At 42.2% G+C, this 576,716-nt stretch overlaps 7 protein-coding genes, 1 long non-coding RNA gene and 1 pseudogene across 20 annotated transcripts; 2 read left to right on the top strand and 7 right to left on the bottom strand.

Moving 5' to 3' along the window:
- Window positions 1–36,990: 36,990 nt before the first annotated feature.
- baz1b (bromodomain adjacent to zinc finger domain, 1B) lies at window positions 36,991–123,510 on the bottom strand. The gene is made up of 18 exons (XM_072243572.1): window positions 123,180–123,510; window positions 117,209–117,325; window positions 112,241–112,385; window positions 110,682–110,886; window positions 105,814–105,935; window positions 105,168–105,365; window positions 87,189–89,125; window positions 86,349–86,476; window positions 84,501–84,618; window positions 78,016–78,114; window positions 76,037–76,214; window positions 73,591–73,764; window positions 58,474–58,621; window positions 57,321–57,468; window positions 54,083–54,210; window positions 52,329–52,483; window positions 38,461–38,567; window positions 36,991–37,687 (listed from the first exon to the last, which is right to left on the bottom strand). Exons 1-18 carry the CDS (start codon window positions 123,293–123,295, stop codon window positions 37,264–37,266), a joined length of 4,647 nt encoding a protein of 1,548 aa, XP_072099673.1. The 5' UTR covers window positions 123,296–123,510; the 3' UTR covers window positions 36,991–37,263.
- A 41,085-nt stretch (window positions 123,511–164,595) lies between these two features.
- On the bottom strand, window positions 164,596–221,650 carry mks1 (MKS transition zone complex subunit 1). Of its 5 annotated transcripts, none has more exons than XM_072243002.1 (18): window positions 221,563–221,650; window positions 219,989–220,116; window positions 217,276–217,340; window positions 215,521–215,676; window positions 214,126–214,223; window positions 212,851–212,979; window positions 212,657–212,761; window positions 203,045–203,153; window positions 199,298–199,354; window positions 196,264–196,306; window positions 193,314–193,376; window positions 186,782–186,852; window positions 184,028–184,097; window positions 180,396–180,500; window positions 176,525–176,658; window positions 167,439–167,521; window positions 166,611–166,708; window positions 164,596–165,811 (listed from the first exon to the last, which is right to left on the bottom strand). In XM_072243002.1, exons 1-18 carry the CDS (start codon window positions 221,640–221,642, stop codon window positions 165,708–165,710), a joined length of 1,698 nt encoding a protein of 565 aa, XP_072099103.1. In that variant the 5' UTR covers window positions 221,643–221,650; the 3' UTR covers window positions 164,596–165,707. The 5 variants fall into 5 exon arrangements, with proteins under 5 accessions (XP_072099103.1, XP_072099104.1, XP_072099105.1 ...); XM_072243003.1 differs by lacking the exon at window positions 186,782–186,852 and adding an exon at window positions 185,231–185,298; XM_072243004.1 differs by lacking the exons at window positions 186,782–186,852; window positions 196,264–196,306.
- A 1,825-nt stretch (window positions 221,651–223,475) lies between these two features.
- LOC140187632 (B-cell CLL/lymphoma 7 protein family member B-like) lies at window positions 223,476–261,375 on the bottom strand. 3 transcript variants are annotated; one of them, XM_072243152.1, is made up of 8 exons: window positions 261,194–261,375; window positions 239,232–239,307; window positions 238,850–238,879; window positions 234,130–234,244; window positions 230,874–231,044; window positions 228,880–228,959; window positions 227,221–227,331; window positions 223,476–227,100 (listed from the first exon to the last, which is right to left on the bottom strand). In XM_072243152.1, the coding sequence occupies exons 1-7, from the start codon at window positions 261,283–261,285 to the stop codon at window positions 227,233–227,235; spliced, it is 663 nt and encodes a 220-aa protein (XP_072099253.1). In that variant the 5' UTR covers window positions 261,286–261,375; the 3' UTR covers window positions 223,476–227,100; window positions 227,221–227,232. The 3 variants fall into 3 exon arrangements, with proteins under 3 accessions (XP_072099253.1, XP_072099254.1, XP_072099255.1); XM_072243153.1 differs by having other exon boundaries at window positions 228,880–228,938; XM_072243154.1 differs by lacking the exon at window positions 238,850–238,879.
- A 4,111-nt stretch (window positions 261,376–265,486) lies between these two features.
- Window positions 265,487–271,356, top strand: LOC140187705 (uncharacterized). Its single transcript, XM_072243263.1, has one exon. It carries the CDS (start codon window positions 265,501–265,503, stop codon window positions 266,791–266,793), a length of 1,293 nt encoding a protein of 430 aa, XP_072099364.1. The 5' UTR covers window positions 265,487–265,500; the 3' UTR covers window positions 266,794–271,356.
- A 28,655-nt stretch (window positions 271,357–300,011) lies between these two features.
- Window positions 300,012–356,698, bottom strand: vps37d (VPS37D subunit of ESCRT-I). The gene is made up of 4 exons (XM_072243509.1): window positions 356,504–356,698; window positions 346,160–346,331; window positions 322,982–323,064; window positions 300,012–307,026 (listed from the first exon to the last, which is right to left on the bottom strand). Exons 1-4 carry the CDS (start codon window positions 356,600–356,602, stop codon window positions 306,523–306,525), a joined length of 858 nt encoding a protein of 285 aa, XP_072099610.1. The 5' UTR covers window positions 356,603–356,698; the 3' UTR covers window positions 300,012–306,522.
- On the bottom strand, window positions 337,810–337,879 carry LOC140187938 (U4 spliceosomal RNA; annotated as a pseudogene).
- Window positions 352,485–395,702, top strand: LOC140187786 (uncharacterized). The gene is made up of 3 exons (XR_011883151.1): window positions 352,485–352,625; window positions 388,911–388,997; window positions 395,466–395,702. It is a non-coding gene; the product is annotated as an uncharacterized lncRNA (long non-coding RNA).
- On the bottom strand, window positions 374,585–481,127 carry LOC140187784 (septin-5-like). Of its 6 annotated transcripts, none has more exons than XM_072243503.1 (13): window positions 460,644–460,671; window positions 443,751–443,870; window positions 439,175–439,513; window positions 427,657–427,753; window positions 424,579–424,665; window positions 420,957–421,080; window positions 419,346–419,480; window positions 414,362–414,479; window positions 408,179–408,280; window positions 405,879–405,975; window positions 402,176–402,338; window positions 381,346–381,445; window positions 374,585–376,284 (listed from the first exon to the last, which is right to left on the bottom strand). In XM_072243503.1, exons 1-13 carry the CDS (start codon window positions 460,662–460,664, stop codon window positions 376,213–376,215), a joined length of 1,575 nt encoding a protein of 524 aa, XP_072099604.1. In that variant the 5' UTR covers window positions 460,665–460,671; the 3' UTR covers window positions 374,585–376,212. The 6 variants fall into 6 exon arrangements, with proteins under 6 accessions (XP_072099604.1, XP_072099605.1, XP_072099608.1 ...); XM_072243504.1 differs by lacking the exon at window positions 460,644–460,671 and adding an exon at window positions 451,849–451,868; XM_072243507.1 differs by lacking the exons at window positions 443,751–443,870; window positions 460,644–460,671 and adding an exon at window positions 481,071–481,127.
- A 14,487-nt stretch (window positions 481,128–495,614) lies between these two features.
- limk1a (LIM domain kinase 1a) lies at window positions 495,615–556,528 on the bottom strand. Of its 2 annotated transcripts, XM_072242981.1 has the most exons (16): window positions 556,206–556,528; window positions 555,678–555,774; window positions 527,570–527,708; window positions 525,648–525,757; window positions 524,426–524,632; window positions 522,116–522,221; window positions 520,536–520,714; window positions 511,210–511,384; window positions 508,855–508,941; window positions 507,585–507,716; window positions 506,443–506,502; window positions 505,224–505,289; window positions 503,639–503,792; window positions 502,667–502,722; window positions 501,415–501,572; window positions 495,615–496,884 (listed from the first exon to the last, which is right to left on the bottom strand). In XM_072242981.1, the coding sequence occupies exons 1-16, from the start codon at window positions 556,261–556,263 to the stop codon at window positions 496,734–496,736; spliced, it is 1,935 nt and encodes a 644-aa protein (XP_072099082.1). In that variant the 5' UTR covers window positions 556,264–556,528; the 3' UTR covers window positions 495,615–496,733. The 2 variants fall into 2 exon arrangements, with proteins under 2 accessions (XP_072099082.1, XP_072099083.1); XM_072242982.1 differs by lacking the exons at window positions 555,678–555,774; window positions 556,206–556,528 and adding an exon at window positions 536,365–536,426.
- Window positions 556,529–576,716: the final 20,188 nt, after the last annotated feature.

Below are 576,716 nucleotides of genomic sequence, written 5' to 3'. Positions count from 1 at the left end.
AGGATCCAATGATCTGCACCCGTGGTTCTGGAAGAGTTGAAGATAGTGGATACAATGGGTGCTCAGCTATCGATTCAGGGACAGTTCACAGATTGGAAGGGAGAAAATGCGATCCACGGGATCACAAAGAATCAAAGAACGCGATGGAAAGATGAATTGGTAGATTATAAAAGTGTGGTGCGTGTGTGCATGCATGTTTTTCTAACAGACCAGGTATAAGACAGTTTTACATAGCTTGGTGAAACAGGGCTACCAGTTGCTAACCATTTAAGACGCCAAAGGAGTGTGTGTCTACTGTATACTCACTCAGGGAACTGTATTAGGGGCATATGTGTTTATAAGATATTTGTGTATTATTGAATAAGTTTGAAACTTTGATAACAAGAATTGAATTGGAATTTACTTCATTTCTTACATCCTTCACATACATGAAGAGTAAAAATCTTTATGTTATGTCTCCATCTGAATGTGCAATGTGCAAATTATAGTAATTTGTAATAAATAGTATGTGCGGTAAGATATACAACAGAACAGTCAATATCGCTTAGAAATACAACTGTGTCAGCATGAATTACTCAGTCTGACGGCCTGGTGGAAGAAGCTGCCCCGGAGCCTGTTGGTCCTGGGTTTTATTGTGCGGTTCTGGGACTAGGCCGTTTAAATAGTTCGTCGTGGACTAGATGGGCCGAAGGGCCTGTTTCTGCACTGCACTTTTCTGTGACTCTATGACTTAGCAAAACAAAGGTATTGAAGAGAGATGGGGAGAAATGTGGGATTAGAGGCAAAAGTAAAGGAATGAAGCACAAAGACAGAACATAAAATATAGAACATAGAATAGTACAGCACATTACAGACCCTTCGGCCCACAATGTTGTGCTGACCCTTAAACCCTGCCTCCCATATAAGCCCCCACCTTAAATTCCTCCATATACCTGTCTAGTAGTCTCTTAAACTCCACTCGTGTATCTGCCTCCACCACTGACTCAGGCAAAATCAATGCTATGTACAGGAAACTCGTCCATTTTGCCTACTAAAATGCTTTTGATTTTTTTTCGTTTGAATGTTGAAATATTATCTAAGGATATACCAAGACCACTCTTAGCGGAATGTATCAGAATCAGGATTAATATCATTGCCATATGTCATGAAATTTTTTGTTTTGCTGCAGCAGTATATTGCAATTCATAGTAATAAGTACAATAAATTATAGTAAGTAAATATAAAAAATTAAGTAATTAGAAACATAGAAAACCTACAGCTCAATACAGGCCCTTCAGCCCACAAAGTTGTGCTGAACATGTCCCTACCTTAGAAATTACTAGACATTTCTAATTTCTAAATAAAATATTTGCTGGATGGTAGCAGATGGAGCAGTTTGTGGTTGGGGTGACTCGAGTCCCCGATAATCCTTCGGGCCCTTTTTATACACCTGTCTTTGTGAATGTCCTGAATAGTGGGAAGTTCACATCTACAGATGCGCTGGGCTGTCTGCACCACTCTCTGCAGAGTCCTGCGATTGAGGGAAGTACAGTTCCCATACCAGGCAGTGAAGCAGCCAGTCAGGATGCTCTCAATTATGCCCCTGTAGAAAGTCCTTAGGATTTGGAGTTTTATAAGCAAGAGAATATAACAGGAATTGAGAGTTCAGCAGCACATAAGTAGAAGATTGGCAGAGTGCACACTCTGTGGTTTTAAGTACGTACTGTTTAGTTTTTATGCATCATTTATATTTTGCTTAGTGTGAAGATATTTGAGAGAAAGATTATATCCAGGTATATCCAACAGGGTTTATGTATCCATTTAGGTCAGACAACGTCAGGTTGAGAATCTCGACAACCCAAGCCGGCCCTTAAAACTGATTACTACCATTCACAAACCCTTCACCCCCAGGGAGGAGCTGAGCATTTTGTTTGAGCTGACTTCAATTAAAGTCACTTGTGGCAATTCAGAATTTTGGCGCAAGCCCGAGGAAATGATTGAAATTCACCAGGTGCACCCCAAGGATTCACATGCGCTGGTTAGAGCAAAATGTCCGAGGAATATGTGGGATAGTATGGCCCAGGGAGTGCAATTTGCTACATCTGCAACTGCACCATGGATACCCGTAAAGAAGAGAGATTATCATTTCTTTAAGGGGGAAGCGAGGCAGCGATCAGGGAGAGGTGAGAGTAACTGGGGAATGATAATGTCAGTGGATCAAAGAGCTGATGAGACATTATGCAGAGTGGATTATGTAGAGTGAATAACTAGCATGTGAGGAATACTTGGGATTGGACATTCCTGGGAGGGATGATCCAGACTTCCTGAAAATGATGCAAGAAGTCCTGAGTTCAGCCCACAGGAAGCTTTAGATTTGGGGATTGACCTACTCCATGATAGTATCATGGGCCAGGGAGATAGACCAGAGGATGGGGAAGAGAGGTCATAAACTGGCTGTAGTGGACGTAGTTGTTGTAAAGAGGTTGTAAAACTGTTGTGTGCAGCAACCAGGGCACCTAGCAAGGGAGCACCAGAACAGGTTTAGGAAGGTGGAGATGATCTGTTGCAGCTGTGGCCTCTCAAGCCATGGTTGGAGGCAGTGTTCTAAAAAAAGGTGGAAGGTGTGACAATCACTCACCAAAACAGGCAGAATCCACAGCAGTGTCCCCTCTGACAGTTTAACTGCTGACTTGATTATAGAGTTGGTGAGTTCGGCATCTAGGTCAGACAAATGGCTGGCAGCAGCCTCCTTTGCCAGTAGTTGTCACCCACAAATGTTCTCAAGAGTTTAATCAGGGGGCCAGTACCAGTATGTTAGTGGATACGGAGACATCAATATTGATAACTGACCTACCCTTGCCCACGACTGGAGAGGCAATTTACATTACCAGTGCAGGAGGTGAAACAATGAGGGCAGAGGGAAGTCAGCCTCAGGTACCCGGGCTTGAGGAAGTGCAGCTTCCTGCACATTTTTGGATGTGCCCAACCAATGAAGGTACTGTCCTAGGGATTGACATACTGAGTAAGACAGGTGCTAACATAGATTCAGGAAAAGGAGAAATCACATGGGCAAGACTGGGACAGCAGACGTGTACAATCCACAAAGCAGACAACATGGCCCACAGAGAGACGGCAGCCCTGAGCAGGGGCGGGAGGCCGGACTATTTGTGACAATTAGACCAGGAGGTCCCAAGGATGGGGGTCAAACACTGTGAAGAAGTGTTAGAAACAGCCCAGCTGCCTGCTGAGGTAGGAGCAATCAAAGTAAAGACACACAAGAAAGGGGAGAGTAAGAAGCAGAAAGGGAATTAGTGTACAAATCATGCACCAAAGAGAGCAGCAGAACATAAAACAACAGGAACTGGAAGTGTACAGGAAGAAACTACTAAAGCCAATTTAGTACAATTATATGGGTTTGTGAAGGGTCATTATAACCAGATTAACACAATGAGGGACAGAGCAAAACATCAGCAACATATTGTTGATCAGAGAGAGTCAGACAGAGAAAAGGTAGTCCTCCCACATCCGGGTGACCAAGTCATGGAAAGGGAGCTGCCTAAAAAGGCAAAGTTCACTCCCACACACAAGGAAATCTGCAGATGCTGGAATTTCAAGCAACACACATAAAAGTTGCTGGTGAACGCAGCAGGCCAGGCAGCATCTATAGGAAGAGGTACAGTCTTCTCCCCATATACCGCTTCCTATAGATGCTGCCCGGCCTGCTGCATTCACCAGCAACTTTTATGAAAGCTCACTCCCGGGTGGTGAGGACAATAGATGGTTCTTCTGACAAAAGACACCTGTGTTGGTACAGACTCAGTGAGGCGGCCAATGGAAACGCTGGACTCGGGTTAAACCATACGACTCACCTTGTGTCGCCCTCACAGGCAGGATAAGGGATCAGTCCGCCCATCAACAGTGTCACTACAGAGAATCTAAATGACGAACAGCAGCCTGCTGCTTCGCGTCTGACCACTCCTGATGGACACAGACTCACAGATGAAGGCAAATGGAAATGCCAATGCAGAAGACAGAGAGAGAGTGTGTCGGCGAACCGTGAATCAAGTTTAAAGTGTAACCTTAACGATAGGTGTAGTGAAGACTGGTCTTGGAGATAGAAATAGTTGTATAGATCAGAATAGAAAGATATTTGGGAAAATAGATGGGAAGGGACCCGAGTTAAGGCAGAGGCCTTAATTCCACAATTTCAGTGGCAAGGCAGACCGTAAAGGAGAGGAGAATTGCGCACAGCTTCGGAAGGCAGCCACCCCAGCTGAGTGGGGAGTGAACGCATATAATCTCGGTGGCTGGGTCTGCAATCAAAAGGACTGTCCAGAAGGGGGTGGCACCTGGGCAAGGTCCTTGCAGCTATTCAGATAGAGACCACCCCAAACCCTCCAACAGACCAATCAAAAAGAACGGTTTCAAGATAACTCTGATAATCTTCTGTCACGGCATGGAATGTGAACTGCTCCTGTGAACCTGAAACAGTCATCTTGCTTTGACCCTATACCCAGAGAGTAACCACTGATAGTTTTAACTATCAGAGATTGAAGGGGTGAAGAGGATGTGATCAATTTTCTGGAACGTTTTGTTGCCACCTCTGCGCAGTGTTGTAGATAGCCAGGGATGATAATGTAGATGCATAGAGGAACATGATAGGTTCGTAACTGGGGAAGGGATCTGAAGTGAAGGACATTTTTAACTGCTCCACTTAATCAGATTCTCTTTAAAGTTTGGCCTTCCTGGGACAGATTTCTGTCCAGGGGCCAAGAGGAGGGTATGTTAGTGAGCATTCTGGAGTTAGGTGAATATAGCAGATATTAAATCAAAGAACCAGGCTTCAGTTCTTGTTGTAAATGTAAATAAGTTCAGGAAGCTCACAATTAGCCCTCTGGTTCTTTCGGCGATAGGATGCTCCACAGACTTAGAGATTGCATACGCGAGAGCCAAACATTAAAACAATGGGATTGTGTTAATTGGCTTGCATCTACGGAGGGAAATAAACTGTTCATGTTTTGGGCCAAGACAGGCTTTGACAGGGAGGTGAATAGGTCAAGGATCCCAGCGCTCAAGGCTTGGCATCAGAAGGAAAGACCGCAAGCAATGGATGAGAAAATTGGTGGCCCCAAATTCGTTGGCAGGATAAGCAAACCAGCATCAATGCCATCTGCAGTAGATCTGGTATATGTATTGGTTTCCTATTGTTATGCGTACAGACTTACAGTGAAAAGCTTTTGCTTGCATGTCTCCCAGGTAGATCATACTATACACAAATAGATTGAGGTAGTGAAAAAGAAACAAGAATGTAGAATCCGACAGGCCAGGCACAGAAAAGAGTACAGTCAAGGTATCAGACAGAGGCTCTTCATCAGGACTGGAAAAAAAAGATGAGGAACCAGAGTATAAAAAGAAGTGTGGGCGATGGGTAAGGAGGGGAGGAAGAACCACAAGGCGATATGTGAAACCGGGAAGGGGTGAAGTAAAGAGCTGGGAAGTCGATTGGTGAAAGAGATACACGGCTGGAGAAGGGGGAATCTGATAGGGGAGGCCGGAGGGCCATGGAAGCAGGAAAGGAGGGAGGAGCACAAGAGGGAGAGTGACAGGCAGGGTGATAGGAGATGAGGTGAGAAAGGGAAATGGGAATGGCAAATGGTGAAGGAGAGAGGAGGGGGCATCACCGGAATTTCAAGAAATCAGTGTTCATGCCATCAGGTTGGAAGCTACCCAGACGGAATATAAGGTGCTGTTCCTCCAACCTGAGTGTGGTCTAATCCCGACAGTAGAGGAGGCCATGGACTGACACGTCAGAATGGGAATGGGAAGTAGAATTAAAATGTGTAGTCACTGGGAGATCCTGCTTTCTCTGGCGGACAGAGCGTAGGTGCTCGGTGAAGCGGTCTCCCAGTCTGCGTCAGGTCTCACCGATATACAGGAGGCCACACCGGGAGCATCAGACACAGTACATGACCCCAACAGACTCACAGGTGAAGCATTGTCTCACCTGGAAGGACTGTTTAGGGCCCTGAGTGGTAGTGAGGGAGGAGGTGTAGGGGCAGGTGTGGTACTTGTTCCACTAGTAAGGAGCAGTGCCAGGAGGGAGATCAGTGGAGAGGGATGAATGGACAAGGGAGTCACATAGGAAGTGATCCAGGTTGGTGGGAAGATGGGGGAATTTACAGAGAATTATGTGCTGGACGTAGAGGCTGGTGGGGTGGAAGGTGAGGACAAGAGGAACCCTACCCCTGGTAGGGTGGTGGGAGGATGGGGTAAGGGTAGACATGCACAAAATGGAAGAGGTGAGGATGAGGGCAGCATTGATAGAGGAGGAAGGGAAGCCTCTTTCTTTGAAGGAGGAGGACATTGTCTTAATTCTGGAAAGAAAAGCCTCATCCTAAGAGCTGTTGCAGTGGAGATAGAAGAATTGAGAGAAGGGGATGACATTTTTATCACCGACAGGGTGGGAAGAGGTATAGTCCAGGTAGCTGTGAAAGTCATTGGGTAAGGCATCAGTATAGATCGTACAGACATCAGTGAGATTGAGAAAGGAGAAGGAGGTGTCAGAAATGGACCAGGTAAATTTGAGGGCAGGGTGGAAATTAGAGGCAAAGTTGATGAAGCCGATGAGCTCAGCAGAAAGCAGCACCAACACAGTCGTCGATGTAGCCTATGAAAAGTTGGGGAGCGATACCAGTGTAGGCTTGGAACATAGACTGTTCCACGTATGTGACAAAGAGGCAGGCATAGCTGCCCATGGCTACACCTTTTGTTTGAAGGAAGTCGGAGGAGCCAAAGGTGAAATTATTGAGTAAGGATGAGTTCCTCCAGATGGAGGAGAGTGGTGCTGGAGGAGAACTGGCTGGGTCTGGTGTCCAGAAGGAAACGGACAGTTTTGAGGCTTTCCTGGTGGGAGATGGAGGTATATAGGGACTGGATGATGTGGCCAAGGAACTAGAAATCATCAAAAGATCAAGAGCATGTAAAGTGCCATGGATGTAGATGGAAAGGGACTGAACCAGGGAGGGTAAAACTGAGTCGAGGTATGCAGATTGCAAATGCAAGGTCAGTGGTGCAGGAACAAGCAGAAACAATGGGTCTACCTGTACAGGCAGGTTTATGGATCTTGGGTAGGAGGTAGAAACGGGAGGTGTGGGGTGAGGAAACAATGAGGTTAGTGGCAGTGGATGGGAGATTTCTAGAGTTAATAAGGCCTGTGATGGTGTGGGAGACAATGGCCTGGTGCTCCTTAGTGGGGTCCCATTCGAAGGGTAAGTAAGAGGAGGTATCCAACAATTGTGGCGGGCCTCAGCAAGGTACAGGTCAGTCCGCCAGACTACGACAGTAACACCCTTACCTGCGGGTTTGATGGTGATGTTAGGATTAATGCGGATATAGTGGAGAGCAGAGCGTCCAACACACACAAAATGCTGGTGGACCTCAGCAGGCCAGGCAGCATCTGTGGAAAAGTGTGCAGCCCACGCTTCGGGCCGAGACCCTTCATCAGGACTGAAAATAAAGTTGAGATTTTGTGTGGTCTCAGCCCAAAACGTCGACTGTACTCTTTTCCATAGATGCTGCCTGGCCTGCTGAGGTCCACCAGCATTTTGTGTGTGTTGCTCAGATCTCAAGCATCTGCAGATTCTCTCTGGTTTGTGTTATAAAATGTAGAATATAGCATTGTAGCTGCAGTCAAAGTGTAGTGTGGGTCAACAAATGAAGTGCAAGGGAGAGCCACAATTCAGATTAGCATTAGAGACGTCAGCAGCAGCTATTCCAGGAGAAAAAAACAACAAACAATCTGCTGCAACATTCAGCATCTGTGGAAGGAAAGGAATCGTTGACATTTCCAGTTGAAACCCTGCTTCAGGATTCAATGCCTGATACAACCAGCAGATTGTTTGCTGCTCCAGATTCTAGCATCTGCAGTCTCTCCGGAACAGGGACCCCGGTCACTCACGTGGAGCAGGCTGTGTCATTCGCACCTCTTTATTAACACGCCTAGCACTAAACTCTCCAAACTGGCACAGCAATAATCAGGCAGATAGAGGAATAGATTCGATAATGCAGCTAAGACCTCCTTTAAGAAATACATCTTCTGCATTGACTGCTGGGGATCTCTGGCCTAAGGAAAACAAACATTCAGGACGGTGCTGAGAACCTCGAGCCAGTGCATCTGTAGCACGTAGAAACACCAATTCAATGGCAGCCGGATTGTGCCACCTCTCCATTTACCCACACCCCCCTCCCTTGAGTCAGCCACCCCTGCCCGTCTATGGAAGAGCCTGGCTCCCATAGCGACCTTTCGCAGAACCCACAAAACCAGGGTAGGAGCAAGTTATCCTCAGCCTTGCATCACTGCAGAGGAAGGGAACTGAGCCAAAATGAGAAGAGAATATAATAAAGCAGATCAGACCGGTGAGGCGAAAAGTAAGAAAGGCAGAGGTCTGAATGTAAACACAAACTTGAGAAGTTTAAACAACAGAACTTTACAGCGGGGACTGGGATCAGCTGCTGGCCAACAGTATTAGAACATATAACATAGCATATAGCAGCATAGTGCAGGCCCATTGGCCCACAATGTTGTGCCGATCTTTTAACCTATTCTGAGATCAATCCAACCCTTCCCTTTTACATAACCCTCCATTTTTCTATCATCTATCTAAATTTCTTAAATGACCCTGATGTATCTAGCTCTACCACCACCCTGGTAGGGTGTTCCATGCACCTACCACTCTCTGTGTAAAAATAACCTGACATTTCCCCCTATACTGTCCTCCAAATCCCCTTAAAATGATCTCTTATCTCCTTTGCTCCAGAGAGAAAAGCGCTAGCTTGTTCAACCTATCCTCACATGTCATGGTCTCCGATCCTGGCAGCATTCCAGCAAGTCTCCTCTGCACCCTCTCTAAAGCTTCTACATCCTCCCTATAAGGAGGAGTCTAGATTGAACACAATGCTTCAAGTGTGGTCTAACTCAAGTTTTGTAGAGAAACATTACGTCGTGACTCTTGAACTCAATTCCCCTGACTAATGAAGGCCAACATAGCCATACGCCTTCTTAACAACCCTATCAACTCGCACGGCAACTTTGACTGACCTACGGACATGGACCCCAAGATCCCCCTGTTCCTCCACACTGCTAGGAATCCTGCCATTAACAGAAAAGGTGTAATAATAACAGAGTTGTCATGGTGGGAGATTTTAATTTCCCAAATATCGATTGGCATCTCCCTAGAGCAAGGGGTTTAGATGGGGTGGAGCTTGTTAGGTGTGTTCAGGAAGGTTTCCTGACACAATATGTAGATAAGCCTACAAGAGGAGAGACTGTACTTGATCTGGAATGGGAAATGAACCTGATCAGCTGTCAGATCTCTCAGTGGGAGAACATTTTGGAGATAGTGATCACAATTCTATCTCCTTTACAATAGCAAACAACAGGAATTCTGCAGATGCTGGAAATTCAAGCAACACACATCAAAGTTGCTGGTGAACGCAGCAGGCCAGGCAGCATCTCTAGGAAGAGGTACAGTCGACGTTTCAGGCCGAGACCCTTCGTCAGGACTAACTGAAGGAAGAGTTAGTAAGAGATTTGAAAGTGGGAGGGGGAGGGGGAGATCCAAAATGATAGGAGAAGACAGGAGGGGGAGGGATGGAGCCAAGAGCTGGACAGGTGATTGGCAAAGGGGATATGAGAGGATCATGGGACAGGAGGCCCAGAGAGAAAGACAAGGCGGGGGGGGGGGGGGAACCCAGAGGATGGGCAAGGGGTATAGTCAGAGGGACAGAGGGAGAAAAAGGAGAGTGAGAGAAAGAATGTGTGTATAAAAATAATTAACAGATGGGGTACGAGGGGGAGGTAGGGCATTAGCGGAAGTTAGAGAAGTCGATGTTCATGCCATCAGGTTGGAGGCTACCCAGACGGAATATAAGGTGTTGTTCCTCCAACCTGAGTGTGGCTTCATCTTTACAGTAGAGGAGGCCGTGGATAGACATGTCAGAATGGGAATGGGATGTGGAATTAAAATATGTGGCCACTGGGAGATCCTGCTTTCTCTGGCGGACAGAGTGTAGGTGTTCAGCAAAGCGGTCTCCCAGTCTGCGTCGGGTCTCGCCAATATATAGAAGACCACATCGGGAGCACCGGACGCAGTATATCACCCCAGTCGACTCACAGGTGAAGTGTCGCCTCACCTGGAAGGACTGTCTGGGGCCCTGAATGGTGGTAAGGGAGGAAGTGTAAGGGCATGTGTAGCACTTGTTCCGCTAACAAGGATAAATGCCAGGAGGGAGATCAGTGGGGAGGGATGGGGGGGACGAATGGACAAGGAAGTTGTGTAGGGAGTGATCCCTGCGGAATGCGGAGAGAGGGGGGGAGGGAAAGATGTGCTTAGTGGTGGGATCCCATTGGAGGTGGCGGAAGTTACGGAGAATAATATGTTGGACCTGGAGGCTGGTGGGGTGGTAGATGAGGACCAGGGGAACCCTATTCCTAGTGGGGTGGCGGGAGGATGGAGTGAGAGCAGATGTACGTGAAATAGGGGAGATGCCTTTGAAAGCAGAGTTGGTAGTGGAGGAAGGGAAGCCCCTTTCTTTAAAAAAGGAGGACATCTCCCTCGTCCTAGAATGAAAAGCCTCATCCTGAGAGCAGATGCGGCGAAGACAGAGGAATTGCGAGAAGGGGATGGCGTTTTTGCAAGACACAGATTGAGAAGAGGAATAGTCCAGATAGCTGTGAGAGTCAGTAGGCTTATAGTAGACATCAGTAGATAAGCTGTCTCCAGAGACAGAGACAGAAAGATCCAGAAAGGGGAGGGTGGTGTCGGAAATGGACCAGGTAAACTTGAGGGCAGGGTGAAAGTTGGAGGCAAAGTTAATAAAGTCAACGAGCTCTGCATGCGTGCAGGAAGCAGCGCCAATGCAGTCATCGATGTAGCGAAGGAAAAGTGGGAGACAGATACCAGAATAGGCACGGAACATAGATTGTTCCACAAACCCAACAAAAAGGCAGGCATAGCTAGGACCCATACGGGTGCCCATAGCTACACCTTTAGTTTGGAGGAAGTGGGAGGAGCCAAAGGAGAAATTATTAATAGTAAGGACTAATTCCGCTAGACAGAGCAGAGTGGTGGTAGAGGGGAACTGATTAGGTCTGAAATCCAAAAAGAAGCGGAGAGCTTTGAGACCTTCCTGATGGGGGATGGAAGTATATAGGGACTGGACATCCATGGTGAAAATAAAGTGGTGGGGACCAGGGAACTTAAAATCATCGAAAAGTTTAAGAGCGTGAGAAGTGTCACGAACATAGGTAGGAAGGGACCCCACTAAGGAGCACCAGGCCATTGTCTCCCACACCATCACCGACTTTATCTGCTCAGGGGATCTTCCATCCACTGCTACCAACCTTATAGTTCCCACACCTCGCACTTCCCGTTTCTACCTCCTACCCAAGATCCACAAACCTGCCTGTCCTGGCAGACCTATTGTCTCAGCTTGCTCCTGCCCCACTAAACTCATTTCTGCATACCTCGACACTGTTTTATCACCCCTTGTTCAACCCCTTCCTACCTATGTTCGTGACACTTCTCACGCTCTTGAACTTTTCGATGATTTTAAGTTCCCTGGCCCCCACCGCTTTATTTTCACCATGGGTGTCCAGTCCCTATATACTTCCATCCCCCATCAGGATGGTCTCAAAGCTCTCCGACACCTCCCTCCCCTTTCTGGATCTTTCTGTCTCTGTCTCTGGAGACAGCTTATCCACTGATGTCTACTATAAGCCTACTGACTCTCACAGCTATCTGGACTATTCCTCTTCTCACTCTGTCTCTTGCAAAAATGCCATCCCCTTCTCGCAATTCCTCCGTCTCCGCTGCATCTGCTCTCAGGATGAGGCTTTTCATTCCAGGACGAGGGAGATGTCCTCCTTTTTTAAAGAAAGGGGCTTCCCTTCCTCCACTATCAACTCTGCTCTCAAACGCATCTTCGCCATTTCACGTACATCTGCTCTCACTCCATCCTCCCACCACCCCACTAGGAATAGGGTTCCCCTGGTCCTCACCTACCACCCCACCAGCCTCTGGGTCCAACATATTATTCTCCGTAACTTCCGCCACCTCCAACGGGATCCCACCACTAAGCACATCTTTCCCTCCCCCCCTCTCTCTGCTTTCCACAGGGATCGCTCCCTACGCGACTCCCTTGTCCATTCGTCCCCCCCATCCTTCCCCAATGACCTCTCTCCTGGCACTTATCCTTGTAAGTGGAACAAGTGCTACACATGCCCTTACACTTCCTCCCTTATCACCATTCAGGGCCCCAGACAGTCCTTCCAGGTGAGGCGACACTTCACCTGTGAGTCGGCTGGGGTGATATACTGCATCCGGTGCTCCCGATGTGGCCTTCTATATATTGGCGAGACCCGACACAGACTGGGAGATCGTTTCGCTGAACACCTACGCTCTGTCCGCCAGAGAAAGCAGGATCTCCCAGAGGCCACACATTTTAATTCCACATCCCATTCCCATTCTGATATGTCTATTCACGACCTCCTCTGCTGTAAAGATGAAGCCACACTCAGGTTGGAGGAACAACACCTTATATTCCGTCTGGGTAGCCTCCAACCTGATGGCATGAACATTGACTTCTCTAACTTCCGCTAATGCCCTACCTCCCCCTTGTACCCCATCCGTTATTTATTTTTATACACACATTCTTTCTCTCTCTCTCCTTTTTCTCCCTCTGTCCCTCTGACTATACTTCTTGCCCATCCTCTGGGTTTCCCCCCACCCCTTGTCTTTCTCCCCGGACCTCCTGTCCCATGATCCTCTCGTATCCCCTTTTGCCTATCACCTGTCCAGCTCTTGGCTCCATCCCTCCCCCTCCTGTCTTCTCCTATCATTTTGGATCTCCCCCTCCCCCTCCAACTTTCAAATCCCTTACTCACTCTTCCTTCAGTTAGTCCTGACGAAGGGTCTCGGCCTGAAACGTCGACTGTACCTCTTCCTAGAGATGCTGCCTGGCCTGCTGCGTTCACCAGCAACTTTGATGTGTGTTCCTTTACAATAGCGTTGGAGAGAGATAGGAACAGGCAAGTAGAAAAGCGTTTAATTATGAGGCTATCAGGCAGGAACTTGGAAGCTTAAATTAGAAATAGATGTCCTCAGGGAAAGGTACGGAAGAAATGTGGCAAATGTTCAGGGGATATTAGTTCTGCATAGTTCCGTTTCAATGAGAGAGGGAAGTTATGGTAGGGTACAGGAACCGTGGTGTACAAAGGCTGTAATAAATCTAGTCAAAAAGAAAAGAAAAGCTTACATAAGGTTCAGAGAGCTAGGTAATGTTAGAGATAAGAACATAAAAACATAAGAAATAGGAGCAGTAGGCCATCTGGCCCATCGAGCCTGCCCAGCCATTCAATAAGATCATGGCTGATCTGTCCGTAAACTCAGCTCCATCTACCTGCCTTTTCCCCATAACCCTTAATTCCCTGACTATGTAAAAACCTATCTAACTGTATCTTAAATATATTTAGTGAAGAAGCCTCAAGTGCTTCCCTGGGCAGAGAATTCCACAGATTCACCACTCTCTGGGAAAAATAGTTTTTCCTCATCTCCATCCTAAATCTTCTCCCCTGAATCTTGAGACAATGTCCCCTAGTTCTAGTCTCACCTACCAATGGAAACAACTTTCCTACTTCTATCTTGTCTATCCCTTTCAAAATTTTGTATGTTTCTATAAGATCCCCTCTCATTCTTCTGAACTCCAGACAGTATAGTCCCAGGCAATTCACTCTCTCCTCATAAGTTAACCCCTTCATCTCTGGAATCAACCTGGTGAATCTCCTCTGCACTGCATCCAAAGCCAGTATATCCTTCCTCAAGTATGGAGACCAGAACTGCACGCAGTACTCCAGGTGCGGCCTCACCAGTACCCTGTACAGTTGCAGCCTGACCTCCCTGCTCTTGAATTCAATCTCTCTAGCAACGAAGGCCAACATTCTTTTTGCCTTCTTAATAACATTTTGTACCTGCAAGCCAACTTTTTGCGATTCATGAACAAGCACTCACAAGTCCCTCTGCACAACAGCATGCTGCAATCTTTCACCATTTAAATAATAATCTGCTCTTCTACTACTCCTTCCAATGTCGTATTGCATCTGCCAGACCTTGGCCCACTCACTTAACCCATCTATGTCCCTCTGCAGACTCTCCATATCCTCTGTTCAATTTGCTGTTCCACTCAGTTTAGTGTCATCAGCAAATTTTGCCACGCTACACTCAGTCCCCTCTTCCAAATCATCAATGTAAATGGTAAACAGCTGCGGGCCCAGCACCGACCCCTGTGACACCCCACTCACCACTGACTGCCAACCGGAGAAACACCCATTTATACCAACTCTCTGCCTTCTATTGGTTAACCAAACCACTATCCTTGCCAATACACTTCCTCCGACTCCACGCATCCGTATCTTATTTATAAGTCTCTTGTGCGGCACCTTATCGAACACCTTATCTAGAAGACTATAAGGCTAACAGGAAGGAGCTTAAGAAGAAAATTAGGAGAGCCAGAAGGGGCCATGAGAAGGCCTTGGTGGGCAGGATTAAGGAAAACCCCAAGGCATTCTACAAGTATGTGAGAGAATAGGACCTATCAAGTGTGACAGTGGGAAATTGTGTATGGAACTGGAGGAAATAGCAGAGGTACTTAATGAATACTTTACTTCAGTATTCACTGTGGAAAACGATCTTGGTGATTGTAGAGATGACTTGCAGCAGACTGAAAAGCTTGAGCATATAGATATTAAGAAAGAGGATGTTCTGGAGCTTTTGGAAAGCATCAAGTTGGATAAGTGGCTAGGACCAGATGAGATGTACCCCAGGCTACTGTGGGAGGCGAGGAAGGAGATTGCTGAGCCTGTGGCAATGATCTTTGCATCATCAATGGGGATGGTAGAGGTTCTGGAGGATTGGAGGGTTGCAGATGTTGTTCCCTTATTCAAGAAAGGGAGTAGGGATAGCCCAGGAAATTATAGACCAGTGAGTCTTACTTCAGTGGTTGGTAAGTTGATGGAGAAGATCCTGAGAGGTAGGATTTATGAACATTTGGAGAGGCATAATATGGTTAAAAATAGTCAGCATGGCTTTGTCAAGGGCAGGTCATGACTTATGAGCCTGATTGAATTTTTTGAGGATGTGACATAACATATTGATGAAGGAAGAGCAGTAGATGTAGTGTATATGGATTTCACCAAGGCAAGGTACTTCATGCAAGGCTTATTGAGAAAGTAAGGAAGCATGGGATCCAAGGGGACATTGTTTTGTGGATCCAGAACTGGCTTGCCCACAGAAGGCAAAGAGTGGTTGCAGACGGGTCATATTCTGCATGAAGGTCAGTCACCAGTGGTGTGCCTCAGGGATCTGTTCTGGGACCCCTACTCTTTGTGCTTTTTATAAATGACCTGGATGAGGAAGGGGAGGGATGAGTTAGTAAGTTTGCTGATGACACAAAGGTTAGGGGTGTTGTGGATAGTGTGGAGGGCTGTCAGAGGTTACAGCGGGACATTGATAGGATGCAAAACTGGACTGAGAAGTGGCAGATGGAGTTCAACCCAGATAGTGTGAAGTGGTTCATTTTTGTAAGTCAAATACGATAGCAGAATATAGTATTAATGGTAAGAATCTTGGCAGTGTGGAGGATCAGAGGGATCTTGGGGTCCGAGTCCATAGGACACTCAAAGCTGCTGCACAGGCTGGCTCAGTGGTTAAGAAGGCATATGGTGCATTGGCCTTCATCAATCATATTATGCCTCTCCAAATCATCAATGATTGAATCATCAAGGAATTGAATTTGGGAGCCGGGAGGTAATGTTGCAGCTATATAGGACCCTGGTCAGACCTCACTTGGAGTACCGTGCTCAGTTCTGGTTGCCTCACTACAGGAAAGATGTGGAAACCATAGAAAGGGTGCAAAGGAGATTTACAAGGATGTTGCCTGGATTGGGGAGCATGCTTTATGAAAACATGTAGAGTGAACTCGGCCTTTTCTTCTCGGAGCGACGGAGGATGAGAGGTGACCTGATAGAGGTGTATAAGTTGATGAGAAGCATTGATCGTGTGGCTAGTCAGAGGCTTTTTCCCAGGGCTGAAATGGCTGCCACAAGAGGACACAGGTTTAAGGTGCTGGGGAGTAGGTACAGAGGAGAAGTCAGGGGTAAGTTTTTTTACTCAGAGAGTGGTGAGCGCGTGGAATGGGCTGCCGGCGACGGTGGTGGAGGCGGAAACGATAGGGTCTTTTAAGAGACTTTTGGATAGGGACATGGAGCTCAGAAAAATAGAGGGCTATGGGTAAGTCTAGTAATTTCTAAGGTAGGAACATATTTGGCACAACTTTGTCGGCCGAAGGGCCTGTATTGTGCTGTAGGTTTTCTATGTTTCTAACCCTGTATTCTGCTTTCAAATTTGATCTTTCAAAATGAATCACTTCCTAAAAGACTTGCGCATTTCTGTTGGGCATTTTAGAGTTACTTATGCACCCAAGTTCCTACCTGATAGTTCCACCATTATCCCTCCCCAATTAAATACTTTCTCATACCATCAGTTCCTATCCCTCTCCAATGAGCTGTCGTGACTCTGAAATGCTCACCCACTGAGATAACTGATACCTGACCTGGCTTATCATGGTCATATTACTGGTTTGCATTGTCACATGTACCGAGATACAGTGAAAAGCTTGTCACATATACTGTTCACACAGATCAAATCACTACACAGTGCATTGAGTGAGCAAAAGGTAAAACAATAACAATGCAGAATAAAGTGTAGAAGTGGGTTGTCACGGTAACGTAGCAGTTAGCACAACGCTTCAGAGTACCAGCGACCCAGTTCAATGGCCGCCGTTGCCTGTAAAGCGATATACCTTCTCCCTGTGACCACGTGGGCTTCTTCCAAGTGCCTCTCACAGTCCAAAGATGTACCAGTTGGTAGATTAATTAGTCATTATCAATAGTCCCGTGATTTATAGGCATCCGTTAGTCTTGTGAGACCATAGATTTGTGATTTGGAAGGTTTCTAGGGCGCAGCCCCGGGCAAACTTGTATGGAAGACCGGCAGTTGCCCATTCTGCAAGTCTCCCCTCTCCACGCCACCGATGTTGTCCAAGGGAAGGGCACTAGGGCTGATACAGCTTGGCACCGGTGTCGTCGCAGAGCAATGTGTGGTTAAGTGCCTTGCTGAAGGACACAACACGCTGCCTCAGCCAAGGCTCGAACTAGTGGCCTTCAAATCATTAGACGAACACCTTTCGCCACGCGCTTAGTCCCGTGATTAGGCTAGGGTTAAATTGGAGGCTGCTGGGTAGCATGGCTTGAAGGGCTGAAGGGCTTGTTGCTTGCTGTACCTCAATACATAAACAAATAAATAAATACATTTTAAAAGCTACCACACAAGTGTCGATAAATGACAAAGTGCAAGATTATAACAAGGCAGATTGAAAGGTCAAGAGTAGATTTTATTGAGCAAAAGTTCCATTCAGGAGTCTGTTAAATTGCACTGTCCTTGAGGCTGGTGGTTCATGCTCTCCAGGTTTTGTACTTTCTGCCCAGTGGTAAAGGGGAGAAGAGAAAATGCCTGGGGTGTGTGGGGTCTTTGATTACACTGGCTGCCTTATTGACGCGGCGAGAAGTATAGACAGAGTCCGTAGAGGGGAAGCTGGTTCCCGTGATGTGCCGAGCGATGTCCACAACTCTCTGCTGTTTCTTGCAGTCAGGTGCAGAGCAGTTTCCATACCAAGCCACGATGCATCCAGACAGGGTGCTTTCTATGGTGTACCAGTAAAAATTGATAAGGGTCAAAGGAGACATGCAAGTTTCTTTAGCCTCCTGAGGGAAAAGAGGTGCTGGTGACCTTTCTTGGCTGTGACATCAACATGGTCGGACCTGGACAGGGTACAGTATCGGCTATGTTCATACGCAGGAACCTGAAATTCTCCACCCTCTCAAATTCAAGCCGCAGATACAGACAGGAGCATGCACCCTTCCCCGCCTTTCTGAAGTCAATCACCAGCTCTTCTGTTGTCAAGACACCATGTCACTAAGCCCCCTGTCTCCTTGCTGCGCTCCAACTCAACGTTACTGATGATCTGGCCAACTGCAGTGATACCGTCTGCAAACATGTCGATGGAGTTAGATCTGAATTGGGCCATGCAGTCATGAGTGCACCCAGACTAGAGCCATACATGTTATCAGAGAGTAGTACCTCCTCTGTTGTCAATGTCCTTCAAAGACCAAAGTGCTTGGGTGCAGTATCGACATATGATGCTGTGTTTTTGCAGCATTAGAAGTATCCCCCCTGATGGGTACACATTCTCCTGCTGGCATTGGGCTTCTCCAGGATCTGAACGTTGGCACAGTGAGCCTGTGGGTAAGATTTGTCTAGATCATTTAACAACAAGTGTGAAGAGGAGCAGCCCCAGCCCTCATCACCACTGGGGACCCAGGTGCAAGCCTCACCTTTGGGTGCTGTTTGAGTGGAGCTCAGGTTTTCCCTCTGTCTGTGAAGGGTGTCAATGCTTACAGGAGGAGCCAAGAGAATGGGATTGAGAGGGAAGAAAATAAATGAGCCGTAATCGAATGGTAAAGTAGACTCAACGGACAAAATGGCCTAATTCTGTTCCTATGTCTTACGGTCTTACAGTATATTCATTTTCAATGTCCTGCAAATGCATTCAATGCTTGAATGAACTCCACCTCTTAAAATGTTCCAAAGCACTTTACATAGAAATCTTTTTGGAAATTGTCATTAGTGTTGTACAGTAAACTTGGCATCTAACCTTCGAGACCTCACAGACAATAATGTGATGACAAACAAATAATCTTGGTTGAAAATCAAAACAACCTGCAGATGCTGGAAGTCTGAAATACAAGTGACATCTGTGGCAAGGGATGTTTCAGCATGAGGACATGCTGAGGTCTGGGCCTCCTTTGTGCGACAGGCTCCTCGATTCTCTCACTTGCAGGCCCAATTCCAATCGGATTGGCAACAACATCTCCTCCACGATCTCCATCAGCACAGGCGCACCACAAGGCTGTGTGCTCAGCCCCTGCTCTACTTGCTTTACACTTACAGTATGACTGAGTGCAGCTAAGTGCGGCTCCAATTTAAGTTTGCTGATGACTCTACTGTTGTGAGCCAAATCAGAGGTGGTGACAAATCTGCACATAGGAGCAAGCTGTGTAAATTATTATTCTGCAGTTTGGCTTCTTTTGCAGATTAGTGTCCATCAGTCTTTGTGTGTAATTTTGATTGATTCAATTGTACTTCTATGTTCTACTGTGAATGCTTGCAAGACAATGAATCTGAAGGAAGTACATGGTGACATATACTATACTCAGTTTGATAATAAATTTACATTAAACTTCAAACTTTGACGATGCCTGAGAGATTATTATCAGCCACGGAACGGATTCTGAATTAACAACCTGCTGGACGAACTCAGGATCTGATTGCAGGATTTTAACCGAAGTGCGAACATTTCCTGTACTTCTACAGGGACTGCTCGAGGTTCCAGCATCTGCATTCTCCAGTTTTCTTCAAGGCAGTATAATGGAATCCATGATATCCTGAGGTGGCACAAGTTGTCCTTGATTTCACATGTCATACCAGATTTTTTTCTGAAGTCACTGGCGTGGGACTTTAACCCACAACATTCTGGTCTAAGAGACAGCAGTATATCAACTCAAAAATTTCAAAGTTCAAAGTACGTTTTTTTTAAATCGAAGTATGTACGCATTATACAACCTTGACATTCATCTGCTTACAGGTAGCCACAAAACAAGATACCTGAAAGAACCCAATTTTTAAAAAAAGAGACCAACACCCAATGTGCAGAGAGAGAGAAAAACCAATTCACGCTCACAATCAAACATCAGCATTCAGAACAAACCTGAGCCCATAAACCGGAAGACTGGAGTAAACCCACAGACACGGTCTCTGTTCTTCACACGCCGAGGCAAATCTCTGCGAAGCTCGCAGACGCTAAGCGTGGAGCAGACGGGACACAACACAACCTCACCCTCAGCGCTGAGGAGAGCAGAGTTAAACATCGCAGAGCAGGACCAGCCCCGACACTTGCCTCTGGTCCAGACATCCTGCTTTTTCGATCATTCTGGGCTGGTGTTTGAATTCTCCAAGTGCCGGGCCCCACCACAGCAATACAATCTGGGCCTAGGCCCCGTGTTCCTCCTTTCTAATTCAGCCCAGCACTTAGATCAACCACACCTCACTCCCGGTTTAGGTGAATGGGCTCTGAAATAACTCCACTCCAACTTTTCTCCGTTCTGCTCTCTTTGACTCACACTTCATCTCCAACTTGCCTTGACCTCGCTTCAGCCACTCGAATGTGCCTCGACTACACCCCGACTCCATCTCATACCCAGCACCCCTTGACCCTCAGATCAGCCTCGCCTTCACTTGTCCCTTCATCATTTGTGGTGATTGTTTACAACTTACCACGTTGAAGGTCATTATTAATAGAGTACTTAGTCGTATTTCTTGCTTTGTAAACCACCAATAAGCTGTCGCCCACCTTCAGTAGCGCCATGTTAAACCAGAAGTTAAACTTCTGAGCGAGTTGCAAAGGGACAGGTCCCTCTCAGTACCGAACGGGGAGGGAAGGAGATTATTGCTTCTGGCAGTGGAAACTTCTTGGAGGAGGCTGGAAGGGATGTGAGCCTGCTGGAGAGGGAAGTGAGGACTGGGGGTGGGGAATAGGCAGGGGAAATGCTATTCTTCTCCTGTATTGAGGAGAGTTGCAAGAAATTTTATGGATAGGGATATGGTCTGAATGCGGGTCAATGGTACTAGGTAGTTTAAATGGTTCAGCACAGGCTAGATGGGCCAAAGGGCCTGTTTTTGTGCTGTAATTCTCTGTGACTCTATGACTCTAAATTGACGAGATAGGGTCAAAGGCATGGAAGAGCGGGAAGCCATGGTTCAGTTTAAGAAATGACAGTTCAGAGGAAATTCTCATTTCAGGACATAGGCAAATACAAAATGGGGAGCCAGATGGGAGGATGTATAATCAAGATATCTGTAAAAAAAACTGTGGGCTCAAGGAACGGGAGAAGCTGAGCCTCTGTAGCTCACGGATGAGTTGGTGACAGGTGGAGAACGCGTGATCTGAAGCTGGAGAATTTGCTGCATTTCTTACTGATATTTGTTGTCAGCCTTTCCCCTGAGATGGGGCAGTGGGGGGGGGGGGGAAGAGATAGAGAGAGAGATATAGAGACAGAGAGAGACACACACACACATCAAGGGAGAGAAGAATCAAAGTGAAGAAAGTAATGAATTTCAAGTTCTGTATAAAGCAGGAAGTGCCACCAATGCAGATGGCAAAGAATAGAGGGAATGGTCCAGAGCAACTCTGATACAAATACCATACCATGCGTGTCATCAGCTGCGATTTATCTGGAGAATGAGTGTGAAGTTGAAGGGTAATTTCCTCCATGAGTTCTTGGTGGAAGGGGACTGTTTGGGCCTCTGTTCACGAAAGATGCAGAGGCTTGTTTGACTACTCTGCTGTGGGTAAAGAGGGATTATACATACCTGGTAAAGATGAGCTAACTGGGACCAGGAAATTGGAAACAGTCAATATGGCTACCACTTTCATGAGGTTCACTCCTGATTTTGGCCTTACTCCGTCTTCATCGGGGGGACAGCTTAGCATCAATAATCCATTACAAATATATGGCATTCTCCAAGTTCATGTTCACATTCCCTGCCTGTTTCAGAACTGACCATTTTTGATCTAAGTAATCCATCAGTTACATTGACTTAGTTCTCTTCACTGGCACAGCCTGATCTGAGGGCACTTGCTGAAGCCCTGCACTTTGCAAAGGGTTAAGTTCCTTTACGTGTATTTATTTTCACACGGGGAGTGGTGGGAGCGTGGTATGCTCTGCCAGCGGCGATGGTGGAGGCGGATACAATAGGGTCTTTTAAGAGCCTTGTAAGATAGGTATATGGATCTTAGAAAAATAGAGGGCTATGTGGTAGGGAAATTCTAGGCAGTTTCTAGAGTAGGTTTCATGGACAGCACAACATAGTGGGCCGAAGGGCCTGTAATGTGCTGTGGATTTCTATGTTCCATTATTGACGGCTCTGTGCTATCAATGGTTTATGACAAGGACTTTGCAAGGGGAACCTTTGCTTGAGGTAGAGGTACCAATCCTAGTCTGGAACTGGCAGAGTGATGCCTAGCAGAATTACAATAGCAGCGAGTAAAAACCCATGTCTGTGCACCCTCTGCCCTCCAGCGGTCCCCAACTACCGGGCCGTGAGGAAACGATATGAGTCAGCTGCACCTTTCCTTATTCCCTGTCGCGCACCGTTGAACTTGAACATAAGGTTGCCAACTGTCCCATATTTGCCGGGACATCCCGTATATTGGGCTAAATTGGTTTGTCCCATATTTCCCCTGCTAAGGTAGAGCGTTCCTATGAAACCTTTCGTGTCGAAATGGCATAAAGTGAAGAAGCAATTACCATTAATTTATATGAGAAAAATTTTGAGCATTCTCAGACCCAAAAAATAACCTAACAAATCATACCAAATAACAGATAAAACCGAAAATAATTAACACCTACATATAGTAAAAGCAGGAATGATATGATAAATACACAGCCTATATAAAGTAGAAATGAAGTATGTACAGTGTAGTCAGGAAGATGAAGGGAAAACCGAATTGTGAGGAAAAAATTCAGCCCATACGCACATGCTCACATCACATATGCGCACGTCACGCATGCGCAAGGCTTCATGGTCATGGTGGTCTTTCCTGGGGTAAAGTGTCCTGGGATTTGACTGCTACTTTTGTCCCTTATTTGGGAGTGAGAAAGTTGGCAACCCTAACTGTAAAAGACATGTTGAGGTGAGTTTAACCCCACTTGAACACCCACCCACCCAGTCGGCCGGTCCACAAGAATATTATCAATATTAAACCGGTCTGCGGTGCAAAAAAGGTTGGGAACCCCTGCTTGTATGCCACTGGCCAAGCTTGAGAAAGGGGCTCCCAGACACGATATGGTACTGAACCTTGAGAGATCCCATTCAGAGAGCCTGTGCACTGTGACCGGAGAAGAAAGGAAAACTTTCCTGATCCCATAACCTGGGTAGGGATATTCATAACCAATGCTGTAGGGATCAGTGAGACAACCCCCCTCTTCCTGGGCAGGAGTTGTCGAACTGTAAGACTTCCACTCATATTCAGAGTGATACACAAACAGCTGGAGGAACTCAGCAGGGCAGACAGCATCTGTGGAGGGAAACAGACAATGTTTTGAGACCTTTTCTCTGGATTTGAAATGCTGACTCTGTAATTCCCACCGTGGATGCTGCCTGACTCACTGAGTTCATCTAGCTCAGTGGGTTGCCTCAGATTCCAGTGTCTCCATATTCAAAGTGCTCCCACCCACCCAAGAGGAGATTCTCAGGCAAAACTGCCTTCTCTTCATGCAGGCAGCGAAGTACGGTGAGGTGGTAACAGGTGCCCGAGTTGCAGGTTAACCAACTCCTCCAGTCAGAGCCTCCTCTCGTACTTCTTCATCGCCAAAGTGTTCCAGTGTGCACTGAGCAACCAGTTTTCAGCATCGAGTCCCAATATAGGGACTGTTTACTTCTCTCCATAGATGCCACTGAGCTGCTGAGTTCTTCCAGCACTTTGTGTGTGTTATACGAGGTTCCCAGCATCTGCACAATCTCTCGTGTTCCAGCACTGCACGGAGCCAATTTCCGGCCTCTGGAAGTAACACTGCAACAGGCTCAGTCAAAGTCATCTCATCATGCTCACCCAATGACAACACACCACCCCTTCCCCCAAAGTTATTACTGCCCTTTGTTGTTAACGCTGTGAGCAGTCTGCATGTGTTTGCTCCGTAATTAACAAATAACTTTATGGCTGCCCACAGGTGTGAGAAATCCTGCTTCCAAATCCTCGGTCAGGGCAAGGCCTTTCAAATAGATATTATCCCATTTATCTTGGCTTAGAATGAGGTCATGTCATTTTTACTGCCTTTAAAAAGGTCAATCTGTTTCACAGTTCATGGCACCAGGCACTTGTTATGCCAGTAAACTTAGGCTCCTGTTTATCTTGGTTATAGCCCCTGAGGTATTGTTTTTGCTCACTATCGAGCATGTCCAGGAGCGTTATTCAAACTAGTGGTGTCTCAAGACCACAGGGAACATCTACACAACACAGAACCAATACTTCCCAAAAACAACAAAAACACAGGAAAGGTACCACATTTATCAAAAAGGAGGAAATGACCCTCAAAAATCTTCTCCCAAGATAAACACGTTTTTGTTTCCACGGAGACCGCAGTGAGAAACATTGGAAAGCGAAGGCCACAGGGAGCTGGATCACTGCATGTTGTCGGTGGAATTGTTTTGAGGGTCTTTTACATCGGCTAGAGGGAGGCACAAGAAAATCTGCAGATGCTGGAAATCCAAGCACACACACACACACACAAAATGCTGGAGAAGCTCAGCAGGTCATGCAGCAGCTACGGAAATGAAAAAACAAGCCGCAGGTGCTGCCTGACCTGCTGAGCTCCTCCAGCATTTTGGGTAGAGATGGATCCCAGTTCTCAGACAGTGGGCATTCCAGCGGACAATGCATCTCATGCCTCAGGTCTGTGAAAACTGCTGAGAGCCTTGCAATAGGTGAGTGGTGGCTTATATTTAGGATTCATGCCCAAGTCAGATATTTATTCCTACACATTGACACCAAGGAATTTAAGACCACCTCCATTCCCCTAGCGTGGGCTGGCTCATGGACTCCAGCCTCCTCCTCCTGTAGTTGATAGTCAGCTCTGATGTTGAGTGACAGCTTATTGTTGAGGCAGTATTCAACTAGATTTTCCAATCTCCCTCCTATATGCTGATTCATCACCACCTTTGATTCAAGCAACCGGGGTGCTGCCAGCAAGCTTATATGCTGTACTTAGCCACACAATCAGAAGGATAAAGCAAATAGACAGGTCACCAAGACAAAGCTTTGTGGTGCACTTGTGCTGATGAAGAGCGTGGAGGAGGTGTTGGTACCAAGCCATACTAACTGGGAGCTGCCAGTGAGGAAATCAAGGATTCAATTGCACAGGGAGGTACCGAGGCTCAGATCTTGGAGCTTAGTGATGAGGTTCGAGGGGATGAGAGTGTTGAGTTGTAGACAATGAAGGATATTCTGACATGAGCATCTTCAATGTCCAGGTGTTCCAGAGCAGAGTGAAGGGCCAATTAGATGGCATCTGCCTTTGACCTGTTGTGATAGTAGGCAAATTGGAGTGGATTCAACTCTCTCTTCAAGAGGAGTTTGATATGCTTCATGACCAACCTCTGAAAACACTTCATCACAGTGCATGTATAGTAAGTGCTACTGGACGATAGCCTTGGAGGCAAGTTACCATGTTCTTGGGGACCGGTTTAATGAAGCCTGCTGGAAGCAGGTGGGTCTCATACAGCTGAAGGTGTCACTAGTAGTATGAACTGATTCTGTGATGCAATTCACAGGCTCATGCTGTTAGTATTATTTTTATTTCATAGGTTGCCTTTTGCACATGGTATTCATCAGTCTGTTGCAGAGTTCAAATTTATTATCGATGTATACTACTTGCAAACTTGAGGTTCATCTTGCAGTCACCCACAAAACAAAGAAACACAATAGAATTACATGAAAAACCACACAAAACAAAGACCAAGAAGTATCCAAGGTGAAAAAAGGGGGCAAATCATGCAAACAATAATTTTTAAAAAAGCAAATAATACATATAACACAAACAGGAGAAAATCTGCAGATGCGGGAAATCCAAAGCAAAGCACACAAAATGCTGGAGGAACTCAGCAGGCCAGGCAGCATCTATGGAAAAGAGTAAATAGTCAATGTTTCGGGCCGAGACCCTTGGCCTGAAATGTTCACTGTTTACTCTTTTCCATAAATGCTGCCTGGCATACATCAGAACATGAGCTTCAGAGACCCTGAAAGCGAGTCCACAGCTGCAAGGTCAGTTCAGCACAGAGGCAAGTGAACCCAGTCTAGGAGCCCGATGTCTGCAGAGAAAAAATGGCTCCCAAAACTAGTGGCGTGGGACCAAGACCCCTGCACACCCCCCCCACCACCCAATGGCAGTAGCGAGAAGAGGGGATGGGTCAAAAGCAGGCAGATGCTGCTGAGCACCAGTTTGTTTTTCGTTCTCAGGCCTCAACACTTCAATCTGGTCAGTCACTTTAATCAGTGCGGAGTACTGGAGCCAAGCGTGGGCGTGTTTTCCACTCTTGGGTCTTGACACAGCACCCGCCACCAGTGATGGCTGCAACTGCATTCTCAAGAGTCAAGTTCACCAAATCCTTCAAGAGAACGTAAAATTGCTAGTTTGTTTAGATGGCTCAAAAGTACATTTCTTAAAGGGAAATTGCATTCTGTGGATTGCAGTGATCATAGTTCAGAAGTATATCTAGTAGTTTTGTGAGTTGCTTGCAGCGCCATCTTGTAGCTTTATACATAGTTTTTTGTAAACTTCTATTCCCTTTTTCTTGAAATGCCTACAAGAAAATGAACCTCAAAGTAGTACTTGGTAATATATTCAAAGGTTCATTTTATTATCAAAGTATGAAGAATACAACTCCGAGATTTGTCTTCTCCAGATAGCCATAAACCACAGAGGTAGTTGAAAGAATGTCAATCCCCCCCCATGAAAGAAAAAGAAAAAACTCACAAACCCCAAATCCCTCAACCCCTCCCTTGCACAATACTTTGAGATTCATTATCTTGCATGCTTTTTCAGAGAAAAAAGGAATACAATATAATGGAGGTTTATGGAAAACCATACATAAATCTACAAGATTTGTAGATTTATGTATGGTTTTCCATAAACCTCCATGATGGCACACATATATATGCTTTGATAATTTTACTCTAGAACTCTGAACTACGCATTGGTTTTCCAGAGAAATGCTGGTATTAAAGTTCAAGATTGTGCCTGCAATCCTTTTCTTGAGGCTGCAGGTCTAAACAAAATCAAAAAGTCTGCCAGAGGAACTCAGCAGGCTGAGCATCATCAGTGAGAGGGAAGGAATTGTCAACAATTTGGGCAGAAACGCAGCATCAGAACAAAAACAAGTGTTTGTCTTGATTCCTGTAGCTTGTTCCAGAAGCAAGCAGCCTCTAATTTTTGATAAGATCATTTCAGTCATCGTAATAGAACATTCACATTTGCAAAGGCCTCCAAATCATTGAGCACATCTACATGAAACGTTGTCGTAGGAAAGCAGCATCCATCATCAGAGATCCCCACTACCCAGGTCGTGCTCTCTTCTCACTGTTGCCACCTGGGAGAAGGTACAAGAGCTTCAGGACTCGCACCACCAGGGTCAAGAACAGTTACCATCCTCAACCACCAGGCTCTTGAACAAAAGGGGAAAAACTGTGACATCCTGCAAAGTTTAGGGAACTAGGAAAATTAAAAAAAACAGGAGGTCCACAAAGATTGTCATATCAGGATCTTGTGCTCGACTCTACTGAAATGGGTGTATAGAGCAGATAAGTATGTGGCTGAAGAGATGGATGGTGCAAGAGGGTTTTAGATTTCAAAGGCACTGGAACAATTTTTTGGGCTGGTGGGAGCAGTATAAATTGTAGTAGTACTCCTCTGCGGGACCAGGACCAACATCCTAGCAGGGGGATTTGCCTGTGCAATTGGTTAAGTTTAAACAAGCCTAGAAGTAGGATGGGAACATTAGAGGAAAGGGAGAGAGGGGTTGAGGAATAAACACACACAAAGCAGGAAGGTGATGTTAGAATATAGTAAAAGTACATTGATGACAAAAAAATTCTAATAGTAAATTACAAAAATGAGGAAGAGGAAAGTAGTAATTTAGGGTCTATTAGAGTGGATTTCTTTCTGGGTAGATGATTTGTTTACACTTAAATGACTTTGGCCACCAGACTTCTATTTTAACTGTTTGACAAAGGACTGTGGATTGAGTCCACCACAATGGGCTTCCTAAAAGGTGTGAATACCAGATGCTTCTGGTGCCTGATGCTGTAGTTTCGAAGACAGCCTTATCGATACATTATAAATATTAATTGTCTTCTATGTTAGCACGTAAAATGCCAAATAAATGTATTGTGGATTGAACTAAAGGCTGTGGATACCAACCCAGACATGTTGGCGTCAGAAGGAAAGGATCCGAAGGTGTGATGTTTGTATGTAGCTTCAAAAGGAAGCATTGTCTATGCATTGTCTGTAACTTTTTAAGTAGCGATTGCCTTTGCGTTTAGCATATAAATATCGAGCCCATATTTTAGCTAGCAGACCTTTCTGCGGAAAGCGTCTCCATCCGTTAAGATGCCTGCTGTACCTTGTTGTGTCGAATAAAGAAGCTGCTTTGTATCTACCAGTGACGGTCTCTCCAGTAATTTCATCCACGCTACAACAGGGTCAAACTAATTTCTGGCTTTGTCAGTTCTGATGAAGAGGGCTGGACTTAAAACATTAATGTTTCTCTTTCCTTAGTTGCTGCCTGACATGCCGTTTCCAGTATGTTCTGTTTTTATGTATGGCTGTATCTTAAATCCATTTATACGTCTTTTCTCCAGATCCTTCAATACCTTTAACAAAGATCTATCAGATCCACAGATTACTGCACTGGCTCCCATCACAATAATGGCAGGACTTTTAACTGTGCCATTGTCTACTCTTAGGCCTTCTCCTTTCACCCAGAACTTGGAGAAAATTGTGCAGCACCTCACCGTTCTACACAGTCAACAGATTAATCCATAACACTTTCAATGCAGTACCTCTCTCAGACACATCACTGTCTTCATCTCCAAGCTCATGTTTATTTCTATGGGCACACATAGACAGGGTGCAAATACCACATTTTCTTTTGTGAGCAGCAGCACAGAAAAGTGAGAGACATGTTAACATAGACAAATGGACATAAATTAGGCAATCAGTGGCCACATCATTAGGTATATCCTGTACCTAAGGTAGCCACTGAGTGGATGCTCATGGTCTTCTGTTCCTCTAACCCATCCACTTCAAGGTTCAACGTGTTGTGCATTTAGAGATGCACTTTTGCACACTTCTGCTGAAACACGTGGTTATTTGATTACTGTCGCCTTCCTGTCAGTTTCAACCAGTCTGGACTTTCTCCTCTGACTTCTCTCCTTAATGAGGTATTTTTGCCCACAGAAGAGTGGCTCACTGGATGTTTTTTTTTGTTTCCACACCATTCTCTAAACTCTAAAAACTGTTGTGCACAGAAATCCCAGGGGATCAGCAGTTTCTGAGATACTCAAACCACCCTCTCCGGCATGACATATTATTCCATAGTTAAAATTACTTAGATCACATTTCTTCCTCATTCTGATGTTTGGTCTGAACAATGAACCTCTTGGCCCTGTCATGTCTGCGTTCTTTTATGCAGTGTGTTTCTGCCACATGATTGGCTGACTGGATATGTGATTTAACAAGTGGGTGTACCTAATAAAGTGGCCACTGAGTGCAACTTAGACATAATGACACTGGTGCTATACTGAGTATCTTCTGTATATGTATATTCTGCCAGTATCCAGGAGAAGACTTGGCCCAGATGGTGCGAGTCCCGAGACATCGCATCCTATGGTGGGAGAGCTGCACCTGTGATGGAACTGGCCAAGTCCATCATTCTCTGAAGTTCCTTGCATTCCTGTGCATTGGAAGTTCTATATCAGACCACCAGAGTGCTTTGCAAGGCACTTATGTGAATGGCTGCTTGAGTCTTCAATGACACACTTCATCACCTTAAACTTCTGAAGAACACGAGTTGCACCACCTTTATCTATATGCTGGGCCCAGGAGAGATCCACCCAACAATTTGAAGCTGCTCACCCTTGCCACTACAGACCCACCCATCAGGACTGGTGCTTGCTTGCCTGATTTCTCCTCCTTAAAGTTCATGATCAGTTTCTTGCTTCTGCCACATTGCAGAAATCAGGCTATGTTGTTGTGACAATACTAGTCTACCAGCTGACCCATCTCACTCTTGTATACAGCTTCATCGTCACCCATGAGTCTGCTGACAACAGTGTTGCTATTGGCAAACTGGTAGTGTTGGAGCGATGCTTAGCCACTCAATTGTAGGTATAGAGAGTAGATCTTGGTTCTAAGCACACAGCTATAAGGTACACCTGTGTTGATGGTCAGTGTGGTGTTGTTTCCAATCTACATCAAGGAAGTTGAGAATCCAATTGCAGAGGAAGGTATAGAAGCCCCAGATCTTGGAATTTGATACTTTGAAGATGATTAAATAAACAACAGCCCAATGTACAGTATGTATTCCAATTTTCCAAGCGGTCCACAGCAGAGTGGAGAAACAGCAAGATTGCTTCTACGATAGACCTATTGTAGTTATAGGTGAGTTAAAGTGGGTCCAGGTCATCATTAAGGCAGAAGTTGATTTGAGCTATCAAACTCTTTCAGCACTTCATTACAGTGGGTGTTAAGCGCCACCAGATGGTAATCGTTGATGCAGGTCATCCTGATCTTCTTGGGGATCAATATAATTGATATCTTGATGTGGGTGAAAACTTCAGACCACATAAGTGAGGGGTTTAAGGTGACCCTGAATGTTTCAGGCAGTTGGTCAGCATAAATTTTAAGCAATCAGGTCCACTGCCAGAGCCTGACAGGATCTACCCAACCATAGAACATTACAGCACAGAAACAGGCCTTTTGGCCCTTCTTGGTTGTGCCGAACTATTTTTCTGCCTAGTCCCACTGACCGGCACCTGGACCATATCCCTCCATGCACCTCTCATCCATCTATCTGTCCAAGCTTTTCTTAAATGTTAAAAGTGAGCCCACATTTACCACTTCATCTGGCAGCTCATTCCACACTCCCACCACTCTCTGTGTGAAGCCCCCCCCCATTGTTTCCTTTAAACTTTTCCCCCTTCACCCTTAACCCATGTCCTCTAGTTTTTTTCTCCCCTAGCCTCAGTGGAAAAAGCCTGCTTGCATTCACTCTATCTATACCCATCATAATTTTATATACCTCCCCTCATTCTTCTATGCTCCAGGGAATAAAGTCCTAACCTATTCAACCTTTCTCTGTAACTCAGTTTCTCAAGTCCCAGCAACATCCTTGTAAACCTTCTCTGCACTCTTTCAACCTTATTAATATCCTTCCGGTAATTTAGTGACTAAAACTGTACACAATACTCCAAATTCGGCCTCACCAATGCCTTATACAACCTCACCGTAACATTCCAACTCTTATACTCAATACTTTAATTTATAAAGGCCAATGTACCAAAAGCTCTCTTTACGACCCTATCTACCCGTGATGCCACTTTTAGGGAATTTTGTATCTGTATTCCCAGATCCCTCTGTTCTACTGCATCTCCTCAGTGCCCTACCATTTACCTTGTATGTTCTACCTTGGTTGGTCCTTCCAAAGTGCAATACCTCACACTTGTCTGTATTAAACTCCATCTGCCATTTTTCCAGCTGGTCCAAATCCCTCTGCAAGTTTTGAAAACCTTCCTCACTGTCCACTACACCTCCAATCTACCTGAGTATAACCAGCATTTCTGGTCTATTTCAGACTCTTCACCCCCTTTTCGCATTTAAAAAGGATTTTTGCCTCTGGCCTGGCCTTAGTTATCTTCCATCTCCTCCAGTTCCCTTGCCATGCACTTGTCACTTCACCTCCTCCCTTCCAGCTTGCCATGGTCCCAAAACCAATTCAGCTGAGGCTGCAATTCAATTGCACTTTTTAACAGTTCAGAATACTGAATTTGTTGCTACTGATGAAATCTCCTCTACATGAAGTATATATTATTAAAAAACACACTGTTCAGTCCATGAGCTACCAGTTTCCTGTCAATTTAACCTTCATCCTTTGGTTTTTCTCTTCTGTTCCAATGAAACTCAACACATTCTTCTGGAATGTCCATTCATCCTTTGACAGTGGACAGCACCAAATTCCACAGCATTAGTTAATCAGCAGTTCCAGCATTAGCAATTTACTTTTCTAGAATCTGTGGGTGTATTTTCTCCTGGCAATTTCAGATGCTTGAATTTTTCTTGTTTACAATTCCCCTCAACACTTTCACTATGAACTAAACCCCATGTTTTTTTCCCCTGCCTTCACAGACTCTGCTTTGTTCTCCCCTCCCAACTTCCCTTGCATTTAAAAAATACTTTGTTTCCCAGTCCTAATAAAGAAAATTAGCCATTTTGTTGATCAATAGAAAACTTAAAGAGCCATATTACTTATTCCATTTCTTTATTATGTATTTCAAATAGCATGAATAGGTAAAGGAACAGCAAATACACGGCAAATGAAATTGAAGATAAAAATGTGCAAGGTAATATTTTTGCAGGAAGAATGAGAGATGATTGATATCTAGTGGTAAAATTTTGAATAGGATCAAAAACAGATCTCTAGCCATGAGGATTATGCAAAACCTCTCACCAGCAACACCAAGGAGCTGATTATTGACTACAGAAGGAAAGCAGAGGTCTATGAGCCCATCCTCATCAGGGGATCAGAGGTGGAGAGGGCCAGCAACTTTAAATTTGTCAGCATTAACATTTCAGAGGATCTTCCCTGGGTCCAGCACGCAAGCTCTATTACGGAGAAAGCACGGCAACATTGAGGAGATTTGACATGTCATTTAAAACTTTGACAAACTTGTGAAGAGTATATTGACTGGCTGCATCACGGCCTGGAATGGAAACACCAATGCCTTGAATGGAAAAGCCCAAAAAAAGTAGTGGATACAGCCCATCCATCATGGGTAAAGCCCTCCCCACCATTGAACACATCTACATGGAGCACTACGGCAGGAAAAGCAGAATCCATCATCTAAGCCACGTTTCCTTGTTGCTGCTACCATCAAGGAGGTGGCACAGGAGCTTCAGAACTTATACCATCAAACTCAGGAACAGCTATTATCCCTCACTCATCAGGCTCTTGAACCATGGAGAATAACTTCTCTCACTCCAACACTGAACTGCTCCCAAAACCCTTGGACTGACTTTACACATACACAGACACAAACATACACATTTCAATAAATTTACTTCGAACTTTGAAACCTGTGAAGAGCGCAGGTCAGGATAAAGCAAGTGGAAATTTATACCCAACTCTACACAAAACCGTTTTTGCTTCAGCAGGTGTATTGTGTCAAATTCTGGGTACACACACCAGGAACACGAGATTAAGGAAACACAAAAAGATTTACAGGAATCAATCGAGGGATGAGGGACTACAGTTACGTGAAGACAGAAGCAGTTGTAGTTGAGTTCCTTAGAAATGCCTTGATCGAATTTGTTAACACTGAAGGGATTAAGTACGATGAATAAAAACTTTCCAGTGGCAGAAGACATGATGACCAGAGAAAATGCTTTTATGGCACTAGGTAAACAAACATTACTAAAATCCATGCAACTGGTGGCTAGGATTCAAAATACAACACTTCATAAAGTAGTGTAAATTGTCTCCATAAAAGGGAATTGAATAAATATTTGAGAGAAAATGCTTAAGTAGAGAACTGGATTTCTCAATAAAAATCAGTAGAGCCTTGACAGATCAAATTTGCCTTATCTAAAATGTCTGTAAACCTTATGTATCTTTCCCAAGGACTTTACATTACCTTAATAATCTGCAAACCAAGGCTATTCTCTGCACTTTAATGAACATACTGTACAAGATTATCAATATCTTGCTTTTCAATTCACTCTCTAGAAAAGCATTTCTTCATATGCTTTCAAGTTACTTATTTGAATATTTCCTGATTCCAGTTTCCTTACCTATTTAATTGCATTTTTCAAGGAATATATGAGGTCACTTTTCAGTGTCAATTACTCACCCAATTTGTATTTACCATTTGGAAAAGCCAAACAAAATCCACACTTTCCAACCAGTGAAAACAGTTCTAATTTCAAACCATTAAAAACATAGAACAAGAAACAAAGTGAATACTCTTTCTGAAGTTATATCCACAAAGAACATTTTTGCAAAGTTTTAAACATATTTGCTTTTATTTAAAATTTCAAAAATGTTTTTTTTCATACAAGTATAGCCCTCCTCAAACAACTACCACAGACACTTGGGAAAATATACAATGCAAATTCCACAGTTTTATTCTACATCACTTACCTACACAACTGTGACAAGGAAAGATGTGAAACGCCAAATGGGAAGCGGGGAAACGAACATAAAAAAGAAATTTAGATCAGTGCTTTGCTTCCTCCTAGGGGAAAAAATCTGGTGGTGCAAAAAGGAAGATGAAGAACCTGATGCTCACAAATACTCAAATAATAATCAGTTATTTATACAAACTACGGTAAAGGGGCAGATGGAAACAAGTTCAAGTTGTGCCACAAGATTTTTCTTTCCTGACAACTTGAGTGCAAGAATCTTAATCTGCTGGTTAAGTCTACACATCTGTATGCACTGTACAAATCTCCACACAAAAGGAGTACTTTACAATTCTTCAAAAATACCATTGCATTACAGGAGAACCATCTGATCAGCAATCACAAGACCAGACAACCCTACAAGTGAAATGCAACATTGTTGGCAACCAACACGCATTAGATGTCATAGAACATTTTTGTTCTATCACAGTGTGATGTTAGCTTGCACCATCTGCAGCGTGTACTGAAAGCATAATCTCCAGTTGTCAGTAACTAGACACCCAATGTATTAAAACACCCTTTGGTTAGACCAGAGATTTCAGAGTAGATGATCAAAATACAAATATTGTCATCACATATCCGACAATTCTCTCTGTTGGCGAGGACTAATCACACTCCAGTTTTGAAATGGAGATGCCTATAAACTAAGCATCTCTCACCAGTTTAGGGTGTTCATCACCTGCTCATCAGCAAATAGCTGTTTCCAGGCCACAGTCATCCAATGACATAGAAGAAGGTTGGAAGTTCAGAAGAAGCTCAAGTTTTAGACGTCTTTTTAGGGGCACGGATTCTACTCAAGTAGTAGGACTTTGTTAGAATAGAAAGCAGCTTTGTATTTAAAATACTGTTCTGTGATCAACGCAGGGTTATTTTACACTTACAGTGAGTGCCTTGAAAAAGTATTCAGCCCCCACAACTATTTCCCCATTTTACTGTCCCATTTTCTATATTAAAAATATATTGAAGGATTTTTTGAGCTAATCTACAAAACATTGTGCACCATGTCAAATGAAAAGAAAAACTGCGAAACCTGTCACCAATTTGCTAAAAATTAAAAAACAAAATTGTAAGGCTGTATTCATCCCCTTTGTATCAGGTGAAATATACAGGTATTACCTAACCAACTTACCCAAATTTATGCAGAAAGTTGGAAGATCATCTGTTTTCAATAAATTCTTAAGAATAAATATCCCCTCTCTCCCTAAGGCCAACAATATGGTAGATTTTCAACAAACCAAACCAAAAAGACCAAAGAGCATTCAAGACAATTCAGGGAAAAGATAATAGACAAGCACAAATCTGGGGAAGGGTGCAAGACCATCTCAAAGGCACTAAACATACCCTGGAGCTCTATGAGAAAAAGGGAAAATATATGAAACGACGGCCACACTGCCGAGGTCAGGCTGTCCCTCTGAGCTGAATCACTGAAGAATGGCACTTGTAAGAGAGGCAACTGTGATGCCAACAATCACTCTGACTGAGCTGCAGAAGTCAGTGGTTACATCTGGAGATGAAGTTTATGATTCCACAAACTCTAAGGCCTTGCACAAAAAGGGTGTTTATGAGGGAAGGAAAAAGTTCTGGCTAAAATAAAAAAAAAGCACATCTTTGCCTGTAAAGATTTTGCAAATCGTCACTTAGAAGATATTGTAAAGATGTGGAAGAAGGTCTTGTGGTCGGATGGAACTAAAATAGAACTTTTTGGCTTCAACACTAAATGGTACACGTGGCGTAAATCTAATACTGTACATCACCCAGGTAACACCATCCCTACTGTGAAGTATGGTGGAGGTAGCATCACACTATAGGGATGATTTTCAGTAGTAGGGACTGGAATTCTGGTCAGGATTCATGGGAAGATGAACGCTGCTGAATACAGAGATCCTGGAATAAAATCCTGATAGCCATTACCAGAGAGCTTAAACTGAGGAGAAAGTTGGTCTTTCAGCAGGACGACCCAAAGGACACGGCCAGAGCAACCATGGAGTACCTTGAAGTGAAGCAGATTGATGTTCTGGTTCTTGAGTGACCCAGTCAGAGTTCTGACCTTAACATGACTGAATATCTCTGGCAAGCCCTCAAGATTGCTGTCCACCGCTGCTCCCAAACTAACCTGGCACACCTTGAGCAATTTACAAGGAGGATTGGGCAAATCTTGCTCCATCACATTCTGCAAAGCTAAGAGACTTATCCAAAAAGACTACTGGCTATAATAGCTGCGAGAGATGGTTCAACTAAGTACTGAGCAAAGGGGGATGAATACTTTTGAACTGCTGACATGTCAGTATTTGAATTTTTAGTTTTTCATGCTTTACAACCATCCCTGTATTTTTGGGTTTTACTGTGAAAAAGGAGCACATGATTCCCTGGCTGAAATACTGTACTCACTTATGTGAACAAAAGGTTGGGGGCTGAATACTTTTACAACGTACTCTATTCTGATATATGGTCAAACTTAAAATGCAGCTGGATAAAACAGATGCTGGTGATGAATTGTGTGTGGCACCTGGCACAGCCTGTTATTGAGCCTTGGCCTTCAATCTGCTGGAGCTGCCACTCCTGTACAAGTTTTCTCCAGCAATGTACTATTTTTAGAATGCACCAACGACTGACCACTTTGAGGTCTAATTCCCAGTACTGACATCTCTATTTCAAAGATGAATAATTATGAAAGACTTTACGCTGAAAGCTGATACAAGGACAGAAATATTAATGCAAAAGTTCTGTATGGTGTTCATGTAATGAGAACTACAGAGCTACAATCAATGAACTTAATTTCACAACCATTTTTAATAAAACAAGGATCTTCCTAGCCCTCAGCCTCACAAATCCTCCCAACTGCACAAGAGATTACAAAATTCTATAAGAGCTTTTGGTTTCAACCTTTTTATATTCCTATGAAAGTGTCCAAGTCAGGTTGAAGTTATGTATTTGATCCAGTATTTTAAATCAGTCAACGTAAACATTTAAAGTACAAACATGTTTGCAGTTTCCAAAATAATTACTACATCCATCATTATTTAGAAATCTTGGCTAGTCGTAATTCACTTCCGACGTTTGCGTGGTGGGATGGAATGTTCACTTGATTCTGCTTCACTGTCAACGTACTCATCCTCCTCCATCTCTTCCTCCTCCTCATCCTCATCCTCTTCCTCCAACTCTACCTGCACCAACCTTGTCCTTTTTTGGATGCCTTTTCGTGGCTTGCCTCTTCTGTAGTTGTAGTTGGGGAGGTGTTTCCGCAATATCTCAATGAAGCATCGTTCTGTTTTCTCAACACAGGTGAGAACCTGGCTTCCTTCCTGATTATACAATTCTGCATTGTTAAACACCAACTTTATATCCTCAAGAAATTCTTCCACAGATCTGTAGTTGCTGCATGAAAACTTGCTCTGCATAGTCTGCAAATCCATAGGTTTGGAGATAACTTCAAAATAATCTTCTGCTTCTTCCGTTGTCACAGGCTCTCTAAATAAAAAGGGGGGAAGAAAAACAACCTGTAAACTTTATAGAAAAAGGGAAACCAGTAACCGGTGATTTTAGTGGCACACCTGACTACCTTGCTCCTCAACTGCAGGAGTTGATACAATGTGCATTTAACCTGTTCACCCTTCCGCCATGGCTTTAGACTGCACAGGATGAAGCTAAGTGAAATTATTAGCTGACCCAAGCGCTACTCAACTGACCTCTTAACCACACGTACCTGCTGATAATATATTTCTATCTTGCGTTTTAATATTTTCTCTATACGGCATTTTAAAAGACTCAAGTTATCTATTGGTAGGCCTTACTTCATGGATTGTTATTTCTCCTTTCCACATCTTGCGGCACAGTGGGTGGCAATCTTGTTATTTCTTTAGCAGTTTTTTGTCTTGTTTTTTTTTAAAAAATGAGGCAAAGTTGCTAGCTCAACACTCAACCCAGCACAGATAGAAAGCATGCAGGGAGCCAGCCGGATTTGAACCTGGAACCACTTCATCACAAAACCCTTGAAATAAAATTCCATCCTACTTTGATAACTATTCCTCAGAGATCCCTTCACAGAAATTGTTATCCCATCTCAGTACACAATACCAGATATGAAATGGTCAGTTTGCTAGGGTTCCTTCACATATGATTTTTTTTCAAAAAGCAATTCAAAGAACTCAATTGCTATACTAGTCCTGCTAATTTGATTTCTCAGTCAATGTAGCCTCCCCCAAAGACTTGGTTACTATTCCTCCTTGAAACAACTCCCTTACCTGAAGGGCCAGCTGTATCTGGATCTGACTAACTTGTTCAGGATTTCTTCACACTTTGTCAGCTCCAGGTTTAGTCTTCGTGATCTGTACTTTGTTCTTTGTTGCACCTATCAGCACAAGTAAATAGCAATTAGGAAGGCATGTTCTTTAATAGTGTTATCCCCTACCAAGCAAAAAGTAAAGCAAATAACATCAAATTCTTCTTTTGTTCCTGCCAAGTCATCCAAGGATTTATTGTTCGCATGTGAATTTCATTCAATTTAAATCATGACCTTTCAGGATGTCTACTAGCATTCATCCAAAGAGCCATTAGTGACTAAAGGTAGGGACCTGCCTCTTAAGACTCCCCCCACCCCCATCAGTCTTCAGACAACCCAATTCACAACCTATACCAAGGAATTGCTGAGAACAATGAATAAAGGGAAAACTATGGGACCAGGTAACATCCTGGTCTGTATTACAAACACCCGGGACTTTGAGCCGAACTATTACTATAGATCTACAACAAGGCCATCTTTCCAACAATGTAGAAAACTGCCCTTATAAATGCTACTCACAAAAAGACAGGATAAATCCCATCAGTTAATTATAACCAAATGGATGTATTCTCAAATAAAATGATGGAAGGCATTGTTCCCATGGCTACCAAGCCATAATTGCTCACAAATAACCTGCCCACCTTAGTCCAAATATGGACCAAACAGCTGAATTTGAAACACGACGTGGGAATAACATAAAAGCAACATTTGACCAAATATGGCATCAAGAATCCCTGGTAATACTAAACACAAGTGATTCTTCAAATGTTGGAAAGCTTGAGGAACACACACACGTGCGCACACACACACACACACATGCACACACAGTACTGGTGGAACTCAGCGGGTTAGGCAGTATCTATGGAGAGAAATAAACAGTTGCCATCAGGTTGGAGGCTACCAAGACGGGACATGAGGTGTTACTACCTCCAACCTGAGCATGTGTCATCTGCAAAATGCACCATTTCCATTTAATCTCAACTCAAAGCACCAAGGGAACAAGTATCAAGAGGAGCATCTTGAACAAAGAGGAGACCGTGATATTCCAGTCATCATTTGTAATCAGTACTACTGCATAAATACTTATTTGTTTAAATTGAGCAGGGACAAAAACCAAATGAATTAATGCCTAGAATTAGAAGCTTTGGCTGCAAATTGACAAAAGGCTTTTGAACAGAGCTATACATCATGAAATACAGGAGAGAAAGGCCAGTCAACTACCTCAAGATCATTTATGGAAACAAATTCTACAAGTTTATATGTTACTCCAAATGTTCCCTTCACAGAAACAAAATTACTGAACTATTCATGTAGATTACCTAATTATTCAAAAAGGCAACAATTATACCAGAGCCTAAGAAGAATAATGTGGGCTGCCTTAATAACTATCGCCAGGCAGCACTCACATCAACAGTGATGAAATGCTTGAGAGGTTGGACATGACTAGACTGAACTCCTGCCCAAGGACCTGGACCCACTGCAATTTGCCTATCGCCACAATTGGTCAAAGACAGGTGCTATCTCAATGGCTCTCCACAAGGCTTTAGACCACCTGGACAACACAAACACCTACGTCAGGATGCTCTTCATCGACTATAGCTTAGCATTTAATACCATCATTTCCATAATCCTGATTGAGAAGTTGCAGAACCTAGGCCTCTGTACCACCGCCTGCAATTGGACCCTCAACTTCCTGACTGGAAGACCACAATCTGTGCGGATTGGTGATAACCTATCCTCTTTGCTGACAATCAACACTGGTGCACCTCAGGGGTCTGTACCTAGCCCTCTGCTCTACTCTCTATATACACATGACTGTGTGGCTAGGGATAGCTGAAATACCATCTATAAATTTACTGATAATACAACCATTGTTGGTAGGATCTCAGGTGGTGACGAGAGGGCGTACAGGAGTGAGATATGCCAACTAGTGGAGTGGTGCCGCAGCAACAACCTGGCACTCAACATCAGTAAGACAAAAGAGCTGATTGCAGACTTCAGGAAGGATAAGACAAAGGAACCCATATCAATCCTCATAGAGGGATCAGAAGTGGATAGAGTGAGCAGCTTCAAGTTCCTGAGTGTCAAGATCTCTGAGGATCTAACCTTGTCCCAACAGATCGATGCAGTCATAAAGAAGGCAAGATAGTGGCTATACTTTATTAGGAGTTTGAAGAGATTTGGCATGTCATCAAATATACTCAAAAACTTTTATAGTTGTACCGTGCAGAGCATTCTGACAGGCTGCATCACAGTCTGGTATGGAGGAGCTACTGCACAGGACCGAAAGAAGCTGCAGAAGGTTGTAAATCTAGTCAGCTCCATCTTGGGCACTAGCCTACAAAGTACCCAGGATATCTTTAGGGAGCGGTGTCTCAGAAAGGCAGTGTCCATTATTAAGGACCTCCAGCACCCAGGGTGTGCCCTTTGCTCACTGATACCATCAGATAGGAGGTACAGAAGCCTGAAGGCACACACTCAGCGATTCAGAAACAGCTTCATCCCCTCTGTCATCCAATTCCAAAATGAACATTGAATCTTTGGACACTACCTCACTTTTTAAAAAAAATATACAGTATTTCTGTTTTTACATTTTAAAGTCTATTCAATATAAGCAAATTACCTTTATTATTATTTTATTTATTATTATTACTATTTTTTTTCTCTGCTAGATTATATATTGCATTGAACTGCTGCTGCTAAGTTAACAAATTTCACGTCACATGCCGGTGATAGTAAACCTGATTCTAAGATTTCAAAGTTCCAAGTAAATTTATTATGAAAGTACATATATATCACCTGAGACTTGCTTTCTTGCAGACATTCACAACAAATATAAAGAAAAATAAAACAAAATCACTAAAAACTATACACAATCATTATGAAAGAACAAAGTGTGCAAATACAAAAGAAAAAACAAAATAACAATAGATAAACAAGTGATAAATAATATTGAGAACCTAATTTGTAGTCATAGGAACATAGAAAACCTACAGCACAATACAGGCCCTTCGGCCCACAATGCTGTACCGAACATGTACTTTAGAAATTACCTATGGTTACCCATAGCCCTCTATTTTTCTAAGCTCCATGTACCTATCCAGGAAAGACTCTTATCGTATACGCGTCCACCATTGTTGCTGCCAGCCTATTCCACACACTCACCACTCTCTGCGTAACAAAAAAACCTTACCTCTGACATCTCCTCTGTACCTACTTCCAACAACCTTAAAACTGTGCCCTCTCATGATAGCCATTTCAGCCCTGGGAAAAAGCCTTTGACTATCCACACAATCAATGCCTCTCATCTTATACACCTCTATCAGGTCACCTCTCATCCTCCGTCGCTCCAAGGACAAAAGGCCGAGTTCACTCAACCTACTCTCATAAAGCACGCTCCCCAATCCAGGCAACATCCTTTTAAATCTCCTCTGCACCCTTTCTATAGATTCCACATCCTTCCCTCAGTGAGGTGACCAGAACTGAGTACAGTATTCCAAGTGGGGTCTGACCAGGGTCCTATATAGCTGTAACATTACCTCTCTGCTCTTAAACTCAATCCCATGGTTGATGAATGCCAATGCACCGTATGCCTTCTTAACCACAGAGTCAACCTGAGCAGCAGCTTTGAGTGTCCTATGGACTCGGACCCCAAGATCCCTCTGATCCTCTACACTGCCAAGAGTCTTACCGTTAATACAATATTCTGCCATGTGTCATCAGCAAATGTACTAACCCATCCCTCTACTTCCTCATCACAAAGAGAAGGGGTCCCAGAACAGAACCCTGAGGCACACCACTGGTCACTGACCTCCATACAGAATATGACCCGTCTACAACCACTCTGTCTTTTGTGGGCAAGCCAATTCCGCATCCACAAAGCAAGGTCTCATGGATCCTATGCCTCCTTACTTTCTGAATAAGCCTTGCATGGGGTACCTTATGCCTTGCTGAAATCCATATACACTATATCTACTGCTTTACCTTCATCAACATGTTTAGTCACATCCTCAAAAAAATCAATCAAGCTCATAAGGCACGACCTGCCTTTGACAAAGCCATGCTGACTATTCCTAACCATATTATGAACATTTGGAGAGACATAAGTCAAGTCATGTTAAGCCACTTTTTATTGTCATTTCGACCATAACTGTTGGTACAGTACACAGTAAAAACGAGACGTTTTTCAGGACCATGGTGCCATATGAAACAATACAAAAACTACACTGAACTATGTAAAACAACACAAAAACTACACTAGACTACAGACCTACCCAGGACTGCATAAAGTGCACAAAACAGTGCAGGCATTACAATAAATAATAAACAAGACAGTAGGCACAGTAGAGGGCAGTAGGTTGGTGTCAGTCCAGGCTCTGGGTATTGAGGAGTCTGATGGCTTGGGGGAAGAAACTGTTACATAGTCTGGTCATGAGAGCCCAAATACTTCGGTGCCTTTTGCCAGATGACAGGAGGGAGAAGAGATTGTATGAGGGGTGCATGGGGTCCTTCATAATGCTGTTTGTTTTACGGATGCAGCATGTGGTGTAAATGTCTGTAATGGCGGGAAGAGAGACCCCGATGATCTTCTCAGCTGACCTCACTATCCGCTGCAGGATCATGCGATCCGAGATGGTGCAATTCCCGAACCAGGCAGTGATGCAGCTGCTCAAGATGCTCTCAATACAACCTCTGTAGAATGTGGTGAGGATGGGGGGTGGGGGGGGGGGGATGGACTTTTCTCAGCCTTTGCAGAAAGTAGAGACGCTGCTGGGCTTTCTTTGCTATGGACCAGGTGAGATTCTGCCTCTCAGGATCTTCTCCATCAACTTACCAACCACTGACGCAAGACTCACTGGTCTATAATTTCCTGGGCTATCTCTACTCCCTTTCTTGAATAAGGGAACATCTGCAACCCTCCAATCCTCCAGAACATCTCCCATCCTCATTGATGATGCAAAGATCATTGCCAGAGGCTCAGCAATCTCCTCCTTCGCCTCCCACAGTAGCCTGGGGTACATCTCGTCTGGTCCCCGACACTTATCAAATTTGATCCTTTACAAAAGCTCCAGCACATCCTTTTTCTTAATGTCTATATGCTCCAGCTTTTCAGTCTGCTCTAAGCCATCCCCTACAATCAACAAGATCCTTTTCCGTAGTGAATACTGAAGCAAAGTATCTCTGCTATCTCCTCCGGTTCCATACACTTTTCATCAGGACTCATCATCACATGCTCTCGATGTTTACTGCTTATTATCATTTCTTTCATTTTGTATTTGCAGTTTGTCATATTTTGCATAGCGGTTTAACATTCAAGTTGTTGTGGTCTTTCATTGATTCTGTTATGGTTATTATTTTACGGATTTATTGAGCACGTTTGCAAGAAAATGAATCTCAGGGTTGTACATGGTGATAGCCATGCACTTTGATAATAAATTTACTCCAAACTTTGGTTCCAGAGCCTAAAGGCTGAAAGGAAATAATTTCCTGACCCTGGTGATGTGGGACCCAAGGCTCCTGTACTTTATTGCTGATAGCAGCCGCGAGAAGAGAACATGGCCTGGATGGTGGGGGGGGGTCCTTGATGATAGATGCTGCTTTCCTGCAACAGCATTTCTTGCAAGAAAGCCCAGCAGTGTCTCTACATTCTGCGAAGGCTGAGAAAAGTCCATCTCCCACCCCCCATCCTCACCACATTCTAGAGGATGTATAGAGAGCATCCTGAGCAGCTGCATCACTGCCTGGTTCGGGAATTGCACCATCTCGGATCGCAAGACCCCACAGCGGATAGTGAGGTCAACTGAGAAGATCATCGGGGTCTCTCTTCCCGCTATTACAGACATTTACACCACACGCTGCACCTGCAAAGCTAACAGCATTATGAAGGACCCCACGCACCCCTCACACAAACTCTTCTCCCTCCTGACATCTGGCAAAAGGTACTGAAGCATTCAGGCTCTCACGACCAGACTGTGCAACGGTTTCTTCCCCCAAACCATCAGACTTCTCAATACTCAGAGTCTAGACTGACATCTACATCATTTATTATTATATTGTAATTTGTCCTCTACTGTGCCTATTGTCTTGTTTATTAATTATTGTAGTGCCCTGCACTGTTTTGTGTACTTTATGTAGTCCTGTACAGGTCTGTAGTCCAGCACAGTTTTTTAATGTTGTTTTACATAGTCTGGTGTAGCCTTGTGCTGTCGCACATAGTCTAGTGTAGTTTTGTGTTGTTTCATGTAGTACCAGGGTCCTGGAGGAACGTTGTTTCATTTTTACTGTGTAATGTACCAGCAGCTTATGGTTGAAATGACAATAAACTTGACTTGACTTGAGTTGTAGATGTACTCAATGGCGGGAAAAGCTTTAACTGTGATGGACTGGGCTGTATCGACCACCTTTTGCAGGCAAAGTTCACCTGGTATGTTAAATATTCATCATGCATTGTTCAGAATATCTAGCTCTGATCACAAAACAGTGCAAGTTAATTCTTATAGAAAATATTGAGATCAGAGTGAAGTTTTGCAACTAACCAGGAGATATTGAAGCCAAACAGAATTTGAAACAAATGTACTTTGGTGAAAAGTAAAAAATTAGCACTTGAAAAATAGTTATTCCACTTACAAAAGATTTATATACATTTGTCAACTGTACTATTCACAATGTTCCTTGTGCAATCTCTAGCAACTACATTACGCTGTTGACCATTCAAACTGACGTATCTCAGCATCTGAGTAGGTTGGACAGTGATTGTTCTAAACAATGTACCTGGGAATGGAAAATCTAAGTCATTTAACACTTATTTATCTCCCAAAGTCTCAGTAACAGGATCTTGATAAATAAATTAGTGACTTGGAATCAAGATATTTCCATTTTGGTTTCCAATAACCTTTAAAACATCAGTCTAATAGTTACACAGAAGAATGAACCCAATAGAATCTTCACATTTGACATTGATCAGAACTCAAAGCTGGAATCCATAAGGTGCTGAAGAACATCACCTACTGAATCACCAATACAAGGAGGAAACTCAGAGGGGCGTACCAGCAAAAACACCATGTCCAAAGAACATGGCACCTACTTCATGAAGCTGTCAGAACTACATGCTGAACAATAACAATCCATAGTAGACAGTTAAGCGATCCCACAACCAACAGATCATATTGAATCTTTACATTGCTGTTCCTTCCAGTTGTGAATAATTTGTTTAAATACCATCTTACCAATCTACTCTCAACATGCAGCAAAGTAAGAGGTAAAATGTTGTGAACAGGGCTTTCAAGCAGTAATCATTCAGCAATAACTTGGTGGTCAGTTTAGGTTTTGCCTCAACCACATGCTTCCAGACCTCATTGCAGCCTTGGTCCAAACCCTGGAAAGAGATGAATTTCATGGGCAAGGAGGGTGACTTCTCCAGACATCAAACAACACCAACCACAAAGGTTGGTGCCCACATTAAACCAAAGTCAATGGAATCAAACCAACACCATAACTGGAGTTAACCACCTTACTTTGCGCTAGTATGTGGTTGCTGGAAAATCTGTCTCTGCTTCCAAGACACTGCTGAAGAACACCCACGGTGCAGTGTCCTGGGCCAGTTAGTTTCAGTCCTTTCAACACCAAGTGGTGAATGTTCATTAATGTTTGCACAATGCTCTATTAATATTTTGTTAGAAAATAGATAGATACTTTATTGATCCCAAAAGGAACTTAGTGTCACAGTAGCATTACAAATGCACAGATATATAAATACTATAAGTAAAAACGAATTTAAAAAAAGTTACGTCGAACAGTCTAACAGGAGGGGGTCATCACTTCCCCGGTTACAGAGCCAAATGGCCAAGAGTAAGAACGAACCTCATATAGTGCTCTTCTGTTACTGGAAGTGCTCCTCTGTTCAGCTAAGGTGGCATGCAGAGGGTGAGAAACATTATCCAGAATTGCCAGGATTTTCTGTCGGGTCCTTTGTTCTACCACAGCCTCCAGTGTATCTAGTGTGACTCCTATAACAGAGCCAGCCTTTCTAATCATTTATTGAGCCTGTTGGCATCAACACATCATCACATAGAAGATTGTACCAGCGACAACAGACTGATAGAACATGTGAAAACAAGTCCTGCGTACTCCAAAGGACCTCAGTCTCCTCAGGAAGTAGAGGTGACTTTGACCCTTCTTGTACATAACCTCTATTTTAGTACTTCACAATTCTATTGTCCAGGTGCACCCCCATGCACTTGTAGGTCCTCACCTTCAATAGTAACGAGGAGCAGTGCAGGCTTAAGGCTGATTTATACTTCCATGTCAAATGGACGCCGTAACCTACGCAAGTGGCCTACTCGCGTTGTGAGCATTTATACTTGTGCGTTGGTGTGTCTGCATCGCTCTGCAATTCGGGCACGTCACGCACACACCTGCCCATGCAAGGCTTCATGGTCATGGTAGTCTTTCTCAGGGTAAACAAGTTCAAAGAGAACGTCTTTTTTCGTAAAAGCGAAATGTGTCCTCCATAATTTCGGAGGTCTATAAAGCTTTGTGGAAAGCATTGTAGCCAGAGTTCCTTCCCTGACCTTCAGTTGGCCAATGGGAAGCTACTGCAGCGTAGGAGGACATATGATGCTACCAAGCGGACCAATCACAGTTGTTGCAGTCTGTGTTGCCGGGACACGTAGTTACATTTTGGGAGAGGTGCGCATCAGGCTACGGCGTAGGGATCTGCATAGGTTCTGTGTAGGGTTCACGGGTATGCCGCACCTACGGCGTCGATTTGACGCATAAGTATAAATCAGCCTTTAGTCTTCCTAAAGTCCGCCACCATCTCCTTTGTCATACTGATGTCAAGCTGCAGATGATTCAGCTTTTTTTTAAAAAACAGATCCTGTCAGGACAACACTGAAACATGGGCCTACAAATGGCAATTAATACTCATACCACACAAGTGCCTGCCACAGACATTCTTCAATAAGAAAGAATAAATTTCCTCCCAACAATCAACAGCACTGATAGAGTTCCACTATCTTTAACTTCCTGTCGTTACCTTTGACCAGAAGCTTTACTGGCACTAATCCTCCAACCACCATTCGTAACTTTTACCACTGATAACTTGGCTACATCACACATCAGTTACAAAAGGATGCAGTAACATTTTCAACATCTCTGAAACTCTGCATATTTGGAGCTTTAGACAGGGCAAAAGGGAACCACCATCTCAAGTTAATCTTCATGTAACATACAGTACTGTGCAAAAGTCTTCAATCAGTCAGTGGGTGCCGTCCCGAATCCGGTGTTGGCGGTTATGCAAAGGTCTTAGGCACATATAAAGAAAACTGTAAAACAAAGGTGTTTTCAAAGTAATGAAAAGTTTCTAAATATCAAAAAAATTACTATAGAAACATAGAAAATAGGTGCAGTAGTAGGCCATTCGGCCCTTCGAGCCCGCACCGCCATTCAGTATGATCATGGCTGATCATCCAACTCAGAATCCTGTACCTGCTTTCTCTCCATTCCCCCCGATCCCTTTAGTCACAAGGGCCATATCTAACTCCCTCTTAAATATAGCCAATGAACTGGCCTCAACTGTTTCCTGTGGTAGAGAATTCCACAGATTCACCACTCTCTGTGTGAAGAAGTTTTTCCTCATCTTGGTCCTGAAAGGCTTCCTTAAACTTCCTATCCTTAAACTGTGACCCCTCGTTCTGGACTCCCCCAACATCAGGAACAATCTTCCTGCATCTAGCCTGTCCAATTGCTTTAGAATTTTATATGTTTCAAGATCCCCCTTCAGTCTTCTAAATTCCAGTGAGTATAAGCCTAGTCGATCCAGTCTTTCTTCATATGAGAGTCCTGCCATCCCAGGAACCAATCTGGTGAACCTTCTTTGTACTCCCTCTATGGCAAGAATGTCTTTCCTCAGATTAGGGGATCAAAATTGCACACAATACTCCAGGTGTGGTCTCACCAAGGCCTTGTACCACTGCAGTAGAACCTCCCTGCTCCTGTACTCAAACCCTCTCGCTATGTATGCCAACATACCATTCGCCTTTTTCACCACCTGCTGTACCTGCATGCCCACTTTCAATGACTGGTGTACAATGACACCCAGGTCTCGTTGCACCTCCCCTTTTCCTAATTGGCAACCATTCAGATAATAATCTGTTTTCCTGTTCTTGCCACCAAAGTGGATAACCTCACAATAAGGGCAATAAACAGTAAAAAAAAAAACACTATATCAGATCAATATTTGGTGTAACCACCCTTTGCCTTTAAAACTGCATCAATTCTCTTAGGTACACTGTTGTGCAGCTTTATAAGAAAAGTAGCATCTTGGAGAACTTGCCACAGTTCTTCTGCAGACTTTGGGTGTCTCAGCTGCTTCTATCTCTCCAGGTAGTCACAGACAGTCTCAGTACTCTGTAGAGGCCATACCAACTGAAACCATCACCCCTGATGAAGACGGCAAAGTTTGTCATCGAAACATGGGTTAAAATTGATACCTGTACACAGTTGGAAGCCAAAGAAGTTTATTCTTCATATATGGCAGAAAAGCACTAGAAACCATATTAAAAAGCCATATTTATTTCTGAAACCATATTAAAATCTAGGGTGCCCAAGGATTATGTACACTACTGTATTACTAGTGATAACATTGTCAGATTATTCCTTTATCACAAGTTCCAATATTGAAACTCTTTACCCAATGCCATGGCAGTAGCAGTTTACCATACTAAATGTAGTTATTTGAGAAGATGTCTCACCATCGTAAGAACAAATTTAGCCCAACAACAAATACAAGCCTTTGCTAACAACACTTGCACCCCATAAGAAACAAATGCCAATAGATGGTATGGTTTTAACCAATTGTGCAAGGAAACTACTAGTCTAGCATTCAGAAAACCTGGGCTCATGCTAAATATAGGAACACTGATTTCCACAAACTGCCAACAAATACTCTATCCAATTGTTTTGTGTGTTTTTTAAAAATCCAAGCATAATTGGAAAACATACAGCTAGAAATACTTCACTTATTTTAAGACGGTGCACATTGATGATGTAATAGAGGCAGGTCCATCCATCATTTAAGCTTGGCAACCTCATTGTTTGGTCGATACATTTGATATACAATCTACCACTCAGTGCACGATATACCTTTCTGTATTAATTAAATCGCTTTCACTGGAAGAATTTGTTTTGTTCCTGCTCTTGAAATAATTTCTCTATGCTTTGCAGCCATTTCAACTCCACTTCCAATCTACTGCCTTATAATGTTGGCAATAAATATTGTTAAAATTGTATAGTTCAATAACGCAAGAAAACTGTCAAAGCAATATTTAGTCTCTAAAGGATAAGAGCATAGAAATTTCTATAAAAAACAAAATATGGTGGAGCATTCAACATTTCAACAAAAAGCATGAAAATTTCACAAGCCCATACACCTCAATCAACTCTTAGAACATTTTTTCCTTACAGCCTCCTTACAAGATATGTATATGTGTGTGTGTGTGTATATATATATATATATATATATATATATATACATACACACATACACACACACACATATACATATATACATACACACATACATACACATACACACATATACACATATACATACATACACATATACATACATATACACATACACACATATACACATACACACATATACACACTATATATATATATATAGACACACACACACACACACACACACACACACACACCGTAATACATTCTGGACTGGCCTATTCTAGTGAAACTGTATGACAAGTGAGTACGGATTATCAGGTCGGGTCTGTAGATACTGTTTATTTGGTCTCCTGATAATTGCTGTCCATGAAAGACAAACCCACTTCTGTTTGGCTGGAGTACAACAGGACAGCTGAGAAGAGTGCTGCAACTTTCTCTAACCCCAGCAGGCCAGCAACAACTGTCAGCAGTACAAACAGCCCGAGATACAACTGCATGATTGGGATTCTAATACTAATTGGACCCCCCAGCCTACAGATACATTTAGTCTTATTTAAAACCTTCTTAATGACCTATGAATCATCTTTCAATAATCCATAAAGTGTAGGAGTTCAACAGCGTTTTTGCCGAGATATTTGTCAAAAATCTTCAAACGATTTTGTCATTCCCTTTGTCGAGACCAGAATAATTTCCTGGCGTCTCCTGCTTGACCTACTCAAAGATGGAGAAGAAAAGACCCGACAACATAGCCAGAATGCCAGCAATGATTTCTCAAAAACAAGAATTTCATGACCCTGGATCAGAAGTAAATTTTTTTTTAAATGTGAGGCAAGGGGAGGAATATGAATGATAATTCTGCTGAATTGTTTTTCTCCAAATATTAATGTTCTGGGATATGAGTGAATTGTGACCAAGGTTTAACTATTGATCAAAGTTCTAAAATTCATAGGCAGCTTAATTCAACCATGTTAAGCAGATGTCTGCCCAAGATCAAATTGAAAACGAGTTACTTTCTATCTTACTTCACAGCCGTATGCTCTGTTCCTGCATTCTCTTTCCCCTTTCTCTCAAAGTTTGCTTCCAGATCCCAACTCTTACATCCAAGACTTGAATGCCCTCATGGCATCCGGCTGCAAAGGCTGTGGGTCCTTTAGTATTTTAAATGCTGGGAGTTGTAAACAATCTCTTCACTAGAAGGATTCCTTTCTGACTTTTAAACATAATACACAATGTAGAAACTAAAAGTTACTGAACAAAAAGCTCTAATTTAATAACAAAGCTTGATTACCACTTTAATGGGATAGGAAATGGTCTGAAATAATTTTGGTTAATACATTTAGCCTCTGATTGAATTACCAGATCATTTATTAAAAATACCTGTTTAATACAGGGTAACACACAGAATGCTGCTGGAGGAACTCAGCAGGTGAGATAATATCTACAGAAAGGAATAAAGAGTCATCATGGCCCCAAATATTATATTAAGTGCCATTTGCAACTGAAAAGCAACATGTTGTAGATTACCATGAAAAATTGTTATCTCTAAGTCAGGTTTTTCATTATCTAATTTGCCATCAGAATGGAGACTCCCATGCCCAGATGACAGAAAGGGTCTCCTGGGCAAACGCGCAGCTTGTATTACACTGGACGTGGTCTGATGTGGGCTGTCACTACAGCTGCTTCATCTATCCACACGTTGTGTTTACATAAGACTTCCCAGAAAGACTGCAGACTGAATAAGGGTATCCAAAACAATTTTTCCCTCCAAATCTAGGCTAACTAAGACCAACTCTACTGGCTCTCAGTAAAATCAGCACAGCTGGAGTCTTTGCTGGTTTGCACAACACAACAACTTGGTTAATGCAAGATAAGAAGCACTTTAAAAGCAGTGCTATGTTTCTACTGAAACTTAAATTAGGTTTCAATATTACATCCCCTACTAGGAATAATGAGGCAATAACCCCCTTAATTGAAAGTGCTAATTTATGGAGTCATATTTTAGGGGCTTGAGCAATATTTCAGTTATCGTGAGAAATGACTTCCCCATTTTCCCCAAGTGATAGCATGCTGTTTCAAAACCACAGTTATTATATCTAACAGCCATATAAGCATTATTTAGATATAAAAATTGTACACAAACATAAACAAAAAATGAATGCAACGAAAGCAGAAAATCTACACACATCTTTATCTTCAACATCGCTTCAGAGGCTAGAAGCATGTTGGTCTGTCTCCATAGAATTGAATATCTTATCTCACGTTTGGATTTCAGTATACAAGATTAAAACATTTCCAGACAAACACCTGTCATATTATAACTACCTTGTTGCCAGGCCCAAAATTCTGGCACTTGGCACTCACCAGCTCATCAATGTCCACTCCATTGACAGGTGACGTCTTGTGTCGAGTGTTTCTGCCGTGAACGTGTGATGACCGTTTCTTCCCCGACTGTTTGGCCTGTCTCTGAGGACGGGTTTGAGGCCCTGATCTTCCTTTGGCAGCTTTCCTGAGTCTCGCTGCAATGAGCAAGAGTTATATGTGATCACTACATTGGCACCAGCGATTCATTTATGCTCTCCAAGCAAGTGGCATTCTAGCCATATTGCTCCGAGTGCCTAAACATGCCTTTGCCTCCCCTCCTATTTCAATCAAAAAATTTACTTACTTGACCTTGAATAAACGATTCAGACTCCAGAGCTTTTTGGAGTAGAGAATTCCAAAGATTTCAAGACCCTCATCTCAATTTAAACTGGCCTTAAATGCATCCTCTCAGCATCTAACTTGTTGAGTGGCACCCCTTCCTCCTCTCACAGTAACACACTACACAAAATGCTGGAGGAACATCAGGCCAGGCAGCATGTGGCTGACATCCTTCATCTGATTTCATTTAGACTCTCCCTTCACATTTCTTCTTAAGATAGTTTGTTCCTTTCAGAGCAACTAATGAACACTCTCTGAACTGCATTAAAAACATTGCTTGCTAATACCAGAGAAAAACTATGACTTATTGCAACCGTGAAATTTCACCTTTTGAAATCTAACCCAAACACAAATATTTGTAACAGGTGAGCCTGAAATGTTAACTTCATTTTCTATCCAAACAAATGCTGCCCTAACACACTAAGGTTTTTATTTGCAGCCTCACCATTACAAAGTAGTCTCTGTTACTGTTGCAAATAAGGCAAACTTCTGTTTGCTGTCCCAATGCCTTGCAAGGTTAGCTTTAATGATATTCAGATTGCTGTGTATTCTTATTTGAACAAGATCCTGCTTTTATATTTCTCCTACCAAACCTCATGCTGTCCTCACTTCCTCTACCAAATTATTGTCCACTTCTTTAATCATCTGTAGCCTTTTGCATATTGTTGTCACAACCTACCTAGCTTTGTATTATCAGCTAATATTGCTACAATAACCTCAGTCTCTACAAATGAAATCAGTCCTGCACCGTGCCCCCCCCCCCCGCCCCAACCGTTCGCTCGGTGAGAGACTGGCTCTATTGACTGGATTGCTGGAGTGAGTTTTGGACTCTTATTACAGGATTGTAATGCCATTTGTGCTCGCTATCTTGTGTGTGCTTTATGCTGCGTGACTGTTAGCACCGTATTTTGCACTCGACCCCAGAGTAACACTGTCTCTCTGGCTGTAGTCGCCACTATTCATGTATGGTTGAAGGACAATTAATCTTGAACTGAATCATATTTACCGGATCTCCTTTATCCGCCCCATTCATTGCATCCTCAGAATCCCAATAAATTAGTCAAAAACACCACACCATAACCTTTTCCAAAAAAACTATGCTAATTCTGCCAACTGTACTATTATCTAAATGGCTCGCTTATCAATACTTCATAATGGATTCCAACAAATTTGGCTGAACATTTTCTGCCTTGCTCCTTTGTTGAATACAATGCAGAATGTGCAGTTTTCTTATCAGCTAAGAACTTCCTAAAATCAGGGAAGTTCATGATCTTTCGAACAATGTGTGTACTAACTCTGCAACCACTTATCAAGAAATGACAACATTCTGGGCGGTTGTCATCAGACACATCCAAATTACTCCAAATTCCAAACAGCTAAAATATTGAAAATTAATCCCTAGAAAAACATCTTACATCTGAGTCTAGGCCCTTCTCGCTCCTCATAGTCATCTTCCTCTTCCTCCTCTTCTTCCTCCTCCTCCTCCTCTTCCTCTTCTTCTTCCTCCTCCTCATCAGCTTCATCTTCCTCCTCAGCATAATTTCTGAGAGAACATAATGCAGTTGTTTATTTGATTAAAAAAATTAAGACTTTCATTCATTATCACAATAGCAAACTATTGAGAGAGAAACAAAAACTGAGTACACTGGAAATATTCACCAGGACAAGCAACATCTACGGAGGGAAAATAGATTTGAAGTTCCAGGTTGATTATCTCACATTAGAACAAGGAAAAGTTGGAGGTACATTAATGTTAAGATGAACAGAAAAGAGGATGAAAAGAAGAGTTAATGAATGGCAGAACATCAATCAAGGCAAGGTGTCAATAGGAAAAATAGAATAATTTCTTGAATTTACAATAAAAATTCAGTCAATGCTTAAAATCCAAAGCAAAATGTACTAGTAAAAACTTCCCTGAAATTATTGAATTCAGTGTGGATTACAAAAGGCCTACTTGAAAAGTGAAGTGTGCACTTTAATTTATGTAAGTTTCTTTGAAAGAAGATACAAGACATAAGACAGGAGGGTCAAGTTAGCAGCAGTAGAATTAAAGTTACAGGCAACTGCAAATATGTGGTCATGGCTGCAGACTAATTGAAGGTGCTCTACAAATCATTCTCCTGGTCTACGTTTAGTCTTACCATTGAAGGGACCATCTTGTAAATACTGGAATCTTAATCTAGTACCAAACCACTGTCCCTACAACGTGCGGTCTACTTTGATGTGATGAAGAAATAAGATATAAAAGACACAGATGTTGTACTGTCTGCAGTTGCACAGGATTGAAAATGGATCTTGGGTGAGACTTCTACTTCTAAATGGAAACATAAGGGAGGAAAAGATATAACACAGTGGACTCACTGCAGGTGTCATATATTGCAGAAAACAGAAGAAGTGGAAGGTGAGAACAAGAGGAATCCTATAAGCTCACGAGAGGGAGTGATAAGAGTACTGTGATCACTGAACGGATACAGCCAAGAGTACCATCACCATAAATGTGAAGAATTAAAATTATACATTTCAACTGTTGTAACTGTAATTTTCAAAACTAAAAAGGTAGATTTGTTTATCAAGTCTCAAAGTATGATTTTTAAAAAGTACTTAAAGTGCGGACTTCATGAACAATTTGTTTCTACTCTACTTCCTCTGCCTGTCATCCTGAATTTTTCTTTTACCCTTTTAAGCACTTTTTTTGAGCTGCACAAATTAATTTACTTCAACCACACAACCTACCCATAAGGTCAAAGTAAAATATTTTCATGTTACATCTGGCTCGTTTGCTTATTATATTTCATTGTCATCTGTTTGTTGAATCTTCTGCCAACTGGAATAATTCCTTTGTCTAATCTATTTAGATCCTTCATGATTTTAATCCCTCTAAATCAGTGGTCCCCAACCTCCGGGCCACGGACCGATACTGGGCTGCAAAGCATGCAGGAGTGCAGCGGTAGCCGGAGCGCACCCAGCACATCTTTAAGAAAAAAGCCAAAACAAACAAGCTAATTAATTAGGTGCCGCTCGGCACGTAAGTGTCGGTCCAGATCAGAGGCGATTGCCAATTTCACTTGCTCTATGTGGTGTTCGCTCCTCTTTCCAGGGCGATGGAGCCTTTAGCTGTTCCACTGTTTCGTCAATTTAAACGCCAGCCCAGACAGGCTGAAAAGACAGGGCTGTCAGGATCAAGGTGACATGTTGAATCGACACAAACTTCTAATAAAGTACAGGCGATGCCATGCTTTCTTTGTAATGACAGTTATGTGCTGGTCCCAGGACAGATCCTCTGACACTTTTCAGAGAGAGAAATGTCTATCCTTAATGCCGAAGAATTTAAAGTTATTGACCCTCTCCACCTCAGTTCCTCTAATGAAGACTGGCTTCTGGGCGGCACCTAATTAATTAGCTTGTTTACTTCAGCTTTTTTCTTAAAGATGTGCTGGGTGCGCTCCGGCTACCGCTGCACCCCTGCATGCTTTAAAGCCCGGTATTGGTCTGCGGCCCGGAGGTTGGCGAACACTGCTCTAAAAGAACACCTTAGAGCCTCCACTGCTACAAGGAGAACCACATCATTTCACAGATAAACTAAAGCATCAAAGTATTTAAAATTATGCTGGTAGAACATCTCCAAGGTCTTCTATTTTTTTCCTAAAGTGTAATGCCCCAAATCAGATATAATACTTTACTTCTGGCCATTGCAGCATCTTGCAAAGATACATTATGACTTCCTTGCTATTGTATTTTGCATAAAGGTCAAGATCTCATAAGCTTTCTTAACCATTTGTTCAATCTGCTTTATCACCAGTAATTTATGCATATCTACCCTCTTCCACAGGTTTCACAGAAATAACTTCCCTGCCCTTTCATTCCAATCTATAACACAAAGGAAAATAACATTTCTGACACAAGGTAGGAGTTGATACATCAGGCATTTACGAAACTTTTAGGTAGGCACATGGATGACAGAAAAATGGAGGGGTACGCAGGAGGGAAGGGTTAAGATTAATCTTAAAGTTGCTTAAAAGGCCGGCACAACACTGTGGGCCAAAGGACCTGTACTGTGCTGTAATGGTCAATGTTCTATACTCTAAATTGATATAAAAGTTTTACTTTAAGTAAAACAACTGGCTTATTGATATTTTGCAAAAACACTAATTACAAGCAAAAATAAAATTTAAAACAGTGACAGAGACACCAGTTCCACTCAGTACTCATGCCACTAATTTCCATATTGACTGACAAGCAGTTTTAGTACACTAGCACCTGTGTTTTCAAAAAAGAGCAAACTCAAACTTCTTGTTGAATATGAGTCTGGAACTCAATTCACAACTTTGCACCAAGGTCAGAAGGGGGAAAAGTCAACAGAAGAGTAGAACAATGGACATTAGAAGTCATCCTTTTTTTAAAAAAAAGGACAGACAACATAAGAGTAGACCAAGATGAAAATCACTCAATGTCAGGGCAAAAATCTGCCAAATATTGATTATTTATGAAGTCAAATCAAGGCAGTGAAAAGTGTAGGCTAATTACTTCTATGAAACCTATTGCTATACCTGCTGGAATCCATTTCAATAGCTATGTGAGGATTTATGTGGAAATAAATCTGCAGAGGATGAGAAGACAACAGACAATGCTGCAGTAAGCTGGCTGTAAGGTTACCTATCTCGTGTGCCACGCCTGGCTGTGGCTGGCTGACAAGCCGGACAGAGCCATTCTCCATCTGGTATTACATAAAGGGCTGGCCTCAGACAGAACAAGTGGAAAGCCTTGTTACATTCATCACATAGAATCAGCTTGTCATCTTCACCTGAGGAGAAAAAAAAAATCTGATTTTACAGACCACAGACTTTCAGAGCAAGATTTATTTTTTGAAATAGAAGACCAAATAGAGCTATGCTTTTGAAACTTGTAAATATACTGAATAATTAATTTTTGCTTGACATTCCTGAAGACTATTTTGAAATAATTTGGCTATTCATTATAAGGAACCAACAATACAGCAGAGCACTGTACAGTAAACTATTTCTCCAAAAGCAAGTAAAAGGGACTGCTTGTACTGGACAGGACTTGTATGTGGGGCTGGTTACTGGATGTAAGAGTGATAAAAGGCAAAAGGTCGGAAATAATAAAACAGGCACATCAAGGAGAGGGCCAAATGAATAAACAGTCACCTGAGAAACTAGTGGCTACAGTAGTTATGGTAATTGGAAGGGTCTCGGCCTGAAACATCGACTGTACCTCTTCCTAGAGATGCTGCCTGGCCTGCTGCGTTCACCAGCAACTTTGATGTGTGTGGCAAACAGTGATATTGTTTTCCAGGACATGCCGAATAATACCAAACTTGGAGTGGAGGCAGATAAACAAGGATGTTACCAATTATGCACATCAAGAAATAGAGAACGAGATAAAGTAAACAAACAAGCAGCGGACAGAATTTAATACCAGAGCAGCATTTTGTAAAACAGGATGGGAACAGGCAATATAATAGTTGTCCTGAAGTGTGCATGAGCAGAAGAACAGGGAGGGTCACCTGCAGAAAATTCTGAAGGTGAGCTGACATTACTAGCATCAAAGTCTGAATAAACCTCTTAAAATTCCTGACCAGCAAAGAGAAATATCAGCACTGAGACCAAAACAATACAGGTGATATTCACGTTAGAAGCTTCAGTTAGTCATGAAGCCAGGTTTCCCCCTCTTAATATAAACTGATTTACAGAGCACATCTATTCATTACTTGAAGATTCCCAGTAAAAGTCGGTTGTGCTTCCATAAGACTTCCTATAATTAATTTGCTGATGACTATAATACTTACCCTTCTTGCGGCATACTTTACACCGAGCATTTTCAGTTGACATGTCCCATTTTATACAGGCATCCAGCATTCCCAGCAACACGTGCATGCGAGAGAAGGTCTGAGCCTCTCGGATAGCACTTTTCCATAGCTCCAATGCAGAAGCAACCTGTAGGCAAGTTAGTGAAGAGCAATTAAAAAACAAGGAATTTTTATAAACAGCATCTGTATGCAAGCAGATGCACAGGCAGTCAGGGATACAGTGGATTCTGGTCAACTGGGACCCAATGGGTCCAGTAAATGTTGATCCAATTAAGCAGTTGTCTCAATTAGACAAAGTTTCATGGAAATAGTTAAAAAAGGTATTAAAAAAAGACAAATTACCATTTAACTAACAAATTATGTACTTAACTGAAATGCAGAATAAATTAGAACACTACAAGTACTACTACAGTACTATAAAAGTGCGTATTAGTTTCTAATAGTATTCAACAGATCCAATCAATACCACGTTGTTTTGACTGTAAGTGAACAAAATCAGTGCAGACTCCTAGTGTAAATAATAGACTACCTTCACACAATTTTTGACAATTGCATGCTTCAAATCTTCATTTTCACCTTAACTTTCAAGATGATTGCCCATACCTTCAAATTCTTTATATAGTTCCTAACTTGAAGCAGTGAAATTGTTTAATTTGCTCTCCCAGCCATTTCTGGCATCTCAAAGCCTAAATGCTTGATACCACAGTAAGCAAAACAGTTCTGAATTGTCTTACTTCCCGCCAATTATCAGTGACAAAAATCACTGCTTTTTGAACACAAACACATGCAACTGACGCTAGTTAGAAGCTGTTCAGCAATGGACTCTTGCCCCAATTAAGCAACAATGTCCCAAGTAAACAGCTGCCCCAATTAACCAGAATCCATTGTATTTGAAAATAAAGCTTTCATTAAACCTAAAAAGAAACATTTTGCATTCCACAGAGATTGGATACACTGTTTCAAGTTGCTACTCTGCATGTTCACTCAATGTGAAATTAAGCAGCTTAATTAAATACATATGGCATCACATCGTTATTTTTGTTCTACCCTCAATGAAAATGCAGTTTTGTTCAGATTGGCTGCTAAATTCCTAGTTTGTTACTATAATGCTAATACAATGCAGTTCCTCAGAAAATAGATGTTTTTAGGAAACGTAAAGACATATTTCATACCGAAAGTTATTCTTTCTGGGAATTATTTCCATTTGAAACCTGAAGCAAGTAAGAGTTAGAACGAACCATCATTCAACTCTTAGCAGAATATTTCATTTTTGTAGCCAGTGCTACCAAACTTAATTGGTCAATACTCAACCAGGTGCTCTAATATAAGAGTCATAAAACACTACAGCATAGAAGCAGGTCATTTGGCCATCTAGTCTGTGCCAACTGTCATTCTGCCTAGTCCCATTGACCCACATCTGACCATTGCCCTCCAAACCCCTCCCATCCATGTACTTGGCCAAACTTCTCTTAAAGGTTGAAATTGAACCTCCGCATCCACCACTTCCGCCTGCAGCTCATTCCACACTTGCACGACCCTGAATGAAGATCCCCCTCATGTCCTCCTCAAACATTTCATCTTTTACCCTTATCCCAAGACTTCCAGTTCTAATTACACCCCAATCTTAACAGGAAAAGCCTACTTGCAATTACCCTATCTATACCCTTATAATTTTGTATACCTCTATCAAATCTCCCCTCATTCCTATGTGCCAGGGAATAAACTGCTAGTCTATTCAACCTTTCCCTATAGCTAAGGACCTCAAGTCCTAGAAACATTCTTGTAATTTTTCTGTACTGTTTCAATCTTTCTAGTATTATTCCTGTAGATAGGATACGAGAACTTCAACTTCAACATAACATCCCATCTTTTGCACTCAATACTTTAAGAAGGCCAATGTGACGAAAGCTCTTTTTATGACCCTTTTTACTTGTGATGCGACTCTCAACACCCAAACACTCATTGTGCATCTCCTACCTTGATTTTTCCTCCCAAAGTGCAACACCTCACATTTGCCTGCATTAAATTCCATTTGTCATTTTTCCAGCTGATCTAGATCCCACTGCAAGTTTGGTAGCTTTCCTTACTGTCCACTATACCCCTCCCCCCCACCCCCCAAAAACTTGGTGTCATCCGCAAGTTTGCTGATTGAGTTTACCACATTGTCTTCTCTTAATGATATGGATGATAAACAACAAAGGATCCATCACCACAGGCCTCCAGTCAGAGGGTTAACTATCTACTACCCCTCTTTGACTTCTCCCACAATGCCAATGTCTAATCCAATTTACTACCTCATCCTGAAACTTCTTCACCAGTCAAGATTTAATACATGCAGACAAAATCAACCACCTTGCTTTCATCAACTTTCTTATAACTTCCTCAAAACAGACACACAAAGCTATGTTGACCATCTCTAATCAGACCCTGTTCATCTAAATACTTATATAACTTAGAAAATGCTGAAATAACTATCCATTACTTCCTTGATGCTAATTTTGATGGCATCAGAAAGGATCTGATAGGCAATCACTAGCATATAATTTCCCACTTTATTCTCAGAACCTTTTTTAAAAAACAATAGCTATCCTCCAATTCTTTGGCACCTCTCCCCCATCTCTTTCAGCTCCATGCATAGATGACCATGCTGAACAAGTAGACAAATTTTCTCCCTTGCTATCTTTTTGCTCTTAATATACCTGTAGAAGCTCTTAAGATTCTCCTCCACCTTGTCTGCCAGAGCAACCTTGTGTTTTCTTTAAGCCCTCCAGATATCCCTCTGAAGTGTTCTCTTGCATTTCTTATACTCAAATACCTTACATGTTCCTTGCAATGCACCTCCTCTTTCTTAACCAGGGCATCAACACCCTGCAAGAACTAAGGTTCCCTAAACCAGTTAGCCCTGCCTTTTATTCTAACTGGAACATACAAACACTATGCTCTCAAAATTTCACTTTTGAAGATCTCCCACTTACCAAGCAACCCTTTGCCAGAATAAAAACCACCCCAATCCACACCTGCCAGATCCTTTCAGAAGCCATCAAAATTGGCATCAAGGAAGCCTTAGGTTCCAATCATGTTCAATTTTTGTACTTCTACTTCTGGGCTAAATGGTCAGTTAGCAGAACTGAATTGAAACTACAAGGCTCAGCTTATTCCAGTTCACTAAACTGAAGTATCTAGTCCAAATAGTTGATTGTTAATTATCAATAATTGAAAAATCATTGAATAATTGAAATAATAATTGAAATATCAATGATTCAAAAGAGTGCAGAAAAACCATTTAAGAGATAAACTTGCTTTAAACATCCAAAGGGTTAAAACAATTCAGCAGTTAAATTTTCTTTTTCCAGTCTTTCTATTAATTTTAAAATTATGAACAAAACAATAATATTAATAAACAGAGAATGGGATTACATTATTGATAACTAACATTAGCAAATACAAATTGCTAATCATACAAGTATGCTAAATCTCCCCAACTCCAAATACAATTGAACATGGTAAAGAATAAATGAAAAAAAAACTTAAAAAAAAAGAAACCCCCAAACTAGAAAAGAAAAAAAACATTAATGATGCTAAGCATAACTAAACTAAAACAAAGTCGGGCTAACATATCACATCGGATACCATCATCAATATTGTTAACTCCACTCCTCTATCTGTATATTTTTAATTAAAAAAATAGGATTAGAAAAAGGTCAAACTACATCATATGAAAATGTTGAATAAATGGTCTCCATGTTTCTTCAAATTTAACCGAGGGATCAGAGATGCCATTTCTAATTTTCTCTAAATTTAAACAAGATATAGTTTGAGAAAACCATCGAAATGTAGTAGGATTGACCTCTTTCTAATTCAATAAGATAGATCTTCTAGCCATTAATGTAAGAAATGCAATCATCCGACAGGCTGAGGGGAATAAGTAACTATCTTCAATCATCGGTAACCCAAAAATTGCAGTAATGGGATGAGGTTGTAAATCAATACGCAAAACTGTAGAAATAATATCGAAAATATCTTTCCAATATTTATCCAAAGGAGGACAAGACCAGAACATGAGTCAAAGAAGCAACTTCGGAATGATATCTATCACAAATAGGGCTAATATAAGAATAGAAACGAGCTAATTTATCTTTAGACATATGAGCTCTATGTACCACCTTAAATTATATCAATGTATGTTTAGCGCATAAAGAAAACAGATTAACTAATTGAAAGATTTTTTCCCATTTTTCTGCAGATATATGAAATTGAAGTTTCCTTTCCCATTCAGTCTTAATTTTATCAGATAAACCTGAATTTATTTTCATAATCAAATCATAAATGATTGTTATTAAACCCTTCTGATAAGGGTTTAAACCTAAAATTTTTTCCATAATATCAAATGGATATGAAGTTGGAAATATAGGTAGCTATTTTAAAAATTCCTGATTTGTAAATATCTGAAAAAAAATGAGATTTAGGCAAATTATATTTATTAGATAACTGATCAAAAGACATAAAACAGCTATCCAAAAATAAATCCTGATAACTTAATATACGCTTCATTTTCCATACCACAAAAGCTTGGTCTATAAGGGATGGTTGAAAGAAAAAGTTAGATATAATCAGACTCGATAAAATAAATTGGTTCAAACCAAAAATTTACGAAATTGAAACCATATTCTTAATGTATGTTTAATTATTGGATTAATCATTTGTTTATTTAATTTAGAAAGGACAAATGGAAGAGAAGTCCCTAAAATGGAAGTCAGAGAAAACCCTTGCACAGATTTACATTCCAGGTTTACCCATTGTGGGCATTAGGTTATATCTAAATCTTGTGTTCAAAATATTAAATATCGAATATTAATTGCCCAATAGTAAAATCTAAAATTCAGCAGTGCCAAACCACCATCCTTTTTAGACTTCTGTAAATATTTTTTTACTTAATCTAGGATTTTTATTTTGCCATATGTATGAAGAAATTTTAGAATCCAAGGTATCAAAAAAGGATTTAGAAATAAAAATTGGTGATGCTTGAAACAAGTATAAAAGATAGATGACCATCTCAGTTGACCATGATGAGATAAACAAATCCTTTCAAGAGTTTTACACTTCACTATATCAATCAGAATTTCCTGCTGACTCTACTATAATGCACAAATTTTTAAGGAAATTGAATTCCCCAAAATTATCATTCAATGAATGTTTAGTAGTAAATCTCCCATTACTGAAGGTGAAATTAAAAATGCTATCTTTTCGATGAATTCTGGTAAAGCATCCGGTCCGGATGGTTACAAAGTAGAATTTTTAAAGTTCTTTTCTGATACTCTCTCACCTTGGCTAAACCGAATTTCCAAGGATGCTTATCTATAGGTAAATTACCACAATCCTTTTATGGTGCTACTATTTCATTAATTCTTAAAAAAGACAGCAGTTAAGTTTTGACAGCCAATGAAAACATGAATTAGAATGGATGCAATAGATCTCGATTTTAACAGATACAGACAAAAGTGTGCACACCTCAGAGCATGTGGTTACTAAGGAGACAAATATTTTCTATGCTCATGAACTATAAAAGCAAAACGTAAATGGACAAAGTAATCAGTGGCAATCTAATTTAACTTCAATTCTGAGAAATATTTTCACTCTGGAACATGGTAATCCTTTGCAAAATTAAATTGCTATGGCCAATTTTGAACAAAGCAACAACTTATTTTAAGAACCTATTTTTCTCATATTACAGTGAGCAGTCACACAGAACTGCCATTCAACAGGCAAAACAGTTTGTTTTGTCATTCAACAGCAGGTGAGCAGCTGCACCCACACAATACCTCAACTAGGTGCAAAGGTAATGCAGTGCGCTTTGTACGGAAAATGCAGACATGGAAGTAATTACAAAGCTGTGAAATAATTGAAGGGTCCAGAAGGCATTAAAATTTGCCTGATTTAAAGAATGCTAGAATTAGATTACAACTTTGTAATGCCAAACAGTATCAATTTTACGCTCAATTTTTATTTGCTTTTTGAAGTTCAATGACCCAAATACAAATGGATTAATCAGTGAATTTCACTCACAAATAAAATAATTATCTAGCAATACCTGGTATACATTAAAACAAAACCTTCTGGAGTTTGATTGTAGGTTGACAACATCAAATGATTCAATTGAGCGCCACTAACTGAAATGCAGCAGACTACTAGTTCCCAGGGACAATCCCGGGCCTATCCTGCATTACTTGATCTCAGTCCTGATAACAGTTGGTAATTACATATCACTTTAAAATCCCTGGCCTGGGGAGAGTCAAGGTAAAAAGATTCCAAACTTCATTTCACTGGCTCCAGAAGAGTGACAATGCCTTTGCAATCAAGCTGCTTACAGTGACCAGGCTCACTCATTAAGAACAGTCACTTTAAAAAGATATTTCAACCTATAGATGGAATTTCAAGAATCAAATGGAAATTGGTTAAGGTGCCCAATCAAATCAGCTAGTTAATCACAAATGACCTGACTTGGTCCCACCAAGCAGAGTCCACTGCCAAGAAGGCCCACCAGTGCCTTTACTTTCTGAGGAAGCTAAGGAAATTTGGCCTGTCCCCTAACACCCTCACTAATTTTTACAGATGCACCGTAGAAAGCATTCTTCTAGGGTGCGTCACAACCTGGTATGGAAGCTGTCCTGTCCAAGACTGGAAGAAGCTGCAGAAGATCGTGAACACAGCCCAGCACATCACACAAACCAATCTTCCATTCTTGGACTCACTTTACACCACACGCTGTCGGAACAGTGCTGCCAGGATAATCAAGGACACGACCCACCCAGCCAACACACTTTTCGTCCCTCTTCCCTCTGGGAGAAGGCTCAGGAGCTTGAAGACTCGTACGGCCAGATTTGGGAACAGCTTCTTTCCAACTGTGATAAGACTGCTGAACGGATCCTGACCCGGATCTAGGCCGTACCCTCCAAATATCCGGACCTGCTTCTCGGTTTTTTTTTGCACTACCTTACTTTCCTTTTCCTATTTATGATTTATAATTTAAATTTTTAATATTTACTATTGATTTGTACTCCAGAGAGCACGAAGAGCAGAATCAAATATTGCTGTGATGATTGTACATTCTAGTATCAATTGTTTGGTGACAATAAAGTATAAAATATAATCTAAAATCCCCTAAAATTACCCCAATTAACCTAGCAATGCATTAGTAGTTGAAGGGGATAAAACAATAGGGAAATAGTTAAAGTAACTTTGAAATGACTTCCCATCATCTGTATTTTAAAATGCAACAGAATTCTTAAAATAACTTGATTCAGTTTACAACCTATCCTTTTTATCACTAGACAAGCTGGTACCTCAGCTTTCAGCTTCCACTGTGGTGCATTCAGGAGCCTAGACACTCATTACTGCCTGCAGAGGGATAGCAACTGTCAATGCCCATATTGCAATGATCACATTTCTCATGGACTTGCTTCCTGCAAAATCAGTAGTAACTGAGGCTCTATGCAGAATGTTATTGAACTGAAAAAGGAAAATGCTGGTGATATTCAGCAACTCGTAGATCTGTGGAAAGACAAATCAACCACTTTTACTTTTCAGACCAATGATCTTTCGTTAGATCCAGAAAAGACAGAAAACTAGTGTGCATTGCCAATAAGAGGAACAGTGGAAAGAACAAAGAGCAAATATACCTGTGATTAACTTATTGATATCTTATATGTGCCTTGCGCTGCGTATGACTGTTGGTACTGTACTTACACTCTGGCCCCAGAGTAACCCTGCTTTGTTTGGCTGTGTTCATGGGCATTCAAGTATGGTTGAATGACCATTAAACTTGAACCTGAAGAGGATACAAAGACCGACTCAAGGACAAAAATCCTGCGGGTACTATCCAAAAGATTGACAAATGCTATTTAATCTTAACTGGTCAAGAGTGGAAATATAGAAGGGGCGATGGAGGGCAGTAGAAAGGGTGAGGCTGATCAGAAATTGTTTTGATTCTCTGTTCCTCCTGGAAGAGCTTTCTACATCCTTCAAGATGTTAATCTATTTTATCAGATGTCCCTGCAACCTCCCCTGCCGCAGGAAGAGCAATCCCTGCTTCAATAGTCTATTCAACGTGACCAAACTCCTACATTCCTGGAATAATCTTAGCAAATAATAAACAAGAGATTCTGCACATGCTGGAAATCCAGAGTAACACATACAAAAGGCTGGAGGAACTCAGGTCAGGCAGCACCTATAGAAATGAATAAACAAGTCGATATTTCAGGCCGAAGCACTTCATCAGGACTGGAAATGAAGGGGGAAATGGTCAGAATAAGGTGAGTCAGAGGAAAGAAAAGTGGTAAGAGGGGAGGCAGAGTGGAGAATGGAAGAAGAGGGAAGTGGGAGGGGAAGAAGTTAGATAAATCAACATTCATGCCGTTGGGTTGGAGACTACCTCAATGGAATAGGAGGTTTCGCTCCTCCAACCTAACATTGGCCTCATTGTGGCAGTAGAGTAGGCCAAGGACCAATATGTTGGAATCGGAATTAAAATGGTTGACCATCGGGAAATCCTGCCTTCTGCAGATGAAGCGAAAGTGCTTGGCAAAGCAGGCTCCCAATCAACGTTGGGGCTTACCAATATAGAGTAGGCTGCACTGAGGTACCAGACACAGTGGATGACACCTGCAAATCTGTGGGGAACTGCTGCTTCACCTAGAAAGAATGGAGATGAGGGAACAGGTGAATGGGTAGGCACATCTTCGCCTGCAGGGATAAGTGACAGGAAAGTGGTTATTAGGGAGGGATGAATGGACAAGGAAATCAAGGAGGGAGCAATCTCTGCAGGAAGCAGAGAGTGGGAGTGGGGGAAGAAGGTAAAGATGTATCTGGTGGCGTGATCCTGTTGAAGATGGTGGAAGTTGCAGAGAAGGCGATAGGTGGTAGGTGAAGGGACGTGAAGGCGCATAGGTGGTAGGTGAGGACAAGAGCTACTCTATCCATTATGATGGTAAGAAAATGAGGTGAGGAAATGAAGAAGATGTGGGTGAGGGCAGTATCAGTGGTGAAGGGAAACCACGCTCTTTGAAGAACAAGGACAATTTTTAAAGATATTAATTAAAATAACTTTAGCCAATCTCTTTACTAGACATGATATTCTAACCATGGCTTAAAGAATGTCAAGTCAGAGTCATATGGATGAAAAAGGCCATTCAACCTACCATATCCACATCAACCAGTGGGCACCTATCTGTAGTTAGTCCCAAACTTCCATCCTCTGACCTATGCTGAGATGATTCAAGTGTTTGGCTAGACAGTCATTTCATGCAGTCAGTAACTTTTGCTTCCACCACTCTCTCCAACAGTGCATTCCAGGCACTCAGGGTGAAAAAGGCCCTCCTCAAATCTTTTATCCCTTACCATATTAGCTACCTGCACTGCCACCTTCAAGGATATCTAGCTTGCATATGAAGGTCCCTCTATTCTTCAATATTCTCTGGAGTCTTCTCATTGAGAGTGAATGTCCTAGCTTCATTAGTACTCCCAGGATACCTTACCTTACATTAGTCAGCATTAAACTCCATCTGCATTTTCTTAGTCCATTACACTAACAAGTCATTCACACTCTATTATCCAAGAGTACACATCCACAAACTTATGATTATGCCTCCTTATATTCACATCCACATCATTCAGGTGTATTAGGAACACTGAAGGTCCCAGTACTGATCCCTGTGGAATACCACCAATACCTGGCATCCAATCATAAACAAAGCCTTCTACTATAACCCACTTGTCACCTACTTCCAAGCCAATTTTGGATCAAATTTGCCAGCTTGCCTTGGATTCCAAGGGCCCTAACCTTTTTGGTCAGTTACATGTGGGACTTTGACAAAACCTTTACTGAAGACTGTATCTATTGCATTATCGTCATCAATACACTTCATTATTTCCTCAAAGACAAAATCAACTAGATTGGCCAGACAAGATTTTTCCTTGACAAAGCCAGCTGGCCACCTCTGATCAATAATCCTGTCTCTCAGAATATTCTCTAGTAACTTCCCTACTACTGAAGTTACGCTCATAGGTCTATAGATTGCAGGCTTTTCTTTGCTGCCCTCTTGAAAAGGAAAACCACATTTGCCAGCTTTCAGTCATCTGTGACCTCATTTAAGGCCAGTGAAAATCTCAACCAGAGACACACCAGTCTTTTTCCTTTCCTCCCACATCAGTCTGGTTCGATGCAGGCCACTCCTGGCAATGAACAGGTTCATTTTACTAATGTCCACACATTGATTTTGTTCATAAATTGGAAAATAGACAAAGTTTGATAAGACACACATTTTTGTAAAAAACAAATATAAATGCCATTAAAAGCCACTGACTAATAAGAATAATGGATACAATAGAGAGAGAAACTAGCTTTGTCATTCACAAGAACAGATGCTTTTGAAGTCAACAACATTTTGGGAGTTTGGCTGCAAATACAGATGTCCTAAGTCTGGCATTTGTAACATGGGAGCAACTATAAAGGCTTATTGTGACTTTCCTGCTCTTATACTCAGACTCCTTTATAGAGGTCAAAATCTGTTGTTTTTTTTTTAAGAACTTTCTCAACTTGACATACCATTTTCATCAAGCTATCCATGTAAACTCCCAAAGTTCAAAGCAAAGAGAAAAGCAACAAATGTTGGAAATATGAAACAAGCACATAAAACGAGGTCAGACAACATCTATGTGGAGAAATAATTAGCATTTCAAGTGGATGACATTTCATTACAACAACGAAAGGTTGGAAGACAAGCATGTTTTAATCTGCAGGGAAGGGGAAGGCTGGAGTGAACAAATATTTGATAGGGAACAGACCAAGAGAAACTAAATGATGCAAGTGGCGGTTCTGGTCAAAATGCAGTTCTTCACGTGATGCTGGTACAAGATGCAAATTGAAGATATACGAGGACAGAGGAAATAAAAAATGCGTTGCAAATATTAGATACAGAAAACTGCAGTTGCTGCAAGCATGAAATAAGAGAATGTAGGAAATACCCAGCAGATCAAGAAACATTGATGGAGTAAAAAAAAACAGGTTATATTACCAATTGTCACCCTTTCAACAGAACTGGCCGCTTCTGAAACAAACTGGAGAGGTTTTTTTTTATCTGAAATTATTGGAAATAAGTGTCCAATCCATAGGGATAGAAAGTGCCTTTTATCAGAAATGTGTTATATTGGCTCTACTCATTCTTTCTACCAAACAATATCTTCACATTTCCCAGCGTTAGATTTTTGCAGTCCTCCACCCATCCATTCCACCTGTGGTCACTGCTTCCAATGTGTTATCTGCACATTTGGAAAATCTGCACATTTGGAAAACAAGTCTGAGCTCCAACTTTATCCTGTTACTTAGCCAATTCTCTATCCTCTCTAAAACACCTTTGGTTCCAGCCTTTAACTTGACAAGTTTATTATATGACAATTTATGAAATAATATTTGGAAGTTCATATACTGTATATTAATCAAACCTCTCCACTGTTTCATCAGAAAACTACTGAGGTACAAATGACCTGTGATGAACCTATATTTTCTCTGATTATTTCATACCTATCCAAGTGACTACTAATTCTGACCCGAATTATTGTTGGTTGAATGTTCCCATTATCACGGTTGAATTGTCAATGTTAAAATTTATTAGACACTCAATCTAACCAACAGACATTAGTCAAAACAAAAGGAATAATTTTGGATGTCAGCACAATTGTGTTCTATTCCTATACTTTTTCAGACTTTCTTATGCACCTGTGACAAGCAGTGGCTCCTAAATCCTGGTCCAGCTACATCAGGCACCTCAAGGCACTGAAACAATTCTATCATCCACTCTTTACTAAACTCTCCAAATTTACCCACATAGGTGTTGTCACTGCCCCTAGCAGTGAGGATCTCATTATATCAAGCTGGATTCAAAGGCAAAGTTACTTGGATGTCTGACATCAGACTCTCAAAAAGATACCAAGCTGAAGGAGGGGGAAAAAAAAAAGACTCAAGAATATGCTTACAGACTTAGAAAATTTCACCAACCCCACTGATTCTTGAGAATCCCTGGCCCAAGACTGCTCAAAGTGAAAAATTTGCATTCAGGATAATATTAAGGGCATGAAGTCCACACATTAGGAGTGCAAAAAGGTTCTACACAATCAGACGAAGCAGTGCTCATCCACTCTACCTACCAGCTTACTACATCAAATTGACTTTATTACTTACATTCTTCATATACATGGAGTAGAAATCTCTGTGTTCCGTCTCTGTCTAAATGTACAATTTATGTCAATTTGAGAGAAAACCCTACATTAGTTTTGAGGATTTAGAGATAACTGATAAGAATAGAAATGCCTCAGAAAGATAGACACCAAGTGAATTATGCTCTTTTGTTAAACTAATATTGACCCCTGCTGGCCATATCCATATGCTGCGGTGCAGCTCCAGTACAACAGAAATGTGCCGAATTGGTAACATTGTCTGCCCCATCAGTCCACCTTAGAGGTAATTAATAGTGAGCAAAGTTCAAAATAAATTTATATCCAAGTCCATATCTTTCACCATATACTACCCTGAATTCAATGTCTTGCAGGCTTTCATATTAACATAGAACATAGAATAGTACAGCACAGTACAGGCCCTTCGGCCCACAATGTTGTGCCGACCCTCAAACCCTGCCTCCCATATAAGCCCCCACCTTAGATTCCTCCATATACCTGTCTAGTAGTCTCTTAAACTTCACTAGTGTATCTGCCTCCACCACTGACTCAGGCAGTACATTCCACGCACCAACCACTCTCTGAGTAAAAAACCTTCCTCTAATATCCCCCTTGAACTTCCCACCCCTTACCTTAAAGCCATGTCCTCTTGTATTGAGCAGTGATGCCCTGGGGAAGAGGCGCTGGCTGTCCACTCTATCTATTCCTCTTATTATCTTGTACACCTCAATCATGTCTCCTCTCATCCTCCTTCTCTCCAAAGAGTAAAGCCCTAGCTCCCTTAATCTCTGATCATAATGCATACTTTCTAAACCAGGCAGCATCCTGGTAAATCTCCTCTGTACCCTTTCCAATGCTTCCACATCCTTCCTATAGTGAGGTGACCAGAACTGGACACAACACTCCAAGTGTGGCCTAACCAGAGTTTTATAGAGCTGCATCATTACATCGCGACTCTTAAACTCTATCCCTCGACTTATGAAAGCTAACACCCCATAAGCTTTCTTAACTACCCTATCCACCTGTGAGGCAACTTTCAGGGATCTGTGGACATGTACCCCGAGATCCCTCTGCTCCTCCACACTACCAAGTATCCTGTTATTTACTTTGTACTCTGCCTTGGAGTTTGTCCTTCCAAAGTGTACCACCTCACACTTCTCTGGGTTGAACTCCATCTGCCACTTCTCAGCCCACTTCTGCATCCTATCAGTGTCTCTCTGCAATCTTCGACAATCCTCTACACTATCTACAATACCACCAACCTTTGTGTCGTCTGCAAACTTGCCAACCCACCCTTCTACCCCCACATCCAGGTCGTTAATAAAAATCATGAAAAGTAGAGTTCCCAGAACAGATCCTTGTGGGACACCACTAGTCACAATCCTCCAATCTGAATGTACTCCCTCCACTACCACCCTCTGCCTTCTGCAGGCAAGCCAATTCTGAATCCACCTGGCCAAACTTCCCTGGATCCCATGCCTTCTAACTTTCTGAATAAGCCTACCGTGTGGAACCTTGTCAAATGTTAAACACAAAGAAACAATAGAATCAATGAAAAACTACACAAGACAGAAAAAATTAATGTGCAAGACAACACTGTCCAAATACGAAAAGAAAAAAACTCATAATAATAATAAATAAGCAATAGAGAACACAAAATGAGTACTTTCGTTAGGGTTCCAGCAACTTGGAGAGTATGACATTTTGAATTGCTCTTTGAACAAAAGAAAAAGTTTTAATTCTTAAAATGAAGGAAGCATTTTGAAATGAAGGTGAAATAGTAGTAATGGGAACATTGTGAGATGATGAGGTAGATCAAGAATATTAGATACAATGCAATTTAATCTTTGATTAAAGTTTGCTAACAACACCCTGTCAAACACACCCTCTCACTCTGCATTTCAAGATTGGGACTGGCTGATTATATTAAAACCAACTCAAATGGACCAGCCACATTAATAAACTACTACAAGAATAGATGATCAGCTGGGTATTCTACAGCCAACAGTATACCTCTCAAATCCCCAAACCAATTCTGCCAAATCAGTACCATGATGCAATACTCTCCACCTGCCTCAAATACAATTCAAACAACTCTCAAGAAGTTCATCAACACCCAGTACAAACCAATATTGCACTATATCAACCAGGCTAAACATTCATTCCCTCTACTGCAAGTGCACAATGGCTGCAGTGTTTAGCATCCATATTATGTACAGTCGTTTCTCATACAGGCTATTCTGACCACATTTCTCAGAGATATCTTTTATGAAGCCCAAATGCTGTCGTTGTGAGGAAACAACAAACTGTGCAAGCTCCCCTCCCAATCCGGCACCATCCTTATCCAGAATAACATCACTGGTTACTGAGTCCAAATCCAGAAACTTCCTACCCAAGTATATACCTTTAACAGGACTTGAGCACCTTATGGCAGAAGCTCACCACCAATCTCTTAAGAATAATTCGGGATAGGCAATAAATAGTGACTGTTATCAATGCCCCAATCTCAAAAGAAAATTTCAAAATTAGTTTGCATCTTCAATGCCATTTTCTGTGCAAATGAGCTTTGCAAACGCATAACCAAAGAAAAATTGATATTGTATAAAAGGAGGGTTCTTTGGCTTGCCCAAAAGAGTAGGTTTTAAGGAATGCCTCAAAGGAAGAGATAGAGGTGATAATACAAAGTATTTTGGAAGTAATGTTTAAAATATAGGAGTCAGAAAGCAAAAGACAAAGCTATTAATTAAGACTAAGTCAGTGGAATAGAACGCTGGATATGGCATATCATCAATTGTTAGTCTTCACAGTAAGCAGAATACCTGAGGTGATGTTTGCATTAACTGTGCTCCAGAGTGAAATTTCACAACTTACCTTAGCTTCTTCAGCCATTTTCTTTTCCTCATCCACTTCCTCCACCTTTACTTCCTCGCCTGCTTTCTTTTTTTGCTTGGGAGCCATGAAACCTTGGAGAAATTTCTTTATTATACACTCCTGAAGTGTGATTACGCACTCTCCCAAATCCTTCAGATCATCCATCGATCGCACCTAGCAAACCAGGAAGTGATACAATGAAATTATTTTCATCTCAACTTAGCTCTTGATTGGCTACTTGCTCAAGCAGCACAAACTTCAATTTCATATCATGCAAATACACTTGATGGCAAACATATGTGTCACACTTAAGAGTAGAGAATCAAAGCAAGTCTGGAACTGCTATCCATGTAGATTGGCACAAAGTTAGAAATAAAAGCAAGAAGTGTTCTGATTTAATAACTGGTCCTCAATGGATGCCACCTACTCGAGCTCCCAGTTTCTCAGCAGTCACCTGACTGAACTTCAGAAATGGTTCTAAATCGTGCTGCTCTTTGAAACAAGTCATAACTGTAACTGGTCACAATGTGTTTCCTTACTGTGCATACAGCAGCATTTTAAGACACTTTCTTTCCTTTCCTATACACCCAAAAACCATAGTTCAATAACAGTGAATATTCCACATTGGTTAATCACTACCTGCATTCTTATTACCAATTTCATAAAAATACTGCACCACATACAGCAGATTGCTCTGATATGGGGATATTTGATCCTAGCTTTATCTTATTCCTACAAATGTAAAGTATTCCACTAGAATCCAAAATTAAAAATTCAAAATGTGTTAACTACTCAGGTGAGGCAGCATCTGCAAAGAGAAAAAAAAAGTCCTGTTTCAGGACAATGATCTTTCAAATATCATCAAAAAAATATTAACTTGCTTCAGTCTTCAAAGATGCTGCCTAATCTACTAAGAATTCCAACATTTTCTGTTGATAACAACAGGAATTCCGCAGATGCTGGAAATTCAAGCAACTTTGATTTTCTGTTGATTCTGTACTTTTGACAGTTGTCTCACTGTTTCTCCACAGCTTAGAAATTGTTTGAAGGGAGACAAAACAAAGGATTTGAGCAGTGTAAATATGTGGGTTGGAAGGCCAAATGATGTTGGATAAACTGCAAATTTGCAATGCCAAAGATGGTGCTTCCCTAGTTTTGGACATCTAAACAAGACTATAATGCTCCAATTCCCAATGATTTATTTGGGGATATAATTCACAAAAATCAGATAATTCCAAAAAGAGAAAAGAGTGAATGTTTCAGGATGAAGACCCTTTAAAGGAATAGAGAAAAGAAAGAGTCTAGATATTAACTCTAACATTCCAGATCACAGATGCTGAGTGTTTCCAGCATTTTCTGTTTTTCTATTTCAGATTGAGAATCTGCAGTTTTCTTTTTATTTTCCTCCTTTACATTAAGTTAGCTTGGTCCAATCTTTGCCATCAGAAGTGCCTCTCCGAGTAAAATTTAGCCAAATTTATCAGTCAACAAACCACACTCTGTGCATATAATATGCTTAAACCCCTTTCGTCTTAATGATGAACTTAATCTGAGAATGTTTTTTTAGAAAAAACACACATTTTTCTTGACCACCTCTGTTCCATTGACAATCTCAGCAGGCACCCTTACTCCACAATCTTGATTTTCCCCATAAATGACATCTGGTTTAATGAAATTATGCTCAAATTGGACAATGGATTAATTCATGTCCATTATAATATGGCTGGTTGAGTGCAAATACTTAATATTAATACTTAATATTACTTAATATTATTACACAATCAGGCTGATTTAGAAGTGGAGTCCTGAAGAAAACTAATTCAAAGTAGTGCAAAACTTTTACACTCCGAGTACAAGGCAGCCATCAGCTAAATGAACAGCTGTTACTGATAATACACACCAGACTGGAAGCTCAGCACAAGAACAATTTGGGTTGGAGAAAATAAACTATCACCACGAAGAGAACTAACGATGTAACAGAGAAAAGGACTGCTGCTCCACAAAGGACAAACTCTTTGAAGGCACCTTTCTTGGCTAAGAATATATTATAGAAACTAATAACACAGAAGGGAGCTATCAGTCCATGTTATCATTGTTGGAGAAGAAAAAAAATGACAAGATTAAGAAGAGTTCATAATCTCACTTTTAAAAAGAAAAGCAAAATGTTAATTTCAAGCCAGAAGAAATACTCTTTACGAGGAGTGGGAATAGACATCCATGGTTCTGAATGTCTGTATTTTCCTGGGTTAAAACCAATCTCTTTTTACCAACAAGGGTAAAGCTAAGAAAACATTTACTTTAATATTAAACTAGACAAATAACTAGCTTACTTTGTCAAAACAGTTGAATGATTGATCATGAATACTGTGCTAGCATCTATGTACAACAGCTACCGGTCATACAAACACCACTTGCTGAGTACACTAGCGTTCATGTGTTTACTTACCCTCTCCTCAAATTCATCACATTTGTCCATGTATCCCAACCCTCCCTTTTGCAGTCGGGTTGCCACCTCAATGAGGTCTGTTCGGAGATAGTTGAGGAGTTCCTGATGGCCGTCACAGGACTTTAGACCAAGGTTTGGTTTCCGGGCATAGTGGAGTGAATGAAGAATATCATGGTATCTATAAAAAGAGGTTACTTTTTAAAGATTGCAACATGCATCATCAATTATATCAATAAACTAAAACAGCACCTCTTTCAAAGCAGGCAACCATCTTCATACTATGATGGAGCATGGATTTGCACCTTAATTGCATCTGCATGTTAAGTGGTTACATTTCTTAACTCCTTAGCTCCAACCATGTAAAAGTTTATTCGCTATGCTCATTGAATTACCTCCTTTCCCCCCCACTTTATTTTGCATCCAACAGTTTATTGTCCATGATTAATCTGTCTATTTCCCTTTGCAGATGATGGATGCTCCTCCTTACTTATTAGTGACTCCTAAGACCTCTAATATGTATTCTCTAACAAATATCATTCAAGCCTAAAAAGAATCCTTGTTAATGATATATATCACATTACTTTGGGGCAGCTTATTAGACCTTCTCCAGATCACAATGACTCATTTAAAAAAAACTCAGTAGTTTAAAAATGTTTTATGGTATCAGACACTGGGCAGGTACATTGTTAAGAAAGGTATAGAGGGATAGAAGTAAACACAGGCAAATGAGACTAGCTTAGATGGGCATCCTGGTTGATATAGATCAGTTATGACTAAGGTCCAGATTCCATACTGAAATACTATGATTCTAAGTACACAAATCTCACATTCTTTTTTTTAAAAAACTATTTAAACTTCTCTGTAATATTGGAAATGACTTTTAAATAAATTTATGAAAAACAAAAATGCTGCATTAATCATTCTAACAGAAGAGAGCTTCCACCTTAAACTTAATCAGATACGAATATACTTCCATGGAATTGAGCCTGCCCACTCAAACTGTGCAGATTCATTCAGTTGTTTTGCATCACACTCCGTCATATTTAATTATTTGAATTTGAACAGAGCTTATCAATAAATCACAGGGGGAAAGAGGGGCGACCTTGAATTCAAACAAAAATAACTCAAAAGAACTGAATCAACATTACACTGCTCAAAATTTACTACACATAATGTAGAGCAGCATCTTAACAATGTGGCCAATTAGTAAAACAAGATTACTTGAGAACAGACAGAAGCACGTACCATTCACAAGCAAAAACCTTCAAAGTCAACAAATCACAACCTAGTGTTCAGTAGCCATAGCAAGATCCCAGTAAGTTAAAGCATAAATCTGCTTTTCAATGTGTGGAAGCCAGTCTGGCAAACTAGCAAGTACAATGAGTACACTGCTGTACCTCACAGAACAGGAAAACCCCAGTTTTCTGTCTCTGTCCAGTCATGTAACATCCAGAAAGTACACTAAGGTGCTAAAATTGGTTAAAGTATTCAAATAAGAACCTAGGTGGAGAAATGAACTATAACTTTCCAATCACTTAGTTAAATTGCAAAATGATTAAGACAGGAATGGACACAGCTAATAATAGCCACTTACCGTTAGGAGGGCTAAAGTGATGTTGATACTGGAGTATAAAGTAAGGAAAAGCATTGCATATGAGACATGGACCAAGGGCAGCAGGTATTGTTTGGGGAAGAATTAAGCTAGTCATGAACAAAAATGTATTTCAACAGGCCTGGAGTTCTTCAGGAAGGTTAACAGTGATGTTCATTACAAAAAGTTTCCACATCCTGATTTGAACTTTATTACCTGTCCAAAGATAACTAACCAGTAGCACTTAAAGCCTCAGACCAATCAGAAAGCCCATTCAGTACAAAAAAAAAGATGAAGTTCACAAAATATAAATTAAGAGGAAATAGAGACTGTTTTAAAAAAAAATATTGTAAAACAGGTTACATGGCAGTTTTAAAAGAGGACTTACTTTTTCTGAAGTCGCTCTTTCAGGGCACTTTCTCTGACTCCTTGCTGATGGAAGCAATTCAGGAGCTCATCAAGTTCCTTCTGGGTGTCACACACAAACCTGTGGGGGAAAAAAAATCACATTCCCACTAATATTTCCAAAGAAGGTAAGCACACACACACCCACTAGAAATAGTGGGCAAATACCTTAAAAGAAAGTAGATGAATGTTCTAACTCCCAAGAGAAAGCTGACAGGCTTTCTTCTTGGAAGCTAGAGAATTGATGCATTCGCTTCAGGACAACCAAACAAAACTAGCAATCAAATAAATGCAACAAAAAAAATTAAGAAAGCACCTCAATCAATCATACAGCATGGCACTTGTAGGATTACCCATGAGAAGAGATATCTAGGTTAAGGGTTGAAAAGTTGATGGAAAAATAAATGGGCAGTTGAATGCCAAAACATTTTCAATTTGCTAATTAAAATAAATTAAGCAGATAAATAATATGCAGGTTACAACTGGTAAGAAATGTAATTAAATAGCAATAGAGAAATTCTAAACTCAGGCAAGAGAGTTCAAAGGAAATTTTTTTTTTGAAAAAAAGGACTGACAAGCAGTATTCCCCAGAGGTCAGCATGAGGCACATGACTATTTGTTATCTATATCACTAACATGGACAAGAATGTAAAAGGAAAGGTTAGTGAGTTTGCAGATGACACTACAGTCAGTGGTGTTGACAGTGAAAATGGTTATTGGGATGCACAGAGGGATCTCGATCAGTTGGGTAAGGGCACTGAGGATTGGCAAATGGAGTTTAATTTGGACAAGTGCACCGTGTTGCACTTTGGGAAGACAAATGAGGATAGGGCATTCAGTCAAAACTAGGACCCCGGGGTGTAGAACAGGGTCTAAGGAGTACAAGTTCATGGTACCTTAACAGTGGCATCACAGGTAGACAAGTGAATAAGATATTTAACACAATGGCATTCATCAGGCAGGGCACTGAGTATAGAAGGCAAAATGTTATGCTGCAGTTGCTCAATATACTGGTGAGACTGCATCTGGAATACTGTGCTCCGTTTTTGTCACTTTGCTATAGAAAGGATACCATTAAGCTAGAAGGAGTGCAGAGGGGATTTGAGGATGTTGCTGGGGCTCGAGGGACTGGATGATGAAAACAGCTTGAGCAGGTTAGCTTTATTCCCCACTGCATTGTAAGAGAATGACGAATAAATTTACAGATTTGTATAAAGTCCTGGGGGTGGGGGGAACAGAGTCAATGTGGTCACATTTATTTTCCTCCAAGGTTGGAGGATCAAAAACTAGGAAGGATTAAGGTAAGAGGGGAGAGATTTGATAGGAACTTGATGGGTAGTAGTCAGTATATGGAATGAGCTGCCAGAGGAAATGGTTGAGGCAGGTGTGTTAACAGCATTTATTTATTTTTAAAGATACGGCATGGTAACAGGCCCTTCCAGCCCAACAAGCTGTCACCGCCCAATTCACCCGTGACCAATTAACCTTCTAACCCACAAGCCTTTGGAATATGGGGGGAAATTTGTGCATTCTTCCTGTGACTGCGAACTCCTTACAGAAGTAGAATTGAATCTGGGTCAAGGGTGTCATCATAGTGTACTGCTCTGCCCCAGAAATCATGGTCCTCCCAGGATCAAATTGGGAAGCAAACATGATAACCACTACGTTACAGCAAACAACAGCAGTTAAAAATCAAGTGTCAGGAGTAGGACTTAGATAGGTATATGGATATGAAAGATTTCCCATCTAAGCTAGTCACATTGGCCAAATGAGGGAAAAATAGGACCAGCTTAGAAAGGAGTCTTGCTCAGCATAGACTAAAGGGCCCTATTTCCATGCTGTATGAATTCATGCACTTAAAGGCAGAGGTTAGCTCAAGAGATGTATTAATGCTGGCAAAGGTCTAGTTAAGATAAATGGTAGGTTTCTGCGCTCACATATCCTATGGAAGAAGGAGTCTAGAGATATCCTCCAGCTTTGCTACAATAATAAACAAATGTTTAATGTTTCCCCAAAATGTAAAGGTACACCACAACTTCATAGATTCTAAAAAGATGTAAACAGACTCAGTTGCTGGAGCAACTGAACTCTTAAAACCACAAATTAGTTTAAGGTAACACACATCAAAGTTGCTGGTGAACGCAGCAGGCCAGGCAGCATCTCTAGGAAGAGGTGCAGTCGACGTTTCAGGCCGAGACCCTTCGTCAGGACTAACTGAAGGAAGAGTGAGTAAGGGATATGAAAGTTGGAGGGGAAGGGGGAGATCCAAAATGATAGGAGAAGACAGGAGGGGGAGGGATGGAGCCAAGAGCTGGACAGGTGATTGGCAAAAGGGGATACGAGAGGATCATGGGACAGGAGGTCCGGGAAGAAAGACAAGGGGGGGGGGGGGGGGACCCAGAGGATGAGCAAGAGGTATATTCAGAGGGACAGAGGGAGAAAAAGGAGAGTGAGAGAAAGAATGTGTGCATAAAAATAAGTAACAGATGGGGTACGAGGGGGAGGTGGGGCCTAGCGGAAGTTAGAGAAGTCGATGTTCATGCCATCAGGTTGGAGGCTACCCAGACGGAATATAAGGTGTTGTTCCTCCAACCTGAGTGTGGCTTCATCTTTACAGTAGAGGAGGCCTTGGATAGACATGTCAGAATGGGAATGGAATGTGGAATTAAAATGTGTGGCCACTGGGAGATCCTGCTCTCTCTGACGGACAGAGCGTAGATGTTCAGCAAAGCGGTCTCCCAGTCTGCATCGGGTCTCGCCAATATATAAAAGGCCACATCGGGAGCACCGGACGCAGTATATCACCCCAGTCGACTCACAGGTGAAGTGTTGCCTCACCTGGAAGAACTGTTTGGGGCCCTGAATGGTGGTAAGGGAGGAAGTGGACTACAGACTCCAGAGCCTGCCGGCCCCGACGCTAGCAGGCATGAACTTCAGATTGCGGCCCCTGCCACTGATCTTGGCGGCTCCAACATCTCAGGGCATATTCAAAACCCGGACTCCAGCAACGACCATGGACACCTTCACAGCGATTGCGCAACCACCAACTGCGACGCCAGCCTTGAACTCCAGGCCGGGTCTTTATGTGCTGCTGTTGTGACTCCCGTCTCCCCTTCCCCCACCAATACTCTGCAACCCCGTCTCCTTCAGATCCCATTGTCAGCTCCTGGGTCCTCAGAGACTCCATCTTCCTCTCACCCCAACCCTCCCCTCTCCATTGACACCCCCAGCCTCCCCCCTCTGATCCCAGCTCTCAAGATTCCAGCCTTGAACTCCAGGCCGAGTCTTTATGTGCTGCTGTTGTGACTCCTGTCTCCCCTTCCCCCACCACCACTCCGCAGCCCTGTCTTCCTCAGATTCCACCGTCAACTCCTGGGCCCTCGGAGGCTCCATCTTCCTCTCACCCCAACCCTCCCCTCTCCATTGACACCCCCAGCCTCCCCCCTCCCCCCTCTGATCCCAGCTCTCACCCGTGCCGGGTCTTTACCATCCCCTCCGACCTTCAACTGTCGGAGGCAGAACGCTCGGTCCTCAGTAAGGGCCTCACCTTTGTCCCCCTTCACCCACACCTCAGCGAGTTCCGTGTTCGCCACGATGCGGAACTTTTCTTCCGCCGTCTCTGTCTCCGAGCCTACTTCTTTGGCAAGGACTCTTCCACCCCCACCGATGATCCCTTCTCCCGTCTTCAACCCTCCTCTTCTTCATGGACACCCCGCTCTGGTCCTCTGCCTGCTCTGGATCTCTTTACCGCTAATTGCCGACGGGACATCAATCGTCTCAACCTCACCGCACCTTGTCCCCATTCCAACCTCACTCCTTCCGAACGCTCTGCTCTCCACTCACTCCGCACTAATCCTAACCTTATTATTAAACTCGCCGATAAGGAGGGTGCTGTTGTAGTCTGGCGTACTGACCTCTACCTTGCCAAGGCACAGCGACAACTCGCGGATACCTCCTCTTATTTACCCCTCGATCGTGACCCCACTAAGGAGCACCAGGCCATTGTCTCCCACACCATCACCGACTTTATCCGCTCAGGGGATCTCCCATCCACTGCTACCAACCTTATAGTTCCCACACCCCGCACTTCCCGTTTCTACTTCCTACCCAAGACCCACAAACCTGCCTGTCCTGGCCGACCTATTGTCTCAGCTTGCTCCTGCCCCACCGAACTCATTTCTGCATACCTCGACACTGTTTTATCACCCCTTGTTCAATCCCTTCCGACCTATGTTCGTGACACTTCTCACGCTCTTAAACTTTTCGATGATTTTAAGTTCCCTGGCCCTCACCGCTTTATTTTCACCATGGATGTCCAGTCCTTATATACTTCCATCCCCCATCAGGAAGGTCTCAAAGCTCTACGCTTCTTTTTGGATTCCAGACCTAATCAGTTCCCCTCTACCACCACTCTGCTCCGTCTAGCGGAATTAGTCCTTACTCTTAATAATTTCTCCTTTGGCTCCTTCCACTTCCTCCAAACTAAAGGTGTAGCTATGGGCACCCGTATGGGTCCTAGCTATGCCTGCCTTTTTGTTGGGTTTGTGAAACAATCTATGTTCCGTGCCTATTCTGGTATCTGTCCCCAACTTTTCCTTCGCTACATTGACGACTGCATTGGCGCTGCTTCCTGCACGCATGCAGAACTCGTTGACTTTATTAACTTTGCCTCCAACTTTCACCCTGCCCTCAAGTTTACCTGGTCCATTTCCAACACCTCTCTCCCCTTTCTAGATCTTTCTGTCTCTGTCTCTGGAGACAGCTTATCCACTGATGTCTACTATAAGCTTACTGACTCTCACAGCTATCTGGACTATTCCTCTTCTCACCCTGTCTCTTGCAAAAACGCCATCCCCTTCTCGCAATTCCTCCGTCTCCGCCGCATCTGCTCTCAGGATGAGGCTTTTCATTCTTGGACGAGGGAGATGTCTTCATTTTTTAAAGAAAGGAGCTTCCCCTCCTCCACTATCAACTCTGCTCTTAAACGCATCTCCCCCATTTCACGTACATCTGCTCTCACTCCATCCTCCCGCCACCCCACTAGGAATAGGGTTCCCCTGGTCCTCACCTACCACCCCACCAGCCTCCGAGTCCAACATATTATTCTCCGTAACTTCCGCCACCTCCAACGGGATCCCACCACTAAGCACATCTTTCCCTCCCCCCCTCTCTCTGCATTCCACAGGGATCGCTCCCGACACAACTCCCTTGTCCATTTGTCCCCCCCCATCCCTCCCCACTGATCTCCCTCCTGGCACTTATCCGTGTAAGCGGAACAAGTGCTACACATGCCCTTACCCTTCCTCCCTTACCACCATTCAGGGCCCCAAACAGTCCTTCCAGGTGAGGCAACACTTCACCTGTGAGTCGGCTGGGGTGATATACTGCGTCTGGTGCTCCCGATGTGGCCTTTTATATATTGGCGAGACCCGACGCAGACTGGGAGACTGCTTTGCTGAATATCTACGCTCTGTCCGCCAGAGAAAGCAGGATCTCCCAGTGGCCACACATTTTAATTCCACAACCCATTCCCATTCTGACATGTCTATCCACGGCCTCCTCTACTGTAAAGATGAAGCCACACTCAGGTTGGAGGAACAACACCTTATATTCCGTCTGGGTAGCCTCCAACCTGATGGCACGAACATCGACTTCTCTAACTTCCGCTAGGCCCCACCTCCCCCTCGTACCCCATCTGTTACATTTTTATGCACAGATTCTTTCTCTCACTCTCCTTTTTCTCCCTCTGTCCCTCTGAATATACCTCTTGCTCATCCTCTGGGTCCCCCCCCCCGTCTTTCTTCCCAGACCTCCTGTCCCATGATCCTCTCGTATCCCCTTTTGCCAATCACCTGTCCAGCTCTTGGCTCCATCCCTCCCCCTCCTGTCTTCTCCTATCATTTTGGATCTCCCCCTCCCCCTCCAACTTTCATATCCCTCACTCACTCTTCCTTCAGTTAGTCCTGACGAAGGGTCTCGGCCTGAAACGTCGACTGCACCTCTTCCTAGAGATGCTGCCTGGCCTGCTGCGTTCACCAGCAACTTTGATGTGTGTTGCTTGAATTTCCAGCATCTGCAGAATTCCTGTTGTTTTTGTTTTTAATTAGTTTAAGGTATTTTTTTTTAAATTTAATTTCTTAATGGAAATTTAAAATATTCCTTTCCTCCAGCATTCTGCTCATACCAGAGTCCATACAGTATGTACAGCATGTTATATGACCAAGGATGGATTGTATTTCAAGCCGAATCCTGTCCTCAATCAGCATCTGGGCAAACTAAGCAACTAATACTCCGAAGCCCAACTTCCTGCTTGTCACAAAGGCATCACTGACCAAATGGTCTTTAAAGTAAAGGCATTGAAATTAACATCAAGACTAATTTTAAAACATTCTGAAAGTATTTACTCATTCTCTACATTGGACATTAAATTGATACAACTAAATACAGATGTGAAAAACCTGAAAGTACCATAGATTCTGTCCTTGTTTAGGCACAGTGGTTTCAATGCAAATTTCTGCTGTATAGGAGGACCCCTGGTGGCCACTGTCGTTAAAGTTGCTCTCAGCAATGCTGTCGCCATCATTGCCTGAAAGGTAAATATATCCGGAGGATCAGACGAATGACAAATCGTAATTTCAGAGTATTCATTCAATCAGGTTTCTAACAAGATACACCATCCAAAAATAATTCCCTTTGAACCTAATAAATCAAACATTAATTGCAGATCACAGAAGCCACTGCTCATAAACTGATTTAATCCCAGGTACCTCAGCAAAAAAAATTGAGGCTGTGTTACATTTAAAATAAAATAAATACCAGTGTGAAAACTTACTTATACCACTTATCCCTTGACCTGCGGAAATGAAATTAGTATTAAGCATGCACACACCATTTCCCTCTCCTCCAGTCTCCCTTCCAACCTCCAAAAACAACTGGCCGCAACCGAAGAACAGAGCTCAGAGCTCTTCTAGCACAGAATAAGAAAAACTGGAAAAAAAGTTTTATTTATACAATCTAAAACAAAACACTCCAAAAATTAAATGCTGAATGCATTGTGTTCCTTGAGCTCTAACGTCCATCTGCAAAAGGCTCGTTCCATTGTTTCCATTACACATTGTGAAAAATGCTATAGTCAGAATGGGAGATTGACACTGAAGGTTTTGCTGCTTTCTATGTAGATAATGAGTAGTTTCACTATTACTCAGCTATACATTTCCCAGATTTTCACACAATTAAAGCCGTTCATTCAATTCAAATTTCTAGGTCTACTATCTTGCCTCTCCGGCCCAATCCATGTCATGAAAAGTTTCAAATACTAGAAGTCCTTCAGTAGCCTGCACAAGGGGGCATCCGTCACTGAAGCTGAAGGGAGTAGGGGAGGAATAATCAAGCATGATCCAATTCTCAATCACTGAAATTTCTCCTTCCTTCCTTGATGTAAGCATCCAGCATGGGAATTTTTATCTAGTTCACTTAGCACTGATCTAAACAGGATGTGAAGACTTAAGACTTCTATTTTACTATGACCTAATGAATTCAGTACAGGCAACTCTGAATTACGATAGTTTCGATAACATACTCTCCTTATGGAAATCACAAATCACCACACAAAAATTCACTATTACTAAATTTATGCAAGAGAAAGATAAAACAAACAAAATGTGAAAGCAACAAATGTCAATTTTTATTTTTACTCAATACTGTGGGGGAGTAAGATTTGGATACAACATCACAGTTTCAACTGGATTGGTTCTCTCAAGCCACTCCTTCCTTTGTCATGCCCTCTCCAGTCCAACATGTAAACTGACACCTCAGGTTGCAGTGCTGTCTCAATCTTCATCTGTGAGACATTTTTCTGACTCTCTGCCTAGACTCTACTTGGTCACTGTATTTTAACCCATTATCCCCTCTGAACTTGTCCTACATCAATACTATTGCACCTTTCTCTAACAAACCTCAATCTTTATTCAAATCTTATCATTATTCCGATACTCCACTTTCCAAACCATTTCCTAATCCACAAGATTTGTCCATCCCGAGTCTAATGCCAGCTTCAACAGTTAAATAACAGTGGTGGGTCACTGCCAACGCAATATAGTAGTTGAATATGAGGGAAAAACATTTTGTAAGAATACATTTTATAGCAAGGCATTCAATGGAAAATTTGGGGTTTGCAGTGTGAAAAATTGCAATACGTATGGTTTTCTAAGAATGCAACCCCTGTGTAACAGAGGGTATGCTTGCATAAAGATTTTGGTACATTGCCAGTATGAACGAACGAGTAATTTAGTGTAATAGCAATGATTCAAGACTTACTTTTAGAGTCAGGATCTTCTTCGTGATGTGTATATTCTTCTGGAAGGGTAAAGCTATAATCAATACCATCATGGACCCATCCCTTCTCCACATACAGTCCAGGTACCAGATCAGAAAATAGCCAGTACCTGCATAAAATTATCACACATAGTTACTTGCAGGAACACATCCATTAATTTTTACTAAAGCAAAATTTCAGTTTTAAAGTATTAGTTTTATACCTACAATCTCACCTTAGTCAAACACAACATAAAGCAGTATCTCAAAAGAAACTACTGCACAACATTTACACAATCCAGAAGAAACAAGATGAGATTTTAAAACAAATTTCTCCAAGTTGATCAAAAACATCATCTATCCACAATCTAGTTCACTAGGTACAAAATAACTGCACAGAAAAATCTTTTGAACAATATTTTTCAACCAGCATTGATGGTTTAACAATCCATCGAGGTCTACCTATTTTTTGCTTTACTGATGACAGCGAGAAATGCTCCTCCCCACAAGGACAACATTCTGAAAAGTGGATGAAGAATCAGAAAAAGCACATCATTTTGATTATTCCATGCCCCATGAGAATAAAAAACTCAAAAGCTTTCCCTTTATCCACTTCCTCCAAAACCTTCAGAACCCCCTTTCAGATCACCAATGTTGGCTTCTGCTAAAGAAAGTATGGTCCAAATAGGTAGCCAATTAGAACATCCTATCAGGAGACCAGAGATATAAAATTTTGTCTCAATATAATGGATCAGACATTTTTGCCAAACTGAATAAAATTTTAAATGTTTTATGAAATGTTAGAAAATATATTCTACTCTTCTGAAAAATGAAATCACATACCTATTGTGGTTGCGGTCTGTGCCCAATGGTGATCTATGAAGGACAAGTTTGGACTTTGTAATTCCCTCCTGGAAAGCCTTCTCAGCTGCTGCTTTTTGCTTGCGAATCTTCTCTTCTTCCACTTCTTTTTCCATCCTCTCTTTCTCCTGCTTTTCCCGTTCCTCTTTCTCCTTTTTTGCTTGCATTGCCATTTGCCGTCTACTTTTAATGGCACTAATGAGGTCTTCACTGCCATTGACATCCACCAATAGATCATTTCCACCTTTGTCAGCCTCCAGTTTCTTATCAAATTCCTTCTTCTCTTTTTTCTTGTCACACATTTTGATATTTTCTGGCTCTCTCTTTTTTGTCTCTATTTGCTTCTTTTTCAGCTTTTCAGCCTTTTTCCGGTCATTTTCCTCTTTTTGCATGGCCAGCCTCTCTTTCCAAAGTTCTGCAGATTTATGCTGCAAGTCCTCCATGTGATCCTGAACTGAATAGGTCATCAATATCCGATGGCAAAGTGCTGTTAGAATCTTCACTTTCTCTTCTGGGGTCAATTCGAAGAACTCGGAAGTTTCCAGCTTATCTAGAAATTCATCTGCAACTTCATTGTCTTCAAACTCTACAGAGTCTTTACAATCCTCATTCGTTTCTGACATCTCACTTTCATTCTGCACATCAGATTTGCGCATGCACAGCCGAACCAACTCCGAAGCAGAGTGCAAAGTGAGGGGGATTTCTGATAGCTTCATCCCTAGTTCTCGATAGTCTTCCGCAATTTCATCCTGTAGCAAAGTTTGAAGGAGGATTAGCAGTACTCTGTTCAAATAGAGGAAACCTCCCTTTTCGGAGGTGAGTGCTTCCATCAAGGAAACTGCTGTGATTGGATATTGGTCATCTGGCATCAACAGACCAGCATAACAGCTGAGAAACTCAACTACCATAGCAACATCACCAAAAAGTGTGTTGGGGAGGCCTTCTGGTGTATCAACTAGCTTTAGTGGAGGTAAACTCTTTCCGGCAAGAGTCTGATCTTCAAACCTCTTCTGCTTCTCTAATTTTAATTGCATTTCCTTCTCTCTCCGTTCTTTAGCCTTTTCTTTCAGCCTTATCCTCAGCTCTTCACGTTTTTTCTTGTGATAATCTGCTCGCTCTTCCAGGCTCATTAATGCCCATTTCCTCTTATGTTCCAATATCTCATAACGTTTCTGCACAAGATCTCTTACTTCATCTGGTAGGCGAGCACGATCTTCAGCAGAAAGCACTTTGGCTACCCGAGTAACAAATGCAGAAACGGCACCCTTTTTCTCTTCTTTTCCTTTGTTATCTTTGAAATATCGAAGGAATTGTAATGCTAAGGGTGGCAAATATTTCTGAGGCTTCGTCACAGATCTTGATGCCCCCCCAACACCTTTTTGTGTCTTTCCTGACTTGTTAGTACTTGATTTTGTCATTTCAAACAGCGTCATCTGCTTCATTTTTGTCTTTGGAGTTTTCAGACCTTTTTTTGGAGATTTGCTGTTCCCAGGAGATTTCTGGCCATTAAGCAACTTATTCTTATTCTTTGATTTCTCTTTTTTGTTCATTTTATCCTTAGTTTGCAACTTTTTAAAATTCCGGACAGCTTTTGAGCCCTTTTTGGGAATGTGGAAATTGGTGTTCAGTTTGGTCGGAGTTACAATCTTCATGACTTCTTCCAGTTCTTGTTCTGGAGATCTTTTAGGACTATACTCCATTTCCGTACCATTCATGGTCTTTTTGACATGTACATGTCCCCATAATGTTGGACTCAAAGGTGGATTAAGAGGGATTTTATCTTTATTTCCACCTTTCCGTTTCTTGCTTGTCTCTTTGTTTGGATCTCCATTTCCTTTTGGTTTTTTCGATGGCTTTCCCTCTGTTGAACCAGAATTTTTTCGTTTCCCCAAATTCACAACAGGGTTATGAATCATGTACTGAAACAGATGTTGAGAGCACATTAACATGTAGCAAGGATCTGAAACTGGTACAAAATCTTGCACAATATGCTGCAAAATAATTCTTCAATATAAAGTGAGCTAATTAAAATCAGTGGATAGATACTGCTGAAAAATTAATTCAATCTATCAAAAAATAAGCTTTTCATCACCTCATGCCTGTTCCACTTTCCAAAATTCAAAATGAAGTTTCTGCTTACCTCGGTCCTCTATGGTTATTCCCCATCTTAAACACCCCAACAAAGAAAAACATGTTAATGAGACCACATCTTATTCTTCAAAACACAAGACACCATAGGCCCAATTTGCTTAACCTCTCTGCATATGACCATACACCACCACCCCAAAGATTGCTCTAATCCCTTCCTTATCAAATTATATAGCATGGAAAAAGACACCTAGGCCCAACTCGTTCATGCCAACCTAGGTATCTGCTTGAGCTAGTCCCATTTGTCAGCATTTGGCCAAATCTCTAAACCCCTGCCAAAATGTCTTCTAAACTGTGATTTTTCCTGCCCCCACCACTTTCTTAAGGAGCTCATTCCTTTTACCCACCAGTTTTCTGTGCAAAAGGACTTACCACTTACATCCTGGTTACTTTGCCATCTCATCTTAAAACCTGCGCGGCTTTGTTTTAGATACTTCAACCATGGGAAAAAGACTACCCATCACCTTATCTATGCCCCTCATGATTCTATAAACCTCTAAGGTCACCCTCAGCATCCTTTACTCCAGGAAAAACCCAACCCATCTCTCCAACTCAAGCCCTCCTTGTGAAGGAACATGCTTCTGAATCTTCCCTTCACTCTAACTTAATCACATCCTTCCTGCAGCACAGTGACTAGAAATGCATGCAATATTTCAAATGTGATCTCACCAATGTCTTGTACGCTGTAACAAATCATCCCAACTCCTGTATTCAATGACCCGACATTTGAAGGTAGACGTGTCAAGCCCCACCTTCACCACCCTGACTACTTGCATCACCACTTAAGGGAATTATGTACTAGCATCCCTACAAAGGCCCAGAGTCCCGCCATTCACTGTACATGTCCTGCCTGGCTACTTCCCAAAACACATCCTTCGCAACTCAGCTCGGGCTAAATTCCACCTGCTACTCATTTATCCACTTTCCCAGTTGTACCTACATCTTTTTGCAACTTTAAACATTTTACTGTCATCCACAAATTAGTGAACAGCTCACTTAAGAACTAAAAGGAAGGAAACTCGAGGATATTTTCCGCGTATTGTATCATTTTAGCTTAGAATTCATTACTAATTAAAAAATTAGAGTTAGAGTAAAGCAGCACAGAAAGAAGCCCTTTGGTGATAAAGATGGGGGGTGGCTGAGGGATTACAAGCTTAATATATGATATTAATTACTTATTACAAGCACTTAATCCTCAGTGCCTCATAATTGATTACAATGAAACATAATCACATCTCTTGCTAACCCACTATTCTTTTAGACTTTGCTCGAGGCGCATTATAATTGTTGAAAATCAATATGACACTTCTGTATTTGACATATCATGAGATCTGGACTGAAGAAAATTGATATTTCCAAGCCCAGCCATGCATTATTGCCACTCACTACTGCAGTACAGTGTTAGCTGGTACAATTCCCATACTCGTCACGCAGTGACGCAATTTCTGTTAACTAGGGTACGAAACAGAATGGAAAACACTTCAAAACGTGTTTGCCAGCACTTCACAACAAAACAGTGATTATTTCTGTGCTTCATACAACATCTCATTGTTTATTGCTAAATCTGGAAAGCCCCAAACAATTGAAGAACAATAAAGGAGGTTCTGAGTACAGTTTTGCATATGTCACCAAACAAAATAATTAAAAGGATTCCACTCAGTGACAACTCTGTTCAAAGACAAATAGATGAAGTGTCTAAGAATGTGTAAGACATATTGGTGCAACATACATTGAACAACAGAATTTGCTCTGTAGTCGACTAAGTCAACTTTACCAGGAAACCAAACTTTGTTTCTTGATCATGTCTGCTTCACAGAAGATGAAAGCATGATTCAGAAGTTGTTATTTGCAAGGAGACTAGAAGCAGGTACGAAGGGGGAGTCAATATTTTGGGTTGTTGAGCAATTTTTCAAACAGAAGAACATTCCCCTCACCAACAGTCCTGCTTGTACAACAGATGGAACACCATCAACGACAGGATGTCACCATGGGGTTATTTCTTGAGAAAAGCTGTATCTAAAACGCTTACAGTTCACTGTGTAGTTCAGACAGTGTCCTGTCACAAAAAACTCATATACTGCGTCCAGTGCTCCCAATGTGGCCTTCTATATATTGGCGAGACCCGACTCAGGCTGGGAGACCGTTTCGCGGAACACCTACGCTCTGTCTGCCAGAGAAAGCAGGATCTCCCAGTGGCCACCCATTTTAATTCCATGTCCCATTCCTATTCTGATATGTCTATCCACACCCTCCTCTACTGTCAAGATGAAGCCACATTCAGGTTGGAGGAACAACACCTTATATTCCATCTGGGTAGCCTCCAAACTGGTGGCATGAATATTGACTTCTCCACCTCCCCTTCATACCCCCATCCCTTATTTTTTTCTTTCCCCTTTTTTCCCCTCTTTTTTCTCCCTCTGTCCCTCTCACTATAACTCCTTGCCCATCCTCTGGGCTCCCCCCCCCTTCTTTCTCCCTAGGCCTCCCGAACCAGGATCCTCTCCCTTCTCCAGCCTCATATCCCTTTTGCCAATCAACTTTCCAGCTCTTAGCTCCATCCCTCCCCCTCCTGTCTTCTCCTATCCTTTCAGATCTCCCCCTCCCCCTCTCAAATCTCTTACTATCTCTTCTTTCAGTTAGTCCTGTCGAAGGGTCTCGGCCTGAAACGTCGACTGTACCTCTTCCTACAGATACTGCCTGGCCTGCTGCGTTCACCAGCATTTTTTGTGTGTATTGCTTAAATCATTAAATACTGTTATCACAGTGGTACATAAAGTCAAGTCCCAAGCTCTCAATTTGACAATTTTGAGAGTTTTGCATTGAGGATGATGAACAGTCAAAAGAAAACTTCATTGAAGACACGAATGCTTCATTTAGTAATCAACTCAAGAATATTGGATGTGACATTGCCTATTTAGCAAAATTATTCGCTAAGCTTAATTAAATCAATCTTCACTTCCAAGGAGATGATGTGAATTTTATCAAAGTCAAATCAGGCGTCCCTACATTTCTGTCCAAGTTAGCCCTATTTAAGTGCAACATTGGCCATCACGAACTTTTCTAATTTCCAAGCCTCTGTGTTGGAAGAGAAAGAAAAAATACAAGATGATGATCTTCAAGTATACCGTGCCCACCTGGGTGAGCTGCATAAAGATACGTCAGAGAGATTTCAGGATTTTCTTGATCCTAGTTCCAGATTGGGTAATAAGTCCATTCCTGAACACTGTTACGTACCCCGTAACTGGGTTGCCAAACCAGCAGAAATGGATCACTCAGTTGGAGTCTGGATTACTAAAACTAAGAAAGTTTTATTAAAGAAACAAGCAACACAGTGCCCTAATCAAAAGGATAATAAATGGAACAGTTCAGCAATGATAAACACACATGTACACAGAATTAAGATAACAGGATTAATCAAGCTCTATCGTTGTCTAGGGGTAAATGACCAGTTTCAAAGTGACGCAAAGTTCAGTTCAATTTAGTTCAGTTCGCAGTAATTGCTGCTGTGGCGATGGATGGGGGGGTGGGGGGTGGGGGGAGGTGAGAGAGAGCAAAACGAATGAATATTCAAGGCTTCCAGACAGACCTTCGCAGTCAGCTTTCGGGCGAGTCCTTTGTGATGTCATCTGAGGTCACCGACCGTGACCCCTCCGTTTCCAGATACGATCGTTTCCCTGCGCTGAACCTGGCACCCAGGCAAGGGTGGACACACACCAGGTTCCCGCCGATCGTGTCTTTCCACCCTGCGCGTTTATGGCCCGGTACTTCCCACCGACTTGTGAGAGACGCACCGCTTCCAGGGTCTTGTTACCTCGGGTGTCATGTGTGTCCTGCCTTAGCAAACCTGTCCCTTTTTATCCCCCTGCTGGGGTATCGCCTGTCCATCACTTCAAACAGTTCAGGGTTCAAAGGGGGAGCCGCTCTTGACAGCTCTCCTTCCTTCATTAACATCTCCAAATGCTGCCCCATTGTTTTCCTTATCTCTCTCTCTCCTGAAGACAGGTGGCAGACCAACTGCTGATTCCACTGGTGCCAGCACAGGACAGCTACATCTTAATCTATGTGTATTCTTGTCACAACACTTGTAATAAGGAATTAACAAAAAGGATGGAGAAAGAACTGATCTCGCTATAAATGGCTGAGCCGAAGCAGAGGTTCTAAAAATCATAACAACTTTTGATTGCAGAAAGCAATCCCTAAGCGCTATCATGCACTGTGAAAAAGGGTCAACATGTTCTTTATTGCTTTTCTGATATCATACTTAGTGAAGCACAGTTTCAGTGCAGTCACCCTATTTTTTCAAAGTAATGCCAGACTGTGAATTACTGAACGTGGGGATCTGAGACTCCTTCTGAATGACACTCAGCCTGATGTCGAGAAGCTGACTACCACTACATCGAACCCACCCATCGCAATGAAAGGCCAAAAAGCAATGAAGTAGAGAATATTTGGACTACTCATGAGCACTCTAAAACTGTTGAAAATTTTTACAGTAACTAAATAATTTTATTTGTAGCTTTAAATAGATTTGAATTTTTTTTGCAATTATTTGTTACTGCTTTAAATTTGCTGTTCCTATTTTTTTCCCAGAAAGGGAGAATGGGGTGCTGGAGATGTGGTCGGGAGCCAAAGGGACCATAATTCAAAAAGGTTTGTGAACCACAGCTGTAAGTCTTTCCTATCCCACATACCTGTCCAAATGTATTTTAAGTGAGTTATTATACTTGTCTCAATCACATCCTCTGGTAGCTCATACTCACCACCCTCTGCACAAAGTTGCCCCTCAGGTCCCTCCCTTGTCACCTTAAACTTATGCCCTTAAGTTTGTGGCTCTCCTTTTCTGAAAAAAATAGACTGTGTGCATTTCCCCTATCTATGATCCTCATAATTTTATACACCTCTACAAGGTCAACGCACACTCTCCTACATTCCAAGGAATAAAGTCCTAGCCTACCTACCCTCTCCCCATAATTCAGGCCCTCAAGTCCTGGCAACAGTCTCACAAATCTAAGAAATGTTATACTTGATGTGCTTCTCAGTCCACCGGCACATCCAGCTGCAGTTATTTTGGGACCAATCCTTCCTTGCTGTAATTGCCTGAATTTCAATTGGAAATCCAGCTGCTATGATAAACATCAGAAACATGTTTCAGTGCTAATCCACATATACAGGACTGATACATCAAAACTTCACAGAAGGAACTTCATGAGACGAAGCAGTCTGCAAATTAGCTCGAGTCTCTGCCGCTAATACTAATAATTTATTTTCATAGAAAAAACATAAACGTTTCTTTTCAAAGCTGCTTAAAAGGCAAATATGAACTAAACCTGTAACTGAAAACGCAGTTAATTAGAACTGCATCAAGTCACCTATTATAATTTTATATTTTGTCACTGAGAACAGACACCTTCAAAAACAAACATCAATGATTTGAAAGTTTGTCACAAAAGCGCATTAACCCAACATTATACCTGGAAAGAGGAAGCGCAACACAAACCTATATCAAATTGAAAGTGGATGGCATTTAAATATATCTGCTACATAAATCTCATTTAAGTGAGGTTTAAATAAGGACTGGCCATGAAGTAGTTACTCCAATAAAAATACTCTTGAGATTTGTACTTTAATCATTATGTAACTAGTACATAACTCCCTTCCTGATTGCTTCAATAGACAAACTTTTCTAAAAAAAATTATTACATCAAAATAAAAGCTAACGGAATATTCTCTATTTTGTTTACACGAACATGTTCTGTACCCCACTTTACTTATTAACCTTTATATAGACTTTACCTTTAATTGCTAAAGTCACTTTCAAGTGGCAATCAACTGGTGCAGCTTTCCATCAGAAAATGGCTGAATCACACAAGTTTCAAGGCATCTCTCTCACCTCTAAGATCATCCAATGATCCAGAATTGTTTTTCCTGCAAGCTATTTCAAGCCGATTCTTCTGCCACTCCACCTTTGCTTTCAATAAGAGAAACTCGTGAATTTAAAAAAATCTTAAAACATTCTAGGAAAATTGGTAATCTACTCACTGAACTTCAACTGCATCTCTCCACTGGTGTTCCTTGATCTGCTGAGTATTTTCTCCTTTAAGACTATTCATTCAAATACATTTGTGGCTTTCCGTTCTTTATTAAACTTGCCCCAAAATTTTACCAGTTTATTTTCTCATGAAATTCAAGTACTGTTTTGGTATCCAAACCAAAAAGAAAGATAAATAAAGATAAACAGCTTACAAACACGAGAAAATCTGCAATTGCTGGAAATTCAAACAATACACACAAAATGCTGGAAGAACTCAGCAGGCCAGACAGCATCTATGGAAAAGAGTAAACAGCTGACATTTCAGGCTGAGACCCTTCATCAGGACCATAGACACTGATCAAATGCATTTGGCTTTTGGCAATTAACTTCTGAATGCTGAATCAGAAATTTGAGAGAATAAAAATAATCATTTATAAGCTGATCAGTATGTATCTAAATGAAATATACATTTTTAGATTAACAATCCAATGGAAAACTTCAGACCAAAGAACAGCATCCATTTTGGAGCCAATTCAAACCAGCAACTTCAAAATCCAATTCAAAAATCTGCCCAATTGACCAAAGTTTTAATCAATTGTGAAAATGTGCCCATTCCTTATTATTGTGTCTGTATTCCAATTTCCTATTTTTGCCAAGAAACTTGAGCATAAAAATCAACACCCCTATTCTCTTAATGAGATTTGGGGACAGGCTTACAGAGGGGAAAAAGAGACCCCATGAATGCACCAATAAAAACATTGTACTGTCAGGTGAGCAACTGCAGTACTCGTCTGTGGGAGTGAATTGCTCAACTAGGAACATAATTAAGGTAATGAAGAAGACACCATTACTTCAATTCACAACTGTTTAAGACAAGCCAAAGCACTGATATGACATCAGATATTTAATCTGCATTTATATAAAGGCACTTTATTACTTGTAATCCATTTTAAAATAATCTATAATACATAATTTTAATTTTCTTGCCAACTTTCACTGCACTCTTTAATTACTCCAACCAACCCCCATCATGACACAATCGAATGAGGCCTGAAAACCACAGTATTTACATCCATATGTTTCTTCAACAGGTGATTCTGCATGGAATCTTTATTCTTCTTAGCAGAGTAGGTAAAGCTTTCAATAGCATCAGCCCTCCAGCCAGCCCAGCTGAAGTTAACTGATACATGATTCCATTGCACATTAATTTAACTAGGCAAGGCAAAGGAGGCTGCAGGCATATAGAGACTGACATTTTAAATACAGAAATTCAAACATTTGTGTTATTATACAAGAAACAACCTGGCAACACTAATTTAAATCTATAACTTGTAACCTGGGACTGCTCTTCTAATTTCTTTCTGATAAAAACAAACAAAATTACATGCATCACCACAAAAACCAGAAACAGGAAGCTTCATTTATTAATCACGACTTCATTCCTGGCCATTTAACAACTGTAACAATCTCACCTGAGACTATAGACCTGGGTAGAGCTAAGCAACCACACACATGGCACATTGCTTTTTTTTAAACAAAATGAGGGAATTAAAATCCTTTAACCAGACAATACCTCCATATTTTGTTAGCAGCAGTTAGGCAATTGCCCAGAGAAAACAAGGAAAACACATAAAAGGAAGTAAAACTTTCACGTCAATCAAAACACCCTGGCCAAGAGAGCTTGTTTCAGACCAAAAGATATAGGAAAAGTATTAGGCATTTGGCCTATTGAGTTAACCTATCATTCATGACTAATTATTTTTTCAAATCAACTCTGCCTCCAACTCCTTGTAACCCTTAATCCCTTTACCTATTAAGAACCTATCAATCTTTGCCATAAATACATCCAATGACCTAGCTTCCATAGTCCTCTGTGGCAATAAATTTCAGATAGAATATGAATTTTAACATAGAACAATTACAACACACAAAATCATTTCAAATTTCACATTATTGCATCAAATCAAATTTTCCTCCACTCAATCCCGATAGAGGTTTTTCAAAATTAAAGTTTAGTTTTGAAAATACATTTTAATAAATGAATCCAGAAACATGCAGGGTTACAGCATGCAGATAGCAGATAACAGAGAAACTAAGCATCATGTTATATGTATTAGGTCCAGTTTGCTCCCATTTCTAGAAAGGAAAAAGTATTGACCAAATACAAACGCTGAAGCAAACATCCAGCAAGCTCTTATTTGAGAAGAGTGGCAAATTTTCTGCCAGAGAAAAAAATTATTAAAGACATAAATATGCTAAACACTAAGATCATGTTTCAAATATCTCACTTAACCCTTTACTGAGACAAGTTAGCAGGAATAGGCAACTTGGGCATTCATTCATATCACAGCTGATCTAACCGCAATCTGAACCCCATTCCCTCACCTATCCATGATTATCATTCACCCCCTTGCCCATGAAGTACTTGTCTACCTCTGAACAACACACACAACATGCTGGAAGTACTCAGGCCAGGCAGCATCGATGGTAATTCATAAACAGTCAATGTTTTGGGCCAAGACCCTTCTTCAGGATTAGAAAGGAAGACACCACTGGCACTTTCCAAGAGGGGCCTCTCACAACAACTCAACTTACTTATTTTTTTATTGCGCCAATTTGAACCATAATTGTTATTTACCAAGAAATCAAAACATTGGTTAAGATTGATACGCAAAGAAACTACCTATTGTTCCCTATTAGAAGTAGATGGTATTTGAAACTTGCGGCCACCGTGCATGGACTCACTGACCCAACAAAACTGCTTGCACAAACCTGTCAATACAAACATTGTCAATCAGATGGGGCTCTACGTCAAGCTGAATTTGTCAATTAAAATAGCTTGAAAACACATCAAGTAACAATAAAAAAAAACAAGATGAAACACTAAGGTGACTTAAATTTCAGTGTAAATCATGGAGTGGTCCGAAAGCTGCAGCCAAGCCCAGAACCTGCGATGCAGCCTCCCGCGACAGGCGCCGTGATTTGCCCACTGTTGGGCCCCGAAGATCAAGGTACAAACTTCTTCCATTGTTCAGGAAAAGCGGACACTCGCCCGATTCCAACTGGTGGTACTTCATTCACTCGCACGCACCCACCCTCCTGTTCTCACCTTCCTGTCTGCTCCATTCCCTACTTATTCTTAAATAACTCTGAACTTATTCTCAATTACTACTGATGAGAATGGAGATAAAAGTAATCAATAGATTTTACATTTCATTATCTGTTGGGTGCCAAGCTTGCTTCCTGGTTTAGGAAATCACAGCCTTATAACTTAACATGTTACCATAGTTCAGGTCCTTGATACAAATGATACAATAAGTGACCCTTCTCTTTATACTCCCTTGGAGACGAACTTCTACTGTTGGTCACTCATTTGTACACGTTGGAGTAGGCAAAAGAGAGATAGCTATGCTGTTAATCCCTTGATGCAACTAGCTGCCTGAGCTTTCAGCAAAGAAAACTTCAAATCCGTAAGTAAACAGGCCATTTCCCGTGCTATATGACTCCTGTAGCACCATGTAAAAATCATATCAGCAGCTCTACAACAAAAAAAATGGACAATCACATATGGCTGCTACTAATGACAGATCATGGGATATAATATTGTGAATTAATGTACTTAAACACAACCTTGGTAGAGGATATCTGGCAGTTTTAAACAGACTGATCAAGATAGTATTCCACACAACTGCCATTGTCTATTGCTTTAGTTACAATACATTTTCCAGGGACCTAGCGCAGACTGCTGAGCAATAGAGGAAAGGGTGTTCTACAATACAGAGAATTAATTTTCAACACAAGTGAAACAAAATGAACACATCTGTAATCAGACCAAAATAAGTATGCTCATGATTGGAGTAATTTAACTGGGTTGAACCAATAATGACGAAGGATTAAGACCCATGCTTAAATTTAGCAAAAGCTTGAACAATTGAGACAAAAAACACAAAAACATCCATTTAGTCAGACAAAACAATAGGAACAAATGTATGACACCTAAAGGGCAGAGCTTAGGATGGCACCTAATGGCGACTCATTTGCTTGCGTCTTCGGAAACAGCTCTACTTCTATCTTTGATATCTCTTCCGCCCCCCCCCCCCCCCACTTCCAAGGTTCTTGTGAAGACCCTGACCTGCAGTTACACACTGACTTCATTTCTCAGCAGAAATAGGACCTGCTCTCAGGGCCTCACAACCAGCCGCTTTTCGATATGCCAAGGACGCGGCCTTCAGGGCGCTGCATTTTCGTGGCTCTTGAGACTGGCTGATTCGATGTTGGTGTCGCCACCTGATGTGTCATGGGAGTAGCAGAAGATCAGAAGCAGCGAGCTGGATGCTGGCTACGAGCCCAGAGACCCAAGTTCTTTGGGCACAGAGCTCGGAAAGAGTGACGCAACAGATTTAACAAAACAACTGGCTGGATTATGGTGTTATGTCTCCCCTCTCACTGAAACAGGGATACCTCTTTTTCCCTTATTAGGGAGCGAGAGAGAGCCTGTGGTATGTCAAGTTACCAGGTGATGGAGAAGTCTTTACTGTAAGTGTATCTTTATTGACGCTTTGCTGCACACTTGAGTGCTTAGTGGGGGCTGCTGATGCTTTTTTGCTGGAGGGGGAGGGTTGTTGCTTTGTTGCTGCTTATGCATGGGAGGGGAGGAGTTGGAGAGGGGCTTTGGGGTTCTAACATTTAACCGTCGTTCATTCTTTGAGGCACTCCTCTGTTTTCCTGGATGTTTGCGAAGAAAAAGAATTTCAGGTTGTATATTGTATACACTTCTCTGACATAAAATGTACCTATTGAAACCTACTGACTATACTCCTATACTTCATAGCAGTATGAAAAATAACTTCAGTATTTTTGAAGCATCACCTCACATCTGGTACTTAACAATCTCCTAACTAATTAAAATAAGTTGGCTTGCTCAATACAAGTTCAAGTGTAATTGTCATTCAACCATACACTTGAATATTGCCAAACAATGTTCCTCAGGGGTCAACATACAAAACACAGTACCAGCAGCAAATCATAAACACAAAAGATTATGCAAATGCTAAAAATCCAGAGGAACACGAACACACACACACACACACACACACACACACACACACACACACAGAGCTGGAGGAACTCAGCAGGTCAGGCAGCATCTGAGGAAATAAACAAACAGTCAACGTTTTGGGTCAAGGCCCTTCTTCAAGACAGGAAAGGAAGGGGGGAGATATCAGAATAAAAAGGTGGGGGAGAGGAAGGAGGACAAGCTAGGTAGGTGAACCAGATGGGTGGGAAAAGTAAAGTGTTGGAGAAGGAGGCATCTGATACGCAATGAGAGTGGACTATAGGAGAAAGGAAACAAGGTGGGGCACCCTTGGGAGGTGACAGGCAGGTGAGAACAGGTAAGAGGCCAGAGAGAAATGGGGCAGGGGAAAAGAAATAAATAAAATTACTGGAAGGACAAATCGATGCTCATACCATCAGGTTGGAGAGTATCTACATGGAATTAGAGGTACTGCTCTTCCATCAAGAGTGGCCTCACCATATCAGAAGGGGAGGCCATAGACCCGACATGCCGGAATGGGAATGGGGATAGGCTGGCAACTGGGAAATTCCTCTTTCGGATGGAGCACAGATGCTCCACAAAACGGTCCCTCAATTTACATCTGGTGTCTCCAATGCAGAGGAGGCCCCATCAGGAACACCTCCTGGCCCCAAAAGATTTGCAGCTGAAGTGTTGCCTCACCTAGAAGGACTGTATGGGGCCCTGAATGGCAGTGAGGGACAAGGTGAATGGGCAGGTGTAGCATTTTTGGCACTTGCAACAATATGTGCCAGGAGGGGAGAGGGACAAATGTTCAAGGAAATCACAGATCCCTGCAAAATTCAGAGAATGGGGAGAGGAGAGCTAAAGATGTCTTTAGTTGTAGGTGAGGACAAGAGGAACTCTATCCCTATGAAGAGGCAGGAAGATGAGGTCAGCCAGATGTCTGAGAAATGGGAGATGTGGGTGACGGCAGCATCAATGGTGGAGGAAAGGAACTCCTGTTCTTTGAAGGAGGACATTTTTGATGTCCTGGAAAGGAAAGCCTCCTCCAGAAAGAGATCAAGAAAGGAGAGAGAGGCGTCAGAAATGGACCAAGTGAATTTATGGGCAGGGTTGAAGTTGGAGGCAAAAGTTCATGAAATTGATGAGCTCAGCATGCATGCAGCAGCACCAATACAGTAGTCAATGTAGCGCAGAAAGAAGTGGGGAGCGCTGCTAGGGAAGGATTGGAGCATGAATTGCTTCACACAGCCAATGAAAAGGGAGGCATAGCTGGGGCCCACTCAGGTACAAATAGCTACCCCATGAATTTGGAGTAAGTGGGCAGAGCCAATGGAGAAATTATTGAAGTTGAAGACCAGTTCTGCCAGATAAGAAGAGTGTGGTGATGGAAGGGGAACTGATGGGCTCTTTTGTCAAGAAAGAAACAAGGAGCTTTAAGACCTTCTTGATGGAGGGAAGAAGTGTACAGGGACTGGACATTCATGGTGAAAATGAGATAGTCAGCACTATTATTGGGCTGTCAATGCTAGGGCTTTAATGTTTTGGCAACAGGGGGCTCCAGATAACCTAGTCCCTGGGGCTCCCTTGTGGCTATGTAGGGAGTCTAAGTCTGTTGTCAATTCCTCCTTGCCAGCCACGCTGTTCTCCAAGTTAGAGAAGCCTGGGACTTCAAAAAGTTTGAGTTCTGTTTTGAAAAATTCTGTCAGAATTCTAAATCAGGTTAGGAGTGTTCTGAATTTACCAGAGAGCTCTGTACAAACACCAATCTGTTTCAATCACTCCTTTCTACTCTCATGGTCAGATAAAATGTACCATGTTTGGAGGGAGAAGGGTCTAGTTTCTATTGAAGACCTGTACATAGAAGGACGGTTTGCAACATTCAGTCTGCTGAAAGAGAAATTTGAGCTGCCTGATTCGCACTTTTTTCATTGTTTGCAAATTAGACACTACATTCAATCTAAGATTTGTAATTTTGAAATCCTTCCAGGGAAACATATGTTTTTTGATATTTTAAAGAACCCTCCTGACTCCAGGCATCTCGTTTCTAAGTTTGTACGTTAGTTTGATAATTGCACTGTAGCCTCTACTGTGAAGATTAGAGACGCCTGGAGAGAGGAGTTGGGCATCAAATTATCTGAAGCTGCCTGGGATAAGTGTTTGTCTATGATACAGGCTTGCTCTGTTAACAGCAGGCACCAACTGATCCAGTTTAAAGTTGTCCACCATCTCCATTACTCTAAACTTAGATTGCACAGGATTTACCCTTCTGTCTCGCCAATGTGTGATAGATGACACGGGACGGAAGCCACGTTATCACACACCTTTTGGTTTTGCCCATTACTGATTGGATTTCGGTCCAAAATATTTGACTGGTACTCAAAGGCCCATAAAAGATCCTTCCCCTTGGAAGCAGGTCTTGCTATATTTGGCTGCTCACAATCTACTATTTGTTTCCCTGCAGCCATACAACAGTCTCTGAAGCTGGGGATGATTGCTGCCAAAAGACTTACCTGGAGGGAATGGAAATCACCTTCTCCCCCTTCCTTTCGGAGATGGATGGCTGATATGATCTCAGTCATACAGATGGAGAAACTTAGGTTCTTGAGAACCAATTCAATTAAAAAATTTTTCGGCTATCTGGGATCCATTTCTTGCCTACCTGAACGAGGCCGGGGCAGATGAGCAATTTCCCCCCAGCTGATCTCTCACGGCCCTCATTTGAGATTTAATGTTTAGTATTTTTGAGTACTTTGTACAACAGGCATCCCTCTAATGTTGTCTTTTTTTTTTGCTTATTTCTTTTTTATACATGTCTGAGCTGGTATGTTTTTGTTGATTTTTTCTGAAAATTTTGAAAATGAAGTATTTAAAAATAAAAAGAAAAGAAAAAGAAAATGAGGCAGTCAGGGCCAGGGAATTGGAATTTGTTGAAGAGATCAAGAGCATGTGAAGTGTCATAGAGCGTAGGTGGGAAGAGTCTAAACCAAAGGGAATAAAATGGAGTTGAAGTATGAGGATAATGAGGGGCAGAAGCAGCCAGTTACCTCTCAGGTCTTAACTCAATCCCACTCCCCCCTCCCCCGACTAATGAAGGCCAATGCATCATATGCTTTCCCAACAACCCTATCAACTTGCACTGCAACTCTGAGGGATCTATGGATATGAAGCCCAAGATCCCCCTATCCCGCCCGCACTACCAAGAATCCTGCCATTAAGCTTTACTTAAGATTTCTAATTCAACCTCCCAAAATGAATCACTTCACATTTTTTCAGGTTTTACTCCATCTGCCATTTACATTTTTACAGGTTGAAGTCCAGAGGTGGAAAATACACAACTTATTTCAGGTATATAGCCCAAAGCACAATTCAGATACTACATGGACATGAAAAGTCAGTTAAGAGAAAATGATGAAATGTGCTCAAATGCAGCTAAGCTAGCTCATTAAAACAGTGGTCCACAACCACTGGGCCGCAAGGCATGTGCTACCGGGCTGCGAGGAAACGATATGATTTGGCGATAGAAGTCAGCTGCGCCTTTCCTCATTCCCTGTCACACCCTGTTGAGTTTGAACACACACGAGGTCATTACACGCGCGTCATCCATGTCAGTGCGGGAAGGAGATCAACTCCTCCAGCTTGCAAATGACAGCGGGCTGAAAAGTACGTTTGACATAACATCTCTGCCGGCATTCTGGATCAAAGTCAAGGCTGAATATCCTGAGATAGCCACTGAAGCACTGAAAACGTTGCTTCCATTTCCAACATATCTCTGCAATGAATGTAACAAAAACTAAATTGCAGAATAGACCGGACATAAGGAACCCCCTTCGAGTATCGCTGTCTCCCATCACCCCTCGATAGGACCGTCTTGTTTCAGGAAAACAAGCCCAGGGCTCCCACTGATTCAGCAATATTGGTGCGTTGCAATGATTTTATATGTTCATACGGGGAAAATATGTGCTGTGCGTTTTATATCCAAACTTTATGATGCTATTGACTTACTTATATAACCATATAACAATTACAGCACGGAAACAGGCGATCTCGGCCCTTCTAGTCCATGCCGAACGCTACTCTCACCTAGCCCCACTGACCTGCACTCAGCCTATAACCCTCCATTCCTTTCCTGTCCATATACCTATCCAATTTAACCTTAAATGATAATATCGAACCTGCTTCCGCCATTTCTACTGGAAGTTCGCTCAACACTTACTTCAAGCTCCCGACCTCCCCTGATAATTGACTTATCACTATATTCATGCGAGGAAAATACGTGCTGTGTGTTTAATATTAAATTTGTTAGATAAATAGTGTATTAGCCACTTAGTACCGATATTCCGGTTGTGATTACCCCCCCCCCGAACAGAATCGCCAAAAACAATTTGTAGTAAAAAAACGGCACGTACACGCATGGGCATGGTGCCCGCACAAGGCTTCATGGTCATTGTAGTCTTTCTCGAGGTAAACACAATGTATTTGACTGCTACTCTTGTCCATTGGCAACCATCTTCCCCCCCCGCCCCCACCCCCAGTCGGCTGGTCTGCAAGAATATTGTCAAAATGAAACCCGTCCGCAGTGCAAAAAAGGTTGGGGACCCCTGCATTAAAAGTGCAAGGAGCTTTACTTTGGATCTGCCTACATGTCTGAACTGGAAATAAACAAAATAATGATAGATACTAGCATTTGAAGCACAAAATTCATCCTTTTTTATTTTTATTTTAGTGAAATAAAAATTGTTACCTTGTATGGAGACAGCAGGAAGTCACTGAATTTACTGGGCAAAGAATATTTCTCCACAAGTTTGTCTTCCACCACCCAGGGTGCATTTTCACCCATCCCCATTCGCATCGAGTTATGCCTGATGAAATAGCGCAGGATTTCTTTGTTTGGTGGCCGCTCCGAGCGGATGAGACTTTCAGTTGGAACATTACTTATAATCTAGAACGATGAGAAGAACATTAACATATTCGGTGAGCTGGTAAGGCAATACCCATATGTTGCACCTGAGCAAAGTTAGTGTAGTAATTACAAAGGATATGAAAACTTTTTTTCAGCCTCATAATTTTGGTTTTTAATTGTTAGTAAACTGTTGACAGGTTTTGGAATTTTTCTTTTGATTTGACATGATGTACAATGTTTTTTAGATTAGCTCAAAAAAATCCAACTTCAATACATTTTCTATTTAGAAAATGAGACAGTAAAATAGCTCTGGGGGCAGAATACTTTTTCCAAGGCACTGTATCATCCAATGTCACGTATTCTTGCAACTGTCTAGCTGGCTCTAAGCTGGGGAAACATTTCCTGTGAAAACATCTCACTACTCTCAGGTTGTAAAAAAAATTGCTGATCAAAGAAACCCAATTAAGAAGTCTGTCTTGTCTCTTACTTTATCCTCTTCCAGCAGTTTTACATCATATTTGTAGGGTAGGAATTTTGGGTGAACCCATTTCTTCTCTTCTTTCTTGAGGCTTGTAGGTAACTTCCGTGGTGATCGACGAGCTCTGTCACCTGACCAGCAAAATACATTTATATTACACTGCCGCCTGTTCTGTTTCAATTCAATCAAGCAATAGACTGGTTACTGTATGCAAAAACCAATCACACTCAATAAGGAGGAAAGCCAGTAGAAAAGCATTAAAAACATTGCATGGAAGATTTGTAGAATTGTACAATGTTGTTCAGCACGCAATAATTACATTACACGAGTAGAAATGCCCTATTAACTGACAAGTCAAATGCCTCTTCAGTCAGAAACACCATTTCATGGCAGTTATCGCTGAAGTACCTTTAAAAACTCAAGATGTTCTCATTTTACTCCTTGCTGCAACTTATTTTTCAATCTTCCACTTAACTACAATTGGACTTTGGGAAATTCAAAAAATCCTTCTCCTTAGGAGGACTCGTTTAAAGTTCATGAACCATAATTTGGAATAAATACCACTGCAATTGCAAAAATTCTCAAACAGCCAGGTTAACTTTTGCCTGTTTTTCAAGTTCAGCAGTTTCCCTGTCCTTGGATTTTACAACAGAAGGGATAAATCCAGTTTCTGTAGATCTTGATTTTTTTTTTTCATTTAGTGATAATTCCCTGCCCTTCTACTTTTTTAAAATTTTAAAACCGTTAGAAATATTTATCCACGTATTTCTTAGAGGGGGAAAAAAAAAACACCATCTTCTTTCTTACCCCACATTTTCTGCCAGGGCATTCTAAGATTCATCAGTTGTGCAAAAAAATTATGCCAATCACAACTGTTTTTATGATTTTAATTTTATAACCTCTAGGTTACAGAATCCTTTGTAAGTATTTCTTTAAAAAAAAATTCAAGCCCCCCCCCCAGTATTTTACTCCAATTAAAGAGCTGCAGCCCCTCTTCAAGACAACTACTCTCTGCCTTTCATGCAATTGCAGGAAATATCTCTGTATCCACTTCATAAAGAAACCAAATTGTACAGTATTTTAAGGATCAATCAATAATTTGTTGCACCAAAGACAAGACCAAATGATACAGAAGCAAAATTAGGCTATCCTGCCATTCAATCAGGATTGATTTATTTTCCCTCTCAACTCCATTCTCCTGCCTCTTCCCTGTAATCACTGATACCATTACTAATTCAGAACCTATCAACCTTCTCTTTAAATATACCCAATGACTTAGCTTCCACAGACATCTGAGGAAACTAATTCCGCAGATTTACTACCTTCTGGCTGCAGAAATTCTTCTTCATATCTATTTTGAGGCCCTTTGTTCCTGACTCTCCCACTATTGGAAGCATCCTCTCCATATCTAATCTACCTAGGCCTTCCAGTATTTGGTAGGTTTCAATGAGACACCACCTCCCCCATTCTTCTAAACTCCACTGAGTACATGCCCAGAGCCATCAAACACATTGCATCCATCAACCCTTTCTCTCCCTGGATTATTCTCAGAAGCCTCCTCTGGACCTTCTCCAATGCCAAGCACATCCTTTCTCAGATATGGCACCCAAAATTGCTCAAAGTACTCCAACTGCGGTTTGATTAATGCTTTATAAAGCCTCAGAATGACATCATTATTCTTATACACTAGTCCTCTCAAAATGAATGCTAACATTGTATTTGCTTTCATCAACCTCCAAGTTAATCTTTACGGAACACTGCACTAGTACCAACCCCCCCACCAAGTCCCTTTGCACTACCGATTTCCGAATTTGCTCCCACTCTCAAAATGTCATATGTCTTTATTCCTTCCAGCAAAGTGCATGACCATACACTTCTCTACAATATATTCCATCTGCCACTTCTCTGCCCATTCTCCTCATCCGTTCAGGTTCTTCTACAAACTTGCTTCCTCAACACTATCTGCCCCTCCACCTATCTTAATATCATCCAGAAATTTGGCCACAGAGCCATCCATTCTATCACCCAGATCTTTAATGTATAACGTGAAAAGCAGTGGACTCAATACCAATCTCCATGGAACCTCTCTAGTCATAGGCAGCCAACAAGAAAAGGCCACTTTATTCCCACTCTTTGCATCCTTTCAGTCAGCCAATCCTCTGTCCATGCTCACATTTTCCCTGTAAAAATGTAGGCTCCTATCTCATTTAGCAGCCTCATCTATAGCACCTTGTCAAAGGCCTTCTGAAAATCCAAGTAAACAACATCCACTGACTCTCCTTTTCCATCCTGCTTATTATTTCCCCAAAGAATTCCAAAAGATTTCTCAGGCAAGCTTTTCCCTGGAAGCCATCTGGTCCAGGGGACTTACCTACCTTCAGACCTTTTAGCTTTTCAAGGACCTTCCCCTTAGTAATAGCAATTACACTCACTACTGCCCCTGACACCAGTAGTTCAGACATGAACTTCTTCTATAGTGAAGGCTGACGCAAAATACTTATTCAGTTTGCCTGTCATTTCAACCTCTCCAGCATCAAGGGTGGAGAACTTGATAGTAAACTTTCCCATTTTCAAAGATCTCCAATGGTCCTACTCAACATATTGAATGTTTTGACATGAGAAAGACTGCAACAGCTGTTTGAAAATATGATAAGAGTTTCATTTGGAATTGGAAGAGATAACAAGGGCAGGGTTAAAAGAAAGTAGTCAAATAGTAAGACATGGCAGCTGAATAAATATGCAAACCACACAGAACTTGTGGATTAGTGGTGTAGAAGACGCAAAAATAGAGTGAACAGCCAGGGACCTTTCTAGGGCAGAAATGCCTAATACAAAAGGGCATAATTTTAAAGTTATCAAAAGATGATAGGGAGAAATTTCAGAGATATAGTTGCAAGAAAAAGTTTGTGAACCCTTTACCATAACTGGTTTTCTGCAATAGTTACTTATAAAATGTGGTCTGATCTCTATCTAAGTCACAATAATAGACAAACACCATCTATCTAAACTAATAACATATAATTGTACTTTTCATGACTATATTAAATATATTGTTTAATCATTCACAGCCAAGGCCGAGTATGTGAATCCTTGCAATTAATAACTGGCAGAATCTCTTTTAGCAGCATTAACCCCCAACAAAACATTTCCTGTAGCTGCTGATTGGACTTGCACAATGGCGAGGAGAAATTTTAGACCATTCCGCCATACAAAACTGTTTCAGTTCATCAATATTTCTGGGATATCGTGCATGAACAGCCCTCTTCAGGTCATGACTCTGACTTGGTCATTCCAAAACAAGAATTTCCTTCTTTTTATACCATTCTGTTGTTAGTTTACTCTTGTCTTTTGGATCATTGTTTTGTTGCATCTTGTATTAAGCTTCAGGTGACAGACTACTACACTGACATTCTCCTGTAAAAATGTCTTGATACAATTTTCAATTCATTGTTCCCTCAATGACTGCAAGCAGTCCAAGCCTTGAGGCAGCAAAGCAGCCCCAAGCCATGATGCATCTTCCACCATACTTCAATTAGGATGAGGTTTCTGTGTTGGTGTGCCGTGCCCTTTTTTCTCCAAACATAGCACTCCGCACTTCTGACAAAAAAAATTCAACTTCTGTCTCATCTGTTCACAGAACATTGTCCTGGAAGCGTTATGGAACATCCAAGTGGTCTTTTGCAAACCCGAGACGTGCAGCAACTTTTTTTTGTTTTGGAGAGCAGTAGTTTCTTCCATGCTGTCCTTCCATGAACAGCATTCTTATTCAGTGTTTTTCTTATAGTGGACACATAAACAAAGACTTCAGCAAGTTCTAGAGATTTCTACACGTCTTTTGCTGTTACCCTTGGGTTCTTTTTCACCTCCTTCAGCATTGAATGCTGTGCTTTTGGTGTGATCTTTGCAGTATTCAACAGTACTAGGTTTCCTCCATTTGTAGAAAATTCCTCTTACTTGGACTGATGAACACTCAGGTCTTTGGAAATGTTTTTATAACCTTTTCCAGCTTCCTGCATCTCTAGAGTTCTTCTAAGATCCTCTGAAAGTTATTTTGATCGAGGCATGGTGTACATAAATAGGTCTTTCTTGAGAAAAGCAGACTCCGTCAGTAACCTGACTTTGCAAGTCTTTTTTTAAAAAAATAGGGCAGAGCACTTCTACAACCCACACCTCCAATCTCATCTCATTGATTGGAACACCAGACTCCAAAGTTATGTAGAAGGCATTATCCCAGAAGTTCAAATACTGGTTTTGAACCTAGACGGTGATTGTTTAAATGGTGTACTCAGTATTGACAAGTAGCACAATTGTTTGTGTGTTATTAGTTCAGGCAGATTGTGTTTGTCTATGATTGTGACTTAGATGAAGATCTGACCACATTTCATGAGTAGTTAATGCAGAAAACCAAAACAAGGGGTTCAAAAACTTTATCTTGCAACTGTAGTTCTGTAGTTGCATGAATGAAAGAAAAATGGAGTGTGGGCGTGCACACATGCGTGCATGTGCTACTGCGCGTTAACTGATCTTAGAGTAGGTCAAAAGGTCGGCACAACATCGTGGGCCAAAGGGTCTGTACTGCTCTATGTTTGAAGAAAATCTTGTAGGGTAGAGTATTTATTGCCATGGGGAATCGGTGCAAATGCAAAGATTAAGCTATAATTTGGAAACATACAAGTTGCGAGGATCTTGAACATGAAGATTGAGTGGAATTATTAGTAAAATGGGGGGGGAAGGGAGAAAGGAGGTTTAATAAGTCAATTACAAAAAAATACAGCAAGAAAGGACGAATTCCCTCATTAATACAGAATGATTGACTGAATATTCACATCAATTCCATGTGCCTGCCCATTCACCCATACAAATAATGTTGCACCTACTGGTGTTGCCTTCTCTCTTGCTCTCCACTTTGATACAGACTTCTGGACCAAGGTTATTATCTTGTGCCACCTGACTGGAGTTCTCCTTGTCACTTGAAGGTGAATTGCACGATCCTTCAGTTTTCTTCTCAGAAGATAACTCTTGTTTCATTTCCAGAGGATGTACTTTTACCACCACCACTGGAAGGATTTTGTTTTCCCCAACCTAATAGGAAAGTAGCAAGTTATTTTTAGCAGCCATTATTTTCTGTAACACATAGCTGAGTTATCTGCACATCTGTCAAGAGTCTCTAGTTGAAACAAAATTATTTATCTATCATCTTTTCACCCATGTAAATTCCGTACAAAAGTAAATTTTATTCTGCATCTTAAATTTGTGGGTAGCAATTTGTGAATTTTGTAAGGGCAAACTTTCATTAATCAAATGGCTGTAATATAGGGGTCACCTATATTAGCATATGACAACCAAATACGAATACAACCAAATTATTTTAGAAAAATAAGATTACACACTTTGAGCCAAAGATGAAAGGCATTAAACACTCTCGCCACTATTTCATGAACATCTTTAATTTTTTAAAAAATGTATCTTTTTGCCTAAAGACCGTGTAGTTATGTTAATGTTCTGAGTTAACAAATTCTGGTATTTCTCTTAAAATGATTTGAGAAATAATTATTTTTGCTAATGTACAGCTTTACATTCTAAAAGATATTGTTTAAACAAAGCTCACACTGTGATTTCTGGCACATCTAGAGGAATCTCAGTTCTACCCAATTTCATGAAAGTACCATTTTCAATGGTGCACAGGAAAACAATTAATGCAAAAAACACCAAAACTATAATAGCCAAAATTTCTGGCTACAACTCTAAGCCATTCCAGAAACATTTTTTCAAGGGAAACACCCTGGTTTCATTGGCTATGCAAGTCTAAGGAAGACACTCTCAAGTCCCAGCAAACTCGTGAGATTGAGACAGCTCGATCCCACCCAAACCCCGGTTTGTGCGGATGCTGTGTAATTTGCTACCCTATTACAAATTAGTGCCACAAAACAACAAACAGTACATTGCATACAATTAAAGGAATATTTATGAATCTTAGCTAAAGGGTTAGTAAAGAAAAGGGCCCATTTTAATTAACAGTCAAATGAGCAGAAGTTGGAGCTCCTCTTGAACTTCTCTGTCACTCGTGCGCTGGGCCCTCAGTCAGTGTGAACGCCCACACCACCTTCCAGACATCACTCACAATCCATCTCGAACAACCGGCTCTCCCACCAGATCGTACGCTACGACTGGTTCTCCCCAGCGTCTTCTCTCTTCGTCCCCCGACGAACAAATGCGCCAAGCCGAACCTTAGTGTCCCTCACCAGAGAAACCTCCCCTTAATTTGACCATCATAATTGGATGGCACACATTTCTCCTTATCTTTCATCTTCAACAATAACCCAAACAAGCTGAAAACAAGCTGCTCTTAAAGAACTGCCAAATGAAATACATACAGCATAACAGTAAAAATATGAACCAGGCCATTACACAAGTTTCTACATATTCCAAAACTAACCTGGAATTCACACCGCTCTCCCAAAGCAAACTTAGTCATGATTTCCATCCAAGTTTTGTCAACTAGTTTGTCCAAGGACAAGGTACTATGATGAACCATTTCCAATACAGGCTTTTCAAACCATACTGGATACTCCTCCTTTAGCCTGCAGCAACAAAGCAGAACAAGGTTAAAAAGTCACTATTAAACATCATTAAAAAATATTACCAAGGGTTTAAAAACCATTGGTCAAAAAATTATGGCGAAGCCTGAGTTTTAAAGAGCCTTGACTGTACAAACGGGTAATAAGTTTGAGAAATTTAAATGAGTAGGGAATGGGATAAATCTAGAATCCAACATGTGCAAGAACTACATCAGAAGAATCACTCTGATGATAAATTAACAACCAGCTGCAGGTTTCAACTGTTTCTATACATTTAACAGACCACACAAAAATGGACCCAGCTCAGCTAACCCAGTCACGAAGGGTGTCGATCTGAAATGTTATCCATTCCCTCCCTCCCCCGCCCAAAAATCTGTGGACCATTCACCATTTTACGTTTCTTTTATATTTTCAGCATCCACAGAATTCTCCTTTCACATAGCCCAAAGTGATGAAACTCAATCCCACAAAGGTTTATGGTATCAAGTTAATACCCTTGCATTAACTGCAGACAGATCCTCAAATTGGCTGATGGCAAAAACCAGCACAATGTTGCAAGATAACACCACCATTGATTGGACTGATCAAGACTCAAAATAACAAGTGGCAAACTGAGATTGCAGCAGACGGTTGTTTGCAGGAGCTGCTGTGTCCCGACACTGTAATATTATAGCTTCATGGCAGTGACCAACCTAAACTCAATGTAGAAGAACATGATAAAAAGCAGCACCAAGCACAAGTAAATGTTAGGGCTTATGATGAAGCTAATATGCAGTGCTGTACGTGACAGAAAGAAGAAACTGAATGCTACATAAACAGCTCCAAATTCACGTTCAAAGAATCTACTAAAGCTCTGCAGTGTTGCCATATTCACTCACGGACACCAGTGGAAATTGTAATTAATGACAAAAAAAAAACATCTCCATGATTCTCAAATAATAGCAGAAATGTGAATACAAACTATAAAAACAAAGTGCTTGCTAACACCTTCATCTAAAAAGGGAATGATTCATCTTAAAATAAAAACAAAAAAAACTGGAAATACTCAGATCAGACAGCATCCAAGCTGCCTGGGAGAAGCAGAGTTGTCATTTCAAATATGGTTCAAAATCCAAACATACCACTTGTCAGCTGCCCCAAGCTCTCTACTACTAGAAAGTGGAAAATAGCTTAGCTACATCTTAACAAAAACTCTAAATTCACTCCTGGTCATTACTAGCAACCTACTATCAATCAGTATACTGATAAAAGACGTTGAAGTTGATCAAGTAAAATTTATCAATATCTTTCTCACCAGTGCGAAGCTTTATTCAGGATTTGACCTAATAAATTAGCAAGTAACATTAATGGAACATAATTGCAAAGTACTGAACATCTTCAACAAGAGATTCTAACAATCTCCCCCAACATTTACAGGCATTACCTTGAATCTTTCACTATCAATAGTCTGAGTTTGGGAGCATGGATGAGGAGGGAAACTTAACCAGATTCTGAACTGGACTAGCACACATAAATAATACAGCCACAAAAGCAGATCAAAAGTTATGAATGCTACATTAAGTGATTCACATTCCATGCCTTTCCACCATTTTTTAAAGGCGCCACAATAGTCTCAGATTACATGGACGTCTGCAACTCGAAGCCATCTAGCTTCAATGTGCTTCACATACCATCTTAAATAACTACTCTTTTCTTAACCAGCGCATCATGAACAATTTGTAAAACGAATAGCAGAAACTCAGCAACGCTTTCATTGTAACACCTCCCAAAAATATTATCTCTACTCACTACAAGGATAAAGATAATGAACACAAGGGACTATCATCTGTAGGTATTACCCCGAACTACACAGCATCCTGACTTGCAAAATACTGTCCTTCCTCAACTTGTGCTGGGCCAATATCCCAGAACTGTTGACTGTATTCACTACAAGGATAACTAGGGATGAAAAAACTAGGGATGAGAATACTAGCAATGTGAATGTTTTTTCCCCAAATCTCCCAAAGCAATGCTTCTTGAGATTTACATAAACCTTTCAAAAGTATACAAAATCATGAAGGGTACAGATAAGGAGGATGGCCAATCTTTTACCCCTGGGTAGGGGTGTCTAAAACTAGAGAGAATAGATTTAAAATTTTTGAATTGGCCCAAGAGTCTCAAGGGGAAACTTTTTCCACACAAATGGTGGTTTGTATATGAAACAAGCAGCAAAAAGAAATTGCTGTTCTTCTGATATTCACATTCTACCTGGGTATTCAACAACCCAATGCTATTAACATCAAATTTTCCAATCTCTGTTCCTCTCTCCTTTCTTACAATCTACTTTGTCCTCCCATACCTATTCATTACCGCCTACCCCCCCAATCAATCACCCATTTTCATCCTGCTCCCTCTCCTGATTCCACCCACCATTCATCTACCAGATATCCTCTACCATCTGCTCTTCATTTCTCACCTAAAGTTTCCGTAATGACCTTGCTTATATTTCAGATTCCAGCAAAGGTAGCTTTTGTTTTTCCTCTTTTCACCCTCAAGCAACTGTCTCCACCTTCACTCTCACCTCACCCATCTGGCACCATTACACCTTTTTAATCTTCCTTTCTCTACATCCACCGGTCACCCACGTCTCCCCCACCGGCTCCATGTGCCTGCCATCCTTCAGCCCTCCTTGGTTCAGCTGTCACTGATTGGTCCCTGTATCACCCCCTCCTCTTTATACTGACTATCACCCTTTTCCACTCAGGTCTAATGCAGAGTATCAGCCCAAACACTGACAATTCCTTCATACACCCCCTACTCCCTACCAACACTGCTGAACAAGCTGAGATCTTCCAGCAGTATTTAGCTCTGCTTTCAGCATTTTTATTATATTGCAAACCACTTGATCATTTTTGAAATGTTACATCCTATTCCTCCAAAGGAGAAATCAGTATCTCAAAACTGACACATTCAATTGTCTCCTTTTCTAAATTAATCCACTCACTTTAAGCAATATCTCCATGACGACAAGAATCCATGCTATTCTAAACTACAAAAATATATCAAATTCAGAGTTAACTATTTCCTTCCAGAAACACTGATTTTACATTAATTTTTAAATATGATTACTTTATCTACTCCTCCATCCATCCTAATCTTTCTTCTTAAAGATAAAAGGTATCCACACTATTCTGCCTCTGATTCCACCTTGGACAATACCAATCAAAAATCAATCATGACAAGAATCTTCATCTAAGTCAAAATCAATGGCTGTCTAAAGAGCACCAAAGATGGGGTAGGATGGATACAGCAATATACAAGTTAACGTGGTAACATAATCAAGATCTCAAAGATGAGCCAGAGGCTGCTATTTCAAGGAGGCAGAGTCTACAGTGTTTACTCTACAAAGCGAAGGATGGATAACTGTAGCAAATACAGTTCATTTAGAATGACGCAAACACAAGGAATTCTGCAGATGCTGGAAATTCAAGCAACGCACTTCAAAGTTGCTGGTGAACGCCGCAGGCCAGGCAGCATCTCTAGGAAGAGGTACAGTCCACCTTTCGGGCCGAGACCCTTCGTCAGGACTAACTGAAAGAAGAGCTAGTTAGAGATTACTAGCTGTTCTTTCAGTTAGTCCTGACGAAGGGTCTCAGCCTGAAACGTCGACTGTACCTCTTCCTAGAGATGCTGCCTGATCATTTAGAATGAACTGCCTACATGAGCGGTAGACGTAGATTCAATCATGGCTTTCAAATGAAATTGGATCAATACTTGAGGAAGAGATGGATAAAGAAGAGGGACTTACAGCAGTGTTTTACACATAAGGGCATGGACTAAATTAAGCTAATGGTCACCTTGTGTTATTATTTTATGATTTATACCAGTTTAAATTCAGTTGCATCTAATTAACAGAGGGAACAGCATACTGAAAATTAACACTGAGATGCCAAACTTGTATTTAAAAAACACAAGGAGCACAGATAAGAAATTAATTTAGAGCAACAAAGGGAATGTCTCTTCTTTTCAATGTTCCAAAACTGCACTCAATATTAGAGACTTTCCTAAATTTATGTGATGATTGCAATAAAGTGCAAAGACCATATCTAGCCACCTGCATGCATATGGGCTCAAGTTTCTCCCCCTAGTCACATCATGCAGTGCACAACAGTTCAGCCACTGTTACCAATGCCCCAGTACTTGTACAATATTTCAAATCTACAAACGGCACAAATCAGCTCCTATTCCAGATTAACCTAGTAATGTTGTATTTAAGGATGTAATAAATTAAAAACTTTCCATCCTGTGAGTCTGTTTAACAGTTAGCAATAAAAGGTAAACCATCAATAATTTTGTATGTATCAATCTTCATCAATTCCCAAATCCTGTGATTAATCAGAATTTGTCACATTACATCTAGACACAATACTTCACAAAGATGAAATGTGCATATAACTAATATGGACGATTGAAGGGTTGGGGCAGAGTAGAAAGAGGTAAGATAGAAGGGGTGTGGGGATTTTTAAAATAAGCTTCATTACCTCTGGATGCTCCAAAGTGCTTCACATCCAAAAGCTTACTTTTGTTTGTGCTGTCATTAATGTATGAAACCCCACAGTCAATTTACACACAGCAAGCAGCAACAGTGCTCTAAATTAAAATATATTTCTCCCTACCCTTTTTCATTATCTGTCAAACACAACAACACTTAAGAGGATGTTACCAGTTAAGAAACCACTACATACTGTTAGCAATGGTTAACAGAACTTACTGCAGCAACAGGTGGAGTCAGATTTCTCCTACTATATTAATTGTAATTTGTGTGAAAGCATCTGCCATATACTTACAATTCAGTTACTTCCTGCTCCTCCTCCCAGGCCTCCTTGTGAGTGAGCTGAATGCTGCCCGTACTTTTACACGTCCAGATTCGCTCTGCGTACCTAGACAGTCGACTTTCATATTCTCTGAATAAGAGCTCAGGAAAATAATTAGTAAATTTAGTTTGTGCATGGAAGCATTGAAAAGCAAGTTCTGACATTAGCACTTTCACACTTCTGTTCCCTATATCACATATCTGAACATGCTTCTTTTCCTCAAATTTCTCTTTAAAATTTTCTAATTTTTTTTTTAACATACCAACTGCAGCTGGGACTTAACCCCAGTTTATCCATTCACAACTTGAAAGTTACTTGTAAAAGCATGCTTACAGACAGAGCTCATTTGGAACTGACATTGGTGCATTTCAATCAGAAATATGATCAGTACTGAAAAACTCTAGCCCTATAACCATGGGGCAGATACAGTTCCTGGAAATTCCTAACATTGCCAGCCATCAGAGTATTTCAGATGATTATTATGCAGGATGTAAAATAAGAAAAATTGACTTTACTTAACTGAACTACTGGCAACCTCACGCATGCAATGCCTGTTCAGATTTTCCTTTTTATATTGCAGTACTTCTACATGAAACTGTGCTTTAATGAGGCAATTTCAGGACTCAACAATGAGACCTGACCACATAATTCCATTAAGTCATTGTTATCCCCAAAATAGAGTGCTCATTGCATCTACACAGCGACTTGAACTAATGAAAACCATAAGTGCGCAGCCAGAAACATTCAAGCTTATTGGCTGTTGATTCACAAATTGTTCATCAACAAGCTCTGATGACAATATATAAAGAAATACATAATTATTATTTCAACGCTGCTACAATTAAGCACATTGATATATGATTTATAAAAGGGCCTATTTTTTTCCAAAGCTTCCAGACATAAATCTGTGGCTGCTTTGCAATTAAAATTACCAGGGAAAATAGCATAATGACCTGCAGGTTGAGCTTTCAACACCCCGAGTCATCATTGCTCAAATAGACTAGAATCGTGATGGTACAGTAAAGCATCCTGCTTTCATCACATTTGCACTGCAATGCATATTGCACTAGATATTGCATTACACACTTTTCTCAGTTTACTTTGCTCCTACTTCCTGCTCTGCTATCAATCCATTTGGCACGTTCCTACAGATATGAAAGATCCAAAGCTTCTCTAAGGATTAGAGGTCAACCATTCACTTTTACTTCCCATTAAATCCAAAGTGCACCACTTTATATAGACTGGGGGAATTCAATGGAACTGGTGACAAACTCATAATAACTTGAAACCACACACCTAGAAGTGGTTTGAAATTTTCCCGGATGTCCCTTAAAATTCTCAACTGTCGACTATAGTATTAACACTGCTTATGAAGCGCAAAAACATCACCAAAAACCTACTTGACTCAAGAATGGTCAATTATACCCAGTAGCATAAAAGGTTACCAGGTTAAAAGTTCCACACAAGGTGATACTCACGAGCAGGTAATGCCATTGAATCACATTACAAAACAGAAAATGCTCCGACAGCCTGAAGACCACAGCAGGGATTTAATAAAATATATAAAACTTTCAAACGACATTTGGGTCAACAATGACAAAATGCTATCTTTCCAATTAGTTGTGGCTTTCAGCTATCCAAATTGGGTGACTTTTAACTTTCAAAATAACATTTTTCAAATGTGGAAATCTCAAGACTTGCTGACAAATTTAGGTTTATTCTTGGCTTACTCTGTTGCTCTGCTCCATGACCATTGTATTTACTCCAGAGTTTGTTTTACAGTTAATATTTTAAAAATTAATATTAAGTATTTACTTAAAGTGATAGTTAATAGTTTTTCATACATCACTGAATATCAGAAATATAAAAAAAACTCTTTACGTCAAACACTTGTCCTCAGCTTAGCTTACACTATGTTGGAGATGGTGCCTCCTATGTATGCAGTGTCGGCAGATGGCAACATCTGCTTGGGCCAGTGGGAGAGGGAGAGAAGACCTGATTAGCACAACGCAGTTTGATTGTAGCTTGTAAACTTCCAAACTTTCATTAAGTTTTGGGAGTTTCACAAAATGTGGGTGAAAATTATTTGCAACATAACAGATACTGAAATTAAAAACTGTGATTTTTAGATACATTTTCTTTAGTAATATGCTAAAGATGTTTAGTAACAACAATGTACTAACTTTTTACCAACCTTCAATAAGTACGACAATAAAGCATGGGGTGCACTGACATCACCAAATGAATATTTAAAAAGATACAAATACAGTGGATTCTGGTTCATTGGGGTAGCCGCTTATTTGGGACAACTCTTGAAGAACAAAAAATAATTAAATAGCAGCAGTTACTTGTGTCTGTGTTCAAAAAGCAGTGATTTTTGTTACTAATAGCTAGTAGGGAATAAGCAGCAAGACAATTCAGAACTGCTTTACTCACAGTGGTTTCAGGCTTGGAGGTGCGAGAAATGGCCAGGGATGAAAATGAAGGGATATCACTACTTCCAAAAGCTAGGAACTAAGAAGAATTTGAAGATCTCAACAATCATCTTGAACATTACAACAAAAATGAAGATCTGGGGGATTCTTTAACATGGAAGCAGATTCATGGACACAGGAAGTGAGACAGAAGCTACTAACCGCGAGCAAGCACATTAACTATTTATAATCCTCCAGTACATCATGGCCTACCAGTAGATTAGTGAGGCCGCCGAACCCAGCACAGTTGCTAGCCCACCCCGGGATGACTTGGCACTCTTCATGGGGGTGGGCAGGTTCTCTCACATGCTTACCACTGAACATTTTAAACTCCTGTTACACTCACTGAATCCTGCCGACCATGCCAAGTGTTACGCAGGAGCAGATTAACCTATTCGGTAAGTGGGACAGAAGACACTGATAGCCAGTAAACTCGTTAACTATCTATTTACAAACAGTGAGACACTCAACCAAGCATCCAAGTCAAACAAGCACTTATCTAAGCCCCCTAAGTTGCAAAACTACGACAGTAAACATTCAATAACACTTCTAACTGAAGCTTGTACTTTAAGTCTCCCCAAGTTACACAACCACAACATTGAACATTCAACAAACAGGTACTTAGTTACGTGTGTGCTCGGGCCCTCCTTTCTGCAGTTCATTGATGTAATGGTCCTTCAGCCCTGGTTGCGACTCAGTCTGAAGGGGAACCCCTAGCAAAGGGAGACTATGGCTCTAGCATCTATTCTCATACACCTCGGAAATGGAAGCCGGTGCCGTGACATGCAAGTCAGCCAAAGGGATAAAGCTGCCGAATCCTTTGAATGGGCCAATCAGCAACCAGCATGAAGGAGGCGGCTTTCAACCATAAAGTGTTAACCCTTCATGTTACAAATGCAATAATCAAAAGCATTGTATTGAAGGCTACCTGCACTCTGTCTGCACTGATTTTGTTCATTTAGTCAAAAGAACATGGCAGCGTACACTGGATGATTTCCTCCTTCAAGAACTAATACAGTTTTATAGTACCATAGTAATATTGGTCATGTTATAATTTGTTCTGTATTTCATTTAAATATGTATTGCGTTACTCAGTTAAATAGTAGTTGGTCTTTTATTATATATCATTTTAAGAATTTCCATAAAACTTCAGTTAACTGGGCCAAAATGTACTGGTCCTGATGTGTCCCAATTAACCAGAATCCACTTGTATTTAAAAGCTCAGTAACCCATCATTTAAAGGAAATAAAAAAAATTATCACTGAAATAACCTGATATTAATTCAAGTTTGAACACAGAAATATAAGTCAAATTTATATAACCACAAGTCATAAATTCAACAGGACACTCAAAGATCATTTCCCAAAATTCCACTGCATCTTTTCTAGTAGTTACTATTTAATATTCTTAAGTGTTGGCCTAATTGGTTCATTTTCAACTTGGTTCAACACAAGTTATTTTACAGTATCTTAAATTAAACTAGCTAAATTGCAATGCCATCAAAGAATTCTAGGCCAGGAGCTCAGAATCCAATGATTAAGTTACTGAAGTAGGGGACCCATTCTATTAGCAGGATGCCTCTACTGCACAGAGCCTGGATGAACCTCCATATAGGTTAGTACAAGCAACATAAAATACAGTGCAGCCCACAAAACTACAGTGAATCTGTGCACATCAACACCAGTTACTACCATTTGTAAACAAGCTGGGACTAATTACAAGATCACCAACACAGGTTTAAAACATTTTCCTTCTCAGGTGACAAAGCCTCTACCACTCTACAAACATTTTCATTACTGTGTAATTGCCACGAGAAACAGGAACCAAAGCTATGAACAAGAAGTCAATAGATCTTCTCAACCTTTACCAGAACTGGAAAAACACAAATAAAACTGTAGTGCAGTCCTAACGTGCATCTATAAACTTGTGTTCATAGTTTTAAAAACATAGGCGTCCAAACTTTAGAAAACTACAAGTTATACAATCTCTAGAAGGCCCTATTTTAATCGTACTTGAAATGTTTTCTTCCTCAAAAAAATCTTTTCCAACCCTAAATTTGCAATTGTGACAGTGATACAAAAGATGCTTTGTTTCACCAGGTTACATAAGTGGCTGAACTTCTGTAAATGCAATGTGTTCCATTGGGCACATTGCACAAACCTATATAGTCCTGAAATCTAAGATGACATAAATAGAGTGGGCATAACCATAGCAACCACTTAAGGAGGAATCTAAAGATGGCCTTTTACAAAATCTAAAGTTAAAAAAATCTATTTGAAGTAATTTAACTCGATTCTACATATTCTCCTAAAACCCCCTTGCCCAAAATCAAAAAGAACCTTCAGCAATTGATGTGGAAAATAGCTGAGCATTCAGCAAATCAAACACAAAAGGCATACCCTTATATTTTAAGATGCCTTAATTAAAATCGTTGATATACCCAAGATCAAAATAAATTGCCAGGATCAAATTGAGAGTTCTCCAAACAAAAAAACGTACTGCCAATTCTAGTAATTGCATAACGCTTCACGGCTTTCTTGAAAATCTACTTTGAAACTCCTTTGATAGATAAAAATAGCAACATTAAAGCTCTACAGTCATAAAGCCTCAAGGCCATTGACACCCAAAAGGTTGCACACCATTTAACATTTCAGGCAAAAATCCCTTAAGGTAAGTGATAATTATATAAAACCTCCACATCCTGGGATGGTGAATTAAGAACAAAGTGCTGGAAGTACTTAGCAAAAATCTTATCGCCATAGCTACATTCTGTGGAGACAGCAACGGGGTTAATATTTTAGCAGTTAAGTATTTCCAGCCCTTTGTTTTATAGTCCTTATTGTAATCCTCAAGTGTTCAGTTACTGAGCATCGATGGGCTTTGATTTTTCCTTAAAACTGAAATATCTTCAGCCTTTCTGCACGGAGCTACTGATATACAAATTCATAATGATCTTTAATATGGCAGAGAAAATGTGGAAACTATAGAGATTGTTCTTAGAAACTGTCAGGGCAACATTCGCAATATGGAAGAAAACGATGAACCAATCCTTGAACGCTGTAAAAATCTGTTCGAACGTGAACACCATTCTACTTAGAGTGATTTTGAGACCAGGTTGGAGCCTGACATTCAGGCTCCTCTGGGATCCCAGCGAAAAGGCATCGGCGAGTAGGCCCAGACGGTCCCAACTGGGCCTCTCGGCAATGACGAACTTGTGGAGTTAAAAACAAGAGAGTCTGAAGTCGCTTAGCAGGGCCACGAAACGGATCGGGGCTGGGGTACGATGCCTGACAGACAGCATGACAGGACGCTCAATCAGTGCCGCCCTCGCCACAGCTGCTCCGACTCTTGCTCGGCCAGCAGCAGGAATAACATCAGCTCCTGCCCCGAGCCCAGACAGGGTCCCTGGGGAGATGGATGCCGTCCCTGCCCCAACACCGACATCCGGTGTCTCCGCAATCTAAGGATACTCGTTGCTCCGGAATCCCTCGCCGCTGTGCTCGATCACGTAGATTGTCTCCTCTGACGTTATGTCGGTAAGCGGCTTCGCCAGCGGGAATGGCTTCCTGCCCAGCAGCGGCGCCATGGTCCTATGTGGGCGCCGGCCGGTTGGCCGGCTCCGTAGGAGATGGGCCGGGCGATCGAGGCCTATCCAATCCCGCCGTTCGCACTGCAGTAACGGGAATGGTCCAAAGGGGAGAGCCCGTCGCTCCGCTTCAACTCGAGAGTTCAAAAATGGCGGGATTCCACAGCGGCGCCGCTCCTCACCGGCAGCTCCTCACCTCCCGCCGCCGCGCAGTCTACCCCACTGCCGGAAGCACCCGCCCGCCCCGCGCTTTCATTCGATGTCTGGAAAACCGCGTCATCCAGTTTAAAAAAGATCTGCCTTCTCGTTGGATAATACCGCTGTCGATCATCCCTGCAGCTTCGGTTCAGGCGCGGGTTTGTGTGAAGGTGAAAGGTTACGGCCATCGAGTAAGCGGCGACGGAAAGGAAGGATGCAATTTAAATTCAGCTTGTTTAAACCTTACATTCGATGTAATATGTAATCATTTTTATGAATTATAGTATTTGATTTTGTTAAAGGAAGGTTGTTTATGTACGCACAATATAAAGCCGCCGCGAACCCTAACGACGGGTGATCGATTGGACGAAAGCGTCTAAGGGGCGGGCTTAATGGTGACATTTTGAATTGTGATTGGTTTGCTGGTCGATCTATCAAATCGTAGTTGCGCTTGATGGCCCCGTCGGGCGTTTTGATTGATTGTGCAAATCATCAATCAATGTCAGCAAGTGTGGTTGCAATGGTATTTAAGGTAGGTAACGGTGCGGAAATCGGAGCGATGGTTTAGGCCGCATTTAGAGCCAGGTAAAAACAGTAAGAAGTGTAAAATAACACACATACGCATTGCCTAGAGCTGAAGCAGAACGAAATTTTTGTTGACGACGTACCGAAGAATGGATTTATTCTTAAATAGTATTTTTCTCTGAAATAAAGCTCCGAAACAGAGCAGACTCGATGGGCCGAATGGCCTGTTCCTGCTCCTATGACTTTTGGAAATCGATCATTCTCCTGAGAAACCACTATGTTTTCTCTCACCTCAGATACAGCTCGACTTGCTGAGTATTTCTAGCATCAGGCAAGTGATGGAAGTGTAGAGAGCAGAATGTTAGCATGGATTTGGTGGCCTGAAGAACTTGCTTTATTGCTCAACAACTCTTTTTTTATGCTGTTGATAACAAAACAGGCACAAGAGACCGGATAGGTTGTTTTGCAAAATAAAACATACAGAATCCAATAAATAAACATTAGTTCATATTACCTGCTTGCTCCATGTTTGGCATCTCTAATCACTCGCAATGTTTCTGAGCACTGGGATCTTAAAATGACTTGCTGCTCTTCTCTTGATGAAGACTATTCACTGTAACCACCAACAAACATCAAGAATACTCTGCATTCAACAAAGTTGAGGCTGAACTTTAGAATTCAAAAAGCAATACAATAGGCCATATCTATCTTGTCATTCAGCTTTACGATGGCTGATCTACTCCAGGTCTCAATTCCTTTTCTCTGTCAGTTCCTCATTAACCTCATTGCCATATTATTTTTACATTATGTATCTCTTTGAGAGGGCGGAACTTAGTTAAGATGGAGCTAAACGGTGATTCCTTTGCTTGCATCTTCGGAAACAGCTCTATTTCCATCTTTAACTTCTCCATTTTTCCCTTCCAGGCTTCTTTTGAAGACCCTGACCTGGAGTTACACGCTGACTTCAGTTCTTTGCGGGAATGGGACCTGCTCTCGGGATTTCATGACTGGCCGTTATCCAACATGCTAAGGCGCGGCCTAAGAGTTTAGCTCGCCTTTTGAGGCCTAGGATCTCGGGGCTCTGGAGACGGGCGAATCAAAAGTCGGTGTTGTCTGAACTGGAAGATCTTTGGCTGTGTGTCCAGAGACCTGAGATCTTCGGGCATAGAGCTCAGAAAAAGCGACGCAACAGACTTCTAACCAGCGAGTTGTTTGTTATTATCTCCCCTCTCGCGGTGAAACGGAAACATCTCTTTCTCACTTATTGGGGGAGAGAGAGAACCCGGGGTATGTCGAATACCAGGTGAACACGTAGTCTTTGGAGTAACTGCAAGTCTGTGTCTTTGCTGTTGCTTCGCTCACACTTGCATGCTCAGTAATGGGTCCCAATGCTTTTCTTTTTGCTGGTGGGGGGGGAGGGGGGATTGTGCTCACTGCTGCTTACGCATGGGAGGGGAGGGAGCAGAGGGGACTTTGGGGTTCTAACATTTAACTGTCATTCATTCTTTGGGGCACTCCTCTGTTTTTGTGGATGGTTGCGAAGAGAAAACATTTCAGGATGTATATTATATACATTTCTCTGACATTAAATGTACCTTTGAAATGCGGCAGCCACCACAACCCTTCAGTGAGAGAATTCCAGAATTGTCCCATCCTCTATTCATACACACCTCAGTGTTAAATGTCCTGCCTTTTTGTAATCACAGCCCATTGTTTCAAGGGACAACAGATTTTTTTTCCTGCCTTGTCTCCTTATCCCTTGATTCATCTTTTATCAATGTCAGTTCTCAACGCAATTAATCAGAATCCACCAGGGTAGAGAATTCTCTTGGAGTGAATACATTTCTCATCTCAGTTCTACATTGCCTACCTCTGATTTTAAGACCATGATCCCCATTTCCGTATTCCAAAAACTAGGGGCAACAAGTTTCCCTTCATTTATTTCTCCTAATAATTTTCACTGACACTATGGTATTATAAGAAAAACAATCCTAACTTTTCCAATCCATCCACGTGTCTAAATTATCTCACCCTGGAGTAATTTAATAATTCTGTATCCTCACTGAAGCTTTCAACATCCTTCCTAAGTCAGAGCATCCAGACTTTGACATAATTGGACGTGGGAGTATGGAATGAGCTGCCAGACGAGGTGGTAAATGCGGGTTCTTTTTTAACATTTAAGAATAAATTGGACAGATACATGGATGGGAAGTGTATGGAGGGATATGGTCCATGTGCAGGTCAGTGGGACTAGGCAGAAAATGGTTCGGCATAGCCAAGAAGGGCCAAAAGGCCTGTTTCTGTGCTGTAGTTTCTATGGTTTCTATGGTTAATTGGTTAAAATATTATTTTATAAAAATTCATCTAGTTCTTGAATAAAATGCCTTATTATAAAGCTCAGGATGCTCTAAGCTTTTTAACTATTTTTTCAACCTGCCTTGCATACTTACTTCTGGATCTCTGTTCTTGTATTCTTTGTTAACAGTGCCCTTTTGTTGATATTGCCCTTTTCTCCTTACAAAATTATAAACTTCCCATTGTTCCTGCATTAAATTTCATCTACCAGCTATTTGCCCAGTCACCAGTGCAGGAGCCACGTATCTATTTGTGTTGTATTTTGTGCTGTGTGCTACTATTTCTGAGGATCTGCCCTTGCCCAGCACGTAAATACAGTTGCGAAGAAAGCACGGTAGCACCTCTGTTTCCAGAGGAGTTTGGGGAGATTCGCCAAGACAACTAAATCTTTGACAAATTTCTGTAGATGTGTAGTGGAGAGTATATTGACTGGTTGCATCACAACCTGATATGGAAACACCAATGTATTTGAATGGAAATTCTACAAAAGGTCATGGATGTGGCCCAGTATATTATGGGTAAAGTGCTCCCAGCCATTGAGCACATCTACATGAAACGCTGTCATAGGAAAGCGGCATCCATCATCATCATCAGAGATCCCCACCACCCAGGGTCATGTTCTTTTCTCACTCCTGCCATCAGGAAGAAAGTACAAGAGTCTCAAGACTCATAAGACCAGGTTCAAGAATAGTCACTGCCCCCAACCATCAGGCTCTTGAACGAAAGAGAAGAACTACATTCTTTGAAATGTTCCTACAACCAATGATCTCACTTTATGGACTCTTTATCTCAGGTTCTCATTATTTATTGCTATCTATTTATATTTGCATTTGCACAGTTGTCTTCTGCACTCTGATTTTTCATTGATCCTGTTATAGCTTCTATTCTATAGATTTACTGAGTATGCTCACAGGAAAATGAATCAGGGTTGTATATGGTGACATTTATGTACTTTGATAATAAAATTTACTTTGAACTCTGGGTTATGGTCATTTGTCATGTGGTTTGGGGTATGGTTAAAGTAGATGTGTATAGTCACATATTCATGCTTTGTATCATCAGTTAGAGAGAGACTTGACAATAGACAATAGGTGCAGGAGTAGGCCATTCGGCCCTTCAAGCCAGCACCGCCATTCACTGTGATCATCGCTGATCACCCACAATCAGTACCCCGTTCCTGCCTTCTCCCCATATCCCTTGACTCCGCTATTATTAAGAGCTCTATCTAACTCTTTCTTGAAAGCATCCAGAGAATTGGCCTCCACTGCCTTCTGAGGCAGAGCATTCCACAGATCCACAACTCTCTGGGTGAAAAAGGTTTTCCTCAGCTCCATTCTAAATGGCCTACCCCTTATTCTCAAATTGTGGCCTCTGGTTCCGGACTCCCAACATCGGGAACATATTTCCTGCCTCTAGCGTGTCCAATCCCTTAATAATCTTATATGTTTCAATCAGATCCCCTCTCATCCTTCTAAATTCCAGTATATATCTTTCAACATATGACAGTCCCGCCATCCCTGAAATTAACCTCGTGAACCTATGCTGCACTCCCTCGATAGCAAGAATGTCCTTCCTGAAATTTGGAGACCAAAACTGTACACAATACTTCAGGTGTGGTCTCACCAGGGCCCTGTACAACTGTAGAAGGGCCTTTTTGCTCTTATACTCAATTCCCCTTGTTATGAAGGCCAACATGCCATTAGCTTTCTTCACTTCCTGCTGTACCTGCATGCTTACTTCCAGTGACTGATGAACAAGGACACCAAGATCTCGTACTTCCCCTTTTCCTAACTTGACACTATTTAAATAGTAATCCGCCTTCCTGTTCTTGCCACCAAAGTGGTAACCTCACATTTATCCACATTAAACTGCAACTGCCACTCACCCAACCTGTCCAAGTCATCCTGCATTATCTCAACATCCTCCGCACATTTCACACTGCCACCCAGCTTTGTGTCATCTGCAAATTTGCTAATGTTACTTTTAATCCCTTCATTAATGTATATTGTAAACAGCTGTGGTCCCAGCACCGAGCCTTGCGGTACCCCACTAGTCACCGCCTGCCATCCTGAAAGGGACCCATTAATCCCTACTCTTCGTTTCCTGTCTGCCAACCAATTTTCTATCCATGTCAGTACCCTACCCCTAATACCATTTGCTCTAATTTTGCCCACTAATCTATGTGAGACCTTATCAAAGGCTTTCTGAAAGTCCAGGTACACTACATCCACTGGCTCTCCCTTGTCCATTTTCATAGTTACGTCCTCAAAAAATATCACTTGTTGGATATTTTTTGTTGACCACTGGATTGCTTATATTATTAATATCATTAACTCCGCCATCGCTACACTTACTTTGTTATTTTGCTTATCTCACTAATTCTGATCACTCAACTTTGCTGTTTTCAGAATAAAGGATGAAAAGTACTTTTATCGACTTGGAACTCAGTTATTTGGGAGCGCGTCATGCAGTGTCGAGTCCCTCACTCAGTCTAGTGGTTTAGATTTGTTTTTCAAGTAACCACTATGTTTTTTTCAACGAAAGGTAGTTTAACCAAATGAGCACAAGTTTATGGCAAAAGATTGCCTCAGACCTGTTGGCAAACTTGGAATCGCAACTTGCTTTAGGATTACCTGCCACCTTTTGTTGATTCATGCCATGTATTTGTGGTTAGAACACAGTTTTAAATTGCCTGTCCTTTGGAGTCCATTGTGGTGTTTGTCTCTCGGTCAGTCACTTTGTTTTAGTGAAGTGCTGAAATATTCTTCCAGTTGCCAACATTTGAATCGAGCATTGTTTGTTTGGTCCGGTTTAAATGCTGTGGATGTGTGGACAGTTTGTTGCCTGCGTTTATTGTACAGAATATTGCCAGTGCACCTTGTGAGTGTGCTGTGGGTGAATAAAGAGTTAATTCTGAGGTTGCGAAGTAAGAAGAATGTAAAATGAGTGAATGGAAGCGTGGAACTGATGTCAGCGATCCTGAAGTTAGGGCAGGTAAAAGAGGTATTAAACTTACTGCCAAAGCTTTGGTGAGTAGAATTGAAAGTCTTCAAAAGGAATATAAAATGTGAACAAAATTAAAGGTTTAATACCATTAATTAAGGATCTTATGAAAAATAAGGGAAATGCCTTACAAGTGCAATCTCACTTTAAGGATTTGACTAATCTTTGTGAAGCTGTTGCTAAGCAACATCAAATACTAATTTCTTTGCTTCCAAAGGACGAGCAGGTAAAACAGAATGAATGTTTTTCAAGCATTGATAGCTATAGCAGTACATTAAAAGAGCATGTGAAACAACGGTTAGCCCAAACATTACATTAAAGATTATGTTGCTGAAACAAGTGACTATGTCTCTCACCTTCCATCAGACAATGTTTCTGAAATTTCAAGACAGGTTTTGACTATGCATGTAGTAGGTGACCCTCAAAATAACGTGAAACCAAATGACAGTGTGTCATATATCAGCACTTGAAGCTCTGCTGCAGGAAGAAAATCTGTACCTGTGACGTCCTCTGCACAGGTTAAAGCAGTGGCTGATTTAGCTGCATTAATGGCACGTCAACAATTAGTGAGGGGTAAACATACGCTGGGGTATAGGGGGCTCTGGATAGAGGTAGTACCTTTAATGTCTGGCATGCTGCTCCCCACTAGACAGGATGGACAGGCATCACTGGTCCTCATCCATCTCCTGAATCTCTCACGTGTTGGCTCCAAGTGCCATACCCCGGTAAACCGCTTCAGCTGGCGGGCTAAACCACGTGAGGGGGTGAAATTGCCACACAGGTGTCCAAAGTTAATGTGCTAAGGGCTTCAAGTGTGGTGAGTGCTAAAAGTGCTCCAGCAGGACAGTCCTATGGTGTGAATTCTCATATTGAAAAGGCACAAAGGAAAACAAGATCACTCAATATCAATGTTGATTCATTTGTCCCTTAAGTGTTTGGAATACATGTACAAAAACCAAGAGGTAGCTCAGGGTGTTTAATCTCAGCCTACACCAATGAGGCAGTCTGAACCTATGTCATATCCAACAGCTCAAAGGGCTCATGGGGAAATTCACTTACAGCATGGAAATACTCTTGTTTCAGACAATAGAGGTCAAAACAGTATTATTGATATTATGAGGAAGCAAAATGAAATAATAACCTTATTGGGACAACAAGGCATTTCATCTTTGCTTAAAGGTGAGATCAAATCTTTGATGGCGATCTATTTCAGTATCGAGCATTCATGGAGGCATTTGAAAACAGTGTTGAAGCAAGACTGAAAACCATAGTGACCGCTTCTATTTCCTTGAACTATACACTAGGGATCACCTGAGAAAACTTGACGGAAATTGCCAACACGTTGACCCTGAGAAAGGAGGATATGTCAAGGCTGAGGCTTTACTACAGGAACATTTTGGCTAACAGAAAATTACATCCATCTACATGCAAAAGGCTCTTTTGTGGGTACCCATCAAATCTGAAGATATGAAAGCTCTTCAAGACCACAGTCTTTATCTCAGAGGCTGTTGCAGTGCCATGAAAGAAGTGCTGTAAGCTGGACGTGTCTACCGATATGTTGATTATTGTAAGGAAACTGCTCTAAAAGCTTAATTGCAACACTACTTACGTTGACATTGTTGATTTTATTGAAAAGCGAATAAAGATTGTTGTAGACCCGTTGCTTGGGAATACACAGGATGCTCCATCACCTGCAATAAGCAAAAGTATAAACAAAACCAAGTCATAACTGAGTTCTCAGACTCAAGGAAGCAGTTTTGCCACTACAGTGGCCACTATGAGAAGCAAAGCTAAAACTGAACTTGGGAAAATGGAAGGGAAATGGTCTCATCAGCCAAAGGGGTTTATTTGTTCTGCGAGGGTGAACACACATCAGATTTGTGGCAAGTATCCCAGCATACTTTATATTCACTCTGACAAAAAGGATGCAGAATCAAAACAAGCTGTGAAAGAATGAGACACAGCAGTGAGCAGTACCCTGCTGTGGCCTTACAGGAGCTGGCATCATGATTGTAAACTTCCCATAATTCCAGTGCAATTGAAGGCTAAGAAGGATAACAAGATCGTGGTTACTTACACGTTCCTAGGTCAAGGGAGTACTGTAGTGTTCTGCACAGGGGACCTAATGAACAACCTCAAATACACAATAAAAAGGACACGTATTCTCTTACACACCATGGGTCAAGAGAAAATCATGAGTAGCTACATTGTTTCAGGATTGTAAGAGGCTAGCTTAGATGGTGAAAACTATCTAACATCCATACCCAGGAAAGCATTCCTGTCCATGGAGGGAACATACCACGGCAGACAGATCTCCAGGGATGGTCTTACTTGAAACATGTCCATTTACAAGAGATTGATTCGGGAATTGAGCTGCCAACAGGAATGAATGTGTGTAAAGCGTTGGAGCCATTGTAAGTGGTTCACAGTGTTAATAGTGGACCTTATGCAATCAGAACAATGTTGGGTGGAACTGTGAATGGCCCACTGAAAGGAGGCAATGGTGATTGGAGAGGCTGTTGCCACGTACCCCGTGACAGGTTAAAGAACCAGCAGAGATGGAAAACACTTTGGAGTCCGGTATTGTTATTCACTAATGATATTTATTAGTAACTATGCAATACAGTAATATAAATGCAGATAAATCAAACAGGTTAACTATGATTATATATAAGTAAGTATATCAGTAAATGTGGAAATATATGAAAACCAAGTTTCTTCAAGTCTAGGGGTAAATAGATAGTCTTACGATAATGAGTAAAGTTCAGTTCAGTTCGTGGTATTGAGTTGAGTAGTGATGGAGAGAGAGAGAGAGAGAGATTTGAGTCTTCAGGTGAGCTGACACCGTCGATCTTCCTGTTGTCCTCCGAAATCCTTTAAAAGTCACCAACTGTGACCACAACAAAGGGGACCATTCTTCTGTGGTGGAGCTATCAACCCAGGCGAGGGTTGGACACCCAAATAACTTAAGGTCTCACAGGCATCTCAATGGAGGTATGTAAACACTTCAAGCAACCAGGCAGATGTTCTCTAGAGGGTTGAAGGCGAAAACATTCCTGAAGAATGAAACATGGATGTCAGTGCCTCAATATCTTCTACAGTCTGAAAGGGAGTGGCCTGTGAATCCTGATTGTTCTAGGGATCTGCTGGATGATCCAGATGCCAAGAGGAGTGTTACAATGGATGCCATGCAAATTGGAGAGGAAGGGGATGCGGTAACACGTATAATCCATCACTTCTCATCTTGGACCGTTTAAAGAGAACAGTGGCCTGGATTCTTAGATTTAAGAAGCTGCTCTTATTTTTTAGTTGGAAGGGGAATTAATTGAACATTGCTCTTGCTCAGTCTGAGTTGGACAAAGAATAACAAGAGTATTCTTTGAAAAGAGAGATTGAGAAGGCCAAAGGTCAGATCAGCCAAGGTTGTCGTCAGTGGAGAAATTCACAAAGGCTGAAATGGAGATAACTGAGTTTTGCCAAAGAAAGAGATTTCCAGATGAATTCAATGACAAATCTGCAGATGCTGGAAATCCAAGCAACACACACAAAAAGCTGGAGGAACTCAGCAGGCCAGGCAGCATCTATGGAAAAAAACATAGTCTTGGCCTAAAATGTCGACTGTTGTTTTTTCCATAGATGCTGGCTGGCCTGCTGAGTTCCTCCAGCATTTTGTGTGTGTTGTCCAGTTGACTTCTCACGTTTGCAAAAGGGAGTGAGTGTGAAAAGGAACAGCCAAATTTTCAAGCTCAATCCAGTACTTGAACATGGTGTCTTTAATGTTGGTGGAAGACTTAGTAAAGCAACCATACCTGAAGGCTAAACGTCCTTTTGTACAAGCAAAGGATCTTCATATCTCGACAATCTTCTGAGGCATGTACATCAAGAGGTGGGACATAGTGGCCGTAACCACGTTATCCATGTTGCATCAAAAATACTGGATTCCCTGTGCTAGGGGCAGCTATAAGAAAATTCTTGACTAAGTTTTTGTCAACGGTTGCACGCAGCTTTAGGGTGCAGGCAGATTTACCTCTGGACGGGGTCTCTCCAGATCAGCCTCCATTCATTCATGTAGAAGTTTGTACCTTTTGAGGTGAAGAGTAGAAGGAGTACAGTGAAGAGATATGGGGTCATTTTTACCTGTCTAGCTATAGGAGCTATTCACATTGAAGTGAACACAAATTCCTTTGTTAATGCACTTTGGCGCTTTATAGCAAGATGAGGATAGGTTTGTGAACTGTGCTCTGATAACACAATATACATTGTTGGAGCTGAACGTGAATTAAGAGAAACCATTGAGAAGTGGAACCATTCGCAGATCAGTGATATCCTTCTTCAGAAAGGAATTAAGTGGATTTAACTAGCCCCCTAGCTAGTTTACGTCATTGGGAACATGGGAGAGATTGATCAAATCTGTGCAAAAGGTCCTCAATTCCACCTTGAAGGAACAGAATCTTGACGAAGAGGGTTTCCATACAGTCCTTTGTGAAGTAGAGGCTATTATCAATGGTCATCCATTTATTAGGTCATCCTTGATCCCAATGATTTGGAAGCACTAACACCAACCATTTGTTGCTTCCAAAGACCTCACCATTCTTATCACCAGGACAGTCCCAAAAGTAAGACATTTACGCTGTCATAGATGGAAGCAGGTCCAATACATGTCAAACTTGTTTTGGAAACGGTGAGTCAAGGAGTACTTACCACAGTTACAGGAATGTCTGAAAAGGTCAGGTATAAAGCGTGATTCCCTCCCGGAAGACATTGTGCCAACTGTTGACAACTCAGTGCCTCGCAACTCATGGATAATGGGAAGAATCATACAACTCCAGACAGAAGAGGATTTGTGCGGCAGGTGTGCATCAAGACCAATACCAGAGGGCATACAGGAGTGAGATACGCCAACGAGTGGAGTGGTGCCACAGCAACAACCTGGCACTCAGTGTTAGTAAGACGAAAGAGCTGATTGTGGACTTCAGGAAGGGTAAGACGAAGAAACACATACCAATCCTCATAGAGGGATCAGAAGTGGAGAGTGTGAGCAGATTCAAGTTCCTGGGTGTCAAGATCTCTGAGGGTCTAACCTGGTCCCAGCATATCGATGTAGTTATAAAGAAGGCAAGACAGTGGCTATACTTCATTAGGAGTTTGAAGAGATTTGGCATGTCAGCAAATACACTCAAAAACTTCTATAGATGTACTGTAGAGAGTATTCTGACAGGCTGCATCACTGTCTGGTATGGGGGGGGGGGGGGGTCTACTGCACAGGACCAAAAGAAGCTACAGAGGGTTGTAAATCTAGTCAGCTCCATCTTGTGTACTAGCCTACAAAGTACCCAGGACATCTTCAGGGAGCAGTGTCTCAGAAAGGCAGCGTCCATCATTAAGGACCCAGGGCATGCCCTTTTCTCACTCTTACCATCAGGAAGGAGATACAGAAGCCTGAAGGCACACACTCAGCGATTCAGGAACAGCTTCTTCCGCTCTGCCATCCGATTCCTAAATGGACATTGAATCCTTGGACACTACCTCACTTCCTTTAATATATAGTATTTCTGGTTTTTTGCATGCTTTTTTAATCTATTCAATATATGAAAACTGTAATTGATTTACTTGTTTATTATTATTTTTAAAAATTTATTTTTTTTTCCTCTTCTAGATTATGTATTGTATTGAACTGCTGCTGCTAAGTTAACAAATTTCACATCACATGCCGGTGATAGTAAACCTGATTCTCATTCTGATTCTCTTCTATAACTAAGATCTGTCTTCCACAGGAGGCAGAGGTTTGAGGAACTACAGTTTTAGAAGCTTCACTTTTTTGGTTGTTTGACTTCATGGCTTTGATTTCACTTACTGACTTGACAGAGTACGGTGGTAAAGATCACTTCGTGCTGGTAACCTCTGGTCTAAATGACTTACATCCCTTGACTTGAAGAAGAAAGAAGGAAAAGTATATTTGCATAAATGTTAAGATGTTTATCCTTGAAGATTTCATTTCTCATATTTTTGTAGTATGTAGTTGTAACTATTATTGTGTAATAATTAGAAGCCATGTATCTATTTTCTGTCTGTCAGTATTGTATTTTGTGTTGCGTGTTTTTATTCTGGGTTATAGTCATTTGTCACGTGGGTTGGGGCGAGGAAGAAGTAAACAAGTACAGTCACGTACTCATGCTTTGTCCTCTAGTTAGAGGGAGATTGGGTTGGATTTTTTTTTGTTGATCACTAGCTTTAAATTATATTACATATCATTAATATTATTAATTTTATTATCACTATGCTTATTTCACTTACTTTGCTAATACTGATATCGTTAATTTTGATTGCATCTTTGCTGTTTTCATAATGAAGGAATGAACGTACTTTTTTTGACTTGGAACTTGGTTATTTGGAAGCACATCATACAGTGTCATCCCTCACTCAGCAGTTTTGGTTTGTTTTTTAAGTAACTGCTACAACCAGGTTTTCTTTATTTGCTTTAAGTTTACTTCTGTTTTCATAATTTACTTTGCCTCCATAGTTTGTATCACCTGTAGATGCGGAAATCTGGCCTTTTGCACCTCTTAGTATACATTATGACAAGCAGTGTCCTGTTACTGATCTTTGGGGAAACACCATTGTGGTCCTGGTCCTGGTACTGTTACTGGTCTTTGGGGCAACACCATTGTGGTTCTCCAGTAATTCACTACTGTTTCCTGTTACTTAACCAATTTTTGATCCATGCTGTTACAATTTCCTTAATCCCTCAAGTTTCAGTCTTGAATAGATTTCTATTATGTGGTGCTTTATCAGATCCATAGTTATCACATCAACTACAGTGCCCTCATTGTTTAATTGACAGATCTGCAATTACTACTTTGATTGCAATACCCTTTTTTGAAAAGAGTGCAACATTCACAATTTCCCGGAACTCAGGTGTCATCCATGAACTTGTCTTTGTACAGTGCAATGGGGTTGTCAATTTTATCTGGATCAAGTAGGGAAGGACTGACTTCAACAGCATAATTTTATCAAGAATATCTGAATGATGGCGAATGTCTCAATTATGAATACTTCACTAATTGAACACCTTGAAAGATGAAACATTTGAAGTAATTTCCAAAAGAACTGGAGGAAAATGTGTTTTCCTCACAGACTTGTGGAGACCTCAAATGCACTCCCTAGCAACTTTCAAAAAACTCTAAGGCATTATTTGAAAAAGGAGTAATTTCCAGAATTGTGGAAAATAAAAGTTACTGAGTTGGGCAACCACTTTAACAAGCATAATACATCAAATGGCCTTCCCCTGTGCTGCAAGACTCTATGATTATATAGCAGTGTTCTACAAGAAAATAGTCTTACTGAGAAAACATTATATCACTCTTTTGGTTGGGGCATGCTTTTTCTATGCTGAAGAATGCTTTGTGATGGTATTGAATTTTCTGACCGCAAATTTCTAAACTCAAACGAAGATTTTAAACCCTCCACAATATAAACAGCCATGAGTACTCTCACTAAAGGGAGATTATACTGTAACTTCCCAATCTTCAAAGACTAACTTACATCCTTGTCTATTTTCCACAATGAGTTTAACTCCCAATACCCGTTATTCAAGTGGTGGGTCTCTTCTCCTTACCAAGGCGAAGAAACTTACAGCTAAAAAAGTAGTTTAAAGCATAGTTCATTTATTTTCAACGATAGATGTTTAAATCCAACCAACACCGTTAAAACACATTTAAAACTCATGGAGGATTTCTATCTTAAACATCTCCCAATTCTCACGGAGGATTTCCATCTGGAATAATTATCTTGAATAAAACACTTCCCAATTACAAACTATTTCTATAAGACATACCATTTCCAAAGTCTGAAGTATTAAGCATTTCTTAAACATAAATGATAAAGAATAAAGCAAAAAGTTCAAGGGATTTCTTAAACACAGGTACAGCTCCTACAAACTGAAAAGACATACCAAAGATGCAGACAAACAAGTTGCCTATCGCAGAAACCAAACCTGGAGGAATGGATTCTAGTTCTTCCCTGTGTCTTGACGGTGCTTACCCCATTCTTAATAAGCCCGAACTGCTCTCTACATTTATACCCTGTTCATCCAAGAAAAACTTCAATAGCATGTGATATTTCCTCAGATATCCTTTGAACACAAATGGTTTAAAAGCACCTTTTGGAGACGTAGATCTTAGCTAGCTACCATTAATGCTGTAAAGCTAAATTCTTTGAGTACATAAACCTTTCAAATTATAAACATATTGGTTTTGATATACTTAATGATATTATCCATCCATTCTACAGGCTTCCTTGAACTAAGCAACTTAACAGTCTGCTTGTCTGTTTGAAACAATCCATTGTCTTATACTCTACTCTTGAGCAAAAATAAAACAGGTGCAGTGACTCTTTACAGACAGAGCATCTTCAAAATACAGAACCTATTTGCAAAGCTGTTCTATAAAGAGTGCTTCCACTCACATTTTAAGAACTGAAGACTGACTTCTGTTTACAACCAGACGTTAAACAAACTGTTGGAAGTTTACTTACAATTGTTTCATCTTACAAGATGCTGTGCTTAGAAAGCAAGGTAAGTGGGGGGAAAACACAGGGAGTGAATATCTATCACAGCTTAATATCAGCTTAATCAACTGGAATGGAAGAAAGTGGCGCTGAAGCAAGAGATCAGCCATGACCATAGAATGATAGAGCAGGCACAAGGCTGAATGGCTCTGTTTCTCAAGTTCTAATATTCACAGAATACAGCACTGGAAGAGGTTATTCTGCCAACCATGCCCATTCCTGCCAATTATTTCCAAGTTCTCAGTTAACCAACTACAGGCTTACACAAGAACTTGGGAAAATAGGAGCAGGAGTAGGGAATTCAGCCTGTCTCACCATTCTGTATGATCATGGCTGATCTGCCCCAGGCCTCATCTCCTATTTTTTGACAATTATCTATAGTCCTCAATTTATCAGTCTTTTGAAAATTATTTTGTAGGTTGCAGTGCTTCAAGTACTTGTATAGGTACTTTTTAAATATGATTGGAGATTTCTCCCTAACGGTACATGTTCTTTAAACCCCCACTACTATCTTGGATGAAATATCTTTTTCTCAGCTTCCTTCTAATCCTTTTATTAATAAATGAGTCTATGTTCCTAGATTTTAAGCCCTCTTATATAAAGGATATAGGTTCTTTGATTTAATTAGTTTTTTTTAAAAACTGTTCTACGAAGATTTTCCTATGTCTGTATTTTATGACGTGGCTGATAAAATCCCTTCTCCCTACTTCCACCCTTCCTGCCTTGCCACTTTAGGGATCTGTGATCATATACTCCCCATACTGCGCCTGCACTTTCATATTTCATATAAGGTCATCAACATGAAACATTAACTGCCTCTCCATCGATGCCCATCAATTTCCTATGTATATCCATGATTTTCTGCTTTTGCTTCAGATGTCAGCTTCTATAGTATTTTGCTACTAGTTTATAAAGATCTTTACAACCTATACTTCCTTCCTCTTTACTAACTGCCAGGTAATTTTGGTACCATCTGAAAACTACCTAATTTTGAGCTTTGCTTTATACCTAATTATATCTTCCGCTTCCACGTTCAGTTTACCATTTTGATCATTAATACACCTTCCTTTCTTTATTCCCCTTCATTCAATATAACACGGTAGAACTTCTCTTGATCTTATCTTCCATCTTTGCCCCTTTTTTCAAAGATGAAGTATGAACTATTAGCTTTATTTGTCACATGTACATCAAAATATATGGCGAAATGTATCATTTTGCAGCAAATCAAATCAGTAAGAATTGTGCTGGGCAGTGTCCGGATGTTGCCAGTGCCAACATAGCATGCCCACCCTAACCGTACATCTTCGTACTCTGGGAGGAAACTGGAGCACCCAGAGGAAACCCATGTGGTCGTGGGGAGAACGTACACGGAGCGGTGGGAATTGAACCCTGATGTTGATCACTGGCTAGCGCTGTAAAGCGTTTCACTAACCGCCATGTTATCATGCTGCCCTATTTACATGCTCATACATACTTACTTCTATATTTTTATGGTTCTGGGCTTTCTGTATTCTTTAGCACTTTGTATCTATCATTAGCTTCATCTTTCCCTTTATCCTGCCCTGTATCTTCAATATCCACACAAGTCTACTTTCTGGATTCCTTGTATTAAAATCAAGACAGTTAACCATTGTCAGGCTTCTGGCCTGTTTTCTCCAGATCCCTCCCTTCTGCATTCTCGTTTTTGCCACATATTTATGAACTAATTGCATGTGGCATTGGCAGCAATAAGGCCCTGCTTTTCAATTTCATCTCCAGCTTTGTGTAAGCCTCTCCTTCCTTCTGTGGCAGTCATAGGCATTATTATGACCCACAATACTTGCTGCTCACCTCAGAATATGCCGCACTTGCTGTGTGGCATCAGTAATATCACTGGTAATCCTCTGCCTCAAATCCACCTTCTTGCCCAATGTTTATCCCTTGTCTCTATGTCCCTAAAGGTTTATTGATCTTGGTCCATGAATGAACATTGCCCAATGGAAGAGAACTTCAAAATGTTACAATCCACTGTGCTAACTAACCTGTCGCAAACCCAAATGACTGCTGTCTTATCTTGAGCTTCTGGAGGAGGTTAACACTAAAAGAGAGTTAATGGCAGACCTGAAAACTGGGATATATTTTGATTTCAGAGGACATTAAAAAGATAAATAAAACAATGCAGGAAAATTAATGAGGAACATAAAAACGAACAATAAGAATTTCTTTAAGTTAGTAAGTACCACCTCCATCACTAGAGAATTGGTAATGAGCAAACTAATGGGGTTAAATGCAATAAGTCCCCGAGATGTATAACTTGCATTCTAGGATTCTAATAAAAAGTGGATATTGGAATAGTGGATGCAAGAGTTGTAGTTTTCCTAAAGCTCAGTGAATCGAAAAACTATCAATGTGACACCACTATTCAAAAAGAGGTGGAAAAAGACAACAATTTGAGAATCAATTATTAATACAGTTCCACGAGGAAATCTGCAGATGCTGGAATTTCAGACAACACACAGAAAAATTGCTGGTGAACGCAGCAGGCCGGGCAGCATCTATAGGAAGAGGTACAGTTGACGTTTCGGGCCGAGACCCTTTGTCAGGACTAACTCCAGTTAGTCCTGACGAAGGGTCTCGGCCCAAAACGTCGACTGTACCTCTTCAGATAGATTAATACAGTTATATCAGCACATTTAAAACCTTATCATGCAGGGTGGCACAATTTATGAAGGGAAAATTATGTCTGACGAGTCCATTAGAATTTTTTGAGCAAGTCTCCAACAGAATATATGAAGGGAAATCAAAAGATATATTGTGTTTGGACTTCCAGATGTCATTTGATAAAGTGTCCCTCATATGGTTAAGTCACAACATATGAGTCCAAGGTACAAGCTTAAAGATGTTCACTAGGATACTCTTCACTGTGGAGAGGTTATCTTATGAGGGAAAGGTTAAACAAGTTGAGACTCTTCTCAGTGAACTTTTGAAGAATAAGGGCCAATCATATTGAAACAGAGTCCTTAACACTCTAGGTAGCTAACAGGATTTTATGGGAGAGTACAGAACAAGAGGAGGGGCACCAATGTAAGATAGAGAAAAAGAATTTATTGTCCCAGAGGGTTATGAGTCTTTGGAATTTCTTGCCATAGAGCAATGGGAGCAGAGTCCTTGGGAATATTTATGGTTGAGATAGACATTTAATCTGTATGAGGATCAAAGGGAATGGAAGTGGCCTTGATGAATGTCAGATTAGCCATGATGATACTGAGTGGAGGAGCAGATTTTAGCAGATGAACCGTCTGCTTCTGTTCCTACTTATAGTCTTACATTCTTAAATCTAGATTTTCCAGCTAAAGGAAACTGTCGCTCAGGATCTACCCCGTCAACCCCTACTAGAACCTTATACTGTATGTATTAGTAAGTGTATCTCTCATTCTTCTAAGTTCCATTGAGTAATTGTCTTATTATTCTAGTTCTGTAGGAAAATTCCTCATTAGAGGAATCAAGCTATAGAATCTTTGCTGGAAGGCAAAAATATTCCTTCTGGATGTAGTGCTTGAAAGAATACAAAATAGTCCGAATTTGCTTCAGAAAAGCCACGTATAATCTTATCAAGATGTATTATTTTACTACAAACTTATTGCATTAAAGAGCTATATACCACTTGTCTTTCTAAATTATATTTTTGTCCAATAAACCAGATTACCAATTTTGTGCACAAGTTTTGAATTTCCCTATATTTTCTATGCTGGTTGAATATTTATTGCTTTGACTGTACACCATCATCATCATCATGTGCTCTGTTGTATGACGTGGGCGGTTGTGGTCTTCCATCTGTGACCATGATTGTTCTTGGCAAATATCTCTACAGAAGTGGTTTGCCATTGCCTTCCTCTGGGCAGTGTCTTTACAAAACAGGTGACCCCAGCCATTGTCAATACCCTTCAGAGATGGTCTGCCTGGTGTCAGTGGTCACATAACCAGGACTTGAGATATACACCAGCTGTTCATTTGACCATCCACCACCTGCTCCCATGGTTTCACTCGACTGTGATCGGGGTGGTGGTGGTGGGGGGGGGGCTAAGCAGGGATTACACCTTGCCCAAGAGTGACCTACAGGCTAGTGGAGGGAAGGAGCACCTTACACCTCCTTTGGTAGAGACATATCACTACTCCGCTACTCTTGACTGTACATCAGAGTATCAATTAAGTTTTATCTGTGAAGTACAAAGGTCTCCTCCAGAAATACCACAAAGATCTTAATGGAAGATATTTGTCAAGGAATTTGTTGCAACTTCATGAAACTTAGAGGGGTTTTAAAGTAAAAAAAAAATCAAGAAACAACTAGCAAATAAATTTGGAAATTATGTCAGCCATTAAAATAATAAATAGAAACATTTCAGCATTCAGTAACAATTAATTTTAAACCATACCAAAAAGACTCATTGATCGCAGATTACTGGATTAAAAACCCAACCTCAAAATTTTTTCAGTATTAATCTAAATGTAAAATTTAGCTAAATATATTTCTTTTAAATTAATACTGAAAAGTTCAAAGTAAATTTGTTATCAAAGTATATATATGTCACCATATACAACCCTGAGGTTCATTTTATTTTGCAGGGACTCTCAATAAATGCATAGAATAATAACTATAACAGAATCGATGAAAGACCTCACCAACTTGGGTATTCTATATACAGTGGATTCTAGTTCATTGGGACCACATTGGGACCAGTACATTTTGGCCTAATAAGTGCCTGCTCTAAAGTTTTATGGAAATACAGTAATTCAAAAGATACCATATAAAAACACAAACTGAGTTTTAAAAATTATGTATTTAAATGAAGTACAGAACAAATTAGAACACTACCAATGCACCACAGTAGTATAAAACTGTGTGTTTGTTCCTAATATTTATCAGAGGAGTAATTGTATGCTGCTGCATTTTTTTGATTGCCTGTAAATGAACGAAATCAGCACAGACACCTAGTGCAGATAATGGACTGTCTTCATACAATGCTTTTGACGATTACATCTGTAACGTGAAGAGTTCATTTACCTGCCAGTTGGAAGCTGCTTCCACGATGCCAGATGCTGATTGGCTCATTTGAAGGATGCGCAGCTCCCTCCCATTGGCTGGCTTTAGCGGCATAGCACCAGCTTTGTGCGAGTCTGCAGACTGGGTCACCAAGAGGTCCAAAAGAGCATTGCGAAAGTGTGCTGCAGAAATGAAGGCCCGCATACGCACTTAGATAGGTACTTGTCTGTTGAATGTTCCGTGTTATACGTAGTTGTGTAATTTCATGGGTTGGGGGTTTAACAAAGTACCTGTTTGAGTTAGATGTGTTATTGAATGGGCTTAGATAAGCACTTGTTTGACTTAGATGTTTATTTGAGTGTCTCACTATTTGCTTGTAAATAAACAGTTAACGTGCTCACTCACAATGAGTGTCTTCTGTCCCTCTTACCAAATCTGCAAATTTGCTTCCGCATAAAAGCCTCCTCCAAATCTTCCTTTTCATTGTAACATTCAAGATGATTGTCAATACCTTCACATTCTTCGTAGTTCCTAACTTGCTGAAGTAGTGTTTCAATTTCACTCCTGGCCATTTCTCACATCTCCAAGCCCGAATGCTTGAAACTGCGGTGAGTAGAATAGTTCTGAATTGCTTTACTGCTCATTTCTCCCAACAATCAGTGATAAAAATCACTGCCTTTTGAACACCTGTAACTGACGCTATTTAAAAACAATTCATTCTAAGCATAGAGTAGTGTCTAACGCCACAGAAGTGTATGCTACTGATGCTAGTTAGAAACTGTACGGCCACCATCTCCTGTCCCAATTAAGTGGCATAATGTCCCAATTAAATGAAGGGAATCCTAGATATTTCTTGATTACTTTTTGTTCTTTAAGAGTTGTCCCAAATAAGCAGCTGCCTAATTAACCGGAATCCACAGTACTTTAATCTGGATACCGCTCAATAATTTTAAATGGTCTTTGCTTTTGAGAAGTAGAAATCTTGTATTAAGAAACTACTCAACAATTTACAAAGAATTAACCACTCATGATCTTTAACCCACAACCTGATACCATTATCTCCAGAGTTTAAGCCCAAAAGAATAACAACTGCAGCTGAATTAATTGATCACTCGTACTCCTTTAAAATTTACTCATGACATACAGTAAAATTAAAATATATTTCAAATTGTGGTTAAATATGAGAGAATGCAAGAAGTGTCCCAAATTTTACAATAACTGGAGCTGTGTCTGGTGGGGTAGATCCTTCACAGAACCACTGTTCAATGAAAAAGCAACTGGAATAAACTAAATATGATAAGGGAATATTGTGTATTGCAAAGCTCAACATTATAGTATTAATGCAATGAAAAGAGTATAATCCAGGCATACAGACATACACTAGGCTATCATAGGATATATGGGTGTCAGATCTCTACTTTTGTAAGTTTGGGAAATAGTTCACTAGCCCTTGTACTGTATGTTGAGTTTGCAATTGGACAAACTTCAGTGAAAAAGCAGAATCATAATGTTTGCAGCATGGGAGTTCATTCACCCATTGGCTTCACACTGGTTTATCGCAGAAATAATTCAGTTCACAACCTCTTCTTAACGCTGATTATTCTTTCCTTTCAGATATCTGTTCAGCTTCCTTTGAAGATTACAATAAAATCACTACTACTACCATAAAAACTTATAATGCAAAATATGGTTTCTAAGTCACTCTTGATTCTTTTGCAATTTACCTTCATAATACATCTACTATTTCTCGACCCTTCTGTTAATGAAACTAGTTTCTCTTTATACCATTTAAAATTTTAAATAGCGCTGTCAGATCTTCTCACATCCTTCTGTTTCAAGGACAACCCCAGCATTTCTAGTCTGTCCACATAACTGAAGTTTCTCATACCTGGAATAATTTTGGTAAGTTTCTTCTAAACTTTCTCCAAAATATTCACATCTTTCCTAACATGCAGCACTTGGAACTGAATACAATACTCTAATTATGGCCAAACAAGTGTTTTAAAGAGACTGTAATGATCTCTTTGCCTTTGTGTTCCATGGCTATTTATAAACACAGGAAACTATCATTTTTAATTTCTTTCTCAACCTGGCCTCCCTCTTTCAATAAACCATGTATGTACTCTCCCAGCTGTCTGTCTTTGGATTCCTTTTAGAATGTGCCTCTTCTCACCTGATATTACCTATTCCCATTCTTCCTACCAGAATCTAGCACTTCAGTTTTCTCGCATTAATTTCCATCTGTCACCCTCCCCACCTCCGTTATTCTGCCAGCCTGTCTGTATTTCCTGGAAGTTTACTTCTATTTATCTCACAGTTCCCCGTTTCATCAAGATTTGCATCATCTGTGGATTTGACAATTGTAGCTTGCATGCTCAAGTCTAAGTCATTAGTCAGTATCCTAGAATCAACCCCTGCCAAGAATAACTGACCACATTTTAGCAAAGAACGTCCATTGATATCTTTAATACAATCCACTATATGCTTCCTTACAGTCTAAAATATTACTCCCCACTATACTTTTTCATGTTGCTATTATTGTACAAATCAAATGCAGCAAGCACTTATTTTAGTGAGAGAACTTCAAATGGAAAGAACGTATTTCTTATTTTTAAGGAGTTTCCTTATTTTATTAAGTTTACATTTCACTTATGCAATGATAAGATAGCTGTGCAATTTATCTTATTACAATCATTCTGCAAACCTATATATTCAATATATCAATACCTGCAAGCAAAATATAAGAAGATACCTGAATTGTATTTTTATAAAAGAACTTTTTCTCATGATGAACTGGTGTGAAGAGATAAGTTTTAAAGGAAAAAGTTCCTTTACCAAAAATATTCAGATTCTAAGTTAACAATGCATGCATCTTTGGTACAGATAGGTCTCTACTTTTACTGATTTATGCTTCAATTTATATTTTACTTTTTCAACTCACAAAATATTGAAATAACTTCTGATACCTTAAAGTGTTATGAAAATGAAAAAATCTAAATTAAATTCAATGAAATATTGCTGAAAAATAAACATTAAAATAAAAAAGGATTTAGTAAAAAAAGATCACATTTGGTCATACTTCTGCACTGAGAGCGTTTACAAGTAGTTAACACCATCAGCATTGCTGGAATCCTACTGGAAATATCCATACGCAAGTATAATTTGAGACAACACGCACACATGGGATTCATTTTCAAGATCTTTCAATTACAGGGTGCCCACAGAAGTTAAGAGCAATGGCCTTCATCTTGCCTAATTAGTGATGAGCCAAAACTATCTGACCGCATTCTTGCAAAGGATGCTCATTGACATCCTTAATCCAATATCTGAGCCAGCGTCTCATGCAGCCTGGTTCTTCATTCCAATCAGGCATCTATCTTGGAAAAACATGTCGTAAATTATGTTTCCATGAATACAATCATAGTGAATTATCACTTTATTTATTATCCCACTGTAATCAGAACACTTAAATGGCGGGCTGGAGATAAAGTCTCTACAAAGGAGGTGAAAGGTGCTCCTTCCCTCCACTAGCCTGCAAGTCACCCTTGGGCAAGAGGTAGCACCTGCTTAGCCCCCGATCAGGGTCATGTGAAGCCATGGGGACAGGTGGTGGATGGTTGTATGAGCAGCTGGTGCATATCACTGATTTATGCTTCAAATTATATTTCAGTCACCTCTGAAGAGTATTGATGATGACTGGAGTCACCTGTCTCATCAAGATACTGCCTAGAAGAAGGCAATGGTAAACCACTTCTGTAGGAAATTTGCCAAGAACAATCATGGTCATGAAACCATGTTTGCCTACATCATACGACATGGCACATAATGATGATGATGATGAATCAGAACATTATCAGTAATAAGTCCTGCAGATCTAACAATAAGCCATCTTAAGCTTCCTTTAAATCCTTACCTTGTCTTGTTGCATTAGACATGGAGTCGATTTCCTAATGTACACTGATGATTTTCAAATCGATCTCTCTTTTATTCCTTGTGATACTTCTTTCGGCTTACAATAACAAAACACATCCTATTGCCATTGTTAGGTGAGCCGCACATGTTTACAACAAGATTTTGTATTGTCTGTAACCAATATCTACTGCTTCCACAATAACATTTATATAGATGCCACAACTTGGCCATGTACCAGTTTCATTAGTAAAACAAACATTATAAGAAAATTCCCATATAAAATTTGATCCATACCACTAAGGAAGTACTGGAACAGAAAATTTTAATGGGAGGATACTGGTATGAAGAGTTTTAGGGAAAGCAATTTAAAACTCAAATTTGGTGAAGAAAGGTTTTTAGAGAGTTTACTAACTTAATAATTATTGCCCTCATCATCCATCTTGAGGGACCATTAATACTGTAGAGTAGCGGTTAGTTGTAAGATCAGAGTTCGATTCCCACCGCTGTGAGGAATTTGTATGTTCTCCCCGTGACCATCTGGGTTTCCTCGGGGTGTGCCGGTTTCCTCCCTCATTCCGAATGACGTAGTATTAGGGTTAATGAGGTGTAGGAATACTATGTTGGTGTCAGAAACATGACAACACTTGTGGGCTCGCTGATTTGATTTGACACGATGACATATTTCACTGTATGTTTCGATGTACTGTACCAGCGACAAGTAAAGCTCATCTTTTTTTTATTCTTCTTCTTGCCAGCTACCAGAAGAAAAGTCCCATCAATCCCATTACCCCTCTCCTTTGCAGCCCTGCAGCGCATTTGCGCAAAGTTGAAGGAGGCTGGTGACATGCAAGGCAAGGTCTTGAACAAAAGGACGATGATTTTAAATCTGAATTGTTCTGGCTCAGGAAGAATGGGCGATGACTGAAGGGGATGAAGTAAGTCACAATATTGAAATCCATGTTTTGGATGAGCTGAAGTTTATAGAGATCTTTATTTTGTTACAAGCTTAATACCCAGCAGAAGCTGCAGCCCTTACTAATGAGTGAATGCTATAAGGAAACAACAATGGATTGCTAAACACTATTGTTAATATCCTGGGAGCTCTGCCAACAGATACCCATCTGTCTCTCTTCCCTTCCACCCCCTTTCTAGTTATTACAGTTGGTTCCAATATAATCTCCCTCCATATATTGCTATTATTGTTCCAAAACAGACATGATACTTCTTCAGTAATCTTACTGCATTAAACATATGCCCATATAGTTCTCTGCTGCTGAATTAACTTTAAATTCGTATTAGGACTACTTACCTATCACATGGCATTCCTCCTCCAGGGAAATCCTGTTTAATTACATGAAGTTGTTAATCACGTCTAATTTATCCTGGCAACATTTCTCATCTTTTGCACCAATCCTTTATTGCAAAGACAGAACTATTCTTTTGGTTGCATTCACAACCCACAGCTTCTACAAAGGATGGTGATTACTTTTACATTTTCCCACTCAAGTATACCCTTAACCTATAACAATTTCTTTGCTTAACTTCTTAAAAGCATCAATAAAAATAATTAAGTATTATAGAACGCTTCAGCAAATTTGACTGGAATTGTTGGATCCCTCCATTAGCATTTCAGTAACTGATAGATTGGTATATTGATTTATTATTTTCAAATGTACCAAGCTATAGTGAAAACCTCTGTTTTCATGCCATCCTTACAAATCATCCCATCACATCAGTACATCAAGGTAGCACAAGGGAAAAGCAATAACAGAACGCAGAATACTGTACACTGTTACAGTTATAGAGAAAGATCAGTGCAGGCAGATACTGAGGGGTAAAGCCATAGCAAAGTAGATTGTGAAGTCAAAAGTCCATCTAATCTTACAATGGGGCTGTTCAAGAGTCTTAAGGAGCAGAATGGAAACTGTCCTTGAGCATGCTCATACATGCTTTCAGGCTTTTGTATCTTCCAAGCATTAGAAGGGAGAGGAAACTATGTCTGGGGTGCGGCAAGAATTGTAGACAGAATCCACGGAGGGAAGGCTGATTTTCATAATGCGTCTGCAGTTTCTTGCAGCCTTAGGCAATGTTCGCTCCAATTTGTAATGACCAGTCTGTGCAAATATCTTGTGCTATGCAGTTTTTTGCCCAGTGACAACAACATATGTGCACTGCATTTTATATATAGAGGTATTCATTTTAACAGCTAGCAAAATACTATCAATAAGGGTTCTTCTCTGGGTTTGATTGTTTTCGCTCTTGTTCATCTGCACTCTCATAAAACATACATAACAGGCGTGCAGCAGGTAATGAAGGATTTTCTTGTCCGAGCTTTTGCACGTCTTCCTTATGTGATTTGCTTGCTAAATGATGCTTTAAAAAATCAAGTTTCCAAATATCACTCCACTTCTTCCCACTTTCAAATTCTCCAGCAACTTTTGCATCGCAACAATACATGTAGGTAACACCAGTTTCTGTATTTAAATAAATATTTCTCACAGCTGCACATTCCTGTCCTCATGAGCTTTCAGTGTAGCACTTTCTACTGTTTTATTAGGGAATTCCACTTTAAATGAACTAGCAGTTCTTTTGCACCCCACGCCCTTTGCTTCTTTGGAATTCAACAGAGTGAATCAATAATTTCTTCAATAAAAACTGTATAAGTAAGCCAGTTCTAAAACCTGCAGATAAATCATCACAAACTGCAAGCCGTCAGCACTGTCCGCATCAGAAACCGGAAATGGAAATGTGATTGTGTACGATCATGAAATATACTTAACAAGCCAACGAGGTAGAGGGTGACAAACTGTTGTGCGCAGTTTAAATTCCTTTCTGCGCTAGTAGCAAAAGATGTGTGTGCGCGCATACACACACACCTCAGAGGGAATGTTGGTAATGGGCAGAGTAGTTTCAATATCAAGCCATGATACAGCTGGGTAGAATGTGCTTCTATAAAAATTTACCAAGTTCAGTGCAAACATGCCAGATTTCTTTAGCCTCCTGAAGTAGTAGAGACACTGATGCACTTTCTTGGCCACATTCTTCACGTGGTTGAACAAGGACTAGACTATTGAATATGCTCAATCTTAGGAACTTGAATCACCCATCCCTTTTATGCAATATTGGTAAAAGGTTATTTCATTTAATAAACTTGTCTTGCTGCCTTTGATTCAGAATCAGAGTTTAAACATCAGGGTTTTAATTTAAATGGCAGCCTGTGATGTGGAACAATGTACAACAAACTGATTTTGAGGAAGCAGGGCTTCTAACTAACCAGAGCCCTCTCTAACCGACCATGAAATGAATAGCTATTATACCCTGCAGATTTATATTGGTTATTTTCAACCAGTATATGCACACAAAAGAAGTCAAGTGTTTTTAAAATTGCATTCAGCAGCAGGAAGACTGATGGTTAAGTACATACTTTCCAGCTGTATAATACTAACAAGAACAAAAACAGATGGACCACCCAGCATTGAAGTAAACCATTCTTACATGATCAAAATCTTGAAAGTTCCCTATTCACTCACAATTCAGAAAGACTATTATCACTGGCATATGGCCAAGTGGTTAAGGCATCGGTCTAGTGATCTGAAGGTCGCTAGCTCGAGTCTCAGCTGAGGCAGCATGTTGTGTCCTTGAGCAAGGCACTTAACCACACATTGTTCTGCGATGGCACTGGTGCCAAGCTGTATTGGCCCTAGTGCCCTTCCCTTGGACAACATCGGTGGCGTGGAGAGGGGAGACTTGCAGCATGGGCAACTGCCGGTCTTCCATCCAACCTTGCCCAGGCCTGCGCCTTGGAAACCTTCCAAGGCGCAAATCCATGGTCTCATGAGACTAACGGATGCCTATAAAAAAAAAATAATGCTTCAAAAGTTTCTTGAGAGTAATTGGGGATGGAACCTGGAATTTGTAATCGATCTGTTTGGAAGTAAACTGGTTGGATTTTACAGATCATTATTCAGATAGACTTATTTTCAAATTAATTTCAATTTCAATTTACTTAATTAACAATTTAAAATTCCACAGTTTCTGTGATACGATTTGAACTCGTATCTAGCTTTTGATTTCCTTGCATTTGATTGAACACCAACATTTTGGAATAGAGGTCTGTCTAGCTACTTCACAGAGACATCATCTTAGATTGTGGGACTTGAACACACAAGTTTTTGAACCCAGAACTATTATCAAGCTAAGTATTTCACAAAAATATCAGTGTTTGCTGATCATATGGGAACAAAATATAGTTCCTACGTAGTTAATATTGGACAGCTGAACAATTAAGTATTTTGTAACACACACAAAAAATGCTGGTGAACGCAGCAGGCCAGGCAGCATCTATAGAAAGAGGTACAGTCAGACCTGATGAAGGGTCTCGGCCCAAAACGTCGACTGTACATCTTCCTGTAGATGCTGCCTGGCCTGCTGCATTCACCAGCGTATTTTGTGTGTGTTGCTTGAAGTTCCAGCATCTGCAGATTTCCTCGTGTTTAAGTATTTTGTAGTTTATTTTTGTTCTGTATAAAATAGCAAAAGCTAATAGGGCAAAAGCTCAAAATAAACACATTTATTATGCTGAAAGTGCCACTGGGGCTTCAGATTCCCTATCAACTTAATCGTTGATTTAAATTGCTGATCATTTTCATCAATATGGGGACTGCAATCTGAGCTGGAAGAACAAGAGGGGCAGATGGAAGATCAAGAGGAGTAGCTACGGAAAAGGAAGAAACAGCTACACAAGAGGAAGGAGCAGCTTAAGTTTCAGGAAGAAATTGCCACATATATAGCTAAAGTTAATGTGCTAAGGGCTTCAAGGATAGCGAGAGCTTAAAGTGATCCAGGACAGTCCTATAGTGTGAGTTTCTATATTAGAAAGGCACAAAGGAAAACAAATACACCCAATATCAATATTGATTCATTTATTCCTCGTGTTTGGGATGCATGAACAAGATCTGCAAGAGGTAGTTCAGGTTGTTTACTCTTTGCACTAATGAAGCACTCTGAACCTAGGTCATATCCACAGCTCAAAGAACACATGGGGACGTTCAGTTACACCATGGAAACTCTCTTGTTTCAGATGATGGAGGTCAAAACAGTATTATTAATATTATGAGGAAGCAAAATAAAATAACAACCTTATTTGAAAAAACAACACATTTCATTTTGCCTAAAAACAACATTCAAATCTTCAATGGTGATCCATTGCATTATTATGCATTCATGAAGGCTTTTGAAAATATTATTGAAGGCAAGACTAACTGCCTCTATTTCCTTGAACAGTACACACTAAGGGTTGCCCTAGAAAACATGTCAGAAGTTGTCAGCATGTCAATCTTAAGAAAGGATATGTCAAGGCTAGGGCTTTACAACAGGAACACTTCGGTTATAAACAGAAAATGGCATTCACCCACATGTAAAAGGCTCTTTCTTGGGTACCTATCAAATCTGAAGATGTGAAAGCTCTTCAGGACCACTGTCTTTACCTTAGAGGCTGTTGCAATGCCATGAAGAACAGTACATGTGTGAGCTGGATATGCCTGCCAGCATGTCGATTGCCGTAAAGAAATTGTCCTATATGCTTAAGGATAAATGGGGAATGGTGGCCTGTAAACTACAAGAAAGGCACAACCAGAAAACCGGTTTTGCTGACATAGTTGATTTTATTGAAAGGCAAGCAAAGATTGCTACAGGCATGGCATTTAGGAATATACAGGATGCTACATCACTAAATTAGCAAAGGTGTGAACAAAATTAAGTCACAACTCCATTCCAAGGATAAAAGAAGCAGCTTTGCCACTACTGTGGCCACGGTGAGAAGTAAAGCTAAAACTGAAACTGGAACTAATGGAAGGGAAATAGTCTTGTTAGCCCAAAGGTTGATTTGTTCTTCCAGGGTGAACGCACATCAGATTTGCGCCCTCAGCTGGAGAAAATGGCTCTTGCTGAGAAGATTGACTTCCTAAAGGAAAATGGTGACTGCTTTGTGTTTCTGTACAGGACATATCAACAAGGGTTGCAGGAATTTTTCATGCAAGGTATGCAGTGGCAGCATCCCAACATACTTCATATTCACTCTAATGAAAAAGGTGAAGAATCAAAACAAGCTGTGAAGGAATTAGACAAAGCAGAGAGTAGTGCCCTGGTATCCAATGGACTTATATGAGCTGGCGATCATGATTGTAAACTTCACATAATTCCAATACAAGTGACGTCTAAGAAGGGTAACAAGACAGCAGTTACTTATGCTTTCCTAGATCAAAGGAGTACAGCAGTTCTCTACACATTGGGCCTCATGAACAAGCTCAACCTCAAGGGAAAAAGGACATGCATAGGTTAAGTTAGAGGGTTAAAGAAGGTAGTGTGTAGCTACATTGTTTCAGGATTGGAATTGACTGGCTTAGATGGTGAAAACTAATGTGAACTACCTAACGTCTATACACAGGAAAGTATGCCTGTTCACAGAGAGAACATTCCATGTCAGAGAGATCTCCAGGGATGGTCTCAAGTCAGATACATCCATTTACCAGGGACTGATTCGGAAATTGAGCTGCTGACAAGGATGACTGTGTGTAAAGCATTGGAGCCATTGCAAGTGATTCATGGTGAAAATAATGGATTTTATGCAATTAAAACGATGTTGAGTTGGACTGTGAATGGGACTGTGAATGGGCCACTGAAAGGAGACGATGGTGATGGGAGAGACTGTGCACAGCCTGAGCTGACAGATAAGAGGATCTCAGTTTTGAACTTGGATGGGCTTTGGCAGCAGCAGTTCAAGGCAGACTTACCAGAATGTAGTCAAGATGAACAACCTGCTTTGTCAAGAGAGGACCACAAGTTCATGGAACTGGTTATGAATTCTGTAAAACTGGAGGATAGCTATTACCAGATTAGTTTGCCTTTGAGAAAAAAGAAGGTTAACATGCCAAATAACAGGAAGATTGCAGAACACGATGCTCTAAATCAAAGGAAGAGGTTTAAGAGGGATTTGTCATTTCATACTGACTAGAAAGCTTTCATGAAGGATGTCATCTCCAAAGCTTATGCTAAAAGAGTGTCAGCAGAGGATCTGGAATGCAGTGATGGGAAAGTCTGGTATATTCCACTTCACGGTGCTTATCACCCCAGAAAAGGGAAACCATGTTGTGTTTGTCTGCGGAGCGATTTTCAGGGAATCTCACTCAATGCTCATCTCTTATAGGCACCGAATCTTACCAGCTCACTGATTGGAGTCATAACCAGATTCAACAAAGAACTAGCAGTGATCACAGCAGATATTGAATCAATGTTTCATCAGGTTAAAGTACCAGCAGAAGATGCAGACCTATTCAGATTGCTCCGGTGACTTGACGACCTCAGCCAAGATATGGTGGACTTTGAATGGTGGTACATCTCTTTGGAGCAACTTTTATCACTGAGTTGTGCCAGCTTCACTCTTAGGAAATATGCAGAAGAAATGAAGAACAGTTACCTGCGAGACAGTGAATAAGGTTTTGTATTGCTTCTCTGTTGATGATTGCCTTGTGTCAGTGTCCTCTGAGGAAGAAGAGGTGTCTCTCTATCATGACCCCATATCCATTTACGATAAAGGCAGCTTTTGACTCACAAAGTGGAGAATCAACAGACATTGTGTGCTAGCTGTGATACCAGAAGAGATGAAGGATTTGGATCAAGACATTTATCTTTTTAATGGATAGAGTACTGGGTGTGCAATGGTGCATTTGGTCTGATACTTTCAAGTTTAAGATCACGTTTCAAGATAGACCACTTACCAGAAGGGGGATCCTCTCTACAGTTAGTTCCATCTATGGTCCTTTAGGAATCTTGGGTCTGGTGAGGCTGTCTGCTTGACTACATCAGTTGCTCATGAGTGGACAAATTGGCTGGAAGAATTCAAGATTGTTAGATGTTTGAAACCCCTGGATTTTGGAGAAGTTACTGCTGCACAGTTACACCTCTTTACAGATGCAGACAAAAATGGCTACGGATCGGTGACCTACAGTGGCATGCAAAGGTTTGGGCACCCCAGTCAAAATTTCTGTTACTGTGAATAGCTAAGCGAGTAAAAGATGACCCGATTTTCAAAAGGCATGAGGTTAAAGATGACACATTTCTTTAATATTTTAAGCAAAATTACTTTCTTTATTTCCATCTTTTACAGTTTCAAAATAACAAAAAAGGAAAAGGGCCCAAAGCAGAAGTTTGAGGACCCTGCATGGTCAGTACTTAGTAACACCCCCTTTGACAAGTATCACAGCTTGTAAACGCTTTTTCTAGCCAGCTAAGAGGCTTTCAATTCTTGTTTGGGGGATTTTCGCCCATTCTTCCTTGCAAAAGGCTTCTAGTTCTGTGAGATTCTTGAGCCGTCTTGCATGCACTGCTCTTTTGAGGTCTATCCACAGATTTTCAATGATATTTAGATCGGGGGACTGTGAGGGCCATGGCAAAACCTTCACACCTTGAGGTAGTCCATTGTGGATTTTGAGGTGTGTTTAGGATCATTATCCTGTTGTAGAAGCCATCCTCTTTTTGTCTTCAGCATTTTTTTTTTACAGACGGTGTGATGTTTGCTTCCAGAACTTGCTGGTATTTAATTGAATTCATTCTTCCCTCTACCAGTGAAATATTCCCTGTGCCACTGGCTGCAACACAAGCCCAAAGCATGATCGATCCACCCCCATGCTTAACAGTTGGAAAGGTGTTCTTTTCATGAAATTCTGCACCCTTTTTTCTCCAAACATACCTTAGCTCATTGCAGCCAAAAAGTTCTATTTTAACTTCATCAGTCCATAGGATGTGTTTCCAAAATGCATCAGGCTTGTTTAGATATTCCTTTGCAAATTTCTGACACTGAATTTTGTAGTGAGGACGCAGGAAAGGTTTTCTTCTGATGACTCTTCCATGAAGGTCATATTTGTGCAGGTGTCGCTGCACAGTAGAACAGTGCACCACCACGCCAAAGTCTGCTAAGTCTTCCTGAGGTCTTTTGCAGTCAAACGGAGGTTTTGATTTGCCTTTCCAGCAATCCTACGAGCAGTTCTGTCGGAAAGTTTTCTTGGTCTTCCAGACCTCAACTTGATCTCCACCGTTCCTGTTAACTGACATTTCTTAGTTACATTACGAACTGAGGAAACAGCTACCTGAAAATGCTTTGCTATCTTCTTATAGCCTTCTCCTGCTTTGTGGGCATCAATTATTTTAATTTTCAGAGTGCTAGGCAGCTGCTTAGAGGAGCCCATGGCAGCTGATTGTTGGGACAAGTTTTGAGCAGTCAGGATATTTATAAAGCTTTGAAATTTGCATAACCTGGCCTTTCCTAATGATGATTGTGAACAAGCCATAGTCCTGACAAGCTAATTAGGGTCTGAGACCTTGGTAAAAGTTATCTGAGAGCTCAAATCTTTTGGGGTGCGCAAATTTTTGCATGGTGCTCCTTTCTTTTTTCCCCCACTCTAAAACTGTACAAAACAAAAATAATACACTAATCTTGTTTAAAATGTTGAAAAGAATGTTTCATCTTTAACTTTATGACTTTTGGAGATCAGTTTATCTTCTACTCGCTTAACTATTCACAGTAACAGAAATTTTGACCAGGGGTGCTCAAACTTTTGCATGCCACTGTACCTGTTGTTGCACAATACATACTGTCAGGTGCACAGTGCTTTTATCATGGGGAAATCTAGGGTAGTTCCTTTGAAGTCAGTTTTCATCTCTCGTATGGAGCTCTCCACTGCCTTATGGACACATTGTGGAGGAAGGAGATGCATTTACAACTTAATGACTCAGTTTTTTTGACTAATAGTACTTCTCTGCTGAAGTATATCAAGAATGAAACTACCACATTCCAAACCTTTGTTGCAGACAGAGTTTCAGAAATTCTTTAAGCTCTCACAGGCATTGCAACGGAGGTATGTAAACACTTCAAACAGTCTGGCAGATGTGGCTTCTGGAGGGTTGAAGGGGAAAGCATTCCTTGAGAATGAGACATCGGTGTCAGGGCCTCAATATCTTCTTCAGCCTGAAAGGGAATGGCCTGTGAGTCTCGATTGTTCTGGAAAACTCCCGCTTGATGATCTGGAAGTCAAGAGAAATATTATAATGCCATGCAGATTGAAGAGGAGGTGGGTGCGGTAATGTAGGATCCATCACTTCTTGTCTTGGACCTGTTTGAGAAAGACAGTGAACCGGATTCTTAGATTTAAGAATCTAGTCGTTTCTTCTTCAGAAGAGGAAGTAATTGAACATCACTCTTGCTCAGTCTGACTTGGCCTTGGATGAAGAACAAGGGAATTCTTTTGAGAGAGAGAGAGAGAGATTGAGAAAGCCAAAGGTCAAAGATCATCTCTCAGTGCGAGAGCTCAGAAATGCTGAAAATGAGATCACTGGGTTTTGCCAAAGAAAGAGATTTCCAGATGAATTCTCACATCATAGAGGACCAAGGAAGAGATTGATTAGGTCTGTGCAAAAGGTCCTCGGTTCCACCATGAAGGTAAAGGATCTTGACAAAGAGGGTTTCCACACAGGCTTTTGCGAAGTAGAAGGCTATATCAATGGTCATCCAATTACGAAGGCATCCTCTGATCCCAATGATTTGGAAGCACTAACACCCAACAATCTGTTGCTTCTGAAGACCTCACCATACTTATCACCAGGAGAGTTCCAAAAAGAAGACATTTATACTCGTCGTATACGTAAGCAGTTCCAATACACAAACTTGTTTTGGAAACAGTGGGTCTAGGAGTACTTACTACAGTTACAGGAAAGTCAGAAGCAGTCAGATATAAAATGTAATTTCCTTCCAGGAGACATTGTGCTGAGAGTTGATGACATAACACCTTACAACTCATGGGAAGAGTCATTCAAGTCGTTCCAGACGGAAGGGGATTTGTGAGGCAACATCAGGACCAAGACCAGCTAAACATACAGGCCTATAACTATGATCTGTCTTCTGCAGGAGGCAGGGATTTTAGGAGCTACAGCTCTAGAAGCTTCATGATCGTGACTTAATGTGAGTGGTGTTAAAGATGACCCTGTACTGGGCTAAGTGCTGGTAATCTGTGGCCTAGATGACTGTTGCATGATTTGACTTGAAGAAGGGACATTTTGCATAAATGTTAAAATGGTTATCCTTGAAGATTTCATGTGTCCTATTTTTGTAGTATGCTGTTGTAATTATTATAGTGCATTTATTAGGGGCTGGGATGTAGGAGCCATGTATCTGCTTTCTGTCTGTCTGTGTTGTATTTTGTGTTCTGTGTTTTTATTATTGGTAATTTGTAATGTGGGTTGGGGCGTGGTACAAGCATATGAGTACAGTTGCATATTCATGCTTTATCTTAGTTTTAGTTAGAGGCAGCCAACATGGATGATTTTTTTTGTTGACTGTTAATTACTCTTATTTTGCTTATTCTTTATTTTGCTAATCATGATTATACTAATTTCTAATATCACTTTAAGATCATTCGTCTTTGCTGGTTTTGTAATAAAGGATTGATCATACTTTTTTAAAACTTGGAACTCAGTTATTTGGGAGCGCATCATACAGTGTCGAGTCCTATGTTCAGTCTCTGAGCAGTTTTGGTTCGTGTTCAAGTAAGCCACTAACCTCTGGTTTTCAAATGCCATCTCATGCTGGAAATTCATTTTTTTTTAACCAGAAGTTCACAAATGGGGCAATCCTCACAGACATGTCAACCCAATTTTGGATTGCATGCAAGTTTTGATGAGCTATAAATGTAGACTTCTATATAAGCAAATTCTTTTATGAACATAGTTGTGAAATCGTTTGCAAGCTTGAACCACAAAGAATTAAAATGTTACAACACAGCTTCAATCTTCCAATAAGTAATTGAATAGAAGGCCCACATTTAAAAACATGGTTATTAAATTGCAAATCATCACTGTTGCCCCCATCTTGATCAACAAATGTAAAATGAGAAACCTGACAGATTTGGTTATAGTTTTATTCCCCCTCCCCCCACTGTTTATGGTGGGATACAGTACAGAACTCTCATGGAATTTATTCAGAAAATACTAAACACGGATTTTTTTCATCCTTATGCACAGGCATATGATGTGGCTTCACGGTAAGTAAAATCACCATGTGGGTTGATTTCTAGGAACACAACTCCACTAAAATATGGAGTTTGCTTGTGTGGGAGTTGTGGTAAGGCAAGGTTTAAAGCCTTAAACACACCTGTTGAAATGAGAATGATCCTGTGCTCTATTAAAAAGGGAAAAATGTTGAACACATAGGATTTGTGCAGAGAAGAATTAAACATTTTAAATTTATTTTACTTTACTGGAAAAATTAAAAATCAAAATAAATCTAAAGATGCAAAGAAAGGAAGGAGAAAGCAACAGAGTAAATGAGGGATGACGTACAACACAGGAGACTGTTAATGGAACAAATAAAGAAAAACAGATCTATAGGAAATGCAATCACTACAAAATCATTTAAAATCATCGAACCTGTGGAATTTGGAAGGTAAACTCTAAATTGACCTACTTCGAAATGCTGTCAAAGGCTGAGGACAGGAGAGCACAATGTTTGTGTGATGGAGATTTACAGCGCAGGCAACCAGGTCTGTTGAAGGTGTTTGGCAACGTACTCACGTATATTTTAGCTTTTATAGATATGTAAAAAGGAAAAGACTGGTAAAGACAAATGTAGGTTCCCTACAGACAGAAACAGGTGAATTGATTATGGGGAGCAAGGACATGGCAGACCAATTGAATAATTACTTTGGTTCTGTCTTCACTAAGGAGGACATAAATAATCTTCCAGAAATAGTAGGGGACAGAGGGTCCAGTGAGATGGAGGAACTGAGCGAAATACATGTTAGTAGGGAAGTGCTGTTAGGTAAATTGAAGGGATTGAAGGCAGATAAATCCCCAGGGCCAGATGGTCTGCATCCTAGAGTGCTTAAGGAAGTAGCCCAAGAAACAGTGGATGCATTAGTGATAATTTTTCAAAACTCATTAGATTCTGGACTAGTTCCTGAGGATTGGAGGGTGGCTAATGTAACCCCACTTTTTAAAAAAGGAGGGAGAGAGAAACCGGGAAATTATAGACCCGTTAGCCTAACGTCAGTGGTGGGGAAACTGCTGGAGTCAGTTATCAAAGATGTGATAACAGCACATTTGGAAAGCGGTGAAATCATCGGACAAAGTCAGCATGGATTTGTGAAAAGAAAATCATCTCTGACGAATCTCAGAATTTTTTGAGGATGTAACTAGTAGAGTGGATAGGGGAGAACCAGTGGATGTGGTATATTTGGATTTTCAAAAGGCTTTTGACAAGGTCCCACACAGGAGATTAGTGTGCAAACTTAAAGCACACGGTATTGGGGGTAAAGTATTGATGTGGATGGAGAATTGGTTAGCAGACAGGAAGCAAAGAGTGGGAATAAACGGGACCTTTTCAGAGTGGCAGGCGGTGACTAGTGGGGTACCGCAAGGCTCAGTGCTGGGACCCCAGTTGTTTACAATATATATTAATGACTTGGATGAGGGAATTAAATCCAGCATCTCCAAGTTTGCGGATGACACGAAGCTGGGTGGCAGTGTTAGCTGTGAGGAGGATGCTAAGAGGATGCAGGGTGACTTGGATAGGTTGGGTGAGTGTGCAAATTCATGGCAGATGCAATTTAATGTGGATAAATGTGAAGTTATCCACTTTGGTGGCAAAAATAGGTAAACAGATTATTATCTGAATGGTGGCCGATTAGGAAAAGGGGAGGTGCAATGAGACCTGGGTGTCATTATACACCAGTCATTGAAAGTGGGCATGCAGGTACAGCAGGCGGTGAAAAAGGCGAATGGTATGCTGGCATTTATAGCGAGAGGATTCGAGTACAGGAGCAGGGAGGTACTACTGCAGTTGTACAAGGCCTTGGTGAGACCACACCTGGAGTATTGTGTGCAGTTTTGGTCCCCTAATCTGAGGAAAGACATCCTTGCCATAGAGGGAGTACAAAGAAGGTTCACCAGATTGATTCCTGGGATGGCAGGACTTTCATATGAAGAAAGACTGGATGAACTGGGCTTGTACTCGTTGGAATTTAGAAGATTGAGGGGGGATCTGATTGAAACGTATAAAATCCTAAAGGGATTGGACAGGCTAGATGGAGGAAGATTGTTCCCGATGTTGGGGAAGTCCAGAACGAGGGGTCACAGTTTGAGGATAAAGGGGAAGCCTTTTAGGACCGAGATTAGGAAAAACTTCTTCACACAGAGAGTGGTGAATCTGTGGAATTCTCTGCCACAGGAAACAGTTGAGGCCAGTTCATTGGCTATATTTAAGAGGGAGTTAGATATGGCCCTTGTGGCTACGGGGATCAGGGGGTATGGAGGGAAGGCTGGGGCGGGGTTCTGAGTTGGATGATCAGCCATGATCATAATAAATGGCAGTGCAGGCTCGAAGGGCTGAATGGCCTACTCCTGCACCTATTTTCTATGTTTCTATATTGCCTGTACCATTTCCAATTAGGAGGAAACAATTGCGAGCAAGTATAATGGACACGTTGAAATAAATGTTTTACTGTTTCACCTAGAAAATATGATTTGACCCAAATATTGAAGATTAGGGATAGTCAGCATTGCTTTGCGGGGCAGATCGTGCCTCAGGAGCCAGATTGAATTCCCCGAGAAAGTGACAAAACACAGGTTGAGTAGTGGATGTGGTGTACATGGATTTTAGTTGGGTGCTAGACAAGGTTTCCCATGGTAAGCTCATTCAGAAAGTCAGGAGGCATGGGATCCAGTGAAACTTGGCTATATGAATTCAGAATTGGCTTGTCCATTGAAGGCAAAGGTGGTATTGATGGAGCATATTTTGCCTGGAACTCTGTGACCAGTGGTGTTCAACAGGGATCTGTTCTGGGAGCTCTGCTCTTTGAGATTTTGTTTTATAAGTGACTTGGATGAGGAAGTGGAAGTGTAGGTTAGTAAGTTTTTGAATGACACGATGGTTGGTGGTGATTGGTAATAGGTTACAAAGGGACATTGATATTATGCAGAACTGGCTGAGAAGTGGCAGATGGAGTTCAAACCAGAAAATTGTGAATTTGGAAGGTTGAACCTGAATGCAATGTACAGAGTTAAGGGCACAATTCTTTGCAGTGTGGAGGAACAGATGGATCTTGGGGTCTGTGATCAGATCCTCAAAGTTGCTGCACAAGTTGATAGCTGTTAAGGCATATGGTATGTTGGCCTTCATTAGTCGGGGGATTGAGTTCTAAACTGTAATGTTGCAGCTCTAAAAAACTCTGGTTACACCACACTTGAAGTATTGTGTTCATTTCTAGTCCCCTCATTAAAGGAAGGATGTGAACACTTCACAGAGGGTGCCTGGATTAGAGAGCGTATCTTATGACAGAAGGTTGAGTGATCTAAGGATTTTCTGTTAGGAGCGAAGGAGGCTGAGAGGAGGCGACTTTGATATCGGTGTATAACATGGCAAGAAGCATGCACAGAGTGGACAGCCAGTCACCTTTTCCCAGGGCGGAAATGGCTAATACAAGAGACCCCCTAGGTATGTGAGTTGGCGAGTCAGGAGCTCAGGGTCTTGTCATCTGTTAGTCCTGGGGGGTCAATACTGAAGATTGAAGCCTGAAGTTTGATCTGTAATCGGGAAGTCGAAGCTCAAAGTCAGAAGGCAAATTGGATGCATATTGTCTGTGAGTCCACTGGAGGCTGGAGGCCCAGAAGCATTTTCTGGGATCGGATACCTATCGGGGTGTGTGTGTGTGTATATGAGTGCTGGGGGGAGAGGAAAGGGGCTTATTTTGCTGTTGTTGCTTGCTGTGTTCTACATTGTTCTGCTGAGCACTGTGGACGTGCTATATTGGCATTGGAATGTGTAGCAACACTTGCAGGCTGCCCCAGGACATCCTTAGATTGTGTTAGTTGTTAATGCAAATGATGCATTCATTGTCTATTTCAAAGTACATGTGATAAATAAATGAATCTGAATCCAAGTCTGAGAAGGCATAATTTTAAGGTGATTAGAGGGTCGATATCAAGGGCAGGTTTTCTTACACAGTGAGTGATTGGTTTTAGAATGCTACCTGGGGTAGTGGTAGAAGATACATTAGGGGGATTTAAGAGACCCTTTGATAGACACATGGATGAAGTAAAATGCAGGGCTGTGTGGGAGAGAAGGATTAGACTGATCTTGGAGTAGGTTAAAAGTTCAGCATCATGGGTCAAAGGGCCCGTACGGTGCTGTACTATACTATGTTTTATGTAAATAAAGGACAGGTGTAATACCTCTGCTTGCATGGTAAGGTGACATAGAGTAGAAAGGGAGTTTCTTGGTGATTGAGGAGTGGACGTGGATAGCAGAGAGAGAGGAGTCTCTTCAGAATGCTGAAAAGGAATGAGAAAAATGGTCATGTCGCATCAGTGATCCCAAATCTGACAGGGAATGAGCCATTAGATGTAGCTAATGAGATAAAAAGTGAAAACAATGGATGCTATTTTGTTAAGATGGCACTTTTAAATTGCAAATACATTAGGTAAAGTCAAGATGGTTCAATAAAAGGACTGGTGTGTGCTCCCTTGTCTTATTCTTTCTGAAGTCCACAATCAGTTCTTTGGTCTTAATGACGTTGAGTGCAAGCTTGTTGCTGTGACACCATTCAACTAGCTGATATATCTCGCCCCTGTATGCCCTCTCGTCACCATCTGAAATTCTGCTAACAATAGTCGTGTCGTCAGCAAATTTAGAGATGGCAGTTGAGTGTGCCTGGCCACACAGTCGTGGGTGTAGAGAGAACAGAGCAGTGGACTAAGCACACAGCCTTGAAGTGTGCCAGTGTTGATCGTCAGCGAGGTGGAGATGTTATTTCTGATCTGCACAGATCGTGGAATTCTGGTTAGGAAGTCGAGGATCCTCTTGCAGACGGAGGTACAGAGGCCCAGGTTTTGGAGCTTTTCAGTCAGAACTGTATGAATGATTGTGTTAAATGCTGAGCTGTAGTCAATAAACAGGACCCTGACACAGGTATTTGTATTGTCCAGGTGATCCAAGGCCATGTGATAATCCAATGAGATCGCATCCGCTGTAAATCTATTGTAGCAAATGGCAAATTACAGAGGATCCAGGTCCTTGCTGAGACAAGAGTTTGAAATTTGAAGAAAAACAGAAATTCCTAGAAATTCTCAGCAAGACAGACAATTTTTGTAATGGGGAAAAAGCTCTCTTTTAGGTGAAGGACTTTTCATCAGAATTAAACTGCTCATTTTGTTCTGTTTCTCACTAATGGTGCCTGACCCACGGCACATTCCCAGATTGCACAATAATTTGTTTTTGGTTCTCGGTCCTCATCACCTTTCAGCTCAGTCATTGTAAGATTTCTTCATTGTCAACAAGATGAAGGAACCCCTTCATCATCCAGTTTGGGTACATATTTACAGAAAAAGTTGGCGATCATAGATTATTGCAGCTTTACACAGCTTCAAACGAGTGCTTTTCAAAACCTATGACAACTTAAACTGATGTTATTTGCTTATTCTTCTCACCTACACTTTCTAACGTAATAGTGTTTGTCTTTAGTACCTGTAATACAGTCTTATCCATCTGCAAAACTGTACTAGAAAAGCAATAATTGCTGGGTCATTCAGTATCTTATAGTTCAAAGTGCCGTCTCCAACCCCAAATCTAATGAAAATCTATAAAGCAATCAGATTAAGAGGTAAAATCACCAAAACAGTGTGAATATATCAAATTCTATTTTATTTAAAAGAGAGATTTATGCTGGTGTTTTTCAGATTACATTTCTGATTTAGTGTATTTTCTCTTGAAAACTACAAATCAGTTACTCTGTGGAGAGTCAGAAAGTCCAAGGTACCTTTTGGCAAATTAAATACTTGAGAGGTTTTCAGCAAACAGAAAATAATGATATCTTATGTTGAATATTTCAAGTTTCATTGTACTGTTGACATTTATCAGTTGCTAACTATATAGCCAACAATTGAGTGTTCCAGCTTCAAATTACATTTGAAAGCAATTCCTCCATGAGTTTCTGAGCCATGATTTCTCAAGGCAGTACATATGTCAGAAAAAAGTCCCGTACAATCATTGTGACTCCTTGCAATCTAAGTGAATGTAAGGCAAGCACTGAACCCGAATGGAAAACCTTTTGCAAATTATCCTCCCCATCAAATGATTTTTGCCGGGATCAACTGCCAATTTTTTTCCCAACTTTCCATTCTTCAGGTGTGAACCTGGATGGTAAACAGTGACAGAAGGTAAAACCAATTCAAATGTGTAATGCCATTAAACAGTGTTCTTGGGCCAGCAATCAGGAGTGAAAAACCGGTGGTTGTGAACCACTCAAACTTTATTTTCCTCCCACTTGCTTTTATCATTTGTCATGCTTTTGAGATCAACTTGTCCAGCAATGACTTGAAATCAAACTCAATACTTTCAGCTCTGTCTTCTACAGGATGTTTTGCCATTCAAAGCTATACACGAAGTATCTTCTTCAATGTATATTTTACCATGTTGCCTGGGATTTTAATGAAGATACTGCAGATTGGCATAATCATGTTTGGATATGCTTTGTCATTACTTACCACAGCTCATACATATGACCCTTCATGGTTAAGATGTTGGCCAGTTGAGAACTATTGACAGTTTCTCAATAACTGCTGACAGTTTCTCAAGAACTATTGACAGTTTCTCAATAGCATTGCCTGCATCAGCTTTAACTGGAAACAAACCAAACTATTGAATGATCCACCTTTAAATAACATGGAAAGCAGTTCCTCCACTTCAGTTTTAGAGCCATGGTGCCTCAATCCAGTGCAGCCAATATTGATCTGTTACGTTCTTGGGTCAGACTCTAGAACCACAGATGAACGCAACAGGTCCTTTGGAAGGTTCTCTCGTGCTTCATGCATACGGTGTTGAGCTTGTCCAAATGCCGCTGAGCAGAGGAAAGACAAAACAAGCTCTTAAAAAAAACTGAGAGAGACTTCCATCCACCTAACTAGGGGAGCAATAGTAATGAGCCCATGTGGCCTGTGGAACTACCACAACATACCGTACCTCCGCTTCAAGGAAGTATTGCAGTTGTCACATCAACCTTCCTGAAGATTTACAAATATTGTCAACTTAGTGCAAATTAATGAAGCTTACGCTGCAGGTGACTGACTATAACACAAAAGTTTGGGATGACCAAATTATGTTCAGTGAGGAATTTCAATCTAAACCCAGCCAGAATTTAACCTTAATCCTTAGGACAGAGTAGACAGTTATCAACACATCTGTCCTGGCTGGGTTCAGAAGGCTTGATGCTTTTTATTGTGAGAAAACAACTAACAAACAGCAAGCATAGAAAATAGGACAGTATGGTACTGGACAAGCCATTCAGCTCATCATGGGCCCATTTTTACGCCACTTTATACTAAATGTCTGCTTCCTTCCATTCCCTTCATATTCACGTTCAAACTGTTTGGTTCCACAACTATGCCCGGTACCTACGCCTCTCTGTGTAAAAAAATTGGCCCTTACCGTGCTTTTAAACTTCCCTCCTCTAAATTTATAAGTACGTCATCTAGTGTTTGACATTTTAGGCACAGAATGGTCTCACAATCTAAAGATAATGAAGAAACTAACAGAAATCACAACAATAATACTTTTTAGCAATGTACAAGGCAGTTTGATAAAACAGTTTGATGAACTCCAGCCTAACCAATGTGCAGTACAAATTAACCACTACCTACCCAGTACAGAATGAAATGTAGCCTGGTGAGTAAGTCTTCCCATGCGGTCCAGAACATTCTGTGATCTTTTTTTTGCCATGGTTGAATCCAGAAAAGTCCTACCAAAACACCACAGCATTAATTTCAACTCAAAAACAAACTGTCATGTTTAGTATCATCTGCCTTAATAGACTACCTCCAGTGGAGACACAAGAGCCTGCAGATGTTAGAATCTGCAGCAACGCACAAAAAAGCTGGGGGAACTCAATAGGTTAGGCAGCACAAATGCAGAGAAATGGACAGTCACCATTTTGGGTCAAGACCCTTCAACTGAGTTGATTACCGCGACCAATTAACCTCCCAACCATGCGGTGTGCAAACTCCCTACATACAATACCAAAGGTCAGGCTTGAACCTGTGTTTCTTACAGTGGCTCCACTAGTCTTGCCACTGTGCTGCCCAAATGCGTGGCTCAGTTTCACAAAGGAACAACTAGGAAATTTTAAACATAAATTTTTGTTGGAGTAAAAACCTCAGTTCCAATTTGGTCTCAATTTTATACAGTTAATTTATATACACTAGACGCCAGCACCAATCCCACACTTATTACCACGTCCCACCACCATCTCCAAACAACTACTGCCTCCAACACACTCACCTCCTCAACAATTATACTCTACTGGAATAACGACTCTCTGATCACTCACAGGAGCTGGTAAGCGGTCACCTAAGGTCACAGGCTCTGCACTTAGATCAGCAATTTCCAAGGTCATTCCTGATCTGGTGACAAGCATCACTTACCTAGTTTAGCATTGCTAAGTCATTGACTTCACCACCTTGTTTACACACCTGCACTGCTGCATGCAATGAAACTTGAAGGTTACTGTTCCTGTCGTTTTCGTTCTGAAACCAAATCGACTCAGTCTCTCTCCCTGAATGCAAAGGAAATAAGTTAGTTGCTTTACCTATTCTTTGGTCATAATCTATATTCTTCTACCATACAATCAGATTAATCCATCATATTCTCCATCATTTAGGTATACCTTTAGTTCACAATCTATTCTCTTGCTTTCCTCTCAAGCAAAATTTATACAGTTCTTTTTGAACAAAACAAAAAGCAAAACACTTCAAAGGTGAACAAACAACAAAAAAAGGATTAAGCCAAAGAAATGTGCCACAAGATCAGTGGCAGAGGATTGCACAAATTGAAGGTTAAATAAATGGACAGTACATGGATAGAGAGGAGGAGAATATGAAGGGAGTTAAAGTGCAGATGAGAATTATAAAATTAGAGAATAGAGATAAAACTAAGGGAATCGAGGTGATGTCAATGAGCATTAGGCTGGAAGTTTCAGCTGAAGCTTTAGATAAGATGGTAGAGAACAGATGAATTGGAACCATGATTGTTGGCCAGGACAACGTTGAGATGATCAAGTCTGGAAACTAAAATATAATGGATTTATAACAAAGATCTACGTAGGAATGGAAACAGGCACCAGGCAGAACTTGCTGCCAAAAATAAGCCACTCAAGCTCAGATTTGATTACGTACCAGCAATGAAGTTAGTCTTTCTGGATATGCCAGTACAATTTGGTCCACATCATCTCCTTGATGAGAAACAGTGCGACCCTTCACAACACACTGTTGACAGGTGGAGTGGTCAGAACAAGTCTCCACCCCGAACAAAACAGCTAAAAAAAACCTGCTATTCAGTGAAGCCATGCTCCTATGCCCCAATATTCAGAAGAAAATCAAAACCTTGAAAAATTAAACAAATAAAGTATTTTGAAAACCTGTATCACATTGATGGTTTTAATTAATTAAAATGTTAAAGTAAACTCAACTTAAATAAATTAGAAATTACCTCTTACTTACCCTCCTTTCCCCCAGCTATTCCTGTGAAGGATCTTGCTGTTACTGCACTAGTGACAGGCAGATTCCGCCGCTAATTGATGAGGAATAGCAGCTAGTTGACACTCTGCCACAGGACTTAAGAGTCCAACAGCTGACCTTGGCCAGCAAATTCGAGACTTCTGCATTTGTACAGGAATCTTCTGGCATTTGTGGTGGGTGTGTAATGCCCAATGTTATATAGCTTTAACAGGTTATCCTTATAATGGAGAGAGTACAGAGATCAGCTCATAATTAAATACACTTTTCAGATAGAAAAGCGATGGATCCAGCCTGAGACAGCGAACAGGAGCAGATACTGAGTTTGTGGCAAACATGAACTGAATAATTTCAATTTTTCAATTATTTTAACAAAGGGAATGGTAGCCTCAACTATTCCCAGCTTCATTTCAGGCAATTGGTGAAGAAATATATGTGCAGTGGTCAAGAGAAGGGTCACAGTTATTAGAAGAGAGATAGGGTGGCTTCAAAGTGCAGCAACTTCAGGAGGTTGATTTGTGAAGGGATAGCAACAACGACGAATCAGAAAAAGAAGAGTAACTGAAGAGGAGCAGTCAGTGTGTGAATGGCTCAGGATATGAGTGGAGCTTTGAGGCTTCGGCTCGAGAGGCTTCGGTGAGCAGAGGCTAAGGACAAGCCTGGTCCCAGTGAGGTAAGGCCGGGTAAGTTTCTTTAATTAATTTAATTAACTTAGGAGTAGGTAATGAAGGCAGCAGTTAGGCAGTCGAATGCTCCGTATGCAGTATGTGGGAAGTCTGGGACAGCACAATTGTCCCTGATGACTACACCCGTAAAAGGTGCATCCAGCTGCAGCTCCTGACAAACCAAGTTAAGGAACTGGAACTGGAGCTGGGTGAACTTCAGATCATTCGTGAGGCAGAGGCAGAAATCAACAGGAGTTTCAGGGAGATAGTCACCCCTAAAAGTCAGGAGGCAGGAAGCTGAGTGACTGTCAGGAGAGCAAAGGGCAGTAGACAGAATGAGCAGAGCACCCCTGTGGCCGCTCCCATCAATAATAAGTATACCGTTTTGGATACCGTTGGTGGGGACGACCTCCCAGGGCCAAGTTGTAGTGGTCACGTCTCTGGCACCAAGACTGGACTGGGGTTCCGTTGTTTCAGACGTGACAAAGGGGGAGGGACGGAAGGGGGAGGAGTGGCACTACTAGTCAGGGAGAATAGAATATCACAGCTGTGTGTACACAGGACAGCCCAGAGGGCTTGTCTACAGAGGCCATATGGGTGGAGCTGAGGAACAGGAAAGGTGTGACCACACTAATAGGGCTGTATTATAGACCACCCAATAGTCAGAGAGAATTGGAGGAGCAAATCCGTAGAGAGATAGCAGACCGATGTAAGAAACAGAAAGTTGTAATAGTAGGGGATTTTAACTTTCCACATATTGACTGGGACTCCCACACTGTGAAAGGGTTAGATGGCATGGAGGTGACAGAAGTATGTGTAGGCGAACATTTTGGGTCCAGTGACCATAATGTCATTAGTTTCAAGTTAATTATGGATAAGGACAGGTCTGGTGTTCGAGTTAAGGTTCTAAATTGGAGAACGGCCAATTTTGAGGAAATGAGAAAGGATCTAGGAAGAGTGGATTGAGATAAGTTGTTTTCTGGCAAGAATGTGTTCAGTGTGTGGAAAGCATTCAAAGGTGAAATTTTGAGAGTACAGAGTTTGCATGTTCCTGCCAGGATTAAAGGCAAAGTTAACAGGCATAGGGAATATCCCTTGGTTTTCAAGGGATATTGGCGATCTGGTTAACAAAAAGAGAGAGGTGTATAGCAGGTATTGGCAACAAGGAACAAATTAGGTACTTGAAGCGTATAGAAAATGTAAGAAAATACTGAAGAAGGATATCAGGAAGGCAAAAAGGAGACATGAGGTTGCTTTGGCAGATAATGTGAAGGTAAACCCGAAGGATTTCTACAAGTATATTAAAAGTAAAAGGGTAGTAAGGGACAAAATTGGTCCCCTAGAGGATCAAAGTGGTTGTCTGTGTGGAGACTCACGAGATGGGGGAGATCTTAAACAATTTTTTTTGCATCAGTATTTATTCAGGAAATTGGCATAGCATATATGGAAGGAAGGGAAACAAGCAGCAGTGTCATGGAACATATAGAGATTAAAGAGGAGGAGGTGGTTGCTGCCTTACAGCGAATAAAGGCAGATAAATCCCCCGGGCCTGACATGATATTTCATAGGACCTTGAGCGAGAATAGTGTAGAAATTGCAGGGGCCCTGGCAGAAATCTTTAAGATGTCCTTAGCCACTGGTATGGTGCCGGAGGATTGGAGGGTAGTTCATGTTGTTCCGTTGTTTAAAAAAGGCTCCAAAAGTAAACCAGGTAACTACAGGCTGGTGAGCCCGACATCAGTAGTAGGTAAATTATTGGAAGGTGTTCTGAGAGATCGGATATACAAATATTTGGACAGCCAAGGGCTGATTAAGGATAGTCAGCATGGCTTTGTGCGTGGTAGATCATGTTTAACGAATCTTGTAGAATTTTTTGAGGAGATTACCAAGAAAGTAGACAAAGGAAAGGCTGTGTATGTTGTCTACATGGACTTTAGTAAGGCCTTTGACAAGGTCCCACATGGGAGGTTATTTCAGAAGGTTCAGACACTAGGTATCCATGAAGAGGTTGTAAACTGGATTCGAAATTGGCTGTGTGGGAGAAGACAGAGTGGTAGCGGATGATTGCTTCTCAGATTGGAGGCCTGTGACTAGCGGTGTGCCTCAAGGATCTGTGCTGGGACCATTGTTGTTTGTTGTCTATATCAATGATCTAGATAATAATATGGTAAATTGGATCAGCAAGTTTGCTGATAACAGTAAGATTGGAGGCATTGTGGACAGCAAGGAAGGCTTTCAAAGCTTGCAGAGGGATCTGGACCAACTGGAGGGGTGGGTCAGAAAGTGGCAGATGGAATTTAATGCAGACAAGTCTGAGGTGTGGCACTTTGGAAGGACAAATCAAGGTAGGATATACACAGTAAGTGGTAGGGCACTGAGGAGTGCGGAGGAACAAAGAGATCTGAGAGTCCAGATACATAATTCCCTGAAAGTGGCATCACAGGTAGACATGGTTGTAAAGAAGGCTTTTGGCATCCTGGCATTCATAAATCAAAGTATTGAGTGTAGGAGTTGGGATGTTATGGGGAGGTTGTATAAGACATTGGTGAGGCCAAATTTGGAGTATTGTGTACAGTTCTGGTCATCTAACTATAGGAAGGATACCAGTAAGATTGAAAGAGTGCAGAGAAGATTTACTAGGATGTTGCCGGGTCTTCAGGAGTTGAGTTACAGGGAAAGATTGAACAGGTTAGGACGTTATTCCTTGGAGCGTAGAAGAATGAGGGGAGATTTGATAGAGGTTTACAAAATTATGAGGGGTATAGACAGAGTAAATGTGAATAAGCTCTTTCCACTTAGATTAGGAGAGATAAATATGAGAGGACATGGCTTTAGGGTGAAAGGGGAAAGGTTTAGGGGGAACTTCTTCACTCAGAGTGGTGGGAGTGTGGAACGAGGTGCCATCTGACATGGTAAATGCGGGCTCACTCTTAAATTTTAAGAATGAATTGAATAGGTACGTGGATGGGAGAGGTCTGGAGGGTTACGGACTGGATGCAGGTCAATGGGACTAGTAGAATAATGTTTCGGCACAGACTAGAAGGGCCGAATGACCTGTTTTCTGTGCTGTAGTGTTCTATGGTTCTATGGAACAGGGTGAAATGTTTGAAAGAGATAATGATCAGATGTTGAAAGAATACATTTGCTAATTCTACTTCTTCAGCTGTTTGGATAGGTGGAACATATAGCTAGGTAGGATCACAGCTATATTATTGCTACCTGAAAATCAATTTTTTAGTCAATGTGAATGTAAACACTCATAGTAAGCTACCTCTACTTTGCTAGTCACATACGTACTCTCTTCCCTCTCTACACCAACACTTGCTTCATATCCCTCTGTTACTTTGTCTATTAGTGTGTGAAGGGAGAAATTCATTATCCTAGGTGCTTGTAAAAGTTTATCTCAAGATGCAAGGAAGGATCGCTAACCCTGAGAAATGCTATTTGAAAATTTAGCTCCACACACTTGACATAGTTAGTGTGGAATACACAACATCAATATTCGGGTATAAGGTCGAGCATACTTTTTTCCTCAGGATAATTTCCCCATTGTCCCCTCCACAACAAACTCAAATGTCCTACACCATTTAATATGGTCTGGCAAATCCACTCTGCTTGATATTGGCAGCAGCCACAATCCTGCTAGAAGCCAGATCCCTACAACAGTGAGTATATGCTGATCAGTTTAAATAAGGTTGTACTATGTGCATGTCATCGATAGCTAGGTTGTTGATACAGAACAGCACCAGCCCAATACAACAACCAATCACAATTTCTTCTCTGCTTAACTCATTTTCTAGACAACATGCTATAGTCTTGGCCAATTTACAACCCAGGATGACATGTATCCAAAATACAGAATAGAAATGCCAGACATAATCTGCCAAAGAATGAACCACGTTAAAGTTTTACAATCCTGCAAAATCCAGCCATTAATGACAGTGGACAATTAAGGAGAGATTTAAGTTTGCACACAAAAGACTAAGTAGTTACAACCATCTTCAGTTTAGGATCTGACAATTCTAGCCTCCTCCTGCTGACATCACTGAAGCCAGCTAATTGATTACCTCCACTCAATGCTCAGAAATCGCTAGCTACACTGAATACAGCAAACTCTGACAACTAAGTGGTGCTGACAACTGGTACTCTAGAACTAGTCATGACTCTATGGTATCATTCCAGTATAGCTACATTGCTGGCATCTATTGAACACTGCCTTAACCAATAAGTCCTCAGTAGACAACAGGAATTCTACAGATGCTGGAAATTCAAGCAACACACATCAAAGTTGCTGGTGAACGCAGCAGGCCAGGCAGCATCTCTAGGAAGAGGTGCAGTCGACGTTTCAGGCCGAGACCCTTCGTCAGGACTAACTGAAGGAAGAGTGAGTAAGGAATTTGAAAGTTGGAGGGGGAGGGGGAGATCCAAAATGATAGGAGAAGACAGGAGGGGGAGGGATGGAGCCAAGAGCTGGACAGGTGATTGGCAAAGGGGATATGAGAGGATCATGGGACAGGAGGTCCGGGAAGAAAGACAAGGGGTGGGGGGTCCCAGAGGATGGGCAAGGGGTTTATTCAGAGGGACAGAGAGAGAAAAAGGAGAGTGAGAGAAAGAATGTGTGTATAAAAATAAGTAACAGATGGGGTACAAGGGGGAGGTGGGGCATTAGCGGAAGTTAGAGAAGTCAATGTTCATGCCATCAGGTTGGAGGCTACCCAGATGGAATATAAGGTGTTGTTCCTCTAACCTGAGTGTGACTTCATCTTTACAGTAGAGGAGGCCGTGGATAGACATGTCAGAATGGGAATGGGATGTGGAATTAAAATGTGTGGCCACTGGGAGATCCTGCTTTCTCTGGCGGACAGAGCGTAGATGTTCAGCAAAGCGGTCTCCCAGTCTGCGTCGGGTCTCGCCAATATATAAAAGGCCACATCGGGAGCACCGGACGCAGTACATCAACCCAGCCGACTCACAGGTGAAGTGTTGCCTCACCTGGAAGGACTGTTTGGGGCCCTGAATGGTGGTAAGGGAGGAAGTGTAAGGGCATGTGTAGCACTTGTTCCGCTTACACGGATAAGTGCCAGGAGGGAGATCAGTGGGGAGGGTTGCAGAATCAAGGTCAAAGCAAGTTTAATGCTGCAGTACACACACAACGTCGGCACATACACTCATTCAGAGGCCATGTTCCCAGTCATCTGCAAGGCAATCCATGTCCTCATCCAGCAAGAACTCAGCAATATTCAGGCAGGGCTGAATAGTGCAGAGAAATAATAAGCAACACTACTCTCTACACTGGGTCAACAATGACACCCAACAGAATTTCAATGATTTGGGGGTTCACCTTTCACAAGAAACTTAACTGGAGATCACATTAATGTTATAATGTGCATTACGCAGCATACTCCTCATCTGCTGATCCTCCAGTCCTTCAATTAGCTACAATTGCATTCAGTGAATAATAAAATGCTCTCCATCTTCTTGCACACATTCAGCTCCAATAACCCCAAGAAACACATGACTTAATAGGCACTCGATCTTGTAGACTTACACTCAACTGCCTCTGGTGCATCATGGCTGTAATGCTTGCATCTGCAAACCAATATCTTGTCAAAGTTTTTTTGAACAACATCTGTGGAACATTCTCCTCTATTGTTATCACACAAAAGGAAATGCAGGGTTGCCCTGCAGATGATGGAGAGGAAATTTACAAAGAAACTATATAGATTGAGGCCCCATGTGCCACCTAGGCACTAAGGGTTCAGACGACGACGACGCTGTATAGATTGGAAAATTAAGCTATGTGGTATGATTTGATAAGCTAGGCCTGTTTACTGAGGCTGAGTGGACATTTAATTCAAAGGGTGCAAAATGATAATGAACCTAGAAAGAATAAATAGGAAGAAAAAAACTTCCCTTAAGCAGAGTTTTCAAAAACCAGGGCCTTAGACCTTCAGTGTACTTGTACCGTATGTGTACCTGCCTATAGTATACGGACCTGGTACAGGAAGCAGGATTAAACTTCTCTCCTTCCTTTCCAGTCCTGACAAAGGGTCTCAGCTCAAAGCATCAACTGTTTGCTCCTTTCCATAAGATGCTGCCTGGCCCACTGAGCTCCTCCAGTATTGTGTGAGTGTTGCTTAAGCTGGGTTGTTGTTCATCCACTGGACAGATATAATAGGCTGGAAGGGTCCCCTGTGTCATAAAATTACAATGATGTGTATGCATTCATCACCTTCTGTAAAGTTCTCCTCCAAGTCTAATCATTGTGATTACCTTCAACATGTAGCTATTTATGCTGACAGTGGCAGCCTTTCACAAGCCTAATTAAACAAAGGCATTAAATGTTGGCCTGCCAGTGAGATAAAAATCATTGGTACATTTCTGGCATTTTTTAAAAAAAATCACAGAATCTCTCTCCAAATATCTTACGTTTTATGAAAAAGTAGATACACCCTGTATCCCTCTTTTCCTTGTCCTTTTCAACTCTCTACTTTTTATATATCACGTTTTCCTGCTGACACAGAATCACAGATTTGTGTCCATCAAATCAGTGCTCTCTCTTCTTAAAAAAAAACTGAATTTCCACTTCATATTGCTCAAGTTCTTGTTCTAAACTTTCACAATTTCAGTTCCCTTTCGAAAGCAGAGTTAAATTTTCATCAACACTTTCAAGAAGAACATTCCAAATCATATTTGTTATATAAAACAAATCACCCTGCATCACCCTGTGATCTTTGGGGCCTGACTCCTACACTAATCGGAACAATTTCTCTGTCTAAATCCATCAAAATATTTTGTGCACCTCTATGAAATCTCATGGGTCATTGGTAATTGGCACAGACTCAGTGGGCCACAGGATCCATTTCCATATTGAACTCACCAAGTCTCTCAACTTCTCAATTACAAGTAGGACATTCCCTGAATCTCTAGGCTATTCTTTGATCGAAGATTTTCTGGAACAAAATCCTTCATTCCTAAACTATGCATTTCTCCCTGCTGCTACTCATTGTTTCTCATTTCCTCTCACCAAGTTCTACTCCTAAAGTCCTAATGTCTTTTTGTGATTTTCAACCTCCCCTCCACTGTTCTGTTGACTGTTTTCAACCAGAGGGCTGTGCAGACTGTTTTTTGGCAGGAAAATGAACAGCAGAAGCCAAAATAAGGGTAATTCATGCTAAGTTCAGATGTGAACTGCAAAGCAGCTGAAAATAAAATAATCAGAATGGACATGACAGAGACAGAATCTGAGAACCATTTGCTAGAAGGGGAATAGATGAGTAAATTGACAATTGTGTACTGATTGAATCAGGAGACAGTTGTAATTCTGGTATCTTAATGCCCTGAGGAATTCACATTCCCTCTAATAATTTTCATAACTACCTTAAATGTGCTTGGAATACGGACATAAGTCATATCTTCAAGCTCAAGTGCACCACCAATAAAGAATCTTCGCAGTTCTGCAGATGTTCCAGGCAAGACTGGCCTCCAAGTCTGGCATATCTTTGTATAACTACCTGTCAACAAAAATGTTATACCTTATAATATACATTAGACCTACACAAAGACTTTGCCAGGAAGCAAGTAGTTTAGTTACTAACATGGAATCTGGTTTCAATTGTGGAACAGAAAAATACAATGATAGGATCCGAGCTCAATGAGGCAAGAGAATCAGAATCAGGTTTAATATCAGTGGCATACAGTACTGTCCAAAATCTTAGGTACATACTGTATATATAGCTAGGGTGCCTAAGACTTTTGCACAGAATTGTATTTATCTACATAGAGCAGAGAGTGAGTTTGTAAACCTGATGGGAGCAACAGATATTGGGAATGGTGAGGGTGGAGCACTGCAGGAGGGGTGTGGGCCAGGTGGCAGAGGAGAGCCAGGGGGTGGCATGGGTGCACACACACCCAGAGTTGAGACACCAAGCAAGGTCACTTGATTCCAAACAATTCGTTATTGATCATTACAGAATGCCTCTCTGGTGCTTCCCTCTGCCTTCCTCTTTTCCCAGCCATGATCCCCCCTCCCCCTGCCTCCTTCCCACAAAGAAACCGATATCAGAAATAGGGTTATCATCACTCACATCATGAAATTTATTTTTTTGTGGCAGCAGTACAGTGCATGGGGTGTATGGGGTGTCAGGGAGGGGTAGCACCTCTGGTGGGGGAACATGTCGCCTCCTTTCCAGGGCGGTTAGTCCACTTTTGGTCCCTACCTGGCACTCAGCTCTCACCTGTGGCTCCCCGTAGCTGTTTGCATGCGACAGCGGCCACACCCCGGGCAATGGCTTCGACAAGCTGGCTAAACCAGGTGAGGGTAGCCAACGGGTCTCAAACCCTCGGTGAGATAGGGAGTTGTCTATCCCAGCATGTGAAGACAGACTCCGGTGGATTGAGCGGACGAGACCAATGAAAGGTCCAACGGTTAAGAAGGCGGTCTCTGCAAGTGTCGTGGAATGTGTAGAGCAGGACAAGACACAGAAGATGTCCTGGTCATCCACTGCGCCTAGTCCCATCTCCAGCCGTCTAGACACTGTCTTGCCACTGGATCCAGATGGGAATTGGGAAGAGAGAGTGAGGCTGACGCTGCGCAACTCTCCCTCACTTAAATCCAAATCACGCGCTAGTCTCGACACCATCATAATGGTGTCGAGGTCCTCATCGACGTCAGTGATGGACGAACAAGCACAGTGCAATATATAAAATTACTACAGAACTGTGCAAGATCCTAAGGCACCCTAGCTATATGCGCCTAAGACTTTTCCACAGTACTTTATGTATTGAAATTTGTTGTGAATGTGGATTTTAGCTGTTGTACTGGATGATTCTCTTTGGAGCTACTCACCACTTTCCAGCGCCATCTTCAAAGTTAACATCGAAGTGCATATATGCCACCATACATTTTCTTGCAGGCATTTACAGTAACTACAAAAAGTACTGTCTTGGCCTCTACAGGAGCAGTTCATTTTGTATCAACATCACTCCCTGTATGTAAGCTATGTTTTTATATCTTGTCCTGCGTGGGTGAATTCGGATTTCAACTTGAAGCACATGGTGAGGAAAGACATCTGTCTCCATCCTCTCCTTACTTGCCCCTGAAACAGCATTATCTGAGATTCTTAAAGCTTTAATATTGGTTACATTTAGTAGATATATTCTGTAAGAAGTATTGTTTATCGTTTGTCACTATTAAGCTATTGTGCACTATGAGTCCACTCTAATCCACACAGCACAGATATGGGATGTTGCATGTGTATATTACCTTGGTTAACACCGATCATAAGAATAATCAATAGTATTAGTCTATTCAGGTGTGTGGCGATTCTGTATTGAACTTAATACATATTTTACTTAAATTTCAGCAGTTTCAAGTTCTCATTAAAAACCCTGATGAAAGCTTCTAGCTCAGGTGATTTTTGACAAGGTATTTAACTCCCTGCCTAGCTTTGGGCAGTAGAATCAATGAAAGACTACAGCCACAAGATGGACAAACAACCAATGTGCAAAAGACAACAAACTGCAAGTTTAAAAAAAAAGGAAGAAAATAAAAAAATAAACAATAAATATTGAGAACATGAGATGAAACGTCCTTGAAAGTAAGTCCATAGGCTGTGGGAACAGTTCAGTGATGGGGCAAGTGAAGTTATCCTCTCTGGTTCAAAAGCCTGATGGTTGAGGGGTAATAACTATTCCTGAATCTGGTGGTGTGGGTCCTGAAGAAGTGACATGAAGTCCAAAGTAAAACACTATACAAGTGCTCTAACCAACAGTACGAGGTTTAAATCCAAAGCATTCTGATTTGTTTTCATATAATGACAGACCAGTGGCATAAAATGATGTTGGCTAGTCTCTATCCAATTCACCAACAATATCAAACTCAAAGCTCAGGAGCATTAATTGATAACCTTTTCTCTTTAATCACTAAGACCACAATCACACTAATGCAGTAAAACATACTTATACTCAGCATTATAAGAGTGTAAGTCTGTACCGAGATGCGCTGACTCATTCTTAGAGTGCTAAATGCAGACACAAAAGAGAAAGAAAAATCATTTGCCAATTAAAAAAATTGTTGCACAAAATAAAGCATAATTTTGAATATTTTCCTAACTATTGCCTGAACCATACTGAGGTATGGAGGACCATGAACCTCGTGCAGGTAAATGGGACTAGACACAAAGCCAGGAAGGCATGGACTGGATAGGTCGAATAGCCTGTTCCTGTGCTGTAGTGTTCTATGACTGAATTGTACATTATGATTGCAAGATTGTTTGAGTTTATTATCACATTGTTGCTATAACTATGATGGGTAATGCCGAGTTTGAAACAACGGTTTTTAAGCATATTAAGATCATGTTCTGAATTGTATTGTTGTAGGGAATCACAGAACGTGGACGCAAGCGACTCTATGAATTTAAGAGTTGGAAACATAGTACTTCCTAACAGAATGCCTCTGCTAAATTTCTGGCAGGCAAACAGCAGTATTATTATCATATAGGTGGGGATGATAATAGTGAAGTGCAGAGTCATGAGGACAGCAATAATATGAATCAGCAAGATTCAATTTACAGTGTGGCAATCCCATCTAGAACAAAAAAGACCTTTAATCACATTGCTAATGGATTATATGCAAATTGTTACAGTACAGGCTCACATTGTAGATGACTAAGTAAGCCCTATAACAGGAAATACTGAGTATATATGGAATTGGAAGACTCTGGCAGTCAGCCTATTTGAGGAGGAGCTCACAGGTGAATAAAAACAGTAAATGTTTCTAATGAAACAACGGATAAAATGCTGGGGGTATTCAGCAGCAGTAAAGTCGGCAAGTGGCCAAGTGGTTAAGGTGTTCGTCTAGTGACTTGAAGGTCGCTAGTTCGAGCCTTGGCTGAGGCAGCGTGTTGTGTCCTTGAGCAAGGCACTTAGACCACACATTGCTCTGCGATGACACCAGTGCCAAGCTGTATGGGTTCTAATGCCCTTCCCTTGAACAACATCTGTGGCGTGGAGAGGGGAGACTTGAAGCATGGGCATCTGCTGGTCTTCCATACAACCTTGCCCAGGCCTGCGCCCTGGAAACCTTCCAAGGCACAAATCCATGGTCTCATGAGACTAACGGATGCCTATTAAAGTCGGCAAATGTTAATGCTTTGGTATTAATCCTTTATCAGTGTAGTTGTCTCAGTTTTGTTATTAGTTGGGTACTGTAAAAGTTTTTAATTCTTTTTTGATGAGTGTTTTTTTTTACCTGGACTGTCAGGAATGTTGATGTAACCATAGCCCTCAATACGGTACCTCTGCCAGAAGTCACGAGAATACACCCCAAAATAAATCATAGGCCAGTGCAGCAAACCTGAAAAGAGAATAAGATGTTGAACAGTTCTTAGTGTCACTGGCATAACATTGGTGAGAAATGGATGGCTTTTTTCACAACAGACCAGGAAGCACTGAAATGCAGAAGATCCTTGCCCAAGGGATTGAGGAGCTTGGAGATGTATGTAATTAAAAAAAATGAAAAAGAACAATATGCCCCCCTTTTTGCTGGTATTATGAATTGGAAGATCAAAGAGACATAGCATCAGGCCAAGAATAAGGTGGTCACCAATGGCACTGCTCCAAATCAATAAATGTTTATCAATTAATTAATCAATCAATTAACAGTTACATAAGGTTAATTCTGAGCACTATTTTACATTAAGTAACCTTACAAAAAGGAATACTAGTAAAAAGGAAAATACAAACTCAGGATTGATATGAAGAAGAAACTACAATAAAATGACAAAATGTCAAAGAATAATGCACAAATGCTGGAAATCTGAAATATTAAGCAGAGAATCTGTAAGTATTCAGTAAGTCTGGCAGTATCTGTGGATATCCGAATATTAAAAACTATGTAGATTGTCAGCTGCTTGGTTTAAATGTATTTGGAATGGTTTCCAGACGACAACTAGCTGACAAAAAAATCCACAATTTAGAACCAAAAGATTACTTTTAACATGAGTTCTCTGCCCACAAAATTTAATATAACTGATAACTTTTTCCTATTTTTTAATGTTCCATGAAATTTAAATTTAAATCAATAGATTTAACGTTATATTTCTAACAGGAAACAAACTATTTAGTTATCCAATGTGTCAGTATTTTGTTAGGACATCTTGCTATCTACTTATATAAAAGTAACACTGTCTACATGAATATTGATCTGCCTTTGGCAGTAACTCAAATTCAATTTGCATAGAATTCATGGAAGTAGAAACAGTGCATAAATATATGTTCCTCTCAGCAACTTTTTCCACCATCCTTATTGTCAGGGTTTAAAAGAATAGGCTCGGTAAAAAAAATTACCAGGCAGTCCCAATAGAAGCCCAAGGTAATTCCTCTCCTATTTTCCTATCTGGCCCACTATCATTCCAGACAATGCTGATCCCTGCTTGCCTGAAAGCACACAGAGCAGAAAACACAAATGAACTGAAAATACAGAAAATCAATTACAGATAATACTGTAAATCAATTCAAAGTACAGTTAAAATCTACAACCAATGTTCATGGCTGTCTGTTCCCTATCCTGATCTTAATAATGCTCAAGTGAGGGTGAGATGAAACCTGTTAATCCATGAAAAGCTCCTTTGAAAGAATAATTCTGATAATCACCTCAGGATGCAAAGTCCACAAATTAACTCCCTGGGGATCGTGAGAGAACAACATGCACTGCACTCTCACAGATACAAGTAGTAACCTAAAGCTTCTGTAACTGTCTATGAAGGTTGGTGGCATTATGGATAGTGTAGAAGGTTTTCATAGGTTAAAATGGAATATTGACAGGATGCAGAGCTGGACTGACAAGTGACAGGTGGAACTCATTCTAAAAAAGTGTGAAGTGATACATACTGGAAAGTTGAACTTGAAGGCAGAATGCAAGGCTAATGGCAGGTTTCTCAGCAGTGCAGATGAACAGATAGATGTTGGTGAGCAAGTCCATAGATCGCTCAAATTTCCTGTGAAAGATGATAGGCTGATTAAGGCAGTGTATGGTCTGTTGGCCTTCATTAGTCAGGGGATTAAATAACGTTGCAGTTCTATAAAACTCCGGTCAGACCACACCTGAAGCATTGTGTTCATTATAGGAAGGATGTGAAAGCTTTAAAGAGGGTGCAGAGAAGATTTACCAGGATGCTGCCTGGATTAAAGAATATATCTTATGAGGAAAGGTTGAGTGAACTAAGGGTTTTCAAAGCAGGATGAGAGGAGACTTTATAGAGGTGTATAAGATGATAAGAGGCATAGAGTGGACAGCCAGCACCTTTTTTCCTAGAGTGGCAATGGCTAATATGAGATGACATAATTTTAAGGTCTTTGAAGGAAAGTATAGGGATGATGTTGAAGGTAAGGTTTTTACACAGAGAGTGGTAAGTGCACGGGGTACATTCCTGGGGTGAATTGAATTGACTTTTTCCATCGAGATGCAACACTGAGTGTCACAGGAAGTCATTCCTGCCTGTGGCTATCAAACTTTACAATTCCTCCCTTGGAGGGTCAGACACCCTGAGCCAATAGGCTGGTCCTGGACTTATTTCCATTTGGCATAATTTACATATTATTATTTAATTATTTATGGTTTTATATTGCTATATTTATACTCTATTCTTGGTTGGTGCAACTGTAACGAAACCCAATTTCCCTCGGGATCAATGAAGTATGTCTATCTACCTATTTACTTACATCCTTCACATACATGAGGAGTGAAAATCTTTACGTTATGTCTCCATTCAAATGTGCAATGTGCAATTACAGTAATTTATAATACATATTATGTACAACAGGATAGTCAATATATGACATAGAAATACAGTTGTGTCAGCATGAGTTAAGCAGATTGATGGCCTGGTGGAAGAAGCTGTCCTGGAGCTTGTTGGTTCTGGCTTTTATGCTGCGGTACCATTTCCCAGATGGTAGCAGCTGGAATAGTTTGTGGTTGGGGTGACTCGGGTCTCCAATGATCTTTTGGGCCCTTTTTGCACACCTGTCTTTGTAAATGTCCTGAATAGTGGGAAGTTCACATCTACAGATGCGCTGGGCTGTCTGAACCACTCTCTGCAGAGTCCTGCGATAGAGGGAAGTACAGTTCCCATACCAGGCAGTGATACGGACAGTCGGGATGCTCTCAGTTGTGCCCCTACATAAAGTTCTTAGAATTTGGGGGGCCATACCAAACTTCTTCAACCGTCCAAGATCCTCAGTGATGTTTATGCCAAGGAACTTAAAGCTGTTCACCTTCTCAACCCCAGATCCATTGATGTCTATAGGGGTTAGCCTGTCTCCATTCCTCCCGTAGTCCACAATCAGCTCCTTTGTTTTTGCGACGTTGAGGGAGAAGTTATTTTCTTGACACTACTGTGTCAGGGTGATGACTTCCTTTCTGTAGGCTGCCTCATTATTATTTGAGATTAGGCCTGTCAGTGTGGTGTTGTCAGCAGATTGGAGCTGTGGGTGGCAACACAGTCATGGGTATACAGAGAGTAAAGGGAGGTCTTAGTACATAGCCCTGAGGGGCACCTGTGTTAAGGGTCTGAGGGGCGGAGGTGAGGGAGCCCACTCTTACCACCTGCTGGCAATCTGACAGGAAGTCCAGGATGGTGGTAAAGGCAGATATTTTAGGCACATGGATGAAAGAAAAATGGAGGGTTATGCAGGATGGAAGGATTAGATCGATCTTGGAGTGGTTTAAAAGGTTGGCACAACATTGTGGGCCAAAGGGTCTGCACTGTGCTGTACTGTTCTATGAATAGTGAAGATTGGCTTGCTACAATTCTTAAAAATATATGAAAACCTTTAAAATCAACATGCAGAAGAGGATACTGTTGCTTCCAAAGGGATACTCACCCTCATGCTGATCTTCGCTTCTTATAGACATTTCAAAGTTGAATGGATAAGAAAAGTAGGCAACATTCTCCTATTTGAAATAATAACAGCAATTACAACAGGGCAAAATACTAAGCATCAATACTTAAAGTTTAAGACAATTTTTTGTTTCTGGCTTAGAATCCCAAGAATATTTTGAAAATTTAGCAATCACTGGTGACCCAGTTAATATAACATGATTCCTGATAGCACTATTGATCCTTCAGTCTGATACCCATAGAATCCCTATCTACCCTTCAAAAGGACACTTGATTGGCATGTTATTTCTGACCCGGGAACTTGAAGGAAATTCCTCTAACTCCTCTCTGCTGGTGCTCTCTCAGCAAAGACCACTACCCTGGTGTGGGGGTTCGTAATGGGATGGGCTAGGGTGATAAATGTGGTGACTGGCAGCATCTGTCCCATACGTTGACTTATCTCCCAAATCCCACAATCTCAGTTGGAGGAGATGGAAGCTGCCATCTCCGCTTCTCTGTTCGGCTGCACAATTTTTCTCAGCATGTGGTAACAAGCTTTATGGTGGTCGTTGGCCTTGGAGCAAGGAGAGGGGAAAAACAGCAACATCCATTATGAGAGAAGCTGGAGGATACAGGTTGTAAGTTCCTATAGTGGAAACCTGGCATCAACCCCGACCCTCCACTGGTACTCCCACAGCAAAAAGAGCTGTCTGCACTGGTGTGGAGAACCTGCCTATGGAGCATGTATCTACTGCCAGTCCCCAATAGTAGCTGCACTCAACATGTTGGTCAGTGTGCAGCTTGGAAGTAGGTACAGAGGAGATGTCAGGGTAAGTTGTTTTTTTTATATACACAGAGTGGTGAGGGCATGGAATGGGCTGCTTGGCAATGGTGGTGGAGGCGGATACGAAAGGATCTTTTAAGAGACTCCTAGCTAGGCACATGGAGCTTAGAAAAATAGAGGGCTATGGGTAACCCTAGGTAATTTCTAAGTAAGTACATGTTCAGTACAGCTTTGTGGGCCGAAGGCCCTGTATTGTGTTGTAGGTTTTCTATGTTTCTATACTGCTCACACCAACTTCCTCAACTTCCACTGAAGCACTGGTGCTGGACAGGGATTCAATGTCAGGTTCCTGGCACCACACAGCTGTGGTTTTAAAGAGTTTACACTAAAGCCCTAAAATACAGTACTGTCAGTAATACATGCACCTTTTAGTGCTGTTGCCATTAACACTCCTGATCCCAGAAATCCACTCTGTGAACTGACCAAAGTACCTGTTAAAGTACAACAGAGTTTTATTACAATTTTGTTCCTTTTCTAATTTTCCTATTTATTTTCATAAATCAATTTCCAGATCAGGCATTTAAGTTGTTAGCTTTGCTCAGTCGAGAGCTTGTGAATTCAAATACTACTCGAAGGACTTAAGTGCAGAATCTAGTGTGATATTCCAAGAACATCTTTCTGATGAGATAGCAAACCACATCTATGCTGTATAATAGGTAATACTGTATTTGTTAAAAACAAACCTCAATTATATCATTGAAACAGATTATATGCTAATAATACTGTTTGCTAAAACACCTGGGTGTTAAACTTCCACTTCACAGCATCTCAATAGCAAATTTTGTTTCAAGCTACCTCTGGTCGAGATGGCGCCTGCATATAATGCTCCTTTGGTCAACATCTTCTGGATAGATCATGAAATCGTCCTTTTCCCTTCTCTTATGTATTTTACGTTTGCTTCTTGTCTTGGCTGTGATTCTGGAACTGTTGGAACCCGTGTTTTGCTATTTGGAGATCGTTTGGATGCTTCAGTACTCCGCAAGCTTCAAGAGGATTCTGGGAGGCAGAGACAGTGAGAGCAAACCTTGTGGCGAAAAGGCTGAAAGATGGCGTGTGAGCTGATGTTTGATCCTATTTCGCTGATTAAAGTGACAAGGGCGAATGAAACATCAAGCTGAGTGCTGAAGTTTGGAGTTCGTATGGATGTTTCAGCACTCTGCAGTCTCTGAGGTTCACGCATGCTGCCTCCCAGAATCCTCACATAGTGGGCAGGCTGTTAGACGACGTTTGGCTCCATTTCACTGATTAAAGCTTCCACTGTTCGCCGATTAAAGCGATAACGGAGATTGAAGCATGGAAGCGAATGCAGAGGGTGAGCACCGGCTGCCTGTCTTTTGATAGGTTGCTCTGTACTGGAGAGGACAGAGCCTGCTGCTGTGCACGGGCCCGTAGAGTATTCTCCAGGACTTCGGATTATTGAGTCCATTTTTCAGTCTTATAGCTTTTATATTCTGTGTTTTTTTCACCCAATCTTCTCTTTTTATTTGTGTGGGGAGGGGGATTTGGGTTTGAGGTGCCCGATTCATTTTGCTTAGTTTTTGTAGGGGCGGAAGGATTTAGGGGTTGATGTGCCTGATTCGTTTGGTCGTTTTTTTTGTGCAGGAGAAGGGATTCGGGGGTTGATGTGCCTGTTCTGTTTTGGGTTTTTTTTGTGGGGAGGGGAGGTGGAATTTGGGGGTTGATGATTGTGCTGCCTTTCTTTCCTTCTTTCATGGCTACCCGGAGAACTGAAGAATTGCAGAGCTGTATATTTTGATAATAAATGAACTCTGATTGTACAGTCACTGGAGAACAAGACTGATGACTTAAGGGCAAGATTGCCGTATCAGAAAGAAATGAGGAATTGCTAAATTCCCTGTTTCATGGAGATGTGGCTCACTCTGGACATGCTGGTAACATTGGTAAGACCCTTACCAGGTCATCAACCTTAGTAGCACAAGTTTGTGTCACTCCTGACAACTGCTGGCTTGGAGGACAGGTCCAATCTAGGCATTAACAAATGAAGATGTTATTTAGACTCTGCAAGCACTATGTATCTGTGGTGATATTAGACCTCAAGCTCAATGACATGTCACAAAAAATGGCAAACAGTTCAACAATACAGAGATTTTGTCGTTATTTCCATTAGGAAACTCACCCACTCATTCACTTCAATAGCAACTCACACAAAATGCTGAAGGAACTCAGCTGATGTATGGTCTCAGTCTGAAATGTTGACCTTTCACTTCCCCCACAGATGCTACCTGACCTGCTGAGTTGCTCCAACATTGTAGCATCTCTAGTCTCTCGTGTCTCCATTCATTTCAATATTTTGCTTTAATGAAAAAAGTGTAAAGCAGACCAAACCATTAAAGCATCTATAGCTAAGCATGTTATACCATGTGTATATAAAGCATTCAATTCAGCTACCTTATACTCCCTCGCAGTCCAAGGTCTTTCCCAGGAAAGTGCTAGGAACATTTTTGTTAGTTAATTAAAGCACACGCTTCAGGTTTATAATTATAGTTTAAGCACACAAAGTTTTAAACAAAACAAGTCACAGGTCTTCTTTGTGTTGAGAAGTCATTGCTGGAAACTATGCTGTAAACCATTTCAACAGAACTGCAACAAGTTGATGAGTGGTCTGTGATTGTTGCTCATGTTATGCTCAGACACATCGTTCATTTACCTGTAGCTCATAATTTCTTCCCCTACTCTGAAATTTCAACACCCTGTACTCGCATATGCTTCCTGTCTCCATGGAAATAGTTCATCTTGCCTCCAAATACATTCCAGACCTAACACCCTAATGGGAAACTATTTCAATATTTTAAAATAAACTTATATTTTGATCCAAATAATGTATTATGTTTTTTCTAATTAAATTTCAATGGCTTATTTTGGTGTTGGAGAAAAGTCCGTCATTTACAAGCAAATTAACCACCCTAGCAACCATCTTCTAAACAATCAATCCTAGTTCATTTGTGGATTTCAGCCAAAAGATCACAAGTTTGTTCCATTACAAGATATAAGGCCAAGCTCAGTACACATTGCTGTATTACACGTGCCAATTTTCAGCTAAGATGTTAACAGAGGCCCATTTCAAAGTTACGAGGGTCCCATGGCACCATTTGAATAAGAGAAGTTTATTTCTGTTCAGTGCAGCAAATATAGTTTGTCATTTATTTCACTTCTCAGTGAACAATGCCACAGGACACAATAGACTCAAAAGTTCAAAGCAAATTTATTTTTGATGTACATGGCAGAGCTTAGGAGGACAATGGCGCCTAACGGCGACTCCTTTGTTTGCATCTTTGGAAACAGCTCTATTTCCACCTTTAATATCTTTATTTTTCCATTTCAGGGTTCTTTTAAAGACCCTGAATGGAGTTACACACAGATTTTGTTTCTTTGAGGGAATGGGACCCGTTCTCGGGGTTCCACGACTAGCCATTATTCAGCATGCCAAGGGTTTGGCCTGAGAGTCTTGATCGTGTTCGGAAGCCTAAGATCTCGAGGCTCTGGAGACGGATGGATCGAGGGTCAGTGTCTTGGCAGGAGGCTCATGTGCCATCGGGGAGGCCTGAAAATCTTTCACTGTGGGCCCAGAGACCCGAGGTCTATGCAATCCTCGGACACAGAGCTCGAAAAAAGCAGCGAAATGGACTTTTAACATTGTAAACCAACGGGTTGTTGTTATGTCTCCCGCTCGCTGTGAAAATGGGGGACACGTCCCTCTCCCTTGCCAGGGAGAGAGAGAACCTGTGGTTTGTTGAATGTTCGATGAGAAGCGTTTGGGGTAACTTTCGTCTGTGTCTTTGCTATTGCTTAGCACACGCTTGGGCTCAGTGATGGTACGGATGCACCTTTTTTTTTGCTGGTGGGGTGAGGGGGGAATCGTTGCTTACTGCCACTTACGCACAGGAGGGTGGAACTGGGGGGATCTTGGGGTTCTCATGTTTAACTGTCATTCATTCTTCGGGGTACTTATATTTTTTGTGGATGTTTGCAAAGAAAAAGCATTTCAAGATGTATATTGCATACATTTCTCTGACATTAAATTCTACCTTTGAACATACTGTATATGTCACTATAAATTACCCAGAGAGTCATTTTCTTAAAGGCGATTCACAGTTAATACAAAGAAACACATTAGAATCAATGAAAAACTGAACACAAGACAGACAAAAAAAAACAATATGCAGAAGACTACAAACTGCAAATCCAAAAAGAAAAAAAAATAGTAGGGAATAAATAAACGAATATTATGATTATTATGAATATTATGTCCTGACGAAGGGTCTCGGCCTGAAACGTCGACTGCACCTCTTCCTAGAGATGCTGCCTGGCCTGCTGCGTTCACCAGCAACTTTTATGTGTGTTGGTTGAACGAATATTATGAGAAGAAGAGTCCTTGAACGTGAGTCCATAGGTTGCGGGAACATGTCAGTGTTAGGTCGAGTGAAGTTGTCCCATCTGGTTCAACAGCCTGATGGTTGAGGGGTTATAACTGTTCCTGAACCTGGTGGTGTTGGTCCTGAAGCTCCTGTGCCTTCCTCCTGATGGCAGTGGTGAGAAGAGAGCATGGACTGGATAGAGGGGGTCCTCGATAACAGATTCTGCTTTCGTGCAACAGTGCTTTTTGTAGATGTGCTTAATGGTGGGAAAGGCTTTAACCGTGATGGACTGGGCTGTATCCACTACTTTTTATGGGCCTTTCTGTTCAAGGGCATTATTATTTCCATTCCAAGCCGTGATGTAACCACACATCTATAGAAGTTTGCCACAGTTTTAGATGACATGCCAAACTATTGCAAACATTTAAGAAAGTATCCATGCTTTCTTTGTAATAGCATCTACGTGCTTGACCCAGGACAGATCCTCTGAAGTGCTAACACAGAGGAATCTAAAGTTGCTGACCCTTTTCATTTCTGATCACCTGATGAGGTCTGGCTCATGGACCTCTAGTTTCCTCTTGCTGTAGTCAATAATCAGCTCCTTGCTGAGATTGAGTGAGAGGTTGATGTAGTGGCACCATTCAAACAAATTTTCAGCCTCTCTCCTATATGCTGATTTGTCCCCACCTTTGATTCAGCCAACAACAATGCTGTTGTCAGCGAACTTAAATATATAACAATAAACATGACTTTGACTACAGATGCTAGAATCTGGAGTAACAATCAAGATACAAGAGGAGATCAGCGTGTCTGGACTCCCGAAGAAGAGCTCTGACCCAAAACGTCAACAGTCAATTTCCGTCCACAGATGCTGCCTAACCTGAATTCTACCAGCATCTTGTTTGTTATGACACAGGATATATGCTAATAGGAATAAAAAGGTCAACCAAGTCTGCAGAGAAATAAATCAAGGTGGTCCCTCTGGTAAAATCTGAAATTCTGTAAAACGTAATTATTCTGTAAATGGTAACATGTTAGAATGTTAATTCTGAGGCAAACAAATTATGATGAGATTATTCAGACTTCGATGGAAATCAAAACGATTGATGCAGCCACGAAAGAAATAGATTGCAAATGAACAGGAATTCTGCAGATGCTGGAAATTCAAGCAACACACATCAAAGTTGCTGGTGAACGCAGCAGGCCAGGCAGCATCTCTAGGAAGAGGTGCAGTCGACGTTTCAGGCCGAGACCCTTCATCAGGACTAACTGAAGGAAGAGTGAGTAAGGGATTTGAAAGTTGGAGGGGGAGGGGAGATCCAAAATGATAGGAGAAGACAGGAGGGGGAGGGATGGAGCCAAGAGCTGGACAGGTGATTGGCAAAAGGGGATACGAGAGGATCATGGGACAGGAGGTCCGGGAAGAAAGACAAGGGGGGGGGAACCAGAGGATGGGCAAGAGGTATATTCAGAGGGACAGAGGGAGAAAAAGGAGAGTGAGAGAAAGAACGTGTGCATAAAAATAAGTAACAGATGGGGTACGAGGGGGAGGTGGGGCCTAGCGGAAGTTAGAGAAGTCAATGTTCATGCCATCAGGTTGGAGGCTACCCAGACGGAATACAAGGTGTTGTTCCTCCAACCTGAGTGTGGCTTCATCTTTACAGTAGAGGAGGCCGTGGATAGACATGTCAGAATGGGAATGGGATGTGGAATTAAAATGTGTGGCCACTGGGAGATCCTGCTTTCTCTGGCGGACAGAGCGTAGATGTTCAGCAAAGCGGTCTCCCAGTCTGCATCGGGTCTCGCCAATACATAAAAGGCCACATCGGGAGCACCGGACGCAGTATATCACCCCAGTCGACTCACAGGTGAAGTGTTGCCTCACCTGGAAGGACTGTTTGGGACCCTGAATGGTGGTAAGGGAGGAAGTGTAAGGGCATGTGTAGCACTTGTTCCGCTTACACGGATAAGTGCCAGGAGGGAGATCAGTGGGGAGGGATGGGCGGGACGAATGGACAAGGGAGTTGTGTAGGGAGCGATCCCTGTGGAATGCAGAGAGAGGGGGGGGGAGGGAAAGATGTGCTTAGTGGTGGGATCCCGTTGGAGGTGGCGGAAGTTACGGAGAATAATATGTTGGACCCGGAGGCTGGTGGGGTGGTAGGTGAGGACCACGGGAACCCTATTCCTTGTGGGGTGGCGGGAGGATGGAGTGAGAGCAGATGTACGTGAAATGGGGGAGATGCGTTTAAGAGCAGAGTTGATAGTGGAGGAAGGGAAGCCCCTTTCTTTAAAAAATGAAGACATCTCCCTCGTCCTAGAATGAAAAGCCTCATCTTGAGAGCAGATGCGGCGGAGACGGAGGAATTGCGAGAAGGGGATGGCGTTTTTGCAAGAGACAGGGTGAGAAGAGGAATAGTCCAGATAGCTGTGAGAGTCAGTAGGCTTATAGTAGACATCAGTGGATAAGCTGTCTCCAGAGACAGAGACAGAAAGATCTAGAAAGGGGAGGGAGGTGTCGGAAATGGACCAGGTAAACTTGAGGGCAGGGTGAAAGTTGGAGGCAAAGTTAATAAAGTCAACGAGTTCTGCATACGTGCAGGAAGCAGCGCCAATGCAGTCGTCGATGTAGCGAAGGAAAAGTGGGGGACAGATACCAGAATAGGCACGGAACATAGATTGTTCCACAAACCCAACAAAAAGGCAGGCATAGCTAGGACCCATATGGGTGCCCATAGCTACACCTTTAGTTTGGAGGAAGTGGAAGGAGCCAAAGGAGAAATTATTAAGAGTAAGGACTAATTCCGATAGACGGAGCAGAGTGGTGGTAGAGGGGAACTGATTAGGTCTGGAATCCAAAAAGAAGCGTAGAGCTTTGAGACCTGCCTGATGGGGGATGGAAGTATATAAGGACTGGACATCCATGGTGAAAATAAAGTGGTGAGGGCCAGGGAACTTAAAATCATCGAAAAGTTTAAGAGCGTGAGAAGTGTCACGAACATAGGTCGGAAGGGATTGAACAAGGGGTGATAAAACAGTGTCGAGGATCGCTCCCTACACAACTCCCTTGTCCATTCGTCCCCCCCATCCCTCCCCACTGATCTCCCTCCTGGCACTTATCCCTGTAAGCGGAACAAGTGCTACACATGCCCTTACACTTCCTCCCTTACCACCATTCAGGGCCCCAAACAGTTCTTCCAGGTGAGGCAACACTTCACCTGTGCGTCGACTGGGGTGATATACTGCATCCGGTGCTCCCGATGTGGCCTTTTATATATTGGCGAGACCCGATGCAGACTGGGAGACGAAGGGTCTCGACCCGAAACGTCGACTGCACCTCTTCCTAGAGATGCTGCCTGGCCTGCTGTGTTCACCAGCAATTTTGATGTGTGTAGATTGCAAATGAACTATTTTTCTAAACCTTGCCACTTGATTGCTTTTCTGAACTGCTCATACACTTCTGTACCAGGATCAGGGAGGTGGGTAAAAGATATTGCAGCACTGTGGGGGTAATTTTCAGAATCAGATCATTATCACTGACAGACGTCGTGTGTTTAGTGGCAGCAGTACAGCGCATTACATAAAAATTTGCTGCAAGTCACAATTGAAAATAAATAAATAAATAAATAAATAAATAAATAAATAAAGTGAAAGAGAAATAATGAGGTAGTGTGCATGGGTTCATGGGCCATTCAGGAATCTGACGGCAGAGCAGAAGAAGCTGTTTCTATGATGTTGAGTATGGGTCTTCAAGCTCCCATACCTCCTCCTTGGTGGAAGTAATGAGAAGAGGGCATGTCCCTGATGGTGAAGATCTTTAATGACGGATGCCACATTTTTGATGGGAATCTCCCTTTACTCATACTAGTGTATCAGTATGGAAGTGGTGACCTGTGAAAACTCCACTCATGTTGCTGCTGAGAAGCAATGTGTCAGGCATTGCACCCTAAGATGAAGGGTGTGAGGAAAAGGGGAGGTTATATAAACAGAAAGACACAATATATAATATAGTAGAAAGTACAGATATATTCATTAACACATGTTCACAAACAAAAATCAAGTGGAATACTCACTCTCTGGAAGTTCAAGGAAGAATTGCACATAAAGGTTGTCATATTCAAACCCATGAGCTGACACTGAAAACAAGAACAGCATCAGTTCAAACACATTATTAGGCTAATCTCTGGAAACAGACCAGATAACTCAAGGACTGTATTCAGATACGCTAAATTTACACACAGGGCAAAGTTCATCCATAAATGTACTTTTTCTAGGTTCCATACACCAATCTCCCAGACATTTCCCAACCCTGATATTCGGAGCAGTGAAACCAGTGGCCATCTCCTGCTACCAAAGTCAGACCTCAACATTCTCATCAAAGTGGAGCAGCATAAGTGAAATTTGAAATTCAGCTTAATGCATGACAATGTAGGCAGACCAGAGTTTGTGGCTGTTTAGTCTGCTCACAGACGTGCAAGCATCTTTTTAGAAGTGACAGCCTGCCTTGTAATTATCACTCTTCTCCTAAGATAAACAGGCAGAGAAACTTAATAAGAGGAAATGCATCCCATAATAAAATAAGATTTGAGGAGCATTCAAAGTAATCAAACTTGCGGAATATGTGGAAAAACACCTAGCCTAGTCATAAAACAAAGATTGTGATCATTAATGTTGACCAACTATCTGACTACAGCTCAAGAAAACTGTTGTTGGATTTGTTAAATCCACAAAACATGGAGAAATATTAATTTTCACTTGTATCTGAACTGTAACAGTCAATGCTTTCTATAGTAAAGGAAAAGGGTACAAAAAAGAAGCTATCCATCCATTCCGACTTGGCTTAGAACTTGCATGTGTATTCAAATCACAGCCTATTTTGACAATCCTGTTGCATATGGAGAAACTTGAACAGTCCTCTAATCCCTCAGATCTGATCCCCAAGATAACAGTTTACAAAATTGTAATAGATTTAACAACAACTGCTCTTCTTGCATGGTATTAGTGCATTTTAGTTAGTTAGTTACTGCCTGTTACACCACTGGCAGCATTAGTGCATTTTTGCAGACTAATTATTATGTTTTACCAATTTAAAGCAAGGAAATCAGTTTTTCTATTCTGATCCATTACGTGGCATACAAACATTATCTGGCATTCTGACACAGATATTGGAGTATACTTTGCAAGTTTACAGACGAGTTAGGAGTCTATGGCAAAGACGGTAGGTGGGAAAAACACTCCATGGACCTTGATATGATGGAGTGAAGGTGGGGGGAGGAGGGACAGTCAGAACTACTTTTGGTAAATGTTAAGGTAAATAATGTAATACACTTCGGTTTGCAAAAACAAGTTTGATGAAAAAGCAACTGATCTCAATATTACTGTTCATAATTCCCTTTGTGTTCATGTCCAGTGCTGGAAATGATATCCAAATCATCGTGTTTACCGTCACAATTATTCAGTACAAAGCAAAACCTAGAGAATTGTCTTCTTTAACCCATTAATTGGTTTTACTTGGTGCCTTGTTTTGGTCTCCCTGTCAGGTAGATGAAATGGAAACACTGGACGCAGGTCAAATGAAGATCCCAAGAATAATTCCCAACCTTAACTTTTTCAGAGAAAGTATGAATAGAAAAGGAAACAGTTAGAAACTTGTCATTTTATTTTAAAATATTGAAGATCTCGTTTATGCTCATGAGTAGATTATTTCAATTAGGTTCAAAGAGATAGAAGTTGAACATTCTGGTTAAGCAAGAGCAGTAATGGCTAAAAGTTTAGACATTTTTCCCTTCCTCAATGGCCAGGAAGCCTATGTTACATCAGTGAGACCTGACGCAGATTAGGGGACTGTTTTGTCAAGCACTTACACTCTGTCCACCTCAAAAGGATCTCCCAGGGGACCACCAATTTCAATTCACCACCTATTCTATGTCTGTCCATGGCCTCCTCAACCACCATGATGAGGCCAAAATCAGATTGGAGGAACAATAGCTCATATTCCAACTGGGTAGTCTCCAGCCTGATGGAATGAACATCGATTTCCCCAACTTCCAGTACACTCTCCCCCTTCCTCCTCCTCTCTTTTGCTGTTCTCCATTATGGCTATCCCCTCAGCCCTTCTCTTCTGCTCACCTGCCCATCAGCTCCCTCTGGTTCCTTACCTCCTTTCCTTTTTTCCATGCTTCACTGTCCTCTCCTATCAGGTTCTTCTTCACCCTTTTATATCTTCCACATATCCCCTCCCTCACCCACCTTTCCCTTTATCTAGTCTCATCTATCAGCTGTCTTCTTCTTCTTCATTCTGCCCCCCTTCCTTTCCAGACCAGATGAATAGTCATAGTCATACTTTATTGATCCCAGGGGGAAATTGGTTGAAAGGGTCAACCAAAGGGTCAATGAAGGGTCTCAGCCTGCAACATCAACTGTTTATTCTCCTGCAAAGATGCTCAAAATTCCCAGCATCCAACATTTACCGAAAGTCAAAAGTTTCTATGGTGCAAGCAGCACCTCATCTATGGTACAAGTTTCTGCTTACAGCAGAGTGCAGATTCACTTACCATTCAAATAGAATTAGTCCAGCTCCAAACCTGAAACCAGGAAGTGGCCACATAGGAGGAATAACATCACAGAAATAATGGTCGAGCTAATCTTTCGGACTCCAGGGTATTTTCAGACTTGCTTTTCCCTAAGCTCATACATTTTTAAAAAATATATTTTCCTGTCTCTTCTATTTGATCATGTGGCTGCAGACATTAGTTATAAAATGCACTGCTCAGCGCATGATGGCATATGGGACACACTTCATGGATCAACTGAACTTCTTTCCTTTATCTTACACAGATTTGCAGCCTATGGATCACCCAAGCAACCTTCTAGTTCACACAGCTTATTAAAGAATACAGTGATATATTTATACAGAGTGATCTTGGTCTCTTTCTTGTGAGGCTTGTGGTCATGAACTTATCTAGATTTAAGCTAGTGAGAACATAGAGATTATAAATCAAATCTAATACAGATCCAACTTACCAACTTCACCATTCACAAACACCTGAAGAAAACCCATAGGAGGCTGCAAATTAAGGATGAAATCTGTTTAAAATACTGAAAATCCTATAGCACATTGTGACAGCACAGGAGGCCACTGCCTATGGCTGTGATCGTCACATTATCCATAGGGGGTTGATCACATTAAAGTGATTAATAAATACAGATCATTCTTATTAGAAATGGAGACAGAGATGAAGACAAGTCTCAGTACCCATGACTTGTAAAGAAGACTGACGAGTGATCTCACTTTATTTAAAAATGCTAAAGGTTTAATAGACTAGGTAATATTCTAATAGGGTGGTGGGGTGGAGATGTCTCTACCAAAGGAGGTACAAGGCTCCGCTAGCCTGCAGGTTACTCTTGGGCAAGGTGTAGCACCTATTTAGCCCCCCAGTCAGGGTCACGTGAAACCATGGGAGCAGGTGGTGGATGGTCCAATGAGCAGCTGTGCATATCACGTCCTGGTTATATAATCAACCATTGCCCAATAGTGATTGAGTAAATTCAACAGGGTGAATAGTCTACTCATGTCCGATTAAAATCAACAATGGCAGTGTCGTTTGGTCTTGGAAGTTGAACGAATTTGAACTCTATTTCATTACTATTGCTATGAAATTACAATTTCTATTTTCTTCCTCCATCTCCAATACTTTGCACAATCTTCTCCAGAAAGGCCTCTTTCTCTTTTATGTATGTACGGACAAGAGCAAAAATGCACCCTGCTCAAGACCATTCTGATATCAGTCATGGGATGCACACAGAAAAGCACTTCTGGATCAATGTCTGTTCTCAAACAGAAGATAAAGGCAAGGGTATGAGGCACAGTACACAGAAACTTATTTGCCACAAGATGGCACTGTAGACAGTGTTTCAATTCCCCAACACAAGCTTTCAGTCAGGAAACTAGTCTGATCAATTCAAAGCAAACCATCACAGGAGCAGGTGAATAAAAAAAAGGATGAAAGGAGATTTAGCAAAAATACTCAAATAGAAGATCATTGAAGAAAAAAAATATCAATGGCAGATAACTCAAGGATCTAGACTTAATCAGGTTTACACGTGTATGGTTGAATGACAATAAATTTGAACTTAATCAGCGGAAACAAAAAAAATTCTGATAGGATCACGAAAATGATTCAATAATAACTATTAAGAGAAGTTAGATAATCAATTAAAATGGGAGTATTGAAAAATTTGGGGATGGAATATTGGATAAAACCAGCAGAGGGCCTCTATACATTAATAACAACTTGATTTTGATGTAGATTAAATAGAAATTTATTCGTGGTTTTTGTTGGTTGGTATATGAACTACAGTATTCCAGAAAGTAAAGAGAACTTCAACATGGGGAATCACAATGTCCATTGAAAAGCAGATTCAGGGACACCAGGAAATGTCATTACCCCAAGATGTGCTGAGGTGGCCACGTTTAGCTGGAACAGGAGCTATAAGCAGAGCCATGGAGAGACTAAACTCAAACTGACTCCTCCTAGCCGTGACTGCCATTCAGTGACTACAGCTGAAAAAAAACTCAATTTAATATAGTTTAAATAAGGTTCAACTATCTAGTGAGCTTTCTGATGTTGCAGTCCTTTTCATCCTGCTTTAGGTGGAATGGAAAAGTGATTTGGGAAGCTCAGTAAGGATTAATGCTATTTTGCAAATGCCATAACCAAAGGATGAGAAGTAGTTACAAAGGGAAATGACTTCACCTACTAAAGAGAACAGCAGCATGGACTGGCCCAACACTGGAGCATCTGGACAATAAAAGACAATTACATTAGACTATTGTTTGTCTATAGCTCTGCCTTCAATACTATAATTCTAAGTAGACGCATCTCCATACTCCAAACGTAGGACTCTACACCTCCCTTTACAATGGGATCCTCAACATAATTATTTTCAACACTACCACCCTACAGACCTGCAGCTTCAGCCCCTTACTCTACTCCCTATAAGCTCACAAATGCGTGAGCATATTCTGCTCTAACTCCATCTACAAGCTTGCAGATGATACCACAGTAGTGAGTCGTATCTCAAATAATGATGTACAGGAAGGAAGCACAGAGCTAAGTGACATGGTGTCCTGACAACAATCTTTTCCTTAATGTCAGCAAAAATTAAGAACTGGTTATTGACTTCAGGAAGGACAAACTACTTTTTACATCAACAGTGCTGAGGTCTAGAGAGCTTCAAGTTCCCAGGAGTGAATATCATCAACAGCCTGTCCTAGTCGAACCACACTGATGCGAGAGCCAAGGAAGCTCACCACCACCTCTACCTCCTCAGGAGGCTAACGAAATTTGACATGTCCCTTTGACACTCAACAAATTTTACCGATGCATTATAGAAATAATTCTATCTGGATGCAATGTGGCTTGGTATGGCAACTGCTCTGCCATGACAAGAAACTGCAGAGACTGTTGTGCACAGCTCAGCACATCACAGAAACTTCTCATGGCCTCAGTAAAGCAGCCAGTGTAACCAAAGATCTCACCCACCCTGGACATTCACTCTTCTCCCCACTCCCATCGGGCACAAGATACATGAAAGCACGCTCCACGGGGCTTGAGGGCAGCTTCTACTCCTGTTGAATGCTTCTGTAGTATGACTGACTTCACAATCTACCTCATTGTGACTTTACACTTTCTGTGTACCTCCACTGCACCTTCTCTGTACTGTAACACTTCACCTTGCAATGTTATAGTTTTACTTTGTATTTCAATGAACCACTGTAATGCACTGAACTGTATGGATGGTATGTGAGACAAGTTTTTCACTGTACCCTGGTACATGTGACAATAATAATAAACCAAAGGAAAGCAAAATGCCATCAACTCCAACCTCAAGTGATGATATCATAATCGAGTCCAATGGTCAGCTTGGTGCTGCCTGCAAAGAATGGGAATTCTTTTCAACACAAATTGGTTGGATTCAGGCAACTTGAACATGTATCTTCAAATAATATTGTTCCTTTTTAATAAAGTTTAAACAGGATAAAATATATACTTACAGTTTCAAATTCATCTCCAACCAAAGTACTGAGATATTCTTTGTGTCTGTTGTACAGCTATCATAAAGAGAGAGAAAAAATATCAGGTTATGCAAATTTAAATTAAAGACAATACATGCATAACATCATACATTCCCATTGCATAACCAACACAGTATCAATTAGAGCACTATATATAAACAATACTTTAAGTGCAGTTAAGAGTAATTTTATCGTGCACCAGATGAGGAATGCGACAGGTAACCGGACTTGGGTAAATGGCAAGAACCTTTTCTCCTTACCTACATGAATGTTGTCCTATTTCACCCATTTAGCTGCACTGCCACAAACGAATTTCTTTGCAGCTTTTTAATGACAAACCATATCATCATCAGGCTTTATTTTATCATTATTCTCTTCCAGGAAAGAAAGGGTTCGATAGGGATCAGCCCATGATTGAATGGCGGAGCAGACCCAATGGGCCGAATGGCGCACTTCTGCTCCTATATCTTATGGTCTACTGCCTCTTAATATTATGGATGCTTCTGCAAAGCTCATAGTATTTAATAATGTGGACGTGAAGAAGGAAAAGTAGAGAAAGGGAGCAAGACCAATATATTTTTGGCACCTTAGTCACCTGCTACATACTTATACCCACATGTATAGAGACAACGAAAGCCTATCACCAAACACAAACTGCGCTGAAGATTCACGTCAATAACAGTAATATCTATCAGTAGAGGCAAGTGCAGGAGCTACTTCAAACTCTTACAACACAGGTCCTTTCTAGTCAGCAGCAGGGAATCCTGCATGTCAATCAACCTGCAAGGAAGTATTCCATCATGAAGTCACAAATTCTCTTTAAGAGTCCGGTCAATTCCCATATGACCCTTTGGAAAACACACAGAAGACACTTATAATGAATTATCCAAAACCTTCATCGATGCTTGAGATTAAACAGTCTGAGGTGTTGACTCGAAGTGCTCTTCAGAAAAGACTGGCAGTTTGGTAGGACAGAGGAGAGTGGGGAGTCAGGGACTTCAACACTGACAAGTCCATTCAACAACTGTTGAGCAGTCACAGAATCTGCCCCAGTGTTAGGGATTATGACTTGCTATTTAATATTGTACAGCTGAACAACAGTTCAACCCAGTTTGTAATCATTATTGCGACATTATTACCAATCCATTAAATGTTCTGGTGATACATTATTTGGATCAACTAGGACAGAGAATGATGACCAAACTCAAAACTGAATTAAACTGAGTCTCAGTTAAAATGTAGAATCCTTTTTATCCGTAAATATGGCAGTAAGTACAAGTAAAGAAAAACTATAAACACTGATGAGCTTAAGACATTATTTTAGGACCTAGAACCAAAGATAGCAGGAAAACTCCCTAGTCTTATTGAAAACTATGTAATCTTTCTCATATACTCATCATCACACCTGAAAGCAACAGTCCTACCTACCTATCTATTAATTAATTAATTACACACCTGCGCAGACCCACTGTTGCTCTCAGCAGGAATTTTTTTTCACAACCTGAAACTACATGGCACTTTAATAAAACATTATATAATAAGAAAATTCCAGCTGCGTGGCAACAAAGGCTCCGTGTGCAGAGCACTTCAGTTACTGCTCAGCCGCACACCCACGCAGCTTAGAGGGAACAGTGTCTGAAAGATAATGCTGCCGTCCTTCACCACAAAACTGGAGTGTCTTCTACCTGCAAAGGGATTGGGATGGTGGAGAAAAAAAATGTATAATGCAACTATTGGACTCAAAAGAGAAGCAATGAGAATAGACTTGTTAGAGCAAAATGCCTGTAGCTGAGTACTGCTGTCTGCCACGTTCCCGGCTACAGGAGTTCATGTTCAGGGAGACACTGGCGCTTGGTGCAGCCACCACAAAGGCTCTGTGAGAAAGGACCACAATCAAAAGTCCCACAGATAGAGCTGAGAGTTGTCAACTATGATGGAGGAAAAAATACAATTACATGAAAAGGAAGATGTTTACAAAGGAGACACAAGAGTCTGCTGATGCTGGAACCTTGAGCAAAAAGAACAAACTGCTGGAAGAACTTCCGCCTGGTTGCAGGGCCTTGTTCTGAAATAATGAACACCTCTTTGCCTCCACAGATGCTGTTCAACCTGCAAACTTCCTCCAGGTGTTTTGAAAGCACTGGTATAGTAGCGGTTGGCATCAGAACAGTTACAACAAAGCCAGAGAAACTGAGAAAGGAAAGGCATGGTGGAAGCTGCTGTGAGAATCTGGAAGCTTCAAATGGAATTGATTGCTAAACTATCCACAGACAAAGTTTGAAAAAGGTAAGGGAAGAATTAGACATAAGCAAGACGAAAGCCAGCAGGATGAAAGTCAGCACAAAAGTGATGAAACTTTTGACAGTGCTCCATGTAGATGTGCTCAGTGGTGGGATGGGCTTTACCCGTGATGGACTGGACAGTAGGATTTTCCATTCAAGTGCATTGGTGTTTCTGTACCAAGCTGTGATGCAACAAAACAATATAGTCTCTACCACACATCTACAGAAGTTTGTGAAAGTTTCAGATGCCATGCTAAATCTTCGGTATCTAAGGTACTGCCGTGCTTCCTTCATAATTGCACTTTAAGTGCTAGGCTCAGGACAGATCCACTGAATTACTAACACCAAGGAATTTAAAGTTACTGACCCTTGCCACCTCTGATCCCCAATGAGGACTGCCTCAGGGACCTCCAGTTTCCTCCTCCTGAAATGAATTATCAGCTCCTTGGTCTTGATGACATTGAGGGAGAGGTTGTTGTGGCACCACTCAGTTTGATTTTCAATCTCCCTCCTATGTACTGATTTGTCACCATCTTTGATTCAGCCTATGGCAGTGGTGTTGACAGCAAACTTAAATATGGCATTGGAACTGTGTTAAGCCACAGAATCATAAGTGTAAAGTGAGTAGAGCAGGGGACTAAGATTCAGCCTTGTGATGCAGCTGTGTTGACAGATTGTGGAGATGTTGTTGCTAATCTGAACTGACTGGGTCTACAGGTGAGAAAATCGAGGATCCAATTACAGAAGGAGGTATTGAGGCCAAGGTCCCGAAGCTTATTGATTAGTTTTGAGGGGATAAAAATATTGAATGCCGAGCTGTAGTTGATAAAGAGCATCCTGATATATACATCTTTGCTGTCCATATGTTCCAGGGTTGAGTGAAGAGAGTATGAAATGGCATCTGCCATGGATCAGTCGTGCTGGTAGGCAAATTGGAGCAGTTCCAAGTCATTACTCAGGCAGGAGTTGACGTGCTTCATCACCAACCTCTCAAAACACTTCATCACAGTGTACATAAGCGCTGCTGGAGGATGGTAATTGAGGCATGACGTTCTTCTTAGACACCAGTACACTTGAAACCTGCTTAAAGTAGGTGGGTAACTTGACTTAGAGCAGGAAAGGGAACAGATAATGGGAATTTAGCCAGTGCTACTGATTTTCTCGGGCAGGTCTGGACCTGGATTGTGCCATTGTTGTTCGCTGTGGATACCTTAACTTAAAGCACACAAGAAAGTCAGATCATGAGAGTAAGATAAATAAGGAGGCTGAAGCTATGGTTCACAGCAATGCTTCTCTGCTGACCTGCTCAGCTACATCTTAAATCTTTTGTGCTGTCTAGAAACATCTTCAACTATATCTTAGAATCCCCATCCAAACATCAGTTGTGTAAAAGGTTGGGAGAGGAAAACAAGAATCAACAGTATTAAAAACAGATTACTCTTACATCTTTGAGAAGGTTTTTCTCCCTGTTCTGCTCTTCAGGTCGGGCATCAGCAGATACATTTTGAATGGTGTATAACCACAGATCCCTCTTCTCTCCCTCCGTCTCAATCCTACTCACAGCAAGCATGTAGAAAAACAGAATTAAGCAATGAAAAGTTATGGATTTCAGCTATACAAGATATTGCAGATACTCTATCAGCTCTTTAAAAGAATTTTCAGATAAACATGCAGACTTAGTGTGCAGTGGATTGCAAAAATCTGACAAAAATGCCAAATTATTTTATTCAACTGGAAATAGATAGCATAGCATCTGAAAGAGAAATCCCACTTCACCATATATAAACAGATTCTTGCTTTCATTGAATACATAATCGCACTACCAGATTATGATAGCCAACACGCTAATTTAGGATTTATTAATCATAAGACCATAAGATATAGGAGCAGAAGTATGCCATTTGGCCAATTGAGTCTGCTCTGGCATTCAATCACGGACTAATCCAATTCTTCCAGTCATCCCCACTCCCCTATCTTCTCCCCATACCCTTTGATGCCTTGGCTAATCAAGAACCCATCTATCCCTGCCTTAAATACACCCAATGACTTGGCCTCCACAGCCACTCATGGCAACAAATTCCACAGATTTACCACCTTCTAATTAAAGTAATTTCTCCACATCTCTGTTCTAAATGGACGTCCTTCAATCCTGAAGTCGTGCCCTCTTGTCCTAGACTCCCCTATCATGGGAAATAACGTTGTCGTATCTAAACTGTTCAGGTCTTTTAACATTTGGAATGTTTCTATGAGATCACCCCTCATTCTCCTGAACTCCAGGGAATATAGCCCAAGAGCTGCCAGATGTTCCTCATACAGTAACCCTTTCATTCCTAGAATCATTGTCATGAATCTTCTCTGAACCCTCTCCAATGTCAGTATATCCTTTCTAAAGTAAGGAGCCCAAAACTGCACACAATACTCCAAGCGTGGTCTCACGAGTGCCTTATAGAGCCTCAACATCACATCCCTGCTCTTACATTCTATACCTCTAGAAATGAATGCCAACATTGCATTCGCCTTCTTTACCACCAATTCAACCTGGAGGTTAACGTTTAGGGTATCCTGCACAAAGACTCCCAAGTTCCTTTGCACCCCTGCATTTTGAATTCTCACCCCATCTAAATAATAGTCTGCCCGTTTATTTCTTTATTTCTTCCACCAAAGTGCATGACCATACACTTTCCAACATTGTATTTCATTTGCCACTTCTTTGCCCATTCCCCTAAACTATCTAAGTCTCTCTGCAGGCTGTTTCCTCAACACTACCCGCTCCCCCACCTATCTTTGTATCATCAGCAAATTTAGCCACAAATCCATTAATCCCATAGGCCAAAAAAGCAGTGGTCCCAACATCGACCCCTGTGGAACTCCACTGGTAACTGGCAGCCAGCCAGAATAAGATCCCTTTATTCCCACTCATTGTTGTCTGCCGATCAGCCAATGCTCCACCCATGCTAGTAACACCACTGTAATTCCATGTGCTCAGATCTTACTAAGTAGCTTCATGTGCAGCACCTTGTCAAAAGCCTTTTGAAAATCCAAGTACACCACATCTACTGCATCTCCTTTGTCTACCCTGCTTGTAATTTCCTCAAAAAAATTGCAGTAGGTTAGTCAGGCAGGATTTTCCTTTCAGGAAACCATGCTGGATTTGGCCTATCTTGTCACGTGCCTCCAGGAATTCCGTAATCTCATCCCTAACAATCGACTCCAACAACTTCTCGACCACTGATGTCAGGCTAACAGGTCTATAGTTTCCTTTCTGCTGCCCCCCACTCTTCTTAAACAGCAGAGTAACATTTGCAATTTTCCAGACATCCAGTATAATGCCAGAACCTATCGATTCTTGAAAGATCATTGTTAACACCTCCGCAATCTCTCCAGCTACTTCCTTCAGAACCCGAGGGTGCATTCCATCAGGTCCAGGAGATTTATCCACCCTCAGACCATTATGCTTCCTGAGCACCTTCTCAGGCATAATTTTCACTGAACATACTTCACTTCCCTGACACTCTTGAATGTCCAGTATACTGCAGATGTCTTCCACTGTGAAGACTGATGCAAAATATGCATTCAGTTCCTCTGCCATCTCTGCGGCTCTCATTACAATATCTCCAGCTTCATCTTCTACTGGTCCTATATCTACCATCAACTCTCTTTAACACTTCATAGACTTAAAAAAGCTTTCAGTACCTTGATTTTAGTCGCCAGCTTCCTTTCATAATTCATCTTTTCCTTCCTAATGACCTTCTTAGTTTCCTTCTGCAAGTTTTTAAAAAGCTTCCCAATCCTCTATCTTCCCTCTAGCTTTGGCTTCCTTGTATGCCCTTTTGTTTTTACTTTGGCTCTGACTTCACTTGTCAGCCACGATAGTATCCTTCTTCCACTCAAAAATTTCTTCTTATTTGGAATATACCTGTCTTGCACTTCCCTCATTTTTCGCAGAAACTCCAGCCATTGCTGCTCTGCTGTTCTTCCTGCTGGTGTCCCTTTCCAGTCAACCTTGGCCAGTTCCCCTCTCATGCCATTGTAATTTCCTTTATTCCACTGAAATATCGACACATTGGAATTTAGATTCCGCTTCTCAAATATTAAAGTGAACTTGATCAAATTGTGATCACTGTTCCCCAAGGGTTCCTTAACCTTATGCTCTCTTATCACCTCCGGATCGTTGCACAACAACCAATCCAGCACAGCTGAACTCCTAGTGGGCTCAACAACAAGCTGTTGTAAAAAGCCATCCCTTAGACATTCTACAAATTCTCTTTCTTGAGGTCCAGTACTGGCCTGGTTTTCCCAATCCACTCTCATGTTAAAATCCCCAACGATTATCATGACATTGCCTTTCTGACACGCCTTTTCTACCTCCTGTTGTAATTTGTAATCCACATCCTAGCTGCTTTTTGGAGGCCTGTATACAACTGCCACTCTCGGCCAGTCTCAGTCAAGGCAGCATGTTGTGTCTTTGAGCAAGGCACTTAATCACACACTGTTTCAGTCCACCCAGCTGAAAAGGGGTACTGGCAAACGCTGGGGGTTAACCTTGCAATAGACTGGCGTCCTATTCGGGGGGGGGGGGGGGGGCTCTCGTACTCTCACTCGCTTCACGCCACAGAAACCAGCATAAGCACCGGCCTGATGGGCCACAAGGCTCAGGACAGACTTTTATACAACTGCCATTAGGGTCCTTTTACCCTTACCATTTCTTAACTCAACCATAGAGACCTTCCGATCTTATGTCATCCCTTTTTAATGATTTAACATTATTTCTTATACACAGGGCCACACCACCCCCTCGGCCTACTAACCCATCTTTCCAATACACCGTATATCCTTGGGCATTCAACTCCCAATGGCAGCCATCCTTTAGCCAAGTTTCAGAGATAGCCACAACGTCATACTTTCCAAAACTGTAGCTGAATTTCAAGATTGTCCACTTTATTTCTTATGCTGTGTGCATTCAAATACAACACCTCCAGTCCAGTATTTGTTGCTTTCTGTTTTAACTGCACCATGCCTTTATTGCCCTATAACTCATCCTACCGGCTGTGATTATGCCTCATTTCCTGCCTGTCCTTTCTATCATCTCTATTACACGCTATCTTTGATTTATTTCTGTATTCCCCTTCCTCAGCCCTATCACTCCAGTTCCCATCCCCCTGCCAAATTAGTTTAAACCCTCCCTAACAGCTCTATTAAACCTGCCTGCGAGGATATTGGACCCCTTTGGACTCAGGTGTAACCCGTACTTTTTGCACAGGTCGTACCTCCCCCAGAAGATGCCCCAATGATCCAGGAACCCGAAGCCCTGCCCCCAACACCAGTCTCTCAGCCATTCATTAATATGCCTGATCATGCTATTCTTGCGCTCTTTAGCACGTGGCACAGGCAGCAATCCCGAGATTACTACCCTGGAAGTCCTGATTTTCAGCTTCCTACCCAACTCTCTGTATTCTCTCTTCAGGACCTCTTCCTTTTTTCTACCTACGTCATTGGTACCAATGGGTACCAAGACTTCTAGCTGTTCATCCTCTCCCTTCAGAATACTCTGCACCTGATCCGAGACATCTCATACCCTGGCACCTGGGAGGCAACACACCATGTGGGTATCTCCATCAAACTGACAGAACCTCCTGTCTGTTCCCCTCACTATGGAATCCCCTATGACTGCCGCATTCCTCATCTTCTTCTCTCCCTTCTGCATCACAGAACCAGGCTCAGTGCCAGAGAACCGATCGCCGTGGCCGTCCTCTGTCAGGTCACCCTCCTCAACAGCATCCAAAATGAGATAACAATCACTGAGGGTGATGGCCACAGGGGTGCTCTCCACTTCCCATCCCTTCCCTGACAGTCACCCACTTATCTAACTCCTGCAGACTAACTCCTTATAGCTCCTATCTATCTCCTGCTCACTTTCCCTAATCAGTTAAATAAGTGTACTCTGCAGTGCAAAAAGCAGTCTCTTCCAAACAGGAGCAATCAGATAACTGTGAAGATCAATGAAACTAAATGCATAGAGTCATTGAAAAGTACAGCATAGAAACAGGCCCTTTGGCCCATCTAGTCTGTGCTGAACCATTTAAACTGCCTAGATCAATCACCTGTACCTAAACCATACCCTTCATTTCCCTGCCATCCATGTACCTGCCCAAACTTCTCTTTTAAGCTGAAATCGAGCTGGTATGCCCAACTTTTACTGACAGCACATTCCAAATTCTCACAACCTTCTGAATCGAGTTTCCCCTCATGTTCCCCTTAAAATTTTCACCTTTCACCTTTAACCCATGATCTCTAGCTGTAGTCTCACCAACGTCAGTGGAAAAAGCCTGCTTGCATTTACCCTATCTTTCATCAACTTTCCTGGTAAGTTCCTTGAAAAACTAAGATTGATTAGACACAACTTATCATGCACAAAGCCATGCTGACTATCTCTCATTATCCAAATACTTATATTTGCAGTCCCTGAGAATACCTTCCAATAACCTTCCCACTACTTATGTTAGGCTTACCAGCCTATAATTTCCTGGTTTATTTTTAGAGCCTTTCTTAAAAAGCAGAACAAGAGCTAGCTTCCAACCCTCTGGTTCCTCAAATGTCGCTAACTTTGATTTAAATGTTTTTGCTAGGGCCCCTGCAAATTCTGCATGCCTCCTACAGGTGCGAGGGAATACCTTTCGGGACCTGGGGATTTATCCACCCTAATTTGCCTCAAGACAAAAAAAACACCTCTTCCTCTGCAATCTGTATGCGGTCCTTGACCTCACTGCTGCTTTTCCTCACTTCTACAGACCCTGTATCCATCTCCCGAGTAAATAAAGATACAAACAAATCCGTTTAAGATCTTCCCCATTTCTTTTGGCTCCATGCATAGATTACCATTCTGATCTTCCAGAGGACCAATTTTGTCCCTTGCAATCCTTGTGCTCTTAACATATCTGTAAAATCTTTGAGGATTCGCCTTCACTTTGTCTGCTAGATGAGGCTCATGTCTTCTTTTAGCCTTCCAGATTTCTTTCTTCAGTGTTCTCTTGTATTTCATATACTCCATAAAGTACCTATTTGACCCTACCTGCCTATACCTACTATAAACCATTTTTTTTCTGAACTGGGACCTCAATATCTCTTGAAAACCAATGTTTCCTCAACCTCTCATCTTTACCTTTTATTCCGACAGGCACATACAATTTTTGTACTCCCAAAATTTCACTCTTAAAAGGCCTCCCTCTTACCAAGTACACCTTTACTAGAAAACAGCTTGTCCCAATCCATACTTGCCGGATCCTTTCTGATACCATCAAAATTGGCCTTTCTCCAATTTAGAATCTCAACTTGTGGACCAGTTACACACTGTCTCATTGGGACTTCTATGTATTGATTAACGAAACTTTCCTGAACACTTTTGACAAACTCTATTCCATCTAGTCCTTTTACACTATATGAGTCCCAGTCAATATGTGGAAAATTTAAATAATCTACTATAAGTATCTTCTGTTTCTTGCAACAGTCTGCATTTTGTTCCTCCAAGTCCCATGGACTGCTGGATGGTCTATAATATAGGCACTTTACAGTGCTAACAAATCCCTTATCATCACAGCTAACTCTTCTCCCCGGTTCCCTTCTGAGTCACAGAGTAACAGACCCATACTCAGCGCCAGAAACCAGACCACCATGATTTTCCTCTGCTAGGTCATTTCTTCCCCCTTTCATTCCCCGCCCCCCCCCCCCCCCCCCGCAAACAGCATCCGAAGTGGTATACCTGTTGTTGAGGTGGGTGGCCACAGGGGTACTCTGCACTGGCTGTTTAACGCTCTCCCTTTCCTGACTGTCACCCAGTCTCTTGTATCCTGCACCTTGGGTGTAACTACCTCTCTTTATGTCCTGTCTATCACCCTTTTATTCTGCTTTTTGCAGGTGGGGGGGGGTCGATGATCGGGGTGCCGTTCTTTTTTGTACGGGCGGGGGGAGGGTTGATGTTTCTCTCTGAATGACTTTCATATTTTTTCTATGTTTCATAGCAATCTGGAGAAACACAAACTTCAGAGTTGTACTCTATATGGATACGTGCTTTGATAATAAATGAACCTTTGAACTTCTTTGAATATCCTCAGCCTCCCGAATGATCCGGAGTTCATCCATTTCTAGCTCCAACTCCTTAACGCAGTGTTAGAAGTTAAAACTGGAAGCACTTCCTGTAGGTGAAGTCGTCAGGGACACTGGAGGTCTTGCTGCCTTCCCACATCTCACAAGGGAAGCATTCAACTATCCTGTCGGAAATCTCTACTGTTCTAACTGTGCAAATATTTTTTAAAAAAAGAGCTAAATAATATACCTAGAGCTAAATGACAGTGTTTTGAGGCTGCAAATCTAATATCCATTCTACAGGGCCAGCAACAACAAGCCTATAAATTCTCTCTGTAAAGAAAATTTCTTTATTCTTTTATCTGTGTGCTCCTTCCGAAAAGTACAAAGGAAGCATCTCCAAAAGTGCTATATCATTGAGAGATATGCTCTTGTATTCCTGTTACTAGTTTTTCAAACAACAGGAAGAGTTGCTCACTGCATACAAACTGTTCCACACATATTATAAGTCTGCAATTATCACTGGGAAATCAGATAGGAAGTGAGAAATGATAACTTAACAGCTGCGTGTACAATGAAATGGGCCGGCCTCAGTATAGAATTTAATACCTTACTAGTATTCCATATTCTGAATTGTTTAATAAATGGTTCCATTATCTGTAGCAGCCATGAATATAGCAGGACTCCATCACCAATGAATCCAGTTAAAAGAGATTCCTCAAACTAACTGAGCCACTTCTCAAGGACATCCAACCAATTCTTAGACTGTCTCTTTCAGATGCTGAATGATATGCATATTTGTAGTGTAAACCTTGAGGTAAAATTTTTACCTCTATGTAACAGAGATCATTTCTTAACATTGAAAGACTATGAGTTGTGGAGGAGGAAAATTAACCAGGTACATAAAGTGGTGCCAAAAAGTTTGTGAACCTTGTAGAATTCTGACTATTCCTGCACAAATATGACCTAAAATATGATCAGATCTTCACACAAGTCCTAAAACTAGATAAAGAGAACCCAATTAAACAAATAACTCACTTGCTCATTTATTTATTGAGAAAAATGATCCAATATTTCATGTATTTGTAGGAAAAAAGTATGTGAACCTCTGGGGTAATGCCTTCTACAAAAGCTATTTGATGTTCCAATCCATGAGACGAAATTGGAGGTGTGGGTGATAGAGGGATCAGAAGTGGAGAGAGTCAGCAGTTTCAAGCTCCTGGGTGTTAAGATCTCTGAGGATCTAACCTGGTCCCAATATATCGATGCAGTTATAAAGAAGGCAAGACAGTGGTTGTACTTCATTAGGAGTCTGAAGAGATTTGGTTTGTCAACAAATACACTCAAAAACTTCTAAAGATGTATCGTGGAGAGCATTCTGCCAGGCTGGTATGGGGAGGGGGGGGCTACTGCAGAGGGTTGTAATTTTAAATCGGCTCCACCTTGGGTACTAGCCTACAAAATACCCAGGACATCTTCAAGGAGCGGTGTCTCAGAAAGGCAGCGTCCATTACTAAGGACTTCCAGCACCCAGGGCATGTGCTTTTCTCACTATTACCTTCAGGTAGAAGGCACACACTCAGCGATTCAGGAACAGCTTCTTTCCCCCTGCCATCTGATTCCCAAGTGGACATTGAACCCTTGGGCACTACCTCACCTTATTAATACATATTATTTCTGTTTTTTGCACAATTTTTAATCTATTCAGTATACATATACAGTAATTTATTTTTTATTATTTTATTTTGTGTTTTTTCTTTCTTCTATATTATGTATTGCATTGAACTGCTGCTGCTAAGTGAACAAATTTCGTGACACATGCCGGTGATAATAAACCTGGTTTTGATTCTGATTGTAGAGGTGCACCGCCCTATAAAAAAGACACACAGTCAGCTTACTGACAGAGCCTGCTCTTCTCAAGAAAGATCTGTTTGTGTGCACCATGTCTCGATCAAAACTTTCAGAGGACCTTAGAAGAACTGTAGAGATGCAGCAAGTTGGAAAAGGCTACAAAGGCATTCCTAAAGACTAGAGTGTTCATCTGTCCACAGTAAGAGAAAGTGCCTACAAATGGAGGAAACTCAATACTGTTGCTACTCTCCCTATGAGTGGGCATCCTGCAAAGATCACACCAAGAGAGGTGAAAAAGAACACAAGGGTAACAGCAAAAGACCTACAGAGATCTCTAGAACCTGCTAAAGTCTCTGTTCATGAGTCCACTATAAGAAAAATACTGAACGGGAATGGTGTTCATGGAAGGACACCATGGAGGAAACCACTGCTCTCTAAAACAAAAACATTGCTACACATCTCAAGTTTGCAAAAGACCACCTGGATGTTCAACAATGCTTCTGGGACAATGTTCAAATGAACAAGCATAATGTCTTTTGTGTTATTTATTTAATTGGGTTCTTTTTTAAAAACTAGTTTTAGGATTTGTGTGAAGATCTGATCAAATTATAGGTCATATTTATGCAGAAACAGAAAATTCTACAGAATTCACAAACTTTCTAGCACCGTGGTATGCTATTAAGAGAGAATGAACAGGTACAAAATGCAATACAATAGACTAATGAAATATTAGTCTATTTGCAAAAGGCTGCAATAGCAAAGGGAAACAATTACACTTCCTTTGCAAAGAATCTTGCTAGAACTCACCCAGAGTTCTGGGTTTAGTTTTAGGCATCGGAATCCATTAGCCGTATAAGTGGTGCAACACAGATTCACAAGACAAAGGGATAGATTCGGAGGACAGGTTCCACATGGCTTGTAAGCCCATGTGTTTAGAAAGTTCTCATGATTCAAACCTATTACAAAATAGAATTCATTAAGATAGAAACTGAGAATGGCATACAGAACAGAAGTATGTCCTGGACATAGAATTTACCTACAGAAACATGTTGAAAATGTGATGGTAAGAAAGATGAATATTGATGACTGGTAGCAGTACACACACTAATCTGAGCACAGTACTTGCCTGTAGGCTGCTTTAGAATCATTGAAGTCTGGTTTAACAGAGAGAACTCCATTGCCGTCCATCTTAATGGTACACAATATATACTCATGCTCACGGTGTCCCAGCCTGAACACATAGAACATAATTAATAACTGAAATAGCAATTAATTTTACCAACTGTAATTTAAAATGGGTTTCTGAGATGAAAGACCTACTTTCCATAAGGCCCCAGATCTCCCACAATGTACATGGTTTGCACTGGGGTATTCAGAACATGGTTGCTTCTCACAAACTCTTCAGTCGGCTCCCAGGTTATGATCCGAGATCTTGGAATCTTCCCTTCCCTGCAAAGTTAACATGAAGGTAGATTTGTATGACAATATTGGCCTGCACTGAGTTAGTTATCTCATTACAAGGAGCGGGAGAATGGTTACATTAGGATTCAGTGTCACTTGCATGCAAATCATAAACTGACTTACTGGTCCTCTCCAGGAAGCAAGGTGATAAAATGGGTTATAAACAGATCTCTAGGACTCAGTTCAAAAGTGAAGTTAAGGTGTGAACTATCTTTAGGAGGAAATGGATTGAAACATTTCCATTTCAACCTTTCAAGTAATATGCATCACAAATTTAAACAACAATTTTTATGTTTTAGGATAGGAACTGTGGCATTGTGATGGAATGAGATGGTGAAATGGGGAGGAATAGATTAAGAAAATGAATCCTCTAGATTGGGGTTGAGGATGTCATTTGTGCAAAGTAAAGGAGCTTCATCCCAAGACTAATGACTTCAGGCTAAATCAAGTGTTTCTTGCAAGTGCAGTATTTCCACTGTAAAAACATAATGGAGCCCAGATCAGGCTGCTGTGTGTTAGTCCCAGCCTGGATCAATATGCTCCTATCACAAAGGGGAAACAATTGTAAAGAATAAAATCAGCAGCATTTTTAGAGGAAGAATATGCCAACATAGAAATGGAAGCATGAGCAGGCCAGTCATCCTTCATGCCCACTCCACCAATTAGTCATTTAGCTCAATGTCTCTTTCCCTTGTTTCTTTAATATCTAAAAATCTACCAATTTCTGTGGATGAATATAATTAAAAACGGAGTCCCCATAGCCCTCATAAGCAAATTCCAAAAATTCACTCTGTAAGATCTTTTTTCAATTGTGGTTGTGAATACTGACCCTGCATTCTAAAACTGTGACCCGAGATTCTAAGATTTCCCAGTCAGGAGGAAAATATCAACTCCACATCTGCTCTGTCAAGCTGATTCAAAATTTTACATTTTGGGTCTGAGATCACTTCTCATTCTTCACAATTCAAACACAGCTGGGATGCTCAGCAATAACATATGCACAAAGAAAGATTCAACACAATTTTTGAAAAGTATTGCACAATATATAAAGCCAAGGCAAGTCACTCCACATTTTATGGAATATCAAATAAACTTTAATAACAGAAAGATCCAATGAGTCTCCCACTCACTTACATAATTCTGCGCTCCTGCCTCCTGCGTCGAACATGTGACATTCTCTCTGTCAGGTAGGATGGAGTCTCCATTGCTGATGTAGTCACCATCTTACAGTGCTGTGATAAGGGCACATTTAATCAAAACTGCACATTATTTGGCAATCGGTTAATTTTAGCCTTCTGTTCAGAGAAGTCTGTTTTTACCCAGAGCCGTTACACATTATGGGAAATGCACTGAGGCTTTTTTTTAAAATACAGGGTTACAACATTTAAAACTATGTTACATTTATGGCAAACTAAATTAAATACACCAGTTGTGGTTGCCCTCTATAAAAATGATTAAAATGCACTGGAGAATGTGCAAAAAGACATGGATTAATAAAAGATCTTTGACTAATACCAGAATTGAGAAATTTTCGATAAAGACCAAGTAGGTTGGGGATATTTTCCACCCAAAAGACTGAAGCACTAACACATGTTACAGGGTTTCACAGATTGATGCAGATAATCTGCAGGTGAGAGCAGAAGCAAATCTTAAAGATTTGGTCACTAATGAACTCAAATGGAAATTCAGGAGAAACTTCTTTACCCAGAGAGGAGGAGAGGAAAACCTGAACTTAAGCTCTTCAGGGTCCAAGCCAACATCTTTCTTACAACAGCAATTACAATAATAGCTTAATCAATTCAATTTTTTTTGATCATCTTGGATGAAAGATAAACAGCAATTTGGTTACATCCCTAAAATCCATTTGTTATTTACCATGGACATTCCCCAAATTTCCATGTCACTTCTGGCCTTCAGCTTCCGCTGCTCTCACCATTTACTGCTTCCATATAGGAACACGGGCCTCCCAGGCAAGTTGTACTTTATGCTTGTATGTTCTTCTAATCAGACACTTTCATGTCAGTAAAGAGGCTCTTCATCAGAACTTTTACTATCTGTCCTCCCACCTGCTTCTCTCTACTATTTACCGCAATATTTTTCTTCTCTTCTTTCTTAGCTATTTCACACAGTAATAGATATACATGTTGCTGGGCAAAAGTGCAGGGAGGGAGAGGCGGAGGAAAACCTAACTGTGGCATTTATAGGAATGAATGTATATACATACATTGGACACTGAATTTAACACTATGGGAGCTCAATCTTATGCACGGATGTCCATAAACAGATGTTCTTAACCTGAGGATAGACGGTACAGGTTGACCTTCACTAATCCGACTACCTGTAATCCAGTTCCTTCAATAATCCAGGCACTGATTTTGCTTAATGTGATCCTTCTGTAATTCGGCATTTTCACTAATCCGGCACTCCTCAGGTCCCAATGGTGCCAGATTAGTGAAGGTCAACCTGTATTATGTTAAAAGAAGTTTATTTCTCTCAAGTCTAAGAAAAGGGAGCAATTAGAATCGGTACCTCTTCAGTGCTGGTATAGCGGTCAAAGTCAGTGTAAGTAAAGATTCTGCGATTCTTTCTCTCTCCAGTTTCCTCCAAGCGCAGGATCTCATTTTGGTATTGGTGGTCCAGCGGACTCTGGCAGGCATAGTCATTCTTGAATAGGTCAATTTCAAACTAAAATTGAAAACAGTACCTTAGGTTTACTTCCAATCTTCTAACCTTGTCCAGCTAAGGACCGACATGCTGCTTTTTGATCATAATGAATTTGGAAATTATGAGGGATGGAACAGAGAGGGTAGACATGTGCAGGTGGTGAAGGAATTGTAGCAAACTACAGCCATTAATTAAGAAGCTGAGAAAATCCCATTTCTATTCAGTATCAGTGGGGTGGTTACAAAACCAGCTTCACACAGGAAAGATCATTAGTCTCATCTTCCGAACTTAATGTCCTGCTAAGAGTAGACCATCTTTTCACTGGCAGCTATAACAGGAGAACCTAAGTTGCAGACCCAGTATCACACATAAAACATAAAAATTTACAGCACATTAGCAGTCCTTCGGCCCACAATGTTGTGCCGACCATGTAACTACTCTTGAGACCGCCCAGAATTTCCCTACCGCATAGCTATCTGTTGTTCTAAGCTCCATATACCTATCTAAGAGGCTCTTAAAAATCCCTATTGTATCCACTTCCATCACTGCCGCCAGCAGTACATTCCATGCAACCACCACTCTGTGTGAAAAAATCTTCCCTGACATCCACTCGGCATCTATTTCCAAACACCTTAAAACTATGCCCCATCATGTTAGCCACTTCAGCCCTGCGAAAAAGCCTCTGGCTATTCACACGATCAATGCCCCTCATCATCTTATACACCTCTATCAGGTCACCTCTCATCCTCCATTGCTCCAAGGAGAAAAGGCCAACTACACTCAACCTATTCTCATAAGGTACACCCTCCAATCCAGGCAACATCCTTGTAAATCTCCTCTGCACTCTCTATAGTATCCACATCCTTCCTGTAGTGAGGTGACCAGAACTGAACACAGTACTCCAAGTGGCTGACCAAGGTCTTATATAGCTGTAACATTACCTCACGGTTCTTGAACTCAATCCCACGGTTGATGAATGCCAACACATCATAGGCGTTCTTAACAACACCGTCAATCTGCGCAGCAGCTTTGAGTGTCCTAATGACACGGACCCCAAGATTTCTCAGATCCTCCACACTGCCAAGAGTCTTACCATTAATATTACATTCCGTGTTCAAATTAGACCTACCGCAATGAACCACTTCATACTTATCTGTTTGAAGTCCATCTGCCACTTCTCAGCTTATCGATGTCCCACTGTAACCCCTGACAGCCCTCCACACTATCCACGACACCCCCAACCTTTGTGTCATCAGCAAATTTACTAACTCATCCCTCCACTTCCTCATCCAGGTCATTTATAAAAATCACAAAGAGAGATCCCAGAACAGATCCCTGCAGAACACCACTGGTCACCGACCATGTGCTCATTTAATCCAGACAAAAGACTTTAATATGATCAGGTATATGATCAACAAAAAAAACTTGATCATATTGAAGTCTTTTGATTGAGCTGCTCCTAATATGAAAGCTCTAGTTATTTGTTTCTAAAAATTGCATTGTATGGCATAAGTGTAAACTTAAGTATTTTGCATTTAATGCCTCAAATATATTCCTTCCTTAAAAAGGAGCTTCAGAAATTAGTCACTGTAGTTCACGGTAGTTTTAAAGATAAATCACCTGGCTGAATAGCTTCTCTTGCCAACCAACTACAACTTCTTCTCGGTCATCAGTCCGATAACCATCTGCAAGATTGGGAAGAAATTGCAATTAATGATGGAGTTGCTCAAGGCAAATAAATAAATATTTTTGCATGGGTGTGTGTTGAATGAAGGACAACAAATACACTTTTCAGATGAGTAGCAATTTTCTATAAAGAGTTTAAAATTCTTTCTAGCTTTTTTTAAAATTGTATACTTGCCGCTTATATTGGAGAAACAAATTTGCCACCTTCCCTGCACCATAGATCCACTCAATATTACAGCATCTAGTAATCTGAAATTTTCATCCCACCGTCATTCAGGCCCAAACATTCCAATGAAAGTTTTTTGACACAATATGTAGATAAGCCTACAAGAGGAGAGGCTGTATTGGGAAATGAACATGGTCGGGTGTCAGGTCTCTCAGTGCGAGAGCATTTTGGAGATAGTGATCACAATTCTATCTCCTTTACCATTGCATTGGAGAGGGATAGGAACAGACAAGTTAGAAAACCGTTTAATTGGAGTAAGGGGAAATATGAGGCTATCAGGCAAGAACTTGGAAGCATAAATTGGGAACATATGTTCTCAGGGAAATGGACGGAAGAAATGTGGCAAATGTTCAGGGGATATTTGCATGGGGTTCTGCATAGGTATGTTCCAATGAGAAAGGGAAAGGATGGTAGAGTACAGGAACCATGGTGTACAAAGGCTGTTGTAAATGTAGTCAAGAAGAAAAGAAGAGCTTACGAAAGGTTCAAGGAAAACTAGGTAATGATAGAGATCTAGAAGATTATAAGGCTAGCAGGAAGGAGCTTAAGAAAGAAATTAGGAGAGCCAGAAGGGGCCATGAGAAGGCCTTGGCAGACAGGATTAAGGAAAACCCCAAGGTATTCTACAAGTATGTGAAGAACAAGAGGATAAGACATAAGAGAATAGGACCAATCAAGTGTGACAGTGGAAAAGTGTATGGAACTGGAGAAGATAGCAGAGGTACTTAATGAGTACTTTGCTTCAGTATTCACTACAGAAAAGGATCTCGGCGATTGTAGGGATGACTTACAGCAGATTGAAAAGCTTGAGCATGTAGACATTAAGAAAGAGGATGTGCTGGAGCTTTTCGAAAGCATCAAGTTGGATAAGTCACCGGGGCCGGATGAGATGTACCCCGGGCTACTGTGGGAAGCGAGGGAGGAGATTGCTGAGCCTCTGGCGATGATCTTCCCATCATCAATGGGGACGGGAGAGGTTCCAGAGGATTGGAGGGTTGTGGATGTTGTTTCCTTATTCAAGAAAGGCAGTAGGGATAGCCCAGGAAATTATAGACCAGTGAGTCTTACTTCAGTGGTTGGTAAGTTAATGGAGGAGATCCTGAGAGGCAGGATTTATGAACATTTGGAGAGGCATAATATGATTAGGAATAGTGAGCATGGCTTTGTCAAAGGCAGGTCGTGCCTTACGAGCCTGATTGAATTTTTTGAGGATGTGACTAAACACATAAAAGGTGGTTCATTTTGGTAGGTCAAATATGATGACTGAATATAGCATTAATGCTCAGACTCTTGACACTGTGGAGGATCAGAGGGATCTTGAGGTCCGAGTACACAGGACACTCAAAGCTGCTGTGCAGGTTGACTCTGTGGTTAAGAAAGCATACGGTGCATTGGCCTTCATCAATCATGGGATTGAGCGTAGGAGCCGAGAGGTAATGTTGCAGCTATATAGGACATCGGTCAGACCCCACTTGGAGTACTGTGTTCAGTTCTGGTCGCCTCACTATAGGAAGAATGTGGAAACCATAGAAAGGGTGCAGAGGAGATTTACAAGGATGTTGCCTGGATTGGGGAGCATGCCTTATGAGAATAGGTTGAGTGAACTCGGCCTTTTCTCCTTGGAGCGACGGAGGATGAGAGATGACCTGATAGAGGTGTATAAGATGATGAGAGGCATTGATCATGTGGATAGTCAGCGGCTTTTTCCCAGGGCTGAAATGGCTAGCACGAGAGGGCACAGTTTTAAGGTGCTTGGAAGTAGGTACAGAGGAGGTGTCAGAGGTAAGTTTTTTTTTAAATGCAGAGAGTGGTGAGTGCATGGAATGGGCTGCTGGCGACGGTAGTGGAGGGGGATACAATAGGGTCTTCTAAGAGACTCCTGGACAGGTACATGAAGCTCAGAAACGTAGAGGGCTATGGGTAACCCTAAGTAATTTCTAAGGTAAGGACATGTTCAGCACAGCTTTGTGGGCCAAAGGGCCTGTATTGTGCTGTAGGTTTTCTATGTTTCTATGAAAACCAACACAGACTCCAGGAATGCCATCTAACATCTGCATTAAAAGCATTACAGCTTTTAAAAATTAACTTCCGTTGCTCCTGCTACACTCATTTACACATTCAGTACACTACGTTTCACTTGCTTACTTGCCCTATTATCCTGCCTTGTACCTCATTCCTTTCTTTATTTAATCCCTCTTGCCGTACTTTTTTTCTCCTGCACCTTCACCTTTCTCAAATACTGATGAAGGATCATCTTCCCATACAGTAACAGTGTTGTTTCTATCTCCCCAGAGATTCTGCATAACCAGCAATTTCCAACATTTAAAAAAAAATTATTTCACGCTGGATAAAGTAGTCTCTTATTTGAAAGTCACTTGTTGAAGCTCATTTTAGGGCAGAACCTATCAGGCTGCAACTTACCAGTGACGCCTCCTGAAGTCATGGTGTCGAATGTAGCCATTTCGATGGCATCTTGCTTGGAGATAGAAGCAGGTTGAAAAACATGTTGAGTGAGGAGTGTTGTTGGGGTGACCCGCTGAAGCCATATACTTTTTAGAAGTAAAATAAAAATACATTTAAATGCCTCCCTTCATAAAGCTCATGATCTTTAAATTAATTCTAATTGATTACATAAATCAACCCTATTCATGCATTTTGTACCATCCCAATCTATCAACTGGCAGGATAGAACTCCAGAGTCCTTTGGAATACTGTATCATTCTACTCTCCACTGTCCATTCAATGTATCTGTATAAATTTAAATGTCAAATGGCCAATTTCTCTTTTTGTTTTTCTGTCACTCCTACCTATATCTTATGCAAGACTAAACCTGCCTCCTTTGTGCTGATGCATCAAAGCAATTTCTCAGATTTGCCATTCTTGCACAGGGTGAGACACGGTAAGGTTTTTGGCTTTGTTCACAAGATGAAGATTTGTTTCTTTGTAAGTTATGATGCGGTTACTAAAGATAGAGCAATTCTAATAGAAGCTTTTTCAACCATGATCAGTCACTGTACCCCATCTGCCCCCACACCCCTCCTGTAACCCAATGCCTCCCCTACCAAACCTTTCACAATTGACTCAGGAAATAAAAAAAAAACATACTTAGATCATTTAAACCCAAGAAATATAGGCCCACATTCTGCACTTCAGATGATTCTAGAATTAAGAACATAGAACACTTGTGAGCCATTCCTTCCCAATAACCAGAACTTCCAGCGTGTCTTCCACTGTCCTTCCAACATGGGTTCCACCCATATTGGAAGGCTGCGTACCCACTTTCACTCCCTCTCAGTCCCCTCTGCTCTGACCCTACCGTTCTCTCACAGAACAACATATTCTCTTTTCATTCCACTAAGGCCCTATTTAATGGATCACTCGCCACTGTTTCCAGCACCTCCACTGATATGCCATCTAGGTTTCCACTGCCAAGGAGAACAGCACGACTTCTGATTATATAGGAATGTTTTGGATTCCATAAACCGAAACAAAAATCAGTAAATGGCAGAGACAACAGAGATGATGCAGAATTTGTGGTAACAGACTAAACTCTTCAGGAAAATGTTTTTATTTTAGGTCAGTGCTCCTATGATGAAAGGGGCTGGATCAAACTGCCAGCTATTCTGCAATTCTGTGGAGTTCTGGGCTTTCGCTCTTCCACATTTAGAGTAGAAGAATGGATGACCTGTAATCAGATGTGGGTACATTTGACCTAACCTGCCTCTGGATGCACCACTGAACCTAGGGATAGTTTGTAATTTACTGTGCTGAGGGGATAGACTTTGCACTTGGTACCTACCTTTACTCCAGCCAGACCTGCTACAGCTGACGCTACCTTGTTCATTTTAAAGACTTTTTATTGAAGTATGCAATCGTGTTAATCCCACTCCCCGCCCCCACCCCCAACCCCGCGTTGATCCCATTTCCCTTCTCCCGCACAACTGCTGTATTGCACCGCTGCTTCCCCCAAACGGTTCTTTTTCCCGCATTCTCACCGGATGCGGAGGTTTTGAACGGGATCCTGAGTCCGGTAAATGGCTGCTGCCCCTCCCTCGCTGCCATCGTCGGCCGCCATTGAATTTGGTCCCGCCCCGCCGTCCTGTTACCAGGGTAACGGAAGGCGGGATCCGGCGATTCCCATGGGAATGGAGCCAGCCTCCGCTTAAACCTGGAGTGCCCCCTAGCGGCGCCCGCTGCCAGCGCGTCTCCGGGCTCCGGGAGATGGTCTGTCTGGAGATTCCTCCCAGGACGGACCCCTTTGACAGCAGGGCTCTCCCACGACTTCCTCGTATCAGCGGCCCGATTGTGAAGCGAAACAAAGTATACTGTAAACATTTTCGATTTCAAACTTCCATGAGCTCTAGCCATTTTATTTATGGTTACAGTTCAGGGCCTTTCTGCCACCACCCAAAAAAACTTTTGCTTTGAATGAAAGAGGCCGACGACTGCTCACGTCAATAGGATTGAAAATAACTTTCAATGAAAATGCTGACTTTGAAAAGTAATTTTTTAAAAAAAGTATACCTTCAAGGAGGCACTGTATTCCTAACCTCCAGAAAATTAAAAAACAGTATAACAGTGCTCAGTCCTCAACATGAAATTAATCCAAGTAAATAAAAACCTGTCCTCACTCAACTGATGAGTCAGGATGAGCAAAACTCAAAATTATTAAGGGCACAGAATGCATTTATAGAGCCACAGCACAGAAGCAGGCCTTTCAGCCCATCCAGTCCATGCCAAAATGCTCTGCTAGTCCCATCTACCTACACCCAGACCAAATCCCTCCAGATCCCTCTCATCCATGTAACCATCCTTTCTGATGCAGTATTACAGTTGACTAAATGTAAGCATACATAACTGCAGTGCTCTGAACCTTTATACCTGCCCCAAGAATTTAAAACTCATTAAGAATGGCCGAGTAGCACCACCATTACTAATGAAACCAGCCAAGTTATTGTTGACAGATAGGTTCTGCAAGTGAATAATGCAAGGAACAGTGATTTCCATCAATATATATGTGACTGACCATCACCACATGAAACAAAGACAGAGTTCACCAGAGATATCCCCCGTTGTACTGAATGTGGCAAGAACAGATTTGGCAGCTCAAAAGAGAGATGATGTGGGCGACTAGGCAAAGGCTTGTATTCTATCACAATTTGCAAGTTGGAATACAAGCTTAACTCGCCATCCATCATCACAATCAAGCCTGGGGAAAACTTAGACATATCCAATGTATGTTTAACTGTCACAATCCTTCAACCAATGCACATCAAAGCTCTGCATTCCTGATATTTATTGGGAATATTGGACAAATGAAGTCAATAGGAAGACAAGTGTCCTCGTCCTCAATGACAACCATCCTCAGTGCTGGGCCCAGTTTACAAGTGCCAAAAGTATCCGTGAAACATTTAGAAATATCTTCAGCCAGAAATAGAATGGCTAATCCATTTTGACTTTCTCACCTGATTGACGTAAAAGACAGTCTTCCACCTTTTCAATTCACTCCATATAACCTTAACATCAGAAGGGATAGAAGAGCAATTAAGAATGCACAATAGACAAGGCTTTAACATCAATGCCTAGTAAAATGGAAGTGTTTTGAAACATTGCCACAATCTTCAGTATTAATTATAATCTTCACAACAATTAGCTGTAAACCTATAATTAAGAAGTCCCTGTGGAATACAAATTGCCACTTCGCAAGTTCAAATACCTCTATCGTTTGTTTTGTAGCTAGCTGTTGTTTGTTCCACAACTCTCTTGATCATTATTCTATTATATTTAAAATGGCAGTACATTATATTAACCTTGTCTATGCCTTCTGACAGTTGGAGGAGGGAAAACAGGGAAGAGGTGCTGTGAATTTGCCACAGTATAAAAAGACAACTTTTTTAAAATTCATTCCACTTTATTTTCACAAGCATTTTGAATAACAATCCTCTAAATAATTGAGTTTTACAATTTGAAAGGCAACACTTAACCTTTGAGATACAAAATATTTTTTGACATTACTGCTAGCATGTTTCATCACTGAGGCAAATACCAGTGATTTTCACTGTTTGCTTCTGTGTATTTTCATGAACAGAAGGCAGATTTTACAATCATTAACATAGTAAAGCCAACAAGAGAGGATCAGCACCCATTCTGCAGTGCCCCTGTAAATATCAGAATTGAAATTTCATGGTGCTTACCCCAAAACCCAAAGTATGAAAATGGTAATATATTAATATGTAAAAAAATATGCATATCTGCTTGTACCAATCACCAAGGTTGGTGCTCAGCTTTTCAAAAATTTAAAGAATTAAAAAAAATGAAAACGTTATCTTAAACCAAACAAATGATATCTAATGTTCAGGTTTTGGGTTGCACAATATAATCAATGCCGTCATTTGTTGAGTGTTCCTCAAGTCATATGTGTGAAGTGCTGCATGCCAAGAGTGCAGCCAAAATGTTCTGATCCACCCAAGAGACATTACACACCCTTCAAATCATACTTCTTTGGAATGTCACACAGCAGAAATGGGATAACTTATTAAAAAGTGTCTTTATTGAATGGTGAAACTTAGTAGGCACTAAACATGAGAAATAATATTTGTATTAAAGCTAACGAAGATCTTTTAAATGAATGCCTTTTTAAAAAAGACTATTTAAACAATTAATGTTTACAGAGTCATGAATTAATCAACAATGCATGTGTATAGACTTCAAACAATCTTTACTGTTCCACTGCTCTAATAATGATCAAGGATTTGTACACACACATAAAATTCCTTATTTAGATGTTGTCAGATATTAGTTATAAGAAATTGCTGAGTTACAAATTGAGAAATTTGTGTCACCAAACAATGAATCATTCATTATGCTCTCTGAAAAACATCAACTGTTGCCCTTCAAATATTTTTATGATCAAGTCTGAATGCTCTGAAATACTGGATTCTGCTCCATTGCATAATATTCTATGCATTTCAGCAAATTAAGTGGAATTACAAAGAAAGAAACTCAACATACAAATTGATTAGTCTATTTAATCTTATATTCAAAAATATATCTATGCATTTTCATCAGAAAATTCAAAATATGAACATTTTTCACATTGTCCTGGCTACACTACCATGAAAAATAAGTAAGGTGTTCATATTGTAACTAGACGATCTCTCATCTTCATAGATTCTGAAAGATAACCAATTGGTTAAAAGATCTGCTATTTTGAGCAGTAAGTAATATTGAAACTGCACTGGGGCGAACACCAAAAAAAATTAAAAGATCCATATTTTTCATATTAAATATTTAATACTTTAAGTTGAGATGGTATAATTAACTAATGAAGCACACTGTGAACACAAACTTAAAAAAATGGGAAGAAAGAAATAAGAAGCAAAGGCAGGTGAAACATCATCACAAAGCTATGCAAATGTGAAATAAAATACAAGGACAAGATACTGAAGCAGACAATAAAGACCTTAAAAACAAAACAGATGGGCTTCTGGCAATTAAGTGATTTTAACATTCAATCAGTCAAAAAGAAAATGATAATCTCACCTGATTTTATTTTTAATTGAGCAGAAATGGAAATGAACTATTATTCACTTTTCTCAAAGTGATAAATTGTACCCGAGTTGAGAGACAATGTGAGAATCTTTGCGGATGGGCTGAGCAATCAAAATAGAGACTCTGATGCAAAACAAATGGTTTAAAATATAACGAGTACAACAATTCAGAATTCAAATACTGCTACCTGGGTTAGATGAAAGTACCAGATACAGGGCTTGATGCAGAAAGTGACAGGAGAAATACCATGAGGACATGCATTTTTATGTAGTTTCCCAACCGCATTGTTTTGACAAGACCACTACCCAAAGAAGCCTCTATTAGAAAGGCCAGGGATTTGGGAAATCATGATTATGGTATTAAAATAGGCAATACAAAGATGTTATCATGAACATCAGGATGGTCATTGATCTGAAATGTTAACTCTATCTCTCTTCGCAGGACTGCATGACTTGCCAAGTATTTTCTGCATTTCTTGTTTTTAAAAATAACTTTCTTACCCTCATGTTAAAAGAATCAATAACTACATAGAAAATCATCTCGTGAAGAACTCATAATGAGGCTGAATAAAGTATGAAGTCTTATTTTGCAATTTTCTTGATTCCAGACATCGACTCTCCAGGGATCTGTGATAGGATCAAGAATTCAAATATTCCTCTGCTGCACATTCAAGTAATCATCCTACTTTTATGAACTTGATGTGCTTCAGCAAAATACTCATGCACTGGCCATACCCCAGCTAATAATGGATAAATAATGAATTTTAAAAATACTTAAATGCCAAGATATGATTACCAGCATAATATACTGTAATCACGGCTATGTCCATGAAATCTCCATAGTTACTAGGTTGCTCATTTTTCCTAAACTGATTGATATAAAACTGAACTAGGATTTAATCTAATTTTGTTTCCATTAGGAACTGTTCTATTTTAAATAAAATCAGCTTCAGAAGCCAGCTCACAAATTGATTCAGGTATTATATTATCTATATTGATGAGGAAGGTTGGGAGATTAAAGATTCCAATATTTTTGTACCAACTCTTTAATTGGTCAACGCTGGCTATGCAAGCCCAGGTGGATCAGTATCAACACGTTGGTCAAATTTGGAGAGACTGAATTGCCAACCCAATCCTGTTAAACTATCCACACATATGCAGTTATCAGCAAGAACTCTAGCTGGTATGCCATACATTATCTGACCCAAATGTACACGTAGCAATAAATGTTGAGAAGAACAAGTAGAAAAGATTAAATTCTCCTTTCATGACAATAAACTAAAATCACGTGTAGGCTCTCTCCAAAGGAAATGCAAGTCCAGCTTAATGGGTACTTAAAATTAGTTCAGAATCATTGAAACTAATCCAAAAGGGTACTCACACCAACTTAAAAGATTTTAAAATGCATTTTCCATCATATAAATTCAGCAAAATCATGAGCCACTGGAATACATTTTTAAAAAATCAGTAACAAATTCAATAGCATTTATTTTTGAAACTGCTGCTGTCGTATTTCCTTGAATGCAGATGCAAAAGTCCAATTTTATACCATGGGTAAAATGAGGATGAAGACCACATTTTAATTTATAGTTAACAATCGATCGCACAAATCCATCTTCAGTCATCTCAAACAATGGCAAAGATTTAGAGGCACTTCAGTATCAAGGCACTTCCATATTGATGCTGAGACTCCAGAAAAGCAGCCCCCAAACAGAGAGAGGGATCTTCAATCCATCTTTATGTACTGTACCAGTTTGCAGCTGGTTCCCAGTGAGGGTCAATACAGAGGCCCATCCTTTCTTCCAGTGGGTACTCTTGTCCATGGAAAAGGCTGAGCTGGACCCATTAAAGAGGCGAACAGGACACTTCCTTTATATTAGTGCTACTTTTGACACTATCAATATAAAAGTCTCTTCAACAAGGAAGGCCCAATGGAGCCACAGACCACACCCATTCCTGCTGCATAACAAAAGATACATCACCCTGCAATACAGAAACATTTTAAATTCAGACACATAAATCACAAGCATCACAATTCATCAAAAGTAGAAAATAAATATCACATTCTTTTAAGTTAGTCAGTGATGGCAAGTCAGCAGGTACCATGATTCTGGGTTAGCTCTCAGTTACTGGCTGAGTCACAACATTCTGTCCTGTGCAAACCCTCTTCAGTGGTGGTGCCCCTGAATACTCATCATCCTCCTCTTCCACAACCTAGTATCAAGCACAGAAGTTGGAGAAAATTCAACAAGAACTTTTGGAAAGCCTGTCTTAAATTAATTAACAATATTTGGATTTAAATCACAATTCATATTAAAATACAAATAGAATTAACATTTCATCCATAAGCAGCCTCCAACACTCTACCTCTCCATCATCTGGAAGTTACTGGCTCAACCTTCAATTTAAATGATTTTTAAAAATATTAAAACATAACCATATTTTAGCCTTCCTGCATAATTAAAATTGAAAACAACAATTGTAATGAAAAATTGAAAAGCAGCAGACTCTGGAAATCTAAAATGAACACAGAAAGTTCTGGAAACACTTAGCAAGATAGCATCTGCAGTACGTTTCTAATCTTGGATTCATCAGACATATTCTCATACCATCTCAGCATTTTGAAGGGATTGTTCTTCAAAACTAAATTTGATTTCTGCCTTTCTAATTCCAATGGGGGTTGTAGAACTGAAACTTCCCCTGAGCGGCATAACTGATGATTGATGGTGCTTGGGATATTGTCCTGGAGAACAAGCACATAGCAGTTCTTCATCTCCCGCAGCCACAGAGGAAGGCAATCCAGCTTGTCTTCCAGGGAGCGAACACTGGAGAGCAGCACCACCAATGGAACAGCCAGCCCCCAACCCAGCTTGCTCACCACTCCCTGCTTTCTCCCAAACTGCCTTTGCGCCTCCTCCCTTGAGTGGCTGTAACAGGCAACGCTGCAACATGAGAGCCTGTTCCACACAGCAACCGAGCCCACACACCCCCTCCGCTTTCAGTCTCACCAATGAACTAATGAACCGGACGTGCAATATTTTGTATTACCAATGTCCACCAGGGTCTTGTGATCATATAAAAAAAACATTAAAGACAAATATCTGCACCTTTTGTTAGACCCGGAAAGGCCACTGCAACCAAGCACACTGCCATCTTGCCGGGAAAAAAAATTATTCTAGGCACAGTACGTACCGGAAAGTCAATGTTTGTTTTTCAGCAGAAGCTGTAGCCAGTTAACTCTGCCTGCCCAAGATGAGGTCAACATTAGCTCCAACTATCCCAGGTGAAGAATGAAGCCAAACATATCTCTGCTCTGAGGCTCTTTATCACCCAGCCATGCCCAAGGAAGTAACTTTGAAGTTAACCATTTTAAAATTACCCTAAAATTTGCTGCTTCTTTTAATCAGTGGAAGTATTAATGTTAGCCAAAACTCTCAGAACAAGTTATATAGGAAATATAATTTCATTGACAAATTCTGTCAACACTTATGTTCCATCCAATTGGGCTTACTAAAACAGGGATAAGCAAGCATAAAGACTGAAGCCCTGCCTTCATTCAATAGTCTGTATTTCTCTAGAGTTCTGTGTATCTTGGCCTTTAATGTGTCCAACTTGAGTCAAATAACCTATCAGACAACTTTCAATCAAAGGTTCAAAATGGAATCTGGTACTCAATTTAAACAAGTATTTTATTTTAAATTAAAAATTGAACATAGAAGCTCAGTCTTCCCTGAATGTGTCCACAGTGTCTTCCTGGCTTACCTGAGGCTGCAATGGAACCAGTTCTTCCTTTGTGAGCATTGGGGGATCATCTCCTACTTCTGAGGAAGGAAGGGAAGGTTCTGTGAGAGAGAATTAAGAAATTATAACTGCTTTAAGCACACTGTCTGCTTGCTGCAGAGCAGAAGTAAATAGTTGAGCCATTAATAGAAGCACGGGAACAGTGCAAGTCTTGATCAACATAACTTGGAAATTAAAACTGCCAATGGCCTTCAAAACAGCATTACACAAAACATTTAAAAACTACTAAAAATTTAAATATTTTAATAAATGGAAGCCTTGCTTAGCTTGAAAATTACCATTATCTTTGCTTGGACAGAATTTGCCAGTTTCAACTGAAGGAATAAATAGAAAGAAGGAAAGAGATAATCAGCCAAAGCTCTCATCACTAATTGCTAACCAGTAATTAATTCACCATGGAATAACTCCAAACACAGTCTATGCCAGATTAGCTGATCTTCATTGGAACAGAACAAACAACACGTATTCAGAGTGACTGTTAAGATGTTCCTCTCATGGAGACCTGCTTCATTGACAGAAATTGTACTCCATTGAAAGATAGTATTTTCCAGTGGAAATTAAAACTGCAAACTGTGAAAGAGCTGTAGTGTTAAAATAAGCTCTACAACAATTACCTATATGGAAAATCTGACAACAATTATTACTCTCTTCTACTAAAATATCAACACCAAATACAGAATAGTTCCATACACCAAATATGCCCAGCACCTCTCCCAAGAAATCACAACATGGACTCTTAGCTCCAGACATTGTTCAAATGTGAGGAAGAGCAAACTACCCACCATTAATGGTACTACACCAGTGCACAAGTGTTTCTCAGGCGAACTGTAAGATAACAGACAACGTAATATGAAGCTAAAATGACAAGGCTCTAGTTTGTATGGCACTATGTAACACCTTGCATTGCAGAAGAGGATCACATGAAATCAGGAGGACAAAGAGTAGGAGACGTATCTGGCATATAAGGTTATGGAAAGTCCCAAGACATTCTATAGATATACAAGAATAAATAGAGACCTAGGGAGAGAATAGGTCCCCATGGAGAACAGCAAGGACACTTATGTCTCAGGCTGCAGGAGATGCATGGATACTTAATGAATATTTCTCTCAATGTTTTCGGAGGAGAAAATTACAGCTGTGCAAGAGATAAGGGAACAAGCAGAGATGTTCTGGAGAATATTTATTTTACCAAGGAGGAGGTATTTACTGACATGCAGCACATTAAGGTGGATGAATACCCCAGGGCCAGAAGGATTACATCTTGGAAGGCTTGAAAAGAAACTGCAGAGGACCTTACAGAGATACTTGCTACATCCTTGACAATTGGTGAAGTTCCCAAAGACTGAGGTGGCTACCATTCCTTAGCAATGACAGGCTTGGAAACTGAGGTTCGTTAGCCTGACATCAATGGTGGGGAAGTTACTGGAGGGTATTTTGAGAGACAGGACCTACCAGCATTTAAATAGACAGAGCCTTATTATGAGGAGTCAGAATGGCTTTGCATATGGGAAATTATGTTTGACCATTCTTATAGAGTTCTTTGAAGAGGTAATCAAAAGGATAGATGAGGGTAGGATAGTAGATATTATCTACTAAAGCAAGGCCTCCAAATTAGAATTAAGACTGAACTACACATGATTTCACATTTTAGGCAACCATTGTTACAAACAGCTTGTAAGATAAAAGAAAACTCATTTGTGCCACATGGGTACAGGATTAAATGGTCACCATAGTATTAAGTGACCTACACATTTGTTTCTGGCATGGCACTTTTAAACCTTCATGGAGCCCCTTTCTTGTACATATCTACCTAGCTTTTTGACACCATGGCATGATCAATAATGTGGTTGTATAAAGTCTAACATCAAAATGCATCATACAATTTTTAATCAGGCAACTGTCATAGCCTCCTTTCAGACTTATCAGACAAGAACAATTCTTAAAGCTCTTCATACCTTCCATGATTTCCTGCCCAAGCATGGGAGGCTGAGAGTCGTCTGCTTTGAAGTCAGAAAGAAGAGTTGGGCTGACAGGCTCACTTTGCTCTGGGCTGGGGCTCGAGTTTGTACTGCTGTCCACTTTTACCGGGTAAGCATCTGACAGAGAACTCTGATTACTCGTCTCATCTGAAAAAGTAGGAAAAGACATAAAATCAAGTAAAAATGATCAGAGGCAGCAAAACAACCCAAAAATACATTTCCCTATTAGCATCATCAACAAATATTTTTATCCTTCCCCAGCTTCTCTCCCTGCTCCATGGAAGCATTAACATCTGTTGTATACGAGTCCAATGTGCTCTACTGATGGCAATGACTACTTAGCATACAAACTTAAATGGCATGTGCCTGCAATTTAATTTATAAGGTATAAACTATTCTCTTTAAGCCGAACTATTTCTCCTTCCATAGTCCAGAAGCTGAAATTTCAGATTAGGTATTGAAGGTACATTGGGAATTAAACTTGGGACCCGTTGGATTGCTCTGTTAGGTTGAATCTTGTTGATCTTTTTCAAGATGATGCCGATAAATGGTGACTCTTTGAGTGCAGTTCCAATGGGAATATAATATTCCCATTTCGGACTACTACAGGAGAAATTCACAATCACAGTCGTGGGTACTTCGGTACCCATTGTTTTAAGAAGTTTAAAAAAAAATTCAGTCAATCCTCAAAATGGGTGGATCCCAGTCAGCAGACTCAAGTCGCTTGTACAATTCCCTTTAAGAAAACAGAAGCATGAATGCCAAGACTGTATGCAGATACGATTGGAACACAGAGGCTTTAGACTACGCCTCACTCTCCCCACATTCCACCCCCCCCCCCAACCACCACCAACTCCCACTTGACTATCTTGCTGGCAAATGTAGTTTCTGGAAAATAAAACTGAAGGTGTCAGGGCAAGATTGCAATACCAGAGGGACTGCTCTGCACTTTGCTTCACGGAAACATGGCTCAAGCCTGCTATTTCAGATGCACCACTGCAGCCCAAGGGCTTCATCATCAACTGCAAAGACAGGACAGTTGAGTCTATCAAAGATAGAGGAGGCGGAGTATACTTCATGATTCATGATTCGCTCATCATGGTGCACAGACATGGTGATTCTGTCTCAATCCTGCTCACCCGACCTGGAACAGATAGTGGTCAAATGTCGTCCATTTTATCTGTAAGGGAGTTCTCCAGCATCATCCTGATAGCTGTGTACATTCCGCCTCTGGCCAACATCAGGCAGGCACTGGAGGAGTTGAGCACCATGTTAGCAGTCACAAAACAGTGCTCCCTGATGCCGTCCCTATCACTGTGGGGAGTTTTCCAGGCCAGCTTGAAGAAGTTTGAACAACCACCACCAACATATCACCTGTAGAACCAGAGGAGCCAACATATTGTTCGGGAGTGGTTGTTGCCCAGTAGCCATCGGGCTCCTGGACAGGCTCATCTCAGCACTGAAGGCACTCCACTGCTGTAGATTCTCTTCTGGGGACTCTGCAGTTCATGCTCCTGGTGTTTTTTGTTTACTTCTGTTTTACTATTTGAGCAATTTGATCACAGCATTTCAGCGTGAACTAACTCTGTAGCTGTGGCCTTCGGCATATTGCTGAGGACTCACTCTTGGGACTCTGTGGAAAATGTTATTGGTTTACTTTTTATTGTTTGCACAATTCGGTTTTTTTTGCATATTTGGCATTTGATGGTCTTGTGTGGGGTTTTTCTTTGAATGGGTTCAATTGTGTTTCTTTGTTTTGTGGCTGCTTGCAAGAAAAGACTAATCTCAAGGTTGTATACTTACTTTAATAAATGCACTTTGAACCTTAATAGAAAATTGGACCTGCAGACAATCATTTTACTCTGTAATCAGGACCTAGTACGTTACCTAATTAAGTCTTCCTGCATCAGACTTTCTGTTATCAAAGTGTGGTTTTACTGGTAATCTCATCAACTGAGAATGTACAAGCCCGACCAAATTCACGTTCAGGAAGATCAGCTTTGACTCGCCTCTTGGAGCGGACCAGTTTTTAAATAAAATCGCCCATTATTTCAAACACCAACACCATGTGATCTTTCAGTTTGTTCCTACAACGAGGAACCCATGTACACTACACTACTTTTTTTGCTTCCTTTTTGCATGACTTAATGTTATTCTTATATGTATTTCTTATTGTAATTTACAGTTTGTTATTATGTATTGCACTCTATTGCTGCTCCAAAACAAGTTTCACAACATATACCAGTGATATTAAACTGGATTCTGATTCTGTTTTTATCCAACTGGACTAAGAGACGAGCCCACTACAGGGACTCATTTCTGGAGATGCTTTCACAAACATGGATCATCGTGTAGGCAGCTCAGAGGATGTGACACAGACAACCTTGATTTTCGAAATCATTTTTCTCAAATGTTGTTGGGAAGGGATAGATAATGGAAATAAGAATAGCACAAATGACTCTGGTCAACTGTAGATGACAAAACATCAATTTTATCCCTCCACGTGGCCAAATACAACAGTCCACTTTCACTTTATTTCCACTATCTAAATAGGAGCAAAATAATATACCTTTGGGTTTAATCCAAGGTCAACATCACTGAGTTGATTTACTGAGTTTCAAAATATTGCAATTTAATTATAAGTGAATAATAAAGATCATTGCACCAGTTGATTCACAGGTCAGACAGCCTACATTTCTATTTACATAAATAATACACTTCCCAAGCTCTTCTATCATGTTCAAGTTCAATCATTTGTAGAGTGTTGACTTAGGGCTTCCTGTGTAACTTGGTGCTGCCCTACAGAAGGGCTGTAACAATGTAGTTACTATGAATGTGGGATAAGGGCACAAAAATTCCTCAAACACATGGCTACTTGTTTTACAGTTCTCCACCAATCAGCACTAACTATATAAAAGTTGAAGTGACAGACTTAAAAACAAATACGTCTTATATTCAAACTTCGAACTAATATCGGAGGAAAAACTTGCATGAACTACCTTAGCTGGTGTAATGGTATCTTCAAAATCAAATCCCAAGTCTAGCCCCACACTCATTCTCAAAGCCCCCAGAAATAATTCTGCACGAATTACTATATATATAAAAAATCTGCAACGAATACTAAATCTAAACTTTCAAGTATTATCAATATCCCAAGTAAAGGCAAATAAAACAGATTACCTTCAGATGATACTCAGAGCATCACATCAAAGGAGTTTGAGCATACACTCACCATTTAGCTCCAGGAGAACAGGAGAAGAACTGTTGTCAGACACAGGCAGCAATGGGAAAGCTTTATCCCCCTTTGCACCTTTTGATTCAAGACTGCTCTTCGATTTTGACTTCTCCTAAATAAAACAAAAGAATGTGCAAAGAAGAATAGTACTGCAAAGAACTTTATCATTCCTCTCATCTTTTTCACATTCAAGTCATCAAAGTCATTTCACCAGAAAGTTAGTGAGAAATGATTGTTGGACTTTTTTTAAATTGCACTCAGTGAAAATAATGTGCCTTTAAGGTTAATAAAGAAAAAAACTCCTGACTAAAATAATTGAATTGTTTTAATCCATTCATCATCCACAATTCCACGTCTCTGACTTTGATCTGGAGCACAAGTATCATCATATCCGAAGTATGTTTGCTAATGTGTATTAATTGACTCCACTTTGGGCTATCAACTCTAAGTCCACTCAGATAAAATGTAATAAAGACAAAACAATTTGCGCAAAAAGTTGTTTGCTGGACTTGCTTTAAATAAGGAACAGTTGAAATAAATTCTGTAGTTCCTTCTCAATTAAAAAAAAAACTGCAAGCAAGTCACACAATTAAGTGGCTATACACAGATGGAATAGATGATCTACTGACAGAAGAGAAAGACCAGCCTAATACTGCAGTGGACCACTACTTGTAATTTCCTATAATTGATATTCAAGAACATCTGAGGAGAAGAGCATCTTAACTGTACAGGGCAAAAAATAAGGAACAAATTATTGGGGACTCATTAGGAATAGACAGGCTTTTTTTGTCACTGCAACAGTTTAGCCTTACTAATAATACCCATGTCAGGGAGACATCATTAAGCAACTGCAGAACATTCTGAGCATTCAGATTTTGTGTGATACAAAATACACAAGTCGTAAGAAAAGATCTTTGAATGCTGTGAAAAACATTACCTAGAACCCTAAAAGATAGCAATCTTTGGATTACCAGGAGTATCACACCCAAAACTATCGGAATAGTGTACACAAATACATGCTTGGAGATTGGAAGACATATCTCAGGGACATGATATGAGAGTTTGCACTTGAACAGTCTTCTAATATCCTCACATGGAGCTTGTTGGTACTCTTGGCAGGTTTAATCTAGCAAGGTATAAAGAATTAGGATGTGGAACAAGAAAGGATGGATGGTGGGGGTACTTGATGATGGATGCTGCTTTCCTGCAACAACGTTCCATGTAGATGTGCTCAATGGTGGGAGAGCTTTACCTGTGAGGAAGGGCTGTGTCCACTACTTTTTGTGGGATTTTCCATTCAAGGGCATTGGTGTTCCCATACTAGACTGTGATGCCACCAGTCAATATACTCCCCACTACACATCTATAAAAGTTTGTCCAATTTGTAGATGTCATGCCGAATTTTCACAAATTCCTAACTAGAGGTGCTGCCATGCCTTCTTCGTAATTGCACTTATGTGCTGGACCCAGGACAGGCCCTCTGAAATGATAACACTGAGAAATTTAAAGTTGCTGACCCTCTCCACCTCTGACCCCCAATGAGGTCTGCCTCATGGACCTCCAGTTTCCTCCTTCTGAAGTCAATAATCAACTCCTTGATCTTGCTGACACTGAGTAAGAGGTTGTTGTTGTGGAACCACTCAACCAGAGTTTCAATCTCCCTCTTATATGCTAACCATTAAATCAACACCTTTTGAACTACTTCATCTGTAGGTATGTACATATTTGGATTCAAACTCAATAGACAATAGGTGCAGTAGGCCATTCAGCCCTTCGAGCCAGCACCACCATTCACTGTGATCATGGCTGATCATCCACAGTCAGTACCCTTTTCCTGCCTTTTCCCCATATCCCTTCACTCCGCTATCTTTAAGAGCTCTATCTAACTCTTTTTTGAAAGAGTCCAGAGAATTGACCTCCACTGCCTTCTGAGGCAGAGCATTCCACAGAACCACAACCCTCTGTGTGAAAAAGTTTTTCCTTAACTCCGTTCTCAATTGCCTACCCCTTATTCTTAAACTGTGGCCTCTGGTTCTGGACTCCCCCAGTGTATTTCTATATAGTCACTGCTGCCCATATTTATATTATTTGCTCATGTATGAGGATAAACAATCTTCTTCCACTTTGTACTTTCTTTAAACATCATTCTTTGTTGGTTCCTAAAAACTGCCTTAGATGGTGCAATACTGAGGTGATGATTCAGATTGTGCAGGTTAATTCAAGAACTGAATGGTTAAAGAGAAGTAACTATTCTTCAACCTTGAAGTGTGGCTCTGGTGGAGTGCATCTCTGCTTATACCCTGCCATGCCCTTTAATCTATTTCTTTCTCCCACCACCATAACTGCCTTTATTTAAGTTTAGGATATGGATTTCATAGATAACTTTCTCAATCACAACTTGAATTTAAAAGGGGAAGCACATGGATGAGAAAAACTTAAAGAATTTGCAAGGTAAAAACTAATGAGTTTGGCTATCAGAGATGTCAACTGCCTCAATGTCAACAAAACCAAGTAACAGAAAATGAGAACTTTCTTAAATGTTTTCCAAAAGATTTTTGTTCTAATCAGTATGCTCCTTTCAGCTCCTGGTGGACCTGATTCACAAAATGAAAATGGTCAAGTAGAACAATGGTCAGTGGGTGTACATTTTGGACTGAATCCCAGAAGATAATGTTCAGAAAATGACAATGGAGTTGAGAATGATAAAATAGAACTCCAGATCAAATGGAGTTAAAACATTGCAAGCAAAATAGTAATTGAACTGTAATTAAAGCAGAAGTGGTTTGGATACAGTCTGAAGTTACTTCTCCCTTAGAAACTAAAATCAGTGATCCTTCGATGATGAAAGTGATTGAAGTAAGATGAAGCAGAAAATCAGGGCAGGGGATAAATGTCGGGTTGACAATACAAATGAGAATCATGCTAAGTATCGAAAACACAAGAGAGGAAAAGAGACAGATCGAGTTTAGGTTGAATGCAGCCAACATAAAAAGAATGTAATTGTCTTCCATCAGCGTGCAAGTAATGAATAAACTGAAAGGGTGGGCAATATTAAGGATCAAAATGGAGGCAGAGGACAAGACTGAGATACTAAGTACCATGCATATGTCTTTGCAAGAAAGAAGATAGTACCCTGACCACAGTAAAAGAGGTCATAGCTGCATAGCCTAACAATTGATAAAGATTTACAACAAGGGCTGAAAAACCATAAATGCTGAAAAATATTTGGGAAGTCAGGCAACATCTGCAAAAAGTTAATGTTGCAATTCAATGGTCTTTCCTCCAAACCATTAAAAAATTAGAATCGAAACATATTTTAAATGCTGCAGAGGTGGTTTAGTGGAGGAGAACAAGGTGAAAGTTTGGAAATGCTATTTATGTTCGCAGTTAAATCATCAAGTTCATTCTTGGTTGCTGAAAGGAACAAGTGAAAACTGCTAGAATTTCCACATATCCTTAGATGCAAGATGATTCCAGAATAATGGAAATTTGAAAATAACCAATTCTTCAGGTTAATTTGTGGTGGGAAAGCTTTCAAAACTGATAATCTGGGAAAGAAAATTAATAGGCACTTGATAAGTATGTTTTAATGGAAGATGACATGGATTTATTAAAACAAAGTTCAACTTTGATAAGGTGACGGTCTATCTACACTCAGAGGCCACTTTATTGGGTACAGGAGTGGAACCCAGTATGATCTTCTGCTGCTGTAGTCCTTCTACTTCAGGGTTCGACGTGTTCTATGTTCGGAGATGCTCTTCTGCACACCTCCGTTGTAACTGTCATCTTCCCGTCAGCTTGAACCAATCTGGCCATTCTCTTCTGACCTCTCTCATTAACAATGCATTTTTGCCCATAGGACTACTACTCACTAGATTTTGTTTTCATTTTACGCTCCATTCTCAGTTATCTCCGGAGGCTTTTGTGTGTGAAAATCCCAGGAGATCAAGGGTTTCTAAAATACTCCAACCACTCTACCTAGCACCAACAATAATTTGACAATCAAAGTTACTTAGATCACATTTTTCCCCATACTGATGCTTGGTTTTTATAACACCTGAACCATTTGACCATGTCTGTATGCTTTTATGCACTGAGTTGCTGTCACATGATTAGCTGATTAGATATTTGCATTAATGAGATGTACAGCTATACCTAATAAAATGGCCAGTGAGTGTATATGGACGTTAAAAAACACCTCTTTAAAGTGCCACATAATAGGCTTGTTGCCAAGGCTAAAGTTTACATACAAAAGCAGTGAACAGAGAAAGAAAACAGTCATTGTGAATTGGTGTTTCCCAAACTGTAGGGACCCCAGTAGTTGATGTATTTCTGATACATGTTAAAATCAGCATTTCAAAACCTACTAATGGCAAAAAAAAATTGTATTCACAGTGAAGGAAATAGATTACATTTCAAGAGGACAGGACAGACTGGTGTAATGGAATTTAGACTTAGGGTTATACTTTATAACAGCAACATTCTTGTGCCAAGAATGAGGAAGGAGCCACTCAAACTAGTGAGATTCTACTCCTACAAATTTATACATCAAGAACAGTTACTGGGCAGCAATCATAATGAAGCTTTACAAAAAAATATTACTATTCACACCCACAAGGAAACCAGTTGCAGTATAACTGAAGTAATCTCAGCTAACATCAGTCAAAATAGTTCACAGAGTCATAAATTTACAGGCATTGGATCCACACCAACTTACCAACTGAGTCATTCGAGGAGCTCGTATGTCCTTCAGAAAAGAAAAAGGAAAAAAATAGGAATCAAAGATGGTGGTAACTGTAGAGCAAATGCTTCTTTAATAACTAACTTTGAGGAGTTATTAAACTCAACAGCATGAGGAAAAAAACTAAGGCAAAGTTGGAGATGGACAGCATCAGAGAAACTCTCATCTATACCATGTTTTGTGCTTATTTTACTGAAAATACACACCATAGCACATTATACAAGTGTGGATAGTAATTTTGATCTAATCCAACAGGAAATTAATCAAGAAACTCCTTATCATGAGGTCTTTATATTTCAATTTTTGCAACAATCAAAATTTATAAGATATAAATAAATATCTCTTCATATCTACCTACCTCTTTGGGGTCAGTCACAGGTACCCATTTAAATATCCGCAGCGATGTGTCACCCACTGTCACCCACTTCTTCTCCCTGTAGAAATTCAAAGTAAATGAGCTCAATTTATAAAGGGTGCAGGACTCCTAAAAGTTTAAACAAGGTTCCAATCGGCAAGAAGTTCCAAATAGCATCCAGCAGCTGTAGAAAGCCAACCCAAGAAACCATACAAAATAATGTCAACATATCAAAATTCCCAATAGAAACTTCCAATACAAAACTACCAAATCTGCTACATTTAAAAAAAAGCATCAAATGACTATATCAAAAAATAAAAGGTAAAACAAAATTCCAGTCATTTGATACTGATATTATAATTACTTAAGGAAGCTTAAACAGTAACTAATAGTTGTCACTGTCTGGATTCTAAAATATTCCACGTACATCTTTAGCATGATCTATAATCTAGCAGTCATATGTTTCAATGCATACTGATTGTTGCAACACCAAATGAGTTACCTTTCAAATAAAACATTTACCTATGCTTACCACGTCACCCATATTTGAAAGAGCAGAAATATTACCCTTAATGTATCATCTCATCAGTCAGGAGTAAGAAGGCAACTAAGAAAGTGACAGATGCCATTATCAGGCCATAAGACATATTGAAGACTCCCATTTCAAAGTATCCTACCAGAGCCTCAACAATAGTAACATCTTGTGGAACTGGTTCTACATATATATCAGATTCATACAAAAGGACTGTCATGTTCCAAATATGATGAAAGAACCAGTAAAACTGACAAAAACAATTATCAGGAACAATCAGGGTAAAATGATGCAGCAAAATACATGTGTAGCCCTCAGGTTTGGTTAACAGCTTACTCTAGGGAAAGACAGCCTCCGGCCCAACCAAACTTAAGAAATATTGTTTGGGTGGATGTTGCATGAGGTGTTCCCATTACAAATCAGTACCACGAAATAACAAACAGTACACAATATGTAATTAAAACGAATGAGCTTTATAAATCTTAATTTGACTATAGGGTTAGGAAAGAAACAAAAAAAGAGTCCATTCTCATGAAACAGTCTATTTCGTAACATTGGAGCTCACAGTTTTCCCGTCGGTCTGTTCTCCCTTGATTTTCTCCCTGGGCGTTGACTCCCGGCCCCATTCCAAGTCCACTCCGTCCTGTAGTCTATGACTTCCCTGTTCTGGCATCTTCTCTCTCCATCTTCCGCAGAACAAAAGCCTGCGAATCCCTTCTCTCAGCCCCACAAGAAAGAAACAACACGCCTCTCATTGGATGGCACACATTCCAAAGCCCCCATTATCTCTAGTCATAACCCAAACATTGTTGCTACAGATAAACTGTTACATTAGCAGTGAAACATTACAGAGAGGCCATTACATTAGCAGTGAAATCTTACAGCGCATTACACTCTTCCCCCCACCAAATGTAGCCATGTCCTCATGACGTTGAGATAATTCGCCACTGACCAGATAGTACCGATGCCCGGGTCATCTCGCTGAGCAGCTGCCACTTCCCCATAACTCAATTCTGGCAGCTAATTTGTCTCCAGAGCAGTCAGGTTACAGTAAACTTGGGGAATGGCGTCATCAGAAGCTCCCAATTGATCCACCACTTGATCCTGCCCCTCCTTTCCCTCTGGCTTCACAGTGATGGCAAACTAACACATGCCCTTCACCCCAGGGCAGGAACGCTCTCCCACTCCTCAGTCCTGTCCAGTCCTTCATGCGCCCATTGGGACAAAGCATCAGCATCAATGTTCCTGCTTCCCAGCCGGTACTTCAGGCTGAAATCATAGGCAGACAACGCTGCCAACCACCAATGGCCTGTGGCAGCCAGTTTCGCCGAGGTCAGGATATAAGTTAGAGGGTTGTTGTCCATCCTCACCTCAAACTTGGCCCCATAGAGGGAGTCACTCAACTTATCCACCACCACACATTTCAACACCAGAAATTCCAACTTGTGCATAGGATAGTTTTTCCTCTGAGGGCGACAGACTCCAGCTGACAAACGCAACGGGCCTCAACCCGGAGCCCTGATCTTGATACAGGACACCCCCTAAACCCTCTCAGCTGGCATCCATGTGCAGTACATACGGTAATCAGGGGTCCGCAGAAGTCAACACCGGTGCTGAGGTCAGCAGCTCCTTCAGCAACTGAATGGCCTGTTTTGCATCCCACCTCGGTCCAAAGGGCTCGATGGGCTAAGATACTCTCCACCCCCATCCTTATTTCCCCCTCCCTTTCTTCCCCAAGGGAAGGTAACCACACAGAAGCTGATTCAACAGGTGACTCACTTTCATGTAGCCCTTCATGAACCTCCAATTGTAACCACAGAACCCAAGGAATGAGCACAGAGCGCTCACAGTCTGGGGTCTTGGCCAAGTGGTCACTGCCTCTAGCTTAGCCAGATCTGTAGCTACTCCATCCCATGAGACTAAGTGCCCAACATAGCTAACAGAGATTTTGCAGAACTGGCACTTCTAAAGGGAAAGTTTTAACCCTTTAGCTTTCAGGCGGCCCTGCACCTTCAGCAGCCTCGCTTCATGTTCTTTCAAGGCGGACCCAAACACTATGAGATCATCCAGATACACCAATACCTGAAGCAAGTTCATCTCCCCCACCGTCTTCTCCATGTTGAAGAGGCTCCTGATATGCCCTGGGGCATCCTTTCAAACTGGAAGATCCCAGGGGACATATAAAAGCTGTCTTCTCTTTGTCGGCCTCACTCATGGGGAACTGGTAATATCCACTCAAGTCCAGCACACTAAACTACTTCGCACCACTCAAGACAGGCCAGTGCGTCTTCGATCCTCGGGACCATATACTGGTCAGGGATGGTGCATCTGTTCAGAGTCCTATAGTCCACGCACATCTGTACCTTCCCATTCTTCTTTCGGGCCGCCTCTATTGGGGATGCATAGGGGCTTCGGGATTCAGTGATGATCCCAGCGTCCTTCAACTTATATATATGCCTTATACCACTGCAGGGTCCAGTCACTGTGACCTTTCTCTGAACGGGCTATCCTCGGTCTCCTGGATAGTGTGACATATGCTCTTGGAACAACCCCCATCAAACCAGTTGGTGGAAAAGACACCTTCCAGCTTCAACATCTTCTCTACCAACCTCCTCTTCCAACCCACAGGAACTGGGAAGTCCCCGAAGTTGAATGACTCAGTGGTCAACATTCTCCCTTTTTCCAATAATTTCTACCTGGCTTGTCTCACAGGGACACAAGACGTTACCATCACCGGGAACGGATGTGCCAGGGGCAATCACTGCCATCCTGCTCGCCTGTTCAACCTAGAGCTTCTGCAGTTCGGGCCTCACCAGTTCCCTCGTGGTCTTCCGAAGCGTCCACTAAGAGGGCCTCACTCTCAGGCACTCTGGGAAATTTGGGGGTCCCCATCACTCTGGCTACTTTCCCGAGCCATACTACCACTGGCTTCAACTGAGTGAACCACACAGTTCCTCATCTAAATTCAGCATCCGGTCCAATACAGCCATGCACTTCCTCAAAAGCAGCTCGAAATACCAGGTGCATGAACAATGTGCCCAGAAAGCTCTCGCCAGCTTCTCCTTGCAGGCCCTCATGAGCCTCCTCACAAGAGGGGTGTTGTCTCCACCAGAATTGAAACACCACCCTTCTCAACAGGGCCAATGTATCAAGGGCCTCAGATACTCCCACATCGGCCTCCAAGAACTCCAGCTTCACTGACAAATAACCGTCATATGGATAATCACCAGCACTAAGACCCCAGATCTCTAGTGCCCCGAATGGTGTCAATAGTAAATGCTTCAGATACCGGTTGTAAAACGAACAGTACAGCAATGTGACCTGTGACCCAGTGTCGAGTATGGCTTCAGCATAAATACTCTCTATATGTAGTGACACACTGGAGCATGGTCCCACTAAGCCTTCAGGAATAGGGCCTTTCGCTTTCAGGGGTTCCTTGGTATATTGCTGGGAACATGTTCCCCCAAAGACACCAGGCCATTCCCTCACTGTGTCTTCTCTCTCACTGTGTCTTCTCTAAGTTTTTCCAACGACTCTCTCTGCTTATGTATCTGGGGGCTCACTTTCTTTCTCGCGTTACACTGGCTGCTAGCAGCCCTCTGCATTGTTCGTCACCTTTGGGGATCCGTATCTCCATCAGCTCCATCATATGGGGGGAGGCGCGGTGGGAATCACACCCGCTAATAACAGCCGAGACATTTCAGTTCTCAACTCTGCCACAATCTCCTCTACCGCTCCCCGGGGTAGGCTATCTGTGGTCACTTCACCGCAGGGGACCACTACCGAGGGCCGTACCCTGCTGGAGTCTTCCACCCCTCCGACACATCCTCCTCCCGTACCTCTCTGATCAGCTCAACTAAAGGAGGGGGGGGGGGGGCATGTCTTATGAGACTGTCGGAGACCCCAGGCAATCAGGTCGTAGGACCGGGCGCCCTAGGCTACCCGGTCCATTCTTAACTGATCCACCTCAGCCGCCTGACTGACCCCTCTGCGCTGCAAGCGATTTAGCTGCCTCTCTAGACAAAAAATGTAGGCAGAAAGCTTCTCCCCCTTCTCCTGACGCATGTTCTGAAACCCCGCCATGAGCTCCATTGGACTTCCTGTCAGGCCAAAGAGCTTTCCAGTGCTCACAGGTAATCGCTGACGGTTGCTAGGGGATACTGCAGCCTGACAGTTCTCACAATGTCAGCAGCCCGCCCACTCAAACTCTCAACCAATCTCTGTCACTTTATGTTATCAGAGCACTGCCACTCATCAAACCACAGAGGTCTGCTCCGCCCAAGTCTCATACTCCTCCTCCCCTTTAGGGGTGGGCGTTATTCCAGAGAATAGGCAGAGCCTTCCATAGCAGGGACTGTAAATCTAGGCATTTTTCCATTTATTCGCCAGAGAGATAAGGGCGGATACTAACTCAGAATTCTCATTCTTCCCTGGGGGGACATGGACTAATTAGGCATTCCAAATATGACCACTCCTCCTCACTCCTCAGAAACGATAGAACCCCATCTTTGAAATCTCTTCCCCCAGCTACGGGAAACTTGACTTGTGATTCGGCCTGCTCCGCCACGTCAGCGCTGTGCGCACCATTTTATCAAACCTCCACCCACAAACGTAACTTTAACAGTACTTAGCAGGCGAATTAACAATTCATCCAGAGTACGAATATCTACTCCACTGGTTCAATGCTCAGGGTAATCACACATCATCCAATGAAATCAATCCCAGAACGATACCCCCACAGTTGTAACCCTTAGGTTCAGCTAGTGGCTTACTCTAGGGAAAGACAGCCTTTGGCCCCGCCAAACTTAAGAAATCTTGTTTGGGTTGATGCTGCGTGAGGTGTTCCTGTGACATATCAGTACCATGAAATAACAAACAGTACACAACATGCAATTAAACAACTGAGCTTTATAATTCTTAATTTGATTGTAGGGTTAGTAAAGAAACAAAAAAAAAAAAAGGGCCCATTCTCATGAAACAATCTATTTTGCAATGTTGGAGCTCACAGTTTTCCCATTGGTTCATTCTCCCTCGATTTTCTCCCCGGGCGTCGAATCCCAACCCCATTCCAAGTCCACTCCATCCTGTTATCTGCAACTTCCCCGGTCTGGCATCTTCTCTCTCCATCTTCGACCGAACAAAAGCCCACGAATGCCTTCTCTCAGTCTCACAAGAAAGAAACAACATGTCTCTCATTGGATGGCACATATTCCAAAGCCCTCGTTATCTCTAGTCATAACCCAAACATTGCTGCTACATTAGCAGTGAAATATTACAGAGAGGCCAATACATTAGCAGCAAAACCTTACAGTGCGTTACACAGGGAAATCCTGGAGGAAAACCTGATGCAGTCTGCAAGAGAACTGTGACTTGGAAGAAGATTTGTTTTCCAAGACAATGACCCTACGCATAATGCCGAAGATACACAGGAATTGCTTAAAAACAACAAAGTTAATGTCCTGGAGTCAGAGTCCAGACCCCAATCCAATTGAGAATTTGTGAATGGATTTGAAAAAGGCTGTTCACTCACAATCCTCATGCAATCTGACAGAGCTTGAGCAGTTTTATAAAGAAGAATGGGATAAAAATTGCAATGTCCAGATGTGCAAAGCTGATAGAGACCTATCCACATAGACTCAAGGCTGTAACTGTTGCCAAAGGCTCATTTACTAAATACTGACTTGAAGGGGATGAGTAATTATAGAACATGGAATAGTACAGCACAGTACAGGCCCTTCGGCCCACAATGTTGTGCCGATCCTTAAGCCCTGCCTCCCATATAACCCCCCCACCTTAAATTCCTCCAAATACCTGTCTAGTAGTCTCTTAAATTTCACTAGTGTATCTGCCTCCACCACTGACTCAGGCAGTGCATTCCAGGCAACAACCACTTTCTGAGTAAAAAAACCTTCCTCTAATATCCCCCTTGAACTTCCCACCCCTTACCTTAAAGCCACGTCCTCTTGTATTGAGCAGTGGTGCCCTGGGGAAGAGGCGCTGGCTGTCCACTCTCTCTATTCCTCTTAATATCTTGTATACCTCTATCATATCTCCTCTCATCCTCCTTCTCTCCAAAGAGTAAAGCACTAGCTCCCTTAATCTCTGATCATAATGCATACTCTCTAAAATATGCAGCATCCTGGTAAATCTCCTCTTAACCCTTTCCAAAGCTTCCACATCCTTCCTATAGTGAGGCGACCAGAACTGGACACAGTACTCCAAGTGTGGCCTAACTAGAGTTTTATAGAGCTGCATCATTACTTTACGACTCTTAAACACTATCCCTCGACTTATGAAGGCTAACTACCCCATATACCTGTGAGGCAACTTTCAGGGATCTGTGGACATGTACCCCAGATCCCTCTGCTGCTCCACACTACCAAGTAACCTACCATTTACTTTGTACTCTGCCCTGGAGTTTGTCCTTCTAAAGTGTACCACCTCACACTTCTCCGGGTTGAACTCCATCTGCCACTTCTCAGTCCACTTCTGCATCCTATCAATGTCTCTTGGGAATCTTCGACAATCCTCGACACTATCCACAACACCATCAACCTTTGTGTCATCTGCAAACTTGCCAACCCACCCTTCTACCCCCACATCCAGGTCATTAATGAAAATCACGAAAAGTAGAGGTCCCAGAACCAATCCTTGTGGGACACCACTAGTCACAGCCCTCCAATCCGAATGTACTCCCTCCACCACGACCCTCTGCCTTCTGCAGGCAAACCAATTCTGAATCCACCTGGCCAAACTTCCCTGGATTCCATGCTTTCTGACTTTCTGAATAAGCCTACCGTATGGAACCTTGTCAAAATGCCTTACTAAAATCCATGTAGATCACATCCACTGCACTACCTTCATTTATATGCCTGGTCATCTCCTTAAAGAACTCTATCAGGCTTGTAAGACATGATCTGCCCTTCACAAAGCCATGCTGACTGCCCCTGATCAGACCATGTTTCTCTAAATGCCCACAGAACCTTTCTCTAAGAACCTTTTCCAACAGATTTCCCACCACAGACGCAAGGCTCACTGGTCACAACATTCGCCTCCCTCCAATCCTCTGGTACCATTCCCGTGGACAACGAGGACATAAAGATCCTAGCCAGAGGCTCAGCAATCTCTTCCCTCGCCTCATGGAGCAGCCTGGGGAATATTCCAGCAGGCTCTGGGGACTTATCCATCCTAATGTATTTTAACAACTCCAACACCTCCTTTCCCTTAACATCAACATGCTCCAGAACATCAACCTCACTCATATTGTCCTCACTGTCATCAAGTTCCTTCTCATTGGTGAATACCGAAGAAAAGTATTCATTGAGGGCCTCGCTCACTTCCACAGCCTCCAGGCACATCTTCCCACCTTTATCTCTAATCGGTCCTACCTTCACTCCTGTCATCCTTTTGTTCTTCACATAATTGAAGAATGTCTTGAGGTTTTCATTTACCCTACTCGCCAAGGTCTTCTCATGCCTCCTTCTTGCTCTCCTCAGCCCTTTCTTAAGCTCCTTTCTTGCTACCCTATATTCCTCAATAGACCCATCTGATCCTTGCTTCCTAAACCTCATGTATGCTGCCTTCTTCCACCTGACTAGATTTTCCACCTCACTTGTCACCATGGTTCCTTCACCCTACCATTCTTTATCTTCCTCACTGAGACAAATTTATCCCTAACATCCTGCAAGAGATCCCTAAACATCGACCACATGTCTATAGTACATTTCCCTACAAAAACATCACCCCAATTCACACCTGCAAGTTCTAACCTTTTGCCTGATAATTTGCCCTTTCCCAATTAAAAATTTTCCTGTCCTCTCTGATTCTATCCTTTTCCATAATAATGCTAAAGGCCAGGGAGCGGTGGTCACTGTCTCCCTGATGCTCACCCACTGAGAGATCTGTGACCTGACCTGGTTCGTTACCTAATACTAGATCTAGTATGGCATTATGTTATCAAATATTATTTAATAATTGATTACATAATCAATTATTTGTTTAATAACTGTAATAAATTTAGATCAACTTGTAGAAATTTGTTTTCACTTCAACACAAAAGACCTTTTCTGTTGATCTGTGTAAAAAGAAAGCCAAATTAAATCCACTGTGATTCAATGTTGTAAAACAATAAAACATATACTTCCAAGGGTGGGGGGGGGGGTGAATACTTTTTATAGGCACTATAGATGACCCCACTCATGTCTTATCCTGGGAGGTCCCTATATCTGCATCTAATGTTCATGTCAAAGCCATTAAATCTTTCATGTGTTTACTATAAATGCTACCTTTTGCTTGAGTTCAGAGGGTACCATTCCAGTAGAGCAATTTTTTATGTAATTATACAATGTGCATCAGAAAAATATTATGGTTCAGCCAGGTTCTTGTCAAGAAATAAGAAACGGTCTAAGTTTATGGAATAATATGTACTTTATGTGGTTATATCCCTTTCCATGTAATTGGTCAGGATCTTGTTATTTGGGTTATGTCTTTCCTGCTATGAGACATACATGGACTTTATCATTACATCCCTAGTCTCAAAGTAAACAGGACATTTCAGAAGGAGTTAGTCTTGCTTCAATTTTATCCCCATTTTATGGTGTTGCAAGAAGTATAAGGAAGATTAAAAATGTTGCTGCAGCTTTAAAAGGAGCAAGCAATGACACTGCTGGCACCCTGGGTAAAGTAACAACAGAGTAGTTGCTATGCACAAGACGGTTCTTCAAAGTTGTATGGCATTAGATCTTCTCTTAGCAGTTAGGGATTGGGGGGAGGGAGGGGGAGAACATGTGCAGTTATAGGCATGAAGTAGTGTACTTACATATCTGAAATGTCTGAAGACATAACTGATTTGGCTGATCATATTTGTAAAGAAACAAATAAAATACATCAATCTGATTAATAGGATTTCTTTGACTGGATTCAATTAAGTCTACAAAGCTGGGGTTACTCCAATGTTCTGAGTCATATTTGTTCTGACAAGCCTGATCATAACTTGCATCTTTTTTACTTGTATAAACACAATCATTAAGAGAGTAGTTCAAACCCATGCAAGGATGCCTACTTACAAAACCAATCTACCTATCAATGACATAATCCTATGAACACCCTTTAATATTTTTGTAACTTCATCTTCCCCTTTGCTACTAGGCTCTTGCTCCTCACTATCGCCCCTTCATCATTCATTTGTTGATTTTTTTTAAAAGCGCTTTGGTAAGTATAGCCATAAGCAACAAGTTTTGTGTCTCATTCTTTACTTCCGAAGAACCTTAGATCAAAAACATCAAGATCCAAGAGTAGGGCATGCACAGTGAATGACAGGGCACCAAGTGTTGTGAAACAGAGGGACCTGGGAGTACAAGTGCATTGAAATCAGCTACACAACGAGAAAGGTATTTAGCTTGCTGACCTTCAGTCAGGACACAGAGTTGTGCTGCAGTAGGGATATTGTGCTGCAGTTGCACAAGTCACTGGTGAGGCTGTTCTTGGAGTATTGTATACTGTTTTGGTCATCATGCTACAGCAAATACATTGGAAAGGGTGAAGTAGTGATTTACAAGGATGCTGCCTGGACAGAGGATCTGAATTACAGGGAGAGTTTGGCCATTCTGAGCATTTATTCCTTAGAACGAAGCAGAGTGAAGAACAACCTCAGAAATTTACAAAAGCATGAGGGTTATGAATAATATTGTCTTCCAAGTTTTTAAAGTCCAAAACTAAAGGGCACAGATACAAGATAGGAAGGAAGAGAGATTTTAAGATGACCAGAAAGGCAGCTTCTTCACACTGAACCTGGAATGAGCTGCCAGAGGAAATGGCCAGAGCGGGTAAAATTGCAACATTAAAGAGGCAGTTAGATAAGTATGTGAGCCAAATGCAAGCAACTGGGGCTAGCAGGGACGTCGGCATCACTAGTTGGGCCAAAGGGCCTTTTTCCATTCTGTATAACTCTGACTTTAAAAACACGCCAGGGACCTACATTTCCATTATGCAAGAACACCAAAAAGAATCCAATATCAGCAAACTGGTCTGTTAGAAACCATTTTCCCACTGACAACACTGCTTACTAATTAGAATTGGAAATTGGTTTCTTATTGTCACTATGAAAGCACAGTGAGAAGCTCGTCCTGCATAGTGTTCATAACGATCAAATCATTACACAGTGCACTGAGGTAGAACAAGGTAAATCAATAACAAAATGCAAAATATAACAGCTACAATGCAGTGCAAGGAAGCAATAAAGTGTAAGATCATAAGGTAGATTGTGAGGTAAAGAGTCCATCTTTTAGTACAAGAAATTTGTTCAAGAGTCTGGTAACAGCAGAATAGAAGCTATCCTTGAGCCTAGTGATACATGCTTTCAGGCTTTTGTAACTTCAGCCCAGTGGGAGAGGGGAGAACAGAGAATGTCTGGAGTGGGGTCTTTGATTATGCTGGCTGCTTTACTAGGGCAACGAGAAGTATAGCCAAATTTCTTATTCGTTTTGTTTTAGAAATAATCAGCTCAGTCTTTATTCCATGAAATGCAGAATACTGAGACATGACCTTATAGAGGTGTATAAAATCATGAGAGGCATAGAAAAGTTGAATTCAAATAGTCTTCTCCCCCCCACCCCCAAATTGGGAATCAAGATCTAAAGGACACGTTTAAAATGATGAAGGGGGGGGGGGGGGCAACCTTTTTTAAAAAAAAAAATACAGAAAAGGCAGTGTGTCTATGGAATAGACTGCCAGAAGAAGCAGCTGAATTCCACATCTCAGAGAACTTTCACAAAATTTATTAGAATCTTACACTCAACAGCTTGTAGCATGTATGCCATGGCTGTGACATTGCTTGCTGGTCAATGGCTTTCAAAACTATCCTCTAGGATTGGTACAAAAGATAGAGACGCAAATAAAGAAGCAGGATTGACAGAATACCTCAATGCCATATGCCTAAAGCTGTGCATAAGATGGGAAACTCAGATTTCTCCAATTCAAATAGCAAGCTTGGCCACTTTACCAACACCGGAAAAAAAAGAATCCCTACCACTTAGCACAGAGACAATGAAAATCCATCTCCATTCAGAATAAAAAATGTTGAAGGACAATAAGTTATGAATGGGGTGACCAGTGAATGTTACCACAAACTCTAGAATTGTCATGGGCAACTAAATTCTTCCTTCCTCATAAATAGTGAAGAAGGAAGACATTGTACTTGATGTCCTGATTTTAAAAATAAGTTATCACACCAGATGGTACCTATCTGAATTTCAGAAAACATGTTTTGTTTCTCAAGCATTTCGCCATAATCCACCCATGGAAAAATGCTGAAGGAAAGAAAGAAACACCATGTTGAAACCTACTTTGCCTCGCTCCCAGCATCAAAAAAGCCTCCTAACAATAAAGCAAATTAAGGCTAAAATCAAAGAGTGGGAATAAACAGAGCCTTTTCTGGTTGACTGCCAGTGACTGGTAGTGTTCCATAGAGTTCTGTGTTGGGACCTCTTCTTTTTACATTATATGTCAAGGACTTCAATGACAGAATTAAGGGCTTTGCAGCCAAGTTTGCAAACGATACGAAGATAGGTGGAAGGGCAGGTAGTTTTGAGGAAGTAGAAAGGCTCAGAATGACTTAGATTAGAAGAATGAGCAAAGAAGTGGCAGATGAAATACAGTGTTGAAAAATGTATGGTCCTGCACTTTGGTGGAAGGAATAAAAGCATGGACTGCTTTTTAAATGGAGAGAAAATTCAAAAACCTGAGGTGCAAAGGGACTTGGGAATCCTTGTGCAGGATTCCCTGAAGGTTAGTTTATATTTGCCTTCCTCACCACAAACTCAACCTGCAGTTTTAGCTTTCATTTCAAGAGGGCTAGAATATAAAAACAAGGATGTAATGTTGAGTGTTTGTAAAGCATAGGTGAGGCCTCACTTGAAATATTATTAAGAGTTTTAGTCCCCTTATCTAAGAAAGGATGTGTTGACATTGGAGAGGGTTCAAGGAGGTTCAAGAAAATGACTCCAGGATTGAAAGGCTCGTCATATGTGGAGCATTTGATGGCTCTGGGCTTCTACTCACAGGAATTCAGAAAAGTGAATGGTGACTTAATTGAAACCTATCAAATGTTGAAAAGCCTTGATAGAGTGAATGCAACGAGTATGTTTCCTATGGTGGGGGAGTCTGCGACAACCTCAAATGGAGGGGCATCCTTTTAGAATGGCGATGTAGAAAAATTTTAGCCAGAGGGGGCAGAATCTGTGTAATTCATTGTCACAGGTGGCTTTGGAAGCCAAGTCATTGGGAATAATTAAGGGTGAGGTTGATAGATTCTTGATTAGTCAGGGCATGAAGGGATAGGGGAGAAGGCATGAGATTGGGGCTGAGAGGAAAATGGATCAGCCATGATGAAATGGTGGAACAGACTCAACAGGCCAAATGGCCTAATTCTGTTTCTATATCTTATGGTCTTGTGTTTGGTGGTCTGTATGGATAGCTATCACAACAAAAGAGAGCTGAATGTACAGTTAGGAACAAGGAGGGAGAGAAATTGCTGGAAGTTAGAGAAATCAATATTCCTTCCATCAGGTTGGAGGGTACGCAGGCAATACATGAGGTATTACTCCTAAAAACCTGAGATTGCCGTCATCATGGCAGTAGAAGCCACAGACAGACATGTCAGCATGGGAATGGGAAGTCAAAATGAAATTGGTAGCCACCAGGAAATTCTGCCCAGTGGCAACCTGGGTTAGAGGCATGTCTGCGTGTACATGTTTAAGGGTGTGACATTGAGGTTGGGAAAAGAGTTGTTTTGCTGTTGTCATCTTGTTTTGTTCTTGTATTGTTCTGCTGAACATTGTAGTCATACTACATTTGTTAAAGTTGAATCTGAATAAAACCCAGGAGACCAGCTTCTTATAGTTACATCAGTTTATTGCGCACCTTCCTGCAGGAGTTTGAGACCCAGTTGTTAGAGGGAAGGCACGTAAGTACTGCCACTACCCAACAAGTGGGCCCACTTAGTCAGGTTACAGCCGTATATTTATACATATATTACTGTTGCAAGATGTTTTTAGAACTGGTACTCCCACAAAGTCTGTTGGAGCAAAAAGATAAGACAGTCCACTAAATCAAGGTTTTAATTACAGATGGACGTACTGTCCAGTCCTTATCAGTTATTCCCTTTGCTAGGCACTGACTTAATTACAGACGGATATTCATTCCTGTCCTTGTCGATGAGTCCTCCTCCCCCTACTCAAACGAAGGTACAATGTTATCAAACTCTCAAGGGAGAACTAGTATAATCCAGTTTTTTTTTTAGCTAACTGCTGAAGACAGAGTTTACTTCCATAGAACACTACAGCACAGAAAAGCTTCAGTTCAAGAATTCTTATTCAGTCCCAATTAATTCTTTTAGCCAGAGGTTACATAGGTTCAAAAGGATTTTTTAATATCCTCAATTCCTCACATTGGCACCAGAGTGTATGGCAACACTTACAGGCTGCTCCTTCAACATCCTTTGGTGTGTTGGTTGTTAACGTAAATTACATTTCACTGTTTTGATATACATGATCAATAAATCTGAATTGGCCTTTTGTGAGAGACAGAACAAAGATGCTTGACAAAGCAGTCCCTAATCTCTGTCAAGTTGAATTTATATTTGTACATTTTTCTGCTATCATGCCATCCCAAAAATGTTTGAATTGTTATATCATAATACATAGCTATCGAAGATCTTAGAAGCATCTCAAGAACTTCAGTCGTGCCCTTGGGGCACCACAGTCAGGATGCTCAGCTACAACAGCAATCAAAGCATCACAAACTCAAATACCTACCAGGGTTTGCATTCTGCATTACACATAGCTCAATATTTTAACAAAACACAAGTGAAAGAGTAAGACCATATTGGATATATCAGGAAGTTTAGAAGAGGGGTCCTTTAATTAATCTAAGTAAAATGACCATAAGGCATAGGAGCAGAATTAGGCCATTCAACCTATTCATATATGCTTCACGTAAATAAAATAGAAAGGTGGCTAAGGGGATGGCTTCTTGCATTTCGTTTAACCACTTTTCTAAAAGGAACACTGTATTTCATTAGCTTCTGATCATGTGCCTCAAGATCTTATGCAACCTGCAAAGATTTCCATAAGTACTTAACCATCTGAGATGCATCAGTATGCTATGGGCCCTCTTTTCCACATCAAAAACTAAAATACAAGTATTGGCATTATTCCAGAGTGCATTACATCGGCAGACTGCAGAATAAGAGAGTCACGCAAGGAACCTCTAATGAGACTGACTACAATGGCTGGGACCTAAGTATCACAAGATAAAATCATTCTTCAAAGCTTTCTTTTCTAACACCCAAGTTTGCCACCCTAATTATAAACATTACTAAATCTATTTGTTCATGGAAGTATTTTTCCTTTTAAATTTTAAGTCATGCTCGTAATTCAAGCCCCATTTCTTGCCACCAACCTCAGCTCAAATACCTTGGGTTTAATGAGTGTGGAAAATGCAGAAAAAGAATTGGTGAGCAAGGATGAAATTTAATATTTATACAATGTCTGAAATTGTACATTTGAAATTTCCACTGAGATTCTTTATTTGGGCAACTGTCCACAGTGAACAGTGTAAATATACAAAGAGACCAATAACAGTAAAGCTGAAGGAGATGTTTGAAAAGGAATTTTCTAAATTTTCATAAAAAGAGGTGGCCAGTGAAATTGCAAATAAAAAGAAAAAATAATTAATTTGTTGAATTAAGTATATTGTTCCAGTATTTATAATAGAAAATAGTATTCCAGTTAACTTGGGAAAAATATAAAGGATACTAATTCAGCAGGGTTAAATCACGAAACAAGGATGAAGAAAACAATGGCAACTGGGGCCACAGAACCAGATGGTTCCCTTCACAGAACTTTCAACAGAAGGAAAGAACAATACAGTTACTAACTGTAATTTTCCAAAGTTCTCTCAAATCAAGAGCCATTTGGCCTATCGAGTCTGCTCCACGATTCCATCACGGCTGATTTATTATCCTCCTCAACCTCATTTTCCTGACTTCTCCCTCTGACCTTTGACATACTTCAGGGTCTTTTTACCCTTACAGTTCCTTAGCTCTATCTGCAATGATTATCACCTTCTGACACCATTTCAATAATTTGATTTCATTTTTACGAACAGAGCAACACCAACCCTCCACCTTCCTACCTGTCCTTTTAATACAATGTGCTTCCTTGGACATTAATCTCTCAGTTGTAATCTTCTTTCAGCCTACATCATGTCACTCTGTAACTGTGCTACAAGTTCATCTAACTTATTCTGTATACTACACGCATTCAAATACAAGACCTTCAGCCCTGTATTCAACTTTCGGAATTAATTAGAGAACTCCAGGTAAAAGAACCCCAAGGTGAAAGTGATCATAATATGATCAAATTCACACTGAAATTTGAGAAGCAGAAGTTAAAGTCAGAGTATCAGTATTACAGTGGAGTAAAAGGAATTACAGAGGCATGCAAAAGGAGGTTTTCCAGAATTAATTGGAAAAGAACACTGGCAGGGATGATAGCACAGCAGTAATAGCTGGAATTTTTGGAAACAATTCGAAAGGCACAGGATATATACCTCCCAAAGAGGAAGAAATATTCTAAAGGCAAGATTTCACAGTAAAATAAAGCAAAAATTAGTGGAAAGCTAAAGGATTGGGAAGCTTTATTACAAATCAACAGAAGGCAACTACAAAAGACATAAAGCAGGTAAAGATGAAATACAAAAGTAAACTAGCCAATAATATTAAAGAGAATACCAGAAGTTTCTTCAGATACATAAAGTGTAAAAGAGAGGCAAGAGTGGATATCGGACCACTGGAAATGGCGGACCAACTGAATGAGTACTTTGCATCAATTTTCACTGTGAAAGACACTAGCAGTATGGTGGAAATTCCAGGAGTCAAGAAGTGTCTGAAGTTATACTTTCTTGGGAAATAAAGGTCTGAAGGTAAACCAGATAGTGTACACCCCAGGGTTCTGAAAGAGTTGGCTGAAGAAATTGTGGAGGCATTAGTAATGATCTTTCAAGAATTACCAGATTCTGGAATGGTTCTGCATTACTGGAAAACTGCAAATGTCAATCCACTCTTCAAGAAGGGAAAGAGGGAGAAGAAAGGAAACCATAGGCCAGTTAGTCTGACCTCAGTGATTGGAAAGATGTTGGAGTTGATTATCAAGGATGAAGTCTCAGGGTACTTGGAGGCACATGATAAAGTAGGGAAATTCTTGCCTGACAAATCTGTTGCAATTCTTTGAAGAAATAACAAGCAAGATAGACAAAGGACACTCAAGTTCATGTTGTGTAGTTGGATTTTTTGGAAGGCCATTGACAAGGTGCCACACATGCGGCTGCTTCACAAGCTATGAGCCCATGGTATTACAGGAAAGCCTTTAGCATAATTAAAGTAGTGGCTGATTGGCAGGAAGCAAAGAGTAGGAGTAAAAGGAGCCTTTTCTGACTGCTTGCTGGTGACTAGTGGTCTTCCACATGGGTTTGTGTTCAGACTGATTCTTTTTGCGCTATACATCTTTGATTTGGATGACGGAATTGATGGCTTTGTTGCAAACTTTGCAGATGATATGAAGATAGGTGGAGGGACAGGTAGTTTTGAGGAGGTAGAGATGCTACAGAAGGACTTCCAACAGATTAGGAGAATGGGCAAAGTGGCAGATGAAAAACAGTGTTGGGAAGTGCATGGTCTTGTATTTTGGTTAAAGAAATGAAAGGGTTGACTATTTTCTAAATGAAGAGAAAATACAAAAACTGAGGTGCAAAGGGACCTGGGAGTCCTTATGCAGGATTCCTAAGAGTTACTTTGTAGATTCAGTCTGTGGTGATGAAGGCAAATAAAATGTTAGCATCATTTCAAGAGGACTAGAATAAAAAGCAAGCATATAATGTTGAGTCTTTATAAAGCACTGGTGAGGCTTCACTTGAAGTATTGTGAGCAGTTTTGGGCCCCTTATCTAAGGAAGGATGTGCTGAAACTGGAGCAGGTTCAAAGGAGGTTCACAAAAATGATTCCAAGGTTTAATGGCTTGTCATATGAAGAAGGTTTGATGGCTCTGGGCCTGTATTCACTGGAATTCTGAAGAATGAGGGGTGATCTAACTGAAACCCAACAAATGGTGAAAGGCCTTGATAGAGTGGACGTCAGGAGGATGTTTCCTATGGTGGGAGAGTCTAAGACCAGAGGACACAGCCTCAGAATAGAGAGGTGTCCTTTTAGAACGGAGATGATGAGGAATTTCTTTAGCCAGAGAGTGGTGAATCTGCAGAATTCTTTGCCACAGGCAACTGTGGAGGCCAAGTCTTTATGTTAATTTAAGGCAGAGGTCGAGAGATTCTTGATTGATCAGAATATGAAGGGATACGGGGAGAAGGCAGTAGATTGGGGCTGAGAGGAAATTTGGATTAGCCATGATGAAATGGCAGAGCAGACTCGATGGGCTAAACAGCCTAATACTGCTCCTACGAAGCAAGAACCTATCAACGTCTGCTTTAAATATCCTAATGAATTGGTCTCCACAGTTATTTGTGGTAAGGAATTCCAAAGATGCACCACACTCTGGATAGAGAAATTCCTCCTAATCTCTGTCCTACAGAGATGTCCTTCTATTCTGAGGCTGTGACCTCTGGCCCTAGACTTCCCCACTCTAAGAAGATAAGACGATGGCACATTCAATTGCAGTGGCTTCTACGAGATCAACCAAAGGTGATGGTCCTTTTTACTTTTTTTTTTACGATCGCAAGAATGCTGTACATTAAGTACTTGAGGTACTGCAGATCTACCTCATTGGCAAATAGCTCGTTGGCGGAGAAACCAAAGGATCTGGACTTGGTGCAAATCATGCTGCTGCCTGCGGTAGAGGCATTAGACGAGTTGGTGTACGAAGGAGGTGTGCAGTCTAGCGGCGAGTGATTGGCTTGATCGCTTCTCTTGTGATTGCAAGACCCTGTTAAGACATTGTTAACATGGAATGCTGCAAGTCCGAGTCACTAATTTATTAGCAGCTGGTGGGGGAGCTGTGTAGTCTGGGCTGTAGCAAGGACTAGGCCTCAAGCCACAGTGTTGCCTATTTACAGCCGTCCAGGACAGAGGCGTCAAAGTCAGTGCTGGATTCAGTGCTGCCCCCAGTGTTTGCTCAGCAGAAGACAAGCTATATTGTGTTCAACTGCAGACTCCTGCATCATTCATGGACTCAGGGTCTTGGACTATGTTTTTATGTTTGACTGTACTGTACTAGTATCTTTTATGTGCTTGCTGTCTGATATGCGCCTTGTGCTGTGTGACTGTTGGTACTGTGTTTTGCACCCTGGCCCTGTGTAAAGCTGTTTCGTTTGGCTATATTCACAGATATTCATGTGTGGTTGAATGACAATTAAAGCTGAACTTGAAATATACATCCACTCTGTCTATGCCTTTCACCATTCAAAAGGTTTCAGTGAGATTCCCCCTCATTCATCTAAACTCTGAGTAGAGGTCCAGAGCTATCAAACACTCCTTTACGTTAACCTTTTCATTCCTGGGATCATTCTCGTGGACATCCTCTGTACCCTCTCCAATGCCAGCACATCCTTTCCGGATAATGAGCCCAAAACTGCTCACAATATGCCAAGTATGGTCTGACCAATGCCTTATATAAGTCTCAGCATTACATCCTTGCTTTTATATTCTGGTCCTCTTGAAATAAATGTGAAAATTGCAATTGTCTTCCTTACCACCTGTCCCTCACCTATCTTCATATCACCTACAAACTTGGCCACAAAACCCATGAATTTTGACATACAACATGAAAAGAAGCAACCCCAACAGTGATCCCTGCAGAACACCACTAGTCACCAGAGGCCAACTAGAAAAGCTCCCTTTGTCACTACTATTTGCCTCCTGCAAGTCAGCCATTCTTCTATCCATGCTAGTATTGCTGCAGTAATACCATGGGTTCTCATCTTGTTTAGTAGCCTCATGTGCAGCACTTTGTCAAATACCTTCGGAAAATCCAAATACACAACATCCACTGACTCTCCTATGTCTGTCTCAAAGAATTCCAACAGATTAGTCAGCCAGCTTTTACCCTTAAGGAAACCATGCTGACTTCATCCTATTTTATCATGTGCCTCCAAGTACCCCAAAAGCTCATCTTTAATAATAGACTCCAACATCTTCCCAACCACTGAAGTCAGACAAACTAGCCTATAATTTCCTGTCTTTGCCTCCCTCCCTTTTTAAAGAGTGGAGTGACATTTGCAATTTTCCAGTCCTCGGGAACTATGCTAGAATCTAGTGATTCTTGAAAGATTACTACTAATACCTCTGCAATCTCTTCAGCTACCTCTATCAGAACCTTGGGGTGCAGATCCCTGGAGGATCAGAAGAATCTTGGGGTCCGAGTCCATAGGACACTCAAAGCTGCTGTGTAGGTTGACTATGTGGTTAAGAAGGCATATGGTGTATTTATCTTAATCAACCGTGGACTGAGTTTAAGAGCTGAGAGGTAATATTACAGCTACATAGGACCCCAGTCAGACCCACTTGGAGTACTGTGCTCAGTTCTGGTCACCTCCTACAGGAAGGATGTGGAAACTATAGAAAAGGTGCAGAGGAGATTTACAGGGATGTTACCTGGATTGGGGAGCATACCTTATGAGAATAGGTTTAGTGAATTTGGCCTTTTCTCCTTGGAGCAATGGAGAATGAGAGGTGACCTGATTGAGGTGTATAAGATGATGAGAGGCATTGATCGTGTGGAAAACAAAGGCTTTTTCCCAGGTCTGAAATGGCTAACATGAGAGGGCACAGTTTTAAGGTGCTTGTAAGTAGGTACAGAGGAGATGTCAGGGGTAAGTTGTTGTTGTTTTACACAGAGAGTGGTGAGTGCATGGAATGAGCTGCCAGAGCCAGTGGTGGAGGCAGATACAATAAGGTATTTTAAGAGTCTCTTGGATAGGTACATGGAGCTTAGAAAAATAGAGGGTTATGGGTAACCCTGAGTAATTTCTAAGGCAAGTATATGTTCGGTACAGCATAGCGGGCCGAAGGGCCTGTATTGTGTTGTACATTTTCTACGTTTTTATGTTTAGATCATCTGGTTCATGTGACATATCCGTCTTCCAACCTTTCAGTTTCCCAAGCACCTCCTCTTTAGTAAGGGCAACTACACATACTTCTATCCCTCTCTCAAACTTATGGCATAATGGTATCTTCAATCAGCAGTCCAGTACCCACTCTTCTAATAGCTGAAAAAACTTTTGGTATCCTCTTTTATATTATTGTCTAGTTTACCTTCATTTTTTGTTAGTTGCCTTGTTTTTTTTTTACAAAGCTTCCCAATCCACTAACTTCCCACAAACGTTTGCTTTATTATATGTCCTCTTTTGCTTTTATGCTGTCTGACTTCCCTTGTTAGGCATAGTTGCCTCATAGTCCCTTTCAAATATTTCTTCTTTGGGATGTATCTATACTGCACCTTCCAAAATGCTCCAGCAAACTCCAGCCTTGCTGTTCTACGGTCATCCTGCCAGTGTCCATTCTACTCAACTTTGGCCAGCTTCTCTCACATACCTCTATAATTCCATTTACTCCACTGTAACACTAATACATCATCTGATCTTAGCTTCTCAGAGAGATGCAACTTCACCTCAACAGAGAGGATAAATTCTAAAGCATGGTATGATTAGAGTTGGCCATTCAAGAATGAAGTTGGAAAACTATTCCACACAGTGAAGATGGCTCAAGTTGAAACTCTCTTATGGTAGCAATGGTGCTAGTTAACCGATTAAGATACCCAAAAGTTTCAGACATACATGGGGAACAATTATAAAAACAGAAAATGCTGGAAACACTCAATGAATACAGTTTACCTGCTCATTATAATAGAAAATGCTTGAATACTTTCCAATTTTCAGTATTTATATATTTTTTAAAGATTAATTTATTGGGAAAAGAGGTGCGTGTTGCCTTCAGGTAACGATGGGACAGGCTCAAGAAGCCCAATCTCTCTCCTATACATGGTCACGAAGATCATTTCTATAGAATGAAGGTTGCATGGTAAAACGACTGCCAGCGGTCTGAAGGAGAATTCAGGCCTGTGTGAAGGGGCTGCTGACTGCGACCAACTCCACGGCGAAAGTCCATGTGTCGGGACGCTGCCCGATAAATCAAACCCGCCCCCTAACCGCGCCCCCGCCGAGCTGCAGCAAGTCCCACCTGCCTGATCTTTTTTGTCGGCACAGAGACGCGGTTACCACGGAACCTGCAACGCAATACCCCTTTTTATTGGCCAGATTAAACGTCAGCCACATATATCCTACACGTCACATCCGGTGTCACTTTCCCTTGCTCCCGCCCATGCCCATCTCTTGCCTGAATGAGAAAAGTATTTATCGGAAACCTGCTCACCATTTTCGGACTTTCTCTATCGCGGCCATGACCTTTTTGATGTCATCTTTGGCTCGGCTGCGAGTCTCCGCTCTGACCGACCGGCCCGACATCTTTTCATCCGTTATCTTCTTCGTAAAAAAACTTTATTCGGGTTCCCGACAAGCGCGGTCCAATCCCACCCACGGCACAGCCATGCGCATGCGCCCGGCAACAGCCTGACGCAGATCGGGCACGTGGATGGCGGACGTCATCACGACCTTCCCGCAAGGTTATTTAAATATTATAAGCATTGAAAGGCGTGAAGCCTGGATTTATCCTTATACAATAACCGGTTACGTTTATAGGGCCTGTATTACATGGCTAATATGTACTTTGCACAAATAGAGAAATAGGTGATAATTAGAAAGTGGAGGCATTCAGAAAGTGATGGAAAACTTGGTCCGAAACTTTTTCTTTAACTCTTACCATCTTCCTGAAACTTGTTAATATACGCTAGAAAATGTGATTATGAGTATTTAAGAAATAACATCTCTGGCTAATAAATGATACACCTTAAGATAATTATCCAATTATTTTAACCTGTTTATTATAACTACCGCATAAAAATTTGCATTAGTTGCAAGTTGTAAACCAATCACAAACAAGAGAAAATCTGCAGATGCTGGAAGTCCAAGCAACACACACAAAATGTCGGAGGAACTCAGTAAGCCAGGCAGCATCTATGGAAAAGTGTACAGTCATGGCCCGAAACGTGGACTGTACGTACTCTTTTCCGTAGGATGCTGCCTGGCCTGCTGAGTTCCTCAGTATTTTGTATGTGTTACATGGATGGTTCTTTCAAAACAAAATCGTGGTTAATATTGTGATTGGTTTGGATTTCAAAGTGAAATATTTCTTAATGTAAAAGAAAAGAAGTTTGATGCTTCAATGGTCAGGTGATTGACCATAATCATTTTTGAAAAACATGCCATTATAACTTGAAAAAAATTACCATACTGGGCTCCGAGGTGACTGATGAACTACGCGGGACCCTCAGAATACCATAGATGGGGCAGAAGGTGGTACAGTAGTGCATCATTTAGCACTACTTTTTGATAACTCTTGTGATCTTAGATGCTAACTATGTGGAGCTTGCATGTTCTCCCGGTAACCAAGTGGAGAAGGTAGGGGAATAGGGATGACTGGAAGAATTGGATCAGCCCATGATCGAATGGCCAAGCAGACTTGATGGGCTGAATGGCCTACTTGCGCTCCTATATCTTATGGTCTTATGGAATTCCTCACACATCTGAAATACCTGCTTTAGTTTAGTTAGCTATTGTAGTGCTGCGCAATAGCTTTGCAGTGCCAGTGATCACTGATGGGGGTTGGATTCCCGCTGCTGCCTGTAAGGAGTTTGTACCTTCCTCCAGGTGCTGCGGTTTCCTGCCATATTCCAAAGATGAGTCGGTATGGGTTAGTGAGTTGTGGGCACGCCATGTTGGTGCCAGAAGTATGGCACACCTGAGGCTGCCCCCAGCTCAATCCTCAGTGATTCAATTTGATGCAAATAACGCATTCCATTGCCTGTTTCGATGTACATATGACAAAAAAAACTAATCTGTTTCTTTATTCTAAATTATCCCTTAGTGCAGATTAACGGCAAAAATAGTTTACGGGGAGTTGATGGACATGTGAGAGAATGAGACGTAGGAATGTCAGAAAAGGAGGTAATGGGGCAGTTGCCCTGGGAAACAGCATGAATTGCTAGGCGTGAGAGGTTTGATGGGGGAGTGGAATGCTAGAAATTGGTGACGTGCAAATTGGATGTCAAAGGACTCCAAGTCTCTTCAAGGAAAGATATACTCAGTCAGCCACTCAAACAACCCAACCATTCCTAGTCAATGAGAGAGAGACCTGGGCATTGGACACTTCTAACCTTCTACAATTGGCACCTATAGAGAGATTCTTGCTTCTCCACAATAAAACACCAAGGATGAATTGATGAGAAAACAAGGAGTTTGATTATTTTAATCTCAGGTCCATCCTAGACTGGAATTTATCAGCTTTCAAGTTGAAAACTACAAAAGCATCTGAAAGCCAAAACCCCAATAAAAATCCAGATGACGGTTGTATAAGCGCAAAATGATAACCAACACTTACCTGGATTTCTTAGCACTGTGAAAATTGTTTAAGGCTCAAGAGCCTTAATGTCCTCTCTGGTGAATGGAGGAGAGCTTTTCCATAATGGGACAGCAGTGAAAAAGTACATCAAAGATCTTCACGACTGAGACTCAGTCTTTAATACAAGTGTCCTAGCCCTCAACCCAGATCATACTGCAGTCTTCAGATTCAGATCAGATCATATTCATTTATTTATCACGCACATCAAAATGTACAGTGAAATGTGTCATTTGCGCTAACAACCGTCACAACCTCAGCGTGTGCTGGGGGCAGCCTTCAAGTGTCGCGACAAACTCTGGCGCCAACGTAGCATTCAATGCTCAGCAGAGCACAACAGAACAGAAAAGTACAAGCAACAAAGCAACAACAGCAAAAAAAAAACCTTTCCTCCTTCCCACACCTCCCCCACACCCACACACACAGATTGTTCTCCAACCCCAGGAAAGACCTCTGGGCCTCCAGTCTCCAAGCTTTGGCTTTGACTTCCAGGCTTCGGATCGATATCCAGACTAGCCAATGATGGGACTCTGAACACCAGGCTTGCTGACTCACTGCCCTCATGCTACCAGCTCAAGTGGACATCCGATCCCAGGACCCACCAACCTGGGGCAGCCTGAGATCCATGGATGTCCTTCGTCATTCATCCACATTGTTGGCTTTCAAGTATGGAGCAGAAGCCTGGACTCCAGACGTCCATCAGTCAGGGTCCAGAGAAGCTTCACGAGAACAGTCCCGGGAATGAAATGGTTAATGTATGAGGAGTGTTTGATGGCTCTGGCCCTGTATTCACTGGTGTTTAGAAGAATAAGGGGAGGATCCCGCTGAAACCTATTGGAAAGGCCTAGAGTAGACGTAGAATAGATGATTCGATAGTGGGGTAGTCTAGGATCAGAGGGCACAGCTTCAGAATACAAGGACATTCCTTTAGAACAGAGATGAAGAGGATTTTTTTTAGCTAGATGGTGGTGAATGTGTGAGATTCATTGCCACAGACAGTGGTGGAGGTCAAGTCATCGGGTATATTTAAAGCTGCGGTTGATAGGTCCTTGACTAATAAGGGTGTCAAAGGTTGTGGGAACAAGGCAGGAGAATGGTGTTGAGGGGGATAATAAAGCTGCCAAACTTGATAGACTGAATGCCCTAAATTTGCTGCTATGTCTTATGATCTTATAGTCTTATCATCCTTCATCCCATGTCCAGATCGCTGGTTGTCAAGCTTGGAGTGGAGGTCTAGACACCAGATGTCCATCTGTCTCAAATGTAAACAGAGGCCTAGACTCTGGTCTAAACTGTAACTCCTCCACATCCCTGTCCCTAAACCCTAATCTAATCTATAACTCTTCCAAATCCCTGTCGTTAAAACCATTGTCACCAATTTAATAAACTAAGTGTTTGGCACGACCTTGATGGAGACTGCATCTTACTGCACCCTAACAGTTCGGGAGGCAAAACAACAAGGACTCTATGCCAGACCAGACACAATCCCCTGCTTTAGTACGGCTTCAAGGGGTGGTGTAGTAGCGTAGCGGTTAGCGCAGGTGCTGATAATCAGAGATTGGGGTTTGATTCCCACCAGTGTCTGCAAGGGGTTTGTACTGGCTGAGTTTCCCCCGGGTGCCCTGGTTTCCTGCCCCCACTTTCCAAAGATGCACGTGTTAAGGTTAGTGAGTGGAAGCTATGTTATGTTGGCGACGGAAGTGTGACGACAAGGACGGGCAGCTCCCCAGCACAATTCTTGATGCAAAACCACGCATTCATTGTGTACTTGAATGTTTCAATACACATGTGCCAAATAAAAGCTAATCTTAAATCTTCATTTTCCTGATTGTGGTACTGCACCTCACAATATTAAGTGAAAGTTTAAAAAAACTGCATGTGCTGGAACTCTTAAACAACAACAGAAAATGCTGGAAACATTCAGCAAGCCAGGCAGTGTCCGTGAGAAGTGAAATGAATTTAATGTTTCAAATTGAAGAGCCTACATCCGATTTGAGAATTGCTCCTTGAAGTTGAGTTGTTAATCAGGTCGTATGGGCGGCACTGACACCTTACTGCGCATTCTTATTGGTCAACAGCTTTAATACGTATATCTGAATCACTAATCAATGATTGGTGAAACGGATGTCAATCACTATTAGGCCCCACCTTCCTGGTGTGGGAAGATGGCGTTTATGTGTGCCGGTCAAAGTGTGATACTGCACCGTGGCCGGGATGCTGGGGACTGGACAAGGAGATTTATGGTTGGCGGCGGCCGAAGAAACAACTCGGGTTCCACGAAGGCTGATGTTCGGCAGGGGCTGGTTGGCCGTTCGGAGACCAGTGGCCGGAGAGGGCCGCCGGATGCGCGCCGTGTGGGGGACGCGCCTTGGCCCTGCTCACCGGCACCGGGGCATGGTGCCCCGAACAGAGCCGTTGCCGTGGGGTCGGAGCCGCGGCTGCCACTGCTCCCTGTAAGAAGCAGTGCCAGGTGGGGAGCAGCCAAATTTGGAGGCCGTGCAGTGGGACGCATCTCCCAAATCCTTGCTGTGTTGCCCTTCTACAGCCCGGTGGCAAAACCTGTGAGTCTTTCCCCAGCAGAGACACTTGGCAAAAAGCACCTATCGTTGAAGCCTAGTGAAATGGGTGGGTGTGCTCCTTGTGCTTGGGCTTTCAGTGACACATACACGTTTAAAGGGTTTCCCAGCCGTGGAAATGGTTGGTGCTGGCATCCTTTGTTTTTTCGAGGGGTGATTGAGAGCTACCACAGTGGGCTTTGGATCCGGACATTTCAACGGTTAATCAACTCAAAGACCTATGCATTGCTTCAGGACAGTAGCAGATATCGTTATCATTATTATTCTAGCATGAAAGCACTACAACAATGCAGAATGTATGGCTACTATAACGGTGACGAGAATTATTTTGGTAAAAATAATGCTGTCCTATTTCCACGAGGGAGCAAGACAGTATACTATGATATTTTGAAAGTCTCTCCCAATGCCACACATAGTCAGATCAAGTCTGCTTACTACAAGCAATCATTCATTTACCACCCAGACCGAAATGCAGGTAGTGAGGAGGCAGCACTGAGGTTTACGCAAATCAGTGAGGCGTATTCTGTGCTGGGCAGTGTGAGTCTAAGGAAAAAGTATGACAGAGGAATTCTGACTCCTGCAGATCTGCATGTTGGTAAGAAACCTTCAAGCAAAGTTCATGTCTCAAAAGTAAAACAAACTCAGTTTGGAAGTTCAGAAGATAATTTAAATGATGGGAAATCAAAGTTCAATTTTGATGAGTTCTACAGGGCTCACTATGGAAAACAACTGGAGATGGAGCAGTTACTGCGGCGGAGAAGGATGCAGCTTCTTAAAAGCAGGGACAGTCTTGAGAAAAGATTGAATCTTCAAAGGCTAGTAGAGATGTCAGTGATAGCTATGCTTATTGCAGGACTTTTTATCTTGTGCAATTTAAAATAAAAGTAAATTATCAAGCTTCTTCGGGAACTTGACATTCAGGGTACGTGTATTGTCACGATAGCCACAACTTGTAAGATCCATGCATGGTTGCAGTAGTTGTTGCATTCTTATTATAACAGCAAGATGTTTTACTGCTACAATCATGTGTCTTGAGGGACAAAACAACTGCAAATCGTGAAAAGAAGCTAGTGCACAGAGCAGGCTGGGCAATGTCTGTAAAATGGAAAGGAACTGTCCTGAACTCTTTCATCTACTGTTCTCTTTATAGATTGAGACAACCCTCCCATGTACTTACAAAGAAAAGTTATAATCAAGGTACATACAAGTCACCATATACAACCCTGAGATTTGTTCTCTTGCTGGCATACTCACATAATAGAATCAATGAAAGATTGTAACCAACAGGACAGGCAAGCAACCAATGTGCAAATGACAACAAACTGCAAATACAAAAAAAATTAAGCAATAAATATTGAGAACATAAGATGAAGAGTCTTTGAAAGTGAGTCCATAGTTTGTGGGAGCAGCTCAGTGGTGGGGTGAGTGAAGCTGGCCCCTTGTTTCAAGTCAGGTGGTTGAAGGGTAATAACAGTTGCTGAACCTGGTGGTGTGGGTCTTGAGACTCCTGCACCTTCTGATGGCAGCAGCGAAAAGCGAGCATGGCTTGGTTGGTGGGGTTCCCTGATGATGGATGCTGCTTTGCTGTGACAGTGCTCCATGTACAAACGTAGATGTGCTCAATGGTGGGAAGGCTTTACTCATGATGGATTGGGCTATATTCACTACTTCTTGTAGGATTTTCCATTCAAGGGTATTGGTGTTTCCATACAGGCCACGATGTCTTTGTGATAATTTATAAACATTTCTACCTTGTTTCTTTTAATATAGGTTTTTGTGTGTTTGTTTCATTTAGATGCAGTTTTAAAATAGGTGTCACTACAATGCAGACATACCTAACAATGGATTCCAAAAAGACTTAAAACAACATTTATTTTGTATCATCCAGTTTATTGCTTAAAAAGATCAGGCTTAGGGTGTATTTTACACTACATCTAAAAGAACAGTGCAAAGCAATTTGTTCTTTTCATGGAAATTTGCAATAAGATCGTTTATTTAGAACTATTTATTCATTTCTCTCAGGAGCCAGTTAGGATCCTGATTCTGGATTTTAGCCCCATTACAAATGCAATGTGGTTGCAGTTTCAGTTAACTTTCTCCCCTTACAGAATGTCTGAAATCCTAATGCTCCAAATCACCTACAATCCCTGCACTAGCTGACATTGGCTTCTAGTTTGGCAATTGGTTTCTTGAAATCATGAAGAAATCTTCAGAGTCTTACACTTCCCCAAAACTTCCATCTATTCCAGCCTTAATACCCTGAAGTGTCTGCAGTCTCCCTTATTTACCCATATGCATTCTCAGTTAGATGCCCATACCGTCAATTCACTGGGCTCTAAGGTCTGAAATTCCCTCCCAAATCTGTTGATCTTCAAAAGCTACCTCACCGAGATTTTATTTGCTTGCCTGAAGTGTGATTTGATGCTTAATTTTATTTGACCTCCTTGGGACCTTTCACTATATCATAGGTGTGATTTGTCAATGAAACATTAACTGTGAGGTTCCAAGTATATTTTTGCATTTTTCCTGATGCAGTTACTGTATATTTGAAACTTCAGTGTTAGGATATGCTGCATTAGGAAGGTAGAAAATTTTGACATGTACGTAACAATAATTATTGATTGTGATGCAGTGACTGAACCTTCAGAGGCCATTTAGCATATAAATTAAATATTAAGTCACACGTCGTCTGCCCGAGATCTATTTTGCCTGCATTTTTTTTGTACATTACTTCTATCCTTGACAACATAAATGATCAGCCTCAGTCTTGAGATTTTCAGTTGTCTTAACAGGTCCAATTTTATTGGGAAAAGGAGTTATCCATTTCAAGTACTTCCTTAATTTTCCTAAATGGCTAAGCTTTATTTTTTTAAAGTTGTATACTCTTTTCTGAAATAGTTTATATCTAGCTTGTAAATTTTTTTTGTTACTTGAAATTCTTCATATTATCCTCCCACTTTTAATGAAAGAATTGACATGATAATTGAATTTATGGTTTATCCCTTGCACAGTTTTCATTACTTTTAATTACTGTTGTCCAAAGCTGAATGCAGCACTCTAGAGAAGCTCTGTTGAGCAAAACATAATTTGCTCACTTTTGTTTCTCGATTCTCCATATATAAAGTGCAACATTCCAACATCTTGCGAACAGTGACCATAAAACAATCATTAGATACAAGATTCAGCACACAGAAATCTGAGTGAAGACTGATGCGTCCTCACAGGCTTGTTCCAAACCTCTACACTTTCTATTGCTTATCTTTGTAATCTTTCCTAGCCCTGAAATATCTATCTACTGCAGTAGATATTTGCAGTACCTGTACTCCAACTCTGTCCATTTTCTCATTTATAATTTTAATCACACAACCACTGAAGGCCGTAGCTACAGCTAGTCAGACCACTAACAAACTCACCAAAATTCCCCATCTCTTTTTCTTTAAAATGCACCACAGAGTGCATCACTGACCATGACTTTTGTATTAGCATGGATCTTTCTATGACTAGATAGCATACTTTTATTGGGTAATCCTTTTGTTAACTGTCACAGAATGCTTTACTACATTAGTGGTTCTGTGTTAAGTTTAAAATATATATTTAAAGTTAGAAGGACAAAAAGTGGATTTATGCATGAAGATTGTCACTTTTCAGCTTAAAATCCTCTCAAATTCATTACCTGAGTTCTAGTGTAGAACACCTAAATGACTTCAAGTACAGATGAAATCCACTCTAGTTAGAATTAATGCATTTGGGAGAAGAGGAAAACCCATTGGATGGTTTTAAAAAAAGCAATGCTTAACTATTTGCTGTAGAGTGCAGGGTCAGATTGGCTATGACAAGGAAACTTTGGAGTGGTAGCGATGGATGAAACAGAAATGAGGAAGATCCTACAGGGTACAGGATTTTGTTTTGGTCAGAAAAATGCTAAAACCAACAATAGGTTCTGGCAAAAATTTTATCTTTGGGTCCTACCAATGTTTCTAGATTCTTAGGTTGTTTCATCCCTAACACTAGTCTACCCACAGGATCTACATTCTACGATGATCCATCCAGCTATTCTTTCCTGTCAAGGATGTGGTTTCCAGATAATTTGCCATGTAAGAATAAGGTAGTTGTTACTGCATATACACATAAACCTTAATTCTCTGTAAATCTGAAGTCATCCAAAATTCTGCTTCTCAACTCTAAGGTCTCAACCTCCTTTTTCATTCATCACCTTTGTGCTTGCTGGTCGTCATTGGTCCCAATAAATTAACAATTTCATTCTTATTCTCAGGCATCTCTTTTGCTAATCCTTCCTTGCCATTGTAATTTTCTGTACTTTTTGCAGTGCTCCAACTCTAGCCCTTCATCACTCTTGAATTTAATTAATCCACAGTTGATGAGTGCACCTTCAGCTACCAACTATAGAGCCTAGAATTCACTACTTAAAGTTTATTCCTGAACGTATGCACTTTCAACACACTCAAATTTTACCTGTGTGATCTTTCTTTTGGTCATCTGTTTTAATGTTTCTTCATGATTCAATGTCATTTTATATAACAAGATTGCCATGAAGTACCCTGGGAGGTTTTGCTATGTAAAGTTGCCTTGGTGAAGAGCAAGTTGTATACTTGTACTTTGGAGGTCCGCTTGCCAGAAAATTTTATTTTTCTGAGGCTGTTACCTGATTAATGGATAAATCCCAAATCAGAATTATGATTCATTGTGTCAGCAAAATAAAATTTTACCAGATTAATGGAAATATGGATTCATCTCTTACATGCAATCTTCAACTGTATGTTTTCATCTATCCAGCTTAAAGTTCAGATATTGATATAAAAGAAATTATACTCTTCCCCTGGGGTATAGTTAATTTGCATTACAATGTAAAGTTGAAGGTGGAGAGCATGCTTCTGGGACGTGGCTAGCAATTTTTCCTACAAAGAACATTTTTGAAATTGTTGTTATTATTAATCCTCAAACTCCATGTGGAATTTGCTAGCACCACTTACTCCCCACCAAAGTTAAGCTGGTGTTTCTGAAAGCAGCATTGAACAAAAGGTCTATTACATGCAATAGTTGCAGCTTTCTCTCGTGAGCAATAGTTAATAGAAACTTTATGACCAAACATAATTAGTTATGACAGACACTACATGAATTAATTGCTGCGTTATATTCTTTAGAAAATAGTTTCTTGACTTTTACTGACAAATTAGAATGTGTTCCATCACCTGAGTAAGTGGAGCTACAAATGTGCAGCCGTTACGTTGTGGAACAGTGTTCTGTGCTTTAGAATATTATTAATACAATTACACTAATCTATACATTACACAACAGTATATATTTATACTAAATTATCTAAGATGTTATGCAATTTGATTCAAATTCCTATGCAAGAATATGCCTTGAGTGAGTGTGGAAGCCTCTACTATGACTTTCTATTTATATGCATCCTTACATTGCTGATGGGAGTACTTGAAGATATGAAAATATAAAATAAATTTTATTTTTTTAACATGCTGATAGTTCTGAATTATCTGGTAGGAGTCTTTAGGGTATAAGGTACTATACGTGGTATTGCTGAAAATTGGTGCCATGCATTTGGTGATATTACTGGGTTATGCCACTATGATGTTGATCGTACTGTAGGAACACAATGTCTTATGTCGCATAAACCTGTTCATCTCCAACAGGTAACATCTGTCAACAGGTTAACAGGTGTCAAGTAACATCTTCCCTCCTCCCCTCCCGCCCCCCCCCCCCACAAATTGAGGTCCAGTTGTAAAGACAGCTCACTTTTAAAATTTTTAATGATTTGTTACAAATTATCATTGGTTTTCAACTTTTTTATGCTTGGTCATACAATGCTCCAAGTTCTCTTCAAAGCTAATTTATTATCAAAGTACACAGATGTCACCTTTACAGCCCTGAGATTACGGATCATCACAGTAAATACAAGAAACAGTAGTGTCAATGAAAGACTACACTCAACAGAGCAGGCAACAACCAATGTGCAAAAAAAAAACTCTGCAAATACAAAAAATAATAAATAAGCAATAACTATGGAGAACATGAGGTGAAGGGTCATTGAAAGTGAGTTCATACATTGTCAGAACAGTTCAGTGGTGGGGAAAGTGAAGATGAGTGAGTTTATGCCCTCTGGTTCAGGAGCCTAATGGTTGAGAGGTTCCTGGAGGTGTGAGTTCTGAGGCTCCTGTACCACCTTCCTGATGGCAGCAGTGAGAAGAGTGCATAGCCTGGGTGGTGGGGGTCTTTAGTGATGGATGCTACTTTGTTACGACAATGCTCCGTATACATGTTCTCAATGGTGGAAGGGCTTTACCCATGATGCACTGGGCTGTATTTTTGTTGGACTTTCAGTTCAAGGGCATTGGTGTTTCCATACCAGGTTTTGATGCAACCAGTCAATATACTCTCCACCACACATCGACAGAATTTTATCAAAGTTTTAGATGACATGCTGAATCTTTGCAAACTTATAAGAAAGTAGAGGTGCTGCCATACTTTTTTGATAAAGTAACTTTTGGATCCAGGACAGATCCTTTGAAATGATAACACCAAATAATTTAAAGTTATTGACTCTCTCCACCTCTGATCCCCTGATGAGGACTGGCTCATGGACCTCCAGTTTCCATCTCCTGAAGTCAGTAATCATGGCCTTGGTCTCGCTGACATTGAGTGAGAGGGTAGCACCACTCAGCCAGGCTTTCAATATCCCTCCCATATACAGATTCATCACCACCTTTGATTCTGCCTATGATGGTGGTGATGTCAACAAACTTGAATATGGTGTTGGAGCTGTGCTAAGCCTCCCAGTCAGGAGGCTTAAGTATATAGCCTTGTGGTGCGCCTGTGCTGAGGAAGATTGTGGCGGATACGTTGTTGCCAGTTTGAGCTGACTAGGGTCTGCAGGAGAGTAAATTGAGGAATTAATTGCACCAAGAGGTATAGAGCCGGGGTTGAAGCTTATGACAGCTGGGGCTGTCTACAAGAAGGGTCAGAGCAGTCTCTATTTCCTGAGGACACTGAGGTCCTTTAACGTCTGCCGGATGATACTGAGGATGTTCTATGAGTCTGAGGTGGCCAGTGCGATCATGTTTGCTGTTGTGTGCTGGGGCAGCAGGCTGAGGGTAGCAGACACCAACAGAATCAACAAACTCATTCGTAAGGCCAGTGATGTTGTGGGGATGGAACTGGACTCTGACGGTGGTGTCTGAAAAGGGGATGCTGTCCAAGTTGCATGCCATCTTGGACAAAAATGTACTGGTTGGGCACAGGAGTACATTCAGCTAGAGACTCAATCCACCGAGATGCAACACAGAGCATCATAGGAAGTCATTCCTGCCTGTGGCCATCAAACTTTACAACTCCTCCCTTGTAGGTTCAGACACCCTGAGCCAATAGGCTGGTCCTGGACTTATTTCCTGGCATAATTTATGTATTACTATTTAACTATTTATGGTTTTATTACTATTTAATTGTTTATGGTGCAACTGTAACGAAAACCAATTTTCCCCCGGGATCAATAAAGTATGACTATGATTATGACTATTGATAAGATTTGAGGGGATGAAAGTATTGAATACTGTACTGTAGTCAATGAAAGACATCCTGATGTATGCATCTTCACTGTCCAATGTTCCAGGATTGAACAAAGAGCCAACGAGATAGCATCTGCTGTTAACCCATTGTGACAGTGGGCAAAATGAGTGGATCCATGTCTCTTCTCAGGCAGGAGTTGATATATTCCATCACTAACCTCTCAAAGCACTTCATCACAGTGGATTTGCCAGTTGTTTTGGTACATGTTGGTACCAATGACATTGATAGGACAAGGGAGGAGGTCCTGAAGAGAGATTTCTGGGAGTTAGGAAGGAAGCTGAGAAGTAGGACCTCCAGGGTAGTAATCTCAGGATTGCTACCTGTGCCACGTGCTAGCGAGGGCAAGAATAGTAGGATCTGGCAGATGAATGTGTGGCTGAGAGACTGGTGCAGGGGGCAGGGCTTCAGATTTTTGGATAATTGGGATCTCTTCTGGGGGAAGTATGACCTGTTCAAAATGGACAGGTTACACCTGAACCCGAAGGGGACCAATATCCTGGCGGGAAAGCTTAATAGAGCTGTTAAGGAGGGTTTAAACTAATTTGGCAGGGGGATGGGAACCGGAATGATAGAGCGGAGGAAGGGGAAAACAGAAATAAATGTGAGCAGTAAAGATGGTGAGCAGTAAAGATGTCAGAAAAGACAGACAAGTGATGGGGCAAATTTGTAGCCATTGGGATGAGTTGCAGTGCAATAAAGTTGCAGTGAAATCAAAGCGAGAAGTACCAAATACTGGTCTTAAGGGGTTATACTTAAATGCACGCAGCATAAGGAATAAGGTGGATGATCTTGTCGTACAGCTACAGATTGGCAGGTATGATATTGTGGCCATCACTGAGACGTAGCTAAAGGATGCATGTCTCTGGGAGCTGAACGTCCAAGGATACACGGTGTATCGGAAGGATAGGAGGGTAGGCAGAGGGGGAGGCGTGGCTTTATTGGTAAGAAATGATATTAAATCATTAGAAAGAGGTGATATAGGATCGGAAGGTGCAGAATCTTTATGGGTTGAGCTAATAAATCGCAGGGGTAAAAGGACCCTGATGGCAGTTATTTATAGGCCTCCAAACAGCTGCAGTGATGTGGACTACAAATTACAACAGGAAATAGAAAAGGTTTGTCGGAAGGGCAGTGTTATGATAATTGTGGGGGATTTTAACATGGGAGTAGATTGGGAAAATCAGGTCGGCTCTGGATCTCGAGAGAATTTGTAGAATGTCTGTGAGATGGCTTTTTAGAACAGCTTGTTGTTGAGCCCACTAGGGGATCGGCTGTACTGGATTGGGTATTGTGTAATGAACTGGAGGTGATTAGAGAGATTGAGGTGAAGGAACCCTTAGGAGGCAGTGATCATAACATGATTGAGTTCACTGTGAAATTTGAAAAAGAGAAGCTGAAATCTGATGTGTCAGTATTTCAGTGGAGTAAAGGAAATTACAGTGGCATGAGAGAGGAACTGGCCAAAGTTGACTGGAAAGGGTTACTGGCGGGAAAGACGGCAGAGCAGCAGTGGCTGGAGTTTATGCGAGAAGTGAGGAAGGTGCAAGACAGGTATATTCCAAAAAAGAAGAAATTTTTGAATGGAAAAATGATGCAGCGAGGTTGACAAGAGAAGTCAAAGCCAAAGTTAAAGCAAAGGAGAGGGCATACAAGGAAGCAAAAATTAGTGGGAAGACAGAGGATTGGGAAGTTTTTAAAAGCTTACAAAAGGAAACTAAGAAGGTCATTAAGAGGGAAAAGATTAATTATGAAAGGAAGCTAGCAAATAATATCAAAGAGGATACTTAAAGCTTTTTCAAGTATATAAAGAGTAAAAGGTGAGAGTAGATATAGGAGCGATAGAAAATGATACTGGAGAAATTGTAATGGGAGATAAGGAGATGGCGGAGGAACTGAACAAGTATTCTGCATCAGTCTTCACTGAGGAAGACAGCAGTATACCAGACACTCAAGGGTGGCAGGGAAGAGAAGTGTGCGCAGTCACAATTACGACAGAGAAAGTACGCAGGAAGCTGAATAGTGTAAGGTAGATAAATCTCCTGGACCAGATGGAATGCACCCTTGTGTTCTGAAGAAAGTAGCTGTGGAGATTGCGGAGGCATTAGCGATGATCTTTCAAAAGTCGATAGATTCTGGCATGGTTCCGGAGGGGGAGGACTGGAAGATTGCAAATGTCACTCCGCTATTTAAGAAGGGGGCAAGGAAGCAAAAAGGAAATTATAGACCTGTTAGCTTGACATCGGTGGTTGGGAAGTTGTTGGAGTCGATTGTCAAAGATGAGGTTACAGAGTACCTGGAGGCATATGACAAGATAGGCAGAACTCAGCATGGATTCCTTAAAGAAAAATCCTGCCTGACAAACCTATTACAATTCTTTGAGGAAATTACCAGTAGGCTTGACAAGGGAGATGCAGTGGATGTTGTATATTTGGATTTTCAGAAGGCCATTGACAAGGTGCCACATGTGAGGCTACTTAACAAGATAAGAGCCCATGGAATTACAGGAAAGTTACATACATGGATAGAGCATTGGCTGATTGGCAGGAAACAGAGAGTGGGAATAAAGGGATCCTGTTCTGGTTGGCTGCTGGTTACCAGTGGTGTTCCACAGGGGTCAGTGTTGGGGCCGCTTCTTTTTACATTGTACATCAATGATTTGGATTATGGAATAGATGGCTTTGTGGCTAAGTTTGCTGATGATACGAAGATAGGTGGAGGGGCCGGTAGTGCTGAGGAAACAGAGAGTCTGCAGAGAGACTTGGAAAGATTGGAAGAATGAGCAAAGAAGTGGCAAATGAAATACAATGTTGGAAAGTGTATGGTTATGCACTTTGGCAGAAGAAATAAACGGGCAGACTATTATTTAAATGAGGAAAGAATTCTATGTTCTGAGATGCAATGGGACTTGGGAGTCCTCATACAGGATTCCCTTAAAGTTAACCTCCAGGTTGAGTCGGTAGTGAAGAAGGTGAATGCAATGTTGGCATTCATTTCTAGAGGAATAGAGTATAGGAGCAGGGACGTGATGTTGAAGCTCTATAAGGCGCTAGTGAGACCTCACTTGGAGTACTGTGGGCAGTTTTGGTCTCCTTATTTAGGAAAGGATGTGCTGACGTTGGAGAGGGTACAGAGAAGGTTCACTTGAATGATTCCGGGAATGAGAGGTTTAACATATGAGGAACGTTTGTCCGCTCTTGGACTGTATTCCTTGGAGTTTAGAAGAATGAGGGGAGACCTCATAGAAACATTTTGAATGTTGAAAGGCATGGACAGAGTGGATGTGGCAAAGTTGTTTTCCATGATGGGGGAGTCTAGTATGAGAGGGCATGACTTAAGGATTGAAGGGCGCCCATTCAGAACAGAAATGCGAAGAAATTTTTTTAGTCAGAGGGTGGTGAATCTATGGAATTTGTTGCCACAGGCAGCAGTGGAGGCCAAGTCATTGGGTGTATTTAAGGCAGAGATTGGTAGGTATCTGAGTAGCCAGGGCATCAAAGGTTATGGTGAGAAGGCGGGAGAGTGGGACTAAATAGGAGAATGGATCAGCTCATGATAAAATGGTGGAGCAGACTCAATGGGCCAAATGGCCGACTTCTGCTCCTTTGTCTTATGGATTTAAGTGGTACTGGATGATAGTCACTGAGGCAGATTACCATGTTGTTCTTAGGCACCGGTGTAATTGAAGCCTGCTTGAAACAGGTGGGTACCTCAGACTGCCAAAGCAAGAGGTTAAAGATATTGGTGAACACTCCAGCCAGCTGATCAGCCCAGTTCTTTAGTGCTCGGCCAGGTACCCTGTCCAGGCTGGATGCTTTCCATGGGTTCACCCTACTGATGGATGCACTCATGTCAGCCTCAGACTGAAATCACAGGGTCGTCAGGGGCTGTGGGAGTCATGAAGGTGCCTTGATGTTTTGATGGTCAAAGCGAGCATAAAAGGCATTGAGCTCATCTAGGAACCAAGCCTTATTGTCACCTATGTTGCCTGGTTTCACTTTGTGGGAGGTGATAGCATTTAAGCCCTGCCACAGCTGTTGTTCATCCCTTAGTGATTCAAGTTTAGTCCAGACTTGTCACTTCACACTTTTGATGGCTTTCTGAAGATCGTACCTGGATCTCGGATAGTTAACTTCATTGCCAGACTTGAAAACCACTGATCTGGCCCTCAGCAGACTGTGGATCTCATGGTTCATCCAGGACTTCTGGTTTGGGAAGACTCTGAATTATGTCATGGGGACACACTTGTCTATGACTGTTTAAGTCTGTGACAACCATGGTGTATTCATTCAGATCCTCTGATGAGTCCTTGAATATGGCCCAGACTACTAACTCAAAGCAATGCTATTGCCAGTCCTCTGCCTCTCGCGACCACCTCTTTGTTGTTGTTATCTCTGGAGCCTTGCTATTCAGACTCTTGCCTGTATGCATATAAGAGGAGGACAGCTTAGTGATCAGATTTCCAGAAATGCTGTCTAGGCACGGAACGGTAGGCATTCCTAATCGTAGTGTAACAATAGTCGAGTGTGTTGGGATCTCTGGTGCTACAGGTGATATGTTGACAATAATTAGGTAGAGTTTTCTTCAAGCAAGCCCGAAGCAGTTTCCAGGTGTGGACTTTTTGTGCATCCTTGTGGGCACGTCATAAAATACCTAGCCACAGGTTCAGGAATTCCCTCACTAATTCCTGTTTTCTGTTTCTTCCTCCAGGGTGTTCCTCAAAGCTAAACTCTTTAATCTGCTTTTTTTTCTTCTGGTTATAATGATGTTCTTTTGTTTGATAACGCTCTTGCCACTTATTGCTAAAGGCATCATGTAAATAAGTTATTGCTAACAGTGGCTGAGTACACTGCTGACATTCAATACCATGAGATTTACTTTTTCTGCTGTGAACTGGGTACACTGTTTCACACTTCCTCTATATCCCTGTGTGGTTCAGTGTGATTCACTTAGAAATGTACTTACATAACCTTCTGAATCTTTGCTGTGGGATGAAAAGCCACTTCAGATACAAGTCCAGAAACATAAGTTAAAAATCCAGTGCCATTCTAGAGAAAGTGCTGCCTTAGGCAGAAGTCTTTTCTTTAAAATGAAATTTAAACTGAGGATGTCTCTAGGGAACATAAGGGATTCCATGTCACTATTCTGAAGTGGAGTATGGTTATCCCTGATGCCATTGATAATATTTATTCCTCATTCAGTTTTACCCCTTTCGATATTTCTCAAGGATTTTCAAATGGCTGAGCCCTTGGTATCTAACATAAGCTTCTGGTTTTGACTTCTCACATCCTATAAGTTTCTCAATATCCAGAGTATCTAGGTTTAGATATCCCTAAATGCTCACTGTCTTTGTCTTGAATATCTTTCACTGCTCTGACCAATGAATTAATATAAAATCATACTTCAATCAAATAAAGTCAGACACTTCCAATTTATTACATTTATTATTGCTGTAACTTTATGCTTTCTCTTAACTACTGTATGAATGATCATTAACTCCATGATTCAAAGTTCATTTATTATCTAAAGATTATGTAGTATACAACACTGCAATTTGTCTTCTCACAGACAGCCACAAAACAAAGAAATAAAACTATGGAACCCATTCAAAGAAGAAAATCAAACCCCCAGCATGCAAAAAAGGAACAAATTGAACAAATGGCAAAAAAAATGAGCAAGAAACACAATATAAACACCAAACCACAAATCATCAAACAGTCCAGGCATATTCAGTTCAGCTTAGTTCAGTTCAAACTAACTCTGTGTTGTTCGGTAACTTTAGGCCACAGAGTCAGTCTGCCCTGATCAAAATCATACAAAATAGCAACAAAAAAAAAATGACCAGAAACACATCATAACATGAACTACAGAGTCCAATCCACAAACCAGGTTGATTTAACCTTGCCCAAGACCCAGAACTTGGCAGCATTGCATGAGAGGGAGAAAAGGACCATTCAGAAGCAGGGACCTTCCTCTCGGAGCAGCAAACGAGAAGGAGAGAGAAACCGTCACACACGGACACCTTCCTTCGGCAGCAGCGCGCCAGGGCCTGGTAGGCAGCGCCGAACACTCACTTGCCTCAATGATTTCTGTAACTTCCTTGATGCCTTAATCAGTGAGATTGATGAGAAATGGGGTCCATCATGGGCTCGCACCCTGTCTCCAGGCCGCACACATCGCTTAAAACCTTACAGAACCTCAGAGACAGAAAAGCGCCATATCGCTCGATCGGCCCGAAAGCACACCACCAAAATATAGATCACAGGCTCCAACAGTACCCAGTACTCCCTAATTGACTCTACTTCCACATGCTCAGTTTCAGTCTCTAAAATTCAAGACCTCACTTGTTAGGCTTGCTACGTACTGATGTAAAAAGTTCTCTTCACAAATTCAGAACCTTACAAATCTTTTACATTGGACTAGACTTTGCAAGGGTATTGTGTAAGTTTGGGATTTCTGCAAACATGTATGTGATGTTTTTTGTAAATTTGCTGGTGTTTGTTACCTTCCATTTTCTAGGTTGCATTTCAAATTTGCATGCTTTATGGAGTCCTGCAGCAAAGTGCAAACTTGCAGCAATTTATCATTATCAATGGTGGTCAATCTGCTGTGACAACCTGAGACAGAGCAGCTCTGAAATTATGAGAGTACATCTCCAGAGATTTCAACAGCTGAGGGAGATCAAAGTTGACCACGTTGTTTCACATGGTAGGATACATCATATCACAGTATCCCCTACCCAACACATAGGGGATTTACATACCGAGGCCCCAGCCATTCAGGATATTCCCTCTGCAATACTCAAAAATGTAAATATGACCTTGGGAGATTAGCACCACAGACAGACAGACAGTTCATCGTGGACTGTAAAATTCTGGCCACTACTGGTTTCCTAGTGAATGCCAGGTTTGTTTACAAGTCAATTGCTGTGACAGTTCTCAGAAATTTGTGCTCATTGAAATACTATGTAAATGTTGAGAAAGAATATCTGACTTCTATATAGGATTCGGCTATCTTGAGCCATATTCCAGTTCAGAAGGTGGTGGTAAAACACCTTGAAGCTAATTGCCAACCTCCATTAAACCTCAGCAGAAGAAGAAGAAGAAGAGTATCGGGCTTTATTATTTTCTCAGGCAGGCAACGTGTTACAGATTGTAAACGCCCTTTAATGTGGTGGTGAGGTGGAGGGTGGGATGTCCTCACGATCCCTCTAACCTCCTTAGTCTTCACTTTAAACCAATGCTGTCCATTTCTAAATATGGATATTTAGACATTCAGGTTTGAAGTTCTTGCTTCAAAGAATTGTTTGGTACTCTATAGTCTTTCCAGATGGGACAGAGAATCACGTGCATCTCCTCCAACATTGTTTTTGCATTCACTACTCCCGATGTGGCCTTTTCTATATCAGTGAGACCAAACGCAAAGGAGGCAACCCCTTTATTGAGCACATGTCCTCCATTCACCATGGCTTTCTGATGCTTCTGCTTTCTGATCATCTTAATTCCCTTCCACATTCCTACATCAGCTGTCTTCAGCATCCTCTGCTGCAAGGATGAGACTCAATAGAAAGAGGAAAAAACACCTGATATTCTGCAACTCAATGGCATGAAAATTGAAATCTCCATTGTCTGGTAACCTGCTCCCCCTCTGTCCCTTGTCTCTCTCCTGATCTACCCAGCCCCCTGTCACCCTGTTTCCTTCCTCACTTTAACCCACTCCATCTACCCATCATCTAAATATCCCTCCCACTGGGCCCCACCCTGTACTGTTCCCATTGGCTCATCCCACCTCCCTTATTTGGTTCCATGCTCAACCTTCACTTCCTATCAGATTCCAACATTTGTGGTCCCTTTCGTGCCTCTGCCTATCAACTCTCATCTTCTGTTACTGCTCCCACTCTTTCCTCCTCATCTAGAACCACTTATCACATGCTGTCTCTTGCTCCATAATTTTCCCTTCTCCTCTTTCTCCCCTCAATTTTTCAGGATCTTGACCTTTCCCTTCACAGATGATGCCTGATCTGTTGAGTTCCACCAACAGTTTGTTTCTTTGCTCCCAATTTCAGCATCTGAAGTCTTTTATGTCTCCACTTTCCTACTATCTACCCACTTCTTAATTTTGTATATCGTTGTCAGGTTCCCCCTCATCCTCATCTGCTCCCTATAAACAATTCTAACCTATCCAGACTCCTCTCTAAATGTAAGTATTCCATCCCAAACAATCTGCTGAGATGAATTTCCTCGGCACCTTCGTCAATGTATTCACATCTTTACTATACTGTAATGACTCGAACTGCACACAGTACTCATGCCATGGCCTAACCAATGGTTTACAAGGTTGTATCCAAGCCCTCCAGGCTTTTAAATTCAATGCCCTGGCTAATGAAAACGTGCATTTTACATGCCTTCTTCACCATCTTTTAACCTGGTCTGTCACCTTCAGAGATCTATGGACTTGGACACCAAGGTCCCACTGTTCCTCAAGACTTAGCACCACCATTTCCCAACATCCTACTATTATCAAGATTAAATTTCATTGTCATTTGCTCTACACAATTTAACAGCTAATCATATAGTCCAATGCTATACTCCTCAGTATCAATGATGCTAATATTTTTGTAGTATTTGCAAATTTACTGGGCACACCTAGATTCACATCCAAGTCATCAAACATGTAGGAAATAATATGGTCTCAATAACATTTCCTGTGATACATCACTGTTTGCAGGCTTCCGATTAGAAAAGCAGCACTCTACCAGCACCTTCTATTCCTTATTATCAATACAATTTTGGATCCAATTTGACAACTTGCTTTAGATCTCATGGGTACTAAACCTTTTGGACTAGCCTTCCATCTGAGACTTTTTCCAAAAACTTTTGTGAAGTCCATTCAGATTATATTGACTGCCTGGCCCACGTCAAGCTATTTTGTTACTGATTCAAAATACTCAAAAATGTTTTGACAGTATTTCCCAGCAGTAAAGCTGTGCTGACTTCTTGTTCAGTCCCTGCCTTTCCAAATGTATATTAATTCTTTGCCCTGGGGATGAGGGGCTTATCTTGTTAGGAAAGAATGAGAGCTGATCTCATTGAAACATAAGTGCTGAAGTGACTTTACAAAATCGATGTTTCTTCTAATGAAGGAGTAGGGAAATAGGGAGTACGTTCTCAGGACAGACACTCAAACTCTTAAAACTGAAAATAAAATTTCTTCTCTCATTTAGTTTTTTAAAGATTGGGATTGAAAGAATTTTTGATGTAGGGCAATTGAGATTTGTTGGGATCAAACAACAAAATGGAATAAAGGCTAAAGATTAAATCAATCATGATCTTATTCAATAGCGGTGTCGGCTTAAGGATGGTACGATCAATCCCTGCACCTAGTTCTTTTGCCCATGTAATCTGTTTGCAAGACTCCTTCCCTCTTTCAGTCTACATTAATAGAATCCTTTTGAACTATGACTTTTGCTGTTTTGGAGTTGCTCAGCACCTGCTATCATGACTACAGCATATCATCCTCAAATCACAAATGAAACTCTATTTCCCCTACTTCCACCACCACTATGGAATCTTTGGTTACAATTGGTAGACACTCCTCCTTCCCCCTCTACATCAGAGTGAATCCTGGTGCCTTGGCCTCAGCTCTTGCTGCATCTCCCGGAAGTTCTTACAAGCTCAACTGCATTCAGCACTATTGAACAGAAGTGAAAACCACTATTCAAACTATACTTGTCTGATTTATTTCTGAGAAGCTTAAAAAAATCTGTTGAAGAGTAAAATGTTTTGAACTATGAGGATGTGTATTTAATTCATTTATACCTTACAGACAGCACATACCTGCATTGAGTGCAAACCTTTCATATAATATAAAATGGCAGAATTACTTGTCAAACCTGAAAAGTTAACCTGTCTTTTATTAATGCAAATTGATGTGCTGTCAGCTTTCAGCTTGGCAGCTTCAAGTGCAGTGCTGCCCACTAGAGGTTTGCTGAGAAGTTCCAGTGCACTCAAACGATGGACTGGAAGGATGCTATGCACATTGGCCAAAGTGCATGGAACCAGTTGTAATTGTAGTCCAAAGCAGAATGGTAAAAGACAAGGCATTGTGCTTTTGGCAGGCGAATATGTGCCACCTGATCCTCCACTGCCAAAGCTGGGAGGGTGTTGAGCTGAGATCACGAGTGTGACTTGCATAATGTTGTGTTGGGAACAGGGACAAGGAATGGTGGTAGTCATTGTAGATCAAGGGCACCTTGTTGATCACAGCCAGGAGCTTATTGTCGGGAGTACAACATTCCAGAATATTCTCTCAGGTAGTGGTGGGTTGGGTTGGTTCAATAGTTCCAGTTAATGTCAGAGAAATGTATGCAATATACATATGTCCTGAAATTCTTGTTCTTCACAGACATCCACAAAAACAGAAGTGCTCCAAAGAATGAGTGACACTTAAAATGTTAGAACCCCAAAGACCTCCTATTTCCTTCTCACACACACAAGCAGTAGCAAAACAAAGGCCCTCCCCAACCCCACACACTTCCACAAAAAAGCATCAGCATCCTCCACCCACCAAATATGCAATAGCAAAGGCCCTCATAAAGGCCATGATCTGCAGTATAACAAAAACTAATCATTCACCTGACAATTCGACATGCCACAGGCTTTCTCTCTCTCCCTAATAAAGGAAAAAAGAAGCCTCCACTCTCACAGCGAGAGGGGAGACATAATAAGACAATTCTTTGATTTACAGTGTTAAAAGTCTGTTGCACTGCTTTTCTCCCCCCCGAGTTCTCTGCTCAGAGACTTGGTAACAAACTCTCCCCCTCCAATGAGAGAGAGAGTGCGCGCACACGATTTGCCAAATACAGAGCATCTGACAGTTCCCAATGTTCTGTTTTCTGATGCAATGCTTCGGTTAGTGGCAGCGGCTAGAATCAACCTGTGCACAGGGCTGCGAAACCTCAGAATGCTGAAGGTACACTCGCTTCCTAGGCTGTGTCCTTGACATATTGAAAAGTGGCCGGTCGTGAACCTGAGGAATAGGTCCCACCACTGCAAAGAACCGAAGACTGAGGAAAAAGAGAGACATCAAAGGTAGAAGTTAAGCTGTTTCCGTAAATGAACATGAAGGAGTCGCCACTGGGTACCATCGTAACTCTGTGTCGCCTATGTTGGTGAGGAAGCAAGTTGAGAAGGCACAAAGGAGAGCATAAAATTGTTGGCAGGTTGGCCAGGATCATAACTGGCAGATTAGAGAATTTTAGTTATTTATCTTTTATTTATTTATTGAGATATAGCACAGAATAGCCCCCTCCAGCCCTTCAAGTCGTGCTGCCCAGTAACCCCTGATTTAGACCTAGCCTAATCACAGAGCAATCTACAATGACCAATTAACCTATCAACCGGTAGGTCTTTGGGCTGTGGGAGGAAACTGGAGCACCCGGAGAAAACCCACGTGGACACAGGACAACGTACAAAGTCCTTACAGACAGTGGTAGGAAATGAACCCAGGTCATCAGTACTGTAAAACATTGTACTCTCCATTACACCACAATGCTGCCCTGAATGAGCAATGAAGGGCAGTGTGCTATTATTTTGTTGTGAATTCCAAGGATTTTTGTAAGGGCTTCACTCATCCTCTGATCTCCCAGTTTGGCAATGCAGTTTTATATCCACATTGCCCTGCCAGTACCAGTACTGGGCATCCCCTGAAAATGTGTTTGAAGATCCTTTTCAAAATTTCAAGAGGAGTCCATCTTGAAGAATGCCATCCTCACACATGCACTGATGTGGATATCACAACAATTAGTGCCTGCAAAATGATTTAACAATAGATACAGTCATTTTTCAATTTGCAACAGAAGAATCAATTTTCAATTGCATTATGATGAAAGAAAGAGCACCATAGAATGAAACTTCCAAGCATTACTGTATGCTGTATGCTTTGAATCTACTGTGTCATTACTAGCCAGCAGGTGGCATCTCAACAGGCTTTATGGTGATTAAGGTACAGTACAGTACTCCCTGTTTCTCAGGCTAATTTCCCAAGCATTCATCTATATCCTCATTGATGTGCTCGTTCTTTCTTTGTGGGCTTAAATGGGAGCCGTATGACCACAATGGGCAGCACTTCCAAAGCAAATTCAACCATTCAATCTTGAACCAGCTGGTATACACCTAGTCACTAGATTTAGCAACGCTGATCACTTTGCACCAAAACACATATACATTTGTTTTGATTGTGTTCTTTCTTGCAAAATAGTGTACGTTATGCTTAATTTATATTATTTTCTTGTGAATGCTGCTTATATCATTCTATGAGCCTGTGATGCTGTTGCAGTTTTTCATTGCAGTTTGTCCATGGTTGTTCGTCCATCGTTGATGTCGATGAGGACTTCGACACCATTATGATGGTGTCGAGACTAGCGTGTGATTTGGATTTAAGTGAGGGAGAGTTGCGCAGCGTCAGCCTCACTCTCTCTTCCCAATTCCCATCTGGATCCAGTGGCAAGACAGAACTTGTCCATAAGGCAATTGACTTTGACATATCAATGCAGTTTTCGACTAGAGGCTCTCTACCCTCCATGGAGTGTTGCAAAGAGTCAGATGATACCTGGGCTTTATGGAATTTTAAAATTCACTGAGACAATCAAAAAAGCTGCAATGCTGAAAGAGTTCTAATGAAAGGTCCTGACTCAAAACATTTCATTTTCCACAGTGCTACCTGACCTGCTTTCCAGCATTTTCATTTTGGGTGTGAAGATCAGCTGTTTATACTGAATTTGGAGTGATTAATATGGAGGTTCTTTACAATCGTCCTATTCAACCTTGTCTGCTATAAATAATTAGAATGTATAATAATTTTATTTCTCATTCTAAGCCTAGCTCATACTGTTGCTACCAACAATGGCCGACTATCCCCATTATTGCACGGGGGGGGGGTCACAGTCCTTCCTCTTTCCTTTGGCCCCCTCATTCAGCATTAGCCATTGCCATCAGTGCGAGTTGGGCTTGTTGTAATGCCCAGCTCCAGCACAACGTATCTTTGAAGAATCTCAGCATTCAAACTTACCTGTCTCATTGTTGTTGCCATCACTTCAAATTTCAAAGTAAATTTTATTACCAGAGTACATATATGTCGCCGCCTACAACCCTGAGATTGTACACTCAGCAAATCTATAGAAAAGTAACTACAACAGGATCAATGAAAGATCAAGTAGAGTGCACAAGACAATAAACTGTGCAAATGCAAATATAAATAAATAGCAATAAATAACAAGAACATGAAATAACAAGATAAAGTGTCCTTGAAGTGAGATCATTGATTGTGGGAACATATCAATGGATGGGGAAGTGAGTACAGTTATCCCTTTTGTTCAAGAGCCTGATGGTTGAGGGGTAGCAACTGTTCTTGAACCTGGTGGTGCGAGTCCTGAGGCTCTTGTACCTTCCACCTGATGGCAGCAGTGAGAAAAGAGCACAGCCTGGGTGGGGAGGATCTCTGGTGATGGATTTTGCTTTCCTACGACAGTGTTTCATGTAGATGAAACTTGAACTCTAGATAGGTAACAATAAGAACATGATGGAAAAAAAACAAGGAATTGACTTTCAAAACATTGTGTGCCAATTTATCTTTTGCACTTCTTGTTTGACGTTACATAAAATTAATGTTCCCTCTTGTTTTTACCTGTTTTATGGATGTCCCAATGCCTGAGTTTCACTTTCTTTGTGCCAGGGCTGTGATCTGTTTGGCGTGGATTTACGTATAGGCAGAATGTTTATGAGGGCTATTGCTGAAACGGTAGGGAAGAGGGTGAAATTATAATGCTTTTCTTGATAATTTTCAGTCATTCAAAAGCCCAATCATGCCCCATATTTTCATTCGTCCAATTACATTTGCATGAAGCCCACTTGTCTATCTGATTAAAGGGATTAGATTCGAGTGGAGCCCTGCCTTCACCGCCCCATCTGCTACCGTCATTTCACTTTCATCAACGAGGCGTAACTTTAGGCTCCCATCCAACAACCAATATCCTGAAGTAAAGGAAGAGAAATTGCAAACAATTTGCTTGCTTGTAGATAGCACAATTTACAGCCTTTAGCAACTAAGAGAGCAGCAGGTGACTGTTTGAGCTGACTGTATCATCCTTTTCTTGTGCAAATACAGACATCTTATGAGTGATGGGGCTGCCTCAAACAAAAGCCATTGACTGGAATTCCTCCTCAAGATTAGTTAGGAAAATATAAACAACCTTGAACATCAAGCTTTGTCTTTGTGACATCATTTTGGCATGAATTTTATTAAATGTGAACACAAACATTAATAAATTCATTACAATGAGATATATTTTAAACATTCATAGTTACAATGTAATATATCAACCCCACCCAGAACCCAGTGCCCAAACTCTTACCGACACTGTGAAACTAAAAATGATACACATTTCTCCTGCATCCCAACATGTTTAATGGCCTCTACCTGTGGTGAAAGATCCCCTTTACCAACACCAGCTTCTCTCCTACTTGGATTTTCACCAGTAACTAATTTGTCAATGAAATATTATTTTCCCCATCCAGAAATTGCTCCCCCCCCAAACAAAATCAAATAATTTAAGAAAAACGATTCTAAAGAATATTCAACTGCCTTTTCCAGTCTAGTGAAAACAGTCTAATTATTTCACATCTCTCCATCTGGTTATACTTTCTCACTTCCAGTGTCATCCTGTACCACTTGGCTCAAATATCTTATTTTCTCTGAAAAAGGGCATTGCCAATATATTAACTTTCAAGGCATTATGCACTTTTACCATGTTCAGTTCATCTGCAGTCTTCAAATTCTTCCCATCAAGTGCTGTTCAGTCTTTTATTTTTCAATATGCATTAACCATTAGATACCTATTTCCATCTCTCTTTATATTAAAAAACTCTACTCTTGTTCTCTTCACTGTTGATAAAGTCTTGACTTGATGCGGGATTCAACACAATATTTCCATCCACAGATGCTGCATGACTATTGAGTTCATCCAGCATATGGTTTGAATCTTCACTTGAGTGCAATCTGCAAAATATTCATGTTGCAATCCCCAAATACTAACTTAAACAATCTATGAAAAGAGAGCAAAAATTGATTGGGCTGAGTATTTCACTTACAACTCTCCCCCACTTTATACTACCCCCATCAAATCAAACATTTTTAATTCACTTTTCTATTACTGCTGTGCCAGTAACTCCACACTATAAACTGACTTTTGCCTTTTGCTGTGATAGATGCTCGATTAAGGATGACAATGGAGCCAGCGTTTATGTTGACTATAGGAAGGGTGTTGAGGATTTGGAGAGGGTGCAGAAGAGGTTTGCTAGGATACTGCCTAGTTTAGAGGGCATGTGATTTAATGAGGGAGGGGAGGGAACGTCAACTCAGACCATGAGAGGCCTGCGTCGGGCATTTTCATGCCTTACAAAGTGCAGGTTGGAAGTCTGTGTGGGGCATCACTCCTCGCACAGAGACTAGAGCAATGTGTGGTTAAGTGCCTTGCTCAAGGGAACAAACACGCTGCCACAGCTGAGGCTCGAACTGGCAACCTTCAGATCCTAGACAAATGCCTTAACCATTTGGCCACGTGCCCAACACAAATGAGATGCTGGATAAACTTGGGTTGTTTTCTCTGGAGCAGTGGAGGCTGAGGGGAGATCTGATAGAGTTTTATAAGATTATGAGAGGCATAGATAGACTAGACAGGGAATATCTTTTTCCCAGGGTAGAAATGTCTAATACCAGAGGGCATGCATTGAAAGTGAGAGGCGGTAGGTTCAAAGGGGATGTGAGGGGTTCTTTTTTACTCAGAGAGTGTAGATGCCTGGAATGCGCTGCTTGGTATGGTGGTAAATACATTAGAGGCTTTTAAGAGACACTACATGAATATGAGGAAGATGGAGGGATATGGACATAATGTAGGTAGGAGGGATTTGTTTTTGTTTCTTTTTAATTTACCTTTAGCTGGTTCATCAGAACATTGTGGGCCAAAGAGCCTGTTCCTGTGCTGTACTGTTCCATATTCTAATCTCTATCAAACCATCCCTCTTTGAAATGTCTGTGTCTGCATGCTTGATATGTTGAATGAGACTTTAATACAAGATCAGCTCTCTCTCCTGGGACTGTGGTATTACTTTGAAGAAGAGCAGAGCGCTCTTCCTTTTGTCTGAGCTGCTGCCTCTTTCATGCTTCACCTGAAACAAATTTTCTATTCACCATCACACTTATTCATTCATGTTCCAAAAATTAGCTGCCGCACGCCCTGTGACGGATACCACATAAAAAGAATCATTAGCTGCCACTGGGATTGCCTATAATAAAATGCCCCAGATAAATGCAAATCTTTCTGATTGGAAAAGTAATTAGGAAATCTATGTATGCTCACAGACTGGATATCTGGAGGAAGGCCAGTAGCTGTGGGGCTGAGTCTGAGCAAGGATTTAATTCCCTTAGAAAGGGAGGGAGGAGTCTTAGGAGAATCAATGTTCACCAGGTTTTCTCAGTTGATGTTAAAATGATTGAAATTGTCCAAACATTTGTTTTCATTTTCAGTCAAAATACATATATATTGTGTTATTTTCCTGGTAGTTTTATTCTATTTATGAAAACTGCAGTGAACCACAGCTTTACAATCCCTGGGATCAAATGGGCATGTGGCGGAGAAGTGCAGTCCTAAAATGGTTAACTGCGCTCTGTTGAACAAAAGCAGCACGTCCAGTTGTCACACCCAAGCACAAAAACAGTCATTAAGCTTCATTTCCCTGATGAAGTGACACCAGTGACCCATATGTGTACCACAGCCCGTTTGGGGGAGGGGATAGGGAAATCTCATGCCCCGTGAACTTACTAATAATCCTACTGCAGACACAATAGTCATCCGGCTAGTCATTTTCTCCTTGGTCCCCACACCTTGTAAAGGTCACCTTCCTATCTCTTGATGGTGGAAATTCCCCTTCACATCAGGAACACCATGGCAACACAGGAAATTCAAATTTCACATCTATTGCCACATATGTTTCATTTGATCATATCTTTAGCTCTAGTGTGCTAACTTCACCCGGTTACACGGTAAGGTGAAATTCCAGCAATAATTGCAGACTGCAGCCATGTTACCAAAGGGTGATGTTGCTCGTTTATGTTTTAAGGGGGAGGTTGGAGTTCACCTGTTCCTCTCTCACAAATTAGGAAAGTGAGAACATGCTTTTTACCCGCAAGGTCATATTCATGGTTCCAAGAAACAGCCTCAACATTTGCTAAATTGTAAGTTGTTAGACCCTGTCCCCCCGGAATTAAGTGAGAGGGCAATCCTCAACAATATTGTCTACATACCAATTGTAGATAAGATCAACGGGAACTGACATTTAATGAGTGGAGGGACGATAGGAACTGGGGATCCAGCAAGTGGTGAGACCATGGGAACTAGGGATTCTGTGAGTGATGGAATCATGGGAACTGGGGCACTGGCAACTAGTGGGACCACGGGAACTGGGGCACTGGTGACAGGTTGGTCTGTGGATCAGAGGACGTAAGAAGCGGTGGGAATCATGGGAATTGGGGTCCAGCGAGTGGTGAAACCTTGGTAACTGGGGACCTGGCGAGAGGTGGGAATCAATGGGAACTGAGGTGTGGAGAGTATTTGGGCCATGGGAACAGGAAATCTGGCCCGTGATGGGACCACAAGAACTGGGATCCCAGTGAGTGGTGGGACCATGGGAACTGGGATGTGGGGAGTAGTGGGACCATGGGAACTAGGGCATGGGGAGTAGTGGGACCAGGGGAACTGGAATCTCAGTGAGTGGTGGGACCACAGGAACTGGGGCATTGGGAGTATTGGGACAATGGCAACTGGGGCATGAGGAATGGTGGGATTGCAGGAACTGGGACATGGGGAGTGGTTGTCCCACAGGAACTGGGATCCCAGTGACTAGGGCATGGGGAATGGTGGGACTGCGGGAAGTGGGACATGGGGATTGGTGAGAGTGTGGGAACTGGGATCCTAGTGAGTGATAGGACCAAGGGAACTGGGGATCTGGTGAGTGGTGGGAATCACGGGAACTGGGATCACAGTGAATGGTGGGACCACAGGAACTGGGGCATTGGGAGTATTGAAGCAAGGGGAACTGGAGCACGGGGATTGTTGAGACTGTGGGAACTGCGATCCCAGTGAGTGGTGGCACTATGGGAACTGGGGCATGGGGAGTGGTGGCACTATGGGAACTGGGGCATGGGGAGTGGTGGGACCAAGGAGAACTGGAATATGGGGAGTGGTGGGACCAAGGAGAACTGGGATATGGGGAGTGGTTGAACTAAGGGAACTGCGATCCCGGTGAGTGGTGGGAATCATGGGCATGGGGAGTGGTGGAACAGTGGGAACTAGGATCACAGGAACTGGTACATGGTGAAAGATGGCTAGATCTTAATCTCATTGAGTAAAATGTAGAGTTAACATTTTGGAGGAATCTGTTATTTACTTCCATTGATTCCTACTCCATGTTCCAAAGACGGAAGGCACAGCCCAGTCAGGTTGACTTCTTGGGGGAGAATGCTCAACTTAATGGTTTAATACATGATCAGAGGTTGCGGTGCACATTCAGGATACTGTATGTCAATCAGTTTATACTGTTGAAAGCAAATGATATGGTCTCGCTGTCAGTGAGTGACACTGTCTCCTTTATTAGTGAGTCAATCTTTGCCCCCTCCACACCACATTATCAATCGACTTCTTCCCTGCTGAGTGCCACAGTCTCCCTCATCGACTGCCACAATTTATCCTTGATGCTGTAACATCGCAGCCTCTGTCAGTGAGTGACAGCTAACCCACTTTCACTCTTTAGTGCAATTCACTCTATGAGTCAGTTACACATGCACCCCGCGTTAACGAATGATGGATTCCTTCCGTGCCATTGTTGTGTATCAACTTACGCAGACTTTATTCCTTGATCTCTATCCAACTACCTGATGGATATAGATTATTTGAAACTTATGAAATTGTTCTGGGGGTGAATTCTGAGTTTCACATTGATATGAAGTTGTTTCAGGGTTTGATGAAATGTGTCACACTTGATGACATACTTTTGGCATGGAAATCTCTGATTGTATCAAAGTCTGAGGTTTCGACTTCTCTGGTATTCTTGCAAGTTTTGCAGCCAACCAGAACACAAAGGATGGCTAGAAACTGTGCATTGTAAGCCTCAAGACCTTACCTAGCTGAATCTCGCTCCAGCCACATCTCAGAACAGTAGGACTGAATGTCACACAAGATATGCAGCATGGAGCGGACAATAAGATCTCTCTTATTACTGAGTGCAGTCTCCTCTCTGCTTGAAGTTTTCATGGCTAGGTCACAGTAGTACGAACATTGTCCTCTTTCTGCATTGGGAACGTTCTCTGTCAGTGCACAGATGTGCTTTCCCCAGGTATGTGTCAAACTGGAGGGCAGGGAAGAGCAGCCACACACAATGACATATCAAGGCACTTCCCTTACATAAATTTAAATGTAAGGTTAAGGGTGAAGTACAGTAAAATGTGAGGATATTTACTGCAAATAAAAAAAAAACACAACTGTCTTGAAATTGGATCAGACCCATTTGGAGGGATCTTGTGCCTTTATAAATTTATGTAACGAAAGTGCCTTGAAATGTTACTGCTGTGTTCCCTAACTGAACATTTGTTCCCTAACAAGTGTTCAGTCTCAGGATGCATATTTTTGTGGGGTATCACATTAGTCACTGCTATGTTGTTAGCAGGCTGATTGCCTGAAAGACTTACTAGATCCTAAAGAACTTCTACCCAGGCCAGACAAAATGCAGCCCCATTTAAAAAAAAACATGCCAAAGAGGTAAAGGGAAAATGTGATCTTCACTGTGTGTGGCTGCCATCCTTTGTGTTCTGGTTGGCTGCAAAACTTGCAAGCATACCAGAGAAGTCGAAACCTCAGACTTTGATACAATCAGAGATTTCCATGCCAAAAGTATGTCATCAAGTGTGACACATTTCATCAAACCCTGAAACAACTTCATATCAATGTGAAACTCAGAATTCACCCCCAGAACAATTTCATAAGTTTCAAATAATCTATATCCATCAGGTCGTTGGATAGAGATCAAGGAATAAAGTCTGCGTAAGTTGATACACAACAATGGCACGGAAGGAATCCATCATTCGTTAACGCGGGGTGCATGTGTAACTCACTCATAGGGTGAATTGCATCAAAGAATGAAAGTGGGTTAGCTGTCACTTGCTGACAGATGTTACAGTTCTTTGTCTTCCTCACAACTCAGTTTCCTATCTTGTGTATCATCAAATAGTTTAAACGTATAACATAACAATTACCTTTATTCTAAATCATTTATATGGATTGTATTAATCTGAAGGCCTGGTGCTAATCTATGTGGGAACCCACCAGTAATAGTCTGCAACTCGCAGATAACCCGTTTACTCTAGCATTGTTTTATCAAATCCTCTTTCAGGAGTTCTGAGATAACATGTCTAGACTGTCGCTTCAGATCCCTGGAACTCCTCCAAATTACTCGGTCATACTTGGTCAGTGGTCAGGTGTTATGATTAGTGAACTAGAGTTCCTTGATCATGATCGAGTCTGAACAAGGATCTGAAGTGTTCTCAAATTTGATGCCAGGGCATCAAAGGTTATGGTGAGAAGGCGGGGGAGTGGGACTAAATGGGAGAATGGATCAGCTCATGATAAAATGGAAGAGCAGACTCGACGGGCCGAATGGCCGACTTCTGCTCCTTTGTCTTATGGTCTTATGGTCAAATTCTGCAACACAAGAGATTCTGCAGATGCTGGAAATCCAAAGCAACACACACACACAAAATGGTGAAGGCACTGAGCAGGTCTGGGAGTTATCTACGGAAATGAATAAACCATCGATGTTTCGGGATGAGATCCTTCTTCAGGACTGGAAAGGAAGAGGGATAACACCAGAATAAAAAGGTGGGGGGAGGGGAAGGAGGACTAACTAGAAGGTGATAGGTGAAGCCAGGCGGGTGGGAAAGGTTAAGGGCTGGAGAAGAAAGAATCTGTTAGGAGAGGAGAGTGTATCATAGGAGAAAGGGAAGAAGGAAGGGCACCAGGGAGAGGTGATAAGCAGGTGAGGAGAAGAGGTAAGAGGCTGGAGTGGGGAACAGAGGAAGAGGGAAGGGGGTGAAGAAAAAGAAACAGAAAAAGAATATAGAAATCTATATTCATGCCATCATGCTGGAGGCTACCTAGGCAGAATATGAAGTGTTGCTCCTGTCAGAATGGGAATGGGGATAAGAATTAAAATGGTTGGCCACTAGGAAATTCTGCTTTTGGTGGATGGAACAGAGGTGCTCGACAAAGCAATCCCACAGTTTACGGTGGGTCTCACCAATGTAGAGGAGGCCACATCAGGAGCGCCAGATACAATTGACGACCCCAACAGATTCGAAGGTAAAGTGTTGCCTCACCTGGAAGGACTGTTTGCAGCCCTGAATGGAGGTAAGGGAGAAGATGAATGGGCAGGTGTAGCATTTCTGACACTTGCAGGGATATGTGCCAGGAGGCAGACTCATGGAGAGGAATGATTGGACAAGGGAATCACAGAGGGAGCGGTCTCTGTGGAAAGCAGAGAGTTGGTGGGGTTGGGGGGAGGTAAAGATGTGTTAGGTAGTAGGATTTCATTGAAGGTGACGGAAGTTGTGGAGAATGACTTGTTGGGTGCAGAGGCACAGTGAGGAGAAGAGAAACTCTATCCTTGTTAAGGCGGTGGGAAGCTGGGATGAGGGCAAATGGAGGAGTGGCGGCTGAGCGGAGCATCAATGTTGGAGGAAGGGAAACGCAGTTCTTTGAAGAAGAAGGACATCTCTGATGTTTTGAAAAAGGATATTTCTGATGTTCTTCTGCAATCTAATGTTCCAGAGAGCAATGTGATCGGTGACCTAGATAGTGATCTTGTGTCCCTGGGTTGTGAACTAGTACCCCTGGACAGAGACCTACAGTTCCTGGAAGGCAAGCTATTGTGTTAAGCATTGATTTGCTGTTTCTAGATAGTGATGTTGTGACTCAGGATAATGATCTGTTGGATTTGGATCGGGATCTTAAGTCTCCTTGCAGCAGTAACTTGAAAGTATTCAAAAGCTGCTGAGAGACAAAGGGTAATCGACATAGTGCGAAATGCTTCCAAATAACGAATTTTTCACATCGAAAAGATACGTTGATCCTTTATTATGAAACCAGCAAAGAACAATCTTGTAGCGATAAAAAACTAACTTAATGATGTAATGATCTTAGCATTTAAGTCAGCATAACTAAGAATTCCAATAAGCAATATAACTATGCGATACTAAGTTTAATTAGTGTTCCAATATGTGAAGTTAGCGACTTAAGCGAAGTTTGCCTAACTAATTCGCAGTTAACAAAGTAATAACATTTTCTGTGGCTCATTCCTTCTGGCTAACCCAAGTAACTAACGCCAAGCGTGAAAATGTAACTATACTCATTTGCTACCACACCCCAACGCACTATACAGACAAAAAATAGATACATGACCCCTGCACTCCTGATACTGACTCTGCAATACTACCTGGACTTAACAACATTAGCGACTCATTGTGCAGATGAAAGGACCTTAACTACTCCTTAATAGCTACGTCATTTCAATCTATCACATAATTCTCTTTGTTCTGCCATTACCTTCTCCACCTTCACCGTTATTTATAGAAACTTATTTATTTTATTTATTGAGTTACAGCACAAAATATTCCCTTCCGGCCTCTCGAGCCACACTGCCCAGCAACCCCCTGATTTAATCCTATCTTCATCACGGGATAATTTACAGTGGCCATGTAACCTACCAACTGGTACATCTTTGGACTGTGGGAGGAAACCAGAGCACTTGGAGGAAACCCACACAGTTATGGGGAGAATGTACAAACTCCTTACAGGCCGTGGCAGGAAATGAACCTGGATTGTTTGTATTGTAAAGCGTTGTGCTAACCAATACACTACTGTGTTTTCTCTTTTGCAGTTCTGTAGGGATTTTGGCCTGAAACTATAACTGTTTCTCTTTCCACATACGTTGCCTGAATTTTTTTTAACCATTTTGGCGTTTTTTTATTTTCAGATTATCAGTATCTGCAGTTTCTTGACTTTCACAATCTGCTATCTCTAGATAACAATTTAAAGTCTTGATAGTGATCTATTATATCTGAACGGTAATCCGTTTTCTCACAATGGTGATGTTGAGTCTCTGGATAATAACCTGGGTTCTTTTGATATTGGGTAGCAATGAAGAGTGATCCGGAATCAGCAGAAAAGTCAGGTCTCTCCAATGCCAGCTAGTACTATCAAGGTCTCTTGTAATACCCAATTTCACCATTGTGGGATCTTCCTTACTAGCACGTGTCAATAACACAACAGCCAGTACCTTTATTTACTAATATTCTAAAGAATTATATCGTTTTTAAAAGGAACTCAAATGATGAGGACACTCCTTTCAGACTTGAAACATAATCTAGAATGTTTAGTTACAATATAAGTACCTCTAGTTCTTCCATTGCAAGTTACCTTCCCATCTCACACACTGCAAGTCATTACTATTTATTCAGCAAAATATCATCATGAAATTTTAAGTACCCTGTTTCTCTCTTCAGTGCAAAGCTCTGCCAGAACCAGAGCCAGAACTTTAGGCGTTGAGTGAAGAGATGAAGAGCGGAACTCTACACTTGGGAAACAACAGAAAAGGCAAAGAGAATGCAGGCAACAGCAAAGCAGCTGAAGTTGCAGAACAAAGCACAACATGACAGTCGATCATTGTGCATGATCCAATGAGAGGCTTAAATCTGTCATTAGTATGAGTTCTGTGAATTCTGACCCTGTTGTAACCTTTATAATTCAACACTTCATCGTCAATTGAGTTTTTTTTTGCAAAGTGGATACCAGGCAAACATGTAGTCACCCAACCATGTCTTCAGTAACAGGTTTTTGAGCATTTTTTAACCTGGTTAGCCATTGTCTGCTCTTATACACTTCATAGTTTCTCAAACGCTTTATCTTAAATCTGGGGTGGCTCTAGCTCCTGATCAATGTTATTGGAAGTCTGAAATTCAATGTTCATGCCTGCAATTGCTCCTCCTCTGACCCTTTCTTCTCTTTACTCTTGATCCCTATCACCCTCTCCCTTCTCTACTCTCTGTCTGCCCATAACCAACACAGTGTTTCTACAAGTTCCCCTCCCCAACTATCAGATTCAATCTTCTTCAGCCCTCTCCTATCAGATTCAATCTTATTCAATCCTCTCCTGTCAAATTCAATCTTCTTCAACTCTTCCATCTACTGACATCATTCCCGCTCTCATATCCTCCTTCATTGCCCAGCAACACCCTTCCTCACCAATCACCTGCCAGCTCTTGATCCCCCTTCCCATACCATCTCTCTCCTCTCTAGCTTTCCAGTCTATCTCCCTCCATAGATGCACCCTGATTTGCTTTCTACAGCATCTTGTGTGTTACACATTCCTGTTTTTCTTTGCTGTTTTCCACACAAGTTAACCTATCTGTTTAAACTTGCCAGAAGTCTTCATTGAAATAACGGATTATGTAATTATTCAAAAGATATATCAAAGGTTGTTATGAACTGAATCAATAATTGATTTGCAATCCATAGGAGTCCACCCTTTTCATAAATGTTACAAATAATGAAAACTTTCTATCCTTCAGAAAAAAAAATACTCACCATCTTTTTGCAGTGAGAAAAGGCATTAGGAAACAAACACACCTGCTACATTTTTGATACAAAAGATCTTTTATTGAAATCACGTACAAAACCGTGCATGTACATGATACATTCTTTCACCATCATTCCTAAAAAAAACCTCAAAACTGGTATTTCTGCTGTGACCTAACTCATTGCCAGTGACACCTCCCAGGCCCTTCCACAATTTGTATTTTATCTTTCCTCACAGTGCTTACAAAGAACCTCTACTTTGCCCCAATACCTCTCACTCCGAACACTAAATTTTGGACGATTATTTACCTGCTCTTGAACGCTGGACAATAATGGCATAGAGAGTGAAGGACTGAAGTAAAGATAGAGCAGATAAAGTGGGAACAGTGGAGTTTTAAGAAGCTTAGATAAAGTTGCAAAAGTGTGGGGCCAAAGTGATTCAGCAGAAAGGGAGACTAAACCAAAAACTGGTGTCAGCACTGCATGAGGAAGAACCTGTAAAAAATTGCCTGCCATTTGAAGAGCAAGAAAAATAATTAATATATTCTCTGTGACTTTCACCCAAGGACAATCCGAGACTACAGAGAGCATTAATATTACTTTTCACAGCCAATAAATTACTTCTGAATCACTGTTGCTGTTTGGGAACTGTGGTAAGGTAGAATGTGACTTGAATTTCAGAGAAATCACTTCCATGTTAATAGCAAACTAACTTAGCTACTCACAGATTTAAGCAGTTGCAATTACCATAGTAACCCTTGCAATGATACTTGGTTATGTGTATTTACACATTGCCCCAAGGAATGGCAATTATGTTAAGATCACTGAGGTTACAGAGAGCTGGCACAGGTTCAAAAGATCTTAATGGAATTATAGAAACATGTGGCAATGAAATGGCATTTGACCATTTGTCCATTCTGGTTGAGAAAGACATCTCTAGTGAAATCTCACTTCTCAAGTCTCAGTTTGTAGCATCATAGTAATAGTCCTAATCAGCTGAGACAAATTGTGGAGTATCTCTCTCAGATTGATTTTCCCTCTAAAATGTATTTCCTTTGTACATCTGGTATATGATGGCATGCAAACCATTATTCTAAGCAACAGGTCCACCAAAGATCAGGGTCAAGCCAGACTTTGTCATTGTTCCAACTCTCTACTCTTTCTTTTTTTGCAGCTCATCTTCAACAAGCTTCCTACTAGAGGGGATGACTAGGAAACTGTTCAACCCACCTTCATTCCAAAGCCAAGTTCAAGGTCATTCTATCCTCAGTCATTGAGCTGCAATGCACTGACAACATTTGCATGTATACATGTCAGAGGCCAGGGTTCCAGACACTGAATCAATCCGCGATATAAATATTACATTTACCACCCTCTAACAACACTGCCCCCCAAAAATAAATGATCATGAAGAAACCTTGGTCGATGTGAACTGCTTCCCAGGTCTCAGAAAGCACCACTTTGCAAAGGGAGACTTTCATGGTTGTTTCCACTGCACCAGCACAGGTTTTGGGTTTCAGAGGAAAAGGGTGATTGAAGCTCCAGTCCTCAAAACCTGGGGCAAAGGTCATACACTACTAGGTAACAGTGATCCCCACTGTCTTGTATGCTTGACAGACATGATCTATCTACAACAGCAACTCGAAGCAGTGGACGGGTACTAACAATGCTGTTTCAGAAAAATCTCTAGGTCCAGAGGCAGAATCAGTTTCCTCTTCCAGGCCAGCAGCTCCAGCTTCTTCTAAATAAAACAAGTGACTTTAAATGAATGGGCTACACCACCAGTTGAAGTTTTGTTACAGAAAGAGATTATCAGAAGAGGAGGAAAAGGACCCTTGAACTTTCTGGAAATCTGATCAATCACCACCTAAAATTGCAGCAGAACATTTTGGCTCCCCAAAATTTCTTCATTGCGGTCATGGAGAAACTCAGCAAAAATGTCCCAAAATATTCCCAAAATATCCCAAAATATCCATGTCCCAAAATATTCACTCACTGAATTTATCGAGCACCTCATGCTTACCTGTGATCTTTTAGACCCCCACCATTAGGGAGGAGGTACTGCAGCATTAGGACAAGGACTGTCAGGATGGGAAAGAGCTTCTTCCCCCAGCCTAAGGGATTACTGAACTCCCTGGCACCACCCACGTCTCATCACGAATGAAGTACCAGTCACATTATACTGTTTACTCTTTGATTTGTGTTGTAAATGCACCTTATGCTAAATGTCAATCTTCTGGAATATATTTTAGTTTTTGTTAATTTATTTGTGGTAATATTACTTCATGTGTGAGTTATATAGACTGTGTTGTGCACCTTGGTCCAGAGGAACCTTGTTTTACTTGGCAGCATGCATGTATATGGTTGAATGACAATAAACTTGAACTTAGGTACCCTGGATCCTGCTTTGGCCTCATCAGAACTTGCAGACCCTGAATAGAAGCAGGTTGTCATCAGTCCTGAGGGACTGCTTAAGAAGCCCTTTTACATACTTTTTCAGTGTAACGAGGCATTCTGCAAATACACCCAAATCCATGCAATGAGTTTGCCTGACTGGAGAGCGAAAATATTTCTTTACTTTCTGAGCTTCAAACTTATTGCTGAAATGGCTCTCTCCTTTCATTCCCTATCTAAGGCCCACAATATTTTAGATACTAATTAAGGTTTCGATTGGCTTCCTCGATTCTAAACAACCCCAGGCTATCAGATATTCCTTCATGGCTGATAATTTTTCCCCCAGTTTATAAATCATGACAGTATTATTTTTGGCCTTAAGTAAATATTTTCAACTGGCAGCAGGGTATTCAAGGAATTAGATGCTTCATGAATTTCCTTAGGGTTCCTCTACTTCTCCACTGCAAAGGCTTGTGGACATAATTATTTTTTTACTAAATACACATTAAATTTGTGGCAATAGAGAAGGAAAAGCCTAGAAGAGATTCACCTGCCTTGTCTACATTACACCCAGAGAGTGTTTTAATTCTCTGCCAGTTTACGAGTAGCAGGAGTCATCTGATAAATTTATATTCAGTCAGTTCCCAACTTTTTCTGACATCCCTATCTCGAGAATTTCTTTGAAGCATTTGAAGAAGCACTCCCAGTTTTGCCATCATTAAACAGCAAAATCTTTCCACAATAACTAACAACCTTGACTTCAAATCTAAGTGGAATATTGTTATGGAGTCATAATGTCATACAGCATGGAAACAAGTGCCTTCAGACCAATTTGTCCTGTTCTCGACAAAAAAAAGCCCTGTGCTCCTTGTGCCTTCATGATCTTCACATCCTAGAATAATCAAACAAAAACTCCAGAAAAGTCAACCACCCACACAGCTTTATCATTCACATCATTTAGACTGTAGACTGTCAGACACTGGAGCAAAATTAGGCCATTCCCTCATGGCTTTATCATTCCTCTCCTCCTCATTCTCCTGTCTGCTCCCCATTAACTTTTGATACCCTTACTAATCAAGAACCTAACACCTGTTTTAAATATACACAATGACTTGGCCTCTACAGCCATCTGTGACAATTCACCACCCTCTGCCCATATGTGGGCTATACCTTCTACCTGGGCTGTTGCCTTCTCCCTATCCCCAGAACTTCCAGCCTTTCCTTTGCATATATTAAACACTTTGTTCCATATACATCTGAGGTCAGTCAGCAGCGTAACCACATTCCTAATCAAATGTTGAAACTTTGTTTTTTTTCCCGAAGAGTTAATTAACATGCCATCAGCTGATTGCACAAAGGCTGAGCTTTGTATCCAATACATGGTGGGGGAGGGAGTGTTTTTTAAGATTATTTATTAAGGTTTTTGAATAGATTCCCAAAAGTGTTTTCTGAAGTTCAGCTTTGCTTCAGTGTGACATGTTAGTCTTAGCATTTTAACGCTTAGTTTTGGTCAGCATTGGTATAATGGTAACCAGCGGAAAGTTTGCATTAACATCTGCCTCCTATTCCTTCAATGGCGAGGTAACCAAATTAAGAATACGATTTGAGAAGCAATGAGCTATGGTTGAGATCAAACCATGGTTCCAGATTTGATAATTGGAGACACTGAAATATGGGACATCAAGGAAATAATTGTTAAACTATCCAAATGACTCTTAGGTATTTCCAATATATGTGAAGGCTATTTATCTCTTCGAAGTTAGCTTGATGACAGCAACAGGTGTCAGAAACTTGTACATGGGATGCACTCTCCTAGCAAAAATACTGCAATCCAGTTCAACCATCAGACTCCTGAACCAGTGTGGACAAAAAAAATTTAAGAAAAGGCATCTGTTAGTCTTGCGAGACCATGGATCTGTGCCCGGAAAGTCTTCACTCTCCAGGGCGCAGGCCTGGGCAAGGTTGTATGGAAGACCAGCAGTTGCCCATGCTGCAAGTCTCCCCTCTCCACAACACCGATGTTGTCCAAGGGAAGGGCATTAGTACCCATACAGCTTGGCACCGGTGTCATCGCAGAGCAATCTGTGGTTAAGTGCCTTGCTCAAGGACACAACACGTGTTGCCTCGGCTAGGGCTTGAACTCACGACCTTCAGGTTGCTAGTCCAATGCCTTAACCACTTGGCCACGTGCCCACACTAGTGTGGATAACTTCAGTCACTTCAACGCTGAACTGATTCCACAACTGAACCACTTTCAACGACTCTACAAATCATGTTCTCGGTATTATTTATTTGCTATTTATTCTTTTTTTTGTATTTGCACTGTTTGTTTTCTTTTCCATGTTGGTTATCAGTCTTTGTGTGTAGTTTTTCATTGATTCTACTGTATTTTTTTTATGAAAATGAATCTCAGGGCAGGATATGGTGACACGTGTACTTTGATAATAAATGTATTTTGAACTTTTGATCTTTGAATGGCACCCATAATAAACCATCGTGGATGCAATACTGCTCCCAGAGAAGCTTCTTCCTTCCAAAATCTCAGCATCTTCCTTTCTATCCAATACTAAATTCAATTTATTTGTTCCATGATGCTTAACCATTCTTAACAGCCTCATACTAGTAAGGAACTCCTGAAAATCTAAATATATTATATTTCCCTATCAATTTGGTTCAGTAATTCCCTCCTCAGAGAATTCCAGAGGATTAATGGGTTGGAACCCAGTAATTTTAAATTCATGCTGACTGCTGCGTTAGCCTCTGCACTCTTTAGTTTAGCATCCTGTGAAGCAAATCCAATACTTGTAAATTAAATGTTATGTTATCCATCCTGAAAGCTTGAAATTTATCTTTCTGAACAGTAGCTAGCCTTAGCTGTTGGCATGCTTGTGGCTGAGTCAGAAAACTACTGGTTAAACCCAGGCCTTCAACAAACATTCTAAAGTTCTAAGTAAATTTTATTAGCAGAGTACATATCTGTCACCACATACAGCCCTGAGGTTCTTTATCCCTCGGGAACTCAGCAAATCTATAGAATAATAACTACAAAAGGATCAATGAAAGAGCAAGTAGAGCATAGAAAACAACAAACTGTGTAAATGCAAATATAAATAAATAGCAATAAGTAATGACAACATGAAATAACACGATAAAGCGTCCCGGTACGAGAGGGCATGACTTAAGGATTGAAGGGCGCCCATTCAGAGCAGAGATGCGAAGACATTTTTTCAGCCAGAGGTTGGTGAATCTGTGGAATTTGTTGCCACGGGCGGCAGTGGAGGCCAAGTCATTGGGTGTATTTAAGGCAGAGATTGATAGGTGAGAAGGCGGGGGAGTGGGACTAAATGGGAGATTGGATCAGCTCATGATAAAATGGCAGAGCAGACTCAATGGGCCGAATGGCCAACTTCTGCTCCTTTGTCTTATGGTCTTAAAGTGAGACCGATTGTGGGAACATCTCAATAGATGAGTGTAGTTCTCCTCTTTTGTTCAAGAGCCTGATGGTTGAGGGGCAGTAACTGTTCATGAACTGTTCTATCTTATGACTTCTATGTAAAGATAAGACATCTTAGCTAGGCATAAAGTATTCCATGAAGGTGAGTGGTAGTGTTCTCAGCAAATGACAAACAAAATCTGATTGCTTATACGCTGCTTGAGTAAGTCCAGTTTGTGTAGATTAGCTGGCACAATTGAACGTGATTCAGAAGGGTTGGGGGAGCAATCCTGAAACAACCTACACTCAAGGATGAGGAATTTTAATACATTGTTATCTTGTTTCCTGGGATTCCCTAGCCCTTTAATCAAGCGGTAAGGTCATTTACTAATCTATGTCTGCTAATGGAGAAGTATCACCGAGAGTTAATTCCATTCAATTTCCAGCAGGACTCAATCCATTGGACTGCTCAAAGTCAGAAACCTTACTGCAAGTCCTAGTAGGAATAACTTTGAGTTCAAGACTGAAGCAGGACACGTCCAAACCCTAATATCTGTATACTTTATTCTTACACCTACTGGTATGGAGCCAAGAAGCAGCCAGATAAATGTAATTGCTCAAATTATTAATTCCATATAGAAGCTAATACAAGTTTGAAACTGGCTGTGAACTTAATGAGTGGCTTAATTTTATTGACATTTGCATTAACTTTTAAATCATGTGTTACATTTCTCAAAGCAATCTAGTGTTTTACTAACCTGGCCCATCTCTTTAACAGAGCTGATCTCAATATGCAGTAAATGCAGGTCAAGTGCTGCCTCTTGTAATTTGTTGAAATCATTCACAAGGGAAATTGTAACTGCTTATAACTTGCATGTCAGTGACTTGATTTCTATTTTTTTCAATATGGTTTTAAATCCATGACAGTGACATTTACATACGGCACACATCTCAGCTACTAGATTGTGGATCATTATAGGTCAGGCAGCAGGGTTATTTGCTGGACAACTAATTGTCAATTAGGAGTTGCATACTCAGTTCCAGCATTAACAATGAACAGGAATTGCCAAAAGCAGGTGGAACAGCAGACTTAAAGAAAAGAGATTTATGCCAAATTGTTCAAAGTCTGCTTGTTTACATGTACACTTCTTGCTCTTTTCATGCATGAGACACATGCAGATAAAAAAATAACCCTGAGGAATTAATGTAACCTATTTCCTTTCAGACACATAGCACCAAATGAACACTAGCGTAGTAATTACAAAGGGGGGGGGAGTTTTATGAGGGGGAACCTATTCACTCAGAGGGTGGTGAGGGTGTGGAACCAGCTGTCAGCATAAGCAGTGGACACAGGGCCGATTTCAACATTTAAGCGAAATTTGGATAGGTATATGGATGAAGGGGGTATGGAAGGCTATGCTCTGGGTGCAGGCCAATCGGACTAGGCAGATTAAAGGTTCAGCACAGACTAGATGGGCTGAAGGGCCTGTTTCTGTGCTGTCATGTTCAATGATTCTATTTACTCCCACACTTGCAGGCCATTTTCACGTCAGATCGGTTACCTCCAAGATAAGTCCTATTGACTTCTACTTGAGGGGAAATTCCCACCATTGAATTAATTGCCAGAGACTGCATTCAAGAGCTGTGTTTAACCTTTCTTATGATCACCAGAGGCAGATATTTCAGGAGATGATGCCTTGTTTCATTTAGGATCATGTCTGAGAGTTCTCATCTCAGCCTCATCGGCCGTTATCCAGAACAGCTCCAGATCCAGTCAGAACTGAGCTGTAGCAAAGCAATACTGACCCAATTGGATCGAAGTGAGGCCATCCAGTTTCTCACCCACGTTTATCTTTCATGCAAGGAAACTCGTACCTGTGAGCAAGACAGGTCAGACCGACCTTCATTTTCAGGCTACTCATTCCACTGGCTACATCACAAAGCAGATAATTAACACAATTCTTCAAGTCTCCCAGATGCTCAATAACATTCATGGATTGTACAACCCAGACCAGTCTGTGCCTCCTCATGGAAGGTGGATACATTTCCAGAGAATGATCCTCTGGAACTAAAACTAGAAAATCCACCACTATAAAGGGGGAGTTTGAAATATTCCTTCATGACAAATTCTACAATTAACCACTTACGAAGAGACATTGTTCATTTAATCAGATGGCGTCAGTCCTTTGAACAACTATTGCTAAATACCGCATCAGGATTCTACCTCTTATCTTGCAAACACACTCAGGAGCAATCTGAGATCCCAAAATGAAAATCCATTTCTCCCCCACTGACTCTTACTCAAAGACTGTCTTCCAGCTAATTGCTTTTTCCTTCCTTACCCGACAAGGTACGTTAGATGCGGGTTTTGCCTGTAGTGTGTTATTCTGTTGTTCCCCCATCTGCAATGACTTGCATAGAACAATATTTGGAAGGCCTGCGCACGCTCCTATCGGTAGGGCGGTTGCTTCTGCACGGGGTACTCCCTCTGAATCTTAAATGGCCGAGGGGTCCAGAAAGGAATCTGGCCGAACAAACGCAGGCCTGAGCGAACTGCCTGGGGTACGAGGGGAGCGCCAGGCTGTGAGGCTGCAGGCTGGTGGTCACGCGGGCTGAGCGGAGGCAGGTTCTTGCTCTGAGGAACAGGCGAAGATGCAGGGAATGGACTCGTGGTCTCCGAGGTCAGAACGATGGCAGGCTTGAAGCCCTGACGCTGATGTAGCACGTGGCGCACAGGTCCATTTCTCAGGTTAGCGGCGGCGTTTTGGGAGGCTGTTCGCTGCTCTACCCTCTGCTGCACTAACCGCTGCTGGCTCCGTTTGTCCTTTTTAATTAGCTCCTGCAGCTTCTCCACCTGAGTTTTCCTCACGTGGCAAAGTTTTCTCGTCCTGTGGAACCTCTGCAGGAAGCTCTCCAGTGACATCTTATCAGCCAAGAATGTGTCGGTGATTTCCTATAAAGAAAAAAAATGATCTCATTATAAACTCTGAACCTGGAGCAAGGTAGACCCCAAAACACACTATGATCAGAAGAAAAGTCCCTGAAAGCTCTCCCCCAAGTCTGATCGAGATCTGGTGGCCAAAGAGGGTTTAGGCTTCTCCACTGAGGTTGGGAAGGTCTACAATTAGAGATCATGGGTTAAGGGTGAAAGATGAAATGTTTAAGAGGAACATGAGGGGAAACTTCTTCACTCAGAAGGCCGCCAGAGTGTGGAACAAGCTGCCAGCTCAAGTGGTGCATGTGAGCTCGATTTCAACTTTTAAGAGAAGCTTGGATAGGTACATACTTGGCAGGGCTGTGGTCCCAGTGCAGGTCAATGGGAGTAGGCAGTTTAAATGGTTCGGCATGGACGAGATGGGCCAAAGGGCCTGTTTCGGTGCTGTACTTTTCTTTGACTCTAGGTCCTAATACTGTGCCAGAGTTTTGCAGTGCAACAGGGTATCACAGGATTCAACAGATGCCTCAGCAATCTCCTCTGAATACATGCCAATAAAAGATCAGGATCATCAGTGAGAAGCGAATAAGCTCAGTACATGGGCTATCATCAGGTCAAAATGTAACAGCCAAGTCAAGTGCACTGTTAGGGCTGCTTATGATGCCGCTGTGCTTTCTGGCATTGAAATACATTTCCACACATTGCCACAGCGGTACGGTCAGAGTGCAGCCGTGCTGTGCATGACAATAAGTAAATCAAGTGCTGTTAATTGGTTTACTCTCTGGTGAATATACCTCTTGCTTCACTGGATCTGCACACCATTGGCAAGTGCATATTTCATTGCCTCTCCCCCCCTCCCCCCCCCCCGCCCTGTGTGACAAGACCACATCATTAGGTCTGGAGGCAAATAGAGTTGGAGACGGACAATTATGGCAGATTTCCTTCTCTGAAGGGCACGGGTAAACCAAGTAAGCTTTTACAATGGGAGCTTTTGGTTACTGTTACTGAAGCTAGCTTTTTTTTTAATTCCAAATTTAATTTATTAACCGATGCTAACTTTTTCATTCCAAGTTTGAATTGTGCAGATTCCAAGGTGAGATTTAAGCAGATCATCTATTGAGGCTTCTGCATTGCTAGTCTGGGAACACAATGAGGTTACCATTTCTCTCCGTACTGTCCGTATGCATTTCAGATTTATTAGTGGATATAGTAACACTTAAGGCTTTTTTTTTATGTTTATCTAGTTCCTTTTCAAAAGTCACAAGAGAATCTGCACTATATTTAAAAAATGCTTCCTTGTACCTTGGAACTTTTAAAACTTAACTCTTGGCCTTTGACCCCTCGGCTAGAAGAATAATTTTTCTCCATTTATCACATGTAAGTTTTTGTACAGCAAATTTCCTCTCAGCTTCTGTGCTCAGGGGAAACAATACAAGATACATCATCCCTGAAGTACCTCATTTTAGCAAATCTTTTCTTAGCTTCTCTAAGGCCTGAAATGAAAAGAGTGTCTGATCAATATTTAAAGAGGTTCAACCAAATCTGTTTCATTGTCTCTGCTTCTGTTTGTGAAGCCCAGGATTCCACAAGCTTTCTAAAACTACCCTGCAACATTCAGTGACTTAGACTAGTATACACCCACAGTTCCTGTACTGTTTTATTATAATTGGACCACCCAGTCTACATTACAACACCCCGTTCTTCCTGCTGAAATGTTTCCGCATTCATATCTGCATAATATTTGCCACAGTCTGCAAGACAGTTCTCCCACTTTGCACACAACCCCCTCGTTCAGGGGTTCCCAACCTGGGATCCACGGACCCCTTGCTTAATGGTATTGGTCCTTGGCATAAAAAAGGTTGGGGACCCCTGCATTAGAGTGTCATTGAGGAGCACAGTGCACGTATGCCGTCCAAGTCCAGTCACTACCAGATGGTCAGGCCAGTTTCAGTCATGTGCTTGTGCAATCCAACTGAATGGCTTGCTAAACCATTACAGGTACCAATTAGGAGTCAACTGGATTGATTAGGCAGATGGGGAGAAAACAAAGGATTTCCCTTAAGGAACTCCTTTAACAACGGTACCTGCCCCAAAATGGCATTTGAACCCTGCAGTAAGTATTCCGAGCTGCCTGGTAGTTTACTGGAACGTTCTGCAGCATTTGCATCCTTTCAGGCAGCAACTCATGATGCATTCAAGCAAGCTGGGGGAGGGGAAAGCATTTCCTGTGTAAAACACGGTGCAAGAAATAAACTGAGCTTCACGGCCTTGTTCAGAAACGCTCTGCAGTCGAGTGAGGCAACGTGTGGCTTCTGCTGCAGAACAGCAACCAGAGACAGAGTGGACCACAACTTCCTGAGGTAGTGAAGCACTGTCTCTATCTCCTCAAGGCTTTCTGTAATGACATACTGCTAGCTCACAAAAAAAAACTTTTCGAGAATATGCTGCAAGAAAATTGAAAACATATATAGCGGAGATTTACTCATTCAGTTCATTGGACTTCAATTTTCTTCTTCGGTGCTGAGCTTCATCCACTAGATCTTCAACAGGTGGGGATATGGACAATATTTTCTAGGCTTCCTCATGTATCAGGGAACTGCTTCTTTGTACATGAAATGGCTGCCATTTGCAGAGGAGTGATCTCTTGCTTCCAGCTAGACTTCTCAGAACGTAGGCATCGGTAAATCAAAGGGAGGGTGGGAGAAGAGAGTAATGAACGTAAAAGCCAGATGTGGATTATCAGCATTCCAACACTGCGCTGCACTGCATTAATCGGGCACACGTCAAAGAGGAAGGTGGCCTCCTCTTCTGCCAAATGAGGCCATCCTCAGGGTGGAGGAGCAACACCTTATATTCCGTCTGGGTAGCATCCAACCTGATGGCATAAGTATCGATTTCTCCTTCCAGTAAACAAATTCCCACTACCCACTCTGACCTTTTCCTTCTCACCTGCGTCCCCTCCTCCCATGGTTCACTCCTCTCCCATCAGATTCCTTCTTCTCCAGCCCTTGACCTTTCCCATCCACCTGGCTTCACCCATCAACTTCCAGCTGGCCTCCTTCCCTCCCCCCCACCCCACCTTTTTATTCTGGTGTCTTTGCCCTTCCCTCTCAATCCCAAAGAAGGGCCTCAGCCTGAAACGTCAACTGTTTATTCATTTCCATAGGTGCTGCCTGACCTGCTGAGTTCCTCCAGCATTTTGTACTTGTATTGTTTTGGATTTCCAGCATCTACAGACTTTCTTGTGTTTGCTTTGCATGTCAACTTTGCATATCACGGCTGCATTGACTTTAACCAAGTAATGTTTCCAAAAGGGCATTAAAATATGAAAATGCCCATGGTTTATTTGTTACACTAAAACTATTTACATGCTGAGAAGTTAAGCTCGGAGGCTGATTGCCAGTGACATTTTTACATTGTTGAGAAGCAGGCATATGACATGACTATCCTGTCCGTTAAAGATCAGTGTATGGACACAGCGGACAAAACTCTATCCACCACGAAGGATCCTCACTATACAGAACATGCCCTCTTCTCGTTGTTGCCATCAGGGACGAGATATAGGAGCTTGAAGACCCATAGTCCAACAATTAAGTAAAATCTTTCTCCCCTCTGCCATCAGATTTCTGAACCATCCATGAACACAACCTCATTATTCTTTTTATTTCTGTACTATCTGTTTAATTTTGCAATTAATAATATTTTTATATCTTTGCACTTCCCCTACTGCTGCAAAACAACTTCCACATCATATAAGACAGTGATAATAAATCTGATTCTTATTCATTATAAGATGTTCGAAAATTCCTCATGACGTTTAAAAAATTTCAAATTATGGGCCTCATGAATTTTAAACAAGCTTCAAATTTGCTTCTTGAACTTTCACACCACGCAAGTAATTATTCAGCTTGCTGGATCTTTAAGGATTTCTGTTTTCCTAAGTGAGAGAGGCCAAGGCAAATACAACCACGTGGCCTAGTACAGGGTTAATGGAAACTCGGGACTGCACAATGAAGGGTCTCCATCCGAAACACTAACTGTTTATTTCCCTCTGTAGATGATGCCTGACCCATTGAGTTCCTGCAGTATTGTGTGTGTTGCTCTAGACCTCCAGCATCTGCAGTCTCTAACTTTGTGTGACTGACTGGCAGCAATATTAAATTCTAATTAGTATACTGAAAATGGAAAATAACTGTGCTTTCCTGTGGGGTAAGAGGCATTATGCCATCGAAAGATGCTAGGTCTACAGCCTTCGCACTGGATTTGAAGGAGAATCTCAATATAGGCAAAAGTTAGAGAAGTGGGTGGCTTTATGAAGAGAGCCGCAAGGTATGTGACTTGATGGCATAGTCGACAGAGGGGTTAAGAGAGGGAGATGCACACAATATCCAAAGACTGGACAACTTGAGAAGGGGATTGGATTGTAGGGTTGGAGTATGTGACGGAGACAGGGGAATTAGAGAAGGGTACAGTTGACAGCCTCGTGAAATTATGGAAAACCAGTTGGATGGTGGATGGAATGGAGCGATAGGGCTGCCTGGTATCTATTACATATGGAGGGACACCTGTAGATGATTTCAGTTCGGAAAGGTATATAGATAACGAAGAGAAGGTGTACAGTAACTTCTTCCAACAGACTGCAGCCAAACCCTCTGGAATCCTGCACACGGAGTTGTGGAGGCTAGGTCACTGGGTCAAAGAGGAGGTAAATAAATCTTTGAGGGGCTGAAGCATGAGGAATTGAGGACTATTGATAACTGACACAGAGGGAAGTTGAGGCCTGGGACAGATCAGCCACGATCATATTGAATGATGGGGGCAGGCTTGAGGGACCATCTGGCCTATTTATGTGCTTGCCCAACGTTTTAATTCAATTTTCAGTTTAGAAACCAAAGAATAACAATATTAAGTAATAAAATTGTGTCATGTCTGGAATACTGTATTAATATAACACAAATGATAAGTAATCTAAACAGATAGTTGAACTTAATGTTACACAATTATAGAACCTGGGTACTTTCTCTCCCCATATAGATTGTTAGTTTATCAGGTTGGTTTAATTTGTTTCTGATTTTTTTATTGATTGACTTTTAAAATCCCCTTTCAATTTGTTATGTTTTCCTTTAATTCTGCTTTGCCCTGCCCTTGCAATGTTAAAGAAATATCGCCAACGATGCTAATATTGCTGGGCATTCACCAGACACCTGCTCCTACAAACTGCTGCAGGATCTCAAGCGTCAGGCCGTGTCTATGGTGGAAAATGGACAGTCGAGGTTTTGGGTCAAGGCCTTGTACTGTCCAATCCTGATGAAAGGTTTCAAATCCAAAAAGCACAATTTGAAGGAGAGACTTCCTCCAATGAACCAGACAGTATCTTTCCCTAAACACAAAAAAAACCCAATGAAAAAAATTAACTGCTTGTATGAATCACCTGTGTGTGAAAACAGCTCCTGCGTTCATGTACATCATAACATAAAGACAGCACCAAGTTACAATTAAGTGTCCCACAGTGCAAATCCTTCCCCATTAACCACATGTTTATGTCCTTGCCAAATGGGTTAAGCACAAGCGACATCCTTGTTTGCTGTCTCACATCCATTCACCACGTTTAATTATTTTGGAGTGGATTTGGATACTGTTCCATTTGTCCTGCTTTTGTATACAAACATCGACGGAAAATTTCCCTCCACAGAAGATGCCTGACCCATCCAGCTCTCACAGCAGCTCTTTTTTGCTCCATATTCCAGCATCTGCAGTCTCTCGCGTCTCCGCCTGCTTCTAATGGACTGTGTTGTTCAGGAAACACCAACCAAGTTCCGCCCAAACAAAGAAATAACTTGGGAAAACATCAAGTACTAATATTCCAATTAAATCCAGGCATTAACAAGTGTGGATGGGGATAAATTTAAAAAGCCCACTGTGCCCATGCTGAATATCAAGCAGCCACATACACTGATCCCGTTTTATATTCTTATGAATTCTTCCCAGAGAGCAATTCAGAGTGGCCTCTTAACTTACTAGCCCACACATCCTTGGGATGTGAGAAGAAATCAAGGTTTCTGCAGCACACCCATGTGTTTTGAAGGAGAACGTGTAAACCTTAGGCAGCATCAGGGGTGAGGATCGAATCTGGGTCACTGAAGTGGTGAGGCAGCAGTTTTACTAGCTATGCCACTGTGCAACCTCTACAGATCTGTCTCTAAACAAAGGGTCTTATCTTAACCACCTGACAGGCAGATTGAAGACTCGGTTGTATTTTTTTAAGGTTGCATCCTACCCTAGCCAGATCTTCTAACAGACACTGGAGTATATTTAGCATTTTCATTGATAAAGTACAGTAAGCATTCTGCGCACTACGTTGAAGTATTAACCTAACTAATGTACAAGTCTTGGTGCCCTTACAATCTTCCTACTTCCGATGCAAAAAAAATGCACCATTCAGGTTGATAAATGTTGGTGTTATTTGTACAATTAAGCAGGTTTTAGAAATTCTTAAGCACAATATGAAGGAGAGATTTCATTCAGTAAAGCAAGCAATATCTTTCCCTAAACAAGAAAAAAAAGTTGAAACAAAATTAACTGGCTGCTTGTATGGATGGATCACTTGTGTGTGAAAACAGCTCCCGTGTTCATGTACATCATAACATAAAGAGAGCACCAAGTTACAATAAAGTGTTCCACAGTGCAAATCCTTCCCCATTAACCATATGTTTATGTCCTTGCCAAATGGATGAGGCAGAAGCCACATCCTTGTGTGTCCGCTCATATCCATTCACCACGTTTAATTATTTTGGAGTGGATTTGGATATTGTTCCCTTTGTACAGCTCTGTATATAAATATTCAGTGTGCTCTCTCACCCAGGGCAGGTGAGAATTCTGATAACCACACATACCATCTGTTCTAAATCCTCTTGGGATTCTGAGATAACCCAGCATTGCTAATTCCTTTGAGCAGATTGCCTGTGTTTTAAATTTTAATGCACTCGGAACAACGCAAATTCAGTTTTCCAGATTTTTGATCTCTTTTTGACTTGATTTTTCTCGTCCGGCTTTTGTGCAGGATCCACGATAAGATTGAAGGCTGGTCTGGTATGAGCTGTGGTATAATCATTTGGACTTCAAATGGTAATTAATAATCACAAACAGGCAATGAAGACAACTCAGGGAGAAAATGATGGTTTTGGCACCCATTTGAAATGTATGCACAGAACTTCTAATCAGCTTTTACAGGTTCAGAATTAGCTGAAGAAAGAGTGACAAAGTTAAGTCTATTATTTCTGATAGGACTGCACTGGTAATAAATTAAGGCATAATGCAGCCCAATTCTGATAAAAATGAATTTCCATTGGTTTGATTGGACCCATCAAATAAAATAAAGAAACTAATGTTCCTTTTAATGCATTATAATCTAAAGATCAAGGGATGTACTAAAATATAAAGGCTTTGAGGTTGAATTGCTCATAAAACATGCACTAAAATGGCATTCTGTGTATTTATGGCAGCCTGTTCGGGTGCCATCAGTTGCAAGTATTTGTGTCTTCAAGAGGCCATAAGCCAGCATCCGTTTCCCATGACCACATTATTTATAGTGGGCAATCTCAGGAGCCCTAACCACAATGAAATTAGTCTACATACTGCCTACCCCTATATGCAAAGATGGAGGGAGGAGGAAAGTAATAAAGCAGGATAGTTTGCTCAACATCTGTCAGTGGGAAACAGTTGGAAGCTATTATTAAAAGCATTGTCTCAGAGCACATCCAAGGTAATTAGGTATAATCAAAGTGGCTTTGCAGGAGAAACGCTCTGTCCGCCAGAGAAAGCAACCTCTCCCAGTGGCCACACATTTTAACTCCACGTTCCATTCCCATTCTGATATGTCTATCCACGGCCTCCTCTACTGTAAAGATGAAGCCACACTCAGGTTGGAGGAACACCATATATTCCATCTGGGTAGCCTCCAACCTGATGGCATGAATATTGACTTCTCTAACTTCCGTTAATGCCCCACCTCCCCTTCACACCCCATCCCTTATTTATTTATTTAATATTTTTTTTTTCTCCCTGTCCCTCTCACTATAACTCCCTGCCTACTATCCACCCTCCAGGCTCCCCTCCCCCCCTTCTCTTTCTCCCCAGGCTTCCCGTCTCATGACCCTCTCCCTTTCTCCAGCCTGGTATCCTTTTTGCCAATCAACTGTCCAGCTCTTGGCTCCATCCCTCCCCCTCCTGTCTTCTCCTATCATTTCGGATCTCCCCCTCCCCCTCCCACTTTCAAATCTCTTATTAGCTTTTCTTTCAGTTCGTCCTGACGAAGGGTCCCAGCCCGAAACGTTGACTGTACTTCTTCCTACAGATGCTGCCTGGCCTGCTGCGTTCACCAGCATTTTTTGTGTGTGTTGCAGGAGGAAATCCTGGCTGACCAGTTCATTGTTGCTCCTGGAACAAGCAACTTGTGCTGTGATAAAGGGATGCACTGTATTCAGATGGCCAAATGGCATTTGACAAGGTGTCACATCAAAGATTATCATGGAAAATAAAAGCTCAGTGTAAGAGATACCATATTAGCACGGATAGAGGAACGAGTGCCACACAGATCAGCCCTAGGGGCCAAGGACCAAACATTTGGCAGCTAAGATCACTAATCGCAAAGACAGGTGGGAAAGTAAGTTGTGTCGGCTGCATGAGGAGACATCAATGGAACGAGTGAATGGGGAAAGAATAAAAGTGTGGCAAATGGAATATTATATCGTAAAATATTGCATTATCCATTTTGGTGAGGAAACTGAAAAAGATTATCTAAATGGCAAGAGCTTGCAGAGCTTTGAGAAGCTAAGGAATTGGGTGTTCAAGGGTACGCAGGTGCAGCAAGCATGGCGAAAGTTAACATTAGAACAATAGGATACAAAAGCTGGGAAAGTGTATTGTTTGCCATTATATCAGGCATCAAAGGTCTACTGAAGATTGTAAAGTCTTCTATCCTCTAGAGATAAACATTGAGAGGGGACTTAATTGAAACATACAAAACCCTGATGCATAATGGATGCTTTATCTGTGAGAGTACAGGTTTCCCCCGCTATCCGAATGTACAGCGTTCCTATGAAACCTTTCGTAAGCCGAAATGGTGTAAAGTGAAGAAGCATTTACCATTAATTTATATGGGAAAAATTTTTGAGCGTTCCCAGACCCAAAAAATAACCTACCAAATCATAACAAATAGCACATAAAATCAGAATCGGGAAGGTTTAGCCAAAAAAGCGATCTGCGGAAAAAAAAATCAGCATGTACACGCATGCGCACACACCTGCCCGCGCAAGGCTTCATGGTCATGGTAGTCTTTCTCGGGGTAAACACAAGTTTAAAGCGGATGCCTTTTTTCGAAAAAGTGAAAATCCTCTTCGGATTTCTTTCGGTTAGCGAAAACAGGTACTAATGTAGGTCATTCGTAAAAGCGAAGTGGTGTAAAGCAAACTTTCATAAAACGGGGGCACCTGTATTTAGTACTAGGAGTCACTGTTGCAAAATAAGGGATCACCCATTTAAGGCAGAGAGGAAGTGATTCCACCCCCCGCCCCCAGAGGATGATAAACTGTTACAATTTTCTTCCTCAAAAGGAAACAGGAGTTTTTGAACATTTTAAAGGAGAATTAGATAAGAATCTTGATAAACAGGGAGCAAAAGATTAGGCAGGTAGAAGGGAATGTGTTTTGTTTACAAGGAAATCAGTCTTGACCTTATCACAGTTAGTGCATTGCTTTACAGCGCCAACGATCCCAAGCATGGTTCTATTCCTGCTGCTGTCTGTAAAGAGTTTGTACATTCTCCCCGTGACCACGTGGGTTTCCTCTGGGTGCTCTGGTTTCCTCCTGCATTCCAACGACATGCAGGTTAGCATTAGTAAGTTCTGGACATGCTATGTTGGCACCAGAAACATGGCGACATTTGTGGACTGTCCCCACTGCACCCTTAAACTGTGCTGGTCGTTTATGCAAAAGGCGCATTTCATTTTATTTTTCCATGTACATGTAACAAACAAAGATCACCTTTAAATCTTTAAATAGTCAACTAGGCTCAAGGGACACGTAGCTTATTCCTGTTTCTAATTTGTATATTTGTATACATACATCTCTTCGGAAAAAATAGTAATTACTAAATTCAACTAAGGCTGAAAGTCATTACGCTGCTTGGAGAGATATGTGGCATAGAGTCAGTGGCAACTTTATTGAGTACACCTGTACATTTATGCAAATATCTTATCAGCCAATCGTGACAGCAACTCAGAATCAGAATTATCATCACCAGCATGTCTCTAGAAATTTGTAATAAAACTGATTCTGATTTGCTGTCACGTAATTGGCTGATAAGATATTTGCACTAATGAGCAGGTGTACAGATGTACTTAATAAAGTTGCCACTGAGTTTATGCCACATATCTCTCCAAGCAGCATAATGACTTCCAGCTTTGGTTGAATTTAGTAATGCAAACATGGTCAAATCAGTTGTTTTTCAGACCAAACATCAGAATGGGAAAGAAATGTGATCTTAATGACTCTGACTGTAGAATGACTGTTGGTGCCAGATGAGGTGGTTTGAGTATCTCAGAAACTACTGATCTCCTGGGATTTTTGTGCAGAGAATGGTGTGAAAAACAACAAAAAAAAAGTGAGTGGCAGTTCTGCTGTGAAAACGCCTCATTAATGAGAGAGGCCAGAGGAGAACGGCCAGACTGGTTCAAGCTGACAGGAAGGCGACAGTAATTCAAACAACCATACTTTACAACAATGGTGTGCAGAAGAGCATCTCTGAATGCAGAACATGTCCAACTTTGAAGTGGATGGGCTACAGCAGCAGAAGATCACACTGGGTTCCACTAAAGTGGTCACTGAGTGAATATAAAACTTTATTTAGGCCACATTTGGAGTATAGTGTGCAGTCCTAGATGCCATACTATGAAATGAATGTGCAGGCTTGGTAAAGATGCAGAAGAGGCTCACCAGGACGTGGTCTGGATCAGAGTGTACCAGCTATAAGGGTAGTTTGGACAAACTGGGATTGTTTTCACCTGATATCCTGATAGAAGTAAATAAGGTTGTAAGAAGCAGAGGTGCCTAAGAAGAACATGGTGACCTGCCTCAATGACTACCATCCAGTAACACTCACATCCACTGTGATGAAGCGCTTTGAGAGGTTGGTGATGAAACCCAACAACTCCTGCCTGAGAAGTGACTTGGATCCGCTCCAGTTTGCTTATGGGAGCAGTGGGTCCACAGCAGATGCCATCTCATTGACCCTAGCCTCAATACCGCCTTGTGCAATTTGATGCTCGTTTTCCTCATATGCAGACCACAGTCAGTTCGGACTGGCAGCAACATCTCCTCCACAATCTCCATCAGCACCAGAGCACCACAAGGCTGTGTGCTTAGTACCCCTGCTCTACTCACTTCATACTTATGACTGAAGTTAAACATAGCTCCAATGCCATTTTTAAGTTTGCTGATGACATCGTTAATGTTGGCCAAATCAAAGGTGGTGATGAATCAGCCTATAGGAGGGAGACTGAAAATCAGGCTGAGTGGTGCCACAGCAACAACCTCTCTCTCAATGTGTAAGCAAGACCAAGGAGCTGATTATCGATTTCAGGAGGAGGAAACCAGAGGTCTATGAGCCAATCAATCCTCATTGGGGCATCAGAGGTGGAGAGGGTCAGCAACTTTAAATTCCTCGCTGTTATCATTTCAGGGGACCTGTCCTGGGCCCAGCATGTAAATGCAATTATGAAGAAAGCGCAGCAGTGCCTCTACTTCCTTAGAAGTCAGCGAAGATTTGGCATGGCAACTAAAACTTTGACAAACTTCTATAGATGTGTGGTGGAGAGTATATTGACTGGCTGCAGCACAGCCTGGTAAGAGAAACACCAATGCCCTCAGATGGAAAATCGTAGAAAAAGTAGTGGATATAGCCCAGTCCATCACAGGTAAGGCCCTCCCCACTATCGAATACATTTACATGGAGCTTTGTCGCAGGAAAGCAGCATCCATCATCAGGGACCCCCACCACCCAAGGTCATCCTCTTTTCTTCATGCTACCATCAGAAAGAAGGTTCAGAAGGTTCGGGGCTCACACCACCAGGTCCCGTAACAGTTACTAACCCTCATGCACCCAGTCCAGTAACAGTTACTAACCCTCATCCGCCCAGTCCAGTAACAGTTACTAACCCTCAGCCACCAAATCCAGTAACAGTTACTAACCCTCGGCCACCAGGTCCAGTAATAGTTACTAACCCTCAGCCACCAGGTCCAGTAATAGTTACTACCCCTCAACCACAGGGGATAACTCCACTCAACTTCACTTGCCACATCACTGAACTGTTCCCACAACCAATGGACTCACTTTCAAGGACTCTTCATCTCACGATCTCGATATTTATAGCTTATTTATTTATTATTAATACTTTTTTTTCCTTCTATCTTTTTGTATTTGCCCAGTTTGTTGTCTTTTGCCACACTGAACGCCTGCCCTGGCGGGGTGGGCTTTCATTGATTCTATTATGGTTATTGGATTTACTAAGTATACCCACAAGAAAATGAATCTCAGGGTTGTATACGGTGACGTACATATACTTTGATAATACATTGACTTTGAACTTTGATACAGATCAGGTAGTCGGTTTTAATCCCCACAGTAGAAAGGTAAACCATTAGAAAGTTTAGGACAGCGGTCCCCAACCACTGGGCCGCGGACCGGTACCGGGCCGCAAAGCATGCGCTACTGGGCCGCGAGGAAACGATATGATTTGACGATATCAGTCAGCTGCACCTTTCCTCATTCCCTGTCACACCCACTGATCAGCCATTACGCATACGAGGTCATGACCCGCGCGTCATCCGTGTCAGGGTGGGAAGGAGATCAACTCCTCCAGCTTGCAAATGACGACGGGCTGAAAAGTATGTTTGACATAACATCTCTGCCAGCATTTTGGATCAAAGTCAAGGCCAAATATCCTGAGATAGCCAGGAAAGCACCGAAAACGTTGCTTCCATTTCCAACATATCTGCACTGAATGCAACGAAAACTAAATTACGGAATAGACTGGACATAAGGAACCCCCTTCGAGTATCGCTGTCTCCCATCACCCCTCAATAGGACCATGTTGTTGTAGAGAAACAAGCCCAGGGCTCCCACTGATTCAGCGATATTGGTGTGTTGCAATGATTTTATATATTTATACGGGGAAAATATGTGCTGTGTGTTTAATATCCAAATGTTACTAAAAATGTTATGATGCTATTGACTTATAAGTGACCGTATAACAATTACAGCACGGAAACAGGCCATCTCGGCCCTTCTAGTCCGTGCCGAACGCTACTCTCACCTAGTCCCGCCGACCTGCACTCAGTCCATAACCCTCTATTCCTTTCCTGTCCATATACCTATCCAATTTTTCTTTAAATGATAATATCGAACCTGTCTCTACCACTTCTACTGGAAGTTTGTTCAACACTTACTTCAAGCTCCCCTGATAATTGACTTATCACTATATTCATGCGAGGAAAATATGAGCTGTGTGTTTAATATTAAGTTCATTAGATAAACCCTTTTAGAAACAAAATTGAGTGTATTACCCACTTATCACCTATATTCCAGTAGTGATTAACACCCACCCCCACGAACAGAATCGCCAAAAAGGATTTGCTGGTGGGGGGGAATGGGCAGGTCAAGACGCGCATGCGCACTGGTGCACACGCAAGGCTTCATGGTCATTGTAGTCTTTCTGGGTAAACAACGCATTTGACTGCTACGCTTGTCCGTTGGCAACCCCACTCCCCGGTCGGCTGGTCCGCAAGAATATTGTCAATATTAACCCGGTCTGCAATGCAAAAAAGGTTGGGGACCCCTGGTTTAGGAGAGAATGAAGGTGATACAGAACATAAAACACAGAAATTTACAGCGCATTACAGGCCCTTCGGCCCACAATGTTGTGCCAACCATGTAACCTGCTCTAGAAACTGCCTAGAATTTCCCTGGTGCATAGCCCTCTATTTTTCTAAGCTCCATGTACCTATCTGAGAGGCTCTTAAAAGACCCTAATGTATCCACCTCCACCACCGTTGCTGGCAGTGCATTCCACACACCCACCACACTGTGTGAAAAACTTACTCCTGACATCCCCTTGGTACCTATTTCCAATCACCTTAAAACTATGCCCCCTTGTGCTATCCATTTCAGCCCTGGGAAAAAGCCTCTGGCTATCCACACAATCAATGCCCCTCATTATCTTATACACTTCTATCAGGTCAGCTCTCATCCTCCATCGCTCCAAGGAGAAAAGGCCAAGTACATTCTCATAAGGTACACCATCCTGTCCAGGCAACATCCTTGTAAATCTCCTCTGCACTCTCTCTATGGTATCCACATCCTTCCTGTAATGAGATAACCAGAACTGAACACAGTACTCCACGTGGGGTCTGATCAAGGTCTTATATAGCTGTAATATTAGCTCACGGCTCCTGAACTCAATTCCACGGTTGATGAATGCCAACACATCATACGCCTTCTAACAACACTGTCAACCTGCGGAGCAGCTTTAAGTGTCCTTTCGGCACTGACCCCAATATCTCTCAGATCTTCCACACTGCCAAGAGTCTTACCATTTATATTATATTCTATCTTCAAATTGGACCTACCACAATGAACCACTTCACACTTATCTGGGTTGAAGTCCATCTGCCATTTCTCCACCCAGTTCTGCATCCTATTGATGTCCCTCTGTAACCTCTGACAACCCTCCACACAATCCACTACACCCCCAACCTTTGTGTCATCAACACAATGTGAGGCGAGTTTGTTTTTTTTTAATACACAGAGTGGTAAGTGTCTGAAACATGCTGCCAGGAGAGGTTGTAGAAACAGATACAATAGCAATGTCTAAGAGGCACTTATGAAAGCACATGAACAGGCAGTGAATGGAGAGCTAGAGACCATAGACAGGCAGATGAGATTAATTTAATTTGACACCATGGGCAGCACAGATACTGTGAGCCAAAGAGCCCGTTCCTGCACTGTTTTATGTTCTATAAATTGTGGCCATTTCCCAACTCCTAATTATACCTCAATGTAATTTCCACGTCAATAGAGGCCTCCCAGACCAGAAAACTTGGGGGAATTCATCAAGCTCATGGCTACTCAAATACTCCCACCTGAGTTAGGATGACCTGCGACAAGCGCGAGCATCTTTTCCCTCACAATTACCCAATCCAAGCTGGAGCTTTGAGCTCACAGCCTTTTGTCTCAGATTCAAGGGAGGGAGAAACGAAGCCTCAGAAAAATCAAACTAACACAAAGGTGTTAATCCATTTGATTAAGCAGTATGAAAACAAATTTAAAACATTCCCAGGCAAAAGACTTTAGTCTCTGAAGTGCTTAATTTGATGTCTTCACAGCTCACAATCAGATGGGCTAATAAAAGTGGAATGTAATTTAAACTATCAATTATCTCAGAGCATCTGTCTGCAGGTATAAATAGCCCACATAATAATCTTGATTCCCTCTCCTTTAACATTCTGTTAACGTTATGGCTGGGTCAGATTTGAGACTGCCTGCTCACATTTGGGTCTTCTAACATTTGGACATCACTATAATTTTAAAGTGACAAAATATCGATAAACACGAGAAATTCTGTACACTTTCAAAATCCAGAGCAGCACACACAAAATGCTGGAGGAACTCAGCAGGTCAGGCAGCATCGATGGCAATGAATAAACAGTCGACGTTTCAGGCCGAGAACCTACTTCGGTGCTAAGAAGGCAGGGGAAGATGCCAGAATAAAAAAGTGGAGGGAAATAAAGATGGCTGTTTGAATATTCAAGATCCCATACAACATAAAATAACATCCCCAGTTTTTAGGGTTACTGATTGTGTTGTAAGGTTAAAAACCAGGAAAGAGGATACAAGGGCTCTACCTTTGTCAAAATCTTACCTCAGATTCCTCTTCCTTTTTGACCATATCTCTTTGCAGGTGTTCCAGTGCAGACTTGGGGCTATGTCTCTCCAGGTAAGCAGCTGTGGAGACAGGAAGTAAATCCAGTCAGAAGATCACAGCAGTAAATATAATTCTTACACAAAGAAACATCACCAACGCGGAGTTCCATTTCTGCAGAGTTCTATCGTCTCACTAGATTGGGAACAAATGTATGAATTCACCTGGTGGCAGTTTGACCACTTTGAAAGACTGAGAATCATTACCACCTGAAAGGTCACTGTGATAATCCTTCATCCAACAAATCTCCAAAGTTCATCAAAGTTGCTGGTGAACACAGCAGGCCAGGCAACATCTCTAGTTAGAGGTACAGTCGACGTTTTGGGCCGAGATCTGACGAAGGGTCTCGGCCCGAAACGTCGACTGTACCTCTTCCTAGAGATGCTGCCTGGCCTGCTGCGTTCACCAGCAACTTTGATGTGTGTTGCTTGAATTTCCAGCATCTGCAGAATTCCTTGTGTTTAAATCTCCAAAGTTGACTATTTACTCTTTTCCTAGATGTCGCCTAACCCACTGAGTTTCGTGTGTGTTGCTCCAAAGTATATCATTAGATTTCATTTGACAATCTTTACTGAGGACTGAGGATGTGTGATTCAGCAAAGGAGATGGGTAACTAGGCATAACAGTGCAAGAAGCCTCAAACATAGAGGTAAGAATGGGGATGGGATGAGGAATTATTGGCTGGTAACAGAAGCTCAGGGTCACTTTTGGGATGAGACCCACAAAATGATCAGCAACACACACAAAATACTGGAAAAACTCAGTAGATCAGGCAGCACCTATGGAAATGAATAAACAGTCAACATTTCAGGCCAAGACACTTCTTCAGAAGTGGTACAGACAGGGGAAGATGCCAGAATAAAAATGTGGTGTGTGAAAGGTAAAGGACTGCAGAAGGAGGAATTTGATAGGAGAGGAGAGTGGACCATAGGAGAAAGGGAAAAAGGAGAGGCACCAGGAGGAGGGTGATAGGCAGGTGAGGTGAAGAGGTAAGAGGCCAGAGTGGGGAATAGAAGACAGGAGGAGGAGGAGGGAAAAACACAAAATTGATGTTCATACCATCAAGTTGGATACTATCTAGACGGAACATGACGCATTGCTCCTCCACCCTAAAAGTGGCCTTATCATGGCAAATGACAAGGCCATGGACTGACATGTTGGAATAGGAATGGGGATAGGAATTAAAATGGCTGGCCTCAAGGAAATTCCATTTTTTGTGGATGGCCAAACTGCATTTGGTTTCTTGAATGTAGAGGGACCACATCGTGAACTCCAAACCCTGGAAGCAGAAGTGATTTGGCATCTTACCTGGAAAGATTGATTGAGTTACTGGGAAAGGAAAAGGTGAAAGGGCAGGAAGTGTAGTGGCCTGACACTTTAATTCACCATCCCAATCTCACTCTGACCTTTGCTCATGGACTTTTGCACTCTTTCAATAAATGCCAATGTAAGCATGAGAAACAACACTTCCTTTTTTTTTGTCTAGGCATTTTGCACCCTGCATGACTCAGTGCTGAATTCTCCAATCACAAACGACAGTGAATCTGCAGATGCTGGAAATCCAAGCAACACACACAAAATGCTGGAGGAACTCAGTAGGCCAGGCAGCATCTACGGAAGAAAGTCCAGTTTTTGTTTCGGGTGAAGGATCTTGACTGTACTCTTTTCCATGGAAGCTGCCTGGCCTGCTGAGTTCCTCCAGCATTTTGTGTGTGTTGCTGAATTCTCCAACTTTAGATAATTCGCCGTTTCTTACTCTTTGTATCAGTTCTGGCCATCTTTCCTGACGTTGCTTTTTCCTCTTTATCTTTCATTTCTATAATCTATTACACAGAATTTACAACATCGGCAACTCGTTGAGCAAAGGAGCTAATTAACCTTTTAATGAAGCACATTATTTCACCCTGTCAGAGAAATTCCCTTTGTTCCACCCCCCACCTTTCCCTACTTTCTCTGCCTACTAACATGCTTCTCTAGTCCTGATGAAGGGTCTCAGTCCGAAACGTCGACTGTACTCTTTTCCATAGATGCTGCCTGGCCTGCTGAGTTCCTCCTGCATTTTGTGTGTGTTGCTCTGGATTTTCTCGTGTTTATGTTTCTCTCTTTCTCAGCCCGATGAAGGGTCTCAGACCTGAAATGTTAAGTTTCTCTCTCCGCAGAGGCTACCTGACCTGCAGAGTTTCTGTTCCAGCTCATTTCAGATTACCAGGGTGTGAACTGCTTGTGCTCAGTGTATGCAGATGAGGGAGAGGCTGGAACTGGCAACCCTTCAGCACTTGCAACCTGCCACTAGTACATGCATGAATGAAGTGACAAGTCCTCAGTGCCTGTAGCCTTTTCAATGCCCGTTTCTTTTGGATGAATGAATCTCTAAACTGTCAATTTATCACCAAGGTCTGAGCTGTGAACCCATTTAAGAACAATAAACTGCCTATCATTTACGCTGTCCTCATCCCTGTGATAGGTGGTGCTGATTAACTGTGTAATTGAAGCAGGCAACTGTTTAACACAGAGGAAGGGAGTAGAACAAACAAACAGCACTGAATATATTCACTATTATATCAATGGTGTGTTATTGATGGAAAAGCTAAAAATTAACCAATCAATGCTTCTTCACGCCGGGAAATATAGGGGAAAAAGTTGCAAGAACATTGCAACACACACAAAATGCTGGAGGGACTCAGCATCTATGGAAAAGAGTATCGTCAACGTTTCGAGCCAAGGCCCTTCAGCAGTCCTGCTGCCTGGCCTGCTGTGTTCCACCAGCATTTTGTGCGTGTTGCTTGAATCTCCAGCATCTGCAGATCTTCTCTTGTTTGCAAAAACATTGCTTTTCAGATTGCTTTTCTGTTATTACATGTGCAAAACTTAGGCAAAGTACATACAAAGTCCCACTAATTAATTATTAAACAAATTCTACTGGAATGGGTTACACTAGGAGAAACAGGGTGTAGTCCTGAAGAGATTTCATTGGTACTTTGACACTGGTTGAAGTAGTATACAGTTTATGTTAACAAATTTCATGACATATGTTGGTGATATTAAAACCTGATTCTGATGCGTCAAATCCTGTATACAGTTTATGGGAAGATTATGATTGTGGGATTAGTGTGATTTCAGATACCACACAAAATTCCAGGCTTGCTTTCCTTGGAAAAGAAGGCCTCATTGTGATTCAGATTGATTGAGATTTTGAAAAATTGATTAAGGGAAATTATTCCCGACAGCAAATGGTCAAACCCCAATGGGCTGGCTTAAACAAAGGAAATTTGAGGAGGGATACAGGAAGACATGCGCCAAAAGGTTTGATAATTAAAATCAACATGCCTGCTGCACCACCCAATTCTCTGATATTAAATCCTCAGCATCTATTCCATCCACACTATCTGCTCCTTCCACTAAACTGATAATTAGTGACATCATGTTCTTGATATTCCTGATTAATAAATTACCCTTTCTCTCCATTCCTTCCACTCTACCATCAGCAGACTTTTTTTTTACTAACTTAGCAGATGGCAAAGCATTTTAGCAATTTGAAGAGACTTTTAGAAACATGGCCATTCCAAAAGTGAGTGCTGAATCTGCAGAACAGAATGAGAGTTTATCATCAGATTGCCGTCTCTGAACAGCGCTGCAAGCCTGAAGCCCTGTACTTGGAGGTACCCCATGACTACAGCTGGGACTGGAGCAGATGGGAATAACTATAAAGTGGGAGACAATAATGAGGAGATAATGAGGATATGTTTGTGCAGTCGCTCTGCAATGCACCGGGGAAATTCCACGAAGTGCCCACAAAATGAGCACCACCATGATTGCCATCTGCTTCTCCGACCTCACCCATCTGCTTCACGGCACCCTCCATGTTCCTCGTGCAAACTCTACTGTCACATGTTCTTGTTCCAACAAGCTTCGGCTGTCTCTCCATGCCAAACAATCAAATCAGCACAGGTTTGATGCCAGCGTCAATGCTCCCCTCTTGGCTCAAAGGCAACCATAGGCAGTCGTCAGCCTTGTTTCAGAGAATTGCTCTGGGTTTTAGCCCAGCCCCTTTAATTGATTACTAGATGGTCAATGAATATGCAAGCCCAACCAACAAAAGAGGAAACCAAAAGATACAATTCCAACAGTTTTTGGACAGTACAGCGACACAACCAGTAGGGCAGCTGTCACACAGCTCCAGTGAGTTGGGTTCAATCCTGACCCTGGGTGCTACATGTGTGGAGGCTGGATATGCTCTCACATCCCAAAGATATGTAGTTTGGTAAGTTAATTGGGCTCTGTACATTCCCCTTTTATGTAGAATTAAGGGGTTGAAATTGATGACAGTGTGGGAACAGATAGAGAAGCTGAGAGATATAGAGGATTAGTAAAGGTAGATGTTTGGTCAGCATAGGCTCATAGACTATGCGCATAGTGGAAATGCGGTGTTTATATACCTATCAACGAAACGTCAAAGAAGGAGGGTGCCCACCTGATGACCCCGATGACGTACCTACCCTCCCTCCTTGTCACCACTCCAAGCCCACTGCCAACATCGAGAGTGCCAATTTACCATAAGGATTGAAACATCAAGTCCTAGTAGCTCCACTGCCTAAGTGGAACAGTGGCTACATTACTGGTTTGGTAAAAAAGCAGTAATGGTGCCTTATCCATTTAACAGTGAAAATACCATTATATTAATGGAATAAAAATCAAGATGTCTTGACCCGTAATACAGGACCTTCAATTCAAATCTTAACCTTTCTATTCTGATCTTTTGAATCTGTACGTAGAGCAGTACAGCAGAGCACAGGCCCTTTGGCCCACGTTGTCGTGCTGACCCATGCAAGTCTACGCCTTGATCAATCTAATTCCAAGATCAATCTAGCCTTCCTACACAGTTCAAAATCCTCCATTTTTCTTACATCCATGTGTTTATCTGAGTTTTCTCCCCCCAAAAGTCCCTATTATATCACCCTGAACAACCATCCACAAACAACAGTGTGTTCTCTGTAAAAAAAAACCTACCTCTGACGACTCTCCTAAACTTTCCTCTATTCACATTAAATAGGACGTCATCTGGTATTGGCCATTGGTGACCCAGATAAAGTTACTGGAGTTTCACTCTGTTCATGCCTCTCATAATCCTATAGACCTCTATCAAGTTGTCTTTTATCCTCCTTCGCTCCAAAGAGAAAAGTTCTAGCTCAGCCAACTTTTCCTCATAATACATGCTCTCTAATTCAGGCAGCATCCTGGTAAATCCTGTCTTCACCCTCTCTAAGGTTACCACAAACTTCCTAAGACGTGGCAACCAGAATTGAACAAAATATTCGAAGTGAGATCTAACCAGGGTTTTATAAAGCTGAAGAATTACCTTGTGGCTCTTGAACTCCATCACATGACTAATGAAAAGTCAGCACATCATACACCTTCTTAGCCACCCTATTAACTTGCACAGCAACTTTGATGGATCTATTGATTGGACTCCCAGATCCCCCTGTTCCTCCACACTGCCAAGAATTCTGCCATTAACCTTGTACTCTGCCTTCAAGTTTGATTCTCCAAATTGTATCAAGTTCACACTCTTCCAGATTGAACTCCATCACAACTTCTCTACCCAACTCTACATCCTGTCTATATCTCATTGCAACATGTGACAATCTTCTATACCATCCACAACACCACTAGCCTTCGTGTCGTCTGTAAATTTGATAACCCACCCTTCCACTTCCTCATCCAGGTCGTTGATAACAATCACAAAAGGAAGTAGAACAGATTCTGACAGAGCACCATTACACTGCGACCTCCAGGCAGAACATGCTCTATGCATGACCACACCCAGCCTTCTACAGGCATCCAAGCCTAAGTTTCCATGGCAAGGTTTTCTGGATGAGCTACCATGAAAAACCTTGTGAAACTGATACTAAAATCCATATATAGCACATCTACTGCTCTACCTTCATCAATTTGTTTTGTCACCACCTTGAAAAATCAAACTACCCTTGTGAGGCATGACCTGCCCCTCACAAAGCTATGTTGACAATCCCCATAAAGACTATGTCTCTCCAAGTGCTCACAAATCTTTCCCCCAAGAATTCTCTCCAGTAGTTTGACTACTAATGATGTAAGGCTCACTGCTGTATTATTCCTAGGATTGTACCTTTACCTCACAAAACGCTGGAGGAACTCAGCAGGTCCAGCAGCATCCGTGGAAACGATCAGTCGACGTTTCGGGCCGGAACCCTTCGTCAGGACCGAAGAGGGAAGGGGCAGAGGCCCTATAAAGAAGGTGGGGGGAGGGTGAGAAGGAGAAGGCTGGTAGGTTCCAGGTGAAAAACCAGTACCTTTACCTTTCTTGAATAGTGGTACAACATTTGCCATCCTCCGCTCCTGGCACCACTCATGTGGCCAGAAAAGGTGTAACAATCATTGTCAACTCCCCAGCAATCTCTTCCCTTGCTTCCTGTAGTAATCTGCAGTATATCCTGTCCGGCCCTGGAGATGTATCTATCCTAATGTTTTTCAGAAGCTCCACATTACCTCTTCCTTAACCTAAACTTGCTCTAGAACATTATCTGTTCTATGCTATTCAAAGTCCCTCTCCTTGAACACCCCCCCTATCTCCAAGCACATATCCTTCTTTATCCATGAGTGGCCCTACCCTCATTCTAGTGATCCTCCTGTTTTTCATACACGTGTAGAATGCCTTGGGGTCTTTCTTAATCCTACTTGCCAACGCCTTCTCATATCAACTTCTGTGGATATGTGCTGTCTCATATGTCGCGGGTGTTCATGGTCTTTGACCATGATTGTTCGTAGCAAATTTTTCTGCAGAAATGGTTTGCCATTGCCTTCTTCTGGGCAGTGTCTTTTCAAGAAGGGTGACCCCAGTCATTATCAATACTCCTGAGAAATGATCTGCCTGGCGTTAGTGGTCACATAACCAGAACTTGTGCTATGCACCAGCTACTTGTACAACCATCCATCACCTGCTCCCATGGCTTCATATGACCCTATGGGGCAGGGTGGGGGGGGGGAACTAAGCAGGTGCTAGTGGAGGGAAGGAGCGCTTTGCACATCCTTTATTAGAGAGGTGTCTCCACCCTGCCACCCAATGTCCGGGAAATGGAGGAGATGTGGGAGCGGACAACATCAGTAGCGGAGGAAGGGAAACCTCATTCCTTGAAGAAGGAAGATACCTTTAATATTATGGAAAGGAATACCTCATCCTGGGAACAGACACAGCAGAGACAAAGGAACTAAGGAAAAGAAATGGCGTTTTTTCAGGTGACAGGGTGGGAAGAAGAACAGGCAAGGTAGTTGTGAGAAATTGTACTAGAGGTGTTATTGAGCAGTTCAAGGTGGCGGTTGTTTCCAAATAAGATTAGGCAGTTCTTGACACTGTTCATATGCATGCCAATGTCAATTCTCCACTGCATTTTGTGCCACTAGCAATGTGCATAGCCCAGTTTCTTTCCTCAGCTGAATCACAGCCAAGATTTACAACCTGTTTGTTTAGCGAGGATTTCCACACTATAAAAAACCTGTATGATTTCAAGCCATACCTCTGGGGCATTTTAGGATATTATTGTTTCAATTGAGTTTTATTAAAAAATCAACTTCTGATGAAACATTGTTGTTCCTTTCCACACCATGTGACACATCAAGTGGCAATCTTGCCATTTCTTAAGCATTTGCCTGTGTTTTATGAGGCCGAGTTGCTAGCTTGACACTCAACCCAGCACGGATGCAAGGAGCCGGCTGGATTCGAACCCAGGACCACTCGGAGTCCAATGCGGATACCACTACACCACTGGTCAGCAAAACATAACTGACCTGAAATATTAGCCTTGTTCCTCTTTCCACAGAAGCTGCCAGACCTGTGTACCTCCAGCATTAAATGTTTCATTTCAGATGTGATATGTAGAGGACAAGTTGGCAGAACACTTCAATATGTTTTGTCTCGAGTATATGGATGAACGAGTACAGGACAAGGCTAATTTGTATCTCATATGGTGCAATGAGATCTGATTAATTAATAGCTGTGGTTAAGGGACTCTGGGGAACAGCAAATGAAAATATAATGGAATTTTATATTGAGTTTGGGAATAATCTGAAAGTAGACCAAACAAAGTAAATTCTGTAGATATGTTGGCTAAAATAGATTGGAAAATTACATTAGAAATTTTAATATCAGAGAAGAAATTGCAACTATTTAAATAAATAACATGTACAAATATTCATTAAAGAATAAAAAAAAGCCATGGTCGAACAATAATCTAAATCTGTCTCTAACTTCATATAACTAAAGGAAGAGGCTTATATTGGTGCATTAATGAAGTCAGAGCTTTAGGAGGGTTTTACAATTCAAGGAAGAGTGATTGATATATTGATAAGAAACACTGAAAATAGAATTAGAAGAAATCACAAGATATAAAACAGATGGTAAGAGTAACCTACTAACATGTAAAAAGAGATAAGTTAAATATATGGGTCCCTTAAACATGGAGAGGAGAAATAAGGAACTGGGGGAAATAGTAACGATGTCTTATTGTCTACAGAATTATAAGTTAAAACATTGGTAATGGGACTAACAAAACAAAACCAACAGATTTCTGGATCCAATGCTTACACTACAGAGACTTGGAAGATTTGGCTACAAACAGAACAGGTCATTAGTTTTGCTTTTCCAGAAATACCCAGATTTTAGAATTGTGCTCAAGAGTTTAAAGTATTAAGTGAAACACACTTACTCCAAAAAGAGCGGAGAAAATGAAGATCTGATGTCAATGGTAGGGACAATGCTAGAATCTCTTGTGAACATTGTAATATAGCAGCTGAGAGAAATTATAGTTTGATAATGTAGAGTGAACAAGGTTAGCCTAATTTGTCACATGTACATCGAAACAGACAGTGAAATGCATCGGTTGTGTCACATCAAATCAGCTGGGAGCAGCCTGAAAGTGTCGCCACACTTCTGCGGCCGAAATAGCATGCCCACAACTCAGTAACCCTAACCGTATATCTTTGGAACGTGGAAAGAAACTGGAGCACCTAGAGAAAAGTCACATGGTCTCAGGGAAAACGTACAAACCCCTTACAGGCAGCGTGCAGGAATCGAACCCCAATCATTCATTGCTGGCACGGTAAAACAATTGCACTAACTTCTACTCTATCACAAGGATTTATGAATGGGGATTGTTGCTAAATGGGTCCATTTCCAGTTCTGAAGAAAGCTTATTATAATTGAAATGTCAACTCTCTCCACAGATTTAATACTATCATCCCCTCAAAACTAATTAATAAGGTTCAAGACCTTGGCCTCAATGCCTCCTTGTACAATTGGATCCTCAATTTCCTCACTTGCAAACCCCAGTCAGTTCAGATTGGCAAAAACATCTCCTCCACAATCTCCATCAGCATAGCTGCACCACAAGACTCTGTTCTTAGTCCACAGCTCTTCTCACTTTATACTCATGATTATGAGGCTAAGCACAGCTCCAACGCCATATTTAACTTTGCTGATGACACCGCTGTTGTCGGTTGAACCAAAGGTGGTGGCGAATTAGCACGTAGGAAGGAGATTGAAATGAGAGTGGCACAACGTTGTGGGCCGAAGGGCCTGTAATGTGCTGGTAGGTTTCTAGTTTTCTATAACCTCTCACTCAATGTCAGCAAGACTAAGGAGCTGGTTATTGACTTCAGGAGGAGGAACCCAAAGGTCCATGAGCCAGTCCTCATCAGGGGATCAGAAAAGGAGAGATTCAGCAACTTTAAATTCCTCGTTGTAATCACCTCAGAGGATTTGTACTGGGTTCAGCACATAAGTGCCATTACGAAGAAAGCATGACATCACCTCTATTTTCTGAGAAATCTGCGATTCAGCATGTCATCTAAAACTTTAACAAACTTCTATAGATGTGTGGTGGAGAGTATATTCGCTGGTTGAGTCCAGCCTGGAATGGAAACATCAATGCCCTAGAGTGGAAAACCTTACAAAAAGGAGTGAACGTGGACCAGTCCATCACAGGTAAAGCCCTCCCCACCATTGAACACCTCTACAAGGAGCACAGTCACAGGAAAGCAGCATCCACTCTCAAGGATCCCCACCACCCAGACCATGCTCTCCTCAGTGCTGCCATCAGGAAGAAAGTACAGGAGCCTCAGGACCCATACTAGGTTCAGCAACAGTTATTACCCCTCAATCATCAAGCTCTTGAACCAAACTGTTCCCACAACCTATAGAATCACTTTCAAGGACTCTTCATCTCATGCTCTCGATATTTATTGCTTATTTATTATTGTTATTTTTTATTTCTGTATTCGCACAGTTTGTTGTATTTTGCATACTGGTTGTTTGTCTGTCCTGTTGGGTACCGTCTATCACTGATTCTATTGTGTTTCTTATATTTACTGTTTATGCTCACAGGAAAATGAATCTCAGGGTTGTACATGGCGATAGATAGGTACTTTGATAACAAATTTACTTTGAACTTTGTGATGCTGCCTCACCTGCTCAGTATTTCCAATTTTAATTTCAGATTCCCAATATCTTTAAATCTTGCTTTCACCTACCCTTAGGTAAAGAGGTGGGCATGAAAACTGCGGACAGAATATAATGCAGACAACTAGATTTAGTGTTGTGCAATGAACCGGATTTGATCAGGGACCTCGAGGTAAAGGAGCCATTAGGAGGTAGTGACCATAATATGATAAGTTTTAATCTACAATTTGAGAGGGAGAAGGGAAACTCGGAAGTGTCAGTATTACAGCTGAACAAAGGGAACTATGGTGCTATTCAATGGAACAATACCCTAGCAGGGATGACAGTGGAACAGCAATGGCAAGTGTTTCTGGGAATAATGCGGAAGGTGCAGGATCAGTTCGTTCCAAAGAGGAAGAAAGATCCTAAGGGAAGGAAGGGGAGGCCGTGGCTGACAAGGGAAGTAATGGACAGTATAAAAATAAAAGAGAAGAAGTATAACATAGCAAAGATGAGTGGGAAGCCGGAGGATTGGGAAACTTTTAAAGAGCAACAGAAGGTAACTAAAAAGGCAATACGTGGAGAAAAAATGAGATACGAAGATAAACTAGCCAAGAGTATAAAGGAGGATAGTAAAAGCTTCTTTAGGTATGTGAAAAGGAAAAAAATATTTAAGACCAAAATTGGGCCCTTGAAGACAGAGGTGGGTGAATTTATTATGGGGAACAAGGAAATGGCAGACGAGTTGAACAGGTACTTTGGATCTGTCTTCACTAGGGAAGACACAAACAATTTCCCAGATGTAATGGTAGCCAAAGGACCTAGGGAAATGGATGAATTGAAGGAAATTTATATTAGGCAGGAAATGGTATTGGATAGGCTGTTGGGTCTGAAGGCTGATAAGTCCCCGGGACCTGATGGTCTGCATCCCAGGGTACTTAAGAAGGTGGCTTTAGAAATCGTGGACGCATTGGTAATCATTTTCCAATGTTCTATAGATTCAGGATCAGCTGTGGATTGGAAGGTGGCTAATGTTGTCCCTCTCTTCAAGAAGGGAGGAAGAGAGAAAACAGGAAATTATAGACTGGTTAGCCTGACGTCGGTGGTGGGAAAGATGCTGGAGTCAATTATAAAAGATGAAATTACGACACATCTGGATAGCAGTAACAGGATTGGTCCAAGTCAGCATGGATTTACGAAGGGGAAATCGTGCTTGACTAATCTTCTGGAATTTTTTGAGGATGTAACTATGAAAATGGACAAGGGAGAGCCAGTGGATGTAGTGTACCTGGGCTTTCAGAAAGCCTTTGATAAAGTCCCACATAGGAGATTAGTGGGCAAAATTAGGGCACATGGTATTGGGGGCAGAGTACTGACATGGATTGAAAATTGGCTGGCTGACAGAAAACAAAGAGTAGCGATTAACGGGTCCCTTTCGGAATGGCAGGCGGTGACCAGTGGGGTACCGCAAGGTTCAGTGCTGGGACCGCAGCTGTTTACAATACATATTAATGATTTAGATGAGGGAATTAAAAGTAACATTAGCAAGTTTGCTGATGACACAAAGCTGGGTGGCAGTGTGAAATGTGAGGAGGATGTTATGAGAATGCAGGGTGACTTGGACAGGCTGGGTGAGTGGGCAGATGCTTGGCAGATGCAGTTTAATGTGGATAAATGTGAGGTTATCCACATTGGTGGTAAGAACGGGAAGGCAGATTATTATCTAAATGGAGTCAAGTTAGGAAAAGGGGAAGCACAACGAGATCTAGGTGTTCTTGTACATCAGTCACTGAAAGCAAGTATGCAAGTACAGCCGGCAGTGAAGAAAGCTAATGGCATGCTGGCCTTCATAACAAGGGGAATTGAGTATAAGAGCAAAGGGGTCCTTCTGCAGCTGTACAGGGCCCTGGTGAGACCACACCTGGAGTACTGTGTGCAGTTTTGGTCTCCAAATTTGAGGAAGGACATTCTTGCTATTGAGGGAATGCAGCGTAGGTTCACAAGGTTAATTCCCGGATGACGGGACTGTCATATGTCGAAAGATTGGAGCGACTGTGCTTGTATACTCTGGAATTTAGAAGGCTGAGAGGGGATCTTATTGAAACATATAAGGTTATTAAGGGATTGGACATGCTGCAGGCAGGAAGCATGTTCCCGCTGATGGTTGAGTCCAGAATTAGAGGCCACAGTTTAAGAATTAGGGGTAGGCCACTTAGAATGGAGTTGAGGAAAAACTTTTTCACCCAGAGAGTGGTGGATATATGGAATGCTCTGCCCCAGAAGGCTGTAGAGGCCAAGTCTCTGGATGCTTTCAAAAAAGAGATGGATAGAGCTCTTAAAGATAGCAGAATCAAAGGTTATGGGGATAAGGCAGGAACTGGATACTGATTGTGGATGATCAGCCATGATCATAGTGAATGGTGGTGCTGGCTCAAAGGGCCGAATGGCCTACTCCTGCACCTATTGTCTATTGTCAACTATAAGATTATCTACATGGATTGAATCTTTAAAAATTATTACTGAAGGAGAGTGAGAAGAAAATGTTGTTATTCAGAGTGATGCATAGGAATTGAAAATGTAATCATTATTGATCAGTAAGCATTGTCAAAGGGAATGGAGTTGGGCTTTATTGATATTGTATCAGGATATAGTGCCAGATATTCTAATACAGTTTCACTATAGTGTGTTTTAGTGAGACACAGTTTGAGATCACACACAAAGCAGTTTTATATATATATATATATTATTTTGGTATCTTTACCGATGGAAGGGGGCTGTTTCCTTATTGATAATTTAATCAAGGATCACAAGGCTAACTTCTGGGTTGATGGACAAGTTTTTGAGACAAGGATTATGAGGAACAGGGAGGAAAGCAGAGCTGAGGCCAAAATCAGTATAGTCATTATGTTTTTAAATAGCGGCACCATCTCCCGGGGCTCTATAGTACCCTTGTGAGACCAGACCTGGAATATAAAGAACAGGTCTGGTCTCCTTACCCAAGGAAGGGAAGGCTAACGATGGGGGAGTGTAATGGTGGCTCACCAGATTGATTCCTGGTTCCCTCGGGTTTGGCAAAATGATCAGCGATCTCATCAAAACCACAAAACATCATGGGGTTTGACGAGATTGATGCAGGGCTAATGTCCCTCCCCGGCTAGAATCAGAGGTGGCAGTCTCAGAATAAAGGGTCACCCATTTAGGACTGAAATAAGAAGAGATTTCATCTGTCAGTGGGTATTGAACATTTGAAGCTCTCTACCAGAGAGTGCTGTAGAGGCAGACGGACATCAATGGGATTTTAAATATACAGGGCCTCTGGGGATGTGATGTCAGTGCAGGAAAATGACACTGAGGTAAAAGATCAACTATAGTTTTACTGAGCAATAGAGCAGTCATGTGCAGCTAGTGTTCCTGTTTTGACACACAAAACGCCGGAGGAACTGAACATGCCAGGCAGCATCTATGGAAGTGATGTTTTGGGCCGAGACACTTCTTCAGGACTGAGAAGGAAGGGGGAAGACGTCAGAATAAAAAGGTGGGGGAGGGGAAGGAGGCTGGCTGGAAGGTGATAGGTGAAGCCAGGTGGGTGGGAAAGGTCAAGGGCTGGAGAAGAAAGAATCTGATAGGAGAGGAGTGGACCATAGCGGAAAGGGAAGGAGGAGGGGACCCAGGGTGAAGCAAAATGAAGGTGAGAAGAGGTCAAAGGCTAGAGTGGCGAAAAGAGGAAGAGGGGAGGGAAGGGGCAATTTTTTTTTATAACTGGAAGGAGAAATCGATATTCATGCCAACAGGTTGGAGGCTACCCAAGTGGAATATAAGGTGTTGCTCCTCCACCCTGAGGGTGACCTCGTCTGGACACAAGAGGAGGCCATGGACCAACATGTCGGAACGGGAATGGGACTCGGAATTAAAATGTTTGGTCACCGGAAAGTTTCGCCCATGGTGGATGGAGCAGAGGTGCTCGATGAAGCAGTCCCCCAGCTTACGACAGGTCTCAGCGACGTAGAGGAGGCTGCATCGGGACCACTGGACACAACAGACGACACCAGCAGATTTGCAGGTGAAGTGTTGCCTGGTCTGGAAGGACTAGATGGAGGTGAGGGAGGAGGTGAATGGGCAGGTGCAGCTTATTGGTCGATAGCAGGGGTAAGTGTGAGGAGGGACGAACAAACAAGAAACGTGTGGGGGGTGGGGGGGGGTGGAGGAAGGTAATGATATGCTTTGTGGTGGGATCCCTTTGTTCCTGTTGTCTTTTTGAGGATAGAATGAGCAGACTTGATTGAGAATGAAATGAGAAGCAATCTAATTTCAATAAGCAATAATCGTGCCTCGGGTAAACCTCATCGGCTACGATACTGCCACTGTGCAAAGCTAAAAGCTATCTAATTAAAATACAAGTTGTTAAGGGGCAAGGCACTTAACTTCTGGGAGAGTGTTTTCCTCAGCCGGGGGAACCAGGATTTATGGTCTCAGAACAATCAGCCATCTGATGAAGAAATGACATCCCTTAAGAGGATTGTAAACCATTGAGATTCATGCACGGAGGGCTGTGCATTTTCAGTGATTAAGTATACTAAAGGCAGGTCCGTAGATCTTCGGGTACTAAGGGAACCAGGACAGGGAAATAATGCAGGAGGATATATTTAAAGTAGGAGAGCAGACATGTCCTCATAAGATAGCGGAGCAGGTTCAAAAGGCTGAATACAGCTATTTCTAATGTCATGACATACGGGCGCCCCCTCAATTCTGAACTCTTGGGTGTCTGCCTTGAAGCTCTGACAGTGGAGAACACACCAAGCTGGCTAAAGTTTAAAATCGCAGTGGTGGACATGTCCAATGAAGTGATACCAAGAAAGAGAAAAGAGAAGAAAAAAAAATGGATGACAAGATGAAGTTCTGGATCTAATGAAAGAAAAAGAGAAAATCACCCCAAAGAACAGCATCAAGTATAAAACTTTGGACTAAGAAATCAAGTGAAAATGTAGGGAAGCGAAAGAACAATGGAGAATGTAAAGAGATTGAGAAACGGAACAATTCTCACAATATGTATGAGAAGGTAAGGATGCTCACAGGTGCTAATTCTTGTACTTCTTGTCGGTGTTTGAAGGCAAAAGAGGGATTGATACGCATGGAAAAAGCAGGTACACTGGCTAGATGGTCTGAATACATTGCCAACTTGTTTGAAGATATGAGAGGAGAGATGTTAGTAAGACGAAAGAGCTGATTGTGGACTTTGGGAAGGGTAAGACGAAGGAACACATACCAATCTTCATAGAGGGATCAGAAGTGGAGGGAGTGAGCAGTTTCAAGCTCCTGGGTGTTAAGATCTCTAAGGATCTAACCTGGTCCCAACATATCGATGCAGTTACAAAGAAGGCAAGACAGCGACTATACTTCATTAAAAGTTTGAAGAGATTTGGTATGTCAACAAATACACTCAAAAACTTCTATAGATGTACAATGGAGAGCATTCTGACAGGCTGCATCACTGTCTGGTATGGGTGGGAGGGGACTACTGCACAGGACCGAAAGAAGCTGCAGAGGGTTGTAAATCTAGTCAGCTCCATCTTGGGTACTAGCCTACAAAGTACCCAGGACATCTTCAAGGAGCAGTGTCTCAGAAAGGCAGTGTCCATTATTAAGGACCTCCAGCAACCAGGGCATGTGCTTTTCTCACTGTTACCATCAGGTAGGAGATACAGAAGCCTGAAGACACACACTCAGCGGTTCAGGAACAGCTTCTTCCCCTTCCACCATTTAATCATGCCCTGATTCAATTCTTCCAATCATCCCCACTCCCCTGCCTTCACCCCATACCCTTTGATGCCGTGGCTAATCAAGAATCTATCTATCTCTGCCTTAAATACACCCAATGACTTAGGTGTATTTGGATTCCTAAGTGGACATTGAACCCTTGGACACTACCTCACTTTTTAATATTTATTATTTCTGTTTTCTGCACGACTTTCAATCTATTCAATGTATGCATACTGTAATTGATTTACTTATTTATTTTTTTCTATATTATATGTTGCATTGAACTGCTGCTGCTAAGTTAAAAAATTTCACGACACATACCAGTGATAATAAACCCGATTCTGATTAAGAACATGGTTGGCCCACCGACTATGAAATTATAAGTTAAAGTAGCAGTGGGGAACATGAAAATGAATAAGACATTAGGACCAGATGGCATTGCTATAGAAATGATTCAAGTGCTGAAAGATTTCAGGATTAAATGGTTGACAGATTTACTGAATGAAAAATATGATAAAGGGGAAATACCTGAGGAAATGAACAAGTCGTTAATTATTGTACTGGCTAAGAGACCTAAAGCAATTGAATGCAAATTACACCGCACAACTAGTTTCATGAGTCACATTGTGAAAGTCCCGCTATGAATCATCATGATGAGAGCAAGAAACAACATGAAACCGGAGATCGCACAAGAGCAGTGGGGCTTCATTGAAGCTAGGGAATATGAAATGTGATCTTCTTCCTTCAAATGATTTGTGAGCATGCCATCGAGGTCCAGAATGACCTATAATTATGTTTCATCCATTACACCAAAGCCTTTGATAAAGTGAGGCATGAAGAGCTTGGACATTGATGTGAAAGACATCAGAATCATCAGAAATTTGTTTTGGGAACAAAGAGCAGGAATGAGAGTTGAAAATGAGCAAGTGACTTTGTCCAGATTAAGAGGGGAGCCACACAGGGTTGTGTTCTGTCACCTAACCTATATGAGCTGCCTCCAGCCCATCCTGGGAATTACCTGGCGTGAGTGGGTGCCTCACACTGAAATACTTGTAAAGACCAACTGCAGGAGTATTGAGGCCATGATCACCCAGCGTCAGCTGCAGTGGCTGGGGCACGTGATAAGGATGCCCCCATGTCGACTACCCCGCAGAGTGTTATACAGCCAGCTACATCGTGGTCGATGCTCAGCAGGAGGGCTGAAGAAACGCTATAAGGATCAGATGAGGAATGCTTTAAGGAAGTGCAAGATCGGACCCGAGGACCTGGAGGATGTTGCTGCCGACCGTACCACTTGGTGACAGCTGTGTAGGGATGGGGTTCGTATTCTGGAGATGGAAAGAACAACCAGAAGACAGCAGAAGAGAGCCAGGAGAAATGCAGCCATGGTTGCCACCATTACCACATATACATGTCCCACCTGCAATAGAGCTTATGGGTCCAGGACAGGACTGTATAGTCATCAAAGATCTCACTGTTAAACGAGTGGATGTCATCGTCGGATTTCGATCGACAACCGAAGAAGATTCAATCTTTCTAGCGAGAAGGTTCTAAGAGAACTTAACAGCATTCCAGACATGATAATTGGTGGATACAATTTGATCAACCAATGATACGCAGACAACACAGTGCTGATAGTTACTTCTAAAGAGAAGCTCCAAGAGATACTAGATATAGTCGTTAAAGAAAGTCCAAAGACAGAAGTGGCCAAGAGAACAGAAAGTATGGTTGTTACAAAGCAGAAAAACAGAAATACAATCTTAAGGTGGGCAACAAAACAATTAAACAAACATAGAATTTAAATTACTCAGAGAGAACGATAACATTTGATGGTAGGGCTGATGAAGAGGGCTTGCTGCAGCGTCCATTCTGGAGCAACTCACTCACCTTGATCCCCACCACTCAGCCCTCACCTCCGGCTCCAAGTACCTGTCTGCATGCGGCAGCAGCCAGACCATGTACACCACTTCGACAGGTGGGCTAAACCAGGTGAATGTAGCAGGCGGGCCTCATGCTCCCCTCCCCCCAGTGAAATAGGTTTATGTCTGTCCTCACATACATTGTCAGCTCAGGCAGACTGAGCTGATGAGATCAACAAGATCCAATGACCAGGAAGGAGGTTCTGCAAAGTTTTGTGGAGAGTGAGGGGTATGACAAGGCACGGAAGAAGTCACGGTCATCCACTGCAACCAAGGAAGACACCAGCCCTGACGACTAACCGTACCAACGGACCCAGATATCCGAGGCCAAGAGAGTGGAACTGTCCCAGTAGAAAGTCTTTTCCACTTTAAAAACTCACCCGCACAAGTGTCCATCATCATCAAATGCGACAGACAACCAATCAGCTCAGGATCTCAGCAATATTAATATTGGAAGGGCCATCTGATCATTAAGTCAGTTCTGACTCTATGCAAGAACAATCCAGCTAGCTAGTCCATCGCTGCAGCCTTGCCATTTTTGTCCTCTCAAGTATTGTATTCAACTGTCCTTAGAACACCATCATTCAATCTGTTTCCACTACACACGCTACAATGCACTTCAGAACCCATCCACTCGCAATGTAAAAAGAAGTTTTCCACACTTCACTTCTGCTCCACTTTCTACCTGTTCCAACTGGATCCTTCATCATTTCAACATGCTCCTGTCAGATTCCCTCTCAACCTCTGCAGGTTCTCCAGTCTACCTTTGCAACTGGAATCCTTCACTTCCGGAATCATTCCAGCCACGTCCCCTCCCAGGCTTTCATATTTTTCCTGAACTATTTAGATCTGGACAAAATGCTCCAATATTGGCCAAAACATTAACTTAGAAAGGTTGATCATGACTCCTTTGCTCTTGCATTCCATGTCTCTCTTTATAAAGCTCAGAAACAGAAATATGAATTGGTTTCTCAACCTCCTTGACCCCAAGAAAACTCACATACATACAGTATCTCCAGATCTCTCTTTTCCTGCATGGTGTCTTTGAGTTTCTAATGCCTCTCCTTCTTCTTCCAGTTGAAATATAAAGGCTGATTTATACTTCTGCGTCAAATGGACACCGTAGGTACGGCGTAGCCGCGAACCCTACGTAGAGCCTACGCGGATCCCTACGCCGTAGCCTGACGCGCACCTCTCCCAAAATGTAACTATGCGTCGCGGCAAACCAGACCGCAACAACTGTGATTGGTTCGCTTGGTAGCATTGCATTTCTTCCTACGCTGCAATAGCTTCCCATTGGGCAACTGAAGGGCAGGGAAGGAACTCTGGCTGCAATGCTTTCCATAAAGCTTTACAGACCTCCAAAATTATGGAGGACACGTTTCGCTTTTATGAAAAAAGACGCTCGCTTTAAACTTGTTTACCCTGAGAAAGACTACCATGACCATGAAGCCTTGTGCGGGCAGGTGTGTGCGCATGCACGGCGTGCCCGAATTGCAGAGTGACGCAGACACACCAACACACAAGCATAAATGCTCACAACGCGTGTAGGCCACTTGAGGCCTACTGCGATCCTTCTTCTAAGTCTCGATTATCTGCGGATTTGGAAAGCCAATTCTTATGCATCCGGGCCCAATATTAATATTTATTAAGAAGAGCAATGGTCCTGATGGTGCCAGCTGGGGTGACCATTGGTTACACTGCCTCCTCCCATCACTCTGCCAGTTCTCTATCCATGCTTCCACCCACGGGCAGCGGTCTCCATGGCAAGTCTATGGTTCGGCATATAATGCTTTATGGAAGTCTATATGCATCACCTCATCAAAGCCTCTATCATATTAATCAAATATAGTTGGCATATTTCTACAATCAATTCACACTGCTCCAAGTTACTGCTAATACTGTATCCGATTAACCTTGGATTACTCCACTTCATCAGGCAGCAATATTAGTTGGGTTTGAATTCACCCATAGGTCAGATCAGATAAGGCTAGCAAGTTCCTAGCTCAGAGTCAGAGTCAGAATCAGAATCAGGTTTATTATCACCAGCATATGACGTGAAATTTGTTAACTTAGTAGCAGCAATTCAATGCAATACATAACATAGAAGAAAAAAAAAGTAATAAGTAAATCTTATTCAGTATACTTTATACAGTACACGTATATTGAATAGATCAAAAATCATGCAAAAAGAGAAATTCTATATATTAAAAAATGAGGTATTGTCCAAAGCTTCAATGTCCATTTAGGAATCGGATGGCAGAGGGGAAGAAGCTGTTCCTGAATCGCTGAGTGTGTGCCTTCAGGCTTCTGTATCTCCTACCTGATGGTATCAGTGAGAAAAGGGCATATCCTGGGTGCTGGAGGTCCTTAATAATGTATCCTGCCTTTCTGAGGCACCACTCCCTGAAGATGTCCTGGGTACTTTGTAGGCTAGTACCCAAGATGGAGCTGACTAGATTTACAAACTTCTGCAGTTTCTTTCAGTCCTATGCAGCAGCATCCCCCCCCACCCCCCGCCATACCAGACAGTGATGCAGCCTGTCAGAATGCTCTCCACGGTACATCTATAGAAGTTTTGAGTGTATTTGTTGACATGCCAAATCTCTTCAAACTCCTAATATAGCCGATGTCTTTATGACTACATCAATATGTTGGGACCAGGTTAGGTCCTCAGAGATCTTGACACCCAGGAACTCGAAACAGCTCATTCTCTCCACTTCTGATCCCTCTATGAGGATTGGTATTTGTTCGTTCGTCTTACACTTCCTGAAGTCCACAATCAGGTTTTTCATTGAGTGCCAGGTTGTTGCTATGACACCACTCCACTAGTTGTCATATCTCACTCCTGTACACCCTCTCGTCACCACCTGAGATTCTACCAATAATGGTTGTATCATCAGCAAATTTATAGACAGTATTTGAGCTATGCCTAGCCACACAGTCATGGGTATATAGAGAGTAGAGCAGTGGGCTAAGCACACACCCCTGAGGTGCACCAGTGTTGATCGTCAGCGAGGAGATTATTATCACCAATCCACCCAGATTGTGGTCTTCCAGTTAGGAAGTCGAGGATCCAATTGCAGAGGGAGGTACAGAGGCCCAGGCTCTGCAACTTCTCAATCAGGATTGGGGAATGATGGTATTAAATGCTGAGCTATAGTCAATGAACAGCATCCTGACATAGGTGTTTGTGTTGTCCAGTTGGTCTAAAGCCACGTGGAGAGCCCTTGAGATTGCATCTGCCATTGACCTATTGTGGTGATAGGCAAATCGCAATGGGTCTTGAAGCAGATTAGTGATAATATATATATTTTTAACAGTCTTCATCACTAAGGCTAGTTGTTAAGACTAATTCTGTCTTTCGAGATTCATTATCGAATTTTCCAACTTTAGGTAACTCATTCTAACTTTCTGTCACAAAACTGGCCACTTCTACCTTTTATCATTTTGATTGAGTTTTTCTCTCAGTCTAGCCTAACAGACATTCCTCACAGATTTACCACGAGTAACAAAAACAAAGAAACTTAATCTGATTTTAACTTCCGCAGTTAGTCATCTGCTCTTACCCTTTCAGAAATATTCCCCTTGTTCTACCCAACCCCCCCCACCCCTTCTCTGCTATTGAAAATTAACTTGGTTTTTCCAGCACTTTCAGTTTCAGGTTTAAAGTATCTGCAGTTTTTTTTGGATAAGACTAGTTATTCTTTCCACAAAGCAGTTTATTAATTTAAATTCCACAGGCCCACAGCAGGATTTGAATTCAGGACTCAGGTTACAAGTCTGGTAACTTAACTACTACACCACCGCCAGACCTAAACCACGAAACTTTGGTTTTCAAACTAGCTCTTGGCAGCTCACTATCAGCAATAAGGTCACATAGATGCTCTATATGTAGAACAAGCTACAGGTCATCTTGTTTTAACATTTGGTGCTCCAGCAAATATCATCAGAAGCAAGGAAAACATTTCAAGTACTCAATTGGTTTGCAAAACACACAAAATGCTGGAGGAACTCGGCAGGTTAGGCAGCATCTATGGAAATGAACAGACAATCAACGTTTCAGAACTGGAAAGGAAAGGGAAAGACGCCAGAATAAAATAAGATGGGGGGAGGGGAAGGAGGCTAGCTAGAAGATGATAGGCGAAGCTAGGTGGGTGGGAAAGATAAAGGGCTGGAGAGGAAGAGATCTGATGGGAGAGGAGAGTGGACCATAGGTGAAAGGGAAAGGGGGGTAACCCAGGGGAGGGGATAGGCAGGCGAGAAGAGGAAAGAGGCCAGAGTGAGGAATAGAAGTGGGGGGAGGGGGAGGGAATTTTTTTCACCAGGAGAAATCGATATTCATGCCATCAGGTTAGAGGCTACCCAGATGGAATATAAGGTGTTGTTCCTCCACCCTGAGGGCGGCCTCTTCTTGGCACAACAGGAGGTCATGGACTGACACAGCTTTGCTATTTTCCTTTCCTTGTACCTTTGATTCAGTACTTAGCAGGAAGAAGCCAGTCATATTCAAATAACACACACAAAAGTTGCTGGTGAACGCAGCAGGCCAGGCAGCATCTCTAGGAAGAGGTACAGTCGATGTTTCGGGCCGAGACTCTTCGTCAGGACTAACTGAAAGAGGAGCTAGTAAGAGATTTGAAAGTGGGAGGGGGAGGGGGAGATCCAAAATGATAGGAGAAGACAGGAGGGGGAGGGATGGAGCCAAGAGCTGGACAGGTGATTGGCAAAAGGGATAGGAGAGGATCATGGGACAGGAGGCCCAGGGAGAAAGAAAGGGGGGCGGGGGGGACCCAGAGGATGGGCAAGGGGTATAGTGAGAGGGACAGAGGGAGAAAAAGGAGAGGGAGAGAAAAAGAATGTGTGTATACAAATACATAACGGATGGTGTACGAGGGGGAGGTGGGGCATTAACGGAAGTTTGAGAAGTCAATATTCAAAGTCTTGCCCAGCCATTACAGAAGAAGAGGAACTTACCCACTTTTCTCTGCTTCTCTGCACATATTGTAGTTACCTCCAGCAGCTCCTGGTACTTGGTGGCCAAGTGCAGTTTGTTGGTGTCCAGCAAAGGCTGCATGCCGAGATTCTTCTCTGCCATGCTCCGGTTATTGGCTAGGATCATCTCCCGCTCCTGCTGGAGTGCCTGTAACTAAATCGCAAACACACGCATCAGCCCCAGAGATGTGCGGCCACCTCACACAGAGGACGTAGCTCCTCCGTGTCCTTTCCAGCAGCATGTTATCCACAGCGGTGGCTCTTCAGGTGATGGGTTTAGATACATTTTGTACTTAAAAATGTCCGCCTGTTTGCTCAAAGGTGATTACTTTATAACACCGCTCTACTATAACCATCCACTTCTACTGACTTCAAACTTTTTAGAATGGCGTGTGGCTTGTCGTCTCTGGGTGTTTTTGCTAAGTGCAAAGCTCGTTGAAGAGAGAGAGGAGAGCAGCTCAGAATGACTAACCACAATGAACACTGAAGTTCCTTCACGTCAGCGAGACTTTTGCAGCTTAACAACAATTCCATTTTGGTACATTGTTCAAATGCCAATCTCCAAATCACTTGGACATGTTATGGTGGTGCCAGAATATGTGGGAACTCTTGCAGGCTGCCCCCAGCAACATTCCTAGGTCTGAACATAATGTCACTTTTCACTGTATGTTTCTATGTACATGTGACAAATAAATCTAGGTCTAAATCTGGATCTGAAAGATTTGGCAGGAATGAAGTGGCCACCTAATGAATCTTTAATAGACCTTTGGTTGCAAGGAGCACATAATGGACTCTGATTCCTTAGGTAATACATACACACACACACACACATCTTTTCCCACCGTTGTTATCAGGACAGAAACATTATCTGTGCTACCTGATGATGGTCTGTGCATGCATGTGGCTGTGTACCTTTGTGAGGCAGGAAGCTGGACCAGCTTCTGCACTGTAAACTGGTGACTACTGGCTCTTGTTATAGGATATAAATAGTCACTATCATCAGTTAAGTATTTTACATGTCTGCTGAGGTGTTTTGTGACCGCAGCAGTGTTAAGTCAGTAATCACATGATGTAAGATTTACTAAAAAATAAAACTGATAATGCTTCAAAATTATTCAGAGATGACTGAGGACACAGAACAGAGGGGAGATACAGACAGATGTAGAATAAGAAACACTGCTGGCTGTTTCCAACATTCATGTTGCAATATCTTACACTTGTAGCATATCCATTTCTGGTAAAAAGCTGTCTACTGTATGTCACAACTTCAGCAATTTAACTTTTTGTCCTTTCCTCAAGGATACGTATACAGAACGTGCATACTTTTCTCACTCAGGTTTTGAACAAGTACGCATTTAGGGTGTGACTGACTTTCTGCAATTTCCCGTGCCTTCAGGAGCAACAAAAAAATGCACCGTGTAACCAAGAGCAATAGTGTTGCAAGCCTTATATTAGCATTTCTCACAAAGCATGCAAGAACAAAGGGATATAGGCAAAAGGGCTACGGCATGTTTGGATAAAATCAATGGACAAAAGGTGCTCCTAATGGAGGGCACAGATTTCAACGGAGATGTAGACGATAGAGTGGATTGAGGATGGATGTTGAAGTGTCATGCAAAGAAAAATATGTATTTTGTACCCAGTGTGGTTTGATCTGGATATTTTCTGTGTGTAATGGTAGCTGAAGAGTTGCTTATGCCTTTCAAAAGAGAATTAGACCAGCATGAATTAAATACATAGGGAAAGAGCAGGAGAACAGGATTTAAGGAATTAATTAACATCGAGCTTGCATAAAATCAATAAGCCAAATGGTCCACCGTACAATCTCAAACAGACAATTTGATGCATGTGTACCAGATTCCTATTTGCCAATGTCAGTAGACAATAGATGCAGGAGTAGGCCATTCGGCCCTTCGAGCCAGCACCGCCATTCACTGTCATCATGGCTGATCATCCACAATCAGTATCCAGTTCCTGCCTTCTCCCATAACCTTTGAGTCCGCTATCTATCCGCTATTCATCAATACGAATTTCCCTTACTGATGCATCACCAGATCATGAAGAGGCACACCCTGAACTTTCTGTTTCTATTCTGTTAGTTATAGCAACCTGTTTGGCATAATCATTTTTAGAAACCACAGAAGAAAGATGCAAGATATATCATGTAAAGTTAACTGTCTGAAGAAGAGAATGAAAGAGGAATCTGACCTCTGCCCCTAACCTGTGCTATTCCTTAACAGCTCAACATAAACTTGAGCCACAGCTCCTCACTGATTGAACATATCACAGCCTTCCAGACTTAACGCCGAATTCAACAAGTACACAGCCATTCCAGCCATACATCTGTATACAATTCTTTTTTTTCATTTTCTCTTCTGCTAATTTGAAATTTGATTGTTTCCACCTACTTTCATCCTCAAAAAAGGGCACCAGTTTATTCTCTGTTCTATCCTCTAGCCATTGCACCCGAATTCCATGAGTTTTAATCTCCTGCCTATCATCCTCTCATAGACCTTCCCTTTTGGTCTTCCCTTCTGTCAGCAGCTTCAAACTTGTTCTGTTTCTAACTTTTCCCATTTCTGGTGAAACATCATCACTGTTTCTCCCTCCATAGATAGTGCTCGATCTGCGGAACATTTATTTCAGGTTTCCGGCATCTGCGGTGTTTTGCTTGGATTACTGATCCACTCAGCAGCAACTAGCTCAGGGACATCATCAGGAACTTTTGTTGATAAAACTGATGTTACTTAATTGCTGATTGTGCTGAAGGGTTTAAATTGCAAGGAATGTTAGCTAAAGGTGGCAAGATTAAAAATAAGCGAGCTGAGATGAAAAGGATTCCCTAACTATGAAGCGGTTTGATGGTAATTGTATTGAGACAGGGAGCCTAAACAGACCAGGGAAGCTCAGCCATTTCTATTTCTGGTAGAGACAGGACCAAGGCTTCTGACAGACAACTGTTCATAGTACAAAGTAAATTTATTATCAAAGTACATATATGTCACCATATACAACTCCGAGATTCATTTTCTTGCAGGCGTATTTAATAAATTCATTATAGGATCAATAAAGGACCGCACCACCTTGGGCGTCAGTTGGTGAGTGTTACCGAACAGAGTGAGTTTACTTGGGTCACCGTCCTTTGCATTTCCTAAAATCATTTATAATATTGCCCGCTTCCTTTACCATCCACTACAAATTAGTTGACTGGTTAATTATTAATATTATCGTCTGCCAGAAAAATCAATCTCTTAACTGTTGATCTGCATGCATAATTTCTCACAGCTCATTACTCACAAACAGGCCAATATTGTATCACTAAAGCATGGACATCATGTGAATGTAAGCACTGAGGAAGAGAGGCCATTTGTTCTGAAGGCATAGGGTGCAATCTCCTTCTCTGCCGCTTACGTTTTCCCCGGCCTCCCGTGAGAGAGTATCCTGCAGCCACCCATTATCCCATTGACAGAAGGAGAGTTCAGTGTTCACTCTGTAGATGGACAGTGGAAGGCCTCAAAGTTTTACTCCCTGCTATATACCTTACATGATATAGAGCAGGATTGTTTCAACAACGCAAGAGATCCTGCAGATGCTGGAAATCTAGGGAAACACACACAAAATGCTAGAGGAACTCAGCAGATCAGGCAGTGTCCATGGAGGGGAATAAACAGTCGACATTTCAGACTGAGGATTATTACGTTGATTTATTTCTATTTGGGATTTGGGAGCCCCAGGAAAGCAACCCTCAAAGAGGACCACTACCTTGTTGTGGTTTGGAGGCTTGCATGCCTCAATGACCCAGAGAGCTGTGTTGGCTGGAGTCAGGATTTTATGCTTTGGCTTTTGGTAGGGTCACTCATGCCAAACAGATCAAAGGATAGATGCCAGACTAAGAGTGACCCACTGGTCCTCCAGGTTCAGGGGTTCAGCTCAGGGCTAACAACCCTGAGTGGTAAAACAAAACTGTTACGGAAACAGCAATGAAGAGTCCTACATCTGAAGCCAAGAGATGGAGGACCTTCATTGCTACCCTAAACACCAGCAGTGTAACAGACAAAAGAGACCGAGAGGAAAGCAATAATTTAACATGATCTCTAACTGCCTTGAGAGGTCTATGGTCCTGGTGAAGATGACTCCTTGGTACAATGTATAGAGAATTACAGGATTTACACTCAGCACCTATGACACCACATTTCCAAATCAAGGTGGTGTGTGGGGAAGCTGCAGGAGGGTGTGTTCTCATGCACTTGTCCTGCTAGACGTCATGGGCTTGGAAGGGAATGTCAGTGTAGCCCAGGTGAGTAACTACGGTGTATTTTATTGATGGTAACCACTGCGTGCTGGTGGCAGAGGGAGTTAATATTTAGGATTCTCAATCCAACATAGTGTTCTGGATGATCTTTCACTCCTTGAGAGCTTCTATTTTACTTAGAGATACAACACAGTAACGGAGCTCTTCCAGCCCAACGAGCCCGCTCTGTCCTAATACATGTACGCGAGCAATTAACCCACTATCCTGAACGAATTGGGAATGTGAGAGGAAATGCGAGTGCTTAGGTGAAACCCATGCGGTTACGGGTCAGATCGTGCAAACTCCATACAGACAGCGGCGGAACTGAACCCAGGTCACTAGCGTCACGTTAACCGCAACACCACTGTGCCACTTCGGTGACTGCTGGAGATGCGCTCAAGACAAGTGGCGAGCATTCCATCACACCTTTGGCTTGTGCCCTGTAGGTAGCAGAAAAGCTTTGAGTGTTAGGAAGTGAGTTACCCATCCACAGGATACCCAGCCTCTCATCTGCTCTTTTGACCACAGCATCTTTGTGGCTGGGGCAGTTGAGCTCAACTCTGTGAAGGAAACTGCAATGTGCAAACTCTTGCTTGGGTTAACTCATTTTCAAACCAATTGATCGCAGATATGGAGTGTCAACAGTCCATTGTACCATAGAGCCAACCCAATTAGCTCTATGATTCTGCTCACCCAATAAAGAGAGAGTTTACTGCCTGGTTAGGTTCACAAAGCAGATCAACATACCTAAACCAGTGTAGGACACCAGTTACAACAAACTCACTTGGCATGGAAGTTATTATTAATTGGAGAGAAAAATGTAACGTAAGTTAGCTGTCTGCTGAGAAAGAAAAATTCTTTATAGAGCCAATATGTAAAACATCCAAAAGCATTTCAGAACAGTTATATTTAGATATCTCATTGATTTTACTGAATTCAAGATGGCTGAGAGGATCAGACGCACAGTGCTCCAACGGGACCATCGTGGTCAGTGGTAGTCACTGAGGAATAATGGAAGTGTTCAGACTACGAAGGCAGAGCAGGGTAATCCACTAGGATAATCTCCAGAGTTGGAATCTGAGTTTATGAGATAAGACGAGGGTGAGCATCGGAAGGAGATTTTACAAAGGACTAAAAGATGTTCAAAGAATGGCATAGGCAGATCTGCATCACAATTAACTGGCCAATGATTCAAGAGAAAAACAATAACTCGCAGCAGAAACTCTCTGTTCCACTTCAAGGTTCTGGAGGTGATTAAATACCCCATGTAGATCGTGGCTGGTAAACATTGTGCAAGGGTGTTGCTGGCACCGAAACTTTGAGCAAACTAGTCAGGCAGGGTGAAGGGCCACTGGGAGAGAGCACGAGAGTACTGTGAGAAGTGAGAAATGAAAGCCGCAGTCGCTGGAAACACTGAACATCAGGTCCGAACTTGGGCTCCCCTAAACTCATCCAACACATTCCATCCCCATCTCCTCCAGAGAGATCAGCTGCCATTAGCCAGCCGTCTGTCGTTCAGTCCCCACTATACCACAGGCATTCTATTTGTACTTTTCACACCCACCCACACCCAACCAAAAACGCATTTGTCTTCTAAAAGTTCCGGGTTCTGATGAAAGATCATTGTTTGAAACATTAAATCTTCACACTTGAACTGGGCTTCTAAGAACACCTATGGAGGCATAAATCCTGGAACCATTTAATAAGCAAAGGGACGTGGCAAGGGAAAAGAATGCTCAGTTGTTAAAAAAAATGGGCGAATTAAGGAATGTACTGAAGGTATGCCTCATTCATTATGATCCGAGCAAATTTACCTAAATCTGTTTTTGTCTAAGGGCAAATCAGATCAAAGTAGGTGGCTTAATTGAATCAAAACCAACGGTGGCCACAGATGTGCAGCATGAATTTAGAATGAATTACTCGTACAGGAATTAAATTTAAGCAGAATTTCATCACTGTTCATGATAGCCTTCACAAACTCTCACTCAGCATGACCTCCCCATCTACACAACCCCAGCAGCCTTTCATCACACCACCTCCCGCTGTGCCTGCATGGTGTATCTATCTGGCAATTCATTGACCTGAAGTGCGCTAACTTATCAACGAGGTCTGCAGTGCATTCACAGTTCTTGGATACAGTCATACAACTCAGATTGGGTAAGAAATTAACACTCTTTTCAATGACTGCTGGGAAGTATTTATCTCGTAATTTTAACTATTTTATCTCTTGTTATTTATTCTCTCTCCACCTACCACTCAACCCAGTTGCTGGTTAAAGCTCCAATTTAGGACTGAATTTTGACTGCACTAGATGATGCTCTATCCTTTACATTAAGGTGTTAAATTGTGACCCCCCCAGTCTGCTTGGCTGGATCTTGAACAGTAGTAGGATGGTTTATTTGAGTTGTAATCTTCAATCAACAGATACCAAAACACAGGCTATTAACTAGTATTATTCTGCAGGGCAAGGTTAAGCACTGCATCTTTCTGGCTTCCTAGCACTTTGAAGCACTAAGATTTTGAAATTTAGTATTGAATTTTCGGTATCTCTATCTCAAATGCTTTTTGTTGATTCAAGTTGAGTACCCCTTATCCAATATGCCTGGGGACATGATTTTTTTTAGATTTTGGATTTTTTTTGATTTTGGAATATATACTGTAATAGGGTTAATTGGAGTTGTCGGGGCTGCTGGAGTGGCGTGAGTCAAAGGGCTGGAAAAGTCTACTGAACTCCGTATCACCAAAATAATTTCCGACTCTTAATTTATGTGCTACCGGTAAGCAGTCTTAGACTTACATTTGCTTATCACACACGTACTTAACAGTAAAAATTATTCCATACAATTAATATACTGAAACTATAATGTGTGCAGGGTAACAATAGCAGCACAGCAGCATTAGAAAATTCCTGCATCGGCCATTGAACACCAACATACAACGGCAGGCTTTCCAGTCTCCACCTACGATGCCATGTTATGATTAAAAGGTTACAGTACACTGTCTTTGTATTTTAATTTATTCAGGTTTTACGGAAGGTATAAAAACAATCAGCTTTGTAGACTTGTTCTGGTGTTCAGCAGCGATGATCTTCACAAACTCATCAATGAATTTCTCTATTGTTTCATGATCAGCAGAAGCTTTACCTTTGAAGTTTCTTTAAATCTAAGAATTTAACATCTTTTCCTAAATTTCTGCAACTAGCATGCTGAATATTCACAATTACCTTCAATTCATCGTGACGGAGCTTTGCTTGTTTCATGATCGGCATACTGTTTAGTGGCATGCGTTCACTCCAACACTGACAAATCCACTCTGTCAATACGCCATCAAGAGCTTCATTTTTCAATTCATATAATGTTTTTCTGTTTTTCATTAGCCGAATGTTCATTACGGTCTCAGTACTGTCAGAGACCTCTGCATCACCTGGGAACCATCCCAGCACCTTGTGGAATTTTCCACTTATGCATCATGTCAGTGCTCAAAACAGATTTTGGATTTCAGAGGATTTTGGATTTTAGAATTTCGGGTAAGGAGCACTCAACCTGCATTATGTTCCATACGTCAGGCCATCCCCAGGTTAAGAACATTTGACTTATGGACACCCTTTCATATATTCAAACTCCCATATTATTAAGTTCAGAGTCAGGCATATGACCATACACTCATTCCTGCAAACAACAGCACTAGTTTCCCCTCCCCTTCTAAATTTAGTATTTGTTCTTTCCTGTCAGACCTGTATGATTCTGATGCTAGTCAATCTAAGAATGTGGAGGTATGCTTTCTGTTTTGAGTGAATTTTATGTATTTTCTGACTTACATACAAAAATCAATTTACAGACATTTGTAAAACTGTTACTTAGTGGAGGCCTGATTTTTTAGTATTTATTTACACTCCCACTTTGTTCCTCTTTATCCATTAGCTTAATTTTGCCCTTATATTGATAGATAGATATAATTTATTGATCCCGAGGGAAATTGGGTTTCGTTACAGCCGCACCAACCAAGAACAGAGCATAAGTATAGCAATACAAAAACCACAAACAATCAAACAACAAAATGCAAACTATGCCAGATGGAAAGTAAGTCCAGGATCAGCCTATTGGCTCAGGGTGCCTGACCCTCCACGGGAGGAGCTGCAAGTTCGATGGCCACAGGTAGGAACGACCTCCTGTGCCACCCATTGTTGTATCTCGGTGGAATATGGCCGAAGTCCTGATTATTCCAGTAGTGATATTCCTGTGCTGACAATGGAAGTTATGATTTACTTGCATTTATTTTTCTTAAGTATATAATTCGTCTGCATTCTCAACATTTCCCACATTTTTCTTCCTTCCTCAGCTGAACTATCTTTTAGTGGTATTTTCTTGTCACAATGGACCAAAGTGCTTCACATCTCCAGATCACTGTTTGTTTCTACTTCTAACACCACACGGACAGTGGATCCAGGTCATTACAGCTCAAAGAGCAAACTAAGCTCACTCCAACTTCCCTTGGCCTATAACCTCCCCTCAAATGTATGAGGAATGTTTGATGGCTCTGGGCCTGTACTCGTTGTAGTTTATAAGAATGAGGGCAGGTGTCACTGAAAGGCCCACAGAGAATGAATATTTCCAATAATGTTAGAGTAAAGGACCAGAGGACACAGCCTCAGAATAGAAGGATATCCTAAAGGAATTTCTTTAGCCAGAAGGTTGTGAATCTGTGGAATTTGTTGCCACAGAAAACAGCGGAGACCAAGTTATTGGGTATAATTAAAGCAGATGTTGATATTTTCTTGATTAGTAAGGGAATCAAAGGTTATGGGGAGAAGGCAGGAGAAAGGGTTGAAGAGGGAAAATAAATCAGCCATAATCGAATGGTAGAGCAAACTCAACAGGCCAAATGATCTGCTCCTACGTCTTATGGTCTCAACCTTCCTTAGTCTAAAGAGAACAACCCAGTTTCTCTGGGACAATCTGCAATAGTTATTCACCTCCAGCAGAGAACTTTAAGAGATACAGATTTTGTCTGTTTTTTGGAAAAGAAAATGATTCATTATCTCAATCATATCTATAAGCGAGAGAAATTATGTTAAACTTGACACGCAGTGTGTATCTCTTCCTTTGAACCACTTCAGCTGAGGGGAGGACAGAGTTAGGTAAACAACAGTTTGTAGAGAGTCTCTATTCTAAAAGAGTGTTAGAATTCTGAAAGGAGGAAGTTAACAAGATTTTTAATGTTGCTTTGTGGATAGCTGCATTGCTTTTTTAAAAAAATAATTGTTAATTCTGAATCGACTTTCTTCAGTCAGAGTATTGTGAATCTTTGGAATTCTCTGCTGGAGTGGAAGCTCAGTCATTTAGGACAGAGTACTGTGGATTTCTGGATACAAGCAGGATCGAATAGTCTGGGAGTGGGACAGGGAAATGGCTTTGAGGTAGATCATCGGCCATGATCTTTTTGAAAGGTGAGGCAGGCTGAGGCGCTGTCCTACCCACTCTTCTCCCTGTTTCTGATGTAAACAGTTACTAGTCAAACCCACCTGTTCATTTAACACCCTGTGCCTAGACAATGAAAGCTGTTGACAGCTTAAGTGTGGCTCCTGCAACAATAGGTTGTCACTGGGGCACTTTTGAATGTCGGTGCTAGTTAGCTGGAGTCTCAAGGGTCAAAGGAACCCGTCAGCCGGTACACAATAGATTCCTTCCGTTGTGAGTAACGCGGTCAACAGTGGATGCTGCCAGCAACTGCACAGATCTCCACTCTTTGTTCCAAACTAAAACCAGAGTTCACCTGCTCCGATTCCCAATTACTCTGCATTGCTCTAGCCTCCAGTCCCATCACCATCCCTCCTGGATAAAAAGATTTCAAGTGTTTCTTAAAATCTTTTTTAAAAAAATAAATTAATGGCTTTGATATGCAAGTATTTGTTCATTTCCCCCACACCATCTGTCTTTGGGAGAGGTGCAAATTCAATGTTAAATTGGGGAGGGTCCGACGCCCACGGGTCCCTCTGCTGCGATTTATTACAATGTGACTGGTGTCTCGATTCCTACCTGCGGACTCAGCTGCACCATCCTGGCTAGTTTCTCCTCGTCCTCCAACACTTCCTTCAGCTGCCGGGTGCTGAAGATACCGAAGCGGTCCCGGGACATGCTGCGGCCGGTCTACCACCGGAGGGGTACGCGCCACCGAGTTAACAGCGGAGCCGGACCATGCCAAAGGCAGCATCCGAGACACAGGGACAGCGGACCGGGGCGGAGTGTGTGCAGTGGGGCGGGGACTGGGGGGAAACGCCACGGCCGCCAGGTGGGGCTGCAGAGGCGGCGAGCGATAGAGCGGAGCGGAGCGGAGCGGGGCGGGTGGAGAGGGGGAATGATGTGGACCAAAAACAATGCCAACGTGTTAGTGTAGTTGCATTAGAATTGCCTGCAACTGAGGCATAATCAGCAACAGAGGAACGGACCAGTATTTATTGTCCACCTCTCCAATTATCCCTGGGAAGCTGATGGTGTTCTCCAACAGTCCCTGTGGGTGAAGGTGTGCTCACTGTACTCAGGGCAGAACCACACACCATGAGGTCAGGAGTTTTGGAGGGGAACCTGTGGGTGGTGAAGATCCCGCGGGTTTGTTGCTTTTCTCTTTGTGGAAGGGACTTAAGGCTCGGGAGGAGTGGCCTAGAGGAGCAATTGCAATGCGCTTTGGAAAAAAGGCACACTGGTGATGTGAGAATAAATATTTTGCGTGCTTGATAAGATGCCGGTCAAACAGACTGTTCTGTGCTAGATGGAGTCGAGTGCAGTTGAAGTCACTCTCCTGCAGGCAAATGGACGGCTTCCCACTTAACCCCTGACTTGTGACTTGGAGTCAGTGGAAATTCTTTGGGATGCCAGCAGAGTGTTGGAGGACTGGAGGAGGCTCTCAGAGAGGAAGGACTTGGGAGCAAAGATGAACACTCTTAAGATTGTTGGTTGGTCAGTGAACACAGAAATGATGAGTGAAGGGGATGATATGTATTCACATGTGGGAGGCAGAGTTTTGGAGTTAAGTGTATTTACACAGGATGTCAGGAATGTGAGTCCTGCGATTGATGAGTGTAGGTGTAATAGAGGGACAGATGATAGTGAAAAGGTGATCACCCTATTTAAATCCATGATAACGTGGCAAACATGGAGGCATTGTCCAGCCATTCTTTGGATGGGTTTACTTTACCAATACGGTGGGTTTGTGGTGTGGGGCCCCTGTCAATCTGGAAGGGCCTGGTTGTTGCTGGCGATTCCTATTATTCTTCAGTGTGTGCTGGAAGATGTTGGGCAACTCCCATGACTGCAGTTTACTGGCTCAACGCTTTGGGCTGTATCTGGTTGCACTTCACCACCGGATTACAGGAGCAGACCATGAAGTGTCCCAGTGCCTCTGTATTTATGCAGGCAAATTTGCTTTCAGATTCTGTGGCAGGATCTAGCATGGCACTCTATTGTATCTACTACGGACCAGCATTCTTCCCAGTTCACAGCCCGTGTCCTTGTTAAGGATCCCCGTGCACTCACACCTTTGCCTGTTCTGATGCTTCATCTGGGAAACACATTCATCAGTCAGCTGACTGAGTTGCAAGATGGAAAAGTATTCCCCCGCCCAAAAGAAAGGCAAATGAAACATTGGCAGGATTCTGTGTCAAACTTTCTCTTTTAAATTGGTGAATTGGTTTATTATTGTCACGTACTGAAGTAAGAGTGAAAAATTTGTCTTGTACCCTGTTTATACAGATCAATTCGTTACAACAGTGAATTGGAGAGTGCAGAGTGCAGAATAAAGTGTTACATTCACATTCAGTGCAGGTAGACAATAGGATTCAAGATCACAATGATCACAATCACAGTCTACTGTGACGTCAATAGTCCATCTTATTGTATTAGGGAACTATTCAATAGTCTTATAATGGTGGCATAGAAGCTGTCCTTGTGCCAGGAGGTGTGTGTTTCCAGGCTTTTGTATCTTCTATCTGCTCTGGGGGGGCATGGTGGGAAGGGAGATTGTTCGGGGTGAGTGGAATCTTTGATTAAGCTGGCTGCTTTACCGAGGCAGTGAGAAGTGTAAATGGAGTCTGTGGGATGGACTCTGATTTCTGCGGTGTGCTGAACTGTGACCGCGACTCTGTGCATTCTCCTGTGGTCTTAGGCAGAGTAGCTGCCATACCAAGCCATGATGCATCCAGAGAGGATGCGTTCTGTGGTACGTCAATACAAGCTGATGATGGTCAAAAGGATGCAGGTGCCATTCTTGGCCGTGGTATCAACGTGGTTGGACCAGGGCAGGCTGTTGATGATGTCCACTCCTAGAAATCTGAAGCTCTCACCCCTCTCAACCTCAGCACCTTTGATGTAAGCAGGAGGATCAGAGGTGGAGAGGATCAGCAACTTCAAATTCCTGGGTGTGATTATTTTGGAGGACCTGCCCTAGCCCCAGATTACAAACGAACCACAGCAACGCCTCTACTTCCATAGAAATTTGTGGCGATTCAGCACGATATCTAAAACTTTGACAAATTCTATAGATGTGTAGTGGAGAGTGTATTGACTGGCTGCATCGTAACCTGGTACGGAAACACCAATGCCCTTGAATGGAAAATCCTACAAGAAGTAGTGGATACGGCTCAGTCGATCACAGGTAGAGCCCTCCCAACGTTGGGCACATCCACATGAAACACTGTCACAGAAAAGCAGCATCCATCATCAGGGACCCCCACCACCTAGGACATGCTCTCTTCTCGCTGCTGCCATCAGGAAGAAGGTACAAGAGCCTCAGTACTCACACCACCAGGTTCAGGAAGAGTTGTTACCCCTCAACCATCAGGCTCTTGAACCAAAGGTCCTTGGTGATGGCAGAGTTTCTTAGATTGTGAGACACTGTCAAGATAGCCTAGGAGGGTAACTACAGAGCATTTTGTGGAGAGACACACAGCAGCGACTGTGGTGGAAGGACCGAATGCTGAGAGTGATAGATGAGTTAGCAAACTGATGTGGATTGGATGGTGTTGAGTTGGATGAGAGCGTTTGGAGCTGCGCTTGTGCCAGGGAGTGGAGGTTACGGTGCCACATCCGGGCTTGTTCCTTGTAAATGGTGGGAAAGTTTTGAGGAGTTGGGTAACTTGCCCCCAGGATACCCCCTTGTAGTCAAAGTATTTGTGTGCCTGATCCAGTTGAGCTTCTGGTCAACGTGATGCCATTGAACATCGAACATCACAGGTAGGAGATCAGACTCTCTTTTCTCAGGGATGATCATTGCTTGGAATTCTTGGCATGAACACTATTTGCCACTTACCAGCGTATGTGTGAATGTTATCTGGGCTTACCATGTTCAGGTACAGTATATAGAGCTGTGTTTGCTGAAGAGTTGTATATGGAATTGAAGATTATGCACTCATCTGTAAACATCCCCACTACAGACCTATTGGTGATAATACTGAAGAAGCTTGGGTCTTGGATCTTGAGTCTTGGATATTTCTGCCTCCCTAGCAGTACTGGCTCCAGCCAGAATAAGATTTACAGTGTACAATGAACCATTAAATAGTAACAGTGAGACTGTCTCCTCCCTGCTTAGTCTAACTTAAGAATACCCAGAAATGGTTACCAGAATGTTTGCATTAAAGTGGTTCTGACAATGCAGCAGAAAGCTGCAGGTTTTTGGTGTGATGTCCTCCAGATGATGTCAGCTGACAACTCTGGATATTTGGGAACTCTCAGTTGTTCGCTGTATCTGTCCATCTCTACCCAGTCAACTGTTTATCTTTACCCAGTTTATTTAGGCCTTAAGTTGAGAGACTTTATAGCCTCTGCAGGACACTCTGTTTGCTGCAGTGTTACCAAGGACTTTAGGACTAGCCTGCGAAAAGGTCCTTTGTCAAGTTGATGTAGAAGTCTCTGAAAACATGAAGTGGATGGCACTTTTTGTTGAGAGTGCTTGAGTTCCTCTTAAGTGGGGCTATTAGAGTTAGGCAGCTTGGTTAGAATGGACAGGATGGGCAGAAGGGCCTGTTTTCCATTCTGTTTAGCTCCAAGACTCACTTCTGGCAAGTTAGTAAGCTCAAAGGTACTTCTCTCATCTGCTGTGTTGTATTTAACATCATTCATTCAGGTGCCTTGCCGTTTGGCGTAGGAGATCATGTCTCTCCATCCATCACGGTCCCTGACCCTCTGAATTGTAGTTGTTGCCTCCCCTGTTTCTAACCATGATGTTATTCCATCTGTCATTTTCATTCTCTGTCTGCCCCTGCTTCTTTTTCCTTCCAGCTTTCCAGTTGTAACGAAATGTTCTAATGTCTCTCTTCGCATAATGTGTCCAAAGAATTTTGATTGCTGTTTTCTGATTTTTTTAAAAGTTATGTGTTGTTTTCGTTCTCTGTAGAACTCCTTCGTTGGTTATCCTGTCCGTATATGATATGCATAGCATTCTTCTGAGGAACCACATCTCTGCTGCATTGATTCTTTTTCCCATTGCACTTGTGATGGTCCACGACTCGCAGCCATACATCAACACAGGAAGAATGTAGCAGCTGGGAGTTCTAAGGCGGATGTCAATTGCTATTTTCTTGTTCGTTAGGATGTTTCTCATTTCTGTCAATGCTGTTCTTGCCATTGCTATTCTTGCTTTCATGTCTGTTTCGCATTTGCCATCAGATGTTACCCATGATCCAAGGTACTTGAAGTTGTGAACTTGTTTCAGGATTTCATTTCCCAATATGATCCTACAGATGGGACATCAGATTTCTTTGATATTACCATTACTTGTTTTCTTTTTGTTTAAGGTTAGGCCAAGTCTTTCGGTCTCTGTGTTAATGGTAGATACTAATTTCTGTAAATTTACTTCACTGTTTGCTATCAGTACTGTATCATCCGCATAGCGGAGGTTGTTGATATTGTATCCTCCTATACTTATTCCAGGTAGGTCTTGTATGATTCTCATGATGTTTTCACTGTACAGGGAGAACAGGCCTGGTGATAGAATACAACCCTGTCTGATTCCTCGCTTTATTGTACAACAAGATCTATACTTCTGTTTCATTGACTGCACAAAAGCCTTTGACAGAGTCATCATGAAAATGCTTAAAGATATTAATATCAACAGAAAGGATCTAAGAATAATCAGGAATCTCTACTGGCAACAAAGTTCATTCATGCGGATAGACAACAAGATTGGTTTATTGAACATCAGGAAACTTTTTAAAATCCTCATGGATTGCCTCCAGAGGTCTAGGATCATACAAAACTCTGCCCTCTTGTGGCTTCTCAGAGTCCTCTGGTGCCCTCTGTAAATCTCCAGAAACAGCTCTCCTTCCATTTCTTTACTAGTCAGCCTGCAAGTAGTCACCACTACCTTACGAACAGCATAGAATGGGGGTTCTTCCCAGTTTTAGATGTCTATTTCCTGCTGCTTGCCTAAGGCATTGTTAGTTCTTCCACAAGAACGAAGGCTTTACAATCTTCACAGTTCTGGTTGTCCCATTACGGAAGCATATGGAAACTTTGCAGAGAGTGCATAATATTTTTATCAGGAAGCTATCTGGATCAGAGAGTATTCACAATAAGAAGAGGTTGGGCAAACTTTGATTGCTTTCCCTGGAACATCTTGAGGCTGAGGGAAAACCTGACAGATGTTCATAAAATTTTGTGAGACGTGAATAGTACAGATAGTTTTTCTCCCAGTGTGGGGTATTAATATTAGTGGGGGTTCTCAATCGGGGTCCATGGACCCATTGGTTAATGGTAGGGGTCCATGGCATAAAAAAAGGTTGGGAAATACTAGAGGATATTTTAAAGGAACTTCGTAGGAGATGCCAGAGATTGGTAGCAGACGGTTCTCTCTGACTGGAGGCCTGGGATCGGTGCCGGGTCCATTGTTATCATCTATATCAATGATCTGAAAAATAATGTGGTTAACTAGATTAGCAAATTAATGGATGATAACAAGATTGGTGGCATAGTGGTCAGAAGGCCCACCAGCACCTTTACTTCCTGAGAAAACTAAAGAAATTTGGCCTGTCCCCCAAAACCCTCACTAATTTTTATAGATGCACCGTAGAAAGCATTCTTCTAGGGTGCATCACAACCTGGTATGGAAGTTGTCCTGTCCAAGACCGGAAGAAGCTGCAGAAGATCGTGAACATGGTGCAGCACATCACACAAACTAATCTTCCGTCCTTGGACTCACTTTACACCGCACGCTGTCGGAGCAGTGCTGCCAGGATAATCAAGGACACGACCCACCCAGCCAATAGACTTTTCGTCCCTCTTCCCTCCGGGAGAAGGCTCAGGAGCTTGAAGACTTGTACGGCCAGATTTGGGAACAGCTTCTTTCCAACTGTGATAAGATTGCTGAACGGATCCTGACCCGGATCTGGGCCGTACCCTTCAAATATCCTGCCTCTCGGTTTTTTTGCTTTTCATTTTTCTATTTTCTATTTATGATTTATAATTTAAATTTTTAATATTTACTGTTGATTTGTAATCCAGGGAGCGGGAAGCGCAGAATCAAATATTGCTATGATGATTGTACGTTCTAGTATCAATTGTTTGGCAACAATAAGGTATAAAGTAAGGAAGGCTATCAAAGTTCGCAAAGTGATCTGGACCAGCTGGGTAAACGGGCTGAAAAATGGCAGATTGAGCTTAATGCAGACAAGTGCGAGATGTTGCACTTTGGCAGGACAAACCAGCTTTAGAGATGCACAGTGAATACACAGTGCAGTCAAACAAAGGAACCTGGGAACACAGATCCATAATTCTTTGAAAGAGGTATCATGGTTAAGTAGGGTTGTAAAGAGAGCTTTTACCTTTATAAATCCCTAAGCATTGAGCACAGGATTTGGGAAGTTATGTTGAAGTTGTATGAGAAGTTGGTGAGGCCAAATCTGGAGTACTGTGTACAGTTCTGGTCACCTACCTACAGGAAAGATGTAAGTAAGTTTGAAAGAGTACAGAGAAAACTTACAAGTATGTTTCCCTGACTTGAGGACCTGAGTTATAAGGAAAGGTTAAATAGGTTAGGACTTTATTCTCTGGAGCGCAGGAGAATGAGGGGAGATCTTATAGTGATATACAAATTTATGAGGGGTATAGATAGGGTAAATGCTTGCAGGTTCTAGACTAGAGCTAGAGGTCATAGGTTTCAGGTGAAAGCTGAAATATTTAAAGGAAATGTGAGGAGGAACTTCCTTACTCGGAGGTAGTGCAAGTGTGGAACAAATAAAAGAAGTTTGAGGAGAAGTTTAGATAGGTACATGATGAGATGGGTATAGAGGGTAATGATCCAAGTGTGGGTAGATGGGACTAGGCAGATGACCAGACTACCATGGATTAGATGGGCTGAAGGGCTTGCTTTTGTACTGTAGTGCTCTAATAAGTGTACTGTTTTGGATACTGTTGAGGGGAATGACCGACTTGAGTAGGCGGGGGGAAAGTTGCAGTGCCTGGGTGACACTGAGTCTGGCGCTGTGGCTCAGAAGGGAAGGGGAGAGAAGAGGACTGCAATAGTGAGAAGGGCTTCCATAGTTAGAGGAGTAGACACAGGATTCTGTGGGCATGATAGGGACAGCTGGATGTTATGCTGCCTCCCAGGTGCCAGGGTCAGGGACGTTTCGGATCGGGTCCACGATATTCTAAAGGAGGTTGGTGGATAGTCAGAAATCCTGTAATGTATTAGCACCATTGAAATGGGTAGGGAAAACGAGGAGGTCCTGAAGAGAGATTTTAGGGAACTAGGTAGAAAGCTGAAAAGCAGGATCTCCTGTGGTGGTAATCTCTGGATTGCTGGCTGTGCATGTGCCAATGAGGGTAAGAACAGGATGATTTGGCAGATGAATGCACGGTGAGAAACTGGTTCAAGGGCAGAATTTCAGATTTCAGGATCATTGGGATCTCTTTTGGGGAAGGTATAACTTGTACAAAAGGGACAGGTTACACCTGAACCTGAGGGGGGCCAATATCCTTGTGAGCAGGTTTGCTGGAGCATTTAGGGAGGGTTCAAATCAAATTTACAAGGATGATGCCTGGTTTGGAGGGTGAACCTTATGAGAAGAGGTTGAGTGAACTTGGCCTTTTCTCCTTGGAGTGACGGAGGATAAGAGGTGACCTGATAGAGGTGTATTAATTGATTAGGGGCATTGATCATGTGGATAGCCAGAGGCTTTTTCCCAGGGCTGAAATGGCTAACATGAGGGGGCATTGTTTTAAGGTGCTTGGAAATAGGTACCGAGGAGATGTCAGGGTAACTTTTTCACACACATAGTGGTGGGTGTGTGGAATGCACTGCCAGTGGCGGTGGAAGTGGATACTATAAGGTCTTTTAAGAGCCTCTTAGATAGGTACATGGAGCTTCGAAAAATAGAGGGCTATGCGTTAGGGAAATCCTAGGCAGTCTCTAGAGTAGGTTACATGGTCAGCACAACATTGTGGGCTGTAGATTTCTATGTTCTAAATGGTGCAAATGGTTCTGTTTATTGTCAGAGAATGTAATGTTGGCATTCATTTCTAGAGGAATAGAGTATAGAAGCAGGGATGTGATGTTGAGGCTCTATAAGGTGCTGGTTAAACCTCATTTGGAGTACTGTGGGCAGTTTTGGTCTCCTTATTTAAGAAAGGATGTGCTGATGTTGGAGAGGGTACAGAGAAGATTCACTAGAATTATTCTGGGAATGAGAGGGTTAACATATGAGGAACGTTTGTCCGCTCTTGGACTGTATTCCTTGGAGTTTAGAAGAATGAGGGGAGACCTCATAGAAACATTTTGAATGTTGAAAGGCATGGACAGAGTGGATGTGGCAAAGTTGTTTCCCATGATGGGGGAGTCCAGTACGAGAGGGCATGGCTTAAGGATTGAAGGGCACCCATTCAGAACTGAGATGCGAAGAAATTTTTTTAGCAGAGGGTGGTGAAACTATGGAATTTGTTACCACGGGCGGCAGTGGAGGCCAAGTCATTGGGTGTATTTAAGGCAGAGATTGATAGGTATCTGAGTAGCCAGGGCATCAAAGGTTATGGTGAGAAGGCGGAGGAGTGGGACTAAATGGGAGAATGGATCAGCTCATGATAAAATGGCAGAGCAGACTCGATGGGCCGAATAGCCAACTTCTGCTCCTTTGTCTTGTGGTATACAGTATACAAACTGAAATACTTGTCTGGTGGACATCCATGAAAAACAGAAGAACCCCAAAAGAATGAATGATAGAAAAACATTAGAACCACAAAGCCCCTTCTCCCCCCTCCCCTGCGCAAGCAGTATCAACGCAACAACCTCCTCTTCGCGCGCCCCCCCCCCCCATTTCAGCAAAAAGCCTCAGTGCCCACCACCTACCAAACGATAGCAAAGCACCTAATGGGCGACCATGCAGTCAACAAAGACTATTGTTTATCTAACAATTCGACATCCACAGGCTCTCTCTTGCTCACCAACAAGGGACAGAGGGATATAAGCAACACACCTCAAAGTTGCTGGTGAACGCAGCAGGCCAGACAGCATCTCTAGGAAGAGGTACAGTCAGGAGGGTCCTGACGAAGGGTCTCAGCCCGAAACGTCGACTGTACCGCTTCCTAGAGATGCTGCCTGGCCTGCTGCGTTCACCAGCAACTTTGATGTGTGTTGCTTGAATTTCCAGCATCTGCAGAATTCCTTGTGTTTGCGACAGAGAGATATAACCCATTTTCACATCAAAAGGGGAGACTGACAGTCACTCTTACGATGTTACAGTCTGCCCCATCGCTTTTTATTCTGAGATTCTTCGACTTGAGAATTGACAGCAAACATCCCCCACCATCGAGAGAAAGAGAGGGAGAGTGCGATCGCTTGACCACAGAGACCTCCATCTGCACATCCACAGCAAATCCTGATGAATTGGAATTGGAATTGAATTGAATTGACTTTATTTCTTATATCCTTCACATAAATGAGTAAAAATCTTTATGTTATGTCTCCATCTACAAACATAAATGTGCAATGTGCAATCATAGTAATTTATAATAAATAGAACAGTCAATGTAATATAAAGTACACTCAAATCAGTGTGAGTTCATCCATCTGATGGTCTGGTGGAAGAAGCTGTCCTGGAGCCCGTTGGTCCTGGCTTTTATGCTGCGGTATCACTTCCCGGATGGTATCAGCTGGAATAGATTGTGGTTGGGATGGCTTAGATCCCCAATGATCCTACGGGCCCTTTTTACACATGTCCTTGTAAACGTCCTGAATCATGGGAAGTTCACATCTACAGATGCGCTGGGCTGTCCGCACCACTCTCTGCAGAGTCCTGCGATTAAGGGAGGTACAGTTCCCATACCAGGCAGTGTTGCAGCCAGTCAGGATGCTCTCAATTGTGCCCCTCTAGAAAGTTTTCAGGATTTGGGGGCCCATACCAAACTTCCTCAACCGTCTGAGGTGAAAGAGGTGCTGTTGTGTCTTTTTCACCACACAGCTGGTGTGCACAGACCACGCAAGGTCCTCGGTGATGTGGATGCCAAGGGGCTTGAAGCTGTTTACCCTCTCAACCCCAGATCCATTGATGTCAATAGGGGTTAGCCCGTCTCCATTCCTCCTGTAATCCACACCAGCTCCTTTGTTTTTGCAACATTGTTTTCTTGACACCACTGTGTCAGAGAGATGACTTCTTCCCTGGAGGCCACCTTGTTATTGTTTGAGATAAGGCCAATCTATGTGTCATCAGCAAATTTAATTAGCAGATTGGAGCTGTGGGTGGTGATACAGTCATGGGTATACAGGGAGTAAAGGAGGGGACTCAGTATGCAGCCCTGAGGGGCTCCTGTATTGAGAGTCAGAGGGTTGGAGGTGAGGGAGCCCACTCTTACAACCTTGATGCCCCACCTCCTGTGGTGTCTCAGTCAGCAACACCGGCCTGGAATCAGTCATTCGCAAAGCCGCACCCCTAAGGCGCCATCTGTCAATCTGCGCCTGGAGAATGTCGGAAAACGGTTGGCCGGGGAGCTCCAGGAACGGGAATTCATACGCCATTTAAAAAAAAAAGTTGCAGTTTGAGTGCCACTTACTGATCAGGACTTTGATAGAACCCCAAACACCTTGAAAAGGGGAACAAAGAGACATTAAAGAGAGGAATTTAAGCTGCTTCTGCAGATGTGCTCAAAGAGTCAGCCACTTGGCGCCATCTTAACTCCTGATATATATTAGGTAAGAGGTGGATTGGTAAGTACATCTGTGCAGAAGGCAGGAATACCAGGCTTCCCGGGATGCCTTGAATATTCTAGTATGATATGGCATACCTTCCAGTAGTTGAAAAGGTTGAGAAGAAATCTGGCTGTAGTTTGGCTTGATCTGGCAAATGCGTATGGTTATGTTCCCCATGTCCTGATTGAGTTTGCGATGGAATTCCTATGGATTCCTGCTAAGGTGAGGAACTTTGTTATGCAGTACTACAACGATTTCTGGATGAGGTTTTCAGCTCAGCAGTTTACAACTAGGTGGCAGAGCTTGTATGTTGGAATCCCAATGGGATGTGCAATTTCACCCATCCTTTTTGTGGGGTGAATGAGGTGTCAGGGAGGGGTAGCACCTCTGGTGGGGGAACATGTCATGTCCTTTTCAAGGCGGTTAGTCCACCTTTGGTCCCCACCTGGCACTCAGCTCTCACCTGTAGCTCCTCGTAGCTGTTTGCATGCGACAGCGGCCACACCCTGGGCAATGGCTTCGACAAGCCGGCTAAACCAGTTGAGGGTAGCTGACGGGTCTCAAACCCTCGGTGAGATAGGGAGTTGTCTATCCCAGCATGTGAAGACAGACTCCGGTGGATTGAGCGGACGAGACCAATGGAAGGTCCAGCGGTCAAGAAGGCGGTCACTGCAAGCGTCGTGGAACGTGTAGAGCAGGACAAGACACAGAAGGTGTCCTGGGCATCCACTGCGCCTAGTCCCATCTCCAGCCATCTCGACTCTGTCTTGCCACTGGATCCAGATGGGAATTGGGAAGAGAGAGTGAGGCTGACGCTGTGCAACTCTCCCTCACTTAAATCCAAATCATGCGGTAGTCTCGACACCATCATAATGGTGTCGAGGTCCTCATCGATGTCAATGATGGACAAACACTTGTGTTAGCCATAGAGATCACTGTGAGGGCTGCAGAATCAGTGGGACCAGGTGTTGCACTTGATGGCGGAGGGGAGTTCCAAAGAAGTAGTATTCTAAAGGCAGGATGCCACAACCATGGCTGACAAAGGAAGTCAAAGCTAACATAGAAGCCAAAAAGAGGGCTTATAATAGAGCAAAAATTACTGGGAAATTAGAGGATTTGGAAACTTATAAAAACAAACAGAAAGCAACTTTAAAAAAAAGCCATAAGAAGGGAAAAGATTAAATATGAAGGTAAGCTATCCAGCAAATCTGTTAGAATTCTTTGAGAAAATAACAACCAGGATAGACGAATGATAATCAGTTGATGTTGTGTACTTGGATTTTCAGAAGGCCTTTGACAAGGTGCCGCACATGAGGCTGCTTAAGAAGATAAAAGCCCGTGCTATTACAGGAAAGGTACTAGCATGGATAGAGCATTGGCCAAATGGCAGGAGGCAAAGAGTGGGAATAAATAGAACCTTATTTGATTGGCTGCCATTGACTAGTTGTGTTCTGCGGGGGTCGGTGTTGGGACCACTTCTTTTTATGTTGCATGCCAGTGATTTGAATGATGGAATTGATGGCGTTCTGGCCAGGTTTGCAGATGATACAAAGATAGGCAGAGGGATAGGTAGTGTTGAGGAAGCAGACAGTTTGCAGAGGGACCTGGACAGATTGGGAGAATGGGCAAAGAAGTGGAGGATGGAATATAGCATAGGGAAGTGTATGGTCATGCACTTTGGTAGAAGGAATAAAAGCAGAGACTATTTTCTAAATGGAGAGAAAATTCAAAAATCAAGGTGCAAAGGGACTTGGGAGACCTTGTGTAGGATTCCCTAGAGGTTAAGTTGCAGGTTGAGTCAGTGGTGAGGAAGGCAAATGCAATGTTAGTATTCATTTAAGAGGACTAGAAATCTAAATCTGGGCCGGCTCATGTGCTGTGATGTACTGATGACAAAAGACCTCTGAATGAATCCTGATGCAAGATTGTCAGGCAGGTTCTGTTTAAGCAGGTATTTTGATCGAGCGCTCTTTCAAACACTTTCTTTGACAATGTTACCTCTTTTAATGGGGAAATTGATTGGGGGAAAGCACTAAAAGAAATGATAGTCAAGTAGACCAAAAATTGTTGTGCTAGCTGTCAGTTTTGGGCTGTGGAGGACAATGGTACCCAATTCTGGCTGGTACTGGAACAGAGAACATTACAGCACAGTATAGGCCCTATAACCCATGATTTTATACTGGCATTTTAACCTACTCCAAGATCTAACTTGCCTTTCACATAACCCTCCATTTTTCTTTCATCCATGTGCCTATCTAAGAGTCTATTAAATGTCCCTGCTATGCCACCTGTCCTCTTCTGGGTATCTGGGCCCCTTACCTAAGAAAGGATGTGGTGGCATTGAGGAGATTCCAGAGGAGGTTCACAAGGATGATCACACGAATAAAAGAGTTAAGGTATGAGGACTCTGGGCCTGCACTCGCTGGAGCTCAGAAGAATGAGGGGAGATCTCATTGAAACCTACTGAATATTGAAAGGCTTAGATAGAGTGGATGTGGAGAGGATGTTTACTATAGTGGGAGAGGCTAGGATCAGAGGGCACAGCTTCAGAATACAAGGACTTACCTTCAGGACAGAGATGAGGAGGAATTTATTTAGCTAGAGGGTGGTGAATCTGTGGAATTCATTGCCACAGATGGCTGTGGAGACCAAATTATTGGATATATTTAAAGCAGAGGTTGATAGGTAAGGGTGTCAACAGTTACAGAGAAAAGGCAGGAGATAGGGTTTGAGAGAGGCACTAAATCCAGTGTGATGGACTGGCAGAGCAGACTTGATGGGCTGAATGGCCTAACTCTGCTCCTTTGATTTATGGTCTTATTTGCCTGTACCACCACCAGAGCCACAGTGCAGTTCATTCATTTACCATTCTCTGCATATAAAAACCTGCCTCTGACATCCCCGTTATACTTTCCTCCAGTCACCTTTGTAATGGCCTGGTTTCCATCATTGATATTACAGTACTGTGCAAAAGTCACAGGCACATATATATGTAGTAGTGTATGTAGTGTGTATGTATATGTGTATGTGTGTGCGTATGTATATATATATATATATATATAGCCTTTTGCACAGTACTGTAGTAATTTTATGTATTGCACTGTACTGCTGCCGCAAAAAATAAATATTACATTACATTTGTGAGCGATGATAAACCTGATTGGGATATGGGTCTCTGTTGTGGGCTGAGACAGGGAAAGGGGAATCATGTTTGAGGAAGGGGGAGAGGGAAGCACCAGTGACATTCTGTGTGTTGCTTTGGATTTCCAGCACCTTCAGAATTACTTGTGTTTTTGATCAATAAACCAATTGTTTGGAATCAAATGACCTTGCCTAGTGTCTCAGGGCTGGGTGTGTCTGCACCTGTACACCACCCCTACCCCGGCAGTGTCTGCCACCCATCCCATGGCGCTCCATCCTCACCAATCCCAACATCCTTTGCTACCGCCAGATTTACAAACTGGCTCTCCCCTTCACGTTGGCAAATGCAGTGATGTACAAAAGTCTTAGGCACTGTAGCTATACACACACCTAAGACTTTTTTTTACAGTACTGTATACAGCTGAGAATTACTTTTTGTTGAGGATAAAATATTCAAAATGAATATTTACTGTTGCACTTGGCAACAGAGGGCAGTGTTGCACTTGCAACATCGTAAACTATTCAGTGCAGTACAGGAGATAATCAGGTTTTCCCAAAGTACCTCGCTTTGTGAGATGTTTTCTGGTGTGGTTTGTGTCTGTGTGTGTGCTGTTGTATAAACATTAATACATGATTTCATATCTGTGGTTGTGCTTAACTTTGTGCACATAGTAATTACCATAATCTGTAAGTAGGTGTTCACATATTTATAATGTATGAATTTGTGTGAAAATGAGATCTGTAAGTTGAGGTCATGTGAAGGACTTGTGTCAGTAAATTTATTTTAAAGTAGTCTTTGTAGGTTTACTTTGGACAATATGTCTAATCTTGAAAGAACAGCTAAAATTCTCCTAACAATTAAATGTTGTGGTGAATACACACTTCCACCCAATTTTTGTATCCACATGCATGTTTATACTATGAACCCAATAGCCAGTAGAGTCATATGGAGTGCCTGTATATCAACAGTATAACTTTGACCCAGAGATTCAGTTTGCACCATTACTTCAAGTGCTCAATATGTAAAGCTCAAAGTAAATTTATTATGAAAATACACATATGTTAACATATACTACTGAGATTCATTTTCTTACAGGCATTTAAAGGAAAAAAGAAATGCAATAAGAGTTTATGAAAAACTATAGATAAACAAAGACTGACAAGCCAATGTTCAGAAGAAACCAAACTGTGTGAATGCAAGTTAATGCTGAGAACGTGAGCTGTAAAGGGTCCTCGAAAGTGAGTCTGTAAGATGTAGAATCAGTTCAGAGTAGTAGTGATTGAAGTTATCCATGCTGTTTCAGAAGACTGATAGATAGAGGGTCATAACTATTCTGTTCCTGGTGGTGTGAGGTCTAAGGCTTCTGTACCTCCTGTCCGATGGTCGTAGCCTGGATGATGGGGGTCTCTGATGGACACTGTTTTCTTGCTGCAGTACTCCATGTGAATATACTTATTAGTCTGTTGCCAATATGAATTTCTTCTTAATCAGCTCCTGCAAGTCAGGTTAGTTCATCCGTTATAATTCAACGCTAATAAATTTTGTTTGGAAGCAGACTTGACAATAATACAAACGAGAGAAAATCTGCAGATGCTGGGAATCCGAGCAACACACACACACAATGCTGGAGGAACCCAGCAGGCCAGGCAGCATCTATGGAGAAGAGTGCAGTCGACGTTTCGGGTCACACATAGTCATTTCATAATCGTGTGTGATCTTGACAATGCAACCATCTTGAGCTCAGATGTGTGAACCCTTCTGTTTCTGTGTGGGAAATGTTAATTGAACAAGTACACCCTGAGTCTGCAGTATTAGGTGCTTCAACCCGACTGAATCTGCAGATTGCGGTGGTACCTGGGAGCAAGCTGTCTGTCGGACAATTAAGATGGTTGACATTGTGATGCTTAGCCTCATAAAGGGAACTTTAAATATTTTAAAAGGTTACATTAAACTATGAACCTTTTTCTTGATTTCAGGTCTATCTTCACAGCATCTGTGCTTTGAATATGTTTCGATGTGAGTGAACCTGTTCGCACAATGCTTGTCTGTTATTTAGTGGTGAGCCTGCAGACGTCAATGTACACATTTGCAACTTTGCTCTCTACATCCATTGACTGAAAGTCAGTTTCTGTCTCCGCAGATGCTGTCTGATCTGTATCACATTTCCACATCTTCTGTTCTGTGTTCTTCAAAGCCTTTTTTCATGGATTGACTGATTTGCTGTTTCTTTGAAGAGTCCTGTAATAATCACCCTCCCCCCCAAGTAGTTCAGTGTATTCTATGAATGTAAGTCAATGTTCAAATTTGTTATCGAAGTACACTATATACACACCATAAACAACCTCGCAATTCATCTTGTAAGCACCCATCTCCCATCTCCACTTTGACAATGCAAGGGGTAGGGGACCCAGATGAAATCAAGAGACTGCAGATACTGGAATCTTGAACATAAAACATCTCAGCATCTTTGGAGGAAAAAGGTGCAAATTGATACTTTGGATCAAAATCCTGCGTCAGGACGGAAGCTCTCTACAATAGAGCAGTATCAGAGCAGAGGAAGAGAGACTAGTAGGTGATGGATGGAGCCAGAGGGGAGGATAGGATGGGCAGGTGGGGCATTTACCTTAACCTCAGTGTCCTCCCATACACATGCACCTGTCCTCCCAGTTTCCTTCTCCCTTTGTTCACATTTCCCATCCATTTCCCCTCCTGGTTCCATCTGCTCATCATCCCCACCTAGCAGCCTCTATTTCCTACAGTACCTACCTACCACCCCTCCCCACACATACACCTTGCTGTACTTCAATATACTAGCAAACTTCTCCCCAAGTCCTGATGTAGGTGTCAACCCAAAATGACAACTTAGACCTTTCGCTTCCACAGATGCTGACTGACCCACTAAGTTCTTCCGGTGTTGTTTTTAAAATCCTGGATGGAGTACTGTGCACCATGCAAACTATTAAATAAAATCTCTGTACTTTATATAAAATGGAGTTGTGGGATAGAGATGGAACATACCAGAAGCTATGTCCTACTGGACAAAGTTTATTAACTACGTCAGTTATTGTTTCAAGGCACTACATGTTTAACTGTCTTCAGGTCTTGAACTGATTATTTTATGAGTGACTATAAATCACCAACTGCAAGAACATAAGGAAGCATCAGACTGATTTCATTTAGGGCTGGTTTGCCTCATGGTGTGCTAGAGTTGACAAAGGTGAGGTACTTAATGGCTTCAAAAGCTGGCATTTCAGGTCGAGACCAGTAGCCATAAATCTGATGAAGTATATTTTTAAAAAAACTTATTCTTGATCTTTGGTGAGGAGGGTTATTTACTCCTCCAGCAATGAAATTTGTGGATAGTAATCCTGTTCTCCCAGGATGAACAGAGCAGGTAGTGCTGCTGTCTTCAGGTTCCTGTGGCGGGGTTTTGATCCCAACATCTGGTGCTTTCAGCATGGAGATTGCCTTTTCTTCCTGGGATCGTGTGGATTTCCTACTACATGCTGGTTGGCTACTGTAGGAGGTCGATGGCTTGGAGGGTAGTGATGGGCATCCGAAGGAGAAGCGAGGCAATAAGATTTATGAAATTGCTTTGGGGGCCAGAATAGAGTTGATGGGCTGAATAACCTTCTGTGTCATAAGGGAAAGATGAAAATATAATGGAGTCGAGTTCTACTCCACAGAAACAAGCTCTTTGGCTTAAATCATCTTCTGGATCTGATTTACCTGAATCAAACTGAGTGCTTCATAAATCAGCTGCAACAAAAAGCAAACCTGACCAGCCCGGTGTTTTGAATAGCTGTATTTATTCAAATTGTAGCAACTTACCAGAGAGCAGTCCAACTGAATTGAAAAACACAAGTACCTAAACATAAGAAGCTAATAACGGGTTTGTGCTTGGTTGTTAAAATATCTACCAATCAACAACCATTTCATTCAGAGAACCTTTAGAAGCAGCAGACTTTAGTTTGGAGGTTTTATTTTTTCATCCTTGATTTTTTTCTGCCATTCTTACACAATTAGTGTGTGCTGGAGTATTGTCCTCCAGGCCATGGCTGCTCTCTGTCATTCAACCCAGATGCCATTGTTTATGGGTACCAGGGGGGGTGTAGACTGGAGTTTGAAATAACACATGTAAGCCTGGCTGACTTCCTGTTCCTCCCTCAAAGTACCTAGCAGCAGACAGCAATGCAAACTTGGCTCAATTCCCCTGATCCAAGAACGCCAAGGTCCATTTTAGGACTCCCTCGCCTAACTGAGAGTTGAAAGCATGATAGAGGCCTGGGCCTAAACCTTTATGTGCACAAATCAGAGCAGGAAATCCAACTCGCCCACTGAGCAATGAATTGTTCCAATGCCATCAATTACTTTTCTTCAAAAGGAGCACTGTTTCTCTGAGCCTGGTCCTAGGAGAGTCTAATTGAAGGACCTGATTGCAACCCTTGTAAAGTTTGTGTTCATTTTATAATAATAACACATTTAAGTATTCAAAATATATTAAATAAGAATTCATAAGTGACTTTTATAGTGCATATTTTAAATATCTCAGAAAATAGAAATCTGTTCAATAGAAGTATTAAATTGTTTGCTACCTCACTCAATGTCCCTGAATGGCTTCCAATATTAATTGATAAAGGTCAGTGACCTGTTTGTCTCTCTAGCGATGCTGGCTGACTTGCTGTATATCTGTTTTTCTTTCAAATATTGATGATGCTTTGTCAAATTTCCAGTAAGGTTAGCTTTCATTTAAAATGTTTTGCTCCTTATTTCAGTGCCCTCTCCCACTTCTTTCTTTTCATTCCCACTAGAGCTCAGTGTTTCAGACCTTCTAGTTAAGTCATCTTCCAGCAAACTCTAAAAGTTGCAAGGATGAGATTCTTGACATTACTAGTGCCTCAGGACTAATCTGAAGTTTAAAAGCTGTCAATAGAAACCTTGTGCTATCAAAATGTCGTGGAAATCTCTGCTGGGTTCTATCCATGACCACAGATGTTCAGACTGATGCAGTTTTATAAGTCTAACCACATTAGAAACCCTATGAAGATAACAGCAGTAAAATCCATTATTTTACAATCAGAATAGAGCATAGCTATTAAAGTCTGTGGAAAAAAAGACCAAGCCTGCTTTAAACAAAGCTAAATGGGATAATTAAAGCATGTTGAAAATGCCTCAAATTTAGCACAACATCCAACATTTATTGCAGTTATTAACCTAGGTTCATTTCCTACTGTTTTAAGTGCTTTAAATTAGTGGGACTAATAAATTATATGCATTTCTTCCCAGTGACAGGTGAGATGTTGAATATTAAAGTTAAGTATTTGGATAGGCAGATCTTCAAGCCCACAGCTTTGTCTGTAGGAACTGTCTCCCTGCCTGAGACAGGGGTGAACCCTGTAAACATCTCAAATCCCTGAAGTAAGCTGTCAGCTCCTTGTGCTACAATCCTTCGGGATTCTGCCCATGCATTTGCTGCTGAATCTTCTGCAACATCTCTTGCATTCGCCGCAGCTGCAATACAAGAGAGACAACAAAGCCGTGGTCATTTTACAAGGAAGACGAGGCCTTCATCTCACCACGAGGACAATGGTGGGTGTGTTTCCGGTCATGCACAGCTCTCATCTGTGTTATCCAACTAGCCACACAGGACATTACGGCCATGATTGACCCTGCCCTGATTGGGAGACCCGACACATACATTGACCAAGATACAGTATTATAAGGAGACAGTGGTAAATTCATGCCCTACATTCGGTAGGTTTCAATGAGATCCCCACGCATTCTTCAAAATGCCAGTGAGTACAGGCCCAAAGCTGTACTCACTGTCATATGATAACCCCTTCATTCCCGGAACCATCCCTGTGAACCTCCTCTGGACTCCTTTCAATGACAACACATCCTTTCTGAGATATGGGGCCCAAAACTGTTGACGATATTCCAAGTGCAGCCTGACTAGTGTCTTATTAAGGTTCAGTATTATTCCTTGTTTTTATATTCTATTCCCCTTGAAGTAAATGCCAACATTGCATCTGCCTTTTTTTTTAAAACCACAGAGTCAATCTGTAAATTAACCTTTTGGCAGTCTTGCACTAAGTCCCTCTGCATCTCTGATGTTTGAACCTTTCCCCCATTTAGGTAACAGTCTGCACTATTGTTCCCTTACCAAAGTGTATTATCGTACATTTCCCAACACTGTATTCCATCTGCCACTTTTTTGCCCATTCTTCCAATTTGACGAAGTACTGCTGCAATGCCATTACTTTATCAGCACTACCTACCCCTCCACCTGTCTTCATATCATTGACAAACTTTGCCACTAAGCCATCAATTTCACTATCCAAATCATTGAAAAACAATGTGAAAAGTAGCAGTCCCAATACTGACCCCCGAGGAACACCACTAGTCACTGGCAGCCAACCAGAAAAGGCCCCTTTATTCCTACTCACTGCCAGCCATTCCTCTATCCGTGCCAGTGTCTTTCCTGTAACAGCAGATTTTATCTTGTTAAGCAGCTTTGTGTGTGGCACCTTATCAAACGCCTTCTGAAAATTCAAGTAAATGACATCCACTGCCTCTCCTTTGCCTACCCTGCTTGTTACTTCCTCGAAGACCGCTAACAGATTGGTCAGGCAAGATTTCCCTTTACAGAAACCATGCTGACTTTGACTTATTTTATCATTAGTCTCCAAGTACCACAAAACCTCATCCTTAATAATAGACTCCAACAATTTCACAAGTACTGCAGTTAGGTGAACTGGCCTATAGTTTCCTTTCTTGTGCCTTCCTCCCTTCTTAAAGAGTGGAGTGACATTTGCAATCTTCCAGTCCTCCAGCACCATGTCAGAATCAAGTGATTCTTGAAAGATCATGAACAATGCATCAGTTATCTCTTCAGCAACCTCTCTCAATACTCTGGGATGTAGTCCATCTCGTCCAGGTGACTTACCCACCTTAAGACCTTTGAATTTGCCTAGCACTTTTTCCTTTGTAGTAGCAATGGCTCTCCCTCCTGGTCCTCTGGCACACAGCTAGTGTCTTCCACAGTGAAGACAGATGCAAAGTACCCATTAAGTTCATCTGCCATTTCTTTATCCCCCATTACTACCTCACCAGCTTCACTTTCCAGTGGTCCAATATCAACTCTTACCTCCCTTTCACTTTTTATAGAACTGAGAAAACTTTTAGAATCCTGCTTTATATTATTGGCTAGTTTGCCCTCATATTTCATCTTTTCCCTTATAGCTTCTTAGTTGCTTTTGCTGAATTTTAAAATCTTCCCAATCATCTAATTTCCACTCACTTTTTTTTTAGCTTATATGCCCTTTCCTTGGCTTTTATGCAGTCCTTAACTTCCCTTTTCAGCCACGGTTGCCCAGTTCTGCCATTTGAGAACAACTACTTAGAAACATAGAAAACCTACAGCATAATACAGGCCCTTCAGCCCACAAAGTTGTGCCGAACATGTCCCTACCTTAGAAATTACTAGGGTTACCCATAGCCCTCTATTTTACTTCTGTGGGTCATACCTATCCTGCGCCTTGTGAATTATTTCCAGAAACGTTGGCCATCTCTCCTCTGCTGTCATCCCCACCAGTATCCTCCTCCAATCCACCTGGGCAAGCTTCTCTCTCATGCCTCTGTAATTTCCTTGCGATACTGATATGTGACTTGTGCTTCTCCCTCTCAAATTGCAGATTGAATCCAATCATATTATGATCACTGCCTCCTAAGGGTTCCTTTACATTAAGCTTCCTAATAAGTTCTAGGTTATTACACAACACCCAATCTGAGATAGCCTTTCCCTAGTAGGCCTAAGCACAAGTTGCTCTAAAAAGCTATCTCATAGGCATTCAACAAATTCTCTCTCTTGTGATCCAACACCGACCTGATTTTTGCCAATCCCCTTGCATACTGAAATCCTCCATTTCCCAAGGGTCATTACCCTTATTACATAACTTTTTCCAGCTCCCTTTGCAAACTCAACCCCACATCTTAGCTACTATTTCGAGGCCTGAATATGATTCCCATAATGGTTTTTTATCCTTGCAGTTTCCTAACTCCACCCACAAAAATTCAAATTCTCTGACTCTATGTCATCCCTTTCTAAAGATGCAATTCCATTTCTTACCAACAGAGCCACACCACTGCCTATGCCTTCCTGCCTGTCTGTCCTTTTGATACAAAATATATCCTTTGATGTTAAGCTCCCAACTATGGCCTTCTTTCAGCCACAACTTAGTGATGCCCACAACGTCATACCAACCAATCTCTAATTGTGCCATGAGTTCGTTCACCTTACGTGAATTTAAATACAGCGCCTTCTGTCCTGCATTCATCACCCTTTTGAATTTTGCCTCTGTGGTACAATTTAACTCTTTGCTCTGTCTGTATTTGTACCCCAATCCTTCCTTACATTCATGTTATATCCATCATCTGCTGGCTCATCCTCAGCTCTGTCATACTGATTCTCATTCCCCTGCCGTATTAGGCTACGTCCACACTAGACTGGATAATTTTGAAACTGGCGGTTTTGCGTAAAAATGATAGGCGTCCACACCAGGCATTTTTGAAAATACCTCCGTCCACATTAAAATGGGTATTTGGGCGAATCTCTTCCTGCTGGGCATGTGCAGGACACATCTACAGAAAACAAGCGAAGAGGAAATGGTATACTATTTCCGTTTCCGCGGCGGCATCGTGCTATTTCTATTGGTCAAAAACTGGAGTACCTACAACAACAGCAAAAGAAAGTTTTCAACGATGTCTTCGAGGAATACAAAGAGAACCTCCACTGGAAAAAGCAGACTGGACTTTTTCGTTTGGACAGATGATGAAGTTGAGCTGCTTCTGCGAGTTAGAAACGACTACAAAGTCAGCAAAGCAGTGGAGGACGTGGACTGGGAGTCATGCCAAACCAAATACAAAGACATCCTCGACTGCTATAAAGAACAGGTTGCGTTCAAGAAAACAATGAAATGTCGTGCTGCTGCCACCATCTGTACCGGCACATCACGACAGCGGTTTTAAAAAGCTCCGGTTACCCCGTCCACACACCGCCCAACCGGCATTTTCAGATTTACACACTCTGGTGAGCGTTTTAGAAAAGCTCTGTTTTCGGGGGAGGAAAATGCTGTTTCAGTGTGGACGGAAGGTCAAAACGAAGAGAAAAGGCTTCGGTTACGGATTTATCAGGTCTAATGTGGACGTAGCCTTAGTTTAAACCATCCCAACAGCTCTAGTAAACCCACCCACAAGAATATTGGTCCCCCTTGGATTCAAGTGTAACCCGTCACAGGTCACACCTGCCCCAGAAGAGGTCCCAATTATCCAGAAATCAGCCGCGCATTTATCTGCCACCTCATTCTATTCCTATCCTCACTGTCGTGTGGCACAGGCAGTAATCCTTGAGGTCCTGCTTCTCAGCTTTTTTCAGGACCTCCTTCATTTTTCTATCTATGCCGTTGATATCAATCTGTACCGTGACTTCTGGCTGCTCACCCTCCCTTTTCAGCATATTGTGGACATGCTCAGATACATTGTGGACCTTGGCACCTGGGAGGCAAAGTATCATCCGTGTTTCCTTTTCACATCCGCAGAATCGCCTATCTGTTCCCCTGACTATAGAGTCCCCTATTACTGCTGCCATCCTCTCCTGTTCCCTACCCTTCTGAGTCACAGGGCCAGACTCAGTGCCAGAGGCACGGCTGCTGTTGCTTCCCCTAGGTAGGCTTCCCCCCCACCAACAGTACTCAAAATGGAGTACTTATTATTCAGTGGGCCAGCTACAGGGGTGCTCCCCACTATCTGATGTTCTCCTTTCCCTCTCCTGACAGTCACCTATTTATCTGCCTCCTGTAGCCTTGGTGTGACTACCTCCATATGTAGTTCCTGTCTACCACTGCTTCACTTTCCCTGCATGTGTATGCAATTCACATATTTATATATATAATCTGTAACAAATTATTTCAACAGACAAGAATTCTTAATCAATATATATATAAAAAGATGACTCAATCATTACCTAAATATTAATTATAAACAAGCACCATATGCACTACCCAAAGGACATTCATCATCTCACCACTACCAATGTGGCAGAGACTTTGAGACTGATTTGGCAGGAGATGGAATGACAACATTACAATAACTGAATTGCATTAACTATAAACAACTGGTGGCAACACCACCCCTACCTTCTTTCCTACTGAGAGATGAAGCTGGTATTAGTTTCACTAGTGCTGAACTCTTAATGAGGAGTGAAGAAGCCCTTGGAATTTGTCCTGCCATCTTAACTAATTCTGATGCAGACAGATAAAATGGGACCACAGTGGGGTTGAAGGAGTGTTTGGAAGTCTTCCCTGATTTCTGCAGCGATTTCACCCTTAAAATCTCCCACTGAATGTCTTGGAGAGTTAGAGTGAGCCAAGTACAAGATTGGCCTGCAGGCTTCTCTCATTAACACAGACTAATGAACTTTTCAATGCAAAGCTATATTTCCTTGAAGAACCTAAAATGTCTTAATGCAAACATTCACTTGAAGGGTTGCTTACAATATACACATTTTTTTCTTACCTCCTCATCCTTCTCCCGGATTATTTTCTCTGTCTCATTGTCCGTCAGACCTGATACAATGGGAATTGGGAAATCTGTGCCACTCTCCCTTGTAAGTTTGCTGAAAGAAATTGTAGGGTCATTTGAGTGTCTGCCTCTCACACACCATGTTAAAGCCATAACCAGAACTTGTTTTTATCAACCTTCAGTAAAGAACACAAACAACAAAAACTTGTCCATCTGGGTGACAATTATTTGCTTTTGGAATATTACTACTGCAGAATTCCCACCATCGATACAGGATGGATTGGCAGTAAGCAAGTTTATGCATCGGTCCTGCAGTGAACAGGGATGTAACACTTATAACCCACTGCTCCCATGTCCAAGGTAGACTGTTATTTCTGTTCTTGGTTCCTTCAGCCAGCCAGGATACATTCCACCTGAATACGGAGATTTTTCGATCTGAATCATCTTTGATAAAAACTCTTTTTTTCTCACTGATCCCATTTCTCTCCCATGCCTTCAATCACTGAGATTAGCAGCATCTTAGCGGGCCATGTCTGAGCCTTTTCTTCTACCACCACAATATTTCCTGCTGCTGTGATTGGTCTGACGTTCTTTTAATTATCTTTTTACCTTCTGGATATAATGCAACTTAAAAGTTCCTCATATGAAACTTGCTGATCTTTATTCGTACATTCACTTTGCCTCTCTTCCTAATAGAATCCCTATTTGTGTTCTTTCCACTCAGTTTGGAATTTCTGTTATTAAATTATTTGCTGCTCTGATTGGTCTGACATTCTTTTAATTATCTTTTTACCTTCTGGATATAATGCAACTTAAAAGTTCCTCATATGAAACTTGCTGATCTTTATTCGTACATTCACTTTGCCTCTCTTCCTAATAGAATCCCTATTTGTGTTCTTTCCACTCAGTTTGGAATTTCTGTTTATGAAAAACCTGATAATTTAATAAACACTCAGTGCACACTTCATTAGGTAACTCCTGTATGTAATGGATTGTATGCATTTCGAGATGCTCTTCTGCATACCTCTGTTGTAATATGTGGTTATTTGAGTTAGTGTTGCCTTCCTGTCAGGTTGAATCAGTCTGGCCATTCTTTGACCTTTCTTATTAACAAGGTGCTTTTGCCCACAGAACCACAGAAGTTTTTGTTTTTGTACCTTTTTCTGTGAACGCTGGAGACTTGTGCGTGAAGATCCCAGGAGATTGGCAGTTTCTAAGATACTCAAACCACCCCGAATTTCACTGACAATCATTCCACGGTCAAAGTCACTTAGATCATATTTCTTCCCCATCCAGATGCTTGGTCTGAACAACTGAACCTGTTGACCATGTCTGCATGCTTTTATGTATTGAGTTGTTGCCACACGATCGGCTGATTAGATATTTTCATTAATGAGCAGATGTACCTAATAACGTGGCCACTAAGTGCATGTTCTGATGGAAGGTCTGACATGTTAACTGTACCTTCCTCCACACATGGGGTCTGAGCTGCTGTGTAATCCCAGCAATCTCTGTTCTTATTTCAGCATTCTAACATCTGCAGTCTTTTGTTTTTAGATGTTCAACTTCATTTCAATTTCAGTTATCCTAAAAACTGTAGCTTTAAGTGTCATTCATTTCTCCAGTAGGTATAGTATTGTTTGTACTTAAACTCTATTTGAAATCTGACCTCACTTAACCGTAAAATTTAATTTCAATTCACCAGGGTCAGATCCTTTTACAGCTGTCCAAATTTAGAAACACAGAAAATGGTATTAGATTAGATTAGATTATTAGATTATGAGGACACGCAGTCCTCTTTTATTGTCATTTAGTAATGCATACATTAAGAAATGATACAATATTTCTCCAGAATGATATCACAGAAACACAAGACAAACCAACTGATAAACTGACAAAAATCACATAATTATAACATAGTTACAACAGTGCAAAGCAATATCGTAATTTGATGAAGAACAGACTATGGGCACGGTAAAAAAAAGTCTTAAAGTCTCTCACAAGTCCCATCATCTCACACGGATGGTAGAAGGAAGAAAAAAAACTCTTCCTGCCATGAGCTTCCAGCGCTGCAAACTTGCTGATGCAGCATCCTGGAAGCACCCGACCACAGCCGCCTCTTGAGTCCGTCCGAAAACTCCGAGCCTCCGACATTGAGCACAATCTCTGCCAAGCGCTTTGACCCTGGCCCCGGCAACAGGCAAAGCCGAGTATTTGGGGCCTACCCCTCCGGAGATTCTCAATCACACAGTAGCAGCGGCAGCGAAGCGGGCATTTCAGAAGTTTCTCCAGGTGTTCCTCCGTGCTTCTCATGGCTGTCTCCATCAAATCAGGATTGTGCACGGCATCCTAATTAACACATACGATATCATTTGGAGCGGCCGCACACGCTGCGTCGTGCCGCCATCTTCTCCTCCCTCCCATATTGGTACTGGTTTATTTTTGTCACATATATTGGGGTACAATGAAAAGCTTTTGGTTTGCATGCCATCCAGACAGATGAAGCCATACATAATTATGTTGAAGTATATATAAAAAAAAACAGAATGCAGAATATTGTATTGCAGTTGCAGCAGAAGGGTATTGCAGGTAAACAAATAAAGTGCAAGGGCCATAAGGTAGATTTAAAGATAAAATACTCAGGAGACCTATGACAGGTCCTCACAAGAGTCTGATAACAGTAGGATGGAACTGCCCTCGAGTCCGGTGGTTTGTCATCTCAAGCCTGACAGGAAAGGGGAGATGGGAGAAATAATGGAAGTAGGAACAGGAGGAGGTCATTCTGTGGGCGTGCTCCACCATTCTGCATGGTCATATTATTTCATGTTTTGAATGATCCTGATTTTTTTTTCATTGCTACTCTAAACTTAATATTGTGGTTAGTTTCTTAAAATGAGCGAAGTTCTACCTGGTTCTTTTCCTAGGACTGCATCCATTTGGTTATGAGTTGGGTTGTTGTTATGGAGATGAAACTCTAGAACAACAACCCTTCTACTTGTACTCCCTGTGGCTGAAGAGCGCAGCACCAGGGCTGAGGGCCAAGGTAGGTGGAGGAGTGGTTAGAGGACGGCTTCGAGTCAATGGACTGGACTGTATCCAGGGATTCATCTTTGAGTCTGAGTGAATACATCACAGTTGTCACTGACTTTATTAAAAGGTGTGTGGATGAGTGTGTGCCTACGAGAACGAACTGTGCATACCCTTATCAAAAGCTGTGAATGAACCAGGAGGTTCGTAGTCTGCTGAGGCCTAGATCTGTGGCATTCAAGTCTGGTGATCCAGGACTACACAAGAAGGCCAGAATGGAGGGTTATCTCAAGAGCAAAGGAACAATCTTGATTGCGTTTAGAGGCAGTATCAGATGCACATCAACTCTCGGCAGGGTCTGCAGGCCATTACTATCCACAAAGCGAAACCCAACATGATGAATGGCAGTGATGATTCACTCCCAGGTGAATTCAACACCTTTTATGCTCACTTTGAAAGGGAAAATAAAACTGCAGCTACGGGAGTCCCTGCAGCATCCAGTGACTGTGATCTCCACCTCAGAGGCTGACGTCAGAACGTCTTTCAAGACGGTGAGCCCTTGCAATGCGACAGGCCTGGTAGGGCTCTGAAACCTGTGCCAACCAACTACGGGGTGTGTTTAGACATTTTCAATCTCTCATTGCTACAGTCGGAAGTTCCCACCTGCTTCAGAAGGGCAACAATCATACCAGTGCCCAAGAAGAGCAGGATGAGCTGCTTTAACAACCATCACCCAGTAGCACTTACATCTATGTGATGAAGTGCTTCAAGAGGTTGGTTATGGCTAGAATCAACATCTGCCTTAGCAAGCAGCTGGACTTACTGCAATTTACCTATCGCCAAAATAGCCACAGTGGATGCGATCTTGTTGGCTCCTCACGTGGCCTTGGATCAGCTGGACAAAACTAATACTTACGTTAGGCTATTATTGACTACAGCTGTGTTTAACACTATCATTCCTACAGTGTTGATCAAAGACACTTGCAAATTTCTACAGATGTATGTGGACAGCATTCTAACTGGCTGCATCACTCTCTGGTATGGGGGTGGGGGGGGCGCATTGCACAAAGTCAGAATAAGCTGCGAAAGCTGTAAACTCCGTCAGTCCCATCATAAGCAGCATTCAGGACATCTTCAAGGAGCAATGCCTCCAGAAGGCAGCATCCATTGTTAAGGGACCCCATCACCCAGCACATACCCACTTCTCATTGCTACCATCAGGTAGGAGGTACAGGAGCCTGAAGGCGCACACACAATGATTCAGGGATATATTTTTCCCCTCTGCCATCAGATTTTTGAATGGACTTTGAACCCAGGAGCACCACCTCACTAGATTTTCTCCTGGTGATTTTCTCCTTTTGCACTATTAATTTAACCTTTTAAATTTACAGTTTTATTATGTATTGCAATGCACTGCAGCCATATATCAACAAATTTCATGACATATACCAATGATTTTAAACCCGATTCTGAAAGTAACTATTGCAAAATATGGTGATGTGTCTGCTTGCAGCTTGCTAGCTATCTCCTCTATCCCATCGGAGACAATCTAAAACTACACTTGTTATCACACATTGTGATGGTGTAAATTAAGTAAATGGTGAGAAAACCAAATGATGCAGACACAGATTTCAAAGAAGAATGCAGAACATTACGGCTTTAATAATGAAGTGCTACAACCTTGGGATGTTAGCATATACAAAATAACTTGTATACGGGTGGAGTTTAGAAACGGAAGGGGGAAAGAGTGTGCAAGGAGGAAGCAAAAGTGAGAAGGGAAAGCGGGTGGGACTCTGGGGCAGCTAGGCAAGTGGAGCGCTGGCTCGGGCATCTGAGTGGGTGACACAACGGCGTGGGAAGAGCTGGAGCACCAGTCTCAGGAGTAAGGTTTGTCTGAAATTGAATTTACAAATGGTCTTTTTTATCTTGTGCTTCTTGGTGTTACAGAGAGTTGCTATATGGACTGATTTCTAGCAATTTCAATATGGAATGTCAACTGCCCTCCCAAAATCATTGGGGTGGGGTGGGGTGTTGATTGTCCTCTTCTGTAGAGCTTGAATAATACCACACAGACAGACATGTTGGCCTTGGAGAAGGTGTGAGTGAAATTTGCTGAAATGATGCTGGACTAAAGGGTTAAGGTACGAGGACAGGATTCGTGCACTTGGGTTGTACATTTATAAATTGCCTTTGTAACTTCAGAGTATCTCAATGGACAGGATACACAACAAGATACATCTGAAAAGTGCTAGTCCAGTCACACACAAAGGTCTCAGATTATGAACATTATGAGATAAATTACTTCAGTGACCTTCATTCTGGAAGTTAATTTGGGATATCTGTTCTCCAGTCCAGCCCAACTACTGGGGTTCCCTCCTTTGACCTCCAACTCTATGCCTTCTTTTCTCTCCTTTCAGGTTATCTGTACATTTGTGTCTAAGCAATTGATGATCCACACTAATTATCATGTTTTAAAATTATGTTGGATATTTTATATTTACATCAGAGGAAGACATAACCTTGCTTTAAAGACTAATCTGGAAATGCATCACCTAGTGGTACTTTTGTTAAAGACCCACATCAGAACATCAAAGTAGTTATATATTTAGGTCTTAGCAATAAACTTGAGCTGACAACTTCTAACTCACTGGCAGGTGTGCTAACACTGAGCTGCAGGCAACAATATCATGGTCAGGGGGTGAACATTTGGAGGTTTTTAAAACTGATAAGAAGCCATCTCCTAGCCTTCCAGAACACAATCTTAAAATCATCATAAGGCTCTTCAACAGTGCACCAGGAAAGACTGTTAAAGGGGGAGTGGGCATGATCATCTCTATTCTCCAAATGCTAGGAGTGCTGGATGAAGCCTAAATTGACAAGTTTTTAAACAAGGAAGTCTAGCAAGTCATGTGCTTCAGCAGGTGAATGGAATGACATGTCTACTTCAAATGGCAGAAACCATCCAAAAGGACACATGTTCCCTTTGGGTCATCTCGGTTGAAGTTAAAAGAGTCACTGAACAAAAAGATTCATTCTGTTCTTGTGCTTCTGATGTCAACTACAGTAGACACGAGCAAGATAAAATGCAACATCTGTTCCTGAAAGACATATTGGATGTGGTACATCTTCTGACCTATGATGGTGCATTGTTTTTGGCCAAGTTGAAGATTTTCAAGATCTAGTTTGCTACAGAATAAAATGGATTGTCCTGTTATCTCATTATCTCATGTAATCTTTCCTTTACTTGCGATGAAACAGTTGTTAACATTTGACTAGTTCCACCCAATAATGCAGCTTTTATGAATAACTGAGGGACTACAAAACTCTCTGAGAGGTTTAACTTGTTTTGTTTATTTGTAGTTTTAAGACAAGACAAGCTGAGGTAACCAGGGGTTGTTGAGTAAAATTGGTTTGAAAATGACGATGTGCAGGAAACTCAACCTATCTCAACCTGCAACAGAATCAGAAAGATTTTTTTAAGTTCTTAATGCTACTTTCAAGATAATTTAGTTCTAGATTGTAAGGCAATTGTTTTCTTTAGTCCAAACAGTATAAAAAGGCTGGCTTCAATACAAATGAGACTGCCATCTCCAATTCTTTCTCTCAGAACTGATGGTGGAGAATTCACACCATATTGTTGCAAAGGAAATTGAGCAGTCTATCCTACTGCCATTCAGTAATAACATGTCTGATTGGTATCTCACTGTTGCTCTATATCCCTTGATTTTGTTAGAAATGAGAACATCTGTTTTTCATCACCTATCCACCAAGGACAGTAGCAAGAAATGTGCAGCCTCATCTCCTCCATTGTGTCAATTTTCCTTGTTTCTTGGGAAAGATTCACTACCCACAGAATTGGCATCACCTGCATCAGACAATATAGGCCATCTGTCTTAGAGCTACAGACAAACATTAACTGCAGCCAGCTACTGCTAAGATTGACTCCTTACTATGGCCCCCACAGTCCATAACATTTTACTCTCATTTCTCTGCATTGAGTCATAATCAATGAATGAGGTTAATTGTGCATTTTAATCACTTGGATCATTTAGCTCCCAGTCATCTCTTTCACTTTTTGAGTAGACTAACAGCCTCTATAATTGGTAATGAAGTTGACTTTGAAATTTTATTTCAGATACTGAGTTGACAGTGCTATTTTAGAACTGCAAATTAATGAGGTATTGATTTCTTTTGCCTTAGGGAAGTGTTCAAAGTAAGAGGGTAATGCACATGGAGCTCTCTTCTGTGTAGCCTTGGGCACCATCTTTCAGGTCCAGCTTTTCCTTCCAATCAAACAACCAATTTAAATGTGGGATGGAACTTAGAAACCCCACTCCAGACACCTTTTAATCAAATTGTTTTTTTTAAATCCAGATGATCTCCAAACAAATCATTTATGGTAGACTGTTAAAGTTGCAATAATTTTCATTTTTCTGCACCTATCTAGAGTCTCTTTGATAAGTTAAAAGTAAATTTATTATCACCGTATGTACGCATCACTGTAAACTACCCTGAGATTCATTTTCTTGTAGGCATTCACAGTAGAACAAAGAAATACAACCATATCAATGAAAAGCTACAAAAACTGATGAACAACCAATATGCAAAAGGCAAACTGTGTAAGTACAAAAAATGATAAATAATAATAAATAATACTGAGAACATGAGTTATAGAGTCAAAGAAAGTGAGAGCACAGATTGTGAAAACAGTTCAGAGTTCAGGTAACTGAGGTTATCCACACTGGTTGAGGAGCTTGATGGTTGAAGCGTAATAGTTGTTTTGAACCTGGTGATATGGGACCTAAGGCTCCTGTACCTGCTTCCCGGTGGAAGCTGCAAGAAGAGACCGTGGCCTGGATGGTGAGGATCCTCGTTGCTGGATGCTGTTTCTTTTGCAGCGCTCCTTGTAGATGTTCTCAGTGGTGGGGAGGATAACTGACAGAACTCAATGATGCATACACGAGGAAATCTGCAGATGCTGGAAATTCAAGCAACACACATCAAAGTTGCTGGTGAACGCAGCAGGCCAGGCAGCAGCTCTAGGAAGAGGTACAGTCGACGTTTCAGGCCGAGACCCTTCGTCAGGACTAACTGAAGGAAGAGTGAGTAAGAGATTTGAAAGTGGGAGGGGGAGGGGGAGATCCAAAATGATAGGAGAAGACAGGAGGGGGAGGGATGGAGCCAAGAGCTGGACAGGTGTTTGGCAAAAAGGATATGAGAGGATCATGAGGGGGCCTAGGGAGAAAGATATGTGGGGGGGGGGGGGACCCAGAGGATGGGCTCTTACTAGCTCTTCTTTCAGTTAGTCCTGACGAAGGGTCTCGGTCTGAAACGTCGACTGTACCTCTTCCTAGAGATGCTGCCTGGCCTGCTGAGAACTCAATGATAACTGACAGAAGTCTTGTTAAATATTCTTATGTCTTTAGTGAGGTGATATTTCCCATAGAAAGATACCTGGTGTAGTCCAAATGGTGTCCAGCTTCCCAGAGGAAAGCTGTGGTATCCTGTGGTTGTACATTGTTTAACGAGATTATGGCTAAAGACCAGGCTCGGTTCTGAGTATATCCAGCATCTTAGATGAGACAGTAAAGGAAGAAGCAATTATTTACATCATGTTCAGAAATCAGCCAATCAGTGTAATTAACCACAGACAGAAGGGTCAAACTGCCCCAGTTTAAGAGAAGAAAATTCTCAGCCAAGGCTAAGTTTGGTCTCCTGCAAACACAAAGCTTTATGGTTGATGTGTCATCGTAATGCAATAGAACACACACCTTGACTAAAGCGTTATACCTCCCTAGCCACTTTTTGACTGGCGACTGACTTACCTACTAATCCACTCGACCATGCAAAGTGAGAATCTGTAGAGACTTGGATCATGTTACAGTAACATGTGATTGTCACAACATGAAAATGAAACTAGAAGGCCTGGTAGACTGGTACTGTGACTATTCTCTTCCTCCAGAGATGGGAGCCGAGCCTCATTACAAACTTTAAAGAAAGCACTTGCATTTATGGTTCATCCTTTGAACATTACAAAGTATTTCTCAAACATTTAAATTCCTTTAAAAGAGTCCTTATGGTTAAGGAGGCCTCTTGGCCCATCAGACACATGTTGTTACTCTGTACAGCAATTAACCTAGACCCATTCTCTTCTCTTTACCAGAGTCCTACAAGTTTTTTTTTGTTTCGTTTTGGAATGATTGATCTGCTTCATTTGTATCACAGGCAAGAAGTTGAAACCAATACCATAAAAGTGGAACATAAAATGTTCTTCCTCATCTGCCCCACCTCTCTCAGCCAAAAGTTATTATCTATGTCTTCTAAATTTTATAAAGAGAAACTTTGTCCTATCTAAATCAGTCATAGCCCTGTACTTCTCTGTCAAATCTCCCCTCATCTCCTCTGCTTCAATGAGAACAACACCAGCTTCTCCAACCTAACCTGCAGTTGAAGGTTCTCTTTGCTTTGGTAACTACCCTGTTTGTTCTGATGAATTTATTTCAAACTACAGGTACCTCTGTTCCTGCAAAAATCCCTCAAGTGTAGGTGTGTGTGTGTTTACGAGACAGACACACACACACACACACACGCACGCACTGGATTACAGGAGGGGGAATTTCCAGAGTGCCTATGAGATGGCTTTTTAGAACAGCTTGTGGTTGAGCCACTAGTTGATAGCTATTCTGGATTGGGTGCTGTGCAATGAACCAGAATTGATTGGAGAGCTTAAGCTAAAAGAACCCTTGGGGCAGGTGATCATAATATGATCGAATTCACCCTGAAATTTGAGAAGGAGAAGTTAAAGTCAGATGTATCAGTATTTCAGTGGAGTAAAGGGAATTACAGAGGCATGAGAGAGGAGTTCGCCAGAATTGACTGGAAAAGAACACTGGCAGGGATGACAGCAGAGCAGCATTGGCTTGAATTTCTGGAACCAAAGAGGAAGTAGTATTCTAAAGGCAAGATGGCACAACCGTGGCTAAAAAGAGAAGTCAAAGCCAACATAAAAGCCAAAGAAAGAGCATATAATAGGACAAAAAACAGTGGGAAGATAGAGGATTGGGAAGCTTTTAAAAACCAACAGAAGGAAAATTTAAGAAGTCATTAAGAAGGTAGAGATGGAATATGAAAGTAAGCTAGCCAATAATACTAAGGTGGATACCAAGTGTTTCTTCAGATACATAAAGTGTAAAAGAAAGGTGAGAGTAGATATTGGACCTCTGGAAAATGATGCTGGAGAGTTAGTAACGGGGGACAAGGAAATGGCAGATGAACTGAGTAAGTATTTTGCATCAGTCTTCACTGCAGAAGACACTAGCAGCATGGTGGAAGTTCCAGGTGTCAGGGAGGATGAAGTGTGTGATGTTACCACAAGTAGAAAGAAGGCTCTAAGGAAACTGAAAGATCTGAAGGTAGATAAGTCACCTGGACCACATGGTGTACACTCCAGAGTTCTGAAAGAGGTGGCTGAAGAGATCGTGGAGGCATTAGTAATGATCTTTCAAGAATCATAAGTTCTGAAATGATTCCAGAAGACTGGAAAATTGCAAATGTCACTCTACTCTTCAAGAAGTGACAGAGGCAGAAGAAAGGAAACTATAGGCCAGTTAGTCTGACCTCAGTGGTTGGGAAGATGTTGGAGTCGATTATTAAGGATGAGGTCTCAGAGTACTTGGAGGTACATGATAAAAATAGGCCATAGTCAGCATAGTTTCCCCAAGGGAAAATCTTGCCTGACAAATCTGTTGGAGTCCTTTGAAGTAACAAGCAGGATAGGCAAAGGTGAATTGGTTGATGTTGTGCACTTGGGATTTTTTGAAAGGCTTTTGACAAGGTGCTACAAATGAGGCTGCTTAACAAGCTAAAGCCCATGGTATTACAGGAAAGATTCTAGCATGGATAAAGCAGTGGCTGATTGGCAGAAGACAAAGAGTGGGAATAAATGGAGTCTTTTCTGGCTGGCTGCTAGTGACTGGTGGTGTTCCACAGGGGCCTATGTTGGGACAGATTCTTTTTGTTATATGTCAATGATTTGGATGATGGAGTTGATGGCTTCGTTGCAAAGTTTGCAGATGATATGAAGATAGGTGGATGGGCAGGTGGTTTTGAGGAAGTAGAGAGGCTACAGAAGGACAACACAGATTAGGAGAATGGGCAAAGAAATGGCAGATGGAATACAGTATTGGAAGTGTATGGTCATGCACTTTGATAGAAGAAATGAAAGGGTTGAATGTTTTCTAAATGGAGAGAAAATACAACAAAAATGAGGTGCAAAGGGACTTGGGAGTCCTTGTGCAGAATTCCCTAAAGATTAACTTGCAGGTTGAGTCTGTGGTGAGGAAGGTAAATTCAATGTTAGCATTCATTTCAAAATGACTAGAATATAAAAGCAAGGATGCAATGTTGAATCTTTATAAAGCAATGGTGAGGCTTCACTTGGAGTACTGTGAGCAGGTTTGGGCCCTTAGAAAGGATGTGCTGAAACTGGAGTAGGTTCAAAGGAGGTTCACAAAAATGACCCCAGAATTGAATATCTTGTCATATGATGGCTCTGGGCTTGTATTCACTAGAATTCAGAAGAATGAGGAGTGACCTAATTGAAACTTAACAAATGGTGAAAGGTCTTGATAGACTGGATGTGGGGAGGATGTTTCCTGTAGTGGGAGAGTCTAGGACCAGAGCACACAGCTTCAGAATAGTATATTTAACCTCTCCACCCCCACCTCCCCCACTTTCTGCCAAATGCATCAACTTATATTCTCCACATTATAGTTCACCTGCCTCGGTCTGCTCTTTCCTTTCAGCCTAATATCTTACAATGTTTTTAATTGAGACATGTGGCTATAAATGTGTACAGCGAAATCCAGACGACGAGTGTTCAGACCAGTCACACATTGATGACTGAGGGAGAAGCCTTGCCCATCTTTGAGAGGCCCTATTCTTCTTTGATTGTTTATATTCTCAGCCTAACATGGCGTATACATTTAACATTCAGGACACACACACACACACACACACACATTGGACCAATTGCACAATTAGCCTGTCCCTAGATCCTAAATGACAAGCAAACTACAGCAATGGTGAAAAGAGGAATCTTCAACATTGTATTCTCCTTCCTGTCCTGAGGAAATCTTAAAGCAATTTGCAACATACTGATTCCTAAAAGTAATTTCAGTTATGTGGGTTACTGGGGCCAGCAGGACCTTGCAAAGTGGACTAAAAAGACAACTATATAATCCTGTGCTTGGTAGTGGTCTACTTCTGTAGTCTTCATAACAATTAAGAATTGTTTTCTCTTCCATAAACTCGACAACCCTTGCCTTGGCTGAAGGCATTTAGCTTCTTTCATTTGGCAATATTACAGTTGTTGCCATGTCTGTAAGATCTTGGCTTGATTCTGAGGTTGAGCCCCTGGGAAGTAGGCTTGGGAAGTCATGTCATCGCTACCAGAAGAATTCCAGGAGTTACATTAATGCCGTTGATGACATACTAAAATGGCCTTTCAATTACTGAAGTTATCATACTAAGAAAGGCCTTAGGAGAAGTGGAGATTATTTGGAGCTGGCAGTGAATTGCATTTTGTAAGAGCACTGAACAGTATAGTCAATTCCAAGCCTTGGATCACAACTCATTGGAGCTTGGGTTCTTGAAATTTTGGTCCATAATTAATATACAACTTGATCCCTCAACAAGAACAAGGAATGATCAACAATAAATGTTAAGGCTTTATAAGGCATTGTTCAGACCATATTTAGGCCCCATATCTGAGAAAGGAGGTGTTGCTATTGGAGAAGGTCTAGAGGAGGTTTATGAGAATGATCTTGGGAATGAAAGGGTTAGTGTATGAGGAGTGTTTAATGGTTCTGGACCTGTATTCGCTGAAGTTTAGGAAAATAAGTGAGTGCAGGGGTTGGGGGGGGGGGGCGGGGAGATCTCATTGAAATCTACTGAATACTGAAAGGCCTGTATAGTGTAGACGTGCAGAGAATGTTTCCAAGAGTGGGAGGGTCTAGGACCAGAGGGCACTATCTCAGAATAAAGGGACATCCTTTCGAAAAGAGATGAGGAAAAAAAAATGCAACATGCAGGTGGTGAATCTGTGGAATTCATTGCTACGGTGTGCTGTGGAAGCCAAGTTATTGGATATATTTAAAGCAGAGGTTGCTAGGCTCTTGATTCTTAAAGGCATCGAGAGTTAGTTACAGAGAGTTACAGGGGTTGAGAGGGAAAATAAGTCAGCCATGATCAATTGGCAGAGCTGTACCGGGTACTATTTCAGAATTACACAAAGATAATGATAAGAGGGAATGAAGAGAACATAAATAATTTTACAGATCAAAGGTAGTAAATATAAATAAAATAGAATGGTTAGCCTGATGCAAGGAGAAAATAGGATAAATTCTTAAAGTGATACAGAACACTTAATAATAGGGCTGTACATTCTTAACATTTATTTATATTATTTAACGATACAGTGCACAGTAGGCCATTCTGGCCCTTCAAACCATGCCAGCCCAGTAACCCCAGACAAATCCAATTAACTCTAAATTAATCATGGGACAATGTACAATGACCAATGAACCTACTAACCAGTACCGTATGTCTTTGGACCGAGAGAGAAAACCGGAGAACCCGGAAAACCCCACATATCTCACGGGGAGACCGTACAAACTGCTTATAGAATAGCACCAAACTGAACCCCAAACTCCAGAACGCCACCAGCCATAATGGCGTCATGCTAACCGCTGACCCCAGGCTTTCTATCAACATCAAATTTACAAACGCTGCACTTGGTAAAGTGAATGGATGAGCAGACGGCAGGTGGAGCGTAATGTGGAAAGTTGTATGGCCTCCCTCCCCGGGTGAAAAAATAGAAAATGAGGTAATTTGTTTTAAAATGGTGAGAAATTTAAAGTTGCTGGTGTTGTTAGAGAGCTGGGTATCCTTGTATATAATAATTTGAATGTATCTACAACTCCAATCAACATAAAGGGAGCCATTCAGTCCATCAAATAAATCTATGGCATCTACCAGAACAATCACATTCACCACTTATTTTCCCTTTTGACTTATTGTTCCTACAGTTCCATCAACTCCTTCCAGACTTCATCATTTACCTGTGTACTAGAGGTAATTTACAGTGGCCAGCTGACTTGCCAGCTCACATACTGGAGAGGAAACTGAAACAACCGGAGGAATCCTATGTGAACCCAAGGGAAAATGAGTGAACTCCTTACAGACAGCACCAGAGGTCAGAGTTGAACCCAGCTAGCTGGCGTTGTGATGTGCGCCACTGTTCTGATTCAGCAGGCAACTTGAAAGGGAGAGGGTGTGGTTACTCCATTGCAAAAGGACTTGAGTGCAAGAGCAAGGATGTCTTGCTCCAATTTAACAGGGCCCTGGTGTACCAATCCAGTTCCACCACTTTAGAATTAGTTTTATTAATGCCACGCAAGGTACAGTGAAAAACTTGTATTCCTTACTGTTCAAACAGATCATATCATTACACAGTGCAGTGAGGTAGTACAGGGCAAAGCAACAACAGAATGCAGAATACAATGCACAAGATACATAGAAAGTGCAGTGCAGATACTTTGGACAACATACACAGAAGTTCACCAAGTTGATTCCTGAAATGTCAAGTTTATCAGACAAGGAGAGATGAAGCAGACTCTGCCCGTACTCCACTGAACTAAGAAGAACTAGAGGTGGTCTCAGTGAAATGTTCAAAATTTCCTGCAGAACTTGATGGAAAGAGGCAGGGCCCGGCTGTCTACAACTAGGGATCACTCAGAACAATGGACTAGCCATTCAAGATTTCCGGATATCAAGAATCAAGGGATGAGGTTTGCAGGAAATGCAGTGGGCAAATGATTAGGCACAATCTTATTGAATAGCACAGCACAAGTGAGAGCTGAGGGTCCTGCTTTCTCCTTATTCTTCTATGTTCTTTTTTTCTTAATACGTCACATCGGAAATGGAAGCTATTTTCACCAATATGTAATTTGTTAGCATGTCTGTGATTGCAGAAATTTCTCAATGTTGGGACCCATGACTCCCTACCCCCAAGTCTATTGATATGGGATGAGGAAAGTTTGACCTTCCAAAGTTACATCTTTACAAGTACTCAAATTATGAAAGGTATATAAAATAAAAGACCAAAAGAGTTTTCTCTCCCCACCCCCCCCGCCCCCCAACCAAGGATGAAGATGTAAAATGCATGCGGGCATGGGTTTAAGGTGAAAGGAGGAAAGTTTAAAGAGATTTTGAGACTTTTTTTTTAAACATACAGAACTGCAGGTGCCTGGAAAGCACTGCCAGGGGAGGTGGTGGTGGAAGCAGATATGATAAGGATGTTTAGACAGGCACATAAACAGGGAACGAAGGGCTACACGCAGGGCCGGATTTAGTAGGGCCGGGGCCCCTGGGCTGGAGGTCCTGATGGGCCCCTGCCAACACCGTAAAACGCTGCTGCACCAAGCAAAAAAAGGCAAGAACAAGAGCAAAGGTCGTACTGTTCTAAGTATCAAAGCTGTGGACCAAGACATTGGTTTAGTCTATAAACTTACAGGCCTTAAGAGGGAGGACAGAAAGTAATGCAGATTCTTAGTTTGAAGGACAGCATCTAAAGAACTCAAAAATTGACCTAGGCTTAGTTGGCTTACTAAAGTTATGAGGGAGACGAAGTATGATGTACCCAATCTTGAATCTTTATTTAGCTATTGCTGCACAGACCATAGGCCATATTTCTCAACAATGCCCAAGCATTTTTATCTAGGTATTTTTCTCAACCGTGTGTTCTGAGAATGTAAAATGGAAATGAGAGACAAAAAGGCCAAGATAGATGGCACCATGGCAAACTAGGAAACTTGACTCCAACAATCTTTTTGAAAAATGAGATCTAGGACATACTAACCTATTGCTGTACTGTGTGGCTTGCAGAGTAAAGACCACTTATTACTTACTAGGTTTGTAAACTATTAGCCTATTGCCACAAAAACAGTAACAGCACTGACACACAAGCCTAGATATTTACAAAGTCAGATGCTTGTTTTTCAAAATTAAAGCCTAGTTCTTCTGGATTTCTTTGCAGCAAAGTCCTCGATCAGATCACTAAAATCCAGTTTCTGAACAAGATCACTTTCAAGTGTCATCAGAGTAAGATGACTCAGCCTGTTCTGTCCCATAGTGGATCTGAGCCTATGTAGTTGCCGTTATCAGGCCTGCCAAATATGGCACTGGAGCCTCGGATAGCCAGTCCTCTCGCGACCAAAAACTTCACAACCACCAACACTCTTCTCAATACGTCGGTCTAGTAGACACACTCTGACTCAAACTGTTTTTGCAGTTCTGTACCTATTCTTCCGCTGTCAGAGGCTAGTGTAACATAGGTCAGTAACGTTTTCCTGTGGTGTTCGCTATTTTCATGCTCTCCTATGCGCTCAGCGGCATGTTTCCAGTCGCTAAAGCCAGTTTCGAAGATGGTCAGACAGTTACCATCACTGAAGATGCGGCATGCAAAACAAAACTCACAGCCAGTGGAAGGGGAATATAAGAGCCATTGCCTTGATATGTACTCACCATTTACCAGCTTGCGTTTGAAGTGAAATTTGGAGAAAAAACATCTCTACTGTTTGTATACTCATTCCAAAGCTTTGATATCCACATCCTTATTCTGGAAGAACTCTGGCCCTTTCTTAGCCCAGTATGCTTGGACTGAATCATCTAACGTTTCCCTTCCCCAGCGAGCAGGATCAGTGCTGTGAGGATCCTCAGTAGCGGTAACGTTAACATTAATGGCGGCCCGACTTGGTTGTTCAGAGGCCTCTGTGGTTGGGAATCCCAAAGTCATGCTCCCTGCCTCTTCAACGTTAGCTGTTGACTGTGGCAAGGACGGTGACCCTGTGCTAACACTGGTGCTAGCGCTAGCTGTTGAACAAGTCTCCGTTTGTCCACCGGTCTCAGACTGTGACAAGAGCCATGGTACTGCTGCATCATCGAGAACAGGTTTAAAAAATTCTGTCAAGTTCAATGTCTTTTTTAATGCTTCTTTCTCAAGGTCCTCTTTTTCGTGTTTCTTTTTTCTTTTCTGTGCTCCACTCTCGTATTTTTTTTGTCCATCATGATGACAGCTACCTACTTTGGGCCCCTCTGCAGCTCGGGCCCCTGGGCTGCAGCCAAGCCTAGCCCTGGCTACACGTCACATGCAGGCAGATGAAACTAATTTAATTCAGCATCATGGTTCACTTCATGCACTGAAGGGCCTGTTCCTACATATGGTTCTGTGTTTAAAATAATTCTGCAATAGTTTTAGAAAGATTCAGAGTGTAAGAAGTGCTAAAAGAATTTATTGGATGGTATTCAGACAATGGCTTCCATGACAGTTCAATGGTTGGAAAATAGCCGTCAATGTAATGGGGAAAGGGTTGAGGAGTGGTACCGGAGGTTTGGAAAAGGGACTTTCCATGTCATCAATGAAAAAAGACAGATATTGCTCAGGCCCGTGCTGGTGCCCATGGCTATGCCTTTGATTTGTAAGAAGTCAACCAGGTGGATGAGAGTGTTGCTGGCAGGAACTGGTTACACCTTTGTTGTGGAAAGAAGTGGAGGGCTTTAAGACCTTCCTGATGAGGTGTATAAAGACTGAACATCCATTGTGAAGATGAGGTGGGCGGGGGTGGGGGCAGTGAAACTAGAAGTTGTCCAAATAGTGGAGAGCATGCAAGGTATCCCGGATGTGGTTCAGAATGAACTGGACAAGGGGAAGCAGTGTGGACTCAAGTTATGAGGTGAGGCATTTGTTAGAAAAGCAGAAACACTGTCCCTACCAGCACAGTGCTGCTTCTCCACCTTGAGTAAGAGATAGAAGGGGGAAAATGTGGAGTTAAGGCATCATCAGGTTAGAACAGCGGTTTCCAGAGTAGGTGATGTCACCCCTCTGGGAGCAGTGGGAGTTTCTAAGGGGGCGATAAGGATAAAGGCGGCAGTAGGGGGCACTCAGTAGCAAGGGGCAGCTGAGGGATTACAGGCCTAATTTAAGAAATAAATTACTTTTAAGTATTTGATCCTCAGTATCTCACAATTGATTAAGATGAGCATGTAATCACCTCACCTCTTGCTAACCCATTGTTCTCTTAGACTTTGCTTGAAGCATGTTATGGTTGTTCAAAAGTAATGTGACACTTCTGTACTTGGCAGACCATGAGAAATCTGGACTGAAGAAATTGTGTATTTCCGGGCCCAGCCCATGCATTATTGATGTTCAGGGTGTTCGCTAGAATGATTCCCATATTCATCATGCAGTGATGCACTTCCTGGGAATTACGGTATTAAAGGGAAATGGAAAACGCTTCAACACGTTTCCCAGCACTACACAACAAAACAGTGATGGTTTGTATGTTTCATACAGCATCTCATTGCTCAATGCTAAACCCAGAAAGCCCCAAACAATTGCAGAACTAGTTCCACTGGCAGTAAGGGAGGCTCTGAGTACAGTTATGCACAAGTCACCAGACCAAATGATGAAAGTAATTCCGCAGAGCGACAACTTTGTTCAAAGATGAATAGATGAAATGTCTGACACATTGTGTAACATACGCAGGACAACAGAATTTGTTCAGCATCAACCTTGCTTCTTGGTTATGTTTGTTTCATAAATTATAAAAGCATGGTTCAAGAGTTGTTATTTGCAAGGGGACTAGAAACAGATACGAAGGGGAAGTCAATATTACGGGTTGTTGAGCAATTTTTCCAAAGAGAAGGACATTCCCCTCACCAGCAATCTTGCTTGAGCAACAGATGGGGCACCAATAAGGCTGATTTATACTTGTGTGTACAGGCTGCGCTGTAGGCCTGATTCATACCTTAGCGAAGCCCTACGCCATAGCGCATATGCGTAGTTGTGTCTGCATCGCTCTGCAATTCACGGCCAAAACACTAGTTGGCGGGGTTTCTGCACCACTGTGTTGAGTTTCTTTGTGAGAGACCTGGACGAGGAAATGCATTTCAAATATTTTCGGATGTCGGCAGGTAGATTTGATGATTTGGTTCATTGTCTCCAGCCTCTTATTTCGCATCAGTGTACAGACATGGCGGAGGAAATGCGATACTACCAAGTGGACCAGTCACAGTTGTTGCAGTCTGCGTCGCCACGATGCATGAGTTACATTTTTGGGGAGGCACACGTCACCCTACGGCGTACATTTGACGCACAAGTATAAATCAGCCTTAAGTGTCAGGACACAACTGTGGAGTAATTTTTTTGAAAAAAAGTTGTAACTAATATATTTACCATTCACTGTGTATTTCGCAGACAATGTCTTTTCACAAACAGAACAGTTTGAACACTTGTTGCACACAGAGATCAGATGGTTATCAAAACGAAATGCCTGACATGCTGCTATGTGCTCTTTGAAGCTGTGATCAAATTCTCAGAGGACTTGGATGCTTTATTCAGTAATCAACTGAATATTAGGCATGACATTGCTTATTTGTCCGATTTATCCACAAAGATAACTAAACCAATCTTCATTTGCAAGGAAATTATGTGAATCTTCTCAAAGTCAAATCTTTCATCTCCACATTTCTGTCCATGCTAATCCTATTTAAGTGCAATATTGGCTGTCACAAGCTTTTCCAATTTCTGAGCCTCTCTGAGCTGGAAGAGATAGATGATGATCTTCATGTATACCCAGCCCATCTGGGTGAGCTACATAAAGACTTCAGAGAGATTTCAGGATCTTCTCTTGATCCAAGTTGCGAATTGGGTAATAAATCTACTCCAAACCGCTTGTAGTGAGGAAATAAGAGGAAAGATGGAGGAAGAAGTGACCTTGCTACAAAATGACTGAGCTGAAGCCAAGGTTCAAATAATCCTATCAAGACTTTTAGTTGCAGAAAGAAATCTCTGAATTGTGGAAAAATTGTGGACAAACATCTAGATGTTCTTTGCCTTTCCAACGTCACATTTAGTGGCTCGTGGTTTCAGTGCAGTTGCTCGGCTTCTTTCAAAGCAATGACACAGACTGTGAATTACTGAACGTGGGGATCTGAGACTCATTCTGAGTGATATTCAGTCTGATGCTGAGAAGCTGATATCACTGCACCAAGCCCATCCATCTCAGTGAAAGGTGAAAAAGCAATGAAATAATTAGTTGGACTACTGATGTACACTCTAAAATTGTTGATGAAAATTGTTTTTACTGTAATTATTTTATTTGTAGCTTTTAATAGGTTTGAATAATTTTTGCAATTATTTGGCACTACTTTGAATTTGCAGTTTCTATTTCCTTTTGCTGTGCATCGTAAATCAAAATTCTTTCTAGCTTTTATATAATGTCACGAAAGGGAGGGGGTGAGGGGTGCTGGGGATGTGGTCTGGGAACCAAGGAAGTTTGGGAACCACTGGGTGAGAGGTTGTGGAGGGGAGATCCCTTGGCATGATGAGGTCTGTGACAGTGTGGGAGATGTTGGCCTGGTGTTTGTCAGTGGTCTCGCGATCCAGAGGTAGGTGGTCCCAGTGCAGGGTTTTGACCTGAAATAACAAAAATTCCTCTCTTCACAAAGGTACTACTTGACCTGCCGAGTTCTTTCAGCAGATTGTTTTCTAAATCTTATTGTCCAGCACCAATTTTAATGATAATCAGATGTATTGAGTGTAGTCGACATACAATGGCATTATGTGAACTAACAGTCACTGGAATTACACATCTCTCTCTCTCTAGCAACTCCTTCCCTTCCCCGTCCCACCCCAACACAAACAATTAACTGACTTCAGCCAGATGAGTACACTTACTTCCTGTTCCTCTCTTTCACCACCATCCTTGTCATGCTCTGGATGCACTGGGCCCGGTAATTTTCATAGTGTACATCACGTGTCACATCCTTCAGGTCCTGCATGTGTGTTCGGATCAGCATGTTTCGTAACTTGACAAAGTCACAGTGAGTTGGATTCTCCACTGAAGAGACAATGGGACAGAATAAAAGGATGTGGATAAAACATATTATATATATATATATATATATATATATATATATATATAAAGAACTGTGCTACAGAGCACTTCATGGACACTAAACAATCTTAATCTTCCAAAAGGACCACAGCCTTGCTGTGGCTGGAGGCTTGCGAGCTCAATGACGTCGAGAGCTCTGTTGGCTGGAGTCAGGGCCTTCCGCTTTAACTCTTGGTAGGGTTACCCATGCTAAAAGGTCAAAGGGTAGAGGACAGACTAAGGGTAATCCACCGGTCCTCCAGGTTTGGGAGATCAGCTCAGGGATGACAAACCTGACTGGTAAAACAAAACTGTTACAGAAAGGGCAGTGAAGAATCCTTCTACGTCTGAGTGCGATAGTATTCCTGAGCCTCCACCCAGGACTTGCATGACTGACATTGTGTAAACTGAAAGGAAGCTACTGACATGACAAAGGAAGCCCTGAACAACAAGAGACAACTGACAAAGTCCCAAAGCAGATCTCAGTTCAAGTCCCTTTGCCTCCACAGATGATGTTCGACTGGCTGAATTCCTCCAGCAGTTCGTCCTTGGCTCCAGATTCCAGCACCTGCTATCTCTTGTGACTCCAGCGAGACAAATGACCTGTCAACCTGCTTTTGGAAGAGACAAGACCCTATAGACTCCTTAATATCCATTTGAACAGATTGAAAGTTCTGCTGTAACATCTCAGCCAAAGGGCAATGTGTCCAAAGCTGTGACACTTCCTCAGTTTACAACTTTAGACCCTGAATGGAGTGTTCCCTCACCCTTATGACTCGGTGGCAAGAATGTATCCAAAGTTGTTTTGGAAAATGAGACACTTTCAGGGGTTCCCAGTCTGGGGTACATGGACCCCTTGGCTAATTGCAAGGCTTCATGGCATTAAAAAGGTCAGAAACCCCTGCCCTAAATCTTCAAATGAGTCTTTAAGTTACCCAGACCTATTTCAAATGATCTGTGTCCCAGATGAGTTTGGACTGAAAACAGGTTGAAAATAGGCAGATTTTCCCTTTTTAAAGCAGATTTATGGGATAACGTGAATACTTTGCCTGGGGCCTTTGACAATAGACAATAGGTGCAGAAGTAGACTATTCGGCCCTTCGAGCCTGCACCGCCATTCTGAGATCATGGCTGATCATCTACTATCAATACCCGGTTCCTGCCTTGTCCCCATAACCCTTGATTCCCCTATCCATAAGATACCTATCTAGCTCCTTCTTGAAAGCATCCAGAGAATTGGCCTCCACTGCCTTCTGAGGCAGCGCGTTCCACACCTCCACAATTCTCTGGGAGAAGAATTTCCTCCTCAACTCTGTCCTAAATGACCTACCCCTTATTCTTAAACCATGCCCTCTGGTACTGGACTCTCCCAGCATCTGGAACATATTTCCTGCCTCTATCTTGTCCAATCCCTTAATAATCTTATACGTCTCAATCAGATCCCCCCTCAATCTCCTTAATTCCAGCGTGTACAAGCCCAGTCTCTCTAACCTCTCTGCGTAAGACAGTTTGGACATCCCAGGAATTAACCTAGTGAACCTACGCTGCACCTCCTCCACAGCCAGGATGTCCTTCCTTAACCCTGGAGACCAAAACTGCATACAATACTCCAGGTGTGGTCTCACCAGGGCCCTGTACAAATGCAAAAGGATTTCCTTGCTCTTGTTCTCAATTCCCTTTGTAATAAAGGCCAACATTCCATTAGCCTTCTTCACTGCCTGCTGCACTTGCTCATTCACCATCAGAGACTGATGAACAAGTACTCCTAGATCTCTTTGTATTTCTCCCTCACCTAACTCCACCCCGTTCAGGTAATAATCTGCCTTCCTGTTCTTGCTCCCAAAGTGGATAACCTCTCACTTATTCACATTAAACACCAACTGCCAAGCTTCTGCCCACTCACCCAGCCTATCCAAGACACCTTGAATTCGCCTAACATCCTCATCACATATCACACTGCCACCCAGCTTAGTATCATCAGCAAACTTGCTGATGTTATTCACAATGCCTTCCTCTAAATCATTGACGTAAATCGTAAACAGCTGTGGTCCCAATACCGAGCCCTGTGGCACCCCACTAGTCACCACCTGCCATTCTGAGAAACACCCATTCACTGCTACCCTTTGCTTTCTATCTGCCAACCACTTTTCTATCCATGTCAATATCCTCCCCTCAATGCCATGAGCTCTGATTTTATCCACCAATCTCCTATGTGGTACCTTATCAAATGCCTTCTGAAAGTCAAGGTACACCACATCCACTGGATCTCCCGCGTCTATCTTCCTGGTTACATCCTCGAAAAACTCCAATAGATTAGTCAAGCATGATTTGCCCTTGGTAAATCCATACTGGCTCGGCCCAATCTTATCACTGCTATCAAGATATGCCGCTATTTCATCTTTAATAATGGAGTCTAGCATCTTCCCCACTACTGATGTTAGGCTAACAGGGCGATAGTTCTCTGTTTTCTCCCTCCCTCCTTTCTTAAAAAGTGGGAGGAGTAGTGAGAGCTCTGGAATATTGGGTGTAGCTGCTGAGTTAGAGAAGATGCCTCATTTTGTTTCTCAGGTTACTGCTCAAGTTAATGCCAGTGACGTGATGGAAACAAGCTCTTCCTGAGGCTAATGCTGCAGGGATTTCAGCTGAAAGAAGAATGCTCATAACTATCATGTAAAGGGTTATGCCCTGGACAGTGGTTAGATTATTGGTGTGAAAAAAAGCAGAAAAAAACTAGCTTTTAAAAAAAAATTGTTTTGCAACAGAGGTGTTTTGTAAAATTTGCAACAGAGTGATATCCTGACTGAATGAAGGTGTTGTAGCCTGAGATTCCAGAATCCTAATTGTATAACAACACACACACAAAATAGGTTATTTAATTGTAATTCTTGTTAATGAAGAACTTAAATTAAAACACTAAAGATAGATTTTATTTTATGGGTCTTGTGTGGAAAATAAATAATATGAATTCTTCTGGTAATGCACCCAATAATAAAATTAACCTTCATTATGGAATGAGTCAAGTAACCAAGCATTAAATTCTGCAATTGTCTGATTTAAATTCACTTCAGCATTGTGTATGCCAGCATCAATGCTGAACAGAGGTGAAGTACCTACTTTCACTTATTTTTAAAAATTTATTGATTTACGGGATGTGGATGTCGCCAACTAAGCCAGCACTTATTGCCCATCCCTAGTTGCCCTTGAGCAGGCAGTGATGAGCTGCCTTTTTGAACCGCTGCGTTCAGTGTTCGAAATGCTGAGGTAAAATTAGAGCTCTCTACAGCCTTGCATTGAATGTACTTTTACCCTTTAGTCTTACTGTTTGACGAGGAAGAGCTTTATGATATTGTTTTCAGAAACGGCTCACACATCTATTTTGGAAATCCGAAAACCGAAATTAAGGGGATTAATTTTGGAAAATCTTTTCCCACACCCCTTAAACCAGTGGGGCAAGACACCACCCAGATTCATCAAAGAGTACAAAGGATAATGTCTGTGCATTACCTTCTACAATTCCCCAGGGATACAGTCGTCCTCGAACTCTCCTTCCTTTGGCTTCAACCACAGTGTTGCTGCCGATCACAGTGAATGGGATGCTTTCCTGGAGCAGACAATTAAAGTCCACATGAAAAGGAATTGATTAAGGGTGCAACATGTCTTTGCAGACAGAACCTTGAACACTGGTAACTAAATGGGAGCTAAAATCGAGTCAGTAAACTGCACACCGAACTTTAGGAAGCCTCTAGGTAGAAAGTGGGATTGGCTACAGAAAGGGCCATTATCATCTTAAGATTATGGGCAAATTTAGCTAAATTTTAGTCAGAAGGGATTGGTATCAGTCTTTTACAGGGGTGAAACTTTCCTAACAGGATCTTCAACCTGAATTAAAGGCACTATCTCACATTAAAGACTTGCATTTGTAGATCAGCTTTTATGAGCTTAAGTTATGTGAAAGTGTTTTACAGTAAATTCAATTCTGTTGTAAGCTAGAGAGTGTGCAGAAAATACACTGGCATTGGAAGGCTTGAGTTACAAGGAGCGACTGGATAAATTGGGACAGTTTTTCCTAGAGTGAACTAGACCGAAGGGTGACCTAACAGAGATTTATAAAATGATGAGGAGCGTTGATAAGGTGGATGGTCAGAGGATAGAGGAGACTAAAACTAGAGACATAGTTTTAATCGAGAAAGGAAAGAGTTAAAGGGATTCCAGGGGGCAAGTTATTCTCCCAGAGGCTGGGAGGTATCTGGAACAGGCGGCCAAAGGAAGTGGTGGCAGTAGGTATAATTAACACGTTTAAGACATTTGGACAGTTTCATAGATAGGAAGAGTTTAGACGATGTTGGCCAAAGTGGGCAAATGGGACTAGCTTGGGAAGGCATCTTGGTTGGCATGGATGAGTTGGGCCAACAGGCCTGTTCTGTACTGTAAAATTCCACGCGAGCCCTCTGTTGGTCAGGGTCAACTACGGATGTTGCGTCTTCAAAGGTTCAAATTAATGTCAGAGAAATGTATACAATATACACTCTGAAATGCTTTTTCTTCACAAAACATCCATAAAAACAGAGATGTACCCCAAAGAATGAACGACAAAGCTACACCCCCGCCCCCAGCTGTCTCAGCTGTTTACGCAAGCCAAGGCAGTACGATGCGGAAAGTGAGCTGTTGCCCATGCAGCAGGCTCCCCCTCCCCATGCAGCTGATGTGTCTAAAGGAACAACAAAGACCGATATAGTCTGGCACCAGCGGCGTTGCGGGAGTTGCCAGTCAGCGTTGAACTCAGCTCTGGACTTTTCCTTGGGGTTTACTCGCAAGGTCTTTCCCACCAGAGGGTACAGCCACAAGGCAGCGGAGGTTTTCTTTCTAGGCGAGCTTTCAGCCGTGACTGATGAGCACCATCTGCCTGAAGTGACTGGCCTTCAGGCCCCAGAAACTCAGCTTTGCTGCTTTTCCTATCAGCAGAAACGGTTCCACCAGGCTCAGTAGCTAAGCTACACGTGACGGCCAGGAGCTGGAATAGTTATCAGAGGCTAATGAGGTGCACACCAGTGGGAGCACTTAATAGGTAGTGGGAGCTTGTCCACACTACTTCCGCTGGCTATGACAACGTTAAGGAACCATAATTCTATGATTCTGTAATAAAATACACATGGCAGCCAATCTGTGCACAGCAAACTCCCACAAAGAACAGTTAGACAATGGTCTAACTGATTGTGTGCAATGATACTGACTGAGTGACAAGGAGGACTGAAAGAACTTCCCCAATAGTGTATTGAATCTTCTAAGCACACCCTAGTGACCACCGTTAAAAATGAAGACAGATAACTGCTTGAAAGATTGAGGAATTACAGGCTGTGGGGAAATGGCACAGAAGCGGAGTTGAAGCCATGATCATATTCATTATATCTGGTGCACCGTAGCCATTAACTGCAAAGAAGAGATTTATAGCACATTTTGTGCCTTTTGTGTTCACGTTAACACCCATTGCGTGGAATTTGGTGGAAGAAAAGTTGGATTGTCTAGTGCGTGATGAGGAATTGCTGCGGGCTTGTTCTTTCAGAAATGTGGCTCCAGGACATCACCCCATGTACCATAAATCTACGGGCCATGACACTCAGGGACTTGGGCTATATTATTTTTGAGACTGTATGCTTTTCCTGCTGTTGTAATTATGTGTGTGACTGTTGGTACTGTGTTTTAGCACCTTCTCCCTGGAGGAATCCTCTTTTGTTTGGCCGTATTCGCGTGTGTGGTTGAACGATAGTTAAACTTGAACTTGGCATTGTGCCTGAACTCTTCCTCACCTTCAATTCTTGATCCTGCTGTTTAAATTCCTCGTCTTCATCAGAGTCACAGTCAGGGAATTGATAGATTTTGATCCCGTAGGATTTAATTTCTTCACGGATCTACAGATAAAAATTCAGAATAACATCATATCTGTGGTATAGTTTGGAGTTGGACCCCACCAATCAAATAAAGAGGGTGCTTATTCTGACAAGAGTCTGACAAGCATGACAAGAGATCAAGAGGTCAAAATGTTCACAAAATGTGTCTGGTTTGTTTGGCTATGTTGGAAACTGAACAGAAAGGCCAAAGCAAATTGATGTAATTCATGTTTTTTTTTGTGTGAATGCTACTTATATGATGCTATGCATATATCATGTATTGTGATGGTCATGATTTTGGTAGAAGGAATGAAGGCGTAGACTATTTTTTAAGTGGGGAGAGAATTCAGAAATCAGAGGTGTAAAGGGACTTGAGGGTCCCAGTGCAGGATTCCCTGCAGATTAACTTGCCGGTGAGTTGGTAGTAAGGCAAATGCAATGGTAGCACTCATTTCAAGAGGACTAGAATATAAAAAGCAACTATGTATAGCTGAGGCATTGGTCAGACCACAGTTGGAGGACCATGAGCAGTTTTGGGCTCCACCATAAGACAAAGGAGCAGAATTAGGCCATTTGGCCCATCGAGACTGCTTGCCATTCCATCATCGTTGATATATTATCCCTCTCAACCCCATTCTTCTGCCTTCTCCCCATAGCCTCTTACTCCCCTTACTAATCAAGACCTCATCTACCTCCAATTTAAATATACCTAATGACATGGTCTCCAGAGCCATCCTTGGCATATACTGAAGAATGTGCTGGTGTTGGAGAGGGTCCACAGAAAGTTTAAGAGAAAAGGTTAATGTAGCAGGAGCATTTGATGGATCTCTGCTCATACTCACTGGAATTTAGAAGAATGAGGAGGGATCTCATTGAAACCTACTGGGTATTGAAAGGCCTAGATAGAGTGGACATGAAGAGGATGTTTTTAACAGCGAGAGAGGACATGGCCTCAGAATAAAAGGACACCCCTTTGGAACAGAGATGAAGAAAAATTTCTTCAGTCTGAGGGGCGGTGAAACTGTGAAATTCATTGCCACAGAATGCTGTGGAGACCAAGTCATTGCATATATTTAAAGCAGAGGTTGCTATGTTCTTTATTAACCAAAGAATACAGGGAGAGAAGGCAGGGGAATGGGGTAGAGGGGGAAAAATAAGTCAACCATGATTGAATCACAGAGCAGACTTGATGGGCTGAGTGGCCTTATCCTGCTCCCATGTCTTATGCTGCTGCAAAGTAAGCTTTTTATTACACCTGTGCATACATGTACTGTGCATATGACAATAAACTTGACTTTGAAAGCATCAAATTGCCACTTTTTGATGCCAGGTATTGTCAGGAGTGATTATTTTACTAGTCTATCACCATATCAAGGGAAAAGCAAGAACAGTTGAAACGGAATCTTAAAAGCTGGTTTAACTATTCTTAGGCATCACTTGTGAAAATTGTTTACTCTGACTTGTAGCAACTTTGCTTATGCAAATATAGAAATAAGGAACTGTCAAGAAACATTGATGGCTTATTGTTCCCATAGCTCTGTTCCTTAATTAAATTTTGACACACATGTACAACTAACCTGGTGTTCATTTTTAGACTACAGAGAGATACAATGGGTGCATTCTACACACAATACAGTGCTGAACTGCCCGAGTCAATGTGGCTCACTCTACCGCCCAATCCAGCCACCAACGACCAAGACCTCGTGAGTGTGATTTGTGTGCAAGAGTCAACAGGCAAAACATAACGCGTGGATCCTGCCTGATCCTAAAACTCACTGAAAGTGTGGGTTGCTGATGAGGGCAGAAACGTGAAGGCTGGAAGACCTCGGGCAAAATTCTGCGCGCGGATAGAGATGACAGCTTTAGGAACCCTGGCATCGGGCACTGTGTGCCTGGCCAATCCTCTTCACTATCCCATCCACTCAAAGGTGGGCAACTAGAAAATAAACAGAACTTCTCAGCAATCAAAAGCCACCAAACCTGACTCTTCAATGCCCAGGGACCACCGCTGCCAACAGTACGGTAAGGAGCTGTGTGGTACAGTCAGTACTGATGGTGTACTCACATATTTAACAATGAAGATCATTATCACAAATAATATCATTAAAGACTGGCCTCGTCTACGGTGAAACAGAGACCTAAAAGCTGTTGAAAATCTGACCCAAGCTAAACTGACACATATAGTTAGATGCTGTTGACCTCTAATACCACATCCTCTCGGGTGACAAGGGCTCTACGTTCCATTGGTAAAACTGCATTATTGTGAAAGGTTCTTGTCTTCTAGCCTTTCGAAGAATGGGATCTTGAAGTCACCGTGTGTAACTATGACCTGGTTGGTTACGTCTGAACTGAGTGTTCCTGCAGCCCTGTTTATCAGACCACTCTGAATCACTTATTGAGAAGGTACTTGTAACTCCTCATCTTCATTTACCACTGATCTTACCTGGCCCAGACACCGAGTGTTACACCTTCACAGCCAGGTCCCCCGTGCACTTCCAGTGGGACTCTGCAACCAGTTCTTTCCTTGGTTTGAACTTTGTGTAAAGTTATAACTGGAAAACTTCAAAGCTAATATTTAAATCCTCCATAGTACTGACAAGCCCCACCAACCAATCCCACCCCCACCCTATTACATACCCAACTAACTACTGCCATCCATGCATTAATTTAGGATCCTGCCAAACTCTTGGCCACTAACCTTAGCAACAGTAGTTCCCTCTACTGGACCACCAACATCTGCTCTTCCTCCCCCCCATGACCTGACCAAAATCTACTTGAATATTTTTCTTCGTATGCTCTACAAGGCTGCAGAATCTAGAGGGATGTGCCATACAATAATATCTGACAACTACGTCTCAGTTACAGTGGGACTGGGGCCAAGATGGTTACTGCTGGACTGCACATTCACTCTTTGGAGAGGTTTTTGGAACCTAATGGTGTTAGTTAATCGCCAAGAAGTTTGTCTTTCAAACACAATCAGAAGCTATACAATGATCACAAGTTCCAGATTCTTCCAACTGACTTAACAAAGGAAGCCCGGCCCAGGGGATCCTTGGTTGTGCAACAGCTAGTGACAAACTCATACTTGTAAGACCATAAGACAAGACAAAGGAGAAGTAGGCCATTCGGCCCATCGAGTCTGCTCCGCCATTTTATCATGAGCTGATCCATTTTATCCTATTTAGTCCCACTGCCCCGCCTTCTCACCATAACCTTTGATGCCCTGGCTACTCAGATACCTATCAATCTCTGCCTTAAATACACCCAATGACTTGGCCTCCACTGCTGCCCGTGGCAACAAATTCCATAGATTCACCACCCTCTGACTAAAAAAATTTTTTCGCATTTCTGTTGTGAAAGGGTGCCCTTCAATCCTGAAGTCATGCCCTCTCATACTAGACTCCCCCATCATGGGAAACAACTTTGCCACATCCACTCTGTCCATGCTTTTTAACATTCGAAATGTTTCTATGAGGTCTCCCCTCATTCTTCTAAACTCCAAGGAATATAGTCCAAGAGCAGACAAACTTTCCTCATATGTTAACCCTCTCATTCCCGGAATCATTCTAGTGAATCTTCTCTGTACCCTCTCCGACGTCAGTACATCCTTTCTTAAATAAGGAGACCAAAACTGCCCACAGTACTCCAAGTGAGGTCTCACCAGCACCTTATAGAGCCTCAACATCACATCCCTGCTCCTGTACTCTATTCCTCTAGAAATGAATGCTAACATTGCATTCGCCTTCTTCACTACCGACTCAACCTGGAGGTTAACTTTAAGGGAATCCTGTACGAGGACTCCCAAGTCCCGTTGCATCTCAGAACTTTGAATTCTTTCCCCATTTAAATAATAGTCTGCCCGTTTATTTTTTCTGCCAAAGTGCATAACCATACACTTTCCAACATTGTACTTCATTTGCTACTTCTCTGCCCATTCTTCCAATCTATCCAAGTCTCTCTGCAGACTCTCTGTTTCCTCAGCACTACCGGCCCCTCCACCTATCTTCATATCGTCAGCAAACTTAGCCACAAAGCCATCTATTCCATAATCCAAATAGTTGATGTACAATGTAAAAAGAAGCAGCCCCAACACTGATCCCTGTGGAACAACACTGGTAACCAGCAGCCAACCAGGATAGGATCCCTTCATTCCCACTCTCTGTTTCCTGCCAATCAGCCAACGCTGATAAGAGAAACAAAGACAGTATCTGTGGATCAAAATGAGTAACTCTCTGCCATCCCAAGGTCACTCAAACACAAAAACACAGGCAGCACCTCCTTTCCAAAACAAGCAATTCAGCCTTCCAGCCATTGCAGACCTGAATCAGCATGTTCCTTGACTCCTAGTTCTGATCTCTTAATGATTCCAAGTGCCCAGTTAGATGCCAGTGGGGCTGTTGCTAGGAGCAGTGTTGTAACATTCCAGTATCCTTTCAAAAAAACACCAAAATCTTTAAAAACAGATTGGCCTCTTTAAAACAAGCCCCAAACCACTTCTTTTAAGCAGACTTGTCGCTAGTGGTTGTGTGACGGGGTTTATTTGATATTGACCGCTGGTCATCAAGAGCAATGATACCAGCTCACTCAAGTGCTTGTGGCACATCTAATGTCCTCGTTGGATAGACCTGTATCAGCACAGAGTATCAAAACAATAATGTGGGTAAACAGGAAATTTAAATGGAAATAAAGAAAATCCAACAGATATAGGAGCAGAATTAGACTACTTGGCCCTTCAATTCTGCTCCACCTTTCAATCATGGCTAATTTTTTTTAAAAAATTCCTATTTTGCCTTTTTCCCGCAATCCTTACGCCCCTCGGTAATCAAGAACCTATCGATTTTGCCTCAAATATACCCAATGACGTGACTTCCATGACATTCTGTGGCAATGAAATCCAAGAATTCATCACCTGCTGGCCAAAGAAATTCTTCCCGTCTCTGTTTAAAAATGTCTCTCAGATCCTAGACTTTCCTACCAGTGGAAACATGATAATAGGAGGATTTCCTGGTCATTTTTAAACTATGCAGGGCTTATTCTAAATAAAGAGTGAGTTCATTAAAATTAGAGACACTGGTTAAATAGAAATTAGATTTACTCATTACAGTGGTAGAAGAGTCACTGATCTGAGGGCTTGAATTGACCAACAAAGAACCAGAGCTGACATAAACTCCTTCACCAATAAAATCAGGATTTGGAGTTGATTGGTTGATTCAGCGGTCAATAACTGATCTCAAAAGAGAATGTTAAGTGAGACTAACTGAATTGGTCTTTGAATTAGCTAATGCAGACATCAGAATCAGGTTTATTATCACTGATGTCATGACATCTGTTGCTTTGTGGCAGCAGTACATCGCAATACATAAAAATACTATAAATTACAATGAATTAAGTAGCACAAAAAGATAGCTTGATGGGCAATATAGTTTTCTGTGAACTGTATTCTATGATTTCTGTAGAGCGGAAGAGTACAGCACAGGAACTGGCCATTTGACCCACAATGTTGTGCCAAACCAGCTGAAAAGCAAATCAAAAACACCCGAACACTAATCCCTCCAACCTACACAATGTCGATATCCCTTCATCTTTCTTACGTCCGTGTGCCTATCTAAACATCTCTTAAAAGTCTCTAAAGTATTTGCCCCTCTACTGCCATACCAGGCAGCACATTCCAGATATCCACCACTCTGAGAAAAAAAACAAATCCCAAATAAAACAGAAAACCACTTAAAATCAAGAAATACTCTTTCATAATCCTTAGGGGGAAAGCACAGGTTTATGTTTGTGGCAGCAAAACCAGAGGACACTCAGGGTAAATATTGTGTGTCTGTCATATGATTAAACCTCAATTAATACTCAGACAATGTAGCCTCTAGAAATTGTGCAGCTAGAGTTGGCAAGATCCACAGTCATCTGGCTCAGAAACAAGGCAGCTACTGACCAAGAAAGGCTGATGCTTGAAGCACATTTATGTCCAGGGGAATCTTTTCCCAAGTAGTTGATGACAGAGTTATCAAAATTGATCTCTTCCAGCAGTGGAAGAAACTCAAAGTGAGATGTGAATGTCAACTATAATGTGGTGGCTGATGTAAACAATCCAATTACCTTTGCTTTCATTTTGTGAACCTCTGCAGGAGTCAATGTATCAGCTTTGGCAAGGATCGGGACGATGTTCACCTTGTCTTGCACAGCTTTCATAAATTCCACATCCAAAGGGCGTAACCTTCAAAACCAGACAAAACTTAATGAAAAGAAAGTCTCTGAGCAGACAGTTGGTGTTTTGTAAGAAGTAGAACAAAATTCTGTCACGGCATGGATTAGTGTGTCCAAATCTTTTCCTAGCAAAGAAATACACTGGCACCATTTTTTGGCATTAAAGTGGGTTGATTTTTCTGTTAAGTTCTGACCTCAGGAAGTAACCCTCAAGACAGCGGTCCCCAACCACCGGCCGTGGACCAGTACCGGGCCGCAAGGAAACGATACAAGTCAGCTGCAACTTAACTCATTCTCCGTCACGCACTGTTGAACTTGAACATGGGGTTGCCAACTGTCCCGTATTTGCCAGGACATCCCGTATATTGGGCTAATTTGGTTTGTCCCATACGGGACCGCCCTTGTCCCGTATTTCCCCCGCTAAGTTAGAGCGTTCCTATGAAACCTTTCGTGCCGAAATGGTGTAAAGCCAAGAAGCAATTACCATTAATTTATATGGGAAAATTTTTTGAGTGTTCGCAGACCCAAAAAATAAACTAACAAATCATACCAAATAACACATAAAACCTAAAATAGCACTAACATATAGTAAAAGCAGGAATGATATGATAAATACACAGCCTATATATAGTAGAAATAATGTATGTCAGGAAGATTAAGCCAGAACCAATTTGTGGGGGGGGGGGGGGGGGAGCGAAAATCAGTACATATGCGCATGCGCACACAGGTGCCCGCGCAAGGCTTCATGGTCATGGTAGTCTTTCTTGGGGTAAACCCAAGTGTCCCGTATTTGACTGCTACTTTTGTCCCTTATTTGGGAGTAAGAAAGTTGGCAACCCTAACTGTAAAAGACATGTTGAGGTGAGTTTAACCCTACTTGAACACCCCCCCCCCCCACCCCGGTCGGCCGGTCCACAAGAATATTGTCAATATTAAACCGGTCCGCGGTGCAAAAAAGGTTGGGGACCCCTGCCTTAAGATGTCATATATCACAGCACAGCTTGCACTTTCAGCTAATGGGGAATGAGTGCAGATTCCTCCCAATTGTAAAGGGAGAAATGCACAGGCTCCTTTTGCAGAGGGGACTTAAGGCAGAAAGTTGCCAGCGATGCATCAGTGAGGACACATGGGCTTTGTTAATGCCTACACTTTTGGGAGTCGGGCATCAGAGTCAGACACCAGCTTTGAATACAAACATCGCCATTATCAACATTGGAAGCTTCTTCACTCTTTTTATGATGAAGTTTTCTTGACTTTAAAAGCAAGAGTGTCACGTATGGCACAAGGCAGCGAGGATCCTGGGCCAGCGTGTCAGAGAGTGACCCTGATTTCCACTACGAGAGGCAAGTGCTGGTTTGTTACTTTGAGATCTTTAACCAATTTTTCTAATCTTTTTCACCTGATCAATATAGAACCGCTTTTTTTAAATATACAGAATTTCTTCGGATATTTCATTGGGGGTGGTGGGATGATTCTGCTGAGGATGTGCATACTCAGGTCCCAGGTTAAGTCAATCTGTCTGAGGTTTGTTTGCCAAAATTGTGCAGCACTCTGCCTCTGACACCAGCAGAGGTGTACTTGATAGCTGAGCTTGCATAACTGACAGTGAGAGCCATCTGGACCAATGTGGTTGAAGAGCTCTTCAGAATTCAGCAAATTACTAAGAATGTCATTTGGATAAGCCGAATGCCGGAGAAACAGCACCACGGTACACCAGAACTCCAATCCTTACTAATGATTGGTATATCTTATTGGGCCTAGTTGGGTAACACCATGTTAACTTGGACCTTTTGCAGAGAACTTCTTTAAAGTTGGTCCAATATAGCCTTAAAGATCATTTACAAAGATTAATTGTATTAATGCATATAGATCTTAGCCCAGCACTATGGATCTCGGTGTTCTGGGTCATGTATTTTCTGCTAGAGATTATAGTGCTAAGTACAGGCAACACAAGGTTCATAACATTCAAAATTCCAGATGTATTTGATAAAAGTAGCACAAGGGAGTATTTGCTGATTTGATATTGGCAAAGACAAAAGGGTATGGAGTTAGAGTCACGAAGTCATATAGCACAGAAACAGAGGTTGCCCTTGCACCTATCTACACTGATCCGATTTACTCTTGTTAGATCTGCAACCTTCTATTCCACAATGATTCATGCCCATTATTATTCAACATCCTGACACACTGGTTGGAAGGCTGGTGGCAGAGAGTGCAGGTGAAGTTCTTGAATTTAACTGGATGCTTGGACTTGCACTGCATCTTTTAATTTGGGTAAGCAAATAGGGAGATGGATATCCACTTACACAATTAAATGGAATAAATTAGTCAAATAGTCTTTGCTGGCACATACACTCCATGAGCTTCCTCCTATTCCATTTCACTCTCAGCCAATCAGGAACATTTCTTTTCTCTCATGTACGTGCGCAGTTTCCATGCACGCCGCTTGCCTCAACCACCCATTACTAATGAGTTCCATTTTCAAAATGATCTGAATGCAGGGATTTCTCTCCAACTTCTGTTTGGATTTATCAGTAACTGTCCGTTAATAATGACAGCTGGCTTTGGATTTTTCTCTTCACATCTACACCATTCAAGCTACTTCCAAACAAAAAAGACCAAACTACTTCTCTTCTAATTGAAATAGAATCTCAACCCAGTCATCTGTCCCAGTATGCAGTTCCATTAATGCCTTGGACTTTCGGGTGGGGTGAGGGCAAATGGATACAGATGTAACTGTGAATGTTGAAGACAGATCGATCCCTTCCTGATTTGCTTGCTACATTATATGATGGAGGGAGGAACGCTACTGAATTTTTCTTGGTAATTTGGAGGAAAGCGTCATAGTGATATGCAGCATGGAAACAGGTCCTTCAATCCACTGTCTGTGCCAACCACCAAGGAGCTATCTTATACCACACCTGCCGAGTCCCATTTCATTCTCCCAATATTCGCATCAGGTTTTCCCAGATTCTACCATTCACCCACACACTTGGGACAATTTACAGTTAATATACCAGCATTAACCTTTGGGAGAGCCGGACAGTTGGACAGAGAACATGCAAACTCCAAGCAGACAACATCGGAGGTCAGGATTGACCCTGAGTTGCAGATCTATGAGGCAACAGCTCTCCTCTACTAGCTACACTACTGTGGTGCAGAAATTTATTCCTCTACATGAGCTTTATATTCTTGTGCTAAATACTGTGCTGTTCATAGGAAAGGACTTCCATATTTCATTTTTTTTTTCCACAATATAGGAAGCCACTCAGCCAACGCTGGCTCTCAGTGCAATCTCATCAGTCCCAATTCCCAACACTTCCCTGCAGCCCATTCTCCCTCACGTGTCCACCAACCCAACCCTAATTCTCCGAGCTGGTGACCAATTAACCAGCCAACCAGCACACCTTTGGAATGTGGGAGGAAACTAGAGTACCTGGAAGAAACCTGTGAGGTTACAGAGTGAATGTGCAAACTCCATGCTGACAGCACTGGAGGTCAGGACTGAATACAGGAGGATGGAGGCAGCAGTCGTACCATGGTGCCACCAGAGGTCTATTCCTGCAGCCGAGCTAAATACTTTTGATAGTTCACCTCAGAGTTCTTACAGACAACACATCACAAGACATTTTCTACATCTCTACCAGAGATTCAGTCAGTGAATTGGCTATTTCGGTATACCGCTGACGATATGTCCATTGAAATTAGGATCATATCAAAGCAGAGGCTGCAGGTGCTGGAATCTGGAGCAAGAAACAGAATGCTGGATGTGTTGGGGAGTAGTCTGAAGTTATAATGAATATATCAAACAAGAACCAGGCTTCAGTTCTTATTGTAAATATAAGTAAGTTCAGGAAGTTTGCAATTAGCCTTCAGTATTTTTTTGTAAATTGCAAGCAGTAAATTGATGGTAAAAGCACAGGCTAAGAGATTGCATATGCAAAAGCCAAACACTAAGACAATGGGGTTGTGTTAATTGGCTTGCATCAAACCAGGCAAAATGGATAAGATATTTGCACCATTGTGACTTGAGTGCAAGCTGACAGACCAGATGGATGTTCTCACTTAGCATATCAAACATGGTGACAGATATAGGTAATCAATAGTTTTAAGGTACTTACCATGTTTGTGTATTCAACAGCCCCGACAACATTAATTTTGGGTGTCTGGCTCTTTATTGTCAAAAGGTTTTAGAATACTTGTGTTAATTAGTTTCTTCCAAATGAATTTGGGCCTTCAGAGGTGTCTTATCAACCACAATTTGCTTCTACTATGTATCTCAAAGGAACCATTTGTAAACCCAAACTATTGATGTAAACAATGTAATTGTAACTAATGAAACTGTATTGAATCACCTGCTGTTACCTTTGATCTTAAGGCTATAAAAATGTGATGTACCATTGGGCTTGGGAGCCTCCAACGAGAGCGTGTCTCTCCGGTGAATTTGATCACAGTCACAAAAGGAAGCAGTCAGCAGGTCATCTGAGGGGTCTTGAACGAAAATGCCAGCTGTCCATTTTGTTCCATACATGCTGCCTTGCCTGCTGAGGATCCTTCAGCATCTTGTTTGTTGCTGTAGCACATCAAAGCATTCATTCTAATCTCGGAACTGACTGAGGCTCAGTCAAATGTGACATGTATTGGCATTGAAATTAAAATTTACCTTTCGCGTGTCAGAATGGGACTGAAGTCCATTTCTCCATTCCACCACCCAAACACAAAGAATATAACACAGGCAGAAACCCTACTCGGTTCTCTGATTGTTGGCTTCCCTTACAGCTCTGCGTAGCAGATTGCTGACGATCAGTGTAAGTGGCCTATTGACCTGGAGCTAAGAAGCAGCAATGAACACACTTGTGAAAACCTTTCTGCTTACCCATGTCCGAAAGGAGAGACGAAGTAAAGGCAGCAGTGAACTCGATTGTCTACAATGTTTTTCCTGTTCAGCCCACTCTCATCTCGGAAGTATTGCTCAAACTGTTGGTCCAGGTAATCTGCAACTGGTTTCCAGCTGGGAAGGAATGCAAACAAGCTGAATCACACTTACATTGGACAACCTCACTGAAATAGTGTTGGTAATGAGGGAGGGGATGGAAAACACAATTCTCTGTGCTAGCGAAGAAGTAACGTCAACAGCCATGTGGTTTTGGAAATGCCTCCAGTGTCAGTATTTTATTGCAGAAGGGGAATAAAGGAGAAGATGTTGATTGTACTGCACCACGGACATCGAAGGTCATTGGCTGTCAGTCATGTGACACAGCATTGGGAGTAACTCGGGGAAAGTTGGAAGCACCAACAGTCGTGTACCAAATTAAGAGGTAATGACCAGGAAGGGCTGGTAATTTTAAGTTAACTTCTACAAAGAGCAAAGGGACACAGCGGTAACAAGAATGTGAATGTGAACTAAGCTGTAACCTAGCAAGTGAAAGCAAGTTCAATAACGTTGATATTAATCTATCATTGGGTGAATCACATCATTTGGCTAGAGAGGAGGATAATAATAATAATAATAATAATAATGCCCGAAACAGAAAGCAACTGAGTTAATAACTCAGCAAATGTTTTTTTTTCTCTCTCTGAAGGTTTATTCACATTCAAGGGGATAAACAGGTTTTAATTTCCAGCATCATAATGCCTAACACACTCAACCTGGTTTTCCAGTTTGCCTCTGCCCTCTGAAAGTTACAGAAATTTGTAAGACTATGCCCTCCCCACCCTCAGCATCCCAGCCTACTGTGCTTGATGCAGGTTCTGTAAACGACTACTTCATCCCTCTTCACCAACAAGAATTTTGGCTTCACTATTCTCGGCAGAAATAAAAAGAATCCAGTCTTCTCGCACTTAGATTTCTCTAGTTTTCTGATGGTAACTGCCTTCAGTTTCCATATATCACTAGAAATTCTCAAGTACTGACATCTGGCCCTGGGTTTATGATCCAGGCAGAGGACTTTTTTTTTTAAAAATAAGGCCTTTCAAATCAGAAGAGGGGAAAGTGTGACAGAGACAAATCACTTCTTCAACAGAATGGTTCAAAGTAGTTATAGAATTTGTGATTATTTGTTTCCCACATCACCTGGCTGCAAAATCATTACACATTTACTGCATGCACTGATCCTTGCTAGGACACAATTCTACAGGTGACAATAGTTTTCCAAAGGCTCTATATATCCATCTGGCTTCGTGGTATCCTAACATGTTACACCAATATGGAAGGCATCATAATAAAGACCGATTTGGTTCTCAACAAATGCCTATTTGTATACACTTTGCTCAGAAGCATTGGCTATACATTTCCCTCTTTAACCAAGGTTGCTAAGGCCATGCACAATTCCCTTATACTTAACCCAGACGATGACAACTAACCCAGTACGGTCCAAGAACAGAAACCAGACCTTCTATTTCATGCAGTCAGAACTCAAATCACTGTAACCCATTTAACATGAATATTTAATTTAAGCTTCCATCTTGAGCAGTGAGTTTCACATACCATTCCTGGTTATTGACCGCGTCACCAAACCCTGGCGTGTCCACAATTGTGAGTCGGAGCCTGATCCCTTTTTCCTCAATCTCCACCGAATGTTTGGTGATCTCAACTGTCTGGGTGATCCTCTCTGGACAACATTGAAGGCCGAGTTAGTGCAGCAGGTGAATAATTAAATCCAATGAGAAGACTCTTTAGACCTTTGACCTTTTGGTAGCCCTTTGACCCTCGTTACATTTGAAATTGTCACGAAACCCTTTATTGGTTGTATTTAAAGGGTCCTCTTTCAATTGCTTGACAGTTCCATAGAGTGGATCAGCATGGATTTATGAAGGGGAAATCATGCTTGGCTAATCTTCTGGAATTTTTTGAGGATGTAACTATGAAAATGGACAAGGGAGAGCCAGTGGATGTGGTGTACCTGGACTTTCAGAAAGCCTTTGATAAGGCACCACACAGGAGATTAGTGGGCAAAATTAGAGCACATGATATTGGGGGTAGGGTACTGACATGAATAGAAAATTGGTTGGCAGACAGGAAACAAAGAGTAGGGATTAACTGGTCCCTTTCAGGATGGCAGGCGGTGAATAGTGGGGTACTGCAAGGCTCAGTGCTGGGACTGCAGCTATTTACAATATACATTAATGATTTAGATGAAGGGATTAAAAGTAACATTAGCAAATTTGCAGATGACACAAAGCTGGGTGGCAGTGTGAAATGTGCGGAGGAGGATGTGATAATGCAGGATGACTTGGACAGGTTGGGTGAGTGGGCAGATGCATGGTAGATGCAGATTAATGTGGATAAATGTGAGGTTATCCACTTTGGTGGCAAGAACAGGAAGGCAGATTACTACTTGAATGGTATCAAGTTAGGAAAAGGGGAAGTACAACGAGAATTAGGTGTCCTTGTTCATCAGTCACTGAAAGTAAGCATGCAGGTACAGCAGGCAGTGAAGAAAGCTAATGGCACGTTGGCCTTCATAACAAGGGGAGTTGAGTATAGGAGCAAAGAGGTCCTTCTGAGGTTGTACAGGGCCCTGGTGAGATCACACCTGGAGTATTGTGTACAGTTTTGGTCTCCAAATTTGAGGAAGAACATTCTTGCTATAGAGGGAGTGCAGCGGAGGTTCACGATGTTAATTCCCAGGATGGCGGGACTGTCATATGTTGAAAGATTGGAGCCACTGGGCTTGTATACACTGGAATTTAGAAAGGTGAGAGGGGATCTGATTGAAACATATAAGATTATTAAGGGATTGGACACGCTAGCGGCAGGAAACATGTTCCCGATGTTGGGGAAGTCCAGAACCAGAGGCCACAATTTGAGAATAAGAGGTGGGCCATTTAGAACAGAGTTGAGGAAAAACTTTTTCATCCAGAGAGTTGTGGATGTGTGGAATGCTCTGCCTCAGAAGGCAATGGAGGCCAATTCTCTGGATGCTTTCAAGAAAGAGTTAGATATAGCTTTTAATGATAGCAGAATCAAGGGATATGGGGAGAAGGCAGGAACGGGGTACTGATTGTGGATGATCAGCCATGATCACAGTGAATGGTGGTGCTGGCTCGAAGGGCTGAATGACCTACTCCTGCACCTAATGTCTATTGTCTTCTGAATTTCTTTAGTCAGAGGGTGGTGAATCTGTGGAATCCATTGCCATAAACAGCTATGGAGGCAATGTCATTTGGTATAGTTAAAGAGGTGGTTGATAGGTAATTGATTAGTAATGGCACCAAGGTCACAGGGAGAATGGGGTTGAGGGAGATAATAAATCCACTGATATGGAACGGTGAAGTAGACTTGATGGGCTGAATACCCTAATCCTGCTGCTGTGTTTTATGTCTATATCTAGGAGTTTGATTGAGAAAGAACAGATGTCTACAACATTTCCAGTTTCTACACTTCATTGGAAATTATTGGAGAAATTTCAAAGGAACATGATTAATGTTCACTTGGAAAGGTAGGGAATGAGTAGGAGCCAGCTCAGCAGGCAGAGTCCTGTCTTTTACACATGATTGAGTTTTTTGAGGAGGGAACTAAGAAAATTAATTAAGGCAGGGTGGGATATGTGGTTTACATAACTTTAGCAAAGCCTTTGACAAGGTCTGCATGATGAGATAGTGAAGGCGGCAAGTATATGGGATCCAAGGTGCGTTGTAAACGTGGGCCCATATTTGGCTTAGTGAGAGGAGGCAAAGGACAGAGGTTAAGGGGTGTTTTTCTGACTGGCAGTCTGTAATCAGTGATATACCACAAAGACTGGTGTCGGGATCTTTGCTGTTTGTCAATTGCATTTATAATGACTTGGATGAGGACGTCGATAGCCTAATTAGTGTGTTTGCGGTTAACATGAACACTGGTGGAGCTGTAGGAGGTTGTCTAAGGATACAGAGAGATATGGAGTACTGTGCAAAAGTCTTAGGCACCCTCCATTTATTTATATAAATTTTGTTTTAGATGCTTATTTTTTGTCTTCTGCATTAGTGTGTCAGTAGAAAAGAGCAAATTTTAGATTTCCAAACATTCATTTTCCAAAACATTAAATGCTACAGAGAATTTTTTTGTATTTCATTGAAGATAGTAACACATTAAGTAATAGACCACTTTTCAAATAAAAGCTGATCAACCATCAATGACATAACGAGTTAAGTCAACTAACCTGATAACTGAAGCAGAAATGGGCGTAGGAGGAATCAAACTGGGCAAAGGAAAACCAAACAAAAAGTTGAGGGTGTGGCAGATGTGACAGTTCAACTTTCAAATCATCAATTCTTACACCATGGCAGAGTGAGCAAGGCAACAAGACACAAGGTGGTCATCCTATACCAGTAAGGTCTCCCAAGCAGAAATTCTGCAGCAGATGTGAGTTTCAAGATGTGCTACCCAAGCTCTTCCGAAGAAGTACAAAGAAACCGGCAAGGCTGAGGACCAGAAATGCAGTGGTCAGCCACAGAAACTGTGTGCAACACACGAGAGATACATCAAAATGATTTTTCTTCTAGATCAGAAGAATCCAATACTATTATCAGCTCTGAACTCACAAAAAACACTGGAACCCAGTAGTAGTGTTTTTTTGATATTTAAAAACTTTTCATTTTATTATTTTTGAAAACATCCTCACTTTACAGATTTTTTTTAACATATGCCTAAGACTTTTGCACAGTACTGTAGATCAGCTAGAAAGTTAGGCAGAATGGTGGCAGATAGAATTTAATCCTGACAAGTGTGAGATAATGCATTTGGGAATGTTTAATACTGATAGGCTATACACAGTCAACAGCACGGACCTTAGGAGTAATGAAATAGAGAGAGACATTGGAATGCAACTTCAAATTGCCTTGAACATAGTGACAAAAGAGGTTGGGGTAATGAAGACCACATTTGGCATATTACTCTTCATAGGCTGAGGCAGCTGTACAAAACATTAGTTAGGATACACTTAGAGCATTGTGCACAGTTCTAGTCATTACACTACAGGAAAGATATAGCATTAGAGAAAATTTCAGAAGAGAGTCGTCAGGATGTTGCCTGAAATGGAGGGCTTTGGTTACAAGAGGGAATTAGATAAACTGGGTTTGTATAAGGTTTGGGGTGGTACAAATGGTTTACCATGATGTCTAACACCAACCTTCTGTGTTGAGGAAATCCTTCTCCTTGTACAAGTCTGTTAGGAAAAGGCTATTGACCAGGGTTGATTTCCCAAGGCCCGATTCTCCTGCAAGGACATCACAACATAAGTAGACCAGACTGATTCACGTTCAGGACCAATCATACATTTGGAAACTGGTATGTTCATTATACACTTGACTTCTGTTTGGCTTGAAATAAAGTTACTAAATTCCATGCCTTTATGGGAAGAATTCTCTCTTCTCTGCTTGCCCATTCCTATAAAATGGGCCAGTGCCCAAAACCAGTACTAATTCTCTCTCAATTCTCAGTCTTGAAGAAGGGTCTCGGCCCGAAAAGTCCAGTGTTTACTCTTTTCCACAGATGCTGCCTGACCTGCAGAGTTCCTCCAGCATTTTGTGTGAGTTGCCAGTTCAACATGGCTCTCGGATCTCAGCTAATGCCCAGAGGTTACAGCGTGCAACAAGCGTTGGGAATTTTACTGGCAGGGGATTGTTAAGTAAGCGGCCTCATTCTAAAATTTAATTTAGATCTGTATTTAGATTTTAAACTTTGAAATCTAATATCCTTTATAGTTCAGTCAAAATCAAACAAGCTGCGTGGCAGTGAGGGTTAACTTGTAAATCATCAGTTGTAACCTGTTACCCTAATAGGCAGTAATTACTGTCAGCAAAGGCTGATTCTGTAAATGGGTAATTTGCATTGATTTAAGGATGTACTGAAGTATTTAGGTTTTGTTCATACAAGCTGTCATTTACACAGGAGTGCAGTGCAGAGAGACAAAGACAGGGATTTGGTCAGCATGGACATTCGGGCCAAAATAGAACAGATGCATTACTTAGTGTCTTCAATATTCATAATGATTTATTTTTATCTTCAACCAGGAGATATTTACATTTTGTCCTGTGCAAAATGCATGCTAATGTTTTTCTTACAACTTACAGGAAAATAAAAATAGATACAATCAATATAGATTATTTAATAGATTCGGATGGCAAGGCAGTTAATGTGGGAGCATTCACAGTAATCATGGCCCATTTATGTGATTCATCAGTGTTACTAGGGCCTGTTCGTCACAGGGATTTTCATACATCATAACTTTTTACTCAGAGAGTGGTGAATGCCTGAATGCAGTGCCTGGTGTGGTGGTAGAGACAAATACATTAGAGGCTTTTAAGAGAGATTTGGATAGGCACATGGATGTATGGAAGATGGAGGGATATGAACATTGTGAAGTTAGGAGGAATTGGTGCTTGGATGCTTTTGGTTTGCTCTTTAGCTGGTTCAGTACAACACTGTGGGCCGAATGGCCTGTTCCTGTGCTGTACACTTCTACAAAGTTGGTGCCTGTATCACTAGCAGTGACTAGCGGGGTACCGCAAGGCTCAGTGCTAGGACCCCAGTTGTTTACAATATATATTAATGACTTAGACGAGGGAATTAGATGCAGCATCTCCAAGTTTGCGGATGACACGAAGCTGGGCGGCAGTGTTAGCTGTGAGGAGGATGCTAAGAGGTGACTTGGATAGGTTAGGTAAGTGGGCAAATTCATGGCAGATGCAATTTAATGTGGATAAATGTGAGGTTATCCACTTTGGTGGCAAGACCAGGAAAACAGATTATTATCTGAATGGCGGCCGATTAGGAAAAGGGGAGGTGCAACGAGACCTGGGTGTCATTATACACCAGTCATTGAAAGTGGGCATGCAGGTACAGCAGGCAGTGAAAAAGGCAATGATATGCTGACATTCGTAGCAAGAGGATTCGAGTACAGGAGCAGGGAGGTACTACTACAGTTGTACAAGGCCTTGGTGAGACCACAACTGGAGTATTGTGTGCAGTTTTGGTCCCCTAATCTGAGGAAAGACATTCTTGCCATAGAGGGGGTACAAAGGAGGTTCACCAGATTGATTCCTGGGATGGCAGGACTTTCATATGATGAAAGACTGGATCGACTAGGCTTATACTCTCTGGAAATTTAGAAGATTGAGGGGGGATCCGATTGAAACATATAAAATTCTAAAGGGATTGGACAGGCTAGATGCAGGAAGATTGTTCCCGTTGTTGGGGAAGTCCAGAACGAGGGGTCACAGTTTGAGTGTAAAGGGGAAGCCTTTTAGGACTGAGATGAGGAAAAACTTCTTCACACAGAGAGTGGTGAATCTGTGGAATTCTCTGCCACAGGAAACAGTTGAGGCCAGTTCATTGGCTGTGTTTAAGAGGGAGTTAGATAAGGCCCTCGTGGCTAAAGGGATCAGGGGGTATGGAGAGAAGGCAAGTATAGGGTTCTGAGTTGGATGATCAGCCATGATCGTACTGAATGGCGGTGCAGGCTCGAAGGGCCGAATGGCCTGCTCCTGCACCTATTTTCTGTGTTTCTATAAGGAACTTTGGTTCAGGCATGTTGAGCTGGAGTCAGAGTTGCAAATGTGATGATACATCAAGGGACGGGACAGGTGCCATGCAGCGCACAGTTCCATCAAGAAGCTAAGAAAGATTTTTACTCCTCATCTACGTGAAGGAAGCAAGAAATAAAGTCAATTCAATTCAGTCCATTTAGCCGGCGATCAGCAACTGTGGAGCAACAGGAATGGGGGCCAAGGAGGTGCTGAAGACAGAGCTGCAGCCTTTGACCTTGTCCAAAAGATACAAAATACCTCCTGCCTATACACATGTGGACAAGGGAGAGGGGATAGGGAAACACTGACCCCAGCATTTTGGTCCAGGAGGACAGAAGGTGGTGATAGGGGATATATTGTTGCAGAAATCTGTTCTATGCAGATCAGGACTTTGTATACAGGTCAAGTTTATTCAGGAACTACTTACATAAAATGGGTTTATTTCAAATCTATTATTATGCAGATCATTCAACCAGGGCTTAATACCATTAAGGTATGCTTAGGACCTGGCCAGTGTTGCATTCATTCAGACCTGATTTATCACCCTATTTACATAGGCTCTATTTCTTTATGTCCTAGAATAAAGGACAGGGGTTATTAAAGTCAGTCTGCAATTACATCATCTGCAAAGGCCAAACACGAGACAGAGAACATACTCCAACAGTAACAAACTATTTTACCTGCCACCAGCAGCGTGAAATCAAACCCTTTCTTGACAGACTTGCGATGAACCTGGCTGGGTAGTGTTGCAAAGCCGACGTACTCTTTTTCCTGGTCCTGTGGAAATGAGTAGGGAGACTGTGCTCACCAATTCACACGTTAAAAATCGGTCAAATCCTACAGGTGCTGCCTGCTTCCACTCCTCCTTAAGCTGCTGACATAAACTTAAGGAATTTTACACGTAGATGAAACCATAACTGATGTTCACGCATACACAGGGATTGAGGCATAGAGAAAGATTAAGCAAAGGTATTATTGCATGTTTACATGAATAATGTGAAGGAGGGAGATAATCCCATTAGAGATGCTTAAGTAGTCAAATACAATTGCTAATAGTTACAATGCAGCAGTATCCTATAATATCATTTCAAAAACTCCACGTACCTAATGAGTTTAGGTATAGGACTAAGGATATAATTTTTCACGGCAATCTTCCACATTTCAGTGTAGGCTTACATACAAGTGAAAGAAGACAAAACAAATGTGATGATGCATCAAGGGACGGGGCAGGTGCCATGGAGCACACAGTTCCATCAAGAAGCTAACAAAGATTTTTACTCCTCATGTATGTGAAGGATGCAAGAAAAAAAGTCAAATTTAATTCAATCTATTCAGCCAGTGATCAGCAACTGTGGACAGGGGCAGCCACACGCTCCACCATTCAGTAAAATTGTGGCTGTTCTGATTTTTGTTTGGCCTGACCTTGCAAACTTTGAATCCTACACAGCCCAAAGCCATGACTCTACCTTGCATGACTTCTGGGGTAGCGATTCCCAAAGATTCACAGCATTCGGAGTAGAAATCCTTCCACCTTCGTGTCACTCTGCCACACAGCTCTACGGCCCCCACCCTCTCAACCTCCTCCAAAGATGACGCTCCCATTCCCACCACAGGAATCAACCTACTGAAGTGCTCAATACGGAGACTAAAATGATAACGTCTCATCAAAACCTTGTAGAGTCATAGTGAGATTTCTTCATTATTGTGCTGTATCCTCCATTGTAACTAGGGTTGCCAACTTTCTCACTCCCAAATAAGGGACAAAAGTAGCAGTCAAATACGGGACACTTGTGTTTACCCTGAGAAAGACCACCATGAACATGAAGTCTTGCGCGGGCATCTGTGTGCGCATGCGTGACGTGCCAATTTTTTTCTACAAATCGGTTTTGGCTTAATCTTTCCGATTCTGTTCAGTGAAACTACACTGTACGTACATTATTTCTACTTTATATAGGCTGTGTATTTATCATATCATTCCTGCTTTTACTATATGTTAGTGTTATTTTAGGTTTTATGTGTTATTTGGTATGATTTGGTAGGTTATTTTTTGGGTCTGGGAATGCTCAAAAATTTTTCCCATATAAATTAATGGTAATTGCTTCTTCGCTTTACACCATTTCGGCTTACGAACGGTTTCATAGGAACGGTCTACCTTAGCGGGGGAATACGGACAAGGGCGGTCCCATATGGGCAAACCAATTTAGCCCAATATACGGGATGTCCCAGCTAATACGGGATAGTTGGCAACCCTAATTGGAATAAAACACTTTCTTTCCTAATAGGTTGCTGCACCTGCACCAATTAATGACAACTTAGGACCAAAAGACAGACCAGGTAAACTGAAACTGGGTTCATAGTTCCTAACAAGGACTTTGCAGATTGTAGCTATTTGGTTCCTATGTCATGTGTTATACAGCAGCAGGATCTTTATCATATGCAATAGGTTTAGTTTTATTATTCTGCTCAAGACAGTGAGCTATAGTAGAGTTGAAAGGTGCACCAGGGCAAGATGTTTTCCATTCCTCACAACAGCTCTGCATACAGTATTCCAGCTAATGCCTTTGCAACACAGGAACTGAGCTACATTCATCAAAGTTGTCTGCATGGTTCTGCTGGAGTATATAAAGTACAGGAACGGCCATCATTCTGGGCAGAATCACATCTCGGGTACTGAAGATAAAAGGTCAGTACCGAATCCCTATGTGCCCACACACCTCCTCCCTCGCCGCTATTCACGGTCCCAGGCAGTTCTTCCCGGTGAGGCAACACTCCACCTGTGAATCTGCTGGCCTGTCTATTGGTTAGCGCTCCCGATGCAGCCTTGCCTATATTGGTGAGACCCATCATAAATGGGGGAACTGCTCCGTCAAGCACCAACACCCCCATCCAGCACAGGGAGGGGTCCCCAGTGGTCAAACATTTCAATTCCCATTCCCATGTGTTGGAACATGGCCTCTCCTGGGCCAAGACGAAGCCACTCTCAGGGTAGAGGAATAGCACCTTATATTCTGTCTGTGTGGTCTCCAACCGGATGGCATGAATATCAATTTCTCCTTCTGGTAAACAAATTCCACCCCCCACCCATTCCCCACTCTGACCTTTCACCTGCCTATTCCTCCCCCCGGTCCTCTCCTCCTTCCCCTTCTCCTGTGGTTCACTCTCCTCTTCTATCAGGTTTCCTCTTCTTCAGCCCTTGACCTATCCCACCCACCGGGCTTCACCCATCACCTTCCAGCTAGTCTCCTTCCCCCCACCCCCAACTTTTTTTATTCTGGCATCCTCCCCCTTCCTTCTCAGTCCTGAAGAAGGGGCTCAGCCCAAAACGTCGACTATTCATTTCCATGACTTGCTGAGTTCCTCCAGCATTTTGTGAGTGTGTTGCTTTGAATTTCCAGCATCTGCGGAATCTCTCGTGTTTAGAACATTTAATCCAGCCGACTATTATCAAGAAGATAATCTTGTTTTCTGCTCATGTTTCAAAGAAGGCTGCTTCTCAAATTAATACTGATTACTAATCTATCTATTTTCAAGCTTCAGGTAAACTGAAAATTAACAAACAAATCATTACAGTATACATAATTCTGTTTTCAAAAACTAAAACCAGCACTGAAAGTGGTAAAAAAAATCACTATTAAATGATAATGACATTTCAACTGAACAATTAAATTTACAGTTATACCAGATATGCAGTACTTATTTATAATTAATGTAATAAGTATGCACTTAATACTTATTATTCAGCATCATGATGAAATGAGCTCATGCACTATTTTGTAATTAGGTACAGCAACCATTTTCTTTATAGGAAAACTATGTATTACATTAAAATTATCTTCAGAGTCTCAACATGATTTAGCAAGAGAAGTCGATTTTCCAACCACTTAAATGGGAAAAGATTTGGATGCAAAGATAAGGAGGTGTCAGGAGATGGGGAAAGTAAGGAGCAAACAGAAGGTCAAAGGGGAGCAAAGGAGAAATTCTAGATTAGGGTGGAGGCGTATCAGGAACAAGGGCAGGCTGTTAATCTTGGATCAAAGGATTCAGGGAGAAAACTATGAAGACTGGGTGGGGTTGGGAAGTACAAACAGGAAGATACGATGTACTACAGAGGACTGAAGATCACCATGATAGGTCAGTCAGACTGTCACTATAGGTAAAAAGTTAAACTAGGGACCTTCCTTAAAATCAGTCCACATCTTCAATTCCTGGGTACTAATCCAGGAAAAGGTGGCCCATAAAGCCACACGTAATCATGGCTGTGTCATCAGTGTGAACACATCACATAGCCTCTGTGCATGTGCACATCATACTCAAAGGGTCTTGATTCTGGAGACACACACACACACACACACACACACACACACAGCCATCATGTTTAGTGATAGTATAATAGATAAAATTCACTTTATGTAAGCAGTTAATACCATTTGAACTCAAAAGAAAAGTGTAGGCAAGGCATTTATCAATGTATAACAATAGTGCTTTATCATCAAAGTATGTTATCACATCTTAGTGGTTTCACTTTGAACACCCACTCTTTATGCCTGTAAACGCCAAGCCTTTGTGTCAATGATGTCTCAATTTGTGCCAAGAAACTAGATTCACCCCATTTAGTGTATTAGGCATAGACGGATGTAATTTTGGTCCCACTCGAAAAAAAATCATGAAACTGGGGTAAGTGATGGTATGGGTTTTCAATAGGATCAGCCCAAATTAAAGTCATCCTTCAACACCACTCAGCGCAGACTGACAGCAGCAACATACAATGGCTGCCAAAGCTGTAAACTTCTGTATTTACAAAACACGGCATTGCAGTGTTTGTGGTTGAGATGCTCAAGTGGAAGGAGACCCTTGCGTCCTCTCTTACAGGTGAACCACAAGAGTCAGCACAAGAAGAACTCAGCAGCAGACAGCTTCAGTTATCAACTAAGATTGAAAATCCCCCACAACCCAGCAAACGCAGAAGGAATTTTATGGCCTCTCACGGCACGTTGTGGAGAGCTGCAGACCAGGAGAACACTGCAACGTTCTACATTTCCCCAGAGAGAGCCACATTATCCGTGCCTCACACCCACATTCTCCCACCACACATCCCGACCCTCACCCCATCACTGCCATTCTACAATCCCCAGCCTGAGAGAAAGCCTAGAATGTGCAATAGTGAAAATGCTTTATTTGATGTCCTTAACTTCAGTTAAAACGGAGGGAGGTCACCTAGGATGGGAGGGGAGAGACTAGAGTACACCAGCTCACCAGATCAAAGAAAACAATTCCACCCCTCAAGGGCAGAGGAGTCAATGGAGCTCAAACTGCTTCATTGATCGAGTCTGTATGGAAGCTGCCAGGAAGACTCACTAACAATATTTCATTGTGATTGCCACAGCAGACAGAGTTATTCCTAAAAGGAGTTTGAAATGCAGATTGTTTTTCTTTTCTCGCCCGTCCGGCAGGGTATGAATTACAGACCATCTCCTCGCTAAATATGCAGCTGGTTGTGGGTCATCCAAGAACTTGGTGATGAATGTTGTGTTCCCCATCAGCAGCCATAACAGATTAGCATGTTCAACCTCAGGGAGACTGAGCAGCCAGGAATCCTCCTGGCCAGCATTGCCTAGAAGGATGGATCCATGTTGGGGTGGTGAAAATAAGGACCATTCTCCACCTGAATATGAACCAACAGGCAGTCTGCCACGCTTGCTCAGTGCCACAGAAGGTCCGCTAAAAATGGCAATGGTAACTGGCGACTTTGCACGTGCTCTCCTGAGCAAACTGCCCTCTCCACTATCCTATACCCAAGAAACCCTTCTAAACCTCCAAGTGTGGGAAAAGAGCTGGGCTGATGGTCAGATTGAAGCTGAGAGGCTTCAGGGACCCTATGCCCATCATCCTACTTGCTAATATGCAAGCCATAGAGAACAAGGTGGATGATCTTAAAGGGAGACTCACCTACTGCAGGGAGATGCAGAACTGCTCTGTATTCTGTTTCACCGAGACCTGGCTCTCCCCGCCACCCCCGACTGTGCCATCCAAGTGGAGGGATTTTCAATCCATCGGATGGACTGCACGGCGTCTTTGGGCAAGACGAGGGGAGGTGGTGTCTGCCTACTGACCAACACTGCGTGGTGCTCAGACACAGTGGCACTGATAAGCTCCTGCAGCCCGGACCTGGAACACCTGTCGGTGAAGTGTCGTCCCTACTATCTGCCACGGGAATTCACCTCGGTCATACTGACAGCAGTCTACATTCCCCCCCAGGCGGACGTGGAGTGTGCTCTGAACATAATGTATGCCAACATCAGTGAACTTGAGACCAGGTATCCGGAGGCTTTGCTCATTACAGCCAGGGAATTTAAGCAGGCCAACCTCAGAAAGGTGCTGCCAAATTTATACTAACATGTCTCCTGCCCCACTAGAGGCCCGAATATACTTGACCACTGCTACACAGCAGTCAAGGATGCCTACCATTCCATCCCACGACCTCACTTCAGAAAATCGGACCATCAGGCCGTACTCCTCCTCCCGGCTTACAAACAGAAACTGAAGCGGGAGGTCACGGTGTCAAAAGTAGTGTCGCGTCAGACAGAGGAGGTCCTCTGTGACTGCTTTGAATCAGTGGATTGGTTAGTATTCAAGGACTCGGCAGCTAACCTCAATGAGTATGCCTCAGCTGTCACAGACTTTATTTGGAAGTGCACGGAGGACTGTGTGTCTTGCAAGACGATCCGGGTATTCCCTAACCGGAAACCTTGGATGAATTATGAGGTCAAGTCTCTTTTAAAGGCTAGAGCTGCGGCTTTTAGGTTTGGGAATACCAGTCGCTACACGGAATCCAGACGTGAACTCCGGAAAGCCATTAAGGGCACCAAGAGGCAATATCGAGACAAGTTGGAAGCCCAGGCTAACCAAAGGGATGCCAGTAGACTATGGCAGGGTCTAAATCAGATCACTGGGCGCAAAGAAAATGCTGGGAATATCAATAACTGTGGCGCTTCTCTTCCTGATGAACTTAACATATTCTACGCAAGATTCGAACAGAAGAGGAGTGTTCCGCTCCTTCCGGATAAACCGGACCTGGTGGCATCCAGATTCATCGTCACCGAGGAGGAGGTTAGAAGGGCCTTCCTGAAGATAAATCCAAGGAAGGTGACGGGCCCAGATGGCGTCCTAGGACGAGTTCTCCAGGCCTGTGCAAGCGAGCTAGCTGGAGTATTTGCTGACATCTCCAACTGCTCCTTGCTTCAGTCTAAGATCCCCTCGTGTTTTAAGAAGGCAACGATAATCCCAGTGCCGAAGAAGAGCAAGGTGGCATACCTGAATGACTATTGACCTGTGGCTCTGACATCAATTGCTATGAAGTGCTTCGAGAGATTGGTTATGGCACATATCAACCACAGCCTACCGGTCAACCTCGACGCTTTGCAATTCGCCTACCGGAGCAACAGGTCAACAGCAGATGCCATCTCTCTGGCCCTACATTCCTCCTTAGAACACCTGGAGAATAAAGACGCATATGTAAGGCTCCTTTTCATTGACTACAGCTCTGCCTTTAATACCATCATTCCAAATAAACTGATTCCTAAGCTCCAGAACCTGGGCCTTAGCACTCAGATCTGCAGCTGGATCTTCAACTTCCTCACAGACAGGACCCAGGCTGTAAAAATAGGGGACAAGCTCTCCTCTACAGTCACTCTGAGCACTGGTGCCCCACAAGGCTGTGTACTCAGCCCCCTGCTGTACTCACTGTACACCCATGATTGTATAGCCAAGTTTCCATTGTGAGGGGATCCAGGAGTGCCCCTATTAACTGTTTGGAGAGAGACATTTATCATTGATGCAACACACATCAAAGTTGCTGGTGAACGCAGCAGGCCAGGCAGCATCTCTAGGAAGAGGTACAGTCAACGTTTCAGGCCGAGAACACACAACTTTGATGTGTGTTGCTTGAATTTCCAGCATTTGCAGAATTCCTGTTGTTTGCGTTTATCATTGATGGTTTGTTTGGAAGGGAGAGAGAGAGAGAGAGACAGACAGACACACACACAGTTATTTACCACCGATATGTTGCTTTTGGAAAAGAGAGAGACAGACGAAGATTAACAGTTGGACTGTCACTTTAAGGCATTGGAAGTAACTTTGGATTTTTACTGAGGTTGGAGTTGGAGACAGCACCGAGCAGCTGGTAAGTTGCTATGGTGACCGAAGGCGGTGGACACTCGATGTCATGATTTTCAGCTGGTTGTTGATATTTCTTCGAGGACAGGTTGCCTGCTTATGCATTTCTTCACAGACAAAGGGACTCTGAGTGACAGGTGATGCTCAGTCTGGTGAGATAAATGGAAGGTCAGATGATACAGACCTCAGGACACATGATCTGGACACTGAATGAGCATTGTTGTGCCTGCAGAGAAAGCAGGAAAATATTCCACACTTACTTTTATATATAATCATTGCTAACCTGTTTGATTTATCTACATTTATATTACTGTATTGCGTAGTTACTAATAAATATCAGTAGTTTATAGCAATACGAGACTCCAAAGTGTTTTCCATCTCTGCTGGTTCTTTATCCCCGTCACGGGGTACGTGACACCATCAAACTCAATATATAAGTTTGCTGATGACACAACAATTGTAGGCCGTATCTCGGGTAATGATGAGTTTGCGTACAGAGAGGAAATTAAGAACCTGGTGGCATGGTGCGAAGACAATAACCTATCCCTTAACGTCAGCAAGACGAAGGAATTGGTTGTTGACTTCAGAAGGAGTAGCGGACCACATGACCCAATTTACATCGGTGGTGTGCAAGTGGAACAGGTCAAAAGCTTTAAGTTCCTCGGGGTCAATATCACAATGACCTGACTTGGTCCAACCAAGCAGAGTCCACTGCCAAGAAGGCCCACCAGCACCTTTACTTCCTGAGAAAACTAAAGAAATTTGGCCTGTCCCCTAAAACCCTCACTAATTTTTATAGATGCACTGTAGAAAGCATTCTTCTAGGGTGCATCACAACCTGGTATGGAAGTTGTCCTGTCCAAGACCAAAACAAGCTGCAGAAGATCGTGAACATGGCGCAGCACATTACACAAACCAATCTTCCGTCCATGGACTCACTTTACACCGCACGCTGTCGGAGCAGTGCTGCCAGGATAATCAAGGACACGACCCACCCAGCCAACACACTTTTTGTCCCTCTTCCCTCCGGGAGAAGGCTCAGGAGCTTGAAGACTTGTACGGCCAGATTTGGGAACAGGTTCTTTCCAACTGTGATAAGACTGCTGAACGGATCCTGACCCGGATCTGGGCTGTACCTTCCAAATATCCGGACCTGCCTCTCGGTTTTTTTGCACTACCTTACTTTCAATTTTTCTATTTTCTATTTATGATATATAATTTAAATATTTACTAATTTTTACTATTTTTAATATTTAATATTTGTAATCCAGGGAGTGGGAAGCGCAGAATCAAATATCGTTGTGATGATTGTACGTTCTAGTATCAATTGTTTGGTGACAATAAAGTATGAAGTATAAAGAACAGGGACTGTACATTTGGCAGAATCACTGTGGAAAACGCCAGGGAATAATATTCTGGTGCCACGTTAACCTGGGGCCACCCTGCAGCATTGCCCAGGAGATGGACTGCACAACCCGGCCATCAGAATGCAGCGCAGATTCTGGGCAAAAACCAGTCAGGAGAGCCGGGTAGTTCAGGGCCGGGACGCAGGGGCAGGTGGGAGCAAGAAAACAAGCAAGTCCCAATAGGACACCAAAAGGTTCCATTGTTCACCGATTAAAGCGACAAGGGAGATTGGAATACCAGCTGCCTGCCTTTTTATCGCTGCTGAGGTTGCTCTACTACGGAGAGGAGAGACTGCCTTTTTAAAAATCGCTGTGGAGAAGGAGAATATTGCCCATGTTTCCTGCGTTTTGGATGTGGGCTTGGACTGTGAACCTTTTTCAGTCTTATGGTGTGTTTTTCACCCAATCCCTCTCATTCTTTTGTGTGTGGGGGTGGGGGATTTGGGTGTCATTGTACCTGTTCCGTTTTCGTTTATTCTTTGTGCAGGGTGGAGGGCTTGTGTGTGTGGGGGGGGGGGGGGTCGAAGACCGTGCTGCCTTTCCCTCCTTTCTTGGCTATCTGGAGAAGAAGAATTTCAGAGCTGTATACTTCGATAATAAATGAACCTTTGAACAAGCTAACCTCCCAAAAGAACAAGAAGTGAGCACTGGCCACACAGGCAGGAATGGCCTCTTTGACATCTCATCCTTGCAAGGAGCCTTAAAAATCATCATCTTCAATCCACAACACGGACAGTGCTCATCAAGAATCACTACGAAAGCCCTGGTGACACATTAGAATCCCTTACATCCTGCCTAACAGGACAGCTGGCTGGTTGTAACGCATCAGTGAATGAATTCCCTGATCCAATTACTAAGATGACTCGCTACAACAGCTCTCCGTAGTTTCCAGCTCACTCTGGCATTACATGAATGAACGCAGGCCCCAGAGAAATTATAAACACCTCCAGCCAGGCTTTTCTGAGGAGGCCCTGGAGATCTGGGACAGAGGACGTCCTTCCTGCATTTATTTACTATTGAAACACAGCATGGTCTGGGCTCTTCAATTCACTTTGTCCAGCAAACCCAACGGGACAATTTGCAATGACTTATTAACCCACCAACCAATAGGTTGTTGGACTGAGGGAGGAAACTTGAGCACCAGGAGGAAGCCCATGTGGAAAGTACAAACTCCTTACAGGCAGTGGCGGGAATTGAACCTGGGTCGCCTGTACTGTAAACTGTTGTGCTAACCACTATGCTACCATGCCACTCTCACTGATGGTCCCCTCCATTTCATTGGTGCAAGAGCACAACTTCCAAAGTAAGGTCCACGTCCACCCCGAGGTTCTTCTCCAATGGGGGAACTTCTATAAAAGGCTGAAGAATACAAAGTTTACATGATGATATCTGACACCTGTATGCTATCTGTTCTATGTGTGCAGAGTAAAAAAAACCTGCTCAAACAGGTGAAATTGTATTAGCCAGAAGTCATCTCTTGAGCGTGAAAGAGTGACAAATATTGCATCTGATTTATATGAAGCAAGCGAAATGTCGTTCCTCTTCCACAGAGATTTCATCAGTATTTTCCCATTGTGCATCATATTATGATCAATTAGTTCAAAGGCCTTGGTGGAACTCATGATTCCACTTGAGTTCCATGTGAGTGTTGTCGTATTTGAGCAAGAGGAGTCCTCGTTGTTGAAGAACTGTTGAGAAACAAGGATTTATTTATCAGAATGTTTTCGTGTGACAGGGATTAAGGATTGTTTAAAGGCCATAAAACAGGTATAAATGGGTAATTTTTGATCTGTAAGGCTATGACTGGTGGGGTGCCCCAGGGAACAGCGGTTCACAATCTACAGCAATCACTGGGGCAGCACCGTGGAGGTGTCGCCTCACAGTGTCAGAAGTCCAGGTTCAAATCCGACCGCAGTTTGTGCATACTCCCTGTAGCCGAGTGGCTTTTCTCAAGGTGATCTGATTTCCTCCTACATCGTATTGACGAGCAGCTTCGTACATTAACTGGCCACCATGTCTGGTATAGGAAGCAGCAGGGACAATGTGGTATCAGTACAGTGCAAAGACATAAAAACCTTTACATTCCAAACAAATAAATAAATGGTGTAAAAAGAATAATGAAGTAATGTTTACTTATTTTAAAATCTGGTCAGGGAAGAACTGACAGGTATACTTATTTTGATCACATTACTACTTGTATCTATAAAACAACTATGTTTATAGAAATATGATTCTTAAATAATGTACATTTTAGAATTATCATTATCTAGAAATTTAACATTTTTCAACATGATTGTATGAGACTGTAAACAATATTACAGCAAGCTACAATAAATACATATGATTCTATTGTATGTGAACATTTCAAATTTCTAGGTATCCGAGTTCTAGATATCAGAGTTCATGGCTATGCACTAATAAAGGAAAAACACACTTAACCAAAACTATATAAAAATTCAAAACAAACCAGCAAATATAAAATAATTTGCACCCAGATTGCTGTGTCCTGGAGATTTGGGCAGGATTTGGATCCATTTATGAACCTAAAAGAGGTTGACAGTTCTATCACAGATTAATTTATTTAATCACAGCCAGAAATTTTAAATTCTTCTAATGTTACCTCAAGTGAATCATATGGGTCCAATTTTCCCCATGGACTCTTTGGCCTGGATGAGGAGTTCTGTGACATCGAATCAACAGCAGGAAGACTATCGGCCTGCTGTACTTTGTATGGTTGTTCCCAGAACTGATCTTTTTCTACATCTGAAGTTCCTGGTGAACTTGAACTCAACTGTTCCAATATTCCCAATCCAGGTTTGATCTCTGCGTTTTCTTGGTACGTTACATTTATTGGAGAATTCTCTTGGATAACACACACAGGGTATTTCTCATTGGTAGACTCTTTCATTATCCATTCTACTTCAGAGTCGTCCGAGTCTTCCTTCAGAAAATGTGCAAGCTATTGAGGAAAATGGATGCAAACATGGTCACATGACCAGAGGTGATGAGAGGAATGCGTATTAGGAAAACAGGGAATAAGGAGAAATGTTAAACAGAACTAAAGTCATAAATAAACAATGAGAAGTGAATGCCAAAAAGCAAATTGTTTTAACCTTAGCCAAAATAACAATATACTATGAATCTTGACTAATGAGTCCCTCAAATAAATATGCTTAAGCATTACATACATAGTTATTTTTAAAGAAGGCCATTCTCAAGTGACCTTAGCCTGTTTGCTGTTCTGTAACACTGAAGCAGGAAAAGTTCTCTTCATCAAGTAAACTTGTTCATAAATGTAAAGTCATAAATCCATGACCCTGAAATCCATTATTACATATTGTGTGTGTGTCTCTTGATGTGAATCAGCTATAATTAACCCAAAAGAGTCACACAAATCACATTTATACCTCTGAAGGTCTAGAGAGATCTCTAAGGGGGCAGGCACAAACAGGATTTAGCATTAATCATTTAAATATTCCCCACATGACTGGGAACCATCACCAGTGGTAAACTATTAACGACCACACAAGTGCACCATGGACATTTCCAGAAAGCTAAGTTAATTGATGTCAGAGAATGACATCAGGTCTTATAAGCGAATTCAGCTGGGGCAAGAAAAATATGGCTTCCTGTTACTAATAGCTAGACTATCGGGATTCAGGAAATGCTGCCATGCGGAAGCAATAACTTATAGACCCCTAAATGAGTGGAAGTTAAGTCCTCATAATTATTAAGAGCCCAATAGGTTGCAGCAATTGGGATAGTGGAGGGGGGACCAGATGGAATCATTCTGGGTAGATGAATTAAAATAGAGCTTACGGATGACAGAAGTCATCCATAATTAATTATGTGATATTGTTAATAAAAGCATATACAGTCAGACGAGGGATGATTGCAGTTACGATACAATATATAATCTAGTTCCCTACCAAAGAACATTGTCTATCACAGTGAACAAGATCATTAATGGATGGGTGACTTGAGCAGAAGCAGAATGGAAAAATAACATTAATTTACTATCAACCATTAATTATGCATATAAATAATCCCTTTAGCTTCATAAAGCTACAAAATAGCTCTGGCTGTGGTCTAAACAACCTTCTCTGTGATAACTTTGGTAGCTGCAACTAACAGTAAAGAGCGATTCTCAGGTTTCATTAGGGGCAGCACAATAGTTCAGCGGTTAGCGTAATGCTTTACAGCACCAGCAATTGGAAGATCAGGGTTAAACGTCCCACCGCTGTCTATAAGGAGTTTTTACATTCTCCCTGTGACCATGTAGATTTTCTTCCACATTCCAAAGGCGTACAGATTAGGATTAGTAAATTGTGGGTGCGCTATGCTGGCGCCGGAACCATGGCGACACTTCTGGGCCGCCCACAGCACATCCTCAGACTGTGTTGGTCGTTGACGCAAATGCTGCATTTCACTCCATGTTTCGATGTACGCGTGACAAATAAAGCTAATCCTTCACTCCAATTATAATCACTATTTAGTTAGAAATTCCAGTTAGGTAAGAGTTGAGGAAAGGTTTCTCAGTTTGTATGTAACACCTGAGAGAGGGAGAGAGACCAAGATCTTGAATAGGTTCAAAATTGTAGCTAGATTTCTAGAATTGGCCTCCCAAAGACAACCATGCTTTTGAGTGAGAGGGGAAACTTCTCTCTTCCCACCGCCACCTGGCAAAAAGGCAGCATTGAGAAACAGATTGACAACTTTGAGATTTTAAAACCTAAAATAATCTAGATTATAAGCATGTCTTTGTGATATGATTGTTCAAAACAAAAACGAACAAGCCAACAAATTTCTTTTTACTGCAATAGTAAGAGGTCTTGGCCTATTGGACCCGTATTGTCTCACAGCAAAGCAATCACATTAGTCCTGTTCCCCCTCTCTGTATTTCCCTGTGGCTCTGATAAATTATGTTCTCTCATATTGCCATCATTTCCTCCTTTTCAATCTATTGCCATGTACCCTACCAAGGGGTAATTTGAAGCACCAATGTCTTTTGGATGTGGGAAAATCTGGAGCACCTAACAGAAAGTTGTGTAGTCACAGGGTGAATGTGTAAACTTGTCAACGCCAAATGCACTGCTCTGTAATTTGCAAATTGTCATCTGATAGGAAACAATGAAGAAACGATCTCTGTTTTATGTTAATCTTGTTCCTATCTAAAGGCAAATAATGGGAAAAAAAGTGTAACTATTTAAGAGACATTACACAATTTAAATCAAATGAAACAAAGGCATTATCAATTGTAAAAGACAATACCAAAGTGGTGTCAGTTGTCACTTTAATCTTCCATCCCACTTTCTTGTTAACCTCGTGGTCCTTGGCATCCTATCCTGCACCACAGTAAACCCAATATAATCTTGAGGAACGGCATCTCATCCTTAAAATGGCAGCCAACCAGATTCAACAATCAACAATTCCAAATAATGGTATTCCCATTTACACCTCCTTTGTTTTTCTCTGTCTTATACTGTGACGACAGACCAAATTATCAGAAGATTGATGCCGATAAGAGGACAATGGGGGAACATTCAGAAATGTTAATGAGGGACGAGAGGGATTAACGAAAAGGAGACACAGTTCCGAGTATTGTCAGAGACCGGTTGCATTTAACCTGAACTGTTTGAAGTTTGATGGACAGGCGATACCCCAGCAGGGGGATAAAAAGGGACAGGTTCGCTAAGGCAACAGACACACGACTCCACGAGGTAACGAGACCCTGGAAGCGGTGTGCCCCCACAAGTTGGTGGCAGTTTTGGAGGTCTGATCGCGGGACCAGCCATAGACGCACAGTGTGGAAAGGTACGGGTCGGCGGGAACCTGGTGTGTGTGTCCGCCCTTGCCTGGGTGCCAGGTTCACCGCAGAAGAACGATCGTATCTGGAATGGAGGGGTCACAGTCGGTGACCTCAGAAGACATTACAAAGGGCTCGCCCGAAAGCTAACTGCGAGGAATATCGAAAGTCTGTTTGGAATCCGATTTGCATATTCATTCGTTCTCTCTCTCTCTCCCCCCAATGGCACGATGGCGATTACTGCGAACTGAACTAAACTGAACTCTGTCACTTGTGACTGATCATTTTACCCCTAGACTGCCATAGAGCTTGATTGATCCTATTATCCTAGTTCTGTGTACATGTGTGTTTTATCATTGCTGACCTGTTGCATTTATATCCTTACTATTAGAGTACTGTGTTACTTATTTCTTTAATAAAACTTTCTTAGTTCCAGTAATCCAGACTCCAACTAAGTGGTCCATTTCTGCTGGTTTGGCAACCCAGTTATGGGGTACGTAACAATACTCACTCATTAGTTCTGGATCAATATTCTTGTCATTTAATCTCTCCATTGAGCTCCTTCTGCTCTCTGCATCTGCAAAAGCTGACTTAATTTAAATGCTTTGATTGACCCAAAACAAGGAGCAGCGTTGTGAACCAAAGGTGATCCTCAAAGTGCCTGCCCTTCTAACTTCCAATTACACGGAACTAAAATGTAATTAGAAGCTCTTTCCACTGAGCCCCTCCTGTAAATACAACTCCTGGTTTTTGTTTCAATATGAGAAATAACTCTGCCAAATACCACACCGCTAATGAACTCTTCTCGAAAAAAAAATCGCTGCAAGTAATCCACTGGCCATTCTGCATCGGCAAAAAGGTAAACAGTTAACTGAAACAAGAACTCTCTATAAAACAGAAGCCGCTAAAACTTGCTGAGAACCTGCAGCACTTTGTCCTGACCCAACAGCATTTAAAGTATTTTTCTTCAGTAAAATGTTATTATCTGAGACTGATGAAATTGTGCATAAATAATTGACACAGGAAACTAACCAAGTAATGAGAAGTCATTTAATATGTTAAACGTGGAAAGGAGATACTTGTAAAGTTGGAAGAGATGTCACCAGTAGTATTTATTATGCAATACCTGCCCATTCCTTACCGTCCAACTCAGGGATGCCCAACCCTTGTTATGCCATGGACCAATACTATTACACAAGAGGTCCATATACCACAGGTTGGGAACCTTTAATCTAACTGAATGGTTAAAGCATTGATTGGGGATTGTTACCAAAGTTATGGTGAGGTGTTGAGTGAAAATTACTACTGTATGTGGTATATGGAAATGAAGGCGCCAACGTCCAATTGCCAGGCACGACAAGACAAACATCTGTGTCAGCACAATTGTTACCTGCTTCTGATGCACGGTGGATTGCGTGGGACTTGTCCTCCTGGTGCAGTGGATGTGCCAGCTGGGATCCTCTGTGTGTAATTGCGCAGGGTGTGCCTGAGGCATGTCAGAATCTGCCATCTCAGTGCAGGAAGGGAGTGCGGTGTAGGCAGAGGGAACAAAGAACGGCAAAAATGGGGGGGAAGAAAGGGAACATGCCAAAGGAAAGGTTTATGCAAAAAAAAAATTAAATGCAATCTGGTTATAAAAAAATTAGCAACATAGTAAACAGCAAAATTTTCAGCACCTCAAATGTCTCACAAGTTTAAGCTCATTTACCAGAGCACAGGTACTCCAACCATTGAGTTATACAGCACAGAAATAGGCCCTTCAGCTGATCATCCCCATGCTAACCAGTCCATCCATCTACATTAATCCCATCGGTTTACAATCGGCGTGTATCTTTCTATGCTCTGCCTATTCATGCCTGTCTAAAAGACTTTTAAACACAATGCCTGTATCTGATTCCACTACCTCCTCTGGCAGCCAGTTTCAGATATGAGCAACTGTGCTCAAAAGAAATCCTGAAATCCCCTTTAAACCTCATTTTTCTCACATTAAATGTATCCCTTCTTATTTTCTATACCCCTTGCTCCAAAAATATGAACTATTTCTCGCAAAATGAGGGTCACATGGAAATACTGATGACAGCTTTCATACAAGCTGAACAGACCTATTCAAAATGCACCAGTGTCTTGGGGATGTGAAAAAGTAAAATCTACTTCTCAAATTATCAGCAGACCCTTGTTACGTATATGACTCACTGCAAACCTCACTCAAAATTAGCAATTACCCACCTGCCTGAAACAGGGAAATCCCGACCTCATTAAAATTACCAAATGCTACAAATTGTATCATTTCTTAATGCATGCATTACTAAATGACAATAAAAGAGGACTGCGTGTCCTTATAATCTAATCTAATTATTTTAATAGCATTTCTTCACAATTTTCATTTAAATAAAAAAAAAGTTGGTTATGGATAATTATTTTAATTCTGCCAGGATCTCTCAGCTTTTGCTCACCACTGCCTTGATTCCAACAAATCACAGCACGGTAGCGTAGTGGTTAGCACAACACTTTACAGTGCAGGCGACCCAGGTTCAAATCCCACCGCTGCCCACAAGGAGTTTGTACGCTCTCCCCGTGACTGCGTGGGTTTCCCCTGGGTGCTCCGGTTTCTTTACACAGTCCAAAGATGTACCAATTGGTAGGTTAATTGGTCATTGTAAATTGTCCCGTGATTAGGTTAGGATTAAATTGGAGGATTTCTGGGTGGCGTGGCTCAAAGGGTGTACTCTGCACTGTATCTCAATAAATAAATAACATCGCAAAATTGTCTTAGCCTGGGAGATAATCAGGGATGACTAGCTCTTTAAGCAATTCTGTTAGTCCCATTGCCCCACACTTTAACTGTAGCCCTCCAACTTATGTTCTCTTGTGTCTATCCATTTCCCCTTTGAAAGCCACAGTGGCTCTGTTTCCACCTCCCTTACAAGCAATGTGTTCCATTTTTAGCCTGTGCAAAATAGTTGTGCCTCACACCCTCCCTGTATCTTTAATTTGTCACTTTATATCTGTTGCCCCACCTGTGAACCAAACATGAATGGGAACAGCTCCCCTTAGCTTACAACATCTAAATGCTCCATGACCTTGTATAGATTTCAAAATACCGCTTAATCTCATCTTCCTTCAAGATTTCTCTAGTTTCACTTGTTGGATGAAATCTCTCAAAGTACATTTATTATCAAAGTATGTACGCGTTTTATAATCTTGGGGTTCGTCTGATTACAGGCAGCTACAAAACAAAGAAACCCAAAAGAACCCATTAAAACAAAAAGACCATCAAACACGTAGTGTGCAGGGGGGAGAAAAAAAACACCTCTTGCAAACAATACAAAGAAGCAAATAGCCTTCGGAATGGAAGTGAGTCTGCAGACACGAAGCTGAGAGCAGCTGGAACTGTCCGTAGCCTCAGTTTAGCAGAGAGTTAGGCGTGGAGCGGCGAACAGAACTGACCCCACCCCTGCCTCTGGTCCCGATACCCTGTCTGTTCAATCTGGTCTGACGGTAGGCTTATTCAGAAAGTCAGAAGGCATGGGATCCAGGGAAGTTTGGCTAGATGGATTCAGAATTGGCTTGCCTGCAGAAGGCAGAGGGTGGTGGTGAAGGGAGTACATTCAGATTGGAGGATTGTGACTAGTGGTGTCCCACAAGGATCTGTTCTGGGACCTCTACTTTTTGTGATTTTTATTAACGACCTGGATGTGGGGGTAGAAGGGTGGGTTGGCAAGTTTGCAGACGACACAAAGGTAGGTGGTGTTATAGATAGTGTAGAGGATTGTCAAAGATTGCAGAGAGACATTGATAGGATGCAGAAGTGGGCTGAGAAGTGGCAGATAGAGTTCAACCCGGAGAAGTGTGAAGTGGCACACTTTGGAAGGACAAACTCCAAGGCAGAGTACAAAGTAAATGGCAGGATACTTGGTAGTGTGGAGGAGCAGAGGGATCTGGGAGTACGTGTCCACAGATCCCTGAAAGTTGCTTCACGAGTAGATAGGGTAGTTAAGAAAGCTTATGGGGTGTTAGCTTTCATAAGTCGAGGGATGGAGTTTAAGAGTTGTGATGTAATGATGCAGCTCTATAAAACTCTAGTTAGGCCACACTTGGAGTACTGTGTCCAGTTCTGGTCGCCTCACTATAGGAAGGCTGTGGAAGCACTGGAAAGGGTACAGAGGAGATTTATCAGGATGCTGCCTGGTTTAGAGAGTATGCATTATGATCAGAGATTAAGGGAGCTAGGGCTTTACCCTTTGGAGAGAAGGAGGATGAGAGGAGACATGATAGAGGTATACAAGATAATAAGAGGAATAGATAGAATGGACAGCGAGCGCCTCTTCTCCAAGGCACCACTGCTCAATACAAGAGGACATGGCTTTAAGGTAAGGGGTGGGAAGTTCAAAGGGGATATTAGAGGAAGGTTTTTTACTCAGAGAGTGGTTGGTGTGTGGAATGTACTGTCTGAGTCAGTGGTGGAGGCAGATACACTAGTGAAATTTAAGAGACTACTAGACAGGCATATGGAGGAATTTAAGGTGGGGGGTTATATGGGAGGCAGGGTTTGAGGGTTGGCACAACATTGTGGGCCGAAGGGCCTGTAACGTGCTGTACTATTCTATGTTCTAGTTTAAATCGTCCAAACATCATGTTTTCCTTGCTCTAAGACCTGGGCCTAGATCTAGAGCATATCGAAGTAACCATTTGAGCATATACAGTATTTTCTGAGACCTTCCTGATAAGTAGTGACCCAAGCAGTACTGTCGTCCAGTTGTAGCCTAGTTAAAGTTTTACAATTGCTCAACTAGCCTCTTTGCTTTGTCTACTATGCTCCACAAGGAAGCTTTACTAAAAGCAGTTCCAACACATTCTGCGAGTTTCAGCAAATTATGCACATATACAGCCTCTGTTCCTGTACTTCGGCAAAAACATGTTATTTAATACATGTTGATTTTTTGTCTTCTTTTTTCCTATTAAATTTCATCCACTACTTTTTTTTCCAGTTCTGCTAATCTACATCCTCTTGTGGTCTATTAAAATTCACCTCAGTCCCTCAACTTGAGTCATCAGAATTTTATTCTACAAGCAAAGTAATACAGATCTGAGCACCAAATCTAGGGGGAGCACAGCTCCTATGAAATCCTAGTCTGAAAACCCTTCACCACAATTGTCTGCTTTCTGTTTCAAGCCATTTTTAAAAAAATCATATGCCAGCACTTTCATTTTTCTATTTATCTTTTATTTCCTTTTGTAGAGGATGAGGTCATTCCATTCATTGTACCTGTACAGATTTTACACAAGAGCAATCCATTCCCCAACGCTCTCCCGAAAGAATGCAAACATTTTCCTTTCAGAAACATGTCCTGTTCACTTTGAGTCTTAATCTTCCCCCACTACTGTTCCCAGCAATGAATCCAGTTGCCTCATCACTTGGTACACAAAAGCTTTCTCCCCACTTGTCTCTATGTTTTATAGACTGACTCCTTCATTTGTTACTCTCTTGTCCTTGATCCTTCTGCCAATAGGAGCAGTTAGTTTCTCCTTGTCTACTCTGTACTCTCTACTTCACCCATCCTTCAGGCCGTCAGTAGCTCCAACACAACTCCCCACAATCTCGTAAACATGAGGAATTCTGCAGATGCTGGAAATTCAAGCAACGTACATCAAAGTTGCTGGTGAACGCAGCAGGCCAGGCAGCATCTCTAGGAAGAAGTGCAGTCGACGTTTCAGGCCGAGACCCTTCATCAGGACTAACTGAAAGAAGAGCTAGTAAGAGATTTGAAAGTGGAAGGGTGAGGGGGAGATCCAAAATGATAGGGGAAGACAGGAGGGGGAGGGATGGAGCCAAGAGCTGGACAGGTGATAAGCAAAAGAGGTATGAGAGGATCATGGGACAGGAGGCCTAGGGAGAAGGAAAAAGGGGAGGGGGGGGAAAGAGAGAGGGGGGGAGAGGGGGGGAGAGAGGGGGGGAGAGAGGGGGGGAGAGAGGGGGGGAGAGAGGGGGGGAGAGAGGGGGGGAGAGAGGGGGGGAGAGAGGGGGGGAGAGAGGGGGGGAGAGAGGGGGGGAGAGAGGGGGGGAGAGGGAGAAAGAGAGAGAAAATGAGAATATAAATAAATAACGGATGGGGTACGAGGGAGAGGTGGGGCATTAGTGGAAGTTAGAGAAGTCAATGTTCATGCCATCAGGTTGGAGGCTACCCAGACGGAATATAAGGTGTTGTTCCTCCAACCTGAGTGTGGCTCCATCTTTACAATAGAGGAGGCCATGGATAGACATATCAGAACGGGAATGGGGTGTGGAATTAAAATGTGTGGCCACAATCTCCTCTGTTCCAAGGAAAACCTTTTTCCTGAGACCAATTGATATAACTGAAGTTCCTTGACCCTGCAATCAATTTAGTAAAACTCTCCTGCTCCCACTTCAAACCCTTCGTATCCTTCCCCCAACTCCTGATGAAGGGTCTCGGCCCGAAACGTCGACTGTACCTCTTCCTAGAGATGCTGCCTGGCCTGCTGCATCCACCAGCAACTTTTATGTGTGTTGCTTGAAACTCCAGCATCTGCAGATTTCCTCGTGTTTACGTCCTTCCCCTATTTGGGCTGTTCAATATGGACAAAGCAATTTTGGTACAGTTTGATAAATATTATCAAGACTTCCTTACATTCTGTGTGTCTATCTACAAAGCCTATACACGATGCTGAGTTTAGTAATTTTAGGTCATAACCACTGTTCTCATTGTTTCAATCACAAAATGCTGGTTCATGTATTCATACCTGCCTCCTTTCCACCTTACTGAGATTCCTCCCTTTTTTCTCCTCACTTCTGCCATAATTGCTTAAAACCGACAACATATTTAATATCCTGTAGTTGGAATGAAAGATCGTAGATCTGCAAACATGAATGCCATTTCTCTCTCCAATGATATTGCCCAATTTGTTGACTACTTCTGGCAATTTTGGGTCGTATTTCAAATCTTTAGCATTAAAATACTTTCCATGTTCTATTTCTCATATCCACAGACATAACTGCATCGTACACATCTATTAACCATATCAGTGCACATGTACATTTAAATTACACATACAGAAACATGTGCCCCAGATGGAGCACAACTACTGTTGACATACACTCATATTCCTAATGAGGATATATCTACATAAACCCTTTGCTATACATTCATGCACAGAACCTTGCAACCTTGCGTATTTATAAAAATCAACCCACATAGGCATGCATGTACCAGATTGATCAACTATTAAAACAAGACATGGGAAACATTGCTGCTATCTCACCCGTATGTCTTGCCATTCCATTAGACGAGCTGCGTTTTTACTTAGCTCAAGAGGATGACCTCTCACAGTGACTGGGAAACTGTGTCTGCACGTAGCTTGCATAAGATGTACGGGATGTCTTTCATGCACACTGAAGCCCAGGGGCTACAATTAATCACATCAGCACGATTCCCATTTATGCTTCACAATTCCATAGCCAACCCTGGGTAGGAGTCTCTGCTAGCTCGATTAAACAACCAGTGAGAGCAATCTATAGGCAAAATGAGTGAGCATGTGTGGACTGGGAGAGAGCGGAGAAAGATATAGATGTGGGAAAGAAAAGTACTGCACTGTAGGTAAGGATATATTCCATGATTTAGACAATGGAAAAGACAAAATGAAACTAAGCAAGAATTGGTGCAGGATGCCAGAATTAGGGGGAACAAGAAAGAACAATGTTTTCTAGAAGAAAAAAAAACCAAGACCACAAGGAGAACTTCAGGACAGACCTGGCAGCTCAAGGATGGGCATCATGAATTGTCAAGGACCATCAGTAGCAGAAGCATGTAGAGACACCACAACCCGTAACTTTATGGTCAGCCATTCCTTTACTGTACAATCACTCTCAAGCCAGGAAATCACCCCATGGTTTGGTGAGGAGTGCAGCACACACAACACAGTTCAAAAAGATTGAGCTGGCTTAGTGAACCTTCAGTGTCCAAATCCCAGAACTTGCTCAACAGCACTATGGGGGCACTTTCACCACATCTGCAATGATTCAGGTACACTGCTCACCACCAGTGCAAGGACGGTCAGGGAAGGGCAATAAGTGCTCGCTTCACCTCTGGAAAAGTAATTTTTGAAAAGTGTCACATACTCTGGACCAGTGCAAAGACGAGGCCAATGTGTAGAGAATTTTAATCACTAACCTTTTCTGATTTTGAAACATCTCATCAAATTTAAAAGGTTCTGTCTTCCCCTCTACACTCCCTCAGCAGTATGGCGAGTGCCAAGATTAGCAATGAATGTGATTTCATTGAAAGCAAACAACTTGCAGATAACAACAGAGGTCAAGTGACAAAGAGGAAGCATCCCCGTGTATCTTGCAGGAACTGAAACTCTTCCTAGTCTGCATCAACAATCAAAAATAATAGAGATGCTGGAATTGTGAAACAAGAACAGAGTGTACTGGAAACATTCAGAAGGTTAGGCAGAATCTGTAGAGGCATTTCAGAAGGAGATCAGTTCTACCTTGTCACCCCTCCCCATGGATATTACCAGATCTGGTTACTGCTGTACAAAGTTACTGTCAGGTTGAGGAAGGGTAGGCAGACACAACCTTATCAATGATATTGATGGGGCTTAAAATGTACAGTTGCCCCTGGCACAATCCAATCAGTTCAATTAATCACAGAAAACAGCTGGACAAAGCCAAGTCACCTTGAACAAACAAACCCTGGGCAGCTCATTTGCCTGCACCATACTGAAAGTACAGGGACTTGACCACAGTAGATAAGGCATTTGGCACTCGGCTGTTTTATTGGACACCGGCAAAACTTCCCCTCTGATATTCAGCCTGTCACAATATGTTCTCATATTACACTGTGGAATCTACTCTAATCAGTTCAGCACATCTAAAACCGTTTCCCCCCCTTTAACATTGGTATGTCACATCTTTTCCTTGGGTTTTCCCAAGTTACTCAGCACATGGACCTTAATTTACCTAATTGACTCATCCTTGTTACAGGACAAATGGAATACAACTTCTATGGTGATAAGCAGGCCACTGGAGGGGAAAAAAAAAATCACTATCTCAAAGAAATCCATGTTCTTACAAGGAGAAGACCGTGAAGCACATGGGGACACTAACTGAGATCCAGATTTCCCATCCGGATTCTCCAGCACCTCAGCCTGGTCACCTTTTGAATATCATGTGTAGTCAGCTACCTCTGGCGATCCCATCTCTCACATTTCACACAAGAGATCTATGGCACAGCGCCATTAAAAACTGATAGTTCTGGGAATGACCGCTAATTTTTACATCAATGGCTCAAAAGAGAGGAGCAGTGGGCAACAATATTACTTGTCTGACCTCCAGTCACATTGGGAAAGGAACATAAACAAGCACGTAGTGCTGAAATAAGCAGCTGGGAGTTGAATTTCCATGCCAACAAGTGTAGTCCAAACTCCCGATTAATTATGGGCATCAAGACAGGAAAGCTTCTACTTACCATAAAACATTATGATCCACCTGGAACTTTAATGACATCCAATATTCCCTTTCTCCTGTGGCATTAAAGAGGCAATGGAAACTGTTGATGTATAAGTGATTTTACAAGGAACCACTGGTAGAAGATAACTACTTTTGATTCACCAAAAGTCAAATACTTTACACTTATATATGTATTCCTCTGCCCCTCCTACTACAGATTTTTCTGCCTGAACCCTCATCATCTCTCACTGCAGCAAGATCTCTGCCCTCACTCTTCTTTATAACACAGTATAACAGAAACCAAAAATACAATCCACAAAGTTCTGTCAGTTTCACCACCACATATCTGTTGGTACAGCCAAACAGAAACACTAATTATTGAAGAAACAGATCACCTTGTTCTTCTCCAGGGAATATTGTAGCAGCAACATATTTATACTCTTTCTCAGAAAGTTACTTCTAGTCAGTTTATGTCCTTCCCAGCAATATCAGCTTGCACCATAATGATGATCATGCTATAGTACCTTATCAAAGTCACTATCTTGTGTGATCATCAGTATTTATTCGAAGTGCATGCATTATTTAGATCTGCATCATAGCAGAACTCAGTTTTCAGTGTGCCCACAGAAGCATGATTCCAGCAGTGATGTTATTCAGTAACAGGAACCCTGGTAGGGCATCCACTCATATCCGTTTAATACTAGTCCAACTCCATAATGGTGAGTGAAACAGATTTTATAACAGCAACTGTTCAATATTTAAACAGCGGCATGAAGTGCATGCCAAAGATTTCAATTGCTCACGGAGGTGCTGTGAGATATGGCTGTATTGCACGGGCTGAATTTACTACAAAGGGCACACAACAGCACGGAAGACACAGGCATTGCACCAACCAAATCACAAACGCAACTTTCGACCTTGGAGCCGGAGCATCAACTGCAGTATTCAGTGCTTGTCATTAAATCCTGTCTCTTTGCGCACTACTTTTTTTTCCAGTAATCAGAAATGTATTAGGGAATTAATAAGAAACTCCTCAGGGTTATTGGAGAGATCCTACATTCTAGCCGGAGGCTGCCCCGCGCCCCTCGTATTCATAGAATAACCATGAAGCAGCTCGTGCTGAGGAAGAGAATTCATAACACAGCCACATACCTCAACAATTTCAGACATCTCTGTGTGACAGGCCATGTTTCAAGTCAATCTCAGCAACAGTCAATGGGCACTCTGAGGAGACAGTGCCTGTTGGTTCCCTAGCACCGCAGTGAGTCACAGCTCTCCAAACAGATGCTGGTACTCAACATCATTGACATATTCCCACCCACTATCAGCAGGCTGTGTGCACACACAGACCACAGACTGCAGGGAAACTGGAACACATCCCTATGGTAATAGTAGGATGTGAATATTGTTAACATCCACACACCTCAAATCCAAATTAAATCATAGAGTGAACAATGTTTTTTTTTGTAACTCTTTGAATGCCAGCTCTTAGCTTTTATTTCAGTGTCAGAACTACATCCAACAATCAAAATAGGCTTACAAAAACAGATAAGGAAAAAAAGTCTGATTAACTATCATTTATCACAGTTAAATATTCTTGGAACACAAATGCCCATAGGATGAAAATTGCTAGTTAACTGTCCTTATCACAACAAAATAAGAAAATCTAAAACAAGTTTAAAAAAATTGAGTTGACCCAACAAAACTTCTCCAAACTGCATTCAAATGTACTGAAACACCAATTCCTTATGGTTTGAATTAAATTACCAAAAAAGCAATGGCAATATGAAAGAGTTCAGCAACATTTTTTCACTGGCCTTCATAAGCTAGACAAAGCTACAACTTAGCAATATAAAAGAATAGCTGGTACCGTTAATCATCATTTATTGTGTTTTATTCTGTTAATTAATTCCAGAATATTTACTTATTTATTTCCATCAGCCACCATCCTTTTTATTCTCTTTCCCAAAACATGTCTATTTAAAAGCAAAATACTTCAGATACTGTGAAATCAAAAGGAAAATGCTGAACTAGTCAGCAGGTCAGGCAGCATCTATGGAGAATACACAGAGTTATATATTTCAGGTCCCATTAACTGATTTTCTCTGCAGATGATGTTGGACCCATTCTTTCCAGCAACTTTTTAAAAAATGGATATGTATTTCACTACTTATTGAAAGAATTCAATGATAATAGTGAATCAATTGGAATGATCTCATCACTGAAAGGAGCTTCTGATCAGAGTAGCTGTAAATTTATGATCAAACAAAATTAGAACATACAAGTACAAACATTTACACTGCAGTTTCAAGGGTGTGGAATTTCCAATGCAACCAGCAGGTCCACTTGGCTGTAAAACCTAGTTAACACATCATTCAAAAGTCGTACAATGAAAAAAGTATCAACTGCATAGCTGGAGCTCTTTGATAACCCAATTGCTAGTTTCTTTCCAGTTATCTAAACATCTACGTGTATTTGTCTTCTGTAAAGGTTCAACATTCTCCCACAAACTACGTCTAAACCCTTGTTAACTTTGAAACGTTAAAGGAGACCTAGAAGATGATTTTCAATAGCATTAGTGGTGTAGTGAGCCCAAGAACTCGATATTCCCAAGAAAATGCAGTTCTGTGGACAGCAGAGTGTAACTTGGAGAGCTGCTGTCTTGCAACTCCAGTGACCCAATTTCAACACCAATGCTGCTAGTGAGTTTTCCCCAGTGCTTCATTTTCCTTCTGGATTCCAAAGGCATGAAATGGTAGGTTAATTGAACCTTTAAATTAGCCTAGATATGTGGGTGAGTGGTAGAGCCTGAGACTATGCAGTAAGAGGTAAAGGACAGTATTAGTGGGGCAGTGGGGTTGCTCTGTTAATTGGCTGATGCAGCTTCCTTTTACATGTAGAAACCATAATGAGCGAAGCAGGGGAAGGTTCCCTTACCTGCTTCATGCACAGCAAATATTTAGTTCAATAATTGAAGACCGAACACTGCAGCAAAGGCAGCAGCAAAATCTAGACACACGGAATAATTATCTGTCCCGATAACTCCATCAACCAGCTAACATTAAAACTCAGGAAATCCACAATTAGATATTGACTACTCGCACTTCAATTAATTAGATGTTACATTTGAAGGAAATACACCAGCATTTCTGATAATTGTAGTCTGGAAATTTAAGACATGTATGCTAGTTTAGGATAGATTCTTCCTACAACTGACAGTGCAGCAACATGCTAAAGCTGTAGGTGACAAGATGGAAAAGTCAGGCACTGATAACTGATTTTTATTCATGTTTTCTAACACTGGTGACAATTCTGTTTTTCCCTCTTCAAGAGCTTCTTGACTCGAATATTTCCTGCACATTCTGCTTTTATTTATTTTTTTTTTTAAGTTTCTGATTTCCAGCATTAACAGCAAATCTGGACGATGATTGAAGCACCAGGCCGAATTGGAAAGGTTAGGAAGAGGCTGAGTTGAGGCAGTGGGGTCCAGGCCACACAGCGTATCGAAGCAACAGAACCTGATGTTTGGATGATGACTTAGGCACCGGGCCAGATTGAAAAGGTCAGGGTGCCAGGGCCCGAGGCGAGAGACAGGCCGGTTCAGCTCACTTCTTCGTGACGTCTACTTGGCTCTGTGCTGAACTGAGGGTCTGGACGGACTCTCTTTCGTAGACTTCAGTTCTGAACACTATCTTCTTGCTTTTATTGTTTGCGTGCTTTGTCTTCTCTCTGCACTGTGGATGTTCAACAGTCTTTTTAAAAAACGGGTTCTTTTGGGTTTCTTTGTTTAGTGTCTGACTGTAAGGAGACAAATCTCCGGGTTGTATAATGTATACATACTTTGATAATAAGTGTACTTTGAAATTTGAAATTACTTTTACTGCCAAGTATTCGGGCAGGAATAAATAGGCAAAGGCACAGGAAGAGTCAGGAGATATCGGAAAAGTGGGGCTCAAGATCAAGTATATTTGTTTATTAAGATTAATTTGGTGCGTCCTTGACCAAAATTCTGGATAGTAACGGACAATTCACAAAATTAAAGATCACGGGGCAAGGGTAAACAATGACAATTAGAATGGGGAAGGATTCAGAATGCAGGAAGCAGCAGCTCGCATCAGGAGGGGCTGGGTTTTACAAGGCACAAAGAAGTAGACACAATAAGAAGCAGGATTTGAAATGTGTAAATATTTATACAAAAGGATGGATTCACCAGGCAGGGATTACCAGGCACAAAAAGGAGGAGCTGGATTACAACACGGGCACAATTAAACAAAATGGTATTCACAGTGCCGGGATAATCAGAAGGAACACAAGTCACAAGGCAGGGATAATCATGCACAATTAGAACTGGTGGATTTGCAGGGTAGGAATAATCAAACACAATTAGAAGGGGTGAGAATAATCAGGTAGAATTAGAAAGGAGGTTATTCACAGCGCAGTAACAACATCCACCAGAGGGAATCACAACGCCGGAATAATTAAGACCAGTCAGAAGTGGGACACATGCGGCTGGCATTGTTAGGGTATGGTCTGTAAGGGCGTCAGTATACATGTGCTGTATTGATTAGCCAAGTTAATTTGATTATGGATTCTTAGACTAAAATTATTAATAAATCTAAATTAAAATTGTGGGATTGTAATCACAAATCCATGAAAAGTGGTCCAATACTACAAAATTAATGATATAAATAGTTTGTAGTTCTAGGTCAGGAAGCAGAGTGTACGCTTATTGGTCACTACAGTTTCTATGATGAGCACAAGCCCTTAAATTACTTGTGAGGCTTAACAGAAAAATGGATGCATCCCAAATCAGCAGATGGCCAAAGTTGACACAAGCACCAACTGATTCCCTGTTTAACATGTATTTTTTATGAGATGTGGAGCAACTGAAGTCTACGTCACCAGTCAATGCATTCAGCCAAATATCTGGCAGGATTAGCCCTTATATGGTTTCAGCTTAACCAAGTGAGCAAGGGAAAGCCCATTCAGAGTTGGCAGTGTCCTTCTTAAACATCACAAATAGAGAATCTCTGCAGATGCTGCAAACCCAAGCAATACACACAAAATGCTGGAGGAACTCAGCAGGCTGGGCAGTGTCTATGGAAGAGGTACAGTCGGCGTTTCGGCCCGAAAGATCAACCGTACTCTTTTCCATAGAATTTGCCCGGCCTGCAGAGTTCCTCCGGCATTTTGTATGTGTTGCTCCTTTTTAACATGGTGGTCCAGAGAAAAAACTGCACAATCAGGAGCTGCTTAGTTTCTCGTGCGCAGCCTGAGAAAGGACTGGCTGTAAGCAGTCAGTCAGACCACACCACCTGCAAAACAGGGTAATGCCAGAGGAGTAAATTCTCTGCAACAGAGGCACCTTTCTTAATTTTATAGCAGCTTTCAACAGCTCCACTACAATCAAGTGATATGACATTTTTTTCTTCCAAAGAACAAAGCTGCTTATGCAGATGTGCTCCTGGAATTTCCAGAGATTTAAAAAAAAATTCCTACATAACTCCTGTGGAAGTTCAGGTGAGAACCAGCTGCAATGGATAAAAATAACTATCATTACTTTTCCAACATCTTATATTTCTAAGTTTGTTACCATGGACTATTACACTTCCTTAAAAATTGTATTACATTATGAATATCGGTAAGAGGGTGGATTTTCCACATTTAGCTATTGGCTCATCAAAGCACAACCTTATAAAATACGAAGCCAGAAAGCTCACACAATCACAAGAGACCCATCGCATTCTCAAAATAAAACTTGTTTCTGTATTTAAAATAAAAACAGAAAACAGTGGAAGTACTTAGTGAGTTAGGCGGAGAGTAAAGGGTTAACGTTTCAGGTCAATAACCTTTTATCAGCGACGAAATGTACTTCCAGTGCTTTCTGCCTTTAAACCAGGAGTTGGTAATTGGTCAAGTATTTTCCTCAAACTATTCTCACTTTCCATTTTGTTTTCCACTCTGGCTGTAGAAATACAAATAAAGGTTTATCATAGAAAGAAAAACTATAAAATTAGACTCTAAAGGACGCACAAGGGTATCTGCAGATGCTGGAAATCTGGGGACACACACACACACAAAATACTGGGGTAATTCAATGAGTCAAGTACCATTTACTGAGGGAAATGAAGATTCGACGTTTTAGGGTAAAAGCTTTCATCAGAACTGGAGAGACGAAGTAGAAAGCAGAATGAAAACGTAGGGGTGAAGAGAGGACCACGAGCTGATGGGTGATAGGTGAATCCACGCGAGAAGGGTAAGGGCAGAGAGGGGTAGGGTGGGGGTGGAAGGGATTGGTGTGAGAAGATGGGAGATGATAAGTAGTAACTGACAAATCAGAATCTGTTAGGAGAGGACAGTGGACCATGAAATAAAGGGAAAGAGGTAGAGAACTAGAGTGAGGAAGGAGCGGGTGATGAGCAAGTTGTCAAAGGCAAAGCAGAAAAAATGGTGAAGGGGAAAGAGGGATGGAGAAAACAAAGAGGGGGTGGGAAAACAGATGGTGTGGTTACAGGGAGCTGGAGAAATTGATGTTGATGCCATTAAGTTGGAGACTACAAAGATGGAACAAGGAAGTGTTGCTCCTCCAATCTGAGGAGGCGGTTATGGACAGACATATGGGAATGACAGTTCTGTCAGGTCCCATCCATTGGCTTCCATCATGGAAAACAAACCTATCAAATTTCTTCTCAAACTGAGAAACTTCACTCCAGCCAACATTGTGCTGTATCTCTGCTGTATTCTTTCTGATTCAATCATGTTCTTCCTAAGATTGTCCACCAGATCTGTACACATACCTCCACCAACAACCTAGCCAAAGTTTCATGAAGTTGTACGATACCTGGTTAATAAAGGCATGTATCCCATATGCCCGCTTTACCATCTTATTTACTTTTGCAACCATCTTCAGGAATTCAAAGTTCAAAATACATTTATTACCAAAGTATGTATACACTAAACAACCTTGAGATTCGCCTCCTTACAGGGAGCCAGAAAGATCAAAGAAACATCAAAAGAACCCATTAAAAAAAGACCGTCAAACACACAATGCGCAGAGAAAGAAAAAAAAAACAAATCACGCAAAAACTAAGCAAATAGCGTTCAGGAGTGAAGTTTTACGAAAGGTACAAAGCCAGCATCACTGCAGCTGGAGCCGGCTACAGCCCCAGTTCATCGCAGAGCCGAGTAAACGTTGTGAAACCACAGATGCAAAGCCAGGTGTCACTGCAGTTCAGCATGGGGCTGACTAAACATTGTGGGGCAGCAAGCAGAAGGTCCTCGCCTCCAGTCCCAAGGTCCTGGCACTTAAATTGTCCAAGCATTGGGCTGTTTCTCGCTCTGGGACCACTCTGGGAATATTGAGGAACAGGTCCCCTTATTCCGCCATACTCCCTACAGTTCCACCACTTATTGTGTACTTGTTGCACTTTCACATTAGTTCTCATGAGGTCTATCAGGTTGGACTTATCAGGATTATGTTCCATCTGCCTATCAATATCTATCCTTACTACCAACACCACCAAACTTCACGTCATCTGCAAACTGAACATACTTCCCACGTTCATATCCACGTTGTTAACATGTATACCAAATGTTTCATGTCCTGTCCTGTGTTTTATGATATCACACTGGAGGAAATATTGTATGATTTCTTAATGCATGCATTACTAAATGACAATAAAAGAGGACTGCGCGTCTTCATAATCTAAAAAAAATAAATTAAGAATGAGAGCAAGAGAGACATTTGCTTAAAATTGTTTACAGCAAAAGTTCAACAGTCAAAAACAGTTAAATCCCATTGAAAGGGTCAATGCTGTTAGTTTAGATTTAACTTTCTATGTTAGGATTGATGAGTAATTTGGATGCATTACAGTCAGTTTGGGCAAACAAGATGCAATAGCATGAGGTGTTGTTTCTGCAAAGCTAATTGTCCATTAGTACTAATGAGGTATCACTTTCTGGAGACTTTTAATTCACAGGGCTTTTCATTGCTGTCTACAAGTTTCTGGCCAAATAACACTTCGATCATAGTGTGTATTATTATTTTAGCAAAATAACACCATTTAAACATACACATTATACACACATATAATGCTTCAGGCAAATGGCTTTTCACCAAATCTGATGGAAGGCCACTGACCTGACAAGATTATTATCTTCCTCTCTCCACAGAAATGGCATAGAGCTACTAAGTACTCGCAACAATTTTTATTTCGATAGGGAACGGGCTATAGTTTCTTGAAGTGTAACCTTCCTCTGTAGGACTGAATCTTCAGTTCAAACACCCTCAGCCAGAATCGCAGTGGGGGGAAAAAAAAACACAACAAAAGTCCCTACTTCAAGAACTGGACAATGGGAAATTTCAACCCATTTCAATGATTTATAAGTTCAGGTATTTAATGATTCTCCATAATCATTTTACAGTCATACTGTAAAGGGTTAAGGACAGACGAGGGAGCCATGATGACAAGTGTGTGTCTGGTTCCCTGCTCACTCCGGTCATCAGCATCCCGTCTAATGGCAGCAGTCACTGACACACCAAAGCAATATGATCAATGCTTCTGGCAAGGCTGAGTTTCCATACTCAGCCAATACACAGAGAATAAGAGGGAGGAAAAGACGGAGACAGTTCTACACCCCTCATGAGATCACTTTTGATATGCTCAACCATTAGGTAGAAGCAGGTGGATATATTCCTGAAAGATCCCCCATTTCACAGGGCTGCAGTGACTACCTGAGCGTTGCTAAAGTTGGACGAAGTACGGCTATCGCTCACTCCTCCCTCTCCTGTGCAATGCAAAAGGCCTCACTTACCATGCCAGCATCCTCCAGCATCGCCGCAGCTAGTATTGCATTGGGGGGGATGTGTCGGATGCAGGGAATGTGGGAACACTCCTTGGCCAAGGTGCTGAGTATAAACTGCAGTCTCTGCTCTCACTACACACCTCACACACAGGAAATAAAGCACAAAGCCAGCTGACTCCACTCCCATTGGAGAACTCTGAGATCACATGACGGTGTCCTTGCTTGCCAAAGGGGAGTGATATAAATAGTCATTAATATGAGGAAGGTTGGTTGGGGAAGGCAAGCACACTGAGCTGCTTGAATATCACAAGCTGACAATACTGCTGAAGTAAGATCTGGAATGACAGCTGCAATGGGGGAGGCTCCCTCTCCCCCGAAGGTACATCGTGGCAGGGGTCTCTGGCAGATAACCGTGCACTCCACATCGATCAGGCGGACGGTCCATACTCTGCGGCAAATGTGCTTGGCTTCTCTCTGCGAAGGAGCATGCCCCTCCTAAACAGGTAACACCACCGTCGTTCATTCACACTCCTGAGCAGGACACCCGGACTCCCTCCCCCTCCTGGGGAGCGTCTCTCTCCCAATTGCTAGGAACAGCTTTCCCCTCTTCTCCACCATCTTTTGGAGCACCTTCCATCTCTCTCTCACCCCCCTCCCACGGGAGGCAGTTCTCATCTCTCCTCCACACTCCAAGGGAACTCTTCTCTCCTCTTCCCTTCAGGGAATCACTCTCTCCCCCTTCCTGGATACAGCCCCTATCACTCATTCCCCTCCCCTCTCTCCTACCAGAATTCTCCCCTCCTCACTCTCCCCCTGCCAGGGCACATACCTCGTCTCCCTCTCCCTCTCAGGGAATACCTCTCCTCCCCTCCCTCCTGGGCAGGTTGCTGTCCCTCACACCGACCATGAAGGGAGCTGTAACATAGTTTGAAAGAAATTTTGGCCATATTCTGAACTCCTCCCCCCCCCCCCCCCCCCAGGTCTTAGTTACTTTTGGCACTAAGGAGGAGTATTCTTATAGTCCTCTCAATGGTAGTTGTAAAAGTGGACGAGGCATCAGTGAGAAGATTAGAGGCGAGAATAGCAAACATTATAGACTGGACAAATCAAATTTGAAATTGATGACCACTGAGAGGAAACAGTTAACATTAAAAAAAAACATTGCACAAGTTGCAAAATACAAAAACCCTTTAAAGCACAAAACCCAGAAAGAAAATAATTCATTCATGGCTGTCCAGAGAAACTAAAGATGATATTAAATCAAAAGAAATTGTCCTTAAAATTACCAGAATTAGTTTGAATGATCGGGAGGAATTTGAAGACAATAGAATGCATTCAGAGGACATCAGATAGATGGATAAAGGTAAAACAGAATAAGAATTTACAACCAGTCTATTGAAGAAGATGGGGGTGAGGAGTCACTCCCTCCAACAAGCAATCAGGTCCTTGTCAAATGCAGCAGAAGAAAGCAACAATTGGATTTGGATTAAAAGGAACGACAACAACTGGGCTGCGAGATGAAGACAGGAGGGTATGGAACTGAGGGGGGTGTATCTGGGACACCAGGTAGTACCATTGAGCCCTCTGGAGATGTCGTGGGCTTATCAACGAAACGTCAAAGAAGGAGGGTGCCCACCAGATGACCCCGATGACGTACCTACCCTCCCTCCTTGTCACCACTCCAAACCCACTGCCAACATCGAGAGTGCCAACTTACCATAGGGATTGAAACATCAAGTCCTAGTAGCTCTACTACTCAACCGACAACATAAAAGCAGACTGCAAGAGCTTCTACAGGTATGCAAATAGACAAGGGTAAATAAGGTCTTCTTACAGACTGAGGCAGGAGAATTTATAATGGGGAATAAGGAACTGGTGGAGGATTTAAGTAATTACCTTGCATCTGTCCTTATGGAAGAAAGCACTCACAAAAATCTGCCAGATATACTGCAGAACCTGAGGATCTAGTGAGAACATAGCAATGGTCAAAACCTAATACTGGAGAAGTAGGTGAGCTCAAAACCTGATAAATCCCAAGGAGCCGAAGATCTCAGATTTTTGAAAGAGACACCTTTAGAAATAGTAAATGTTACAGTTATCAGGTCCTGTGGATTCTGCAACCGTGCTTAAGGGTCGTGACCTCACTATTTAAGGAGAGAGCGAGAACGAAAAAAAGAATTAACCGCTCCAATGTCTGTAGTAGCAAACACTGCTTGCAAAATATTACGAGGGATGTAACAACAGAGCACCTTGGTAATAATAGGATTTAGCAGACTATTTTTTTTAAGGAAAATTACGGTTGACTAATCAGTTGGACTTATTTGCATTAGTGCCTCATAGATGGTGTGGTATACCTCGATTTCCAGAAGGTCTTTGAAATCATGATTCCCAAAGTCAGGGCAAGTGGCACTGGGGTCAATAACACTGGCATGGATTGAGAATTGGTTTTTGGAGCAAAGAGGGGGAATAAACAGATCTTTCTCTGATTAGCAGGATGTTACCTGTGGTGTGTTTGGCAATAATTTAGTACAATGACTAGGTGGGGAATGAAATGCCATATTTCAAACCTTGCTGACAATATTAAACTATTTGGATTCCAAGTACAAAGGAAGACATGAAGAAGCTTCAAAGCAACATGCCAAATGGAGTGAGTGGGTGACAACCTAGCAGATGCAATACAATGTGTTAAAAGCGTGAGGCCGCCTACTTCTCTGCACAACAGGAAAATGGAGTGCTTGTTATATGGCAAGAGATTGGGTAGGTTCATAGATTACACAGCACAGAGACAGGCCCTTCAGCCCTGTTCATCACTGCTGACCAAAATGCCTACCTGAGTTAGACTCACTTGCCTACAATTAATCCACATCTTGACCAGCCTTCCACACAAGATCTTGTCAAAGGCCTTGCTAAAGTCAAAAGTAGATTTTATTATCAGAGTACATGTTTGTCACCATATACAACCCTGAGATTCAGTTTCCTGTGGGAACTCTCTGTAAACCAATAGAATAGTAACTATATTGTATGCATGGATGTGATGAGGTCCTACAAGTACCTGGGGGTGCACCTGAATGACAGACTTGAGTGGAGCATCAACACAGAGGCTGTGTACAAGAAGGGCCAGAGTTGTCTCTACTTCCTAAGGAGACCAAGGTCCTTTGGAGTATGTAGGCCTGTCCTTCATACATTCTATCAATCTGTTGTTGCCAGTACATTCTTCTATGCAGCGGTGTGCTGAGGCAATGGCATTAACATGGGTGATGCCAACAAGCTCAATAAACTGATTAGAAAGGCTGGTTCTGTTACAGGAGTCAAACTGGACACGCTGGAGGCTGTGGTAGAACAGAGGACCCCTATGGAAAATCCTAGCAAATCTGGACAATGTTTCTCACCCTCTGCATGCCACCTTGGCTGAACAGAGGAGCACTTTTAGTAATAGACCAAGACAACTGCACTGCTCCAAACAGCACTACGTATATGCAGTCATTCTTACCTTCGGCCATTAGGCTCTATAATGAGTCAACCTATAGCCGGGAAAGTGATAACCCCCTCCCATTAGACTTTGTGGTAAGTTATTTTTTATTCTTTCTTCTTCTCTTCTAATATTTATAACTGTGCACTTGTAACACTACTGTGATACTATAATTTCCTTTGGGATCAATAAAGTATCTATCTACAACAGGATCAATGAAAGATCAACCAGAGTGCAGAAGACAACAAACTGTGCAAATGCAAATATAAATAAATAGCAATAAATAACGAGAACCTGAGATAATGAGATAAAGAGACTTAAAGTGCGATTGTTGGTTGTGGGGAGCATCTCACTGATGGGCAAGTGAGTGTAGTCATCCCCTTTTATTCAAGAGCCTGATGGTTGAGGTTATTGCCATGTAGACAATGCCTGCCACCCTCCCCTCAGCAAACCTTTTGACTACTTCTTCAAAAAACTAAATCAAACTCAATAAACCAAGTATCAGTTTAAATGGATTTAACGTAGTAATTGTTGCTGTCTGCCACTCCTCTGACAGCTTGTTCCACATACCCACCAGCTTGTCTGGAAAGCTTACTCTTCAGACCTTCGTAAAGTTCTTCCCCACTCATCTTGAATGTAACCTATAATTTTAAACTTCCCTAACCCTGGGAGTATGATCATTCACTGTATCTATGATTCGCCCATATGATTTTATAGACCTCCCTCTCTTATGAGGCCACCCTCTCAGCTTTCTACATCCTAGGGAAAATAGTCCCAGTCAGTCCAGTCTGGTATCATCATTGTGATTGTTGTCTGCACCCCTTCCATCTTAATGACATCCTTCCTGTAGCTAGGTGATCAAAGCAGCATACAATATATCCAGCGCATTCCCACCAATATTTTGTATGCTTGTAAGATGACATCCCAACCCTTGTACTCAATGCCCTGATCGATGAAGGCAAGCATACCAAGCACCTTCTTCATCACCCTGTCTATCTGTGTTGCCACTTTGAGAGAACTATGGACTTGTAGCCCCAGCTCTTTGTCCTACAGCACCCTTGGTGGCCCTGCCATTTGCTGTACAAGTCCTGCCCTGGTACAGCTGACCAAAAAGCACCACTACACATCTCCGATTTCAATTCCATAGATGCTGTCATAATCTTAGATAACCTTCTTCAGTGCCCACTTGGTTAATTGTGCTGTCAACCACAAACTTCCTAATCATGCAAGCTACACTTTTATTTAGATTGTTAATACACATGGCAAAGAGTCATGGACCCAGTATTGATCCTTGCAACTGGTTGAACACTGGTTAGAGACCTCCAATCTGAGAAACAACCCTCCACTATCACCCTCTGATTCTCACTATCAAGACAATTTTGTATCCAGTTGGCTAACTCACCCTGGATCTCAAGTAATCTAAATTTCTCAAGCAGCCTACCATGCAAGACCTTCAAACTTTCTGGATAAGTCTTCAAAAAGTTAAATCAAATTTGATTACCATGATTTCCTATACACAAAGCCATACTGGCTATCCCTAATCAGTCCTTGCCTTTCCAAATGCAGGTAGATCCTATTTCTCAGAATCACAGAAGTTAGGCTCACAGGCTGATAGCTCTTTAGCTTGTACTTTCAACCTTTGCCACACTCCAGTCTTCAAGCACTTCATCCCTGGCAATAGACAAATGGCAATATTTTCCCCGAACTTCCCACAACATTCGAGGATACGGTAGTTGGGTACTAGGAGTCTTTATAGGCCTCAAGACTGCAGCATCTTCTCTTTGATAATGTGTATGTGTTTCAAAGCATCACTATTCTCTTCCCCAAATTCTATAGCTGCCTGGCCTTCTCCAAGGCAAGTAAATATTTATTTCAGACCTCACTCACCTGTGTGTGACTCCACACATAGGCAACCACGTTGGTCCTTGAAGGGTGGGATCAATTCCTTCCCTAATCCTGATGCAGGATTTCAATCCAAAACATCAACAATTCCTTCCCCTCCCCACCCTCTACAGATACTGTTTGATCCACTGAGTTTCTCCGGCAGATTGTGGGTTTCTCCCTAATTACTTCTTTGGTCTTAATATATTTACAGAATCTCTTGTGATTTCTCCTTTACCTCATCTGCCAATGTTCCACATTCCTATCTCCTTCTGCTTTCAAAATATTCAAAGATTTAGTGCCCACCACCCTCCAAGTAAAGACATTTCAGCATGCCTCTGTCTTAACTGGGTGACCCCTTATTTTTAACAATGACTCCTGGTTTTAGATTCTCTCAGAATATTGTATACTCCCACCCTGTGAAAACAACTCAACATGTTAAATATTTCAGCCATCCCCTCTCTGTCTTCTAAACTCTAGCAGATACAAGGCTAGACTCTTCAACAGCTTCTCTCAACAGGATCTTGAAGACGCACTCTCAGTGCTTTAGGAATCAGCTTCTTTCCCTCCCCAATCAGATTTCTGAACTGCCCATGAATCCACTATTTTGTTCTCATTTTGCACTATCTTTTTATATGCAGTGGATTCTGGTTAATCAAGTCATGGATAATCAGGTCAGCCGCTTATTTGGGACAACTCTTAAAGAGTAAAAACTAATTGAGAAAGTAGCCCTGATTCCCTTTGTTTATTTGGGAAATGGTTGAATGTAATTAAACTTGAACTCATCTTGAATGTTAAAATGAAAATGAAGATTTGGAGGAAGCAATCATCAAAAGCATTGTGTGAAGGCAGTCCATTATCTGCACTTGGTGTCTGCACTGGTTCGCTTCATTTTCAGTTAATCATAGCAGTATACACTGGATGTATTCCTCCTTTGATAACTATTAAACTAAAACAGTTTTATAGCACTGTAGTAGTATTGGTGATGTTCTAATTTGTTCTGTATCCCACTTAAATACATAATGTGTTACTCAGCTAAACAGTAACTTGTCTTTTTTATACCTCTGTAACTATTTCCATAAAACTTGAGCTAATTGGGGCAGCCACTTAATTGGGTCAAAGTGTACTGGCCCGGATGTGTCCCAATTAAGTGAAATCCACTTTATTTCTTATTGTAACTTACAGCTTATTTTATATATTGTACTGTGCTGCTTCTGCAAAACAAACAAATTTCACCACACGTTTCAGTGATAGTAAACCTGGTTCTGATTCTGATCAAACCAGTAAATCCTCTGTCAACTGTTTCCAATGTCTTAACCTCTTCTGTTAAAATAGGAAACCCGATACTGCACTATGCTTAATGTTGTCGTACCTGTGCCTTAAAGAACAGAAACACATCTTCCCTACTTTTAATCCAATTCCTCAAGCAATAAATAATATTATTCTCAAACAAGAGAAAATCTGCAGATGCTGGAAATCCGAGCAACAAGCACAAAAAGCTGGAGGAACTCAGCAGGCCAGGCAGCCACTATGGAAAAGAGTACAGTCGACGTTTCAGGCCGGAACCTTTCAGCAGGAACAGAATATTATTCTACTAACTCTCCAGATTACTTGCTGTGCCCACTTTCTGAAAAATTGTGTACCTAGACACCCAGATTCCAAAGCTCACCAATTTAGACAAAATCCTTCCTTTTTCATTTTTCCTTCCAAAAAAAGAACAATTTCGCATATTCCTCATGTAATACTCTATCAGATCTCTGCCCATTCATTTAACCTGTGGCACACTATTTGTTACATAGTGCTATCTGGAAAATTTATCTATCTCTGCCTCTTTTCTGTTTCTTGTTAACATTAAGGACACAGTAAAAAGCACTTTGAAAATTAATAATACAAGCCAAGGCGACTCAACATGGTTTCATCCAGAAAGCAGTTAGGTATACATTAATCTTCAAAAGCCATTGTTAAGGTGCCAAAAAACACAAATGATTGTCAAACAGAGAAGGTTAATAAGGTGGGGATCAGAGCAGGGGTGTAACATCAGCATTGATTAAAGGTCAAGAGGTGTAGAATAAATCTCTTCGATGGGAGTAGAATGAAACCCTCTCTCACTGCTCCCCCTTTGTGATCTCTACTACCCTCCGACTCTTCGATGATGTACTCACCCAGACCCGCTATCACAGCCATGCATCCTTCCGGGGAGCTTGATCAGATTCCTTCTTCTCCTGCTCTTGACTTTTCCCTCCCACCTGGTTTCACTTTAAACCTTCCAGTTAGCCTCTTTCCCCTCCCCCCCCCTTTTTATCTTGGCATCGTCCACCTTCCTTCTCAGTCCTGAAGAAGGGTCTCGGCCCAGAAACATCGACTGTTCATTCATTTCCATAATGCTGTCTGACCTGCTGAGTTCCTCCAGCATTTTGTGTATGTTGCTCTGCATTTCCAGCATCTGCAGACTTCCTCGTGTTCAGAATATAAGCATGTTGGTTCCAAATTGGTGACGATTACTATAAGGGGATTATAAGGTATTAAGTCCTGGATGGTCAAGAGGTGAATCTAACAGGGGATGGTGTGAGGTTATGTACTTTTCAGAGAAAGCATGTAAAAGAATAGCTTTCAACAGTGAGAAACAGTGCACGTGAACATTGAGAAGCATATGAGGCACAAAGTAAACATGGATTTACAGCCTTCAATTTGGAAGACAAATGAATATGCCATCTTTTATTGCAAGGCAACAGGAGTGGAAAAGTAGTCTTAACAAGAAAGTGTAAGGTCTCAGTGAAACCTCGCTCGTGAGACCATGCAGTTATGGTCTCTATACTTGAAGAGGGATGTACATCCTCTGAAATGAGTGTGACAGAGATCAAGTACGTAATTGGACAAGACACAGATACAACCACAGTCTTATTTAGTGGCCTACTGTTGCTTCTATTTCTTATATTCTTTTTAAAGCAGGCCACATGCTATTTATCCAGTTTTGGAGGAAAAAAAATAATTCTTCTAACTTGACCTTTATTTTTCTAATTATGGGAACAAAATTAAATAACAGGAAAGGCCTGTTATAATAAGACTGGGATAATAATCAATGTTAACCTGACCGTTGTAGTTCACTCTCAATATAGTAGCCCACAAAGTACCCAGGACATCTTTAGGGAGCAGTGTCTCAGAAAGGCAGCGTCCACTATTAAGGACCTCCAGCACCCAGGGCATGCCCTTTTCTCACTGCTACCATCAGGTAGGAGATACAGAATCCTGATGGCACACACTCAGCGACTCAGGAACAGCTTCTTCCTCTCTGCCATCCGATTCCTAAATGGACATTGAACTCTCGGACACTACCTCACTTTTTTAATATACAGTATTTCTGGTTTTTGCACAATTTTTTATCTATTCAATATACATATAGAAATTTATTTATTATTTTTATTTTGTTTCTTTTCTTCTGTATTATGTATTGCATTGAACTGCTGCTGCTAAGTTAACAAATTTCACGTCACATGCTGGCGATAATAAATCTGATTCTGATAATAAATTAAGTAATGGCCAAGAATACACGAAATCAGAGTCAGTCAGAGTCATACTGCAATGAACCAGGCACTTCGGCCTAGTTGAACTATGCCAAAGAAGCTAGTCCTATCTGCCTGTGTCTGGCCATAGCCCTCCAAGCCATGTGCTGATCTAGATGCCTCTTAAATGTTTTTAAATGCACCCACCTCAATCAATATTTCTGGCAGCTCATTCCAAATACACCACCCCCTTCCTTGCATGAAGGAGCTGCTCCTGATGTCCCTTTTAGATCCAGATTTTAAACCTATGCCCTTTTGGTTTTAGAACACACCCACCACCCCGTGATAAAAAGACTATGCCCCTGCCTGTGCCCCTCATATCTCTACCAGATCACTCCTCAGTCCCCTATATTCCAGAGAATAAAGCCCAAGTACACACAACCTCCCTTTGTAACTCAGCCCACACTCCCCTCCGCCCCCCCCCCCCCAAAATCCAGGCAACATTCTAGTAAATCTTTCCTGCACTCTTCCTCTCTTCAGTCCTGACGAAGGGTCTCGGCCTGAAACGTCGACTGTACCTCTTCCTAGAGATGCTGCCTGGCCTGCTGCGTTCACCAGCAACTTCGATGTGTGTTGCTGTTCCTCTCTTTCTAGTTTAATAACATCTTGCCTATAACAGGGTGACCAAAGGAGGACACAATACCCCAAGTATGTCCTCACCAAAATTTTAAACCACTGCAACATATCTTTCCAGCTCTTATCTCAAAGCTCTGGCCAATGAAAGCCAGCATGCCAAACACATTCTTCATCACCCTATCAAACTCTGACACTGCTTTCAGCAATCAATGCACTTGCATTCCTAGATCCCTCAACTCCATAACACTTTATCGTTCAATGTTACGTTTTATTTTAGTTTGATCTTCCTAAATGTAGTACCTAAAATATAGAGTCATTTGATCAAGTATCATCTGCAGGAAGAACCAAAATTCTTGCAAGCGTGTTGCTTGGATCTCCCTTATAGATAGCAGAAAAGTAATCTGGACATATATTGAACGTTACTCATGATCAAATGTTACATAGAAAATGCCTACAAAATGGTTCATGATCAACAAAGTAGTAACATGAAATGAATTCTACAATCAGTTAAGTAGTCTCTGTTTACTGATAGACTTACCTACAGTTCTACAATTTAATATTGTTATTATGCAAGGAGTCACCAGATGCCCAAATTGATGGATGCATGCACAACTCCTTGAATAAAATAACTCTTCCTTGCGTTTGAAGATGTACACAGATTCTGATAAAATAATGAAGAGAAGAGACCATTTAGTCCATTTAACCTGTCGTCCCATCGAGTATTGTGAGCAGTTTCAGTCCCCTTGTGATGGATATTCACTCCTGGTCAGTAGGCTTCTTGGTTGTTTGCTAATCTTGCTTTCTGAATACAACAGCTGACATTTGTAAGACCACAAATAATTGTAAGTAAACTTCCAACTAACAGCTGTTTGACTTCTGGTCATAAATGGAAGTCAGTCTTTAGTTCTTAAAGTGTAAATGGCAAGCAGTAATCAGCTTCAAGTTAAAACCAGTACTGTTTATAGAGCAGTTTGACAAACAAGCTCTGTAGATAGGCGATGCTCTGTCCGTGAGAAGTAAGATTTAGCTCACTACACCTGGCTTATTGCTGCTTGAGATACAGTTTAAGTTAATGAGTTGTTTAATTTGGCTTCTTTCGAACAGACAAGCTGACTCTAAGTTGCTTAGTTGAAGGAAGTTTGCAGAATTGGATGGATAATATCATTTAGCTTATTAAATAACTTGTGGTTATGGTTGGAATGTTTACGTGCTCAAGAATGTTAGTTTTACAGCATTAATTCTTAACAGTCCACCTTAAGCTGATACCCAGGTCTCCAAAATGCTTTTTGTGTTAAAAGGGTATCTGTGGAAATATCATTTATATATGAAAAGACCAAAGTGGCAGAAAAAGAGTATAAATGTAAAGAGCAATTCAGGCTTATAAGGAGTGGTTGAAGAACATCAAGAAGGATGATAGGAAGGCGGGGTCCTCTGGCTTTGGTTTCTGCGGGGGATGATTCATTGGTCTGCATTATTGGCATATCTTTTTAGTTTAAAGGAATTATATCTGTATTTGGAAATACTTTTTGTTTCACAAATGATTTGAAATTTGGAAATTTTTTATAAGATAGAAATCCTCTGCGAGTTTTAAATGTGTTTTAAGAACATTGTTTTGATTTAAATGTTTATCACTGAAAATAAATGAACTATGTTTAAACCACTGTTAGCTTCTCCTTGGTAGGGAGGGGGGACAATGTGAGGCTAAAACTTGCCGTGGGAAATAAACATCTTTGAAGATTGGATAGTTACACTATAATCTCCCTTTAGTGACAGTACGCATGGCTACTTATATCAGAGAGGACTTAAGGTCTTCACTCAAGTTTAGAACTTCATGGTCAGCAAACCCAATACCATCACACCCTTATCTAAGAAAGGATGTGCTGGCATTGGAAAGGGTCCAGAGAAGGTTCATGAGAATGATTCTGCAATTGAAAAGGTTAACTTATGAGGAATGTTTGATGGCTCTGGGTCTGTACTCACTGGAGTACTGGAGTTTAGAAGAATGGGGTGGGGTTCTCATTGATACCTATTGAATATTGAAAGGCCTAGATAAGAGCGGGTATGGAGAGGATGTTTCCAATAACAAAGGAGTCTAGGAGCAGAAGGCACAGCCTCAGAATACAGGGACGTCCTTTCAGAACAGAGGTGAGGAGGGATCACTTTAGCCAAAGGGTGGGTGAATCTATGGAATTCATTGCCACAGATAGCTGTGAAGGTCGAATCATTCCAAGGTAGGGAAGTCTAAAATCGTAGGGCACAGATTTATGAGGGGGGAAAATTTTAAGGGGGCCTGAAGAGCAAGTTTTTCAAGCAGAAGATGGTAGGTATTTAAAGTGGAAGTTGATAGGTTCTTGATTTGTAAGGGCGTCAAAGGTTATGGGGAGTAGGCGGGAGAATAGGGTTGAGAGGGAAAATAAATCAGCTATGATGAAATGATGGTGCAGACTCAATGGGCCAAATGGTCCAATTCTTTTCCTATATCTTATGGTCTCAAACAAATACTATACCTTGTAAGTCATTATATGTAATGTCATACTCTGCCCAGAAATCACATAATATCCTGGGAGTGGTGAAAAAAAAGCAGATACAGATCTAACAAGTTTAGGGGTAAAATAATCTAGTCCATTTTTGCTTGATCCGTATGGCAAACTGAAATGATCGTCTAGACTAGCACCACTTACCCTCTGTGACAGGATAAATGAAGAGAATATGATACTGTGACAGCACTTTCCAAAGATCAGCATAACTGGATACAGTACCAAAAGTACTCTGAGAAAATTAATTCATTCCTCATAATAAATCTTAACAGCAAACAAACTTACTGACAAGAAAGTTGCTGAGATTGGTACAATCTACATTTACATGTCTATTTAGCTAGCTGCAAAAGATTCAACTTACTAGATACCTTCCGAAAACATGAATCAATAAAGCATTTCTAGAATTTCACATTTAACGTACACAAGCATTATAAGCAAAATGCCATCTGTGAACTCAACAGTTTCCCTGTAACTGAAAGAACACACACACAGCTCACCTCCAGGACAGTTAAATGACCTTGACACACTCGTCAACTAATTAAGAGAATTAAATCTACACAATAGCATCAACAGATGGTGGAAGAAAACAGCTCACAGACCTCTCTCAGCTGGAACACCATTGCCACTGAGTGGAACCTATTCCACACAAACAAGGAAGTGACACCTCCAGTATCAGCCAATGAAAACTAAAGATCCATCATACTAGCAGCCATTGTTTTGAACAATGTAATCTCATTGGTTTAAATTGCTGTGCGGGGTTTAAGTAAGCGCTCCTTATTGCCAGTATTCCAAGCCCTTAATAACAGCTTGAGACTCTCCAGGAAAGGATTAGGGACAGTGTTTGTAGTGAAGCTGAATGGTAAGTGTAGCTGAAATAATTAGCTGCATAGAATGCCAGCGGATAATTAAGCAGAAACCTGCAGTCTTTAAATTAAATTAATCTGAATGCAGATGGATACAGCAGAAGGATTTACGAAGAAAATATTCTATGAATGGAAGCCCAAATTTTCAACAGAGCTAAAATGTGAAATAATATGAGAGAAACAAACAGTTGTTAGAAATAAAGCAGTTTCTTTCAGTTACTTTTACACCACATGACATGAAGATTCCAACTTATCATCATGTGACCTGGGAAAGATTGGTGTCTGCATGCAACAGAGAGCAAACAATATTCAAGTCTGAGCTGGAAAGTAGCAGGTAATGGGCACTCTGTTCAAGTTCCATGTAACGATCAGCTCCAATAAAAGGAATTCTGTCCACTCCTCCATGACAGTGTTGAACTCGTCAATATCGTGGGATCACTATTGCAAAGAGTACAAATTATCGATGGATCTACAGTAGCATGCTGCACTATTACCCTCCCAAACCCTTCCCACCATCAGCAAAGCACAACAGGAATGAGGCAAAATATCCTCCATTTGTGCGGACAAGTACAGCTTCAACAAGAGTGACAACATGAAAGACAATGCTGTCCACTTCATCAACGACCCCAACAGGCACTTTAGACATGCACACCTTGGCTATACTGCAAACCGTAAAGCTCAGCTTGCTTCCATGACACCCAGTAAGCCCCTTTGAGTGGTGATGTATGGAGAGATGATGGCAATATTGTGAGTTTAAGTAAGAACAGAAAACTCAGCAGATCAGGCAGCGTCTGTGGAAAAAGAAACAGTTAACGTTTCAGGTTGAAGATCATCAGAACAGGGAAGAGAGAGAAAACAAGTTAGTTTCAAATTGCAGAGCAGGTGGGGAGTGGTGGGTGGGAGAGATCACATTATGGTTTATTATACGTTTGAGAAACCAAACACAGATTGGGCAACTACGGAGCCCACAGCATATTCAGTTTGCACGTGTAGTCCTGAGCTCCAGGTTGTGCGTCACCTTAATTCTCCATCCCACTCCCACTCCTAGATAATCTATCCATAGCTTACTGCTCTGCTTCAACAAAGCCCAACCGACAGGGCGGTGGCACAGCAGGTAGTGCTGCTGTCTCCCGGCTCCAGCAAACCAGGATGAATCCCGATCTGTCTGTATGGAGTTTCCGTGTTCTCCATGCGATTGTGCGAGTTTCCCCCGGATGTTTTGGCTTCCCCCCACATCACAGGGACACGTTTGGCGTTGGGGGGGGTAAGTGAACTCTTTTCAATACATTACCCCTACTGTAGGCAAACAGTACAAGAATTTGAGTAGAGTTGATGAGCACGTAAGAGAAAATGAAAAATCAGGGAAATCAGAGGAAAATTTGAATGTTCCAAGGGCTAGCATGCCCGCACCTAACACGGGCCAAATGGCCTTCAATCTCACAAGAAAAATGAATGTTAAAATATCAGCACTTTGTCTTTCCTCTGAGTGTTTTGCAGCCTTTGGACCTCAAAAATCAAATTTGATAATTTTAGAGAAATTGATTGTGTATGAACTAGCCAGGTCTGGTATGTGGTTATCCATCTGTAACAGTAATTCAGTTTATCTCTCCACAGACACTGCCTGATCTCCTGAGCATTTTCAGCATTCTCCTGTTTTCAATTTGTAACAACAACTCTGACCTGCATTTCACATCTTTTATAATTTCTTTGCTTTTTCTCCCCCCCATCCTCTCTTAATAATCAATCAACAAGGCTCCGTAACCAGCGTAAGAACCTAAGCAACACTAATCTCATCCAGTTGAAGAGGCTCCCTTTGAGACTAATTTATTTTATTCCTTTCCCAGTTCTGAAGAAGGTTTTTCACCAGAAATGTTAATTCTTTTTTCCCCCAGTCAGCTGTCCAACTTGCTGAGTGTTTCCAGCATTTTTTAAAATCTCATTCCAGCTGTAGTTATAGCACCAATTCGTTCTGCAAATCGAACCGAATCTTGGTCATCAGATGCTGCTCTTTGATTGGACCTACAAGTGCTGAATTGGCGCAGGCCACCGTATTTGAAGTCGATGCAGATGCATACCGAGCTGAGCTTTCCCATGCTCCAATATTTCATACAGATTGACATACCTGCCAATGTGCCCAATATCTCATTACCAAGTCCATCACCCTTCCTCAACAGGTTTGTCCATCAAACCTTCCCTCCAAGAAGCCCTCTGGACCAATGTGTGACAGTGGTCACTGGGGACCTGACATACAAGTACCCCTCTCTGTTGAGACAACCATTCATGTTGATTGACCCACCATGTCTTGCATCTAATCTACCTTCTCTGATAAGAGCTTCTTCTCCATGGCTCTAAAACAGCTCAACTGCCTGGCCAGGTTAATGTCTCTAAGCATATCTAGAACAAGAAAGGTACAAGGGTGGAATGATGGTGAGGGAAGGACAAGCAACAGATACACACTTTTACCATTTGAATCTCGTAGATCAGAAGTAGTGGAAGTGATATTTGGGAATGCAGATTGGTATGAACACACTCCCACCACTTGCCCTGCACCAGTGGTGGCCATCTCTATGCCACTGAGTTGTCAGATGCAGCACTGCCTACTGTTGGTGTATTGCCGGTGAAAGCAATTATTTGTCCTGCAAGGAAGTGTGTCTTTACAAGTGTTACAGTGTGACATGCCTGGCCTGGTTAATTAGTTTCGTCATCGTTAGGTCACATCTGGAATTTCCAGTTGGTGGGTGATTGCCCTCCACGCCGCTCTGTCCCGACACTTGTCCACAACATCCCTGGTCTTGTCCAGCTTGGTCCAATCCTTGATGTTATCCAGCCACGTTGTTCTTTGCCTTCCTCTTCCTTTCTTTCCCTCCACCTTTCCATATAGCAAGTCCGTCAAGATGTTATCTCTCCGCGTAATGTGTCCACAATAAGCAACTTTTAACTTCATGATCTTCTCCAGCAGTATCCGTGGTCTATCAACTTCAGATAAAACCCTCTCATTTGAAACTTCCTCTACCAAGCTGATCTTCAACATTCATCAATAGCACCACATTTCAAAAGCATTAATTCGTTTCATGTCATCCGTCTTCAGGGTCAATGTTTCTGATCCATACCTCAGCATATGCAACACGCGAGGAAGCGGATTCTACTTTGGATGTCTACCTTCCGATTGCATGGTAGGTCTTTTAGCTTCATGAACTGGGTCTTAGCCATACCTATTCTCTTTCTGAGCTCAGCTTCACATCTCCCATCATCTGTCAGACAACTGCCAAGATAATCAAACTTTTGCATCTGTTCAATGTCTTGTCCATTCACTTGTAATGATACCATCATTAATGAGTCTTTAGTGTTTGTTTTGCTTACCACCATCGATTTTGTTTTCTTAGGGTTGATTTTTATAAATAGTTTGAGAATCCTTAAACAGTGAGAATGAACCACTGGAGCATTGATGAGTCTGTGAGGCTCTTGTGGAGTATGTCAGTATCTGGTGGGAGTTGTGATTGACAGAGATTGATATCAGGTCAGTGACTGCAGTGGCTTGCATGGGCATTTGTGATAATATCGCATTCTTTAGCTTGTCCACACACATGTATGTAAGTTAGTGTATTAGCACTGTTCAACATGATATTCATAGTCACTGTTAAAATCTTAGCCACCAAGAGAAAGCAGTACGTTGCCTAATCAGGGAGAGGTCCATGAAGACAACAAAATAGTTGAGTTAGAGAAAGGTACAGCACAGAAACAGGCCCTTCAGCCCATCTAGTCTGTGCTGAACCATGTTGAGTCAATGGAGCTGAAATGAACAGCGGTGCTGTGTGAAGATAAAGGTGACACATTTACTGACCAGATGTCCAGCGTGATTTGGTTTGTGGCCAGATACACTCTCATGTGATTACAGGAATAAAAAAAAACATACATTCGATAATATTTGTGGAACGCGAAGTGTAACAAGCTGTGTAAAACTTGGGCTGACTGGAGAGATCAAAAGAGAGACAGAGACAGGAGTTAGACCAGCCTGCTTGTTCAACTGTATGAGAAGAGGTCACAGACTCTCAAAGTCAGATGATCAATCAACATCAAGTTCACATTCCATAGGACCAGCCATCTGAGATCAGGTAATGTCTGTAACTTCAAAGTAACTGGGGGCTGTAACAATAAAGTAAATTAGTTGACATTGTTTAAAAGCAGCAATATTTTGCTAACTTATGACACAGTGTTTCAGGGTGAAGGGACTTTGATGTGTTGCTTGGCGCAGATCTGTGTGTGAGAGAACATTAGTGTTTTACACAGTTCTGCATTCATTTCCTGGGAGTTTTAGTCCTGGTGCTGACATCATTAGCCACTGTAACACACCCAAAATGCTGGAAGAACTCAGCAGATCAGACAGCAACTCAGGAAAGGAGTAAACAGTCAATGTTTCGGGCTGAGACTCTTCATCAAACCGGTGTGTGCTGCTTTGATTTCCAGCATCTGCAGATGTTCTCGTTTGTCATTAGTCACTTCTCACCACGGACATTTCATGATATACTGGCAATGAGACACTTACTGGGGCTCTTTGTGCAAATACATTGCTCTCAAATTCCTCCCCCCAAACTTCCCACCCCACCCATATCATTAGCTAAGATACTCAGAGTGAATCACAACATTCACCCACTTCCATGCTCTGCCTTGAGTTGCTAACCTCTAAGTGACTTCAAAGAGCAGCTTTATTTTATGAGGTACACTCATAGTTCCAATCTGCATATTAGCTAGAGACCACAACTCCTGGATAAACATTAATGCAATGAGTGGTATGGTTGGTACTGCAAAATCATGGCAATTAAGCAGGAACAGTGCTTATTCATGGAAGGCATATCAGCTGAAAGTAGTGTCAGTATATATACAATTAGATTACATTAGATTATGAGGACACGCAGTGCTCTTTTATTGTCATTTAGTAATGCATGCATTATGATACAATTTGTTCCTCCAGAATGGTATCACAGAAACACAAGACAAACTAAGACTAAAAAAAACTGAAAAAACATAATTATAACATATAGTTACAACAGTGCAAGCAATAATTTGATAGAACAGACCATGGGCACGGTAAAAAATATCTCAAAGTCACTCAAAAGTCCTATCATCTCACGCAGACGGTAGAAGGAAGAAAACTCTTCCTGCCATGAGCTTCCAGCACTGCAAACTTGCCAATGCAGCATCCTGGAAGCACCCGACCACAGTCCAACACAGAGTCCGTCCGCAAACTTCGAGCCTCCGACCAGCTCTCCGATACCGAGCACCATCTCTGCCGAGCACTTCGACCCCGGTGCCGGCAACAGCCAAGGATTTGGGGCCTTCCCCCCCCAGAGATTCTCGATCGCACAGTAGCAGCGGCAGCAGCGAAGCAGGCATTTCGGAAGTTTCTCCAGATGTTCCTCCATGCTTCTCATGTCTGCCTCCATCAAATCAGGATTGTGCACGGCATCCTACTTCACAATGCAATTGCAATAACCATTTCACATCACTTTTCAGCTGGCTCAGTTTATCCAATTTGTTTTGACGTTGGAATTCATGGAGGATCCATTCTCAAAGATTTATTTCAACAAAGGAGCAGAATAAAAACACAGAAAACAAACATGGAAAAATACACCTGAAAACTCACTTTCTAGCCTTTTGGAAACACAAATACATAGTTTCATGAATTTCATTTACCTCAACCACCACTTGAGAATTTGAGTCTGAAATAGTCATGTTTCTGTTACTCATTAGAAAAGAGATTGTTTAAATACATGAATTATAATGAAGAATTGTATTATTTAAATACGGGTGTGGGGGGGGGGGGGGTCTTCCAGCATAGATCATAACCTGTTTCAGATGTCTTTTTAATTGCTCTAGTAGCTATGGTCAAATGGAGTCATCCCGTTAAACGGTCCGTCTCAAGAAGTGGTACATAAAGTCAACATCAAGATAACCTTGATTCCCAAACAGCTGTTAACTCATTAAAATGATTTGAAATCTCCAGCACAGAGATAACTATTCCTCTCAGATTTTCAACTGGCCATTCTTGATGACCATGAAAGGATTGGTATTAGATGGCCAGTGAGGGTGCTGCCTCATAGCTCCAGTGACCTGCTTTCAATCCTGATCTCTGGTGCAGCCTGTGTAGAATTTGTACATGCTCCCTGGCACTGAGTGGCCTTTCTCCAGTTGCTCCAGACACCCCACATCCCCAAAATGTGTGGATAGATAGATTAATTGACTGTAAATAACTCTTAATGTGTCAGTAAGTGTAGGATTTAGGGTGAGCTGATTGGAACATGGAGAGAATAAATGTGATTAGGTTGCAGAGTTAGTGGGCCAAAGGTCCTGTTCTGTGATGACAACCCTCATGCACAGTTTAAAAATCGGCATTGTAAATTAAAACCTCATCTTGGTCATTTTTTGTTTAATAAAATACAAGCCCAAAATCCTTCTGATCCTTTGTTCCTTCAATCTATATGGTTAAAATAAAACTCCATAATCAGTTATCTGAATATTCAGAAATCAAAGTTCAAAGTAAGTTTGTTAGTAAGTACATCCTATACAACCCTGAGATTCATTTTCTTGTGGGTATACTCAGTAAATCCCAGAACCACAATAGCATCATAGATTGTACACAACAGGGTGAACAAATAACCAGTATGCAAAAGACAACAAACTGCAAATACAAAAGGAAAAAAAAACTAGTAATAAATAAAGAAACAATAACTATTGAGAGCATAACATGATGAGTTCTTGAAAGTGAGTACACTTCAATGATGGGGCAAGTGAAGTTCTCCCCCCTGGTTCAAGATCCTGATGGCTGAAGGGTAATAACTGTTCCTGAATCTTGCGGTCAGAGTCCTGCACCTTCATCCTGATGGCAGCAGTGAGAACAGAGCATGATCTGGGTGGTGGGGGTCCCTGATGATGGATGCACCTTGCCTTTGTACAGATATGCTTAATGGTGGGGAGGGCTTCACCCGTGACGGAATGGGCCCTATCCACTACTTTTCGTAGGAATCCCAGAGGTTCAGCGTCTGACTTGCCAGGTGACGTTAACCGCCTTCCTTTCCACCTTACTGAGCAAGTTCCTACGCCCTCCTTAAAATTTTCAGATCCACTGAAAAATTTGTTACAGCATCCGAACAGACGATCATTTGGGACAGTTCTGCAATGGTCTTATTGCTGTTTGTGGGACGTTGCTGTGTACAATTTTACATTCACATCGCCCTATAAAGCTGATTACCGCCAAGGTACTTTGAATTGAAATGCACACGCACAGTGCTGAGGGAATGCCAGTGTGAACTTGCCAAGAGGGAAGACAGGTAAGCTGCTAAACGCGGCCCGACCGTTCACTGGCACTGACGCATGTCCAGTTTAAAGCTGCTCCATTCAGACAATTTTTCTGTCCTAAATGCATACAAATACCTGAGTGAACATATACAATAATAATATTCACGGTCCGGATTTACGAAAGATTTCAGATTATTACATGCTCAGGGAGCAGGGTGTTAGCCCAGGAAGGACAGCGATTTAAGAATTGGACTTACCTCCCAGTCTGGGCCGTCCCAACAGAGCGATCGGGCGGCAGCGGTTTCCAAAATCCAGAAATCGGCAAAGGGAGAGAGAGAAAACAAGAGGAGAGAGCTGTAAGCTGCAGCAGTGGGCTGGACATTATTGAATGTGCAAGTGTTGCGGCGGGGACTTACCCATATTCAGCAACGCCTTCTGCAGCACCTCGTCCGTCATCTTCCCCTTTCTAGCACCGCGGCACCCTGCGGACAGGCGCCTGGGTTCACCCCCTCCTCGTGCTCTCTCTCTCCCCCAATCCTCCCCTTTTCTACGCTCCTGCTGGATGCCCCGAGGACCTTCCTCACTAGCATGCGGTCTCCATCACAAAGGGCGCCTCCCGCACACGCCACAATGTGGGTCCGGCAGCCTCACACCCACCCTCGCTCGCTCACCCCGCAAGGGCAGCTGAACTCTGACGCGGGAGTTTTACCTGTGGCCAGCCGGTGGAACAATGGCTGTAAATTAACACCCCTGACGCAGGTTTAAATAATTCACACATCATGAACAGAGACTTAACTGCGACCTGCGGGTTTGTGGGTGAATTGGTGACTGACATGTCATAACTGGGGAGACACCTGCCTGAATTTTCAATCTCTGCTACACCAGAAATTCTGCAGATGCTGGAAGTCCAAAGCAACACACACAAAACGCTGGAGGAAGCAGCCGGTCAGATAGCATCAGTGACAATAGTCGATTTTGGCTGAAACAGTTTTGTAGAATGGTCTTGGCCTGAAAGGTCAACTGTTTATTCATCTCCACGAATGCTTCCTGACTTGCTGAGTTCCTTTGTTGCTTTGAATTTTACCTGCTTTGTTTTGGTGGCTAAGGTTGTTGTAAATGTTAATGTAGATGAACTGAACACACTGATGAGGGAGAGGGAGAAGTAGCAAGTCCGTCATCGTGCCCAGTGCTGGCCCCCTAGGCCTGAGTCAACGCAGTAGTAGTAGTTGCTGTAAATCTGGTCAAATTGGTATTCCCACCTACCCTGTGAAAAAGAACTCGCAAAAATTGGCCATTGTGTCATTGGGACTCATTAACCCCCTCTGCACTGGATCCTTGACCTTCTGACCAATAGATTGTGACCAGAAAGGATCAGCAACAGCTCCTCCACCAGGATTAGGCTCAAAATAGTGTCCCACAAAGTTGTGTCCTCGACCACTCCTCTCACTACACTCATGGCTGCCTGGCCAAAGAGGTCCCTAGCCTGGGGTCCATGGACACCTTGCTGAATTGTATTGGTCTCTGCCACGAAAAGGGTTGGAAACCTCTGATTTAGAAGTCTTAAGCTGATACAACTCACTGGGCTATACCTCAATGCTGAGTTGATTTATCCTTGTGCATGATAATGACCTTTCCCTCAATGTCAGCAAACCACAAGAGCTGGTCATTGACTTCAGATGCTAGGGACGGTGATGCACAGGCTCCTGTTTATGTCAGTGGTGCTGAGGTCAAGAACGTTGAGACAACTTCCTATGATTGAACACCACTAGTAGCCTGTCCTGCTCCAAGCACGTTGATACCACAGCCAGGAAAGCTCACCAGTGCCCCCATTTCTTCAAGAAGCTAAAGGAAGTTAGCATGTTCCCTTTAACTCTCACCAATTTTTATTGATGCTCTGTAGAAAGTGTCCTACTTGGTGTATGGCAACTGCTTCAATAGACAATAGACAATAGGTGCAGGAGTAGGCCATTCAGCCCTTCGAGCCAGCACCGCCATTCACTGTGATCATGGCTGATCATCCACTATCAGTATCCAGTTCCTGCCTTAACCCCATAACCTTTGATTCCGCTATCTTTAAGAGCTCTATCCATCTCTTTCTTGAAAGCATCCAGAGACTTGGCCTCCACAGCCTTCTGTGGCAGAGCATTCCATATATCCACCACTCTCTGGGTGAAAAAGTTTTTCCTCAACTCCATTCTAAATGGCCTATCCCTTATTCTTAAACTGAGGCCACTGGTTCTGGACTCACCCATCAGCGGGAACATGCTTCCTGCCTGCAGCGTGTCCAATCCCTTAATAATCTTATATGTTTCAATAAGATCCCCTCTCAGCCTTCTAAATTCCAGAGTATACAAGCCCAGTCGCTGCAATCTTTCAACATATGACAGTCCCACCATCCCGGGAATTAACCTTGTGAACCTACGCTGCACTCCCTCAATAGCAAGAGTGTCCTTCCTCAAATTTGGAGACCAAAACTGCACACAATACTCCAGGTGTGGTCTCACCAGGGCCCTGTACAGCTGCAGAAGGACCTCTTTGCTCTGATGCTCAATTCCCCTTGTTATGAAGGCCAGCATGCCATTAGCTTTCTTCACTGCCTGCTGTACTTGCATGCTTGCTTTCAGTGCTTTGCCTTTAACCATGGGTGACAAAGGCATCTACCCTGATGTCTGCAGTTCAGAGTACACGTAGCAGATACAATGAGAAACAAGCAGTGATTCTACTCATGAGTGAATGATGACTGTGGTCTCCCAACCTACATTAAAAAGGGTCTTCCTCTGGGAACCTCCATCCAGCACAAGTAGTGCACGTGAGCTCGATTTCAACATTTAAGAAAAGTTTGGATAGGTATATGGATAATAGGGGATATGGAAAGCTGTAGTCCCAGTGCAGGTCAATGGGAGTAGTCAGTCTAAATGATATCGGCATAGACTAGATGGGCCAAAGGGCCTGTTTCTGTGCTGTACTTCTCTATGACTCTATATGAGTTACTGCATTGCCATGAAGGAGTTGTGGCTGCAGCTTACATGTGCAATTGTTTTCTGTTTTGTCTTGCAGGGTGTGAGGGTAGGCCAGTTACTTCTCAGCACCAGAACACGAGGAAGTGGAACCACATGAGCAGCAGGCACATAGGGAGCTGGAGGAGCAGGTGAGAGTCTCACCTCTGTGAAACTGAATTTGGTTTTCTTAGTGCTTAAAAATAGTGCCATGTAATCAATCCCACTTCAGCCATAATTTTCCTTTAATCTGTTCTCTCTCACATGACCATCAACTCCATCCTGGCTCTCCCACCTACCGTCCATCTGCACAGGGTGCGGTTTACCGCAGTTAGTTAACTTGCCAAGTGAAACATTTGTAGGGAACTGGAACACCCAGGAGAAAGCAGTGTGATGACAGGGAGAATGTGTAAAGTCCATTCAAGCATGTCTCCGCAGGTCAGGATCAGACCAGGGAAACCAAAGCTATGAGGTAGCAGCACTACCTGCTGCACCATTCCGCTGCCCCCCCCCCACCCTTGCCAAAGGGACTAGTGGGTGTTCATCGTGCAGGATTAAAGGTGTAATCCAGATGGTGGAGAGTGCGATATTCAGCAGTGTTAAGGCAAGATCAACCAGTACAAGGAAGAAGATCATTATGTGAATGTCTGTATGGGCTGTTTGAGAAAACTGGCCTTGGTAATTCTACAATGAGATAGAGATCCAATTTCTTCAGGTTGTTGTATCTGGGGGTGGTAGTGGCGATAAGCTCCTACTATCTATTAAATGCTCCCAATGGCATCAGTTTCAAACAGCCTCTGACAACCAAGTCCAGCTCCTGGCCTTCGTGTGTGGCTTAGCAACTAAGCCCAGCAGAAAAGTTTCTATTGATAGGAGAAGGGACATAAGCAGGTTACTAGCATGTTAAAACAGTCACTTTGGGCAGATGGGGCCTGTCAGCCGTGGTTGGCAGCTCATCTAGGAGAAGGAAAACTCTGACCTCAAACCTCTGCTGGCTTGCAGTTATACCCATGTATGGGGAAGGCTTCAGGAGTAATCACTGAGCAAAAATCTGCAGCTCGAGTCCCTACGTCGCATTCAACGCTGACTGGCAACTTCTGCAACACTGTGTCGGTCTACGCCGTTCCTTTGGGTTGTTCAGCTGCTTAGAGAGGAGGAGCCTACGACATGAGAAACTGCTTGCTCTCCATATCCTACTGCCCTTGCCTAGCACGTAGACGGCTGGGACATAACATCTGTGGTCATCCCAAACAACGGAAGGCCTCAAAATAGAGATTCAGTGTCGATATATGTCTTAACAAAGAAGTTGCTGGTGAACGCAGCAACTTTTATGTGTGTTGCTTGAAATTCCAGCATCTGCAGATTCCCTCGTGTTTGCATCTATGTATGTCTACTTGGATATATTGGCTTGCAATTGAATGTGACACCGTTGTATTGAGAAACCTCCATAAGAATGGGACATGAAACTCTTCAAAATTTGTAAAGGAGTGTTGCAGCTGGTGAAAGTTCAAAAATGTTCAACGTTCAAAGTAAATTTATTATCGAAGTACGTATACATCATGTACAACCTTGAGATTCATTTTCTTGCGGGCATTCACAGTAAATGGATGAAACACAATAGAATCAGTGAAAGGCCACACCCAATAGGATGGATAACAACCAGTGTGCGAAAAAAACAACAAACTGCAAACACAAAAAGAAAGAAAAAGCAGAAATCATAATATAATAACTAAAGAAGCAATAAATATTAAAAACATGAGATGAAGGTTGAAAGTGAGTCCATCTGGTTAACCTCCAACTTAATGGGATGCATATTGATTTCTCAAACTTCAGGTAATTACCTCCCCTCCTTCCTTCACCATTCCCCATTTGTGTTTCCCTCCCACACCTTCTCTTCTTGCCTGCCTGTCAACTTCCTCTGGTGCTCCTCCCCCTTCCCCTTCTTCCATGGCCTTCCACCAATCATCTTCCCAGCTCTTTACTTCACCCTCTCCCGGTTTCGCCTATCACCTGCCACCTTGTACTTCCTCCCCTCCCCCATCCTCTCATTCTGATTTCTTCCTCCTTTCTTTCCAATCCTGATAAAGGGTCTCGGCCCGAAACATCGACTGTTTACTCTTTTCCATAGATGCTGCCTGGCCTGCTGAGTTTCTCCAGCACTTTGTGTGTGTGCTGCACGTAGATGCGCTCAATGGTGAAGAGAGCTTACCCATGATGGACTGGGCCATATCCACTTCTTTTTGCAGGCTTTTCCATACAAGGCCAAACTTCTAAGAAAGTAGAGGTGCTGCCGTGCTTTCTTTGTAATGGCTAGACCCAAGACAGAACCTCCGAAATGATAACGCTGAGGAATTTATTACACATTGAGGAGATGATTGATCTGCATCACCGAAGCTTTCAAAGGAGAATCCAAAGTAAAATATGGACGGATGAAAGTTTTCACTCCATCGTGATCCAAGTACATGGCAGCAAAGAGAATTTTTATTTGTACTCAGATGGATATTAGACCAACATAGAACTACGAAGTTCATTTTAATAATATCGATAAAGTGTCTTCAGTATGACTTTTTATAGCTTTGTTTGATATGTGAACGTGTACAAGTAAATAGCACCTGATCAAAATCACCATCATCTTCACTGCACCATGTGCAGACTTTGGCCATTGGACGTAAAGGATGTTTGAAAATCAAGATGCTAAACTCAGCATAAACTAACCGTGTGTGGCATAGCAACCATCTCTCCTCTCTTTATTGTAAAAATAGGGGACAAGTTCTCCTCTACAATCACTCTGAGCACAGGTGCCCCACAAGGCTGTGTACTCAGCCCCCTGCTGTACTCACTGTACACCCATGATTGTGTAGCCAAGTTTCCATCAAACTCAATATATAAGTTTGCTGATTACACCACAATTGTAGGCCATATCTTGGATAATGGTGAGTTTGAGTATAGAGAGGAAATTAAGAACCTGGTGGCATGGTGCGAAGACAATAACCTATCCCTCAACGTCAGCAAGATGAAGGAATTGGATGTTGCCTTCAGAAGGAGTACCGGACCGCACGACCCAATTTACATCGGTGGTGTGCAAGTGGAACAGGTCAAAAGCTTTAAGTTCCTCGAGGTCAATACCACAAATCACCTGACTTGGTCCAACCAAGCAGAGTCCACTGCCAAGGCGGCCCACCAGCGCCTTTACTTCCCGAGAAAGCTAAAGAAATTTGGCCTGTCCTCTAAAACCCTCACTTATTTTTATAGATGCATCGTAGAAAGCATTCTTCTAGGGTGCATCACAACCTGGTATAGAATTTGTCCTGTCCAAGACCGGAAGAAGCTGCAGAAGATCGTGAACACAGCCCAGCACATCACACAAACTAATCTTCCATCTTTGGACTCACTTTACACCACACGCTGTCGGAGCAGTGCTGCCAGGATAATCAAGGACATGACCCAACCAGCCAACACACTTTTTGTCCTCTTCCCTCTGGGAGAAGGCTCAGGAGCTTGAAGACTCGTACAGCCAGATTTGGGGATAGCTTCTTTCCAACTGTGATAAGACTGCTGAACTGATCCTGACCCGGATCTGGGCCGTACCCGCCAAACCTCCGGACCTGCCTCTGGGTTTTTTTGCACTACCTCACTTTCCCTTTTCTATTTATGATTTATAATTTACATTTTTAATATTTACTATCTATTTGTATCCCAGGGAGCGCGAAGCGCAGAATCAAATATCACTGTGATGATTGTATGCTCTAGTATCAATTGTTTGGCGACAATAAAGTCTAAAGTATTGCTTCTGAGATGAATCACATACAGTAGGCACCTCAAAGCACTGGAGAGGTACCACAAATGCTATCATTGCAAATGCTCTGATTTCAGTGGAACAATAACCAAACATCAGTCTCTGGCATCATTGCCCCCAGCATTGAGACCCTAATCAATAGCTTATTCCAAACTCTCTTGTGATAACTGAGCAGAAGAAAAGATTCAAGGATGCTCTTAAAATCTCCATAAAAATGTACAATAAACCTGGAAATTCTCAAAATGGACAATGAGCAATCTTGGTGACACTGAGAACCCCATTCTGCTGTTTACATTGGACTTCTGTTTGGAAGCACATAAAAGCCCAGTATTAACAGAAGGAGGGCACTAAAGCCCTTATCATCTCACCAAGGACCTCCTTCAAATTGTGACAAAATTTACAGGAATTTACATTGACTTCACAAATCACCCCCAGGACCCATGGAACTGAGACGGAACCAAGTCATCTTTGAGCCTGAGGGACTCATTATGAAGAAAAACCTGCAAGAGTTTAATGCTGCAGTTTCTGCTTGTGAAGTAGAGTCATTAAGTTTTATCAGGCAGCAGATACTCTAAATATAGTTCTGCAGTCTTGGTTATCAGCATTACCAGAGGTTTTGGATTTCCGGAAGAGCCAGCTACTTCAGGATAGGGAAAATGATTAATGAGTTAGATTATGAGAATATTCCTTGGTGATGCATCTATTGAATTATAATTATAACAAATTTTCTTTATTATTCTTGTCTTCCACAGAGGATCTATGGATAAATCAGGCAGGTCAGGTCTATTGAAGCAGCAAAATAAACTGGAGCACATGCTAGAAATCCAAAGCAACACATACAAAATGCTGAAGGAACTCAGCAGGTCAGGCACATCTATGGAAATGAATAAACAGTCAATGTTTCGGGCTGAAACCCTTCTTCAAGACTTTGAGTTCTAGACATGGAGTGGATGGCCAACGTTTACTACAGGAAATTAAAGAATAGCTCACAGATCATACCTGACTAGCTGAAGTTGTATCATGGAGATGAAAGAAGCTTCTGTCGGAGGAAGAAAATTGTTAAAACTGAACAAAGCATGGGCTTTATTGACTTCCAAGTTGAAGCAAGGGTCTGATTGCTTCTATTATATTGTAATTGGAACCAATACAGACTGGTTTCAAACTGTAGGCTGGAATTAAAACCTAGGTAGGGTGGTTCTTCCTTATTATGCTACATTTGCCAATCATATTCTTACTCATTTAGTGAAGTAAAAGCAGAAAATACTGTATATCCTCAGCATCTCCAGAGAGTAAGGGATTTAATATTTCAGGTCAATAAGGTTTCATCAGAACCAGGCAAAACTATTGATATATAAACTTATAAAATGTAGAGAAAGGAATGGTAGAACATTTCAAAGCAGGTTATTTGGCTCCTTGTGTCTATTCCAGAACTTAGTGGAATTGTAGTTTATATTTTACTTCAGCATCACTTTCTTGCAATAACTCCTTATTTACTGATTCCATCAATACCCAAATCTACCAGCCTCTGTCTTGAATATATTCAGTGATCGAACCCACATAATCCTTCCTGGCTTATAATTCCAGAAAAACTCTTCTCCTCTTAGTCCTGAATGACTGACTTCTGATATTGAGACTGTGCCTTCAAGTTCCCCCGTCAGGGGAAACAACAACACCGCATTTTTCATGCGAATCCTCTTTAAGAATTTTGTATCTCATTGAGATCTCTTATTATTCTAAGCTTGAGGAAATCCCAGCCCAGCCTTTGATTGGAAGGATTGTAGAAGATACGAGACATTGAATGGACAAATGATTGTTAAAATATTCTTCAGTTTATAAATAGTTAAAGGGGACTTATTTTGCTGTGGAAATAATTCAAAAACACGGCAAGGGTGCACCGAAGGCAGAAGAGGCAACGGATCAGCCGAGCAGAAGAAAAGAATCACTATCTAAAATTGTTAATCTGATTGCTGAGTCCAGGGTCTGTGATCAGACAAGGCAAAAGATGGGGTGTGATCCACAACTGATCTAAGGCTTCATTAAACATTGTAGGGGGCTGAGGAAGTAGGATCAGGATTAGAATAGCAAGGAGAATTAGGTAGAGGCAACCAAAAGCTCTACCTAATGTATAGAGTTGTTTCATGAAAGAATCACTCAATTATTAACCTCAGCAAATGAAGTCACAGCATGAACAATGATTATGGTGTGAAGTGTAAAAAATGCAGATAAAATCACTGTTTCCTTACTTGTAAAAGAGCAGATGTTGCATCTTCTACGGCAGCACAGGACAGCGCCAGAGGATGGAGAGGAGGCATTGGTGGAATGAAGAACCACAGTGGCCCAGAAGGAATGTTCAAAATGGTGAAAGAATAGGTGTGGCATTGATATCAAGTAGGTGTCACAAATGGCACAAGATAACATGGAGATTAATGGATGGAGTTCAAAGCCAAGGGTAACGCTACTGTAGTTCTGGGAGAAAGGAGAACGGCTGAGCACACAGTGCAGTTGAGGGCTTTGTCAACAGTAGTGGAATGGAATTCTTCTTAGTTAAAAAGAGGTCTTACTGAATTATTAAAAGAGCAGATGGGGTTGTATGAAGGATCTTAACAGTGACGGTGGATCTGAGAGATGTTATTTGGAAACTGGGTACATTCATAGCAATTGATTTTATCTTTAATTCTCATTAGTATTTTGCTTCTCGTACATTTCACCCCATTTTTCCTTTATCCCTCCTCTTCCACCCTACTTTCACTTTTTCATAAATTTATCCCCAACTTAGCCGCATCACATTGCCATTCCCCCAGTCTGTCATTCTTCCCAATGCCTGCACTTATTTCAAATTCTTTCCCAGCTACATGCTTCTAACACACATCAATGATGGTGTGGTAACATAGTGGTTAGCATAATGTTTTACAGTACCAGTGACCCGGGTTCAATTCCCGCCACTACCTGTACGTCCTCCCCGTGACCACGTTGGTTTCCTCTGGGTGTTCCGATTTCCTCCCACATACCTGTCAGTAGGTTAATTGGTCATTGTAAACTGCCCTGTGTTTAGGCTAAGGTTAAGTTGGGGCATTGCTGGGCGGTACAGATCCAAGGCCCTATTCCACGCGATATCTCAATAAATAAATATAAAACTATGTCATAATCATTGCTCCACAACTTATTAACTACCCGCTAATATTTAAAGGCTCTTCTGCCAGTTTTAGCACTCCACATCATCCCTATACAATGACTGATTCCTTGTTGGATATGAGGTTAGATTGGTTTTGACCCTGTCCACAATGAAGTTCGAGTGCTGCACTAATCTTGTGTCTACGTGGCTCCATGTAAGCATCCCACAAAGTGGGGATTCGTGCTCCAGTAGCAAATACAGAGTTTCCATTGCTGGAGTGTACTGTTGGGCTTTTGACAGCTGAAATTGTTCAGTTTAGCAACTCCAACCAAATGGCATGGCTTCCACTACATCTGCCAGCCCATACCACCTAGCTCAGTGTGAGAGGAAGCACCCCGGACTCTGGTGATAAAGTCAATTGCAAAAGCATCTGCTGTCCTATCAGCTGTGTCCTGTGATGAAATATCCTTTGCATTGCCTGCAAGGAGGGACCACACACACACTCACTCCTCCTGCATTCCAACAGCAAAAGGCACGATTTCACATAAATAATTAAGTGTCTTACAGGCATTAATGTCTTTGTTCCCCCTCCAACTCCCATCCCAACAAGAAAGCCATTTGCAGCAGGTGAATTTAACAGACACTTTGTAGCTTTCCAGTTTCTGCACCTTAGGTCTTTTCCAGTTTTCTGGATAAATTCTTCTAGGTGAGCCAAGTGTAAAACCTGAAAAGCTTCTGGTAATGTGGCGGCACACTCAAACACAGCAGCTTCTAAGGGACCAACCAAAGGTGTTATTGTCTTTTTTTAAAATCAATCACAAGACCCTACTGGACATTAAGAATTTAAAGTACTGCAGGTCTACCTCATCAGTGAGATTCTCGTTGGCAGAGAAACTGAAGGTATAACTGTTGGTTCTGTGTTCTACACCTTCACCTGAGAGAGACGTGGTTTCATTTGGTTGTATTCATGTGTAACGGAGTGATAATTAAACGAACTCAAAATGGATTATTCTGTTGTATTGATCTCCATGTCAACCTCCCAACTCAGATACAATTAAATAGAGCATGGTTTACTGTACTCTGTTCTGCCCAAAACACTTGGATACCCAATACTGGGGCATTCTCACACACAAGGTTGCTATTCACAGTAGTCTATCACCTGGTAGCATGCATGTTGAATTCTTCAACTTTTGGTAAACTGCTTCCTGGTCATTTTCTCTCTCCTCCTGCTCTCATCACTGTCATCTCTGGCCTCTCCAAGTGCCCATTACCTACGCTTAATCCATTATCCCATCTGCCTCCTTAGATTCCATTCCATGCTCCACCCTTCTTTCCTATCAAATTCCGACTAGTCATTTGTCACTTCCATCAACTACCTCTCAAATTCCACACTATTCCCACTCACCCCTTTCCCATCTGCCTACTGCCCCTCCTCACCTGGACCCACCCTCTGCCCTTGACCACCTTATTCTGGCTATCTCACCTATCTTTCAGTCCAGATGAAAGGTCTCGGCCCAAAGTGTTGACTGTCCATTTCCTTCTGTTGATGCTGTTCAACACAAGAGTTCCTCCAGCACTTCGTGTGTTAATATATGTAGTTTTAGGTAGAGGCCAAGGTTGACCCCACACTGATCCAAGACAGCATCTCATTTGATGTCACTTGACGCTTCATTCATTCAGGAAATCAAGAGTGACTTACTTCCCATTAGCCTTAGTTTAATGTTAACCTGTCATGGACACGAGGCAATGATTTCCATCTTCTTTCTCAGACAACCTCTAAGAGGACAACATTGTTGTAGGGCTTGAAGGCTTGCATGCCTCAGTTTCCTGGAGAGCCATGTTGGCTGGAGTCAGGACCTTGTGTTTTGTTTCTTGGTAGGGTCAATCATGCCAAACAGGTCAAAGGGGAGAGGTCAGACCAAGAGTGATCCACCAATGCTCGAGGTTCAGGGCCAACAACACTGACTGTTTGTTTGTTTTTTTTTAAAAAAAATGAAACAGCAATGAAGAATCCTTCTATATCTGTGTGTGATGGTTCAGAGATGGAGGGCCTTCATTGTTGCCCTAAACGCCAGCAGCATAGTGGGCAGTAAGTTTCTCAGACAATGCGAGCTGTTGTGCTCCCCTCATGGGCCACTGCTCTGTGTTATCCACAAATCAGTTAGTTATTGTTAAATATTTCCAAGTTTTTAGCAGGAGTCACAACACAGTACAGGGATGGTGGCTATTAAAAGCCCTATTGCAGATACACCATTTAAGCTGTATAACAAAAAGAAAAGCAGAAATTTTGGGTTGAGATGAAGCTGGTTTTATTCCATTTTCCCCCATTATAATACTTTACAGACTTGCTGTCATCATCAGCCTCCCGTGTTTAAAGTGCACCATGTTCACAGCTTGAGTTTTTACAACATAAACATGAGAATTAAATGAACAATAACCGAATTCACAGAAACAATAAATTAAAACATTTTAAGGAAATGCAGGTTTTGAGTTCATGAATAAGAAGCCAATCACTGGTCCTTGGCAGCTCTGACTAAACAAGGCAAAGAACGATTCTGTGTAATGAGACTTACAGCGTTTTCATTGCAGGGTTTACAGTCGTGTTCACCTGGTCTCAAACATTCTGATGGCAAGGATTAAAGGTTTCATTTAGTTAAGACTGACACTTAAAATGAATATTATTTATTCTCTTTTACTCTATAAATAGCATATTCCTCTTGTCTGGGCGTGGCCCTCTACAATAGTGTAAAGTTTCAGTACAAAATTGACAGCATCATATGGCAAATAACATTGTTCCATATTCAAAGGGGTTTCTCCCTTGACCACTGAAGGCACCAAAATGCTGGGGGTGGATCTAGCAACAGCCCAAGCTGCCATCCTTCATGGAGGAACTGAGACAATGATTGTAAGGGAACTAACTAACCCATGGATGGCACTGAACCAAGAGTTTAATCCTGTTCCAACCAACCAGAACCCACACAAAGCAGTTTGAAGCATGGGCAGCCAGATGGACATCAGGAACACGCGAGATGAATCAAGTCTCTCACCATTCCTAAAGGACGACCACAGAAGACAATTGTAATACCCTAGCTGGCTCAGCCCAAGACCAGCGTCAAATCTTAGCTCTGTACCATACAGTACCAGATAATCTACTGTACCATATGTAACATTCTGTAAGACAGAGCTGCCCCATAATCAGCACAGGGTTTGGATAAATTGTAAGTGGAATATTTAATTAGTTTTAAACAGTGAAAAACAGTCAAATGCAAAAAATCCTTAATGTATACAATGAAGCTCCTGTAGGGCTAACATTAAAAATCCTTGGTAACTTTGAGACAATTGCTTGAACAGAACAATTTCTTGGAATTCCCGATCCTAATTTTCAAATTCTTCTCTGATATACTGGTCTATTAGCAAAGAAATGGTTGGCAGAGATTTATATCTTCTCCCACTGAAATGGAGACCATCTCACCAGTAATGCTACATAGATGTCAAGCCCACAATCTTACCTCATTAACTAATACAAACTTTGCACCTGTCAATAGGTTAGTGCTAAGCCCATACTGTGGTTGTCTCTTAACTGCCTTGTTTATAAAACATCCCTACATGCAGATTTTACTGGAACTTTAAAAAAAAAATGCCCAGTGCTGTTTGGTTGTGGAGACAGAATGTGAAGATTTTATAATGAATATTCTCACAAGTAAATATTTAAGGGTTATGCAAGGTACTAAGAACAGCGTGTTTTTTTTCTTTTCCTCAATGGTCTGAGTAGAAGAGTCTTCTGATTTTAGTTATTGGTAAGTAATATTTCAATGATTTGTTCCTGTTAACTATTTCATTACCTGAACAATCAAAGCCAAAGCTTCACTGGATTCCATCTCAGCCAAGTGGGAATATAGTCATCATAAGTTTATGTTTGGAAAGTAACCAGCTGTTAGCTTCCACATATCAGGTCAAACACAACACAGGTTATGTAAAGATCCTCAAATAGTTTCCCACTTTGTGAGTTGGCCCAATTTCAAGAGAATTCCCGCTCTAGCCACCAAGAGTGAGATTTTTTTTTTTTTTTTTTTTTTTTTTTTTTTTTTTTTAAAATCACAGCAGTTGTGTACCACAGGATTATATTGGTAAACATACACCTGGTCAGAGAGGTTTGTCTCATTCCAGGGTGGGTGACAACCAGGTCCGAGAGGTGAGAGATGTAACAACCAGTTTTTAAAATGCAGCTTGCTGTCTGTGACAAGTGTATGTGCCTGATCAGAATTTGCCTTTGTTCATCAGTGCGAAACAAGGGCTGTGATATGAAAGTAATCGGTATGAACATGGGTGGTGTAGGGTGGGGGAAAGGTAGGTGGGTTGAAAACATGGAAATCAGGCCAAGCATAATGTGGATGTTAATCTAAGGTAGAGAAGGAGAATGAATACAATCCTGAATAGAAGCTAAAAAGCAACAGCTACGCAAACTACAGGGCAAGGACTATGCAAATTACAGGGCAAGAACCATCAAGGCTGAAGAACAGAAAACAAAATTTATGGCTTTTGGGAAGTTGATCAAAATGCACTCATGCAAGGATGAAAGGTAATCACTGATGGCCACCATTTCTGGAATCAGGAGCATTACCAATAGGAGATATTTGAAGACTTGTACAGTATTGCTCTGCCAGAGGCTCTAAGCCAGAACTCAGGTTTGAAACTTAATAGACTTCATTTTACCCCAGAAAAGTCTGACATCTTGCAATCCATCGTTGATTAATAACAATGGCTGTGTTGCTAAAGCACAGAGGACCAAAACAGATCCCTGAAGCGGAAAGTTTAATAATACTAATAAAATGGTCAAATATGCAAACAAAATGAATGAGGGACCACAAGGATCCAAAAACAAAAATGTAAAAAAAAGCAAATTAAATCCAGTTTTTAATTGGAATGTTTGAAGTGGACTGAAAAATAATAAGGTGCTCTGGACTTTAAAACAGTGGTTATGTCAATGTGAACAGGAGATCAAAGACAAATTGTCCAGTCTATGTAGAAACAGGGGAAGTGAAGGAGGTTGAAACTAAATGGGTTAGTTCCAGAGGGGCTCAATCTTAATCAACGCAAGCAACTCACTGAGAAAATAATCAAATCTTGGAGTGTCCAAATTTGTAGTGGTTATTGTTTTGGGACTTGCATTCAGACAACTCCTTTCAGCAAGTTACTGACCACTTGACTCATTAAAGACCCTGAATCTTAAGTAGTAGGGCGTCACATGGCAAATTACAATCTTCAAACAATTCATTACATGAGTTTTCTAAATTATAATAGTAATTGCCAAAGCTCCCCTTAATTGCTTCCGAATTGTCACTCTATGGGATGCTTAGTGCTGATTTCTAAGTTTGTCCTCATCAGGATGAGGGGTGGTAGTGCTTGGAATGGAATGCTTTCGCTCAAGATACGCGCTATGGTCCCAGCTCGGGCACAGAATGCACACCAAGTGCAGGTTAACATCTTACTCTGCCCAGTCCAGACAGTGCTGTACATCATGACGACCTTACTGTTCTTACGCCAACCACCCTGTGGCCCCTCTTGTTAATGAGACTGCCAAGCTTGGGGCATTTCTCTACTGCAAATCCGTGCCTGCTGGGAGTGAGTACCGGTGCCAAAAGGCCTTTTACTCATTACTCCAGAGCAAATCTTTCTATAATCAGCATTTGAACAGGAACTCTGTACCAACACTAACTGCAGAATGCTTGAGGAGTCGAATATCTGGCTTGGACACCAAAGCTCCAGGAATTCCCCTGTGGAAACAGCCAACTTTCTGATTTACTGTACATGTTCTATGTCCAGCTGAATGTGGATGGCTGAGCTTTGCTGTCCCGTGAAATGTTAAAAGCTGAAGCATCACCCGGCAGGATTATAAACAGCAGCTGTGTACCCTGCATGCAGGTGAAATGTGTGCCTAAGTGAAGTTGGTCAGCTGACCATCAGCATGCTGGTGATTAACACTGATGATTCAGCCTCCTGCTCGGTGCAGCCCCCCTCACATGGGCTGCAGAAGGTTCTCCTTGCTCCTCGAGTGATTCTGGAAGAAGGACTGATCGATCTGTTCCAGGTCAGAGGTGAGTGGGAGGTGCATCTCCACATGCAGCTTCAGGGCTAAAAGCCACTGCCCCAACTTTGTAAAGGATGGCCTGTGAAAGACAAACAGGTTTCAGAACCAGTGAGGATGGGCTTAAGAAATGCAGTTCTAATGTAACATTTGACATTGATCATCAACTCTCAGATCTTTCTTCTCACTGAACTCAGCTCTTATTTGAGTAACTGCAAAACTGTCTCTTAGTTATATTTATTGGCTATTTGTTGCTAGTTGTTGATGCGTGTCTGGGAGCTGGAGACGTGCTCACAGCACATGAAAGTGATCAGATGAAGCAACGTTAATGAGATTCAATCCGCTGTCCACGAGGTTAAGGAAAAATCCATTAACAGTGGGAAGGGGAATCTAGTCACAAAAATTCAAAGTAAATTTATTACCCAAGATCATACATGTCAGCACATACTACCTTGAGATTCATTTTCTTGCAGGCATTCATAGAATAGTTGATGACAATAGATTAGATAACAAGGGAGTCAAGACAAGATGACAAGGTTGAGTACTCTGAGCTATCATATGTCCAACTATACACGTCAGTTATTCAAGTACTTGATTTTCGGCTTTTTTGGTCTATGCTGTGTATGATTAAACTACAGGAAATCCAGTTAGAAACTTCCACTGTTAACACACAAATCTGAGTGAACAGAATTACCCAGTTAAATTCAAAACCTGTTGTACATCCTATAATACTGTACCATTCTACAGCACCTCAGACTTTTTACATAATGCCTTCTAACCCCATCTTTAGGCATGGGACAAGTGTTACAGTTGGCTGCTATCATCATTATCATATCAACAATTAGCAGGAATGGTCCGTGGCAGGGGTGGCAAATGTTTTTGAGAACGTGAGCCCAAACGACTTACTCCTATAATTCGACTTGACCAAGTTCATCATTGAAAGTAATGGCTCACTTTAATATGTGCTAAACTATATAGAGTATATACTGTTATTATCACTGAATATCAAGTGTTCAATTACAAATAACAGAAGGAAAAACATAAGCAGAACGAAGCCAATGTCAATCGGCCCAGCCGTTTACTATCCAAATACTACTATGTACACCAGGTCTGCCAGGATTTCAAAATGTATCATTGAATGTCCCGTGTTCTTATAATAGTCCAGCTGGTACCAAGCCAGCGTGAGACGTCTCCTGTGAAAACATCTCACTGCCCTCAGGCTGTAAAAAAAATCATGCATCTGGTAGTAAAGATCATCATAATGGATCTTTTTATTACGGGTGGGTTTAAAGAATCGCGAGGTGGCACCACATGGCATGTACTAACACAATTTTTTGCATGCGCCAAGTTGGGCACAAGTGCCACAGTTTTGTCAGCCCACTCTGTGGTCTAGTTAGCAAATACCATATCCTCAACCAAAGCACGCCTGAGGGGTGGAGGAGATTATGAAATCTTGACGGCCTAGATAAGGCAGATGGTCAGTCTTTCTCCCCCTCGGTGTAGGGTGGTCTTAGACTCACCCCTACCCTGGGCATTTAAGATGAGAGGGGAAAGATTTAAAATAGGGACCCAAGGTACACATTTTCCACACAAAGGCGATAGGTATATGGAACAAAACGGCAAAGGAAGTGGTAAAGGATGGTACAATCACAATGTTTAAAAGGCAGTTGGATAAGATCATGGACAGTCAAATATTAAGAAGGATAAGGGCCAAGTACAGGCCATCTGGACTAGCTCAGGATGGCACCTCCGTTGGTAGGGTTGAAGTGGCTATTAGTGCACTGTATAACACCATGGCAAGGTTTTTATCTGTGAAACCATGGACAATACATTTAGAAAGGTCACTCAGGACGTAGACCCAGGGGAAACGGGTGACTTTCGGCAGTTTAGGAGGCAAAGAGTTCCTGACTACCTTCCTCAGATTCTCAGTTGTGGGCCATGAGTGGCTCAAGTCCAAAGGATTAATCTGGGCAAGCAATAGTTACGGAGACAGTTTCTGTGGTCATAAAACGTGACTCCACTCTGACATGTAACTATACAGCTCAAGAGCATCTCAGAGAAAGTGGTTACACAGCCAGAAACCTGGTCCAGTTCAGTATCAATGACACAGTTAGAGGAGGAAATGGGGACACTAGGGTCCTGATGATGGGTCTTGGCCCAAAATGTTGACTGTTCATTTCCCTTCATTGATGCTACTTGACCCGCTGAGTTCCTCCAACATTTTGTGTGTTACGAGCTTAGGTAGACGCCTTAAATAGCATGGATGAGTTGGGATGAAGGGACTGTTTTGATGCTGTTTTATTCTATGACTGAAAAGGGTTTTTTTTCCTTTATATAAAAAAAAGGCAGTAATCCCTGGATTTCCTGCCACATGCTAGAAGAGGTTAGTGCTGATGAATTTGTGGCTGGAGGGATGGTGTAGGAAGGAGGTTTTCACATCCTTGAGGAACTGGTGCTGTTTCTGAGTGACATACCAACGAGCCAGATGTATTGAACCTCAACCGGAATGGGGAGAACACGGTTAGGTGAGTGTTCTTGGGGAGGATTTCAACTTGAGAGAAGTGGGGAACCTTTGGATAGAATGAGAGAGAAAAGCTAAGCTGGAGATGGAAGACGGCAAAGAGACAGGACGAGACAACAGTGCAGAACAATGGAAAGAATAACAATAAACCACAGCATCAGGGAGGGGCAGGATGTACCAAAGTCAAAGTAAAAGAAAATAAATTAAAATTAAAGGCTCCTTATGCAGATACACACAATATTCACAAAGTAAGTAAGCCGATGGCACAAGTATAGAAACACTGTTACGGCTCACTGCTTTTACAAGGATTCAGTTCCTGGTCTGGTTACCAGGCAATTGCATGTTCAGGGGTACTTGGCATTTCAGAAAGACAAGCAGAAAGGTAAAGAAGTGGGCTGGAGCTGTTACCCAAGGACAAGATCACTGCAGTGGTGAGAAATGATATTGGCTGAGAAACTCAATTCTGATGAGTGAAATTTCAAATTCTGTTAGATGGTAAGAAACCAGTATCTTGAAATGACAGACAATTATAACAGAGATGGCAAAAGTGGAGAATGAAGCGGATTGCAGGGTGACCAGTACAGTAGGGGCAGTCATTTGAGGAAGGCTCTGTGAGATTTGACCATCATGGCTGAGGAATCCAAGGATGGTTTCAAATTCAAAAAGCCACGTCGTGTTGTACAGATTAGGGACAGGCTGAAGACTGGGAGATTTTTAGCAACCAGCAAAAGATGACAAGAAGAAAAGCAAAGTTCAATTGACATACAGATGAGCACAGCTTCACAAGCGTGCTTAAGGGGTTAGTCTCATGACAGATCCGGCAGCTAAACTAGGCATCATGAAATGTTGCAGATTGTCATCATTGCAAAAGCACAGCACATTTGGTGCATCCCCCATTTTATTATCACAGTCAAGCCAGGTTCAATGAAGAGTGCAGGAAAGTCAGCAAGCAATTGATAACTTATTCTCCCAACCAATGGGTCACAGTGAAGTTCTGCAGTACAACTATATTAAACCAGTATGTTGGCAGACTGGAGCTACGTCTCTACCAAAGTAGGTAGTAATAAGGGGGTCCTTCCCTCCGCTAGTTGCAAGTCACCCTTGGGAAAGGTGTAGCACCTGCTTAGCCCCCTGATCAGGATCATGTGAAACCATGGGAGCAGGTGGTGGATGGTTCTACAAGCAGCTGGTGCACATGACAAGTCCTGCTTATGTGACCACTGACACCAGGCAGACAATCTCCGAAGAGCATTGATAATGGCTGGGGGCTAAAGACACCGCCCAGAAGGCAATGACAAACCACTTCTGTAGAAAATTTGCCAATTATGAGACCATGGTTACACGACATATGACACAGCACATAACGATGACAACAATGGATAATTAAACGGCTAACGTGAGGAAGACATCTCCATCTCAATGATAGCAGGGTCCAGCATGCAATTACTCAGGAGAAAGCTGAGGCATTCAGTACATGTGTAGCCAGAAGTGACAATAGGTCTACCCAAGACCTTCACTTCAGCCAATTTAGTTCACTCTACATGTGAAGATACTGGAAACAGCCAAGTCTATAGGAGCATGTAACATCTCAACTTTGCTAAAAACCAGTCCTCTAAATCTAGATGCACCATCACCTAAGCTGTTTCAGTATAGTTACATGGTCATCTACCTTATTATGTGGAACATTGCCAGGTATGTCTGTTCACAATAAAATAGGACCTATACAATCTGGCTAATTACTGTTTGGTCCAAAGGTTTCGCAGATCGAGACATCTCACAAGTGTCTAAACCTTTACACTAATTGCAGTGGCATTTCAAATCCTTTTATCTCAACAAGCTGCTCAAAACTTCCCAGGTTGGACTCTATTTAAATCTTCACTCTTTAAAAGAGGAGCACATTCAGGGCAAATGTAGAACAAGGTAATTTTTGTTTCTACCACCCCAACTTTACCCTATTTAAGTCCTTCCATCCCAATTTCCCTAATGAACTGAACCATCTCCAAATGTGGCCCAAGCCTTTCCACCCTGTGGCTCAGTCACTGCACAACCCAAAATCCGCACCAAAGATCACTCAATGAAAGACAGACTTACCTTTTCTCAGGATCCAGGTCACAGCACATAACCGCAAGTGGAAAGAAGGCAGTTGGACAATCCTCAGGACAGTATCGGTCTAAGAACGCTGGGACATTCAGACCAAAGTCTGTTGTCCTGGGCAGGTAATCTGGGTCTGCATTCACTCTACCAATCAGCTTAAACAAGAGGAAGTAAAAAAAAATAAGGCCAATGTCCTCAGAGAGCTTGATCACACAAATAAACCCTATTGAAACTATTTGATTTCAACGTGTTAGATTCCATTAGTACGTTGAATCAGACACTCCTAAAATTGAGACCCAACTTCAAACAGCTGCTTTTGGAAACCTCAAAATGCTTAGCAAGATGCAAATCCAGGGCTGAATCACACAATTTTAGGAATTTAGCTCCTGACAACCAACACGGTGACCAAGTTGATGATAGGTCCATCTTATCTTTTATATGTTACATCTATTTGTACAATCAGCAATCTCTGCTAATCCTGCCTCTGATCTATTAACTACTACCTTCCTAACTTTTGAAAACAGAAGCTGCAAACAGCTCAAGCACCCAGCATCCTTTCATGTAGACGAGATCTTTATGTCTGAGCTTGGGATTATTTTGAGGTTAAGGTAGTATAGAAACACATACAAAATGCTGGAGGAACTCAGCAGATCAGGCAGCATCCATGGCCGTTTCTGGAAACACTGACTAATGGAATTAGCATCAATGGATTTAAACCAGCCATTAGCAGCATAGGCTTTTCCTCCCAGAATATATTGCTGTTACCTGCAGTATGGGCTACATGGTTTCCTTGTGTGCTGTAATAATGCTATACTGGTTCGGTTCTAAAGTTCTATCATTTTAGTGTCTCCTTTCTCCCTCAAAATAGCAGAAAATAATTCAAATTTCGATTATTTTTTTCCTAACTGATACAATGCAAAGCAAGGCCACAAAACTGGCTCTTCTTATTCTCTTAAACTTTACCCTTTCCTAATATTCCCCCTTTACTTAAGATTTAAGGGAGAAGCCTCTTGCTTCAGTTGTTTGGGGTCGTAATGCCAATCATACTGGGACAATGGAGAAAAAAATCTGGAAAAACAATGGGAAGCTTTGGGCTTCCTTTAAAGAAAGACTGTAAGCTCTTCTAACTAATAAATTAACACAATATCCTGGTTAGAATTCTCTACCACATTTAAAGAACTGATCAGGACTACATGACAACAGTGTCCCAGCCTTCAGTCAGAAACACGGCAGCTTGTCGGTTCCTTACCTCACATAGCACAATCCCAAATGAAAAGATGTCAACTTTCTCATCGTAGCTTTTTCCTGGGAAAATAATTTTAAAAAAGTGAAAATCTCTAACAGAAGTTAAGTAAAGCACAAATAAAAGACGGCAGGCAAGAAACAGATATCTGAGTGCAGAATGCTGATCCAGGGAGCTCTCCAGCATTACCAGAGGCTGACCAGAAGAGGGAGCACTGATCAATTCACAAATTTCACAGGCTGAGGCAAGCACTGAAGAGAATCAGAGGCATTAGGAATGGCTGCACCGGCTGATACTCTTCCCATGCTGTGCTCCTTGTCTGAAAATAATAATATAGGCTAGAGTAGAATGGTTTGCAGTTGACTCTGCAATGTGCTCAGCTCTCCTGGAATGGAAACACTGTGGTATTTAAATTTGTGCTCTATATCGGAGGTCAACTTTCCACCACAGATCAGACCAGAAACTAAATCTGAAACCTGTAACTTTGGTTAGGCTAAGGGAATGAGACTCTCTTTATAATAATGACTTAAAATAAGATTTAGCCATTGTTATTTCACTTGCTTAAAAAATCATGTTAAAACACAATTTATTCTGTTGATTGGAAAGAGTCCATGAAGTCTCCCCAAGGCCCATTGGACTGATATGTGGTCAGCTACCAAGCCCAGGAAACTCCACGTTCAACCACCCCCCCCCCCCCCCCCCACCAATCTGACTGCCAGCCGAAAGGATGAAGTGAATAATGAAGCTGGACTCCCTTGTTCTCAGTCATAACCCACAGATTCTTGCTGGCAAATGGTCACCTGGGGAAAGGTTACGTCCTGTAGTCACAGGATTGCCAGTCATCACTGCTCACATATAGAGAAGACCTGTGGGTGAGGTAATGGGCTAATCACAATGCTGAGAAGCCTGGGGGATAAATGAATGGATAACTTCGGGGAAGGGGGGGGGGGAGGGGGAGAGAACAAGTTGTCCACTGACCATTGATCATCTCTGGAGCCATCCAGTAAGGGTTTCCCACGACAGTGTAGCGCTTCTTCCTGTCCTGCTTCCTCATGGTGGACTGGCTTTCCTGCTTCTTATCATCGACCATCAGTCGAGATAGTCCAAAATCTGCCACTACTAATGTTTTATTCTGGGGGAAAAAAAAGTCAAGAAAAGATTTCAATTAATCGTTCTTCGATAAAGACCAAACAGCACCAGAAACAGTCATCCGAGTAACCGTCAACACCTCGTTCGCCACCCCACCAAGCAGAGACCGTTGTTGGTCCTGATGCATCATCCATAGCAGTGTCACTCTAGCCCGAGCGATCCTCCCGAATCGGGATAACCAATGCACAGACATTTCACACTGGCCTGACACTGGTAATGTGTAGGAGCCACCATCACCCTAGACCAGGGGCTCTCAACCTTTTTTATGCCAGGGACCAATACCATTAAGGGATTCATGGACCCCGGGTTGGGAAACCCTACCCTAGACCCTCTTGGCTGAGGGAGATGAAGCAGGAACAGTTAAGTATTGTAGGGTAGTAGCCATTGATACAGTCTTCAAACTGTTCATAAATAAACCCTAAGCTGTAATTAGTTTTGAAATTCTAAGAACAATTGCATGAATAAACAGCAATGCTGAAGAGCAGGCTGGGAACTCATAGCCAGAGGCCACTGGAGACGTAGCTTGGAAACCATATGCCATGAGGCGCTCTGGTAGGCACTGGATACAGGGCTGTTTTAATTAGCCTACCCTACATCAAACCAGACATCAGACATCTTCAGCTAAGATATTCTGCACCACTGCAACAGATCAAAAGGTGGTACAGGACTGGCCATTTTGCTATTTGTCACAAACATAGTCATTGGCTTATTTGTTCTGCAAATTAATACTTGGTATTCTTGTATATCTGGAGAATCAGTCCTGACAACACAGAACAGGGTTTTATCCTCAAAAGCTTTAGGAATATTGACAAACTTCCTAATCACAACAAAGCTGTTGACACATTCAGAGCTGGTCTTCTTAGTCAAAATGTGCAACAGCTGTGGATATGTAATTCTATGGAATCATTTGTCTACACACAAAATATTTAAGTAAACTCTGCAATGGCTATTGAAATTATAGTCAATGACCTGCTATAACCTTTGTACTATGAATATTAAAACATGACTTTATGGAGATTCACCCATTAGATCCTTCTGGTCTCTGGATAAAGATCTGCTGTTTGTACGGCTCCAGACACAATATGGATCTATCACAGACCCTGCCTACCACTCTTCCCTTCCAGTGGGTAGCAAGCTTCCTTTGCTGGCTAGGTGCTGGGCACAGAGTGACCATCATCACTTGGGAGTGTCTAATACATCACCCTACCTCAACACTTCTTCGGGCAGGGACCACAATCTTCAGCAACTTCTATCCTCTCCCCGCACACGAACATATGCAGTGTTCCTGCTGCCCAGGAGATGTGTTATCGCTGCAAGAATATTCAGGGTAATTCCACCCAAAAGGCCATGCAACATATCCCCACACCTGCACATTGTAGCAGATCCTTTCACACCTCACCTGGCAGATGCTTACCTCTCGCACAAGACAGTTATGGGAGTTCAAATCTCGGTGGATAATGTTCATGGAATGCAGATAGGACTGAAATTTAAAAAACACAGGAGGGTAGATGAAGAGCTTAAGAAAACGTAGCCATGTCTCCTTTAGTTTACTTGCCTGTGTCTCCTATACAACTTTGGGGAAGAAGGGAGATAAAGCACCCCTCCAAATGCGATGGGGGTGGAGGCTAACCTACCTACAATGCCCAGGTAAAATCTGTCTACAATGCTCTAGGTTATCTACAGTAGCAAAGTCTTCTGCAGAGCTACAGATACCATAAAATATCAGTGTTCTTAGAATTGGCTTTCCCATGGAATTTTATGAAGGGAAATTAGTAAAAGCTCCAATGGGTCAAGGACAGTAGAAGCAGACAAACCAGACGACTTTGTTCTTGCCAAGTGCTTGAAGGAATGGAGGCCATTTTGTGAAGCTGCTCTGTAACCTCCATTTTGTGAGCTGTTTTGTGAACTGGTTTTGCTCAGGAATAGTTCTATCAAAGTGCTTTAAAGTTGACACAGCTACACTCCTGATAACCTGCTGAACTAGAGAAAATTTCCAAATAAGAAGTTATTTGAGAGGTGTTCTTTGGTACGATGGAACATGTAGGTTTATGAATAAGGGAGTCTGTGTCTGGACTGAGTAACTTGAGCCTAGCAGCCAGCTGATTCAGAACAAAGAGACATTAATTACACTTGTAGGAGGACAATAAGTTAGTACTGGTCTGGACTACATCCGATGGGAATCTAACACAGATCAGTCAGATGACCTTAGGCCAACAAAATCAAAACGCAACATTTGAACTTATAAGGAAAGACTCTAAGAATGAAGGGCTTCAAATGCAAAGTGGCGAGAACTCTGGAGACTAACTAGTGCAGGGGCTGGGAGGGGAAAAAAGGACCAATCGTCTGGACAACAGGAGATTCTAGAATTCTTCTTGTAAGTTGTTGGCCTGGTGTCAACATAGTTATGTTGTTTGTGCAGAGACATTAAAGTGAGACCTTTAATTAAGAGTTGCCTAGTGAATAACCTAACCTAGATCTGCTGATAAGTCAACAAAAACACACACACACAAAACAATATTATTGTTATTACAAACTGTGGATTCTTTCTTGTGCTAACCCTCTCTGGATGGGTCTAAATATTGAATTTAATCTGCAGTAATCCAACTTGATCCTCCACAAGTCCCAAGACTTACCATTCCCTCGGCAATGTCCCTGGCAAAGCTCACTCGGTGATCCCACGGTAATGGAGTGTCCTACAGGAGGCAGAAAACAAAGAAAGCCCCAGTGTTATTATATTTAAGCTTTTACTGTAATAAAACAGCTCCCCGTACTTCAACTGGCTAACTGCATTCACCAACCCATGTCATTTTCCAGCAAGTCTCAGCAGCAAGGGCAGATGGAAAGTGATACTACAGACGGAGAGTAAGAAAGGAAGTTGGACAAATATAACACCAAAGGCCAGTAAAATCGTGGAGCATTTTACTCTCCTGAGAGGAGAGATTTTGGGTGTTGTGGATATTAACGAAGTTCACTGAAGCAGTACAGACAGGTTGGTGGAACACATGTCCGTATCATGCTCTGATAAACACCCTTGGAAAAGGTGTCAAATGTCACATATCAGACACATATTACGGGCAGAGTCCATAGTTCAACGACAGGACAGGCAACTGGTCGGAGAATGTACGGCACCCAGCTGTTCACCTAAAACAAGCATCAGGCCCTGTATGTAAATGATCATGGACAGCATTTTTAACAAAATATATCCCGTGCACAGCCCTGCCCTCAAAACACTGTGGGGAAATTAATCACTTCCTCTTATTATTTGAGGGCCAGGCAAACTGTCTGTTGGGATGTGACCACTTGAGTACAAGCAAGGGAAGCAACTTCCATGAACATGACGCACTGCCCCCACCAAACAAAAAGGTTCCAAACCAACTCCTACCACAGTGTGTTAATACTCTTACTTCTAATGAATCCATACTGTGTCAAACGGCATGGTAGGGAGAAGAATCAGTTTTCCTCCCACACTGTAAGCAGTGACCCCCTTTCCTATTTGGTAAGCTGTTAAAGAACTCAAACTGAAAGTTAAACAGCAGTTTACAATATGTTAAACATCAGGAGAGTTTTTGATAATTGCACCATTAGTCTGCCCACAGTTTATGACATGTGGATAGTTCTGCTGGAGACATTTTGCTTTAGAAGGTTGGTACTTTCAATAACATGGGCACAGAGCACTCAGGCAAAGGCCCAACACAACTTTAACTGATTTGCAGCTCACGGTTTTACTGCAGCCCTAGAGTAACCCGGTACACTCTGGTGCTCCATCGTCACTTACTAAATCTTTGATGATGCTTCTCAGTGTTCCACCTTTGATGTACTCTGTAATGAAGTTCAGCCTCTTGTCTTTATAAAGGACACCGATAAACCTGAGAACGTTCGGGTGGTCGAGACAGCGCATCACCTTAACCTAATTTTCAGAGGGAAAGTTTAGGCTTTATAAACAGCATGTTATAGAGAGACGAGTAAAGAACGGTCACTTCCTGTATTCTGGGGGTGGTTTCACACTCCTGCGCATCAAGGTGGAATATTTTTCTCAAAACATTATAAACTTTCCAAATTAGATCAGAAATTCTGCCGTCATTCAGTATTACAAAGGCAATTAAATGTCATGGTTTTAAAAAAACCCACAGTTATTTGTACATTGCTGTTGACAGGAGACCTCTGGATGGAAAACATTTAACTTTATTACAGTACAAAGGTAACTTTGTAAACATTTGTTGCTGCAAGTGTAAAACTTTGAAAGAATAAGATTAATGCAAGCCTGCAGTTGATCCTGCCTTGAGCTACCCCTTAGGATTGACGGGTGATTTATTACCACTCCAGTTATGCGGTTGAGGTTCTGACGAGGTGACCAGATGTGGGAATGGCTGCCTCTTCCAATGATCAAGGGGGAGGTGCCCAACAGGACAGGCAGGTGGCCTGCTGCTTCTGTCATTCGTGCTGAGCCACCATGGGACGCTGACACAACATTCTCAACACCACATTACAGGCTAGTGATTCAGCCAGATGTGGCATCTCTTCCATGAAAGAGCTGGAACAGATTATCTGTTTCAGGAGCCATAGCTCTTGAAAGACGTGAAGTGAATCACATAACCAAGTGTAACTGGTGCCTCAATTCTGAGGTCCTCACCAGGTGACCAAATGAATCTTTGAAAAGCTCCATCCCTGGCAGCAGCAATGTTGAATTGTTCAGAATATTCTGAAGGGTGGCAGGTTTTGCACCACAAGCATGTGAAGGGCTGTGGAAACCTGGCAGTGAAGTTTAGCTCCAGCCAAAGATCCAATCAACCACGATAGCACTTTACTTTGGAAAAGACTCAAGAGACCTCCCATTTTAAAAAAAATACACCCATCATAGTTCCAGTAAGCCAAACAGGTTTGTTTCACTTGCCACTTCAGAGCTTTTAACAAGTCTAATCGTACCTGCATAATCATACACAGGAGTACACAAACCTCTAAACAGGATCTTGTTATTTAAAAGGACAGTGAACCTCCAAACAGATGTTGCTGTGCTCACTGCAAAAGCGAAACTCTTATTTACCAACCTCTTTCAAAAAGGTCCTCTGTGTTTCCTCATCAAATCGGATCAGTTCCTTCATTGCCATGACCTCTCCAGTTTCTCGATGCGTCACCTGTCCAAAAAACAAGGAACCGCGATGACGGAAATGGACACAGCTGCACTGGGCGCACCTTCAACACAAACCTGAATTACTGAATGAAGGATCAGGTAGGCAATTATACACACACACAATGAATATTAACACAAGAACTACTGTTCCCAGTGGAAATAAGATTACATTTAGATTGTATGTACATTAACATATTTGGAAGAAAGTTTGGAGAATCAGGCTGAAGGTTTTAATTTATTTGTTGACAAGATGGGAAGTTGTACTTATAATATTACTTACCACTTGAAACATTTAATTAAGTGGAATTTAAGACCTTGATAAAATATTTTCAGATAATTTGAGCTGAAACAATGTCTGATTACCACTTTAGGATTGAGGGACACTGACGATAAAATGTCCTTTATTGTTTCAAGCAGTGTAAACAAGGGCAACACACACAAAATGCTGGAAGAACTCAGCAGGCCAGGCAGCATCTATGAGGAAAAAGTACAGTCGACGTCGCAGCCTGAAACGTTAACTGTTCTTCCACTCCCCCCCGCGCACTGTAGATGCTGCCTGGCCTGCTGAGTTCCTCCAGCATTTTGTGTGTGTTGCTTAGATTTGCAGCATTTGCAGATTTTTCTCTTGTTAGTATAAACAAGGACATAGATTGATAATCAGGTGTGGGGTAAATTTCATATTAAATTCTGAGATCATTTTGAGAGTTAGTCTTCACTGATGCCTTTTCCCTCAGGATTGGTTGATTATTGTCACATGTACCGAGGGACAATGCTGAACTTGGTTGTGTACGCCATCCGTACGTCAATGCTTTGAGACAGAACAAGGGAAAAACAATAACAGAATGTGGAATAAAGAGTTACAGCTAAAGGAAGTGCAGTGTGGGCAGACAATAAGCTGCAAGGCTGTCATGAAAGAGATTGCCAGTCCATTATATTGTACTTGGGTACCATTCGACAGTCTTATAAGAGCAGGAGAGAAGCTGTCATTGGCGCACACTTTTACATTTTTCATCTGCCCAGTGGAAGGGAGAAGTAAAGCAAATGCCCAGGGTGGGCGAGGTCTTTATGGTGGTTAATCTACCGAGGCGGCGAGAACTGTTGACAGCATCCATGGAGTGGATACTGGTTTCCGTGACGCACAGAGCTGTCTGCAGCTCTGCAGTTTCTTGCACTCACTGTCACAGCAATTGCCATACCAAGCTGTGATGCCTTCTCTGGTGCGTTGATAAAAATTGATGAGGTCAGAGAACAAGTGAAATTTATTTAGCCTCCTAAGGAATAAGTACTGGTGAGTTTTACTGACTGTGCGCCTATACAGTTAGACAAGGACACTTCGTCGGTAATGCTCACTCCTAGGAACTTGAAGCTCTCAACCCTCGACCTCAGCACCACCGATGTAAACAAGAGCACGTGCACCAAATCCCATCCCCACCACCACTTAATCTCACATTTCAGTAAGTTACATCTCAGTCCATTCTGTGCCTCTGCTTGTAACAATGCAATTGTTCGAAAACTGGACTGGATTATTCGCAATGTCCCTGAATATTGCTGAACAGGGTCCCATCTAGAGGAACAAAGCCTACAGTTTTAAAGGGCTTTCAGTTAAAGTTTCATTTTTTGCAACATGGGGCAATTAAGCAAAGTTGCATAAAAAGCAAGGATGTTTTGGGTTTACACACATTTCCTTCTGAGGACCAAGCTTTAAACACTTAGAACAGCAGTCAAATAGACCCCCGCACTCTATGTCACCCTTGTACAGAGCATTTTGCCATTGAACCATGCACGTGTATGGCTGTAAACCAGTGAGAGTGAAGGCTGCCCTTGGTGCTGATCATCTGTCGAATGGAAGACCAGCAGAGAACCATGGTCAATTCTACACCTCACCTTGGAAAGCTGAACTTCCCTCCCGATCTAATAAAAAGGCTGGTAGATAGGAAAGGACATTAGATTTAGACACAATACAAAAATATCTATTATAAAATGACTAATTTGCATAGTATTAATTTTAATTCTGTTTCCTCCACTGACAAAAATGTATCTTCTCGCCTCCCATGGACCAGAAGTCAAGTCTTCCAATACTTCAGGAAGGAAAGCACAAATAATCATAATGAGACTAGATGTAACTCTCCCAGACTTCTGTGTTAGCAGAAGAGTCAGTGATGGGTCACTGTGCAATTTGCATAAACCAGCCCAGCTCAGTGTGACCTCCAAACTAATGCTTCCTACTGCAGACTGAAAGCTCATTCCAGAGAGGGGCTGGGGATTGATTTACCTTAATGGCCCGGCCAAAGTAGCCCTTCCCCAGCACTTCGCCGTGGATCAGGTCCGAGGGACGGAAGATACGATGCGTCTTGGCGCCAATCCGCAGGGACTCAGAGCGGCCCAAGTCTTTCTTTTGGGAGACAGGTGATCCTGCCCTGGGAGATTTATCAATACTACAGCTTCTCCTGGAAGTCGATAAAGAATTATAATGGATGACTTTTAGAGTGGACCAACAAATTAAACTCTGCAAGATCGAATCCATATTAATCAAAGCGCGCGCGCACACACACACACACACGACACCCCTGTCCTTCCCCCAAGCTACTGAAACTCTGCAATGTGGAATGCAATTCTTACTATCATTGTTTCAAACCTCAATGCTATCTTTTAAAGTGACCAATCAGCACAGTGTACTCATTAGTATCCAATCAGGCCCCAATGAGGACCTACAGATTATGGGACTGTCCCCATATTTGAATTTGGCACTGGTTATCAGATGCTGAAACAATTTTCCAGAATAAGGCCTTGAAGTTGAATCACTGTTACTGGATAGTAGTGACACAGAACATACTAGCGGAACTTGGTGTAATAGAAGCTACAAAATTATAACATTAAGGTTCTTTGAGTCTTCCTGTTCAAAATTTAGTGTGTTCTCACCAACAACAATAACAATGTAATGGCAATTATTGGAAACTGATTGTGATCGTTTAACACTGAATAACGTGATCTGTGCATGTAGACCACACACAGCCCAGTTTCTCATTGCTGGTTCCCCTGTGAAAATGACTTGCAGAAGTGTCACTAACTTGCAGTATAGGCAAAGGACAGGAAGGCAGGCCTTAAACAGCAGAACGTGCACTGGTGTGAAACACTCCAAGATGAGAGTTATACTGCAGAGAGGAAGTTTAAGAGGATTCGTGCAATGAGATACTACTTTGGCTCCAATCCGCTCTGAAATTAAGTCTGTGGTGGGAAAGAGTGCACATCGTCCTACAGCAGATGTTGAGTACTAACAAATTCTGAAGATACAGCTTGAGAGGTTTCTCCCTCATCCTTCCCAGCTGGATTGAAAATATTATGTGAAGATATAAAAGGCAACATTCAACGTTTGCCGTGCTTGCCAAATTCAACCTGCGTTAGCAGTTCAGTGATGCTCAGTTGTGATGGATGTAATCCACACTGCTGATCAGATGTTCCACACAATGGCTATCGCTGTCACAGACAGCAGACTCCTTCGTTATTACTGCAGCTGGATTTACATAATTACAGCTTCATTAAGGTCCTCAAGCCTGCTTGTGATGTACCAGATCTTCAGCTGCTCCAGAGACATTATCTTCTCAGCTGCTGGATGGTCATTGCACATAGAAAGGAGGTCTCGGGTATCTTTGTGAAGTGGACATAGTTGCAAGGGTCGCCCACCATCACATGACCATGGTCCTCAACATTTCACACGACTCTAGATCCCACGCACATCTCACACTAATCATGCAAAGGATACCACACACACACTCAAACAGTTGCATTCTTTCCTTGATTTTCCTAGAACAAGGCAGCTTGCTTCTGCAGATTCCGGCGAAGCCACCTGGAAGAGCTGGACTACCCCCAGGCCTGGGGCGAAAAGGCAGCACGTGTGCCATTTCAGGGGGTGGTTTGCCCACTAGCTGTGTCAGGAAGATGAGATGGGCTCCAGACTGCATGGGACAATGCCTAGCCCGTCCTTGGACAGTGTTTGCACTGAGCCTGGAACCCACGTTTTCCAGCATGGAAGTGATGGCCAACTTCTCATTGACACTCCGGGGACCAACCATGGTCTCTTCATCGATTGCAACACAAGTACTGACACTAGAGGTACCATGACAGCACACACAAAAATGGCCTCTCATGACTGCTCATCCTCCCCACCACTGCAGCAGGCAAGGTCTGTGCTCTCAAGTCTGTTAAATTAGTTCTACTCTAACGTCCGATCGCTAGAAAATAAGATCGATTACCTGCATCTGCGTTAGGAGGGAGACTAGTCCTGACAGAAACATGTCCTCAGGACACCACTTAAGACTTGGCTATCCAGCTAGGAGGCCCAGTCTCCTTTTGGGCAGACAAATACTGTGACCTCTGGCAAGACCTGCAGAGGAAGTCTGTGTATCTATGTCAATAAGAACTGGTGTGGGAACGCCCCGGTAGTGAAGGCCCACTGCTCACTGCAGAGGGAGTTTTTAAAAAGGTGAAGTGCAGGCCCTTCTACTTACCAAGGGAGTTCACTGCCATGATTGCTGCTTTTTACATTTCACCATGCTAATCCTGGGGAAGCACGACAGGAGATCTATGGCACCATGTGCGACCTCAAAGCCACTCACCCCAATGGGCTTTCGTTGTTGCTGGTGACTTCAATCGTGCCAACTTAAAAGCAGTCCTACCAAAGTTCTACCAGAATGTCAACTTCACAAACAGACGAGAGAATATACTAGACCTGGTTTCACCAACATTCATGGAGCCCACAAGACTGCCCCAAGCCCTCACCTTGGATACTCAGAGCACATATGCATTTTGCTAAACCCTGCATACAGACCGCTGGGTAAACGATTCAAACCAGTTTGATCAGGACCTGGCCAGAAGGTGCTGCCTCAGTGCTGCAAGTCTGTTTCAAAAGCTCGGACAGGAACGTAATCAGAGAGACGGCTTCCTACGGATCATCATGCCAACAGTGATGAATGGGTGGGATCGGTGACAGCTACACAGGACAATGCATCAGGGATGTTGCCATGATTAAACACCACACTGCTATAGTTTAGGGATCAAGATGCTGCCTTCGGATCAGGGATAGGACCACTTGATGGTCAGTAGGAGGCACACGCTCCCGTGCCAGCAGGAAGGCAAAGTGTGATTGCTCACAGAAAATTCCCAGGCAGCTTTGTGACACCAGGGACGCGCGAGGCATGTGGCAGACAATACAAACCATAAAAGATTACAAGTCCACCCCAAGTATCAATGACAGTGACACCACCCTTCCTGTTAGGCCCAAAGCCTTCGATGCATGATTTGCCGCATCCAGGGTAAATCCATGCAAAGCTGCAGGGCCAGGCACTGAGTGATTGTGCAGCCCAGCTAACACAAGTCTTAACAGACATCTTTAACATCTCTTTGAAACAGTCCACTGTCTCTGCAGGCTTCGAGGCAGGCACCATCGTTCCGGTGCCCAAGAGAGCAACAGAAATTGGCCTAAATGATTATTGCCCAGTGGCACTGACTTCAACAATAATGAAGTGCTTTAAGTGGCTGGTAATGAATCATATATAAAAAGAAAAATAAATCACACCTTCTAGCTACAGTGGACCCTTTCTAGTGCGCCTACCGCTCAAATCAGTCCATTGATGATGCCTAGCCTCAGCCCTTCACTCCATCCAGTCCCACCAAGAAAACGATGCCTATCACGCCAGGATGTTATTCATCAACTCCAGCTTGGCGTTTACAATGATCATCCCTCAGAGGCTGCCATGTAAATTGTCTTCACTGGGACTCAATGCCCCTCTCCGTAACTGGATCTTGGACTCCTTGATGGAAAAACCACAGCCAGTCTGAGCTGGCAGCAACATCTAGAGCTCTATCAGGGAGCTTAAGGTAAAGGAACCCTTAGGAGGCAGTGATCATGATATGATAAAATCCACCCTGCAGTTTGAGAAGGGGATGATAAAATCAGACATATCAGTATTATAGCTGAGTAAAGGGAATTACAGAGGCATGAAAGAGGAGCTGATCAAAGTTGATTGGAAGGGGACACCAGCAGGGATAATGGCGGAACAGCAATGGCTGGAGTTTCTTGGGCAATTTGGAAGGTCCGGGATGCGTACATCCCAATGATAAAGTAGTACAGTATTCTAATTACCTTGATTCTTGATTACCTGACTGGCAGACCACAGTACGTGTGCTTGCAACACTATGTGTCCGACAGAGTGATCAGCAGCACTGGGGCTCCACAGGGGACTGTCTTGTCTCCCTTTCTCTTCACCATTTACACCTCAGACTTCAACTACTGCACAGAGTCTTGTCATCTTCAGAAGTTTTCGGATGACTCTGCCATAGTTGGATGCATCAGCAAGGGAGATGAGGCCGAGTACAAGGCTACGGTAGGAAACTTTGTCACATGGTGTGAGCAGAATTATCTGCAGCTTAATGTGAAAAAGACTAAGGAGCTGGTGGTAGACCTGAGGCGAGCTAAGGTACCGGTGACCCCTGTTTCCATCCAGGGAGTCAGTGTGGACATGGTGGAGGATTACAAATACCTGGGGATACGAATTGACAATAAACTGGACTGGTCAAAGAACACTGAGGCTGTCTACAAGAAGGGTCAGAGCCATCTCTATTTCCTGAGGAGACTGAGGTCCTTTAACATCTGTTGGACGATGCTGAGGATGTTCTACGAGTCTGTGGTGGCCAGTGCTATCATGTTTGCTGTTGTGTGCTGGGGCAGCAGGCAGAGGGTGGCAGACACCAACAGAATCAACAAACTCATTCGTAAGGCCAGTGATGTTGTGGGGATGGAACTGGACTCTCTGACGGTGGTGTCTGAAAAGAGGATGCTGTCCAAGTTGCATGCCATCTTGGACAATGTCTCCCATCCACTACATAATGTACTGGGTGGGCACAGGAGTACATTCAGCCAGAGACTCATTCCACCGAGATGCAGCACTGAGCGTCATAGGAAGTCATTCCTGCCTGTGGCCATCAAACTTTACAACTCCTCCCTTGGAGGGTCAGACACCCTGAGCCAATAGGCTGGTCCTGGACTTATTTCCTGGCATAATTTACATATTACTATTTAACTATTTATGGTTTTATTACTATTTATTATTTATGGTGCAACTGTAACGAAAACCAATTCCCGCCCCCCCCCCCCCCCCGGATCAATAAAGTATGACTATGAACATGAGCACGAGCATGACTAAAGGGAGGATGAGGCAATCATGCCTGACAAGGGAAGTCAAAGACAGCATCAAAGCAAAAGAGAGGGGGCATATAATATAAAAATAAATTAGTGGGAAGTTAAGAGGATTGGGAAACTCCAAAAAAATCACTCGAAGGCAACTAAGAAGCCATAAGGTAAGAAAAGATTAAATATGAAGGTAAGCTGCTCAATAATATAAGAGAGGATACCAGAAGTTTTTTTTCAGATCTATAAAGAATAAAGGAGAGAGGAGAGAAATATTAGACCATTGTAAAATGACATTCAAGAAGTAGTAATGAGGGACAAAGGAATGGTGGATGAAATGAATAAATATTTTGCATCAGTCTTTCGGCAGTATGCCAGAAATTCGAGTGTGTCGGGGCAGAGACAAGTGCAGCTGCTAATACTAGGGAGGAGGTGCTTGGGAAGGTAAAAAGGCCTGAAAGCAGATAAGTCACCTGGATCAGATGGACTACACCTCACTGTTCTGAAAGAGGTAGCTGAAGAGACTTTTGGGGCCTTAGTGATAATTTTTCAAGAATCAATAGATTCTGGAATGGTTCTCCATTCCATTCTTTAAGAAGGAAGAGTGGCAGAAGAAAGGAAATTACAGGCCAGTTAGCCTGACTTCAGTGGTTGGGAAGGTTCCTTAAGGCAGATGGAATACAGTGTAACGAAGTGTTCATTATTAAGGGTGGGGTTTTAGGTACTTGGAGGCCAAAAAGTAGGCCAAAGTCAGCATGGTTTCCTTAAGGAAAAATCTTACATGACTAAACTGTTGGAATTCTTCCAGGAAATAGCATGCAGGATAGATAAAGGAGAGTCAGTCGATGTTGTTTACTTGGACTTTCAGAAGGTCTTTGACAAGGTGCTGCACGAGAGCCCACTTTACAATGTAAGAGCCCATGGTATTACAGCAAAGATACTTGCATGGAGAAGATTGGCTGACTGGCAGGAGGTAAAGAGTAGTAATAAAGGAGGCCTATTCTGGTTGGCTGCTGAAGACTAGTGGTGTTCTGTAAGGGTCGGTATTGGGACCGTTTTTCATTTTGTACATCGATGATTTGAATGACTGAATCGAAGGCTTTGTAGCCAATTTTGCAGATGGTACAAAAATAGGTGGAGGGGCAGGTAGTGTTGAGGAAGCAGACAGTATGCAGAAGAACAAATAGGCTGGGAGAATGGGCATAGAAGTGGCAGATGGAATACAGTGCAGGGAAGTATACAGTCATGCACTTTGGTAGGAGGAATAAAAGTCAGACTACTTTCTAAGTGGGGACAGAATTCAAAAATCAGAGGTGCAAAAGGACTTGGGAGTCCTCTTACAGGTTGAGTTGGTAGTAAGGAAGGTAAATGCAATGTTAGCATTCATTTCAGAAAGGCTTAAATAGAAGATCAAGGATATAATGCTGAGGGTTAAAAGGCATTGGTCAGACCACACTTTGGAGTATTGTAAGCAGTTTTATGCTCCTTATCTAAGAAAATATGTGCTGGCAGTGGGGAGGGTCCGGAGGAGATGCACAAGAATTATTCTGGGAATAAAAGGATTAACGTACGAGGAGCGTTTGATGGCTCTGGGGCTGTACTTGCTGGAGTTTAGAAGAATTGTGTGGGGAGAAGAGGGGGAAGATCTTAGTCAAACCTATCAAATATTGAAAGGTTTAGATAGAGTAGATGTGGAGAAGATGTTTCCTGTAGTGGGCGAGCCTAAGACCAGAGGGCGCAACCTCAGAATAGGGGGAACACCTAGTTAGAACAGAGATGAGAAGGAATTTATTTAGCCAGAGGGTGGTGAATCTGTGGAATTCATTGCCACAGACGGCTGTGGAGGCCAATTCATTGAGTACATTTAAAGCAGAGGTTGATTCGTCAGGACATCAAAGGTTACGGGGAGAAGGCAGGAGAATGGGGTTAAGGGGGACAATAAATTAGCCATGATGGAATGGTAGAATAGATTTAATGGGCTGAATGGCTTAATTCTGCTCCTACTGTATGTCTTATTGTCTTATCATGCCATGCACCCCCCACCCCCCCAAAAAGAATGTGTGCTCAGCCCGCTGCTTTTCACAGTTCTGGCCCATGGATGCACTGCCACATCCAGTTCAAACCACATCATTAAGTTTGCTGATAGTACAACAGTGGTTGGCCTCGTCAGTAACAATGATGAGTCCTCATACAGACAGGAGGCAATGAGGTTTGTCAAATGGTGTGAAACCAACAACCCAGGTCTCAACATGAACAGGACAAAAGAGATTATTGTAGAAGCCGCAGGTCGACCACTCCCCACTGGGTCTGCCACGGAGAGACTAAAGAGCACAGAGCTCTTTGGTGTGTGGACAAGGGATGACCCAACCTGAATCCACAACACCTGCTCATTAGTCAAGAGCACAGCATCGCCTTTCTCAGCAGATTGAGGTGTACAAGATCCCCGCCCCCATTCCGACACGAGTGTCCCGTCTGGTTGCATTGTTGTGTAGTACGGAAGCTGCAATGCAAGTCCCTGCAGAGGACAGTACAAACTGCTGAGGTGATCACCAGGGTCTCCCTGCACAGGACAGTACAAACTGCTGAGGTGATCACCAGGGTCTCCCTGCACAGGACAGTACAAACTGCTGAGGTGATCACCAGGGTCTCCCTGCACAGGACAGTACAAACTGCTGAGGTGATCACCAGGGTCTCCCTGCACAGGACAGTACAAACTGCTGAGGTGATCCACCAGGGTCTCCCTGCACAGGACAGTACAAACTGCTGAGGTGATCACCAGGGTCTCCCTGCACAGGACAGTACAAACTGCTGAGGTGATCACCAGGGTCTCCTTGCACAGGACAGTACAAACTGCTGAGGTGATCATCAGGGTCTCCCTCCCCCCCCCCAACCTATTTGTGACACTTACCAGGAGTGTTTTAGACAAACAGCCCAACACATTGTTGAGGATCCCAAACACCCATCCCATAATCTCTGTAATCGGAAAGAAGGCACGCAAGTATCAGAACTAGGACTGCCAGACTGGGGAACAGCTTCTTCCCTCAGGCTGAGAAACTAATGAATACCCTGCCACCACTGAGGACTCACTACATGGACAGTGAGCTGTGTATATACACACACACACACACACACACACACACACAGAAAATAAACAAACTAGAACATGACTCACTCTAGTGTGCTGAAGGAAACCTTGTGACCCAGTTAGCAGAATCACCAAGGTCTTAGGAACTATCCAGACCCCCAGGGACTGAAGCTGGAGTTGTAGTTGCACTCTGCACCACAACTGGATACGCAGATTGAGTCAGGAATCAGGAGGATTCACTTGTACCCCGACAGCCTGTCACAGACACAGAACCTGAAATACAGGGGCCAGTGCTGACTGCAAGTATCGTCTGTTGACAGTCACTCACTCTGTTCGGTGTTGAGAATATGCTAGTTTCAAATACATCCCAGAACTTGCAGTCTCCAACACCAAAACGACGCAGGAAGCACATAACCCCATGAAATCCATGTGGCCGGGATGACCGACTCTCTGCTCCAACGGTGAACAGGTGCCCCACTCTGATTAGTGAACACTGTGATATCCTGAAGTAGTGACACGGAGCAAGCTGTGCAGTACGGTGTACGGCAGACACGGTCTGAATTGAGGTTTAACATTATAACGTTTCCAGAGGCAGGGCAGCTGTGCCACAGAGGGATGACTGGAGCACTGAGTACAGAAGACCAGATATCTGTCACATCTGCTTAGAAAACCTTAGCCCCCAGATACATTCCTTAAGCAGTTGGAGGCAGGATTGGTGGCACCGGCAAGACTCTTGAGAATTAAGATTCTTTAAATCAGAAACTTCCACTTCCCCTACTTCAGATTCCTCCAGCAAATCACCCTGTCCTTTGGCTCCTCTTTCCTAACTTCGGAAGCCCAGCAGGACCACTGCAAAAGCTCCCAATACTAACTGCAATAAAACTCAAACATGTTCAGTGGCAATGCTAAACTTCCAACTGCAGGTGTCTACCTGGTGTAATGAACATGTAGACTTCCACACAACTGGAAAAGCTGCCAATTCCTTTAAACATCGGAGGTACTAGGCAGATCCCTGCCATTAAAGACTTGCACTCCTCTGCTTGATCTTCACCACGCGCCAGCTACAGAGAAATCAGCAATGTGTTGTTGAACATGAGTTGGAACATCACAAGTGTTCAAAATGTTGCTCGCTCGGGCACATCTAGTGTACAGATCACATTATTTGGTGTTCTATGGCCACAATCAATTTCACACACAAATCAATCACACATGCTTAAATACCATGCACTACATATTTGAATTTCTTGGTTGACTACATTTAAAGTTTTTGATTTGTACTTAATCTGTTATTTCGTCAGTATACATTATTCTCCAATCTAAGTATCCTTACACGATGGGACGTTTTTTGACTGTGCTATCTTCTCCATTTGGGGCACCTGATCTCTGTGGACTGTAGACGTCAGACACTGGATTGATCGTGTCCACTTGATTCTCCAGCATTGGATCGTGTGGGTCATGTTCTATGGTTAACTTAAGCAAGCGACTGGTCTCCTGGATCAGAAGATCAATCTGAGGAAGTTAAGAGTCACATTGTCATAACACTCCCAGCCTCAGGGTTCAAGCATTTGATGTGGCTGGCTGTGATGTAAATAGACTGTTACAAATAGATTACATGCCAGCTGTACTCCCTACAACGCATACATTCTGACTGTGTTTTCTTCTGAAAAAACAAATGACAGGTGCTGGAAATCTGAAAACAGAAAATGATAGAAACACTCAACAGGTCAGGCAGCGTCTGTGGAGAGAGAAACAGCTAAATGTTTCAAATCGAAGGTACTCTGTCAGACTGGGGCAGTTTTAATATTATCTCTTTCCCTCTGATGCTCTCTGACCTGCTAAGTGTTTCCAGTATTTTTTCCTTTCCCAGCACACTCCATTGCATCCACCCAGTCACCGTTCCTGTCTACGTATTACTGGTTTATCCCATTCCACCAACCACGATGCCCTTCCCAATTCCCCTCTCAGTTTACAGCCTGTATCCCCCATTCCTTTTACCACTTACGGTTCATCACTCATATTCTGCAACACCACAGTTGACATTTTCTATTGTTCCCAACATACGTATCATTTCTACTCCTTCTAATATATAATACAGTACTTTATGCCTCCCCTCACCCGCATGTTACCTGCCCAGTGTCATCTCCTGCTCTCTGAACACATACCCTTGGCCTCCCTTCGTGGTATGATTGACACCTTTCACTATTTGGTGTCGTATATAGATGATGAAAGAACTTTCAATCCTAATTCTATTATACTGGTCTCAACAAAGCTGGAGTAAGCCACTCCCTTCTCCCAACTGGGACAGCTGGAGCCTTCAAAGCACGTGTGAATTCGCTCTTCACCACCTGCACAAAACTGCTTTAGTCTTTCCACTCCAGTCGCCCCACAAGTATTCCAACAAAAAAGTGGGCATCAGTTAGTGCAGCCATCAGAGCCCCAGCAGCTGGGTATTCCATCCTCATCTTGTGTTACTACGCAGGCTTCACACCTGGGTGCTCCAGTTTCCTCACACGCCAATAACAAAGTTATTAGGATGATCGGACGTAAATTAACCCTTCTGCAGGGCTCAGTGGGAGATTCGGGGGCAAGATAATGGTCATGCAAGGGTTTAGGAGGACACACATGGGAGGATAGGATTCTGTGATGGCTCCGAGAGCCAGCAGAGACTCAATCAGCTCCTGTGGTGCAAGGAAATGAAAACTCCCTCTACAGCCCCAGCTCTCCTGCCAGATGTTGCCTGCCTTTCTAAGTCTCCCTTCCCCCACTTCCCACCCTTCTACATTAAGCAATGACATTAATCAAAAACACCACCTAATATGTTCATTTTAAATGCATGCTCTCGGATAAAAAGTGTAGGTGCAGACTCAGGTGACCAATGAAGCTGCCGCAGCTTCCCTTGTCCCAGCTTACCTCATCTAGAGGCACATTCCTGATCGGTGTTCCATTGATTTCCAAAATCCTATCACCAACGTGAATGGAGTTTTTCACATCTGGACTGATACAGTCCGTATCAACTCTGCAACATCAGAGGGGTTGTAGATTAACCATTATACACAGTACATTATAGAGCAATGCCACAAGGTAAAGGTCTGATCAAATTTCTTAATAATCATTTACATGAAGGTCCATAAACTGTATCTAGTTTTGTGGGTAAAAAAATAAGTAGAATCTCTTCACTCATCTCCCAATTCTTCAAAAGCACATTTCAATAAACATCAACTTTGACAACCAAGCACAGTTCAAGAAGGAGTACCTCAGACACGAGCTATTACTAGGCACTGCACTGTATTAGAAATATTAACCCAGACTCGTTAATACCTCATAAAATAAATTTAAAGAGCAGAGAAATGTGTTATCAGTCATCAGGAGCCCAAGGTGACTGTACCAATTCCCCATTAAAAACATCCCACAGGTTCTGGCAATCAGGCTTTGCAAGTCTTTGAGGAAGGGAACCAGCACAGGTGATGCCCACAAGTATTTGACTATAGTTAATTCATTTGAGCACAACAGTCTTCATTTCCCCACCTCCACTTCCCAATTCTGGACATTCAGTCTGCCAACTCTCCCACTTTAGGTTACTTCACTACACAGTTGACCCCTTTCCCTCCAGAAACCTATGACTGTCACTTGCTGCATTTGACCTATATGGCCAGGATCACTCACCTCAGTTGCAAGTTTGAAGAGAAGGGATGCAAAAATGGAGTTGATATGCTACAGAACAGAATCTCTCATTCCCTATTTACTGATACAAGTTTTGGCATTGTTTGTAACAGTCCAGATATCACACACTGTGGATCACGAAGTTAAATCACCTAGATAGGTCAGAGCGTCAAAGGATATGGCGAGAAAGCAGGTGTATGGGGTGGAGTGGGATCCGGGATCAGCCACGATGGAACGGTGGAACAGACTCAATGGGCTGAATGGCCTAATTCTGCTCCTATGTCCTATGAAGGCGGTGAACCTTCAGCACTCACTGCTCTGGAGGCTCAGTCACTGAGTTCATTCCAGAGATTGAGCAATTTCTGAGTATTAGGTTTCCAAGTGTGTGGTGCAGCAGGTAGCCGGTGTATCTCTCCCAAGGCTCTCTACAAAGGAACGGTCAGGAACGTGATGGAATACTCCAACAAAGCTAACATTCAACACTACCCTGGATAAAGTTTGCTTAAACGGGCACTGTCAGCTCCAGTTGACAGGAATACTCTAGCCCGAAAGCTTGAAGTTGGCCTGTAGCAACTGTGTAATCATACTTCCACCACTCAGGCCAAGGGCACCAGATACATGCGGGCAGCAATGCTGCCATGTGCCAGACACTACCCTGACCACGACAGGTACACAGCAAAGCAGAATCCACATCTGCACTTAGACCAGTGTAAAACAGCCACAATAACCTATTCAGTCATTATCCCTGGTGCTTTAGGGAATATTAACCTATTCTCAGCACTAAAACAACAAATAAATGGTCATTAAATTACTACTGCAGTGTCATCATTCCTCCTATATTTTAGTAGCAAAGGCCATTAGTAGCAAATGGCTCCTAAAAGCCATTCACAAATGAAAATGTTCCCACCATTGTCATTCAAATTTTGACTTAGAATGAACCTCGGAAAAAAAATTCGAAATCATAAAAAACAAATGGCATTTTTTTCCTGTTTTTTTCTTCTTCTCTCACCCAATATGGAGAGACAGAGAGCGTTGATGTAACAAAAGGAGAAACACTGCTGTCAATTTAAATAATTAACAGCCAAATGATCTCAAGATGTAGTCAGACATTGTCCCACATGGAGCTCTGAGTTATGGCTTTCAGGGGAAATGCTACACTAGCATGTTAACGTTTGCCAGATGTGATCCAGACCTCCGACTTCCCAGGAGTATTTGCAATGGAAATTGGGTAGTTCAGCAACTTGAATCCAATCCCAAAGTCCAGGTTATCCATCATTTAAACTAGGTCCTTCATTAAAATAAAATCACACAATCCACCTGCCACCTCACCCAGGAATTCAGCATCCTGTTCTCACCTTTACCCTATGAACTGGAACACAATCAAAGCATCATTACTGTTGGAATTCTTGCTATAGACCAGCGCTGAAGTTTTTCTCAGCTTCACCCAGAAAAAAAATGATTGCTTGGGAATCACATTAACCAACACCAACTAAAACTTCATAGCATATTTAGATGCAAATTATCTGAGTTCCAGCAATGACTCCCTGCTTTCTCACTTACTCTTTGACCCGTACGGTGTGTCCATGGTCTGAGGAGCAGCTCCTGGGACTGCAGGGCTGGTCAATGGACACAGAGAAGCCTCGCTTTCCCTCCGTCGAGGCTGGGATCGAAACCAAGGTAACGGTGTGTGGAATACGAGCGCAGGGCGAGTCTGGAAGGATCTGATCAATGACGGGTGTGACTATTGTATGATAGTAGCAGCAACCACTGTAACAGAGACGAGAGACGAGAAATAAAAAAAACATACCGAGCAATCTAGATAGTCAGCAGACTAAATTAATAGCTGCAAGATGGCAAGTCTATAACGTCAACTGATGTCCCTCCAAACTATCCCACTAAAACATCCTGTGGCCAGTCCCTAGTTTGTGCCGAGACTTTCAATCCCAGTCAAGGTGGGTGAAAGACAGAAAGTAAAATAATTACTCCTTGCGATGTACAATGACCCTTTTTCCTATGACGCTAAAAAGGACTACAATTAGTATTAAGGGATGTGGGAAAAAGCTGCAACCAGAAAATCTGTCACAGATCCAAATGTTTGTTAACTGATCTCTCAAATGCACTATTCAAGTCCCACAGAATGACTGAAGTATCTCTAAAACTTTCATGGTCAGAAGGCCAGGAACAAGTTGCTCTCATGGAATATGAGCAATGCCAACTCAATCCACAGTGGAGCAACATGGAATCAGGTTTCACTACATAAGGAAGTGCTTAAAACTCCTGCAAATATTCTACACTGAGTACCGACAGTGTGAGCCTGTCTGTGTGGGACAGACAGTTCCCTTCCTCCGAGTATCAAAATCTTAAACTGGTTCATTACATTTCTCTTGGTGTCCTAACAAGGTACTGACATAACTAACAGAGAATAAGTAAACAGAATTGTTTTATTTTATTATTTATTGACATTCAGGGCAGAGTAGATCCTTCCAGCCGCGCTACCCAGCAATCCCCCAATTTAATACCAGCCTAATCACTGGACCAATTAACCTATGGACTGGCTTGTCTTTGAGCTGAAGGAGGAAAGGCATGGGGTCACAGGGAGAATGTACGAACTCCGGGTCGCCGGTACCGTAAAGCATTGCGCGAACCACTATGCTGCCGTGCCGTCCTTAAAAGAACTCAAAACAAGGGCAATAATGCCAGCTTATCCATGAAATATGGTGCCAAAGCAAATTAAGTGGGACAGACAGACCAGCAGGTATCACAGTCCACACACAGTACTTACCAGTAGAGTTTCGAGCGCTCTACCAAAGCATAGGTGTCGCCATCTCCAATGAACGCTCCACACCTGAGGCACGTGAAACATTCAGGGTGATACTTGTGTTCCCCGGCGACCTGCAGGTTAAACATGGAAGTCTCACACCCCTGATTAAGACATCTAGCTGCTAACGTTCAGGGTGGCCAGTCTGGAATATCCGATTGTCGACTGTGGCTGAAGCATTGGCTCTACTACAGTTATAGGCACTGAAGTGGTTGGGGATGTTCTAGTGGCTCTGGTGTTGCTTCGCTTACAGAGAAATGCAGGAAGGAACAGGAACTGGGAAAGGCTTTGCTATCTGTTCTGTCAATTCGAGGCTAACTACACTTTTTATCTCCACACTAAGCCATCCACACACTTCTTTCAGTCTTGGCACTGCCAGTTACTTAATACATCCTGTATGCATCCTGGCTGTTCATCACCACCTTCAAGGGCAACTAGGGGTGGGCAGCAAATGCTGGCCCAGCTGGTGACGCCCACATCCCGAAAATGAATAATTTAAAAATTTCCAAATATCTGATTTGTAACAGCTCTGAACAATTTTGTTACCCATCACTGCATTGTTTTCAATAGTTGGATAAAAGGAGCAGAACTATTTCGCTGATCTATTAACATCACTTCCAGGACCTCCACCCAGCCGCTCAGAGCAAGATTCGAGACAGCGTAAATTCCCCTCACTATGTGAGGAGAGTTTCTGGAGCCACAGCTGATGGGTTCATTGGTTGGTAGCCGTCAGGAAGGGATGCAGGTCCCTGGGAGTTGCTGGTGACAGTTTTTGCCCAGTCACCACACCAGACACACTGTCTGCACTTGGGGTTGACAGTAATAAAGCAAAGTAATTTTCCTCTAACCTAATGTTTCCATCAGAGTCCTCGAACAAAGTAAATTCCACGAGTTTCATAAACATCTGTCCTTGCTGAGGTAGACATTATGTAATGATTCATGCAATATGATCCAGAGACAGTCTGAACAGTGAAAATGCTGTTCGAGGGTCTCGCAGTGACATTCCTGTTTCAGTGAAGGCATGTAATAAAGGGCAGCACACAGGCGCACCGGTAGTGCTGCTGCCTCACAGTGCCAGAGACCCGGTTCAATCCTCTCCTCTGGTATAATCTGTGCAGAACGTGCACACACTCCCTGTCACCCATGCAGACTTCCTCCCACATGAATCGAGGAAGGAAAAGAACAGAGACACAGGAGGTCCCACAGATGTTGGAAATCTTAAGCAACACACACCCACACAACTAGTACTGCTGGAACTCAACAGGTCAGGCAGCATCTACGGAGGGGGAAAAAAAGCAGTATTTCAGGCCAAAGCGCTTCATCAGGAGTTGAATGGAAGGGGGCAGAAGCCAGAACTAGAATAGGATTCATTCTTCAGCCTTTTACCTGTTCCACCTATCACATCCCTGCTTCCTACGTCATCCCCCCCATTCCCCCTCCCCCACCCACCTACTCCCCCCCCCCACCTGGTGTCACCCATCATCCCCTCCCCCTATCTCCTTTATTTTGGCTTCTGGCCCCTTCCTTTCCAGTCCTGATGAAGGGCCCTCCATGGATGCTGCCTGACCTGCTGAGTTCCTCCAGAATTGTTTGCGTGCTGCGCGAAGGAAATGAGCAGTTGACTTTTTAAGGTAGAGTCCCTTTACCAGGACCATTCCAACATCCACAGTCTCCCGGATCTCCGGGCGAGTCAGTTAATTGGCCTCAAGTCACCACTAGTGTGTTGGCAAGTGTGGAACCATGGGGCAACTGGGCAGAATGTGGGGATAATTTAAAATGGGGTTGACGTAGGAGTAGTTTAAGCAGGTGGCCAGTGTAGACTTAGTAGGCCGAGAGGCTTGTTTCCATGCCGTTTCTCTCCATGTCTGACCACTGGTGGTCCTTACCATAATCAGCCCTTTGGTGATCCGCTCACAGCAGCCATGGCACAGCTCCCCAAACCGAGCCCAGTAATCCCTCTTGCAGTAAAGCCGGCCCTCCTTCTCGTGATACCAATGGCTGAGGGAAATGTTGCACTCACAACACCTGTTGAAGCAGAAACCGGCGGCGTTAATGAGCAGATAACAGCCCGAGTTCCTACCCTCCTCGATTCGAGGCACTGTCATACTCATACCTGCACACTGGGGCCTGCCCCCCAAGCTACAAGCCTGACCTACGGTGAACACCTCGACAAAAAGCCACACAGGGCCCGGCGAACCGCAGCTCAGTTAAACAGGACGGGAGCAGGAGCTAGAGCTGTGGTGAAACAGGGCCGAGAATGCTCAGCTACTAACTGAGCAGAGTAAGTCTGACACTGGAGCCCTCTCTACAACACGGCCCACGCAGCTGGAAGCACAGACAGCCACCCCCCCCCCCCAATGCAAGAAACCAAGGAAATTCCCAACATTAAAGGCGAGTATGCTCAGCCCCCACTCCCAAGAACAGCCCTTGAAGTGACTGGGAATCTGTAATGGAAGAGGAAGTGTGGAAAGAATCCAACAGAAACTTTCCACAAGGTGATGGAAATCATCAACGTTTCAAAAGTTCCCGCTGGCCTACTTCAACAGAGCAATTTAGATTTGAAGTCAACACGAATTTAAGAAAGAGCTCTTTCCACAAGAGTGTACTTTGAGTACAGACGTGAACTAATGATAGCGTTCACTCAAGCTTTCGGATTCACTCTTGACAAACAAGCAGCAAGACAGTCACTGCCTCTCTTCCCCCAACCCCACTCTCACTGTCAGCAGCAGTCACCGTGGCTGCAGCTCCCGGTGAAACAGCCCACACGGACATCAAGTCAGGGGGTTGGGGGATTAGCAGTGACTCAGCAGCCAGGACAAAGAACGCTGCAAGGCTTTGATTCGATCCTCTGTAACTAAATGAGAAGGACCAGAAGCCCTCGCACTCACTCTCCCAGCCACTCATTTATCAGAGAGCAGGTCCTCCCATAGTGAGTTGAGGGAAGCGCTGTTACAGAAAGTCTCCATTAATTTCACAGATACTCCCCCCTTCAGAAATCAGATCCCTTAAAATAATAAAACACAGCTCTGACCCATGACCTCTGGACCCCTTGGCATCTCTGAGGTCACCGCAGCAGTTTCCCCTTCTCTCCATTTGTCCTCCGCAGCAAATGCTGGCCAACTATGCAAGTACCCAGAGTTACAGAGAAAGACTGAACTTCAGTGCAGTATAAGGAAAACAGAGTTCCATAAAAATGTTGGAAAGTTATACTGAATTCCGATTAAAGTCCTTTCTTTGCAGCTAATTCTGGCTACTGATCTGTAGATGCAAAGATAAGGAGGTGACTTACTAGACTATTTACAGTAATGCAAATTTCAGCTACAAAGTTTGGCAGGAGGGCCTGTGTTGGTAAAAATAGTTGAGTACAGATTTGATAGAGTGGACGTAAGATTATAAGAGTTCTGCGAGAGTCTGCTGCTTTCAGTGACAAATAGTTCAGGGGTAAACTATTGGAAATGGTGAGAAAGAGATACTGTGTGTGTGGGGGGGGAGGGGGTAGAGGGACCTTTTCTGAAAAGGTGATTATGAGATTATGATTCTAATCTTACTGCCTTGCAAAGGTGATATAGGCAGTCTCAAACATATCTTTCAAAAGTAGATGCGCAGCAACTACTGTGTCCGGTGCTCCCGATGTGGCCTTCTATATATTGGCGAGACCCGATGCAGGCTGGGACACCGTTTTGCTGAACATCTACGCTCTGTCCGCCAGAGAAAGCAGGATCTCCCAGTGGCCACACATTTTAATTCCACATCCCATTCTGGTATGTCCATCCACGGCCTGCTCTACGGTAAAGATGAAGTCACACTCAGGTTGGAAGAACAACACCTTATATTCCGTCTGGGTAGCCTCCAACCTGATGGCATGAACACTGACTTCTCTAACTTCTGTTAATGCCCCTCCTCCCCTTCGTACCCCATCCCTTATTTATTTATTTATCCCCCCCTTTTTTCCCCTCTTTTTTCTCCCTCTGTCCCTCTCAGTATAACTCCTTGCCTATTCTCCATCTTCCTCTGGTGCTCCCCTCCTCCTTTCTTTCTCCCTAAGCCTCCCGTCCCATGATCCTCTCCCTTCTCCAGCCTCGTATCCCTTTTGCCAATCAACTTTCCAGCTCAAAGTTTCATCCCTCCCCCTCCTGTCTTCTCCTATCATTTCAGATCTCCCCTTCCCCCTCCCACTTTCAAATCTCTTACTATCTCTTCTTTCAGTTCGTCCTGATGAAAGGCCTCGACCTGAAACGTCAACTGTACCTCTTCCTATAGATGCTGCCTGGCCTGCTGCGTTCCACCAGCATTTTGTGTGTGTTGCTTGAATTTCAGGAAGTTGGTTCAGCAGCAAACAAAGTTGCTAGGTTACAAGTACAAGTAGAATGGGAATATGGAACGGTTTGGACTGCTCCACAAGGAGCTAGCATGGATTAAATGGGCTGAGCGGCTTTTACAGTGGCTGTAGCTATTTTGTAAAGCACTAGTTCTAAGTCACTTCACCTGCAAGGTGCTGCTTCATCCCCAGTTGCTAAGTTAATAACCAGCAATTGGTGCGAAAGGCAGGAGTGGGGCAGCCAGTGCCTCAGCCTCACTGGACCGAGGACAGCGGTTTTGAGCAGTCTGAAATTACAGTTCAAATGAGCTGGCCACCAGCACTTCTATATTTAAAGGGGGAAGTAATATTTTCCCTAATTCTACTAATGACAAATAGCCAGCAGCACAATTGCCCTAGTTCTATGACTTACACCTTTTGACAACGTCTGAGGCTGTGAATGCATTTAAACACAAACTGTTGGGACATTCACTTACAGGATACCTCACACAAAAGAAACTGGCTGGGGAAACGGCAGTAACTACAGTATTACATACCTGGCTTGTGATCCCATCATGCCCATAATGCGGGTTCCACATAGGCAACGTATCCTTTTAAATTATCAGGTAACGATGGGCCTGGTTATGTGAAATCTTGCCCCCAATTTTACCACACTATTAAACACATAAATGCCCATTCACCCCTGGAATTTGACAGACTCACTTGCTGTACAAGTGAAATCAAGAGGACTGGGTGGGGGTTCAAGACTAAGGAGTTACCTCAATATACGTTGAGGTATTGAGGTGAGGCAGCACAGTAGCGTAGTGGTTAGCACAACGCTTTACAATACCAGGGGTCTGGGGTTCAAGTCCCTGCGCTGCCTGTACGTTTTCCCCGTCACCCCATGTGCACTCCCCCTGCCCACAATCCAAAGGTGTACCGGATGGTAGGGTAATTGGTGATTGTAAATTGCCCCGTGATAAGGTTAGGGTCCAACTGAGGGATTGCTGACTGGTGTGGCCTGAAGGGCCGACTTCAAGCTGCATCCCAATAAATACATAAATAAATAAAGATAAGCGAAAGCAGGATCTCCCAGTGGCCACACGTTTTAATTCCATGTCCCATTCTGACATGTCTATCCACGGCCTCCTCGACTGTAAAGATGAAGCCACACTCAGGTTGGAGGAACAACACCTTATATTCCGTCTGGGTAGCCTCCAACCTGATGGCATGAACATCGACTTCTCTAACTTCTGCTAATGCCCCACCTTCCCCTTGTACCCCATCCATTATTTATATACACACATTCTTTTCCTCGCTCTCCTTTTTCTCCCTCTGTCCCTCTGACTATACCCCTTGCCCATCCTCTGGGTTTCCACCCCCCCTTTCTTTCTCCCTAGGCCTCCTGTCTCATGATCCTCTCGTATCCCTTTTGCCAATCAACTTTCCAGCTCTTAGCTCCGTCCCTGCCCCTTCTGTCTTCTCCTATCATTTTGGATCTCCCCCTCCCCCTCTCAAATCTCTTACTAGCTCTTCCTTCAGTTAGTCCCGACGAAGGGTCTCAGCCCGAAACGTCGACTGTATCTCTTTCCAATAAATGCTGCCTGGCCTGCTGCGTTCACCAGCAACTTTTATATGTGTTGCTTGAAAAATAAATATTTCAACTTTTGGGGGAAAAACAACGGGAGGGGAAGTTAAAGGAACAAACTATTACCAATATTTGATGAGAAGGAAACAAGACAGTCAAGAAGAATAAAAGTAGAAACTGAATATACGTCAGATGATTAGTGAATCCACAAACAGAACAAAGGGATGAATAAATTATACAGGTCATACAGGGTGTGGATTGTGTCAGTCGGCAAACAATAGTTGTCAATCCAGACGTTTCTTTTCAAAAGGAAGAGCAGCAGAGGAAAACAAAACGTTCACTCACCACCTTTCAAAGCTCCACGATCAGACAGAGGATACTATCAGGAAGAGAGGGCCTCAGTTATTGGGAGAGGTTGGCCAGGTCATTCCAAGAATGTAGGAGAATGTGGTGGGTGTAATTCGGAAGGGCACAGATAAAGTAGACCATATCACGGAAGTCCAAAACAAAGGGATGCAAATTTAGGGTGAGAAGGGGAAGGTTTAAATACAATTATAAAAGGTAAAATTTTCACAGAGGGTGATGAGTAGCTCCCAGAGTACATTGTTCAAGCAGGTACAGGAGTATCATTTAAGTACTTGCATCGTTACGTGGAGGGGCAGGGCTTAGATGGATGTGGGCTAACACAGGAAATGGTTGAGTAATAGGTCAGCATGGACTTGTTGGGCTGAAGGGCTATTTTTACTATATTTGCTTTATGACTCAAAAATATGACAGCTTGAACAAAAATACCACCACTCTCAAGAACAGCTTCTATTCTGCTGTCGTAAGACTATTGGTAGTTAATGATAAAAATTTGACCTCACAATCTGCCTCGTTATAGCCTTGCACCTTATTCTCGACCTGAGCCACACTTTCTCTGTAGTCTTCCCACAGCATTCACTATTGTTCTTGCTTTTCCCTCATACTACCTTAACGTACCTCCAAGAGGACTACAACCTTGTCATAGGGTTTGGAGGCTTGCGTGCCTCAATGACCCGGCAAGCTACATAGGCTGTAGTCAGGACCTTGTGCTTTGGCTCTTGGTGAGGTGACCCATGCCAAACAGGTCAAAGAGTAGAGGCCAGACTAAGAGAGACCCACTGGTCCTCCAGGTTCAGGGGTTCAGCTCAGGGCTGGTAAAAAAAAAAAAAAAAAATTGTTATAGAAAAAGCAATGAAGAATCCTTCTGTACAGAGATGGAGGATCTTCATTGCTGCCCTAAAAAACAGTGGTGTGTAATGGGCAGCGAAAAATAAACCTTAATCTACTCATATCTTGAAATGATCTGTATGGCTGGCTTGTAGGACTCGAGTTTTTCCCCACGTGGCATTAATAAAGCCGATTTCTGGTGGTTACGTAGAACTTCACTGCTGTCACAACATGACAGATGAAGATGCCAACTGAATGTGAAACATGGGGCGCCGTGGCAGTGTAGTGGTTGGCACAACGTTTTATAGTACCAGTGACCTGGGTTCATTTCCCGCTGCTGTCTGTCAGGAGTTTGTACGTTTTCCCTGTGACTGTGTGGGTTTCCTCTGGGTTCCTCCCACGGTCCAAAGATGGACCGGATGGCAGGCTAATTGGTTATTTTAAACTGCCCTGTGACTAGACTAGGGTTAAAACAGGGGTTCCTGGGCTACGAGCTACAAGGGCCAATGCTGCTCTGTGTCTCAACAAACTAAATAAAATCTTCTGAGTTCACCTTTGTGCGGTGATGATATAAATGGAAGCCCTGCTTTGTGGCCAATGCACCCAACCACAACCTGCAAATAAGCTTGTGCCCTTTCTGAGAAAGCACGGCTAAAAGAATGTACGACTGTGGTTTGGGCCAAACCAGCCCTGTGAAAGGAAAAAGAGAAGAGTCACTGAGTAGCTCGGCTCTGCACACAGTGGGACGGCGGCACTGACGCACATTCAACGCCCTCTGCAATCCCATAATGCAAAGGGACCCAGAAGGGGAATATTTCCACACAGTGGATGATGGGTACATGGAACAAGCTGCCAGGAGAAGTGGCAGAAGTGTTCTGAACATTGCAGCTGTACCCACACCTAGTCAGGATCCGAAGACACACTACAACAAAGGCTGAAAAAGGTAAACAGAACTCGGATCCACATCATCATGTGCCAGTTTCCAACCGTCTAAAATCGAGGAGAAGCCTTGCTACAGTGGAGGAACTACCGCACGGAACATCCCCCCAAACATACAGGATTGACCTCTGGCAACAAACAGAAGCCAGAACCCCACCAAACAATACAGCGCCAGACCCCACAGAAATGTTAGCAGACGGGGCACTGCTTGACAGACGGAAGTGGCGCACTCTCAACAGAGCGAGAGCGGGAGTTTGTAGGACGGGAGACAATATGGTGAAGTGGGGTTTAAAGACCAGCGAATCCTGTGAGTGTGGCGAAAGGGTGCAGAACACCAAACACGTTCTGCGCAACTGCCCACTCTCACCTGATCTAGCTGACACTGACCTGCTCAACATCAACCAAACAAGACTGGAGTGGCTGGCTGTCTGCTGTGACAAGCTATGATGTTGACCTAGTCAGGTACAAAGATAGGAAAAGTTTGAAGGTTTATGGGCCAAAAGCAGGCAAATTTGACCTGGTTAGGTAGAAAACTGGGGATGGCATGAGCGAATGGGTTGAAATGCCTATTTCTGTGCTGTATAACCCTAAAATGGAAGGAATACAGGTAAGCTGAACCATCACTGCCAGGAGTTACCAATGGCCAGACAGCAGGCACAAAAACTCCTTTGTTTTATAATGCCTTTAATATATCAGAAAAGTCCCGACTTCAGATTGTAAAAGGAAGACAGATTAAAGGAAATATAATTACGCGAAATTCTGCGGGGGGGGGGGGGGGAGAGAAGGGTGGTGGAATCCAAAGCAGAACACACACAAAATGCTGGAGGAACTCAGCAGATCAGGAAGCATCTATGGAAAAGAATAAACAGTCACCCTTTCAGGCTATATTAGTGCCCAAATGTTTGGTTAAGAATGGGAGTAAGTTTAGTGAAGGATATCTAGTAGAGGAGATCCAGACAGCTGCCAGCAGGACCAGGCCGGAGCACAAGCGCAAGAAACTTAAGTTGGAAAAGCAAGCGTCTGGGATGGGAGTGTGAACTTTATGTTAGAGGGCAGCATTATAAGGATACAATACAGTCAACAAAGATGGAAATATTACACAAAATGCTGGAGGAACTCAGCAGGTCAGGCAACATCCAAGTAGGGGAATAAATAAGTCGACGTTTTGGGCCGAGACGCTTCAGCGGGTCTGAAAAGGAAAGGGCCAGAAGGCAGAATAAGATGGGGGCGGGGGGTGGGAGGGGAAGGAGTACAAGCTGGCAGGAGATCGATGGAAGAGCTGAAAGGGTGAAGAAAGGAATCTAGTAGGAGAAGATAGTGGCTTTAGGAAAAAAAAGGGAAGGAGGGAATTGAAGGAAGGGAGGTGATGGGGAGGGGAGGAGAGGGGGCGGGAAGGTAACCAGAATGTAGAATGGAAAAAGAGGTAGCGGGGCAGCAAATACTGGAAGTTAGAGAAATTGATATTCATGTATCAGGTTGGAAGCTACCCAGGTGGAATATGAGGTGTTGTTTCTTCCACCTGAGCTTGCCCTCATTGCGGTAGAAGAGGCCGCCATGGTCATGCATGTCAGGATGGGAACAGGAAGTCAAAGTGAAGTGGGTGGACATCGGAGACCACGTCTTTTGTGGTGGAAGGGCAAAGGTATTCGACAAAGCAGTTGCGATCATGATGAGTCAACGATGGGAATAACTTCTGGGCAGAATGGAGAGCTGGGCAGCAAGTGGGCGGTGGAGACTATATTGTTTAGTATGGATGGATGAGTAGAAAGCACTAGATACAGCAAAGGGGACCTGCTGGAATGGCAGTGGGTGCAGCTACTAGGTGGCGTAAAGAACAGCAAACCTGGTCCAGTATAGAGTGGGATATGTCCAGGGCTGCTCACAGGCAGGGGTGATACACGTGGGCTTGCTGGGATGAGTGACAAGGCCCAAGGATAACAGACGCAACTTTCCCAAGAATTGGCAGATTAGTTTGTTAACTCTATGATTAAGTGCTATGAGGATTGTGGAGGCAGATTCATGGTTTGGCACTCTAGCTGACTTCTTTTCTTATCCAACCATCAGACATTAATCTGTACTAAAGGAATTCAGCAAGGAAAGGGGTTGAAGACTGGAACAGGGGAATGAGGACTGGGTAAGGATTAAGAAACAGCAACCCCTTATTTCCCAAGCAACTATAGGCCATCAGACTCATTCAAATATACTTCTAAATTAGGTTCACAACTTTAGAGAAACTTTGCGTACCCTTAACAATTCCCCTTCATTGTAATGGAATCCAGCAAGTTCTCTGTTGGGACACAGTATGTGTGTACAAGTGTCATTGTGTAATGTTAGGTGCAGTACTGATGGACGTAGGTCTGCCACTATCGAAGATGAAAAATTACACCGCACATTAACGAAAGTGCCTCAGCAGGATGCTAGAAATCAATATACTCCAAACAAAAGGACCTTATTGTCCTGCCAACTACGTCAGAAGTGAAATTCTACCATAACCAATTCTCAAGGCTGGGAAATACACCTACAGCAGAGACTAGCTGGGAAAAGGCTCGGGAGACGCGACACCGAGGTGACAACCTCACCGAGGTTCACATCAGCGTTCACGGTCAACCAATATAACTGGCTTCCCAGCGTTAAAAGGGGATAAACTTGGCAGCTTTACCACTCACCTCTTCCCAGAGTTCGAGCAGCGGACTCTGTAGTAGCGGGCTAACATTCTCCAACAGTTCTCCAAACCTCTGGCCAAAGCACAGCAGTATCTCATCGTTTTTTAAAACAAACTCCAGTCTGCAAGCATCTGAATAGGCTTGCAGATACTGCCGGTATCCAAAATTAGCCGCCCTACCATGTACCAGAATTGCTAATGACATCACTGAAAAGCACTGAGACACAAGTCAGCCTACTTCCTGTTCCAGCCCACGAGGGGAGAATGAATGGGGTGGGGACGGGAACCACTGAACTGTACACCTGACACCACAGCTAGCAGAAGCGTCAGCTGCATTTTCACATTTCTGTGACAATTCCTTTCCGACATCAAGGAGGAATTGGTTTTGGGAAGTTAATAGCATGGTAGCAGAAGAGAATCACAATGACAGCGACAGCTTGCACAATTTTCTTTTGTTATTTTGCTGCACCTTCTCCCATCTGCGACAGTCACCTTCAGAACACAGCCCTGAACTCCACTCACATTCGTACAAAATCTCCTGACGCTGTCTGATCCAGCTGTTCAAAACACCAGGGCTGGTGAGAATGTTTTGTATTTGCAAGCTTGTGACCAGTGGCGGGGGAAGGGGTTGGTGGGCGCAGATCGAAGTGGAAATTGTCAGACGACGATGAAGCAGCAGGCGGGATGTCATGTGATCAAACTTCCAGAGACATTCTGTCTGAATTTTGAAACCAAGTGATCTGGTCTTTATTAAACAGCAGCACCCACTCTGTCCAAATCTGAATAGCAACACCCATTTTGTATTTAATCATCACCCCAATATTGACGATTCTGTGGAGTGCTTCTCTTTCCACAGAAGTCACTCAACCTGCTGAAAACTTCCAGCATTTTTGCTTTTTGTTTCAGATTTCCAGCATCAAGACTTTGTTTAACCTTCAGTTCCTGACACTCAACAGCATACAGGACAGCCTTCATTCACATACAGCATAAGTTAGCACGCAGCAGTTATTCACCCTCTCATGACCCATCTATTGAAAATTATGCTCCTTTGTACTTTGTCTACATCAGGTACATGATTAAATTATTAACTCCTTCTCAGTCAATTTATGTAAGCAATCTTAACAGCTCAATTAAAAACATTTCCCTCAAACAAGGACATAGAATTCCTGGTCTACCTATTCTCAAATCTCTTGAGCAATTGAATTAATATATTCCTAAATAAATAGAACATATTAAAGTCAACTGATCTCTGCCCACACTTCACGCACTATTGCAATTTTAAAATCGCTCACGAAATGCTGGAGGAACTCAGCAGGCCAGGCAGCAGCTACGGAAGACAGTAAATAGTTGACGTTCCGGGCCAAGATCCTTCATTAGAACTCGATGAAGGGTCTTGGCCCAAAACGTCGACTGTTTATTTTTTCCATAGACACTTCCTGGCCTGCTGAGTTCTTCCAGCATTTTTTTATGTGTTGTTTTGGATTTCCAGCATCTGCAGACTCTCTTGTGTTTAAAACCACTCTCGTTTGATGCTGCTCCAAACATTTTCTTTAAAGGAAAATTGGATGCCTTAAAGCACCAGGGCTGCTCCATTTTGATCATGAATAAACAAAGTTGCTGAATTCAGTAGACAATTGAACCCAAGTTTGAAACATCTGACTGTTGCAGACACCATTCCATGTTTCTGTGATTCAGTTCCAAGGGAAAAGCTAATGAAATCTAAAATAGAACTGCATGGTACTTTTTTATGTCAACATGATGAAAGAGAAATCAATTTCCCTCCAGGCTGGTACATGATAATGGCTATTTCACATAATGAGATATAGTGCACCACCCTGGAAATTTGATTAGGCAATTCCAGTGTCATAAGGCGTTGTGTGCGGAAGTACAGGACGACATTACTTCCTGTGTGATGCTCCTCTGAGCCTCGGAGAAGTGAAACCACAATAATTTGGAACAACTGCCACTCCTAGGGCAACAGGATCCACCCCTACAACAAATGAACAATTAGAAAATCTACAGTTGCTGGAAATTCAAGAACAGAAAACACTGTCAGGTAGCAATTGTGGAGAAAGGAAAGGGGTTAATATTTAGGATCAGAAACCTTCAGATCTTTAAAAAGGTATAATAAAATTGCAGAGAATATAGAGAAAAAGACAGGCGAGACAAAATCTATGCCTGTTTGAGCAAGGTAGTCAGGTCAAATATTCTTTTCTGTTACATGTCCGGTGTGGTGGGTGTGTCTGTTAATTCTAATAGAATACATTGCTAAATATATAACACACTGCAGTCTCTACCGACATTTAAAAAGTGTAATTTTACTTGTGTTTTTCTCTCTCCGTTAGTATAGCCTGAGCCGCTGAACACATGCCACAGTCCTGCTATTAACAAAAGCATGACCATCCTCTAAATGCCCACATTATCCTATTTCACTGAATCACACTCTCTCTCTATCCTCATTCTTACCCCCTCTAACTATCCACCCCTCCCACCACCCTCATTGTAACTTAAAACTTTTTTTTTAAACAGTAAGTCTCCCTTTCAATTGTCTTCTCAGCCCTGACAGTATCATATAAATGATATGGGTATTATTATATTGAATATAAATCAATTCTTGATTTTATTCAGCCGTATGTTGTGTTAAGGGAAAGAAAAGGAACAATATCAAACAATAGTTTATCACAGTGCAGTGAATTCATAATAATGTGCCTTTTAATCACTGTATATTTAGATTCTGAAATATAACGTTAACTTTCTAGTCACAGGAAAATGATTCAGAAACTATGTCAAGTGACCTTGTGACTTCTGGCAAAATACATCAGCCAACATAAAAAGGTGACTTGTGTTTTCTACTTGTTGCCTAAATCAGGTTTTCTAAGTTTTATTAGAAGGTTTTGGTTAATTGTTAAAGCCATTCAAAATCTACAGAATTCACATTTTCTGGTGCCTGTGGATCCATGAATCTACTGGGCCAGAGGGTTGTCCTGGGGCTAGAGGGGTATCTGTCTGTGTGCTTGTTTTCCCATAAAGGGTCTTGCACCCAAAACCTTTTTATGCTTCTTCACCGCCCCCCCCCCCCCCGCCCCACACAAGCTGTTGACCCGCAGTGTGCTTTCAGCATTTTCTGCCTTCATTTCTTATTTCTCAGGGCTGGACTGGAAATTACGACTCCACATCACTGCACCATTTCCACCCTGCCCCGCTGTAACCACTTGACTCCTGTGCTCCTCTCGCTGCTATCAGGTAGAAGGTACAAGAGCCTCAGGACTCGCACCACCAGGTTCAGGAACAGTTACTACCCCTCAACCATCAGGCTCTTGAACAAAAGGGGATAACTACACTCACTTGCCCCATCATTGAAATATTTCCACAATCAGTATTCTCACTTTTAAGGACTCCCTCATTATCTCATGTTCTTGTTATTTATCACTTCTGTCAAAAAGTAATTTCAGGTTGTGCCATGTTACAGCAACTGATTCTCTTGCTCACCCCCCACAGATGCTGTCCCATGTACTGATCATTATAAGAATTCTTTAATTTTAGTTCAATAAGAATATTGATCCTCACTGTTTTTTATATGCCAATGTCTTCGTTTGTCATCCAGTTACACCTCTCCCACACAGATCAGTTGGGATTAAGAGGCCTTCAACACCCTGCCTTGGTCTCCATCCTACCACAGACATCCCCTTTCTTCTCTCCACCTCTTCCTTCTCTGCAACTTAAAACAAATTTACTTTCTCACTGTTCTAGTTCTGAAACATCAGCCTTAGTAGCGTCTATCGACAGAAATAATCTGATTATCTCCAGCAATTCTTATTCGCACTCTTAGAACCTGTAGTCTTTGCTTTACTAACCTAGAATGTTTTCACAGAGACACAAAGTTCAATGAGCTACAATGCAATCTAAATTACATCTTGCAGTTAAGATAAAATGCTTTACATCATTGTGATAAACTATAAAATTGTATACATCTCTTGAGTCTCAGAATTGCTCCGTAATATTCAGCAATACCACGCCACATGCTGAATTTAGAGTAGTGTTTGATCGAAGAACCTTACATTCATCAGTGATTCATAATATCCAACTCTGGCACACACAAGGTCAGATTATAGATCTGTATTGCAAATTAACCTGATACATTGACTACACACCAAATCCCCAGTGCCATCCAAATGTTCAGCTATGCAGTATCGAGGAACAGATGAGATACAGCAGCACATCTATGATTTGTTAACTATGTGTAATTAGTACTTCAACATAACTACATCCAACATATCAGCTGACTCTTAACGCATACGTATTGGTACAATTACATAAAGCGAAAGTTACACATATGCCAATTCATCACTTGTGCAATGATTTTACTCAAATTACCCCCACACTTAAAGTATTTTCACTGTAGCCCTGCAATTCAAAAATTCACTTTGGATATACACAAAACACGGAAGCAATTATGAATATGAAGGAAAATAACCATGCAAATTCAGCAGCATGTGTGAAGACAGCAATCATCTACAGATTTTAAAATTCAGAGATGAGAGTTTTCAAATGTAAAGAAAGTGAGGAAGGAAAGAAAGGAACAAAACACAATTTGATAAATCACATTTAATCTCGGGATTACTGCCTGTGCCACGCGACAGTGAGAGTAGGAATGCGATGAGGTGGAGGATAAATGCGTGGCTGAGGGGTTGGAGCAGGGGGCAGGGATTCAAGTTTTTGGATCATTGGGACCTCTTTTGGCGCAGGCGTGACCTGTACAAAAAGGACGGGTTACACTTGAATCCTAGGGGGACCAATATCCTGGCAGGGAGATTAGCGAGGGCTACTGAGGTGACTTTAAACTAGAATGGTTGGGGGATGGGAATCAAATTAAAGAGGCTAGGCGTGAGGAGGTTAGTTCACAACAGGGGGATGGGAACCAGTGCAGAGAGACAGAGGGGTGTAAAGTGAGGGTAGGAGCAAAAAGTACTAAGTAAAAGTGGCAGGCCGACAAATCCAGGGCAAGCATTAAAAAGGGCCACTTTTCAACATAATTGTATAAGGGCTAAGAGAGTTGTAAAAGAGCGCCTGAAGGCTTTGTGTGTCAATGCAAGGAGCATTCGTAATAAGGTGGATGAATTGAAAGTGCAGATTGTTATTAATGATTATGATATAGTTGGGATCACAGAGACATGGTTCCAGGGTGACTAAGGATGGGAGCTCAACGTTCAGGGATATTCAATATTCAGGAAGGACAGACATGAAGGAAGGGGAGGTGGGGTGGCATTGCTGGTTAAAGAAGAGACTAACGCAATAGAAAGGAAGGACATAAGCCGGGAAGATGTGGAATCGATATGGGTAGAGCTGTGTAACACTAAGGGGCAGAAGACGCTGGTGGGAGTTGTGTACAGGCCACCTAACAGTAGTAGTGAGGTCGGAAATGGTATTAAACAGGAAATTAGAAATGTGTGCAATAAAGGAACAGCAGTTATAATGGGTGACTTCAATCTACATGTAGATTGGGTGAACCAAATTGGTAAAGGTGCTGAGGAAGAGGATTTCTTGGAATGTATGCGGGATGGTTTTTTGAACCAACATGTCGAGGAACCGACTAGAGAGCAGGCTATTCTGGACTGGGTTTTGAGCAATGAGGAAGGGTTAATTAGCAATCTTGTCGTGAGAGGCCCCTTGGGTAAGAGTGACCATAATATGGTGGAATTCTTCATTAAGATGGAGAGTGACATAGTTAATTCAGAAACAAAGGTTCTGAACTTAAAGAGGGGTAACTTTGAAGGTATGAGACATGAATTAGCTAAGATAGACTGGCAAATGACACTTAAAGGATTGACGGTGGATATGCAATGGCAAGCATTTAAAGGTTGCATGGATGAACTACAACAATTGTTCATCCCAGTTTGGCAAAAGAATAAATCAAGGAAGGTAGTGCACCCATGGCTGACAAGGGAAATTAGGGATAGTATCAATTCCAAAGGAGAAGCATACAAATTAGCCAGAGAAAGTGGCTCACCTGAGGACTGGGAGAAATTCAGAGTTCAGCAGAGGAGGACAAAGGGCTTAATTAGGAAGGGGAAAAAAGATTATGAGAGAAAACTGGCAGGGAACATAAAAACTGACTGTAAAAGCTTTTATAGATATGTAAAAAGGAAAAGACTGGTAAAGACAAATGTAGGTCCCCTACAGACAGAAACAGGTGAATTGATTATGGGGATCAAGGACATGGCAGACCAATTGAATAATTACTTTGGTTCTGTCTTCACTAAGGAGGACATAAATAATCTTCCAGAAATAGTAGGGGACAGAGGGTCCAGTGAGATGGAGGAACTGAGGGAAATACATGTTAGTAGGGAAGTGGTGTTAGGTAAATTGAAGGGATTGAAGGCAGATAAATCCCCAGGGCCAGATGGGCTGCATCCCAGGGTGCTTAAGGAAGTAGCCCAAGAAATAATGGATGCATTAGTGATAATTTTTCAAAACTCGTTAGATTCTGGACTAGTTCCTGAGGATTGGAGCATGGCTAATGTAACCCCACGTTTAAAAAAGGAGGGAGAGAGAAACCGGGGAATTATAGACCCATTAGCCTAACGTCGGTGGTGGGGAAACTGCTGGAGTCAGTTATCAAAGATGTGATAACAGCACATTTGGAAAGCGGTGAAATCATCGGACAAAGTCAGCATGGATTTGTGAAAGGAAAATCATGTCTGACGAATCTCATAGAATTTTTTGAGGATGTAACTAATAGAGTGGATAGGGGAGAACCAGTGGATGTGGTATATTTGGATTTTCAAAAGGCTCTTGACAAGGTCCCACACAGGAGATTAGTGTGCAAACTTAAAGCACACGGTATTGGGGGTAAGGTATTGATGTGGATGGAGAATTGGTTAGCAGACAGGAAGCAAAGAGTGGGAATAAACGGGACCTTTTCAGAATGGCAGGCGGTGACTAGTGGGGTACCGCAAGGCTCAGTGCTGGGACCCCAGTTGTTTACAATATATATTAATGACTTGGATGAGGGAATTAAATGCAGCATCTCCAAGTTTGCGGATGACACGAAGCTGGGTGGCAGTGTTAGCTGTGAGGAGGATGCTAAGAGGATGCAGAGTGACTTGGATAGGTTGGGTGAGTGTGCAAATTCATGGCAGATGCAATTTAATGTGGATAAATGTGAAGTTATCCACTTTGTTGGCAAAAATAGGAAAACAGATTATTATCTGAATGGTGGCCGATTAGGAAAAGGGGAGGTGCAACGAGACCTGGGTGTCATTATACACCAGACGTTGAAAGTGGGCATGCAGGTGCAGCAGGCGGTGAAAAAGGCAAATGGTATGCTGGCATTTATAGCGAGAGGATTCGAGTACAGGAGCAGGGAGGTACTACTGCAGTTGTACAAGGCCTTGGTGAGACCACACCTAGAGTATTCTGTGCAGTTTTGGTCCCCTAATCTGAGGAAAGACATCCTTGCCATAGAGGGAGTACAAAGGTGGTTCACCAGATTGATTCCTGGGATGGCAGGACTTTCATATGAAGAAAGACTGGATGAACTGGGCTTGTACTCGTTGGAATTTAGAAGATTGAGGGGGGATCTGATTGAAACGTATAAAATCCGAAAGGGATCGGACAAGCTAGATGCAGGAAGATTGTTCCCGATGTTGGGGAAGTCCAGAACCAGGGGTCACAGTTTGAGGATAAAGGGGAAGCCTTTTAGGACCGAGATTAGGAAAAACTTCTTCACACAGAGAGTGGTGAATCTGTGGAATTCTCTGCCACAGGAAACAGTTGAGACCAGTTCATTGGCTATATTTAAGAGGGAGTTAGATATGGCCCTTGTGGCTATGGGGATCAGGAGGTATGGAGGGAAGGCTGGGGCAGGGTTCTGAGTTGGATGATCAGCCATGATCATAATAAATGGCGGTGCTGGCTCGAAGGGCCGAATGGCCTACTCCTGCACCTATTTTCTATGTTTCTATTTGTGCAGTATGATAAACCACATTATAAGAGAGAAATATGATGAGCATGGAAACAGAACATGCACATTTCCAGTAGGTTTACTATTCAAAACTGTTGAACTTGATGTTGAATCTAGAAAGCTGATGTATTGGATGGACCTCAGGAATCATGAAAATTTAAGACAGACACAGGTCAATCATCCCAGTGTCCACACCAACCAAAAATGATGTCAGTCTCCAGCTTCTGTACCACTGACCCACAGGATATGGCTCATCCAGGGATCTTCAGGCAGCGGGCCCCATATTCCAGCACTCACAGTGAGTAACTTCAGCTCCCCTCTAATCTTCCTCTGCTGTCCGTTAACACCACTGACGTTTAGGGCAGCAATAAAGGTCCCCCATCTCTGGCGGTGTGCAATTCCCGGGTGGGGACTCAGGAATACCGTTGCACTCAGATCTAGAAGAATTCTTCATTGCTGTTTCCGTAACAATTTTGTTTTACCGGTCAGGATTGTTAGCCCTGAGCTGAACCCCGCCCCCGCTGAACCTGAAGGACCGGCGAACCACTCTTAGTCTGGCCTCTACTCTTTGACCTGTTTGGTTTTGGTGACCGTACCAAAGCATAAGGCCCTGACTCCTGCCAACACCGCTCTCTGGGTCATTGAGGCACGCAAACCTCCAAACCCCAAGACAAGGTTGTGGTCCAGCTGGAAGCCTCTCTGATCCTTTTACTAAACTACTTAAACCTATGCTCCTTACTCACTGACCTCTCTGCAAAGGGCCATAGGTCCCTTCCACTTATCACTGAGGTCTCTCAATTTTAATACACACAAGTTGAAACTCCCTCTGTTCTGATATAAACCTCAGAGGCAGGCTTAGTCCATAACTCAAGTTCTAACAAAGTTCCCATGAATCTCTGCAACCTCTCTAGTGCTACCACATCCTTCATTTGGTGTGGTGACCGGAAGTGGCCAGACTTAAAGACTGAACTAAAGTGTTTCACAGTCATTTACATCGTTATTTTTCAAATAAAAGAGACTACATTTGGAACACCAAACTTATAAAGAGTGCAAATAATCACTGGTCCACCTTTAAAGGATTTTGGGATCCTGGATGGCAAAGCAGTTTTTTTTTGGGGGGGGGGGGAAGAAAGGCAAGAGATACATTTCCTAATGATTGGGAACACCATGGGAAAAGGCTTGGTAATGCTGCTAACTGGGCAAAACAGCTTCCCAGAAAGAATTGTTCCCTCAGAATACAGGGCAGGACAGGAAGGGAAATGTGTATTTAGCAGTAGTAAATTGCAAGGACTGGAAACTATCCGGAAGAGATTGAGGGGAACCTTTTCCTAGCTGTGGACAGACCTTGTTAGCTATTAAGGGAGGGAGTAATTAAAAGATATAATCCATCAGATATATTTCTGTGGGAGCTCAAAACAGATGTGAAGATAAAAACCGGGGCAAAGGAATGGACTTTCAGGAAGTGGAGGGTTGGAAGTGTAGACAGGAAAAGCTGTAGGAACCAGTGGGTTTGTAGAAGATACTGGTCACTAATTCATCCTTTGAAATATGGAAGAAAGAAGAAAAAGAGTCAGATGAAAGATGCAAAGGTCAGGGTAGGAGGGAAACGGGCAAAGGAAATTCCCCAGCATAAGCAACAGGAAGTGAAAATGATAGTCAATGAATCTGAAAGAGGGCAGGGGACCAGAATCAGACTGAAACCAAGAGTGACTGTCACTGACCTCATCTCCAGAAATCCCCCCTCACAACCTCCATCCTAACCACGCACACGGTCTCCATCACCAGCTTCTTAGGATCCACAAGTAATCCATCACCTATCTATCCTGCCCAACTTTGTGTTATTTCAGGTTTCTAACATTTTTATAGAATTTTTTGCCCCACCCTCTTTCAACACATTTAAGGGATTCTGGTATATACAGATACTGGCCTAGGGTCCAAAAGCAGGGGAGCTACCTTGAACATATGTTAAACATTGTTCAGCTACAACCAGAATGTTGCATCCAATTTTGATCACCTAACTTTCGGGAGTAACTTTGAACATGAAGCTCCCAGAGGGGGAATTCAGAAAACACTTACTATATTAGTTTCAGAGATAAATATCACATAGACAGACAGGGCCACCTCTGAGCCTTCAGACCTTAGTCCCAAACTCTCAGACACTGAACCCCCAACCTTCAGTCCTCGAGCCAGATTTGCAGACAGTGGGCCTCCGACCTTTCAGACAAGCCAACCTAGGCGCTTCGACCTTTGGGCCTTTACCTCCAGACTCTCCAACTTTGGGCTGCTACTTCCGGACTCACTGAGGTGCGAGTGGGTGGGAAAAGGACATACCGCTGCTTGTGTTATTCTGCTGAGCACCGTGAGCATGCCATGTTGACACCTGAATGTGCAGCGACACTTACGAGCTGCCCCAAGAACTTGGGTGCACTGTATGTTAACACAAACGATATACGTCTCTATATGTTTCGATCTAGATGTGGAAAAAATAAATATGAATCTGAATCTAAAGATACAGTACACTGTTAATTGTAAGACTCTTAACATAAGAAACAGGAGCAAGCGTAGGCCTCTGGCCCATCAAGCCTACTTCACTATTCAATAACATTATGTCTGATCTGGCCACAGACTCATCTCTACCTACCTGCCTCTTCTCCATAACCTTTAATCTCCTTACTATGCAAACATCTTGCCAACCTTGTCTTAAATATATTTACTGAGGTACCCTCCACTGCTTCATTGGGCAGAGAATTCCACAGATTCACCACTCTCCGGGAAAAGCAGTTCCTCATCTCCACCCTAAATCTACTCCCCCCGAATCTTGAGGCCATGTCCCCTAGTTCTAGTAGGGGACAATGTTGATTGAACAGAGGGATCTTGAGGTCTAACCCCATAGCTTCCTAAAAGTGGCTGCCCAGACTGATAAGGTGGTAAAAAAAAAAGACATGCTTGCCCTTATTAGTCGAGGAATTGAGTTCAAAAGGTGGGAAGATACTTTGCAGATTTATAAAGCTCTAGTTAGGCTGCATCTGAAGTACCGCATAAAGTTCTGCTCACCCATTATTACAGGGTTCCCCAACTTTTTTTATGCCATGGACCATTAAACAAGGGATCTGTGGACTCCAGGTTGGAACCCCTGCATTCTAGGAAGGATATTGAAGTTTAGGAAATGGTGCAGAAGACGTATACCAGCGTGCCGCATGGAGTAGAGATCATCGGTTGTGTTCTCTGGAGTGGCAGAGGCTGAGGGGAGATTTATAAAAGATTACGAGAGGCATAGATAGCGTAGACAGCCAGTATCTTTTCCCCCAGGGTTGAGATGCTTGCACTTAAGGTGGGGAGGGCTAAGTTCAAAGGAGATGCTCAGAGCAAGTTTGTTTTCTTTCCAATGCAGAGTGGTGAGTACCCCAGGAATGAGCCGCCTGGGGTGACGGTAGAGGCATATATAGTCGGAGCACTCAAGATGCTCTCAGATAGGCACACAAATGTACAAGAAATGAAAGGATATGGACTTTTTGTAGGCAGAGGGATTAGTTCAGTCGGCCATTTGACTGCTAATTTCATTAGTACAGCCGAAGGACCTGTTCCTAGGCTGTACTGTTCTATGAGAAGGTTCGACTAGAGAAACTGAAGTTTCTCTTGCAGCATAGAACCTTAGAGACTCAAAAGTGTACAAGATCCTGACTGGTTTTGATTGGACCCATTTAATGACTCGTTCAAAGGCAAGGATGGATGGGCTTAAAATTATTGTCTTCGATAAGACATGCAACTATCAGAATTGATCAGCACTTCAACATCAGACTTCCAAACGTACACAAGGAAAAGGCTCTTGAGAGGAAAAACTGCAGGAACACAGAAAATGGAAAGGACAGGACTAGCTCTCCTCTCAGCCTTGAATCATCTGGACAATAGTAATACCAACATCAAACTGCTGTTTATTGATTACAGCTCAGTTTTCAACACAATTGTACCCTCAGTTCTAATCAACAAGCTCCAAAACCTGGGCCTCTGTACCTCCCCCTGCAACTGGATCAGTGTCAGCATCTCTGAGGATCTATCCCGAGCCCAACATATTGATGTAACTACGAATTAGGCATAACAGCAGCAACATTTGATTAGGCGTTTGAGGGGAATTGGTATTTCACCAAGGACACTTGCAAATTTCTACAGTAGGGAGCATTCTAACTGGTTGCATCACCAGCCGGCATGGAGGGGCTATTGCAGAGGATCAGAAAAAAAGCTGCAGAAAGTTGTAAGCTCAGCCAGCTCCATCATGGGCACCAGCCTCTCCAGCACCTTCAAAAGGCGATGCCTCAAAAAGGCATCATCCATCATTAGGGACCCCCATCACCCAGGACATGCCCCCTTCTCATTGCTGCCATCAAAGAGGCAACACAGGAGCCTGAAGACACACACTCAACATTTCAGGAACAGCTTCTTCCCCTCCACTATTAGATTTCGGAATGGACAATGAACTACGAACCTACGACCACGCTCGCAGTATTTTCTTTCTTTTCCTCTCTTTTTAAACTATTTATTTTATCTCTTAAAAAAATATGCTTCTTATTATACTTATCATTGAGCGTTGCAAGTACTGCTGCTGCAAAACAACAAATTTCATGACATATGCAGTGATACTAAACCTGATTCTGGTTCTGTTCTATGACCAGGCATTGACCCAATGGACTCCTTCTGTGTCATAACAATTTGCAGCATCTCCAACTCTTTAAAAGGCAATGACCGCGAGATCGCTGGCAAGTAAAATGGAGGAACCAGCAGTGTTCAGGAGGACACAGAATGAATATCGGGAATACAGTACTCTCTGTTTCACGGAGACACGGTTATACGAGCAAATCCTGGATTCCAATGCTACTGTGAATGGGGTTCTAATGCTATGAACAGACAGAATTGACCTACAGTATGGTAAGAGGAAGAGAGGTGGCTTGCTGTGCTTGTGATGGTGTAATCCTGGTCACATTTCTATGATAGAATGAATCTGCAGTCCAGACATCGAACTGCTTGCTGTGAGTTTGCGTCCGTTTTACCTACCGTACGAATTCAGCCACACCACGCTGCTTGTTGTCTACATTCTGCCTTCCCGACACAGTCCTGATGCTGTGTGTGACGTCGTACACACTACCATTATGAGACTCCGGGCTCAACACCCCAATGCATTCATTGCAGTATCGGGAGACTTCAACCATGTTTCTCCCTTGACAAACCTACCCACCTTCAATCAGTTTGCCAAGTGTCATACAAGAGAACATTGGATCTCTTGCGTGCAAATGTTAAAGATACATACAGCTCCACGGCTCTCCCCCAACTCGGAAGATCAGATCACAACCTGGTTCACCTCATGCCCTTGTACAAGCCCAAAGTACAGCAACAGCTACCGCGAATATAGTAAAGAAATGGTCTCCAGAGGCTATCGAGGCCTTGAAGGACTGCTTTGAGGTTATTGACTGGAATGTGCTTTGTGAACCATATGGGGAGGACATTAATGGACTTACTGATTGCATCACTGGCCCTTGAACTTCTGTGTGGACACTGTAATGCCATCGAGGACTGTTTACTGCTTCCCGAACAACAAACCATGGATCACTGGTGATCTGAGGGCTCTTCTCAACCACAAAAAGAGAGCCTTTAGATCAGGAGATAGGGAGGAATTGAAACACGTGCAGAGGGAGCTAAAGGAGAAGATCAAGGAGGCTAAAGAGGAATACAGGAGAGAGCTGAAGAACAGGCTTGGGCAGAGTAACACAGGAGGTGTGGAGAGGCATGAAGAACATCACTGACTTCAATCAGCCTAGCTGTAGAACCTCAGAAGGCAGCGTGAATGGGCTTCAATAGGTTTGACAATTACCCTCCTATTTACACCCCTCTCAGCACATCACTCCAGGTGCCGAGGCATCCAATGCTCCCTCAGCATCAATGCCCCCCTCCTCCCTCATCCCCCCCTCCAGTTCGACATGTGGATGAACAACACAGGCTACCACTGTCCACACCCCTCCTTTCACTGCATCCATCCGCACCTCCACATAACAACTGCTACCGTCCCGATATTCACCCCCCCAGCCCCCTCCTTCCACCAACTCCCCAGTCCTCATGGACTCACCTTCACCACTGAGCAGGTGAGAAGGGCTCTGGGGAAACTCAGACATGGCAAAGCATTGGGACCGGATGGTGTGAACCCCAGGGTCCTGAAGGAGTTTGCTCAGCAGCTGTGTGTATTCTCCAGTGCATTTTCAATCTGAGTCTCAGCCTGTAAAGTCCCGACTGTGTGGAAAACAACATGTGTGGTCCCAGTACCCAAGAAGGGCCAACCAAAAAGTCTTGAATGGTTAACACCCAGTGGCCCTGACCTCACACATCATGAAGACCCTAGAGAGGCTGGTCCTGACTCACCTCTTACCCCAGTCAGCTCAGCCCTCAACCCTCTGCAGTTTGCCTACCAGGAGCATGTTGGAGTTGGTGATGGTGTCATCTATCTGCTGAACAGAGCCTACTACCATTTGGATACACAGGGCAGTACGGTGAGGATCATGTTTTCTGATTTCTCAACTGCCTTCAGTACCATAAGCCCTCATTGCTGGGGGAAAAGCTCCATTCAATGCAGGTTAGCACTTCCATTGTATCCTGGATAATGGACTACCTGGCCGGCAGACTACAGTCTGTGCGGCTTCAGAGCTGTGCGTCAAACATGGCTACAAGCAGCACTGGGGCCCCAAAGGGGACTGTATTGGCTCCCTTCCTGTTTAACTTGTATACCTCAGACTTTAGATACAACACTGAGTCATGTCATCTGCAGAAATCTTCTATGACGACTCGGCAACAGTTGGGTGTATAAAGGGAGGACGGGAGGATGAATACAGGACCCTGGTGGAGGACTTTGTCAAATGGTGCAAGCTGAATCATCTGCAGCTCAACATCAGTGAGACAAAGGAGATGGTGATGGACTTTAGGAAGACTAAGCCTGCACTGCTCCCTGCTACTATTGATGGTGTGGATGTGGTGAGGACCTACAAGTACCTGGGGGTGCACCTGGATGACAGACTTGAGTGGAGCACCAACACAGAGGCTGTGTACAAGGAGGACCAGAGTCGCCTCTACTTCCTGAGGAGACCGAGGTCCTTTGGAGTATGCAGGCTTCTCCTTCATGCGTTCTACCAGTCTGTTGTCACCCATACAATCTTCTACACGGTGCTGTGCTGGGGCAATGGCATCAACACAGGTGATGCCAACAGGCCAATAAACTGATCAGAAAGGCTGGCTCTGTTACAGGAGTCAAACAGTACACAATGGAGGCTGTGGTAGAACAAAGGACCCCATGGAAAATCCTGGCAATTCTGGACAGTGTTTCTCACTCTCTGCACACCACCTTGACTGAACAGAGGAGCACTTTTAGTAAAAGACTAAGACAACAGTGCTGCTCCAAAGAGTACTATATAAGGTCATTCTTACCCTCAGCCATTAGGCTCTATAATAAGCCAATCTATAGCCAGGGAAGTGATGACCCCTCCTCCTGTCAGACTGTTTGTGGTAACTTACCTTTTATTCTTTCTACTTCTCCAATAATATTTGTATATCTATGCACCTGTAATGCTACTGTGACACTGTAATCTCCTTTGGGGTCAATAAAGTATCTACCTTTATTTCAAAAGATCACCAGGAACCATATTCATGACCACTGCATAAACTTCCTCCCTCCCCATTTCTAGAATGTGCTTCCACTCCTCTATTTCTCAACCACATCTATTCTGGGAAAGCCACCTTTAAGTAGGACTTCTCAGAAATTCCTGCTTCCTCAACTAAGGAGTCCCCTTCACCAAGTGCTGTATACTTCAGTACTCTCCCCCTCCTAAACCTATGTTAACATATTCAATGGACTATCTTCTAAACCTTCAATGTGATGTCACCAGCATATATATTTTCATTTTCCCTTTTAGTAATCTAGAGCAACAATTCTCCTGTGGGACGATGTGATTCATATATGCACCATCCTCCATTTGCAGAGCCATCGTGGTGAAATTATAAGAGAAACAACACACACACATGCTGGAGGAACTTAGCGGCTATGAAGAGGAATAAACTCTCGATGTTTTGGGCAAAGACCCTTCCTCAGCACTGGATAGGAAAGCGGTAGAAGGCACAATAAGAGGGTGTGGGGAGGGGCAGCAGTATAAACTGGAAGTTGATAGATGAGATCAGGTGAGGGGGGGAATGAAGTAAGAAGCTGGGAGGAGATAGGTGGACGAAGGGGTTGCAGAAGAAGGAATCAAACATGGAAGAAAGGGAAGGAGGCGGCAAACCAGGACCATGGAATAAAGGCTCACCTATCACCTGCCCGCTTGTACTCTGCCTTCTTGCTGCTGCTTCTGTCCCGTTCCTTTCCCGTCCGGAGGAAGGGCCTCAGCCTGAAACATCGACCGTTCATTTTGCTGTTTGATCTGCTGAATTCCCAATCATTTCATGCGTTTTGCTCAATATTTCCAGCATCTGCAGAATCTTGTGCTCAGGAGATACAACATCTGCCCCTTCATCATCTCCCTCTCCACTGTGCAGTTCCAGTGTTTCTGGGAGAAACAGCATTTACTTGTACGCTTCAATTAGTCCATCCAATTCACTGCTGACAAGCTCTCCTCAGCGCTGAGATCAAAAGCACACCAGAGGACTGTTTCATGGAAACAGTGCCAATCAATTCACATCTGACCACAATCACCTGGAACTTTATTTTGCTGCCTTATTCTGACTTCGGCTCCCTGTGCAGTCTCAGAGCTCAACTTAACTCTGAGGATCAGCACCAGGCACAAATGAATCCCTTGGCTAGTGGCTTCCATTTGGCCGTTGAAATTAAAGCCCTGGACTCCCAGGCACGCAGTGTGGAACACACATCTCCAAGCCCCAACGACACATTCAGGGGGTTGATTCAGTCTCTATCTCCGGTATGTGAGCATCAGAGCAGGGCCCATTCTTACTGAGATTTCCCTCATTATGCTGGTGAAAGATTAATCTCCTCTGGGTCATCCCAGGCCAGACCAACTCCAGGATCCAAAAATATACCACCTTCAAAGGGGTGGCTACAAAGAGCTGGGAGGTAGTCAGGAAGGCGAGTTATTTGAAACCGAATTTAGATTTTATTTTGACATACGTCTCTCAGTTACCCTGATGCCCTTTATTTTCATTTCTTAAAATAATTTGATTGAATTAAGCGTTAGCAATGTCCCAGGCTTTCAGCAGGCATTAAAAAATTTGATGGCTGATTTCACAGAGGGCAAACCCCTGCTTCGAGCTGCATTTAGCTGGGGAGGTTTCAGGGAAGAGCTCACCCCTACAGTACCCAAGATCCACATTGCTACACTCCAGGGGACAGAGGGGCTGGAGAGACAAGCCCCCACCCACATTTTGCCCAGGAGGCAAGAACCCTTCCCCTACCCCAAACCATGTCCGAAGAGGTATGTAGCACACACAACTGGTCCAGGTAAGGGCAGGCATTTGGCTTTCTGGGTAGGGGTACGAGACACCAGATCAGGTTGACACTCCCCAGCAAATCCAATACACCTAAGCACAGTGCTCTCTTTGCCTTCCCCCTTACTGCACTCTTCCACTTTGCTGCTACCATCATCACTTCTGATGTTTTTATTTCTTCTGCCTTCCTCCCTCCCACAGACTCCTGTTCAGTCCCTCCTCTTTCGTTTTAAATCTTTTTATTGAATTAGTACACAAAAGGTAAAACATACAGCAACCAATGTTACGATATAAATATACAAGTAATATTAATACAAAAAAAATGCAAACAATGTAAGTTAGTTCTAAAATAACAAGGTAATGTAGTTGTATACTAATTTTCCATATATATCGATAAAGGAGAAAAAACCCCCAGAACCCCCCCCCAAAAAAACCCACTGTGCAACTAACCTACAAAGCAAAGCAATGGGCTAACTAGGTACAAAGTAGACTTCAACAGATTAAACAATCACGTCCTCAAACCCGACCTTCATTCCCTCCTCACTGCACATCAAAATGTATTTACCTCAACTCTTCCCAGCGCTGAATAAAGATGAATAATCAGATACGTTAACTTTGTTCCTTTTTCCCACAGAAGCCGAACACGCCGGTGTTCTCAGTTTTTATTAAAGAGCAATCAAGGATCTACCTTGAAGTTCCGATACAGGCAGCTGGAAGATATCACTATCAGTTTCCAAAACCCCATGACCGTGCAGAATCCCAATCAACAGAATCATTCAGCACAATCCTGCTCCACCGTTCAATGGGATCACCACTGATGAGCCCCACCTTCCAGTTTACACCCCATAATCTGTCCCCGCTTTAAATACAGTTGATAATTGGCCTCCAAAGCGCTCCAAGGAACAGAATTAAGAGTCATAGAAAAGTACAGCACAACAACAGAGCTTTTGGCCCATCTGGTCTGTCCAACCATTTAAGCTGCCTATTCCCGTCGACCTGCACTGGGACCACAGCCCTCCATATCCCTACTATTCGTGTACCTATCTAAATTTCTCTTAAATGTTGAAATCCAGCTGGCATGCACCACTTGTGCTGGCAACTCATCCCACACTCTCACTGCCCTCTGAGTGAAGAAATTTTCCCTCATGATGCCCTCAATCTTTTAACCTTTCACCCTTAACTTCTGGCTGTAGTTCCACCCAACCTCAGTGGGAAAAAGCCTGCTTGCATTTACCCTGTCTATACCCTCATAATTTTGTATACCTCTATCAATTCTCCCCTCAATTTTCTACATTCCAAGGAATAATCTTTTCTCATCGGAATCAGGTTTAATATCACTGGCATATGGCGTGAAATTTGTTAACTTAGCAGTAACTGCAGTACAATGCAATGCATGATAAATATAGAGAAAAATAAATAAAATTATATTAAATAAATTAAAAATTGTGCAAAAACAGAAAAAAAGTAGTGAGGTAGTGTTCATGGGTTCAATGTGCATTTACAAATCTGATGGCAGAGGGGAAGAAGCTGTTCCTGAATCTTATAACTCAAGTCCTCTAGATCCAACAACATTCCAAAGTCCTCATAGAAGAAAATCCTCATCTTTAGAGTGAAAAGGGTCTATTCTGAAACTATGTCCCTTGGTTTTAAGATTCCCTCAGAGCACAGTACACACTCTCACAATTATATTCCGTGTGATCCATCGACTAGGCAAAATGTGCTGTACTCCACGTACTGAACAGATGCTGTACACAGCATGTACCAACATACAGACAGTATTCAATACCGTACAAAATGTTCAAGGCAATTTACATATTTCTTTTTAGGAAAAAGTGGACAAGAATGCTAACACAGGGTACCGAACACAAAAGGGCAGGAGCTTGCGTGCCTACCTGAAGCAGTCGTTGTGCCAGTCCGTATTAAGAGCCTGAAGGTACTGACCATCATAGATGGACCGGCCACATCCCGCACAGCAAGGCAAACAACCCCCTGCAAAGCAAGGCAGCAATTTAACACACAACATAGCAAGTGAGCAACGTGCCCTTCTCTTGCCCACCGGCGGCAGGCCCGATGCATATACACACACACACACAACAACTCAACAACAGAAGGCCTGGGAGGGCAGATGATCCCAATTATAGGCACAAAGACAAAGCACAAAGCGGCCGGATGGTGCCCTGCCAAGGCCAAGCGCTCTGCTGCAGCCCGGCAATGCCGACAGACCCCCAGCTCGGGAGACGTTCTAGCCGGAGAGCGGTGGGCACCTCCAGAGTGGGTCAGCGCCACCATGCCCGGCAGCCAGCCGCTACGACGGGGCACGGGGCGGTGAACGGGATCAAGGGCAAACCGAGTCCGGTGGCAGCGGGCAGGGCGATGGAAGCCGTGCCCGCAGCCACACACACACACCCGTCCGTACCCACCCTCTTCCTCTCCCATTCGATCGTCCCTCCAGGTGCAGCACAGCAGCATCAACCACATCCACGCCCGACAGTCCTGACGCCACTAAAATCGGACTTGGTGTAGAACCGGACCCCCGGCCGCTGCTCCACTTTCCGCACTCGCACAGGCGGCGGCGGCCTGGCCCTGGCCGACCGCAGACTGCTCCGGGGACTCTTGTCTGGAAACTGTACGCAGCGCCCAGAACACGCAAACTCCCGCAGTAGGAGAATTAATCACAGTGCAATCCCAATCATAACAGTGCAGAGACAGCAATGCAACCCCGTAGCATTCTAGATGCACACTCCCTTGCAGCACTCCAGTCTACACTGGCGCATCCACTGCAGCACTCCTGTGTACACCAGTGCACCCCCTGTAATATTATGGATGTAGGCGCTGTATTTGTTTTCCCGGTTGTAAATGCACACTGAATACCCTTGCTGTTACCTTTGAGGTTAGAATTACATTCCCACGATCACATTATAATTACATGGATTTCTTTTTTTTATTTTCAGTAAAAATTGCATTCACGTTACATTTTAGGTACAAGGACATTCCCAGGGAAGTCTGAAAGGTCACGAAAATGAACAATTCATCACACTCTAACTCCGGTAACGACACTAATCACTTTGTAATGGGAGGTTTAGGATGTAGTCAATTAGTCGTCAAGTGCAAAGTCTCTTGAAAGATGTTGTCCTTCTAAATCACTTACTTGAAGCTATGGTAAATGAAGCTGAATGCTTCCTGAACATGTTCAGCTGCTTCTGCTTATTGCAGACGGACGCTGAAGCCGTTAACTTGATTGCTTACTTGTATTTGTTAGACAAGGTCAAATAAACCAGTGTTTCCAATACAAAACAAGAAAGAGACATAACGGAAAAATGAAAATACTGGAACAACTCAGGTCAGGCATCATTTATGGAAAGTGAAACAGTTAATGGTGTGGGATTGATGGGAGGAATCCTTCATCTAAACTGGTTCTCAAAGAAGAGGGGGGAGAAGATGGTGGCACCACGGCAGTGCGCGCGGCCTCTCCGGTGAATGATATCTGTAATCTGTCAAGTAGGGGACCGTGCACAATTCTGATTTGATGGAGATGGACGTGAGAGTACGGACGAACATCTGAAGAAACTTCTGAAATGCCTGCTTCACTGCCGCTGCTACTGTGTGGTAACCGGAATCTCCGGAGCAGAAGGCCTCAAATCCTCGGCTTTGCTTGTTTCAGCAGCCGGGGCGAGGTCGAAGACGCTCAGCAGAGGACGGTGCTAGGAAGACTGTATCAGAGAGGCTGGTTGGAGGCTCAAAGTTTTCGGATGGACGGACTCAAGTGTCGGCTGTGGTCTGCTGCTTCCAAGGCATCGGCAAGTTGATGGTGCCTGGAGGTTTATGGCAGGGAGTTTCTCCCTTTGGCTGCCGCTATCGGGGACTCGAGAGTCGATGGACCTGGGGACTTTGAGATTTTTTTTACCGTGCCCATGGTTTGTTCTTCATCAAATTATGGCACTGCTGTGACTATATGTTATAATTATGTGATTCTGTCAGTGTTAGTCTTTGGTTTGTCCTGTTTTCTGTGATATCACTCTGGAGAAACATTGTATCATTTCTTAATGCATGTATGCATTTCTAAATGACAATAAAAGAGGACTGAGTGTTCTCATAATCTAAAAAACTTTGCCCCAGTTCTGACACAAGTGCCCTGAAACTGAAACATTAACTGTTTCCACAGATGCTGCCTGAACTATGCCTTCTATTTGGTTTTTATTCCAGCAGTTAAGTGCTTTTATTTTCAATAATTTTTGATTTTCAAGATAGAGAAGTTGCTAAAAATCTAACACTAAATCCTAGAAATAGCAGAAAATGGTGAAGAAAGAACTGTGGAACATCTTGGTTCGATGGTCTTGTGTCCACATTGAAGAAACAGATGAAAAGCAAAATTTAAGATGGCATAAACAGCAAACATTGATTGATGCTAGAGTGAAAGGCAGGAGGGTTTAATTGATGGAAGGAGTGATGTTGGAATAGTCCGCAGGATCTGTAGAGAGAAATGGAGGTAATGGTTGTCAGTAATGGTCACTGACCTGAAACTTTCTGTTTCTCCATTACAGGTAGTATCAGACAATATTTCCCAGCATTCTCTGTTTTACTTCATCTTTCTGGGAGTCTGCAGAAGAGGCTTGATGTTGTTAGAAATAAGACTGACAAAAGGATAATATTGAAACATCAGCTGGCCCAGGAGAGTTAGAAATGGGAGCAGCAGTTGCAGCATTTATAATTGTTGAATAATATTGAGTCTGGAAAACAAAACTGTGTAAGAGGTCAAGGAGAGAAGGATCAGCACAGATGAGAGATGGGTAATTAATTGAGGCAGAGAAGTTCAGGTGACTTCAATTAATATTGCACTTGAAAATGTGTTTGAAATGCCAAGTAAATGGGTGAGTTGGAGTTGGGAAATGAGAGGTAAATTGACCGAATAGAGCCGAATTGTGGAGTACCGAGCCTGCACGTTGCGGGCAGCGAGGAACAGAGGGCGACAATGTCGCTTGTTTTCATCAACGATTCGAGTCAGACCGGAGTGCCGATCGTGGGCGGGACTGCTGAAGAGGAGACAAGTAGGGAGGCCACAACCGCTGAGTTGATAAAGAGAATATCCCGCAGGATGAACTGCTGGTCGACGGATAATGGAAGTGAGTAGAAATGGACATTGGCGAGAAAGAGGAATGGAGTGGAAAGAGTAAGAAAAGAAAACAGAGGTGTGAGATGTCAAACTCTGAGGAGTCAGGAGACAAACAAAATAGGATAGCAAAACATCGGAAAGAAGATGAGATTAAAGCAATTATAAAACTGAGCGAAGACGGAGTGTCTTTTGGTGAATGGAACCCGATTCATTTGATGAAGATAATCAACAAACTTATAGGTGAAGTCAAAAGAGCAAAGATTTTACGAAATGGATCGCTATTAGTGATTTGTCGGGAGAGTGCTCAACAAGGCAAAGTGATAAGATTAAATAAAATAAACAGCAAAAAGGTACAATGCTCAATACCCAACAATAGCAAGTGGACTAGAGGAGTTATTTCCGGGATACCAACAGAAGTTACTATGGATGAGATTAACCAGAACATAAAAGGAGCAAAAATTATTGAGGCCAAACGTTTGAAAACTACAAGAAACGGGAAAATGTGTGATAGTTTATCGGTTATGATTAACTTTGATGAAGAGAGATTGCTGACTAAAGTTTATTTAGGGTATATGTGTTATGAGGTCAGAATAGATATACCACCACCTTTAAGATGCTTTAAATGTCAGAAGTTCGGGCACATTGCGGTGGTCTGCAGAGGGAAACAAAGATGTGGAAGATGCGCTGGAGAACATGAATATGGGAAATGTGAGGCGGGAGCTAGGCTGAAATGCTGCAATTGTGGTGAGGAACACAGTGCAGCTTATCAAGGGTGTGTTATTAGTAAGAAAGAAGCTGAGATACACTATGTAAAAGTAACTCAAGGAATCAGTTACGTAGAAGCAGTGAAAGCATTTGCTGGAAAAGAGAAGACTATCAAGCAAACAAATACAGGGAATAATAAACCGGTGAATTGTGAGGGCTGTAATATGATAAATAAGGATACACTAATTATGAGTAAGAAGGATTTCGTACTGTTTATGGTAGATGCAATTAACTGTTCAGCGCAAACAGACAAAAGAACCGAAAAAATTAAAATTATAGTCAAGTCTGCAGAAAAATATCTTGGTATTACAGGGCTTAGGTGGGAAGCAGTCAAAGATACACTGAATGGAGGATCAAACAGTTCACAGGCAGGAGAGGTGGGAAATTAATAGCTGTATATATATCTCACAAAGGAATGCAAGGAGTCTTATTGCAAATGATCAAGAATTTATGAAGTATGTATCAGAATTTAAGGGAAAACCTCAGATTTTATGTTTACAAGAAACATGGTTGAAACCCAGGGTAAATGTGTAGAACTCCATCAATAAACAGAAGTACTCAATAAGAACGACTGTGAGTTGGAAAGAGATTGGACGAAACAGTACTGCATTTAAAGGAGACGGTTTCTGAAAAAGATGCTTGTCAAAATTCAGTGACATGGAAAACAGATTAAAAATGGAGGAACTTATTTCAAGGTTACAAAAGGAAAAAGGAATTTGTTGCAAAGTGAATTATCTACATTTGGATTATAAAATGGAAACATGGAATCAACTGAGGAAGAACTTCAAGGTCTCAATAAACAACTACAGGCTTTGATTCAAGAAAAGGAAAATTTGGAAATAGCAGATAGACTTGGAAAACAGCAATTTTAAATGTTAAGCATGTGATAGTAAATATTCTCAAACAAAAAGCTTTTAGTTTTACAAATGATTCAAATGAAATTGATGTGATTTGAGGCAATGCAATTATTTGGAAACCACGTGACAGTTTATACGTGAGACTAGGTTATATTCGAGAATTTGAGTTCCTTGAAATTCTATAATTAATTATACATCCTGCGGAGGGCAGTAATACGCCTAGGTGTGTCTAAACTGCCGGAAATAGAAGAAGAAGAAGGAGAATAAAGGGATGGGGATGTAAAGAGGTAAGTGCTGCAATTCCTGTATTTTCATGGAAAGATGCTATGGGAAGGTTAGGGGGTTAGTGGCGATTGAACAGTGCACCTAATTATTGCAGAGGAAACTGTATGGAGGGGAGATGAAGCTGTGTTTTATTGCACTATTACAGCAGAGATGCAGGAAATCGTGTGAGTGATTGATTGAGTGTTAAAGGTGTTGGGGTGGAATGCAAAAATAGAGGAATACACAGGAAGAGAAAGCATAAGAGCATGGAGGGTGCAGGGAATGGAATAGACTGCAGTGGAGGGAATCCATGGCTGAAGGTGAAGGAAGACAGATTGGAAGCACAGTAAAAAATGGTGTCATTGGTAGAACAGGTGAGAAATGGAGAGAATGCACTGCAGTCCTTATAGCAAGTGGTGTTGAAGAAATTGTAGCCAAGATAGCTGTTGGGGGTCATTGGATTAATTGTAGATGTTTATTCTTAGTTCATTTCAGATAAAGGGGAAGAGGTCACAGCATTAAAACTAAATTGTTCAAAGCTGGTGGAAGAGTAGAACTTGACAGCAAACCTGATGATATAGCCTGATAAGCATGTATGAGAAAGAACATTTACAGTATATAGCTGTTCTGTATTTAATATTTTAGCAATATTTGAGTAATCTTGTATATATATTGTTTGATTAAGCATTCTTGTTTGTTTAAATCATTAACAGTTATATGTATAAATTTGTGAATTGCATATGTCATCGCACTACCACGTGATACGTGCGTGCCTCACTTTAAGTAAACTTGTAGTTAAACCCGCATTTCAGACTCCCGTGTTTTCTTTGAATGAGTTTAATGCTTTGAATTTACAAAACCTAACAGTAACTGAGTTCCAAAATACATTAGTGATAGCTTGAGGAACAGAGTTCAAAACAGCTCAAAAATTACGTGATGTAATATTTCCAGCATCCTTAAAGACAATGAGACCCCAAGCCATTGCCACTCTCCATAAAATTATTTATTTTCACATTTTGTGTATGTTTTGCCCAGTGCCTTAAAACTTCACCCTGTGTCCTTGCATTCACCCTGAATTCTTGAGCTGTCTGCTAACAAGACTGGTTTTCCTCTATCTTCCTGACAAAAAGCAGCAATGATCCCTAAATTTCATCTCAATAACACAGCAGATTTCTCTATTTTACATTGTAGATGAATTTCTTTCTTTCTTTTCTTTTTTTTTCAATCGTTAAGATAATGTCTTTTTTGAGACATTGTAAGTGTTGTTACTTCAATGTACTCATGTTACTTTTCCTGTATAATATAACAATAAAAAGATTTGAAAAGAATTTATTCTATTCCTGGAACTATTCTGGTAAATCTTTTCTCCACTCCCAAGAGAGGGAACTTGTAGAATGCCTACAAGATGGCTTTTAGAGAGCAGCTTGAGGTTAAACCCATAAGGAGACAGGCAATTCTGGACTGGGTGCTGTGTAATGAACCAGATTTGATTAGGGAGATTAAGGTAAAGGAACCCTTAGGAGATAATGATCATAATATGACAGGATTCACCTTACAGTTTTAGAAGGGGAAGATAAAGTCAGATAAATCAGTATTATGGTGTAGTAAAGGGAATTATAGAGGCATGAGAGAGGAGCTGGCCAAGGCTTATTGGAAGGGGATACTAGCAGGGATCATGGTAAAACAGCAATGGCTGGAACTTCGGGGGGCGATTGGAAGGTGTGGGTTAGATACATAAAGAAGAAGAAGTATTCTAAAAGAATGGTAAGGCAACTATGGCTGATAAGGAAAGTCAAAGACAGCATAAAGGGAAAAGAGATAGCATAAAATATAGCAAAAATTAGTGGGAAGTTAAAGGATGAAGAAGCTTTTAAAAACCAACAGAAGGCAGATAAAAAAAGGAAAAAGGGGACAAAAGATGAAATATGAATGTAAGCTCACCAGTAATATCAAAGAGAATACCTTTTTTTCTGATATACAATATAAAGAGTAAAAGAGAGGCGAGAATGGATATTGGACCATTGGAAAATGACACTGGAGATGTAATAATGGAGGTCAAATAAATGGGGGAAGAACTTAAGTATTTTGCAACATTCTTTACTGTGGAAGGAACTAGTAGCATGCCAGAAATTCGAGAGTATCGGGGCAAAAGTGCGTGTAGTTACCATTACTAAGGAGATGGTGCTTGGAAGCTGAAAGGTCTAATGGTAGATAGGTCATCTGGACCAGATGGACTACATCCTAGAGTTCCGAAAGAGTTAGTTGAAGAGACTGTGCAATCATTAGTAATGATCTTTCAAGAATGGTTCTGGAGAACTGGAAAATTTCAAATGTCACTTCACTCTTTAAGAAGTGAGAGAGGTAGAAGAAGGGAAATTATAAGCCAGTTTGTCTGACTTCAGTGATACTTATACTTTATACTATATTGTCACCAAACAATTGATACTAGAATGTACAATCATCAGAGTGATATTTGATTCTGCGCTTGCCACTCCCTGGATTACAAATATTAAATATTAAAAATATTAAAAATAGTAAAAATTAGTAAATATTAAAAAATTATAAATCATAAATAGAAAATAGAAAAATGGAAGGTAAGGTAGTGCAAAAAAACTGAGAGGCAGGTCCGGATATTTGGAGGGTACGGCCCAGATCCGGGTCAGGATCCGTTCAGCAGTCTTATCACAGTTGGAAAGAAGCTGCTCCCAAATCTGGCCGTACTAGTCTTCAAGCTCCTGAGCCTTCTCCCGGAGGGAAGAGGGACGAAAAGTGTGTTGGCTGGGTGGGTTGTGTCCTTGATTATCCTGGCAGCACTGCTCCGACAGCGTGTGGTGTAAAGTGACTGGGAAGATGTTGGAGTCTATTATTAAGGATGAGGTTTTCGGTACTTGCAGGTGCATGATAAAGTAGGTCAAAGTCAACAAGGTTTCCTGAAGGGGGAATATTGTCTGATAAATCACTTGGAATTCTTTGAGAAAATAACAGGCAGGATAGACAAAGGAGAGTCACTTGTATTTTCAAAGGGCCTTCGACAAGGTGCCACACTTGAGGTTGCTTAACAAGATAAGAGCCCATAATATTACAAGAAAGATTCTGGATGGATAGAAGATTGGCTGACTGGTAGGAGGCAAACAGTCAGAATAAAGGGGGCCTAATCTGGTTGGTAGATGGTGACTCGTGGTGTTCTGCAGGGGTTAGTGTTGGGTCAGTTTCTTTTCACATTATATGTCGAGTACGTCAACAACTTGGAGGACGGAATTGATGGCTCTGTACCCGAGTATGTAGATGATATAGAGATAGGTGGAAGGGCTGTAGTGATGAGGAAGCAGGGAGTCTACAGAAGGACTTGGACAGATTGGGACAATGGGCAAAGAAAAGGCAATTCGAATATATTTTAGGGAATTGTGTGGCCAAGCACTTTGACAAATGGAATAACAATGTAGAAAAAGTTTTAAGCGGAGAGAAAAATCAAAAATCAAAGGTGCAAAGGGACTTGGGAGTCTTTGTGCAGGATTCTCTAAAGGTTAACCTACAAGTTGAGTCGCTGGTAAAGAAGGCAAATGAAATATTAGCATTCAATTCAAGAAGACTAGAATATAAGAGCAAGGACGTGATGCTGAGGCTTTGTAAGTCACTGGAGAGGCCTCACATGGAGTATTGTTGGAAAGGAATGGGCCTCTTATCTAAGAAAACATGTGTTGACATTGGAGAGGGTTCAGAGGAGGATCACAAGAATGATCCCAGGAATGAAAGGGTTAATGTATTTGGAGTATTTGATTTCTCTGAGCCTGTACTCTCTGAAGTTTAGAAGAATCGGGGGTGGGTCTCATTGAAACCTATTGAATATTGAAAGGCCTAGATGGAGTGTACATGGAGAAGATGCTTCCTACAGTAAATGAGTCTAGGACCAGAGGAGATAGCCTCAGAATACAAGGAGGATTTCTTAACCTTGTGGAATAACATCTTTCCTGTTTGGGGGTGGGGGATGATTCGAAGAAACTCGTGGCTGTGAAACAATCTCAAATTCTTGGGCCTCTTCTGTGGTTGTTGTAGGAGCTGACTCTGGCACTGCAGGAAGTGGTTCTGACAGCTCTGAACACTTTTCCTCTTCAATAATTGACTCCGCTCTCCTCAACTGATCAATGTGTTGTCTCCAGATGATATCAGACACAATCTCAACTGTGTAGAAAACTGTCCAATTAATCTTTCCATGTACTCACTTCTGATCACCTTGTAATGGCTCGCCAGGACTGCTTGTCCAAGAGTGCAACATCGAACCTCCTTGTTTGAGTAGCCCTTAATTTGTCTCAGCTGTTTGTGCTGCATACTCCTTCTGAGATTGGATTTGGCCAGATCCAAGCCTGAGCACAAAGGACGACCCATGAACAGCATAGCTGATGAGATGTTGGTTGTGGAATGTGCTACTTTGTGATATGCAAGGAGGAAATTGTCAAGCTTCTGATTTGATGTTAGTGCAGTTCTTTAGACTCTGTACAAACATTTCTGCCAAGCCATTTGTAGCTGGGTGGTAGAGTGTAGATGTAATATGTCTTACTCCATTCATTTTCAGGAATGACTGAAACTTTTCCACAATGAACTGTGGCCCATTGTCACTGACTAAATATTCCGTAACACCAAGCCTTGAGAGGAAGCTTCTCAACACATTAACAGTGTGTGAGGCTGTAGTGGAGGCTATTGGGAACACTTACAGCCACTTTGTAGCTGCATTCACAACTACCAAGAAAATTGTGCCCATGAATGGTCCCGCAAAATCCATATGAATCTGATGCCAGGGCAATGCAGGCCATTCCCAGGCATAGAGAAGCACTGCCCTTGGCATCTTCTGGAAGTGTTGGCATCCTGAACAGTGCATGGCAAGCTGCTCGATCTGTTGATCTATCCCTGGCCACCAGATAAAGCTTCAGGCCAACACTTTCATTTTGAGCATGCCTAGGTGACTAGCATGTAGCTCCTCCTACATTTAGCTCTCAGTTTGAATGGTGCAATAACCCTCAATCCCCACATAAGGCAACTTCTGTCAAGGGCAAGTTCACCTTAGCACTGGTAACAATGGGAGAACTGGAGTTTCTGCTGAACATTCCAGCCATTTTCGGTTGCCAAGTAGACCTGAGACAATGTGGGGTCTTTTCTGGTTTCCTTTTGGATTATCTCTGCCTTAATAGGGAGATTTGCAATTTGCATTGGGGGAATATGTCAAGAGGTGTGTCCTCTTTTGTATTTCCTTTTTCAAGGGAAAATGGGAAAATCCATCAGCATTTCCATGATTAGTTGTCCTCTTGAATTAGATCTTGTCATTGTATCCTCCAAGAAACAGAGGCCATCTCTGCATCTCTGCCTGGTTTAGAGAGTATGGATTATGATCAGAGATTAAGGGAGCTAGGGCTTTACTCTTTGGAGAGAAGGAGGATGAGAGGAGACGTGATAGAGGTGTACAAGATAATAAGAGGAATAGATAGAGTGGATAGCCAGCACCTCTTCCCCAGGGCACCACTGCTCAATACAAGAAGACATGGCTTTTAGGTAAGGGGTGGGAAGTTCAAGGGGGATATTAGAGGAAGGTTTTTTACTCAGAGAGTGGTTGGTGCGTGGAATGCACTGCCTGAGTCAGTGGTGGAGGCAGATACACTAGTGAAGTTTAAGAGGCTGCTAGACAGGTATACGGAGGAATTTAAGTTGAGGGCTTATATGGGAGGCAGGGTTTGAGGGTCGGCACAACATTGTGGGCCAAAGGGCCTGTACTGTGCTGTACTATTCTATGTTCTATTTGTGCTGCTGCTGTCAGTGGAACACCCTACTGTGGTTGATGATCAGTAATGAGGGTAAACTCCCATACAAGTAATGGTTGAAATGTTTTACACCCCAAACCAGGCTCAAAGCCTCTCCATCAATCTGTGCATACTTTTCTGTCTGCAGCAGTAAGGGAGTGTGATGCAAAGGCTATGATGCCCTCACTTCCAACACTCACAATATGTGACATGACTGCACCTATACCATAAAGTGAGGAATCACAGGCAAGCTTCATTGGATAATGTGGATCGTAATATGTGAGTACAGTGTCTGCTGTCACTATTTTCTTTGTCTTTTGGAAAGCCACCTGACACTGCTTTGTCCGTTGCCATTTCTTCCTGATCCGCACTAATGGGTACAAGGGATGGAGTACAGTAGCCAGATTTGGAAGAGACATATTATCGTAATTAACAAATCCTATAAACGACCACAAGTATGTGATCTATCTCACTGGCTACGTTATCACTGATGGTATAAGGAACTGGATGGGCTTTGTAAAACATGGGTGTAACATTTTCATTTAACACTATTTTATCCTTGATATGCCTGAGTTTCCCAATGCCATCCCTGAACATTACTGTCGCATCATCCAGTACCTTACTTAATTGGCTCTCAGTTGACCCTATTGCAGGGGGTGCGACATGCAAATGGTGGATGGATCAGGTTGTTGTTGTTTCAGCCAATCACAGCCCCACAATGCTGGCCCTCCTGTTTTTATCACGTGTAAGCCCAGTGTGGTTGTTGTATTTCACTATTACGAATGTCATTCCCACAAGAGTTTAGTTGGATATCTGCAAAAGTCCTGCATTAATTTGACTTTACAAAATACAACATTTCACACGGACCTGAATTAATCTCCATTAGCTATTTGTCAGCCCTCTCACCCTGCTATTCATTTAACAAATTCTGCCCCGTTCAAGCCCTTTGCATTCATTGAGGGCAATTATCTTCTGATGAGGACAACTTAAGTTCACAATTGATGTCTTATTGAAAGACTTCTCATTTATTACGAGGTCAGGCAGGCCATCTGCCACACAGAGGAGCTCCTGTAGTGATGAAACAATTGGATTGCTAGTAAAGATTTTAAATTTTCTACAATAAATAATGTTAGTAAACAGCCTGAGGGATTCTTAATCACAGACAGCAGACAGATTGGGAAGGATATTGGTAGCAATTATTATATAGACTTAATATTCATCTATCTTCTGGGTGATTTTTCAATTCAATTCAAGTTTGTCATTCAACTGCACATGAATACTATGAGTACAGCCAAACGAGACAGTGTTACTCTGGGGCCAAGGTGCAAAATGTAGTACCAACAGTATAACATAGCACAAAGCACACATAGCACATGCAAGATAGCAAGCATACGTAAGCTATCAGTTAAGTCATGCAAAAAAAAAGTCCAAACCCTGGGTCCATGAATGCCGCAGAAATCTGCAGTCGACAACAATAGAGCTTGTCTTCTGCCAAGCAAACACTGGGAGCAGCACTGACTCCAGCCTGGATGATGCATGAATGTTGTCATCATCATAGAGCAAAATGTGGCTTCAGTAGTATATAGAGCCTTCACAATCTTCAGAACTGCAGGGTTGTTCTCACTTTCATCTTCTTGGCAAATGAGTTCAATGTCCCTGACTTCACTGCAGTAAAAGTCCCAGCAGCTCAATGGCCTGGTATGCTACTGGTATGAGAGAGGCGGATGTCAGAGATTCAAAGAACATTTATTATCAAAGTATATATACAGAATACATCTTTGAAATTCCCACAGCCACGAAACAAAGAAAACACTATGGAACTTGTTCAAGAAAACATCAAATATCCAACACACACAGAAAGGACAAGTTGTGCAAACAGCAAAAAGCAAGCGGACAACACATAGAATATCAAACATCAGACCTGGAGTCCAGTAGATTAGATTATGAGGACACGCAGCCCTCTTTTATTGTCATTTAGTAATGCATGCATTAAGAAATGATGTAATTTTTTCCAGAATGATATCACAGAAACACATGACAAACCGACTTAAAAACTAACAAAAACCACATAATTATAACAACAGTGCAAAGCAATATCATAATTTGATACGAACAGACTGTGGCACGGTAAAAGTCTCAAAGTCTCTCGAAAGTCCCATCATCTCACGCAGACAGTAAACCTCCAGCGCCGCCAACTTGCCAATGCAGCATCCCGGAAGCATCTGACCACAGTCCGACTCCGAGTCCGTCCGAAAACTCCAAGCCTCCGACCAGCTCTCTGACACCGAGCACCATCTCTGCCGAGTGCTTCAACCCCGGCCCTGGCAACAGGCGATAGGCAAAGCCGAGGATTTGGGGCCTTCGTCTCCAGAGATTCTTGATCGTGCAGTAGCAACAGCAGCGAAGCAGGCATTTCAGAAGTTACTCCAGGTGTTCCTCCGTGCTTCTCAGGGTTGTCTCCATCAAATCCGGATTGTGCACGGCCCCCTAGTTACACATACGATATTTATTCAGAACGGCCGCGCGCACTGTGTTGCGCCGCCATCTTCTCCTCCCTCAGTGTTCAGTTTAGTTCAGTTCAGTGCTGCGCCGCTAGCCCACCGCAGGCTGCAGAGCCATTCTTCGCTGAAGCGCCCAAGCCCTCAAGCCCTCATTGATCATAAAAGAGGAGTAATCAGAATCCAGAAACACATGCAACGTAAATTTTGTAGTAACCCAAAACAACTCAACAGCCTCGCTGATTAATTCTTGGAATGTGGATCCCAAGACTCCCGCACTTTTCTCCGATAAAAGCTAGTGAGAGGGAGAGGAAGACTGTCCAACGCAAGCAGATGGCGCTGAGCAGCTGCCCATCCTTCATTTTCATCCCTGTCGACTTTAGCTTTGGTTGGCTCCTCAATTGGAGAGAAGCAATGGAATCGGTCATCGGCTCGTGCCCCGTCTCCAGGCTTCCAGACCTTCTGGCTGCACGCTTGATTCCAAACCTCACCGAACTTCCTCGGAGACAGCAAAGCAACAGATCACTTAATCGGCCCCAAGGCACGCTATCAAAATGTAAATTACAGGTTCCAATCACACGCAGCTTAGTTGTAGAATCATATTTGAAAGAACAAGAAGTAAAAGAAGTACATAGTCTCGTGAACTGCCCGCAAGACGTTGCCGTTGGTCGTGTTGTTTGCTGGTGCCATTTTGGAGAGAGAAGGGTGAGTTGTGTTTTTGAATAGTGAGAACATCACAGCGGTACCTAGGGAAGATATTTTTGGGGGATCTTCCAGTGTGAGACCATAGGGGGGAAACTTAAAAGGCAATGAACACTTTGATAGGATTGCATTATGGGCTTTCCAATACTCGGTAGGACTTATACGTAAGAACAAATATATTGAAGGATCTCAGGTAGCTGTCAGAATAGCAGAATTTAGATACTGTAGGTTATTTCAAGTTCCCTCATATTAGCTATAGTGCAAAGGGCTTGGATGGGGTAGAATCTATTAAATGAATAGTTGGGTAGTGAAGAATCAGTACATAGGAGAGAGATTGAAAATCTGGCTGATCGGTGCCATAACTTTGATGAGAGTCCTTGGCGAGAATGGCTTGGACCCAAATGCTGGAGTATCCAGGGCAAGGACTGAGACACGGTTTCAAACTAGATCGAGAATCCGAGCACAAAACAAACACTAGACAAAATCACGAGTAGGCACTCAGCTCAGGCGCTCCTTAAGTGCTCAATCCTTGGCACCCAGAATATGATTGCCAGTTAGCGGGACTGACCTGAACCTTTATAGGGGCCGTGCCAGTTATCCATACTCTTGGGAGTTGGAGCGTCTAAACCTCAGAAGTTGGCGCAGATGAGTGCGTGTCGTAACAGAACCCCCTCCCCTATGGCTGACTCCTGATGGCCCTGGCTGCTCGGCAAGATGATGATTGTAGTCATGAATGAGAGCAGGATCCAAGATGTCTCTTTCAGATACCCAGCCCCTCTCCTCTAGAGACCTTCTGGCCAGTCTGGAATTCAGTCTCTTGGCCTCCTGAATAAAAGCCAGGTTCTTGTGGTCCATTCGTACAATAAAAGGGTTCTTGGCTCCCTCGGCCAGTTATGCCATTCTTCCAGAACCAACTCAACCAAGAGCAGCTGTCTATTCCCAATGTCATAATTCACCTCTGCTGGGGATCGTCACCTGGAAAACAATGAACATGGGTGCAGTTTATTATCTGAAGGTGCCTGTTGAGACAACACTACGCCGATTCCGACATCTGAGGCGTCCACTTCCATGATGAAGGGAAGGTCCAGGTTAGGTGTGACCAAAATAGGAGCTGTTGTGAACCACAGTTTGAGCTCTGTGAAAGCAGCCTCTACCTTGGTAGTCCAAACAAAAGGGCCCGTGGATCTCTTGGTTAGTGCCAGCAGCAGAGCCGCCACTGAGTAGAAGTTTCTGATAAGCTTTTGATAAAAGTTAGCAAATCCTAGGACCCGCTTCACACTGGATGGTGGCGGGCAATCTTCAACTGCCTACGTTTTACTAGTGTCCATCTTGAGATTGCCATTAGAGATGGTGAAACCCAAATAAGAAATAGTGGTTATGTGAAATTCAGACTTCTCTAGCTTGATGTAAAATCCATGATCAAGAAGTCTCTTTAAAATATCTCTGACTTGAGCCATGTGTTCCTTCATGGACTTTGAGAAAATTAGTATGTCATTCAAGTAGATGAAGGCGTACTTATGGAGATCCCAACCTTACCATCAACTTGTAGGCAAAGGGTGTGCTGTTGCAGTGTGGTGTACTGACCTCTACCTTTCTGAGGCCAGGTGGCAATCCCAGACACCTCCTCATATCTACCTCTTGAAAAGGACCCCGCAATTGTCTCTGACACCATCACTGGCCTCATCAACTCCGGAGAACTCTAATCCACTGCCACCAGACTCTTGGTTCCCTTACCCAACACTGTTTGCTTCTACTACCTACCCAAGATCCACAAGTCTGACTGGCTGGGTAGGCCTATTATCTCTGTCTCCTCCTGCCCCACTGAACTCATGTCCTCATACCTTGATTCTATTCTATCGCCTCTTCCCACCTACATCAGCAACACCTCTCATGCTCTCGATCTCTTCAGTAACTTTCAATTCCTTGGACCTGATCACCTCATTTTCTCCATGGATGTTCAGTCCCTATACTCTTCTATCAATCATCAAGAAGGCTTCAAAGCTTAACAAAAGAACAAACCAATTCCCCTCCACCACCACCATCCTTCATCTGGCAGAACTGGTCCTCACGCTCAACAATTTTTTCTTTGGCTCCTCTCACTTTCTCCAGACTCGAGGGGTAGCCAGGGGACATGCATGGGCCCCAGCTATGCCTCCTTCTTCATTGGCTACGTAGAGTAGTCCATGTTTCAAGCCTTTCGTAGTAATCTGACCTTTCACCTCTTCTCATCTACCTATCACTTCCCACTGGGTCCCCTCCTCCTTTCCTTTCTCCTGTGGCCCACTCTCCTCTCCCAGCAGATTCCTTCTTCTCCAGTCCTTTACTTTTCCCTCCTGCCTGGCTTTACTTATCACCTTCTAGATATCCTCTCTCTCCTCCCCCCCACCTTTTTACTCTGGTGCCTTCCCCCTTCCTTTCCAGTCCCAAATAAGAGTCTCGGCCCGAAATGTCGACTGTTCATTCATTTCTATAGATGCTGCCTGACACGTCGATTCCCTCCAGTATTTTGTGTGTGTTGCTTTGGATTTCCAGCATCTGCAGACTTTCTCATGTTTGACGTTAAGAAAGTATTATGTATGATAAATCTTATATGTTCAGAGCAGGGAATAAAATTGCTGACTAAAGCTGTTACCGTAGATTTGAATAATCTGATGTTTCAATCGTCATTGTAGCTTGAGTTCAGTTAGTTATGTCAACAGGGATAATGCATTTGCATTAATAAGCATTTGAATAAACAATGAAAATAAGAAAGTCATGATAATTAGGGTTCTTTTTGGATTGGCAATATGTAACTAGTAGATCTGTGCTGGGTTTCACCTGTATTATTCACCTGCATTAATCGCTTGGATGAAAGGACCAAGTTGCTACAGCCAAGTCTGAAGCTATGGTTTAAAAGTTGTGGAAAGAATATAGTGTCTATAAGGGGATATAGATTGGTTAAGGTTTGAGCAAGATGATGGCAAATGGAATGTAATGCAGAAAATGAAAGAGGCTGGTGGTATAGGCTTTTGTAGCCAAGTGCAAATTGAACAATTGATGACACAAAGGTTGGGGGTGTTGTGGATAGTGTGGAGGGTGTCAGAGGTTACAGTGGAACATTAATAGGATGCAAAACTGGGCTGAGAAGTGGCAGATGGAGTTCAACCTAGATAAGCATGAGGTGGTTTATTTTGGTAGGTCATATATGATGGCAGAATATAGTATTAATGGTAAGACTCTTGGCAGTGTGGAGGATCAGAGGGATCTTAGGGTCTGAGTCCATAGGACACTCTAAGCTGCTGCACATGTTGACTCTATGGTTGATAAAGCATATGGTGCATTGGCCTTCAACAATCGTGGGATTGAGTTTAGGAGCTGAGAGGCAATGTTGCAGCTATACAGGACCCTGGTCAGACCCCACTTGGAGTACTGTGTTCAGTTATGGTTCGCTCACTATAGGAAGGATGTGGAAACCATAGAAAGGGTGCAGACGAGGTTTACAAGGACATTACCTGGATTGGGGAGCATGTCTTATGAGAATAGGTTGAATGAACTTGGCCTTTTCTCCTTGGATCAATGGAGGATGAGAGGTGACCTGATAGAGGTATATTAGATGATGAGAGGCATTGATCATGTGGATAGTCAGAGGCTTTTTCCCAGGACTGAAATGGCTAGCATGAGAGGGCACAGGTTTAAGGTGCTTGGAAGTAGGTGCAGAGGAGGTGTCAGGGATAAGTTTTTTACTTAGAGAGTGGTGAGTGTGTGGAATAGGCTGCCGGCGACGGTGGTGGAGGTGGATAGGATGGGGGCTTTTAAGAGACTCCTGGACAGGTACATGGAGCTCAGAAAAATAGAGGGCTACGGATAACCCTAGGTAATTCCTAAGGTAAGGACATGTTCGGCACAACATTGTGGGCGAAGTGCCTATATCGTGCTGTAGATTTTCAATGTTTCTAATTCTTTCTTAATGATATCATAAACAGAGTCTTCTTCCATACAAGATAGATTGGTGACAATCAAGTCATGGGTTTATCTCTCTAATTGGTTCCATCCTTACTTGTAGCGGATATTGTCCAGCATCTATGTCCTGGAGCACTTGGTCATTCAGTCAGATGCACAGTAACCAAGCTGCTTTTAATAATGTTCATTGAAATTTCTTTCCAAAACTATATCTTGTGTTATTTTCTGTGCCCTTTCAAATGTTGATCAGCGTGGATGAGCTCCGATTCGTCATGAAGGGTGGAGGATATAGTTTCTTTGTTCATGTTCAACCTAATGCCATTTGAACTTATAGTGTGAGAATTCTCAGTGCTACTCGCTTATCATGCTCATGGTATGCAGAGATGATTCAGAATCAGGATCAGGTTTAATGTTGCTGCATAACAACAAATTTCATGACACTTGCCAGTGATATTAAACTTGATTTTGATTCTGATTTATCTCTACATAACATTGTGCCTTCGGTGCATTTGTTATACTGGTGAGACATGATTTATCCAAGTCTGACCTGTGTCTGCATTTCTCTGAGTAAGACTTTATCAGGCTGTGGCTTCACTAGTCTGTGGGACAACTCAATATTGGTCAGTCTCGATAGTGGTATCAATATTTGTTTCAATCTCAATATTGGTACCAGTTTCTAGTTGTTTGCGAAGAGCAGGGTTGACTTTTGTGTTCTATGTTTGTGTCAAGTAATCCCATTTTAAGCCTTTTTTAGTTTTAACATTGCAGTTATGATGCAACAGAACATTTTGTTGAGCCTTTCAGAGGACAGTTAATTGTTCACTATATTGCAAACATAAGAGATTCTTCAGATGCTGGAAATCTGGAGCAGGGCATATAAAATGCTACAGGAGCTTAGCAAATCAGGCAGCATCTAGGGAGAGGAACAGACAGGTGACATTTTGGGCTGAGACCCTTCGTCGTCACTATGTTGCTGTGGTTTGGGTCACATATAGGCCAGATTGGTTAAAAGTAGTGGATTTCCTCCCCTAACAGACTTTGGTGAACTCCAAGGTGCCAGGCAAATAACTTCTTGCTCAATGTCAACAAGACAAAGGAGGCATTAAACAATCCTGAATCTTGAAACTTATATTTATTAGTATAACTGTCTAGATGTTTCACAAACATAACTATTACTAAGACAGATTAATTGAAAATTTCATGTCAAATGTCATGGTTAGATTATCTCAAGCAACACACATGAAAGTTGCTGGCGAACGCAGCAGGCCAGGCAGCATCTCTAGGAAGAGGTGCAGTCGACGTTTCAGGCCGAGACCCTTCGTCAGGACTAACTGAAGGAAGAGTGAGTAAGGGATTTGAAAGTTGGAGGGGGAGGGGGAGATCGAAAATGATAGGAGAAGACAGGAGAGGGAGGGATGGAGCCAAGAGCTGGACAGGTGATAGGCAAAAGGGATAAGAGAGGATCATGGGACAGGAGGTCCGGGAAGAAAGACAAGGGGGGGGACCCAGAGGATGGGCAAGGGGTATATTCAGAGGGACAGAGGGAGAAAAAGGAGAGAGAGAGAGAGAGAGAGAGAGAGAGAGAAAGAATGTGTGTATAAAAATAAGTAACAGATGGGGTACGAGGGGGAGGTGGGGCCTAGTGGAAGTTAGAGAAGTCAATGTTCATGCCATCAGGTTGGAGGCTACCCAGACGGAATATAAGGTGTTGTTCCTCCAACCTGAGTGTGGCTTCATCTTTACAGTAGAGGAGGCCGTGGATAGACATGTCAGAATGGGAATGGGATGTGGAATTAAAATGTGTGGCCACTGGGAGATCCTGCTTTCTCTGGCGGACAGAGCGTAGGTGTTCAGCAAAGCGGTCTCCCAGTCTGCGTCGGGTCTCGCCAATATATAAAAGGCCACATCGGGAGCACCGGACGCAGTATATCACCCCAGCCGACTCACAGGTGAAGTGTTGCCTCACCTGGAAGGACTGTTTGGGGCCCTAAATGGTGGTAAGGGAGGAAGTGTAAGGGCACGTGTAGCACTTGTTCCGCTTACACGGATAAGTGTTTACAGTAGAGGAGGCCGTGGATAGACATGTCAGAATGGGAATGGGCCTCTAATGTAAAATTCCCATTCTGACATGTCTATCCACGGCCTCCTCTACTGTAAACACACATTTTAATTCCACATCCCATTCCCATTCTGACATGTCTATCCACGACCTCCTCTACTGTAAAGATGAAGCCACACTCAGGTTGGAGGAACAACACCTTATATTCCGTCTGGGTAGCCTCCAACCTGATGGCATGAACATCGACTTCTCTAACTTCCGCTAATGACCCACCTCCCCCTCGTACCCCATCTGTTACTTATTTTTATACACACATTCTTTCTCTCTCTCTCTCTCTCTCTCTCTCCTTTTTCTCCCTCTGTCCCTCTGAATATACCCCTTGCCCATCCTCTGGGTCCCCCCCCTTGTCTTTCTTCCCGGACCTCCTGTCCCATGATCCTCTCATATCCCTTTTGCCTATCACCTGTCCAGCTCTTGGCTCCATCCCTCCCCCTCCTGTCTTCTCCTATCATTTTGGATCTCCCCCTCCCCCTCCAACTTTCAAATCCCTTACTCACTCTTCCTTCAGTTAGTCCTGATGAAGGGTCTCGGCCTGACACGTCGACTGCACCTCTTCCTGGAGATGCTGGCTGGCCTGCTGCGTTCACCAGCAACTTTTATGTGTGTTGCTTGAATTTCCAGCATCTGCAGAATCCCTGTTGTTTGCGGTTAGATTATCTCGATTGTTTGCTTGGGCCCACGGATTGCTTATCACTCGACCACAACCAACTGGTCCAAGAGGATTACTGTAACTGTTCAGGTGCCAATTCAAAGGAACAGCAGAAGGCATACTAAAGGAACACTGTAGGTAAAATGACATCATCCTATTCATTACTATTGTAGAAATCATATCAGTTGCACAAAAGTGATTCACATGGGGAAACAGGTAGTAGAATGTCCTGCATAACAATG

The sequence above is a fragment of the Mobula birostris genome, chromosome 25 (assembly GCF_030028105.1).
Source record: "Mobula birostris isolate sMobBir1 chromosome 25, sMobBir1.hap1, whole genome shotgun sequence".
Lineage (NCBI taxonomy): Eukaryota > Metazoa > Chordata > Chondrichthyes > Myliobatiformes > Myliobatidae > Mobula > Mobula birostris.
The sequence above is the reverse complement of the archived record's forward strand: the minus strand, read 5'-3'. Positions and strand labels throughout refer to the sequence as shown.

What these genes read in the sequence shown, in the direction of transcription:
- baz1b (XM_072243572.1), bottom strand. Translation starts at nt 123,295, where the DNA reads ATGGCGCCGCTGCTGGGCAGGAAGCCATTCCCGCTGGCGAAGCCGCTT. An exon ending in AACTGCTGGAAGAGGATAAA is followed by an intron (nt 105,366 to 105,813) that starts GTAAGAGACAAG and finishes TCATCGTTCTAG; the next exon opens with ATTATAAGTAATGTTCCAAC. An exon ending in GAGTGGACATTGATGAGCTG is followed by an intron (nt 38,568 to 52,328) that starts GTGAGTGCCAAG and finishes TTGTGCTGATAG; the next exon opens with GTGCAACAAAGAACAAAGTA.
- mks1 (XM_072243002.1), bottom strand. Translation starts at nt 221,642, where the DNA reads ATGGCGGCCGACGATGGCAGCGAGGGAGGGGCAGCAGCCATTTACCGG. An exon ending in CTTCCTTGAACTTCCAGAGA is followed by an intron (nt 186,853 to 193,313) that starts GTGAGTATTCCA and finishes GTTAATGCCTAG; the next exon opens with ATTGGACCTGTCCTCCAAGC. An exon ending in AAGCGAAGATCAGCATGAGG is followed by an intron (nt 180,501 to 184,027) that starts GTGAGTATCCCT and finishes TTCTCTTTTCAG; the next exon opens with GTTTGCTGCACTGGCCTATG.
- LOC140187632 (XM_072243152.1), bottom strand. Translation starts at nt 261,285, where the DNA reads ATGTCGGGCCGGTCGGTCAGAGCGGAGACTCGCAGCCGAGCCAAAGAT. An exon ending in ATAGAGAAAGTCCGAAAATG is followed by an intron (nt 239,308 to 261,193) that starts GTGAGCAGGTTT and finishes GAATTTCTACAG; the next exon opens with GGAGAAGAAGTGGGTGACAG. An exon ending in TGGTTCCATTGCAGCCTCAG is followed by an intron (nt 227,332 to 228,879) that starts GTAAGCCAGGAA and finishes GCTTGATACTAG; the next exon opens with GTTGTGGAAGAGGAGGATGA.
- LOC140187705 (XM_072243263.1), top strand. Translation starts at nt 265,501, where the DNA reads ATGGCGTTTATGTGTGCCGGTCAAAGTGTGATACTGCACCGTGGCCGG.
- vps37d (XM_072243509.1), bottom strand. Translation starts at nt 356,602, where the DNA reads ATGTCCCGGGACCGCTTCGGTATCTTCAGCACCCGGCAGCTGAAGGAA. An exon ending in TGGTGCAGCTGAGTCCGCAG is followed by an intron (nt 346,332 to 356,503) that starts GTAGGAATCGAG and finishes TTTGCGATTTAG; the next exon opens with TTACAGGCACTCCAGCAGGA. An exon ending in AAAAGGAAGAGGAATCTGAG is followed by an intron (nt 307,027 to 322,981) that starts GTAAGATTTTGA and finishes TTTTCTTTATAG; the next exon opens with GAAATCACCGACACATTCTT.
- LOC140187784 (XM_072243503.1), bottom strand. Translation starts at nt 460,664, where the DNA reads ATGCTGGAGGATGCTGGCATG. An exon ending in TTTCACGCTGCTGGTGGCAG is followed by an intron (nt 424,666 to 427,656) that starts GTAAAATAGTTT and finishes ATGTCCTTGCAG; the next exon opens with GAGAATCGGGCCTTGGGAAA. An exon ending in TCCCTGGGGAATTGTAGAAG is followed by an intron (nt 402,339 to 405,878) that starts GTAATGCACAGA and finishes TTGTCTCTTCAG; the next exon opens with TGGAGAATCCAACTCACTGT.
- limk1a (XM_072242981.1), bottom strand. Translation starts at nt 556,263, where the DNA reads ATGTGGTTGATGCTGCTGTGCTGCACCTGGAGGGACGATCGAATGGGA. An exon ending in GGAATGTGCCTCTAGATGAG is followed by an intron (nt 520,715 to 522,115) that starts GTAAGCTGGGAC and finishes TAACTTCCTCAG; the next exon opens with ATTGATCTTCTGATCCAGGA. An exon ending in GTCAAAAAACGTCCCATCGT is followed by an intron (nt 511,385 to 520,535) that starts GTAAGGATACTT and finishes ATCGACTTCCAG; the next exon opens with GAGAAGCTGTAGTATTGATA.